Source organism: Stigmatopora nigra, chromosome 12 (assembly GCF_051989575.1).
Source record: "Stigmatopora nigra isolate UIUO_SnigA chromosome 12, RoL_Snig_1.1, whole genome shotgun sequence".
In the NCBI taxonomy this organism is placed as follows: domain Eukaryota; kingdom Metazoa; phylum Chordata; class Actinopteri; order Syngnathiformes; family Syngnathidae; genus Stigmatopora; species Stigmatopora nigra.
Window position 1 is genome coordinate 13,795,710 of NC_135519.1, and position 433,345 is coordinate 14,229,054.

At 45.5% G+C, this 433,345-nt stretch overlaps 21 protein-coding genes and 1 long non-coding RNA gene across 63 annotated transcripts; 9 read left to right on the forward strand and 13 right to left on the reverse strand.

Moving 5' to 3' along the window:
- Nucleotides 1–5,954: 5,954 nt before the first annotated feature.
- LOC144204938 (calcium-activated potassium channel subunit alpha-1a) lies at nucleotides 5,955–102,270 on the reverse strand. 21 transcript variants are annotated; one of them, XM_077728898.1, is made up of 34 exons: nucleotides 101,139–102,270; nucleotides 80,704–80,874; nucleotides 64,534–64,595; nucleotides 54,425–54,518; nucleotides 53,738–53,849; nucleotides 49,625–49,700; nucleotides 49,026–49,101; nucleotides 48,351–48,521; nucleotides 46,504–46,595; nucleotides 42,398–42,508; nucleotides 42,207–42,312; nucleotides 42,043–42,125; nucleotides 41,901–41,970; nucleotides 41,450–41,605; nucleotides 41,235–41,344; nucleotides 41,095–41,163; nucleotides 40,399–40,410; nucleotides 37,163–37,249; nucleotides 37,019–37,095; nucleotides 33,174–33,347; nucleotides 29,963–29,995; nucleotides 29,515–29,595; nucleotides 26,272–26,365; nucleotides 22,455–22,581; nucleotides 20,603–20,827; nucleotides 19,528–19,720; nucleotides 16,523–16,636; nucleotides 14,754–14,837; nucleotides 13,383–13,513; nucleotides 11,698–11,892; nucleotides 11,485–11,603; nucleotides 10,946–11,170; nucleotides 9,970–9,998; nucleotides 5,955–8,889 (listed from the first exon to the last, which is right to left on the reverse strand). In XM_077728898.1, the coding sequence occupies exons 1-34, from the start codon at nucleotides 101,451–101,453 to the stop codon at nucleotides 8,738–8,740; spliced, it is 4,026 nt and encodes a 1,341-aa protein (XP_077585024.1). In that variant the 5' UTR covers nucleotides 101,454–102,270; the 3' UTR covers nucleotides 5,955–8,737. The 21 variants fall into 21 exon arrangements, with proteins under 21 accessions (XP_077585024.1, XP_077585027.1, XP_077585025.1 ...); XM_077728901.1 differs by lacking the exons at nucleotides 29,963–29,995; nucleotides 33,174–33,347; nucleotides 46,504–46,595 and adding an exon at nucleotides 46,739–46,830 and having other exon boundaries at nucleotides 101,139–102,269; XM_077728899.1 differs by lacking the exons at nucleotides 29,515–29,595; nucleotides 29,963–29,995; nucleotides 46,504–46,595 and adding an exon at nucleotides 46,739–46,830 and having other exon boundaries at nucleotides 101,139–102,269.
- A 619-nt stretch (nucleotides 102,271–102,889) lies between these two features.
- On the reverse strand, nucleotides 102,890–122,415 carry dlg5a (discs, large homolog 5a (Drosophila)). The gene is made up of 32 exons (XM_077729684.1): nucleotides 121,557–122,415; nucleotides 117,038–117,106; nucleotides 115,996–116,173; nucleotides 115,346–115,489; nucleotides 114,615–114,798; nucleotides 113,901–114,160; nucleotides 113,235–113,547; nucleotides 112,923–113,153; nucleotides 112,416–112,600; nucleotides 112,220–112,345; nucleotides 111,692–111,824; nucleotides 111,317–111,620; nucleotides 110,991–111,094; nucleotides 110,407–110,499; nucleotides 109,360–110,334; nucleotides 109,173–109,293; nucleotides 108,960–109,104; nucleotides 108,206–108,306; nucleotides 108,036–108,125; nucleotides 107,490–107,658; nucleotides 107,240–107,402; nucleotides 107,034–107,167; nucleotides 106,777–106,941; nucleotides 106,525–106,708; nucleotides 106,176–106,324; nucleotides 105,747–105,917; nucleotides 105,474–105,664; nucleotides 105,265–105,408; nucleotides 104,946–105,073; nucleotides 104,753–104,862; nucleotides 104,502–104,611; nucleotides 102,890–104,440 (listed from the first exon to the last, which is right to left on the reverse strand). Exons 1-32 carry the CDS (start codon nucleotides 121,864–121,866, stop codon nucleotides 104,337–104,339), a joined length of 5,988 nt encoding a protein of 1,995 aa, XP_077585810.1. The 5' UTR covers nucleotides 121,867–122,415; the 3' UTR covers nucleotides 102,890–104,336.
- Nucleotides 122,416–123,480: 1,065 nt separating this feature from the next.
- LOC144205078 (annexin A4-like) lies at nucleotides 123,481–133,196 on the reverse strand. Its single transcript, XM_077729149.1, has 16 exons — nucleotides 133,062–133,196; nucleotides 128,723–128,873; nucleotides 127,140–127,460; nucleotides 126,775–126,857; nucleotides 126,247–126,426; nucleotides 126,083–126,170; nucleotides 125,781–125,875; nucleotides 125,563–125,676; nucleotides 125,370–125,460; nucleotides 125,218–125,297; nucleotides 125,098–125,154; nucleotides 124,942–125,035; nucleotides 124,779–124,874; nucleotides 124,321–124,379; nucleotides 123,947–124,069; nucleotides 123,481–123,861 (listed from the first exon to the last, which is right to left on the reverse strand). The coding sequence occupies exons 2-16, from the start codon at nucleotides 128,829–128,831 to the stop codon at nucleotides 123,802–123,804; spliced, it is 1,650 nt and encodes a 549-aa protein (XP_077585275.1). The 5' UTR covers nucleotides 128,832–128,873; nucleotides 133,062–133,196; the 3' UTR covers nucleotides 123,481–123,801.
- zcchc24 (zinc finger, CCHC domain containing 24) lies at nucleotides 129,615–151,110 on the forward strand. Its single transcript, XM_077729150.1, has 4 exons — nucleotides 129,615–130,138; nucleotides 132,427–132,627; nucleotides 146,661–146,825; nucleotides 148,393–151,110. Exons 1-4 carry the CDS (start codon nucleotides 129,857–129,859, stop codon nucleotides 148,504–148,506), a joined length of 762 nt encoding a protein of 253 aa, XP_077585276.1. The 5' UTR covers nucleotides 129,615–129,856; the 3' UTR covers nucleotides 148,507–151,110.
- Nucleotides 151,111–152,479: 1,369 nt separating this feature from the next.
- Nucleotides 152,480–154,994, reverse strand: ppifa (peptidylprolyl isomerase Fa). Its single transcript, XM_077729151.1, has 6 exons — nucleotides 154,807–154,994; nucleotides 154,700–154,730; nucleotides 154,542–154,630; nucleotides 154,360–154,456; nucleotides 153,986–154,061; nucleotides 152,480–152,627 (listed from the first exon to the last, which is right to left on the reverse strand). Exons 1-6 carry the CDS (start codon nucleotides 154,948–154,950, stop codon nucleotides 152,492–152,494), a joined length of 573 nt encoding a protein of 190 aa, XP_077585277.1. The 5' UTR covers nucleotides 154,951–154,994; the 3' UTR covers nucleotides 152,480–152,491.
- A 1,569-nt stretch (nucleotides 154,995–156,563) lies between these two features.
- On the reverse strand, nucleotides 156,564–201,164 carry zmiz1a (zinc finger, MIZ-type containing 1a). 6 transcript variants are annotated; one of them, XM_077729804.1, is made up of 24 exons: nucleotides 200,925–201,161; nucleotides 192,313–192,397; nucleotides 185,818–185,895; nucleotides 175,575–175,721; nucleotides 172,171–172,288; nucleotides 171,123–171,236; nucleotides 169,373–169,478; nucleotides 163,086–163,221; nucleotides 162,873–162,987; nucleotides 162,562–162,806; nucleotides 161,921–162,485; nucleotides 161,672–161,851; nucleotides 161,535–161,597; nucleotides 161,294–161,459; nucleotides 160,958–161,099; nucleotides 160,677–160,887; nucleotides 160,479–160,584; nucleotides 160,102–160,262; nucleotides 159,959–160,026; nucleotides 159,821–159,889; nucleotides 159,464–159,756; nucleotides 159,010–159,209; nucleotides 158,202–158,456; nucleotides 156,564–157,713 (listed from the first exon to the last, which is right to left on the reverse strand). In XM_077729804.1, exons 5-24 carry the CDS (start codon nucleotides 172,237–172,239, stop codon nucleotides 157,606–157,608), a joined length of 3,372 nt encoding a protein of 1,123 aa, XP_077585930.1. In that variant the 5' UTR covers nucleotides 172,240–172,288; nucleotides 175,575–175,721; nucleotides 185,818–185,895; nucleotides 192,313–192,397; nucleotides 200,925–201,161; the 3' UTR covers nucleotides 156,564–157,605. The 6 variants fall into 6 exon arrangements, with proteins under 6 accessions (XP_077585930.1, XP_077585927.1, XP_077585929.1 ...); XM_077729801.1 differs by lacking the exon at nucleotides 175,575–175,721; XM_077729803.1 differs by lacking the exons at nucleotides 175,575–175,721; nucleotides 200,925–201,161 and adding an exon at nucleotides 200,524–200,681.
- A 5,204-nt stretch (nucleotides 201,165–206,368) lies between these two features.
- On the reverse strand, nucleotides 206,369–208,641 carry rps24 (ribosomal protein S24). 2 transcript variants are annotated; one of them, XM_077730346.1, is made up of 6 exons: nucleotides 208,540–208,641; nucleotides 208,009–208,074; nucleotides 207,714–207,923; nucleotides 207,498–207,611; nucleotides 206,815–206,829; nucleotides 206,369–206,455 (listed from the first exon to the last, which is right to left on the reverse strand). In XM_077730346.1, exons 1-5 carry the CDS (start codon nucleotides 208,540–208,542, stop codon nucleotides 206,824–206,826), a joined length of 399 nt encoding a protein of 132 aa, XP_077586472.1. In that variant the 5' UTR covers nucleotides 208,543–208,641; the 3' UTR covers nucleotides 206,369–206,455; nucleotides 206,815–206,823. The 2 variants fall into 2 exon arrangements, with proteins under 2 accessions (XP_077586472.1, XP_077586473.1); XM_077730347.1 differs by lacking the exon at nucleotides 206,815–206,829.
- A 768-nt stretch (nucleotides 208,642–209,409) lies between these two features.
- eif4ebp2 (eukaryotic translation initiation factor 4E binding protein 2) lies at nucleotides 209,410–212,288 on the reverse strand. The gene is made up of 3 exons (XM_077729649.1): nucleotides 211,871–212,288; nucleotides 210,380–210,559; nucleotides 209,410–210,182 (listed from the first exon to the last, which is right to left on the reverse strand). Exons 1-3 carry the CDS (start codon nucleotides 212,271–212,273, stop codon nucleotides 210,151–210,153), a joined length of 615 nt encoding a protein of 204 aa, XP_077585775.1. The 5' UTR covers nucleotides 212,274–212,288; the 3' UTR covers nucleotides 209,410–210,150.
- On the forward strand, nucleotides 211,898–215,451 carry ppa1b (inorganic pyrophosphatase 1b). Its single transcript, XM_077729648.1, has 11 exons — nucleotides 211,898–212,610; nucleotides 213,166–213,230; nucleotides 213,523–213,576; nucleotides 213,668–213,787; nucleotides 213,850–213,936; nucleotides 214,012–214,138; nucleotides 214,326–214,453; nucleotides 214,590–214,675; nucleotides 214,761–214,836; nucleotides 215,038–215,077; nucleotides 215,171–215,451. The coding sequence occupies exons 1-11, from the start codon at nucleotides 212,550–212,552 to the stop codon at nucleotides 215,200–215,202; spliced, it is 876 nt and encodes a 291-aa protein (XP_077585774.1). The 5' UTR covers nucleotides 211,898–212,549; the 3' UTR covers nucleotides 215,203–215,451.
- A 1,330-nt stretch (nucleotides 215,452–216,781) lies between these two features.
- sar1ab (secretion associated, Ras related GTPase 1Ab) lies at nucleotides 216,782–219,049 on the forward strand. Its single transcript, XM_077729658.1, has 5 exons — nucleotides 216,782–217,097; nucleotides 217,345–217,464; nucleotides 217,743–217,808; nucleotides 217,897–218,000; nucleotides 218,063–219,049. Exons 1-5 carry the CDS (start codon nucleotides 217,040–217,042, stop codon nucleotides 218,204–218,206), a joined length of 492 nt encoding a protein of 163 aa, XP_077585784.1. The 5' UTR covers nucleotides 216,782–217,039; the 3' UTR covers nucleotides 218,207–219,049.
- A 245-nt stretch (nucleotides 219,050–219,294) lies between these two features.
- tysnd1 (trypsin like peroxisomal matrix peptidase 1) lies at nucleotides 219,295–222,119 on the forward strand. The gene is made up of 4 exons (XM_077729858.1): nucleotides 219,295–220,612; nucleotides 220,686–220,819; nucleotides 220,928–221,113; nucleotides 221,193–222,119. The coding sequence occupies exons 1-4, from the start codon at nucleotides 219,561–219,563 to the stop codon at nucleotides 221,396–221,398; spliced, it is 1,578 nt and encodes a 525-aa protein (XP_077585984.1). The 5' UTR covers nucleotides 219,295–219,560; the 3' UTR covers nucleotides 221,399–222,119.
- Nucleotides 222,120–222,409: 290 nt separating this feature from the next.
- spock2 (SPARC (osteonectin), cwcv and kazal like domains proteoglycan 2) lies at nucleotides 222,410–230,462 on the reverse strand. 2 transcript variants are annotated; one of them, XM_077729859.1, is made up of 11 exons: nucleotides 230,093–230,462; nucleotides 226,718–226,726; nucleotides 226,384–226,429; nucleotides 225,184–225,298; nucleotides 224,998–225,103; nucleotides 224,568–224,676; nucleotides 224,387–224,509; nucleotides 223,971–224,189; nucleotides 223,658–223,720; nucleotides 223,461–223,592; nucleotides 222,410–223,068 (listed from the first exon to the last, which is right to left on the reverse strand). In XM_077729859.1, the coding sequence occupies exons 1-11, from the start codon at nucleotides 230,273–230,275 to the stop codon at nucleotides 222,935–222,937; spliced, it is 1,239 nt and encodes a 412-aa protein (XP_077585985.1). In that variant the 5' UTR covers nucleotides 230,276–230,462; the 3' UTR covers nucleotides 222,410–222,934. The 2 variants fall into 2 exon arrangements, with proteins under 2 accessions (XP_077585985.1, XP_077585987.1); XM_077729861.1 differs by lacking the exon at nucleotides 226,718–226,726.
- Nucleotides 225,927–231,339, forward strand: LOC144205469 (uncharacterized). The gene is made up of 3 exons (XR_013328100.1): nucleotides 225,927–226,057; nucleotides 226,931–227,045; nucleotides 231,232–231,339. It is a non-coding gene; the product is annotated as an uncharacterized LOC144205469 (long non-coding RNA).
- Nucleotides 231,340–231,575: 236 nt separating this feature from the next.
- Nucleotides 231,576–234,358, reverse strand: dnajb12a (DnaJ heat shock protein family (Hsp40) member B12a). 2 transcript variants are annotated; one of them, XM_077729481.1, is made up of 9 exons: nucleotides 234,148–234,358; nucleotides 233,825–234,002; nucleotides 233,373–233,518; nucleotides 233,127–233,297; nucleotides 232,982–233,061; nucleotides 232,664–232,773; nucleotides 232,426–232,598; nucleotides 232,225–232,359; nucleotides 231,576–232,130 (listed from the first exon to the last, which is right to left on the reverse strand). In XM_077729481.1, exons 1-8 carry the CDS (start codon nucleotides 234,278–234,280, stop codon nucleotides 232,238–232,240), a joined length of 1,113 nt encoding a protein of 370 aa, XP_077585607.1. In that variant the 5' UTR covers nucleotides 234,281–234,358; the 3' UTR covers nucleotides 231,576–232,130; nucleotides 232,225–232,237. The 2 variants fall into 2 exon arrangements, with proteins under 2 accessions (XP_077585607.1, XP_077585605.1); XM_077729479.1 differs by having other exon boundaries at nucleotides 232,215–232,359.
- Nucleotides 233,824–239,108, forward strand: trmt2b (tRNA methyltransferase 2B). 3 transcript variants are annotated; one of them, XM_077729478.1, is made up of 4 exons: nucleotides 233,824–234,087; nucleotides 234,483–235,331; nucleotides 235,527–236,201; nucleotides 236,391–236,655. In XM_077729478.1, the coding sequence occupies exons 2-3, from the start codon at nucleotides 234,513–234,515 to the stop codon at nucleotides 236,133–236,135; spliced, it is 1,428 nt and encodes a 475-aa protein (XP_077585604.1). In that variant the 5' UTR covers nucleotides 233,824–234,087; nucleotides 234,483–234,512; the 3' UTR covers nucleotides 236,136–236,201; nucleotides 236,391–236,655. The 3 variants fall into 3 exon arrangements, with proteins under 3 accessions (XP_077585604.1, XP_077585603.1, XP_077585602.1); XM_077729477.1 differs by lacking the exon at nucleotides 233,824–234,087 and adding an exon at nucleotides 238,979–239,108 and having other exon boundaries at nucleotides 234,154–235,331; nucleotides 236,391–236,476; XM_077729476.1 differs by lacking the exon at nucleotides 233,824–234,087 and having other exon boundaries at nucleotides 234,154–235,331.
- On the reverse strand, nucleotides 236,223–243,235 carry LOC144205244 (inactive phospholipase D5-like). Of its 5 annotated transcripts, none has more exons than XM_077729473.1 (11): nucleotides 243,045–243,235; nucleotides 239,934–240,070; nucleotides 239,684–239,870; nucleotides 238,601–238,709; nucleotides 238,399–238,526; nucleotides 238,064–238,261; nucleotides 237,861–237,997; nucleotides 237,633–237,798; nucleotides 237,454–237,544; nucleotides 236,727–237,288; nucleotides 236,223–236,453 (listed from the first exon to the last, which is right to left on the reverse strand). In XM_077729473.1, the coding sequence occupies exons 1-10, from the start codon at nucleotides 243,180–243,182 to the stop codon at nucleotides 236,873–236,875; spliced, it is 1,707 nt and encodes a 568-aa protein (XP_077585599.1). In that variant the 5' UTR covers nucleotides 243,183–243,235; the 3' UTR covers nucleotides 236,223–236,453; nucleotides 236,727–236,872. The 5 variants fall into 5 exon arrangements, with proteins under 5 accessions (XP_077585599.1, XP_077585598.1, XP_077585597.1 ...); XM_077729472.1 differs by lacking the exon at nucleotides 243,045–243,235 and adding an exon at nucleotides 241,682–242,105 and having other exon boundaries at nucleotides 237,861–237,969; XM_077729471.1 differs by lacking the exon at nucleotides 243,045–243,235 and adding an exon at nucleotides 241,682–242,104 and having other exon boundaries at nucleotides 238,074–238,261.
- LOC144205240 (ubiquitin carboxyl-terminal hydrolase 54-like) lies at nucleotides 241,996–253,438 on the forward strand. Of its 3 annotated transcripts, XM_077729464.1 has the most exons (24): nucleotides 241,996–242,157; nucleotides 243,016–243,418; nucleotides 243,492–243,655; nucleotides 244,289–244,341; nucleotides 245,668–245,995; nucleotides 246,582–246,674; nucleotides 246,747–246,881; nucleotides 246,947–247,060; nucleotides 247,241–247,323; nucleotides 247,406–247,508; nucleotides 247,577–247,723; nucleotides 247,811–247,960; nucleotides 248,283–248,436; nucleotides 248,630–248,758; nucleotides 248,990–249,139; nucleotides 249,199–249,544; nucleotides 249,618–249,706; nucleotides 249,772–249,936; nucleotides 250,006–250,131; nucleotides 250,465–250,600; nucleotides 250,728–251,080; nucleotides 251,167–251,324; nucleotides 251,395–251,473; nucleotides 251,624–253,438. In XM_077729464.1, the coding sequence occupies exons 5-24, from the start codon at nucleotides 245,852–245,854 to the stop codon at nucleotides 251,776–251,778; spliced, it is 3,009 nt and encodes a 1,002-aa protein (XP_077585590.1). In that variant the 5' UTR covers nucleotides 241,996–242,157; nucleotides 243,016–243,418; nucleotides 243,492–243,655; nucleotides 244,289–244,341; nucleotides 245,668–245,851; the 3' UTR covers nucleotides 251,779–253,438. The 3 variants fall into 3 exon arrangements, with proteins under 3 accessions (XP_077585590.1, XP_077585589.1, XP_077585591.1); XM_077729463.1 differs by lacking the exons at nucleotides 241,996–242,157; nucleotides 243,016–243,418; nucleotides 243,492–243,655; nucleotides 244,289–244,341 and adding an exon at nucleotides 244,820–244,969; XM_077729465.1 differs by lacking the exons at nucleotides 241,996–242,157; nucleotides 243,016–243,418; nucleotides 243,492–243,655; ... (3 more) ...; nucleotides 251,395–251,473; nucleotides 251,624–253,438 and adding an exon at nucleotides 244,820–244,969 and having other exon boundaries at nucleotides 250,728–250,905.
- LOC144205242 (multimerin-2-like) lies at nucleotides 252,467–259,839 on the reverse strand. Its single transcript, XM_077729466.1, has 9 exons — nucleotides 259,640–259,839; nucleotides 257,735–257,857; nucleotides 257,569–257,675; nucleotides 257,035–257,127; nucleotides 255,109–255,983; nucleotides 254,796–255,005; nucleotides 254,110–254,556; nucleotides 253,672–254,014; nucleotides 252,467–253,593 (listed from the first exon to the last, which is right to left on the reverse strand). The coding sequence occupies exons 1-9, from the start codon at nucleotides 259,819–259,821 to the stop codon at nucleotides 253,187–253,189; spliced, it is 2,787 nt and encodes a 928-aa protein (XP_077585592.1). The 5' UTR covers nucleotides 259,822–259,839; the 3' UTR covers nucleotides 252,467–253,186.
- A 1,155-nt stretch (nucleotides 259,840–260,994) lies between these two features.
- On the forward strand, nucleotides 260,995–267,774 carry cbr1 (carbonyl reductase 1). The gene is made up of 8 exons (XM_077729482.1): nucleotides 260,995–261,013; nucleotides 261,556–261,641; nucleotides 262,610–262,724; nucleotides 262,802–262,971; nucleotides 264,638–264,745; nucleotides 264,817–265,025; nucleotides 267,453–267,506; nucleotides 267,584–267,774. Coding segments are annotated over exons 2-8 (831 nt in total). The 5' UTR covers nucleotides 260,995–261,013; nucleotides 261,556–261,640; the 3' UTR covers nucleotides 267,758–267,774.
- Nucleotides 264,120–343,893, reverse strand: LOC144205243 (pro-neuregulin-3, membrane-bound isoform-like). 4 transcript variants are annotated; one of them, XR_013328033.1, is made up of 16 exons: nucleotides 342,284–343,893; nucleotides 292,885–293,014; nucleotides 279,923–279,996; nucleotides 277,892–277,915; nucleotides 277,524–277,629; nucleotides 276,688–276,802; nucleotides 276,548–276,612; nucleotides 276,333–276,467; nucleotides 274,391–275,044; nucleotides 274,183–274,249; nucleotides 273,828–273,936; nucleotides 273,056–273,160; nucleotides 267,832–268,031; nucleotides 267,520–267,773; nucleotides 267,336–267,390; nucleotides 264,120–265,048 (listed from the first exon to the last, which is right to left on the reverse strand). XR_013328033.1 is itself a non-coding variant. In XM_077729468.1 (9 exons), exons 1-9 carry the CDS (start codon nucleotides 342,966–342,968, stop codon nucleotides 274,702–274,704), a joined length of 1,677 nt encoding a protein of 558 aa, XP_077585594.1. In that variant the 5' UTR covers nucleotides 342,969–343,893; the 3' UTR covers nucleotides 274,265–274,701. The 4 variants fall into 4 exon arrangements, 1 of the variants encoding a protein (XP_077585594.1); XR_013328032.1 differs by having other exon boundaries at nucleotides 274,176–274,249; XR_013328034.1 differs by lacking the exon at nucleotides 274,183–274,249.
- A 39,674-nt stretch (nucleotides 343,894–383,567) lies between these two features.
- On the reverse strand, nucleotides 383,568–389,926 carry LOC144205250 (coiled-coil domain-containing protein 172-like). Of its 2 annotated transcripts, none has more exons than XM_077729484.1 (9): nucleotides 389,778–389,926; nucleotides 388,731–388,832; nucleotides 388,562–388,638; nucleotides 386,973–387,089; nucleotides 386,752–386,905; nucleotides 386,578–386,679; nucleotides 386,403–386,505; nucleotides 384,154–384,241; nucleotides 383,568–384,031 (listed from the first exon to the last, which is right to left on the reverse strand). In XM_077729484.1, the coding sequence occupies exons 2-9, from the start codon at nucleotides 388,813–388,815 to the stop codon at nucleotides 383,999–384,001; spliced, it is 759 nt and encodes a 252-aa protein (XP_077585610.1). In that variant the 5' UTR covers nucleotides 388,816–388,832; nucleotides 389,778–389,926; the 3' UTR covers nucleotides 383,568–383,998. The 2 variants fall into 2 exon arrangements, with proteins under 2 accessions (XP_077585610.1, XP_077585609.1); XM_077729483.1 differs by having other exon boundaries at nucleotides 383,568–384,034; nucleotides 389,778–389,925.
- A 938-nt stretch (nucleotides 389,927–390,864) lies between these two features.
- On the forward strand, nucleotides 390,865–412,597 carry LOC144205245 (GDNF family receptor alpha-1-like). Of its 2 annotated transcripts, XM_077729474.1 has the most exons (11): nucleotides 390,865–391,178; nucleotides 392,419–392,715; nucleotides 394,394–394,474; nucleotides 399,608–399,763; nucleotides 407,289–407,467; nucleotides 407,550–407,722; nucleotides 407,810–407,919; nucleotides 409,435–409,569; nucleotides 409,682–409,857; nucleotides 410,715–410,762; nucleotides 411,179–412,597. In XM_077729474.1, exons 1-11 carry the CDS (start codon nucleotides 391,139–391,141, stop codon nucleotides 411,332–411,334), a joined length of 1,551 nt encoding a protein of 516 aa, XP_077585600.1. In that variant the 5' UTR covers nucleotides 390,865–391,138; the 3' UTR covers nucleotides 411,335–412,597. The 2 variants fall into 2 exon arrangements, with proteins under 2 accessions (XP_077585600.1, XP_077585601.1); XM_077729475.1 differs by lacking the exon at nucleotides 399,608–399,763 and having other exon boundaries at nucleotides 390,868–391,178.
- Nucleotides 412,598–433,345: the final 20,748 nt, after the last annotated feature.

Consider the following 433,345-nt stretch of genomic DNA (forward strand, 5'->3'; position numbering starts at 1 on the left):
CACATACTGTGTGCAATAAACATAAAGCCCAGTGAATAGTGATGCCCTCAACATGCATGGAAAATGTCATGCAAGACTTACATACCTGTCTTTGTCCACCTCGTGGAACAGTGTCATCAGTGACAAGGAGCTACTAACTAATAAATTTATACTTAACTTGTTGAAAATGACTCCAGGAGGAATGATGGCTCATCTGCGGCATAACATCATCATAGGGTGCCATTCCAAAGCGCCTGCTTGTTGCCATATAGCTCTCCAATACAAACCTAACATCAGTCCTTAAAATGGGAAATAAAAACATACAATATTACTGGGGTGAATTACATTTGCTACCATGCTACATACATCAAATTAACATATTTTCTTCTAAAACACAATGATGAAACATACAGATTATACACAAAACCCAGTGAAAAGTGGTGCCCTCAACATGCATAAGAGATATCATGCAAGAAATCTGACTTTTCTTTGTCCTATAGCAAAGCTCTGCAATTGTTTTACTTAACTTGTTGAAGTTGCATCTGAGAAGAATCAAACATCATCTGCACCAATCCAATCTTTCCTCAATGAAGACAGTAGAATTACACAAGTTATTTACTACATCCATTGGCTTTAAAGAAGACATTCTTTGAAAGGTGAAAACGTTTTCCACTAAACTTGTTCCTGAAGGATCCAGGTGATGTCCAGTGTCATCTGCACCAAATCAGGTCTTTTCCTTAATGAAGACAACAGAATAAGAAAAAAAATAGTTACTTACATCTATTTGCTATAAATTAACACAATTTTTGAACAGGATTTAGGTTTCTACTTAACTTGTTCAAGAAGGATCCAAGGATATGTCCTCAATGTCATCTGCACCAAAGCAGGTCATGCCAAGATCAACATAAAAATGTAGGTTGGGGTGGATGTCTTCATTTTCTGACCAAATATTATGGGAATTACATTCAACTATTATTAAGGCTACTTTCTACAATTTAGAGTCTGCCATTTTTTTCCTTGTTGCACTTTTATCTACTGAACTTGGCCTTTTGAGGGCCCACAATACGCTGATAGGTGAGGAGGTTATCCTCCCATGATAATATATATTTACCTTAATATTTTTTATACCTATTGAGGTAAGCAGGATAGGTGTTGGATTGCACCAATGTTTCCTCTATTTTTGCTTGTAGAAAAGCATGCTTTAAAACACTGAGGCCATTAAAGACTACCATAATACCAATAAAATATTTTTGAAGTTAATTTAAAATTAGCAAGTCGCTCTTTTCTATACATTAGACTTTTATCACAACTGGGACAGCCAGCTGAGACATTAATAATGATCTAGTCCCATTTTGTATAGGTGATATAGGTGTAAAGGTGATAGTTTATCTACTTATTAAAAAATAATTACATACTTCACATTACAATTTTTAAAAATGATCCGTCCAATATTTCATGACAACAACTACTGCCAAACAGTCAGCCCGAAAAATCAAAAGGTACTTATCTTGTTCAGGTTGAATCTGGGTGCAAGAAATTGGTCATCTCCAAATAACAGAGTATAGAACTGGAAAAACAAATAACAAAATATTACAATTCATTTGTTACTCATTAGAAAGAGGGGAAAATTGAGCTAATTTTAAAATACAGGTTTTATGGCTGTTTATATACATCACAATCACCTTGATTAAAATTAGCATCTAGAACACTGATCCTGAAGCAAACAAGTGAAGAAACCTAAAATTCCGACCAGTCACTTGATGATCAAAATCTATTAAATAAAAATTAAATATCAATTAACAATCACTTCCATTAGACATGTACACATTTCTTCCAATACAGTACTTAACTTGATCATTGGCATCATTCTATGTACAAGCGGCAGATCTCGCCAAGGTTGTGCAGTAATCTACACATGGGGATTAAGTAACATGATACACAAATGAGCAACATTAGCATAAATAATTATTATATTCAGAATAAATCAATGGTTTCAATGACCAGACACTTACCAACAGCTCCTTTTGAAGAACCGGATCTGTAAAGTAATAACCAGGGTTAGACATCCACATAACGTCAACCCATTTCATCAACTACTCACTATAACTTTTAAATGCACATTATACATAAAGCCCAGTGAAAAGTGTTGCCCTCAACATGCATAGGAGAGATCATGCAAGAACTCTGACTTTTCTTTGCGCTATGGCATAACTCTGATTTTTTTTTTTTACTTAACTTGTTGAAGTTGCATCTGAGAGGAATCAAACATCATCTGCACCAATCAAGTCTTTCCTTAATGAAGAAAGCAGAAATACACTAGTTATTTTCTACATCCATTGGCTTTAAGGATGACCATCTTTGAACGGTAAGACAGTATTCCACTAAACTTGTTTCAGAAGGATCCAAGGAGATGTCCACAATGTCATCTGCACCAAATCAGGTCTTTCCTTAATGAAAACAGCAGAAAATGAACAAAATAGTTAGTTACACCAATTTGCCATCATATTAACACAATATTTAAACATTATTTAGGTTTCTACTTAACTTGTTCCAGAAGGATCCAAAGAGATGTCCCCTATGTCATCTACACCAAATCAGGTCATGCCTAGATCAACATAGAAATATAGGTTAGGGTGATTCTGTTCATTTTCTGACCAAATCTTATGGGGAAAAACATCATACTATTATTATAGTTACTTTGTACATTTTAAAGTCTTCGATTTTTTTCCTTGTTGCACTTTAATCTAATAAACTAGGCCTTTTGAGGGCCCACAATACACTGACAGGTGAGGAGGTTAACCTCCCATGATAACATATATTTACCTTAACTTTTTTTTTTTTCAACCTATTGAGGTAAGAAGTATAGCTGTTGGTTTGCACCAATGTTTCCTCTAATTTTGCTTGTATAAAGGATGCTAGAAAATACTAAGCCCATTAAAGTGGACGTAGCTACTGTCGTTGGGTGCCACCTAAACAGCTCCATCATGGAGAAGGGTAAGTATCTTCCAAAAGGATTCGAGAAGAGTGAAAGTCTTCAGAGAGAATCCAAGAAGGGTAAGCATCTTCCAAGTGGATCCTAGAATGGACAGAATCTTCCGAGAGAATCCAAAAATGGACATCTTCCAAGAAGATCCAAGAAGGGTAAGAAAATGGACATCATCCGAGAGATTCCGAGAATGGAAATCTTCCAAGAGGATGTGAATGGTCTTCTTCCAATAGGATCCGAATGGTCATCTTCCAGAGAATCTGAAAATGGTTTTCTTCCTAGAGGATGTGAATGGTCATCTTCCAGAGGATCTCAGAGGACATCAACGTCGTCTGCACCAAAGAAGGCCTGCCCAGGTCAAGAAATTATTCACATTGGGGTGCTTCGCTTCCATTAGTATACAAACCACTTAACCCCAAATACTATTAAATTAACTACTATTACACTATATTGGATGTTTCTACTCATAGACTTTATAGTTCTTTTTGTATTTTTCATAAAAGACCATGGCCACAATGCACAACCACGTGAGCCTAGTAGCCCCCTACATTAAACATTTAACCTATTTAGAAAGTGATTTCTTTTGTTAGTTAACACTACTGAAAATGTAAATTTTCCCTCAAATTACATCTATAATAATGATGACCTATTTTTTGGGTTAATTTCTTTCATCTGCATTATTAAATTATTCTACTTAACTTGCTCGCCAAAAAAGGATCCCAGTAGACATCCTCGGGTCATCAGCACCAACCGGATCGTGCCTAAGTGAAAAAATTTCACATCAGGGTACTTTAGTTCCAGATTAACTTTCATAATACAAAGAAATATAATATTTTTGAAACTAATTTGGAATGATCAATTCTGTCTTTTCGATACATTAAACTTTTATCATAACTGGGACAGCCTACTTAGACATTTAGATTGATCTAGTCCCATTTTGGATAGGAGATTATGGTTTATCTATTCATTGAAGATTTTAGTCCTCCACATTAGATTTAATAAACATGATCTATCCAATATTTCATGACACCAACTACTGCCAAACGGTCAGCTAAAAAAAAAAAAATAATGTACTTATCTTGTTCAGGTTTAATCTGGTTGCAAGAAATCCATCTCCAAATAACAAAGAATAGAACTGAAAATAAAACAAAGTTGAATTAAAATCATTTGTTACTCATTAGAAATAGGGGAAAATTGGTCTTATTTAAATAATAAAGGTTTAATGGCAAATTATTTACAACACAATCACCTTCATTAAAATAAGCATCTTGAATCCTGGTCCTAAAGCAAATAAGTGAAGAAACCAAGAATCCCAATCAGTCACTTGATGATGATGATGATCAGAAGCTATTAAATAAAAATGAAATATCAATTATCAATCACTTCCATTAGACATGTACACATTTCTTCCAATTCAGTACTTAACTTGGTCATTGGCATCATTCTATGTACAGGCGGCAGATCAGGCCAAGGTTATGCAGTCATCTTCACATGGGTCCAGAGTACAGAGAAACACAAATGAGCAACATTTGCATTAATTATTAATATATTCAAAACACATCAATGGATTCAATGACCAGACACTTACCAACAGCTCCATTTGAAGAACAGGATCTGTCAAATAATATACAGGGTTAAACATCCACATAGCATAAATACATTTCTTCAAATACTCACTATAACTTTTAAATGCACATTATACATAAAGCCCAGTGAAGAGGTGCCCTCGAAATCCATAAGATATAATATCCAAGAAAATCTACCTGTCTTTGTCCACCAATTGGAACCGTGTGTCAGCTGTGACAAAAAGATTTACATAATATTATACTTACTTGTTAAAATTGAATCTGGGTGGAATTATTTGTCATCTGCAGCCAAACAGGTCATTCCTTCATTTGGGCATAAAACAAGATTGGGGTGAGTTACATTCATTTACTAACATTAATAAATTTCTGCAGCGGCATACTCAAATATTTGGCATTATAGTACACATTATACACAAAGCCCAGTGATAGAGGTGCCACCATAAGAGATCTCATGCGAGACATACTCCCTGTTTGTGTTCTGCCAAAAATAATAAGATGATGTTATACTCAACTTGTTAACGTTGAATCTGGGTGGAATAATAATAATAATCAGGAGCATCATCCACAGCAAACAGGCCTTTCCCTCATGAATAAAGCAGACATTTTTATTTAAGAGATTTTCATTCATTTATAATCAAGCAATACACACACACAAATATCACTTTGTTTTATTTATGTTTTTAAATTTTGAAATTTTTATTAAAATTTGACAGACATCTGTCAAATTGTACGGCAACGATCCATTCGATGATTCCCTCAAACTAGACATTCCTTTACTAAAAAGACGGGATTCACCTTAAAACGACCTCTATTTCAACATCTTTTTTTTTTTTATATACTTACTAAAATTCAACGATTGAATTTAACGGGGCAATATTGACAGCCGTGACGAAAAGGGAAGTGGAGTTCTGGAACGCCCACCATGCTTACCTTGGCAGTAGCTTGCTCACACGAATACAAATTCAGAAAAAAACAACGGAAACTTCTCACACACCTCAACTGGAGATCCAAAATGGTCCCATCGACGAGTGATTTGCCAAGGACAACTTGGTCCATGGAGATCGAATGTCAAGCTAGGAGAGCTCGAACTTACTTCGATAGTATTACCTGGGACGCCTAAGCCGTTAAATACTCAAATTCAAATTGCCCTCTCAATGACGTGCCCGGAACCGGGGATACGTCATTTCCGGAAAAGGGGAGACGTTACCTGCGACGCCATACGTCATCGACACGTGACACAAAACGACACTATGGCAGTGCGCGACTGTCATTAATAAATTCTACATGTCACAATGATTTTTACTCTATTTCCACTATTTCTAATTTAATTCCTTCTAACAATCATTGTTTTTTTTATATTTGAAAACAATAGCTGTCAAATAAAAACAACAAAAGACAACTCATTCTGGTTTAGAACACAAATACATCCATTTTAATTTGAGAAAAATACAAAAAGAAACCATGTACAATTTATGTACAGACATTTTGTACAAGACAGTATATTTATCAGCAGATTATATTTGACAGAGTCAGGTAGATCAACTCAGCACCATCAAAATAATCCATCGTGTCTACAAGTCATCCGAAAACAAAGCGACGACGTCTCCAAACTCCAAATTACCCCCGGATCAGCCTATGACTGATGAAAAGAACACCCCCAAAATGCCATTTTCAATGCATTGCTTAAGACTTGAGACCCACCTCCAGTCTCCGTATGATATTTTATATCAGGATACCTTGTACACGTATGTTACTCTACCCATTCCTTAACGGCAAACAGACGCACGGCTCGCGCTAGATGATTGGTTAAGCATCCTTCAGTCACCTGTACGGTTCCGCCCGATTGCCACTTGTCGCGATTCGTGGGTCTTCGCGTGGGTCCTCCTCTTGACCTCTCGAGCACCACCTGGCGTGGCGCCGACGTGGAGAAACTGACAGCTTGGATGTTCTCCACGCCGGCGCTATGACGTCACTGCCAAGAAAATTATAATCAAAATGAACCGAATAGTCAATGACTGAAGGATGCTCGACCACAACTCGTCATGGCACTTCAAAAACAGACTAAAAACGAATTTCGTCGAGGTATACGATGCAAAACGCGGACAGTAAACTCACTAAAAAGAAAGCCCGACACCCCACCGGAGAATTAAACATAATCCTAATTCCCGACACATATCGCAGTCGTCGTTGCCGTTTGGTTACAAGCGAGTCCGTCACTGCGTTTCGGGGTTCTGTAAACAAAAGAGACAGAAATATTACACATGGAATGTCAGGGTCATAAAAATGCGGGATGTTCTCTCAGTTGGTGCTACCTTCCTATCGTTATTTCCTTATTTTAGTACCCAATTTCCATTGAACGTCACTGTTGTGAATGTTTCTAGAAATACAGTAATACCTCGTTTTTGCCAGTTGTTCGGTTCCGAGACCTGCATGTAAGCACTATGTAGATTAACCGTATATTTGGACTTTTAAATACTTTTCTGGCCTAATATTTCACTCCCAAAAACTTGATAATAACCACTATGTAGATTTTTTATCTATTAACATCATCCAGCCAGCCTTTTTCATGTTTGTCTTACTGTTCCAATACCATAAACTTTGAGATTTGCCTGACGCTGAGTGACGAGGCATTGCTGTATTCATATTCACGTGTTGTCATTGTTACATTTTCTGTTTTGTTCTGGGTGAAATCTATTTGCTACGAGTGTGACGACCACGTTATCACAGTTCAAAGTTCACTTGAGGACAATGCGCATGATGAGGCTTGGCTATCATTTTCACCGCAGCCATTGATGATATGGACATTAAAGCTTTTCAAACTTCCTTTTTTTTTAGCTCTGATTTAAAAAAAACGCCTCAAAACTGGGTCAATACCTTGAAAAAAAACGGGGTTGAGTTTACACAAACACCGACAGCACGACATCATGTTCTTTTCCACAGAGGACTTCGTTTACAGCCTACGGACGAGAGACGTGGCGGCAAGAAAGCGCTTCTCTCTCGATCTCAAAACAAAACAAAGATTATTCTTTTCGTTAAAAAGAAAAAACAATAAACACCGCCTTCACGTTCCGGACCTAATTTAGGTCAAACACACAATGAGGTCATTCCGTCGGAGGAAGCCACTTTTTAAGCATCTATTATTACAACTTTGCTATGTATATATATATTATTTCTCTCTATATTAGAACTCTGAACCGTGCGTTGGTTATTTTTTCTCTTTTAAATTCAGCTAAGCTTCGGGTTCACGTGGCGGGCCAGCTGACTTAATTAAAAAAATACTATTTGATAAAGCATAGATGTAGAGGGGGAAGCCTAACTACCATGTGCTCGTCTCAGCTTCTCCTCGGGGTTCATTTTTTGCCCGGATTTCTCGACAGAGTCGGCCATTTTGGACATCCTTCCCGTTGCCGACCACGTTTGAGCTTTTCGGAGCGGCTCAACTCCTGAAATTGTCATTTTGGGGTTGTTTTTTTTCAGAATGATTGGTTTTGTTCGTGGATACCCAATGGTAGAGTAGATCCAAGCACTTTTTCTACCATTTGGGGGCCAGGTGGTCTCTTACGGTCAGAGGAGGACCCTTTTGTGCGCCCACTTTTACGCGATTTGTGGCATTTCTTCATTCCGGGTAGTCGTCCTTCTCCTAAGCTCAAACGAGGTCGAGTTCCAGGTCAGTATGCCATGACTTATTCCCCATTCGCTAGCTCTTCTAGGCTTCTCTACCCCAAACTCTCTCCTTCGAGACCCCCCCTCATTTTAGTGCAAATAGAACAGAAGTACACAAGATGGAGAACCAGGAGCCCAGCTGGCCGGAAGAGCCGAATCCGGCATTTGGGATCTTTTGCCGGTCTCGTCCTCCTGTTTAGCCGTCAGTCTTTAGTATGTTGCTTTAGTGAACTATTGCAAAAAGCATCGTAAGGAAGTACTTTGACGCCATCTTGACCATTCTTCAAATACTAACTTCCAGAAAAAGTGCTGGGGGGGCTGTACAGTGTGTCCGTTGATTGTCATATGTACATCTCTGTGGATACATCAATAAATAAAAGAATGTCCAAAGAGCATGGAAGGAACATTAAAGGTTATACACATAGCAGGTCCGCTTGGGGGGAGGTTCCCGTTCGGTCCTGGCGTCCTTTTTGGGGTGGCATAATGGTCTTGGGGGGGAGCCGGCGAGAACTGGAAAGGCGCCTCAGCATTCGTCTTCCACCTCTCGGATGGGTGGAATCAGATTACTGGTGGATTTGTACTGGTTGACTTGGTTGGCCATGTGAGTGTTCATGGGCTTGATCTGGATGTTGCGAGGGTACGCCTTGTCCGGTTCATCTGTAAACCATTTCTTTTCTGGAGATAAAGACAGAAACAAGGGAGGAATGTTGAGTTAGGAGAAATGGGCTTCAACAATGAGCTAATTTGGTATTATATCGGGAATTATAGTCTTTCTAATGCAGCGTAGGGTTTTTATCTGGCATTCTTTAACACAATGAATCATGGAGGCTTTGACACGAATGGAACAAAATGAGACAGACGTGATGAAGCTAAGTGCAATGTTGCTTTTAACAGGAATCCATTTTGCTATACAGGGCTCATTCGTTTCTGAATTGGATTTCAATAGTATTTAAAATGGACATATCGCTTACATTTGTACTCATACTAGAAACAAAAAGGCATTTTTTGAAGTGCACATTGGCAAACATGAGCTCGTAAACACTACCACTAAATTCTAATATAACATAGATCAATACACAATAATCTCATTTTATTACAGTTCCAAAATCTCGTAGCATATACGACATTGATATATTAAAAATTAGGAACGGGGGTGATCAAGTTCAAAGTATTTTTGAGGGCACTTGAGCTTTCTCCACTTTGCCCTAGGGTCAATGGAAAAATCTCATTTCAACTTTGGAGCCAAGCGACGTGCGTCGCATACGCCAAAATTTATCCGTCACTTTAAAAGTTGCCAATATTTGGTAGCTACATTTCTGAGTGGCGATGCTATGGAGCGAGACGTCTGCCAATCTCCCCTCGGAGCGCTTTACCCACGTTCCCCTCCAATTTGAACATAGCATCGGTCACGCTGGGAAAAGTAGGAGGCATGACCCGCAGACACACTTTTACCCCGCGCCCCTTTTTTACACAGAATGGACGTGACCTCCATACATGCCGGCGGAAAAAGGCCCGTAAACACATTGCAAAGCGACTCGAAATGGCGAGAAGATGCAGCAGCAAACGACAAAAAGCCATCATCGATGGGAGAGTTTAAAGAAGATAAAAACATGCAAGGGGATGAGGAGGAAGGAGTGGGAGGTTCGGCATTTGCGTAGAAGCCAAGGTCGGGAATCAGATGCCAAAATGGCCACATCGTAACGGCGTTACGATGTCATGAGTGTCCGTCTCATGCAAAATGCTTAACTTGCGTACCTGAGCTCATTTTATTCGTCCTTGTTGCGCTTCGGAAAGAGAGGTGAGTAATCTACTGTGAGTAGGTATGTTTTTTTTACAGGCTAAAGAAAGAAAATAGTGAAGTCAAGTCACATCATTGGTTCACTTTAAGGCCTTAGCATTGGCTACCATTAAAGTGCATGCTTTACTACGAATGAACCTAACAGACTGCTAGCTCGCATGCATTGAAGCAGATGCACCGTCAACAACAAAATGTCTGGCGCAGCTCGTGTGGGATGACATTTACGGCAGCACCTAAGGTATTGCACCCCCACCCCGCAAACATGAATAGACACTCCAAATCAGTATTAACTTTTTGACTGCATTATACGACCCATCCATTTTGACTGGGTGGGCTGGCCTAAAAAGTACTCAACATCATCATGTTCATTATCTGAACTACTTATCATCGCGGGGGGTGCTGGAGCCTATCCCAAATATGGGCAGGAGGACACCCAGAATTATTGGCCAACCAATCGCAGGGCACAGGTACACAAAGTACAAGCTATCATAAGTAGGGTTAGGCAGGTTTAGACAGTTTAGCCAGCTAGCTTAGCATGCATGTTTTTGGGAAATGGGAGGAAAGCAGAGTACCCAGAGAAAACCCATGCAATAACATGCAAAGGAGGAAGACCGACCAGGGATCGAACCCAGAACTGTGGGATCAACGCGCCAACCACTCACACAACTACACAAACGAATGATGTTATTGTTTGCACTTAATGAGGGAGAAAACCGTCGTCTACAGCAGTCAATGTGTAGATTTTCAATTTTTGTCTCGTTGTTTACCCTTATAATGACATTTTGGGAAAAAGTATACGCACTGAAAGTCTACACAACTACTTTGTCTACGGAATTAGGTGAAGGACAATGGTGATTACAACGAATGAGCAAGGCAGCAGCCGTGAAAACGCTTTTGGCATGCCATACAGGATTTACGTCAGGGCAGACTTACTTCTGTTTGTCTCGGGCTTCCCGCGTTTTGCTGCTGCGGTTCTGCCGGTTGGACGCCTGGACGGAGTGGACGGACGAGCTCTTCTTGCTGGAGGAATGAGAGGAGTGCGACGAGTGGGACAAGCTGGTCCGAGATTGGCCCGCGTTGTGGTCAAACTGCATCAGGCAGAAGATCAAGTCACTGGGAACCAGCTCAAACTCGTACGGAGGGTTGGTGATCACGTATCTGATAACAAGACAAAGTTAGGAAAAGTTAATCTAATGCAATGTTAGAATCTTGTCAAAGAGGATTCCAAAAATTCTATTGCAATCGTACAGTGAATTGGTTAATGTAACAGTAGACCTCTGCATAGTGGAAACTCGTGGACTACTCGAAAGTAAAAGGGGGATTGTGATTCAATAGAAAACAGTAGCAACACTGATAAACTTGGTCCAATTGCTTCTATTTTTTCCCAATCCACATGAAAAATAACTCTATTTCTGAATAAACGTTGTCAGGAAGACTGCTAAATAAACCCACTCCATAGGAATATATTTTACCGTTTTGTACACTGGCTGGGTGAGCTCAGATGAGCGTCCCTCAATCGGTAGATTCCGAAACATAGCATGTTGTACGTCTTCAACGCTTTGCAGAACAGATCCCCGTAGCAACCGCCGTCCTAGTAGCAACACGTAAACAAAAAAAGGCGGGCGTTAGAGATGACGTCACGTCTCCGACCTGAATGGAAACATTCATGGCACTATGCCACTCACCCCCAAATCGGCAAAGGGCCCGTCGTAGAGTGCCAGCTGGGCCACACGGCAGCGGTCTCTGTTGGCCAACGTCTGCGGCGTACTGTAGCCCCCCCGCAGGGCGTTTTCCTCGGCCAGGAGGGCTTCCAGCTCGGGCGTGGCACCGCCCGTCACTAACGTCCTGATCAGCGTGAGGATGTTGTCGTTGAAATACGTCTGGGGAGAGAAGATCAGTAATTAGCGTCAAACAACTACATTTAGTGTGTATAAAAGCTTTATATCTCATTCGACTTGTACAATAACAATAAAAGCCTTCAATTCCATATAATTTCTCCTCATTCTGCCCTGCTATTGGCTGTCAACCACCCCGCCTCCTAGCCACAGTTCTCTGGGATCAACTCCAGCACCCTCGTGAGCAGAAGCGGCTCAACAAATGGAAAAACAATTAATGCAAACTATAAAAAGATTATACATTTCCTGACCTAGGGATAAAATAAAGTTCTAATCTAATGACATAGTTCCAGTATAACTCCAAATTTAACAACCTGAAAAGAGATTCCGTCAAAATGTCAGCAAGACGAGTAAAAGTGGATTTCCGTTCTGATGCGCCGCACTCCTACGGCGCCCTCCATTAGCTAACGCGCGACTCCACCGCGCTCAGCGGGCGTCCACGTCTCCTGTCCGTCAAGCCGACGGCGTGCAAAGACAAGTCGGTGTCAGTCGGCGACAGTCAATCGGAGAGTGGCGGCCCCTCTCGGCGGGCCCCCGACAGGCCCGCCCGAGCCGCGTGATGGATGAGCGCTGTCCATTAGCCGCCTTCACCTCTGACCGCCGCCGCGCTACAGCTGACGTCCGGCCGACTCCCTCGCCTGAGCTAACCCTCGCCGTCCCACCCCTCGCCGCCGGAATGAAGCCATCGCGGTAAAGGTCGGAAAAAAAGACACCCTTCCCCATGAGTGGGGGGAGGAATTCAAAAAAGGAGATGTCTAAGGTTCCATCTCCTTCCCCTTACCCCATCTTTGATGCTGCGGCGGTATTGTCAAGAGATGAAAGAGCGTCGGCGAGGCCCGTTAAAAGTGGAGCTGGTGTCAGCGGCATGGCGCTAACGTTGGGCGCTTACTTCATTAAAAGACTCTAAGTTGAATTGCGCCGCCGACTTGAAGTGGGGATCCGTGCCAACGCGCCGCCTTTGATGTCAGCCAAGTTGGCAGGCACGCCAACACCGTTTCATTTTCACGTTCCCGCTTCGTGCCGAGCGCTAAAAAACAGCCGCTTCCGCCTTTCCCAACCAAAAATGGTCTCGTTCGGAGTTCCAAACAATAGCGACACCGGAACGGTCCTGTCAGTTTCTGTAAGGATTTCAGTTTCGGCTCATTAAAAAGTGAGCCCGACGTGGAAAATGTTCGATAACGGAGCTTCGAAAACACGAAAAGTAACGTCGGCCAAAGTTGTGGCGGGGGTATTGAGGTAAATATCATTTAGCTATGATTGTATTGGGCTAATTTTCAAAATAAAGGCAGACTATTGAGGATGGTGGTAGCAAAAACCAGAAAACACTAAGGTAGCAAATTCTGACAGAAAACAGAAGAATCAAAGGTAGCAAAATCTGACAAAACAGCGGATCTAGAAAAGCAAACTTCTGACTTTGGGATCGGCAGATTGTGACGTTTTGGTGAATTGAATTAAACCAAAAACGGCATACTCACGGCACTCATCAAGGAGTCCAAAACGCTGACGGCGAAGGCGGTTCCGCAGGCAAAGGGCTGCGTGAGGTACAGCTCGGTGTCGGGGTCGTCGTCGTCGTCTTGGTCCAAGAACTGAACGTTGGAGTCGTTGACTGCGAGGACGCCAAAATAACAAAGTTAGCAAAAAACACATAAAGTCGACTTATTACGTTCTATGAAAGCTTTGAGAAGATTGGCAATCACATGACCTTTCTCTCAAAGTGGAATCATGTGATATTTCTACTACCAATCATGCTCTGATCTAATTTATAAACACTTTTTCAGGTAGTTTCTACTCATTTTTTGACTATTTTGAATCTTGAACATTCGTCCTAATTATACAACTATGATGTTGTCGTCAAATGGAGAACTGAAACATTTTATTAAATCTTGTCATGCAGCATATCTACAGATATAAAAAATGAATAATAACATTAATTAACCCATGGCATAACCATTGTAGAAGTCCCCTGATAAACAATAGTTAATCAACACATGCAGTAAAACAGTAACAATTTACAGCACATTATTACTTGCTTTAAGGTAAAAAAAAACAATTATTCCAAGTCCTTAAAAATATATTTTTTCTAATAAATGAGACTTCAACAATGGGTTGCATCCACATCCAAAAATCATGCAAACTGCAAATCATGCTACTTTTGTCAAGTATACAAATGTGTTGTCCACATCATATATTTATTTACCTTAGGCCTGAAAATCAACATAATACTATCATCACACTTAAAAGACAATTTTCAAAAGGAACATCCATCAAAAATCCTCCCCAGAACAACGGGTTCGACACCTGCAGTTCATCGTAGCGAATCCAAAAACATGCGCCAGAAAATGTTTGGAGCTCCATTTTGTTTTTTTCTTTAAAAATCAGATTTTTTTGCAGGCTCTCCCCGAGTGCTGGGGATGTCAGTCAACCAGACAAGAGGGCTGATGCAAACGGGTTCGGACCAAACAAGTGATATGACGGTTGTTGTTTTTTTTTGGACGTGTGTCGTTGTGAGGGATGGGATGGGAGGTGTTGCTATGAAAACAGCCACAAGGACAGAGTGAACATGATCAAAGGTTGTAGCGATGCTCTGCAAACGCAACTGGAGGGCGTGTAAAAAAAAAAAACCAAAAAAAAGCCAAAACCCCGCCCAAAAAAATCCATTAAAAATAAAGTACGCCAAACGTGACAGTCCATTTCAACGAGAAGAAGAAGAAGAATGTGTTCAAAGTGAAAGAACAACCATGGGAGCGGCGTGGGCCTCGACTGCAGCCACACAAATCGAGACAAGCGCTGATGAGACGGCGGAGGGACGGTCGGATGGACGGAAAGACCACAAAGGCTCATCTTACCCAGCTCGGTTATCATTTGTATGTTGATCCCGCTTTTTTTTTCCTGACTGATCGAAAGCGACGGCAGCGGTTTGCCCGGCTTATCTAATGGTGGCCAAGGCATTGCAGAGAAGGGAGAGACGGCGTTGTTATTCAAGCAAATCGTCCAGCACGCTCGCTAATAGCCACCTGGCATCCAGAAATTACCTTTTAATTTCGAGTAGCACTTTAAATGAGCGCACCAGGCTCAACAACAAACTACTCTATATGTGATACATTGATCTTGGACACTTCAAATGTGTGTTCTGCAATATGCTTCAGTTTGGCGCCTCTTGGTAGTTGTAAGACAGGGGTTTTTTTTAGCACTACTTTATAGATACTCTGGTTTATAATCAGGCAAGACTGCTACTCAAAAAACACACTAATTTAAACAAAGCTACTACACTACCAATCGTGTCTGGCGACTGTTCACATCCACTTTCAGGTAGAAGAAGCTTTCCACAGTTAATGGCCGGGCCAGCTTTCCTCGAGAAGCGCTATGCTGGCTTCCGTTCCTTTCCCTTGTCGGCCTTCTCTTAGCTTGCTTCTCGTGCATGCTCCATTGCTCTCTAATTGGGTCAGGGGAGACGGAGCAAGCAGCCTTTGGTGCCTCCTCCAAAGACCCCTCGGAGATCTGAAAGTTTCATGAGTCCCCCGTACCGCCGGGAATACCGCCACTGCCATTGTTATTAATAAATGGACCCATTTTGCAAGCCAGGCAGTTTTCGCCCCCTTTACACTCCCCCAACCACTTCCTCCCCCTTGCAGTTCCTCCCGTGCATTAGTGGACAAATTGCAAAGGATGCGGTGACCCTCCTTAAAAATGTTTTGAACAAAAAACCTGTCCGAGAGTTGACCCGAACTGGTAAATAAGCACTGCAAGATTTAGCAAATGACACATTAGCGTTAAGCTAGGCAAACCGCAAGACACAAGTCAAGCAAAATTCTACTTGATCTTGACTGACTTGGAAGTTTTGGTAGCAGAATGAAATCTAAAGGCTGGAATTTCACCGCCTGCAGCCACGGCAAAATTGGACGCCTTGACTACGTCTTCGGAATACTAAGCAATCGGACAAATTTCACCGTGGCGGGTGTCATCGTAGCTTTGACATTTTTTTTGTCCGTGTCAGACCAAAAAAAATGTTCGCAGAGTTTTAGTCTTAGCACTGCAAATATGTTCACTTGCACTTTGATACTTACAGTAAAACTCCATAGATAGCTAACCACTAACTACTAGAGTCACCTTTTTTATAGCTCATATCATTGTTATTCCATATAAATATTTTTAAGACTACATATTGATGTACACACTTTAAATTATTCCAGTATAATGACAATAAAGCAACTTAATTCTATTCAAGTTTAGCACTGATACAAAATAAAACGTCAATAAACGTGGATTACATCATTTGTCTAAACTTCATTTCTAAGATAGATTTGCCGACAAAAAAGTAATGACGACAATAGAGCGGTATGGAACTTCAGGAAGCAAAAATACAAACAAAGTCTTACAAACAAACAAATTGGCTTTCAAATTTTTACGTATGTTCGCCGCCCGATGCCAAACACGTGACTCCGAACGTGGGGAGGGTGTCATTTCTATCCAAAACGCAACGTGAATATTGCCGGCCGCGTATGAGATAAAAAGAAGTAAAACTCCCCGAAATTTGGACTTGCACGGTTCGGCACGGGTGGCGACAACACGCCAATTCACGTACGGGTCGATATCGGTTTTGGTGGGTGAGCCTTACCCAATTCCGTGATGATGGGGATGTTGGAGCCGGTGGTGACGGAAGCCTGGCGCACGAAGCCATGTACTGGACTGCTGTCTGGAGATGACCTGTCCATTCCAGGAGGCGTGAAACCTGCGAGAAACAAAAAAAAAATGGTAAGTACAAAAAAAATCAAGTCAAAAACCAAGAAAATTGAGTGCCATGCTTTATTTCAAGCATCAACCTGAAACATGGCTAAATACCTTAACACAAAACTTGTCAATTATTGAAGTGTGGGTTTGAATGTATTGACTATCATTTTGTGTTACGGCGCCCAATTATTAAAACTCAATATTAGCACTTTCTGAGATGTGATGGCAAAGGTAGGCAAGTAATGTTGGGGAATGACGTTCAAATATTTTTGAAAGCATTTAAATTATTGTAATTGCTTGTGAAAAATTGTGTGGAGTGCAGTTTTACAAGGTGTCCACAAATGCAACACATAACTGGGTGGATGAACTGAGGTTTTGTTTTCGATTTTTGACATGAGCTACGGCGAATGGTAGTCGATTTTAAGCTTTTAACTGTTGCAAAAAGACTAACAAATTTTGTGTTTGGGGTTTTTTGGGGTTCATTTTTTTACTGTTCGGTCAAAAAAACAAAATTGGGGAAATCCTACGAGTTCAGAGTTGCAATTTTGTACATTTTCTACTGTTGCATGTAGGAAGAAAAACATCCCGGCATGATAAACACACTTTTGCGGTAAAAATTAATCGGCTAAACAATACAGAATTTTCAGGGTGAAACTCCTTCAAAGTTAAACCGCAACACTTTCCAAAATGGAGCTTACATTGTGTGTAAATAGCATCAAAAACAAGGTGAGCGTTGATGGAGTGGAGTGCACGTCAGCTAAAAGAGGATGGAGTGTTTTGGCTTTTCTTTAAACGGGGCCTCCGTCACGTAAAAACGGCATCAACGGCGGTGGCGCCCTCCAAAAATTGCGGCACTACGGCGCCCCAGCTTTTAGCGGTCAGCTAGGACGTATTTAGCATTCCTGTCCCTCCATCAGCGGCGGCATCAATTTTACATGTCCCTCATTTTGTAACAATAAAAGTTGGCCGAGCGGATCGCGGCAAAAACCTTTTATGGGAAATGGCACGGACGGCGAGTGACGGTGGCGCCGATGCCGCCAATTCGCTTGACGTTGCCTCAAAGTGACAAGCAAACACCTTAAATTGCTAATGCAGAATGCATAATGCATGGCCCGTGTTTTGACATCCATCATTTAGTGCTGACTACGGCCAAACGCCACCGGTCGGGAATCAAACTATACATTCGGGTCAGCGTTTTTTCACCTGGAGGACAAAAGACGACAAAAGGTCGTCGTGAGAAGGAGAAGTAGAATCAGTGGATTTAAACCTGATTCTTATTTAAGAAGACCGACCCTTCATTGGTTAGACTGTCATCACTGGATCGGTTGAAAACAAAGACCAGTACCCTTTGCGGACTCGGTTTAAGACCCCTGGTATAAATTCATAATTCTAAGTTTTATGTCCAATTTGTTAGGTAACGCCAGAATTTTTAGTTTAAAGACATTCTGGTTTTCATCTCAGAATCTGAGTTTGAAGTCTGGACTAGGATGTTATTCTCAGAATTCAGTTTTAAATGACAGAATTCTGACTTTAGTGGTTAACGCGGAAACCTTGCAGTTCTGGGGACCTGGGTTCGAATCCTTCAATGCCAGCCAATAAGTTCATACTTAAAAAGATATTTTAAAAACCCAATCTTTGTTTAATCTGGTAAAATTCACATAATGGCTCCAATTTCCAAAGGCACAATGGCAACAATTAAAATCACTATCTTAAGGGTTTTAGCCACTAATAATTTCACAGAACGCCAATTCTGTCGAGGGCCAGGCGGCAGACAAACAATACACATAGTTAAATCAGCCAAGGGACAACCCTAGGGAGCGCTATTTGCCGGAAACCACCCCCACTGGCCGATGGATGGCGCCCACTGCCGTCAATAATTGGGTCTTATATCAAACACTCATTTCAGTGAAAAATACTTCACTTTGGAGAAGACGCTCACGCACATGTCAGGAAATACACACATGGCTTGAATTGTATCATAGTAACACTTGGGGGGGGGGCGGGAGGGTCATGGGGGGGTGTTCCTTTCTCCGAGCGAGTCTGCGGAATTGGAAACAAGAAGGTGCAAATGAATAAGTAAACAAGGGCCTTCCTGGGGGAGAGATTCTGGCGGCCCACGTAGCCCGGAGCCCACCGCAGAGCATCGCCGTGCCCGGGGGCCTACAGGCGTGAAGGGGGGGGGGGGGGGTGTCGGAGCTGGGGGCGTCTACCTTTTGCCAGATCCCACTTGACTTTGGCAAGATGATGCCAAGACACTTGAAGGCAGCAAGTGCCTCCAGTTGTGTGCATTATAAAGTGTTTTGTGGGCAGCTAGGCCAAAAACTGGAGCTAGAACAGACTGCTTTATTAAGTTTTTGGGTGGTTTCTTTACGTATTCTACACTGGACCAGGACAGAGTCAGACAAGGCGACTTTGGTCGGAATTGTATGAGCTGTTGGTGAAAGAGTTAACTAGAATTTCCAGTGGTAAATATATAATAATGTATAAGTAGTAGTCCTAACATAAGACAAACAATTGGGTTTTAGATTGGGAAGGGACTGGAAAAAAATGGGAGTTGGATGTTAAAGTCTATAAAAAAACTAAGTTATGCTCAGATCTATTGCAAAATATGAGTTAATATTGTATGGACATTCTCTCATTTGTTCTGACTGAATTTTTATTTGTCTTAAATGTCCTTCGCATTGTGACAATCGATCAATTTTATCCTATATTGATATGGTCTTCCACAGAAGCCGTCATGCTAACCATTCTTGGGAAATAACATTTAGTGAAAGTATACAAGTTACTGCAAAATGCTCTCATCTGCTTTGTTGGCTTTGGCTTGTGGTGTAAAAAAAAACCTGATAAAATAGCGTTAATAACGTATGTTTTTGGTGATTTTACGCTCCTTACCTTGGGAGTTAGCCTGTAAGACTCCAATGCTGTCATCAAACTGCATAGATTTGATATTGAGCGACGCTAAGATGCATTCTTTATCTTGCAACGAGGCGTCTTCAATGTTATTTTGATTGGCTGACAGGATGACGCACATGTCGCACAGGTTGATGTTGACAGCCCTTAAATCTGCCCGGCTTAATGGCGTCCCCTTTTTTTGCGGGTGAGGCGGCAGCGCAGCGGGAAGCCCGAGAAGATAGAGAAAGAAAAACAAATTGAAGACGTTAGCACTTGCGCCAAAGCAAAACATAAAGGACTTTTTAAATTGGGTCATTTTAGCCATGCAGGACTGGATTCAAGACCGGACTAATGAACATGGGGTGTTCCAGACCAATCCACGGGACAATATCCATATATTTGGGATATTTATACTCTTGTGTCTGTTCAAAATCTGTCTGAAATGATCTTTAAACTTACGTTTTTGGTGCAAATAAGCAATACAGATAATCAAATGTATTCCTTAATCTTTTTCAATTCAGTAGGGTATTTTTTTAGCTATCTTTTGGATTGGAGACGGAACATATGCGGAATTTAGGATCTTTTGCAGGTTGTGTAGGTAAAAATAAGTATTTACATGGCTAATTCAATTAGCTTTACCGATCCCAACTCCTTGTTGAGAACCAAAAGACAATTGTTGCACTATTTAAACAAATTTCTGTTAAAAATGAGTGTTTAACAAATAAAAAATTGAGTTTACACAATTGAAGAAGGTGAAGAAATTCAATCACTCATCTATTAGGATCTGACAACCCTTTCTGTCCACCATAAAAAAATTCAAATCTCTACCTTGCACGGTTTGGACAAACGTAGCGAGAGAATCTTAACATACACACAAATCCCGCTTCATCAGGGTTAGGATTATTGATGAATGCGCTTTTCTGTCCTTTGTAATGACAAAAATGGCAACTGTTTTCTTAAAAGCATAGTTGGGATCGAATCTTGACTCGGGAATCAACTGGCCAGATGCGAAGCAACACTCAAAAACACAACACACCCCGTACAACCCGAATCCAGAAGGGCCTGGTATACTTACGGGCAGAATGGAGACCTTGGGGAAGTTGTGTAACGTCTCCCACTCTCGCCTCAAATATTCCAGCGAGCCCACAAAGACGATGGGCTTGAGTTCGTGAAAGTGGAAATTGCTAGCTCTTAAAGGCATCACCAGGTTTCGCAGCCCCACTAAAGCGGACGTGACATCCCCAAATATACAGACCACCACATGGCCGCTGAGCACGGTCATGGAGGCTTCGCTCCGGGTCTGTAAACACAAGAAGGGGGGAGGGAAAGAACAGAGGGAAATTAGTCCAGACCACCAAATCGGACCATCACGGAAGGGCTGGTTAGGTTTTCCGTAGAAATGTCAATTTCTACTGAGCAAGAGCAGCTGATTTGGAGTCAGTTGCTGATGAATGCAGTTTAGAAGACTTTAGACAAGTGGGGCAAATTTGGAAAGGATCCTCACAGAAAGAACACGGCTCCAAGTCAAACCAGCTACGAGTATAAGTCGTATTTTTGGGAAGACAGTTTTTAATTTCATGACAAATCAAGAAACAAAAAATAGGAAAATGGCTTTAAAGGCATCTGTTACCATAACAGTTTTCCAGGTAAATATAGCCTTAAGAAAAACAGCGTCACTGCTTTAATTATTTTAAATATATTAATACATTATGTTCTTATAGTTTTCGATCATTTTTGTGTAATTGCTCATATCTTTGAACACTTTGACCAATTTTAAAAGGGTTTAGTTGGTAGTTTATGAGGACTGTAGAACAAATAAGAGAATTTACATATAAAGTACACCTCTACTTACAAAAGTAGACGTACAACTCGAAAATACGCTAGGTTTGCTTAGTGTTCTTTCTTTGTTTTTCCAAATACAGTTGCAAGTCATTTTAAATATGCAATATTACAAGCTACGTCAGTTCCCTGCTTAAAAAAAACATCTATTAAACATAGGGTAGCATGTTGATATGATTTTTTCCCGATGAATGATGCGCCTAAATGCTTGCAAACTGCCCATTTGCATAAACAAGGATGGCAGCAACCGTGACTGGACACCCGCAAAAACCGTGGGTGCAGAAATTGAGAAAACAGTAAACTCACCTTGAATGGCAGAGGCAGAGAAAAAAATGTCAATACATATTAGTATGCGAACGGAACAAGTGGGAAGGGGCACTCCTCAGGATACTTACATTTAGTTCCTCTACAATTTTGGGGATAATTTTGTGGGGCTATGTTTGCTCATAATAGTAGGATTTAGTCGGGTATAGGGTACTGTGTACTTAGTAAAGTTCACGATAACGTTTGTAAATTCCTGTTAATATTTGGTCACTTCCAGATGTCTGGTCGGCTTCTGGCTAAATTCAGGTATGACAAATTCTAGTTTTTCGAAGTTTTGGGTCACTGGACAGGAAGTGACCTCAGTAATGTCCTAGCCATTCCGTTTGTTTTGTTTTTTTGTCTTTCACTGTCAGTATTTGGTCACTTTCTGATGTTGTTTGGGGCATTTTCAGGTCATCTTCTGTCTGAATTCAACTCATACCGATAATTTTCTGTTGATTTTGGGTCAGTGGGCAGGAAAGGCACCAGAAAAGCCCCTATAGGAATATGAAGTGACTCAAAATCAACACAAAATGACTTGTCCTTGCCCTGAAAAGAACAGTAGGTAACCTGTAACTTCCCCTAAGACCAGGAAGACTAGATATGAATGCTCTGGTGGCTAAACAGTCTGAGTGGACACTTTTTTAGTGGAAAATGTTGCTAGCAACCTGTTAGAACTGTTTTTATAATGTCGATTCTCGCCCAGGGCAGATCAATAAAACAAACTACGACGAAATGTCAGTACACGGTCACGTCCCTGGTCAGGAACTGAATCTTTTACTCACCAGAATGACTTTTTCGATGTCTTTTGAGGGGCACCAGTGAAACATTCCGGTGGAGTCATACCTCTTCACATTCATGTCCATATTCTCAATTTGGTCATTTCCGGGTATTAGAAGAGGGTCGTGTCTACTGCAAAACAACACACATAGATTGACATTAGCATCCGACGCTAAGATCTATTAATCATTGCTAGATTCTCCACATTCTCTGCAAGCCACATGCCTCAGTGCGATGGCAAAGAGCCGCCATTTCTGATGGAATAACATTTTCCACTCCAGTCCTTGATGTCGACTTGTCAAGAAGCGAGAGGAGCCACCGGTCTGAAGCCTTCCTGACTGACACGACGCCAATTAGCAGCTTTTAGCCTCTGTTTCCATCCCCCGACGCCACGCCGCGCAAAACCGTAAAAGGCGCCAACGGACTCTGACTTTAAATATTTCAAGCGCTTGCCCAATCACATCGCGCCTCCCCGACTGACGGCCATGAATGTTTCAACAACGTGTCGCTAGCAGGCGGGCGCTACGTTGAGTTTTATCCATTGTAACGCTGACCACGAAAGGCTTCCCGTCGCACCCGCTTTAAAGCCGCCAACATTCAGGCATTGAACCGTGCTATATTTCAACATGCGAATAAAGAATAAGGATTTCAAAATCGGGACATTCTTTCCAATCGACCTGTCGGTAAACGCGACTCGACGTTAAGGTAAAAAGATACATTTGAAGAATATTTTGACGGCGGGGAATTTGCCGTACATCGGCATCCCACTTCCCGTCGAGTACTGTCACTCATCCAGAAGTCTTTGAAGGCGTCGCTTTCTTCACTTTGCATTTAGCTTGCGGAAAAGCATGGCAAACGGCAGCCCAAAACAAGCTGTCAATTAGCCGGCGCGTCTCCGCTCAAGCGCAATCCGTTAGCGCAGGTGCTAATAACACTGACGCCATTTAGCGCTTTTACACTCAGCCCCAATCTTTCACGGGGAGTGGCGGGCTACGCCAATCAAAATCCCCCGTTACTTCAATCCGCCCGCCGCCGCCGCCGCCTCCGTCTTTCCGCTAGCGCTCGCTACTGGCGTGTCAAGACAGCTATCTTTCAGCCGGCTGTCAGCAGGCTCGCTGACTGGCAGCCTGTCAGCGACTGCTCATCTTCCCTTCCGCCCGACTTCCCGACTGGGGAAGCAACAACGCCCCGATTTCCAGGTGCCCCTGTGTGAGGCAGTTTTTGCCGTTCCGTATTTGCCAAGACGGGACTGGTGCGCCTCGTTAGCGAGTTGCATGCTGGGAAACGAACAACAGCCAGGTGAACCTAACTGCTCAGATTCAATGGATTTGAAAAGGATAGACTACCCTATCTATTTTAACAGTGTACCACTTTTGCAGTAGCAACTGGCACACCGGAAAACCATCAACCTGTAACACAAATATCACATATGTACAATGAACTTTAAATGAGAATTCGGGGTGGTGTTGACATTCCAAATCCGATCATGGCCTCCGAAAAACTGATCCGAATTAAACCTCCAAAGACCAGGACTCTGGCCAGGCATACACTCTTTGATATTTAGCCTAATTTGGGACCTGATGAGTTTAAAATGATCTTTTTAGATGATGTAGTTTCTGAGAAAAATAAGGTCCACATCATAAGTGGACGCTAGGACCTTAAAGTAAACTCAGTCTGCAGAAGGTCCTCACCTTGCAGAATTTATTTGTGTGGCTCCAGGTTGTTTACCTAGGTCTACAATGTCTTCTATGTCTGTAACCAAGGAAATGTCCACAATACGGGATGAAATTAACCTAGCCTAGTCCAAAATGTAACTTTGTAGTCTTGTGACAACCAAAAAATGTGATGTCCAGACACATGGACGCCAGGTCCTAGGAGTTTAAAATGGCCCAGCCTTACCAATCGCCCCAAAAAGTCAATCTTTTGGCAACTACTGCTTCCTACAATCCCCCCTGGCTGAACAACAGTATTTCATGAGTTTATATAGGACAAGTATTGCCTTCAAGTCAGCTTCCCTCCCTCCCACCAACCCGTTGAGTTATTCCATCGCGCAACGCTCGACAGTCACGAGTCGGGGACGGCTTCGGCACCCCCCTCCCACTCCCAAAAGCCTCCCTGGCAGCAGACTCCCAAGCTTTGAAAACGTTCCCCAATCATGCAAACTGACAAAGGCGTGCTTTTCAAAAGCCCACAGCCAATCTGTTGATCATTATTTATTTACAAAAGCCTGCGGGCGGTGAGTCCTGTAAAAAAAAAATAAAACCATACCGGTATGCTACGTACGTATGCTAGTTCTCTCTCTTTCCCCCCCCCGCATCCTGCCGCCGCTCCTCCTCCTCTCTCCTCGCTTGTAGAATAAAACATCCCTAAGGCTACCTCAAACAATCACTTTTCATTGCGCATAAAAAAACGCTTGGTGAAACGGCGCCCTTTAATATAAACGTTCTACGTTCAGGCCGCAATGGCCGATTCGAGGTTGCGGCGTGGGCTAAGACCGGGAGAATACACCTACACCCGCGGCGAGGACCCGTCAGGAATGTCATGGCGAAAGAGGGAATGGCTTAAAAGCCAAAAGAGGGATAAAGGGCTTGCCGTTTACATTTGGGAAAACTAAACACACTTTGCTGGTGAGCTGCCAAGCGGTTTCACCAAAGCACCAACGTCGGCCTAACGCTTTGAGCAAACGCGGCGGCGTAATTAGGGTTCGTTTGATGGAGAACTGAGGGGGAGGACCTCAAGTAGGCTCCTGATTATTAGGAGGATTTGTTTATTTTTTAGCAGGGAAAAAATATGGATTCCACAGTGCAGTGGGAGTGGATGGTGTTGCCGCCTCGGGGAGGAAAACCGATAAATAAGATTGTACAAAGAAAAATGGAAGGGAAATCAAGTGATGGTGAGAACTCTTGGAAAGTTCAAGTTTTTACAAAAAAGTTGGATGGCTTGAAAACCAAAGTCTGGGTTAATTTTGGATGTGTTTCATTTAAAGTCAGAAGACTAAAATCATATTCTCACTTTAAAGTATGAAGACTCATATCAAATTCTTACTTAAAAGTCTGAAGACTAAAATCTAATTTTCACTTTAAAATCCCAAAACTAAATCTAATTTTCACTTTTGAGTCCAAAGACAAAAAACTAATTAAAAGTCCAAAGACTAAAATCTAATTCTCACTATAAAGTCAATGGATGTTCTTCACCATCAATTTCAGCCAATCAGGTGGTACTTGAAAATGAATTCTACATTTTAAATACTTTTACCCCCCATTCGATACTCTAAAAACCCTGTTTCCAATGATCTGGGACATCTTTGGTCCAGGCCTACCCATCAAATCCCAAAACTTTTAGATTAAGAAATAGCCGGCGGCACATCTAAGTTCCTACCCTTTGTTATTCGCCACTTCCCCGCCTCGTACCGCCAACCCCTCCCCCCTTTTCATCTTTCAAAATCAATTAAGAGTAATTTAATATCCCGGGACAGGATAAAAGGAAGGTAATATTCCAATTCATATTTGATCGTGGCCGTACAAGTCGCATACGGCCGTTAAGTACCGCCAACGCTACTCGCCGTTAGGGGTTCCCGCCAAAGAGAGGGAGCCTCGGGGCAGAGTAACCGTGCAGGTCCTTCTGATTGGTCGCCAGTGTCATTAGCGTCAGCATTGTTTAAGGACGACACAAAGACCCGACCGGAGGAGGTGACAGCTGGGAATTTAAAGGCGCAGTACGCGTCTTTGCCAGGGAATATTATTAGCGGCTGACGGAGGAGCCTCGAGCTATCGGGTTAGCGTTAGCGCCCAGCATCTTTCCGTCAAGGCGGGCGTTTCTTACCTCATCATTTTGGGTGAGCAGTTGGGCGAGTTCCGCATCCCTCCGTTGCGCTGCTTTTTTTTGGGCGAGAGCGTGGACGGGTGTTCGTCTTCGACTGTAAAGACACGCGTACAGGGTCAGAACGGAGACGGACTGAAGGATATGAAGGGCGAACGATCTGGACCTGACATAAAAATCAACAGATAAAACATCGACACGCCATCCTAGCCAACACAAGAAAAAGAGAACGCAAACAAAAACGGGAAATTAATCACTGGAAGAAAGCAAGAGAGAAATGACCATTAGTAACGGGGCGGGGGGAGTCTTTAAGGCAGGAGAAAACCTTGGAGAAAAACCAATTGATGTGATCTGAAAGTACGTAGGGCCTTGCTTTGATCGGTCTTTCAATGGACATCTTGGCTAGTTCAGTTTTGAGATCTTTAGCAGTCTGCATCAGAGTCACCATGCCTACCTATGCCATTAATTGCCATTTGTGATGGTGGACAAAAGCGTGGACAATGAGATACAGCAAATAGTGGTGATGGAGATGGAATTTACGCTAGCTTGTTTTGGCGTAGCTCACTAAAAAAGCCTATCCGGCCCATGATTCCAGTTCTAGCGCACTAAAAAATGGCTCTTCTACTGGTCTACCTCCATGCCAAGAGAACACTTTACACAGGTTATCAAGGACAAGCCAACGAGGTAGAAATTAGTGGATGCTAGATGTCAGAAGCAGCTCGTGGGAACAAATAACACAAGGTCAGAACTAGCTTGGAAATTTTATCAATTTTGTTTGCCAGGCTGAATAGATAGGGAAACTAGTCTGATGTTCACTAGTACTGTTTTTACAAGACACCCACGTTAGTCCTTTGGGTAGAAATCAATAACGTCACACGATATTAGTTCAGACCAGAGGACACAAAGAACGCCTAGCAATCCCAAACAGACACATTTTTTAATTCCATTGGTGGAAAGATACGCTATTTTGACCTTCTTTGTGTCATCCGCCAATGCTAATCTCAACAATCGTTGCAACAAGGACTCTCGTTAGCGCTGAAGGACTACGTTAGATGGCAACCAAGCGCTAGTGCCAAGCAGGATGAAATGTTTTCAGGTTACGGTGTGCAGTCATGATGGAATCCACCAGTAGGAAGCGCCACAACTCGCTCCGAGGGTGATGTTTTCCTAGCTGGCAAAGTTAGCGTCCTTAAAGCTAGAAGACGCCACTTGCAGCTACGGTAAGATTGCGTAAGAATCAATCTAGCTCGAGACGTTTCTGTCCGAGCTGCAAGCGGCGTCCTTTCTAGCCGAGTCCCCTTGGAAACGGAGTCTACGTTTTGTCGCAAATCCGTGCAAAGGGTCGGCAGAGGCAGCCATCATGCGACAAACCACACAGGCAGGCTACCGACTGATGCGTCCCGCTCTGGGCTGCGACCTACAGCGGCTACTGTGACTGTGCAGCACGGCATTACGGGGGTGGTAGCGGTATTTCACCGGCAGACTGCGGGCCCGGTTGAGCCGGCTCTCCGCCAAGGACCGGGCGTCTTCTGGCACCGAGATACTGAGCCGCAGTTTGGAAAGGCGGGCCGACGGGGTGGGCCCCGCCGGAAGGAGGCTTCCTTTACGGTTATTAACGAGGGGGACGGCGACGGCGGCGGCGACGCCCGGCTTAACCGAGGCGTTCCGGCGGATGCTTTGCGGGGCGTTGGACGAGAAAGCGTTTGAGGCGGAGGTGGTGGTGGAGGTGGTGGTGATGGTGGAAGAGCAGCCGCTGGGTTTTACCAATCGTTTGGGAAAAGACGCTCTAAAGTCATCCGTTACTGTCAAACAATCAAGAATACAAAAGGGTGAGAAAAGCCACCGGAATTACGTTAAGGTAAGTAATTAGAAGATGAACACATTTACGTGACTTGCTAAACTGTAACCGGGTTTTTAAGCCGTTTAAATTTGTAATGAGGCTCACGCTACTAAAAAAAATGGCTTAGCTGAAGTACGAGGCATTTATTTGGGGCTAAACTGAGCGTAGAATAAAAACGCCGTCACCACGTCTTTGTCGTTTCACGTCCCTCACGGTTTTTTGTCGTCTGCCCGCGGGTGTGGACATTTGCCGTGTTTGTGACAAACATGAATTAATTACGTGGCAGGAACAAAGCAGAGGAGAAACGCCACTTGGCTTAAGACGACGGGTGAATCCCTTCAGATGTTTTGTCGTGTCAGCACAAGCAAAGTCAACTCATAATTGATGATTGTGCACACTTAAAAGCATTAAAGACGGGTAAAGGTCCACTTTGGATTAAAAGGGCGCCGCAAACCGGACGAAAATCACTAAAATACGCGCGTATAAGCACTGGTTGTTAATTGAGAAATGGCGGATTGGTTTGAAAACAAGCCAATTTGAGATTTATTTTCTTTTAATTATACTTATATCATTAGCTTTTGCTGCAAGACAAAAAAACGGTCTGTTTACGTAGTCTATCGAGATAATGGCTAGACTGTGTAGACATGGGAGACTACGTTGTGGGAAACCAAAATCAAGAAAACTCTGGTCTTGTGTTTAGTTTTTAAGCTCGGTTTAGTCCTCTCTTGTCTCATGGCCTCCCTTTTGTTAAATCAATGTAATAATTCGTCCCACCCGGCTCAGACTATGGCGTGTTCGTAAAGGATCAAGACTCTGTCCGCCAAAGCCAAGGCGGCGACACGAGTCAAATCCACGCTGGGGAAAATGGGCCTCGGGTGGGAGGGTGCTTTTTGTGTTCGGTCGGTCCTTTTGGAGGACGGAGCACGCTCGGGTGGCCCCGGGCGATAAACAGACGTTTATCCCAGCAGTCAGCTGCCTCCTCGGTTTACGGGGCGCCACCGATAGCTCCTGGATTCATCTGGCCCTTGTCAAACACGGACAACGTTAGAGCGCGCTGAGCCGCCCTGGCAGCTCCGCTGTGCTTTCTGAACAAGGCAGACGGCAACTGTCCCTTCCCCAAATGCTAATCGCGGCGTGCCCAGGGAAACCGTGCGATGGGGGGAAGGCGGGCTTTCGTCTTTACGGCGCACCAGCCAGCCATTTCTTTCGGTCCGCATTGCGTCGGGGCGACAAAATGTTAGCGTTCCTTCCCATAGGATGTCAAGGCCACTATGCTAACGGTGCGTTTCGGGGTAAACAAACACCTTAAACGGCAAAACGTCACATGAAATCAAACATAAACTTATTATATATGGCATGTGGCAACACACTATCGATGTTCTTAACCAGAAGTAACAATGATTTACCTAAACTGCAATCAGCTTTGAATCGAACGCCAGTCTCTTTTTGGTTTCCACTGTTCCCTGGTGTTGTAGCGCCATCTGCTGCTACACGCAGCACAATGCAAAAAAAAGGAAATAGTTCAAGGGACGCCAAGTGGTTATATTCAACACAAAGTTGGAAGTGGAACAAAAACACGAGGAATAACTCGTTTTATTCCCTTGGAAAAATCACAATCGAGGGTCAAAATCCACCACATTTTCAGGACGGAATTAGGCACAACAGTGTTGTCAGTTACGGTGACGGCAACACTGTTAGGAGAGACATTTAGTGTTCAAGTCACAAGACGACAAGGTTACGTGCTAAGGGGAGAGTGGACGGGAAGGAGGAAACCATGGCTACTAATCGTGTTACGTACATTAAAAGGAGGGCCGATAGATAGAGTAGAACGGGGAAGGACGGAAAAACACTTACGTGGTCTGACATATCCATTATACTTATATTTGGCTGAGGAGAATGCAAAGACAAGTGGCAGGTCACACGGGGGGAGAAAGGGTGCCGTCAAGCATACATTGGGGAAATAAGAGACATGGAGGTAAGAAGGTGGCATGGAAATGAGGTCACAAATACATTGGAGCAATGGAAGGGGGAATGGGAAATGGCAAAATGGGGTTGAACAAAGGAGGAAAATACGGCCTTTGGCGGCACACAAAAATGGGAAGGAACTGTGCTTGAAGGCAGTACATTTGCAAAGACATGTCAAAAGCTCAATGGAACATTTTTGAAATGACAGATTATGAGTGGAAATAGGATCAATGCCATGGAATCGGTTTCAAGGACACCCAAATTTGTGTTCCTACTACTTTAAAGTGACTCAATCCGATGCAGATCTTGGATTAGAATGCCTATCGCTAATTATTTTAGTGGCAGACTACTTAAACACTGCCCCCTATTGGAAGAAAAGTAAAAGACCGGCATAAACGTTGGATACAGTAACGAGTAAACGGGGTCTGGATTAATAACATCGAATTCCGGATCTGTCTCAGTTCCGTTACTCCTAGTTAGCATTCGTAATTAGCCTCCTGTCTGTCATCCAAATGCTTCATCGCAATGATTCACAAACATCGTGGGCACTTTAACTCGTCTGGACACCGCTGACACTCTGGACTCGGAGTTTCTTGCATCGCTAAAGGTCACGCCGATCGCCCAAGGCCGGCCCCCGACACGGATCCTCGTGCCGCGACCCACAACGGCCCTGGCATCTGTCTCTAGTAATTTGCCAGCGCCCCGGACGCTAGCCGACTAGCGCGGCGAGGCTGTTCGGGACCACCGGGGGCGGAGACTTGGGGGGCTGGGGGGTGTTCCGATCTGCCTGGTGGACGGGAGCTGTCAGGCTAAGTTTGGGGAGCGAGCAACAAGGCCAGGGAAATGAAAACATAATTTCGGTGTCAAGAGAGATAAAGGTCTCTGCTGGTGAGATGCGGATGTACAGGGGGAGGGAAAATGCGGGTTTGGGCGCCCCCGATGGAAGGTCGCTGAATAGCAGAAAATACTCCAACCATTTGCAACTCAATTTTTGGCAGTAAGGTCTTAAAGAGTGTAAAAAGATGGGTTTTTTTGTCCCCAATTTCCAGAGGGTACTTGGTACCTAAGGTTGCAACGTCACCTGGCTTTCGGGAATGAACCGTATTTAAGTAATTTGCACATTTATCGACAAATTAGCTTCCTGAATGCTAGCAAGGAATTCAAGTCAAGCTGCAGAAGAAGTCTCCAGGTCTAAAAAAGTCTTTCCAGGTCGTGTATAGCCAAACAGGAAAGGGTAAAGGGAAATCCAGTAATCCCAGACTTGGCTAGCACCACTTTGCTAAAACTCACTCTGTTCAGAGCGACTTGCCGTTAAGGGGGGGGGGATTGGCGGAAGGGGCGGCTTTCCTGAAATCCTACAGAGGCCTCCAGGGAGATGTGAGATCAGTAACCATGTAATGGCTAGTAATTGCTACCTAGGGATAGCAAAGCCGTGCCCAAGTACACGGGGCCAAACTAAACTCATCATGACATGTTTGACATTAATCTAGGCTGAGGCTGACTACATCGGGAGAATGCCAAGGAGGAAACCATATCTGTGCAGACTTCCAAAGCCGCCATTTCTAATTGACGGACAATTTACCACTTCCACCCGAGTCGAGAGCAACATGGATGGGTACAAGGTTGTTCTTTGTCAAGCTAAGTTGGAGTTTTCTGCCAGTGTTCTCTTTCAGACGGTCAGATTGTTAAACACGGAGATAGACAGTCAGAAGAAACAAAAGTCAACAAAAGAATGAAAGAAAGACAAAAGTAACGAAAATATAAACTGAAACGTTAACTGAACCAAATCTAACGCGTAAGAACAACATCAAGAAAACATTACATTTTCAGAGTAAACAAATCCAATTTTCATGGATAAAAACCTTACCTTGAATATTCAAAATCATCAACAACACAACAGTCAATCGCCAGTGGCGATGCTTATCAAACAACCGCGTGACGAAATGCAGCATGCTATAGCTAGCCACTTGGATTACTGTACAGTACAGCATCACCACAGCACTACGTACGTACCCACCAACACAATACACCGAGGGTCAGAAAATGATGACCAATAAATGAAGAAAACAGAAAAACACTATATATATAGACATATATATATAGACTGCTAGCTAGCAAACAACACTCAGTAAACATAAACGGCTCAGTTTCCGTACACTGCTAGTATATGTTTTTTCGTTGAAGTATAAGGCTCGACCTTTGTTTGTTTTTAATTATAATTAATGCTGAGATGGGGACTACAGACTACAGAGAATGTTATCATCTCTAAATTATCTTGGATTTAGATGTCAAGATATCATTCCAGGTGACAGTAAGTCTAATTTGAAGAATTTTCCTGAATTTACAGTGTGTGGGTATCATGGAGGCCACCAACCCTGATTTCTGAAACACGATTCTTTGTTTAAAATTTAAATGGTTCTTCCTGCATCGTGCCCAGTTTAAAGCAGATCTAGGTTTACAAATGTTCTATTTTTGAGAGTTCCGCCTGTTCGTGAGTGCTCGTTTCATTGAGAGTAATTATTACGATAGTAGTATGTGTGTGGCTCCAGTTTTTTTTTTAACTAGGTTTACATTGTCTTGTGTGTCTTGTGTCTGTCCTGTTACTGCAAACAAGAAAGTTCTTGATAACGGAATGAAGTAACGCTCTAATCTAATCATGGATAAGACTATCTGGTGAGTAGTAGAGTCGGCCATTTTGCCCATCAATCCCTTTGCAACGATAGGGTTTTTCGCAAAATGAATGAATATGGGAAAATCTCTGGTTCCGCGTCCTATCAACTCAGTGAGCGTCTAACAAATAACCAGACATTTAAAGATACAGTACTATACCAAACCAAAATCATAACGCGCAAGTGCTTGCTAGCGTATTACGCAAATAGCATAAGGACAAACAGACAGAGAGAAAGACAGCGACCGCTAGCTGGCTAGCGGTGATTGACAAAAACGAAAAACAAAAACGTGAAGGCCCAAAAAATTAAACAAATACCACAAAGTCACGAGACCACAAGACGGCTACACGAACGTTACGGTGGTGTAGCGGACGAAAGCACAGGTCACAGACAACAGGTAACAACGGCATGTGTTGGGCGGTGTCACTTACAGGCACGTAACGTGGTTGCGCAATCATGAACAGAGACAGAGGAAAGTGGGTAGGCCCTCTGAAGGGTGTCCATGTTACTATGTACACTGCCTGACATGCAAGAGCAGTCTCGCTCGGAACGGCCGCAATCAAAACAACATGCCAGTTTCATTCGCTTGTAGACGGACATCTTGGCTACAGTCACGTGTCAGGATGAGAGGAGAGGAGAAGCAGCAGGTTAATGCCAAGAGGAGAAAAATTGTCATCCAGGGAGCTCGTCGGAAGGTCGCGACATCGGAATGCGACGGGACTTGGTGCGCGCTTGAGCCTCACGGATGCCAGAAAAATACTTACGATTGGGTCACAATGTTGTTAGAAATGACATACCCGTCAACCTGAGGCAGCCAAAAGCCAATAATGTGTCATTTATAGTCCGGAATATACGTCACGTGGCTAATTAACGTATTACTTAGATACTTTACACATTTACAATTGAAGCGTTTGTATGCAGTATACATTAACATGACTTTTTTAGTCATAATTTTGTATACTAAACTCATTAATTCATTAATTTCTTGAAACAATGTTCAATTAGAGTTCAGAAATATCTATAAAGTTCAACGTTAGCTATTTACGACTAAAAAAATTAAACAAATCTTGAAACAATGTTCAATTAGAAATATCTATAAAGTTCAATTTTAGCTATGTATTGCTAAAAATCAGAAAAAAATATCATACTGTCACAACTATAAATAGAGCTTATGTGCGAAATGTTGTGTTTTACATGATGTCCTTAAACACACCACATTAGAGATACAGTTTACGAGACTGGGAAATATCTTTTTTGTTCTTTTTTTTTGTTTTTAGTTTTGTTGGCAATGATTACACATTACAATAGTCATCTTCACGTATTTATTTTACCACCATGTTACTCCATAGCCGTTAAATTCTCTTGAAATATCGTTCGCAAAATTCCAAGTTGACAGGTATGAATTGGCGACTAACCGTTATCGTGACTTTTGGCGTTTTCCCTCACAAACGTACCAATCCAGTTCTGAGGGGCTCAAGCGACACACTAAGGCCCAAACAGATCAAAAAGGCAAACCCGTACAATTTGGGGTAAGGGGGTGAGGATCAGGGATGGGGAAGCATTCGGGGGTTGGGAGGAAAGGCACGAGCAATGTCAGCAGCAAACTTATCATCCATTTTTACAGTGACATCCCGCAAAGGGGCGGGTCTCAGAAGAGCGGCGGACGTACCTGTGTCCCATCATGCAGCGGCGCTCGCTCCCAAAAAGGCATTCGCTATTCTAGAGGCCGAGCATGCGTCACTTGCGCAAAACGTACACTTTTGTTGCTTTGCGCCCAAAGGGAAGCTTCACTCTTAAGTCGTTGTCGTTTCAAACCCTTCTTAATCTGAATAAATCGGATTCGAACCTTTGTATAGTGTCATTAAATAAACGTAAACCTGTCTGAATGATGAATTACGGAAATTTTAACGATTTGAACATAACACTTTACGAAAAACTGTCTGAAATACTTAACTTTTAAGGTTTTGATCATACCACTTTACCCGTCAACATATATTCCAAAAATATAGTCCCATTTGTGATATATTCAAAATATACATTCCCGCTAGAATGTAGGGATATATTGCTAAGTTCTTCCTGATCAAAACGCCTGTCTTTATCTGGTCATTAGTTGCAGTATGTGGCCTTGATGTTTGTTTTATAGACAAACAGTTCCTGAATCTGGCAGAAGTAGGCCGTCTTTAAGAAAAAAACAGTGTCGGACCAAACGTCCGGGCGACCAAACGTCTGGGTGAACAAACGTCCAGGCGACCAAACGTCCAAGTACTGTGGTCACCAGTTTTTGTAAAACCGTGGTAGCCTAACTAGCGTTTGATGGCCTCCAAAGCCGAGGAGTGAAGTCCCCTGAGTAGCGTCTCTACTTGCTGGTCCCCGCTTGCCATTCTCTCATTGGCCCGCCTCGTCTTTGACCCGCGTCGAGCCCACGAGAGAATGGGAAAGACGGCTGAGGGGTGGTTCCGTAATCCGGGCCGTCCGTGCATGCGCCATGGCTTCCAGAACATGCAGAAACCCCACGTTGAGCGGGTGCAAACATAACTGTTCAGTCGTGAAGCAGTTGGACAGAGGAAGGGGGGGGTGGCGGACAAGAGCGGCCAGGCTCATGCTGGAACTTTGGCACTTCAGAGTTTTCACTCGGGGTGGGGTGGGGGGGGGGTGTGTGTTTAAGTCAGGATTGACTGGGACCACCGTCCACATATGTATGGTATGTTCCAATGGGAATTGACACATGGTAAGTGGCTGTGGAGCGATGGACAACACCACACAAAGACGCCGACAATGTCTTCGGACTTCTCGTAAATACGACTTGGACTTCGGCTTCGGGGATCGGAACGGAAACGCAAAGTTTTGGTTGTCGTGGGAGGGGTTTAAAGGGCTTCCGGTGATAGGATTTTTACTGTTTGGATGGCAGCAAGTAGAATTTGGGCCTAGAAATTGGGTTAGTCCTATTTTGAATGGGTTTTAAGCGAAACAGAAGCAGGTCAGCATTGAACTAGTACTGTAAAATGAATAAAATTATACCCTTCAGGAAAATACTTGGGACTTCTATGTTCAGGATGTCCTAAATTGGAATTTGACCCTCAAATCTGTCCTTATTTTAACATTATTCAAGCGTCAAGTACACTTTCAATCATTGAACTAAAAAGAAAACATAATTTTGCTTCATTCTAAGCATGCAAAAACTATCTGCATTACTCAAATATGTAAACTAAAGTGCCATCACATTTTCAAAAAACAGCTTTTTGCTTTTTGAAACTGAAATGAACCAATCTACCGAGATAAAAACAACAAAATAGTATTTAGCATTCATTTTAAAGATATCTTCATTGTGAGTGTCTATAAAGTCTAGACCCTGAATGTAAGACGACACTTTTTCAGTCTATTTTCAATGCAAAAAAACCATCGTCTTATATTCAGGGCGAATACGGTAGGTATGTTTAAAGCCTATTCAAATGGAAAAGGGATGGGAGGGCTGGTTTGCTGGCTGGAGAAGGGATGGGGAGGCTAGATGGCTAGCGGGCTAGCTTGGTTTCTGCCGGTCTGAGCACAGTGTCGAAATGAGAGGCGAGGAGTGGGATGCAGAAGCTACATCGGTACATGCAACATAGATACTACAGTGTGCTGCTATTTGCTGAGGAACAGGAGGAGGATTTCAAAAAAGACAAAAAGAAAAGACTTTGCAACCATTTGTTGTTGTTGTTGGTTTTTGGTTACTCACAATAAATCACTAGGAGCGAGTAGTTTAAATTAAGTGGCGTTTTCCAATGGCAGCAAGGGAAGGAAATACATCAGACAGAACGTGTCAAAAAGGTCAAAAAGAAACACGAGAAGGAAGAAAGGAAATTAGAACAAGAGGAAAGAAAATGGGAGCAATTTTTACAAGCGTTACGCTTTTTGGAATTATTTTGGGGAATTATTACAGACCTTTTGGAGAAATATTTCCTTGAAATGGAGGATATCATTTCCAGAAGACATCATATTATTCAGTATTGCATAAAGTGTCAATAAAGTTTTAATTTAGCGAGATAAACCTGCCAAATTCTTTCATTATTACCAAAAATATGTGAAAACCTAATAGAGGAGTGACACAATGGATAAATTAAATAAATAGCTTTAAGTTTGGGAACAATATATACAAAAATTGAAGTCATACCGGATGCCGCGCTGTCCATAATTTTCCGTTTATTTACCTTTAAATAAATTTGCCAGAGTATTGAGGGGGACGGTTAAAATGCGGGAAATGTTGTGGGAAAAATGGCTTGGAGGCCCAATTACTCACGTCGTTTGCAGCCACACTTTTTGATCCTTTTGGGGTCGGTGATGTCGTCGTGACAAGCTTTGCAGTAGAAAAAAGCTCTGGAAAACATCAAAACATGACTTTAGATAAAGTTTTTTGAAGGAAATGTGGCGTGCGGGTGTTCACCTCTTGACTTCCTTGGCGTCGCTGGCGATAAAAAATCCCAGCGTTCCTTCCTGCATCTTGACGTGGTTGCCCGGATTGATGAGGATGCTGCGGGAAAGGACACAAAAGGACACGGGACGGTTATTGAATATGGCCGCTAAACACCGACGCCACGTGCTAATCAAGAGGAATGGTACATATGAGCTTCCGTCAGATCCTCAGATTTAAACTCAATGGAGAACTGACACTTTAACTATTTACTTGTTTGCTCTCCTGGCATTGTTATGATTTTTACGTGTGTTTTATACCCCGAGATTCACATTTGGACACTATTTGATTATGAGTTAGGCCATCTGTGTTATTAAATATGGATCTTGAAGAGCTAATCATCACAACACAGTGTTAAAAAACAAAACAATCTACACAGTGCAAGAAATTTGTATCTATTAAAGATGACATAGTATAGTAAGACTGCATATACTTTTAACTCTCCATAACGTTCAATAAAAATGAAAGATGTCAAACTTGACAATCTAAGACGCGAGTTTAACTTGTGTTTAAAAGAACAAAAAAGCCCCAAAAGTGACGATTCATAGCCAGTACTACAAAAAAACTTTAAAAAGCCAGCCCTCCTGAACTATTAAAGTCGTCAGTACGGGAAGAATTGGACAACCCGGATGACAACGGAAATGCGTGTTCGTTAAACTACTGGCTAAAATTGCATAGAAAACCGTCGTCTACCGTTAATTTGGGTTATTGGCGGACGGGGAGATGCAAGGGAATGAACAGCATCGCCTTGAATGGCTTTGGGTGAACGTTTACTGAACTGCCATCAAAAATGTGAGAACCCAACACGATGTTTTGATGTCAAGTGTGCAATGTTCTTGTACTTAAAAATGGCTGTATCATTCCCCATTAATTAGACTGACGAGAATTGGAAACATCACACACACAAACACCTGATTTAAACTCACGCAAAAACACACACAGACGGGTCATTAATGGTTACCTGTGGGCAACTGGCATCAATGATGTGAGTGTGTAACCAAATAAAACCAAAAAAAACACACGGAATCCACTGACCTGAAAAGGTCACACTTCAAAACAAAACCAGCCCAGACCAAAGACCCCAACAAGTTTGGAAACATTTTCGGGCGTTAAAAATGCGTTTTGGGGTAACGGGTCTTTGATCTGGGCTCTGTCAACGGCATGGTGGGCCAAAGGACAAAAATCGAGGGAGCGATTGAATCCACGCCTCAGGAAAATTGTCCATTTGGAGTCGGAATTGGCTGAGATTGAATAGCCCCCGCGGAAAAACAAGCATGCTCATTAGTGGTAAAAAAAAAAAACTCAACAAAAATGAAAGCCATTAAGACAATTCCACATACCTTGTTGCCCCAAATTTAAGATTTTGAGCCCAGTGGACTCCCAAAACCATCAAAATTCTCCAAACCTCAAATTTGCGGGCAACAAGGCAGCCGATTTGCGTCAAGGTTTGATATTTAGGTCATGCGGGGGTACCAGACGACATTAGGGGGCGGGGTCACTGCAATACGGGTCAAGGGTGACGGCGACGTAGATGCAAGACGCTTGCAGTAACTTCTGTGCAGTTGGATTGTTTCTTAAACACCAAACTGACAGGAAGTGACCTCACTTGAGGACATCTACTCAAGAGAGACGTAAACACACACAAAAAGACACGCAGACGCACACGGCAGACGGATTGGCACGCCTCGGCCCCGCCCCCTTTTCTTCCACGGATCACATACATGCTAAAGCACGGGAAGCGTTGACAACGGGAGAAGGTGATGGGATGCAAAGGTCAAAGGCCAATGGGAAGGGAGGGAGGGCGGTCCAATTGTACACTTTGGATATGCGTCGTGATATCCAAAATGGCCATGCTTTTGTTTTTTTTTTCGGTTTTCCTTGGGTGAATGGAAACCGGTGAAGTAGGACAAGACATGCTATCGTCGTTAGCACGGTGGATATTCCGGGGTGCCGCGATGGGGAACGAGTGATTGGCGGCGTACGGGTGAAACGCCGCACTCGATCGAGTGGACTTTTGAGGTCATAGGATTGTAAAAAGTACACACCCATACCGAATTTGGCGGATTGGAAGTAGCACCTGAGTATAAGTCGCACCTGAGTATAAGTCGCACCTGAGTATAAGTCGCTTCAGCCAGAGGAAAATATGAGTGAAGTTTAAATCACTTTTTGGGAGGGCATTTTGGAATCTTATTAAGAAACATAACAAGAGTCAAATTCGATAACAACAGTCTGTTACTGTAATAAAATAACTATAGCGTAAAAGAAACCAATGTGCAGTAATACCTCGCCACTATCAAAAGTTAGATACTATAGCCTGAAATGGCCGGAAATAAACAACAAATGGCCAATGGAGATTATTTCATTGGACACTTGAGTGGCTTCTATCTTCAGTATTTAGTATACAGAGAGTTTTAAAATTCCAAATAATATCAAATACACTAAAATGTGCCTACATTGCGGTTATTGACCAATTGTGGCAGGTCCTGAAACCTGTTAACTGCGATAAAGGAGCTATTACTTTAGAATTCAATATAGTTTTAAACCAACACCATAAATACACGGTGTGTTCACCTATTGCAGGAGGTCTCGGAACCTGTTAACCACAATAGACGAGGTATTATTGTAATGAGCTGTCGTAGGCCAGAGAGACAGAAAAAGAATGTAAAAACATTTTAAAAACTTATATAACCCACATTCGAGTATTAGTTCCATAGTGACATAAAAGGTGCAACTTCTAATCCGGAAAATACGGTCATGGAATCGGAATAAAAAGAAGGAAAGTGAGAGAAATCAAGTAAGCGAAAGGGTCTGGTCATGGCCAAAAAAAACTAAATTAAAGAAGTGGTAAATATGGGAAGAAAGAGAGAGAAAGAGTGAAGGTTTGGCCTGCAATACAGCGACAACAGCAAAGACAAGAAAACAGCACTCCTACAAACAGATCCAATTCATCTCATAATAATAGTTCCTTCCTCTCTATGTCTGCCTGCAAAGAAGTTAATGCATTGTGGACAAAGGGACACCATAAAAAAAATGGCAACATAATAAAGAGAGTTAGGAGGAGAAAAAAAAGAAGGTGAGAAAGCGTTTTGGGGAGGGGGGAGTTTCCTCGGGAGGGCAAACTCCCAAAGTCACAAGCGTTAAAGTAGCGGCCGAACTTTGGAAGTAAGATAGGGGAGGAAGGAAGGAAGGAAGGAAGACAGGGGGCGTACCGCTTTCGGCTTCTGCAAACAAGAACAAAATCGCAGATCAAGAAAATCGCCTCACTTGACACGATGATACCAAGTTATTAGTGTCAGAATTTTGCGCCCCTCTAAAAAATAAATAAAACTCTTAACATTTAAGATTTATCAAATCGGGGAAAAGATAAGAAATAGAAAATGTTTGAAAGGACAAAAAAATTATCTTGATATGTCATTAGTTTCTTCCTATTGCTATTCTGATAGTGAAATTTTCTGAATACAGGATAAGTAATTTAAACTTTAAATCTGATCTAAATCTCATGAAAATCTCATCTAAATCTCATCAAATTCTTATCTAAATCTCATCTAAATCTTGTCAAAATCTCCTCTGAAACTCATCTAAATCTCATCTGAATCTCATCAAAAACTCATTTTATCTAATTGTATTTTAATCTAAACTAATCTAATTGTATTGTATTCTATTTGTCGGCCCACTACAATAAAATGGAGCAAGGAAAATTAGCAATTTAATTATTAGAACAGTCCCATCCATCTGTTGAAGAATCCCAAGATATGTAAAAGTAATATTAATACCAATTTTGGATAGCCAACAACCTAAAAAAACACAACACAACATTTTCAAGCTAAATAAATTTAGAGAGGATTTTCTCAGCTTTCCCAAGTAATTAAACAATATCAAATTTGATGGGAGGAGCATGTACGAACCTGCTTTCTCTTTGCTCCGACTTGTACTCGATGGCAATGAGCAACAGTTTCAGTTTGACGTAACACAGTCTGAAAAACAAAGACAGATATGAAACATACAGCGAAAAACGAACAACCAGAAGCCGACTTTTGCTACTTACTCGCAGATGGTGGGAAAGGAGAGGCCCACGAAGGCACTGGACAAATACTCAGTGTACATCTCATTAGCCACGCCCTCCAGATAATATTTCTGCCAAGTGTCCTCCTCAATCTGCAAGAAAACAAGAGTAAATGCCGTATTTACTCGCATATAAGCCGCCCCTCTAATTGACAATATTCACCGCCATGTTCATGGTTTAAATAGTGAGTACAATACCTCGATGAAAGACCTCATGGAGAAGAGGTTGGCCAGCATGGTGGACAGGCCTTGAGCCAGGCAGCTCTGAGCGATGAATCCCGCCTTCAGCTCGGCCAGGCAGATGGCGTCGTCGCCCTCCTTCCAGTTCCAGCTGGGGATGTTCAGCAGGTGGGCCTTCGCGCCGAGACAAACAACGGGAAGTCGTCAAAAAGTTGAACGGCGGGAAGCGGGAGAGAACATTTGAAGGTCGGACCTTTCGCTACATGTTTAAACTCACTTCTATTGCCGTAAATACTACTGAAAAGTTCGGTAATAGTTAGTTAATGGCAGTGAATCGGTTCCAAGACCTGTTGCCATGTAGGCATTATTTTTTTGCCCATTTGAGGACTACAGTTCTTGGCCCAATCTACTGAAATCAGTAAAGTACTCCGTGCGGTGATATTTGAGGCTATTTTTATGGGCGACTCACCTTATTGTGATACTGAAGCATCTGTGTTATTATTCTGATCTTGGGATGGTAGTTCTTAATGGAGATGACCCTAGGTGAGAAGAAAACATGGCCTTCAGACTCAAAACAAAGCCGAAAACAAGATGGCGTGAGTGAGCGCTACCTCATGATGTTGGAGGCATCTTCGGCATCGGGATCTGCACAGTATTTATTGGCCAAGATCAGACAGGCGTCTGCCGACTCGATCTGTGTCCAAAACATGGGAGAGTAGAAATATTACCGTAATCGTTCGACCCGTGATTTTATCGGCGATAGACGGAAATGTACCTTGACTCGCGCCAGGTCGTGCGGGTTGAGAACCGATCCCTGGTAGAACTCCACTTGTGTAAAATGGCGCTTGAACAAGGCTTCCAGCTCAAGATTAGGGGAAATACTGCCGCACACACAACGGAGACATTTGTCAGTACGTAATAGGTCGCCCCACGGTGGACGACGTCGGTAGCCACGGGAAAACTTACTTATGGAGAAAAACAATTTCTACATTGACATCATCCCTGTCCTTGTGTAGGAAGTCTTTGAGGAAGTTGGAGACACTTTCGAGAGTAATGTGACCGCACACCACAATATGCCTGAGACGAAGACGGGGGGGAAAGAGATATTTTGAGTGGGTGGCGTAAATCATTGCAGGCACTGGCATGTCTCCCAAACATCATCAGCCAAAAAAAACAACAAAAAAATGTCTTCAAAGCAAAGACGCAATTGAATTATAGCGCTTTTGCCATTAAAGGGAATATTTTCCTTCCCTTGTCATGAAAAGTAGTTGAAACGTGAACACACTTTAATGTGAGTAGACCTGCCAACCAACTACAAAATAATAATAATAATCATTATAAATAAGGGTTAATTCGTTTGTAAAGCTAACCTGATAATAGTCAGCCTTTAGTTATTTTTTATGAATTAATATGGGGCATATTTGGATGTTATTAGATTAGATTAGAACTGAATTTCATCTGGTATTAGGGAAATTTTAGACACAGAAGACATTGTAGACCTAGATAAAAAAAACTGGAGCCACACAATACTATATATAGTCAAATAAGATAATGAATCGCTACTTTTTCCAATACATTTAAATAAGTATGCATTAAAAAAGGATGATTCCTGCTTAATTTCAACTGGTTAACATGCCCAGTTATAATTTTTTTACAGCACAACATAATCCAAAAGAATTGATTTGATTGCACTTTAAATAATTAAGTGACTATAATGCCAAAAAAATACACAAAAATATGTCATTATTCAATAAAACAATCAGTTCCGAGAACAATATATAAGAAAAACAATCTATATGTACGAAGTAACTGCAACAGGAACTCGAACAATGAGGCGAACGGGATTGCCCTACTTTTGTGCTCATTGGTAAAAGTTCCTCGAAAAAATGAAACCTAGCGATATCCGTTTATTCCAAGAAATTGGACGCCATTTTCAAGTTTTGTGACAAACACGAGAGAGACAATGCGTGTCCACTTTTGTCTCAGGACTTTTGGGTTTTTCGAAACAACCAGTGATGATATTCGGGTGACCCGCAGCGGTTAGCCCGTTAGCCCGTCAGCCGGTCTCAATATAAAAGTCAAAGCAACCCCCGCGTGAGCCCAATGGATGTTGACAAAGACACGCATTTCTACACCAGAGCGCCGCTAAGGATGTTCAAAGACATTTGGGGGCCCCCTTCTTGACGTCAAGTCTAAACAAGAGTCTTTCACCAGAACTCGCCAGCGCAATCAGGGACGGGAAACTTGTTTGAGTCATATTCCGTCCTCATTGTCGTGATGGAGCGCAAATGTCGCTAGCGTCGTCAAATGAAAACAAGCCTGATGAAAAGACGCCGGTCTGCAGACGGTTCGTGTTTGGCACGACCGCTGCTTGTCATTATTGCCAGTTTGCTTACATTTGGAGTTAAAATTAAGATCGGAAGAAAGCCAATTAAGATTTAAAATGGACTCAAATATATTTCATGTTTAAAACGAGTAGAGATTCATGGCTAAGATTATTCCACTTTTAAATACAGTCGTATTTCTATTTAAAAAATGGATTGGTTCCAAGATTTTTTACGTAACTTGAAAAATTCGTAAGTAGAGGTGCACTTTATACGTAAATTGTCTAATTCGTTCCACAGTCCTCACACGACTATCAAAATAAACCCTCTAAAATTGGTCAAATTTGGCCCAATTTTGTACGAAAACCTCCCAATAAAACACAGCAGAAAATACATACACATTGAATAGAAATACGTTGGATGCAAAGTACAGAACGTGCACCCACACAACATGCAGTCAGGGAGATTTGGACAAATGAAAAGCAAGGCCAGTTCACGCTAAACCGCGCAAGCTAGCCCCAGTTTGAAAGAGCCAAATTAAAAGTTTGAATGACCGCAACTTTCCGTAAGAATTGAGAGGGCGCCGTGACCTCAACTCCATCATCAATCCAACCCTCGTAATCTCCCGATCGGGCCCAAATCCGATTTTGCGTCGACTACGCTAACGCGAAAGGCATACGTCTTTTTTTATCCGCTGCGTGCGATGGTGGCGCTCTAAGTCGATAGCATCTGATGGTTACCACATGTTCTCTGCGGAATGACAGCAAATAAAGTGTGTGGGAGAAAGTAGGGTGGCTTTTGACAAGGGCTTCTCTCAACACCCATTTGCGAGGCCAACTTTCATTTCCTGGCCAAACATAACATTTCATCAATCAGGCGCCACCAAAGGCTTTCTTCCCTTTCCCTTTTTTCTCGCTGAATTCCATCGGACGGAGAATGAAGACACAAAAATGTCTTTAACGGGAAAAAAAACACACAAACTGGCCCGATGTTGTTTAAAAATAGATATATTTCGCGATATAATGCGGGATTAAACTGCCTGATTGTCATATCGGTTCAAAATTGATCAGAATCGAACTTTACGCCATTGTTTTTGGTTGAAATAATAAATAAGCAGCTGCACTTCCACTCCAATCCACTAGTCGACAGTAGTCATTCAGTATGCCCTTACATTTAATAACTCAAATAAGTTATTTATGGCCCTGCGGTGGTTTGTGTATCTCATATGCTAATGCTAATGTTTTGACTTAATAAAACTTTTTGTTATTGTTTTCCAAACGTAAAAAGATGTTTACTTTAGTGCTAAATGAAATTTGGATTAGCTTTTTTGAATATAAAAGACGTTTTAGCCACGAGGAAAAGGAACACGAGATCGAAGAGGAGCAACGAAGACGAGGACAAACAGGAACAAGCAAGGAGAAAAGCAAACAAACAAAAAACGAATTAAAAAATAAAGCAAAAAAAGCAAGCCAAATGCATTCGAGAGCCTCCGAAAGGGAACGTGGCGAACCGGCATTCAAGGTTGCGGGAGCGGACTGAAGATCAGGGCCAGACCAGCGGCGGCATCACAACGGGAAGGCGGCTTCTACATGCCGCGTGAAGACGCCACGAAAAGCCACAAAAAGCCACGTACAAGTCATGCCAGAAATAATGCCAATCAGCGACCAATCACGTACGAAAGAGCATGCAAACAAGATGGAATGAGAAGGATCACCGATGACCGCCAAACGTTGACTGTCACCTCAACTAACAGAAGAAAGCCTTTTTCCAGACTATTTATTCCGAATTAAAGACAATTTAAGTTTTCCTGTTAGATCCGGACCAAACTTAAAAAGCTGGGGGCAACTTCTGGGCTGCTGGGAAGTCAAACCGGCAAATTTATGTATTTAATTTCTGCATATCTGTAATATTTACCGTATTTTTCAGACTATAAGTCACACTATTTCCGTTGTTTCATGGGCACGCGACTTATACTCCAGTGTAACTAATATGTGGGTTATTTTTCACTCGGACTAACTACAGTTTATGTTGTGATTTTTATACTTATAGTTATACAAAAAAAATACTACATATTTTGCATTAAAAGGTTCCTATTTTATCTGCAAAATACAGTTGTGTATGTTTTGTTTAGGTCAGGAGGGTCTGAATTCTTCTGTGAGTTAAGGTGACATAGATTATATTCCTTTTTATTCATATATTATTATTAACCTAGGGAGTACGTATCACGAATCAAAGAAAGATCTGAAATTGAAGACAGGCTAACAGACAAAGCACTTGACAAAAGAAGCCACAAGTTTTTGGAAAACTAGCGCCACGTTGCAGATTAAGAAGAAATTGGAAGGTTACACGGAAGGAAATGAACAAGAAAGAAAAGCACAGCACATCAATGATTTGAGTAGTCGAAGGGCCGCTTTTCAAATTAATGAATATAACTCATTTTTTGCAGGTTTTCTCTCTCTCTTTCTCCACCTTAATTTTCTGGAAAAACATCCCATTTTATTTGAAATTCTTTTCAGTGCAGCCCTGCGCTTTTCTCAAACTGAAAAAGCAACAAGAAAAAAAGAGTAAATGACAGTAGGCAAGAGCGTAAAGCCGTCAAGCGAGGGAGGGGCGCCGTGGCCGAGGTCTCCAGTCACGCCGTGTGACGTTTTCTAAGGGGGTACTTTAACGTTTCAAAACAAAACTGGGATGAAGGGGTTTTTTTCCCTGGGAGTCACACAAGCACACCTTGACTGCGTTCCAACTTACTTTCGGCCTCGTGTCGAGTTATAACTGCCTCCGTATTTCTTCCGATTAAGGATGAGAGCAGCAATTTCTGGCACGTAGCGAGCAAACATGGCCTACATGCATGGAACAGAAACAAAAAAAAAAATAGAACAAAAGGCATGCAGAGAAGAGGGTTCCACCGCACACAGAAGAAGAAGAAGAAGAAAAACAAAAAGACAGGAAAAAAAACAGCAACAAAACCGTCTGGAATACTTACTTTCTCCCATTAACCGCACTATAGGTACCGCCATATTTCTTGCGGTTTCCTATTAACTCTATGATTTCAGGGACGTAGCTGGCAAACATGGCCTAAGGAGAGGATAGAAGACACAAAAAGAGACTAAAAATGTGGGTGTGAACCCACCCAGAGAAATACCACTTGAGTGGAACTCCAGAAAAGCGGATTTTGGTGATTTTTTTTTGAAAGATTTTTTTTTTTTGAAATGTTCCTTAAAACCTATGTGCCATGTTTCGTCCAACAAACACAGATGAGTGGGCAGGGCGATTCCAGTAGGCCTTCCCGATGTTCCGCGGAGGCAAAACACATTGACGCTCATTTGGTGGTGTTGGGAGAATGAGCGGAATGCCTTTTGCCGGAGCTACGCTAGCTTTACGGGGGGCGTTGTGGTGGTAGATTTGAACTGTTGTTGATATCAATGATGTTTTAACAACTGGGGTATTTATTCATGTGTTTATTTCTTTATTAACTTACTTTTTACCTATTTATTTAGGTCTAAAATGTCTTTTTCTGTGTCTGTATTCTCACCCCATGCTACTGTGACAATGATATTTCCCAACTATGGGATGAATAAAGTTATTCAATCCAATATATTAATTTGTTTGGACTGAAGTTTATCATATGGCATATTTGGGGAGAAAATTTTTCTGTTTTACATGGAATAAAACAAGTTAATGTTGTTTTTGGTAGATGTATATCATTTCTACTTTCAGAATGTTCCTGTATATTTAAGTTTTTAATGTTTACAAATTATTCCTATCATTTTTATCTCCAAAATAGTGTTTTCAAGTTGTTCCAACTTGTCTAAAGATAAACGAGTCTGGACTTTGATTTTCCATCGAGTCCTAAATCGGGTCCTCGACTTCAGTTTCAACTATGCAGAGGCAGACCATTATTATTTCATTTTAATTCTTTCTTTTAAATGACTTATTTGTGTTTTCATAGGAAAACAAGCACTAATTTCATTATGTATAATGACAATAAAGGCTTTTTGACTTGATTTAGTACAATTCCAATTGTTATAAATCTTTGTTTTCTTTATTTTTCAAGACTTTTTGAAAAGGTTCTATCAATAACGAGACTTTAACTAGCATAACATAAGCAATTTGAGTCCAGAACTGGAATAAATTCCCTTCTAACGAGACCCTATGCTTTATTTACGCCTTGAAGTGTCGCCGTGGTAACAGTCAGGCTGGCCTAAAGCTCATCTCCCTTACCCCTGTGTTTGTTGGAATTATGGGAAGGGACACAAGAGGGAGGTCCTGAAAGCGCGATTGTGAATATTAGCAATATCATTAGCCAAACATCAGATACGGCCTAGGAAAGGGGGCAGGGCCAAGGGAGCACGGAGTAATCACCATACACAAGAAACAAGAGGATAAAGAAGAGGTTAGGGACAAAAAGACAAAGGTTTCCCGTTAGCCGGGTGCTATCAAATTATCGTTATCTTAGCATGGTTGTCATGGAGTAATTCTATGTAGTGGGTTTATGGGGGGGCGGGGCAGACAGGTGTCAGGTTTTTAAGGTAAGAATTTGGGGGCGGGGGTAGGATAAAAGGGGCGGGGATAAGAAAATTGAAATCCCATTTTACCAAACCGCCAAGGATGAAGAAGACCATGAAGAGGCGGCCCAAGGTGGTTTTTGCATAGACGTCCCCGTAGCCCACCGTGGACATGGTCACCATCAGTAAGTACACGCATTCCCAGTACGACAGGATCTGGGAGTTCTGGAAGTCTTCCCAAGGATCCCCTGAGTTTTCCACCTGGGAACCAAAACAATACAAGGAGAGACAGCATTGGTCGACAAATTCCTCGGTGCGGAGATTTCATCGGATATTCTGATCTTATGCTGCCATCTAGTGGATGGCGAATCATGACAAATATTGGGCAAATATAGTATTTTTTTTTGCATTCCAGTCCTCTGAATATAGCAGCCATGAAATATCATATATGACGTTAATATAGCCATTGCCGCGTATGAAATGAAGATTTAAAGCCATATTAGACCGAAATAAAAAGGGAGAGTTTGGTTTTCATCATTTCTGGGAAAATTCATGCAAATTATTCAATGAAAAACCTTCTTTTATGTCAAGTTGTCTTGTAGTCTTTAGGCAAACAAATGTAATGTGTATATTAAAGGTTGTTATGAGTTGTGTTTAAACGGATTGGATGTCTATTTTCATGAGTAGCAGTAAATACAATCAAGTGGATTTGTAATCTGTTAAAAAGAAAAGTTGATTTATTCCTGTTATGGCATTTTTTCTTACCAAATGGATGAATCCGGCAGCCGTGAGCCACGTGCTTATGAAGATGGAACACAGGTTCACCAACTTGATGGAATTGCTGAGGAGAAAACTCATTAAAACCTGAACCATCCCAAATCTACAACTAAAATTAAATCAATTTATCAATCATTTCTTCCAAAATAAAGAGTATTTCTCATTATAACAATTCTAATCCCTCAAACTTTGGCATTGACATTTAGTAAACATGAACGTTTACTAAACACTCAACACCAAACTCAAGTACAATTAACACATATATATTTCTTTAATAAACCTATCATTTTATCTAAAGTGAACTACTTTCCAAATTGATCCATTCACTTCAATCCCACTAAAAATGAACTACATTTATTTACATATTTGTGCACACCAAATGAGATTTAAGTCCTAAAAATGATTGTTATTAGGCATAATGAGAGCAAAAAAATGAATCACTATGCAAGCCTTCATCAAACACTAATAATTATCTTGTCTTTTATCGTGAGAGACGCTAAAACAACAGCGTTATGAATAATAATATTATTGAAATGACTGCGGAGAATCTGCGGTCATGTGACCTGTCTTTGATCATGCATTGTTACCTTGTTTTTAAGATATTCAAAAACTGTAAGATTTCCGAGAACTGGATCAATCTCAGCGCTCTTAGGAATCTTAAACCTGCCAAACACAAAAACAAAGGAAAAGACATGTTTAAAAAAAATGGACAGAAAAGAAGGGTCTTTTCCGATTAACAACGAACGAACGCAACAATGACTGATGACGTCATCTTAAGAGGAATTCATTTTTCTTCATCTGGAAAGCTCATGAAAGATTATGGATGACGCAACACGCATCTTCTTGCCATTTCCATAACACGAAAAGTGTGTTCAACGTTTTTTTTTGTGTGTGTGACGGAGAAAAGCATATTTTGCACCATTAATGACGAGAGGTTTATCAAGAAAACACATTTTGCACCAATACAAATTATACTGTAAGTATATACATATATAGTGTCTGAAATCTCTAGTTAAAGCATCATTTGGAGACATGACCACTGAGTGGCAGTATATTACAGGCATGAAATATGAAATATTAAAAATAAAATTCCTCTGGGGATCTTTTTCGTCATTCTACACGAAGGATTAACAACAATGTGTTGTTGCCCCACTTTCCATTCAAATACCCTTATAACATTACACAGATGGTGTTTACTATTATGGGTTACCATTTAGTAAGTGGAATAAGATCAGGTTATGTCAATATTATTCATAATTCTACAATGTGTAGCATATTGTGCGGACTATAAGTCGCACTTTTTTCGTCGTTTGGCAGTTTTTTTTTAATGTTGTATATTTTAGGTTATAGTTACCACAAAACTATAAATATGTATTATTATTTATTACCAAATGCCTATTTTGTCTGTTATTGTCTCTTTTACAATAATTTCAACATAATTTATGGCAGTTTGGTGCCACCATGAAATGAATGAACCCCCTAAGATGTATAATAAATGAACCTGCATAAAATATGAATATTTCTACGAGTATTTATGAAGAAAAAAAGGGGGCCTTCCTTCCCACGTGTTTTGCCGCGTTGGAGCGTGCAAAAATGTGGACAAAAAAATCTCAATGAACTTCCGGCGCCTGAGGAAACACGTGCAAAATCTCTTTGCAGCACAAGCCAAAGCCTTTTGTACACACGCCGTTTAAATACACACACACATACACATGTCAGATGGCCAGATGCTCATTGAAAAAAAATTAAAAATACGGGAAATAAAGGCTTTTCCGGAGGCTTTGCGACTTCTGGCACGGCCTGCTCGGTGCACCGGGGTCTTTTTTATCAATCAGCGCTCAACTCTGCTTCATCTGGGATTATACGGACCCGGCCGGCTGGGATTAGGGGATGATGTCATGCTCAAAAAACACACTCCGTGTTGTCATTCATATTGAAAGCGGGGAAGTCGCTATGGCGTAATCTCCCTGTTTTATTTATTTTTTATCATCTGTGATAGTATTTAAGGTGGCTGACGTGTGTAAATAACAATAAATAATCTTTTAAAGGAGCAAACAAAGGCACGGGGTCCACCAAATAGGACGGGATTGGAATTACGGGTGTCGGAGAAATGATGTAATGATGATTTTCAAAATAAAATGAAAAGTTAAATGAAAAAAACTATGATTTGGGGGATTTTTGTTATTTTTAGGATTATGTTCTATTCAAATGAATATACTTTATCATATATTTTTTTTAAATGTGCATTTTAGAGCATGTAACAATTGTAGGTCTTAATTATTAAGATAATTTGGTTGAAAATCGGTCATGCAAATTGAATACAAAATGGTCACTATTTTAAAAAATACAAAATACACGTGGATGCTATGATGACTACTTCAACTATTTTATAAAATATTTTTATGGTACTAGACTTAAGGTATCTAGTATCTACTAATAAAACAAGTTTCCATATAGTTTACAATGATAGAAATGCCTTTATGGCCCACACATGAAGCTTGAGTTGAACTAAATTGACACCAAATGGAGAAAGTGACGAAAATTAACCGAGGGCTCAAAACCTGACATGTTGGAAGTAATATAGAAAAATCAAGAGTAGTGTATTGATATTTTGGACTATTTTGTTTCTTAGTAACTCATTCAATTCCTTGTAATCCTATTTGGGACCACTTGGAGGCAGTAGTAAATTACTTTAGGGGAGTCCGCTTGTTCTTCCCTTTAGTGCTGTGGCCAACACACCTCCTCAATAAGAGCATTATGAATTCATGGCTTCCATTTACAGAAAGCAACATGGTGACGGAGAATTAAAAGCGCACTCGCCGTGGAGAGTTAGCCTCCGCTAATCTGGCCGCTCTCGAGGGAGCGACATCGTTTAAATCGCTTCAAGGGCATTCACGCTTCATTTTTTCTTCACCTGACCCGTACATTAGCCACGCATTTCTCCCCGACACGCCACCTTGCCGGGACGCTACGAATTAGACAACCTGGCCAAAATGTGCTAACGTTAGCATGAGCTACATTTGTCGGGGATCTATCGGAAAAATGCATAACAGTAGACCATTTTTTTTTCCTGGTAGTCATTCAATAAACAAAAGTATAAAAATTTACGATTACTATTATTATTAATGTTGATTAGGCGGAACGGTGGTTGAGTGGTTGGTATGGTCGTCTCGCAGTTTGGAGATTTAGGGTCGAATCCCTAGTGGGTTCTGGCCGGCCTGTTTGGATGTTAACATGTTGCTTACATGGGTTTTTCTCCAGGTATTCTGGTTTTGCCCACATCACCAAAACATGCATGCTAGGCTAAATGTAGGCTAATTGTATGCTAAATTGTTACGAGTGATTGGCTGTTTGTTTATTCTGTACCTGTTCTGTTACTTGGACGTACAGAATTGTACATTTAATGCCGTTAAATCATTTTAACGTGACAAGGGTGTGTTTTGGCATTGGACTTTGTAGCGAATATGATTAATGATGATTATTCAGCACGCAAATTAGGATTGTAAAAGCCACGCATTGCACAATATGACCTGTACATTATTCACGACTCCTTTCAAAGCCACCAAGGCATGAACATCAAGCGGGATTGGGGAGTCCTCATTAATATTCACAAAGCTCTTCACCCACACGCCGGCGGATATACATACCGTTAATTTCATAAAAAATACTTTGCGACGGTTTACCAATCCAAAAAAACGCGTTTGCCCGTAAACACATACTTGACTGAAGTATTTTGTTACATTCTCATTCGTTGCCACGGTCACATTAAATGTCCAACTTGACGTAAATACAAATAGTTCGCGCAGAATTCCCACACCCGAATTTTGACTCATCTTAGCGGCCATTTTGTACAACTACCGCAATGCAGTGCAGGTCCAAAAAAAGGATCTAAAGTGTCACAGGTAATTTTTAGAGGCGGCCAATGTCGGTCAGGAGTCAGAGCGGCGTTTCAACGTCTTTCATCACCTTCGTCAAGGGCCCGTTGCGGTGATTTTCTAGAGGGGCGGGGCCAGGACACCTTACATGGTGATTTACGTGACCATCTCGAATTCATGACACGACTTGAACTCCCGCTGGGATTCATTAAACCCGGCAGAGATAAAAAAATAAAAAAATAAGTAAATATGGCTCACCACCTGAGCTTGATAATTACACAGCAATTAAGGGATACGATTGGTGGACATAGGTGTGTCAAAATCGGTTGGCTTCATGTCAACAAGATGATCATGTGCTTTATATATGGAAAAAAAATTCAAATGTGTCATTCGTTGTGGGTGCTCCTTATAGTGCAGTGCGCCTTATAATGCATTGCGTCTTATAGTCGTGAAAATACAGTACTTATAAGTCATTTCCAGTCAATTTTGGGTCATTTCCTATTGATTTTGAGGGACTTTCCAAGATGCTTCTTGTTCATTTGTCAGTTTCTGCTATTTTTGGGGCATTTCCCGGTGACTACATGTTGGTTTTGGGGCATTAAAATGGTCCTTTTTAACTCATTGCCTGCTATTGAAGGCGAAAGAACCAATGGAAATGGAGCCAAGGGTATTTGATCACATGACACAAAATTTAAAAGGTCTGGATAGTTTTTGTACAAATTTGGAAGGGCCTGTACAGTTTTTCCTTCCAATTACACCCATTACTGCACACTCTAGAAACACCCAATATTTCTTGCTACTTTGTTGTGTGTGGTGACGACTCACCTAGCCAGCTCCTGTTCAAGTAGACGGAGACAAAGACAGGAGGAACAGTGAAGAAGTCCACTACGGAGTTGACCTCCAGCCAGAACCACAGCTTGTCGTTGGCCGCGATGAACTGCCAGAAGAAACCGGTTAGCCACAATGGCCAAACGTAAACACCTAGCCTCGCAAAATAGGCGGCGATTAGCAATAGGGAACATAAGAAGCCCATTGTCTTTCGTTATGGCGTTTGGTCATTGTCACCTTACAGTTTTATGCATGTCAAGTCTAATTTATGCGCATATAAGCCGTTTTTTTTACGACAAATACGGTGTATATGCGAGAAAATACTGTAAATCTTTTTAGGACTACATATTTACAAGAGTACTCTACGGTGAAGCTTTAAACGACAATAAAAGTATTCAATTCGATTCAATTGCGGGATATTTGCGGGTAACGTCCTAAGGTTGTAGCGGCGTGGGGAAAATCCCCAAAGACCCGGCGGGATCACGTCACCGGAGCCTTGAAGCGTGTATTTTTTCATGGCTCAAAGGATAAGCAAGATGCTAAATGAAGTAGCAAGCAGCTTATCGTGGAGGTATTTGATATTACAGCCGCGCCAAATGTGTTTCCACGCATTGGCGACGACGGAGGCGACGACAGCGAATGTTGAGAGCGTGACGTTGACCAAGGTGGACGGCCGAGGCTTACCCGCAGACCGAAATAAAGGAGGAAGAAGACATTGAAGGCCATGTCGATCTGTAACGTGAAGTCTTCGTAGAAGTTCTGGCAGGATTCGATCGGGCTGGAAAACAGAAAAAGGACAAAGACGTTATCTCGATGATTCAGAAAGTGACATTTTTTTCATCTCTTATAGACACCTTCACGGGTCGGGTAATATAGGGGAATAATATTTAAAAATACTTATGATATGGTTGTGTTTGTTTGCTGTTATGAAAGGAATGGAAATGTACAGTCATCCCTCTACTTACGAATGCCTCTGGGTGCAATAGTTTCAACTTACGAACATTTTTAAATGCAAATGAGTGACTCAAGATACGAAATCCTCCAAAAAATAAATGTCTTAACTTAAAGATTATTTTGTTTTTAACTCCTCCTATTACGAGATAGTAAACTACAAATACAATGTTGCACATTTTCCCACACACAAACAGGGCACACGTCAAAGTCTGAAATGTACTACAAAGTAGACGGCTTTTGGCTCTGTTAGAACGGGCTCTTGCCGCCATTGGGGGGACAAACACGGGTATTATATCTAAAACAGCTGCAGAGAGAAATATTTCATTGGTGCAGGGCGTATTTTCATATGCTTTATTAATTTTAAGACATTAATAAATCATTTCCTTATAATTTTCTCTCATTTTTGAGTGTTTCCTCACATCTTTCATGCAAAATTGGGACACTTTGACCTATTTTAAAGGGTTTAGTTGGTAGTTGAGTGAAGACCGTAAAATGAATTACAGAATTTACATATAAAGTGCACCTCTACTTACAGAATTTAAAGTGACATTACGAAAAAAGTCTTGGAACCAAAAAAAATCTGTATGTAGTGGTAAAACTACTTATAATCTGGAAAATATGCTAGTTTTGCTTCGATGTACAAGTATTTTAGTTGCCGGTTAAATTAATTCGCAGATTTGCAATATTTATTCAAGTGGGCAATGCATGGAATGATTAATTGGGGCACGCCACCAATTAGAGCAGCGGAAGAAATGCTCAATTACGTACAAGCGCCACGCGGAAAGAAGGAAACGAGCCCGTCGTAAAAAATCTTGCCAGGCATTTTTAAAAGAGGAAAAAAAATCTAAGGAGGGGATATTCCCCAATATGACAGATGTTCCACTCAGAGGAATCTCTTTCCCACGTTATGGTACTGGTCTGTCAAGAAGGACAGCTGCTAAGCGGGTTTCTCTCTGGCAAATGGCAGATGTTGATAAATAAGCGTCGGTCGGTGTGTAGGCTCCTCGTCGTAATATCCATCCTGGTGTTTTTGCCCGATGATAATTAGGCATTAGCAAGCGGGCATAAAAACAATCCTGGCCATTAACTATCCCATTCATCACTTGGATGTGCATCGGAAGTCATTGACTTCTTGTTAAGAAACACACACACACACACAGTCGCTAGATAGAACGTCAATTAGCATTAATGCTATGGGAAAAACATTATGGCATATTTCTTAATCGTATGCTGAAAATCTCTACAATTACGACTTTTTTTTTAGGTGGACTTCGATCTACTTTGATTTCATTTACGATATTTTTTTCCCGATATGATCCAATACTAATGCCAATTTGCTAAATACTTTTAGATCAGTACAACAATGTAAGCAGTAAATGACTATTCACATATTTGTATTGAAATGAATGCTTAAGAAATGCTCCATTTACAAATACTGAGTTATAAATATTAAGAACAGTAACTCTAATCTGAATAACATGTATTTTTTTTTTTGTAATGGTTTTTCTGTATATATATTGTTATATATTATTCATTATTTATGAATGTATTTATTTAATTATATATTTATTTATTACCTATTTAATTATGTCTAGAATGTCTTTTTCTGTGTCTGTATTCTCACCCTCTTGCGACAATTGTAACAATTTCCCAAATACTAAATGAATAAATGTATCTAATCTAATCTAAAAAAAATTACAGTAATACCTCATTTATTGCAGCGAATGGGAGTGTATCTAAATCGATGAAAACTCAACAATTAAGGTGGCATTGATTAACTCGTGTATAAGCCCGATTTTAAGATTGACAGTCGGACCAACGAGCTCGGCCATTTTTGTCATCCGTGAAATATGACGAAGGAGCCGAGGGGCCATCTTGCTCCGAGACCATCCGCCTTGTAATTCTCCCTGTCCCCAGGACTGTTCTGCTCTTTAAAAGATGACGTAAAAAGCCGCGCCCATGTCCAAGAAAATGACCACCACTGGCGGCTAGAATGTTAAAAATAAACACTTTGATTTGGTCATTGTGTGACACCATCAGATTTTGCGCTAGCGTCCATTTGGAAGACGTTACCATCGCTTACGTTTTCAAAGACGGGGTCTCGCCAATGCGTTTTCTGTCATTGTATAAATAGCGTACGCATACACAGATGGCGCACAATGAAGACACCATTTTGGAGTGGTCGTCTCCCGCCCGCCTGCCCGCCCGCCCTTGGGCAAGGCTCTGGCCTAATTCTGACTAAGCGCTCATCTCCAGTCATATGACCCAAAGCGTTCTCGATAACCCAAGCGAAGGCTTGACTGGTCAGTCAGCTTGACTTGACATCATAAAGGAGCGCCGCATTTTTCGATGGAAAGCTTCAATTTTGGGAATTATTCGCCGTCAGATGATATTATGGGGGGGGGCTTAACCAGGGGGAAGAAGGCATTCGCCGCACAAATGGACTGGGACGCCATCCAAGGACACTAAATGAGACATTCGTTCATTGGTTTGTTCATTTGATTGTCTTCCAATTTGCCGGTTGTCACGGTGCTCGGACGTTTGGTCGCCGGTCTTTTGGTCGCCTGTCAAATGGTGACAGAAAGTTTACTATTGAAACCAGCTCTCAAAATAATATTCATGAGAGAGAGTTTAATATCCAAGTACTGTTTGGTATCCCTCCAATTAAAAAAACATGACAGAATGATTGCATTCTTTCATTCGGCGTCAGTGTTTCCAAACAGGAAAGCGAGGTAAGACAAGACAAAATGCGGGTGTGAGTGTCACTTCACACCAGCACAATCACATGGGATTGCTGCCGGTGTCTCGCGCAAAATAGACCGAGGCCTGGCGGGGGTCTTGTTACCCCTTTTGAGCCCTGGCACCGCCTACGGGGGGGGGGGGGGGGGGGGGGGGGGAAGGGTTAACGCGTGGTGGCGATGGCAAGGAAATAGACTCGCTGAAAGAAAGGACGAAAGAAGGGACTGTAGACAAACGACACTGTATCATCTTAGGCTGGAAATAAATGGGTGTAAAGCTGGGGAAATGCAGGGGTAGTCTAGAAAAAGGTTATGTTTGTGGTTTATACACGGGTACTTATACTTGAGAAAATAGTTTGGTCCAGAAATGGTTTCGTAACTTGGATTTTGGGAAGTAGAAGCATATTTGTTTCTAGCCAATAGGAGGCCAACGAGGTTTTAGGGAGTGAGCCAATGGGAAACAAACAATGCTAAGACAAGAAAATTAAAATACCAGATTCAGAATGCGTGTATACATTCGGGTAAACGTTTGATTTCGTTCGATGTTTCATAACTTGGATTTTTGGGATGTAGAAGCGTATTTCTTTTAGCCAATAAGAGGCCACCGAAGTTTTAGTAGCCAGCCAATAGGAAACAAACAATGCTAAGACAAGAAAATTAAAATATCGGATTCAGGATGCATGAGTTGATGTTTGATTTCGTTTGTGATTCCGTAGCTTCGATTTTTGGGATATAGAAGCGTATTTATTTTAGCCAATAGGAGCCCACCGAGGTTTTAGGAGCTAGCCAATGGGAAAAAATGATGTTTGATTTCGCTTGACATTTTTTAACCTGGATTAGTTTTGTATATTGGAACAAAGATTTTCCCATCAAGGTTTTTTGTAGCATTGCATTTGCAAACGACTCAAATCCAGATATTTTGGTCCAAAACACAAACCCACTACTTTCCGACCCAACCCTCGAGGCTGTTTTAAATCCCAAGTCGACGCACAACCATTTGCATACGCTCATAACACCCAGAGGGGACGCCGTGGACCTATTTCGGAACCCAAAACGTTTCGTCACGTTAACCTCCAAAATGGAGACGTATAGAAATCCCGTTTTGAGGACGTAAGGCTTTTAAAAATAGCCCCAAAATTCCTGGGATGAGACAATAGGCCTTCCACTGCCCTCCGACGACCTTGACGAGCTGCGGAACTAACGGTCGGGGGATTTCGCCGTCTGAAAGCTCGATGCATCAGCGTTAATGAATGTTTTGATCCGTTCGCAGCGCCGCCATCGCCGCCACCCAAAATTGAAAGCCATTTGGGTGTAATCAGTAAATGTCTCCTGGAAAGAGCGCCTTCTAAGCGACTTAGCGGGGGGTGTCTGCCATGCTAGCTTGCTATTTGAATAATTCACTTAGGTCAAGGTAAAAATAGCACCTGCAAGGGCGATGGATGAGTATACAAACAACCAAGGGGAGACTATAAAAAGAACACTTTTTAAACTCCACGTACAAGACGCTTTTATTAATAGCAACACGTTGTGAGTAAAATTAAAATAGAATTCTCATTTTTTTCCATGATTTGTTTGCTCTTTCATACCTAAAAATAGATCCGCAAGGATATGTATGACATTGACAATATATTGGTTTAAATTGGCACGGTGGAAAGTGGTTCGTGTGGCGGCTCGCATTTCTAAGATCGATGGTTGAATCCCCGGTGGGTTCCTGTGTGGAGTTGATGTTCTCACTGTGCCTGGGTCTGTTTTCTCCGGGTACTACAACTCCTAAATCCTGAAAAAAAACGTAATGCTAGGCTAACTGTATGCTAAATTGTCCCTGCCCTGCGATTGGCTACCGAAAGTTGGCTGGGATCGGCTCCAGCACCCCCATAGCCTTGTGAGGTAATGCTGGAGAGAAATTAAATGGATGAATAAATTATTTGTGGTCATTAAAAATAACAAAAGACTAATATTTACATCACATGAAGATTAAAAACAGTAATTATTTATTTTTAATTATTGTTAACTAGTTTCCTGAGCTACATTTTCTCTATTTTATTCCTCGCTACTACAATTTTTCCTTTTAAAGAACAGTTGTAATTTAAAATAATGACTAGAAATCCAAATAGAAAAAAATAGTTATTAAATACATCTTGGATGATTTCATTTCTCCAAATTAATAATCACATAAAAAAGCTGAGTCGCTGTTTATCCGAGCGGGCCCCTTCTGTGTTTACCCTTTGTACTAAAAATAGCTTTTTCCTCTGCATTGTGGGATACGAAACCTCCTCCACATTGCCATGGTGACTTTGTTATTCCCTAAAAAAATAAAAAATAAAATAATATTCGGGCCACTAAGCTCGCAATTGTAGACAAACTCCACTAATTAGCCACACATAATTTTCACCAGCATTTACATTCAAATACACGAATGTTTTTGAATTATGGTTTAGTTTTCAGGCTAAGAAATGCACTGTGGTGGTTATTCTGGGTTGTCCAGCTTACTGTGGTCCCCCATTTTCCGAAAGCTGGTTTGGTGGACGGAAGGTTGTAAATCACAAGTGTGAAACTTAAGAGCGCATTTGGCCCAGCGCATAACTTGAAGTGTCCAGAAATGTAAGCGCCTCGCGCCGTGGTCACATGTCCAGCCCGTAACCCAATACGTTTGGGCTCAGCTTGTGGGTGGTGACAGGCTTTTGGCTCCATGTCAAATGTCATAATCATTTATTTTTTTTAAATGGCATCAACTAAATGTGGTCCACTACAGCTCACTTTTGATTGGCCGGCTCAAGAATCGTAAATGCACGTCTCGTGTTGAACACTAGATTGAACTTGTCGCTTAAATAGCAAATCTAAATTAGCTGAGGAGGGTCAAAACCGGGAATTATGTTGAAACTAATGTTGGAAAATGTTTTTAACAAGTGAAAATATGCATTTCAAAAATATCCCTATACTTTTGGATGATTTGCTGGCTTTTAACTCATTCCCGAATATTATTATAATTATGGAAATCCTATCCATTTCTATTTTAAACTTTAAATAAATGACGGAGACAAACGACCAATCCAATTGGACTGGAAGACTGGCAGCAATCATTTAATCATCAATTTTAGGCAATGAGTTCATACTCAAAAGATATTTTAAAACTTGAGCTCATTTTTATCTGTTTCCGATCAGTCTATTCCACAAATAATATATCATATAAGTATATATTTTAGGGGATGGTGCTATTCCGTTCTGACGTCATTGCCAAGTACAGTAGTCCCTCGATTATCACGATTAATGTAGACCAGAGATGGCCGCGAAAAAGGAAAAACAGCAAAGTAGCGTCACCTTATTAAACAATATTAATAATACAATTTTACTTCAGGGCTGAGTTCTAGTAGCAAGTGAAGGACGGGGGAGTGGCTATGCTTGCAAGTTTCAGCACGGAAATTCACATTTTTATGAACTTACAAAAAAAATGTGATAAAAAAAATCCATTCCCCCAGAAAGAAATCTATTATATAGTGAAACCGCAATATTCAAGGGATTACTGTACTGTGTAACCCCTCCAGGAGGTCCGTATTTAGTCCTGGTCTTCACCTGCCCTAATGGTGTCTTGGCCTCGCCCTGCTTCTCATCCCCATTTCTCATCTTACCCCATTAATTAGTCACGAGAATCCCTCTCCGCCTCTGCGATGACATTGGTTACGTGCTAACGATAGAGTTACAGCTGCAGGTTTACGTGGCCTCGGACCGTGTCCGGATACCTTTTCGGCGCCCCTAGCGCAACGAAAGCCGGGCGTAGAATACACAAGCGCCAGAGAGACGACGTTCCTTTAAGAGACGCCAGCGGTCACTTTGTCCTACATTTATTTTTATTCCTTTCATGGGAGCACCCGAGAGGAAAATAATGGCGAGGGGGGAATAAACAAAGGTGTCAAGACACTGACCGCGCTTGGACACAAGGTGTCCTCCCTCCCGTCGACAATTTCTTCACATAACGTGTCAGCGGCCGAATTCCAAACACAGATCGGAGGTAAACCAGTTCTCGGCCACGACAAACAGATGGACGGCCGTCCTCTCGGAGTTTTCCGAGGACGGCCGTCCATAAACAGACTTGACGACGACAGCTTGTGTGGCGAGTTAATGATGACGACGACGCAAGAGTACAACAAACAATTAAAGCCTTGGAAACAGAGACTACCTTCTATTTAAATTTGTTGTGGTGTTAGGATGCTTTTTTTTCGGTGTTGACTAAGTCATAACAGCAAAAAGGAGCAATTAGCCAAAAGGAGCAATTAGCAAAGATAGAAGCAGAAAGAAACGCCCACTAGAAGACACTCAGGAGTATAAGTTGTACTAGCCAAAGTATACACAATAAAGAAGTGGAAAATAATAATTTAACGCACTGGATTATAAGTCGCTTTTTGGAGAGGTTGATTTTTCATTTCATCAGGAATTAAGAATGAATATACGTTAAATAAACGAAAGTAAAACAGAATAATGAGTGTCTGTTAGCATAATAGGTTTTCAGATAACTATAGCTTTAAGAAAAAATTGCATATACAGTAATCCCTCGAATATTGCGGCTTCTCTACATTGCAATTTTTTTTCGGTGAATTTTTTTGCTAATTACATTTTTTCTTAAGTTCATAAAAATGTGCAAATACACGCAAATATTTGCAAGCAGAAGCCACTCCCAAATAAATAAAACCTTTTGTAAATAGGGCGACTTACTGCACGTTTTTTCGTTTATTACGGCCATGTCTGGTTTACAATAACCATAATGATCAAGGAATCACTGTATAAATCTCACTTGAGGATTGGTCACCCACCCAAACTACAAAAAACAAAAAAAGGGCGACTTATAGTCCAGAAAATACAGTCATCAAAAGCCCTGCCGACTGTCCCCTTCCTCTATAGAACAGCTTTGACTCCATACAAGCACCATAGCCACGGTTAAGATCGAAGAGCGCCCCCCAATGACCAAATCGTCAATATTTCCAAAGATAATTACAGACATTCCAAGTCTTCTTCCATCATTGATTTTTCCTCAGTTCTTATTAGCGTTGGCTTGCAACAAAGGTAAACGAGCTGCTCTATTTTTAGCCTCCACAGAATAAGAGAGACTTAATTGAATTATGCCCGGGGTGTAATGCCACTTCTTCTTCTTCTTCTTCACATATCTTCGTACACGCGATGCATCACGCCGGGAAAATGAAAAGTCAATAATTGCCTCCTGGCGGATGGCGGCGAGATTGGACACAAAAAAAAGTGGCTAAGGAAGGAGACGCGGCTGTGATAGACAGCCGGTGTGTAGGTGACAAGTCTGGGTGATATTGTACAGCCATTTGCGCTCCCCCCCTTAAGTCACTCCTTTTCCATTAGCTTGATGCTTTACGCGTGGGATTTATTTGGCTAGCTGCTACACATCAAATGAAACATCATGTACTTACGTAAAGTATTGGACAGAAAACCCAAAACCACTGTCAAATATTAAATAAAAACACAAACGGACAAAAAATACTGTTAAATATGCAGATGCCATCTTAATTTACAAAATCATCCATCACTAAGCTCCTCCTACACTGCAAGATTTTGTGCAAAAAGCTCCAACACATCAACTTTGGCTGGCTCTAGAGGTGAATGTGTAATTCCGTTCAAAAATAGTCTTAAATTAGCCAAAACACATTCTCTCTTCATACCCTGAACTCGATACCAATTAGCATACATAAACTCAAGTCTATGAACCTCTCGGCCAATCAGCTTGAAGGCTTGCTATTACACAAACAAAATTGCCATCACAACATTGTCTAAATTTGTCCTCGTTTACCTTCAAAACTGCGCAAAGGACTAAAGATAGCAATTAGCTCTCGGCTACAATCTTACATATTTACATGAAAATGCTCATTAACATGAATTTGATCATTAATGTCTGTTGTATGTTATTAAAAAAATCAAACTCGAACTAAGAGAGACCAAAATGCAGTGTAAAAGAAAAAGACATGTCCATGTTTGTAAGGCAAAACAGCCCACGGAGTTTATGGAATCTGCTTGGGGTTGATAAGAAGTCCCCCCTCCCGTGAAGAAGCCAGAATGAATCACAATGCCAAGTGTACTGCACACAGAGATTAGCCAATGGCTCCCATGCACACAGGCAATACACTCCAACACACTAGATGGACCATGTATGTACGAATGATGGAGAAAAACGACAAAAAATGCCAATAAGTGCAAGAGCGTCAACGGTCGATGCAAGTGAATTATCACTGTCAGTGGCTGCCATCAGTTAAAGGGAAAGATAGCAAAAAACTGCTTATGTAAATTCGAAAAACACTGAATTACATTTTTTTATGTGATATAGTGAAGAAAAAAACGTCTAAAAACGCATTAATTTCAGGACAGATGTAGTTAATCCAGATTATTTTACAAAATTAAATGTAAGTATCCCAGAATGCCCTTTTAATTACCGTATTTACTCACATATAAGTCGCCCCCACGTATAGCCCACAGCCTTAAAATCATTGAATTTTACAATTCCTCACGTATAACCAATTGTAAATGATATTATACGTTCACCAGCAGCTGCATTTGTGCTAAAATACACCAAAAATAACAACATTTATCAAGCTAGCTCAGTAAATTAGCATTCCGATGCTACTATTACATCGTACGATATCAAAGCAGGCTATCCTCTGCACCTCAAAGCATTTTTTTCCAAATTTATTTAAAGAAGTACTTTTGGGAGCCAATAGTACTGCAACGGTTGTCGGGGGGATGCCGGGCGGGCCCGCAATCTGACGCTGGGTGAATGCCAACCAGGGACACACACACAAACTGACACTTATTCATACATATGCACACACACAGAAACGAGGAAGCAACATCCTCCGCTCACATCGAGTATCTGCCTGAGCGTGTTGCCATGGGAACTGACGTGCCTCCCATTGACAAGACGCAGCCCTGCATCGTCCGCTAACGTGCACGTGTGAAAATGAGAGCATTTGCATTTGAGGGGCTTGGCGTACGTACGATTGGTACGATTGTATGTAGGGCGAGTCATGTTGATTACGCTTAGCGTGGCAAGGAAGATCATTGTAAATGTCTGCCAGATATTTAAAAGAGACTTACTCTGCGGAGTCGATGAAGTATATTCCGAGGGCTCCGATGCTGAGTGCAAATACTAACACCACCTGAGGAGACAGAAAGAAAAAAAAACAAGCATGTCATTAAAAATGGCCGACATGTTCAGATTGAAAATTGAAGGAAGTGTTAACTGAGAAGAAATTACAACAAGAAAACTGCCTTCTAAAAAAGATCATGTTTAACAATTATGATCAATAATTACAAACGATTAGATATTACAAGAAGGAAATATATACTAAAAACAAAGTTGTGGGTGAATAAGAAATATGCTATTATTTGTTAGAAAATAGCAGTGTCCTAAAAGTTGAATCATGCACAAAATAATTGACATAAGTTGAATAACTCACCAAAAAAAGATGACATAAATTGAATAACGCCCCCCAAAAAACTGGCATAAGTTGAATAATGCCCAAAAAACTCATAAGTTGAATAATACACAAAAAAAATGACATACTATAATGAGCAAGGTCGTGACGAAATATTGAAATGGTGATACATCGCAATATTTTGATTTGCAAAGGGTTAAGAATCAAATGTTTAAAAGAAAAGTGCATGTCAAATCATGACTGAAAAAATGGTATAGCGCCATCTACAGTACTGGAAGTCTTCCTGGTTTTGGGGGCATTCAAAATTCAATTTTAGGGCAAAGTAAGGTCATCATCTGTTCATTTTGAGTCAATTTCCCAGACATTCCTTGGTCACTTCTTGTTCAGTGACCCAGAAATGCCCCAAAATTACAGTAAAGTGACTCAAGTGGGTCTTGAAAAATCCTTTCCAAACACGAATAAGAGTCCTCATCCTCCACGCAATGTCAATTTTGTCATGTTACCAAGAATTGAAAAGGGTAACGATGCACAATAGTCTCCTATTCAGCGCCTTTGACAATAGAAAGGCAGCGTGGTGCCTGACTGCGCTGTTCATTATTGATGATGGAGCTTGATTACTTGGACCTTGTGGTCCTTGGGATTGATCTGACGTATTGTGCTACAAGTATTAAGCGCTTGCCTTGCATTTTTAATGGATTAAAACCGCTTCAATGAGACGCCGCGTCCACCCGGAGCAACGCCGTTCATATTATCGTCAGCCAGACCAGCTCAGAAACTCAAGGTGAAATAGAATAAATGACCAGAATCTTGGGAGGATAGGGTGATTAGGATGCTAGACGGATTTCGCACGGCAACAAGCTCGTAACATAACATAAAAAAATGTAAATAAACTTGGATTACAATGCAGACACTCAAAAATAAGTTAAAACTAACCATACAGTAAACTTCATTCTAATTTTGCTTTCAATTTTTATACTTTTCTTGGCTCTATTGGCCCCGCCTCCACCCTTATTGAGATGCAACCTATCGAAGGTTGTTTGCTTTTGTCTTCCCTTCAAAATATTCTGAAAATGATGCACACAAATGTCCTCACAATAGGATAACGCACCACAACTTGCCAACAAAACACTGAAATTAATGCAAGGCTCCGCCCAGTGCTCATAAAGACATTACACAAGGGAGTTTTGACCGGAAAGACATAAATATTTGCTCAAATTCCTGTCCATGTTCCATGTCAGGGACACTCGTATGTCGAGGTATTACTGTACCAGACTCTCCACATAAGATGTAATGGACAGTACCAAAACAACAAACATTTTCACCACCCGTCCATTTTTCTTTCACAATTTCCAAGGCATCAGCTCGCATCCGACATTTGCCGACATGCCCTATAAATATAAAAGGTCACGGTGCATCGACAAAATGGCCAAACCAAGGAAGCAGGAACAATGGGCGCCGGCCTTTGTGGCGCTTTTGCTAAAAAGCCGCCCGAGCCCAAGAACCGAGGAGATACGGCCACGCGTCGTCATCTCAATCTGACCTAGTTATTCAGCTGTGTAAAGCCCCACGTTCACCATCCCTTCCCCCACCCCTCGACTCTCAACCTCGTGTGCGGCGAGCATCGCTGCAAAAGGGGAAACCTATAAATGTATCTGAAGGCAGAAGGGCATCCCCAAGCAGAGTCAGAATCCCTAAAAAAATGTAAAACGACAGGCGCCGCCAACACGGCGTTTACCGTCGAGGATTCCGAGAAGATGTTAACGTTTTCTACTCAACCACGCTATATTTAAAGCGCTAAGCTAAATCGGTCAGATGTTTTTCCAACGCTCACTGGAGCGAACGACGCAACGGACGAAGAGGGGGGGCGTGTCTCGGCTCGCGTGTCTCTATGGGGTTCGTGTTCGGCCGACGCCAGTCAAAGGTTTGGAGGTGGCGGCTCTCGGATGACAAGAGCGCCATTGTAAACACATGAGGAAAGGTATTAAACACGTGTCGGGCTGTGGCTATTACTTGATTTGGCAAGGCCGGGGTCGCTCGTGGAAGTCGTTAAAAATGCCCGAGAACCGAGACGACGCGTGACAATTGAGGCTATCGCAGTGGTCGGCCTATTCCAGATATGTAGTAGAAGTAGCAGTAGCGCTAAGCTAATTACAGAAGGCAATAAAGTTCAGAGAACGGTAGCTAACGAGTGTCTCGTTACATTTGGCTGAGGTATTTTCTTCACTGATTGCTATAAAGGCGTACTTCTACTTATGAAATAAATTGGTTCCAATACTTTATCCGAAACTTGAAAAATTGGTAAGTAGAAGTGTACTTTATATGTAAATTCTCCAATTTGCCCTTACGGTCCTCACAAACTACCAACTAAGCCCTATAAAATTGGTCAGAGTGTTCCAATTGTCCATCTACTTTTAAAACTGACATGGAATGCAGGCTAAACTGAAGCTCCTCATGTGGGTCGTATTCAATATTTTTCTCCATTCCAAAAAAAAAAATCTATTTTACATGAACAGATACACAAAAAAGTATCAAAAACATGTCAGGTCAGCCTCCCAAACCACCACGAATAAAACCTTCAATGAGATATCGCAGTGTGTATCAGCACAAACATATCCACACACCCACACAAAAACACACCTCGTCTTGGGATGAGCAGAGACAAGAGGCGACGACCCGACAACATTGTTAGGAAGAACACACTTTATATTCCGGACACGTGCCGGGAATAAAGCAGCCAGCCCTTCCAACTGCCGATTGTTACGGCGCACCACACACAAAGCACCAACCAGCTCACCAATTGACAACACCGTTTCCTCTTGACCAAATGGTTCCAATAGTTCCGTCTTTTCTAAAATCGTTACTTGAGAATCAAACCACTTTAATGACAAAAAGCTTGCAGGCAATTTCCCAGCTGCACTGGCTGACTCTCGACATTGGAAAGCGCCACTTAGCATCGTGATTCACATCCAAGTCCAACATTTAAATGACGCATAACTGTCAAGCAACCAATTAGATCCCGCCTCCAACTAATGAGACAACGTGACGAAGAGGACGCCGGCAGGACGGCAACGCCAAGTCCGATATATTCTGATCGGCTAACAAACGACAAACCCTACAATCTAAAAGATTTACAGGATTTTCCATGTAGTGGCAACCCCCCAAATTAGTCACCAGGCGTGTCATAAACACCTCCTAGAAATCGACACGGTAGGTATGATATTAAGTGTAATTATGTGAGTCGAGAAACCCCGTCGGAATGTTATTGCTGACAAAAGAATGCAATCAGTCGAGTACAAATGGGAGTTTTCACCAGAGGCGGCGTGCGCTTGTGTTACAAACGACGTCCCGTTAAATTGAGTCGGCCTTTTTAACGGCGTCCCGGCGCCGCGGGATTAGGTCAATCCGCAATGAGTTTTGCCTTCACGTTCGTCTTATTTAACGATTTGTCTCCGCTGTTCTTTACAAGTCCTTTTTTTGGCAGTTACAATGTTTCCAACATGGTTTAGTTGAAGGTCAGTTCATAAGACGGTCATTATTATGGCATGAATGAACGCTTGGGACAAATGTCAATCGCTGAATGATGTTGTTTTGGAATATTGTGGCACGCCTGAGTCGCGGAAAGCATCCTATCATGATGTGTTTTGGCCAAAAACGATGACGAAAGATGGTCCTTTAGGTTCAATCTAACCTTACACTAAACTTCATTTTAATTTTGTTTTCAATTTTGGCTCTAATTGCCCCGCCTCTACCCTGACTTTCAGATGCAACCTATCAAGGGTTGTTTGCTTTTGTATTCCCTTCAAAATATTCCCAAAAAGAGGTGCAAAAAAATGTCCTCCCAATAGGAAAACGCACAATTACTTGTCAACAAAAAGTACTGTATACTCTTCTCGTATTAGCGAGCAAGCTCCGCCATTCTGCACTGACTAACGGGAAAAAATACAGAAAAAAATGCAAGGCTCCGCCCAGTGCTCGTAGAGTCATTACACAAGGGAGACACAAGACAGCGGCCATGAAGTTTTTGTTATGGGTAAAAAAAATAATAATCTAAAAAGATTGTATATAACAAAAACTTAAAATGGAGATGTACTGGTGACACATTAAAATTGACAGCAGAAGGGTGCAAAGAAGCACATGATTGCTTAGCAAGCCTTAGCAAACCGGTGACATCAATTGCAAATCACTGGACACATGATTGAATTTTATGCTACAAATAAAAGCCCACGGCTATCCATATGGCCAATGCACATTCCATACACACGACGTGGTCTTATGACAAAACAATGCAACGACCCTCTATGCCAAGGGTGTCCGACTCGGGTTGGTTGGCGGGCCGCTTTAACGTCAACTTGATTTTACATCTAATATCTACATTTTTTATTATCTAAATTGGATTAAAAGCTCTGAATATTCAGTTTTTTCATAGATCTAAAACAATGTTTATTTTAGCTTTTTTTTAAATATATTTTTAGATTTTCCAAAATGATTTTTGAACTAAAAACTGAAAAAAATGGATTAAAAAATGACAATAATTTATTTAAAAGGGGGAAAATCAGGATATTTAATATACATCTATACTCTTCATTTGAATTTAATCCTAAAACAGAAAGTCAGCACTCATGATTGACTTTCCCGGACCACACAAAATGATCCAGCGGTCCAGATTTGGCCCCCGGGCCTCCACTTTGCCACCCATGCACTAGATCTTCCTACTGTCCTCGTATGCCGCAATAATATGCGAAGCCATGGAATAAATCACAATAAATCACTCATCATCCACTTCAGATGTCAAACGGAACATTGCCATCCACGTTCACTGGCAATTCCTCGGGATAAAGCGGCCATTATTGTTAGAGCGCAGCAATTTGCTTGCTTTGACCTCGGCGACCTCGGCCGGGCGGACGGCGTCTTATTGTTGCCCCGCAAATGGGGAGCCGTGATTGATGGGCGAGATGGCAAAGCGGCCTGGCGAGGGAGGAGGCAAACCTCTCAGGTCTGACAAGATGACACTTTGGAAAATGAGCATCTGTCAGCAAGAGATGGCGGAGGCGAGCGGCGAGGGACGAGGGGGGGAGGAGCCTAACGCACAGGACAAGCTCTCCTCTAAAATTGACTCCATCAGCGGCATTTTTTCACATGCCAGATATTTTTGTGACGTACTGCACTTTTACAATCGGAGTGTTACATTTTTTCGGAGTCCCGAAGTAAGAAAAATTCTGAGGCTGACTGGCCAAGTGGATTGCAATCGGTCTCGCAGTTCTGAGGTCGAGGGTTTGATCCCAGGTGGGTCCTCACTAAGTGGAATTTGCATGTTCTCCCATGTGGGTTTTCTCTGGGTACTCCCAATTCATAAAAAACATGCTCGGCTAGCTGGCGAACAGTCTGATTGGTCGTCCTTTTGTCTCCTAGTGCCTTGCGATTGGCTGGCCTCAATTTCATGGTGTCAGACATCCAGCTAGGATTGGCTCCAGCACCCCCTGCGACCCTTGAGGATGAACAGTTGAGAAAATGAATAAACAAGACTTTATTTGATTGATTTTCACTTTTTCTGTCCTATTTTTTGGTGTCCCGTTGCTTTCATTATACTTAATAACTTCCTAAATCCATCCCACAAATCCATCACGAACAATCCACAAAACCGAGTCTTCCCTCCACAGAAAATCAACGAACCCATTTTCCATCTCGCCATGGCATAAATAAGATTTTAAAAAAGTCACGTCAAATTGAGTGTCGGCAATTTTTTTTTTTTTTTAAACTGTCCAAGCTCCAAAAAGGTTTGCTTGATTTAACGTCAGAGTAAAAGCGCAGCTTGGCATTTACATAAGAAGCAACGCCTCTCATCCCATTAGCAGTCAACCCACGCTAAGAAAAAGCCAAAGGAAGAGGAAGTTTTGGCGTCACGCTTTACCGTTTTTTTGTTTTTGTCTCCATCTGTTCTCAGATGGTCATAACGCATTCAGGTCAGGCCGCAGTTGTCCAAGTGACATTATGGCGGCGCTATCCTATTATGTGGCTTTAATCGTGCCATAAATCAGGCTGCCATCCTTAATGATGTCACATTTTTATCGCAGCGCCGCCATTTATAGTCGCACGCAATTACTTTGCAAAAATCCGCCATCGGATTAAAACGTCCTTAGCGTTTTGCCAACGTTTCGACGGAACATTTTCCCATCTCGGGGGAGGTTTGGTTTCATCTCCGAGGAGAAACGGCCGTGACACTATCGTTATCTCATTAAATGGAGGTTTCCTTTAATTTCCTCAAGGTTAATGAGAAGTTTATCATCTGCGCCCAAGCCTACTTTGGCGCCGTACTGTCACTGGCGATAAGGCAGAGCGCTACGCTATGCTAGCAGCAAGGATAAACCCGGGAAAAGGGGCGTGTTCACAGCAAAACGGGTTCTGGAATTGGGGGTCGGCCAATCACAGGGACACAATGACAACTGATGTTTAACTAGCCTAGCGTGAACAATTTTAGGAGGTCGGAAGTACCTGGAGAAAACCCACAGGGGTCCAAGAAGAATTTACAAACACCACAAAGTAACACACCGGGGATTGAGCCCTCGATCTCAGAACTGTGAAGCGGACACAATGTCTATATTCTGCCAAAATGTATACAAGTAATTATTTGAACAAAACCTGACTCCAGTTAGCTGACTGATTGGTAAGCAAACGATATTTCCCATAATATTCGTGGCTACAGATGCCTCTTAGGAGGACTTTGGCTTTGGTCCGAACACTGTACGGTCTTTTTGACCCATAAAACAAAAACACTTATGCTCGTAAGCGAACCAAGACCACCAAAAAGGACCAAATGGGGCAGGTAGGAATACAATTTAAGATCTGCAACCAAAGCCATGCCATTGGTTGACAAAAAATTCAGACTATCCTCCGCCTACTGCCAAAAACTTGACTGGGATTGGCCCAGCACTGGACCATAACAGCCAAAACAAACACCCTCTTCCCAAGAGCCGTCTGTCACCAAACCCAACTGGAGTTTTGGATCTGAGACCTTATCTAGACTCCATTAAATTCCTGTTACTGAACTCTATGTAAACTTCCATAACACTGCCAGATGCATATTAATAAGAAATGTCCTCAGACTTGTATAATGACAATAAAGATCTATGTTACATATGTTTACATATATTTCAGGTTATTTACTACCTATTTATGTCTTAAATGTATTTTTCTGTGTCTGTATTCTCACCATCTTACAACTATGACAATGAAATACGGGATAAATAAAGTGACCTCATCTAATCAAGGCATTCTATTCAACCCCTGTGAAGATGATCAGTACAGACGATGAAGAAATAACTGAAAAGACCTGCATTCAAGCGAGGCAAGGCCGGTTTAGTATTCCGCACACGCCACTCACACACTTTGGCGGCGCCGGATTCCGTTCGCCAGATCAGATTAGTAAACATGAGCGTATATGCGTACAGCTGTCAGGGCCATCGGGTCAATACGGCGGATAGATGCCTGCAACCGGGGCACCAATCAACCACCCCAACACATCACCGATACCACCGTTCGGGGGCACGGAGCACCTCGGTAACAACGAACTTCCGGCGGCTTGGTGAAATATGAAAAACAATGTCGAAATAGTCGACTGAAACTAATCCAGGGAGGTTAATTTGCTAACGGCTTGCTTTAGCCGTAGGGATATGCACTTGATTATTAATTGCGCTTTAGTATTAATAAATCCGTGGATAATTTATAGTCTTTCGGGCTGAGATCATTCGGGGCAAATTCTATTTTAAACTCACGTTTTGATAGGAGGGTCACAGTACACTGGGATGTCTTGAACTCGTTTGGTTTTGGTTTAATGAACAGAACTCGCCACAATGGATGTCCAGATAGAATAATTTGGGTAAGATCCGATAGAGATTTTTCAGAATTTATGAATATTGGGCGATGGATCTTTTCGCAAAAACATTGTTTATCGTCAATAAAGCTTCTGGTAGCATTGGTAGTGAATGAAGTCATAGTATTGTCACAGTACATTTTCAGATTTCTGTATTTTGTATGGCTGTAGAAAGAGATAATCAGCCGAATTTGAAAGATTTTGATAAGATGCGAATACGTTAAGAGGAAATCGAGCATCACTACACTTCCGTGTGATTGATTGTTGACCGACAAGAGATGGACGTTCAATATCCAGCGCGCTCTTCAGGAAAAGTTCAAGCGTCTTGCTGTCTGCGTAGCAATTACTTCCTCTGAGATGAGACCATTTTACGGCTTTAGCACCACCGAGCTAGCTAGCTAGCCTGCCGTAAACAAGGACGCCAATAGCTATAATTAGATCTGTTATACTCAGATCGGAGTTTTGCGCCGTACTATTTAGCAAGGATGTCCAAACTACGGCCTGCAAACAATTATAAAAAAATTATAGAATGTGTCAAAGTACAAAAATGTAGCATTTAAGGAATATTATATTATATATATAAAAATACTCCAATGTGATGAATGGAGCTTCATTTTTTTGGCTGTTTTGGCATCGCTGAACATTTTTATTTTTGCCAGATTATCTATAATATGTATTATTGTTTTTATATATATATATTATTGGGAATTATTGAGCTTATCTCTTTATTTATTCACTGCTTTTGACCACAATACACGTCCAATCCATTCAAAACTATCGCAGTCAGATTAAAATTCTGCTCACTTGGTACCATAGAAATTGAACTAAAACTTAAATAAAACCCTATTTTTTTAAATTGCCCATTTAAATCCATTCCGATCCTACTCCCCCCCGAGCTACACTATATTCCCCATCTAAAAATATACATATATGCATTAAAAAAAGAACTGTCTCTTCTCCCAGGGATTGACTTAATATTTTACCTTCCCCATTTATGAAATTTCCATTGAAGCCGCACGCTAATTTTAGCCGTTTAAGCTGGCGGCAATCCGTCTTGAGTGACAGGAGCATGAAAAAGGAGTCGCGGGCGCACTTAAACGGGCAACTAACGACGGGATGTAGCCGGAAAGAGAGAGAGAGAGAGAAAAAGAGAGAGAGAGAGAGAGAGAGAGAGAGAGAGAGAGAGCTTGGCGATAACACGGCGTAAACAAAGCTGGCCGTGTGCAATACTGCGGCAACATGATGGCACAGCAGGAATGTTACTCCCGAGACTCCATTTAGACGCCGTACGTACGGTCAGCGCACAACACGTGTTTGCACATAGGGGGGGGGACATAACTTTTGTTGCTGGAGTCCAGGGAAAAAAATTGAGCATGAATTGAAATCCTCACACTTTTATTTTTAGAGAAATGATCAGAATTTGGTTTAAAAGAAGGATTGGGTTTTAGAATGAGTATTTTTACGTATTGATTGATTTGTCTCCTATGGAGGACGTTGGACATCCAATCCATTTTCAGTGGGAGGAATAACGGGGGTGTTTGAAAAAAGAGAAATATTATATGGTACATTTATGCTTTTACTTTTGTACATTTTAGCGTCTATCTGAGAACATCAGCATTTACTTTTTTTAAGGGTGTCAGACTCGGGTTGGTTTGCGGGCCATTTTAGATATAATATTTAGATTTTTTTTTTCATGAATGGATTAAAAGCCCTGAATGTTCCGTTTTTTATAGATCTAAAACAATGTTTATTTTAGCTATTTTTATATATATTTTTAGATTTTATAAAATGACTTTTGAACTAAAAACACAGAAAAAATGGATTAAAAATGACTGACTTAAAAGGGGAAAATCGGGACATTTAATAAACATCTATACTCTATTTTAATTTAACCCTAAAACAGAAACTCATGATTCTTTTCCAAAGTACTAAAACCATTTGTTCAAAACAAAGACAGATCTAGAGTAGCAAAGTCCATGCTAATGCTAAAAAGTAATTCCATCACAATCCAATTTGCATTTAAAAATAGATTTTTGGAGCTGACATCGTTCGTCGCCTGGTTCACCCAATACTTGACGGACTTATAAATGGATCCATTACCGAGTCCATTACGTAGAAGTAACGTATCGGCGGCCTTGCCAACCATCCGACGGAAAGTATGAGCAGAGGGGCAGGTGGCAAAGGTGATGATTTTTGTAAGGCTATCCCATCCCGAGGAACAGCGTCCCATCGGGAGTAAACGGATGTGAAATGTGCCCAAGCAGATGGTGCCGCCAATTCTGCTGACTTCACATCACCAAGTGACGTCAACGCAAAAAAAAAAAATCAACGCCGTTGGAAATCCTTTCACATGCAAATTGGGACTCAAGCTACGATTAGCAGACATCGGTTAGCATTTTCTACATGACACAATGATCATCTTACACATGACTTACTGGCTAACAAGCCTGCAAAACAACACTAAAACCAATTGAAACCATGTCTATGAAAATATTGGACAAAAAAACGCACCACCAATGTCAGAAAATAAAAATTAAAAGACACTGGAACAATACTGTTCAATATTTGGATAGTTTAAAAAAATCTTTCAACATAAAGCTCCTCCCCCCCATTGCACGATTTTGTACCAAAAAATGCAATACATCAACTTTGGCTGGCTCTAGAGGTGACTGTGTAGTTCCCTTCAGAAAGGATGCTAAATTAGCCAAAGCATTTTCATAACTGGAACTCAATAGCAATTAGCACACATACTTACAGTCTAAGTCACAATTAGCTAAGTGGTTGCCGGGGACAACAATGCAATCGCAGACAAAACAACACTTTTTCAGTATCGCCAACTTTCGGGATCGAACCCAGAACCACCAAGTCTTACAAGTCTTCTAAAAAAAAGGTCATTAAAAAGTCCCTTTTTTTTTCTCCAACTCTTTGCGTGTTTCTTTCTTGCGACTTCCTCACGAATTCAAACGAGGCTTCCTTTTAGCCAGTCAAGCAAAAGCCTGTATTTTTGGGGCGGGTTAATATACGTATATGCAAAAAAAGCGGGCGGCGAGGGGCGACGGAGGCCGCCAGTGATGCTCATGCGTAGGGATGAAGAAAGCCTTGTCACGACGCAGGAGTCCAACGAGGCTGTTTTGACAGCTGTAGCCACGGCGAGGAGTTGGCTGACAGCAATAAATGACTTCCACACACTCCACAGGAAGGCATCATCATCATCATCAGCCAGGATAAACACACTTAAACACACGCCGTGCAAACAATCGGGCCTCTCCTCCCATCCCCATCTTTAACACGGACAGATATGCGGGAAAATGATGGGATATTTTATGCCGAGGGTGTCAGACTCGGGTTGGTTGGCGGTTTCTATTAGGATTGAATCAAAAGCTTTCATTTTTTTTCGACATGGGCGCCATGGATTTGAGATTTGGTGACCTTGCTCAATTTTCAAGGTTGGGTGTTTTGGCAGCTAAAGGGTTGACTGGGAAATAGAAAAGAAGCTAAAAACAGCATGAAGTCACCTGACAATGCCCAGAAATGGACAGAAAGCCAACAATGAAAGCCAGCAAGTTCCGCCAAAACATAATTACATTTTTATGTGACTTGCAAGTACCATAAAATGACGAGAAAGTGACACAAAATTAACAATAAATGTCCAATTGGCTTAACACGTTTTAAACCACTGTCATTTGAATACAGCCTATATTTCTTACTTGATAATTAAAGTAAATGTTTTCCTATTTTATGCAAATGTTCCAAAAACGTTACCAAAATTTAAACTGGGTTAAAATGGCTAATGTTTCAGTGCTAATTTTACAGTTTTTAAATGAAACAAACAACTGGTCTGACTGTTTTTAATCATTGTATGTCGTATACAGTAATCCCTCAATTATCGAAGTTAGTGTAGACCAGACATGGGCGTGATAAACAAAAAACTGCAAATTGCAGTTCACAAAAAACGATACAAAAAATAAAAACATAGTTCTTTATTATCTTTTATTTTTATGAACTAAAAAAAAAAATTAAAATTACAAATTTTCCCCAGAAAATAAATCCACTACGTACGTAGTGAAGCCACGATATTCGAGGGATTACTGTACTAGATACACCAAAAAATAAAATCAACAGTATAAAATGAAGGAAACAAATTCATCAGATAGAAGCTGAGACGAAAAACCCGAGTTGACTCACACGAACAAAAACGCAGGCACGTGGCAAATGAGAGGGTGAGGCGCTCTCTGGTTGACATAATGAGAAAAGGAAGACGAATAGGCAATGTTTGGGTTGACGGGAGGCTTTTCGGCAGAGAGACGGCAGAGGGACGGTAGAGGGATGACCGGAGGCTTTTGGAGCAGATGGTCCCCGGTTGCCGCCCAAGATCCCATTAAGAAAGATGACCTATTTGGGGAAAACCACCACGCCGTGAAAATCCACCGCGCAGGGAAATAGGAGGCCAATATCTACTTTGGGACCTTGTAATCCCGTTTTATTTCACATTTTCCGATGTTATGAGATTACATACATCATCCGCAAGGTATTATGGCCGCAACGAATTAGCCCAGAGCGCCCCCCAAAAGTATTTGCGGCCGTCCGACGGGACGTTTCCCGGGACGACTTGCCCTTGGGTGCCTAATGAGGTCTATCGGCAAAGCGCCATGGGGCGTGCGGGGGTGCCGTGCCTTTCAGCTACGCTAACGGGCTTTCGGCTTGGGCGCTAAATTCACGATTGTGCGGGTCACGTACGATTACTTTTATGATTCCCGAATCTGAGCCGGCTAAAAGCTCCGTTAAAGATGCTGTTAAATATTGGATGTCTTTTATTCCAAAAGGGATGATGGGATATAAAACAAAGACAGCTGTTCAAAAAAGCTAATGTTAGCATGGGTTTGTTTTTGTTACTTTTCCCCATTTAACTACAAGTCGGAAGGCGGAGCCTAGTTTAAACAGACATTAAATTAACTTCCACAGACATCAAATCTACTACTAGAATAAAAATGATACTAAATTCTTTAATTACGATAACTAGGAAGGCGATCAATTTTAAATTTAAAGTGAGAGATCCACACTGATTGGATTTTTAATGCGAACCAATGAGAAAATGTTTTGAAAAATCATTTTTGACATGATTACACTCATTCCTCAATTACTTATCGCAAATTCACTACGTCATTTTTTTACGCTATTAATTAATTATTTTTAAATGTCTTTAAGTACATAAAAATTTGAGAATCCATGCTAAAACTCAAACAGATGCAATCTAGCAAAAATAATAGTTATTATAGAGGTGAACTTACTTTGCGATTTATTTTAATTATCGCGACCATGTCTGGTCTACATTAACCGCAATATTCAAGGGATTACTGTAAATCCTTTCCAAGATTTTAGGTTTTAAGTTGGCTTTCGCTTCCTTTAATTTCTCTGGAATCGATTTTTCGGAGAAACAAGTCTACACACCCCAGCATCGAAGAATACGCGAAGATTGATTCTGTCATTTGTAACGATTTACTGCAAAGAGCATTTTTGTGCTCAAACGGAGTATTGGTGAATATACTCTGTGTAGGTAGGTGAATGAGTATCTCTCCCTGGCGTGGGTAGAAAATGTACATTTGTGTATACTGGGAATCGTTGGGGTACTACGCAATACCTGCGCGGTAGTGTGTACTTTGTGTGTATTTAGTGTGTACTTTGTGTGTGTAGGTGGTTGGTGATGTTGGTACACTTCCATTAGCGCTTTACTGCAGATCAAGTCAACGTCAAGAATCTGGCTATCGTACAGAACCTGCCTTGTTACCATAGCAACCCCTGCAGAAAGGGGCTCGGTCATCGGACATTAAGGTCACCAGACCACCCGGCTAAATTTGAGCCCTGGGCGTTAAAAGTGGTTCTGAAGTCGGCAAATTGGGAATTTTTAATGACAGTTCATTTAGATTTGCATGTTTTTTGGGTGAAACGGTTTGTTTTGGAGACAACTGACAAAATACAAATGTTAAGGACAAACTATTTAAAATGTTTCTATGGTATATATGTGTTGTGGTATTATGGTTACTTCGAAAGAATACAGAAAATACACAACTAGATAGAATCAACATTAAACGAACCATGTCCAAATGAATCTCTAATGTCAATTAATCTCTTCTTAAATCCGAGTGAGAATAAATGGAATTCAACTCCAGAGCAGACTCTCATTAGAAAAAAAAAACCTGACAGGTTTATTTAGTCTGTTCATTTGCCTGGATGAGTTTGAAAAGATCAAACACGCCGTCTGAATAAGCCACAGCGCCAAATCCAGACGTTTCGCCACCCCGGCCTCCATTTTAATCCGCCATGTTGCGGTGATAGAGTGGTCGTTAGAAGCTCTATCTGTCCAGCACGTGACTTGACTTTGTCCAACCTGCTTCACTCCGACGAGCGCAGAATTAAATAGCATCCAACGCCGTTACGATCTGACTTTCGCCGCCGCATAGGAAACGACTCATTTTGTCGGCGGAGAGAAGGATGTTGAGAGTAGAAGGAAGATGGCTGAAGATGTTGAGCCAGGAGAAGATACATGGATGAAGGAAGGGAGGGAGGACACGAGATTGGACGGTGGATGATGGAAAGGACAAAGTTGAATCAGTGTAGGATGGAAAAGGGAGTAGAATAGGTAAGGGAACTGCAGTTTTATGTATATTAGTGGCGAGCTAGAGTTGGAGATGGAGCTGGAACTGAAGCTCCAAGGCAGAGTAGCAGATGAAAGTGGGAAAGCATGGCAGTGGATGAAAGAAAGAAAGAAAGAAAGAAAGAGTCATTTTGGAAATTGACAGTTCCCCAAAGGATTCTTCCGTTTCTGCCACTGCCGCCGCCTCGACAACTGTCACATCACGGAAAACTTCATCATTCCTATTATTTCGGCTTCCCCCATTGGCTAACGCAACCCGATTTAGAGCAGGCTTTAAATGACGATACCTGGAGCTAAAATGAAAGTCAAATGTAAAGCAAGGTTTTTCTACAAAAAAGTATGCCAGGGCTTTAAGAAAAACGTAAATGGACCGTACTTTTAATAGACTATTTGGATTTTTACATTAATGAAACAAAGCCTCCAGAAAAAAGTGTAGTATAGTCGGGGTCAGGCTATCATTTGGATTAAATCCTCTTCTCAAAGAACGGGAGATCATAGGGAGGACATTATTACGGAATAAGTCTTCTCTCACAAAGGGGATCTCGCATACTTGATAGTTCATAGGTGTGAGAGCACTCTAATTACAGCCAGATATGATGATGCCGCCATTTGATTGACACCGACAAAATTGCGTTAATGAAGCACTTGAAAATGAAGACAGTGGACAAAAATGGCTTGGCCAAAATTGGATTTTTGCATAAACTCTTCCATCTATGACAGTCTTTTAATGAGAAACCACTAATATCGAAAATTACAACAACAACAACAACAACAGCAACAACAACAATAGTCAATTTCCATTGTATGGCCAATAAAAAGCAGCAGTTCAGATAGCAAAATACACCATAATTTCAACCATAATTTCTTTCTCGGGAAAGCACTTTAGGTTTTAATTTCGTACTATTTTTTGGACTGTAAATTGCTCCTGAGATAAATACGTTGAATTAATAATAAAACAAGGAAAAACGGAAAATAGGGACCTGTTAATGTAACATGAACACTTTTTAGGATAACTTTATGGCGTTTAAAACGCAAGACGCCAAACTGTTCCCAAATCTCAAATAATTGGAAACCCCTAAAGTCGCATTTTGAGGGGTTTTTTTTTGGCATTATTTCTCAGCCTAGTCTGAAACTAATTGAAATAAAGTGGTTTGGTCGCAATAATGCTCTCTTTTTAATAGTCCCAAGAACTTTGGTAAAAGAAAATGATCCCTGATCTCTACAATTTCACATCTAGTAGACCGGCAAATGTTATCTCGACATCTCTAGTATTGTTATTTACGTAAATTCAATAATAGAAAGCGACTTACCAGAACTCTGCCAGTCAGGGTCTGTGCCGAGATCATGACGCCGGCCCAGTCTTTGACCGAAGTCATCCATCCCACTTCGCTGGCCGGGACCTCCTCGGTCTTCTCATCGGGATTCTTTAGTGCCTTGTCTGATGCCTGATTGATGGCAGGGTTGTTCACTTTTTGAGCTTCCTGTAAAATACACACACACACAAAATGGAAAACCGTTACCAATGATGCAAGACAGGACAGGCTGACCAAAATCAAGAGAAAGTTCTACACTTGATGGACTTTCTGTGGTGTGGCTCCATTTTTTTTAACTAGCTCTACAATGTCTTCTGTGTCTGTGCCTGCTACTTCAACCAATGAAATTTCGCATTGGGACTGTTTTAATCCATTTTTTAAAGGTATTTTTTTACCAAAACAAAGGTTTTGGATCTTGGTGTTGGATCTCTTTGACCACAAAGACCCGAGCGAGCACGACGACTACTACTACAGACGAGCCCTTGAGGTGGCCCCCCCGCCGTCCGTCCATTCGGAGAGAATTGTCTCATCAAATTGGATTACATTTCTTAATGATAAGGCACGGCCGCAGCTGCCATTTTCCTAATTTGATTGGGAGGCGGCCAACAATGCCCGTAAAGGAGGCCTAAAACAGGCAGACTTAGTCATTAGATGATTATCCGCTCTCACCGTGGGGCCTCGCTCTTTAAAACCACACCAGATAATTTGCTTATTTATCTTTTATTTAGTTATCGGTGTCGCGGGGAGGAATCCCAGCCGTCAAGTGTCACGCGGAAGGCCAATCAAAGACGACCATTACACTAAAAAGAACAACAACCCACGGAGCCACGATTTGAGAACACAAATGAGTCCAATTCCAGTATCTTTGACTCAAAATACAAATAAATACAACAATGATAAACCTTATTTTGCATTAGAACCATCTTAAAAGTGCATTTGCTACAAGATATTTAGCGATATGACAAATAAATCTCGTCACAATCTTAGCATGATTTTTTAAAGACTTTTCTTACACTTATTTAAACATCAAAAACTAAGTTCCTCATATAACACATTTAAAATGCAAAAGCTTAAAAAAAACATGCACATTTTAAGCCCAAAACTTTTCGTATATAGTAATAAATATTCATCAAAATGTGCCTTGACCATAAATAAAAAGAACAACAATGGGACACTTGAGTAACGAATTAATGTCAACCCAGACCCCGACGCACTATTCAAAAGAGCCACATAAGGCTCGCGAGCCGCACTTATCAGACCTTCAAAGTCTAAATATTCTCGACCGTACACAAAAATGACATTTTTACCGTGTATTTCTTAAACCCGGCACAACAAATGTACATCCATTTTCTAAGCGGCAATAGCAATTCCACATAGACCAATTAAAGGAGTATTGGCGGGTCACCAATGAGCATTAAAGCCACTTATCTGTCGTTTTTACATTCCGCGACATTGGTGTCAGCGGTCACATGGTGGAAGACTCCCAAAGTCTGCGTGTGCCTGGAAATGAGTGTAAGGTTTCACTCCACTTGGCCACTAGCCTGCTACAAAGGATTTTGGACGCCTGCACTCGGCACACTCTTTCATCTCCCACTAGCCTCCATTCGGAAACTCATTTTCCCAACTGCTCACAATGATAATGGGGGTGCCGGAGCCTATCCCAGCCAGCTATGGGCAGTACTCCAGTAATCCCTCGATTATTGCTAATAATGATATATGCAAGATAGGTTTTTTTGGGGTACACCTGAACAAAAAGCCGCCAGGGTGTCGAGGGGAACATGAATCATGCATTTGATCAACAAGTCACGAATAAACACGCCAGAGAGAAGACCAAATGGTTCGGAGTTGGTTTGAGCGGCTGCAAAGAACAAGCTTCCCGTCATGGGAGAATCCATCTGTTGGCTATATATACACACATCTGTGATGTCATCAGACAGCGTGCTGGGGGTTTATGGATTGCAAACTTTTAAAAGGGGGTGGGGGATGAAATAGAATGTATACAGTTGTACCTCTACTTATGGAACTATTTGGTTCCATACCCTTTTTCGTAACTTGAAAATTTAGTAAGTAGAAGTGTACTGTGTATGTAAAATCCTGTAATTTGTTCCATGGTCTTCACTAAACCCTTTAAAATGGGTCAAGATGTCCTAATTTTGCATGAAAGATGTCAGGAAACACAACATTTGAGAGAAAATTTTAAGGAAATGATTTATTAATGTCATAAAATTAATAAAGCATATGAAAATGTACCCTGAAATAATTTCCTCTACCTAACTTGGATCTTTTTTGTAACTTGAGTCACTCATTTGCATGTACAAAAATTGTAAGTAGAGGTATGACTGTATTACTTAGTCGTAAAAATAGTCAATAGTTGTGAAGTATTGCAGAAGGAGGGAGTTAGTACTTTCCAATAACCCCAACTCGATGCCCTTCATCCGTCATGAGACTCCAGTCTCCTTTTAGACTTCCAATTTAAAAAAAAAAGTGGAGTCATTCTTCTTCCCCGCCTGGAGAGGCGTCCCCATAACAGTTAATATTAGGATTGGGCCAATTAGCAGCGTACACGGGGGACCACAAGCAATCACGGCGAGAAAGAAAAGAGACAGCGCGCAAAAAAACACCACCACCACTACCACGCTCGGCAGAGCAAATCGGAAGCGACAGCAGGAAATCTACGAGATGGGGTCGCGCCGACAAGGACGGGGGTCACGCCGTCCCGACGGAACGGACTCGACAGCGGCCCAGACGACGACCCCGAGGGGAAAAAAGCCGTCGTGGCGAGGGGGTGGGGGGAGAAAAACGTCAAAGCCGTTCGGAGAAAGAACCCGGCCGGTGGGGCTGGATAGGTAAATTTAGCCGTTGAGGGACGGACGGCCGCCCATGTGACGGGACTTGGCTTTAGCGCAGCTGTTCGGCGGGCTTTGCTCCGCATGGCTGAGGAAAAGTCTATTCCGGCGTGGGCGGCTATTTTTAGGGCGGCCCGGGGAGACGGACGGACGGAAGGACGGACGGACGGGCGGGGAAAGGAGCCAATCTCATAACACGCTCTCTTCCTTCGCCCTCTTTGCTATTTTAATAGCGGTACAGTTACCCAGTGTCCCCGGGTTAAGGCCCGACACTGGGTCACGCCGCAAAGGGATGCGGGAACGGGAAGTCCTGCGCCGCCGCCGCCGCGCTCGATCAGGTGGAAACTGACTTAGCCTTCCCTGCCTGTGGCGGCTAACCCTTAAAAAAGAAAAAAACTCACAGAGCGAAGAATAGGGGCAAAAGCGAGAAGATCCGTCTGGAGGAGATTAGCCCGGACGTTGCCATGGCGGCCGCAATTTGACCGCGAGACGGTAAACACGTCTAATGCCTCGGCGAGTCGGTTTAATAATAGTACGGTCCTCTTTCAGGAGTACTACAATCTGGTAAAAAGCACTTCCATTTTGGTCAGGGTAGTATCGTAGCAACGGTCACTGATGCTAACGCACGAGTGAGCGCCAGTAATGTCATACTTGGAAAGAAAATAGCATATTTTTTCATATATAAGGCGCACCGCATTATAAGGCGCACCCCTCAATGAAAGACACATGTTTCATCCATATATAAAGTACACTGGATTATAAGGCGCCCTGTCTATTTTGGAAAAAATAGACTAATTTCAAGATATTTATACATAAAATTGACGTTCATCAAGACCCTCTGGTTCGCCAAAAAGCCGTCAAGAAAAACCCTAAAAGATGGACAAACTACCACTTCAATGCAAACATGGCTGCCACTATTTCAATCTCAACAAAATGCACAAATCGGTTCTGGTTCCAGACTAGAGGCAAGACCCACTTTTTTGCAAAAACGGCCATCTTTCACAGTAAGGTAACAACATGAAGAACATCTGCTCTCTTGCGTCATCATTTTGGCCAAAAAACATATGATAGGTCACTCTGACCCCTACTCATATAAACATATTATCCCATCTGCGACAATATTCCACGATACCGCAAATTTTCTACTTCCATTCAGACGAAACCATGTTTAGACCCCGAATAGGTTTCTCGTCCAATCCCTTAAGTGAAAAGCAACCCAACCATAGCAAACGTGAACTTTCTCGGCGCCAATACGCCCCGAGACGCAATACATCTCCTCAATGACATCAGTCCCGCGTTAAAAGCTATTTTCCGTCCTCCGGGCCAAAGCGAAATTGGACATTTTTAGTCTACCGATGCAGCAGAAGATGTTGAAGGCAATGTTGACAATGGTCAAAGTACACTTTGAATTTTCTTCTGCCGATGGACCCGAACAATCGCGGCGTGTCGTAAATTCGAGCCGGCGGCGTGGAATGTTTAAAAGGCGCCTTCCTTTATGACTCTTTGGCTTTGACGGAAGACACTTTAGCACGCCTGAAGATAAGAGAGGGTGGAAATGTTGAATGTAGCATGAGGGGTTGAATTAGAAGACGGACGGAGCAATCCTCCCTCTCCCATTGATACAATCTTTAAAGCGCCGGTGGTTGTGAGCTAAAAATAGACACCGCTGTGAATTGTGGGGGATTAAAAAGGTCAGCGCTCATCATCCTTAACATCTTTGAATTTGATCATTTTAATGTCAGCAGAAAATAGCCCGGGAGTAGCTTAAATGCTGGAAAAGCTCAAGATGGGGCTTATGCATTAAAACAGACAAAAAAAAATGATTCATACGGAATCAAATGCTTTTATTTTATTATTTTTTTGACTGGTGTGATCCGCAGTCGCATTGATTCGTTCACGCCTTGCAGTCAAACGCCTCAGCCAATCAGTGAACAAGAATCCTTCATAAGAAGTAACCCAGAAATGCCAAAACATCAAGAAAATAAAAACGCCAAATGAACAGTTATCAGCCCGTAAATTCCTTCAAAACAATCAAAAAATGATCCAAAATGGACCTAAAAATTAGCCAAGTACTGTTTAAGTGACTAGCGCCATCTATTGCTAAAGCAAACAAGTGCAATATATAATTTAAGCTTGTTATGTGGGCCGTATTTAATAATACGTTGTTGATTTGCAAACAAAAATGAGGGTAATTTGAACATGCCAGGGTTGGATCATCATCTGTCATATTTGGATGCTTATGTGCTAGTTTTAAAGTGACGGCGCTGGCAAATACGTTTAACGCCTCCAGGCTTGACGGTTTTGCATGATTGCTTGAACACAACAGCGCTTTCATTTGCATCAAGGTCGTGCAACATTTTAGTTTAGGTGGGTGGAAAAGTACAGTATGTGTGCGTATACGCACTACTTATGATTGATTTCTATTGCGTCAATGTCAACATGGCTGAGTCAAACTATGAATCGGGGTTGTAACGGTGGGTCTCAAAAGACCCAAAAAAGTGGGACGGCTGAGTAGAGAACACCATTCCATCAATCATGTTGTCCTTCAAGCTCGCCAAGTCTGTGACAAATGTTCCCCAAAATTGTCGCAGTATAGTAATCCCTCAAATATGGCGGTTTCACTACATCGGGGAATTAAACAAAAAAAAAGAATCTAAAACTAAAGCTGAAACTCGCAAGTACAAGCCACTCCCCCTGCACTCTGCTTTCTACTAAAACTCAGCACTGAAGTAAGAAAAAAAAAATATATAAATACATATTTTTAATATATATGGATAGGGGTATGGATATGGGTATGGTTATGGGTATAGATATTTTATAAGTTCATAAAAATGTGAAAATCCATGCTGAAACTTGCAAGTAGAAGCCACTCCCCCTGTCCTCCAATTTCCATTAGAAGTATTTGTCTATTTATTTATTTTAAATAGGGGAGACCCAACTTTGCAGTTTTTCATTTATCGCGGCCATGTATTGTCTACATGAACCACGATAATCGAGGGATTACTGTATTGTTCCAGGACCCAAATAATAAAAATCAAACTGCAGAACAAGTTATTGCAAGTAAGCAACATCCGCCATCACTTTTCGATCCAAAACAAGCCAAGCGCTTCTTCAAAACGTCCGTTGTCTTCAAGCCGATAGCGAGCGAGCTAATGAGCTTCCCACCCCAACGCGGCTTTCCTCGCACTCGAGTCGACGGAGATCAAACGCGTCACCGTTGGACAGGAGGTGCTTTTGTGCGGAGAGGAAATCCGTCAAGGTTGCAGCGCTAATTTGCTCGGCGCCGTCAAACTTTGAGGTGATCAACGACAGCGTTCTACAACACAACAACATCTTTGATAGCAACGGCCTGCTGCGTTATTGCTCAAACTAACACTGCCAGCCCCACGTTCAATATTTTACTTTGTCACTGACATTTAGCAGATTTTCTGCCATATAACTCACGCAAATTGGGGGATTTCAAGAGTTTTTTGGGGAGGTTGTCAGGAGTTCCATCACTCCCTCAGATACATCCACCAAACCTTGAAGCTACATTTAATTGTGAGATACTACACGGTGGCTAGGCTGCCTTGGTGAGTTGGCAGAAGAGGGAATTGAATTCAGGTCCTCCAACGAGAGGTGGAAAACATCAAAAATTTCAAGACAATGTACATGACACGTCTCAAAATGAATACAGAGCAAAGGTTGGTGCAAACAAACTTTCTATCCTAGCCTGCCATAGCAAAACAAAATGTCTAAGTTCAAGTTTCCCCTGATCAAAAATTGCTAATTCATTTAAATAGTACACACCACCAGCCTTTCCAGTCTGAGTCAAGCTAGCCATTTCAATTCACCCAAAAACTAAGACCCAGAGCAATAACCCAAACTCCATTTTACTTGCAAATGCTAAAAAATCCAAGTCTTAATACAGTCTTCAGCCCCAAAGGGTTCAAGGGCAACTGCCCCACAACCAAATACAACAACATGAAGTTAACTAGGGTGACGCAACGACCAAAATTGCATGCAATGGGACTTCATTTGCCTTGTGGAGGAAGACCACAAGGGAGACGGACCCAGACTGGCTTCCCATGCGTACACAGATCCGGGCTATCAACTCAGTGAGTCAACATCGACACTACATCGGGCGTTTGGGGGGAAAACACGCCACGCCACAGCCAAGACTGCCAACCTTCTGGCTTCTTGCTAAGACCTAGCATCAGTAATCCACTCATCTGGACGCATTCCGTCCGTCGCCGGAAACAAACGGCAACGATGGCCAGAAAATCCACAACGCTAATCCCCGCCCGCATCAACTTAACGGCTGGCTGCCCGGAAACAAGTGTTTCCCAGCGCCGTCTGCTACGTAGTAGCCCATAGCCACCCCGATGATCGATAGCGGACTAAGTGCTTCTTAGCGCTTAGCATGGTGCTCATTTGTCAAAATAAGAGACGCCAGAGCCTGAGGGACGGATCAACAGAGGAAGTACACAGTAGTTCACTAAGAAACCTTCAAATAATAACAAAGCAAACAAAAAATAACTGGGGAATTCCCCTAAAAAACAGTAGAAAGCAAACAATGAGCAAGAACTAGCCTGGAAATTGCCCAAAAATCAATTGGTAATTTACAATAAGTGATCTACAAGTGACAAGGAAGTCATGCTAAATGTCAACAATCGACGTCCAATCACAAACTGGTCAACTGGTCATTATCCGAAACCCCCAAAATGTCATAATTTCTGAACATGACCCAAATCGAACTGAAAAAAAATCAATATTAAGCATTTCCACCTATTTCTGTTTTGAACGAGATTATTTAGGAATGAGTTTTCGATTCTCAGAAATGAAAAACAAACCCAAACGGCTTTTACATCATCAAATGGATCTTTCTGCGACCAGTCCTTGAAAATCAAAGTAAGAAATGCAGAGGTGAGTGGATGACGGACAAACGTGGTTCTCATAAGAGCAGTCCATCGCTCATTGCTTGTCGCCTAGCAACAGAGACCTGGCGGGCAGACTGTAGGTGTGTGTGAGACGGAATGTGTGTGGGAGTGTGTGTGCTTTTCTGTGTGTATTTTACGTGTGTGTGTGTGTTGAAATGGAGCAACAGGGAGGTGAGTGGTCAGTGTGTCCATACATCAATGTGCACAAACAATAGCATGTTAGGGGCAAACACAGTCTCTGTACTATTTCGAAAAAAATATTGTAGTGTTTTGAGGAGCTCCCTTTTACAGCTTACGTCCATTCTATTACAGGCTTTTACTCTGAGGTCAGAGGCAAGGTCACCACCATTTTGATGGAATTAAACTATACTATAGCTTCATGTCGACTTCCGTTAGACTTGGGAATAGTTCCTACAACTCCAGCACCCCCTGCAACCCTTGTGAGGACAAGTAATTCAAAATATGAATGAATAGTCGCTTCTCTTTAATTATTAATGTTTTCTATTCCATTTTACATCCATAAATATGATTGGTTAGCACAAATCGGACATAAATTTATGCGTGGCTTTTCTCCGGGTTCTCCTTTTTCCAGCCATTGGGTGAAGGGGCGGAGCTAAATATGTTGTTTTACTTTTTCCTGCATGTTTTTGAACCTAATTTATTTTGGAAAGAATTTACTTTATATAGGAATCGTTTACATGCTTTTTCACATAGTAAATAGAGTTTAAAAAATGTAAATAATATTTTCCTGCAATGACTAATAAGGAAAGTACTTGGACAGATTTTTTTTCCAATCAGAAATAGAAGAATAAATTCATTTTTTTATTCATTAATGAAGGTTTTCCACACGGGAAACGTCTCATTTTTGCGGTGAAGGTGCATGAAATGTCAAGGTCAAAGGATGGTAATCTTTCATTTCCATATTAAAAAGGTGGCGCGGTAGGCAGAGGAAGGGCGTTCTAATAATGCGGCTGGCAAAATACCTAAATAGTGTCACGTTATTTTTAGCCGGCGGGCGGGAGGGTGAAAAATACTCCCGAGTGCAACCTTGGTACACGATGGCTGGACCCCGCGGGCGTGGGCCGGCCGCCCGGCCGCCCGTCAGGCCGAGACGCTTTTGATTCCGCCGCAGACGCGTCTCCGACAAATGTCACCGAGCGAGACGACACTCGGCTTTTTTTAAACGGCCGGGGACGCTTTTTCCTTCGGGCAATGTGGGAGACGAGCCGGGACGCCATCTATTTGGGGCACATCAAATGTTAGGGTTTTTTTGCCAATTGAATTATCGGTTGTCTAGACTATTATCTCTCATTCCCATGGACTTTTTCTATACTGTAAAACATGTTTTAATCATTAATTAGGCATTGACAGAAAGCCAAAAAAAAATCAAGTTTTCAATTAAATTCAGTCATCCAGAATATAATTTATTTCCAAGTATATATAAAGTTGAAATGCTGTTAAAGGAAAAGCTCTGAATTCAGATTATTTTAATAATTTTCAATATTTTATTTTTTTCTGGTTCAGAATGTGTGCATTTTTTACAGCGTTATTATTTTTTGGGGCAAAATGATACTATATAAAAGAAGATATACGCTTAAATTTAAGTATGTATACAATAAACACAGCATTCATTCATTTTCAGCTCACAAGGGTTGCGGAGGGTGCCGGAGCCTATCCCAACTAACAGTCGCCACAGTCCTGGATAGGTCGTCAGCCAATCACAGGGACAAACAACCAAGTACCCGTAGAAAAGCCACACAAGTCTAGCCAACAGAAATCCAGCAATTTGTCATTCCAAAACAGCCAAAACAAACAACACTCGCTTCCGTAATAACCCAAAACAATGCACGTATCCAATCCATATTCTTACACAAGCATTAATATCAGTTTCGGAAGGTGTCAAGTTACGGCGCAGCTGCTGGACAAGAAATTTACGGGCAAAAAACAAAAATAGCTTAAGGGGAGCATAGAATGGAAAATATCCATGCCGCCGCCGCCGCCATTACAGACGCTCTAATTGGATCACGTGTGGTCGCTGGCGATGGCGAGTAAGCTTCCTGCAAATAGCGGCGTCTATTTTCAACTCTCTTCAACAATGACACACCTTGGAGGCTCGGGTAGGCCTGAAAAAACATTACGCAAAAGGAAACTAACTGTACACCCAAGCCTACATAAAGTACAACTCTGTGTGTGTATATTTGCAATCGCACACACACACACACACACACTTGGGCTGGAAGCCTCTTATGTTCATCCGACATTCAACGGCCTTGATTATTCCATTTTAGTCCGCTTTTAAATATCCTTCTTTAACGCAAACTGCGTACATTCTTATTCCGTATTTTGCAATTATTATTCTGACAGTTTTAACTACACAAGAGTAGACCAAGTTTCCGAATCCCCTAATGCAGGGTTTGTGTAACCTAATAATAATAATAATAATTATAATATAGGCCCTGTTGTCATCATCAACAACAAAAGCCTACTTGTCATCACACATCTATGGCTCGGGAGCCACAATTGGCTCTTTAAATGGATACATATTTAGCTCTTTTCGCTAACCTGTAAGCTACAAATATGAAAAGAGCCAAGTCCAACACGCACCAATGGGAGCGTCACGTTGGCACTATGTTGCCGATGCTAACGCTAGCGACGCTAATTATATTTATTTTGTAATTAGAAGCAATTAGCAACAGCATAACAAAATATTTCCGGCTTTTTATACTCTAAAAATGGTGTAATGACCAAAAAAGGCAAACATTTTTATGTACTATTTTGACTTTATGAAGGAATAGCATTTAAAAATATGACCGTTTTTCTAACAGTCTCCGTCAAAAAGGTTCCCGCCCCCTTTCCCCGAATGCAATGGCGCCACGGTAAAGCGTCCTCTTTTTTCTCCTGTGTTACAAGTTAATAAAGCCTGACATGGCTGTCATCAGGGGGGAACATCCAAATATGAATTTCTCCCCTTGCTAAATGACGCGTTGCTAAGTCTGTTAGCGCCACTCGGGACACCTGAAGAAAAAGGCCAAGAGGAAGGACGGCGCCCACCCAGTCTCAGAGGCTCTTTTGTGTGTGGGTTTGTTTTGTTGTTGTTGTTTCTTCTTCCCCTGAATACCCACGCACACCCACACCCACTCGCACAATGTTTGACTGGCTGTTCGTACACGGCGCCAAGTCATTCCCACCTGTTTGTCACTTTTATTTTTTTATATTTTTATGAAGACGTCCGCCAATAAAAATGGTCTCCATTGGAAATCTGGCCTAATTTTTAACTAGCGCTCCAAAAATAAAAGAAAATATTAGGAATTATGTTAGGAATTATTGTTTTTATGTATTTATGGAGCTGTTGGTTTGCACATTTTTGACAATGTATTAAATATGTTGTTGTTTCCAGTCAGGAAATTGGATTTGTCATGTTGAACATTACCTTTTTATTGATAAACACGATATTTAGTGGTGATAAGTTGTTGTTTTATCATTTAAATTCACAATTATTTCAGTTCAAAATGCAATTCTTAATCATTATGATGGTGCAATTCTGCATTGCATAATTCAAATACAAATACAGACATAATAGACAAAATAATCCATCGGAATACAATTATCATTGATTTGACTCTTATAAAATGCCATTTGTGGACTAAAAATCATTTATTTGACCAACTACGGCTATCCATTTAAGGCAATTGCAAATACTTTAACTACACTGCACTTTTCTATATTTTCTTTGCATTTACATGGACTAAAATTAGCCTCTTCTCATTGGCCAACATTTCATCCAATGCGTACCTTGCCAATTCAACGCCATCATTTCCATTCTGACGCACGCTCGACGGCGGCCACTTGATTAAGCACACTTGATCATCCGAGAGCTTCTGAATTGCGCCTTCCCACAGCTAATGACGATTGACGGGCCAAGCACGGGCGGGGGGGCGGGGTCCTCATAGAGGGGCCGCCAAGGATTAACGCTTAAAAGCCCCCGTCCTTCTTTACCTGCGTGTCTGTACAAACAATCAACTAAAAGGTTCAGACGGAGAGAGCAACCAACGGGATGGCGTGCCAGCGCTTTAAACGCGGCCAAAGAAGCACTCTGGTCTGCTGCTGGGCGGGCGGGTGGTGCTCTCCTTGGTGCTGAACGCCCATCGCCGCCGTTAATAAGCAGCCAGCCACTGCCAGAGCGTGCACAATCTGCCGCATTAAAAAAGCTGTAGCATTGACCTCCCCCATGGTAGCGAGACGTGATCTTGTTAAAAACTACAAAGAAAATAATACTGATGTATATTGATAAAAATAAAATACATATATCGGGTTATAATATAGATTTTTTAAGTCATAGAACAAATATTAAAGTCAAGAAAATGGCAATCAAGGAAGCTCAATTTAGCATTATTTGTTATATACATTCAAATAATCCAGAGGGATATACATATTTAAGAAAAGCATGTACAGTAGGTTTTTTACCATGTTTTTAAAGATTTAGACTACTGAAAAAAATGGCAGATTAAAGAGAGTTTTGAGCTTCAAACCGGCTCGTAATTGGCAGCGCGGCACACCGGCAAGTGTCAAACCGATGTGCAGACGGGCGACTAACTGGCGTCTGCTCGTAAAAAATGGTGGTTTGTCGTCCCCATTACACGCAAAGCCAACGGATGGAGCTCGTTTTGGCGTAAAGATCCGTTTTGAGCTAACATAAACACTTGAAAAGCACAAAAACTGCTGAAATATTCATCCATTCATTCATTTTCTGGACTACTTATCCTCACAAGGGTCGTAGGGGTGCTGGAGCCTATCCCAGCTAACTACAGGCATCTGGCGGGGGAAATAATTGGCCACCCAAGGACAAAAACAACCAATCACATGTACCTAACCCTAGCATGTTTTTTGGGACGTGGGAGCTAATTGGAGTACCCGAAGAAAGCCCAAGGGTAGATGATGCAAAGACCCGACTCGGGATCGAACCCTTGATTATAGAACAGTGAGGCCTAAATTCCAAAAATGAAATAATTGGGTCGCACACGTGTCAAGTGCTCTGATTTACAAGCTGTCCCTAAATGCGTCGTAGACGGCGACTTGCTTTTGTCGAGGTCGGCCGGCGCCGACATTAGCCGTGTTCTGTTCTATGTCAGCCATTAAAAAGCCAGAGTCTCCATCCCGCACTTTAACGACGAAATACAACGGGTCCGTGTGTATAGAATTTTTAAAAAGGGCGAGGCACACGATACTGACAGGCGGACAAAAAGAAGCCGCCGCTGCCGGCCAGCCCGGAGGACGGCAATTAGCGCCGTTAGCCCAGCGTTCGCATGGTTGCTCCCTAACCTTTTGCGTTGGGGGGTTGAAAGCACTCGCGAGCGTTGCTAAGAGAGAAGCAATGTGGAAACGCCCGCTGAGTTGTTTGAAGGTCAACGCCGCCATGTCCCCCCGCGCACAGCCAATTAGGACGCGCCACCGTGTTCGGGTTTTACCCCAATTGTAGAGACGACCGGGGTGGTCGGATGATTTCAAAAGAAACCGAAAGCAACGCTAATGTCGGGCTACTTTCTGGTCAACTTTTGGGGAGTGGACTCCGGCACCCCCGCGACCCTTGTGGGAAGAATCAGAATGTGAAATGAATGAATGAGGGAATATTTCAGAATGAGTAGTTTTGCAAATCAGTCGACGTGTGTTTCTAGAACACGTCATGTCAAATATTCAAGGAGCAAATATGAATAAATATCGTATTTTTCGGACTATAAGTCGCACCAAAAAAAAATATGTCAGTCATATTACATACAAGTAGCATTTTTTGGGAGTTTTACTTATCATAAACAAAGAACCAAAGGGAAAATGGAGAAATAAATGGACAAAAATAAGCATCTGTTAACATAAGCAATTATCAAATAATTACACCAAAACATCAGCTAAAAAAAATTGCACTAGCTAATTACATAAACACCCAAACAATGAAAAAGCTACCACTTACAGTCCACGAAATACATCAATTCAAGGACTACAAAACTAAACCCAACAAAAGAAGAGAAAATAGTGGCCATTTCTCCGTTAAAATATATTTTTTTTCACATCTAGTTTGACAAATATCAAGGACTATGGCAATTTTCCCATTTATTCTTTAACCCAGCCATACTTTCCCTTTTAATAGCGCGTGTGGTGGGTCCAAAGAAGACGTGGTGCTAGCTAGCTCCCCACCATGTATACGCACGCCTGCGTCCCCCCCGTGATATAGATAGTCCCTCCCGTTTGATATATGGCCTCTCCTTGTCTACGGATCAACATACATCAGCGCGGCGGCGCGCTCAACGTGTCCCTAGATGGCCATCAAATCAGGGCCGCCGAATTAAGGATTAGGGCCCAGAAAAGCGGCGGCGTCCAAAGGGGAACAACTCGTGACTCACACATTCCGCAAAAGGGGGAGCAAGAAAGGTGACTGGCCCACTTAGATAGACAGATTTCTTTTACTGCAATGCTGGGAAAAAAAGGGAAAATGGGTAATCTATGATTTGGTTATCGTAAATGAGTGTGTGACAACTTGGTCATGTGATTTAAAATAGTTTTAAGTTAGCAAACAAGCTGATTCGCGGGTGACGGCGGAAAATTCGGGCCATGAGGAGACAAACTAGCAAGGGATAATTTTGCCTATAATTAGCCTAGCGTGTATTCTTATTGGGAGGTGGGAGGAAAACGAAATACCCGGAGAAAAGCCACCCAGGCCCAGGGGAGAACATGCAAAATAGACAAAATACACAAAACCTCATTGGAAAAATCTAATGGAAAGATTTGATTCAAACGCATTAAAAGCGAGAAGTATTTTTCAGGTTAAGTCTCATTTTTGAGGCTCTCATTTTTTGAGGCTCTCAAAAATCGGCGCAAATCACTACAATTCCAGCATTTCATGCCATGTAAACTGGGAAGACTGGGGCCGAGTTTGGCGAGAACAACAGCTGAGGGCGAGGGGTGTGAGCTGTGCCAATCACAGCTGGTGTTTTGCCAAATGTGAAGCAACACACAAGAGTTATTAGCGTAGACACCTAGCATGCATGAGTGCTAACGCATACGGCAATGCGCTCCTCTTAATTGTGGTAGACGGCTACTGGAGAATATTTTCCAGGCTTTCAATTACGAACACTATCAAGCTTTTAGTGCAGTCAAAAATCGATAGCAACATTCACTTATGGAAATGACTTGTTGTGTTGTTAAATTCTCCCAAAGATGAATCTCACACAAGAAGGAATTTACGGCATACGGCGCCATTAAAACAACTGCCATTAAACAATTGATGAATAATTTAGTAGCTAGACGCAATGATAAACAATTCAGACTGTGGAAAGAGCACCTATAGAGCAAGAAAATATACGTATATCACCAAACTTTGTTTACCCAAAGCTTATTTGTATGCTTTTTCCAAAACACTGATGTGTCACTGTTTAAAAAAGCAACAGGTTTTTGTAGAAAAGCATCTGTTAACTCATTAACTGCCATTCACGGCGGTGGAAGTCCAATCTATGTTGACTGACAAATTGTAGGATTGAAAAAGTTCAATATTAAAGCAAAATGTCCTCCAAACAAAGCATTTTGTGGCAGAAAAAGCCGCCTGAGCGTCTCACCCAAAGAGACGAGTGGGCAAGGTTTTCAGCACATTTAAGTCGTCCGCCAGACGGGATGAATTTTTAATGTTCCCCGTAGACGCGAACTGGCGCGCCGTCAAACAAACATTTGAATACGCGCAGACGAGGGAAGATCATCTCCATGTACTTCCAGTTATTTGTGTCTAGCAGACACTTTTGATCTCTTCGCCTGGCAAAACGCTTGAAATGTAATTGCTAAATTAGCCACGACTTTCAGAATGGACGATGTGGTTAAGGTAGCGGTACGGGAGCGAGGATAACTGCTCACTGGCTTTATTGTGGAGGACTGAAAACAATTGCAAAAGTGGGGCGACGCACTTTGCGTGCCAGCAGGATTAGCCGATGAAGCTAAATGTCAGGAGATGCGGTGCGGGCGGACCGAGTGGCAGGTACACTGCCACTTTAACCTTCTCCTTGAGCTGTTTGGACAGAAGCGATTGTACATTTCTGACAGCTGTCGGCTCTGAAGTACATATTAACGCAGTCCGAGGGGAGGGGTGTTACGGGGGGCCCGAGGTCGAGGGTGCTTATTAGTACAGTAGCTGTGTCAGCTGCCGCGTGAGTAAACATTGACGTATATGTACGTACAGTACGGAGGGCGGCTAGCCCACAGGCAAGAAAGGCAGTCGTGCTGGTCTAGGGAAGGCCCCCGAGGGGAGGAGCCAAAAGATGTGGCCAAAATTAGGTGGCTCCGTCATCTGGGAGGGGCTCCTCCGCGTAATGAGGAATCAAATGAGGTGGCTCGGGCATCTGATTAGGGTGAGTCAGTCATTTGGGAGTGGGCTAGAGTAAATCAATTCCCCCTTCACATTAAAAGGAGACAAATGAGGTGGCTTGGGCATCTGATTAGGATGACTTTGTAATTTGGGAGAGGTTGGGAATAGATCAGTTGCTCTTTCACATCAACTAGAGCCAAATGAGGTGGCTCGGGCATATGATTAGGATCAGTTGGTAATCTGGGAAGAGGTCAGAGTAGACCAGTTGCTCCTCCAAATCAACTAGAGCCGAATGAGGTGGCTCGGGCATATGACTAAGAAGAGTCCCGGGACGCCTCTCCGGTCTCATCCTGCTGGGAAGAAGGCCGCGGGGGCGACTCGGGACACGCTGGGGAGACCAGAAGAACTGGATGAAGTGGCTAGGGAAAGGGAAGCATGGGCCTAATAGGAGAAAATAGGTGGACCTGACTTTGACTATTTAATACATATTGTTCAGGCAACAGGATTTGTTCCAAAATAATCATTCACTTTTGATACTTAATTTTAGAACCAAAGAAAGAATATGAGAAAATGAGATGATTTGGGGATTTTTTGGGGGAGCTTAAGATGTGTCCTTGGCTGAACCAGCAGCCAATCGCGCTGAATTGCTCAAAAATCCCTGGCGCCGGACTTTGAGGATCATTTGGAGCCAACGTCTTAAACAAATTGGATGTCAGTGAAAATGGGCCGGGGGGGGGCAATCAATACACGACGTGACCGGGGCGGAAAACTTTTAACAAAAAAGTAGAGTGTCATCATTGAAATTGGGCCTATGCGGTGCTCAGGAATTGTCCAATCCTGTTAAAATGATATTGAAAACTATCTCACAATAACGTTAGCTGAGCCGCGTGTCCAATAGCAAATAGACGTCCCACGTGCATCACGTAAGAACTTCTGGAGGTGGCATGACGCAGAAGCCATCAACCAGTGACTAGGCGCTCAAAACAAGGCACAACAACACACAAACGTCAGTTGGGGAACGGAATTAAAACTAAATCGAGAGGACAACATAGACTGGAGGACACAAGAAATACCTTCTGCTTGCTTGTGCACGATATGGAAATAGAAGAAGCCCCGTTACAATGAGACATGAGCCTTTTTAGAGTGCTGATACTAAATATGGACGACTTGGCTGAAAACCAAGACTCAGTAGACCAGGAGTGGCGAAAAAGTTAGACACAAAGAGCCAAAGTTGTCCAGCACCCGAGCAGCCAAAACAGACACAAAAACACACAATGAAAACCTTTCACAAAACAATAGTGTGTTCATTTAAAGCCTTCAACACACACAGGCAATGCAACTTAGCCAAAGCTAACACTACAAGCAAAGAGCCACAGTCTGCATAAAATATGATAATAAGCTCAAAGCCACATTCACTTTGTCCCAGAGCCGCATGTGGCTCGAGAGCACACCCAACACCAGAGCATTGAAAATGATAAAAGTAGACAGTACCTGTCAACACTTGAAAAACAGATACTAAAACATACTCAGCATACAGAACAACCAAACAATTTCATCTTTTGAACCACTATTTCATCATCTATTACATATATTTATATATAAATATGTAGTGTATACTACAAATGCGGGTGATTTTTAACCAGCCCCGGTCATATGCTAGCTTGGTGTTTTAGAGGAGGGCACTTGACATTTCCCTTGGCACGCGCACCCATCACCCTCCGCAATGATCCCCCCTTTTAAGCCCCGACAGAGCGCGGCGGCGCTTCCGAGAACGAGGACACAGCTGCGTGTTCGCCACGGCGGTGGCGGCGGCGGCGTGTTGGCTCGGCCCCTCCTCTTGTATTTTGGCCAGGCCTTCCCCCCTCCCCAACCGGAGCGAGACGCATCTCATTGTCGACGTCGGATCCCCTTTCCTCTTTCCTAATACTCCTAACGAGGCCCTTCCCCGTCAAGCCCACCAAAGTCACCCAACGGGGTGACGCCAGCCTTCCGGAATAAATAAAGTCAATTGGGACCTCTATCTTTGTCAATGGCGGCCATAGAGTTCATCTCGCCTTACTTTCTAGGCATTTTACGGCACTTACGGGTCACTTGGTGTACACTTTAGTGATTTGGGAGGAATTTACAGGTTGTTTATTGATTGGCTCCCAGGCGTTTTAACTATAGGGGGCGCTAAAATCAAATAGGACTGTGGATAAGAAAATTAGCATCATGGCTTAGTGGGGATTAATTCTATCCAAATGGGAGATGTTATTGTTTAATGTTGTCGGTTAGATGGCCCTGGCTCGTGTTTACATGTTTTTTTTTTGGGCAAAACAGATAAACTTGCAGGATTTTAAGGAGTGCGAGACGGAGAGCCGATAGCCATGTCGCGACGGGTTAATTAGCTTTCCACATCGTTTCACTATCTGTCGGCATTGCACGGGAACGGATAAACAGATTTGCGGCAAACTTGGATGCAAGGACCCATTTTCAGGGAATATGGAATTATGTAATAAATATTTGTATTCAATTTCACAAAAATACGGGACCTCTAACCTCACTTTGACCACTAAAAATTAAAATGAAACTATTTTCGGTCTGATTGAAGGACAAAAAAAGGAAAGTGAAAGTATTATTGGTCCATAATACATTATTGCCAGTATGAGTAAGTAGTCAAAAGGCTCTATAATATAAATATTTTAGAAATACGACACAACAACAACAATGTTAAGTCAAAAATGGGTGTCCATATCTATTTTTTAACCATTTCACATATTACACAAAGGCATAATAATGCATTATAAAGCAAAAATCAACATCAACAACATCAGAGCATGAATGGTCGTTCATATCTATTTGTTGTTATTTTGTTTGTATCATTTGAACCATCTGACATTCTACAAAGACAGAATAATCAATTATAAGGCATACATTCAACAGCAACAACATCAAAGTCCAAATGCTTGTTCATATCTATTTTTTTATCATTTGAACCATATCACATATTCCACAAAGACAGAATAATAAATTACAAAGCAAAATCAACATCAACAACATCAGAGCCAAAATGGTTGTTCATATCTAACTTTTTTTCATCATTTTCATCATCAAACATATTCCATAGAGACATAAAAATGAACACTAATGCAAAAAATGCATCCCAATTGGATTTAGCGAGGGGGACACGATGACTATGCGCATGCTCAGTAGCGTTTGGGAGCTTCATTTAACGATGGAACCCAACTCGGCAAAACACCTGTTTTTAGCAGCGACCAAGTGATGCATTCATGTCAAAATGGATATCAGAAATCCCAGACCACCCATCTAATCACATACCAACCAAATACTTATTCACAAACAGTACAATCAAAGATGATTATACAGTTTGGCCACGTTGATTACGCGATCTGCATCTTTGGCAACTTTTTTTTAATCCGCTCGCCCGCATCCAAACAATTCAAAACCGTTACATTTGATGGCATCTGATCTCCAAAACACAAGCCAGCTTTTTGCCCACGCGTCATTTGTCACTCGATCCAAGCAGTTTGCAGCACAATAATCGCATAAAAACAAGAGAATTGACTGGGACTTACCAGGATGCGTGCGTCTTTCTCGTGCGTTCAAGTCTTTAAGTTCATCGCTTGGTCAAACGGAAAAAATAATAAAAATAGAAATAAATCGAGGCTTATGGGATGTCTTGGAGTTGTTTCAATTTTATACGTAACGCGGATGAGCCATATTTCGATAAAAACATTGATTTTTTTTGATAATAACAAACAAACATGCCGTCCAGTCCCTGTCGTGGGGGGAAAGACCGGAAGAGGGCATGTCCCTGAACGTAACACACCTGTGGCTGATTCCCAGTAAACAAACACGTCCGCTTTGCAGCAAAAACGTCACATTGACGCAGGGCGATATGGCACAAAGTTCAGATTCCAATCTTTCAAATTGATTTTTACACTCATTTGCACTGTTATCCATCTAAAGCACGATGTGTTTTCAAGATGTATCGATGAATCGTCAATCCCAATTGAAACACTATATTTAAAGACGCAGTACATGGATGAGCTGAGCACTGTCATTATTTTAACATGGGAAAATATGATTTCAGCAAACAAACTGTCAAATTTAAACGTACAGTAAGATGTTTTCAAACTGTTTAGGTATGGGAAGAATATTAAGTGACATTTTGGGAGGTTAATGTTATTATACTCATCCATTTATGGATGAAATTGTGTATTTGGAAACACGGTTCCTGGTAAGTACCAGAAGTTAAGGACAAATAGCCTTAAGGAGACACATTTTGGAGAGCCATCGAGATTGGAACCCAGGGATTGGGCTTCCTACCTTGCTTTTGACGTTGCAGTGGCAGCACACGGTCCACAGGTACTTGAGGGTCCTCCACAGCAAGATGATGAAGAGCCCCCCAAAGAAGGTGACCATGGAGGAGGCCAAGAAGGCCCACCACATGCGCTGCCCATTGCTGTCACAGGGCACCTCGGACGAGAAGGGAATGACCACGTCTTGCATCTTGGAGATCAGGATGGACGAGTCGGCTCCGGGCGGACGAGGACCAAGAGGACCAGGAGGACCAGGAAGAGGAGGACGAGGAGGAGCACGAGGAGGAACGGGAGCCTCGCTTTCGCTTTCGCTTGTCCTCATAGAGCTTTCACGGCCATGGGGGAGCGGCGTGCCGTCCGCCTCGACACTAGCATGGGGGAGCCTCAGAGAGCCCGGCCCGGCGTCCCCGGACCCACACGCCGGCCATAACGCCCTGGGGGCGACGGGTGGGTGGATTGGGTAGGGAGAAGTGGGGGGGATCACCCACTATAAGGAAGGAGCGAGCCCCCTAAAAACAAACAAACAAACAAAAAACGCCTCCTGACTTCACTCGAGCTCCCTCACTTATTCAAGAAAGCCAAAAACAAACAAATAAACATAAAAAAAACAAGCGGAGAGAAGAAGCTGGACCGAGGCGACCTCCACATTTAACATCCAAATGGACACTTTGGAAGCAAAAGATTCGAACGCGAGTCACCGCTCGCCATGGCACACGACGACGAGGTGACGGCGTCGTCGACGGCCCCGCAGCCGCCGATGGCTGCTTTAGTCCCGGGGAGAAAGGGGTGAGGGGGGTCTTCCCGGCCGTGCACGACCGACCACTGGTTTCCAAAGGAGGAGGAAAAAAAGGAGTGAAAAGGTATCCACGGGAATCGAGCGATCGTGAAGTGGGTGGGTGGGTGGGGTGAGGGGGGATTTCGCTAGCCGTCTTCCATCCAAGCCTCTCTCTGCTCTCTCCCACCCCCCCTGGTCGGCCCCCCTCGACGTTCGGCACTTTGTGCCGGGTGAGTCTTGTGTCGGGTTCCGGTGAGCGTCACTTGGTCCTGGAAGACACCAAACCGAGGAGGAGAAGGAGGAAGAAGCTCGATGGGTGATGATGATGTGAGCTCCGACAGGAGAGGAGACAAATGGGGGGGGAGAGGAAAAAGGAGAGAGCTTGAGAGAGAGAAAGAGAGAGAGAGAGAGGGGGGGCGTTCACAGCTGAGCGCCTGTCACGACTGTTGAACGTGTCCACAGGAGGGCGCTAAAAACAACATTAAAAGTATTTGGAGAAGAAGACCAAAACATCATTTAACACATTAAAATACAGTGGAAAAGGGCTTTCACTAGTAGTTTTCAATAATTGCCAATAAAAATGGGAACATTATAGATGATAAGAACCAAAAAAAATCAGGATCATTTTTTAAAATTGGCAATTAGCTTGAAAATAGTCATTGAGTTCAAGTCACATGATAAAGTTGATTGTTTTGACTATAATTATACATTTTGTTTAATTTATAGTGTTTTTTTCCCTTGAGTATTGCTTGTCTTAATTTGTAAAATCACCTCTCTGTTCATATTTCCATCTTTCTATATTGGATTCATTTGGCAGGGAGAGCTCTCCCGGCTGGCAAGATGGGGAAACTGCAAGAAACAATACAAATATTTCTTTAAAAATTGAATAAAAATGTCACTTAGTTTTAATAAAATACTTGAAAGGCCTATGTAATATGGATTATTATAACGAAAGTTGCTTAATAAAACAGCGTCAGCCCACGTTGTGATACAGACAAAAAAAACAAACTTTTATTGTCATGTTAATTCATATCCTGACATACAAATCACGTTCTTTTCATATAAAGACACGTCCAATCTGTACCTGGCGTCTCGTGTCACCTTTCTTCCCCCGTGCTAACTACTCGGAAAAATAGTCACATGACACTTGCTTCGTTTGCGTCTTTCCGCCCTTCTTTTGAAAGGCTAAAAAGTCAAACCCAGTGGACCACGTTTCCTCGGAAAAAAACAAAACAAAGACAAACAAAGTGTGCAAGAATAGATCCCTTTTTTTTCACGTGGAAGAAGCGACGGCTTTTTTTGGAGCTCGTCGGAATACCAAATGCGAGGAACTAAAAAGTGAGACGCACCAAAAACAAACAAAACAAACGTCATTAGTTTCAGTAGAAATGAGCGTACCTAGCATCGCTAGTCTACTGAAAACCTGGCGACCGTTCACAGCTACACAAGTGCAAAACCAAGAAATGTTCGACTCAAGGGGGCGACGTCTTCTTAGCGGATTTTGGCACGGCGAAAAAATTTCGCGGGAAGGCCGTCGCTAGAAAACAAAAAAAAAAAACTCACTTGGGGGGAGGGACGACTTTGAGATATTGCCCCGCCCTCTTTTGGGGGGAAAAACGTGAATACGGGATTGACGGACGACCAAAAAAAAACAACGAAAAAAACAACAAACATGCCAACATGACTGTCAGACCTTCCTAGGTACGTCACCTAGTCAAAATACATGAATATATAGGATTCTTTTATAGATAGATTTACATATTGTAGTATATATATATATATTGATATGTTGGTGTGCGCACGAGTGTGTGTGTGTTTTCTGCATACTCTATGTTAAATACGTGTTAGAGAGAGATAGAAGGATATGATGATGACGACACAGTGGTCTGTCGGTCCGTCGAGCCCTGGAGTGCATTCTGAGGAGGGGAACCCGTTGGGCCATTTTTCAAAAAAATAAACTAAGAAAACGTACTGCCATTGTTACGAGGGCCTCTTCCGCAAGAAGGCACTTTCCCAGGCACTCCCTGTTGCTGCGTAGAGGACGCCATGCATAGAGCCAAGGTGCGTTTGCCGTGGGCGTGGCCAAGCCACGTACGTGTGTACGTAGCAACGCGCCGCCGCCTGGACTGCTACGAAAACGACGTTGGCCAGTGGTGCTTACGGAGATGCTACGGGAAGCGTTGGGACCACGGTGAAAAGTGCAAGGGAGAAAAAAAAACTAAAACAAATATTTAACACTGCTTGAAAAACTATTGATTGATTCAAAATTATGCTTTGTCATTGTGGAGAATGTAATTTTTTGTCAATACTTTGCCAGGGAGATTATTTTGGAGAAATCATGAAAAAAAATTAATCATTTACAATGTAGTGTACCTATGATTCGGGCTCTTTCGTTAAGCGGGAGGGTGACGGAGCTTGGCCGACGGTCCGCTAGGGGCAGCCCAGGGGAGTCCACAGGACTTTATTTTGTTCTTGATCCACTATTGTCACGATCTGAGTGCAAATGTAAGGGAGGGAGCCACCTTGGACGATGCCTGCGGACACAGGGGGCGCCGTTAAACGGGGGGACGGCGACGCGGAAGGCCTGCCACGTACCTGTGAAGAACTTGCTGTAGTCTTGCTCGATCTTCTGTCCGTTTTCAAACTGCTCCTTGGAATGTTTCTGAGACACTTTGTCGCGCAGGTAGATGGGATCTTTTTGCTCCCTGTGGACAAAAGTGGAAGCACAACATAATAGGATGATTAAAACCAAACGTCCGGGCGACCAAACGTCCGGGCGACCAAATGTCCGGGCGACCAAATGTCGAGTACCGGATGGAATCCAATCGAATTGTGATGCCACCTACTTGATCTGCTTGGAGTTTTTGTAGCGGACAAACACAACGATGGGATAAATGTGAACGCTGTGGAGCCTTTCGATGGCGTGCGGCGCAATGTCCAGCAAACAGTGGCAACCCTGAAATGGAAAGCAAACAAAATGGCTCAGACCCAAGAAAAAAGTAAATATAGAACCAAAAAAAAAAACAGAGTCAACCGTACCTTTTCCGTGATTTCCTTGATGGACGCAACGGTGGTGACGTCAAAATGTCCGCTGCGGCGCTTGTAGTCGATAAAGAGGCAGTCTTTGACGCCTCGTTCTATGGCTTGCTGGGATGCCTTCATCACCTCTGCAGTAATGGTCCAAAAACACATCTTAAATCAGAAACTTTTTGCAAAAATTTGTATTTTGGGGGAAATAGTTGGAACGTGGCTCTTGTTCAGCCTAAGTTATGGTCACCATATCGACAGTAAGTGTCCAAGAATGTGTTTTTTCAGCCCACTTTACAGTAATGACTTGGTTCCAGACACCGGACCTTACCCAGAATGCATCTGAAGAACTTTCCGGGGGACTCCTTGACTAGCATCTCCTTGACGGCGTCGGTCAGCGGGCCCAGGACCAGCACGGGCCTGGGGGAGGCGCATTCCACCTTCTGGACCCTCTGGTAGGCCAGGCTGATGCAGTCTGCGTACACAAAACGAGCCGGCGTGACACACTCGGAGGGGGCGGGGCTTGGCCATGGCGCTCACCTTCCAGGAAGGGTAGCGAGTCGGTGCTGATGGCGTCCAGGGCCACCGTCTCTTTGCTGTCTTTGGAGCTGCTCCGTTTGTGCTTCTGCTTCCTCCTGAAGAAGGAGCGGCGGGCGGCGGCCGACAGGGTCTTGCCGCCGTCTTCTTTGCTCTCCGTCACGCTGTGGCGGCGGTAGAACTCTTGGTCCATCCTGGAAGGTCAGTGATACATTTTTTTTTAGACTTTTTTTAGCCGGGTTGGCGTTGGATCCACGTTTAAAAGGGTTAACTGACATGTACTTGCTGGGGATCTGACCCCTCTGGATCTTCTGGGCATTCTCGTCTAGCTGCCACGCCATCCAGCTACCGAAGCTGCCCTTGGGCAAAGACTCGTCCACGTAGAGGATGTCGTCTTTCTTGAACGTCAGGTCCTCCTCGGCCTCGCCCGTACGGTCGTAAAGAGCCCTTGAATCATAAAAACAAACCAACAAAATTAGTGGCGCAAGCGAACGAGTGGTATGAACATGTGCCTCGCGGTTCTGAGATCGAGGGTTCAATCCTGGGCTTTTTGTGTGGATTTTTTCATGCTTTTCTGCGGGTATGGGTACTCTAGTTTCCCCAACATCCTAAAAATGCACATGCTAGGCTAATTGCTAACTGTAAATTGCCCCTAGCTAAGCATGTGTGCATGGATGGTCCTATGTGTAATTGCAGTGCGAGTACCTGATATAAAAACCGTCCCCCGGAACACCTTGGAGCACGTGGAAGTCGTCAGGCCGATGCTGGACCTTCAGCGTGACCGTCTCGGCCGGCTTTAGCATCTCCACGTAGACCTCCTCGGCCGTTTTGTTCTTCATATTCACAGAGTTGTACTGCGAAAAAAAAAAACAAATGGAAACGTGAAATGACATTCAAAGTTGGGCTACTACCAATGAGACACAAAGTTGTCTCACAAAGTACTGACAAATAAGCTTAAGGACAGTTTTTTCCTCCATATCCATCAGGACTCTAAACTTGCGGTATCAGGACACATTATTAAAAAATAAAGACAGAAAAAGCTGTGCCTAAATACCTCCAGAATGAGGTCGCCAGGACGAAGGCCATCGGGACCTCTGGCCGGACTGTCTTCATCCAGACTGTCGATGTAGACGCCTCGCAGGTTCCCACCAGACAAGGTGACCCCCACCTCCACCCCGGGCCGATGCACCGTCACCAGCCGCGGTTCGCCCGCCTTTTTGTTGCCGTCAGAGTGCATTCTGGGCGGTCGCGGGGGGACACCAAATCAGCCCATGTTTCTTTCTTTTGCCAGAAGGAATTTTATTACCTGACATGGTTGCGCGGGCTGGCGGTGGGCGTGGTTTGCTTGGAGGATGGCGTGAGGGTGCCCTCGTCCCTTTCGCTGAGCGTGTCGATGGCGGCGGTGTTTTCCGGCGTGGCGGCGCCGCTTCCCTGTGGCGTGGATCGAGCGCTGACCGGTTCCAGGCGGGAGCTGCCATCATTTACCACAGAAAAAAAAGCACTCTTATTGTCTTTCTAAAGTGAGCGATGCTTTAGCTCGCCGGGAGGATCAAGAAAACCCACCTGGAGCGAGAGTGGTTGCCCAGCTGGTACATGTGCGGGTTGTATTGGGCCATGAGGGTGACCGTGTCGCACTGCTGTCCCACGATGAGGCGCGCCTGCTGCTCGGTGGCGTTGCGCAAGTTGATGCCGTTGAACTGTTGGTGAAAAAAGGGGGCCGGCGTTAGGTCGCCAGTCGCTAATCCGACCGAAGCCTTCGGAACCCTCACCTCCAGGAGTTGGTCCCCATACTCTAGTCCGGCCTGGTGAGCGATGCTGCCCCCGGTGACTTTGGAGACAAAGATGCCGCCGTTCTCGCCGCTAACGATGGAGATGCCCAGAGGCTCGGCGCCTTTCTGCACCACCACGTTGCGTGGTTCTTCCAGGTATGGCCTGCGGGGGAACCAAAAACTTGACTTCCACGGCTTCATAACAAGAGTCATTTTTGCCATGGTGGTTTTTGCCCCTAGATTCTTGTACCTGTCCTTCCTGCGCTCGCCAACGGGTACCGGGCTGACGGAAATGCGGGGCAAGGTGGAGGCGGAGCCTTGCGACGGGTTGCTGACGAAGGACGACGTCTCCAGGTTGAGCGGCGACTGCGGCGGCGTGATCAGGCTGGGGCTGCTGCACTCTGAGTGCGATAGGGAGCCTGTGGAAGCAAAGGGGACATTGACCGCCCTGTACGGTGGGGTGCTGGAGCCTATCCCAGCCAACTATGGGCACACCCAGAACTGGCTGCCGGGGTGCAAAATAATAGCAGGGAATTTTTGGGTAATAAAAGTTGGACATGGTGGAGGAGTGGTTAGAACAACTGCCACACAGATCTGGGGTCGAGGGTTCGATCCCAAGTGGTACTCCTCCCACACCTCAAAAATATGAAAGCTAGGCCAACTGTATGCTAAATTGTCCCTAGCCATGAGTGCTTAATTGCTTGTCTCTTCCATCGCTGTGATTGGCTGGCCACCAATTCAGTTGGGACAGTCTCCAGCACCCCCCGCGACCCTTGTGAGTGATGGAGTGACCCACCTCTGTCCGAGCCCAGCATGGAGCGAGGATAGCGAGGAGTCGAAGGGATTTTGATCCTCTCCGCCCGGTACTGGATGTTATTTGCGGAACCTGCATCCAAAGGTCAAAAGGTCAAACTGATAAACAAGGGAAATGGCGGAAAACGGACTAGCCCGACTGCGAGCACGTACCATGTGACGCACGGGCCCCCCGTGACGACGGGGACTCGACGTATTCTCCGCCTCGCTTCTGTTGGCTGAGGTCCAGGCTCAGACGGCCCTGATGTTGCGGGCTGGACAAAAGATGGAGGGCGGGGGGACGGAAATTCAATTATGCATACCATGCGCGTGCCATAATAGGGCCACGCTAGATATTTCACAGTTCATTACGTTGACGGGTTCCACCCCGAACGCCACCGGAAAACATTCATGGCGAATAACGCTAATACAATTTAATGATATGCTTTGGGGTCTTTGGGGAGGAGACGCGTTGGAAACTAACCGTCATCCCGAGAGCCTGATTGGCTGGCTAGAAAGAGGCTCTTTATTATTTTGTGCTTTTGCTCATCAACATTTCGGTCTACAAAAAATATGGGTTCACTCAATGTACAAAATTCGATTTCAACATTATTATCATGAATAATACTGCAAAAGTAATGTCAATAATATTTTTTGAAGGATTTTTGATTTCAGTATAAGCTTGGCCTTGCTATTAAAGGACATTTTGCTAAAATGCAATGATAATGATAACTATTTCATAGGTTCAAGTCCAAAATGTTGTCATTATTGATCGATTTCTCAATTATTTTTAGACTATTTTAGTTATTGTTTATGTACACTAAGATTAATTGTGGATTTTTTTGTCGAAGGGCTGATTAATGACATTATTTACAGAATTAAAAACAACCCTTTGTGTCCCGCCCCCTTTCCAACCCCAGAAGGTCACCTGGTGGGTGCGTGCTGGTGGCAGATCTGAGAGGCAACCGACGGGCAGTTGCTGGTATGAACGCGATGGCTGCGCACCGTATACACGGGATTCCTCATCACGGCCGTCACGGCGGGACACGGAGACAGACCCCGATGGGCCGAATCTGGCGGGAAAAACCAGACGTTGGCAAAAAAAGGGAAAAGACAAGACGTCAACGTTTGAAGGACTCACTGGGAGGGAGGGTGCCGTTGTAGACGGTGGGCACAAAACCCACGCTGTGCCGATGGGAGCGGCTGGGGGAGGAGCGAAGTGCGTCCCGGGGGTCCGCCGAAGGCTCGTCGTTGGAGTAACTCTGTGACGGACGGAGAAAGTCAAATTAGGTATTCGAACGCTTTGGTTATTCCGCTTTAAAACTGACCTGGAAGGCGGGAATGGTCACGGTCTGCGGCGTCATCCGGCGGCGAAGCGCCGGGGCGGATTTGGGCCGCGGTCGTTTCACCTCCGTCTCCTCCCCCCTGGTTCGTCCGATGTCCTCGTCGCAGGATTTCCTGGAGGTCAAAACCTTGCCGTCCAGGAAGTAGTGGTTGCCGTTCCGGTCTCGCTCACGCTCGCCCTTGGCCGAGACGGCGTTGGCGGCGGCGTCGCCCATGCCGTCCGACGTCACGGTGCAGTCGGACGTGGAGCTGCTCTGGTGTTTGTGTTTAAACTTGAAAGAGTCGCTGCGGGTGGGCGGAGTCGGCGGCGTGGGGGTGGCGGTGGACGAGGAAGAGAAGGAGTCGCTTTTGGAGGTTTGGGGGGAGTGCGAGTGCGTGGGCTTCAATGATGACGGCGTCTCGGGACGTTGTTTGAAGGCGTCCGGGTCAAAAATTGACTTTCTTTGCTTGGGCGATTTGAAGATGGACAACTGCGCCGCCTGGAGTGGACCGCTTCCGTTATCCGGCGCCACCGACATGGCCCCCGCCACCATTTTGGGCCAAGTTCCGCCACTGCGCTTTCGTTCCTGAGCCGCCTCGCCCGTCAGGCAGTCGGGCGCCGAGACCGGGTCAAAAGGCAGGGACGACGGCGCCTTGGAGAAGGGGAAGCACTGCTGAAAGGCGCTAGGGCCGTAGCGCCCGGCGCCCAGGTCGCATGCCGGGCGTAGACCGGCGGCGTGGAGGGATCCCGTGGAGAAGGGTTTGCCAGCGTCCCCGTAAAGCGGGCCCGCTTCCGCCCGGTGCTTCCGGCGCTCGGCCACGTCGGGGCAGAAGATTTCCGTCTGCGTGGAGCTGTTGTGTTTGAGGTGGCGCCCGTTTCGACAGTGGAGCTCGGAGGGGTGGGCGCGCCCGTTGGATTTTTCCGATGATTCGCGGAGGCTCTCGAAGAGGTTCTGGCCGGATGTGCTGTGAGGAAAGAACTGCCGCAGAAGAGGACGGAGAAAGAAGGAACGTCAAAAATGGAGGAAGAAAGACAAGAGAAAGCCGCCCACCTTCATGAGGGAAAGACTAAGAGAATCCCTGCCATTCCTCAACAAGGCCTCGCACTCGGTCACCGACTTGTTATCCAGAGCGATGCCATTTATCTGGGGAGGGACAAGACCGCAAAAATGAGGACATCAGCAGGCTTTCTTCATCAAGATGGCAGCTGCACTTTTCGTGGTGATTTCGCCCCGAAATCTAGGCCAACGCGTGCCTATCTCGCCATTTCCATCACAATGGGAAGGACTTGAGAAGGCTGCTTGAAATAAATGTTGCCAGATAAGAAATTGCGGGGGCGGATGTCAGATTAAAATGGGTCACAACCACAAAATGAATACGTTTTTTAATCTGCCAGTGAATCGTATCTGTTGCCTGTGGCCATTCGTTTTTCAACATTCAAGTGCTTTTTCAGATCTCTGTATTCTCTCTCTCTCTTTGGACGCAAATACGATTTAATCCCGGACCAGACTATTGTAAACAATGTTAAATTGTTTACAAAGCAAAACCCGGATGAAAAAGTCAACCCGGAACCCGGGCGAGATTAGCGATACTTGCTTTTTTTTTGGCGTGCAAAATGTTAATGTGCGGGACTCACGGCGATGAGCCTGTCGCCAACGGCCAGCGTGCCCTCTTTGGCTGCCGGGCTGCCCTGGACGACCGTGGTGACAAATACGCCGTTTTCCAGACCTATCCCGCTCTCTGGAACACATCAAAAAAATGAGAGAGATCATTAAATGAACCTTGTATCCAAAAACTTTGAATTTCTGAAACAAATAATAGTTTAATAGGACTAATATAACGGAAAGCACAAACAAAAAAAGCCCTTTAAAAGCTAACAGTATCCACTGGGTGGCGCTGCTGTCAAAATAGCATGTACAGTGGCCAAAACGGAAGATGACAGTACACTCGAAGTTGGCCTACCTTTGTGGCCCATCAGATTAATGTGAACGGGCGTGAGCAGCCTCCCCCCGAGAGACTTCCTCCTCCGCACCACCATGTTGACGACCCCCCCGACGTTGAGGACGGCCTTCATGACCTGCTTGCGATCTTTGTTGGTCAGGTCGATGTCGTTGATCTTCAGCAACCAGTCGTTGACCCTCAACCTCCCGTCCGCGATGCTTCCTTTGTCCACCCGCGTCACGAATAGTCCGCAGTCGCCGGGTAAGTAAGGATCGTTGGCCCCCTCGGAGATATCGAACCCGAGGGCCTTCAAGTCCATGTCGTCCTAGAAATTGATTGACGTGGGTGAATTTATGGATTAAAAATGTAAAAAAAATGTAGCGAGCTTGCACTGACTCGATCCTTCTCAAATTCCACCACTTCGGTCTCCCACTCCAGGGAGTCAGTGTCGATGGCCGAGTCGTGCGAACTGTGGGCTACCAGCTGACAGAAGCGGGCCTCCTTCTCCAGCTGCCCTTCCATTTTCTCCCTGTACCGGCAGAAATCACAAAATAAGCACAACTTTGCGCGTAAAATGACCAAAACGGCCGCATTTGACCATTTTTCACGGTCAATTGTACCATAGCAGGTCTTGGGAACTTATTTCCTGGGTGAATATAATTTCGAGAGCTGGTTTCAACAGTAAACTCTCTGTCATGTTGTCAAACGTCCGCAGACCAAACGTCCGGGCGACCAAACGTCCGGCCGACCAAACGTCCGGGCGACCAATCATCCGGGCGACCAATCATCCGGGCGACCAAAATGTCCGGGCGACCAAAATGTCCGAGCGACCAAACGTCCGGTCGACCAAACGTCCGGGCGACCAAACGTCCGGGCGACCAAACATCCGCGCGACCAAACGTCCGAGTACCCGACAAGACTCACCTCATCTCTTTGAGCTCCCGCAGAGCGTCATTCTTCTGCTTCCTGGTGTCGTCCAGATTGCGCAGCGCGTCGGCCAGATCGCTGACGGCCCGGTCTCGCTCCCGACGTAGGTTATCGCAAAGCGTCCTGGGGAGGGGTCAGAAGGTGGTCAGAAGGGGGCTCAGCGCTGTCAGAACGTATCCGAGGCTTGACCCACCTGATGCTCTCCCTCTCGGCCACGATTTTGTCTCGCTCTTGGAAGGCCCAATCCCGTCGGCATTTGGCCACCTCGGTCTCCTGAATGGCCTCCCTGAGCTCCTGGGACATGGCCTCGTATTGTTTCCTCAACATGTCGATCTCCTTGTTGGCCCGTTCCATGTCCAGCGTGGCCGAGTCTTGTTTCTGCGGGAGGACATTTGGTGAGTAGATTTTGTTAAAATGTCTTATTCATGTATTCATTTTGCGTGTTTTATGGTTCAGTGTCTTTCTACCTGGGAGCAAGTTTGTTCCATTATTCATAAAAGCAGTTTCAGAATGCATAGTCAAAGATGCCTTTAGCTCAAATGCTAAGGCTGCTTGTCAAAAAAACTATTTTCACATGCAATTCGTTGCTGGATGAAAGGATTAAACAGAAGAGGTGTAGAAAGCCACACTACGAGTTAGCCACTACGCTAGCCACATTTGTGAGACATTCAAGATCTCAATTAGGGTTCAATTGGCTCACCTGCCGGGCCTGGTAGTACTCTCGAAGGAGCTGATCCCTCTGGATGATGGCCTCGGTCCTCTCCTTGCGAGCCACGTCTCGCTCCTCCCGGACCATCTCGATGTCCTTGCAGGCCTGGCTGAGTTCCTTCTGAGCCTCGGCTTTGTCCTTGACCTCGTGGCAGTATTTCTCCAGCAGCTCGTTCCTCTCGCAGATGGCCCTGTCGCGGTCCACCAGCGAGGAGTTCAACTCCTCCCGTGGCAGAAGAAGGACAACATTTAGTTTCTCAGTTCCGTTGAAAACCGTCGACGACGTTCTTCCACGGTTCCTCACCTGCCTGAGGGCCTCCAACTCCTCGCTGGCCACCACCCTCTCCGAGGAGGTGTTCTTGAGGCGGGCCTCGGCGGCTTCTAGCTCGGTCTGCAACTTGTCCAGCTCCTTGATGACCTGGTCTCGCTCGCTCATGATGAGACGGTATTCGTTGAAGACGGAATCGCGCTCCTCCTTGTACTTGTCGCAGTCCTTGGCCGACTTGAGCTGCAGGTTCTTATAGCGCGTCACCTCCGACTGCAGACGCTCCATTTCGCGTTGGAGCTCCTTGTTTTGAGCCGAAGACTTGTTCAGCTCCTGCTGCACCGAATCGAACCTGGGACGACGTGATTGGGCGATGAAAAGGGGGCGGACCAAAGTGGAACAAACGGGGAAACCGAACAACGTTCGTTGGGATCTACCAATGCTACTACTGGTCGATAGCCCGTTTGCTTCCTTAGCTAGGCTAACATAAATTTGGCTCTTTTTGCTTAAGGGACTCTTACTGATGGTCATGTTCGTCGACCATAGGTGGCGCTAGGTGCTTACTCCTGCCCTCCTGGGTTCATTACGGCTTCTACGCGAATAAGAATCACTTTATCCTTGGCTTATAGGCATTTGCTAATCCACTCTGAGGTAATTATGGCTGATTTCTGGCAACGGTTTCGAACGTTTGTGGCATGTTTTTACCTCCTCATGGAAGTGGAGTACTGCTGCTGATAGTGCACGGCCGAGTCTCGTTGCAAGAGCAAAGCATCCGTCTGCTTCTGCAGCCGGCGATTCTCCTCCTCGGCCTGTTCCAGGCGGCTCAGGTCCGTGTTGTGGGCCGCCACCTTGTCGCCGTAGCGCTTGCTGAGGGCGTCGTAGTCCTTCTTTACGCCCTCCAGCTTGTCCATGGCCGTGTCGTACATTTTGTTCAGGACCTCGGAGGAGCCCTTTTCCCGCATCACCTGCCGGGTGCAAAACAACGAACGTGTCAATACGTATGTATTTGTTTTCTGGGATGTTTCCAACCCTCAGGATTATTTTATACGCAGCCATTGGAAGTTGTGGATGTCAAATCCATTTGAACTGGGAAGCCTGGCATTGAATCATCATGTTACTGCACCATTTTTACGATTATTGGAAAAAAAGTGAGCTGCTCAAAGCGGCCTTAGAAGAAAAAAACGCTACATTCTCACCAAACATTTTCCAAAATACATGCCATCTACAGTCATTGCGCTATTCCTGACCATCTGGGGGCGACAAAGAGCAAACACGGCCATTTTCTAATCCAACCAGAATAAATCACGGCACCCTTGGCGGTACTCTGCATTATTTAGAGATAGGTCAACGTACTCGACGAAGGCGGCAAATGAGTGGCTATATTAACAGCCGCGTATCGTTATTACGGTAGCGGTGTACCTGCTGTTGCTGCTGGCGCAGATCGGACAGTTCCTTTTGGTCTTGTCCGTGCAGGCGGCGCAATTCCTCGCAGCTCTGTTTGAGGTGATTGTGCTCTCGGACCAGTTGAGCGTTGTCCCTCCGCAGGGTCTCCGTCTCCTCCTTCAGTTGGGTCTGTTCGCCCAGGACGCGGCTGTGCAGCATGCTGCAAACACGAAAACGAGCCTCGTTGGTGCCAAAAAGTCAGCTTTTAGCTTCTCTAGCTTTTAGTTTGTTGCCTATCTGGTTTGCTTCCATTTGGCATTTGGAAGTTAAATTGAAAACCTACTCGGAAAGGCTTAAAAAGTGGGTTGTTGTTGTTTCCTGGAGGCGTTTACATACATTTTACATGAGGAAACGTGTCTAAATAAAGACGTGTTTCACAAGATTTTTGGAGCCGAGGCTAAGCGGCTAAAAAAATATGAAACTATGTAGCGTATGTGACCAAAACAAAAGGGATTCTTATCAAAATTTTAGCAACAGGAATCCAATAAATAAAATATTTCATTTTTTATACCGACCTTGCACTGTGAATCAAGTCAAGGTACATTAAAAAATCCTGTAATAACTCAACTATTTTATTTTTTGAGCAATTTTACTTCCCATAATATTAACTCAATGTCAAAAACACAACATTTTTGAACATGGGATTATATCAGAAAATTAAAGTGTCTTCCTCAGTGTTTTAAGAGAGAAATAAAGTAGTTACTCACTGGTAGAAGTCGGCCTCTTTGACGGCCTCCTCGCACCTCTTGAGCGTTTTGGTGTGCTGGTTCTGGAGAGACTGCAGATCTGCCATGGCCTTCATACACTGGCTTTTTAAGCGCTCGTAGTCATGGCCCACTTTGGAATTTGGCCTTAAAAACGGAGGAAGGTTTCCATACTCAGAAATAGCGCAGACAAAACTCAAGAAACGCTCAGGATTCCTCTCGTCAGAGAGAAAGAATGCCCACACGCTCAAAAGACCTTCTTGAGGGAAAAAAAAACAAAAATGACGACTTTCAATCATTTTATCATCCCGTGGGCTTGTGTTTACTTTCTGAAATTCCAGGACGACATACAGTAGGAACATTTCAAATGTTAAATACAGTAATCCCTCCATTAATGTGGTTTAATGTAGACCAGAAATGGCCGCCATAAACGGAAAAACCACAAAGTAGGGTCATACCCGGTATATTAAATGATTTTTTTCTTTTTTGAGACTCCTGTTTGTGCGCCATTTAATATACCCGGGTATATTAAACAGCAAAATACGGTAGTGAAACTGCAAAAGTTGAAGTCACTAAAAGTTGCAATTGGAGTTGAAAAAGGTGGCAAGAATAAACAAAATATTCTAAATAAAGCCAGGACTAAACATAGCTACCTGCAGTCGTCAAAGGTGGTGCCGGGGGAAGCCAGCGCCAAACGCTTGCGGAGTTCGTCGCGTTCCCTGGTCACCTGGCGGAGTTGGAACAGCACCGTGTCCAAGTGGTCGCCGCCGGGCGGACGGTTGTCGTTGACGGCGGGGGGAGGGGAGGACGCCTCTCCGTTCACGGGTGAACCTGCAACAGTTAGCAAAGGTCGCTACAGTCATTCCTGGCTTACAACTTACATATGTGACAACATATGTAATAATAAATGGTGCTGACTGTGAGGCTTCAAAAAGCTAAATATAGCATTGGACACGTTTATGGAATAAAATATCAGTTTATAGATGTTTTTGGGTCAAATATCGAAGCCTTTGAGACATGCTGGTGGTAAAACTCTACCCAAATGAATGTGACTTGGCGCCAGTTTCTTGTCCGTGACCGCAACAAGAAGAGACCAGCAGAATAATTCCTACATTACGTACGTACGTAATCCTCAAGGATGGCGGCGGTGCCAGTGGGCCGCAAATCCCCCGAAAGATGTATCTCGTAATTACAAAAAGTGTCATCTGGGACTAGAGAATGTGTCATTGGAACCTACATTTTGGTGCCATCTTAAAGCGCGTTCTGCTCGGACTGAATTTCATTGTTACGGGGGGCTTGTGGGCAAGATGGACGCACTTTGGAGACTGGGCCAAAAAAGACAAGCCGGTGGGTCGGCGTCCAAAGGATAGCGAAGAGAGCGGCCGGCCGGCCGGCAGGAAATTGGAGGATTATGTTGTTCTTTGACTCCACTTTTTGGCCCTTCTTGCCGCTTTATGTAATGCAGCTGAGTCATTTGGCGCCGCGTCAAAAGGAGCCACAAGCACGCCAGCCATCTTGCAAATGCCAGATTTTCCCAAATACACCATGTCAGGAATGATATCTAATCATATACAATCAATATAGGAGTTCCATTTATGGACTTTTAGGGGAAAAGACGACTTTTGGGTTCACGTTAGCAAGAGAAAAATAATGGAGAAGCAAGGCATTGGTTAAAGGTTCGCTAAGCGTACTTACCCACGCTGCTGAGCGAGCTGCTGCTCTCCGAGTCGGACGGCATGGCGGAGAGGACGCTGTACGTGGAACCTGCCGACACAAAACCAAACAATGTCAGATGTCAATCTTCCAAGGACAAAACCAATTGAAAGCTCTGAAAATATTGGACGGAAAACCAAAACAAAAAAAATGGCTAAACTGGGACAATACTGTTAAATAAGCTGATGCTCTCTTGCCATTACAAAGCTCCTCTTGCACTGCAAAATTTGCAAAAAATAATAATAATACATTTAAAAAAAAACAAGTAGCTGGCTCTAAATGTGACTGTGTAGTTCCCTTCAGAAAGATTACATTTACCCAAAACTAAACTATTAGCCTTCATAACCCTTAATCTTACATATTGACATATATTTTCATTCAAATGAAGACCGGGGCTCGGACCAACGTCACTCCTATGCGAGCCGCCATGACGGCTGTCGACAATAAAGCACCATAAACAACCCTCACTTTACTTCATCTAGTTTACGTATATTTCAGCTAATGTCACAGTTCCAACAGGATTTTCTCTTTTTCTATGGCATATACACAACTCTCCATATTCATTTATATATTTATTTTTAGGCGCATGGACCTACAATGCAAAAAAAGAGGATATTTTTGACGCTCCAAAGGGCAACGCTTACCTTCCGGCAAAATGAGGAGTTTTTTTTTTGTCCAAAGCCGAGGTTCAGGAATAGAAAGCGTTTACGGACGAAAACACATTTTAGCTTTAATTGCACGTCAGTCCATTAAAGGTCAGCTTCGTTTGGTTTTTGGCGAATCAGACGAGGCCTTGCAAATTGAAATCATTAAATGTGTTTTTATTTTTTGGGGGGGCTATATAACCTGTTACCATCGGGTGAATAGTTTCGCAGTTTAATTTGTCCACTAAATTCTCTGCACTTGACCTCATTAAGGTCGTTGATGAGAAGGGGGAGGCGGCTTAGGGGGGGACGGGGGTGCCGTGGAATGGTTGGCAGCAATTTACAGGACAAACAGAGAAATGATCACTTGTTCATCATTTAGCATTCAATGAAGCTGTTTTTGGAACGTTCAAATAATATGACAACAGCCATTGAAAATGCCCAACAAACGTTTTGTAAAGACCATCAATTGACTGACACGTTGGTGTCAGTGGAAAGCTTAGCTTATCAAAAGTCGTTTTTTTGAAGTGGCCTATGAAGCAGATTGGACGTAAGCCAACATCATCAGCACGACATCTCCTGAAAAGTCATTTGCATGATTGCGACAGCTGACTTTTTGAACTCGCCATCCCAGCGAGCGAATGAGCGAATGAGCGGGTGTCGCCGTCAACAAAGCGGCTTTAGCCGCAGCCTCGTGCCTGTCGGCTAATTCCTTTTCAAATTCGACTGACAGGAAAAGATGGAAACGTTGGCGCTTTGAAGGAATTTGCTTGAAAATGCAGTCCACGTAACACAAATGAATCACTGGAAAAAAGCAACAATAACGAAAAATACATCGGAAACTGTAGCCAATTCAATTCAGTTGGTTCGTTTTGGGCCGCTTTCACGTCAACTGGATTTCACGGGGACCATATTTAGATATTTTTTTGTTATAAATGGATTAAAAGAACTGGATTAAAAGCCTTGAATATTCTGTTTTTTATAGATCTACAACCATGTTTATTTTAGTTTTTTTTGTATATTTTTAGATTTTACAAAATGATTTTTCAACTAAAAACATTAAAAAATGGATTAAAAATGACAATGATTGATTTAAAAGGGGGAAAATCAGAAAAATTGATATATATATATATCTATACTCTATATTTCAATTTCATCCTAAAACAGAAAGTCGGCACTCATGATTGACTTTCCCGGGCCGCACAAAATGATCCGGCGGGCCAGATTTGGCCCCCAGACCGCCACTTTGACACCTATGCGGCGTAGACCAATGTGCTCGTTTACAGCCCATGGGAAAGCAACAGTTTAAAAAAACATGCATATATATATATATGCAAATGTTTGAATTTGTTTGACATTTTGGATTTTTTTTCCCACCAAGGCTTTTTGTAAGCTGAATCCTTTGCACGTACGTAAGTATTTGTAACTAGAGGTACAAGATGCGACGGCAAACTATGAATGGTGTTGAATTGCAATTGTGACAGGACCCATTAGTTCTCATTAGATACCATGACAGTCTTGGCAAAGAAGCCCAAGGTGCGAAACGTGGCGGCGTGAGGGGACCCCGGGCGGTGTAGCTATCATCTAAATAGGTCATGGGAGGACCACCATCTACCTTGGGGGGTCTCGCCACAGCCACGTGCTCCACGGCTTGGGCTATGTGAGGCGGGCGCTCGGGCGCGTGAGGCGAGGTGACGTGGCACGTTGCCATGGTGAGGCCGGCTGGCCGGGTGAGGGGAGGGGGTGGGCTTTGGGGGGCGCGTACCATCGGGCGGGGGGGAGGCAAGAAAGGCCAACTAAAGATGCCAACGTGTACTTTTATTCATTCCACTTGTCCTCACAAGGGTAGCAGGGGGGTGCCGGAGCATATCCCAGCTGACCTTGGGCCAGATTGGGTCATGTGTCAAAGTGGCCTAGCAATTCTGGGGACTGGGGTTTGAATCCAGGTCGGTCCTCCTGACGCTAGCTATAAATGATTGGCTTTTTGTGTCATTGTGATTGGCTGGCTACCTATTCAGGACCCCTTTGAGTATAAACAGCCGGCTCAGAATTATGTTTTATTTTTTAATTTATAATTCCTTGGTTTAAATTTAAGTAGGATTTGATTGTCTATCTCCATCACTGGCTGGTAATGGGTTCAAAATAAATGAACGTATACGGAAAAAATATATTTATTTTCTGGGTTCCTTTTCACACAGTGAAGGTAGATGGGATGCGTTCCCCTTGGAAGTGGCGATACGTGTGGACGTGACTGGTGTGGCGTGACGGGTCGCACGTCTCAAAACACACACACAAATACACACACTGGGAGAAGTGAGGGCAGGTCCGGCCGGCCGCTAGCAGATATTTCCAAGTCAGCGCTCTTGACGGCAGCGTGAGGGTGATAATTCATGGCATCTTTGTCACAGCTTGATGGAGTGAGACACAAAGTGGGAGAGAACGCACACACACACACACATAGACAGAAGGCCCACAAATGTATGTGTTGGGTAGCAAAGTGCTGAGCGGGCATTTTGGCCATGCCCAACAAAAAGCCTCTTGTTCCTCTTTGTATAACCCGGCCGCCGGCCATCTCTTCTGCCGCGCGACAAACTTTTTAGCCTAACTGGTTTATTGGACGCAGGGCAAACTATAGAATTTTTTTTTTTAAGTGCGACTTATATTCCGTCAAATACGGTACGTTGTCCCCTTGTAGGACAGAAGATGCCACGCTGCCGAGACACGCCCGCGAATCAGATCGCCGGCATGGTTGGCAGCTGCGTGAAAAAAATGAACAGTATTTCAGGATCAGCGCTAATCCCCAACAGCAACAATCATTGCGAGAGATTTGGCGGCTTTTACGGCTTTTGGGGGGGGGGGGGGGGGCGTGGGGAGCGTGGAGGGGAGGGGATTTCCCATCGTGGACCTAAAACGTCGGGGACAAAGCATCCCCTGTGTCCAGAGGACGGGTCCCGCTCAGAAAAGAAGGGCGCGATATTTTGATTAACGGGCCGATTTACTACCGCGCCGACGGTAAATCTGCTCGACGTTGGCGCGCGGGCAGGTCGCCGTCGTGCGGCGGTTGCGCCCGTTGTCATGGAAACAAGTGCGCCGAGCTAATGCGCCGTGACCGCGGCACGCCACCGACGGCAAACTTGATGCTGATGTCGACGGGGAATATTCTCGTAGTGTAAGTGGATGGATGGCGGTGGTTTAGCACGCTAAACGCGAGTTTCTGCTAAAGGAGAATATATACAAGGGGGGCGGGGTTAAAAAAATGGGGGTTACAAAAAGGGCATTGATACGCCCCTGCTGAGACTATCGCGTCAGCCTCACAGTTCTTGGGTCGTGGGTTCGATCCTGTTTTCTACAGGTACACATTCCAAAAACTTGAATTCGAAGCTAACGGTAATGTAATAAATGTCCGCCCACATAAAAAGCCATGACATAATTATTATTTAAATTTACATATGGGGGTATGTTGACTAAATATTTGCAGCATTCTCAAAAGCATTTAAAGATTGAATTTTCTGTACCTTTACCTGTCCAATAAGGGTCAGTAGAGAGCAAATGTAAAAGAAGCATCTTCCAATCAGAGGCCTCTGTTTTTCTTTTTACATCTTTCAAAATCTTTGTATATTTTAATTATTTTACATCCCACCCAAATACATAAATTAAATGTACCTGATTCCAATCCTCTAAAAAAACTGCATAATGGCCACAATTCCGGGCCCATGATTCTGATATGAATACATTTTCTGACTTTACAATCATTCATTGAAAAAATGCCATCACTACTACGTAATCCGTACAATTGCTTTTCACAGAGGATAAAGAATATGTGCAAGCGACCACACATACACACGCACATTTCTTACCGGTGTTATGGTCCGCGGGGCCGCCTCCACCGTTGCTTCCGCCGAAGAGGGCGGCGTGCAGGTCCGGGTACGCCTTCTCCAGGGCCAGGCACAGGTCTCGGAAATGGTCGCTCTCCTTGTTGCTGAGCATCTTGAGCAGAAGCTCCACTTTTTCCGCGCTGGACGAGCAGTTCTGCTCCAGCTCGAAGCGGTCCAGCTGGCTGAGGGCGCCCGAGACGACGAGAGGCTCCACCAGCCGGTCGGCGTCCACCACGGACTCCACCAAGTTCTGGTGGCATCGCTCCAGTAACTCTTTGTGCTTGGCTTCCATTGCTCCGCCGCGATGGTGCTGGTGTTTGGCCGGTGGTGGTGGCCCGTATTGGCCGTTGTTTCACCCCGCCTGAGCCGCCGCCTCCTCCGCCGCCTTAGCTTCTGACAAGCTAACGCTAATACCCGTAAGCTATCCGAAGTAGCGAGCGATTAGCCAACTTACGCGAGTTCGCTTGAGCCGCCGCGGCATCGGGAGAGCACCGTTCACAGCGCCGCGGTCGTGGGAAAGGCACGCGGAACCATGTTGCTTGCCCGGGGCCGTTGAGTGCACGGGAGAGCGACACATTGTCCCATCTTACTCGCGTGTGGCCATTCGGGTCCTACTCCAGCTCCTTTCCCAGCACCGACACATTTCGATCCCCGTCTTTGCTCTTCTCGGGAAGAGTGCGAGTCGACCGCCTGGCCCAGGGAGGGAGGAAGGCAAGGTAAACAAAATCCCAAACCAAAACAAAAAGAAGTCATGCAACTCTGTCGCCGAGGCTCCGCTCCGCTGTATCCTCCGCCATGTCTGAGCGAGTCAGCAGCTGCTGCCCGCTGTCAATCAACCAGCCGCGCAATGCCCAAATTTGGTCGAGGAGGCGGGGCTTCGACCAGTCGCTCCTGCTTCTTCAATGGGCGTTGACGTGACGTCATGTAGCGTCGATGATGCTAATTGAATTGAAGATGGATTCGACTGAGTGCTAAATGTTTACCATTGATTTTAGCAAACAATCTGAAAGAGGGGTTCAAATACGTGGAAAAATGGAAAAACATTGGAATTCAAATTTAGCATTCACAGTATCTACTTGTGATAAACACAATGAAATTCAGAGCAGAATGATGAGTTTGTTTATTCTTGTTTATCATTTCCACTATAGAATGATTTCCTGACCCATGTATCGATAATTTCCGCTTGGTAATCATGGGCCTTGTATCACAAATCTTTTACTATCGCCGGTTTCCCGCCCGTTTTAAAACGTAACGTGGAGATAAAATTCCACGCTTACATAACGATGTTGCTGTAGCCATGGGCGTATGAACCGTGTACCATCTCCATTCAAGCTGCAAAGCCCCCCCCCCCCACCCAACACACACACACATGCACGACTCTTAGAGTGGTTCTTAAGAGCTAGCCGAGCACTGACAAACGATATTAGCATGGGTGAACTAAGACAAGATGATGGATGGCGTCCCTCGGTCCGTGGGCGTTTACCTCTCACAAAGCGTGCGTGCGTTGACCTTATTGGAGCGTGCGCCAGTTCTCCCGGCGACACGTCCAATTCCCATCCACTCCTCTCCGTCTGCCATGTTGGCAGGCGTCGCACCTCCCTTCAGATGAAATATTCATAAGGATTCATTCATATCAAAAGGATGCTCACACCGATTTGGCGCTCGTGTCTGGAGTCCGGAAAGTAGACCGCAGATGCCATCCCTCCCTGTCAAACTGAATTGGTCATCTGGATTCAAATTTGGCATTCGTATTTTCTTTTTTTTAACAGTTTAGTATATGAAAAGAATGACCAAAAATGTGACTACTATGTTAAGTATAATATACCAATGTGTATGTATTCTCATATATTTTATGCTGATGATCAATTCCCCCTGAAAAAATGAACATGAAATACCAAAATAAAGATGACATTGCATGGCACATGTATATTTAAATTCAGCATATTTGAAAAGCAATTCCACTTTCAGCAGATGAGCAATTCTGCTCATACAGAAATGTACATTTGAGTAGTTTTAAAAATAAGGCTTTTTTAAAAAATATGTCTATATCATGTAAAGCAACTTGCTCTGTAAAAGTAAAATGTAATATTGAGCAAGTAAAAAAATAGAAGGCTTTCGTGTGCGCTTGCAAGGCTGCAAATAGATTGGCGTGCGTGCATTTTGCGCTTTGCAAATTTAGCAATATGGCTTTGACCATAGGACGGCAAAAAAAGGGTTGCCATTGCTTTTAGTCATTGCCGCCACAGAGTTTGAGAAGGAGCTTCTTGTAGTCCCCTGATGTATCGCCCTATAAAGGGGAAAAAGAACAAAAAAATGAAGGTTTTGGCCTGCCTGCCAGACATTTTCTCCATTAGCTTGGCGAGTCTACTCACAGAGATGTCCTTGTACAGCGACTTCTTGTAGTTTTTCAAATATTCCTGGCGGATGTCCAGCATGTCCACCTCAGAACGGGACACCATGATTCGGATGAGGGTGGTGTCTTTGGTTCCCATACCCTAGAGTCGGCACCATAAAAAGGAAAAGGAGTCATCACATGACCAAAAATATATGCGTTTGAACACGGGCTAATGCTAATGATTCCGTATGCTAATGGATGAATGGCAAAATTGTCATTGATTGTGTCACATTTTCATGTATCGTCCCAATGGAGTTTATAAAGCTTCAACTTTTTCTACTTGCATAGAAATATGTAAAATGCATCGGTAAAAATGGCGCCAAGCGTGCATGAAGAACAAGTGTGACTGACCTTCATGGATTTGTAAAGCCGCTCAGCAAAGTAGGCCGGTGTATTTTTAATACACTTCACTAGAATAGAGAAAACACAGTTGTAATCTGAGCCGCTTGCTTATTGGATAGCAATAAAACAAATGATGAATACAAACACACACACAAATTCAACCTTGAAATAAATAATATGAAAATTGAGTGTCATGCAGACATGCCACCGCAGTGCACACAATGAAAGCCTATTTGTGAAAAGTGGATTGAATCATAACACAACATCCAAAACAATCATTTTAAGGAGTACCGTGGCTCTAATGGTAGCAAAAAAAAAGAAAAGATGATACAGGGCATCAATATTTTACAGTGGATTATTCCGAGTACCGCCAGAACTTCAACAAAGATTATGTACATTACAGGTCAGGTTTATTATTACTGTAGGGAGGCATTCATAGGGAAAATGCAAGCAAAAGTGTTCCTTACCCACAGCCAGCATTCCACTTTCCAAATCTCCCGACATCTCTCTGCCGATGCTCTTCTCGATATCCCTTCCAGACATCTTCTGGTACTCCATAAAAACTATGCCAGACACCAAAACACATTCATGTTTCCATCCCACTTTGATGGATTGATTTGGAGTACCTACCTGCCCTCAGGTGGTTTTTGCTCCTGGCACAAAGGATGGCATTGAACTTGGACTCGTCCGTCCCCAGTTTCATTTCCCCGGCGGCATAGAGGGCCTGGCCACGGATTTATTCGGTTATAGACTAAAAAGGGATTTTGGCTGAAAGGGTTTGCTTACCTGAGCGTCTTGCTGGACCAGCGAAAGATCCACATTGGGTCTTTCGTCACGATTGCCCTACGACGTGGACGAAATCCGATAAAAATAATGTCGGTATGGCGGCGAGTTTTAGCTTTGTACCTGCGCAAGAGAAATCAGGAGTCTGCGGAAATGTCCGGAGGTGTCGCTGCTGATGGCGTCCTCCATAGACTTCTTGAATTCTAAAATAGAAGGACTCGCGTCACCATCTTATCAAGGAACTTGAACCCGCTGGCTGGCGGCGTCTCTCTCACCCGTTTTGTAAAGGCGGGCTATCTCCTTGATTTCGCCGTTGGAACGCGATGACAGGATTTCGATGATACAGGCTTCGTCGGTTCCGGCGCCCTGCAGGGAAGAAGCGATGCGCCCAAAAATATGGCGTCAATAATCTCTAATGGAAGCCATTGGCCCGGGATTTTGTCGCCGGCGTAGTGGGCGTGGCTTTACCTTGATGGCGCTGTGGATCTCTGAGGCGTCAAACTCGGACGGGCTCTTCAACATGGCCATGACCAGCTTCTTGAAGTCGCCCGACAGTTCCGAGTTGAGGTCTTTGATCAGATCCTGGAAATGGAAACTTGGAATCAATGGCCGGATGACTTGAGCTCACCAAGTTTAGACATGGAAACGAGTATTCTGAAATGGGCCCATTTTCTTGAAACTTTTACCTTCCCATAGGAGGTTTTGTAAGAACGTAGCATAGGAACACGTTGCTTGTTTGAGCGACTCCCCAGCAAGTCAATGATGGCCTGTTCATCCGTTCCTGAAAACACACAATGTCAGTTCAGCCTTAAGTTGATTTCCATCATGAGGAAAGGGGTATAAAAAAATTAATCATACAAAAGGTAACGCTAGAGAAATCAACATTTTAGCGCAAATTCATCACCAGACGGTTTGCATCTGGCCAAACCCGATATTTGAATATGTTTACAAGCAGGTAAGAGCACCAAAGCCAGAAGATGGAACTGACCAAAGCCCTTCATGGCCTTCCTCAGGACCTCCACGTCTTTGAGGGGGTCGGCTCCGGGGAAGTCTTTGATGGTCCCTCTGAACCCTTTCTGTAAAAACACAATTACAACATCAATGATTTGTCCAAATGACAATTCCGGCATCTTCTTTTTTTTTTTTTCTTACTTTGACGGGTGGCGCCAATGGCATGGCTCCGCCTCCATAGGACGGATTCGGGTACGCCGGCATCGGTGCCGGAGCGGCCCCGAAGCCGGCGGGGTTGGGAGACGGGGCGCGGGGGTAGCCGGGAAGCGGCTGCTGGCCCGGGTAGACCATCCCTGGACCTGGGGGGGCGCTTCCTCCTGGCTGTGGGTACAGGCCATACAGCGCTTGGTTAGGGAAAGGGGCAAAGTAGCCGCCTGCTGGGTAAACGGGGGGGTACGCCGCGAGGGCGGAATGGTAGGAGTTTGGAGGAAAACACCCCACGCTTTGGCAGGTGGGTGTGGCCTGTCAATTGGAAAGATGGGCGTTCCATTATGGCGGAAAAGTTAGAACCGACTCGCCGTGCTTTAAAAAGGGCCAACCACGTTTCAAAGTAGGCTTGTCCCAATGGCACGGTTCGGAACATGGACATCACTAATCTTGCAAACAAAATATGTCCATATTGGAGTTGGTTGGATCCAATCCAGGGATTTGTTGTCATTGTTGACCTACCATGCCAGCATTGTAGCCGGGGTTGGCCATCTGGTTCATGCCAATGGCGGGATATCCACCGGTAGGCCCGCCTCCCCAGGTTCCTGCAACATGTGACAAACAAGAAGTCAGTTGACACTCGGTGCTTTCTGAAGAGTTAACCATTAAGAATTTTGGAGGGATGACTCCTCTTTTGGGGATTTTAGTCAACAAGTCGGTGAAAAAACGTTGAACTTGGAATGCAAGTAATGTGGTGCTGAAGTAGAATAAAGGACAATTGTATGGGAACAGAGGTTTGTGTGTTTTTAACAAAGGGGCGGGGCAGGACCATATATTAGAGATGGCCCAAATCTGATGGTGTGTAACATTCCCCATCCTTGACTTACCTTGCGGAGGTGCTGGTGCGTAGCCTCCAGCCTGAGGGGGGTAACCTCCGGCTTGGGGTGGGTAGCCCCCGGCCTGAGGAGGGTAACCTCCGGCTTGGGGTGGGTATCCCCCAGCCTGGGGTGCTTGAGGGGGGTAACCTCCGGCTTGGGGTGGGTATCCTCCGGCCTGGGGTGGGTAGCCTCCTGCTTGAGGTGGGTAGCCTCCCGCCTGGGGTGGGTAGCCCCCGGCCTGGGGTGGGTATCCTCCGGTCTGGGGTGGGTAGCCACCTGCTTGGGGTGGGTAGGCACCCGGTTGTTGTGGGTATCCTGGGTAGCTCATGGCTACAAAGAAAAAATAAGAAGAGCATATTTATTTTCTAATGTTATAATGCATCATTTGTGGTCTTGGCGCCAAGAGTATATAGTATTTGAATGTTCGTAATGTTTCAATGTCCTTTAACTTTGTGTCTATAAAGTCAAACTAAGTGACATCCATTTTAATCAAAGCGGTCCAGCAAGCCATGTAAGTCGAGTACATTGCTAACGCTAGTGGCTAATAATAAATGCAAGTGGTTTGCTGTGGGCTGACTGCATGGCATTCAATGTATGTACAGGCCCTCCTGGGAAAAATGCAATTTGCTAGTCTCCCCCGTGTCTGGACTCTTCTAAAGCCACCTAAGACTGACTTCTAGAAGGCTCAGGACCCTTTCGCAGTGGTTTTCAATGACATGGACTGATCGAATTTGTTTCTTTGAGGTCATTTTCAAGACACACAGCTCATTATCCTGTGGTCACTCGGAAATAAACCGGACTGGAAAACAGCTGGCAAGGTTTAAATTGAGTGGAAAAAATGTAACTTAGACTAGGGTGAACATAATATTAATATTGTATTCAATTGACGTTTCTATGTTTGTGGATGCCAAGTCTTTGGGGGCATCTATGTATTTATTTATTTAAGTATTTATTTTTTAAGATGACCAATATTAGTCACTTAAAATAGATTTTGTGTCCATTCCGTCATCGGCAGTGAATGAGTCAATGCAATCTTGTTCTGTTTCTGGTTTCACCGGATTTAACACTTTCAGGCATGTCATTGATTTATTTTAGAAAAAGTAACAAAAAACAATAATTGACAGCTGCAAAGCAACAAAAAAATCAAAATCAACGGTGCTAAAACGCCCTTAAGGAAGTACAGCATGTAACGTCTTCCTTTGCTAGCCCCATTTTTGCATACTGTATCATACTGAGTCAACAAACTGATAAAGGCTAGAGCTATTCAAAAATAAACAAGAGCTTAACTCAACGGTCTAATTGTGCCTCTGGCTAAAATAAATCTTTTCAAATGAACTCAACGACATGGCAGTAACACAATATAACCTCTTAGGTCGAACAAGCGAGGCTAGTAGTGAAAAAATGAGCCGTACAGTAAGTTAGCTAAAGATAAAACAAGGAGTGTTAAGGCTAGTGGTAACATGGGGGAGTCTTGTCATGTTATAACACAACGCTAAAAAACGACTCCTAAAATGATCGCCAAGACCCCGCAAAAGAATTATAAGTCAATATTTTGAAGGCGAAAGTGTCACTGGTGGTTTTTGGTAACTTACTTGGGTCTGTTGGAGCTCTTTTTCCTGGTAGTCGTCGAGTAACGAGGCCGTGACTGGACGACGTTTGAAGCTGGGGACCGGTGGGAGGCTCCCTCAAGGCGGATTCCATCTTGAGAAGCCCCGCCCACTTGTCGTTGACTCACAGTCGCTGCTGTCAAAACGTCAAAGAAAGCAAACAAAACGCATTTTTTCCACTGCAAAGATGCGTGGAAAATTTGACGCATTTGATTGTCAATGTTCCACGACGTGATTTGTATTGGCTAAAAACCGTCATCGACAATAACAAATATAATTAGATGTGTAAACAATACTAGTCATCATCGGGGAAACGCCCCCTCTCCAAAGAAATGCTTTACTTCTGAATAGAAACATGCGTTGTTTTATTGAAATTAAGGTTATGTTATTTTTGTATGTGTTATTTTAGTTTGAAAATGGTTGGAGTGGACTGGTGTTTTTAATAATTGCCACAAGAAGGAGCTATTTTACGCATTACCGTGTCTGGTATAATCCTGTGTGCCAACTCTATTTGTAAAATGATGTCATTTACACGTAAGAGACACCTTATTAATAATTTTTTAGTCTTCCATAAAAATATGGACCGTTTCTAAACATAAAGATAGAATAAAACAACACCCAGAGTCCCATCACTCTTTGACATGTTGAATTTAACACAGCCACATATAAGATACTTTTTAAATGAATAAGACTACAAAAAGTTGGATATTGAGATTCAAATACTAATATTAATAAGTCGAAAAGTGGTTGGCAAGTAAAGTTGGCCAAAAAAACGCCCTGGTGAATATGCATGCGCACCGAGCACTGATTGGCCAGCACCCTCGACGATTCACGCCCACCCTCATTAAATATTCAAAAGCACTCCTCTCAGCCCCGCTGCAATAAAGGCAGATAGCGGATCATGGGGAGCAGGGGGGAAACTTTTAACACCGCGTCCACCTCAGCACGATGACTTTTAAAGACTGAAGACTTTAAAAAGTGGGGCTAGGGCTCCGGTCGCGAGGGCTCCTTGAAGCTGGAGGGGGGGCGCAAGGCATCGACGAGAAAAACTGGACTTTTTCCAGTCACCGAGGAGGAGCGACTTCCATTGAAGGCTTGAAGGCGTCGAGGGGACTGAAGATGAGCTTATTGTCTGCCATCGACACGAGCGCGTCCGTGTACCAGCCTGCGCAACTCCTCAACTGGGTCTATCTGTCCTTGCAAGACCCCCACCACCACCAGACCAGCGCCTTTGACGCCTTCCGACCTGAAGGAGGCAACAACTCGTCCCAGCAGCACCAGCACCCCCAGCACCAGCACCACCCGGAGCTGAACTTCAGCAAGAGTCCCGTTTCGGCCGACGTGAGCTCTTCCCTCAACTCCAACTATCTCAACAACTTTTTCCAACTGCAACGCAATGAGGTGACGGACATTCGCGTGCGGCAATCTCGAACCCCCGCACGGACGCGTTAGTGCGCGGGGGAGGGGGGAAGGGGGGTGTTCGACTACATGCACTGCGGTGGCTTTTATATGGGCTGGGATTTGAGGCACCCTCGTGCGGGTGTTGTGGTAAAAGATTTTGCAAACATTGCCAATTAAAAGAGGAATTCTGTCATTTCGTGCAGAAAATAATCAATAGAAATGCTCTTTAACTGACTTGAGTCCATTCATAGCAACTATAGATGATGTGGGCCAGACCAGTTTACTTAAAGCCCCCCAAAAAGGAACCTCCTGGCTTCCATTGACGGCGCCAGACGTCCAATTTCTTTTGACTGGAAGGGCCAAATGAAACATGAGCCTCTTTTTTTTTACAGCCAGTTTAGGTCAATTTGACATCTATGGTTGTCAGTGGCAGTTAATCTAACATGACTTGCTTGTCATTTTTAGGTCAATTCCTGTAAATATGAAACCAATCCCAATTTGTTTAGGGGGGATTTTTGGGCTGCTTTCTGCGGATATTTGGCTATTTTCTGCTGACTTTGGGTATTGTTGCGGGTTGCACGTTTGAAACCCATTTCATTAAAACTGGAATTTTTTTTGCATACACACTATAGTTTGTGTATGGCAAGTGTCAATGAAGCTTTATGGCTTTAGACAAAAATGGGGCACCCCCACAAAAAATGACGACCATAGGGTGCAAGTGAGTTAACCATTCTTCCAATTCATAATATTTTGTTAATGGGTATGCATAATTGTGCCAATTACGGGCCATTTTGCCACCCACGTGTCCAGTTCCCCAAAGTCTGGAGTAAGTCCAAATTTCAAACAGTTAATTTCAAACCGTGCCTTGAAACATTCAACTTTAACCTTAAGCTAAATGAAGACTAGCTTTAAGGCGCGCTAACCCTTTTCCAAGCTCTTCAAATAGACTGGCCTTGTGCAAACACAAAATCAACTGCTGTTTGCATATTGTCTATTTTGGAAAGCGCCGTGTAATTTTAGGCTACAAACATGCCGGGGCGCAAACCCGATCCTACAAACGTCGCCCGCCGCCAACTCGCTCGCTCGCCGTGGGGAGACCCGAGTGGACATCTTTCCTGGTGCTAATCGCTACGTACGTCATTTAACTTGAAACATTCATCCGAAAGATGGGCGTGTGCACGATTGTGTCACACGGCGTTCGACCCGAGGGAAATTCGGGTGTTTCCCAACGTGCGAGCGCATATTACGGGCTGGAATTTCGGGGAATTTGGCTCATTTTTACCCCCAAAGCCAACGCCAAGTTAAATAAACCCGGCATGGCGATTTCACCGTGAGATGAGTCATCTTCTTGTTTTCGAGACACCCGAGTCGGGACGGCAATGGTGTCGGCGTCCGCCGACAGTCCCCAATCTAAAAGAGCGTTGGTGATTCTCACGGTCCTCTGCTGGTGTTTTTCTTTCCAGGGTTCGTTAACCCTAAGCACTGGTGGTTTCCTTCTTGACTTCCTGCAGTTTGATGCTGACTCGGGTCACCCAGCAGGCGCAACAGGTCCACTTTAAAAACAACAGAGCGCGTGCGATTGGCCAAACCCCCTCCCCACTGACGCTAAAGTGACGAAGCTGCAATTGTTCATCTGGGAAAACAAACGTTTATCCGACTTGGTGGCACAAAGACGTTCTTTGCTAGCTTTTGTCATGTCATGGTGACCACAAATTGGATGCAAACGTCTCGGTTCCTCCAAACGGAGACGTTGCGGCCGGATCGTGGGTCGTGCCCTCGACACAAACGCTTGTTTACCGCTAATCTTGCACCTGGCGACATTGCGGATGCCAGCGGAGAAACTAAAGTTGAGTTCACGGTGACTCATCCCCCCGTAAAGTCCCGTTCTTCTGCTGCGTACTTTTCCAGTTGACCAGCACAGCTGGGACTCGGGCCAGATGTTGGGAATTGGACCAGACAAAAGATCTGGGGAGGTGGGGAGGGAGGGCTATCCGTGTTTTTCATTTTTGTACTTGTCCGGCAGTAATTGCAAAGGAAATTGCTCATTAAACAAGAGAAAAATGTAGTTTTTTGTAGTACTCTAAGGCAGTATTTGAAATTAGGGTGGCATCTTCTTCATCTTCATGACTTCTTTGGATTTACACATTGGATTAATAGCCAGTTTATTTCCGGAATGGGCCGATTCCCCAAAATCAGCCAATCGGGACCACCCTAATTGAAATTAGTTGAATTTGTCACTTGGTCTGACCTCTGACCTCTCCATTTGTTGTTGTTTTTAAATGGTGCAGGCCTTAAACAACAACGTATACAAGAACGTGTCACCCTACGGCTCCCTGAACAACATCGTAGACGGACTCAACTCCCTGACGGACCACTTCTCCGACCTTTCCCTGTCGTCGGAGCCCAGAAAAGCCAACAAGAGGCCGCCGCCAAATTATTTGTGCCACCTGTGCTTCAACAAGGGTCATTACATCAAAGACTGCCCTCAGGTAAGCCCCGCCCACCACCATGACCAGTGCTACCTTCAAGTTCATTGGTTTTTGCAACGCCAAGCTTCCTCTTGCTCACTCCCTCATGCCGCCCCTCCCACTCCCTCTCTATCTCCGCTTTGACCTACTTGTAAAACAGGCTGGCCTCTGTCTTGGGAAGTCATGTGTACGACGAGTGTGTACGAGTGTGTGCGGATGTATCTTTGCGCAAACGCTAGGAATCCTCCGCCATAAGTGCCATAATGAACAAGTTGAGACTAGTTCAAGGATTGAACTGTGTATGGCAGCATTGGAATGGTCATTGAATAATGGTTCCAAATTCAAACAACTCTCTGATTTCATCAACTGTTTTTCCTCTATCTATCAAAATTAATTTTAAAAAATAGACTTATACACAGTCGGCTAATATGCGAGAAAATACGGTATGCACCTACCTCCATCTCAGGTCAGTGTTGGTTGTATGGAAGCTTCTTGTGCGGGCCTTCCATGATATTTTCCCACTTTGCCAATAAAAACTAGGCTTAGACCCATAGTTTGGACGCCAATGATGAAGTTTGCAGGTCCTGACTGGCGGGCGGGGGCCACCTGTAAAAATCGAGGCTAGTGGTTAGAAACAGAGTCTAACGACCTTCTGAAAAAGTTATTTTTTTTGTCATTATTCTTATTTCTTTCCCACCGTCAATCCGAGTGACCTGCACGGACTGGCAAATCCCAAATCTCAAATCCCGAATCCCGGCACCGCCTTTGGTTTGCGTGGAAGAGTAACGAGGAGCAGATGTGAGATTAAAATGCTTTGAGCGGCTTTATGACATACGATGGCGGGTCTCGGGGGGTCCCTAAAAAGACCTGCGCGTCCATGAAATATTTGGCGGACCCGGCCAAAGTCCAATGTGTGGGAATTAGATCATCTCGGATCTAGCGCCCCGGTGGGGAGGTGACCTCGACCGACTACGTCGTTCACTTCCATTTTCATTTGTTCTAAAACTTGTGTTTCTCCAAAACTGGTCCCCAAAAACGTTAAGCGATATACTAGATGTTATAAAATTAACCCGGATAAGGCCCGTTTTAAAGCTTCAGTTGGATGTGTACCAAAGATGTGGGCATTCCAGGGTCAAACTGGAGACTCCTACTTTTTGTTCCAGCTGTTGTTAAAACGCCAGGCGTAATTCAAAATCCCGCAAAGTTTCCAAACACCCAAACACACCTCCACACTTGATCCCATTCTTGAACGTTCCCTCCCGCGAGTCCGTGACTTCCAATGTTGCTATATCGCTTACGCCACGAACCACGGGTCAACTCGACTCGGCCAAAAATGGCCGACCGACTCGTTGTGCAATACTTGCATTTTTGATTTGACTCAATGGAATTCGGGTCAGTACGTCTCCAACTTTTTGTCCTGATCATTTAATTCATGGCAACTTTTGCGGATGATTGACGAGCATACAAAATACTTTGTTTTTCCCAATGGTACTCGCATTACAATTCATTGGCTAAAGTTATCAAAGTATTTATGCATTATTTAAAGCAGTGACCAGTTTTTACAGGCTAATTAAAAGACAGAATATTGTCCAAAAACACTCAGATGCAGATATGTAACCCATTTATCTTCTGATCATACAAAAAGCAGGATCAGCTAGCCCGCGTGCTAACCAACGTGCTATGTGTGTTCAGTCAAATCATTCAAAGCCAAATTATGAAATTCAGACAAAACTAATACAAATCCCCCCCCCCCCTGTGAGGTGATGGCAGGACATGATATTTTTTTCATCGCTTCCTTTGGTCACGGGGACTAAAGTGTTATGTAAACTGGCTTTTATTGGGAAAATGAGGTCGCTCTCCCAGTCATGAGGAGAATGAAAAACCCTCCCCTGGCCTTGGCTCACTTCCAAGATGTCTTCCACTTGCACTCATCATGTGTTCCCACTTCCAACACTCTTCCTAAGCCCGCCCCTACGTCCATTGGCCACACCCACCTTCCATACGGCTATCAAAAAAACATCACATATTTTTGCAAAATAGCGAAATAGAACGTTTTTACGTTTAATTGTTGACAACTCCACAGAAGAGCGACCATATGTGCTTTTCGCACCTTAAGTGGCAATTTTGGGGGGGCAAATGGCGGCCATTATCTGCTTAAAACGGCGTCGGCATGTTAAGCCGAGTGAGATGTTCGCACTGGAGAAAAACATCACACTTTAGTGAAGTGTTAAAGCCATCATGGCGTACCACACATTTTTATAGTGACAGAACATATTGCAGTGTTTGGATTGGATAGAGGGCCTTTTTTGATGATGAATTGATTACGTGGACAATAGCAGTCTCCATCTTCTCGATGGGCTGGCGTAATGCACATTTTTAATCAACTCCTCCCACCCGTTGAGAGGCAAATGATTGACATTCTCCACCACCAGCTGTTTTCTGTCTTTTATCCGCGCACTCCTTCGCTTGGGCGAGCAACGTCCATAAACATTCTTTCAACGACACTCTCGGGAGAATTCCTATAAGGCATTTTCCATCCAGGATTTCTTTCTCTCTCTCTCCGACACCCTCGGCGGCCAGTTTGGATCTTTTCTGGATGGGCTGCCACTAAAGGGAGGGGATAGTTTGAAGGCCTTGGACTAGTTTTGCGAGGACAGCGAAGACACTTGCCATGATAGCATATCAAAGGTCCAAGAATGATTTGGAAGAAAAGTGTGGTTTCCTGCCAGCTGCTTTGTGTTCTGTACAGAAATGCTATTCTTCCGCTGACTTTTTTTGCTGAGACAACAATTGCGCCATTTCCTGTTTTGATAACCGTGACGTCCCCTCCGCCAGGCGCCACATGGGGTCAGAGGTGCGGATAGCCACGCTCACTTTGCTAACCAGGAAGTCAAAAGGCAATATTCTATGTCCTCCATGACGGGAAACTGCCGCGGTGGATTCTAAACTGCCCGGCGACAGGTCCAGTCAATCGCTGGGCAGTCAAACCCGGTCAGCGGGGTCCTGGGCCAGACTGGGGCCGGCAGGAACCGGGTGGCCTGACGCTCGCGGGTTAGATACTCGCTACAATGTGATATCCTGCGAGGAAAGCGGCTTCAAAGACAGTTTTTTGCCATCTAAGCAAAAGAAAATACTTTAGAATTTGAGGGGCTAATGTCCAAAAAATGTTGTTTAGCACGAGGACTTGAGCTTTGGTGACACCATTTTTTTTTCTCTCTTGCAAATGGAAATCTTCTTGAAAGACGTCATCGTATTAACAGAGGACCTTCCGCCTCATTCGCTTCCATTAATCGAGAAATGAATTGTGGTTTTGGCTCAAACTGCAGAAATGGAGGCAAACATCCCATCTTCCTTGACGGACTAATCTTGTCATGCTCTTATTTAGTATCTCGTTCTGTTGTTTGATCGGTGCATTCATTTTGAAAGCCGCGTTCAATTCATCCGTCTGTTTTTTGGCCAAAACGCTAAGCTCATATTCACATTAAAAAGGGTCTGGTTAAAATAGGAAGCAACAGATGGCTCCATCACCCCTTAAGGCTCAGTTCTTACTCAATGATCTGAAAAGGTCAGATGCAAAGAAAAAAACATCCAGAGGCAAAAGTAGTCCTTAACATGTGACCGGTTTCAACGATGCAGAGGCAAACTATCCTTTTTCTGGCTCCATTTGCAATAGTTTTGGATCTTGACTATTGTGAATAGTCTATTTTTGTAAAGTTCCTTATCAGAGCAGAAGTGATGGTCATCCGATGAGCTGAATGATTCTTTCAGACGCAAAACCGCAGACATTTTTTTGCGATGAAGGGCGCACATACAGAGGCGCTGTCAAGCGGCGAGCGCTGGCACACCATTCTGGATGCGGTGTCAAGGGATCACGGAGCCACACTGCCGCCTTTGTGCCGGGCCCTGAATGGCTACCTTGGGGAGAAGCTCTCAATGGCCGCCATTGGGCCCAGACGCGCTTGCCGGGAACGGACGCCGCTAATTGAGGCGCTCATTGTGCGTCTGCGGGAGAGGTCGCCGCCACCCATTGTCGCCTCAACCGGGATCTTTTTTTCCCGCGTCAAGGCTAACATTCGTGGTGTCATTTTTAGGTCAAACTCTTCTGAGGACTGAGCTTAGTTAGCAAACAATTAGCCCAGTTAGCATACAATTAGCTTAGCATGCATGTTTTTGGAATGTGGGAGGAAACCGGAGTACCCGGCAAAAACCCACCCAGAACATGCCAACTCCACACAAAATGGACTGACCTGGATTTGAACCCAGGTCTCCCACCGTCAGGCCAAAACGCTAACCACTTATCCACCGAGCCGCCCCTTACTACATATCTGAGAAAGGAATATACACAGTAATTACAGCAACATACCACAATAGCATCCTATAGAGATTGTTTTGTTTTTATCCTTTCAGAATACCGACGTAGAAATGATAGGGAGCCCCCGTTGTGGTTTGGATCGGGTGGCTTTTTTGTTTCTCTTCGCCCTAAGTGTCTCCAAGTACTTTTCTGGCAGCCTATCTCCCAACGCCGGACTCCTCGAGGAACGGTTAACCGTAGTTTAGAAACACTTGCGGTCAGAACGAGAAGCCGCAATGGCGTCCGTGTGAAAGTGTAAGTGTGTGTATTCGAAGGTAAGCCCAAATCAGCGCCAGTGCGCCGACTGGTATTTATTTGCGTGGACTGGGTTCAAGGAGATTACAATAACAACGCCGGCAAATGTGCCGAGAGAAGGAAAAGAACATTCATCACACTCGGAGAAGACAGACTTATGTAATAAGGTGGAGACAGGTTGGAACCTTCAAATAGCAGGAGGAGGAGGAGGAAGACATCACAAGATTGGAGAGAAAAAGGAAGGAAGGACTCGGTGTTCTTTTTCAGACCTTCTCAAATGCGGGCTTTGCCTTTTTTAATGTTACATCTACAACATGTTTTTGTTTGAAGGCAGAGGGCGGTTTGAAGAATGAAGATATGACTTTTGGTACAGAGTCAATGGCGGAGTCAGGAATAGAGATACAAAAATATTGGATGGTTCCAATTGCAATAAAGACAAATACAGACAGGATTGTAGTCGTAATGCGGCCTGATTAAAGTAGCTTTGTTGCTTATTTTTAAAGACTTTTTTACTGGCTGATATTTTAGACGACCTAAGGACTGTAAAACCGCTTTTGGCCTGAAATCAAGACATTCTGAAATGTTGAGAATCCACTTGTGACTATCAGATTTATTCGAACGATTGCATTACATTTTTGGGAATGAAAGTGTCACGCTGGGAATTGAATTTGGGGAAAAAAAATCCTCTCTCCAGTCAAGTTTTCTGGCAGGGTTGAGGACTTGGGCTGGTGGGCATCGAGCCAACACGGCCATGTTTTGACAGGGCGACCCCTAAATCAGGGCAGGAATTCAACTGTTGTCCTCGCTCAGACGACTTTCCTATTTCCTATTTTCTCAATAGGAACATCTTCAAACTACCGATAAGACCGGAGGTCTTTTCGGTGAGGGAATCGTAGAGACAGCTTCTCTTAGGGCCGTTAGCCAGAGAACAAAGGCTGAAATCCCCACACCGGGTGCTCCCCCGGGGAGAGGATTCCATCACCCGTTGAAGAACATGAGATCCGTAGCCAATTAGGGAAGCCGTGTTTTGGAAATCTACCACTTGCCTGGGTATGCCAGGGGGGTTATGCCTCTGCAGCTGTCTCGGCCCCCGCCATGCCTATACGCTAACTATACTTTACATTTTCCGTTTCGCTTATCTGTGGGGGTGCCGGAGCCCACCCAACACTATTGCTGATTTTGAAAGTCCATTTTTATTTCAATTCATTTGGAACTTGCTAACTATTGTCCAGGCTAACTAAGTAGCAATTCCTCCTCCCAAGACACAAGATATTTACCTCCAACCTCTACCTTAAGTTTATCAAAACAACCACAAACCACAAGTGTAATTAATTGTCATGAACCAAGACTGAGCAAGGTTTCCACCTAAATCTAAGTCAACATGGCCGAATATTGAAACATGGTCATAACAATTGAAACGTCAGAGCTAGCAGATGCTTACCTACCTGTAGCTTGAGGATTATACAATGGAGTCGACTTTAATTATTTGTAAAAAAGCTTTTTGGGCTACAAACGGTCTCCCGTTGAGCTGCGATGACCCTGGAAATCAATAAAAGTCTGTTTTTGTTACCCCTAGCCAAGCACTCGTACGCTGTATCGACATGACAGATAGCTGTGGGATGTTTTAACTTTAGTCCAGCTGTCTTGGTTTACTCCCCCCGCCGTCTTCCCATCCCTCAGCGTGTCGGCGGACAAACCCAATGTACTCCACCACGCTACATGCCAGTACGATATGTTACGGGACTTTACAAACATTTTAGGGTAAAAAGCTTAAAAATCTAGAGGCTCATTGGATCTGGACCAAACCCAAAAACGTTGCCATTTGCCCGTAAGAGGTTATCTAGCACCCTCGCTATCTCGCTTGGCCGTGATTGGCGTCATGGGCGAGCAAGAATAAACCCGGCTAAACGCAAGCATATTTAGCCCGGGCGACAACTGGCGTGCGCTATTGTGAGCGAGCTGATTTTAACTTTGATGAAATGGCCGCATGGAGAAATAAATGCAAGATTTCCAGAATAGGAAGCGCAAAGACCGACAAGGCTGAATCAGGACTTGGTCTACGTAGAGCTTGATCACAAGACCAGACCAAAAAATAGATAGTTTTAAATCACTTGGCTAAAGCTAAACTGACATTTTACCAGAGCGTACTTTGTTTTGAAGGCCTATCGATGGATTTTACAGATCGGCTTGAAACATATGTTTTAGAAGCACACTTCTTGTAAAATAATGTTACATTTTGGTGGTTTTACCTGACAAAAAACACCAAGCAGTTGATTACGAGATGTTGACTAAAACGCTAATTACCCGAAAAGGACCGTCGGCCAATCATGGCATTGTTAAAGCCTAGTTATTTGTCGTAAGGACCGGTCCAGTTGAAAACCCGATCCAGTTTCATGCTTAGCCACCTTGGAGCAATTAGAGAGCTTATCAAAAACCGCTGAACTTTATGACCAAACAAAAGAGTCCATCACGCTTTGCAAAGTTGAACTTCATCTGCTGTAGCTATCTGAAAATCTATCTGGAACAACTCTGGCCAAAACAAATAGCGGTCAAGCGATGAAAACGCCCGGATTTAGCCAGCACACACACACAAGAGCGCACGCAAAAGCACACACATTTGCTACAACTGTCGGTTTCAGGCCTGCTTTGGTGTTCTTGTGTTGACGTCCCGGGGGGACACGGAGCGAGGCTGGCCCGAGCTCCTCCACTCCTCCTTTGTTTACACTGATGGCTTCCAGATGCTAGCGAGCTAGCTTCGGAACGCTGGGGAGAAGCCCAGGAGTGACGCCAACTAGCCAGCCAGCCAGGCCAGGATTAAAGCAGATAAAAACATTCTTGTAATAATGCGAAAATATATGGATTACAAAAAGAGGGACGCGTTGGAGGGAAGTCTTTGCGATTGCGTTTTATCAGCTTGCGCGTGGCTGTCGTAAAGATGTCATTTAACTCCTAAACCGCGTACATGTGGCTCGTTAAAAGTCAAAGTGGTTAAAATGTTGCTTTTTATTGTGGATTTCTGACCGTACACAGCAGTGGGGGCAAAATAGACATCCAGTGAATATCACCACTGTCCTATAAAAGTCATTCGAACTAAGAAGACTCAGATTGATACTGGTTACGGCACGGGTGTCAAAGTGGCGGCCCGGGGGCCAAATCTGGCCCGCCGCATAATTTTGGGCGGCCCGGGAAAGTCAATCAGAATCTGTTTTAGGATCAAATTCGAATGAAGAGTACAGATGTGTATTGTATTTCCTGATTTGCCCGCTTTTAAATCAATAATTGTCATTTTTAAAATCATTTTTTCAGTTTTTAGTTCAAAAATCATTTTGTAAAATCAAAAAATATTAAAAAAAAGCTAAAATAAACATTATTTTAGATCTGTATAAAACGGAATATTCAGGGCTTTTAATCCAGTTCTTTTAATCCATTTATAAAAATAAAAAAATTTAAATATTCTATCTAAAATGGTCCAGTCCACATGAAATCAATAAAGTGGCCCAAGAAACCAACCCGAGTTTGAGACCCCTTGCGTTACCGGTATTAAAATGAAGCACCCTAAGATTGCAAGTCGACCTGTTTTTTTTCCCCCATAAAAGCGGCTCTGACACCCCCGATTTGCGTCAACAAGGATCCATTGTGGCGCAGCGAGTGCGGATTGACGGCTTTAACGGCACACCTGTTCCTCGTGTCACTTTCCGCCCGAAAGGCTTTTCTTCGCCGGGGTCGGAAAGCGACAGCTGCAGCCGCCGCTGAAAAAGACGCCACGGGAAAAACACTGGCTGTATTTAGAGCCCGGCGTACACGGCGGGATTGATAAACAGCCTCCCATAATGCACCTTGCCGAGGGTTTTGGCCCCGGCTCACTCGGGGGATGTCAAGTCTGTCGGCGGAAGCCGCCAATTAAAAAAAGAAAAAAAAAAACTTGGTCTGTGTGCAATGAAACGCAGCTGAGGTGGTCGCCGGGTCATGACTTTTTTACTTCTTTTTTTTTAAACAGCGGCCATCTGCGAAGATTTCATTGGCCCTCGGCTTCCACCGATAGGTCGATGACCTGGAATAATACGGTTAAATATCCAGATAGCTTACAACAAGGGTGTCAGACTCGGGTTGGTTGGCGACCATTTTAGATATAATATTTAGATTTTTTTTTTTGGTTTTGATAAATGGATTAAAAGAACTGGATTAAAAGCCCTGAGTATTCAAATTTTTATAGATCTAAAACAATGTTTATTTGAGATTTTTTTATATATATATTTTTAGATTTTATAAAATTATTTTTAAGCTAAATACAGAAATGTAATGAATCATCAATTCTGGTTGTGATGTCACAACCAGAATTCCCGAAAAAAAGTGGGTTGTTCCTTGATGCAATTTTTTGGCTGGAATAATAGTCATTTTTTAAATTTGGACACCATTTACTGCCACTAAATACAGATGGATTTCCGCAAAATTGGAACCATAGAATTGTCCAAAATTTCTGGGAAAAGAAAATCAAGTGGGAAAACAGTCCTTACGGCCATGTTGATGTTATCTTGACACTATCTTAATAGATTTATGGGCACACACAAACCGTACACAGATCCACCACCAAGATTATTGCAGAAAGAAGAGCACATTGTGATGGAACCGCAGTATTGCGAGTGTGATTCCGCTTCTTGTGGACCTTAAATTAAAGTATTCCGGAGGGTTGATGCTTCCAGAGAATTTGTTCTTCTCTTCCCGGAACAGCCCGTTACGTCACACATTTCCATTTCGATCCATCATGTCCGCCGGTTAGACATTTTTACTCCTATTCTGAAGAACGTCCTAATCACATTCTCTGAGTCAACTGATTTTAAGGATCTCCTGATACCAAGGGAATGCATTTAAAGGTCCAATATCTTGTCTAAAAATGTAAACAAACTAAAAATCTAATTCATTTTCGTTAAAAAAGATGCGTTTGGGCCAGATTTCCTATCACGGACATCCCAAATAATGACTGTAGTTGCTCGAAAGTACCATGACTTCAGCACTTTTGTAGTTCTCCACCAAGATATTGAAAGGAGTGGATTACTAAAGCTACAATGAGTTGGGTAACGGGGCCAGGCTTCCTCACGTCAAACGGATTTTACGATAGCCCAAGAGCTTACTCCATGTGTTTATCGTCCGTTTGGCGGAGCGCCGCCAACACTTCCAGCCTAAAACAACCATAGGTGCCATGTCTTCTGTAATATCCAGGGGAAAGAAGACATTCCAGCCTTGAGAGTGATGATCTGGGCTGTGGGAATGTTTGCTCGGGGTTTAGACTGGGATGGATGGGGGGACGGATGGGGGGGTTTGTCTCCTGTCTCGTGTTCAACGGAGACAAAACTATGCTGCTCCTGGAGACAAAAGGATTAAGAGTTCACATTTGGAAGGTGAGGGAGGGCCGGGGAGTGGCGGCCGGCCCAGTCTGCTGTCCGTCCCGTCGCTCGTTAGTCTCGCTCTGGAATGCCAGATTACGGTTCCAAAAAATGGACGGCCTTCTTAGGTAAACACCACTGGATCCCCGGACCATGTAACTTGAAATCAATGACACGCCGTTTTAAAATGGGTGTTTTTGGTCCAGACGGGATGGTCCTAGTCGTCCCATCAAGATGCTTCAAATTCACAATTGGAATTTGTTGATTTTAAAAGAGTTGATCCATCTAACGTAGCGGTGGTGGGAGCTTGCATGGGATTTTTTGTACATGGACAACCCCCACGGAGGCCATCTGCTTCTCATTTACATTTCCTCCACGTCCATCCTTCGGTCGGCTCGGATGACCGTGGGTTGAGTTCGGGTTCGAGAGCCAAAAAAACGCTTTCTTCTCATTAGTCGACGACCCACGTCCAGTCACCTGTTTGATTTCAAGGGGAAATGTCCTTTGCCCAACTGTACGTGGGTTCACCAGTCAGATGGAATGTCTTCTAGATCTTGCTTTGATTTGTTGGCCAATCTTGGGTCACTTGCGGACTAAAGATTGCAGATGGGAAGTCAGATTGGTTCCTGATTTTAGGTCTTTGGTTTTGGGTCTTGAGCACAACACCGTTGTAAAGTACGTGGTAATTATGATAGAAAAAATTCTCCCGATGCTAATATATCGTTGAAAAATTGTGTTACGGGTCTCTTTCATAGGCCTAGCGCCATTGATTTGGTTTTGTTTCAAGCGATATTTGTTTTATTTTGTTTTCTCCTCCCTCTTTACTCTATTTATTGCGGTTATAAACTCGTCAAAGCTGCGATAAAAGCTGTGGAATAGTGTTCTTGTCGGCAGCTGAGTGGGAGGATTGCGGTCGTCTCAAGAGTGGACTCAAAAAGCTGTGGATGTGGAATTTGCCTGTGTGTGTGTTTATGTGTGTAATGTGTGTGAGATAAAGGCTAACAAGAGGCAAGAGAGAGAGAGAGAGAGAGAGACTGTGGCAATATATTTACTTACGCTTGTGTGTGGCCTTGTTTTGATTGCATCAGCGAGTGTGTGTGTGTGTGTGTGTGTGTGTGTGTGTGTGTGTGTGTGTGTGTGTGTGTGTGTGTGCGCTACACGCCTCATTTAACAGTCAACTAAACTGCTGGGGGGCGGCCCTATATTTATGGGGGGTACATACATGTATTTGCAAATAGGGGGATGTGGCTAAGTCGCAGTTATGGCAGTTTGCCCGCCCACTTTTTGGTCCTAATCGCACATACACAACGGTGACGTTGACCTTCATATGTTGGACAGAAAAACAAACATGGACGGAAATCATCTCCTCTTTCCAAAGACGCCAGAGTGACGTAACGATTTGACCCACCCAAGACCCGTTTTCCCATTTGGACACCCTAAAAAAATCTGGCCTCCAGCGCAGGCATATCTCAGCTTTTGCGCAGTTGAATGACGCAACTTCCACGCGCAAATTACGAGCATTTTGTAAACACGGCTTGAGAACCAAGGCGGCGTGCTTATTTTCCTGGAAATTCAGCTCAACTAAAACATTCTGTCACATTCGGGGGAGTTGGCGTAGTCCGCCATCGCCCCGGGCGAGTGGGAACACATTCGTCAAGCGTAAACCAATGGGTCGGTTTCTTTTTGTCGCTCTGCCAAGACACGGACGCAAGATCCCAGATGTTTTTCAGACATTGTGTTTGGGTGCTCAGTGAGACGGATAATGGCTTTTCAAAATAACGCCTTTGCCACAAGTTATGGCAAGTGTCACTGAAAAATAATACCAAAAAGACAAGAACTGCTGTGGGTCCTGGTTTTTGGTCAAATCAACAAATCCAGTGAATTTTGAGCAATCAGTTTTCTGCTAAAACAAGCCTACCCAACTGATTACACTTGTAAGAGAGCAGATTTGGTCATAAAATAATAAGTACCGTATTTTCACTAATACAAGGCGCACTGCATTATAAGGCGCATCGTCAACGAATGACACTTTAAAAAAAAAAATTCCATATATAAAGTGTACTGGATTATAAGGCACCCTGTCTATTTTGGAGGACATTTCAGACTTTTAAGTGCGCCTTATAGTCGTGAAAATACGGTCATGTGTTTTAGTAAATGAAGGGTTGCTTGAAACAAAAGGGAGTGGACTCCATTTTGACTCGGTCTCCGCTAATTTGACGCCAAAACTGATGTCACCAAGTGATTAAACTTAACTTGTTATGGTGGTGGAAACTCCTCCCACATTTGATCATTTATTTTACACTGTAAATCAGACAAATTGAGTTTGATTGCAGTGGATGCTGGACCACCTTTCAATTTACTGTGTTTTAAAACCACTAAAAGTTGGCTTTAGTTTTTGAATTTTGCAACTGGAGGCTACATTCTGCTGTAAACAATAAAACAAAAAAAACAATCTGAGCGCTTGTGGTTAAAAAAGAAAGAAATAAAACGCTCCCACATGATGAGCTCACACACAAAAGCACCATTAAATTGTGACTCAGTTTGCCGCCACCAAGTTGAAGCAACAAAAAAAAAGTAGCGACACGCCACTAAATGAAAGAAAACATCAACTTGTGACGCTTAAATGATAATGAAAAGAAAAATGCTTTTCCATTAACAATTTACGAGCTAAGCCGGGAAGTGGAGACATAAGTTCCTAGGAATAACTTTGCGAGACCTTCTTTTTTTTTACGAGACGCTGTATTTGAAAATTTACGGTCTTGTTAGCGCATGTGGCCCAAGCTATTTTACGGTTGGACTCTGCTAGAAATTTACACAACATTCATTCCAGTTGCTCGTGGGTTTTTGGAACGCAACAATGTTTATTTTAGCTTTTTTTTATAGATTTGTAGATTTTACTAAATGATTTTTGAACTAAAAACACAGAAAAAACAGATTAAAAAATTACAATAAATGATTTAAAAGGGGGAAAATCAGGAAATGTCATATACATCTATACTCTTAGTTTTAATTTGATCCTAAAACAGAAAGTCGGCACTCTGGATTGACTTTCCCGGGCCACACAAAATGATGCAGAGGGCCACATTTGGCCCCCGGGCCGTTTGGCGCAAAGTCACTAGTGGCGTCCGTCCGTGTCGACGTTTGACGTTTGGTAAGACGGCGCCAGATGCTGCTGATTACAGCTGCTGCGAAGTGGCGTGTGACGTGCGAGCCGGACGATGCGAGGAAAGCCGGGGAATGCGCCGGCACCCCCGCCTCGGTGACCCTATAGCTCCTTCCCGCTGGGGGGAAACGTGGCCCAAACGTCAAAGGCGCTAATCAAAGCAATGTGCTGTCTTGCCATAAATTGTCAAATCACCCAAAGTTACTTGTTACTTACTTGAGTATTATTTTCATACTTTTTTTGAACCGGTACTTGAGTTTTTACCAAAAATATTTTGACAAAACAGTCTAACTTGACTGACATTTTACCTGTTTTTTAAGAATCATTGTTTATTTGTCCAGATGTTGAAAACGGTACAAAAGCAAACTTTTCGGGAAACTTTAACATATTTTTCTGTGTTGAAATCTAGCTCTTATAAACAAAAGGCCTTTTTCCCCGCCTTGTTTGACTTTCAATTTTTTAACCCTTGCATCTTGTTCTGTTCAATTTCTAATCTGCTGCATAAATTCCTCCACTTGACGACATGTATTTATTTGCAAATGCCAGCGGATCGCAAAAGCCCGTCCTCGCGTCCCACCCGGCTTTAGTGGCGTTGCCAATGCGGGCTCCACCCGGCTGGCTTTCTCTGGGGCGACTGTTCTCCATCAGCGCCCTCACGAGAACGCCGGCGATGATTTCATCCCGCAGCTGCCGCCATTGCGTGCCTCATTAACGAAAAAAAAGCGTGCGGATCGGTGGAGGTCGTCATGATGACGACCGAGGGGGGACACGCCCATTTATCCCATGTTATTGTCGTGACTGGAAAGCGGGGCGGTCCAAATTCCGGGAGGCCCACAAAAGAAGTTTGAATTCAATCTACATATTAAAAGCGGATTACATTTTTGTGGCTTTTATGTGTTTGTAGGCTCGACCCAAAGGAGAAGGTTTGACGCCTTACCAGGGCAAGAAGAGATGCTTTGGCGAGTACAAGTGTCCCAAGTGTAAAAGGAAGTGGATGAGCGGAAACTCGTGGGCCAACATGGGACAAGAATGTATCAAGTGCCATATCAACGTCTACCCGCACAAGCAGGTAAAACAGAAAACATGGATGTTGGGGTATGCGTCGATGGCTTTTCAAGCAACTACGCTCTGTTACTGTGAACCATGGCCACATTTTGTAGTCCCCCGGGGAAGTCATTGGACACTAAATGTCAGCTCCATTAGTGGCGCGTTGGGATTTTAAGTTTATTCATCGGAAACTGGACTTTTTTTACTTTGAACTAGAGCTGGGCGATAAAACTATCACGATAATTATGCTGGAAATAATTTGTGTCCATGATAATATTAAAAACTGTCGATTAAAAAAATAATAATAATTTTAACTGTAATTACACCACCCAACCACCACGAAGAATGGGGGCGCTGTTGTGAGATGAACACTAATACCAGGCCGACGCACAGGAAAAGACGAGGATGACGAGGAAATGTGTTTTAACATACTAAAAGATGAATTTCTTCCTAGTGTTTTTTCTTTATTTTTTGTTCGTACTTCTGCATAGCCTTATTGAAAATGTCCTAAATCCACTGTCTTCATTTGAGGACGTTTTTTGGTCCTCTCAAAGGCATTCGTGAGCACGAAAACGAAACCAGGAGTTTGAATTTGACATCAAGCGCATAACTTTGCGGACGGCGGCAAGCGCCTCTACGTTGTAGCTAATAGTCCAGCCGCCGTCCTCTACATAAAAGCGTCTCTGCTTCACATCTTAAAAGACAGATGTCTCCTCGCAGGAACGCCGAGCAAAAAGAAGAAAAAAAAACGGAGCTTTTCTAAATGGCCGGGCTATTTGTTCAGCTAAAGCGGAGGCCAAGATAAACAAGATTTACGAAGCGCAACAATGTCTGAGACGTCATCCGAGAGGATACGAACCTTGTCAAAATCTCATAAATGGCAGCTCGTTGTTCATCCTAACGTCTTTTAGCTAAACTGGCGCTACGCTCTACACTCCAAGAACAACAACAAAAACCTCAAATAAAAACACTGGATTGCCTTTTGAATTAGTCGACTTGCTGTGGATTCTTTTCAGCGCCCCAAGCGGGGAGCTTTCATTTGGAAACACCCCCCATTTTTACAAACCTAAACCAATGACCGTATTGCCCGCACTATAAGTCGCAGGTTTTCCCATGCTTTGACTAGCCCTGCAATAAGACAAAAACTCACAATATATATGGAGTACTATATATTTTCAGCCTACTATTTTAGGTCATAGTATCTGAAAAACTTGCCTATTGAGCCCATTTTTTGCCGTATCTTTGTCCCAAAAATGGGACTTTGTCCAAAAAATACGTCAAACGATACAAATCTCGTCAAAAAATAAAGACACAAGTTTCCACAGTCATTGAAACAAATTCACTTACCTGTTAACATTGCTTATCCTCACAAGGGTCACGGTTAAGGCCCCCGAAATGTGGTAGCCAACCGGTAGCAAATTCTAAAGCACCATTTGATCATTGGATTGAATAGGATAACTTTATTCATCCCGTATTGGCGGAAATTTGGAGCCACGTTAGCCAGCGCAAGGGAATGTTAAGCTACAGTAAACCCAATACAAAATCTGTGACACGCATGACTTACTTTGACTTGTGTGTTGCGTCCTCAGCGTCCCTTGGAGAAGCCGGACGGCCTGGACGTGTCCGACCAGAGCAAAGAACACCCGCAACACCTGTGCGAAAAATGCAAAGTCCTGGGTTACTACTGTCGCCGCGTGCAATAAACATCTCCCGACGGCCATTTTCCGAATGAACTCATCGACCACAACACATGTCCAATTGCCTTCAAAAACGCATTGACGGCGCCAGATAGGAGGCGGCAAACCAACGTCCGTCTAGCGCCCGGGGTTTGACTTTGTTGGAACAAAATGGTGGCCCGTCGACCAACGCGAATTTGGAGGTGAGTGACATTGGGGAAGCGGTGGATATAAGTCCGCTAGTGTCCAATCAGCTTTGAGCCTTTTCTCAATGATGTCATAGATGACCTCACTTGGGTCTTTGTCACCTTGGTGTTTACAAAAAAAATCCGTCCTCCATTTCCCCGTCGACTGACAGCGACCGATCCCCCGTCTTGTATATATAAAAAGCATCCGCATCATGGCATTTAGGGTCAACATTAACTGTGAATGAACGGCGGGATACTGTGACAAACATCCCCAGCTTAAAGGCGACCTATTTATTTCCCAGTGTGCAATTCGACTTTGAACAAAAAAACTTTTTCTAATGTTTCTTCCGCCGCATGGTCGCTCGCCTAACTGCTTCAACGTGTCTTTCAAAAAAGTGCGGCTTCTAATGGTTACATGATGTCAGATGAACCATCCGCGACTTTAAAAACAAATATTATTTTATAAATGGGGCTTTTCATGTAGAGGCTGTATCTATATTTAAATGTATTCCAGTTTGCTGGAGGCGGTGAAACTTTTTAAATGGAAAATAATGAAAGTTATGTGCAACAGCTGAGTGCTAAGAGGGGGCGGGGCTTGGAAAGCGGCCATTTAAAAGGCGAGTACAAAAAGAGGAGGAGCAATAGACAAGTGACATCAGGTGCAATATTAGGGCCACCCTGAAATATACAAACAAGAATTAACAATATTATGTATTCATGATCTCGCAAGTAGCCATTTTTCTGACTTCAAAACAATATTTCAATATTACTACTATGACTAACAACAATTCTTATTAATAATATGATACCATATGCACCTTTGCTAATGGATTTTGTCTCATAGTTTGCATTTTTTTAATCACCTTGTCGTTTTTTAACAAATATTTTATGCGCAATTGGTCCTAAAATAAGAAATACATATATCCTAGCAAAAGTAACTTAAAATTTAAAGAAAAATACAACATTCACAATTAGACCAGATTTCTTTTTAATTATTTGCCTATTTTGTTGCAATAACCTCAAAACTAAAATGTAACTAGGGTTGGAAAGTCCTAAAATGTATTCTCGAGTTCTGTTATTAATTAATTTTGGCTTAATTTTGACTTTGCTCACAAAAAGTATTTTTTTCAGTGTGGCCTTAATACTTACAAGTATTGTGAAGATTTATGGAATGTGACAGCTGGTTTTAGGATGGTTATATTTTTTATTTTTATGAACTATTTTACATCAGTATTCGATTGGAATGAATTACAGAGGATTCAAACAATGTAGTTTTGACTGCTTTAGCATAAATGTCAGGAATTGTTTTTATAGTACACTCCGCAACACATCCCATAAAACATTACACTTTTTTTTAATCAAAATTAGCGTTCCATCTGGGCCACCATGCATAAAAACACGCTTTAAAAAACGATATATTTAACCGACAAATGCTGATTTTAGAAGACAAAAAACATTTGTTTGCTTCCTATTTTAAGTTCGTTTTCATGCAAAAAATGAAAAGTGACGCCGTAAGTAAAAAAAAAAACTTTTGAAAAGATATAGAAAACTCTTTTCTCTTTTGAAATGTATACTTGACTTTTCTATTAGCATTTCAGTATATACGTATAGCCTATTAAAAAAAGAGCGTATATACAGTCTGTGTATTTTGCAAGACGTAGAACATTTTTATAGCAATCTAACTTGAGTTATGATACATATTTTTTATGGACAAATGACTGTTTATGTATATATTGGATGGCCATCAGTGTTATGAAATATTACAGCATTTTTTGTGTGATTGTGTGAAGGGTTTTGACTGAAAAGTCATTTTTTTGGGATATTTTACAATAATCTGCAAAAGTATTTATGTTTTTTTTTTGCTATACTTTTTTTGTATGCAAAGTTACACTACGGGGAAAATATTGATGAAAGTTATTAGAAAAGAAGCTGGTACATAATTGACTCCATAATAGGTCAGTGTTTTTTTTTTTTTTGTTGTTGTTATGCTCTTCGTTTAATAACTGGCATTGTGTTACTAATGATGCGCTGATATACAAAGTGTTTGTGGAGTTATTTTCCGGAAAAAAAATGTTATCCGTGCAAAATGTCCCGATAAAAACTGTGAGAGCCAACTTGGCCGTGGCGGATGGATTATGGGATGTCAAATCTGTGTTGGCTCACCACAAAAAAGTCCTTGTTGACCGTTTGGCAGGTCTGAAACAAGTCCTTTTTATTATTTAATTTTCTTTTTAATGGCAGTATTACATTTGTACTTTTTACGGAATGTACGCGTGCGTCACCACGTTTTGGAAGAAAACTGGTTCGGGAGTTTTTTTTGGGGAGAATATGAAGGACTTTGTTGTTGTTGTTGTTGTTGTTGTTGCTTGGTGTCCATCAAATGGCATTCCAAACTGTGCCTTATTTTGTTAGCTAGACAAAAAAATAAAGTTTTAGCGCCCTAGACGTGTCTACTTTCATGAATAAAAATTGGACTCAATGTCGGTCTTCCTTTTTGGGGGCTTGTTTGGGTGGGTTTTGAAAATCAAGACAAAATTTGGCAGATACTGATTGATCAAGGTTTGCTAATGCTAAATGCTAAAATTGGAAAGAATATTTGTTTTTTGGGGCATTGGAGGTTTCAGACTAATATAAGTGTCAGTATTCACATTTCAAAACATCAATATTCCACATACAACAAATTATAATGACATTATGGGACAGATTATTGCACATTTATGAGAGAAAATAAATAACATTTACTGTACAACCGGGAGAGATAAATCTATTTGGATTGAGTGGTTTTCAGAGAAAGTAAACAATAAATTTAACTATCATTAATATGCTGAGAAAGACACGATCAAATAAAACGAAAGTATTATGTTAAGACATTGTTAGGCATTTTTGATAGAAACTAAGAATAAACATATCAAGTTAACCATTTTTTAATTATCAATTGAACGTTTTAGTAAATAATTAGCATTATTGATATCTGAAGCTTAATTGAATGCACATTTGTATTGTCATAATGAATACTAGAATAGACAATTTAATCATAACCATCATTCTATAAACTCACCTCATTCAGCAATATTAGTTTCAGTATTTGTCACTGAATCCTAAAATGCTCCTTTAAAAAAATATATCAAGCATGACAGAGGACATATGTGGGTAAGATTTTATTACATATCATATTTTACATCCCAATATAATACCAATACATCATTTTCTTTAGTTTGTCCTCATGTGGTTCACGGGGGTGCTGATGTCTACCTAAAATGACTAAGGACTCAAGCTGGTGTTTGCTAAATGGAAAAATATTCAAGAGTGACAAAAGCGGCCTTTTACACGGCCTATAAAAGTCATGATCATGACTGGAGATGTTTTGGAGTTTTCATGCATTGGAGCCATGTCAAGATCTTTGTTACAACATTTCAAGCTGGGAAAATGCGTCTCCACGGAAACGGCGTAACGTGAGAATGCAAACAAACACTGGCGGAAGGTCAGGCTACAGATGTTTCTCATTTGACCCTCTCAATGATTTGCTTTCATAAAGCCTCAGCTTCATAAGCCTGACGCATTAGCGCAAAAATGTCTTCCAGCGCCAACCATTTGGGCCCACGCTCGCCGGTCCATGTCACCTGATGTCACTTCCCGCCGGCTCCGACGGGAAGCGCTGGCGTCTAAAAAAAGACACTGGCTGTTTTTTTCAGGAAGGTTCAAGAACAGCGGGGGGTAAAAGCCAAAGATCCAATGTCCACAAAAGTACAGCAAAATCTGACTTTTTCTTGAAATTTGAACATTTGGACGTGAAAGGAACGGCAAAGTCAGCGAAAAAACGGAATTTATTGGACTTGGCCGCAATCCACCACCACAATTTTCTTGAGCACGCCACCGTCGTGTATCCCAAACGCTTCCATGGCGGTCACCACGTCCATACCCGACGTGACCTGTCCGAAGACCACGTGCTTGCCGTCCAGCCTGCCCGCAAAATACAATCATTCCATTAAAAATCTGATTCTGGTGGTCATTTTCTGAACCGGGTGTAAAAGTTGAGCTTTTTCTTATCAAGTCCAATCTGTGTTGACTGGGAGGGAAGGTCAGTGTTAGTGTAAGGAGATTTCATTCTGACATCGTCCTCATCACAAATGAAATTCTGGATCAATCATGGCATATCAGGTATTCAATAATAACTATTAAGGTCGGAACTCAAAAACTACTCCATTGGAAATTAACCACAAACAAGCCTCCATTAGGCAAAACAATTCCATAATCAAGCTAAAAAAGTGTCACGATTTACGACAATCTGCCAGTAATCACGAAGGTTGTTGGATAGCCATCACTCTGTATCAGCAATTTCTTAAGCGGCCTTCCAGGTCTGCATTTCTGGGGTAAAGGTCAGACCTATCTTCCAGTAAACAGTCCCCCGGACAAATTGAAGAAGCTCTCATCTAAAAATGATTAAATGCACACATTTCTATAAAATAGTATTACAGAATTAATCCAACAGTCAGCTTCTGGAAACGAGCCCTTTTTTTTCTTCAGCGCCGAGTAAAACTCATGCTCTCTAGGGTTTAAGTTGAATATGTTCCATTTTGTCAACTCTCTTGTTGTTTTTGGCAGCGTTTGGGTTCGATATCTTGATGCACGGCAGAGAACATTGGGCCGATTTCTTTGAAATGCACGTTTTGGTCGGCGCTCATTTAGGAGGCGGAGTCACGTGTTATCAAGCAAGATTGATGAGCGTGTCCCGAGCGTAGTCGAGCGAACCGTTTCCAACGTTGCGTTTGGCAGATCGGCTTACGCCGATGGTTTCCTTTTCTGGTCGGACCATTAAACGCTCTCAATGATGAATGATGCATGCCGCCCTCCATCCTTTTTGGCAAATTCCGGCTTGGCCTTCCTCTAATGTTAATGAATGGAATGCATCTGTACTTTGGTTTATTTCCTGAGCTTTGCTTCGACTCTCCGGTGGTTTTCTGGTTCCTGATTTCATTAACAGTTGCGTTTGGGTTTTCTGTTACACTTTTTAAAACTCCTCTTGGTTTCTTTCATCTTGGTTTATATCTTCTTCTGGGCATTTGAAGTCGCAGTGCGGATTACGAAGGTGAATATATGTGTGTGTGCGTACAAATGGGTCGGACTGATATTTGTTGGGGTTTTTTTTAAAGAAGAAAGAAGAATAAAAACTCACTTTTTTAATGTTGTTTACACTGAAAAACCACATCTGAAACTTTGCATGTTGTTTTTGAACCCAGGACTCCCACTGTAAGGCCGACGCGCTAACCACTCAATCGCCTAATTCTGTTAAAAATGTATTTAAAAAAAAAAGATCTTACCATTCAGTTTTAGTGGTGCTGATAAAGAACTGGGAACCATTGGTGTTTGGACCCGAGTTGGCCATTGACAGAGTTCCTGTATTAATTGAAAAACATAATGTTTAAAAAGATGAATTTAGTAATGGTAATAGTAATGAAAAATAGATGGTAGGTAGAGTAGAGGGAATTATACCAATACTGCCGCCTTGTGGACATCCGGATAAAAATACAGGACAACTGTATACATTGGGTTTTCTTTTTTTGTAATTACAGCTCATTAACTAAACCTACTGAACTATAGTTGTGTGAAGGTACACTAAGAAGGGTTATGAATACTATATTAACCCATGGATTTTATATAAATAAAAAATATATAGAATTAATGAGTCATTCACCTGCTCCTGTATGCGTTAACCTGAAGTTTTCATCCTTGAAGGTTTTCCCATATATCGACTTGCCTCCTGTGCCATTATGGTTAGTAAAATCTCCTCCCTGTGACAACAAAGCGTCCACAATAAACATCATTGAAACCAACTCGTAATAATGAGACTTCTTAACACCGTAATGATGTACTGACTTGACACATGAACTGCGGGATGATCCTGTGGAACACACAGCCCTTGTAGCCAAAGCCATGCTCTCCGGTACACAACGCTCGAAAGTTCTCTAAGAAATAAAAAAAAAACACTTTGAGTTGACCACACTCTAAAATAGAAATAAAAAGTAAACTATTACCTGCAGTCTTTGGCACCACGTCTGCATTGAGCTACGGGATGAAACAATAGTTTGAGCAGGTGGACGGACACCAATGGCTGAAACGCCATGCGTAGAGCGTTTATTACCTGGATAATAATTCTCCCCAGAGACTCACCGTCCGCCTCCATGTCCATAAAGACGACTGGGTTCTCGGTGGGACCGGAGGAGAACAACTTCGCCGCAGCGACGCCGAGGGAGCTGAATTTTATTCGTTTTTTCACGGTTAGCATCGCAGCTTCAAATGTTTGCCTTAGCGCATAATCACATTCGGGGGCGCATCTTTGATGACGTCACGCAGCCTGGCCAGGAATAGTATACAGATGCAGTACAACAAAAGTATTTTTCCCACGTGTAGTACAGTGTGCCCCTTCTGTATTTTCTTGCTATATCTAATATATCAAGCCATTTAGAACTTGAAATCAGGCCATATGACCAGTTTTTTTCAATATGAACTGATTGTACATGATTAAAAATTAAACTTAAATTGTACCTTTATAGAACTGGCATAAAAACTAGAAATAGGATATTTTATTCATAGTTTTTCTTTTTAATTTTTTGTATACAAACTCTAAAGCTTTTTTCCTCCAACTCTTTATGGATGTGAATCATTTTGTAGCACCTTTAAAAAGTACACAGAGAGAGAAATACACAGAATAATTACACAAAGAGGGGGAAAATGTATTTTGTGTCTGGGGTTACATAAAGTATTTTACATAAATGAACAGGCAAGTTTAGCGAGGTCTGCCATTTTTCCAATGGGGATGTCTGACAGGAGGAGGATGCAAGCTTTACAAATTCTAAATACACTATGCACACTCCGTCTGGAGAAAAAGGAATACATTTCTGTTAACGGCTCTCTATTTGTCATTTACATTATTTACACAAACACACGTGCATCCACTTCTTCCTCCTTATTTTTCTCTTTTTTTTTTTTTTGCTTTTCCAATGTTTCAACATAAATTCTCATTGGCTGAAAGTGGACCGTACATTTTTGACTCAAAATGGCAATGCGGCAGTGCATCATTTTACAATGAAAATCTTAAAAAATTAAAATATCATTTGGTTGTGCATGGAGGGGGCCACCCAAAAAAATAAAATAAACAGGAACAAAAAGTTCATCCAATTTAAGCAAAAAAATAAAATAAAATGAGCATATAAAATGTGTTGAAAAACACCAAAAACATATTTTTTGTGTTTAAAAGCGTCCACTGATGTTTTGAAGGGGAAAAATTTGGACCTCTGAGCTGCTTTTACGCTACTTTTGAGACAATACGAACGTACGACATTCAAAAACAAAATGAACAAAACATTTGGATGAGGGTTAAGGGGGCGGGGCTACATTGATACACAACATATGAGGCCAGAGTGCAAGTGGGCTTGCCTTATGTGTCAAGTGAGTGTGTAAACATGTCTTTTTGTGTCTTTTTATGTGTGTGTGTGTGTGTGGAGTGTGACACAGTAGCGTGTCTACTGGAGCGGAATAGATGGGCACAGCACTGCACAGAATTCACAAAGAAGCGTATATACAACATTTGTGCACGCACACGCAAGGACATTTTTGCTTTTGAAGAGTCAAAACAGGACAGAATTGCTTGAAAAAACAAATAAAAATGACCAAGGATTTCAAAACAACAGCAGGGGTGCTCAATATGTCAATTGTTGTTCATGTTTTTTGACAGAAAGAGCTGTAAACAATTGATGTTTTCAAAAAAGTGTGGCTTGAGTGTCATGTTTGAAATTGAAAAGTCGGCCAATCAGCTTAGATCAGTGTTAGATTGCTCTCATTGGATGATTTTAGGCCAGGTGTATTTCCGGAATTAGAAGGTTAGTTAGTTGTACTTGTGTGTGACATTATTAAGACATTATTATGTCATTTCAGATGTTATTTTCAGAGTTTTTTCACGTAGATTGTCGTTATACTATATTAAGCATACAATTCAATGATATATGTCTTTTCTGATGCATTTTTAGGGCTTCTGCGAATTATTATCCGGAAAATACTGTCGCAAAACGTGTCAAGTGGCTGAAAATATGAAATACATACATTAGTGCTGAGCTTGGTCGGTGGGCCGAGGTTGCAAAGAAGATGTTGGAGCAAAAAAGTCAGCACAACCCTGTCGTAAAGCAATAAATAGAAAGAAGAAGACAAATTAAAAGGGATGCCTTGGCACAATTTCAAAAAAAACAAACAAAACAAAAAAAAGTTTTAAGATTATAAATACAGCATCTACGGAGTGGAGGAAGAGCATTTTGGCGGACGGATGTGCAACGGACTCGTCCTTTTTTTGTCCTTTTTTTTGCCGCGAGCACTCTGGAAGGGAGCGGGGTCAAAGGTCACAGCCATGGCCGCCGTCTCGGAAGAACACGTTTGGATAACGGACAAAAACACACACACACACACGCACACACACATAAAAGACTTTGTTTTTTTTTGTTTTTCCTAAAAAAGCCAAATCATGCTTGAAAACTTAAAAAGAAAATAAAAAGAGCTTTTGATGGTTTCCTGGCTTTTGTCATTTACATGTCATGATGATGATGATGATGATAATAGCTGCACGCTTGATTATGTATCGCAGATATGCGCCATTTTGCCTTTTTGGTGGCCATGGGTGGATGCTGTTGGTGGAATCTTTACATTTTTAAAAAGGAAGTGCAGGGATGAGCGGTCTCGGCGCCCGTCCGTCCGTCTTTTTTTTCTTCGTTTTTCTTTCTTTTCTTTTCTTTTTCTTTTGTTTTTGTCCCACGCGGCACATCTCCTAGAAAGATAGTGTGCACGTGTGCGCGCGGGCGGGGCTTACAGTCTCAAGTGTCAATAGTGGGCGGCGACGTGTCTGTGGACGGGACGCTCAAACGCGTCCGTGCCCGTGGAGGTGAGTGGGAGGGGCTTAGTTGTTCTCAAATAGGGACAGGAGGTCGTCGTTGCTGTTGGCCGGCAGGTCGGGAGGATCCAGGTACGACAGGAGCTCGTCCGGATTGGCCAGCTCGGGAAGAAGCTGTGGTGGAGATGACCACGCCCACAAAAGGACAAAAAAAAAGATCAACACTCAGAGTTAGACTTGATAAAAGCAAAGACAATTCTATGTAAATTCACATAAATTCACGATGGATTCTGTACTATATGACCCTATATTATTATTTTTTTATCTGTGAAAAATTACTTTAGGATTTATGAGTAGTAAAATGAAACTCTCTTTTGTTCTTCTATTGTACATGTACGAATAACTGTATTTTCTGGACTATAAGTCGCCCTTTTGGGCGGAAGTACAACCTATGTGGGTTTTTTTTCTCTCTCTTAGGCTATAGTTATCTGAAAAAGGGTTATTATCGCCATAAAGAAGTAAAAAATGTCATCCCATACTAAAAAATCCTTAAAAGTAGGTATGTTTAGTTATAAAGGCATTGCCGTTTTACACTAACACTGACTTTGAAATAAGACTCTCTCCGGGTTTCACCGGGTAGGAAAAACGTCTGGCACACTTACATCCAACGAAGGTTCGGGCATGTCCGGGCCGTCTGACGAAGGGTTAAAGGTCAGATCGGCGTGCGGGTGTGCGTTTTGGCCTGATGGCTGTGGCGGCGGCGGCGGGCGAGAGGGCTGCGACGACGGGCCGCCGTGATGCGAGGGGGGCCCCGACGGGCCGCCGTGATGCAAAGACGGCCCCGATTGGCCGGCGGGGTGCGGAGAAGCGCGCATGCCGGGCTGCATTGCGTTATGGGACGGATCGGGGTGGGACATCTGCGGGGAGGGGGGGTGGCGGGGGGTGGGGTTCAGACGGGAAAAGTGAAATGAGTCCCGGCATGGAAAATGTCAAAATTACGAAAGAAAAAAATCTAATGCTAACGTTACTCAGAAAAGAAATGTTCTTGCTCATGGAAAAGCATATTTTGATGCAAAAAATGGCGTCAGCGTGCAAGCGCAGAACTGCAAGGTAGCCCGTTCTGATGGCTAGCAAAATATGACAGAAGACTGGCCCCGCCTTCCAGTTTCTATTGGCTCACAGCAAATGACAATATCATGGAATATGACCCGGCCCGCACAAGAAGCTTGATGTCAGCCGACATTGCAATTCCCATCTTTAACACTAGGGGCAATGGTCAGTAAAACGGAACGTAGCCTTTAGCCGAGGGGTCAAAAACTGACTCAATGATGAATTGCATGTAGAAAGCTGGGTTGAATTTGAGTATTTTGTTTAACAAAATGGATTGGACATCCTTCACCTCTATTTACCAAATTAAGAAGTTTTTGTTGGTTTGTTCGTTTTTTTTAAGTGTGATTGATGTTGACTTACAGGGTCGTTCATGCCGTGGCTGAGGGGCTTTTCCTGGGAGAGAAGACCGCTGGACCCATCGGGCGGATGCGAAAGTTGCGGACCGTGGATGAAGTCACTCATGGGAGGAACACCTCCGCCGCCTCCCCCGCCACCGCCGCCACCGCCAGACGGGTTCCCGTGTGGGAAGTCAAAGTTGCCTTGGCTGTGGTAAGGGTTGCCTTCAAGGACCCAAACAAAAAAAAGACGTTAGAAACCTCAAGACATTTCTCCAGCAGAACCATGAAAAAAAATCCCCCAAAAAGTCTATCATTTTACAGTTGTCAAAATTGCTGGGAAACAAAGAGTTGAGGGAAATTGGACCAAAATTGATATGTGGACATTCATCTTTGTTTCACTAGTCTGAACGTGGAATATAGCGCTCCCTAGTGTTCGGACTAGTGGTTTTACTCGTCCAAATGGACTTTTTCATCACCTGGGCCCGGGTAATCGGCTCCGTTCCCGCTGGGGTGATGGCCGGGATGGTGCGAGGGATAAGGACCGTGTCCTGGACCGTGTCCCGGACCGTGACCGTGGCCCGGCCCGCTTCCGGGTCCCAGCTGGGCGATCATCTCCATCACGTTGGGCATGGTCATCTGGCTGGGGCTCATGGTCTTGAAGCGCTTGGCCAAGGGTCCGTCGGGGTCTTCTTTGATATGAATTTCCGACTTTATGGCCACGGGTCGCCAACTGCACGTCGGGTCGATGGTGACTTCTTCGAACTCGGAACTGGATTAGAATTGGAATTGGTTTTAGGTCAATCTTGGTGGACTTATCCGGTGGTCAAACTTACTTTTGGATGGCGTTGAGGATCCCCCACATGTACTGATCCACTTCGAGGCCTTCTAGTAATGCCGTTTTACTGCAACACAACAAAATGTCATTTTGAAGCTCCACCAACGTTGAAAAGTCCCAAAAAACGTGGACCTACTTGCAAACAGGACATCTCCACGTGCCTCTCTCACAGTTGAGCTGCAGGTACGACTCCAGATCGAAGCACTGCCAACAAAAGACACGGCGACCGCTCGATCACGAAGGCCAACTCGGTAAAAGCGTCTTTTTACGTCCACCCACCTGCACGTGTTTACAGTCGTGTCCTCGCGCCGGCAGTTGAATGCGTCGGAAGGTGACGGGACACTTGAGGGACACTTTAATGGCCGTCTGCTCCACGCCGTCTTCGCCGTTGAGAGCGGCGCTGCTCGCCGAGGCCGCCACGCTGCTGAAGTTTCTTTTAACTAGGAAAGAAAATTCACAGCTTTTTTAAATATATTTGTTTTGTGAACGGCTTACCTTCCCTAACAGGGGTTAAGGGGGCTGCTAAAGCATATCACAGCTAACTACGCTAACAAGAACTTGTTATGATTTCCTTCTAAATTTGAATTCAAATGTCAAGGTTTGACATCTTTTTGTGAAAATGTAAGGAGCTAGCCGCTAGCTTCTTGGGATCTTACTTTTGGTAATGCAGTGTTCTGCGGGGAGGAGCCTCTTCTTGAGGAGACCCTGGAGGACGGAACGCACCGATGGTCGGTGGACCAGTTGGAGGACAAACAGATGCGACTGCAAAGACACAGGCAAAACAAAACACACAGATGTGAAAGACGTTGGGCGGCATTTAGAAGGTGTGTCAATGGCCGGCGTGTAGCACTCACGCAGCAACAGGCCGTGACGGTGATCTGGATGGTGTTCCTGCCCGGCTGGCATACGTGTTTCAGGTGCAGGGGCTTGTGGGAGGTCTTGTTGTCGCCACGTTCGATGGTGAGGGGCGTGGCGTTGACGCTGACCTGGACCGAGGCCGGCCAATTGGTGTTCATCTGCCGGTCCTCGTGGTGATAGCACTTGAACTGCAGTTCCAGGTCCGACCTGCGGAGGAAAGACGCTCTGGGATAAGTCGTGCACCACCACGGGCGAGACTCCCACCGGTGGACTTTACCTCCACATGAGGGTCTGGTGGACGGAGGGCCGTAAGTGGAAGACGTGGTTGCTGACGGCCAGGTTGTGCTCTAGGCGGAAGGGCTCCAGCACCACCCCGTCTCTCACCGGGAACGTTAGCCGTAGCTCCTCGTTGCTAACGGCTGAAAATAAAGGCGGGGGAAAATAAATCAATTCCACAATTCTACATGGCGCCATTCTTCAAAATCCATCTAAAACATTTTTTGTCTGGTGGCTGCACTTTCCCTCCCATGCACTAGTTGGCAGCGGTGGACAGCGACATGAGAATACAAACAGTAAAAGACATTTTAGACAGAAATAAATACGGTGTACTCACATGGAGGGGGTGGAAGCGCTGTCATATTTGGTTTCATGTCAGGTGGAAAAGGGGGTTTCACGTCCTGGTTCGGCGACAGGTACGGAGGGATGCTACTTCCCGGCGTCATGGGTGGCGTGGGGTTGCCGGGTACTGGCGAGTGCGGGTAATTGACAGGCCTAGGGGGCTGCCCACACAGTGAGGCCGTCAACTACTACAATCCTGTTCCCGTGACTAGAGCGCTGAACCGCTTCTAACTTACCCCATTCCCTTGGGCGTAGGAGTAGCTGGAGAAGTTAGCGCTCTGCCCGTTAAACGCTTCTTGCTGCAAAGAAATAGACACGGTTGAACGGGGAGCGCCCTCTGCTGACGGCAACCCTGGCGGGAGCGGAACCGGACCTTGTAATACTGGCCCACGGGCATTCCGGGTGGGTACTGTCCTTGCACCTGCTGCCCGGGCATCCTCTGCCCCGGGTAGTTGGGCGAGGGCAAAGGTCGGGAGGCGTTGGGGGTGGGGTGGTACTGGCCCTGCTGAGGCGGGAACTGACCGTTGGGCCCGTACTGGCCGCCGTAGCCGGTCTAAGAGGGGAGGTCCCAACAATGAGGGGACGGTGGCGTGGTGGGAAACGCAAAGGGGCGCCCACTCACCTCGCCGGGGTACGGCCGCTTCATCCCCTGCATGGGGACTCCCGGCCGAGGCCCCCCAGGGTAGCCTTGCTGGGGAAGCCTCTGGCCGTGTGCGCCGTAGGGTCCCATACCCGGCGTCCGGGACGGATTCATGCCCATGGGGGGCCCGCTCATGCCGGGGTTGTTCATCCCCGAAGCCATGGCGGCGGGATTCATCCCCCCGGGGGGTCCTCGCGAACCGGGCTGGTTGAGGAACTGACTATTGTAGGCCTGCGCGTGACCCATCTGGAAGGACGGACACATCTGGGGGCGGGGACAAAACATGGCAGTGTCACTCCCAATTGTAGCGTTCCACATGTACGGGGCCAACTGAGAAACCAGTACCTGCCCAAACTGGTTCATGTCTTTGTTCTGAGTCTCCTGGAGCGCCGCCACGGTGGCCGTTGCCGTAGCGGTCGCCGTGGCGGCGGCGGCAGCAACGGCCGCCGCGGCTGCCGCAGCCGCCGGTTGCGTGAAGTCCCCCGTCGGACGAGCGTGGGAGGACATGCCCATGCCTCCGGGAGGGGGATTGGGACCTCCAGAGTAACTGGAACACGGATTTTAGAAAAGACAGTTCATTGACTATTTACAAATACGTCTTTACCAAAGTACTGTGTGCTTACCCGCCGCCGTAGCCTCCGGGCCCCCCGGGCCCTCCGGGTCCCCCGGGGTATCCGGGCCTGCCGTACATCCCCTGTTGCATGTACTGCTGGTTGGGGCCCCCTTTGCTGGGAAACCCCTGCTGTTGCTGCTGGCCGGCGAACTGGGGAGAGTTGAGTCCTCCGGCACCGCCCGACATCCCCTGGGCCATGGGGTTGCCCCCGGGGTTCATGGGGTTATTGCTGTTGGCCATGGGGTTCCCGTGAACCTGTGCCGGAGGGTTAGGGTCAGTTGCCGTTACCTGTACCGAGGCCAGTGGAGTTGAGGGACTTACCTGGCTCTGGGAAGTATTGGTGACGCCCCACACCGTTGTAACCACGGACAAGGACCCGGGAGGCTGGTTAGTACCTTGTTGCCAGGGGACCGAGTCGTAGGGATAGGAGCCATCGCTAGAGAACACAGCACATCCACCCTAACGTTACTTACTAGCCTTTTGGATTCTCTGGTTTGCCAATAATTGCCGCATTGGACCACGGGTCCCACTGACCTGTGCGTCAGGCCGCCCTTCATGCTGTTCATGCCGGGCTGCATGGGCACTTTTCCCTGCGACTCGTTCTGCCGGTTCTTCTGGTGACGTAGCAGGAGCAGACGACCCAGCTCCTCGCACCACGACGACAGCAGAGCTGCGGAGACAACGGGGCGCCAGGTTCAAGGGACCGAACGTCAGGTACGACCCGACCCGTTCGTGCACAAACAAATGCTTTTGTTTCGGGGGATGCCACTCGGCCCGGAACCTGAAAACCTAACAGGGATTCACCCAAAAATGCCCCAAAACCAGGGGGCGGGGCGAAAGAACTCCAAGACAACCAAGAGAGAAATAGAAAGGACAAATGTGACTTGCATTTTTCTCATCCAACCGGATAGCAAACAGATTCGGGATAAACCGACGAATCCAAAAAGTGTCGAAAAGCGCAATTAGCAACGTCGAGCTAACAATTGCATCCTCTCCTCTGCAGCTCTGATTGACATCACACAGGAAATGCCTTTGCACAAACACGGCCGGAAGCATTTAGCGCTGGTTAGCCATCACTTTTTTCTCTCTGTACAGAATGTTTTCGATAAAGCGGGGTTCGCACCCGGAAACCGTTTCCAATATTTCCCACCGCGCTTTGGCATGCGGCTCTCTCGTATCGGAGCTGATAAACACAGACAAAAAAAGAAAAGGCTACATGGAAAATGTGCAGCAAACATACAACGCAGCCCAGAGAGACGATGCGTGGGATGATGAAAGGAAACATCCGTCAAAAGATTAACAGGTAAATCTACGCCGCGTGGGCCGGAAATATTATGCAAAATGGAGGGCTAATAAAATCCCGTGGACGAGGATACGTGGGGGAGTCATGCTTTTTTTTGCGATGATGAAAGCCAGTTCAGCGGCGATGGCCCCGCCCTCATCATGCCCCGCCTCCTCTCTGCTCAGCCCTCAAATGAGAGGATGGGATTGGGATCAACGCCTTTTAAAAATGGCCTTTGGTAGACAATTTGTGCCCTTTGTGACCTCTGGCAGGAGACCTGGCACAGAGGGGGGGTGAAAAGGGGGAGGATGGGTAGATGGATGAATGGGTGGAGGGTCGGTTTTGGCTTGGGGGGAGGGTTTGATGCCAGACAGAGAACAGGTGGCGAGGGAGGATCCCCTCCGGTTTATGTCACAAGGCAAGAGATGCTGCAGCCAGGAAGAGAAAGTAGCTCTACCTGAGTCAGTTTGACATCTCCTGCAGCTGCTGCTTTCTGTGGGGTTACAATTGCACATTTTTAAATGGGGCACAGGGAGGACACCACGCACACCCACACATCACATCAATTTCAAAATAAAATGGGGACCCTGCATACTAGCTACTCCACCCACTAGCACTGGTGAACTGTTTACTTCAGGAGCAGCGAACTTAGAAAGTAGATCCTGGTACACTAAGAGAAGACCAACCTAACGATACACTTTGCAGTATGGGGGTGAAGTGGAAGCCATTTGACGACCCCATTTCCCCACCACGCGGATTCGCTAAGCTCCGCTCGCTAGCTTTACCGCGTCAACAAGAATTCTGCGAGCAAAAGCCGACAACAATGGGGAGCTTCTGGATTGACTCCTTGCCAAAGGAGAAAAAATTCCGTTTTTTTCACAAAGCGACAGACTGACTGCGAAGAAAAGTGCAGAGGAAAGTATTTTTTTTTTTTTGTAGAGTTGTTTTGATGACGGAAGTTATTTCCTTAGCCTGCAGGGCAAACTCGATTTATTGACTCATGGCGTATGCTTGGTGAGTCAGGTTTGACGGAAACACCACCTTTAAGATGCTTATCTTCAAACTTTTGCAACAGCTTTTGCAACAAACGGCTCAAATCTCAAGTGTACCACTATCCAGTGACCCTATACGGGTATTGGCTTTCGGGTGGGGTGCACTTTCAACTGCTCACTGGCCAATTCAAATCCAATGTTTGGACAATTTAGATTCCTCAATCAACCTAACATGGACATTTCTGGAATATAGGAAGAAAAATGCTTGAACCAGTAGTAGTCTTTATGTCCAGCAAGTAAACACCAGCAGAGAGAAGACCAATGGCGAAGCTCTTATCAGTCCCCAACAGCCGTCACTAAATTCCCACTCCAAAGAAATATCACATGGCTAATTACTGTCTATGCAGTCATGCTACTTATCTCCGGGACCACCGCTCGCTTGTTTCTTCGAGGAAATCACAAGGGGGGGGCCGAAAAAAGTGCAAAGGCCGTGATTAACATGTGATGATGCGCAAGAGAAGGAAAAGCTGACACAGAATTGCTCCCTGGCGGTTGGCTGTCATTGGTTTGTCCTTAGGGAAATCACAGACTCACTCCAGACACATTGAGGTACCTCCTTATTAACCAAAAGTCATCACATTCAAAGCATACTCTATGGGGTTCAAGTCTAAAGAGCTAACTAGCATTTAATGCCGAAATGAGTGCTACTACAGCAAAACATTCCCCTCAAACTTGCAAATTGCTTCATATCAAACAATCTTTATATTTAAAACGAGTGAATACCTGCTCATTTCTAGTCAACAGAAGCCAAAGTCCACTCCGAAAATGACAGCAAGCCTTCCCGAACAGCACCTGGACGGAAAGTCTGACCCCGGGGCAGCATGTAGGTCAACCCGCGGTCAGCTAATCCCTTCTGATCCCGCCTTTTCGAGCCCCCGTCATAAGAGTAGCATCTCCCAGTTGCAGATTCCCTGGCAAGTGTAAACCCTTCCCTAGTGAGTCTACCAGTCCAGCCAATCGGGGAGAAACGTGTGACGGCTATGGCGGAAGCGGAATCCCTGCTATCCCCGCTATCCCCGCTATCCCGCGGAAAAGACGTCGTTGAGTGACTTACCCCGAACCCAACGGCAGCCCGGCGCATGTTATCCCCTTGAAGTCTCCAGTCCAAACTCTGGGAGCGTTGACCGCTTCCTGCGTCTTATCGCTCTCTTTTATGACTTCCTCTCCCACCCCTCCGTACTTTCTTTTCCTTTTTGCAACCCCCCCCCCCCCCCCCCCCCCCCCCCGCCTCGCCTGCTCTGTGATCCGTCTGTTTCTCTTCGTCCGGCGTCTGCATCAATTATTCAGAGGCAGTCTCCCGGTTCCTCCCGGCTTATCCAATCAGAGCCAGGGACTCTGCGCTAATGGCCTCCCGCCGTACCCTCCGCCGGCTCCGGAGACGGCCGGTGCCGGGGAGGGAGGGGCCAAAGGACGGCGGCGGAGAGACCCAGACGGTAAATGGCAGCTAATCGCTGATGGCGAGGGATAGAAATGGCGGCGTTTCTCACCTTTGGGTCTCCAAGATGTTTCTGACAAAAAAGCACCTGCGTAAATAAAGGCATCAGGCCACAACCGCAGAAGGGGGCGGAGCCGGCCCAGACGTACGGGCGTGTAAATGCCGGAGATTCCGATCTGGCTACGAAAGGCCTTCCTTCATCGCCACGCCATCTCGTGACGAATGCGACACCTCGGAGATTACAGTCAGAAAGGTCAAATGGAGGTCAGATTGGAGTTCAAATTGGAGTTCTGCCACCATTGACCCCAACTTCAACCGGATGAAGCTATGACTGGGCGCTAGGTGAATGACTGGGAGGGGTTATGATGCTTAACCTGTCGACGCTCTTACGCCGTTGTTTTTTTGCTCACCCGACAGGCGGTCCGGAATTGCGCTTTAAGAGCGTTTAGTCCGCAAACGCCACGTCGGAAGGTAGTTTGCCGTTGTTGCGGGAGGATGTCATCATCCGCGGAAAAGCTAGCGTCGGAGGAGGAGGGAGGCGGGACGCTCGGGCTGGCTAAAAATAAAGCCCTTAGCTCTTAATAATTCAGCGCGCTGCTCTTACCCTGGATAGTAATTACAAATAAAAAATAAAAGTCTTATGAAAAACAGATCGACTGGCCATGCTAAAATTGAAAAAATCATTGACTACATCCCACACAACAAGCTTAAGTTCAGCCTTCATTGCACTTCTTAGCTTCAACCCTTGGTGGAGCTCGTCACTTAAACCGAAAAATCGGACAACACGTTGAAACAAATGTGTACAAAAATGTGGGTGTTATCAGTACGTTTTGACAAAACTAGCCAAAAAAATGCAGCGTATCAGATCGGTGTTTTCTCAAAGCGCTTCTCAGTAGTCGTTGAAGGCGACTTTGAGCGCGAGACAAGCCGCAACCTGCTCCGTCCGGACTTAAATATTAAAGGTGGCTTTCATTCCGAGAACAGCTGCTGTTAATCCCAAGCGTGTCCATTCATGTCCCAAGGACAAATACATCCACAACGACTCGCCACCCCCAAATTGGAATTGTTGTCAAAAACTCAAGCTAAAGCTCATAATTTTTTTTTTTTTTTAAATGACACAAATGATTTAGAAATGTCATTCAACAGATTTCTAAGGACGGCTGTTTTATTGAGTCACTATTGGATGGACGCTAAGCGTAGTTAGCCGAGATCCGTTGCGGGAGGGGTCACCATGACCGCGGCGGTAAGACCCCTAACAGATTACAAACCCTAATCTCATTTGCTACTCCAACTTCTCAACTAAATCTGTCAGGGTCGCGGTTATTCACCCGTACGACGACAACGCAGCCACGAATCGTAACGATTCAACCGGTACGATCCGGACATTGCTAATATATCGATCATTTTTCAGAGAACAAATAACGTGGATTGGAGTGTGTCCGGAGACAAAAGGTAGAGCAGCAAGGGCGCTACGGTTAAAGATAACGATTAAAAGCGCTAATGCAATCCGACCTAGCGGCAGATAGCGAAAATCTGTTGAAGGGATTACGGCTTAGAACAATGAGCTAATCCCACAGACCACCAGACCGTCGGTGGACGGACGCCGCCGCCGCGTCTCTCTCTCTGCACTCCACTTGACGGCGGATGCGTGGGTGGATTCGGGAACCCTTTATTTTTATTCACCGGAGTGTAAACTGAGGAACAGCAGCAGTTTTTGCTTTTCAAGAATTGACGCCATTCTCTCAATACTCTTAAACCAGCCATTACTCATATTAGCATTTGCAGTAAATTTCCTCCAGACTTTGAACCTCTAACCAAAGGGAAAACCAAATACTCCACAACCTTAATTTATAAAATCTTCCAACACAAAGCTCCACTGCAAGATTTGGTAACCAAAAAAAACAAGCCATCAACTTTGGCTGGCTCTACAGGTGACTGTGTAGTTCCCTTCAAAACGAGTGCTAAATTAGCCAAAGCATTTTGATACCTGGACCTCAATAGCAATTAGCATACGTGAACTACCATCTCTGAACCTCTTGGCCAATCATCTTAAAGCCTGGCTGTTAGACCCCAAAAAATTACGAACACAACACAGTCTAAAACTGTGCTACTTGTGTTTGTGTCTAATAAGTGTCATTGTTTATCTTCAAACTACACAAAGGACTAAAGATGGAAATTAGCCATAGACTGTAATCAACAAGAATATAGATATATTCATTAATATTTACTTCAACTCAATGGGGTTATGAAGTTGCCGGGCAAAGAAGCTGAAATCCCAAGTCAAGGTAGTGCTGCACTTTGGAGTCTGGCCATTTTAATTGCGTTATCAACTTCCTGATACACGCGACAGCGCCATTGATCTGGGATGCTTTCAGTTGAGTTCACTTGGCACCAGACTACCCTCCTTCCCCCTTCCACCAGCACCTCTCGGGTGTCACACTTGCACCCCCGTGCCGCCACGTCGGCTGGCCTGCACTTTGACACGCCACTCTTTAAAAAAAATGGCCATTGGATGTCGGTTTTAGGTGGTACGAGCCCAAGGACGCTTTCAAAGGCTGGATTCTACGAGATACACAATGATGGCGACCCACCTATTTAGCCACTGTGAATCCTTCCTGAGAACATTGCGCCGTCTCAGAAGGAGAGTGCGGCGCCCCGACAGCGCGAGCCACGCCCGCACAACAATGACATTACGGCAGAGCCAGAGAAACAAGACGATCGATACGGCGCACTGACGTCTGGACGCCCACTTAAGCCGCTTTTCCGCCGCAGCCAAGAAACTATTGGCACATGAAACACAGAAGGGAGGGAGCTACTTTGTGTTAAACTTCTTCACGATAATTGAACATCAGAGATGGAAAAAAACCATAAAGGACACCACTATATCATCCGGAGCCGTTATGAAAAGAAGCAACATATACTTTAGACGTACTGTCGAATTTCACATAGATATTGTTTGCCTAACTAAAAAGGACAAATCTGACATTTGGAATCTAGCCTCCAATTTGAACCAAAACGATGTTGTGTTTCCGTTGAAAATGGCGTCTCTTACCGGCAGATTTGGGTGTGAATTTGTCCCTGTTGGCGGCACAGACGGCCAGCAAGCGGTATCCCAAGTCCAGGTCAAATCCTTGCTGGGCTGCCACGCGACTCACCACCTAGAACAGAAAGGCAATACATTCATTTTCAACCTCCATTTATGATGATTACATTTACAATTGGTGAAAATGGTCAAAGGCAGTTTCCATTTTGGATCATTTCCAAGCTAATTTGTGATCATTGCTGGTTTTCTGTTGTAGTTTTTTTGGTCCTTTGGTTTGACACCCGGTGGAAGGAAACTCATTTTTCTAGGGGAAGAACTCCGAACAAATGTTTTAGGACGTAAGACGGGTCATCCGCGGTTCGTCACCCTTTGAATCGACGAATGACGAGCTTGAACGTAGGCGCCGCCGTTGTTGAGTGAAGGTAGTCAAGAAGACTCAGGGGGTGGGGGTGGATTTTTTTTTTCAACAGGAAACGCCTTGGCTTTTATCTGACACATGACAACGTTGCTCTGTTAGCTTTTTGACCTCCAAAACACACTTTGTTTCTCACGACAAGGTCGCCCAGAGTGCCATGTTGTTCTCATGTTAGGATTAGGCGCCTCTCCGGAAATCACTTTTACAACATGTAGACTGGAATGTCACTTCAATTCTTTTAAACACGTTTGTTTTCTCACATAAATCAGAGGGTTAGAAACTAGAAAATTCAGTAGATAACACCAAAATGGCGTCTTTAAATTGGATTCAATGGATTGACAGGAGTACACGATGTGGCCATATTCATATTTCCAAAATGATGTCAAAATCATATTTTCCATCATCATTAATCACCATAAATATTCATCTAATAATACAATACCAATATACCTTTTGCCACAATGCACAGTTTGGCCATCAGATGGCATCCGACTGATGGAATTCCATCCAACCGATTAATCGGTCTCCAGATCTACTATTTTTCTACACTCAGGAGTTAGCCAAATGGCTCCCCCTGCCACCCAAACATGAGTAATGCATACAAGACAATTGGAAATAGCAACGTAAAAAATACTAGCAGAACAAAGACAATTGCCGTTACATAAAATGTCTCATAATGTCATATGTCCATATCGCACAGCACAAATCGACTGCGCTAAATTTGGAATATTTATTTGCGTTTCTATGTGTGGCTCCACTTTTTTTTACCTAGGTCTACAATGTCTTCTGTGTCTGTCTAAAGTTCTGACAAAGGCTATTGGCTATTGGATATGAATATTGGGAGCCGGGCTCGGACGGCAGGAAGCGAAGCGGTGACGCGGGCCAAAAATCCAAGGGGGCGTAATTGTCCCGATAAGGAGCGCGGTGCTCTCTCCCAGTCTAATGAAGCAATTTGTGAGCTAGACGGGCGGGGGCGCCACGCTGAGTGCTTGGCTGCATTGTGCGCCTCTTTATCACACTCCAAGAGGAGGCTTTTATTGTCATTTACACATTAATGAGCCTTTATCTGTTTGTTCACGCTAACACTTGTGATAGCCACCCTCTTTCCTCGCCCTCTTTCCTCGCCTTGCCCACCCTTTGCGTTTTCAGCCAGTGCGCCTCTTTTATCACACGGAGCTAATGACTAGCGAGTCAGGCTAGGGCACAGGTGTCAAAGTAGCGGCCCGGGGGCCAAATCTGGATATGAAAAGGTCACTTGTTGGCGCTAGGCTTCCTATCAATTTTGACTGGGAGGGGCAAATAAACAAACATAATTTTGAAGTATGACATGAAATGTTTGCTTACCGTAAGGCATCCCATCAGGCTTTGCTCGAAGGGTCGCTGGAAGGCCCGGGGATCTCCACACCAGTCCAGCAACTCCGTAGCCGCAGATTGAAAGTTGGCCGGGTTCTGTAAGTGCTGTGCAAAAAAAAAAAAACGCAGAACCGTCAAAAACAACCCCCCAAAAAACGTCTTATTTATAAAAATGCACAAAAGCATCGAGGAACAAAAGAATGTCGACGGGGTCTGGCTCGGTGTCGAGGTCTTGAGTATCTGCGTGACCCCGTGAGGACATGGACTGTGTGAAATCTCCATTGGCTCGGCGCACTACTGCATTGTGGGAAGGGGATCGCACCCTGGGCCACAAAGACGCTAGTGTTCCTCCTTAATCCAGGGTCCTGGCCCCAACCAGTACTGGCCGTCGTATGTTTTTTCTCCGAAAAAGTAACCGAGGACAGCCTCCCCATTGGCCAATTCGGAAAACAAACAAACTGGGGTCCTGGCAGTCCTTGTCTTGTTCTCCCAAGATCGAAACAGTCCAGTCTTTTATATTTCCTTGCCGTCTGTCTGAAGGCCGGGCCGGTTAGCGGGACACAATGAGAGGTTTTGACAAAAGGGGGCTCCCTTTCTTCCCGGCTCAAGAGGTTAATGGCTCAGAAAGGACACGGCGCCGCGGCCAGATCCAGCCCACTTCAAAGCCTTTATTATGCTGGTGTAGGGGGCATGCCGAGTTCCCGTGGGGAAGGTAGAAGCCTTGACCTTCCAAGGTAAAGCTTCAAGAAAGGGGGACAAAAAGACGGCACCCCCAGGGACCATCTCAACCAGCTCCAGGGGAAGTGACTCATCCTTGGAGGATTGTCGCGGATCTAGAACTGGTCTCTGGGACTCGAAGATCGATGTCTTTAAAGCCTCATTGTTTGTCTTTTAGTCTGTGATGGACTATTGATGGGTCTGGAGGGGATGTCAAGGTCTGTCGCCCTGGGTCAGGAGCGCTAGTGTCCGGTTCCAAATCACCGTGAAAAGGTGCAGAAGAGGGTAGATGCTGCAGAACTCGGGTTTTCTCAGGTCATACCTGTTTGATGCACTGCAGCCTGTCATTGGTCTGCTGGATGTGGCGGTCCATGGATGGTAGCGTGTTCATTCTGACGATTTTACCGGGACGCCATTAATATACTTGGTGCTCGGTTGATCTGCAAGACAAAAACACAATGCAGTTCTGTTAAGATCGGACTGTCAAAACACTTGCTTGGCCCAAAACAGAAACCGGCGGCTAATGCGTTGCCAGACCGATACGTTTGGAAATATAACGGAAATACGCAATCCACAGTGCGAGTCTTAAATATGATATAAATATATAAATAAGCATGGTGCTGAAATATATAAATATATAAGATGTTGACTTGAGGCATGGTAGTAAACTACACAAGGCAAACACACTGAGAAATGAAGCTGTATATTAAAGAGAGTTAGTTCCCTTAGTAACATGTCGCCGATTGGCCACATAAGAATGAGGGCCCAAAAAGAATCCCTCTCCGTCTAAAATCCTAAAAGACGACGGCATCCCTCCGGCCGCCGCTCATTGGCTCTGAGCGGCTCTGGAAAATGGGTTAAATCAGGATTAATAGTCACGGCGCCGCTTCACTGGCAAGACCTCCGTCGCCGCCGCCGCCGCCGCCGACCACTTCATCTCGGATTCCTCCACACAAAAGGTGGCGGCCACAGGTGGCGCGCGGGCAAGCGAGCGGGGCATCTGTGCCAGCGCCAACGTGTTGTAGAAAAGCTGTTGGGTGGCGATAAAGCTCCCCCGCCGTGGCTCAGCCAGCCAAATGTTCCCCATCTTGGCCAAATGTTGCAAAGGCACTTGGCTCTACGCTGTGCAAGCGTCAGACGTACTTTGATTGTGCGGAAAGGTGAGACTTCAAAAGCACTCTGGCAGAATAAGAGTGTGTTACTAATCCTGGGAGCTTAACGGCGTAGAATTACCCACACTGCATTTAGAAAGTCTTAAACATGAAGGGGAATGTCGCACGTTTCTCTTTCCCCATCAAATCACCACAGCCGCTTCATTCACCACTGGGGGGGACAAACCTCCACTCGGACTGGACTCTGACGGACGTCTGGCGGTTCCACCGACATCCAGTAGAGGTCTCTCTCCCTCTCTATCTCTCTTTTGAGTCGCTTAGGCTTCATTTACAACTCAAATTTTGGAAAGCTAGCGGTAGTCCAGGGGAGGGCCACGTTAAGCCCCAACAAGTACTACAAATCCCAGAGCTGCAAAACGGTGGTGGGTCACGCTCTACAACGGTCTAGCCGACCTCGTGGCTGTTGATTAACCCTTTCTAACGGGGGAAGACGAAAAATGAGGCGATAGGGAAAGTCAACACGCCGAAGGGGACGGTATCCAGAGTTGGATCCAGATCAAACCGCCTTGAATCACGTCATATTGGGATTGTTTCTATCGTACTCAATGTTGCTGTAGAAATGTTATTCAATGTGACCATAGCCCACAAGAGACACTGATTGACTGAATTGTGGGAAATGACCAGGCGCGGCTTTCCGACGTGCGCACAAATAATGTTCCGTCAATGCAGTCCGTCAAATGTAGAGGGCAGTGGTGAACAAGGAGGGTCGATTTAAGCAGAAGAAGAAGAAGCCTCAATGCGGCTTTGCGGCCTCGGCGGGGGATCCGGCCGGCCGTCCTTCCGCGTCCACGTCTCTTTTTTCCTCTCCCTCTCGCCTCCCGCCGCCGCTTTTGTGCTTTTTTTTCCTGTGCCATTCTGGAGCCCTCAGACATGATTAGAGGCAGCCAGCACGTTGCGCCTTCCATCATTTTCTTCCCCTTTTCAGAAAAGCCTCCCTCCTATCTCCACGCCCCCACCCAGCTTCCCAGAGGCCCCCGGTTGTTACAAGAGGTGGAATGGATTCATTTGCTCTAATGCGATCGGGGTTGCGGCGAGGCACGGCGCAACGGCGACTGACACTTTTTCCCCGGGTACGCCAAGCGGAGGCGGCGGCGGTGGCGGCTACATCGGGAGGCCCGCTACAATCTGTGTGTTTTCAAACAGGCCAATCAACACCACTCACTTGCGGGGGCCTCCTGCCCTCTGTAGCCCCCCCCCCCCACCCCCCCACCACCACCGGCACCCCCCGCACCCCATACACACACAAGCCATTATGCCGAGTAGAAAAACACACTCCCTCTCATTGGGTTTACGATGGAGCCTACGTTCCAGACTATAAGTCGCACTTTTTGGTTTCACTCTGACTACCATTGGCTTGTTACGTTGTTTTTTAGGGTATAGTTGCCCTCTATTGAGTGTCACTCTGGTTTAGTCCGCCGTGAGAGCCCTTTCTAATCCTCGCTCTCTTAGCCGAGCGGCTAGCGGTCACATGGCTCCCTCGGGCCTTGGCGCAAGCGTGTCACCGTCACCACCGCCGCCACCTCCACCGCCGGCAGCCTCCATAGAAATGTGCAATGCAGCTGTTTGTTTATCTTGCCTTTTAAAAGGGACAAGCAGCGTCGCAGCAGGCGGCCGCCCGTCAACGCTTGACACGCCAGACCCTTCTATAAATACGTGCAGCTCCGTGGGGAGCGGGACTCGGGGTGTGGGTGTCAAACTGGCGGCCCGGGGGCCAAATGTGGCCCGGGAAAGTCAATCACGAGTGCCAACTTTCTGTTTTAGGATCAAATTCAAATGATAGATATAGATATATAGTAAATTTCCTGATTTTCACCCCTTGTAAATCAATCATTGTCATTTTTTAATCCATTTTTTCTGTGTTTTTAGTTCAAAAAATATATATGATGAATTTTAGAGTGTCCATTTAGCCTAGCAAGCATGTGTCCAATCCATTCTAACTTGATAGGTTGTAGCAGAGTGAAGTTATAGACATATTTGTAAAGACAAATATCCCATTTATAATTATCAGCTGGAAAGAGAGCATTGAGCATGGTGGCCGCTACGCGTGCTTTGCCACAAGTGGCCAAATGCCGGATTGCCATTTGCTCGATATGTCAAACCAAGCGTGTGTTTGTGTGTGTTTGCATGTGGCCAGCATGCGTTGTATCTGTTATCGTCACACTGGGTCATGGCGGCGAGGAGATGATGACAAGAGAGCGTGACGGACAGCGTAGACTGCCACGCGGCTGGAAAACCAAGCGGATGGCAGCTTAGCGTACGTACGTACGCACTGCCACGTCTGCCAAACGGGGAAACCGACACATTCCGCGTCCTCGGGTTGCCGATCTAAACGCAATGAAAGGACATCCGGCGGGGGTGATTGAGCGCGACTCCGTCCGTCTCGGCGTGAAAAAGAAACACGGCGACGGGGGGGGGGGGGGGGGGGCAGCGTCCGACTTGACAAAGAGCGAGTGGGCTTCAATGTGCTCACTAAGCCATGAAATGGTATTGGTGGCGTGGCGTGGCGGGGAAAGGGGGAGGGGCAAGAATATATATATCCAGAACGTGCACTTACGGAGGTTGAAAATGAGGACGCTAACGATGTTTTGCTTTCAGACGTCACGAGAGCGAGGAGAAGGAACGGCTTGATGGATGAGCTGACGGAATGTTCAAGCCGTGGTCGGGGTGCCGGTGCCCATCTCGGTAGACTTTGGGCGACATACTTGGTAGAGACAGATAAAAACCAAGGTAAAAAGGAAGCACCCCCAAAATGTCCGTACCCAACGTATTTTGGAAAAGTGGCCGACAATGGACTATCCTTCCATGAACGTGCCTCAAATAAACCCAAACGCCATCAAAAAAACCCACCAAACTATGTCAACCCGCTAATGTCTGTGATTTCAAAGGTAGCGCCCCCCTGAGGAGGCCAAAAAAAGAGTGGTTTGCGCCCGGGGGCGGCGACTAGAAAGCTCCTAAACAAATGCTATTTTCAATCCTCTGACATGGTGAAAGTGTTTAATAAGCTTGAAGGCGGCGAGACCTTCCCGCGTGGGCGGAAAGGGGGGGTGCGCGCGGGGGGTGCCGCGACGCGCTCATTCATCTTACTGCGTGTTTGTTCAGCGCGGCGTGTCAGCACCAGGGCACGGCTAGCAAAGAACACAAAAACCATAGCTGGCTGTGAAAATGAAACCGTCTAATGGCGCGCACGCCGCGTGGCGAGGGGGGGGGGGGCTGTTTGCTTCTCATCCCGCCATTTCTTACGGAAAACATCCCCCCGGTTAGCGTGGATTCAAAGAAGAGCGCGGGACAGACGTCAACAATGACGTTTTAAATGGTTTCTATTTGTTTTTGAGCAAATATTGATCTCTAGATGCGAGAAAGCCCGTTTTTTGCAGCATCTCTTTTGTGTATAACAGATATTTACGAGCACTGGATGGAGTGTTGCATTTTTTTTCAATTTGAACTTAATTTCTTTTCAAAAATGGTTCTTCAAAAACCAAAAAAACAAATCACTGATCCACTCCCAAAGACATTTAGCATCACGAAATACCCTTAAACCATATCTGCTCCCAAATCTAGCCTTTGTCGGAGGTACCACACGTCAGAAGAGATAATAAATAGATGTCAAAAATGCACTGGCGACATATTGCGTGTGGCGCTAAGCCAGGCGGGCCAGATAGGAGGGGAAATGACTACGGAGCCAGAGGTCATCCCCGGGTCATTTCTCCTGCGCTTCTCCCACGGCAGACGCACAAGGAGCAGGTAAACCAATTACGGGCTGACATGAATCACGGCGCCGGACACAAAGGCTCGGCCACAAGACGCCGACCGTCTACTCCAAGCTCCCCGATTGGCTCCCTCTTATCGAGAGCGCCAGCATCACCTCCTCACGTGTGGCTTGACTCATCGCTAATCCAACCACCGTGACATTGAATGTTCGGGTATTAGCAAAACAAAAATGATGCGGCAATAACTATAAATACTTCAAAAGCAGAATATTTAGTTTTTTTTTAAATAAATGGATTAAAAGAACTGGATTAAAAGCCCTGTATATTCAGTTTTTTATAAATCTAAAAAAATGTTTATTTGAGGTTTTTTTTATATATTTTTTTAGATTTTACAAAATTATTTTTGAACAAATAACACAGAAAAAATGATTAAAAATGACAATTATTGATTTAAATGGGGGAAAATCAGGAAATTATTTATTTTCCCGGGCCACACAAAATGATGCGGCGGGCCACATTTGGCCCGCGGGCCGCCACTTGGACACCAGTGATTTAACGAGTTTAAACAGCTTCTGGGAGGTGGGAGGAAACCAAAGTACCTGCTAAAAAGCCACACAAGTGCGAGAAGAACATTAAAACTCACCAAAAATAAATCTCACAACCCATCGGGGATTGAACCCTCCATTTTAGAACAGCGAGGCGGACGTGCTACTCCCTCTCTAATATTCTCAGATTCAGCAATTATGAATTCAAACAAAAATCTTAATAAACACAGGTTTAACGCTGAATGTAATGATATCTAAACCAAGAAAAGAAGCACATTTGTTTGCAGTTTTTGTCAAAAAGGCAAATTAGAGCTTCAATTCCAAGGTCAAATTGACAATAAAAAAGGGAACGCAGGAACGTGGACGCCAAGACTCACGGCGCCGTGTTTACTCGGCGAATCCCTAGCAATTACTTTCATTTTCTTTAATCGCCACACGGCTGTCACTGGCAAAGTGGCGCAAACGTTGCCGCCGCCGGCGACGACGAGCGGGAAGCAACTTGTAAATAAACAATTGTCTGCGGCGCGGGTGCGGGGGACCCTAATCCTCCAGTTGACGTTAAACTGACAGGAGCTCGCCCAACATCGACGGCGGCGGCGGAGGGAGACGCTCGCTAAAGACACCGCCAATTTGACGAGAGTGGATTAGATAGATGGCGCGCGCTTGCCTCTATTTCAGGGGGCTTTAATACATCCATATTTTGGGAGGGCTAAACATTTAGCAAAGGGTGGGGTAGCCCGGGAAAGAGACCATGGTGGGCGGGGCCACGCCATTGGATGCGCCTTATGATGAAATTTGGGCATATTTTCTAATGGAATGCGGGATTTTTGGGATTTGACTTGGGGTCAAAAACCAGTCATGGGTTTCAACTATGCAGAAACAAACATTACGGAAGTACATTACAGCGTTGTACGTTATCTTAAGGAAAGCCAATGGCATTCTCGTGTCAGAAAAATGGCGAGTAAGGATCCAAATGAGGAGAGTTGGCCGTTTTGGCGGCCATTTTTGAGTCCAGGACTTCCTGGTTTTGCTCTCTATTGTCTCATCTCCACCCTCTTGATCAGGGGTCCCCTCTCTCCCCCACCCCCACCCCCCCCCCCCTTTTCCTCCTCTGTCTCCCTCCATTCCTCCGGCCCTAAAAGCAGCCCCTCGGCCGCCCGCTTGCGCTCAGATGGCTGTTACCATGACAACCCACCTTCTCTCTCTCTCTCTCTCTCTCTCTCTCTCTCTCTCTCTCTCTCTCTCTCTCTCTCTCTCTCTCTCTCTCTCTGCTCTGGTAAAAAAAAATAATGAAGACAATGTGTTTTCCATTTAGATGAGTTTTTAGGCGCGGCAGGCAGATACGGAGTGTCCATCTTGCCTCCTATTTCACTGCGGAGGAAATGTAATTAAAAAGAAAAAAAAGAAAGAAAGAGATAGCTTTCGTACTCTGTCCGTCTGACATTTGGCAACAACTCGGACAAAAACACAGCTGCTTCAAACCAAAAGTATTTTCCGTATCATAAGTCACACTTTTTTTTTGTAGTTTACTCGGGCCTGTCAAATAAATACAGTCATACCTCTACTTACAAATGCCTCTAGATACAAAATTTTTAAGTTACAAATTGTTGTTGTTTTTTCAGGTTACAAATTATATGTTTTTATTTTCAGGTTAAATTTTTTTGTATATGCAAATGAGTGAGTCTAGATACAAAAAAGATCCAAGTGACGTCATCCCCCTCCCCAAAACTGAATGAATTTCCTTCTCCGTTATTTTATTTTGAAAATGTCACGGTTACATTGATTCTCACTTACGAACACTACAACATCAAGCTACATTTACCTCAAAAAGACTCTAAAATCAAAAATACCCATTTCCACAACCCACTTTGAAAGTCCACTTGCAAAACAATTAGCCTAGCCGAACATAGCTAAGTGCTTAAGACAACAAATATGGCCAAGAGCTAACATTGACACGTCATCCTAAACTTTAGCTTTTTTTCCGCCTGGCGTACTTTGTTGCTAAATGTTCCATTGGGCGAAGAAAAACACAGGTTTCAAAAAATTAAAGTTTATAGTGGGCGGCGGGCGGGTGAGTCAATCAAGCGCAGTCATAAACGTAGGCGGAGAGACGCCTGACCGGCCATATACCAAGAGTACGTTCGTACGTACGTCTCCATGTTTACAGTGGAAATAGTGAGTCAGGGACATTTTCTTTGGCTCTCTTTTCCCGTGTTTATGGACAGCGGCGAGGAACAACACTTCCTGGGCCTCTCCCACTCTCTCCCAGTCCTCCGCAAAAAGGGAAATCTCCGTCTAGCGTTCAACTTTTCCACGCCGATACCAACGAATTCCAGGACGCGGCGTGTTTAGCCACGAGAGCGCGATTCCCCGACGGCTAACGGCGAAGGGGAGGCGGCCACGATGTGGCGGGAAGCTTTTGTTATCGTCCATCGGAATACGCTAGGTGGGATAATTGGTCTCGCTAGCCCCACGCGCAGCATGCATTTTTAATGAGGACCGCACTGTTGCTCATTTCATGTATAGATTGCAGATTAGAGACAAACGCCGCTCGTTTCTCGTGCCGGTGGGAGGGGGGAGGAGGGAGGGGGCGGGGCCGCTGCGGAACAAATAGAAACATTTAATTATTCTCCCTCCTTTAACTACTGCAGTTTAGATTATTAACGTCATAGCGAGCCGGATAATTGCGCTTTAAATATACGAGTGGGCCAAAAACCATGGCGCTGGCTCAGCGGGTGCGCTAGCTAGCGAGTGAATTTCAACCGTCTCTACAGTCGTTAGCGTCACACGGCTCGCCGGGGTGCTGGAGTCAATGGCTTGCCGGCAAATTGCAAGGCACAAAGAGACAAATTTCCTATTTGATTTTTTTCTCCGTTTTGTATATTTAGGCTATAGTAATCGAAAAAACTGTTCTATTAACAGATGCCTATTGGACTATATTTACTTTTTTTTTCTTCTTGGCATCTTGGACAGAAAAAATGGTTTTATAAAATGACAATTATTGATTTAAAAGGTGGAAAATCAGATGGGGAGGAGCCACAACGAAACGGGCTTTGTGTCCCAAAAGATACGAGAAGGGACGGCCCAGCGGCTGGATCAACACTAGTTGCTCACGTTGCGCCCGACGGCAATGAGGAGGCTTCCCCGCGCTCTCTCTCTCTCTCTGGCCATTTCCGCCAAGAATAATAAAGTTTCCAGCTGCAGAAACAAGAAGCGGACAAACCAAGCGCCATTCTTTCTCCCGACCAAACTCGTGTTTTAACCTCGTCCGACACGTCTTGGCTATTTTGCCACTTGACGGCGGCGGGCAGACTGCAAAAAAATCTCATTTTGGGTCGGACATGATCTTCTATTTGTGTGGGCGGGGCTAAGGAAACTAAGAAAGGAACACTAATTAGGATGAAATGTCATTAGTAAGCTTTTAATGTCAATTTTTAGGGGGGATGGAGTTGTGTCCAAAAATATGGCTTGCTATTCTTTTGTGATTTTTTTATTTTTTTACATTTAAAAAAACAAGTAAATAGGCGAAAAAGCACGATTGATGCGCCTTTGATCAAAGAGCGGCAGGGCCGAATCGGAGGAGCAAATCGATTATGACAAGATGCAACAAAAACAACATGGATCCCAAAATCTGACAGTGTCAAGCCTTAAAACATTGTTGTTGTTCTGCTGTCAATGATTTTTTTCCTCGTGATTGATTGGTTTGGGAAAAAGCACCAGGAATTATTGTTGTTGACGGCCGAGTGACAAAAAGGAATGTGATGCCTCCGCGAACCCCCAAAATACCAACGCAGCTGTCAAACTGGCGTCAGCGGCAAAAACTTCACGGCGGAATCTGACGCCAGATTAAGGAGCCCTTAAAATAATCCAAAGTAAAAAACGGGCCAGAGTACGAGGTGAGATGGAGGACATCTATCTCCATCAAACGTACATCGTGACTTTTTTGCCAAGAAGGCAACTAATCAGTTACGTTTTTAAAGGCGCTATGAAATACTACAAGTCAAAGCCAAGTCTACAATATCATATAAATACATAAATAATCCTATATTTAAAGAAATAAATGTCATTTGGCTTGGATCCCACCACCAAAAATCTCCAATTTTTGTTGTTGTTGTTGTTGTTTAATTTCGTCCCACTGTTTGGTGGCAAACATTGTCCATTTTTAGGCCTTTCAAGTATAAAATATGGCGGTGAGGGGAAAAGGAATTTGCCGTCTTCTTCTTCTTATCTTTGCAGCAATAAGGATAAAGTCTCCTTTAACAGGATTTGGCCCGAGCCAGTGCCTTCTAGCTGCAAGCTGATGCAGCACTGGATCATTTTTCCTCTCCAAATGTGTTTTGGCATGGTCGCCAGCGCCAGAGCGTGCGTGTCTTTCGGCGGGGACGGAGGGGGCGGGGCCAAAAGGAGGGAGGGGGGGTGGCGCCCGACCACGCGCTCCGATCCTTTGGCTTTTTGAATGGCGCGACTGTGACAACACAAGGCTGGGTCTTCCCTCGCTCGCTCGCTCGCTCGCTGCTCAGCTGAGCAATCAGGTCAGCGCGTCTTGACAGACAGTCGGCCGGCCGACCGAACGTCCGGCGCACACACATGTACGTGCGCGAGCACTGGCTCACACACGAGCAGTGTAAAGATGCAGAAATAGTAGTACACGCAGCCGCCCGCAGCTGCTGCCTGCGATGTCAGTCCCCATTTGGGAAAAATGCTCTTTTGTTTCCCGAGTGGCGACACACAACATCGCCGACTTCTAACGGGAAGACAAAGTGCCTGGCGACCAGTCCACAAATGTTTGATTCCGGACTACAAGTGGGCTTTTTTTCATGTTTTTTTTTTGTTTTTTTGTTTTTGTTCTGACCTCCAACAGTTTGTTATGTTGTGTTTTTGATCTGTTGCTAAGCGCGCTGCCCCTAATTTTTGTATTTTGTGTTACGCTAATATATTTTCTTTGTTTCAGTCATATAAATAAAAGTAGTAGATGGATTAAGCAATGTCCTTATGTAACAGAAAGATTTTGTTGTTTTGTAGCGCTTAGCTATTTCACTTCACGCATTCACTTTGGGAACTGCTGATCCTACCAATGGTTGAGGGGGGGTGCTGGAGCCTGTTCCAGGTAACTACAGACACCAGACTAAGGACAGACTGAATGAGAGTCCCATCAGGAGACAAACAACCAATCTTAGCCTACCAAGCATGACCGGAATACCCCAAAAAAAACCAACGCAATTCCAATGAGAACACCCACCTGGGATCAAACCCTCGACCCTAGGACTGCGAGGCCAATGTGCTAACCACTGACCCCACCGGCCCGCCCCATTAAAAATTATAAAAATCCATTTCACATTGGAAAGCTACCATTGAGTCATCAAGTCGAATGAGTTCATTTTAAAAACACAAACTTTTTTATATGTGTCTGACTTTCATCGCGGACGACACGAATAAAAGTGGAAGAATTTCAAATTGGGCGTTTCAGCCTTTGACTTTTCTAAAAGCACAAGTTTGGAGCAGGACGAAAGCCAATGAAGTCGGGAGGCTAAGCATTTGCGGCGCGACGTGTCAAGAGAAGCGCAATTATTTACCAGCGCCGTAACCTAACGGGTCCAGAGCGTGCCGTCTTGGCTTTGGATGGCATGCCACAGGGAGGGAGGGAGGGAGGGAGGGAGGGAGGGAGGGAGGGAGGGAGGGAGGGAGCGAAAGACAGCGCTAAAGACACACAACAACAAGAGAGGCCACACGGGAGGAAAACACACGCATAGACCACTTCCCGGGCACCGCCACGACTACTCATTTCCTCCACGCCGTTCTCTCCATCACATTACAAAAAGAAAAAGATAGAAGACTTCAAATGCTGTCCAGAACTTCCAGGTCCGAAAAGGCCAATTCATGCACCCCTCACAATCATTATTCATTCATTTTCTGAAGCATTAACCCTCACAAAGGGGCGGTCCTGGCGAACTAAGGACCTTCCATTGGACTAAAAAGTCCATTTCTACATCAACACGCCCCCTTTAATTCAATCAATTAGGTCAGCACGCGGGGTGGGGGCGTGGCCTCCCAGCGCGGGTCAGATTTGCAAAGGCCCCGCCCACCACGGCCGCCGCCACCGGGATATTTTTAAAGAGCGCCGCCGCCGCCGCCTGCTCGGAGAAGCAATTTCTGCGGGCGGAACAAAAGGCCAGAGTTCACACGGAGGAGAAAATCCGCCGTCCAAAAGCGGGCGGCGTCCCGTCAAATAGAAAATGGCGGCGGAGGGGATTTGACCCGGCGCAGATTTAATGTCCATCTGATGAGAATTAATCCTCTTAGTTGTTTGTTTGCTAATCTGATTTGCCGCGATTTTCAGACGCCCACCGCCGCTATCCCGCCGGCTTTTCCGTCACCGATGCCGCCGCCTCCCCACGCCATTCCCGCCCGCCTCCGGCACCCTTGACGGTCCACGTGTTTACGGCATGTCGTCTGATGAAACCCCCCCCTCCCAATTGAGACGTCTGCCTTGGAAAAAGATTCCCCCGCTGTGGTGGAGCGTGGCAAAATGCTCCAAATAAATGACCTACTTTGCCCCGCTTGCTAGCTAACGGCGCTCGTATCTCAAGGTAGCCGCTTATAAACACACACAAATCTGGTCACTTCTAGAAATACTATGTTTTTATTTAAATAGGGGTGACCCTACTTTGCGGTTTTTCGTTTATCACGGCCATTTCCGGTCTACATGAACCACGATCATCGAGGGATTACTGTACTATGAGTTGGTTATTTTCTGTTTTGCAGTAAGAAAATAATGAGTTATTACATTTTTTTCTGTTTTAAAATCAAATTCAAATGAATATGAGTATAGATTTTATATTTCCATATTTCCCCCTTTTAAATCAATAATTGTCATTTTTTAATCCATTTTTTCTGTGTTTTTAGTTCAAAAATGTTGTAAAATCTAAAAATATATTTAAAAAAAGCTAAAATAAACATTGTTTTACATCTATAAAAAACTGAATATTCAGGGATTTTTAATCTAGTTCTTTTAATCCATTTATAAAAAAAAAAAAAATCTAAATATTTTACCTAAAATAGTTTGAAGTTGACGTTAAAGCGGCCCGTGAACCAACCCAAGTCTGACACCCTTAATTCACAGTCATCCCTCAAATATCGCGGCTTCAACTATCGCGTCTAACATATAGATAACGGCGCCGTATGGCGGTGGCCATCTTGGCGCCATATCGTGAGAGGATGGGCAGGGCGAGGCTGGCGTGCTGGGCGTGCTAGGCGGGCGAGCACGCGATGCAACACAACAGCGCGGAAAAATGTCAACAAGACTTGGGACACACGTCATATGGACTTGAGGGAACGCTCCAGTGCGCCGCCACACGCCACCCAACGTATAAGTGCTTCCTTTTTACGTCCGTCTGACACACGCGCACGGGCGCACGCCCGGCCGGGCACACAAGATGTTAGATGGCAAATGGGTGATTGCTCAGCAAGCATGATGATAAAATGTAGTAGATGAGTCATCTGATATGCATGACTTGATGTTTCAGAGCGCCTTTCTTTTTTCCTCTTGGAAATCGCAGCTTGCATCCATAATTCACGGCGCCCTCCGTCTGTTTTTTTTTCTTCCTGACTTTTAGCAGCCACTCTGGCTTCTTTTTCCTCCACCCCCTTTTTTTTTGTGTTGCTCACCCGCATCTCACTCCTGGCAATCTGGCTTTTGCAGCTTAGCTCATTAGCATATTGCACAATGTGCAGATGCCACCAAAAAAAAAATGATTCTCCTTGCAGCATTTTTGACGCACGCCGTTGTGCACAAACACAAATGACGCCGTCGACATTTTTTTTTGTTGCACAGCTGCCCCGAACGAGCGAGCGAGACCCAAAGACACATTGAACGCAACTATTATTACTCAAATAAAGTGTATTCAAACAAAAATATGGATGGTTCATCCCAATGGCAAGCGCTAAAATAAGCGATGAAAAAGCAGGATTTAAAATCTTGATTGCGCAAAATCCATTTTTTTAATCTACAGGTCCTGCAATTATGTGATGACTATGTACTGTATGTATTTTGGGAATAAAGTTTAATCTAATCAAATCTAATCTAATATAGCTACTGTGGCATAGTAGATACAATAAAGTTATGCTAATAAAATTAGCTAATGTAACCGCAATGTGTCTTTTTTTTCAATTAATTCTAATATATGACTCAATTATTGTCTGATTTCTTCATAACAAGAACAATCTGGCAAAAAAAGCATATCACCATTTTCCAGAAATAATCAAACTATTTTTCCCACTAATTTGCACAATATTGGGCATTTTCCTCAAATAGTCCTTAAAATTACGTAAAATTCAACTCATTTTAAGCTAATCAAGCTAAAGGAACATAATTTCATCAAAACGCACCATTTTTATCAGAAAGCCAAAGAACAACAATAAGAGAACCTTTCGTCAAATATAAACAAAACAACCCAAAATGGGTTTAGCCAAGATGACCTCCTCAAAAGAGCCAAATTTGGCTCACAAGCCAAACCCAAGGAAACAAGACTTAAAGGAAGACACTTACCGATGGAGGAGGTCCTTGATGCGTCGTTTGGCGTTGACCAAATCCACGCCTTAATCCTCATCGATCCGGGGACGGCGCCTGAAACCAGACGAGAGAGGAAAGAGAGGCGCGTCAAGGCGTGTGTGTGTGTGACCAAAGACCCGACCAATAGACAAAACAGACTGGATGCTTTATGGAGATGTAATAAAGCGCCTCGTGACAGATTGGAGGTGCTTAACAAGGGCTGACAACTCGCACATCAAATCCCTGACAAATATCGCACTTAAAAACACAAACGGGACTTGATTTAAAGCCTTTTTTTTTGCTTGTTTTTCCTTCCCGGAGCCTCGACTTATAAAATGATTTCCTTCCGGGAGTGGTTTGGTCACTTTTCGTGGTAGTAGAGGCGCATTTTACATGTAAAAGTGCAACTTTGTTTTAAGCCAAAAGTGTTAACACACTGCTGGTCAGACTTATTTTGGGATGAACGGCGCCCCCTACGTGGTTATCGATCCAATGTGTGTCCGCACGGACGGCTTAAAGTGGGAATTGTTCACAGGGCGGCGTTTGCCCGGCATTTAATTTGACTTTAGCGGCTAAATAGGCCTCTGTGCTCCATTCAGCCCATCAACTCATACTTGCATCCAATTTAATTAGTCCTATGCTTTTTAATTAACTAAACCCGATCTGATACCGTCATTTCACATTCTTTTATTGCATATAGACGAGCCACTCAACGTCAGACACAGCTAAATGTTATGGCTTTTTAATCCGGCCCGCCATCCATATGTGTTACATATGTACTGTTAACGGATGCACTTTTTTAGATGTATCCTATCTTGCCAGACGCGAGTAGCCTTGATTTTTGACATAAAAACTACATTCTTTTGACATTCTGTGGCCTCGGATAGGACAGACCGATCGGCACAGGTCGGCGCCCCGGCCAGCCGTCCTCGGGGACCAACGCGACGGCGGCGGCGCAGCCACCGGGTGGGGGAAAGTCAGGGCTGGCGTGACTCAGCAAGGAGGAATGCGGCAACAGTTATGTCTTCCCCACTCGCTAACCCTCCCTCACTCCCTCCCTTCCTCCCTCCTGCAGTGGGCGGGTCTATTCGCACTCAGTAATTATCAAGGTTATTTTCTCCGGGAGGCCAAATCCCCGTTTATGGGCAGGAGCGCGTACCGCAAGGCCTTGGCAACCCCGGGCCTACACGGCCGGGGGTTGCCAAATATCACCGCCGTCTTCCCGCTTTTAAAAACATTTTCCCTTGCCTTGCTCAATGTTGTTTTTTGGACAAGAAAGATATACGAAATAAATTCACTCGTGATTAGTATTCAAACCACCTGCAATAAAACACTTCAAAACAATGAGTTGTTTTGTTTTTGGGGGGTTGAACTGTAGTAAAATATACCGGTTTGGTGTTGTTTTTAGCATGCGAGCTAGCTGACCCAGTCATTGGCATGGTAACCACAATAACAAAGTTTTGCAATAGTACAAATTCCTCCACTTGGAGGAAATGGAATGAAAAGCTGCACTGGCAGACTGGCGGACTGGTTTGGACACCCACGAAAGAAACGGACGCCATGACGGATCTCGGACCAGAGGAAAAATACTTCCACTTTTACAACTGTAGTTCAACAGCCTTGTAAAAAGATTTAATAGTCTTCTACTGTTATGGCTCGAGTGGAATCCCTTTGCCAGACTCCAGTCGCCCGGCACTCATCATTGACTTTTCTGGGCCACACAACATGATGCGGCGGGCCAGATTTGGCCCCCGGGCCGCCACTTGGACACACGTGGGCTAACGCGGCAAGGCCGGTCGGTCCTCGTGTTTCAAAGCAAACAAAAACTTGGCTTGAGCTCGAAAGTCAATTTGCATGTAAGAAACGGTTGGACGGATGCAAAAAAAAAGGGCGACTTCCCAAACAAAAGCCGCTTCCTCTACGTTTTGGCTTTGTGCGGCGGAAATGCCTCCGCAGGGAATGAAAATAGTGGCAAGTCCCGGCAGCTGCCAGATATGGCCAACACACGGCGTTCCCGGCGTGGTGGAGCGGCCGTGCGGGTGGAGCGCTCGGGTTACGCCAACAGATAACCCTGTTAACCCACGGAACATAAACACGGGTGTGCGGTTACGGGGCCGTCAGGGGAAACCGACTCTAGGCCGTCTAAAGTTGGACCGGCGTTGCCACGGTGGCCCAGAAATGACAGGCGGCGTTGCCGTGCACGCTGACGCCATTTCGGGTTTTCCGACCGACACGCCCACTTTTGACGGGAGGGGAAGTCAATTGGAATGGGAAGTGGCGGCTTTTGGACGGGTACCAGCCGCCCATTACTTGGTTTATGGCTTACATGAATGAGCTTGTTTGTTTTTTTTATTATTGTCGGCGAGGAATCCAGTTGCCAAAAACAAAACAAAAAGTGTGTGAGAGCTTGGGTCACCTGCCAAAAAGCCACCATTAAAAGCAAAGCATTTTCTTCCCTCTCACTTAAAATTTCTATTTAATAAGCCTTAACGAACGAGTGTGTTTCAAGAAAGATTCAAATTAAGATAAACGATAAACGGTGCCAAGAGCCGCAGATGTCAAAATCATTTTGGACGGGAGCCGCATGTTTGCCACCCTTGGGCTCATTTGTAAGCCTGGACAAATTGTAGGAAACTAAACTCATTCAAGAGCTAGCAAACACAGTAGCAATAAGTGCGTGTTTTGCGTTGGCTAGTTCAATGATAACCAAAAACTCGAAAACTAGAAATGGCAGATTCTTGGCTGAATATGGTCACTTTTTTGGAGAATGGCCAAGACATATCTTGAGAAAAATGAAGTCTAAAAGTCTATTTACGTCCTCAAGTGGCTCGCTTGTTCAGAACTAGCAAAAAAGACTGTCTGGAGAAGGCGGAGAAGGCGGAGAAGGCCAGCTTTCAAGCTTGTTTTGATTTTGGACGACAGACATTCCTCTCTTGAGATTCCTGGCGCACGCTCCGACATTCCGTGAGCTCACAGCGCCACCATCTCGCCGAGCCGCCGGCACGTGTTTTTCATCGGGGGGTGACGGAGCTCCACAAACAGATGACTGGAAGGAATCGAGTGGCCGGCAAAGAAAGAAAAGCCAAGAAAAGATTTCTTCAAGATTGTGTAGGCGATGAAAGAGCACGCCGTGGATTTCATCATCATCACGGTGGTGGTTGGAGACAGCTGTCGGAGTTTCCCTTTCCGTCGCCGTCACTCACGGCACGGTGGCCGGGAAAGACGAGCGGGCGCAACGTCAACGGGCGCCCGGCGATGACACCGAGGCGCGTCTCTGGCGAGCCGCACCAAACGGAAATATCTGCTCTGACAGTCGCTCGTCAACATCCCGCATTCAGCTGTCACAGAAATCTTTCCTTTGACGCACTCGCGAACATTTCATATCGCTTGCAATATTTAAAAAAGTCACGTTTGGGCCCACTTCACATTTGTTTACAGTGTAAACATATCCGAGGACCACCAAGTTTGGTTTTGAATCCTTGCGATTGGCTGGCCACCAAATCAGGGTGTTCATAATTGTTTGGGATCACCTCCAGCACCCCTGCGACCCTTGTGAGATTAACCCATATGGATAATGAATGGCTAACCTAAGCCATGGGCCAAACTAAGTGATTTATCAATATATGTAGCATTCATTTTGAGTAGTCTGAAGATATAGCGTTATTTCTCGCATATAAGCCGAATTTGTAGCTCCAAATAATGAGGCCTCCATCTCAGACCCACGTAAAAAACAAAAGGAAAACTGTTTAGGAAATCCGACCTCGGACACATTTTGCCAGCCGGGCGGATTTCGTCACTACGACAGGCGCCACGTTTCCTTTGTTTGACTTCCTGAATGGAAGGGAAAGGAAAGGAAGGGAAGGGAGCCCCCGGACGGCACGCCCCCTCCCCTCGGCAAACTCCATTAACGAGCGCGGCGCCATGCACGGCGGTGGATTGCGCCCATTCATCAGAGCCGCCTGACGCTTGACGGGCGGGCGGGCGGACGGCAAACGGGTCGTGTCATCGTATAACGCCAGTATGTCAGGCCCACCACCACCGCTAGCTAATGTTGTTTTCTCGCGCGTAATTGACGACGGCGGACCAAAACGTCGGCCGAGTGACGGATGGCGTCGGTAGGGCGACCCCGGGCGACCCTCGGCGGATTTGGGTGCATTTGCAAACAAGGTTTCCCCGAGGAAATCACAGAAGGCCAAATAAGCGGCTCAAACGGTCAACATCGGAATACGCGGATTACAAATAGGTGCTAAGACTTTAAGTCTCCAACACAAATGGCATCTTTTCACTCTTTTGGTGGTACGTATATGAATCTTGCAATATTTGAGATGGGTCCGACTCTTAAACTGGAGGAAAGAATCCAATGTCCTTCTCATCCTCCCACTCCAAACATTTTTCTACCTCAAAAGCGTCCGGCCCGTTTACGCAAAACTGCGAGACGACAATAACGGCCAGGATAAAACTCCATGTCTTCGTATCTTCGCCGCAGAACCCCGAGGCCCAGTTCCTTGAAATTCCCCCTAATTCTATCATTGATACAAAAAAACGGAGCTTAGCATCTGCTCACCTGGTGAAAAAAAAAGAAGAAAATAGAAGAAAGAAGGAGTTGATGCAAGAGGATGCAGTATGGAGGACTCTCCAAAGGCTGGAAGAAGTCTTTCTTCCATGGAAAACAAACAGTGGGAAAAGCCCAAGACGCGTAGAATGATGAAACTCCAGCTTTGTATACACGCGCTATCCCTAACAAAAATGCTTTTTAATATGGTTTTGGAGTCCCTTTTATGGGGAAAGCAAACGTCTTCAAGGTTTTGAAAGCACAAACAACCCACAAAAAAAGACATTAAGCGTATAATACGCATACTAAAATGTCCTGAAAATGTCAAAAGAAAGCTATGAATGGATGCTACATTTCATCACAGCCTTTTGCGTTTAGTGAAGCAAAAAACACCCCGACTCAAACCCTATCAAACATCTCACCGACAAGAGCTAAGAAAAAAAATATATGTATTTTTATAAACCACATTTTCACGACTATTGTTCAATTTCGACACAGAAAAATGAGGACTTTGATGGATTTGTGGCTCATGATGTCATGAGTGCATTGTAAAATGGCTAAGTAAAGCTTCTGTTGCCTTTTTAAAAACGTCTTTTTAGCGTGGGTTCGTATCTTTTATGCCTGGCTGCGCCTTTAAAAACACTGCGTCCTGTGTATGTGTCAAAAACTGAAATATCACTGGTTATTGACACTGTGCCTTTAAATGCCATGCGCCATATAGCCGTGAAAATACGCTACCTTCTCATTCAGCGGCATTTTCTCTGTTGACTGACACGCTAGGTTTACAAGTCGCATTGTGTGCACGCATGTGTGTGTGTGTGTGTGTGTTAAAGCAGTGGCTTTCTATGCTCTGACGTCCATGCGCTAATGGCTTTGGCTGATCCCCGCTAGTGTGTAGGTACGCGTGTGCATCCAGCTGTGAGAGCCAAAGCATCGTGGCCATCGTGCCAGATGCTTCTTCCCGTGTGCTAAAATGGCACACACACACATTAACACACACATTAAACACACCAATGAAGATGAAGCATCTCCTTTGCTTATTTAGTATTTGCCGTCTGAATCCCAGCTAGCCCGAGTCCTCCTCCTCCTCCGACTTAATCCCGAGGAGAGTGCAGGTGAGGCAAAAGCAATAAAGCGTGCCAAATCGGATCACTTTCAAATCTCCACGACACTTTTACGCGGACGCCGTTCTCCAAAATTCTATGGTTTGCCAGTCAGTGCGTGATATGCTGTATTTTGGCATTTTTAAATGAACTCTCAGTTTCGCAAGCGTAACGCCATCTTTAAAAATGCATTTTTAGAGACGGCCGACCCAAAAGGATCACTGTCAACTTTCCCCATCAAAATGGTTAGGACACCTGTCCTCGTCAGCGGCAGCCAATGAGCTAACAGAAGCTGAAAATGACTTCAAAAAAGTCAACAAATGCCTTATTAACGTATTTTTGGATTCCTCGTCCGAGCCGATTTAAGAATGGCAAAAGTGTGGCATTATTTTGGAGGACGAAGCATCTGTGGTGCTTTTTCTCCTTGTCCATGTGTGTTTTTGAGTGTATTTGTGTGTATTTTGTGTATACACTATGCTGACACAGGCCACTGGCTTCTCAGCGGGGTATAACTGGCTGGCTTTTTTTTTCTTCCTTTTTTTTTTTTGGCCGGGTCCAAACAGGATCCTACGCCGCTCCTCATAAACAGCAGCTGCTCGGTCGGTCCCTCCCCGGCTGGCGGCCCGGGAGGGTCCAATCAAAAGCCGCCACATTGCTCCCTCGCTTTGCCTTTGCATGCCAACTCTGCTCAAAGAGTTCCAGGGGAAGGGGGGCGGGGCCAGACGAAAAGGGGGGGCGAGAGGAGAGAAGAAGAAGCAGCCCAGACCAAAGACGGAACGAGACGGGGAGAGAGAGAGTGCGACCAATCCTGTGTAAGAAAGTGTGGTGAACTCTGACCTGCTCGGCGCTGCAGCTGCACCCTCCTCGCTCGGACCCTTCATGAATGGGCGCTCCTTCGCCGAGCCCTCCTCACGTGACGGCCCTGAGGAAGAAAAACATCACGATAAACGGATGCCACAAAAATGTCGCCAAAACAACGCCAAGCAATCTTAAAATCCAACAGGAGGAAACTTGTAAATGCCACAAAATCAACCAACTGGATGTACAGTAATCCCTCGAATATCGCGGTTTCACTACATAGCAGATTTTTATTTTTTTTAATGTTTTTGTAAGTTCTTAAAAATGAGAAAATCCACATTTGCTACTAGGACACAGCACTAAAGTAATATTTTTTTTTTTTAATTTATTGTATTTTTTGTCAAATAGGGGTGACCCTACTTCGCTACATTAACCACCATAACCGAGGGATTACTGCATCCCGGGAATTCTCCAAACCCGATAGAAAACGGATCCTAAATTTACAAGAAGTGACCCATTAGTCCCCCCAAGTGATGCAAAATAACAACAGTGACATCACTTCCATTCCCCCTAAATCGGAAAGATCACGTCTGCTGCAGCTATGATGAATGCATTCCATCACTTGATGTTTGTTCAATTTAATGCGGGGAGGGGGGGCGGGGTCTATTAGAATCCCCGCTCGGGCAAACACGTTTGAGGGCGTCCGGCGGCGCATGTTCTAAGCCAGTAATATCAAGCTAATAGGCTTATACGCCTTTGCCACTGTATGGAGGAACACACAGGCCGTAAATCACATTTGTCTGCGACACCTGCTCACCCCCCGCTAGCGTGCCGATGTCGTCCCCCTCGTCCCCCCTTCCGTCCTCTTTGGACACGCTCCAAAAAAGCCAGACTCCTCCCACTCGGTGGTCTACACAAGAAAACGTGCGGGCCCAAAATCGCCAAGTCGATTGTTTACAATTGAGCCGGAAAGTACGGAGCCGAAACTTTTGAGCTTCTTTGGCCGCCGGCCGAGTGCATCGCGGGAACCAGATCGAGGGTTCGACCCCGGGCGGCTTCTGACCTTTCCTGGAAAGAACAACAACTAATTAAAAGCAATGACAACTATCTCTGTCATCCAATCAATAGGTTGCCGAAAAGGATGGCAGAAAATATGAAGAAAAGAAATGGTGAGTGCCGTATATCCAAGGCGCCACCAAAACAGGAGAAGCCAGGGCGCCCTTAATAATGGATGGCGTCGGAGCCGGCCGGGAGAGATTTTTGAACCACTCTCCTCCCGCCTTCAATCATTAATGCGCTCTCCATCAAAACCACTTCAGACCCTCAAGTATCGCGTCTCTCTCTCTCTCTCTTCGAGGTGGAGGGTCGGCATCCCAAGACGTTAATCACCGGCATCTTTCCTCTGTTTACTTCTGGCCCGGACAGAATTGCTCAAAAGTCCCAGAGTAGCTGGCTAATTTAGCATTATTTTTGAAGGGAAGTACACAGTCACTTCTAGAGCCAGCCAAAGTGACTAAATGACTAAATGAATACAAACACTGTCCAGAGTTAACACCCATCCCAATTTGAAGGGAAAAAAGACTCATTAGCGCCCCTAGCGACTAATCACAGCAGTGCATTTATTGAGCAACAAAAAACATGACTCCTCGCGTTGGATTTTTTTGTTTCTTATTTTCCACCGTCCTGGTTATTCACATCAAAAATTTCCCCTTATGCTAAGAGTATTTTATTTTTATTTTTATTCAGCTTCTGTCATTGGACGCCACAAAACGTTGATCTGAGAAGATTCGAAATTGTGTTTGCGTGGATCATGCAAGTCTGTTTATTTTGGTGCCTCTAAAGACTAAAGTGTGTGTGTGTGTATGTGTGTGTATGTGTGTGTGTGTGTAAAATAAGCCTGGTAAGAAATGCGTCACGGGTTGAAAAGTGCAAGCGGAAACATTCGCTTTTGTTTTTGCCTTGTGACTATTATTTGGAATTGACACAGATTCCAGTTGAGTGTGTCGAAAGTGACTTGAACAGGTTTTGGGAATCCACGTCCGCCACCAAATGCCAACCCAGGCTTGTTTTTTTTTGAAAGGCGAGTTTGTCCATTTGGAAGGAGAGAGGGCGCCGTGATGGCAAGCCAAGCCACACGGCTGGCTTATCCTTCAAATAATAACGGCTGTCCGTTATCTAATCTCGGCCTGATTTTCCATTCCGGGGGATTTAAAGCTAGTGAATGAGATGCTTTTTTTTTGGCCTTCTTTTCGCCAGACGTCATGAAGGGGAATCATCGGTCGGCCACGCACGCCACGCCACGCCACGCCACGCCACGCGAGCTGGCCTTTTACTCGCCGTATAATCAAACGTAAAAAAAAAAAAATGCTAACAAGTTTTAGCTCAAAAAGTGATTCAACTTTTCTGCAAGTAGCAGTTAAGCAATTCCAATCCACAGTCACATTCGTCATTTGCCATCAGTGGCAACCCATGAGTAAGCTTAACATACTTCAAAACCAACAAGAAATAACCGAGAAACCATCACAAGCTGACCAATGAACAAGAAATTCCCCCAAAATGATCTCCAATTCCCAGGAAGTCAACTGCAATTACCCTAAAATGACCAGCAAGTGGCTGCCATTTTATTGGATCAAAAAAAAAACCATAACAATATGCAATATGTAAGATTGTGCAATATTTTAGAATTTACCTTGCCCGGACGTGACTTTTTACTATGACTTATGATTCATGTTTTTCCTGAGAAACACGCACAAACTCATCATAATGACAAGAAATACTTTGATTTGATGCCAACGCGGACCGCCAAGCCCACTTTTTTTGACCCCCCCCCTCCTGGAACGATAACGTTGATGGCGACTCGGTTGGCCAAGAGTTGCGCGACGTGTGTGACCAGCTCGACATGTTCGACTGGTCCACCACAAGGTAGCCGTGGGTTCACGTGCGCCAGTGACGCCACTCGGCCAGTCGCCGTGTGCCAATCATTTCTTCCTGTACGCAAAATCACCCCGCACACGCAAAGCGGCGCACGCAATTCCGCGCATGCACGCACGCACGGCACTCTTGGCTTTGAGAAGTGTCACGGCAAAATAGAAGAGCGGCGTGAGCCACGGAGACGGCTAATTATAGCCTTGGCAGCGGGATGGCCAGAAACAAACTTGATTATCATCCCTCCTCATCCTCATCGTCCTCATGGTGAAGAAGGCACAAAGGAAATGTGTCCCCCTTTTCCGCCGGCCGCAATCCAATAGAGAGGCTTTTAGCCTCTGTAATGATTTACAAAGTGACACGCCAAACAGATTTACTGTCACAGCCTGAAAGAGAGCAGCGGACGGCGCCATTACGGATCACGTGACCGGACCTCTCAGACCGACCGATGGACTCAAACTTGACTATGTGGACTTTGCGTCTTCTCCCCATGTCTATGTGGGTTTTCTCCGGGTATTCCAGTTTCCTCCCACATTCCAAAAACATGCATGCATCTATTCTAAGGCTTTAAAAAACAACAACAACAATACGATAACGTATAACATCATATCCAAAAAGTGCAACTGTACTCTAAAACATTAAGGTTCATCGGGGAAAAAAGTCCGAGTTCAAACCGTCCCACGCGGCAATAAAAAAGCCAGAAAAATGCGGGTAGCTAACGTCGTAGCTTGATCGATTCCCGGTGGCATTTGTGCGTGGTCACCCGATAGCCTTTCAAATCATAAAACACAAGGCAGCCTTTTGTCGATAATGTTTTGCCGGATAATTGGCCGGGCGGCACACGGACAATAATACACGTTGTTTGAGGCCCATGGCTGCCGTTCTCTCTCTCTCTCGCCAGAGCGAACGTGATTAGCCCCCTTCTCATTACGGACGTGACAAACGACGACTTCCGTCACGGCTTTGGTTCGCCACGAGGACAGTGGCGCGGACCTGGAAAAAAACATTTTAAAGATCTCTTTGGCTACCCTAAAAATCAGCCCTAACGTAGCATACCATGACTGGATATTACAAAATGCTGTCTTGACTCCGCCCACGTCAGAAAATAATCACTCAAGATATTCTTTCCAAAATATCTACCTGATTTTCTGCCCTAAAAATGTGATTTCTACTTTCTTTTCCCCCTTCTCCATGCATATTGTACTGATAATGTAACTTATAGTCCACAAAATACATGCGCGCATATGCGACTGATAGTACGCAAAATACATGTGTGCATATGCGTCTTATACTCCGCAAAATGCATGCATGCATAACAGAAATATGGCAGCAGGCTAAAAAAAATAATAATAATAAAAGAGTTGACTGTCTTCGCTATCCATTTCTGGGCAGAGTGTCTTTTTTCTGCCCGTAGTTGACAATCCGCCGCTGCCGCCGCCGCCGCCACCGCTGCCATCCTTTATCTGAGCCGCCCAGACGGCAAAATGAAAGCGCGTTGGGGAAAAGCGCTTTGGCTCCTGTGCCGGTGTCAAAACAGAGGCGAGGGCACGGAGCGGGCAAACGCAAATACACACGCGTACATTTTTCTGTCACCACTTTCACATCTCAAAGATGCGCCGAACATGGCCGCCTCACCAAAAAAAGACAGGCTCAATGACAAATAGGATTGACTTTCCCGGGCCGCACAAAATGATGCGGTGGGCCAGATTTGGACCCCAGGCCGCCTCTTTGACACAGGTGACCTAGTGCATGTGTGCCACACACCACACTTCCATTCATCAATTTTTAACAAAAAAACGGCCTGATTTTATTCCATGTCCTTTACTCAACAGCCATTTTTTGTACACTTTTGTGATCGTCATCCGAGTTCAATTATGATTTGAAAGTTCCCCACATACTGGAACTGACTCTTCTTGTTGAAGTGATTTTTTTCTTTAATGGGGGATTTCCAAATGGATGACAAACAAAATGCGCCATTCAAGTCCAGTTATTTTCAATGGCCCTTGTCGGAATTAGCGTCACACTTTGGATAATGGTAGCATGTTGACAATCCATCATTCACACTCGCATTAACTCAATTAAAGCTCTTCAGTTTAGCCAACAATTATTATATATTTTGTAATATGCTAGGAACCAAGCATACTAACAAAAAAAAACAATCAAATCTAAAAAAAAATAACATTTAAAAAAGCCAAATTTCCAAAATAATCAAACGTACGTGCGCTAAGCTACTACCCAAAAAGGACAGTCGGAATGAGTCACTGAATAAAAAATGTTCTGATAAAGCAGAGCATCATCTCTAAGCCTTCCAAAACTTCCCAAACGGACCAATTTGACATCATTCCACTTTTTAAATCGACAGAAAAGTGCCAGCTTTAGCGCTTTCTTTACAGCCTTAACACTTTGTCCCGCAATGACTTAGTCTACACTTTAAAGCAGTTTAACTCTAGACACCATGACTAGAATTACAAGCCAAAAAATGCTTGTGACAACAAAGGCGCAAACTGGACCGGCGCCAGAAAAGGTCCCATTCAACTCCGACTTGAAAAAGTTCGACGTACTTTACGACAAAAGATGCTGACGACTAAAACTGTGGCTGCCTGGCACATGAGTGGGAGGAGCTTGACAAGGCAAAAAAAAACAAAGTGACAGAAGCGTGACGCCAACCACGAAGAATCCGTGTGGAGTATTTCCCAGCAATGCTACACCAGCCACGTTGTCATGTTGTCAAAATATTGATTCGTTTTTTTTTTTTTGGTCGGGTCTTAAACAATTAAATCTGACGGACAGACACGCCGGCATGCGACGACATGCCACAATCCACGTTCTAAATTCCTGAGTAACGTCAAGCAAGTTTTTTTAACACTGCTCCTCTTCCCGAACGTAGCAAAGATGCTAACTACTTGACATAAACAAAGTGGTAACTCTACTTGCATAATTCATTGGTTTCATAACTTATGGAAGCATATTTTACATTCTATTAGCATCATCTGTACCACTATATTTAGCATTACCCACTAATACCTCTATACATTATAAAAGTATATCCATTTTGCATGAAAAATGTATGCACCTAATGAATAAAAAACAATTCCAATGACTTATTAAGCCATTAAAATGAATATGAAATGCAAAAACATTTTCCAATGGGGTAGAATTGCGAGTAGCAGCTTAGTAAACATACATAAACAAATGGAAAGATACATTCAAATGCCGTTAGGAAAACTCAGACACGTACAAACAAACAAATTAGGAACTCAACGCCGGCAGCCATGTTGATGGAAAAAAATATCAAAAACCGAAGCGAGGCCTGATGAACGTCCAGAACGGGGTTTGAACCCTCGATCCCAGAACAGTGAGGCCGACAATCTAACCACTCATCCACTGCGCCACCCAGTCACATTATTTTAAATGCATTATTTTGATTGGTCTAATAACATGAGCCTCCACAAAACACATCTGGAGAAAAATGGGCCCAAAAACCTGTATCAGGACATCCCTAGCTTGGTTTCTATTGACACCAGGCCAAAAAAATAGTACACAGCACCCCCGGTCTGGAGCTCTAGGAAGACCCCAAAACGTGATCCTCTTGCCTACTGACTGCATCAGACAGACACTCTTCACCGCCTGGCTGCTAGTGGGCTAGCTGGCTAAGAGGCTAGCTTTTGAGAGGCCCCAGGAGGGACAACAGAAGGAAAACAAGCGCACACATAAACAGCAGCACTTCCAACTTTCAAACACTTGCAAGCCTTGCAGCTGTCTTTCATTTTCTTGCCCTTTTCCCTCTGCCATTTATCAGGTAAGCCGCCCAGAGCCGTGGAGCAACGGCCTCCTCCTCCGCCTCCGCCGCCGCCACCACCCAACGCCGCTCGCCTTGTAAATTAACGGACGAAAACAAACCGACAGAAAAAGCGCCGGTTAATGCGCCGCAGCTGACAAGTGTTGCCGCTGAAATGAATTCATTACATCATCAATTACCAGCACCGGAGGGTCCGACACCCCCCGACACCCCCACCCCCTCCCCTGTTTACACTCTCTGAGACGGCGGGATTGGACGCCCGCAATCCGGCGCAAGACTAGCGCAAGCAAACCTGAAAAGATTTGCACGTGATTTGCTTGGCTTTGACACGCTGCCAGAAAAGCTACTTTGGCAGGAAGGTCGGCGCTAATCGCACGGCCAGGCCGTTTCTGACCCCGTTTGGACGTCCCGGAAAAAGAATGAATGGTCCCCGGCAGCCCGCCCTCCCCAACTCCGCTTCCCGATTGGGCTCGCGTCCAGACGGAGGAATTTCATTTGGAGGGTCCCGGCAGGGGGACTTTTGTGGCTTTTAACTGGGCTATTGGGTCTGGAAGAGTTTGGGGATGACATCTTTTGGAAAGTATTATCCTGACACTTTCATTATTTCTAAGGCTGCCAAGGGGATGACGCTTTCATCGTCCCTTGTTTTTTGAAAAACAAACAAAGTTGAGGACTTTTTATAAATGAAATCCCTCAATTTTGCAGGAAAGCCATCAAACACAAGCACAAAATTGCAATAACAAGCAGAAAAATTCACTTTTTCCACCATAAATACATTGAACGCGGAAATTTCGGGTAACTTTTGCAAGTCCGAAGACCAGGCAACCATGCAACGACCTCAAAACAAAAGCAGCAGCTTCATATTTTGAACATAAATGCATTGCAAAATGGGGTTTCTCATTTCATCTGAAGTGCACTTCTATTTTTATTGCCTTCAGGACTCAAAAAAATGTGTCAAGCGGTTCATTAGGACCAACAACAGCTTTACAGTGATTGTGTTTTGGAATAAAACAGCATGAAGTACACAAAAAAAAATTCAAGGGATGCTTTCATTCCGAGTAGGAAGTGACATAAAAACAATAAACAACAACATATCATCAAGTCCTTGCAAGTATTGTGAAAGGTGTTTAGTTTACTTTCCAAATAAACAAACCGAGAAGAGTTGCAAATCTAATGATTGGCGTTATTTGACGTGCAAAAAAATCTATTCATCGCGATGCTTGATGGGGAAGCACGAGGCATTAAAAAATGTCCAAACCGCAAATAAATAAACAACAACCCAAAGCATACTTTGTGGTTAACAGTAGTGTATCTACTCTGCTTATTAGCTGGGATGATCCAGCCTTGGCGGAGGTCCCACTCAAGGTGCAGCAAATGCCTCTCAAGGTGACTAATGACACGGAATTACATTATGATCACAACCATTATTATGTATCCTTATTGTACTTAAGCACGACCAAAAGCGCTCCTTCATAATGGCATTACAGCGGCGTGAAATATTATCACCATCGCCGTCCAATACTTACCGGTCGACGGGGGCGAGCCAAGCCGAGCTCGGAGCTCCGAGGCGCCGCAAAGTATCCGCCGAGCAGCCGGCGTCCACGCCGCACGCCAAGCGGACGTCCGTCCAACCAACGTCTGCCCGAACGTGACAGCGTGAGGAGGCGACGATCAGCCGCGCCTCCCTTCCTCCTCCTCCCCCTCGCTTGGCTTCGCTTGGCTTCTTCCCCTTCCCGAGAAGAAGAAGCCACGCCGGCGAGCGAGACACCCGCAGATCGCCCACCCCAGCCGCCCCGGTCGCCCCGGCCGACCGGCATCTGACACGGCTTCACCCGCTTAAAGGTTCCGGAGAGGTCAGCCTATTGTTAGCGGACACTATCCGCTGCAAAAGCGCGTTGCGATCGCCAGATTAAGAGGCAAAACTTACTTGCAGCAGCGAGCGAGGAGTCCTCCTCCGCGACGTTGAAATCAAAATGTCAACAAGGAGAAGGGAAAATCCGAAAAAAGCTCCGCGTGTGGCTCCTTTTTTTCCCTGGCTTTCCTCGAGCTGCTCCCAACGAGCTCGCGGGGCGACTGAGTGGCTGAATCAACTACCGTGGAGCACGGCAAGTTGAAGTGTCACATTACACGGGGTTATTCAGTTACCACCGTTGAGAAGACCGTGTTCGGCGGTGAAGAGGAAAATGTGAGCCGGATTCCCCTCTACCACGCCACCGATAGGGGGCGTCGATCTGTCCGTCTGTCTGCTATCCTTGGGAAGCAAACTTCAAATCTCATTACTTTACCTGTTTAATGACAATTAAAGCATTGAATTGAATCAATTCTATTCAACATCCAAACTCCACCCAGTGGCAAATCTGGGATCAAACCCACGACCCTAGAACTGTGAGGCCAACACACTAACCACTTAACCACCATGCCACCATGTTAACCATATAAAAAAATATGCACCAGGACTCATAATTGTCTGTCATGTCCTTACTATTCTAATTATCTATCTATTTTAATAACCCTGCAATCATGACTGGGATAGTCTCCAGCACCCTTGCCCCAAAACCAATAAAGAGTGATCAATGAACAGTAGGCAGCCAAAAAGAAACTACAAAACCAGGAGGAAATTTACAGGGAGGTACCTGAAGGTACCCTAAAATGCCAAGGAAGTGTCGGAAAATGAACTCATAGCCTGCCATTGACCTTTTGGGCCCAAAAGTCAAGTGGTGCGGCTAGTTGCAGCCCGCGAATACGATTAAGTTTGACGGCCTCACGCTAACCACTCTTCCACCGTGCCACCTCCATAAAAATGTGCATCCCGTAAGCAGAATCTGGATTTTTATTCATGAGATGGTGACAATTATATAATGGATGCATCTGTAAGGGAAAGAATGGTGTCGAAGTGTGACTGAAGAGCGATTCCAGCGTCGCTCCGTGTTTTCCGGGTGGCCGCTCTCACGGTGGAAACCTCGGAATAACAAAGACGTGTTTGAGTGCAGCGGCAGGCTGGGCCGAGCGCTGACGTCAAGGAACAATGTTCTCTCCTCGCGATGCACACGCACAGCAGCTTGTTCCCCCCTCCACTCTCTCTTCCCTCTCTTCCGCGTCTGGAAAGGCTGCAAGTGGCCAGAGGGAGGGAATGTCCCACTCTTCACGCGGAGCCTGAACACACCATTGCTTCGTAGCACTTGCCCTGCGCACTTCACGGAACACATAAAAAGGTGGGATATTACTGCAACACCTGTCAATTTGCAGGGTATTTTGTCCTGTCAAATTAAGAATTACGGGGAAACACAAGTTAACAAAACAAAAAAAACAATTACGTAGAGATTAAAAACGAGTACTTTGACAAAGAAACATTTTATGGATAAATATTTATATATACACATGCAAATAACTACTTCATTTGAACAAGAAGATACTGCTTCTCTTCCTTTTGTGTAAACATTTGTAAAAGGAGGGGGCACGGGCCATCGGGCCAATCGTAGGCTTTCGCAGGTGAATTCCTCCGCCTCCTCCCTGCGGTCACTCTGGCCTCATCAACAAATCTTGGGCTGGGATATTCCTATGTCCGAGGGGGGAGGTAAGTATAGTGGCTCCTGGTATTCCTTCCTGCCTTGAATGTGGCGTATCGCCATTAGAAGAAAAAACGACCATTTCTCAAGGACGAGCCGAGCCCTTGGAGGGGGCAGCTCTAATGGGGACCAACGCGGCCGTTGACATCACCGCCGTCCAGCAGTGAGTCATTTTTATTTGGCGGGATGGCGAGCCAGCGCTCAATGTCGCCGTGCCCCGACGGCGAACTCCCTCCCCGTCCCAACGTTATTTTTCAACCTGGGAAGGACTCGTCAAGGAGACCCGCGTCTTTGTTTTGTCGGTCTGCGAGGCCGTGCGTGCGCCACCATGAAGGCATTGGTTCATTTTCTGAACCCCTTATCCTCACAAGGGTCGCGAGAGGTGCTGGAGCCTATCCCAGCTAACTACGGTCAGCCAATCGCAAAATCCTGAGCTGTCCGTCAATGGCGTTTGTCATTTGGGTTGAATTCCGATGATTCTACTACGGCGGCAAAAATAATGCGTCCAGATGGCTGACAAGAAGACGCACGGATTAAAAGGCGGGTTGACTGACGGTTCATTTCCGGCCAGCTCTATTTCAAAGGGCACCGGGAATGAAAGACCGGGAGAACAAAGGGACTTAGTTAGCTCGACGTGTGCCACCAGGTTAATTGAAATTGCATTGTGTCGGGCGCTTGATCCAATTAGCATGTGAAAACTGCTTAAATTTGACGAGACCAGTCTAAAACCTTCAATTGCATTCTTCATCTTCTCATTAAGGGGTGCGCTTTCATCTTCTACATGTGGAAAAGACACGGGTGAGCATTTTCCAGTCCAAAAAGGAAAGGTCAAAGGTCAGCGGCACACAAATTGAGATTATATCATTGTTAATTTTGACCCGTTTTATGTCTGTAAGGTTATCTTGTAGTTATTTTTCCCGTAAAGCTTAAGTTTGTGCACCAGTACTTGACCGTGAGGTCGGCAATTGGCTTCCATCTCAAGTGGGGCGCTTCATTGGACATAAAATAAAAGGCGGACGCCGTGGGGGTGGTTGCGGCTATTTCCTGTCATCTCCCCGTTTGCTTGTTTTCCAGGGCTTTTTTTCTCCCTGCTATTGTTATGCAATCCAGCGTGCGACCTTGGGAAGAACATGCACCGGGGGGGGGCTGTAAATGTGTGACCACTCCAACCTCCGTGTCATCCTTGACTGCGCCACCGGAGAGGCGGCTTGTCACACGGCGGCTCTCGGGAGGAACGTAACCGCTGCACTTATACGGCCGCTTGCCTTGTCACCGTGGACAAATGGATGGCCGTCACGCAAAAATTAGGACCACTGGGGCCCAAAAAAGGCCGGTGAGATTCGGAAAGACACAATTCTGAGTCTAGGATCACAATTGGGACTAGTATACAACTAGATTGGATGATAGGGGCCCTCCAGGATCGGATATGGCCTCCCCCACTGTAATATATATCTATGTATAAAAATATTGGCATAAAATCTCATGAATATAATTTTGAGAGCTGATTTCAACAGTAAACTCTCTGCCATGTTGTCACAGCGACCAAACGTCCGTGTTCTAATGAGGCAGTCTCTATTGTGTGGGTTGAAATGAGCTACCGTCACCCAAATAAGTCCCGCCTTTCCCTCCCTTCCCAGGCAGACAGCGAGGGTGGTCTCCCCTGGGCGCCGCGGCGGCTAACGTTAAAAAAGATTTGCCTGCAAAGATGTGAGTCTATTAGCGCAGATAATGTCCCGCCTGACAAGCCGGGAGAGATCACACGCTCAAGTGTTTCAAATCCCCCCCCCCCCCCCCCCCCCCATGAGCGCTTGTAATCGGTGGCGTCTAAACGCTCTCAATTTGCCTCATGTCGCCATCATTTGCCATGTAGCAAAGATGCTATGATAGCGCCTGTTTGCAAAAAGAGAGAGAGAGAGCGCAAAAGCCAGGAGAGCTCCATCTGATGGATGTCGGAAGAATTTAATGTAGAGAGGAACGTTTGTGAATGAGAGTGAGTGAGGATCACAGTCTCCCCGTGGAAATCTCATTAAATGGTGCTCAGTGCAGTTCCACTTACAATTAGACTGAGTGGATGGGTTACCATGGTTACGCGTGACTTCTCCAGCCAGCCCCCACCCCACAAAAATTACAAAACCTTATGATATATGCGCCAACATACAAACATACTAAGATCCAAGTTATGAAATCCCCCCCAGTATCCCCCTGCATCCCTTATTTTATTTTGAAATTCTCCCGGTAACATCATTGGGCATTTTTCCGTACGGCACGCTGCCGACTTTCCCAGCTGTTTTGCCGCATGATGGCGGGCGACTAAGCCATGAGCTCTTCCTGGCCAATTTGCATAAATCACTGTGGCCATCTGACGGTTACTAGGCAGCCATGTCGAGAGACGCCCGCCACAAGGCCAAAAAAAAAAGAAAATAGAGAGAGAAAAAAAAGAACAAGGGAAAGTGGCACGGCAGTGTGACAAATGAGAGCGCCTCTCTAATTGGACTCCACTTCTGCTAAAATGATATGGACATTTTTTTTGACTACAAGATGTCAGCGTTCTGGGAAATTCAAGTACTAGATATTCTTTTTCAACTTGTTGTCAGTATGCTATGCTACGCTAGCGCCGTTTGGGGCACATGGGTGGAAAGCGGAGTACCCGCAGAAAAGCTACACAGGCAACTGAGCGTGGACCCAAAAAGTCTCCCATTTTTGTCAACTCAGACTATTTCCCGCAATCAGTCAAGTCATTAAAGAATTTCTTCCTGGATGGCTTTCTTTCCCGATATCCATATTTCATAAACTCTTCTCACCATTGGCGCTTTCCTCCTCTTCCTCGTCTTCCTCGTTTTTCCGTGCCAGTGCACAACGGGGAGTCGCTTATATTCTCCGCTCTTGTTAATTATTAAAGCCACCCTCACAAAACGCCGCGGCCTAACCCGGCCTCTTAATTTTCAGACGGTGATTCAAAAGAAAGACGAGTGAGAGACACGGGCGGTAGCGTTAAAAAAAAAGAGGCAAAGGGGCTCCTGGGATGAAAGGCGGCGAGCTAGAAGAGCTTCATTTTCTGCGACCATCTGTTAGCAGCTGTGTCCGCATTTTTGAAAGCTCCCACGAGTCGGCCCCAATTCCAATCAATCCACCTGCCCCTTTTCTAGGTCGCCATACATGGGGTTTGTGCAGAAATGTTCATGTCAATTGTCTTATGGTGAGCGCGTGGCTAGTATTTTTGGAGGTGATGACTTGGTGTCAAGTTTGAAACGAGGCCTGGACGGCCGGGGGAAGGGACCAAGCAAAAGAGACAAGGCAGTCCTGGAAGGCCACCGTGGAGTTGAAGCAACGGGGGTTGGGCTCAAACGAGAAGCACCTGACTGCAATCCACTGATTGCACTTGCAACATACCAAACTGGAGGAAAGGTGACTTTTTATGGGGGCACTTGTAGGTCACCAAAAAGGTCAAAAGGCAGTGGAATCATTTAACCCAGCCATGAAGTTCTACTCTTACAATTATTTGTATACAATACTTTGATTCTTCTTCTCTCACATAATCAAAAGACAAAGCAAAATTTAGGAGTTCAGTGTATGCCCAAATAAGGAATTCTTGTGACTTCACCTCAAACTCTTGGGATTTTTTTGAATGCCCATTTGAGAAAGGTGGAGCCCACCTGCGTTGATTAGGAAGAAAGCCTGCCGCTGTACGGCCAGGGGAGACGCCACGTGGCCGCTTAGGGTACTGCGTCGAGGCCCCTCCTCCATGACGCAAGTGTGTCAATGAGTCAAAGCAAAGTGAATACAAAATAAGTCACTGCAAGAACTGTTGTGGTCTTTTCTTTCAAACTTTTATTTGAGAACAATATACAAGAACATCTTGAGCACGAGGACCATCCTGGGCCGTCTGGGCTCACTAGAAGGAGAGAAGAAAAAAAAATAAGATGACCATTGCATACATTTCATTGGCTCTAAGTGTCCAACTATAAATACTACATACACACTGCAGTTTCAACGTAAAACCATTGTTACACCAGTAACAATTGTGGTTAAAAAAGTGCTCCACACTTAAAAAAAAGGTCAACTAAACACCATTGAGTGCCACCCTTCATTAACTCTCGTGTCGGGTAACCAAAGTGTCTGTTAAAAGGGAAGACGCGGTGGATCGGCGAAAAGAAAAGTCGGGAATCCAGACAAAAACACCAGGGTGAATCTAGGGGTGTTCTGGGCATGCGCGGTGGCACCGGCTCAAGTCCAGTGGCCGGCGTTTGATACCTGGACATGTCATTTCTGCGCCAGCGTTCCGTGGGAGGAGGCAAAAGACGAGAACAGAAGATGCAACAGAATCACGTTAAAACATGGTCAGGTAAGGGAGGGAGAAAAAAAGCTAAGCTAGGTGGCTCAGCTTGGGCGAGCTAAAGATGCGGTTTGGTTATTGCAAATCTGTTAGCCAACCGTGGTGCAAGAGATGCCTCTTGACTTGGGTTAGCTTTGTCCCTACACTTCAACTTAGTTTTTCCAAATTTGTAGTAGAATCCAAGATGGTGTTGAAAAGTCAGCTCCGTTAACCTGATTCGTGCGAACGAAGATGCCATCCATCCATCTAATTGTAGGTTATAAAGCTATAAGACTACAGGCACAACGAAAATGCTATTTGTAGATATTAGCTCACATAAAAAAAACCACCAGTGTCATAGTTGACCCGTGATTTTTTGTGTTGGTGTGTGTGTTGTCAGTCAGCTATTAGGAGATGTTAGCTAACATCCAACAGGGACACGTTATCCATACTCTACTGGCGTGCATTTACCTTCTATGGTTTCCGAAGACCATTTGAAAGGGTAGAAAGAATAACAATAACATGTTAACAATCTACACGCACAGATTGGGACGGACGGGGGCAGCGTCCGATCAAAAACTTTGGCCAAACTGGGGACGAGCGACGACTCCCGACAACGAACCTTTTTGCTGGCGGCGCCCACGGTGGACTTCTTGGTTCCTCGTACTTTCTTCATTCTGTTCTTGCGTTCCTTGCGCTGCTTCCTGGAGGTCTTCTTCTTCTCGTAGAGACCGTGCTGAGGAACACAAGTTGCAAGACAATTTAACGAATGAGAAAAAAAACAACAACACAGATCTTAACCCCTAGCTCCAATTCTTCCATCCCGTAATTTGCTCACCCTGGCCAGCCTGTGTTTGGGCTCGTTCTTCTTGGCGTAATCGAGGGTGTCGTAGACCATGGCGAAGCCCGTTGTCTTGCCACCGCCAAACTGAGTTCTGAAGCCAAAGACGAAGACCACGTCGGGGGTGGTTTTGTACATCTTGGCCAGCTTTTCCCGGATTTCCGTCTTGGGGACCGTGGCTTTGCCCGGGTGAAGAACGTCGACGACCTGGGAGGCGAGGACGGCCAATGAAAACACAGGAAAAGCGGGCCTACCATATTTTCTATGCAATGTGGATGGGATTCAAACTTACCATTTGCTTCCTCTGAAGCAGCCGGTTCGTCATAAACTTTCGTGTCCTGACTGTAACTGTCTCATTCTAAAAGAGAAAACAGGGTTCAATGAGTGAAATTCAATTAAACCTGCTGTCGTGACACTTGATTATATTGAAAATGGGTTTTACAATCAGGAACATGATGTTACGAAGAACCTCATTCGCGAGGACGCCACTTTTGACGTCAAAATATATTTTATCCTCATTTACGGAATGTCAGAACAACTATAACTTGGATATCGGTGCTTTCGAGAAATTTGATTCATGCGTATACAACAAAGCGACGTCAAATGCCATTTACTGTATTCCTGGCTAAGTGTTGATGACATGTAGCTTAGCATTTTGATCATGTCGCTAAAGAGTCCAAAAAAGGAAACTAAACGTCAATATTGACCGATTTTTAAAGATTGATATGGAAGACATGAGTCGGCCGTGACAAAACGGACGAGAAGGTAGCGATTGATTCGATGATGGGTGGATTTTACTTCAACTTTAGCCTGGAAGACTCACCATCTTGGCGGCGGCCTCGCTCAGGGACGTTGAAAAGGAGGAAGGACCAGCAGGCGACCGGAATGATGCCTGCACAGAAATGCCGGAGCACCCGCTGTATTCGCCTGCGAGAACTGAAATTGTCTTCTTTGGGACAAAGGTGACTGTTAGAAATTCAGTATCATTTTTAAATTTCTTAAACATTGAAACATTGATTTTCAGATAAGCAGAAGAATCTTGAGGAGATAATTAATGTATTAGGGTTATTACTTATTTTGCAATGAATGCAGTTTGGAGCTCGTCCATTAAGCGACACTAATATGTGTAGAACATTATTGTAACCTTTCTCCTCCAAGTTGGGTTATCCCACAAGCTTAATTGGGTAATTCAAATTGTGAAACTACACGCACACATATATTGTTTGTGCTTATTCCTCAGGCAATGATTTTATTTTTTGGGGGTGTACCTCCACATTTGGACCCCTTTCCCATAACATTCCCCAAAAGAAATGAAAGAGCACAACACAGTTTCCTTGTTATGGAACTTTTATTGATCTTGTTGCAAGAGTGTTTACTGGTATTTTGACTTCAATGATTAATAAAATTATCTCCAAACACAAAATGAATCCATACAGAATGAAAAAACAACCGTAGTATTGTATTTGAAACCAAAAAGAATCCGTTTTCCTCATTAATTTTCAAAACAACGTCGTGGTTTTCCAGTGAAAAAATAAACCTCTTTCTCCATTTTTGTTTGCAGTAGCATTGAAGTAAGGCGTGGTGGGCACACCATAAAAGGTCGTTACAGTATAAAGCGTTAAGGACACTGGGGAGGGACACTTTTGCAGATTATGGAATGCCACCATCAAGTTTAGACAACTTTTTTTTTTTTGCGGGGGGGGATACATGTAATGCTTTACAGTCCAATGAGATTCTTCATACAGAAAATTGTATTACAAATCAAAGAATACATTAACTGTGGATCATTTCAAGTTTTTCTAAAATTTCTTCAACACTTTACATTCCTCCTTAATTTGAAATTTAAAAACCTTCTGAACAACAGTTTCCATTTATGGAAAAACATTCAAATTGACCAAATATGGACGTCGTCAACCAAATAAAAGCACCAAATGGCACATTTCGAATCTTAACCCCCCGCCATTTTCTCTTGATATAAATGGAAATATGTGTGCTCTGTAAATGAAACCGCTGATATTCGTGCATGTGTGCGTGCGCGTATGCATTCTTTCCAAAGTGTGTTTTGTCAATGCCAGAATTGAATGTATTAAATTCTTAATAAAGGGAGCCATTGAGGTTGCACCAGGCCTCCCTTTACTAAGACTTTAAAAACAAATTTTACGCTTACCATCCTGAGTTTCTTACGAGAAATTTTCCCAGTCGGCAGACGCGATGTTTGCCTCGTTATTTGATTTAAAAAGCTTTAAAAGTGTGTGCCATCTATCCACGCTTTGCAAAACACACGCGCACGGACAACCAGTAGCGGAGAGGAGAAAAAGATGGCCGCCACGAGGGCTCAACAACACATTTGTTTCTAAAAGCCGAGCCACTGACGCGATGGGGCGCGCCAGGTCCTTTTCTTGTTTTGTTTCGGGCTCGCCGGCGCCAATTTTTGTCAGATGTCCATTTCAAACTGAGCGTCGTCACCTTAAAAGACAAACAAAGACAAAAAGTCAGGACACCGGAGACTGGAATTGTTGATAAATACAATTATAGGGAAATTATTTATTAATATCTTAAACAATAATAACAATACCCCATTTTAGCATTGCCTAAAATTTCGCACCTAGAGGCATTGGTAAGTACTGCACATTGGAAAAAGCCAAAATGAAATGAGTCCTCACCGGTCGTAGGCTTTCCGTCGTGGTTGTTGACGTGATTGTTGGCCTGGTTTTTCTGATTCTCGTCCGTTGCGTTTTGTCCCGTCACGCCAGGGATGACCGGCAGGTTAGCGGGCGGAGTCTGGGCGATGGGGGAGTTGCGCATGTCCAGCAAAAACTTGCGCTCGTAGATGATCCGTGTTCCTGCAATGGTATCCGCGGTAACAATAAAATCAAATGGACCAAAATATTGAAGAAATGGCACTTTGACCGACTCCAAACGCATTCTGTTATGGATACACCGTATGACCCAAAGCAATGACCTTAACGCCAAGGTACACCGCGTTCCATTCCGAAATCAAGTTGTTTTTGAATGCCACCCCTCCTCCCTATTTTGAGTTACGGTATTAAAAAGCGAGCTTCTTTTGAAGCACATTCCAAACTCTCCCCTTATAAGATAGGGAGTATTTAGCTCAGTGTTAGCATCAACTCAAAGATCTTGTTGTTATTGTTGTTGGAGGTTCCTTATTAGGTCTTGAAAGCACTAGAAATAAATCTGCAGCTCTTATGAACGCAATTTCATTTAATTTATGAATGCAATTTACTGACCCGGAACTATTTTATCGTCAGTGTGTTTATGACTGTGGAACCAATCACATTCCAGGATCATTTTCACAGTGGAAACTTTGACCAATAGATCATTTTATAGCTGGAATTTTTTTGAATTTACAACTAGCAAAGTCTTCCAAAAAATCATTTTTTATTGCTTTAAAAAATGACGACTGGTTTGGACTGAACAATCCTCCCGCTTTGCTCAGTCTCACCATCTAGCCTGGCTCAAGTCCAACTCCAAAAATAGACTAACATGGATATGGAAGTCACAAATACCAAACTAAGCGGTGGTCAAGTTGTGGCTTCATTTCAGACATGAACGCTTTGAGTTAGAAGCATGCCACAAGAAGGAAATCATCTCTTATCCAAGTACTGATGTCAAACAATAAAAACAACAACACAATACTACACATTATATTCAATTAATAAGATTTACAGTTCAAAAGAATTACAGTTAAGATCCTTCTCTGGCCTTAGCTTTATTAGTCATCAAAGTTAAGAACTATTTTTTTGTGTTTTTGAAAAACTTCTGTTTTGAATGACAATATGATTTTTAAAACCGAGTCTGTACAGTACAGTCGGTTATCATCATGGCGAAACCTGACTTCTGACCTCAATAGAAAACTTTTAAATGAAGCAATTCAAAGCAGAAACATGCCCCGCAGAATTATATATTACTCCGTGATAACCCATTTAAAAATGATAACGAATTTAAACGCCACACTTCCTGCGCTGTAAAGAAGCCAATCAGAGAGAAGCAATGAATCGGGAGGCGGGGCTAACATTGTTTTTGTTTTGAACGAAATGACAAGGCATCTAAAGGCCACAATGGCAAAAGCAGCGAGGATGTGAGGTTCAGCTTTAACATCAAATTTCTTGTTGGAGGGGGGGGGGGGGTGTTACCTCTGGGAGTCGTAGAGAATAAAGTGCCTCCTGGGGTGGTACAATAGTCATGAGGTAGCTGCGTTGTGTCGTTGATCAACACCGTCCTGGTCGGGATGGCCCTGCTCTCGCTAAGCTGACGACTGTTCGACATTTTCTTGGCGGCCGCTTCGGTGTCAATTTCGGACGCTACAGAACTCGGGGTGCTTGTCTCCCGACGGACGGTGTAAACCAGGGCCGTTCCCCGCTCTCTTGCGTCTTTCCAAGGGCTTTCTTGTCGCTCCTCGCGTCCTCCCAGCCGCCAGCTCCTTCCCCTCCCTTTGCAAGGCAGGAAGCGGGACGTGCGGTGGCCAGAAGTGACGTCAAAGGTGCGGCCACCAAGAGCACGGTGTTTACAAGTGGAAATATATGATAGCTTTATCATTTTTGTTTTTATACATTCTTTTAGATTATGTTACTTGGATTTGTTGCAGTTCTCATAACATATCAAATAACTGAGATTACAGTGCCAACTATTAAGAATTTAAGGATTTTTTCCTCGTTCCGTTCATCCAACACAATATTCTCCGACAGTCCATGAAGGCCCCCCTCCTTATTTTACGCATGCGCATGAAGCTTCCGCCTGCCTTACAGTCCACCGCCTCGGCTGACTCTTTCCGTCGCCATCCCTCATCCGAGTCAGACAAACCTGCCCCTAAACATGAGCTTCACCGTGGAAGAGAGGGGCGCCCCCAACAGCCTCGGTTACCGTCTATTCTTCAGTGAGTACAACGTACCTCGATTTGGTTTTGTTTCACGTGCGTACGCGTGTAGGGAGCAATGAAGGTTTACTGTTGCCTTCAAGCAACTCCGTCCATGCAAGTGGCAGACTTGCAGTAACCGCCCACGTGTCACTTATTCATTTTGAATGTCGCCCTAAGATTTCATCATCATAAGTTAAAAGTTTTTCTCTGTATGTACGCTCCGTGTTTTTCTAATGAGGTTTGGCCTATGTACATTTAACGTAATATTTTACTGGTTATCGCCATTCCAAGTGAAAGGCTTGAAAAGTAAATATTGTATTGCGATCGGAGACATAAATCTTTGTTGGGTGGTTCCACACGCTGTTAAAATATGAACAATAGTAATAGGACCACACCCTGTTTCTCAAGATTGCTTTCGGAAAGCATTCATTGACTAAGTTTCATTTTGAGTATTGCTTCTAACAGCCCATTCCTGTCATGGTGAAGATATTTTGCAGTTCTATAAACACTGACTTCTCTTGAATGACCCAACAATGTTATTAATTTGTTGTTTTTACTCTTTTTGTCTTACAGAAAATGCTGAGGGGAAGTACATATCACCATTCCATGACATACCAATGTATGCTAATGAAGGACAGGTGCAGTAATATCAATTTTCTAAGTCACATTTTAGACCTCGCTTCACTCAAGTATTTGTTTATAAACAATAAATAAATACATTTCTGTCCCATTCTAATGTCATGGAGAGTTGGCCACGCGTGGCATTAGCTAATATTTTCCAGAATGACTGAGGTCATAGTCTATTGAGCCTTGTTTTATCATCTCATCCGGCTGCAAGGCCTTGTAAAGCAGTAATACAAACATTTAAAAAAAAACAAAAAAGGATTGTAGAAAGAATCTTAATCTTTATGTTGAATTTTCATATTCCAGAACATCTTTCACATGGTGGTGGAAGTACCAAGATGGACAAATGCCAAGATGGAGGTCAGATTTTTAGCCGCATGCTCTATTGTTTCCAAGTCAGGGTTTGTCGGAGAGCAAACAGAGGGCAAAGCCGTTTGTTTTGATTTTGCAGATCGCCACAAAGGAGCTTTTGAACCCAATAAAACAGGATGTGAAGAAGGGAAAGTTGCGCTACGTGGCTAACGTTTTCCCCCATAAAGGTTACATCTGGAACTACGGAGCCATTCCTCAGGTTTGTGGCTTTTCTCCAGGGACCGAAAGGCCTGGTTCTGATCGGACTCTTGCCCGCTTTAGACGTGGGAAGATCCGGCGCACAAGGACAAAGACACGGCCTGCTGCGGGGACAACGACCCCATCGACGTCTGCGAGATCGGGTCAAAGGTACACCGGTCGGAAGGGGAAAGTCCGCGGGGGTGCCGTTGATGGTTCCAACCAGCGGGTAATCGTCTCGCTCAGGTATGTTCCCGCGGCGAGGTGATCAAAGTCAAGGTTCTGGGGATCCTGGCCATGATCGACGAGGGGGAGACGGACTGGAAAGTCATTGCCATCAATGTCGAGGACCCCGAAGCCGATCAGCTCAACGGTAAGGACGAGCCACGTGCCACATCGGAAAGCGGGCCCGGATTGTTTTTTCGTAAAGTGGTTTCAATAATAATAACTTGCAAAGTTTTGGACCAAAAAAATTAAGCAAATTCGGGTGCACGTTATACAGGAATCCCATTGAAAGACTGCCCTGTGTATATCCATGTTTTTCCCCCCCCCAATTTCAGACATCGGCGATGTGGAGAGATTGAAGCCCGGCTATCTGCGGTCCACGGTGGACTGGTTCAAGAAATACAAAGTGCCCGACGGGAAACCGGAGAACAAATTCGCCTTTGACGAGGAGTTCAAGGACAAGGTCTGCTCGTCTTTCAAAATTCCATCTTTTCATCCTTAGTGGTTCTATATTATATTCTATCTGGCCCACCAACCAACCCAAGTCTGACACCCTTGACATTTATTATAAAAAATAAATATTTTTGTTTTGTTTTCAGGAATTTGCCATTGATGTCATCAAGAGCACCAACACCTTCTGGAAAGCTCTCATTTGCCAACAGACCAATGGTGGTGAATTAAACTGGTAACTTTGTTATTATATGCAATAATATGACTTTGTTAAATGTTGTGTACAATGTCAAAAAATCTGTTTGTTTTGTTTTATATAGCAAAAACACTTGCATCTCCTCCAATGACAGTCCTTTCTGCTGCTCCGTGAACGAGGCAAAAGCAGCTGTTGGTGATGTAAGTATCATATTTGTCATTAAAATGACTGCAGTAGCTCTACTAGTGTAAAATACTACACCCATTTTGGGAGAAAAACAACGAAAGAGCAACTGTATTACGCCAATTTCAAAATAAAATAGAGTAGAGTATTTACGTTTCAGGGATATTTCATTTTTAGAGATTTAGCCATTTCATAACTTGAATTATCTTTACGATTAGGCTTGCGCTTGTGAAAAGGAGGAAGCCATCCCATCATCAGGTAATGTGGCGACAATGTTTGGGTATATTGCTTTGATTTTTTTCCTCTCTATGAGTTGTTTCAATGTTTTAATGCTGTTTCTTCTTTTGGCAGTGGACAAATGGTTTTACTTGGACAAAAAGTAATATGGAAAATGGAGCGGATGTTTGGGAAGTATCTGCAAAAGTAAAACGAGACATTCCCGCTGCTGTTAGGTGTCTCTGTCCTCCTTCGGGAAATGTCAGCTAGGGATGAGGAATCCATTTAATTTCCCTTATTTATCAAAGGCTTCCCCTTACACGTGGGAGAGGGTTCAAACTTACACGGCTTGCTAACAAGCTAGTTGCTAACACACACTGAACTGCTTGAATAAAGTACTCTAGATGAAATATCAACGAGTTTGCTTGTATTTTTTCTTACAGCCACACAAAAAATGGATGAAATGGTAGTGTTGTGATAGTGCCGCCCAGTGTTCACTATTAAAAAATAGTATTTTTGAGTAGTGTACACTGGGCTATTTTAAAATACAATTATATTTGGTTCAATTCGATAAAAATACTCAAAAACGAGAGCAATGTGATCAATCGGGCTCTCTTTATTGGGATATTCTTGAATTTTATGCCGTTTTTCAAATTATGTTTCATGTACATTATATATGTATTTTTTCTGCTAAATACTTCTATTATATATGTTAGGTGGGATAGGAACCAGTCCCACGAGACCCTTGTGAGGATAAGCGGTTCAGAAAACGAATAGATCAATGTGTCAATATATACACGTGTATTATTGTGGAAGGGTGCGGTTGTAAACAAGAAGAGCAAAGCGGCAACTAACGATGACGTACTTCCGGCGAAATGTCAAAGTTGGCTTGTGCTTTTCGGCCGACCGGACGGACGACGTGCGCTCTGATCATTAACAGGTACAAATATGGATTCATTTTTATCAGCTAGATCCTCATGCGTGTCATTTTCCGGGACCTGACTACAACTTTAGCCCATCTTTACTTGGATTTTTTTTCCCTTTTCGGTACTTTTGGGCGGCTCATTTTGGATTTGTTCTCCTGAGATGACTGTTTAAAAGCGATTGTTTTTACTCAGTCACACTAGAAAAGAGATTTTCTTGAGCTAAACGTAGTTTATTGCTCACTCTACCTATAATATTGTTTGTCTTAAAAATCCTACTTAAAAGCCTCATAAAACGCGTCAATGGGCTCGTTAATGCTAAACAAAATGCAGTTTTTGAACATTTCAAAACAAAAGTGGCTCATTTATGCCGTGCGGTACACCCAATGAGTTGCATACAGTGTGACAGCTGTGTGTGTGCAGATCAAGTATCCTTGCCACTACTTGTCATCATAAAAATAGTCCGGGGATGATCAGTGCGTGCGTGCGTGCGTGTGTGCGTGGGTGCGTGTGCGCGCGCGCGTGTCTGTGTGTCCGAAAATTCCCAAAAATAGACTAATATACCAAAGTAGCTATTGAGCTATTGTACGTTAAAGTACCCCAAAAAATTCTTACAAAAAGCTTAAGCATACCACAGAATTAATGACTCAGGCTTTAAAGAGCCTATGTCGAGATTTTGTTGTAACACAGTAAGCTGCAGTTGAGTATGCCGTATTTTCCGGACTATAAATCACATTTTTTTTCATAGTTTAGCTGAGCCTGCGGCTAATACTCAAGTAGGACTTGTTTTTTTCCCCTTCCCACCCAAAGCAAATGTTGTTTTTTTAGTTATGTGAAAAACTGTTATGCCCACTGTGCTCCATTTTAATATTGCTACATGAACATTTGGTTTGTCCTCGATTTCCGATGAAAAAAAGGGCCATCCCAAAAAAATGTGACTCATACTCCATCCAAATGCAAACTTGTATAAATTTCCTCTTCATTGCGTACTCTTTGGCTGCTGTGACTTATAGTCCGACAAATACGGTGGTTGAATCTTGTTTTGCTATTTCTTATAACTTATTATTTCCTTACAGGCAACATGTCTTTTATTTTCGACTGGATCTACCGAAGTTTCAGTGGAGTCTTACAACTTTTAGGTATTGTAAACAAACAAACGAAACAGTAGCATTCTTGCTAATTCCATTTTGTGCCATGGAAGCTCCGTTGATACTCCAACATCTCCATATTTTTTGGCCAAAAAAACTTTTTAATAACTATTGTCAAACTGCTTATGATGCTAATAATGTATTAGATTCAAATGTGTAATTCTCAGCACATTTAAAGCCATGTTATGTTTATTTACCCCTCCCATAAGCTGCTAATTCTCTATCCACGGCGTTTCAGGGTTGTACAAGAAGACTGGGAAGTTGGTGTTCCTGGGATTGGACAACGCCGGCAAAACCACGTTACTGCACATGCTCCGAGACGACAGGCTGGGCCAGCACGTACCCACTCTGCACCCAAGTAGCTATCCCCTTCTAGCTAGCTCCCATAAACATCTCAATTTCTAAGGCCAGTGGATTAGGTTATTATTTTTAAATTTAATCATGACAGTTTCCTAAATGGATTGGAAATAATGGTCAGACACTGTTCAACCTAAATCTAGTGTTAAAGCTAAGAAATGCGACAGAATGCAGGCTGGATCAAGCTTATTGTGCGAGAAATATTTTCTAAGTATATCTACTAAGTAAGCAATATCCATCCATTCATGAAACAAGCCAAGCATTGATATTTTCTCCCAGCATCCGAAGAGTTAACCATTGCCGGAATGACCTTTACCACATTTGACCTGGGCGGTCACACGCAAGGTATGATACAAAATGACAAAAATATATATATATATTTTTTAAAAGCTGCTTTTTGTTGTCATTTGACATGATTTCCAACCTAACCCAGCACGCCGCATCTGGAAAAACTACCTCCCGGCCATCAACGGTATCGTCTACATGGTGGACTGTGCCGATCGCGAGCGACTGGCCGAGGCCAAGGTGGAGCTGGACGTGAGTTGGAATCTTAGCTTTCTCACTGGCTTCTCTTCTACTTCTTCTTTTTCTTCGCTCAGGCTCTTTTGACCGACGAAACCATCGCCAACGTGCCGGTTCTCATCCTGGGGAACAAAATCGATCGGCCCGAAGCCATCAGCGAGGATGCGCTACGGGGGATGTTTGGACAGACCACCGGAAAGGTCAACGTATTTAGGTTTTGATTTCATTGGTTGAAAATGTTGGAGTCTTTTCATTGATTATAAATCATCATGTTTGTCTTTTAGGGCAAAGTGTCGCTGCACGACCTAAACTTGAGGCCCCTTGAGATTTTCATGTGCAGCGTCCTGAAAAGACAAGGTTACGGGGAAGGATTCCGCTGGCTCTCCCAATACATTGACTGATTCCTTGCCCAAAAAAAATAACCACCCACAAACACTCCATTCACCAAAGCATTTTGAGCGTGCCGACCACGAATGCATTTGACCACGAAGAAAGTCTTCCTTGACGGTAAAACAATCCTAGCGCTGGGATTTCACCTTTGGGTGCCAGAGAGAAAATTATTAACAGCCAGCCACGGCTTATTTTTAGCATTTGAAGACGGGTGTTGACTTACAGCAAAGGTCGCTTTGTTTCATGTTTTGAGGGGTCGTGTAAACATGCTGGGTTGCCATTGAAACTCATGTTCTATTCACTGACTCGTTTGACAGTTTGGATTTGGGGGGTTATTTGGAAAACAGGGTTTACCACTAATAGAAGCTCAACATGCTTTAATTGGTTACTCCCAGACAGTGTTATATAGATGGAATTATCAAGCGTGAAGGTAGCTAGCTATGTTATGTAGGAAATGATTGGAGTACTTTGTGATTAGTAGCTGCTTACTATGTGCAGTGGTATTATGAGAGTACTTCCATGGCTGATGTGTTTACAAATAATATTTGTACATAGAAAAAAAGTATTTATATATTTACATCATGGAGGCCTAAGTATCTCTGAAGCTGTTACAGAAGATGGGACAGAATGTTATTTAAGATGGGTTTGAATAAATACTTTCTACAAACGTTTCACTTTGCTTGATTGAATGATTAACTTTAACAAATATATTTATCCTATAGTGATTTTATAATGTGTGAAGCTGCTATTCATATAGTCAGAGCATTATTGTATTAGAAATATGAAAGAATACAAATTTACACATTGCGTGATTCATCTATCACTGTATATACACAGTTTATATTGATTATACTGTGTATTGAATGTCCCCGACCCAAAATGGGCGACAAACGTCAGCCCCAATCACCATTGGCTCACAGCGCACATCAGCCGAGGACGCGCGCCAAACAGTCAGGCATGCGCACAGCTCGACGTAAGAAAAGTTACTGACCGGCGGAAACACTCGCTGTTGCTTTGACGTTCTGGTTCACAGTTGTCTTGACGAGTTTGTTTGAATATTTCAGTAAGTTTTTCTTTGTCTTAGTACAGCCGTTTGCGTTTTACAACAATACATTTGAAAAAGTCTTCCAGGAGTTAAACATAGTTTAGCGTCAACATGGGCAAAGTTCGCCTGCTCGGCTAACCATGGACCTCCAGGACGTCGAGAAATGCTGCTGTGTCGTCACATTGACAGAGGATTTCTCCGCCCAGGAACTCGTAAGCTTTAGTGGAATTCTCATACACTCACGCACCGGAACGGTTATTTGCACCGGCCTGCCGTTTTTTCGCTTTATTATAGGCGATAAAACAATTAGCAACAATGCTAGCCGGCGTCGCGTACTGTTACGTCACAGTTTTAGCGCGAAATTGAAAATCGCCATCCAGTTTACTTCCCCGAGCTACGTCGAGGCTAATGGCTGCGGAGTGGATAAACGTTGCCAACTCGGCGAAAGCCACGGGAAACTGGAACACGAAGCCGAGTTGCTCATGCTGGTCAACTGTATGGAGTTCCAAAAGACTTTGCGGGCACTTTTCGGTCAGGCTGAAGGCTGGCGTTTCTATGGCGACATGGATGACGACCTGGTCCGAAACGCAGGCTACCTTAGCTGGTTTGCCGTGCTCAAGACCGGAGGGCCGCATCCCGACGTCGCTGTTTCCCGGCGTGGCAGCTTGTTTCTCCGGAAAGGCTCCCCGGTCGTCGCTTGCGGCTCGCCATTCGGCTCCCTTTGCGCGGACCTTTTTAACGGCTCGGTGAGCCGGGGAGTCATCAGCAACCTGGCGGGTGAGGACGACGCCGTCATCCTCACGGACGCCCGCTGCTTGCCGGGCACGGAGGGCGGGGGCTTGTTCGCCGCCGAGGACGAGCGCCTTCACCTGATCGGGGTGATCGTCTCGCCCTTCGGTTGGAAGGCCAACGAATGGATCGGACTCACCCTTGTCTGCTCCGTCCGCTCCATCCTCGGGGACTTGGCCCGATCCGGAGAAATCCGGGGCCCGCTCCGAGACCTCGGGCTTCGTCCCGCCGAGATCGCCGCGACCCCAAAGGCCGACACGGTTCGATACCCGATTGTGTGTCTGGTGGACAGTGGGCGGCAATGGGGCTCGGGGATTCTCGTGACCTCTGACCTGATTCTAACCTGCCGTCACGTGGTTGACGGCGAGTCAACGGTCCGCCTCAGGTTCCACCGTGCAGACAGGTGCACAATCGTAAGCAACGCCATGGTTCAGACTTGTTGTGGATATTTGACAGAATATTTTTGTGCCTTTCAGAGTCTTCGATGGTTTCGGCGACGTCCTCTTCTCCACAAAAGTGCAGTCGCCTTATGACGTCGCTGTCGTGCGGTCCAGAGAATCCATTTTGGATGGCGGCGGCTGCCCTCGAATGGCTCACGCATTCCAGATTGGTTTGTTTTTATCTACTCAATCTATGAGGTGTCCGTTGAAGCGGCCATTTTGTCAATATGCACTGTCAATTTTAAGGTCACCAACTATTTCCCCCTCTCTCCCCACAGGTGAACGCGTGTTGGTGTCGGGCTACGGTGGGCTGGGTCGACGATGCGGCCCGTCGCTGACCGGTGGTGTCCTCTCCAAAGTCGTGGCCGTCCAAGGCCGGGCCGTCATGCTCCAAACCACGTGCGCCGTTCAAGCGGGGACCAGCGGGGGTCCCGTGCTGCGAGCTTCCACGGGAGAGCTACTTGGTATTAAGCCCGCAAATACAGTAACACCTCCTTTATCGCCATGAATAGTTTCCGAGACATTGAGTGTGTTTTCCGGCAGGCATGGTGTCCAGCAACGCCAGGGACATGTCCACCGAGGCCACCTACCCTCACCTCAACTTCTGCGTGCCAATGAGTGTGCTGCGGGACCCTCTGCTCCGATTCAAGCAGTCGGGGGACGTGACGGCGGCGTTTGACGTGCTGGACGGCGTCGAGGAGAAGGTGCGAAGGGTTTGGAGGCTTCAGGATAACCAAAGCAAACTGTAGACCAAGTAGGAACGTAACCACACACACTCAAAATTAGGTTCGGGACAATATCTCTAATTGTTGGTTATAATGGGATATCTTGTACGTTGTTATACTCGATACATTGTTTCAAACAAGTCCGTTACATTCCTTTTTACTTTACTGTGCAAATAGAAAAACAAGCGGTGAAATCAGGTGAGCACTGTCTAAATCTGCCAACCACTCATCCACAGCCCATTCATAGATATTAATCATTACATTTTATTATTACTAAATCATTTATGTAGCCACAAAATCAAAAGAAAGTCAATCAGAGATGCCATAAATCAACAGAACGGGACCCAGAAATGCCACAAACTCAACATAAAGTGACCTAAAATTCACTCATTGGCTGCCATCCAGGTGAAAAGAATAGAAATCACCATGGAAACCCACCCGACAAAATTGGATCATGACAGACACTACTTGTCATCCATCTTGTGATGCAAAATAAAAGCTACTCTTGTCACATTTGCCAGTAATGATTGATCACTATTTTTTTGTAGAAATGTTAGAATTTAGATGAGGTTCCATGGAAGCTTGTTTGTGCAAACATATGCTTGCATTTTCCCCACACGTTCCTTTTCCTTCAAACCCAAAACACGTCAGCACATGAAAGCGTCTGGGTATTCGCACGCTGACAGCTTGTACCAAATGATTGGTCCCTCTGGGTAACAGACACTCCGACATCTGCTCGAGGGGAGCGTCCTCTCCCAAGCACAACTTTATTTTGAAACCCCTCAACTTTTCTCATCCAATAAGCTAATGGTGAAACTCTTTCGACTAGCGCCTACTAGTGTTAAATCGGAAAAGTGCAGCAGAATACAAACAACAACAAAAAATCAATTTTCATTCTCATAATACAATCATCACTTGTTAGCCACAAGCAAGTAGATTTTTTTTGTTGCAATCTTCATCATCGCCACGAGCAGGAGGATAAAAACCTAAATAAATATAGGCGGGACAAACAATAATTATCCAAAGACTCCAATGTACGGTGGTCAACTGAGACCACTCACGCTCACATTTATTGAATTCTTATCATTTCCTTTTTTTTTTTAATAAACACAACAACTGACCCACACAACATTACGACGTACACTTGTCGCATAAACAAAGATGGCGACCTCTCTTATCGTACAGCACGTGGCTTCATGTTATTTACAAATCCAGGCGTGGCGCCTTGACAATGGGACGGCACTACCGAAGCGCGTGAGATGAGGGTGACGTCAAAAGTCCTCCGTAGAGTTCCCGTTTAAAAAAAACAAACGTTTCTACGCCAGAGGGTCGGCCATTTTAAACTAGGCCCCTCCAAAATGACTAAAATGAAAACGTACGTACGGACGAGAAAGCGGGACGGAGATGCGCAAATCTGAGGGACAAATTGACGATGATTGCTAGTGACGTGGTCGCCGATCAAAGTCCGCCCGGGGAGTTTTTCCCCCCCGTTGTCGCCCGGGGGGTGTTTGGGAAATGGAAACGGGGTTGGGGAAAATAGAGGCTCAATTCTTTCATTCTTTACCAAATGTAGCCTTCGTCATCAGCCTCGCCCTCTTCCTCCTCGGCGGTCTCCTCGCCGCCTTTCTCGTCTTCGTCCTCGTCCTCCCAACCTACGCCGCTGCCCAAGTCGCCCGAATACGTGGATTCGTCATCTGCGCCGGAGGGACAAGTCAGCGTTAGCCATTTAACCATATTTTGGGTAGGTAAACCTTTCAAAAAAATTATAGAATGAATGAAAATGTTTATTTAATTTAAAAAAAAGCTTCAAAATAAATGTTGCTGCTTTTATGATTCGTTTAAATGCAATTGGGTTTGTAGTGGTTTAATTTTGGGAATATACACTGCCCCCTATAGGCCACTGTGAATATGACTCGGCTAACGCACTTTGCAATGCAAACGAGGGTGAACGTGCTCTCCGTTTCAAGTGGAAAGTCACTTGACATAAAAGATCCCTTGTGAAGCGCACAGCTAGAGCACTAATCCCCAAGAGACTCCCAGAGGGTTTTTACTTGGGTGTGTCAACGGATCGGAGTGAAGAACTCACCGCAATCCGGTTTCCCGCCCATCCTGGACCCGGCCACTTCGCCACCGTACTGGTCCACGCACCAGCACTCGCCCCTGTCGCACTGCAGCTTCCCGTAGAAGCCATCTTGGTCGCAGTTTGGGATGAAGCGACCTGGCGAAGACACCCAGCGGTCAACCCAAGGCCATTCCCGGGGTGGGTTTAAGATTCACACTCACCAAACTTTCTTTGACCGCCATCTAGCACCTGAATCCTCTCCAGCTCAGCCAGGCAAGGTGGTTCTGAGGGTGGAACATTTGGAACATTTTCAATCCATTTATTGTGTATTTGAACACCAAATATCACATATTTCTACACTCCAAGTAGGTCCAATCTAGTCAAGGAGTACTCCAAAAGAAAGACACATGGATTGCCAGGACTCCAATTTTCTTTTACAGTCTTTAGCCGGTGTCAATGTGAAATTGGTCTTAATTTGTGTTGGTTAGGGTGTTAAAATTCCATCCCATTGGAGCCTGAAGACGGCCAACTCACTCTCTCTCCAGAAGCAAAGGCACCACTCGGCGGCGGACACCTTGCCGTCCTTGAAGGAGTCGCAGGAGTTGAAGAAGGGACGGATGCAGATCTCGTACTTGTCCAGGTTGACGGCGGCCAGCTCCTTGGGGTCCAGGAACAGATCGCCGCTGGTGTCCAGCTTGGAGAACATCCAACCTACCGAGTCCTTGCAGCTGGCCGCCAGGCTCCTGTCCAGAACTGAACGTAAGCCAACAAACACACAGCTTGTTTTTAAAACTCATCTTTGGACACAAAAGTTTCAATTGCAATTTTTGATAGACTCGTCAACCGTAGGAAAATTCTTAAGTCCCTTTTTAACAGTCACTTAAAAAAAACACAACTTCTCTGAATCTGAACCGCCCAATAACGGCAGTAATACGAATAGCGCTTCCTACCCGAAGTGGCGCTTTTGGCCCCCGGCTTGGTGTTGTTGCTCCGCTTGGCGTTGCTCTGAAGGAGTTGGAACCAATCCCGCAGACGCTCGCCCAGGTCGGACAGATCCTGCCCCGTGCAACTCTCTGCGGGGAAAGTCCGCGTTGGGAATGGGCCACGCGCCATTGTCCACGTCGGTCTCACCGTGTCGGTTCTCTCGCTTGGCGGGGGGCGCGGTGGAACACGGGCAGAGACCCGAGCACTTGAGGCTCAGCTCCTTCCCCGTCAGACACGCTTGCTGCTCCAACTTGCACTGCCACACAACAAAATGCCTTCACACGCGCGCATTTGCGACAAGGACGCGCGGAGGTGAAGTGGAGCGACTTATTGCTGCCACGCGCATCAAATATTCATGAGCTGAGGAGCCAATGCGCTCCTCGGTTCCAGCCCGACAACTTGCCCAAGGTCGATATGGAAGAGACAAAGTATAAATGCAAAGTGGTGGCCAAATCTGGGCCGCTGCATCATTTTGTGTGGCCCGGGAAAGTCAATCACGAGTGCCTTAACCTCCTCCCAAAAAAATTCAAGGGACAACCGCCCCCCAAGCTGAAACCTCAAAGAAAGACGCGGTTACCTTGGAAGCGTAGTTGTGCCCGTCAGATCCGCACACGGGTCCGCTGGAGGAAACGGGACACGGTCGGCAGCGGCCGCCAGAGGAGCCCACGGCGGGTTGTTTCAGTCTACGGTCCGGGGAAGGAAAAAAAGCAGGTTGGTTAGCGGCAGGGCGGTTAGCACATTTGTTACCCCCCTGCGTACTCGCCTGTGCTCGAGTTTCTTGCGGTTGACACACACGGCTCTCTGGAAGCCTTGGGCCATGCACACCTTGTGCCTGCTGCACTTGACCTTTTGACACGGGTCCTTGGTGGTGTCCACGTCTAGGAAAGCACACCAAAATCACAACATCTTTTCGCATAACCAATGTTCTGACAGCTAATGCTAAAGAATTAGTTTCTTCCCCCTAAATACTTGACTTTGCCTCCAATGTGTCCTCCATCTTTGATCAATCCAAATGAGAATGTTAAATAAGAGTCATGGGCTACTTCTCTTACCGCTTGTATATTTGAAAAGATTAATAAATAAATCTATGTTTGGGTGTGTGTGTGGCTAGCACACAGACAGCATAAGCTATCTGTCGGCGCCGCATGTTAATTTAGCAGGCTTCCGCGGATTAAAGCGGTGGCGGTGATGACGTTTCCATAGCAACAGGCTTTCCAGCACTTCTGGGAATCGGTTCTGGGTCGACTACCATTTGTGCCTCTATCCGCTTTGTTGGCCAGAATTTGCAGATTCCTGCGCCGTTTGTTGTAAAATCAGGTCTAGAATTTATGGACCGTCGCCAAAAATCAAATCCAAATAAAAACTAAATGAACATTTAGACTAGAACTCTCCTTGAACGGACTGCTAGCTTGCCTCAATTAGCAGTGAACCTCTGCTGTAATATAACATTCCAGAATGCTAACTCCCACTTAGATATGCTTTAATACTTTATTATATGCTTTTATAATTTGCAGGTCTGATTGGAAGACGTGGAAGTGGAGCTAAACCCGCCCTGTTATCATCTGTAGGCGCTCCAAGATAATGGGCCCTATCGAGGATTGAAAGAAAGACGTGGAGTCTCCATCCTGGTTGCCAAGGTAACACTTCTTATACCATCTGACATTTCAAATGTCACCCTTCCCTTGCCGTTCCTCATCCGTTCATCCGTCAATCCAATAATATCCTACTAACAATGGCATTTACGCGAAAGGGAGTGTGTGTTTGGGCCACGGTAAAATTCATGATAGCGACCATTTAATTCCAATCAAAATACCTTTCAAAAGGTTTGTCTTATACAAAGGAAATTGTCCAATTCAAACATTTTAAGGGTACGGCTTATAAGCAGAGATGCGGCTAATATGTGACATTTTGTTTGCTATTTTCAACATTTCAACGTCAAATTTCAAAATAAAAGGGGACTCACCGTCACTGGAGCCTTGATTCTCATTCCAGTTGCGTACGTAATCATCCTGCGGGGATGAGAAATGGAAAAGAATGAGTGACAAAGTCAGAAGTGCCGTTAGCATGCCACGCTAATGATAATGAGCGCCTTTTAGTCGTGATGAGCACAGCCAGACGTGGACGTACAACGCTGTGATGAAATGATTCCCACTAATGTCTGGATGTTTTACCTTCACGGCAGGCATATGGCGCCCGGGACGCGGCTCCCTGTTTATTAAGTCCAATGCATGCACGGATGAAGACGTACGTACACACGTTTGACAATACGGACGGAAAAAGCAAGCACGACAACTGACCTCCACTTCCTGAACCACGAAAGCCAGGGAGAGAAGAAAGAAAAAAATGGTGGGAATTAGCGGGAACGACATCATTTAACTGTGTATGAATCTTTTTAGGACTCCGTATTGACGCTCTAAAGTCAAGCTTTTAATCTTCCTTGTATAGGCATTCCATTCAATGGAATTCAATGCCCTGAATTATTCACTAATCTCTATTTGTGCTCCCGCCAGGACCAATCAGGAAACCATACCACTGGAAATCAATGACATGGAAATCAATGACATGGAAATCAACGACGTGGAAAGTTAGCCAAATGTGCACAAAGGATGGAAAAACAAGGCCAAGGTAATGTAAGATTCAACTCCCTTCTTAAATGTTGTTGCCAAAGCATTTTGCTACTTTTCCTCGATATTCCATCCCTAAAAATGGGTCTATTTTTTTACCCCGTCCTCCAAAATATGCTATAAAAAGCACTAGACTACTCCCATAAGTTGACATATCCGGGACAGGAGCGTTCTGATGTGCCGTGAGGGCGGAAGTTGTGTCTTCGCCGTGTGATTGACAGCTCCGCGTTTCTCTTAAAAATAAGCCCGCCGTTCCCCAAGCGAGAGCTAGCACGCCAAAGTGAGAGCTTCTAATGCCTATTGGGTGGATGCTCATGAAAAAGAGGCGCTAGAGTTAGCGCCTGTCAGGTGACTGACGGGTGCTGCTCAGCTTTTCAGGGAGAAGTTTCATTTTTGCTACGTTCTCTCAATTTTAGCCGCGGAGTGCTCGCTGGTTAGCATGTCCGCTTCACATTCCCCCCCCCCCCCCCCCCCCCGTATGATTTTTCCTGTTCCACCTGGTTTTGACAGCGAGGGCCCAATGGCGGTCACCTGCGCTGCACAATCAGAATCTCTGCGCTAAACATTTCCCCCACTGCGGCACCCCCGGAGAGCTCATCAAGGATTGGCCACGTGGCCTCCACCTTCTGCTTATCATCCCCCCAAAATAGGTCCAAATCATCATTACCCCTCAAAAAACCCAACAACACAACCCCCCTTCTTTTCTACGCATTCATCTTTGGGCTATGTTTAGTTATTTATTGCATTTTTCCAATTTGCGAAAGCAAGACAAGATTTTTTTTTTTCTTTACGACAAAGCCAGATTTTCTCTCTCTTTGATCCGTTCGTTTGGAATGAAAGTAGGCCAAAAGATAACGCCGTAGGTAGGACCGCCATCAAATGTGATGAAATGCAATGAAACACGCAAAGTTGTCTTTTCTCATTCAGCCACTTCATTTATTGATTAAACACCAGTTGAAATGAAACCGCTAATTAAATTGTCGTGCCGAATGATAAAGCGCTACGACCATAGAATCACGGCTATAAAATCAGCCTGAAATGCCATACATATTATTTTAGCTCGAAAATGTTTCGTTTTTAAAAGCCTGCTGGCTTTTGTATTGATTTTGTGTGTCTTTTAGTCATACTTTGTTTCTGCAAGCGTGTATTTCATCTCAGGCGGAAAAAACTTTCAATCACGGGTTTGTTCTTATTTGAACTTGAACCAATTGATCTTTCTTGCTATTATTGTTCCCTTTAAAAGCGAACGTTTACACAGATCTGATTTTAGAGGGGAAAAAAAGACAAAACCAAAGGGGGGGGGGGATGAAAACAACGTGCTAGTTTTTTTTTGGGTCCTACTAATAATTCAAGGAATAAAAGGCCGTAGTAGCGAAGAAGCTAACGTTAGCACACAACGTTAGCAGGACCATTTCCGTTTTTGTAAGAAATCCCCAAATTTGAAATCAACGTTTCTCCAAACAAAATTTCAAAAGACGTCAATAGCGACTATGTGGCGCTCCCCTGCGTTTTTTCACCAGGTGTATTTGTCGCATTAGCGGAATGAAACGTCAAGTGCGCCTGTCAGATGAAAGGATTGAATTCCGTGCGACTGATCGACCATTCAATCTCATCTCCTCCGTTTTTTTTACACCCACAGAGATTCAATTGCATTCTTCCCGTATAAACACATTAAATATTGACACTATTCACTCTGCCGCTTGCGTAGCGTTCTGTGCGCATCTCACGGGCGGGGGTGCCGAGCTGCCGTTTCAAGTGGCCTGTTTTGATGATTGCCTTCCGATGTTGACTGAATGAATATTCAGTGGCCCTGTCTTGCTTGTCAAGCCCCATTTGGGAAATGGCAATATGGCGCCCACACCGCCGCCTGAAATTCCCAGAGCCGGACGGACACCTGCCTACTGATTGTCCGTCTTGGCTGTAGATTGTTGCCATGCGTGTGTGGCATTCTAGAAAAAGGTAGCAAATTCCCAATTGGCCTGGGAGGCGGCGGGTAGAGCGGTCGCCGACTGCCATTCGCGTTGCTACGGCAGCAATCTCTTCTGAAAGGGCGACTGGCTCCTCTGATGCTTCTCCTCCCGTCGTTCCGCAGAGATAGCAGCGCCATCGCTACTCGCTTTCAACACGCAAATGCAAATGTAGGAGCGCAGTCGGCCATTCCGTGTCTGAATTCAGCTTTCAGCATAAATTAAGAGCCAAATACCACGCGTGGCATCTTTCTTTCCCTTGGGGCGGATTTATTTATTTTGTGGCTCTACGACATAGTGAGACCAGAAATTGATTCTTTAGTTTGTTTTTTTAAGTCCTGTTTTCAGATACGGTCTGTTTTCTAGGACCAAATGCCTTTGCGCAAAAGCTAACTTGTTTTGAGCAAAATTTGACCCCCATTTTCCAGTGCTTCCATTTGCTATTCTCACAAGGGCCTCACAAGGGTGTTCTATTCAATGGCTAATTTGTTTACCAACAAGTAACCCTACCCAGAATGCTATCTTTAGAGGCGACCACCCACGTTTTTGTGCCAATAAAAAGAACGACTAAGGAAGCCCGAAACAGGAAGGCTAAAACGGCACCACCGTTTTGGCGTTTCTCTGTTTTCGCGCACGGACAAAAGTATTGCCTGGAAACCAATGGAGACCACCGCCGAGGCCTGGGACCCCGGCTCTTGGAGCCCCGTGCATGCCGAGCCAATGGCGGACCGGGTGGGAGACCCCGATGAAGCTCACTAAACAACGGACTGAAACTCGTCCCAGAACGCTAGCGCTCACGGACCACCACGACCCGCCCTGTGATCTATCAAAACCCAATTAGCCGTGTAAATGGCTCCTTTTTACATCATCAAAGCTGACGACAACGCTTGTAGGGTGCCCTGGAACTCGCGGACGAGCAGTTTGAACAGAAAACGAAATCCCCCTTTTTCTTCTTCATTTGAAATACGTGGAGTCGTGCCAAGTCGCCGTCCCCGTTCGTCAAGTGAATGGCGGACGGAGGCGCTGGCTTGCCGCATTGGCAGAAACGGAGCGCCGCACAAGCACGCACGCACGCACTTACGTCTCGGAAGCGATTCCAGTGCTTGATCTTGCGGCTGTACTGGGAAATGGTGGACAGCCACTGCTCGTCCTCCATGAAATTGCCCGCCTTTTCCGCCTCCTGGACGGCCACGCCGGCCGCCACCCGGAGGCTGGAGACCAGCAGCAAAAGCAGCGGCGACGGGATCCACGCCAGACGCCACATATCCGCCCTGTGCAGCGTGCGGTGTCGGGTCCAAGGAGAAAACGTGGGGAGGGGGAGGGACGGCGCCCTCTGGGTTCTCCTCTCCTGGTGGCGAGAGGACGGACGGACGGAGGAGGAGGAGGAGGGTGCTGAGGCTGGAAGGAGGAGGAGAAAAAAAAAGCGATGGGCTTCCAGGACGATCTTCTTCTGCGGGGAGGGGGAGGGGCGAGGAGGCGTGGCCTACATCCCAGGGAATGCGGCCAATCTGTGAGCGTTAGCGACGATGCTAATATCGGCATCGTTGGATAAATAAATTAGTAGTATTTTCAGGGCCAATGGGATTTTATTTTTTAAAGAGGTAAAAATCAGAAATACATTTATTTTCTTTTATCCTCACAAGGGTTGCAGGGGTGCTGGAGCCTTTGCCATCTGACCGCGGGCCAGAGGCGGAGTCTAAGGTTCAAGAATTTAATGTAACTGAGATGTAATATAGCTTTAAAAGACCTTTTTTTCTTGAGGTGGAGCCATTTGATACCAAAAAGGTTTTTTTTTATTGTTCTTACAGTGGTATTAGATCAGTACTCTTGAAACATCTTTAATGGGAAGGAGGAAATAGAGCGTGTCGCCCGCCATGTTTTACAATTGAAACGGGCCCCCGAGAGCTCTTAATTGACTGCCTCGGGCTAACGGCTAGCCACTTCATATATAATAAATATACAAAGGCAAATGGATGGCTGACAATGTTTTCTTCCTTTCCATTGTGCAGAGTATGATTTTTCTTTTAAAGTGAGACATTATTTATTTAGTTTCAAGGCTTAGATGTTCTTCAGTAGCTCTCAAGCAAGTCAATTGAATTAAAGGAGGGTGGGGGCTCCCTTATAATTATTAAAAATGATTCCCAAATGGAATACGACGCAGTGATATTTCATATTTAGGTTATATGGTTGTAGATTGATTTTGGTTTTTTTCCCCTGCAGGTGAAAATATAACAAAGAAGTAAAAAAAAGAAGCTTGTCGTGTCATATGAAATCAGAGAAACGACACCCTCGTGTGGAGAGTTTGATTACTACAGGAGGAAGATGACATGCATAGCATGTAAGTTGAAATCCATATTTGTTTTGCTTTCAAATGATTTCGCTCGACAATAAAACCACTCGTGACTTCTAAGTACAAGACATTGAGCTTTTAAATATCATTTTTATGAAACTTAAAAGGCCTCTTTAGCTACACATTGTTCTATAATGCCAATGATTAACTCGGTGTAGTTTGGACTGCGTTTGAGTTTTCTTTTCCCCACTTTTATAAAAGGTGAAACAAGGAGTGACGATTCCAGACAAAATTTATTGAAAGAGAAAACGGCGATACAACTTTCAGTTTGTTAATTGAATCAAGGTTGAGTTGAACCTGTGCAATCATTTCTCACTCCTCTTGATCTGGCCGACTACGAGCAGTCGCTTAACATTTTTAATAAATAATATTAACTTTGATAAATCTCACTGTTAAAAAGTCTATATTTACACTAGAAAAGCAAAAAGGGAGCCCGGGCTCAGGCAAGGCCAGGCGGGCGCAAGGAAGGAAGAAAAAAGAAGGAAGGAAGGACTCTTGACAAGAAAAATCAGGGGAGAAAAATCAAAAAATCTCAGCAGCTCGCTTCACCGATCAAAATGGAGGACCTTGCCCAAAAGCGGGGGAGACAATATTGTCAGTGGAAGTCGTCTGGGATGGCGGACAGAAGCTGCGCAATTCCTCCCGCCTGAGGTTTGCTGCCCAATGTGGGTAAGGCTTGTTTGATTCTCTCGGGTGGGTGGGCTGCTGCACAAATCACTCCAAATGGGGGGGGCGGGGGTTCCATCCCCCGGGGGGAAACCGCGAGAACCTTCAAGAGAACAAACATTGCCATTACAAATCAGAGTAGTACGCAGTAGGACTGTTAAAGAGAAATCCAGGGTGAAAGACATACTTTGACATACCCTACGATGGCTTCTAGCCGTCCAGCATGACTTGAATCTCGGACAAGCGGTTGCAGTTGGGAGTCCCCATCCTCTGCGCCCTTTGGTACGACTTGGCGTCCTCGAAATAGCGAGCGCGGTACATCAAGCCTTCCTCTGCAAGGATTTCCATTCCATGAATTGACGTTAGGCAAACAATTTAAATACAAAAATGTCACCCACTCTGTTGCTTCTCCTTCCAGCAATTGTTACGCAGGTTGGAAATGTAGTCGTCCTCCACCGTCCTCTCCACCGTCTTTAGATCGACTCCGCTAAAGTCCTCGCTAAAGCGCTCGCCCACGTAGAAGGGGACCTTCAAGTGGGACGTGTGCCTCTTGTGGACGTAGCCCGCCGACCTAACGGGAGCCAGTTGTTAGCGCGGTGGGCGGAGCCTAGGCAGGCGGACAAGCGGCTAGCTTACGGGCGGTAGCTAAGGCTGTAGGGTGGGTGCGTGACCATCAGCTGACTCAGTGCCGACACCAGAATGAGGATCAGGATGGGCATCAGCTGGACCAACAGAGCCAGACCGCCCTGCTCGCAAAAACACGTCGCTAAAAACATTAGCCTCTGACAAACAGACATTTTCACAGTCCTATTTTCAAATGTTATTCCTTGAGAGCCACACTTAAATGTCAAAATAGATGAAAATTTGCCTTTTTTGGCCATTCCGCCACTTGATTGTGTTTCTCAGATGGATTTTACAACTCAAAGGGTTAAATCAAATCAAATAAGTACGCACATCTCTCTGTTGTTCGCGCCTCTCTTGTCGGTTGTGCTGCGCAAAGTGCATTCTTCCGTTTCTGTAAACGTGGACGTTACCTAAAAAGAAGAACGTTAGCACGTTAGCATGGTAAATTTCACCCGTAATTTTTTTTTTTACTTACTCGATGGGAAGCCTCCGCCAAAGAACATGTTAAAGAGATCCTCGGGCGAAATATCGGCCTCAAAGTCGCGGTGCTGTCGTTGCCTGCCGGGCTGCGAGCGCTCCTCGCCGTACTGGTCGTACCGCCGTCGCTTCTCCACGTTGCTCAACACGGCGTACGCGTTGCCGATAGCTCAAGCGTTACGGGGAGACCAAGGTCAGCTTTTGGGTCAAAGCTTCGATCCGACCTATTGAAACGTTCGTCTACCTTTAAACGCTTCCGTGGCTCCGGGCGCGTGGTTTTTGTCGGGGTGAAACTTCAGCGCCAGTTTGCGGTAGGATTTTTTCAGATCCTCGTCCGAAGCCGTCTTCTCCACCCCGAGGATTTGGTAGTAATCTTTACAGCCTTTAATCCTGCAGGGGTGTGCAGATTTGGGGGAAAACACACTTTTTTATTAAAAAAAATGTCACTGTCAGATTGAAAAAAAATGAGTAGACAAAAGCCCGATAGTGTTTATCCAAAGTATGAATTGACATATTTAAAAAAGCTGTTCCACGATAGCACTAACAATGTAATGAAAATGGATGCTTTTAAATTCCTGTATACACTCTTATTTTGAAAAGCGAACAAATGGCACAATGTAAATCGGCTAGGCGAAAATTGCTCCTTTTGTGAGAATAAAATCCCGGTAAGGCGATGTGATAGAAGGTGATACTAACTTCCTGACCGCCTCCATCTGTTCAGCTGTGTAAGGTTTTGCCGAATCTGCGGGACGCTGCGGATTCGTCTCGCCGTCCTCTCTGTGATGACGGTGCCTCGCCGAGGGCGCATCTCCGTCCATCGGTCCGCCATTCTGCTCCGGAGGCTTCCCGTTCCGCGACAGCGAGTCCAGTAAATCTGTCCGGGGAGCAGAACGATGGGATGTCACTCGAATGCTGACTAGCCCCAACCATTATGATGCTAGCAGTTAGCAATGCAACCGGTGAGCGCCGTTCACGCCGCTGGCTCTTACAGCCCCAAAATAGCGCTTTACTCGACTTACTTTGGGCTTGATTGGTCGGAAACAAACGCTGTGCCTTCTCCAGGAACTTCTTGGCTCTGTCCGGTTGGTTGTTGCCGATGGCATTCAGTGCTATTTTGATGCAACGCTCGGCTTCGTCCTTGTTTGAATCCATTGCGACACGGCGGAAATATTTACGTACGCCAATTGTGGGCGCACGGCGATGACGTCACGGAAAAAGTCACAGCGCTGCGACCCCAAAGCGCTCTCCGCCTTTTACCATCTAAACGTTGCTGAAAAGCTCAACAAACTTGTGCTCTGCCACCTTCAGTGTTTTATTGTATTATTTTTTTAACACGCATGTTCTCGCTTTACAGGCGCTCATTTCGAGGCCGTTTTGATCTACAATGGCATTTTGTAAGTCATTCCTCATTACAAGACGGATTCCCGTGCATCCTACTTGGAGGAACTCTCTACATTTACCATCTAAAGACACTTTGGTCAGTGTTCCGGAAACCCAGAATCCACCCAAGAACAACCAGAGGAAGAGCGCCAAGAAGGTCACCTGGTCCGATGATGACCTTTCCTGGGAGGAGAGGCTGGCTTCCGTGGTCACGCCGCTGTGGAGGCTCAGTTATGAGCAGCAACTTGAAGTCAAGCAAAAGCATCAAGAGGAGATCCTGAAAGAGCTCTGCGGGGGAGCCACCATCCCTTTCCCCGTCCTGCCCATCTTGCCGTCTCCGGTCCGGGACGGTTACCGCAACAAGTCCACCTTTTCCGTCAACAGGGGGGTGGACGGGAACCCCAAGACGGTGGGCTTCTACCTGGGCCGAGGCAAGCACGGCAACCTGCTGTGCGTCACCGGAGACCACCTGCCCAACATGCCCGACAAGCACAAACAAGTGGCCAGGTGCTATCAGGAATTCATCCGCCGCTCCCCCCTGGAGCCTTGCCTGCTCTTCCACCAGGGGGGTCATTGGCGAGAGGTGACGGTGAGGACCAACGCGGCGGGCCACACCATGGCCGTGGTCCATTTCCACCCGCAGAATCTGGCCCGGCAAGAACTGGCGGCCCACAAGGCCCAGCTGACGGAGTTCTTCACCGAGGGCGCCGGTTCGGCCTGCCAGCTGCACTCGCTCTACTTCCAGGAGTGCGCCATGACTCGCTGCACGCACCAAGACTCGCCTTACCAGCTCCTGTACGGCCACGCCCACATTTACGAGCAGGTAACGACGATTTCGGAAAATGTGGGATGAACTTTTGGGTGGAATAGAAGAAAATAATCTTCATTTTGAAGATAAAAATAATGTACTATGACATATACTACATTATAGCCATTTTTATATATCTAAAACAATGTTTATTTTAGCTTTTGTAATCAAAATATGGAGATGTATAACAGTCTTGACTGTCCTTGGCAGATGCTGGGCTTCAATTTCCGAATCTCGCCCGACGCCTTCTTCCAAGTCAACCACTCGGCCGCCGAGGTCCTGTACGCCACCATCCGAGACTTGTGCGCCCCCGTTTCCGACTCGGACTCCGGCTCGGGGACCCTGCTGGACGTCTGCTGCGGCACGGGCGCCATGGGCATCACGGCGTCCGGCGGAGTGCGCCCGCTGGTGGGCGTGGAGCTGGTGGAGCAGGCGGTGGAGGACGCCAGGTACAACGCCGCCCTCAACCGATTGGACAACTGCCAGTTCGTCGCCGGGAAGGCCGAGGTCGTGCTCCCCGACCTGGTGTCGCGTTGGTCCTCCGGGGACGGGCACCCGCTCGCCCTGGTCAACCCCTCCCGGGCCGGCCTCCATCCCAGGGTGGTCCGGGCCTTGCGCAACGGGCCCGCCGTCCGCCGCTTGCTCTACGTGTCGTGCAAAGCGGACGGCGAGGCCATGAGGAACTTTCGGGAGCTTTGCTGCCCCCCCGATCCCCAGAAGAGGCTCAGCGGAGAAGCCTTTCGTCCGAGTCTGGCCGTGGCCGTGGATATGTTCCCGCATACCCGACACTGCGAACTGATCGTTGTCTTTGAGCGCTGACCAATGGCATCATTCTTACCCCGGGATCGCAAATCTGCCAGTGACCGCCGCATCTGACACGACCTTGTGAGTAACTAACATTATTAGCACTTTTGTAGATAACTTTATTCATCTTGTATTCAAGCGTAGGACAGCAAATCGGTATACGCATTCTCTTTATTACCTGTAAAAATGCAGCAGTCCTGTGATACAGTATTTATGTGTTAGCAAAGGTAGCAAAATACTAAATGGGCATTCTTCTTTTTCAATTTCAAGGTACGTACGAAGGTCTTGAAGTGAAGGCAGCGCATGCAAGCGAGCGGGCGAGCGGCGGTCATGCTGAAAAACATGAGCAATGTAAAGTAAGTTCATGTTTACAATTATGAAAACGTTTACAAACTACTAAATGGCAAACAAAAACTGTTGTTTTTTTATACGTTTTTTTTCCCATTCATTTGTTTTTCTAAACTGGAAAACAGACTCTCTGTCAGCATGTAAATATTCCAAATTAAATGTGATTATACTAGGGTGGTCTTCCAAATTGAGAAGTATGACTTTCTGCAGTTATTGTAGTAGGCACTAGATCACGCTAGATAGCTGACTGATCCTCACCTGAAAAAAATGCAAGCGTCTATCCATTTGTCCTGGTTGGGGGGGGGGGGGGGGGGGTGTCCTGGGCCAGTTGAAAAAATTCTTGAAAAATCCTGGAGAAAAGCCAGCAAGGAAGCCCTTTCTTTTCACGTCATGCGGATCCGCCTTCATAGAGGTCCGTTTAGGATCTGGATGCTCTCGGGGGACGGTCCATCGGGTTCCTTTGAGTCATTGATTTGCACCGTTGACCACCAGTCCGGATGAGTCAGATTCCGGTGGGTCTCCTGCCCATTTTCTTTGCCAGGCACTCTGTCTTCTTGACCCTTCCCGTCACCACGGTCCTTCCCATCGACTCGCCCGTCTTTGACCGGTCCCATTCGGTTCATCCGGTGCTTGCCGCAAATATAGAATTTGTCTGTCTGGGGTGAGTGAGCGTAGCTGGAGAACCAGTCCCTCTCGAAGGTGACCCGCAACTGCTCCACCAGCCTGGAGCTATTCTCCCACCGGACATCCCTTGGCTGACTGACCACCAGGCCGATACCCGCGTTGTAGGTGAATTCATTCCCCACCCAGTCCAGATTACCTGTGGAGAAGCAAACCAGGGCCAAACTGGAGGTGCCCTCACTGGAAGACATTCATTGCCAGCCCTCGTTACCTCAGCAGAGCCAGGAACATCATCAGGGACCCATACCACCTTGCTCACAATTTGTTTAGCTCTGGTTCAGCCCAAACAAGGCGAGGTACGTACCCAAATAAAGGTCTCTCTCCGTCACCACGAACTTGTTGTGGTTGACCTCTCGGAGACTTCCGTCCTTTTGCACTCTGCCCTCAAAGAATTTCTGAATGGCGGCCAAAGAGCAAAACACAGGTGAGTCTTTGACCGCTGTCCCGGCGGAAACATTTTGAGGACATTGGCGTCTTACGCACCGCTTCTAAGGAACAGTTGTTCTGCTCCAGGCACAGACTACTCAGAGACCGGACAAAGTTGAACGTCAGCGGACGAGTGTCTTCCCGACAAGCGATCAGCAGACGCACCCGCACCCCCCTCAGGATCAGGGCCTCTCGGATATAGCCGTCGATCTGGGACCAGTACCTTGCATGGGACTCATTCCATTTAGTCCACGCTAGCGACATAAGGGACGGGGCGGCACCGACCTGGTTGTGCCGGCGTCCAGCAGGGGCAAGTAGTCGGTCACAGAGATGTAGACAAAACGCCGGGCGTCCCCGATGACCCGCCCGATGGCTTCCAGGTCGCCGCTGCGGTCTTTGGGAATGAAAGCATCGGGGGAGGTCTGCGGAATGAAAACCCTAGTGGAACGCCCGTCCTCCTTCGCCCGTCTCTACCGGTCTTTACTCACGGAGACGTACGCTTGGGCCCGGGCGCCGTTCAGGGTCAGCTCCAGGGGCGAGTCTTGGTTGAAGAGGGCGAAGAGACGTTTGGACCAGAAGGAAGGGACAAAGTCCTTGTACTGGAGACCCCAGTAGACGTTGAACACCCTGTGGAGGTCCAGGGCCAGACAGCTGCAGTTGTAGACCAGCACCCCCAGCTCCTTTCTCTGGTGAGAATGCGCACAATCACACACGGGGTGCTTGAGTCGAACCAATGCTCCCATTTCAAGTCTTGCAATTTGCTCCTGAAATAATGTTTGTAGTGAAAGTGACAATATGCCAAGACAAGACATGTATTAGATACTGTGGCCAAAGATCTCCAGTCCATGGTCCCGCTGCCGATGTAAACGTGTCTCCGGTCCACCACCCAGAAAGAGGAACGTAGGTGACCTTTGGTCAGAGCCGTGGTGTTGACGTAGCGCACCTGGGCACCTGGAAACAAAGGCGGGACGTTCGAAAAGACACGGACGGACCGTCAGAGACCGGGAAGTCGGTCCAATGCCTACCGTGTCTGGCCAGCGTCTCCAGTTCCGCCGAGTCCGTCGTCTCGCTGGAGACCTTCAACTGGACTTTCCTGGACTTCAAGGCCAACAGCTTGGACAGCAGAAGTCGGCCCTGTCAGACGGATGCAAAAAAAAATGAGAAAACATCTCGTGGTAATACAAGACTGACCTGTGAGGGGCAGCATTGTGCCACAATCAAAAGGACTGATCATTTTTTTGTTCTTTCTAAGTATGCTTCTTCTTGACATTTTTTTCCATTAAAAATGACTTGGTTTTGCAAATTGCTCTGTTTTATTTTCCACTAAAGTTCCGACACAACATGACTGAATGAGGACTTGTCCCTATGTGAGCATTTTTCTCAACCTGACTTCTCCTTGGCAGGCTGGCGGGGTGCTGGAACCTATCCCAGAAGAACTGAAGGGCGAACAACACCCTCGACGGGTCGCCCGCCTGCGCCAAAGTCGGCCAAAAAAACGCCTCGTCATCGAGTTTGCCAATGGAAAAATTCAACACAGGTAACCCTGACATTTTCCCTGAAAAATATCGAATGAATGAAAGATAACACAGGCCAAAATGGGGTCTTTGCGGACGGGATGGATGGCCGGTGTTTGCACAGCTCGTTTGCTCCGTCTGCAACTTTTGTGGACTTTCCCAATCCCCAGCGCTAGTTAATGCATCTCATCCATCAGCAAAAAGTTTGCTGATCCACAGTTACGCCGCTTCCGGCTGGCCCAAAGCCCATTAGCTTCCGATCCGCCGAGGAGGAGGAGGAGAAGAAGGAGAAGGAGGAGGAGGAGCCATTAGCTCCTAATGAACAGCCGCTAGGTCTTATTAGTTCTTGGTCTTCCGCACATCCAATCCTTTCAAGCCCAGTCGATAACAGTCGGGGAGATCCCACACTCGGAGGTAGCTAACTCGTTTAATGCAGCCAAAACATAACCACAAAAACAAGCAATTTCCCCCTGTAGGCCGGAATTGGAGCAAAAATGTGCCACGGAAAACCCCACAGACCCTGACACATAAAAATAGAGAGTAATAACTTGATTATCTCAGTTAATGTAGAGCAGACGTGATAAACAAACTGACCTGTCTGGCCCCGGGCTGGAAACTGGATTCGTATTCCGAGGAGTTGAGGAGCCAGATTGGGGAAACCATCTCCACCACCCGGACGGCCCCGTCCAGGAGGGCCGAGAGCCCCTCGGCCAGCGGGAGGTGGGACGCCGAGCCGTTCCCAAACGATAGGTCGTCCGGGATGTTCTCCACCAAGACCACCCTGAGTCCAAGAAACAGAAAGTTCCAACCAGCACTTTCCTGAAAAATGCCCATTGAGGCCCACCTGCAGTCCTTGTTGCAGTTGTCCTGCGTGATGCCGTCCTCGTCCTCCCCCCAAAGGTCCACGGCCGAGAAGATGAGCGCCACCAGCACGGCGAAGCAGCACAGCAGGGCAAAAATCACGATGCACTTTTGCTGAGACTCAAATACAAAAGAAGACATTGATTTTAAATATACATATACATATGCATATATATAATATATATATTGTTCTTTTTGTGCTCGGCCTTATTTCTGATTTTCACGGCAGGCGCCACCGTTGAGGGAACTGGACGTGGACTGGCGCTGATTGAATGCGAGCCGCCAGGAATGAAGTATTGGGATTGGAAAAATGCACAATAGAAGAAATCCGTCCGGGTAAAGGTAAGCCCGAACCAGACGAACACACACAAAGCCACGGCTCATTTATACGGACACATACCGGCTCGGGACTCGAACCCGCGTCACATGGCCGCTAATATGTATTTCAAATCAAAAGATTTAATGTTCTGGGGTCGAGGGTTCGATCCCTGGTGGTTCCTCGTTGTGTGGAGTATGCATGGCTAAGCTCATTGAAGACTCCAAATTGCCCAACCCTAGCTATGATTGGTCGTCCTTCCTTTGTCTCCTCGTGCTCTGCGATTGGCTGGCCGCCAATGAAGGGTGTGGCCAAAGTCAGCGGGGATAGATTTCAGGAAAAAAAAGCTTGATGCTACCGAAAAGACGTAAGTACGTATCTATCCAATCCTGTGTGGAAATCCAATATAGAAAAAAAATCTATTTTTAGTAGCGGAACGACATGGATAATGTAATCAACACCTTTGGTGGCGCGCTGACACAAGAGGCTAAAGTTTCCCTTGCTGAAGAAAAGAAGATGATTTGGCCAAGCTTTGCATTTTTCTTGACACCCCAGCAGGTGGATCACATTGCGGCTTTGGCACACCCATCTTTAATTACCTCTACCAAGCCTCTTGACTAATTGTGTGTGTGTGTGTGTGTGTGTATCCGTGCATATATGTGTGTGTGTGTGCTGCGGCTGCATGCAAAAAATGTCAAGACAAGCAATTTTCCAAATCCATATTTTCGCCTTCATGAACCCCAATTTAAGGCCAGCCTTCCCCTAAAAGCAACTGAATCTAAATCAGATTTAAAAATGTAATTCTGACAAAGAAAAGTTGAATGCAACTCGGTTGAAATCCACGTAAGCAGGGCCGCTTTGTGCCATAAGCAATGTGGGCGACCGCCCTGGGCGCCATCTCTTAAGGGGTGCACGAGAGCCAACCCCGATGATTTGGAGTTTTTTTTTCAATTATCGCCACTATTATCCCTCGTTTCCACGTCAAGTATACTTGAATTCTTGTCTTTTTTTTCGGGCTGCTGGAGCCAGTCATGGCGTTGCCATGGAGACGCTATCAGGTGTTTCAAGCTCTCCTCGCTTGACTCTGGCAACTTCCGCCTCTGTGCGTGAGTGAGCAGAATCCCAAATGGACCCAAAGCCAATAAGGACCTAAAGTAGCGTAGGAAAGTAGTAACGAGACATACAACATTGAATTGTATTATTTTACTGGCTCAAATCTTACTGTCCTGCAATCTGTACCAATTGTACCTTATCGATCGACTAGTAGCCCGCGATTGACGTATCGAGCACCCCTAATGTAGACCATACTTTCAGTCAGTCATTTAGTAAAACAGTACTGCCCCCTAGGGGACTGGAGGCAACAGTTCCACTGCAAATAGACGGTACCATACAACATTTTTGGCTCGAGGGCTCACCTTCATGATGCATCGATTCTTGGCAACTGCTGAAAGCCAGTCTTTCTTCTGTCTGTCTGTCTGTCTGTCTTGTTTGTCTCTGTCTGTCTTGTTTGTCTATGATCTCCAGCGCCCTAATCTAGCCACTTTCTTCATGTTTTGCTCTCTCCTCACGTCTCCTCTTGTGCATCCTGGTCGTCCATCTACCTATTTCTTAATCTCCTCCTCTTCCCCATCTCACCCTCTCTCACTCTCACTCTCTCACACTCACTCTCTCTCTTGCTCTCTCTCTCTCTTTCTCTATGTAACAGAAAGCTCACATTTCTCCTGCTTCTCCCTGGCGGACACTAAAAGTGGGAGGGAAAGGGGAAAAGAAAAAAAATCGACGGTCCAGCTTTCCGCTGGTCTCGTCTCATCCCGGCTTCGCGTGTGGACGCCATGCCGACAGAGTTGCCCCGCCCTCCGATGCCAGCACGCGATCCAAATTAGTTGCACCGGTAAATATTGTTGTGCATCCACTTTTGCCCTTTTTGCTATATTTTTAGTTGATGGCACTGCGGTTCTTGTGTAGATGTCGAGTGAAATGGAAGCATTGGAGTCTTATGAAATGATCCTCCCGTGCATCTCAACCAAATTGTAAATGTTGTGATTAAACAAAACAAAAAAACAATGAAATGCAATGACATTTTGGACCAAAACGTCATGCAAAAGCCATACAATAAGCATCAAAGATGTATGTTATGCTATCATTTTTCAGTTTTTATTAGATTTTTCGGTTGAAGATGTAATCATGCTCAAAATATGCTGTAGTATAATATTGGCAGTTTAATACAACAAATATTACTGCAATGATAATGTGACTAACATTTGAAGATGGCTCCCTCTACTGGATTTGGAATCATAAATCTATTCATTTCCATGGTTTGGAGTTATTATCTTCTCCTTTAGTGGATATTGTTTAAGATAAGGTAATTTCATACTTTTAATATTGGCCAGAGACACAAACGTTTGCGGTTGAAATTGTGTCCAATACCTTTCGAATGGTTGTGGGGAACGCCGGCAGAGAAAAGCAATAAACATCCGAGTGGCGGAGAATCTATATGTTATTACCCAGGATGCACTGGGCTCCACTAAACACCCAAGAGGTCTCCTGGGAAGCAGCACCTGCAAACATCTGGGACTTTGCTTTATGGCTTTGCCTTGGCCTCCAACATTTATGTTAAGCACACTCATTTAGCAAGCATTTTCCGCATATTACGTTCAACACGCCCAGGGATTTGTTGTTGTTCATTTTGTAATATAGAAAGTAATGTTGTTGATACTGAACTGCATTATTTTTTTTCTTCTTTTTTTAGCCTGGAATGCTGTTCTCTCTCTACCTTACTTGTTCCAGTTTGTCCCTCCTGCGAAGCCACACGCCGGCCGAGTAGTCCTGCTGTTGCACCGCCGAAATGACGGCGGAGGCCGACCACTTGGAGTCCTGGCCGGGCGCCAACCCTCTGGGACCCCGCGGCGGTTCCATGTTGCGTGAAAAGTGCTCCCCCCCCCGGCGAGAATTCCACCTCTGCTAATCGGGCGGACTTTTATGTTAAACCGGCGCAACATCAGCAACCGGTTCTGAACTTCTAAGGAGATGATTCTAGTCTATTGAGGGGGTTGAGCTATTAGAGAGAGAGAGAGAGAGAGACGGGGTGGGGGCAGAAGGTTAACCACTGAAATCCATTTGTCCGTCCACAAGTTCCATCTTTCATTCATCATGTATGTTAAGCACACTCATTTCCCAATTGCATTATAAGAACATTGGACTAATGAGCTTTTTTATTGGCAGCAGCGCCGGGAATGTCCGTACCAGGCGGCCCACACCCCGGCCGCAAAAGGGTTGCCGGACCTGCGCGCCATTGGTGGAAAGTCGACGCTTGCCCCGCCCAACTCGGGCAGCACGTAGCCATCCGTGACCGGAAATTGGAAGATAAATCAAGGCAAAGAAAATGAAAGGTAAAAATAATTCAAGTGATGTCCATTTTTATGAGGGTGAGATTTTTTAATGTGTTCATTACATTTTGGACTCGTGTTATTATCATCAGTTACACGCACAATGTGTTCGTTCATTCTGACTTATTCTGCTTCCTGTTTTTTTCCCAAATTGTAACAACATCTGTACGTTGTGTATTGCATTTTCCTCTTTTGAGTGAATCCCAATCCCCCCCTTAACTCACAAACGACAGCAGAGTGGTGCAGTGAGGCTGCAGTGCCTTCTTTACCTCCACTTGGCCTCTGAAGAAAAGCACCGGAGCATAAAAAAAAGCATGTTCAATGATCATTATGTCATAGCTGTGGAAAAACAAGGCCCCCACCCTTTTAAATCACAGCCACACAATGAAGTAGAACCTGAACATACTATAAAAAAAGAAAAAGTGCCAAAGTGAGGATGTTCACATAAGGATCATGTTTTTTTTAGCTTGAAAATACAACAGCAAAGACAGCAAACTTGATATTGGACGCAACTTCATCCCAAAAAGTGACAGAAAAGCCCCAAAGACCAACTATCTTGACTGAATTCTAGTTTTAATGTTTGCCAGAATACTACAGTACTGCAGCCGAGTAATATAAGCTTCTATTGTTTTCCAGTTGACCTCAAAATGGACCTTGTAATTGGACATATAGAAGGAAAATGGCAACCGGTAAGTAGTTTCATCTAAGACTGCTTTGAACTGGTGACAAAACTGTAGTAAAATATAACAGTGTTAAATGGTTTGTTGGCCAAGTATTAATAGAGGCCCTTGCTAAATTATTATTTGGCTTGGGTTGGACCCAAAGATGCAGAACTCTGTCACAAAAGTGCTGTTCCGCAAATATTATCAATATATTTTGTATCTTTAGTGACACATTTATTTAAATAGCTTTCATTTGTTTGTTATAGGCAAATGAACAAATGTTTATTCTGGAACCGGTTAATGTCATGCAAATATCATTTGCTGTTCATCAATTCAAAGTAAAATGTAAAATGAAAAAAATACATTCACGTAAAACATCATTTAAGAACAAAAAAATATTTATTACAGTGACAGCTGAGTCGCATTTCGACCAAAACACAAAAGGTAAACATACACAGCCCCACACACAGTGACGTCATCGCCATGCGCTCGTTCGCGTGCCCGTGGTGCAGGTAGTAGCCCCGCCCCCCTTTCCTTCCGCTCCTCTCTTCCCGCACCGGGAACGTCCGGAGCCGGCGGAACCGGCAACGGCACCGGCACCGCTTTGACACACAGCCGGCTTTCCCCCTCACTCGTCCCCGGACAGCAGCCTCAGGTGAGCCGCCATACAGCTGCGACCGGGTGCCGAACCGAACCTACGCGCTTTTACCGGACTCGTTTCCCACGGACGGGGGGCTCGACCGTTACGTCTCATTCATTCAGCCACGAAAGCCGAGCTCGTAGGCCGGCCGGCCCTGTTCGAATACGGTTAGAAAGTGAACGAACGTCCGCTCTTCTCCCGATGAAGTTTGCTAGAAGTGATGTCATGGTGTTCATGTGACAAAGCGCGTCCCCGCCTCCTCTAAATCGCCCTTTTAGTCTCGTTTCCTTCACGTGGACTCGGTTTGTGGTAGAATGTGCGCGTTTTCATCGTTATTTTGGACGAGCACCAACGTCAATTCGCTCTTCCATCCTAGGTTAACCGCCCCCTACTTCTCGGATGCTTATTGTGTTGGGGGGGACATAGTGTGACGCATTTGGAATTTGGAAAAGAATCGCTGCGTAGATTGGCGAGCATCAGGGTTGCCAGATCGGAAAGACGCTTTCCAGTTTAATGACACCTTAAAAGCATGAATGCCGACTGGGTTGCCAGATCGGAAAGACGCTTTCTAGTTTAATGATGCCGTAAAACCATCCATTTTTGGGGTGCTGGAGCCCATCCCAGCTGACTTTTAGACTTATAGTCTGGAAAATGCACTATTTAGTGTTGTACAATGAAAGTGTTTTAATTGTTGTTGTAAATGTCTCCTACAGTGACCTTGATTGAAATCTGAGCCTTCTGGTCCAAAACTGGGATGGCGAGAAGTCCAGCTCTAGAGTTAAAACCAGAAAAACTCTTTGGATTCCCCGGGCGCTTCCCTCGCGCTCCGTCCTGGAAATCAACGAAATCTTATCCCGTTTTTTGGTCGCTGCAAAACCGAAAGACGTTCAATTCGTCATGTCCTGGAAGAGGAACTACTTCACGGCGGGTGGCGGTGGCGTTGGCGGCGGGGCGGCGGCCACGTGGACCTCCGTGGCACCCAGTAAAGGGCTGAGCAACGAGCCGGGACAAAACAACTGCTTCCTAAATAGCGCCCTGCAGGTACAAAATACACGTTCGATCCCGTGTCGCACCATTTTTGCTACTTTGTCAAATTTTGCTAACATTGTTTGTTTCCGTCTAATGGCGCTAACGCTAACAAGTCAATTTGAGCTATCCCCATCTTATATTTTTGAAATCCAAGTCACCTGATTTTGACCAAAACGTAAATTTTCTTCAAAAACGGCATCTAGGAGGAAAAATCCGAGAGTTAAGTCAGTCAACACCTAGCGATGACGCACAGGTGACTCATTTCAAATGTTCCACTCACCCCCGCCGCGACATGTGGTCTGAAAACGATGCTGCCATTCTATCTAACGCCCATTCGGGCTTTAGTGAATGACGGGAGGTCACGCCACATGTCCGCCGACGCGTCCGGCCGGAGCAAAGCGGCATATGGCCGGCTGTGGGAGGGAACGTGCTTTCAAACACCACTGATGTCGGGGTGCGCTTTTCTTGCCAAATTAGGTCATTCGCTGGCATTGAAGTACAAGCCACACCCCTGCCAAATTATAAAACAACTTATAGTCCGGATAATACAGGAGTGATAAAACACTATCAATGAATTTTTTTCTGTATTTGCACTCAGGTCCTTTGGCATTTGGACATTTTCCGCCGCAGTTTCCGACAGCTGACGTCCCACAAGTGCATGGAGGACTCGTGTGTCTTCTGCGCTCTCAAGGTGAAGTGTCGTCCTGATACCGGGCTTTGGCCCTGTCCCTCTTCCCTAACCCATCTGTCTTCCCGTCCCCAGGGCATCTTCGCCCAGTTCCAGCACAGCAGCGACACGGTCCTGCCCTCGGACGCGCTCCGCAGCGCCCTGGCCCAGCCCTTCCGGGACGAGCGGCGCTTCCAGCTGGGCACCATGGACGACGCCGCCGAGTGCTTTGTAAAAGGAAAAGCCGCCGCCTCTCTCCCCGTCCCGGACGGCGCCTGACGCCGCTCTCGTGACAGGAGAACATCCTGACCAGGATGCACTTCCACGTGGCCGACGAGTCCCGAGAAGACGTGTGCACGGCCGGGCGCTGCATCCCGCACCGCAAGTTCGCCATGATGCTCTTGGAACAGGTGGCCGCTTGAACCCTCATTTTCATCATTCAGCAAAAAAAAGACACGTTATTTGATGCTAATAGGTTTGCCGACTACAGTAAACCAGTTAGCATTGTTAGCATCTTTGTTGCAAATATCCGCCATGTTTTTTTTCTATTTAACAAAACAATAAAGCTCATCATGATCTTCTTCTGCCAGTGTGTGTGCAGCAGCTGCGGCGCATCTTCGGACCCGTTGCCCTTCGTCCAAATGGTCCATTACGTCTCCACCACCTCCCTGTGGTGAGTCCCAGCATGCAGTGCTTCTACTACTTCTTTTTGTTTTGAAAATGTGACCACGCCCCCCCTGCTTCCCGTTGCCCAGCAACCAGGCGGTGAAGATGCTGGAGTCCCGGCAGAACGCCACGCCGGGAATGTTCGGGGAGCTGCTCCGGAACGCCGGCATGGGCGACCTCCGCGACTGTCCCGTGAGTCCAACCCGTTTTAGACACACCCCCAACCCCCGTTTAAGCTCTCTCTCTCCCCAAACCCTCAGAGTCGCTGCGGTCATCAGCTGCGGACGACTCGCGTCCTCCTGAACAGCCCGGAGATCGTGGCCATCGGCCTGGTGTGGGACTCGGACCACTCCGACCTGGCCGAGGACGTCATCCACACCCTGGGCACGTGCCTGCGCCTCGGAGACGTGAGCGCCCCCCTCCGTCCGTCCGGGTGTGCCGTGGGAACTCTGTTCTGTCATGGGACTGAGCGGTCGCCTGCCATTCCGCTTCAGCTGTTTTACAGAGTGACAGAGGAGAAGGCTCGGAGGGCGGAGCTCTACCTGGTGGGCGTGGTCTGCTATTACGGCCGCCACTACTCCACCTTCTTTTTCCAAACCAAAATACGACGTTGGATGTACTTTGACGACGCGCACGTCAAGGAGGTTTGGCCTTTTTATTTTTTTTGATCAACTTTCATCGCATGGCTAAAAATATATATACTCTGTAAACCAATTTAAATATTTAAAATGCAAAAAAAAAGATAGATTACGGTCCATGTCTGAGCCCCGCCCCTCCATCTTGAAAACGCCCTCCCTCCCTCTTTTTCTCACGTTGCGGTCCAATGACATTCCGTGGCCAGCTGGCCGGCGAAAACACGGATTTCCCTCCATTGTTTTGGGGTCGGGGGTGTGGTCGGAATGTTTTTGCCCACGCTGCAATCTCTTTCTTTTTTAGTTTGAGCTAACGCTATCCTCGCTGTGTTAGATCGGGCCCAAGTGGAAAGACGTGGTGTGGCGCTGCATCAAGGGCCACTACCAGCCCCTCCTGCTGCTCTACGCCGACCCCCGCGGCACCCCGGTGCCAGCCCAGGACCGGGACCCTCACCCCGACCGGGCCAGCTACGACAGCGAGGACTCGGGTAACTACGACACAGCTAGGAGTGGTGGTAGTAGTAGCACGGACGCAGGAGCCCAGGTAACCAAACCGGGCGTCGTCATCGTAGTCCTAGTACTGCTAAAGTAACGTAGCCTAGCTTACCGTTGCAGATTTTGCTAGCTAGGTGATTCCTTGGCTTGATTTGACTGTCTTCACCACTTTGTCCACCTCCTCAGGTCGCGAGCCGTCCGTCTCCAGCGACGCTCGCACCGATTCGTCCACGGAGAGCGGCCCGTCCCGCCGGCCCTCTCGCCCCCCGACCACCGTCGCCGGCTCCGAACGCCTTGACGAACCGGAAGCTGTAGGTAAAGCTGGACCTTTTTTTCTATTTCTCAAAAGCTGTCACTTTCTTTGATTATTGCCTCCACTGCCATTTTAAGCATAATAGTTTAGCCTATATGCTAATCACTTGCAATGCTAGGAGTTGGCGAGCTTCATTTTTGCACTTTTCCCAACTAACGAGCATTTCATTTCATTGGGGTTGTCCTCTTTTTGGGGGGTGAAACGTATGCGCTAAAAGCGTTTTTCCCGTTCAGGGTCAGCGCCGGACGCCAAAGAGTCGCCCCAGCCTTGGAGAAAGGGAGGAGCGGTCCTCGCACCCGGGCGAGACAGGAGGCGGGGCTCCAACCGCCCCCGCCGGGCCAAAGCGGACGGCGAATCCTCCTGGGCCGGTTATCACAGCGAAGGTATGGCTTGAAAATGTGCCTATTTTTTTATCCATAATATATTCGGCCCTCCCCCCCAGGAGAGACGCTGAAGGAGCGTCAGGTTCCCCGCAAACTCTGCGACTGGAAGGAAAGCATGAGCGATATCCTCCACGGCCGAAGCCCCTCCTCGCCGGTGACGGCCGGGACGGTCCCCACGGTCTCCCGTCCCGAAGTCACCCGGGCCGGGCGCCGCCCCTCCTGGAGGCCCCGGCGCGAGGTGCTCAACATGGACGCCGTCTTGGCGCGGCGAGGCTACACCGCGCTGAGCGCCACTCCCGCCGCCGAGGCCGGGGGCGGGGCTCCCCCCTCCGGGCTCATCCAAAGAATAGAGAGCGGGTACGAGAGCAGCGAGAGGAACGGGGGCAGCCCCCTGGACCCCAAGCGGTGAGAGCCGGCTTCTCCCAGTCAGCACAAATTGGACCTCTAAACATGATCATTCCTTTGTGCGTCATTTCAGAGCGTCGGGACCGTCTTGGAGGAGCGCCAGATCCAAAAGCGGCGGCGCCGTTCCGCGGGAGGTCCTCCCGGCCGCCAGGGGGAGCCCCAGTACGACCGGGCTTCGACCGAACGCGGCCTTCTCCGACGTGAGCTCTAACGAATGCGCCCAACAGCGCCCCCCGCGGGCCCCAGCGAGCTGGACGAGCTTCAGGAGAGGGTGCTGAAGAACGCCCGCCAAGAGGAGGAGCTGCGCCGGCGGGAGAAGGACAGGGAGGCCCGCCTGGGCTTCGACCCCAGACCCGCCAAGTACTTGGACCTGGACAAGCTGCAAATCCAGGGTACGCTCAAAAGTCAAATCCGGACCGCCTCCAAAATGGCCCCGCGCCAACGTCCGCTTCCGCCCACAGGTCGGCGCGACGGTCCGGATGGGTGCCCGGAAGTGGCGGAGGCGGAGCTACTGCTGGACCAATCGGTGCGGCTGGAGCAGGCGCGCCAGGTGGCCGCCGCCCTCTCGGCGGTCAACGACGCCGTCTGTAAGCTGCTCACCTTCCTTTTCCTCCTTTTTACTCAGGCGTTGTTTTTAATCTAGCCCGCGACCCTCGTGAGGATAAAAAAAAAAAAAAAAAAAAACACCTATCGCACATTATTTTAATATTCATACCTTGTTTCATTTTTTTCTCATTTTTAGTTTTTTTTCAGTTATTGGACCGTCTTTAAACCTATTATTGGTTATCATAAGCCTGAATGTCTTCCTTTTTTGCTTTTAAAGCGTCCGTATATCTTTTCCATTTGTCTTCATTTGTGCATGACGTCACATTGTTTTCCTCCATCTTCCCTTTTTTTGTGTTTTGCGCGGTCGCGAGTAGCTAAGCTAACGTGGGCGAGCGGCGGCGGCGGTGACGGCGTCTCGGGCGCTCACAACCGACGGCAGCGGTGCCTGAGGAAAGCGCGCGGGCGGCAGCAGTACCTTTTGCTTCTGCTGCGGCAGCAACGCCATCCCAGGTACTCTGTGGGGAGATGACCTTTGGTCAAAAAGGTCAAATGTCCATTAGCGCTTAGCCACACGGGTTGAACATCACAGTTGTTATCCCTCAAAATTGACCCCCATTTGTTTTTTCTGTCTCCGCAGTGAAAAGCCTGTCCCGGACCAAATACTTTTGACAAAAACTTTTACCCCGACCCCGCCCCCTCCGGCCCCGGTCCCGTCCGAATTACCCCCGCCTACCCAGCGGAAGGAGGAGCCATTCACCCCCGCCGGGAAGTGGTCCCGCTCACCTCTCGTGGACCCGGCTCCGCCCCCCGGGACTTCATGTCCGTGGGGTGCCGGAGGCGTGCCGCCGGTGGAGCGCTGGGCGCAAAACGTCAACAGATACTACAACTCCCAGAACGCAACAGAGACGGAGCCCCCTGAGGAGGAGCTGTCAGAGCTGGACTCGCTGTACCGGGCTAGCCTGCGCTGCCGTGCTTCCAACACCAAGACAGGTGGATATTTTTCATATTCATGCTACAATTCAATGATAATAATAATAATTATAACAAAAAGCGCTGTTGCATTTTTGTGGCGGCAGAAGCGTGGAAGACGCCGTCTGCCCCGCGCCGCTCCAAAACCCCGACGGCGGAGATGGAGAGGCGCGCTGGGCGGACGCCGGGCGCCGAAGACGGCGACGATGACGAGAGCTACAGCGCGGAAAACCTTCGCCGCGTGTGGCAAAATCTCCGGCGCTCCGTAAGTCTTTTTCTATTCTCCAGATTCCGTCTTTTCCTCACTTGATCGTGGACTTTTCTGGTCGTCCCAGGCGTCCGCCGCGTCCACAGCCGCCCGTTCCTCGTCCCACCACGGCGTCCAGTGGCGTTCGGCGCCCCCACAGACCTCAGGTTCCTTTTTTTTAATTTACAATCAAGAGTTTTCTTCCTTAAAACTGACCAAAATATATATATATTTTTTCACCACGTAATATTTCACATATTCTTTCCAAAATGTTATCTATTTGTATCATGACTGGCTTATTTTTCCTCCCAACCAAGACGGGATGGCGGCCCCGCCCCTGACCTACGGGACTCTCCCCGCCGCCCTTCGCCGTGGAACTTCCTGGACACTCCCCGGGCGGCCTAGAGGGGGCGCCCCTCTCGCCCTGTATGCCTCGCCCTTCCAGCGCCGCCCACGTGAGTCCCCGTCGTGACGTTTTCCGCCCCACGCGCCTTCGTCCAAGCGGCGCTCCTCCTCTTCCTCACTGACAATGTCAAAGGACCAACGCCAGTCAAATGTCGCCATCTATTCTGTAGATTAGGCCGCCATTGACAAGCATAGACGTCCGATCTATGCCGTACCTCCCACTTCAAATAGATTGGATGTCGGCAAATGAATGCGAGAAGACATTTTATTTTAGCCGACCGTAGACGTCCAAACAATTGGTTAAAAATCACTGCCACCCTCCCACTTGAATCGGATTGGACGTCTACTAAAGATAAAGTGCCACGTGAGAGGGAACAAAAAAAATGTTATTTTTCAATTCATTGGTTGCCTTTGACACAAAAAGTGGAAAAAATGGCCTTTCGGACGATAATTGTAGTCAATGGCAATTGATAAAGTCAATCATCTTGCTATTCATTGACAGAGCTAATGGCTAGTTTTTAGTTAGCCTTTGTGTACTATATCCAAATATCAAGTAAAGGAAAGTATATTTGCAAATATATAACTGCACATTTTCATTTCTTGTTTAAATTAGATTGTTTTTTATTTTTTTTTATTAGTCAAAAAGTCTAGTTTTGAATGGACTGTCTTAGTAGTTCTATTTTTGATGCTTATTTTTGTACGATGTAGAATTCACATCATTAAAATACTTACAAGCATAAAGATATTCTATTCAGGCATTTTCAGCAACTTTATTTAAATAGGTTTTTGACAATTTATACGTACAACAATCAACAAAATATCAATATTTTGAAGAATTTGGCAGCATTTTTTAAACTTAAGCTGCTCAGCAGATGAATGCTTTATTGTGAAAGGGAAGAACATATTTTCAATAGCTTAGAAACTTAAACATATACAGTAAATATTTACAGTTGATCAATTTTTTGGGGGTGAAATAAGAACTCATTGCCTGTCTTTGACGGTACTTGACGTCCAATCAAAAATCTATCACAATTTGATCATTTGCCACAAATATTAAATGTAAAGTAGTGCTGCAACTTAAAACTGAGATGCTAATTAGCATGGCTAACAAACACTAGGTCACCGAGAGCAGCATTCATTTGAAAAAAAAAAAAATAAAGCGTACCGTTACTGGTCAGTTATTTCTTTATACATTTTCTATTAAAAAAAAAAGATAAAGTTAAAGTACCGCCCTCCAAACACAAGAAGTAACTTATACTTTGATGACATTTTGAAGTAGCTACTTTGACTTTATGAGTCTATTTTTTCCATGGCTAGTATATATATTTGAGCAAAATGTCATCTGCCTAATTGTGTTTTTTCTTGAGAATTTTTGCAGGGCAGATTCTAACAGATTGGACGTTTTGGACCGTCAAGGGCAGCCAATGACTTGAACACTTATTGCGGGATTGGCCTTTTCTTAAGGGCGTGGTCCTTTAAGCGTGGCTCCCGTGACGGCGTCCATCCGTGGCGCCCGCTCGCTTCTTCTTCTTCTTCTCTTTGCCGGCCATCATTTGGTAGAGTTTGTCCAGCTCCAAAGGGGCGTGGCTTCTCTCCAGCACGTCGGCGTTGCTGAAGACGCTCTTGAAGGTCCGCAGATGGTCCTCCAAGCCCCTCTTGAGACGCGACACCTCCGTCCGGAGCGTCTCCGCCGCCTGGTGATCGTAGCCCTCCTCCATCTCCTCTTTCTCCTCTTTCTCCTCCTCCATCTTCAACAACCTGGACCTCAGCTCCTCCACACTGGTTTCCAGTTTCCACAAGTGGCCGCCATCGTGGGAGGTTCCGCTTCCTCCCCTGCGGTTCCCCGAAGGCTCGTCCGCCGAGGGCTCCTCCTCCGCCTCGTCTGCCAGGAGAAAGAAATAACCTGTTATTTTTTGAAAGACAGGAAGCGCCACCGTGCGGATCAGAGTCCACTCCTTACCCACGGGGCCCCCTGCTGGATGGAGGCTCTCCCTGAGGCTCCTAATGTCTTCCCTGAGCGCGGGGATGGAGTGCGCCTCCTGGTCGTGGACGGGCCACTCCAGGAACTCCAGGACCTCCTCGCCCAATAGGATCTCCAGGACGTCGCTGTGGCGGATGGCGTCCTTCAGCAGCGAGTTGAAGGAGGCCGACAGACGCTTCATCTCCGAGAGCACGCCTTTGATTTGCTCCGACGGGGGCTCGCCGTCGCCGGGCCGCCGCTCCCCCACACGGACGCTCAGGAGCCGAACGGACGCCTCCAACCCGGCCGTCCTCTCTTCTTCTGACGCCGTCCGCTCCGTCAACTGCCGCCAAACGCAAAAGTCAATTGGAATAACGCTACAGAAAGAGGAAGCCATAGCAAGCCGACGCCCTAAATTCTGCCGACCGGCCGACTCACCCGCCGTAGGCCGAGGCGCACGGCCTCCAGGGACGCCTCCCGTTGGGCGGCCGCCCGCCGGGCCTCCCCCAAGAGCCGACGCTGCTCGTGAGCCAGCTCGGTGGCGTTGGCCACGCCCCTCCGCAGCCAGTCCAGCGCCTCGTCCAGGTGGCGACAGTCGCACGAAGATGGCGAGGAGGTGTTCTTGTAGAGGAGGGTGTAGAGGTCGTCCACGTCCACATCCAACACCTGAAGACGCTGACCCTGGCGGCTCAGGTTGCCCGCCAGCTGCTCCACGCGTTCCAGGACGGCCACTTTGGCCGCCTCCACCTCCAGACCCGTCTCCATGAAGCGCACCTGGCCGTCACGCGCCGTCTGCTTGAGGCGCTCGCCCAGCGCCAGGCCGGCGCGCCGCAGCTCATCCAAGCCGTCCGAGGCGGCCGCCAGATCCTCCGCCAGGACGTCCACCTGAAGCGGCGAGCCAGTTCCAAAAGGTAAAAAACACTTTCATTTCATTGTTTTTCTATATGCATTTTCCTCATGGATACTCATTGATTAGCCATTTTGTCATTTAAAAGTGACTCCAAAACTTGACATCCCCTGTATGGTTCTCAAGGAATAACATTTAAAACTAGGAATTGTTTAGGGCTCTCTCTGTCAAAAAGAATCCCCGACCCCTACCCCAAGGAGTATTTTTGCGGTTTGACCTTGACAGTGTTGTTGACCACCATGCTGTCCAGACGGTCGATGGCTTCCCACAGGGTAGCGGAAGAGGTGGAGCTCTGTGAGAGGACCAGGGGTGACTCCGCCTCCTGATCCTGGGCCTGGTCCTGGGCCTGGTCCCGGTCCTGCCCCTGCTCCGCTTCCTGGTCTAGCTTGAGCTCTGCCAGAGAAGCATTCATGGCTTGCAAGCTAGCCTGAATGCAAAGAAAAATAGAGTTCAAGTTATGCTAATGCTAACTAGGGAAGAGATTGGACATCTAGTAGTAGTTGGAGTGGAATTGAAGGACTTGATGTCACCTGCAGCATTTTGTTGTGCCGCTTGATCTTCACATCTAAATCCGTCTTGAGGCTGCTGACGTTGAAGTGCAAGGTGGCACGCAGCGAGTGCAAGCCGCTCTCCAGCTCCCTCCGCAACTCCGCCAGCAGCCGGGCGCCGCGTTCCACCTCGGCGTCCGTCCGCCTCCGCCGCTCGGCCTGCTCTTCGTCCCGCCGCCGTCGGGCGTCCTCCAGGCGGGCGGCGTCCCGGGCCAGGTCGTCCGCCCGTCGCTCCAGCCGCTCCAACGAACGGTTGATGTACTCCAGGGTGGGTCGCAGCTGTGACATCAGCAGCGACGCCACCTGTGGGAGGGGCGACGGCGCCAAATGCTCCGGATTCTGGACATGAATGGGTCTCTCATCTTGGTCCTGGATTTGGTGTGGATATTTAACGTGGTCCCGGTTCTGTACGTGCCCGGTATGCCGAGACTGGTCCCAATTTGGCACCCGGACAGCGTAGTCCACGTTGTCTCCGTTCGACTCGTGTCCGGGATGTTGAGCGTGGTCCCGATTGGCTGTGTGTACGGGATACTGAACGGGCTCCGGCCAATGTCCAGGATACTGGGCCTGGCCTCCTTGGTTGTGTACATGGAAAGGAGGCTGGAGGTGGTCTTGGCTAGGGACAAGTCCAGGATGATGAACACGCTCCCGATTTAAAACATGTTCAGAATGTTCAAGGTAGTCTTGGGTCGGGACATGTTCTGGATGCTGAACTTGATCCGGGTTTAGAACGTCTTCAGGGTGCTGAACCTGCTCCTGGTTGGATACAAGGATGGGATACGCCGTTTGACTGGCGTTGGGTGAAAAGTTGATGTCTCCGTGGTGGTCATTTTGCTCGCTGTTTGGGTTTTGGATGCCTGAAAACAGTCCAAAAGGAGATTTTGTTACAAACACAGTAGAGGAGCTCAATGTCTTGCAAGCTGGGGGACAATCTGGGAAGGAAGTTTTAAGGTTGTTATCCATGTTTTGTATCAGTGGACAGGTTTCCAGGCATTTTGAGACGAAGTTTAGCTAATGTAGGAGCCTTTTAACAGAGGTACTTAAAGCAGAGAAGCCCTCGCTGACTCATGGATTGTCATATTTTCAGTATTTGGAGTTCCTCCCATTGTGTGTCCGGCACCCCTGCGGGGCCAATGACCTCATTCGGTGGGCTTGGCAGGAAGTGCTTTGAATCAGAGGAGGGGAGCCGGCCGGCCGGACGGCCAGTTAGCCAGCCAGCCAGCCAGCGTGTTATCAGCATCCTGACTTTTCATTCTTCCTTTCCCGTGGTCACATTGGCCCAGCCCGGGTTGCAATTTTTCTATTTTGGACGCCAAAAGTCAAAGGTGCCTGTTGACGTAAGCCGCTTTGCTTCAAAAACATGTGCGCTGCTCCAATCTGCCATTTTTTTTCAGGGAAAGCCAAGGTTAAGCTTAGAGTTTTTGACCAAGTTTGACAAATCTGACACATCACCTTCCCCATGTTAAACTCTCCACAACCTTTTCTTCTTCTTTGGCCATCAGAAGGAAGAAAATATATTCAAGAAACATACACGCAACGTCGTGTCTTCAGACACCTTTGAACCTCTACATCTGGCCACGCGGATCCCCCAGACGTCGGCGGCGCCCCCAAAAGTGGATGTTTGCTTGACTTTGAAGGAAACCGTGAAAACAAAACCACGTCAGAGGCCCACACTTCCACGCCCACGTGAGCCGGATGCTCTTAAAAATAAGCCCGGCCTCTTGTCAGGTTACTACGACCTTCAACTTTTATCCCGGGGCAGGATGAGAGCCTGGCGGTGGGAAGTGCTTGACTGCAACCTTCCTCCCGCGGGGGCGTTTGGACCTTCTGGCGACCCGATGCTCACTCGATGAACCCCGGGATTCCCGCGCTTTCCCGACACTTTGGGAACGGCACGTGTTCGCTTACCAGATTGCTCTCCAGATGAACCGGGTGCGTGGACGGCGTGGAGACTCCCCACTTCCGTCTGGTTTTCGGACCTCCCGTTGGAGTCATCACCCACTGCCAAAGAAAAATGTACATTGTCGATAAACTGTAGACATTCGCCATCACCCGTTCCCGATAAAAAAGCCAACAGGAAGCGTCTTTTATTTACGTCTGTCTCCACCCTCCTCCGGACTGGGCTTAAACAAGACTCTTTCCCAGCAAACAAGTCCGGACATAGGTATTTTCAACTGTTTTTACATGTCCTGAATAGGCACCGGGAGAAGAATCTTAAAAATAGATGCCCGTGGAAACAAAAGTCTGTTTAGAGAAGACTGTTTTAGCGCAAGAATTCTTCGAATCCACTTGTTGTTGGTTCAGTTTCCTTCCCCTGACGTGTCTTCAGACTAGCTTTCACGTGTCACGGTTTCTAGACCTAAAATATGAAATGTCTTAAAGCCCCTGGACCAGAAACGGGGGCCTTTTTCATGGACAGAGTCTACGTCCGATGATTATTACCTGTGTGGTCACAGTTGTCGCCTCCGTGTCCGGGACAGCATCTCCACAACAGAGCCGTGGTCACCTTCTGCTTCAGCTTGTAGAGCGGACGGGTGGACAGCTTGTACCTGTACGGATGTGGCCCAATCACAAGTAGCACCAAGTCGCCAAGAGCGCCCTTACGTACATGACCAAATGGCAGTCCGGCGTTCCACTGGGGCAGGGACTTTGGGACTTGATGGTGTACTTCTCCGTCCCGCACGCCACCGCCACGCTCACCATCCGTTTCTGGACAAACGGGCACCAGTTCCTGCAGATGATGGAGACAAAAAAAAATAACAATCAGGGCGGCCATGCTTATCTGGGCTCGCAATCGTCAACGTGAAATGTCCCGGAGTCAACGTTCAAATGTAAACAGTGAGATTGTTTGGACAGCAATCCCCATTTTTTTCTGGTCTTCCTGCTGCTGCCTGTGGGATAAATGACCGATGGAAAAAGATGACTTCATACACCGTTTGGATTTTTATTCCTCCATTGTTCGGTCCGCTTCCCGTCGGAGGGCAACGGGGCGCCGTGGACGATCCCACGCTAGCACTGCGTGGACTTTGTGAGGGATTCACGGCCACTCCATGTCAAGAAGAAGAGTGTGAGCTTTGCGCCCGGCCAGCCCAGATCAAAGTGGCGCCTCCTGTGCGATGAAGATTGCGATTAGAAGTGGCTCCTCGTTCCGGTTGGGGCGCCCTCACGTGTCAACTGGGAGCTTCAAACGACACGTTCACGCTTGACTTGGAGGATCCAGATCAGACAAGCTTCTCAGTTCCAAGCCACGTGGATCAACGGTATGTATACATGCATAATTCACAGTAGCCAAAGTCCTTAGAACAGGATTTGACTAGTCTCCCTTTAATCCCAACCTGATTATTATTATTTAGGGTTTACAGAGTATTGTAAAGACACTAGATACTACCGCATGTACTTTGCTGTCAATGTTTTGTCAGTTTTAATCACTTTAGCCCTTTCCACAGATCAGAAACAACCTCCTATATAGTAAGACCTTATTTTAATGGGGCGAATAGATGTCCAAACCCATTTGGTCCCCGGAGGATGGGCAGGGATAACAGTTAGGCGGCGACATGTGAGTCCCACCTGGCCCGCCATTCCAGGTCAACAAGTCTCCACGGAGCATTTGACCTCTCTCCACCCCTAAAGTTGATTTACGCCAGCGCTAGCGCGCTAATAGCGGACTGTTTTGACGGGAAGCCCCCGGGGGGCCCTCGGGCTCTGTCAGCGGTCCCCGAGTAGAGCGGCGCCAAAGTGCGGCGGCCTGGATACCCAATCCTCGGACGGAGTCGAGACACATTTCAAGTCGCTCTTAAAGCCCGAGCGGGAATGTTCTTTATGGGTTGGGATCCGTCTAATTCCTGAAGCGCTTGTAAATGTTGTGCTTTGGCGGGTGGTCTGAGCGGGTAGCACACGCCGGTGGGCAAAGCGCTTTCCTGACTTCCTGCTGTCTCTCGGGGGAAGGCGCCTCATGTTTGGAGGAGACTATTCCACCAAACGCTGATATTTTTTTTTAGGAATTTCACTGTTTGGCTGTGCTGGAACCAACCCATTTGAAAGGACTCCATCGTTAGCACACTAATTGATTAGAGAAGAGGCTATTCAACTCATGCCAACATAGTTTCATGACAAAAATAACTTTTAAAAAACACATTGGAATAATACAAGATAGTGGAAAAGCACCACTTTCAGTGCCATTGAACATGATAGAAGTCTGTCTAATCATCCTTGTGCTGTGGATTGAATTGAATTGAATTGTATCCTCTAAATAATACACTTGACCTTTGAATTTGTTGGTGTCATCCATTTTCATCCTTTCCAAAGCCATTTTTCAGATTTTGAATGGAATTCTCAAGAGTCACATGATTGGTCGTCACTGCCAATGAACGAGTTAGTATGACTAAATCAAAACTTTCACGACAGCCAATCAAAATCCTGTAAATTCCCAGACCTTCACAAAGTCCATTCTTGTTGACGCTTTGGTTAAAAACCGGCAGCCATCCCTCCAAAGTCCCCAGCTCGGCAAACTCACCCACTTCGCGCCGGGTAGTTCCCCCCATCCTGTATCAGGGGGGTCTCCTCGGTGGATTCGGCGTCTCCCCAGTCTTCCATCTCCTCCTCTTCCTCCACCTCGGGGTCTCGCGCCCTGACGTCCCCACCGGCGCTGGCTGGGAAAGCCAGAAGAAGAAAAAAGAGAAAGCTGACGCTTGCCATCGTCGCTGCCGCCAAGAAACCAAATGGGGGCCCGCCAGCCCACCGCCTCTGTTTTAAAGCAGAGAGAGAGAGAGAGAGAGAGAGAGAGAGAGAGAGAGAGAGAGAGAGAGAGAGAGAGGGAAGCAACAGGAAGCTACTTCACACAAATCTTTGCACTAACAATGATGAGACATTTGGCCTCCAATTTGCACCGAAGTCATATTTAGGATCCAATATTCCTTTCTTTTTTCATCAATGTCCAATGTTTTGATATGTATTGATTGTTTATTTATAATGACTATATATTGATTATTTTTGTGTGTTTGTCTATAGATTGAGTGAGTCAACAAGTTGGCGCAGAAGCTCTCCAAAACCATGGAAGTCATCTTGGACTTCAGATGGAACAATCTTGCCCATCTCACGTATTTATTTCTTATTTTTCCATCACTTATTTGTCAGTTTGTCGAACCACTATTTAATTATTATATTTTTTCAGTGCTAAGTCTTAGTAGCAAGATTAAAAATAATAATAGCACCAAAAAAATCGTGAAGAAGTGAATTTGTGATAAGTGAAGGCCCAATAATCGAAGGAACACTGTATACTTGTATAATGACAATAAAAGCATTTAATTCATTTTAATAAAAACCCATTTTAATTCAGTGAGATTGGCACATGTTTTCCCATCCATAATGGAGCATTTTTGAGCAAAATCCAAAGATTCCTGGTTGGTGTCAGCAAGTAGCGGTTTGCTATGGTTGTGGAGGTATTTCCTCCTCCACCTCCAAGGAAGTTCACCTCCTAGTTCCTTCCTCCTCGGGCCCAGTACACAAATGGCTGCGTGTATTTTCCTCTCGTTCTGGTTCCATCTTCAGCCTCTTCCTGTGCCGCGATAAGGACGGCAGGAAAGCCACTCAGCAATTTCCTGTCACGTTCTGGATGGAGAGAAGACATTGGAAGAAAACTTCAACATCCTCTTGGCCGCAAAAGCGTCGCACCCATCTTCGATCTTATCTTTTTTTTTTCTGCTGTCGTCAACGGCCAATATTTCAACGGAGGGCGTTATCTTAACTTGTCTATGGACACAAATTCTGAAAATCTGACAAATTCCTTTCCCAGGCTGTGTTTATGTGACTTCCGAGGATTGTTGCATTCGAGGCCCCGAGGGGAGCTGAAGGGTCACGTGACTTGAAGAAAGTGAAAGCCAATTTTCAGGTGATTTTTTTTGACAATTGCATTATAACAACTACATTTTGAAAAATGTCTTTTTCAGTCCGATCCCTGTTGTCATGCAAATATGTAGACAACAACTCATTTGCTCACATCTTAGTTTTCTATTTATAAGTAAGATAACGTAATTTATTTGTAATCTTCATGGAAATCACGTTGGTTTATTTGTTTATTATAAATAAGGTACTGTTACTTTAAATTTAGTCGGTGCCATGGCTGCGTTTGCAATCTTTAAACGCTAGGGGGCAGCACGTTCCTTTACAGCCCAATATCGTCATCGCAACAGAAAAAAGTGAGGATGAAAATAATAATGTCGATGTGACATTGGCCATTAAGAGTTTAAATGCAACATGGATGTTCATAAATAACGACTAATTACGCTAAAATAAATAAATGTGAGTGGAATTTTGGAAAAAGTCCAAGTTTGCAAGACTGAAATTATAGATGTTTTTCCGGATATGTGCATTGATGTTTTTCCGGATATGTGCATTGATGTTTTTCCGGGTATGCGCATTGAATCTGCGCAGGAATACATTTGGCGAGGTCTGCTGAGCCGTGGACACATTCCAGCGTTTTCGTGTAAACTTCTCCGTCAAACGCTACAGAAATACAAGTAAGAAGCAATTTTAAATCTTGTCTATGAATGCACAAAATACCAGATGCCACAATCCCCTATTTGCATATCAAAATAAGCCGTCCAAAAAGTGACCGTTTTTGAGTCGCACCAGCCTGTAGTCATACTAGTTATATGCATTGTTAACTTGAGTTCAAACCAGGACACGTCAAATGAGTTTATTAAGTCAACATATTTATATCTAAAAAGTGCAACGGCGTTTAAAAAAAGTGAGTACTAAATACTAAAGCTAACCTCTGTCAAATTGTAGCCGTAATAGTTAACCAGTTTCAAATACTATTTTTTCTACTACGTCGTCACTTTAAAAATCTGCCAAATGTTCATAATGCCATCATGCAAATTATTGATGCATTTTTCTGGGTCACTGTTGATATGTTGATGCAACGATTTAGTGCAGTCAAATTGATCGGTAATGGGTCTTATGATTTGTCTTTTTCTGTTTATGGAAGTAGAAAAGTCACCATGATTCAGCACAATCTGGACAATCAGTTTATTGCATAATGCGACATTTTTTTTTATGCAAGCCAGCATTGTTTGCTCAACTCGATTTCAAAAATAGTTGCAAATATGATTGTTAGATATGAATCTTCTCGGATTATATTTCCAAAGACACAGTTTTGGGCAAGCGAGTAACTATTTTCTTTGGAATCAAGTTACAGACAATAGAATATACTGTAGTACAATTTTCCATTTGTTGTCTGGCTACTGTTTCAAATCACATGTTATGCCTATTTGACCGAATAATCTTTATTTCTGTACAAATGCTAATTCGCTGCCATCCCTCCCAGTTCAAATGGATTGGACATCTAGTTTTGATAAACTAAATGTTGGTGGGTGGGGGCATTTTGGCCAGAGGAAGAAGACATTTCATGCCATGATGATGATTGGATGTCTGTCTATCCGCCTCAATGAATGTGAACTAATCATCTTTTCCCTTTCCTCCTTAGTGCTGTCCAGCCGAGTCGTCGTGGTAACGGGCGGCAACAAAGGCATCGGCAAAGCCGTGGTGCAGGCGCTCTGCCGGGACTTTGGCGGCGACGTCTACCTCACGGCCAGAGACCAGTACGTCTTCTCGCTCGCCGACCCTAGCGCCCCAAAATACTCACGGCTGACTTTCTTTTCCTCCCTCCCTGACGCAGGGGGCGGGGCCAGGAGGCGGTGGCGTCCTTGAGCGCCGAAGGCTTGAAGGTCCACTTCCACCAGCTGGACATCAACGACGTGGCCAGCATCGCCACGGCGGCCGGATTCTTCAAACAAAAGTACGGCGGCGTGGACGTTCTCGTCAACAACGCTGGCATCGCTTTTAAAGGTACCCGATACGTGGCGTATTATTCTGGGTTTGAGATTTAATATAGGAAACGTTAGGCGAAGATAATAATAATCCAATATGGACCCCCCCTTTCTTGCCTCTTGAACATTAGATGCAGAAAATGTAAAATAAATATTTTTAATTCAATTGCCAAAGTATAACTTAATATATATAGGTGCTGATTTTTTAAATGTAAAAAATGTTAAATAATTTCTAAAAATTCTATTGACAAAATAGAAATTAATATATATAGATGCTCATTTTTTAAATGTAGAAAATGTTAAATAATTTTGAAAAATTCTATTGATAAAATAGAAATTAATATATCTAGGTGCTGATTTTTTAAATGTGGAAAATGTAAAATAATTTTAAAAAATTCAATTGAAAAACTAGAAATTAATATATATTGATGCTCATTTTTTAAATGTTGAAAATGTAGAATAATTTTAAAAATTCAATTGACAAAATAGAAATTAATATATTTTTGCTAATTTTCCCCTTTTTAAATAAAATAAAAACAAATTGAGGCTGTAGACCAGTGTTTCCCAACCTTTTTTTGAGTGATTGGAAAAAACAGCACTATCTGAAAATCTTTTCATTTAAAATGATGTAGTCTATATTAACAATAGTCATTTTCGTCATAACTTTATCAGCAGGAATCACGTAAACTTCCAAATTTATTCCAAAATCAAATTTTAGTGTCACCTAATGTTAGGAAAAGTTGATCTCTGCATACTTTGAATAGCAGTCGTCTTTAATCTCATCATTTTATGACTTTTCTCCAAATTTGACTTAAATCTAATGTTACGCCAAAAAAAGTATTGCTTACTTAAACTTTAGGTGACCAAAAGTTGATGCCCTAGAAAGCTAACAACTTCCAATTCATGTTCGAGAACACTTAGCACTAAAATGACTGTTCCGCAATTTAAATCTTGTCTAATAGTATCATCTATCATTTAACTTTAACCTTGTTATACTTCAATTTTAATCACATTATATTATTTCAGTTAATTTTTCTCTCCGAATATTACATTGTATGACTTCTTGCGGCACATTGGTTGGGAAAAATTGCTGTAATATATTTTTCGATAGGCTCCAAAACATATCTTCAATAATATGCGCTGTCCCTTATTAAATCAAAACTCAAATAGGTCTCAATCCGATTTATTCTAAAGGATACCAAGATACATTCCCGCTGTAAAATAACAATAAAAAACAAAGTACATATAATTATTGGCTTGAACATCAATGATTTATTCATGCATTTTTTTGTGAGGTACTTTAGAAGCATCAAAATATACTTTCCCGTAAATAGCAGCATAAACATTCACTTGCTAACTTTAGCATTTGCGCTTTAGTGCATACCTTTAACCTCAATAGATTTTTTATTGTATATAAATTGTTTTATGACTACTTATTTATTGTACACTCTACGTTGAAGCTTTAACTGTCATTATAGAAGTATCAGGAGATTTAAAGCTTTTACCACAAGTGCACAAATAGCAACAACAAACAAATAAAGAATTAAAATAATGAGTCCAACCTAAATAAGTATTAGGCAAGTGCAAACAAATGGATAAATAACTCATTTTACTTGTATGAATGTCTTTATTGTCATCAAAAAATGTGTGCTAATAAAGCTGAATTTACATCTTGTCCCGTTTAGCGGCCGACACCAGTCCCTTCAGCGTCCAGGCGGAGGTGACGCTGCGGACCAACTACTTTGCCACCCGGGATATGCTGACCCACTTCCTGCCGCTCATCAAAGCTGGAGGTGAGTCATGCCGACGTGCGCCCGTATTTCTCTGGATGCAAATTGAATAGCACGCCGTCTTTCTCCCGCAGGTCGCGTGGTCAACGTGTCGAGCTTCGTCAGCGTGCGCAGCCTCAACGCGTGCAGCCCGCGGCTGCAAGAACGCTTCCGCAGCCCGGACATCACCGAGGAGGAGCTGACGGGTCTCATGGAGGACTTTGTGGCACTGGCCAAGGAGGGCCAACACAAAGTCCAAGGCTGGCCCGACACGGCTTACGGCGTCTCCAAGATAGGCGTGACGGTAAGACATTCTCCCTTGTCATCCTAACAAAGACATTTTATTTTGTCAGCTTTCAGACATTGTGTATGCATACATACATGTATGTGTACATACATGTATGTATACACACATACATGTATGTATACACACATACATGTATGTATACACACATACATGTATGTATACACACATACATGTATGTATACACACATACATGTATGTATACACATGCATACATGTATGTATATACATGCATACATGTATGTATATACATGCATACATGTATGTATATACATGCATACATGTATGAATGTATATACATACGTACATGTATGCATGTATATACATACTATGTATATACATACACACATGTATGTATATACATACACACATGTATGTATGTATATACATACACACATGTATGTATGTATATACATACATACATGTATGTATGTATATACATACATACATGTATGTATGTATATACATACATACATGTATGTATGTATATACATACATACATGTGTGTATGTATATACATACATACATGTATGTATGTATATACATACATACATGTATGTATGTATATACATACATACATGTATGTATGTATATACATACATACATGTGTGTATGTATATACATACATACATGTGTGTATGTATATACATACATACATGTGTGTATGTATATACATACATGTGTGTATGTATATACATAGTATGTATATACATGCATACATGTACGTATGTATATACATTCATACATGTATGCATGTATATGCATTCATACATGTATGCATGTATATACATACATACATGTATGTATGTATATACATACATACATACATACATGTATGTATGTATATACATACATACATGTATGTATATACATGCATGTATGTATATACATGCATGTATGTATGTATACACATGCATACGTGTATGTATACACATGCATACGTGTATGTATACACATGCATACGTGTATGTATACACATGCATACATGTATGTATATACATACATGTATACACATGCATACATGTATGTATATACATACATGCATGTATACACATGCATACATGCATGTATATACATACATGCATGTATACACATGCATACATGCATGGATATACATGCATGTATGTATGTATATATACATGTATGTATGTATGAATGTATATACATACGTACATGTATGCATGTATATACATACTATGTATATACATACACACATGTATGTATATACATACACACATGTATGTATGTATATACATACACACATGTATGTATGTATATACATACACACATGTATGTATGTATATACATACATACATGTATGTATGTATATACATACATACATGTATGTATGTATATACATACATACATGTATGTATATACATACATACATGTATGTATGTATATACATACATACATGTATGTATATACATACATACATGTATGTATGTATATACATACATACATGTATGTATGTATATACATACATACATGTGTGTATGTATATACATACATACATGTGTGTATGTATATACATACATACATGTGTGTATGTATATACATACATGTGTGTATGTATATACATAGTATGTATATACATGCATACATGTACGTATGTATATACATTCATACATGTATGCATGTATATGCATTCATACATGTATGCATGTATATACATACATACATGTATGTATGTATATACATACATACATACATACATGTATGTATGTATATACATACATACATGTATGTATATACATGCATGTATGTATATACATGCATGTATGTATATACATGCATGTATGTATGTATACACATGCATACGTGTATGTATATACATGCATACGTCTATGTATATACATGCATACGTCTATGTATATACATGCATACGTCTATGTATATACATGCATACGTGTTTGTATACACATGCATACGTGTATGTATACACATGCATACGTGTATGTATACACATGCATACGTGTATGTATACACATGCATACGTGTATGTATACACATGCATACGTGTATGTATACACATGCATACATGTATGTATACACATGCATACATGTATGTATATACATACATGTATACACATGCATACATGTATGTATATACATACATGCATGTATACACATGCATACATGCATGGATATACATGCATGTATGTATGTATATATACATGTATGTATGTATGTACATACATACATACATGTATGCATACACACGTATGTATACATACATACATGTAGATTTTGCAAAATGTTAGACATTGTATGAACCACTTTATTTTTGGATTGATGGGAGTCACTTACCTGTAAAGTGATCCCCTCTGATAGGCGACAGATGCTTTGACTTGAAGCTGGAGCTCTGCAATTGGAAAGACAGAAGTAAGCAATGATTGACATGTGTGTGTTTGTGTTTTTACTCAGACTTTGTCCTTGATACACGCCAGGCGTCTTTCCAAAGAGAGGCCAAACGATAAGGTAAGGACCTCACCTCCCCGTATGACCTTTTGGGAGTCTCCAAGACCTTTCCGTCTCTAAATTGATTCTCTGCCCAGATCCTGGTCAACGCGTGCTGTCCAGGGTGGGTGCGCACTGACATGGCCGGCCCCAAAGCCACCAAGTCGCCCGAGGAAGGTGCCGAGACGCCGGTTTACTTGGCCCTGCTGCCCTCCGACGCGTCAGAACCACACGGCAAGTTCGTGTCGGACAAAACCGTGCAAGCCTGGTGAAGACCAACACCTCCACCTGATTCTCCTGTTGTTGAACTAAAATGAAATAAAAAGATGTGAAATGTGCTAAATACCTGCAATTGGTTGAAGTCTCTCATGTGACATTTGCTAGAAGCAAGTCCTTGACTTTTGTCATTTTCCCAGTGCACTTCTCCTTAAGTGGCTTGTATGTTTTGTCGGCCCGGCGTTGACACTCCGGAGCAACGTGTCACACGCCGTGATGAGATTTGCCTTGACATTTTCCATGTTTCTGCTCCGTGTGTTTTTCTTTAAGCTGTGGGAAAACAAAAATCTTGTGTACAACGTGTAACCATTTTGGGATAAATAAATATGAGGGCGGGAGGAGGTAAAAGCATCGTCCTCATTCAATGATGTCAAATTATGATCCCATCTGTTTTGGGGTAGTGAATTTAGAAGTTACTTGGAATAGAATGTGGAATTAACTACCTTTGTTGGAGTCAACCATTTTGTATCAATTGTTATCATACATCTCTATCGTTCTTGTTGTTGATTGGTTTGTTTTTGCAAGATAGCCTTACTATACTATGTCCTTTTTTTGAAGAAAAAGCCTTACTATACTATGTCGTTTTTTGAAGTAAAAAGCCTCACTACATATACTGTCGTTTTTTTGAAGATAAAGCCTTAATATACTATGTCGTTTTTTTGAAGGCTTTTTCTTCAAAAAAAACAACATAGTATAGTAAGGCTTTTTCTTCAAAAAAACGACATAGTATAGTAAGGCTTTTTTTAATTCAAAAAACGACATAGTATAGTAAGGCTTTTTACTTCAAAAAACGACATAGTATAGTAAGGCTTTTTTTTCAAAAAAAACGACATAGTATAGTAAGGCTTTTTCTTCAAAAAAACGACATAGTATAGTAAGGCTTTTTTATTCAAAAAACGACATAGTATAGTAAGGCTTTTTTATTCAAAAAACGACATAGTATAGTAAGGCTTTTTTGTTAAAAAAAACGACATAGTATAGTAAGGCTTTTTTATTAAAAAAAAACGACATAGTATAGTAAGGCTTTTTCTTCAAAAAAACGACATAGTATAGTAAGGCTTTTTGATTCAAAAAAAACGACATAGTATAGTAAGGCTTTTTTTGAAGAAAAAAAGCCTTACTATACTATGTCGTTTTTTTGAAGAAAAAAGCCTTACTATACTATGTCGTTTTTTGAATAAAAAAGCCTTACTATACTATGTCGTTTTTTTGAAGAAAAAGCCTTACTATACTATGTCGTTTTTTTGAAGAAAAAGCCTTACTATACTATGTCGTTTTTTGAATAAAAAAGCCTTACTATACTATGTCGTTTTTTTGAAGAAAAAGCCTTACTATACTATGTCGTTTTTTTAAGAAAAAGCCTTACTATACTATGTCGTTTTTTTTTAAGAAAAAGCCTTACTATACTATGTCGTTTTTTTGAAGAAAAAGCCTTACTATACTATGTCGTTTTTTTCAATAAAAAGCCTTACTATACTATGTCATTTTTTTCAATAAAAAGCCTTACTATACTATGTCGTTTTTTTGAACAAAAAAGCCTTACTACACTATGTCGTTTTTTGAATAAAAAAGCCTTACTATACTATGTCGTTTTTTTGAATAAAAAAGCCTTACTATACTATGTCGTTTTTTTGAATAAAAAAGCCTTACTATACTATGTCGTTTTTTTGAAGAAAAAGCCTTACTATATACTATGTCGTTTTTTTGAAGAAAAAGCCTTACTATACTATGTCGTTTTTTGAATAAAAAAGCCTTACTATACTATGTCGTTTTTTGAATAAAAAAGCCTTACTATACTATGTCGTTTTTTTGAAGAAAAAGCCTTACTATACTATGTCGTTTTTTTGAAGAAAAAGCCTTACTATACTATGTCGTTTTTTTTCAATAAAAAGCCTTACTATACTATGTCGTTTTTTTGAACAAAAAAGCCTTACTATACTATGTCGTTCTTTGAATAAAAAAGCCTTACTATACTATGTCGTTTTTTTGAATAAAAAAGCCTTACTATACTATGTCGTTTTTTTGAAGAAAAAGCCTTACTATACTATGTCGTTTTTTTGAAGAAAAAGCCTTACTATACTATGTCGTTTTTTGAATAAAAAAGCCTTACTATACTATGTCGTTTTTTTAAGAAAAAGCCTTACTATACTATGTCGTTTTTTTTGAAGAAAAAGCCTTACTATACTATGTCGTTTTTTTCAATAAAAAGCCTTACTATACTATGTCGTTTTTTTGAACAAAAAAGCCTTACTATACTATGTCGTTTTTTGAATAAAAAAGCCTTACTATACTATGTCGTTTTTTTGAATAAAAAAGCCTTACTATACTATGTCGTTTTTTTGAAGAAAAAGCCTTACTATACTATGTCGTTTTTTTGAAGAAAAAGCCTTACTATACTATGTCGTTTTTTTTTGAAGAAAAAGCCTTACTATACTATGTCGTTTTTTGAATAAAAAAGCCTTACTATACTATGTCGTTTTTTGAATAAAAAAGCCTTACTATACTATGTCGTTTTTTTGAAGAAAAAGCCTTACTATACTATGTCGTTTTTTTTGAAGAAAAAGCCTTACTATACTATGTCGTTTTTTTGAAGTAAAGGCCTTACTATACTATGTCGTTTTTTTCAATAAAAAGCCTTACTATACTATGTCGTTTTTTTGAACAAAAAAGCCTTACTATACTATGTCGTTTTTTAAATAAAAAAGCCTTACTATACTATGTCGTTTTTTTGAATAAAAAAGCCTTACTATACTATGTCGTTTTTTTGAAGAAAAAAGCCTTACTATACTATGTCGTTTTTTGAATAAAAAAGCCTTACTATACTATGTCGTTTTTTTAAGAAAAAGCCTTACTATACTATGTCGTTTTTTTGAAGAAAAAGCCTTACTATACTATGTCGTTATTTGAATAAAAAAGCCTTACTATACTATGTCGTTTTTTTCAATAAAAAGCCTTACTATACTATGTCGTTTTTTTGAACAAAAAAGCCTTACTATACTATGTCGTTTTTTTGAAGAAAAAGCCTTACTATACTATGTCGTTTTTTTGAAGAAAAAGCCTTACTATACTATGTCGTTTTTTGAATAAAAAAGCCTTACTATACTATGTCGTTTTTTTGAATAAAAAAGCCTTACTATACTATGTCGTTTTTTTGAATAAAAAAGCCTTACTATACTATGTCGTTTTTTTGAAGAAAAGGCCTTACTATACTATGTTGTTTTTTTTTGAAGAAAAAGCCTTACTATACTATGTCATTTTTTTGAAGAAAAAAGCCTTACTATACTATGTCGTTTTTTTGAAGAAAAAGCCTTACTATACTATGTCGTTTTTTTAAAGAAAAAGCCTTACTATACTATGTCGTTTTTTGAATAAAAAAGCCTCACTATACTATGTCGTTTTTTGAATAAAAAAGCCTTACTATACTATGTCGTTTTTTTGAAGAAAAAGCCTTACTATACTATGTCGTTTTTTTGAAGAAAAAGCCTTACTATACTATGTCGTTTTTTTTTAATAAAAAGCCTTACTATACTATGTCGTTTTTTTGAACAAAAAAGCCTTACTATACTATGTCGTTTTTTGAATAAAAAAGCCTTACTATACTATGTCGTTTTTTTGAATAACAAAGCCTTACTATACTATGTTGTTTTTTTGAAGAAAAAAGCCTTACTATACTATGTCGTTTTTTTTTAAGAAAAAAGCCTTACTATACTATGTCGTTTTTTTAAATAAAAAGCCTTACTATACTATGTCGTTTTTTTTAATAAAAAGCCTTACTATACTATGTCGTTTTTTTGAACAAAAAAGCCTTACTATACTATGTCGTTTTTTGAATAAAAAAGCCTTACTATACTATGTCGTTTTTTTGAATAAAAAAGCCTTACTATACTATGTCGTTTTTTTGAAGAAAAAAGCCTTACTATACTATGTCGTTTTTTTGAAGAAAAAAGCCTTACTATACTATGTCGTTTTTTTGAAGAAAAAAGCCTTACTATACTATGTCGTTTTTTTGAAGAAAAAGCCTTACTATATTATGTCGTTTTTTTGAAGAAAAAGCCTTACTATACTATGTCGTTTTTTGAATAAAAAAGCCTTACTATACTATGTCGTTTTTTGAATAAAAAAGCCTTACTATACTATGTTGTTTTTTTGAAGAAATAGCCTTACTATACTATGTCGTTTTTTGAAGAAAAAGCCTTACTATACTATGTCGTTTTTTTCAATAAAAAGCCTTACTATACTATGTCATTTTTTTGAACAAAAAAGCCTTACTATACTATGTCGTTTTTTTGAATAAAAAAGCCTTACTATACTATGTCGTTTTTTTGAAGAAAAAGCCTTACTATACTATGTCGTTTTTTTGAAGAAAAAGCCTTACTATACTATGTCGTTTTTTGAATAAAAAAGCCTTACTATACTATGTCGTTTTTTGAATAAAAAAGCCTTACTATACTATGTTGTTTCTTTGAAGAAATAGCCTTACTATACTATGTCGTTTTTTTGAAGAAAAAGCCTTACTATACTATGTCGTTTTTTTCAATAAAAAGCCTTACTATACTATGTCGTTTTTTTGAACAAAAAAGCCTTACTATACTATGTCGTTTTTTTAATAACAAAGCCTTACTATACTATGACGTTTTTTTGAAGAAAAAAGCCTTACTATACTATGTCGTTTTTTTTAAGAAAAAAGCCTTACTATACTATGTCGTTTTTTTGAATAAAAAAGCCTTACTATACTATGTCGTTTTTTTGAAGAAAAAGCCTTACTATACTATGTTGTTTTTTTTTGAAGAAAAAGCCTTACTATACTATGTCGTTTTTTGAATAAAAAAGCCTTACTATACTATGTCGTTTTTTGAATAAAAAAGCTTTACTATACTATGTCGTTTTTTTGAATAAAAAAGCCTTACTATACTATGTCGTTTTTTCGAACTAAAAAGCCTTACTATACTATGTAGTTTTTTCGAAGAAAAAAGCCTTACTATACTATGTTGTTTTTTCGAAGAAAAAAGCCTTACTATACTATGTCGTTTTTTGAATAAAAAAGCCTTACTATACTATGTCGTTTTTTGAATAAAAAAGCCTTACTATACTATGTCGTTTTTTGAATAAAAAAGCCTTACTATGTATACTGTCGTCTTTAGAAGTAAAAAGCCTTACTATACAATGTCGTTTTTGAAGCCAAAAAGCCTTACTATATTATGTCGTTTTAAGAAATAAACGCCTTACTATACACGGTCTTTGTTAAGACTAAATATTGAATATAATGTCACTTAATGGTTTAGACGTTCACTCACTTGACTTTGTTGTGGGCAGGATTGTGATGGTTGTTTGTCTCTATTTTTTTCTATAGCAGACTGGCGACCTGTCTCGAGTGTCAACTTCCTTTCGCCCAACGACACCTGAGAAAAAGAGGGACAGGAATATTGATATATAGATTGATATACATGCTCTTGATACATATTATATATATAAAGCCTTACTAAACTATGTTGTTTTTAAAGAAAATAAGTCGTACTATACATGGTCGTATCTTTTGAAAAAACTAAGCCTTACTTTACATGGTTATTTTTTCAAGAAAGAAGCCTTACTGTACATTGATTCATTTTTGACGGTCACAACCGAATAAACGTCCTTTTTACACTAAGTTATTCACTTCAAAAGTATCCATGTAAGTTGCAAAATACTGAAGTTTTAGTGTCCAAAATGAAATCTTCCAACATTTATGAACGCCATAGCATTTGTCGGAAAAGTCCAGGCGTGAGTACAAATTTGAACGTAAACATGACCTCGGGGCGGCCTAACGCAAATGTGGCGTTTTGTGGGTGACCAAGTAAACCCCTGCTCATCCTGTCATCTACGCGGCAAACTTCACACAGCTCGAAACCCGTAATTGGAGCGCGCAGCCGTTGAATGTCATTAAATGTCAGTGGCCTATAAATAGCCTTTCATTAGCCAAAGAGCGCCACGCCATCTATCCCGCAGCAAAGCAAATTTTTTGTTGGCGTGCTCGTTTTGCCGCAAAACAAAAAAGCCCTCAAGTCACGTTGGAAGCACATGAAATCTTACCTGAAAGGCAGGAAAAAACAAAACATTCTGCTCAATTCTGCTTTCATTCGTTCTCCATTCCGCTCATCATTCCATGGGTCAAGGGGGTGCTGGAGCCTATCCCAGCCAACTATGGGCCGTAGGAGAAAAAAAACAATCCGTTTGAGTAACATTTCACAACAAAAAAATTTCACTTGTTATATACACTAGAGGATAAGTGCCCTAAAACCCAAGAAAATCAGTCAAAAATAATTTTCCCGTGACATTTGATTGTCTATATTTGCTGAATGTGTTGGTTGAAACATAAAAGGCACCACCATAAACTCCTCAAACGGACAAAATGAAACAATTGTGCAATTGTGAACTCACCACGCACCAAAGGTTAATCGCTCTCGGTTCTGCAATCCAACCATCGGGTCAAAGCGGCCTTTGAAATACCAAGACTTACACGGTGAAGATACATCATAAAGACATTTATTTGTTGTTGTTTCAACACTCAAACGGCTGCCAGGGGGCGCCGCTTTTCAATCCACGTGGATGAAAAATCAAAATCAAATGAAGAACAATCGGAAAAATGTACTCACTCGTCGGCGGCGGCCATTTTTCCGGCTCCTGGTTGGCATCGTCGTACAAAACGGTGAAGAAAAACAAAAAGACGTACGTCATCCCTGTCAAAGTTCTTCCACTTGGTCACTTTTTGAATTCCATATATTTATATCCATATATCATATTTATATATATATATATTCATATATTCTTTGTACAGTGAAAACCAGCACGGGGCGACGGGCTATTTGGTATCTTTTTCGTGGTGGTGTGTCTTATCCCTCCTGCCCGGCCGGCGGCGGCCATTTTGTGCGTGTCCAGAATCCCACGGGCGCCTGTTCCTGTCCTCTCATTGGTCCGGCGCTCTTAGCAAGTGAGTGCGCGTGGCTCCGCCCACGTCCAGGTCGAGGAAGCAGACCATTTCTCGGGTCTGGGCGACGGCGTCGTCCGTCCGCCGACGCGCCCAGACCCGTACCCGCCCGCCGTCCCGTTCTCGGCATTCTTGGCCAACTGGCTTTGACGACATGGACGTGGTTTGCATACAGGAAAGTTCGTAACGGCGACGGCCGTTCGTCGGCGGGACGACGAGGACGGAGGGCGCCGCCGGGCGGCCGGACCCGCCGTCGCCTTGCATATTTTCCGGGATGCGGCGGCCGGGCTCCGTTTGGCGAGGGGCCTCGGCGCGGACGCATCTGGGTAGCAAACCATAAACACAAATAGACAAATGTTAAACCACGGGTGCCAAACTCTAGGCCCCGCCCAACCAGGGTTATATCTGGTTCACCGCCACGTTATTTTGTGCATCATTCGTGTCAAAATTGTTTCCTGCCAAAAATAATATTTTTAAAAAAAACAGATTTTTTTTTCACCATTGATTGATGAATTCAAATGGATCGGTGGATAAGTGGTTAGCGCATCGGCCTGACGGCTCTGAGAGTGGAGGTTCAATTTCTTAAATAATTTGAGTTGTTTTTACCGTGGATGACCAAAACAATTCATGTAAATTATTTAATATTAATATTTGATATCATAAGAGTTGTGTTTAGACGCAAAAGCACAGTCTAATCTAATGTAATCTAATCCAAAATTTATGAAAGTGTTTTTACGTTATACATGTCACATTTGTTCAACTATTGGACATATTTTCTAACCTAAGTGGGTATTTTTGGTCAAAAAAAGAAACAAAATAGACATAAAATTTGGGCTCAATGGTCCCCGAAGAGCAGTCGGCTGATATGTAAAGGATGTAGATAGCACATCAATACATTTTGCCATATCTCAATTATGAATCGATTGAACTTTCCGATATCTGAGAATAAAATGAAAGCCTACAAGCAGCCTGTCGACGGCAAAAAGAAAAACCGCTCCGGCTTTTCCGCTCTGGCGGCGCGCGAACGGCGAGACGCTTGGCGCGCAGATGACGCGGCCGATAAGGGCGAATGGCGCCCGCCGCCGAATGCTAATTCTCCAGATAACGCTAGCGACAAATCCCACATGATGCCATCAGATGGAAATCGCGGCGGGGTCACGCAGCGGGCCAGACGCCGTTGCCGCCGCCGACGAGAGAGGCGCTTTTATCCCCCGGGAGACTCGTTACACACGCTTGTGCAAACAATACACCAGATACACGAAAGCGCGCCAACTTAACTCGTTCGCCGCCGGCCATTTCTTTGTGTTTATTACCACTCGAAGTTAAGTCCGAGAAGCGTTTATCCGTCTTTCTTCCATTTCGGCCATTTTGACTCTGTTGGAAACTATAATTTGATATTGCGCAGTCTCGAAACACGTTTTTAGCTTTTTTTACCGGTCATTTTGCCCTGCGTTTGGCTATCCACCGATTCAGGGTGCTTGTGGTGAGCTGGGATAGGCTCCAGCACCCCCTGCGACTCTTGTGAGGATACGCAGAAAGTTTTATAGCCCTGTCGGTACCGATATTAAAGCACTAGTTGAGGGTGGGTCGAAGAGGGGCGGTGTACTCACCCGTGGGGGGTCTCCGCCCGCTTTTCAGTAAGCTCCGCCTCCCGGAGGTGTCGATAAACCGGTCCGAAAGACTTGGGGATGGGTGGGGTCTTGTGGCCGCTCGAGTGACGGGTCGCCGGACTCCTTGGCTCGGCGCTGGGTGGCAAAAAAAAAGACATTTGAGGAAAAAAAACAAAAAGATTGACGTGAAAATGTTGTGTTTTTGGTGTACACACGTGATCTTGGGACTGCTTCTGATTGGCGTGAAGCTGGGTTGGCACACACTAGGATGTTTACAATACTGTAGGGGAAAAACAATAGATGATGAGAACCTACACACACAAAAAAATATGTTTTCATAAGGAGGGAAGGCGACCTGCTGCGTCCCGACGTCGGCTTTGCACTTTCTCATCTTGCCGTCCAGGACTTCGGCGTAATTTTTGGCGCTCCGGCTTTCTTTCCAGTGAGCCTGAAGCTTCTCCCGTCGACGCCTGCAACAAATAGAGTGGAAAAAATTAAGGGTGGACAATAGAGATGGTGATGGAGTTGCTTGAAAAGTGAGCTGTTTTGATCTTGGCCTCACCATGGCTTTGCTATTCAGATGACAACAACGTTCAAAGATGAGTAAACAACACCCCACATGAGCTGCCTTGTCACCTCAAGTCATCCCATAATTGAACAATGAGTCAATGAGATCATAGTAAATCTAGTCCAGGGCTGTCAAACTAGCAAACTAGTCCTCTAAAAGCTGCAGTAGGTGCAGGATTTCATTCAAACTGAGCAACAGGTTGACTTTTGCAAGTGTAATCAGTTGATTCAAGTCAGCTGCTACTTAGAAGACATCTCATTGGTCAAACAGTGGGAACTGGATCGGTTGGAACAAAAACCAGGACCGGCTGAGTCCCTCCACGGAATCCGGATTCTAGTCTTTTTGTGAATTCAAACAAAATTGAGCATAAAAAAGGCCTTGTTCGATTTAAACTAACCTTTGACTGTTTTTGACCCTGCAAATTTCATAAATACTAAAAAATAAAGCCTTTCTTTATTCATGACTTGTCCTGAACAAACAATTTTGACTTTTGACCCCAAACTACCAGAGATCCCTACATCTCTCATCTCATTTTTTTAAATTGATATGAATGTATGTACAATGAAAACAAATCTCTCAATTCATAGGAATGAATTTGCAAGGGTAGTTGTTGAGTGACTGACTTATTTCGGCAGTAGAGGGCGACGCAGAGTGCTCCCAGGAGGCCGATTGCCATGGCGATGGACGTGATTGACAGCAGCTGCCTGTGGTACACCACCACCTTGCTCTCTGCACACAAAAAAAACATGTCACATATTAACTCCAACATAAAGACATCAAAAACTTTTCAAGACGTCCAAAAATAATAATAATAACGGACGTAAGCGAGGATTGCACACTTTCATCAAACATCTCTCTCTCTTTCTCGCTCTCTCTCGAATGGCCACCTTCTTCCTCCCCCTCCTGGCCGTCTCCATGGCGACTGCACCACATTTGCATTGGACGAGACACAGCCAACACACACACACACACAAATACAAGGCAATCTTACCCATGAACTCGATGCCCAGGTGGTCTGTGGAGAACGGTGCAAGATCAAAATGGAAAGAGAGAAAAAAAATAGGTTAGCATTAGCATGTAGCATCAGCATTACTCCATTGTTGAGCGATGGAAAAATTGATCTTGTTTTACTGTCAGTGTCAAGATTCCTGTGTTAAGAAAAAACTAAAGGAGTGATACCGAAGTATCTTATGGGAAAAAATTAACGATAAATTGTACTTGGATTTTTTTTCAGGTCTTATACATATAGTTTCGAGGGACCGTTAAAGTCTCCGAATTTCAATTTGCTGGCAATTATGTATTTCGTGGCTTGGCTTTTAAAGGGCTGGCAAAGTTGAAATGGGCTTTCTGCTGGGAAAGTTTATTTGTTTCCAATTTACATAAACATGGCGAATCAAAGCAGCGGGTTAGTCTAGCATAATCAAATAAATGACTGATTGATTTTTGCGTTATTCTGAAAGTTTGGGTTCCTTTGTTACGTGACTGAAAAAGTCAGGCGTTCCAAACAAGTTTCATTTGATAAATCTCCAGACTAAATCGTTTCTGAAAGAGCAAAACAACAAGAAATTTTTCACAGGAGGGCAGGACAAAGGGGCGACCGCCAAATGCTGCAAACAAGAAGACTGGCCGCTTTTACCGCCGTCCGAAACATTGGTTTAGCGTAGTGTAGGCGCGCGACCTTGACGAACGACCGCGTTGATCTCGGGGTTCTAAACTCAATTTCCCGAGTCAGCTTTGCGGCGAGCCGGCGGCCAATCTGACCGAGACGGACGCCCCGCCGGACGCACGTCGTCTTAAATAACAAGCAGAAGAAGAAAAATGACCCCCGGCAAGGCCAAACCCCGTTGTGATGGCGTCCTCTAAATCAGTGCTTCTCGACGCAAACAAAATGCGAACAAAAGTACTAAATTTACATCCGCATATTCCTAAAACCTCATTTAGCGCTTAAGTAAACATCTGTTTATGGACGTGGAATTCTATCACGTTCACTTTTTAGTGCAGGATTCTAAATATGAAACAAAAAAAAACATGGAATTTGAACTGGGAAATAGCGCCCCCGCGTGTCCAATAACAGTTAATACATCTGAGGGCAAAAACAACCAAAAACACAGAAGAGAAATTTTGAAATGACTACAAAAACCTGCCAATGTAATATTGTGAAGTATTTTAAGAACGAATTTCTTTGTTTTTTTTGTGTGGACCGATCAGATTAAAATTGGGTACCGCCGTTGATCCTCCGAGACACTTGTTTCATTATTCACTTATCATTAACACAATGGCTCCCAGTGACGGTGATAGACGCCTTTCTGCGGCACCTCCACGTTCTTTCCTCCCCCCTTTCTTTTCCGAGGCGTTATCGTCGGCGTCTTTCTCGCGCGAACAATGAAAAAAAGAAGTGTGCTTGACAGCTGTCGTGGCGACAATGAAGCGTTTTGAACGCCAGATGACGGCCCATGAAAAGCCCGAGATCAACCGAGAGAAAGAAATGCCGTTGAAGACTCAAATATTACAGTCGTTAGCGTCTGACGCTGAAGCCATTCTACCCTCGTTGGCCCCCAATTAGCCCCCTATCGAGCCACTTTTCTCAAACCCGATGGCGAGTCGATATGCGGGAGTCAACAATTGGGGCTAGTCACATAACTCATAATTGTGTTTAGTCATAAAATTGTAGTCGCTAATGCTACACGCTAATGGCCAAATATCCGCTCAAAGACAGATTCAAGACTACAGATCAAACATTTCGTTAAATATGACGATATTAACAAGATGTCAAATCGTGACACGATTTAACAAAAGCGTGTTGTTTTCAGTTTTTTTTCTATTTATAGTGCGTACATCGTAACAATAAACAGACGGATTTTAAACCTAAGGATGATGTTTATTATTATTATTAACAGAATGACTTTTGAGAAGACGCATAGTAACCAGAATGCTGTTAGCAAAGGATCAGAAGCCAAATTGTTTGGGAAATTGATTGACAGGTGGTTGAGTAAAATTGTTTTCAAGTGTGGTTTTGACTTACTTGGATCAGACAGCATGGAGTCCGTCTTGGGGAGGAACTGATCGCAGCGGATGCCCTGGTAGCCTTCTCGACACCTAGTGGACAACAAGAGAAGGCTTGGGGTTACACTCTGGACAAAACCACATCTCCCAGCATGCTTTGTTGTTTCCATTTTCCATTTTGGTTGCCAGACCTTCACCAAAAAACTTTTCAAGACTTACCCATGACATCTAAACTGTCAAAAAATAGCAGGTTATGCCAATTCACCAAAAAAAAAAACATTTTACAAATAAACCAGAGAGGATTAGGACTCCGGAAAAATGACTAGTGTGGCACGGATTTGGACTTTTAGAGTCAAAATTCGCAGCCAAAATCGGAAGCTTCGTGAGTCACTCTTCGGCGTTGGCGGCCATGTTTTAGTCCCAAAATCCTCAGGTTGGCGCCAATGCACGATCAGACCCAAACCAGGCTGCCAAAGCAGTTTTGAGCACGGGCAATTTTGGCAGCAACCTATGGGGTCCTTTATTAAATATTAAATACATATTTTTCAAATGATATGCTATGCAAGCCAGCCAAATGTGGCCTCCATCTAAAGAGGTAACCTCCTGGTGTCCCTTGGGACAAAAATGGACCGCCGTCCTGGGATAAACGGGATAGCATAACGCGCTTCGGTCGGGTCCACGTGTGCCGAGGTTTGAACCCGTGGACTTTGTGAATAAAACATGGCCGCCAACGCCGAGGCGGGCCTCGCAAGGCTTTCAAGGGGAGTCGGCAAAGATTTTCGTCAATTATTCACGTGCGTTCCCAAAAAAATTCCACAAAAAAAGAAGATACTTCATACTTTTAGGTCATGGACCATTTTTGATAGCCGTGAAAACTTTACCACATTATTTTTTCATGTCCTGATACAAAATAGTAGAAGAAATATCTCAAATACAACATTACAATCAATAAAGTAAATTTTCTAGGTATTGGGGAAATATTTTTTCAATAAATATGGAAATTAAAGTACCTATGTATAATTAAATCACAAAATGACAGGACTTCTGACTTTTGGTGTTTAGAAGTTTAAAAAAAAAAAAACGAATTGCCAGTGGCAACTTTTGTAAGTGGCCACAAAGATGTTTTTTTTTCTCCTTCTTTTAGTGTTTCCATCCTCGAGTGCTTGCGACATGCGAGCCAGCGTCTCAAACTCTGCATAAAAATATGCTTGCTATAAATAATGGATAATAGCACACAAGACTTTTTAGTTTGGAAAGAAGAAAAAAAATCTTTTCATCAGGTCGGCACTTCGTTTTAGGGTAATTACAGGTCATTTTCTATTGATTTTGAGTCCGTTAAAACGTTCTTTAGGGACACCCATCCCTCTATTTTAGTTCACTTAGCCCAAAATCTACAGGTAACTAACCAAACTAAAACTAAATGTACGGTGGCCATAGGTTGACTAGTGAGACAAACAATAAAATTCACAGCAGAAAGATGCAAAGGTGCTACAGAATATTGTATAACGCTTTCCTAACCCGTGTATCGAATATTTTGGTGCCACCATATCATGAGAAGATGGATTAGGCACCAAGATTTTCTACTCTGGTAACTTTAGCAAGGATTAGTGCTCATGTAGCAATCTAACGTTCTGAATTTGCTGAGCTAACCTGCTAATTGGTTGAGAATGCTAATTAGAGAATAACAGCCTCACACCAAAAGACCAAAATAGGCAACCAATGTGTGAAGACAAAGTCAAAGAAATTGTGTTGACAAGTTTCTGAAGATACTGGCTGGAGATTTCAAATAAAACCAAAATATGCTCGACTTTTTGGGCTACTTTTGAAGGAAGCAAAGCTACCAAAAAAGGCTACTTTAAGGAAAAATTAGAGAGTTTGTGTGGCTTTTTGTGTATGTCTATGTGTGTGTGTTTGTGTTTGTGAGAGGTTTTATGACATTGAAGGCGTAAACACGACAATACATCAAAAAAGCCGGTGTCAGCCAACAACGATCTGCCGGACATTTATTGAGCCGCGCTATCGACTGGACGCCATCGCGGGGGAAATCACGTACCGATGTTACATTATGTCGGAGATGTTTAAATTGGGGGGAGGAGGGGGGGATTTCTGGGGGAGGGGGCTTTTGATTTACAACAAACAAGAGACAAAAAGACCCTTTACTGCACTTTTGATCCAGAGGTGCCCTTGTTTTGCTTTTTCAATCTAAATGTTATATTGGGTAAGAGCCTGGGACATAAATCGTACTTTCTTTTAATATGCGGAGGGATTCAATAAACACGAAAACTGGCCAACAACGCTGCTTCATTTTGAAAGGAAGCCGGACTTATTTTTTAACAGGCGGTGACATTTTTGGGATAGACCCTCACGCGCGAGAATTCTGTCCAAAGGCGCGCTCCATCTTGGATTGCCAAAAAGCTTTTGCATGCCGTTTGGGCGCCTTGATTTTTCCCTGCCTTATTTCTCTTCCATCATCCTTCAAGGTCGCTTCTGATGTTCAGCGGCGGGGTTCCTTTCAAGGCGCACCCCATCTTTGACATTGAGCGAAAGACGCCAATGCTCCGTCACCCCAGCGAGCGTCTCCATTTGTTCTGCTTTGCGTGGCGGCGTTCACTCTGATGACTGTCTTCTTTTTTTTCTAATGTCACGCCGTCTTCTCTTCCATCCCAACGGAGCAATTTCAAGACGGCTGTCGCTTGCACGCCGTTTCCATGACGACCCCCCCCATCCCACTTGCCATTCATTCGGCGATGTGTGAAACCTACGAAGGGGGGTTGCCGGGTTCCGCCATACTTTGCTACTCGTCAGAAATAGCGACTTACGGCATTTGTGTCATTTCTTTTGCTCGCTAGCTGTCAAATATGAGTGACTAGATCACATGTCCAATCCAATGGACTGGAGAGGGAAGGCATGCAACCATTCAAGTGTCTGTCTATAAAATCTTGGAACCAAGAGGGCATCTGTGGAAGTGTTTCTAAAAAATGTCTTCATTTTTCTTCATTAAAATGTCATTAACGGCGAGTCGTCCAATCCATTTGAAGCAGGAGGGTTGACAGCAGCAAATTCACCGACACGCTGACACATTTTTTGACACTCGCATACTCAAACACCAAAGGCAACGAAAGTTAACACACGTGCACAATGCTACAAAAATACACAATGAGATCCACACAGCTGAAAACACTCCACGTCAAAATGGAAAAAAAAATAACAAGGCACACTTGTTGTTTTTCCTTTTTGAGCGAGTGCATGCATACGTGCCGTTCTCGTGGGATTTAAAACAACAACAACTGTTGGAGGCTTGCCGCAATGCATTGTGGGATTGCCAGCACAGAAGCTCCCAGTGAATGTAGGCGATGATGTCACGGTTGACCCCGATGGCGATAAGCCAACGCGTCACGTCATCCGCAAACGGAGAATAAGACTCGAAATAAGTCGGACGTGGTAAGACGTCCGATGCGTACGGACGTCCTCCCACGCTAAAGAGACGTCCACTAAGCACGGCCCATTGCTTTCGTAAGTGTATTTTTCCAGCGAGAACTCGTGTTTGTACGCATATGTTAAATTATGTAATCTTGCGCACAGTGCCAAGTACCCCCCACCACTACACACACAAACACATGCACACGTGCACATACACACATGTTGCTTGGCAAACACATCAGGTGAAGCTTTACATAACACATGAGAACCGGTTTGCATTTTCATTCCATTCTGTCACGATCTGCAGTTTGACACCAAGTTTTACATTCAGGCGGGTCCAAACTTTCAACGTCCAGATCAATCCATCCATTTTTATTTAATTTTCCGATCCATTTAGCCGATTGCTAGCTAACGACGGGGGCTGCGCAATGTGACAAACAAACCCATCGTTCATAGCTAGGGGCAATTTAGAGGGCTTCATTAGCCCGGCATGCACGTCTTAGGGACGACGGGAGAAAGCGGATTACCTGGAGAAAACCCACAAAAGCCATGGTCATGAAAACATGCAAACTACTCAAGGGATGAGCGACCCGGGATCGAACCCAGATATCAGAACTAGCCATTAAATTTTCCCAATCTTCTAGGGGCGCATAACAACTACCCGAAACCAATCGGGCAGCAATTGAACGCAACACGGACCCCCGCCAAGGCCAAACGCCGGAGTGGAGCCCCGCAAAATAAAAGCTTAGAGGGAGTTAGTTATTGCGCCGCACTCAAAGAAACATTTGGCCCGGCCGTCCATCTGTCTAATGCTGCTTCACATTGGCTAGCAATTGGACACTTTGGGAAGGACAACTTTTTGAGGGACAGGCGCCGCCGCCGATGACGATGGCCAAAACGCATCTGAGATAACAACTTCAAAGTAAAATGGCTGACGACTGGTCAATGGTCGTCAGCTGGTGTCGATCTATGATGGTCTCGCTGAATTAAAAGCGGAATGATATCGCTACATTTAGTCCAAAGTACAGCTTCAAACCAAAATGGCTGACATTTGTGGCAGGGTTATGCTATACTTGAGATCATGTTAGACATTATTTTTAATCAATTGGACTGGGACACTTTTGCGAGGGGTCATTTAGACAACAGAGGGTGCCAATCATTTGGGGGCGCATGAGAACTATTAGTTGAAATATATTCACTTATCATATCCCATTTTTTTTGGTTTAGGGTTTGTTCCATTTACATTACTGTTAATATCTATTTACTAAAATAATACTCGTTGAAAGAAGACTTCCGTTTGTATTTGGTAAACATACATAACCCAGGGCGCAAAGCAGCCGAGAGCGCCTCTGGCCTGGGTGTCTTAATTTAAAGATTGTCAAAAAAGCATAAGGCAGCTAGCTACAAAGCCAAATGCTGGATTTCCTGCGTCTTTTCAGGGACGCTGTCTGGAGACTTTTACGTGGGTGTGCTCGTGATTGACACCTCTACCAAATGTCGTGCTGCTAAATGAATTTGGCTTCAGGGGATGAATTGAGTCCCAAAATGCAAGAGAGAGGGAGGCTTTCAAGCAAAATGGCTGACTTCTTTTGTTTTGTCAGCGTCACACCCTTCTTATAATAGACACATCTCCCAAATTTCACCTGTCTAAGTCATCTAACTTCAGTATCTGAAAAAAAAAGATAGCCAAACATACCAATTGTGAATAATGACACAGCAGAAAACAGACTAATCTTTTTGGACAGTCAAGCTAGCTAGCTACATTTCTTCCAAACAATCCATGGCAATCCATTATCTCACAAACGTCAGCTTTTCTGAAGCAAAAAGCAAACGCAACCCCGAAATGACTTGAACTCGGCCGACAAGATCTTAATGATCTCGTTAATGGTACGCTCCGGATCAACGGCATCTGCTCTTTGCTAGCGAGCTAGCCGCCGCAGGCCACCGCGGGAGATTAGTGCGCATTGGATGTAACATTTTTTGGGGGGAAAGGAGGTCGGCGACAACGAATGTTAACACTTTAATTAAACAATGGGCTAATCTGGTTAGTCTCACTCGTCCGACGCGGGAAAACACGGACCCGGGATCGTTATCGACGCCGGTGACACGGCGGATTAAAACCAGATTATTGCGCTCCCGTGTCGGATTAGCGAGAGATGGGAATTTCCGACTTTGATGATATGAGAACCTTGGCGTCAAACGGCCGCAATGTACAAGTTAGCATGTCCCTTTCAGAGAAAAAAAAAACGTGTTACTATCCAATGCTAAAAATCACTTTTTCCAAGACATGCTAGCATAGGTTAACTTAGAAAGTGCCCCAAAAATAACATTAACTACCCTGACTATATACTATTTGTTCATTTTGATTGATTAACCTAACATTTTAGCATTTGTTAGCCTTTCTTCATATGTCTGTTAGCCAGCTAGCACACCAGGGTTCTATAACGTACCTTAAATTTGCGTTACCAATTTGACCTTTGGTCCGAGTATTGCTAACAACCATAAACAAACACAATGAATCCAGGGAGCGTCAACCCAAAGACTTGAGGAGGTAAAGTATACCATCTTCACCTGTCGTTTGCTAGCGAGAGAATTAGCCGCCTACCGATGACAAATGAGAGGATTAATTAGCAATCGCGGGCTATTAACGAGGCTGAGACGGCCAACGTCTGCGTGAAAGTGGATTAAACTCGTCTGAGGAGTCGCTAACGGCTAACGTGGAGGCTTATCTTGGACTGCCCACCTCGTTGGCTCGGCCACCCGCAGGACAAAATCGGCATCTATTTGGAGAGCCAATTAACTGCATTCTTACCCTCAAACAGTCCAAATACTTTTTTGGGGCCTAAAAAAAATCTCCTATTTTCATTTCTCCCCCAAAATATCCACTTTATATTTATTCATTTTTAAACAAGGCCGAATGTCACCCCCTGACCTCCAGTTTGAAAGTCCATAACCTATAGGAATCAAAAATACAAATTCTGAGGACTATTTTGCAGCTGTAATATAAAAAGATCATCTGTATTTAGCATTTGTATTGACTGTCTCTTGTTTTAATCTATCCACGTATTGCTACTAAATGCCAGATTTTCCATCCACTCTTTTCACAAGCACACTGGCGGCTTCCATAAATATTCATCACGCTAGGTCACTTCCTGTCCTCGGCGCCGACGGAGAAGGCGAGAGCGAGAGACCGCTCCGTGGCGGGCCCCGGGGGAACGCCACGGGGGTGACCTGGTCCGACCGGAACCTTCACCTCGTCTCCGGCGCCCAGCGCTAAATATTCCCGGGAAGCGTCCGAAGCCGAGCGGGCCAGACGACAGACGACGAATGGCGAGCCGCCCGGCATGACAATGACACCCGGACAGACGCGCTACATTTTAAAAATGCCCTTTTAAAATTTGCTTTTCTGCTACGTTGATTGTCAATTTCTTCACTTTTATGCTCTCTTTGTTCTGCCAAATTGGTTTTGGAAATATAAATATGAATACAGAGTAGACTGGACTTTAATATTGTCACTGGACGTTGATGTTGGGTACTACATTGTATGTTTAGCTCGTTTAAATTAAAAAATATATAGTAGAGTACAGGTCGGCCCAGTGGAGGAGTGGTAAGCCCCTCAAGCCTCACAGTTCTGGAGTCGTGGGTTAGAACCCAGTTTCCCCCGGGTACTCCGGAGACCTCCTACATTCCAAAGACAGGCATAGTTGGCTAACAAAACATTTGGATGGATGTCCGATCACGTTCCCGAAGTTTAAAATTAGCATTGACAAATGAGCACGATGAATTCTGCTAGCGGGAAATGGGCCGTCTTTAAACGTGGTCCGGTCACGTCTCGACTCGATTCGCTAGCCATCTCGCTGGTGTCGGGAAATAGCGCTCGGAGATGCAATCGGGCGAGTTGTCGTCAATTAGCCGCTATGAATATTCAGCGACGCTTTGCATCTATTCACACAAATCCGTCACGTGGATTTTCCTGGCGGAGCCGCCTCGCTTTTCCCCGAGCCAATTTGGAAGCGGCGGCGAGGCCAGGCCGGCGAGAGCCGCCGTCCGTGCCGTGGATAATGTCAGAAACTCGGCGAGGGGCTTCATCCGCGGAATAAAGACGATTGGTGATCGGCGCCGCGCTAAAATAACTACGCCATTGATTGGCACGTCGCCCGTTTACGAGAAACGGCGGCCGCAAATTAGGGATGAAATGCACATTGACGCTAACAGATGATTCCATTACGGGACATCGAGTTGTGAATGCCAATCAGTTTGTCGTCCAATCCATTGCTAGCGAATGAACAGATGCTCATTTGCCGTCAATCCCTCCAACTTCAAATGGATTGGATGCCTAACATCGTCAAACGTAGGCAAAGATACGGACTTTCCACACATTGTTTATTTGTGGGCCAGCCCACCCTCCTCCCCATCGGAAAAGACGCTACCCGATACCGAGCAGTGACACTCGATATTTTTTCTCTCAGGCCGTAAAAAGTTTGCTCATCATTTCCAGCTGTAAAAAGACGAGCGTGCCCGAGAGATAGTGGCTCGGAAGGAAAAAAATAGGAGAGAGTGCCGCCCGGCGCCGATATTTGCACTTTTATTTTCCGCCGGCGGACGATCCCTGCTTTCAATTCCCCGCATTAGCCGCAAATCAGATTTTTTATTTGTCGGCACCGCCGGCACGCTCTGTTGTTTAAATCGTCATGGTGGAGCCGAGCCGGCCGGCGACCGTTCCCCGCTTAACGGAGGGCCGCATGCAAATGGAAGCGCTCCAATAAAAGTACGCGCGTGTCTTTACTGTCAAAGACGTCTTTGATGGCCACCAACATTAGCAGTCCGCTTGTGGCGGCGGCCAGGAAGCCCACCGAGCCAAACTTCCGCGTCCGCAGGTGGACGACGTGGAAAGAGAGGCTGGGTTTGAATCCCAATGCTTCACTTGCCCACTTTTCAAACCCAAATGTCTAATTTGGACTTAATGGCGAAACGGATTCCGGGAGCTAAAAACACATCCTATCGAGGGAAAATAATTCAATTTTTAGCACTTCTGCAGCAGAAGCTTTCCAATCTAGAAGAAAGCAACATGGCGTTCTAGAGGAATGGGCTCCACATTACATTTCACAGACGAGCTGGGCCACACCGTCTTCCTCACTTGAGGAAAAACCGACAAACGCCCAATACCAGACTGACGTCAACGGCGCTGAAAGAAAACCAAGTGCACGCTAGGACAAAATCTAGGGAATCGGAAGAGGCGCTTGACAGGAAGAGTTAAGGGGGGCTAGAAGCAAAAAGAAAGAAAAAAAACGCAGGGTGACGAAGGGCATATTGAACGGGCCACATCGATCGCTGCACTGCAGCAGAAACGGATGCCTGGCATGGCACGCCGATTCAATTAAGGGCGGATAATCAGCCTCGGCACACGGAGACCGCCGCCGCCACCGCGCATTTGCATACAATGCAATACAATATACAATGGAGACACTTGGAATGTTAATGCGCGCTGGGGGAAAAAAATTCAACCCTGGCTTATCCACTGGCGGATCACGTGGCGGACATAGTTCTGGGGGCAAGGGTTTGATCCCAGGTGGGTCCTCACCGTGTGAAGTTTGCATGTTCTCATGCGTGGGTTTATTCCGGGTACTCCGGTTTCCTCGCACGTCTCAAAAACATGCATGCTAGGCTAATTGGATGCTAAAATGCGCTTAGCTATGAACTGCTTGCCCTGCAATGCACTGGCGGATGTGTTGAAAACAAGGCATCATTTTTTACAAGGACTGGCGTCTTTTTGCAAAAAGAAAAAAGCGAGCACCGCGTGCTAACGTGCTAGTTCCCGTGTTGGCGAGCCCTTATTTATGCCCGACGTGGTCCTGCTTGCGGTGATGAAGTGGCGCATTAGCGGGGCGCCGTCCCCAATGGCAGATTGAAGGCGCTATTGCAAAAGCTTTTATAGTCCTGTTAATCGCAGCTCAGTCCATACCACGTCCAAATGTGTAAATAGGACATTGATCTCCCTCCCTCCCTGGCTCTATGTTCCGTCTTCCCGCCTTCCTCCATCCCTCAATCCTCCTCTTCCTCCTCCTCATCCGTGCTGGCCCTTCAATAAATATGACTAATGAATTAGTGATGAGAGGAAATAGGCTTAGAGAGGCAATACTGGAAGTCAAGACAAGGAGAGCATCCCTTTCTATCTTTTCCGTTAAGATCCCTTCTTTGGCCATACATCGGGTTAGCTTATAACGCTAGGCCTGCCACCGGTCGACATTTTTTCCCCCAGCTAAATTAAAAACATAGCTATGCTAATGCTTATATGACCCAAAAGCAAATCCATTCCATTTTTTTTACTTCTTCCATCTAACCAAACAAAGCATTGTTATGTCCGATTTGATTCGTAAGTACAAAAATTAGCAATTATCATCTTAATGTGGTGCATGGAGGGGAACCAATGGAATTGTATCGCCACCTAGGAGGCAATAAACACGCCTAGTAACTGGTGTGTATCCACTTTTCATGGAAATTTTCAAAATATTTTTCTTACAAACATTGCACCCGTGGGTCCGCCCGTCTCTCAGCCAATCGTAACGAATTCCACGGCACTGTAAAAGAAAAGATCCCCTCCGTACTTGTAGCTAGCTTTCCGACTGGTTGTCGCGCTTTCATTAATTGGCGACATGACGGGAAATGAAGGCTTTTTTCTTTGATGTGAGTCCAACATATTGAATATTGAATCTTATGGCCACGCGTTTGAATAGCATTTTTTTTTCTTTCACTTTCCGCTCTCGGAGATTCAATTACCCCGGCGTAATGAGTGGTGAACCCCGAGGCTGGAAGCTCTCCTCGCTCGGACACAGCCCGGCTAATTACTCTCTGACCTTCACCGACCGGCGTTAGACTTGCTTCCTTCGCCGCACTTATAATGTAATATTCTAGACTTCTGTTGGATAAAACACCTGCCAACCTATGTTCGCAAACTCCTACCGATTTGACGCCTAGCGCCATCTACGACACAAAGCTAGTGAAGTTATGGCGTCAATTGTCCATGGCAATGTATCTTGCTAAAATCAAATAAAGATACAATTTTGGTAGTTTACAAAGAAAGCTATATTTTCATGTTTTCTATTTTGCATTAAGATAAATGAATTAGCAAAAGGGACTGTTTAGCTCTTTTTTGGGTTTAGGAAAAGAATGTTTTACAAATTACAATTGAAACTAAAGATAAACCAGATAAACAAAACATGAATGTAACCGCTTGGTATAAAATAATCATAAAGCAAATGGCAGGCATTTCAGTGTTTACGCTTTCTTTCTCTAGCCTTTAAAGTGGAGAAGAAAAATGAAATTGTTCTGTACGCCAGCACCAGAATATCATTAACACGCCGTACGCACGTGCCGTCAAATTAATGAGCTATTCTGGCTTTTAAGACCAATAAGGCTGACACGTGAATTTGCCCGCCTCGGGGCCCGTTTCTTTCCTTCCTTTTTTTTTTAGTCTTTTTTTTGCAGCCCGTCACGTGCGTAAGGGCGTGAAATTTCACAAATTTTCATGAGTTCCCGGGATGAACGTCAAATTAACAGTGCCAAATGTCAATGTTGCTTTAGCAGACAACTGGAAAAGACACCTGAGCTGGGCTATATGGCGGAAAATACAATATTAGTGGAAATATAAATACATATACACACCCTAAGCCTATAAGTACATCTTTTTGTGTGTTATATTTATGCCACGGAGACGTTAAAAGACACCAGAGTTGGGCCTTGTTTTCTGGTAGAAAAAAAACAATAACAGAGTACATATAAATAGCTAGCCACTTAGTCAAAATGGATTGGACGTATTTTGCCTTCAATGGCAGCTAACGTAATGTAAACAAAAAAATTTGAAAATGCCAATCTTGCCACCCGATTTCCAATCGGATCGTTTTTTAACGCCTTTAAAACAAAACAAACTGCGGCAAAGCGAAGCGCAAGTCCACCATAGACGTTCTGATCTGGGGTCAAATTCCAAAATAGTGTTCGAAGGAATTTGCCGGCCCAACGTTTGGCTATCGGTCCTCCCTTCATTTGCCGGCGGCGCCCCCCGGACGGAGCGTGCCTCCGCATGGCTCTCGCTCTATTACCGTCGGATATTGCCCACCCCCCCACACGCCCCCGCCTCGGGCGCAGATGGCGAGGAGGAAGACGAGGAGGGCCGCGGCGAGGAGGAAGAGGAAATGAGGAGGACGGCCGCCTGGGAAAACACGCCGGGACGACGGGCGCTTAATAACCAGCAAAACAGATTGAGAAATAGACTAGCACTGATGGAAGAGCAGAATTGAACTGTTTGCTAGTCCTCAAACGGAAACCGCCTTCACTTCAGTGGCGGAATTTGCATATTGCCTGTGTGGCTTTTCCCCAGGTACATTGCTTCTCCACACACCACCCAAAAAACCTGCATGCTAGGCTAATTAGGCGCTCCCAATTGTGCTTAGTTTTGCTCCTTTAGCCCAGCCATTGCCCGGCAACCCATTCAGGGTGTACGGGGTGCCGGAGCTTGTCACAGCTCAGGGCCCGGGTACGCCCCGAATGCACAAACCACTCTCACAGATGTCAATCCCCGGGAGGCGTCATTACGTGGGGTTCACATGGCGTGACATACGTGTGCATGTTAGGTGCAGCTTGCACACACACGAACACCACGAGTGGCTTACATAGGCAGATGTGGAAAAGGACATGCTAAATAGCAACGGATTAAATTTGTAAACAAACGCGGGCGTGTCAATTCCCGTCAAAGGTTAACGAGCGGACTCGCTCGGCTAACTGGAGCGGCTCGGTGGACGCTTCCCTGCGGCGACACGGGAAAAAACAAACGGGAAAAAAAAAACGAAACAACGAAAATGACGAAAATTAATGAGATTTATGGGGGTGAGGAGGAAAGGAGAAAAAAAACTGGAGGTCTGTTGATTCTTTGGCTCAACAGAAACAATTAGCCACGCATTGAGGAGGGAAATGAGTTCATTTGGCATAGTGCAAATGTTTAAAGGCACGTTTACAGACTGGGATCAGATAATTTAGCATTCTTGTCTTTATACCCTCTTAACTTATTTGCTAAAAGATGCATCATCCATTTCAAGTGGGAGAGTGGCAGCAAATTGTCTTGTGGAGGATAGCATAGCATACCTTTCCAGTTACGGCCCCTTTTTCGCGAAGGAGCACAATTGAATGTGACTCACGATCGCCCCCAAGGGGCTAGGAAGAAAAGCGCGGCCCGGCGTCCCGGAAACGACGGCCGAAAAGCTGATTTTCCGGCGTTGGACGGCCATGAGCGATGGCGCGTCAAATCAAGCCGGCGAGTCTATTAATCCCCATTAAAGCTTTGCATTGATCTCACGGCCCAAACCTGATTTGTCTCAATTTGTCTGCGCCATTACGTATCGATCGCTAGTGGCGTAGAGCTGGTCGGGCTCCTTTTGGCTTTTTTTTCCGTCTGTCTCTCTTCCACAATTTCAGCGTCGACCACCAAACGTGCAAATAAAAATGTGGCCTCCGACCGGGTCTGGCGAGTCCTCGTTTGCTCCCGTTTTGGGGTTGTGAGAGTGGACTTACTTGCAGTGCTTGTGGGGTCCGCTGAGGGTCTCGATGACAAAGCATTCTCCCCCGTTGAGGCAGTAGGCCAAATCCTTGTCGTGACAGGGCTTGAAATGCTCCGAGCGCAGAGGCGGCACGGTCGGAGACGCTGCAACGTAAACAAACAGACAGTAAGAAGCCATCTTCAATCACGGCAATACATCCCAATCTGACAACATTTGATTGACTTCAGCGCTCATCGGGCAAAAGTTGCCCTTTGTCGAGGTCGGGAGCAAGTTTGCTTGTCCAAATAGTACGTATGCTTACAAAAGACATTCGTTTGTTTGAGCATTTCAGGTGTCGGTGGTCATATATGAGTGAATAAGGCGGATTTTTGTAAAATAAACTGAGCACTGATTTCTCAGGAACAGAAAATGGTAGCAATCACAAATTGTATTCTATATATATTATCTTATTTTGCGGAATAAACAACTTTGATGAACTGGATACTATGTGAGAAGCACTAAAAACTGACCAACCAATTGAGATATTTCTCCAACACACTTAAGCATTTTTTCTTGCCGTCCCAATACTTTTGTCCACCCGCCCGCAAAATGGCTGCCGGAGATGTCACGTGCACTCATGTCATCTGGCAACGCTACGTCGCCTCCTTCCAAACATTTTCTAATTAGAGCATGAGACGGAAATCCCTGCAGCTACGCGGCTCAGTCTAATTCCTGGATGCTGGCCTCCGGTCCGGATCGGCCCGCCGTTCGTCACTCGGGCTTTACTCTCGCTTCGGTGTAAGCGTGAGAGGAAAGCCCGGAGGTGAGTTACGGAGGACGGCGTGTCGGGACTCCCCCAGGGTGGGACTACATTCTAGCTGGCCTGTAAGGAACTGCAGGACATGCTTCACGCTGGCCTGTATCAACGACACCTTGGACACTGCAGTGACCAGGCAGAAACATGGCTGCCTTTGTACAGCAAAATGAAGAACCCTGCAAATTCAGAATTAAGAAACCTCCCTAACAGGGACTGTCTATTGTTAGCTTGTCGTTAACCTGCAGATAGATGCGCGCTATAGTTCCATATCAACGCTACAAAAGCGCCACAATGACAAGTCGGGATCTGGAAATGTCCCTGACGGGGCCCTAAACTGACGAGCACTATCTGATTTTGAACCCAGAGAAATGAAAGACTTTGGTCCATATGAATGACGCCCCCCGTTGACACTGAAATTAAATGATGAGACCCCCCTAATGGGGACCCCCGCTGTCGCAGGTTAACAGGGAAGCCCCGAGGAATGACAGCTATTACACCAAATCAATGACACACAAGTGAAAGTCCCTTTAAAGTATTTCTGCCAACTAACGGCTGCTAGCTAGCCGCCAGAAACGGCTGCCGTTGGTCCATCGCAATGACGCAATTCTAAGCCTCACAATGTAGGGATTAGGAAAGCTCCCTGGCGGGGTGCCCTACTAAGTGTAGCTGTTTTTTAGAGAACCTCAAGAGACGGGCAGACGGCCGCCGCTGGTCCAAATCAAGGACACCATTAATAAGCACTTGTAAGGTAATTACATGTTGGGACATGGAAATCCCCCTTTAAGAGGCCGCTCTAAGGGACCACGGCTATTGGCCCAACTCCATGAAACAATTACAAACCCTGCACTGACATTAGCATTATTTACTGCGGAAGATATTCTCAAGAGACGGCTACCATTGGTCCATACAACAATGGTGGCCTGGTAGGATAGGGTTGGATTCCATTTGACGGATCAGAAATCAGCATTCATTTCATTTAAAGACATTTGTCTGTCCACCATTTTGTTTTCAGATCCTATTATTGAACGCAACGTTGCTGCTTCCGGTCTAATCCACGTTGGCCTCAAAAGGCCCGTGGGCACACGTCAATCACGGAGCAGGAAAACTGTCCAATTTACCGGGAAGACTGGCGGAGGGATCGATAAAACATCCGAGCCGGCCCGGCTTTCCCGGGGGAACGTTGAGCTCCGTCCGTCCGTATGCGCCTCGAAAATATACAGTAGAGCTTCACACTTTCTCATCTCCATTCACACATTTCCTTCCAAGCCATTTCCAGAGTCAACATCATCCATTAAAGATTAAAGGCACGCAACGCGCTACATTATCAGAGCCCACTACTCCACGCGGGCGACTGTCAATCAACTTGATGGATATGTTGCGCCCAAACTTTCTTTTCGAATGTCACCAAACTCGGAAGAAGTCAATACTTGAGTGGGAAATTTCAGCTTCTGATTGACAAAAACAACAATTAGCTCATTGGGCACGACTGACAGATAGCTATAGCGCCCTCGTTGGCGGCCTGGTCCTTCCAGTCCAATGGAACGTTAATCTACGTCAATGGAAGGCAATGATGCGAGACCGGACAAGAATAGTACATTTGTAAAGACTGCATTTTAGATTTAGCGTGAACTTTTGGACCAGCATTTTCTCTTGTACCAGTGGTATTATTTCCCATTTGGAACATTCCCTCAGCCAATGGCAAAATCCCTCTATATTCATGAACAAGCTGGCAAAAGACGCTCCTTTCCAATCGTGTCTGAAATGTGCAACGGTTGGCTGGCAAAAAAATGGCTCCTAAATAAATCCCCATCATTGGGGCGACGTGACAGACGGCTCAGAATAAACGCCACCATAAATCAAGCCATTAGGCTAGGTAAACAATCGCTAATAATACATTTATCGGCATATTTAACAACGTGGGGAGTGTTATGCGGGTGGGTGGGTGTGAGTGTGTGTGTGGTGGTCTCTATGGGGGCAGCACACTCGGATAATCCACAGCAGCCTCTGCAATGCAGATGCTCGGCAGCGACACACACACACAGATAGATAGAGATATACACACACACACACACACACACACACACAGATACGCTAGCACGCTAGGCTCATCTGGACCCATAAAGGGGCGGTGGCGGCCCTCGGGCTGCGCACAATAAACGCAGGCAAACGCAGGCAAACGCCAGCGACTGGACGGTGGCGGATGTCTCAAAAGATGATGATGTCATCTCGCTGCAGGCCTAACAAGTGGATCTTTTCAGACATGTAACACTAGCCAAAATTAAAAAGGAAATGACAGCCAATACGTTGACATAAAAGGAGAAACAAAAGAATCTCATGAACCATGTGGAAGAGGAACATAAAATTGGCAATTGTGGTTAACCTAAAAAAATATTATATATCCCTGGAATATATAGGTTATTGTAGACTAAACATGGCCGCAACAATTGAAAAATCGCATATAATAACTACATTTTTTTTCTTCAGTGCTAAGTCCTAGTAGCAAGAGTGGCTTCCGTTTATAAGTTAAAATGTGGATTTTCAGTTTTAATAATTAATAGCAGAAAAAAATCGCAAAGAAGTGAATTCGCAATAAGTGAAGACGCAAAAATCAAGGGAAGACGACACATATATTCTAATTCCATTTGTAGGGCTTGCATGGGTTTTCTCCAGGTATTGTGGTTTCCTCCCACATCCCATAAACATGGATGCTAGGCTAATTGGATGCTTACTTTGTTCCACGACTGTCTTTTGTGTCCACTTGTATGGTTTTCTTCCAATGTATGAAAATGCAATCAACCTCCCCTCGACCTTTCCAATCAGGCAATTTGCTATATTTACCGCTTCCATACGGTCTCGCTTCAATGAGCTCGCAAAACCAATCCGAGGCCACAGGACGTGCCTCAAATGGTTTGGTATTCTTTGGCAGATGAAATGGAGAAGAAGAAAAAAATGAAAAACGTAATTAGCCTTCCTTTGGACGACGTGCTAGTTCTTCTCAATGTTTTCCGTGCCAAAAGACATTTGTGGACAATTTACAAGGCCCAATCAAAGAAAATGAACTCGTTGTTTTCCTTTGACCGAACGAAACTGGCCTTTGGTACCTTAATAATTTAAGGAATACGTAAATAAACTGGACAACTATTATAACAATGACTGTGAATAAATATTCTTGAATAATTGATAGCTATAGAAAATGATTTAGGATGAATATTTGCTAAATATTTAATGCTATAGCGGAGACGCTAAGCTAGGTGCGTTGAGAGCTCTTCAAGTCGTTGACAGTGGAAAATATTCAATTAAAATCTTATCTGATCCCCCCCCCCCCTCTTTTGAGTGCGCTAATAGCTCTAAGAGACACTTATCGATAAGATCTGGCATAATGAGCAATGCCGATGCCTGCCGCATGCAAAAGTGGTTCTGCAAAGGTACACAAATTGGAAAGAAATCATTTCTATCTATACATGGTGACAAAACTTTAGCCTTAAAACGTGTTCTATCTCGCCCTCTTTGTGCTATTTGCCCCAAAATACAAAGTAACAACGTACTCTCATTTTCCATTTTTTTTCAATTCCCATTCGACACTTTCTTAATTTTTTGTAGTTGAATGGCCGAGCTGTTCGGCGGGCAAATCCCGGCTAATCCCCAAAGAAGGAAGTCATCCAAAGTGTAAAGTCGGAAGGTATCCGCCGCTTCAATTAGCTCGACGGCCGCCAAAGTAGGGCGGTCCGACTTGCAATGAAAATGGCTGGCCATGCTACACAAGCGGGTGGCCTATTTGGTCCCGTTGTTTGCGAGCGTGGGGGATTTGGGCGGCGCGTAATAGCAGCAGATTTGCCCAAGCCGCACCGCAAAAAGTCCTCCATTATTCATGGGGGTTTGTCGCGCCGCAAAGCTTCGGGATTCCGAAGGCGCCGGTCGACCGACGGTGGACAAATTAGACGGAGCGGACGACAGGGTCCGAGGAGACCCTCCAAAAAGTGTCTTTTTTTGCATGTGACCCCTTGACACGGATCAAAAGGATTGAGCGGGTGGACGGAGAATGGATGGAAAGGCCAACTACTTTTACATAAAGATGATATCCGCCTGCTAAGAACGCCATGGAAATCACAAATGTGTTTTGATATAAAGTGACGTTTCAGGTGACAGAACTTTTTCTACATGGTCCAATTATTACGATACAATTGGTTGAATGTCCTTTGATGGATTGAATAGAAAAGACGTTTAAGACAAACGTAAGTGAACAGAAAGTGATCAGTACGCCATAAGAGAAACAGTAAGAGACCCAAAAATACAGTGGCGCCTCTACTTGCAAGATGAATTGTTTTCATAAGTAGAGCAGTAGTTTATATGGAAATTCTGCAATCAGTTCTTCTCACAGGCTTTCAGAAGATGAAAATGTCATAGCAAGCACCATTCCTAAGTTGAAGACTGTACACAAGAAGATACTGAAAATGACAAACAAAATGAACACTGATGGTTGTAGGCATCCAATCAAACTGGGATCTTGTTGACATGTCATATTTTGTTGGAATAAAAAGTCCAATTTTCTATTTAGCAAGACCACGTAGGGCCTTTTAGGTCAGCCGTCAGGACACGTGAGAGGCAAACGCATTGGGATTTGGAGCCCGCCAAAAGAGCACACTTTCCCTCCCCGCAAAAGCTCCGAGCCATGCGCTTTTCTCCCCCCGATCTTCAAACACACTCCATTTTTAATAAGCTAGCCTGGCTGAACTATGACTTCATAGCATGAATCATTCAACCAAATTCAAACAATATTGAAGCCCGGAGCTCAACAAGAAGACATTTGGACACTTGTCCTCAACGCCACCACGTAAGACTCCAATTGGTGTGTTTGGGACTCGATATGCGCCTATCAAAAGAGCCGCATTTGGCTACGAGCCATAGGTTCCCTCCAATGACTGTCTATGAATCGGGTGATCAAGTGCATGGACTACTACTACAAACACCACTAGTACCACTACTACCACAACCACCAATACTACAGCTACTACTCCAAGAATATTGCTGTTCTCTTGGAGCGATTGCGGAATTTTGCGAGCGTCTGCCGTCCCTCATTTTGACAGCGGGATTAAAAGGTGATTTGTTTGCGTGGCGAAGGGCTTGCAAATGAGATGCAAATCTGCCTCTCCCCGCCTTTAATGCGTTTCCGCCATTTTAACGCCGTCTCGCTCGGCATGCCGTCAAAGTCAAAATGAGTTACAGGTGAATGTAATGGCGCTCATAACGAGGGTCCTCGCGTTATCTCTTCCATTGAGAATGCCGACGAGCGAGCGAGGCTCAGCGCACAAAGTGGCCGCCGGCTGGGCCGCTCGATGGACTTCCCCTTGGTCCGGTGAGTTCCTCACCGGGATCAAAAGGCGGGCCCGGGCCCGGGGCAAAATGGAGACCGTTGGTGGGGCGCCCCGTGTCTCGCAGCTGGACTAGATTGGTTCATTCCGCCCGGCTTATTAAAAGCCGCGGCAGCTGGCTTGGCGCTTCATTAAGGAGACCTCCGATCGAGGAACATCTGATTGGCGCTAGCGGGGAAAAAATACAGATCTAATAACATACATATTGCTTATAAAGTGTCAGACTTTGCCCGCTTTTAAAAATATAATTAAATATCACCCGCACAAATAAAGGCAGATCAACAAAACGTACGCTAACTGTGATGAATAGCCAGGAAAATGTGTAAGGGAATTTTTAGCAAGAAGCTAACGTAGCATCATCCCAGACCCAAAAAGCAGCACGAGCCAGCGCTAACTCTCTGATGTCGCGACCCCAATGTTGTTGTTTTCTTTCCGCCAGCGTCTTTTCCGTCTAATTAGGGCGCCCGCCATCCCGCCCAACGGAGGGAGGCCGCCTCCACACGTGATTACTGGCGCATAATGGATGCTACGCTAGGCGCTAAGATGGAGGCAGAGACCCCCGCCTGCTCCACTTTGTAAGCGGCCATGCATTATTGAGGGCGCGCGCAAGGACGCCGGCGACTAATCAAGCAGTCTGAAGTCAGCCGTGGCTGGCCCATTGCATTTTTCCCATATTACCGGGGCTCCGACCAATGGCTCCTCACGCGCTGTATTTCAATGAGTCTGCTGACCAATGAAAACGAACGGAGCCAGAGTGGTTGAAATGGAAAGTCAACGACCCCAAATCAAGAGAAAATGACCCAAAAGCAACGCAACGTCGGCAAAATCGCCAGGAAGTGACATGGAAAGTGCCACCCAAATGCAGTAAGCGACCCAAAAAGAACAGCTAGCTTGGCAAAGTCACCTGTGATCACTCCTAAATGAACAGGAAATGACCCAGAAAATCCCACAAATGAACTCGACGTGACCCACAAAAAAGAAGGAAAAGTTTACAGAGCAGAATAGCAAGAATTTTGGAGGCCATTTCTTCAGAGTGCAAGTTCAAAAAACAAAACTACTGTGTAAGCCTTCATAAGGCCACTCAATATAACCATTTCCATCCAGTTGGACTAGACAGTTGTTGGGATATCTATCCCCATCAAAGCCAGCCTAAAAGGTCACAAAAATGAAATAATAGCAATAGAAAATTTTAAAGAAATCCTATAGCATTCATTCTCCCATCCAAAGCAAATCGATTTGACGTGTAGCACTATTTTTGGTAGCCAATGAATTGAGAGATTACCCCGAAAGCCTTAAAAAACAAAACAAAAAAGCCCTCATTTGTGCATGAAAGGGTAAATATTGTGCTATTGTGTAATTCCAATTGGTTGGACAATAACAAACGTTAGCAAAAAAAAGTGTTTTTATCTTGAATGTTTTCCTTTGTTAGATCCTATTGACGTATTGAAACAGTGAGCCAAAAGTGAGTGTGCATATTTTTCTGCTGCAGTTGCCTCACACAAACACGAAAGCACGCACACATTTATTTTTATACTTTGTAGCGAGAAGACAGCACGAGGCAGCGGCCGCTGAAATCCCATATGGCGCCCAAGCAGGTGCTTGGCCAAACACACACCATGACTTATTTACACCATCTTTTGTCTTTGCACTCACGGAATCAAAATAGAAATAATCATTAACTAGCAAAGCCTGTCTTAAATACACCTTGTTTTCGCCCTTACCCCTCATTGGATCAAATGTCTATCTTTCTACCAATGTTATTCAAGTTGACTACTTATTTATGAGATATTTTGGAATATTTATTCATGATTTATCATGAACAATGAATTGAATTCTTTTATTGCCATTATACAAGTATGAGATTGAAAACTTCACCATGAAATGCACAAATACATAATCAATGATAATGATAATGTGTTATCATTATTATTGATTATGTATTTGGGCATTTCATGGTGAAGTTTTCAATCTCATTATACATAATGGCAATAAAAGAACTTCATTCCATTCACTGGATTTAAAATATGAAAAGAAGATGAATTGGAAGTTTAACGATGCACCACACGTGATTCATCATGCGTAATTATTGAAACGACTTGACAGCAATAAAATATAAATGTATTTGCACTAATGAAATCAACTTTGCAGACGGAACAAAGAGAGAAAAAGGTCCCCTGAGCGCCAAAAACGTCAGGCTAACCACAAAGCTTTTGTCATATTGTTTACGTACGAAAAATACACATCTTCATTCCATCAGATACATTTGCTATTTTTCAGCAACGATAAGACGAAGCAGACTGCGGAAACGCCATCACGAAGGCGCCGTGTGTGTGAGCGTGTAAATGAGTTGTAGCGCTCTGCTCATCATGGCGGATTACAGCGCGGGTGCCTGCTTGGGCTGCTTTAATTACGTCCGACGGGAACGCCAAGCCGCCAAAAAAGGGGGCCCCCCCACTAGCTCCTCCCAGGCGTCGACCTTCCTTTTCGCAAAACCACTCACCATCCATCTAATAAAGTCCAATTACAAGGTGCATGTTCTCACATAAAAATGGATTAGTGTGTCTTTGATAAGAAAAAATGGCAAAGATCTACAAATCGAAAAACGCAGACAATAGCACAAACTGGAAATAGTACACTATAATCCTCATTCTAATGTCAAAATATTTCAAATTTTAAAAAAGCTACATTTCTGGCCCAAAAATTGACGGTTGTGCCGCCAAATTTTTCCAACATTTGATCACTTGCTATCAGATTGAAAATGTATGAGTTAAAAACTTCCTCTGGCCAACATGTACCTTCCCACCAATGCATTTATCACAAATAGTCTTCCAATCCATTTGAACTGGGACAATCACCAATTAACTAAGCCTCCCACTTCGAGAAGATTGGACGCCTCGCGGCATTAATGGCAAACGATAAGTTAGCAAGGATGTTTGACCAAGCCATAGTTTTAGAGCGTGCAAAAAAACGACGGCTTCTTTCATGAGGGAATGGCTAATTTTGACAAAAGGTTGAGCATTTTCCGACCCAGAATGCACCGGGGGAGACGCAGCCGGTCAGACCAGACTTCTCCTTTGTACACCCATCATCCAAGGTGAGCTCTATTCGGCGCAAAAAGAAAAGCAGAAAAACTGAAAAGCGCGGCAAATGATTCAGCCCGTCGTCTTGTCAGCCTTCGGCGTTCTCGCCCGTTAACGAAGGCGAAGACGAGGGCGCCCGCTCTGAAAGGAGAGGTCGCGGCCAAGGAAAGCGCTCTTTAGGTGGGTGGCTGGCGACGAGCGCATGCAGAACATTCAAAAAGGAAAACAGATTTACTCAAAGAAAAGGAGAAAAAAAGCACGTTTGATCGCCTTTTTTTGAATCCATTTTTTGATGACCAAACAAGTGGAGCTTTTCAATTCAGAGTTTCGGCCCTAAGAAGGAGAAAAAATGCGGTACAGTTGGCCAGAAATATAAATAAATGTTAAAAAAAGCCAAAGCTTTACAGGCTGCAGAGACTCTCTTTTATGGTCAAACTTTTCATTTTGCCAAATAAAAAGGATCCTGTAAAAAAATAATATATCTTTTCTGCGACTCTCCGCAGGGTCAGTTTGGATCGTAAAATGTTTCCTTTGCGCAAATGCGGCACAGCCATGTTAGCTGGAACTGGACGGAAACCTTTAACGGCCATCGACGTTCCACTTGGAACTGGGAGTACTGGGAGAGAATTTAAATTTTGGACATTCTGGACCACAAATCGGAAACGGCGTCATTTTCAGAGATAGTCGTTGCAGTGAACACTCATTGGCTGCCATGGACGTCCTATCCAGTTTGACTGGGAAGGTCGCCAGTGATCAGCGTCCATTCCTCACAGGCCGTTTGGTTATTTGAAGAATAACATTTTGGGATTGGAACCGATTCCCACAATAACTTGAAACTTGCCCTGCTTTTGGCTGCCCTATAAAGTCAATCCGTCCTTCACCGTGATTGACGTGTGCGATGAGCGACGGACGAGCTAGCGCTTCACGCCACATCATTTGTATTTAATTGGCGCTCATAAAATATGCGTGGGCCATAAAAAGCACCAAGCCGAATAGTTTTGGCGGACGTGCGACAGCCGTCAGCATAAGATATTATTAGGACAGCGTAGCGGGCGTGCTAGCAGCCAGGCTAGAAATCTGTTTACATTAGTTACTAATGTTATAATTGCGGCTATGCCGAGCGCTCGGGCGGGACGCTTTTCAGGCGCTAATTGCTAACAGCTAACGACGAACACAAACATATACTATCACTTCTAAATGATCCTTCTGATTTTATGACCTTTGATTTTATGACCCTACATTTAATTCTATCATGTTCTCACTACTGCAATCTTTATCATCATTAGTTTAAAGTCGAACTGTTTCATATTATAAACATTCCCTTTTATTCGTTCTTGAGTCTACAACAACAACAAGCAAAATGGAGTTTATAGTTTGTCAAAAACCAAGGCTCAAAAGGAGCAAAAGTTTCGGTGAGATAGCAAAAGATTTTGCGGTCGGGACATCGGCCGCCATTTTGTAAAGGTTTCACGAAGAATCCGCCGATGAAATATGAAAATGCTCCGAGTGTGAAGCGGTAATGAGAAGATGAAATGACGGAAGATGAAAAACAATCGGTCACGCCCAAGCACGTTAAGAGTTTATTTATTTTTGCGGGTGCTGAGCGAGCCAAACGCAGAAGCGCCGCGATAGCGGGCGCCATTACTCAAGCCAGTCAAGCTCAATCAACGGGCCGCCTCCCCGCCACCGACGGCATATTGTTTGTTCGGCGACGCTAATCGCTGGTGAAATATGACAAAGGCTTTGGCCCACTCAAAAGCGGGAGAAGACGATTGGGCCGCTAAAGCTAATGCTAAGTGACGGCGTTTATGGGCAAGTTCCAGGAAGGTTCGTCAGGTACCCCCACCACCTCCTCCAACATCTGCCCACCTTGATGAATCCAGACCACGTGATAAAGTCCCCCCCCCCCCCCCCCCCCTCCCGAAGGTTAATCGTCAATCCGTTCTCAGTGGCGGCCTCGGCGGGGGTAAATCTGCACTTATCCGTCATCCCGCTCCCCCCGGAGGCCTCGGTCGGCATTGGCTTTTCTCTCTCTCAGGGAGAACGGATGTATTTGCGTTCATCCCCGACCGGAGTGAAATGTCACCCGTCAAAAGCCGCCGTCAGGCATCTCCACCGGCTATATTCTGCCAGCCATGTTTGTTCTACGTGTAGCGCCGGATAAATGAGTGGACGGACGGGAAGACGCATTTGTGCGAAATGGCGCCATCTGAAAAAAGAAATATATATATTTTACGGCACCTGACCAGACTTTGTGGAGCACTTGACGCTTGAGCGGTCCCAAAGACATATTTTTCCACTCTAGTTGGAGTAGCAGTCACCTGATAATCATTGTACACAATATTTTTTGTCCATTCTTTTACATGATAGATATAGCCTCCCTGAGTTTTTATTCTAAGGTCTATTTTTACAATTTTCTTTCTAGCTTTAATGCTTTAGTATAACCGCTAATTCCTGCAATAATTTTGGTGTATTCATTATTTAAATTGGTGTCTGTTTTGAACAATGGTATCTCAGGTTGGCAATAATTTGGTATTCGCGATTGGGACAGGCCTATACGTGTATTTTTTGGCGGCGTTGATATTATCGTATCTATTTGCAAGGGAATGAAAAGCGCATCTCTGAGTGGGGAGAGAGACTCGCGGCCGGCGGCCGGTGGGATAGTCACGGCCCAGAGAGTTCCAAAGTAATGGAGTCTGAGCCCAGAAGAGAAGCGCTGCCCCCTGGGCGTCAAACGGCAGAAGGTGGAAGGATGATGAAAGTGTCAAAATGGCCGCTGGGCCCCGGGGGAGCCTTCAAAAGTAGAAAATGTCCGTCTCTTTACAGACGGCGCTCTTATTACGCTAGTGCAAACACTTTTCCCTACGCGCTTTTAAGTGTCTAATCCCATTGCTCTGATGTTCGGATTGCTTACGGCCCACCGGGGACGGATTTGCATGCCTCGCCGGTCCGCACTTTTCGCCGGACGCAATTCGGGAGCCATGCCGCCGCCGCCATCTCCATTGCAGAGAGTCTTTTTATAGCGTTTGGCTCCGAGGACGACGCCGGACTGCAAACGTCCTCCAGCCCATTGGAAATCTGCATCGTTTTAAAAGGGATTGGATTTTGGGCTGTAAAATTGAAGTGATGATTTTTAAGTATTGACTCAAGTGATCTATTTTTCCCCTTTAAGGCATTTCTAAGGTATTGGTTTGGGACTGGGTATTGGCAGATGCTCGATTACTCGACTGGAGCGCAAAAATATGCCATTGGGACGTCTCCGCATTGAAATGTTTTTCTCCTAACTTTAAAAAAAGGGTGTCGAGATTAAATATAATGAGGCCAATCCCATGACTGGCAAGGTTTGGATTAAAGTTAATATTTGATTTTAAAGACAAGGTTGAATATTTAAGGTCAATGTTGGTCAATGCAACATTTGAGGCTTCTAGAGCTAGGCTAACTGGCAACAACAAAATAGCTCACCTAGAAATAGCATGCTAGTAGACGGCAACATCTGTTTGGAGATGATTTTAAGTGGGTGAGGTCAAAGCATCTGACAAAAGGAAGACGTACTAGGATGTAAACTAACCCTTTTATTAATGGTTGCGTTTCTAAAATCTGGACTTGAAAGTCACTTGCCATAGGTAGTATTTCATAGAGGACTACGTTGGGCCATGATGGAACTAATGAAAGTCTCCAGTCAAGGTAGCGCGGCGTCTTTACTCCCACGTGATTGTTTTTGAAAGTCAAGCGTGACAAATGAAGGCCAGCATCCCGCTACGATGACAAATTTCATCTCGAGTGGAGCGCAAGGCGCCCGCGGTGAGTTTCGTCCCTCCCTCCCTGCGTCCCCGCCCGGGATGGCGCCTGGCACCTTCTGCATTTGCGCTGGGCGCCCAAACGCAGCTGGCTTCGCCCGCCCGCGGCGACGCCGCTCGTCCGCCGTGGTGGCGCCACCCAATCACGCCCTTCTGCTCGCTTATTTATTCATTCAGTTTTTTTTCAATTCCCCCTCTCGATGGGACAACCCGCTCGGCAAGTGCGCCGGTGGGAGCCATATTCGTGTAACATATTCATCAGATGGCTTATGAATTGGGCTAGCAAATCATGTGATACATTCCTCTACTCTGCATGCCGCTTTAAAAAGGTGCCACTGTTTAAGTTCTTCTATCCAGTTTGAAATAGCGTGTTTTTTCTTTCTGAAAGACGGCAGGGGTGCCCGACTGCAAGTCAAGAGTGAAAAAATAACGTCATTTGTTCTCCCTCCACATGCATCATCTCCGCTACTCAAAAGTGTGAACATTTGTGAGATGCGCAGCATTTTTAAGCCGACCGCGCCTTAAAGCAAGACGTGACGGCAAGTCATTTAAGGTAAGGCCGCCGCCGCCACGTCGACTCGCCTCATCTCCACGCGTCTCGCCTCATTGCGTCGCAAAAACAACTCTCAGCCGCGCAGCTGGGCGTAAAAAAAGCTGGGAGGATAAAGGATTAGCCGCTTAGCCCCGCCCGCCCGCCACTGGAGGTGCGTGGAAAAACGCCTCGCCTGCGTCTGGAGAATTAGGTTGCCACGGTTCAGCTCGGCACCCCCGCGGCCACCTTGGCGCCGCGTCATACCAGAGTCAAATGTCAACTGCTCGGGCTAAAGCTCCTCCCTCAAGTGATCTGGCTGCCTTATTGGAATGCTTAGCAATAGCCTAAAAGACCCCTTGGAACTTTTCCACACATCAGATTGGTTTTCCACCAAGTGAAAACATCCCAGCAAAACAAAAACATCTCGGCCAAGTATTCAAAACGATTGGTTGCCATTTTGAAATCGTATTTCGTATTATTTTATGTTTATGAGCGTAGTTATCGTCCTAACCGAATGTTACTTTTCCAAGGGAGTACAAACAATCATACACAGTTTACAAAAGTAGTTTGAAAAGATGAATTGAACTCACCTATTGATCATCACGTCGTCCCATCACAATCCAGCGCAGCGCAGAAGAAGCAAAAAGAGAGAAAAGAGAGAGGAAAGGTCAGTCCAACATCTGGAAGCAAACCACTTCCCGTCGGCGCAGCGGGGCGTTAAACGGCCGGCGTGCAAAGCATTCTGGGAGGGGCGCCGGGCAAATATGACTTGGCGCTTTGCATGCAAAGTAGCGGCGTGACACGGATCCAATTGAGCTCTCCCGCCTTGATTATGCATGCGTTGCCTCCTCCTCCTCCTGGAGAGCAAGGCGCAATCACCTTTACATTCAGCGCGCACCCTCTACCCACCAACCCACCGACCAAGTGACTCCACTCTACATTTTCCCCGCCGCCGACACATCAGACAGCTCGCGCGCTCATTTCCCTAATGCCAACGTTGCATTTATATCATTTTCATTTACGATTTGCAGCTGCCAATCTACACATGGCCAGTCTGGCCAAGCCGCCGGGACGTTTCGCCGCGCGCCGTTCAAACGCCCAAACAGAAGGTTGGGGAAAATGGGTCGTCACCGGTTCAATGAGTGCAAGGTATCGCGGAAAATTTGTCAAAATCACTAGGCAATCGGTATACTTTTTTTGCATCGGTAAATATGGTGAGCACAATATAAGGGATCGCCACCATGACACTGCTACCATAAATAGTGGTTTAGAGACAGAGTTTGCTGCACAAATAACATGAGGGTAAGAATTTAAAACCCAAGAAGACAGGACATTTTGATGAATTGGCCTAAAATAAGCATTGAATGTAGCTAGATGTCAGTCAAGAGTTTTGGAAAAATCAAATTCGAACATCGACTGAAAACGGAGCTATTGATCAATATTTCAAAATACACACTCCATTCACTCGTTTGTTCCCGGAACAACCGTGACAAAAGGCCCCAGAACACATCGTATCTAAGATGACTAGTAAATGACACAGGGAGTTAATATAGCTAAAGCTAAATGGCATCAACTGTTTCAGTGCTGGCAGCTGACGAGTTGAGTCTGGGGAAATTGACTCATTTTAAAAAAAATACTCCAAAGATGACAAGATACGCAAAATGTACAACCACTGTAATCACTGTCTAGGACATTATGACAATTACTTTGTACTCGTGCAGAAGTATGCAGTTATGTGATCAGTGTCCAACAAAAATGAGCATCACTTTTGACAGTAAGAGAGTAAATCAGTCTATTCTTTCCAGTAGTGCTTAATAACACCCGTCTTTTTTTTTTTATCCCCCGGCAATTAAATCAGCATATTTTTGATTAGAGCCCATGATTTGTCCTCCTTTCTCAATTCCAACTGGTATTTCTGTCTTCTGCCTTCCACACTTTGAATTGCGCTAATTGGATTCTCACGGCATGGCGTTACCACGCACGACAATAATGTATTCCAACCACGTCAAATCCTCCCTTTTTTTTCCATCGAGTTGGAGGCGGGAGGCGCGGCGACATGTGGGAAATGTATTCCGAGGGACGGACGGACAAACGGACGTTGCCAATCTTCCCTTAATGGATGGAGAGTGCTGAAAATGAGATGCTTGGCGGTTGGTTGTTTTTCCCTTTCCTTCTTCTGGCTGCTGCAGTCCTATTATTACGGCTGATGGGCCATAAAAGTAACTTTTGTCTTTTGTGGCTCTCCGGAGCCAGCTATGTTTTGCACCACTATCAAATCAATGGGACCGCTGACCTCATTTTGGCCGGGTCAAAATCATATTGATCCGTGTTTGCCATTTGAAATGTCATACCTGGCTCATTTTTCAAGCATGCCAAATTAAATTAAAGCCACTTAAATGGCGGACGTGCTGGATGGACCGTCCGCCGAATAAACGCCAAACTGGATTGGACGTCTATCAATACTTCAAAATAAATGAAAACAGAGGTAGCTCTACTTAGGAATGCTTCCAAGTACATAATGATTCAAGGTACAAAAAGCATGGAACCTTCTTGAACAAATGATGCTATTTCAATGTCAAATCTATGCTTCTGTTAACAAAAAAAAAAAACAAGTCACTTCTGGGAATAAATCATTTTGTAAGTAGAGGTAGCCACGTCCATTTTATAGACACCATTTCCCGTGAATCGCAACCTCTCTGAGATCGAACCCGCGGCTCACTCTTGCTAGCCGCATAACGGTTAGCAAAAGCTAGCCGGTGGGTTGGATTGGTTTAAATGTCATTTCCCGGCATTGTAGCCGGCTACCCGCGGAGTCTAAACGGGCCCAGATAATTAGGCCTTACCTTCCCATACCGACTGACGGTGGCCCACGCAACGGGGGAGCGCCCAAAAATGTTTGCGCTGCAAATCCGCCACCGTTATTTAAGATGAATGAATGGGAGCGGCGCTCTGGCCAAAACACCATCACGCCACTCGGCACATTTCCTCGCGTCATTAGGGAAGGCGCAACGGCGGGAAGAAAAGGCACACCATTCGATGGACTTTGCCTTTCGTCTTTGGTGTCTTGGAGGTGCCATTGAGTTACTAATCCGCTGCTATTTTTGTTCCGCATGCACCAGGCGCCTCCTTTTTTTTCCAGAGCGGATGGAAATCGGCGGACAAATCGATAGATCTGCATGCAACTGGGGCGCACGTGTGGAGGAAACGGGGAGGACGGGAAACTCAATATTTCAGACTCCATTTTGGGCGTAGGAGGCCTGACTGGAATTTCAATCTGATTTGACAGATTTGGAATTCCATTCTGGCGTGCTGGCGCAGATGCCGCACTTAGATGTTCTTCTCGTTATCGGACGTGAAATGGAAGTTGATGCAACTTCAACATTTTGCGGAGTAAACATCTGGCAGACGGCGTTTCTTACGAATTGACGGCTTTCCGACTTCAAATTGACCCGGATTTGAACTCGTCAGTTGTTAGCGCCTCATAAATTGTTGAGGTGGGGTGGCGGTGTCCCCTCAAGCGGCCGTGATGTCATCACCAGTGGTTCTTTCAAGATCAGCCGGCGTGCTTCGGTCCTCGCTGGTGTGCGATAAAAACAAATTGGAATGTCGCCCGCTAATCTCCCTTCTGCCGGCGCTAACCCCAAAGTCGTCATCGTCTGTGGGCAAAGTGAATAGTTCTCAAAAAGCCGAGTCTCCGCAGGCGCTGCAGATTTGCGGGACAGTTGGTGGCATTTCATCCTCCTGCTTAGTGAGTCACATCCAAACAAAACATTCCACCTCCACGGGCACCTCAAAATTCTAACCATTTGTCAGATCAAAAATATGTCGTGCCATTTTCTGGGGGGGGGGGGGGGGGGGGGGGGGGGGGAGTTATAAACTCACTGGCACCACCTGGCGTGCAATCCATTGTGGTTGTTAGCAATGTAGGCAATGAGTTGATAGCGTACAGTGTACAAGTGGTTGGCAAGCCCACTGGGATCTAGGGTTCAATTTCAGGTGGATTCTGACCTCCCCGTGAAGTTTTCACATTGCCTATGTAGATTTTCTTCAGGTAAGAACATGAGCAGAATAATAGATCCGGCTGTCAGTGCTACCATATTTTAGCCCCACCCCTCCCGGAAGAGGAGGCGGGGCATTGTTCTGCCGCTGAAGGGTCAAAAGTCTGAATAAGGTGCTAAGGTTCAGTGAGAAAAGATTCATTTCTGGTCGACAAAACAGAAAATGCAGTCGGCGCACGTCAACATGGGCGAAAGGTTAATTGGCAGCCGAGGGGGCGGTCCCAGAGAGTTTCTCCCCGGCGGCCGAGGCTGGTCGCCAGTCCACTCGGAGCCCCCCCGCCGCCGAGGGTCTGTACGAGAAAAGTACATTTGAGATGGAGATGAAGAGCTCCAGACGGGAACGACGGCTGCCTCGTTAGGGAGAAAATGTGAAGGGCGGAACCGTTGCCAAGATTGATCCCCGGGCTCCCGTCGTCAATCAGTTAGCGACCTGTTTTCTAGCGCAATCTTTCTCTCCTTTGGCTGATTGTGGAATGGCTGTCTGTCAAACGTCTTTCCACCCATCCATCCATTTAATGAGGAGTTTTTTTACGGCCCGTTGATTCCCAAAAAAAATACTTTGTTTCATGAAATTAATTTCAAGGCGGCTTCACGACGGAAGACTCGGGGTCAAATCCAGGTCGGTCCACCTGTGTGGAGTTTGTGTAGCGCGCAAACGATTTGCAAGAAGAACACAATTGTTTTGGATAATATTCCGCTTATCTGGATTAAATGTTGAATAATTGCATTCAAACTGGGGGGAAAGAAAAGTCATTTGAATATACTATTTATCCATTCCGAGGTATTGAATGGAGTCGGCTCGTCTGCAAAACAATGCAATGGGGACGTCTTTACTTTAAAGTACACTTTCTTTTTTTGTAGTATTTAAACGAGTGTCTTATTAAGGGTTGATCACAAAGGGAGACGCTGGAGATGAACTAAAAAAAGAAGAAAAAAAAACAGGCCGCCATTGTCTAGCAAAGAAAACGGAGCGCTATTACGTCTTTCTACCTTTTGCCTGGCATTTACAAATCCAAGCAGATGTTTATCGGCGGCTTTGTGAGTGTCTTCTTGGCCTGGAGGGCTTTGGGAGGGTTTTTGTGAACAATCCCACAAAAACAACGAACAAGCAGCAGCTTTTTTCTTTGGTTTTGGATGATTTATTCATTTGCAAAGAGGAAACGGCTAAAAATCTCTCAAGTCAAACTTGTTCTTCATGCTCGATATTCTCAGTGCGGTGTGGAAACCCCACGGTACGTTAGGTCACTGACCCCCCTCCCCATACCATGACAACAGAGGGAAGAAAGTAATCAGCCCACTCATTACGAGGGAAGACGAAGCAGACCGAGTCGGGATTACGGCAACAAAACGCTTGACTATTGCGGTACGCAAACACAATGTTATCGAGTACTACGTTTGCAAGGCTAGCATGCTCCGGTGAGCACCAATATGGCTCCCACCCGCACAGGCGCAGGGAAGGGGATCAGCATGCGACACGTGTCCCCTGTTAACACGCCCGCCGTGTGTGTGGTTTCAATGCGGAGACGCCACACTCCATTTTTACGAGCTGTTATTTCAACGAAAACAAGCAAGTTGAGGCGAACAAAAGCCGTTCTCCGGTGCCATCGGTTTAAGAAGGTGCCATGGACGACGGTAGACGTCAGACCAAGTGGACATCCTTTTGCTACGAATGGACAAGAGTGGACGTCCAATCCATTTGAAGCGGGAGGGAGGGCCGGTACGCATTAGCGTGCTTCGATATTCATGGCTATTTCCTGGAGTCTATTAGAGGGACATGACTTATTCAGGCGGGCGTTTTGATCCGAGCTCCTTCTGTATTTCTCTCCCCGTTGCTTTTACCTCCTCGACCCCGCCGGCTCTCGGCGCTCTCCGATTGGACGTGACGGATTAGATCCAATTGGACTCGGGCGTCCACGAGACCGGGCTTCGGCGTGAACCCTTGATGAGGGTCGCGGCTTCACATCCATTATGGATTGCGGGGAAAAGGACGGACGTGGAGAGTTCTCTCGGGACGTGACTGTTCCTCTTGGGCTTTTTGGGCAATGCGGCGACCGCTCAGGGTACGATCCTGCGTCAGTCTAGTTAAACTGGACACAAAGGTGTCCATTCCTTTGACTTCCTTCTATCGCCGGCACTAATTCATCTTTTCCTGCACCATTTTTTCCTCAAGCGGCCGTTTGTGATCCGGCAAAATGATAATCTGCGATAAGGCGCAGCTTTGCATAGCGAGCGATTTCTCTCCTCGCTATTCCGCTCACGTCCACGTGGCTGTTTTACGCGTGGATGGAAGCGTTTAGAGCGGCCAAACGAGACGCTTTAAGTGCTATCGGGTCTGTGCGCTGGTATTCGCCGTCTGTGGGGGGGATGTTCCACCACTGACAAAGGAGGAGGAGGAGGAGGGCCAAGATAGGCCCAAAACAATCCACTTAACTCCTCCTCGTCATGACAAGAAATTGCGGCCTCTTGTCTGTAAGCTTCCTAGCTAAAAAAAATGGAAAAAGTAAATCCTCTCGACTAATATTTTATGGCGGAGCGGTCGCCTGCCAGCAATTAATCTATCTCATCTTAATCCCTGTGCACTCCACCTGGGAAAAGGATGAGCGAGTGTATCGTTTGAACGCAGTTCTCGTTCAACACGGCGGTCGTGCCCTTCATTTTAAAAACAATATCAGACCATCTTTTGGGGAAAAATCCAAAAAGCTCAAGACTGAAAACTAGTCCTCCACTCTCAGCTGTCCCCCAATGGCCATTCTCTAAACAGAACATTTAGAATGACTTGCAGATTGTTCCGTCTGCTAGCTAGCACGCTATCTTGTGACAGTTCAATCACGCATTGCTAGCTGGGCTGGCGAGACGCGTCGTCTCAAATGGAATGACCGGGAAATGGAACGTGAGACGCATCCCGCAGGAGACGCCAATTTTGTCTGCCGTCATGGAGTCCCCACTCCAAATGGATGGGACCTTGACGTTAAGGGAACGGACGCTTTGATGGGGCCATTGGTGGAGGGGAGGCCCATCCATTCCAAATGGAATGGGCCGTCCGTCGCCTTGACGGCAAAAGTGGCGGACAAACGGCGGCGGGTAATGCGCGGCGCCTCGGCCCAAATGAATTTGTGCTCGGGAGACGCGTTCCATTGTCGAAGCTTAAGAGAATTCCACAGTCCAGTGCTCGCCGGCTGGCCGTTTGGAATTGGATCATTAGGGCCCGGCGCTTATCTACCGGCCAAAGCTTTGGTTAGCAATAATTCGCCTGCTCTACCAATGGACTTTTGGGGGATTGACGCAAGTTTAAATACCACCTCGCTCTGTAACTTTAACTACTTTAAATCCTTTTCAGAGAATGCAATGGAGTTTTTGAGCGGTGTGGACGTTCACAACATGGCGGCGAGTTACTAGACCGTCAAACACAAACAAGAGGAAAAAGATGTATTTGAATATATTAAAAGTCTTTGGTTTGTTGCAATTTCCTAGACAACTCCAATGAACCGTTTCTGATAAAATGCTTAAATTTCTTGGGGAAAAAACAACTAAAATGCCACAGTGATGAAGCCAAGCGAGAAAAATGTTGTACCTTCATAACATGCTGGCTAACAGCAAAATGGGATTGGAACTATTGTGCCATGTGGGCCAAAGTAAATGTCCATTCTATGGAATTACTCAGCCACACACGTTCTAGGTCGGGACTTTAAGTTTTCTTTAAGATTCTCCAATGGCCGTGTAGCATTCGCTTAACGTTTGCGTGCCTTTTGTCGGTCTAAGTTGGCCAAGCCGAGGTCTGCTTTGGGCCACCAGAGAGAAGCATGCAGGTTCAGCTCAGGATAAAGTCACCATCTTTCAACGTGAATACATTTTTAAGTCGCTTTTTCTGGCGTGTCGGCCAATTTCACTCAGACGACGGCATTTCTTTACACAGCTAAAAGTAACACAGTGTTCTTTCTGTATAGCATCTGCCGAGGGGGCAACGTTAGCCTAGCATGGTCACGTTTAAGCCCCCTTAGGGAAAAGAAATAATGAGCTGACGATGACTGAGGATCAAGTGCTGGGATTTACCAAAATAAAAATAAATTGATCCCCAAACTAAACTTTTTTACTTTGCGGCCAGCAGCTTGGAGTTAATTAGATCTTTAGCATCTGCCCGTTAGCGACGGTAGCCTAGCTCCCTCACTCTCTTTGTCCCACTGGTTTATTATTATTTTAATGAATTGTGTTCAGTTCTAAATGCATTTCGAAGAAATCAATCCATCCGGCGTCCGCTTCTGTAAACATGACATTTGGGCTGCCATTTTTTATACCACTCTTGTATAGCAAATGGGAATATTTTAAACTACAAAGGTTGTCTGTCGGGTTTTTCGTTTTAATCGATATTACCAAAAATAGGTACTTAAAATAGGAAAGAAACATTTTCCCCCCGATAGAAAACCTGGACGATTCCCTCCCATTGACGCCCGATATCATCCTTTGAGATGAAATGACACCGGAGGCTCGGCGGTGGCGGCGTCGGTGTGCTATCAGATCCACTTTAGAATGACTCCTGGCGATGCGACCGTTCCTTAGCCCTCCTCGCCCCCTCCCGCCGCCAAGTTTTGAGTTTGCCAGCAGCACGCTGCGGCGGATTACTTTTCACTGCATCCTGCGCCGGGTGGTAATAATAGATGAGCGCACTCCCAGCTTTTTGTTTCCTGTGCATCGCCGGAGCCATCCATTATGCAGCCCGCCTTTTAGCGGCGCCGCGTTCTGGCCGCCCTGCCAACGCGCCCAGGAATGACGCCCAACTTTGACGGGAGAAATATAAACAGAGAGTGGGAGGCAAACAAAAGGGGCAGTGGATGGCCACATACACGGCGAAACAATTGGTATCGAGATTAACAGGTAATCCAGGCGAGACTGACTCACCGCAAGGCTACATTTAGGACAATTAATTAATATTTTGCTTTGGGAAAAACGAGATGATGGTTTGGACTATCTTCAAGTCAGAAATGTCTCCGAACGATGAATACATTTATGGTAGTAGCATCCCCGTGGTGGCCAGATCAGGTCCAATTGGACCGAATAGGTGGCCATTGGAAGAGACTAATGTTAATCTAAATTTGTGGCAAATCTCCAAGACAGACATTTTAGTTTGAAAGCAACATTGTCCAAACACCTGTCAGATGAAGGAAACATCTTCACCGACCAACGAAATCCCCTTTTGAATGACAAGCCTGTCAGTCATCATTTTGGTGGGCGCCATCATTAAAATGGAAAAGCCAAGCACATCCAGAGGCTCGAAGTTTCTCCAGGCGGAAGGACTGCGGCGCCCCGAGAGGCCCAGAAAAGACCGCCAGCTCTCCCCCGGTGGAGCGACGACAAAGACGACGAGCATGTGCTAATGTTCCTCCGGCCAGCGGCCCGTGCGACACGAATCAATTATAGATGAAGAAGGAGGAGAGGCAAAGGCTCGCTGAGGCGGATTGGCGTGTCAGAAGGCAGAAGGACATGGCCGCCCGGCGCCAGCAGATACAATAAGCTGACACGGATCACGATGACCATGATGACCGTTTTCCGGCTTGACGTCCTTTGGCAAATCAGCTAGTGACATTATAAGGGAAAAGGATAAGATCTATTGGTTTAACATTAGCAAGGGCATCTCGAAATTGGATTTTTTCTTATCCTAAAAAATTCAGGCCCTGGGGCCGGCCACTTGGGCTAAGCAGACGGAATTTGGCGGATACGGCAAACACGCCCAGATGGATTCAAAACCCAAAAGTACACGAAAACTCTCGCCTTTTTATTCAAGGAGACTATTATAGCAGATTCTCACAAAACCAACTCATTTTTGGAATGTCGTTTGATTTCCTAAAATAATGTCCCGAGAAGATGGGAACAGTAGGTCCACCATTTTAGTATTAAGTCTAATTTGTTGGCCATTTTTTGACTTTACTATATTGAGCTATAAATGCAGTAAGATTAGCACAGGCAAATGGACAAAAAATCTGCCATTTTGGATTGAGGCGGAAATTTACAAGGCTTCTGTCTGATGGTCAAAGTCCTTTTGACAATCCTTGTTACTCAAAAACCAACAACAAATAATACAGGAGAGAAAATCTGAAATTTCCTGTCTATTTTTTATGCTCATCTTACAAGGGCTATCAAACTGAATATTGACGAGTTTGCTACTAATTTGTTACCACACAAGACCGCCATATTGTGAAGGCCCCCCTTTTTTTAGCCTCTGGACTAGCGTGCCGCCTGAGCGTAAAGTTTAATGAGCTACCATAAAACACAACTAATAACTCACAAATGCTTTATAAATTCATCCCCCCCGAGCTAGTTTGACGTAGCAAAACGCCATTTTGGTGCAAGACGCCTATTGTGAGTGGAACCAAAAGACAAAGGAACTCTGCCATTTTGGCTCCACTTTTCTCCGTTTTCGGGGCTCCTAAAATACAGAAAATGCAACTCACAAAAAGCCTTTCTGATCAATAGTGTCAAACGTCCGACGGCCTGCGAGCCGCTTCCTCGGAGGGTTTCAAACACGAAGCTCTGCCGCAGGCCCTGTTAATTGTCAACTGGCCAAAATAGCGGGCGGGGTGCGGGAAATACTCCTGCAGGATGAATCCTAGCTAACCTTTGCCGCCAACGCCGCCGCGCTGACATTTTACGGGAGGCGGGACATGCGCCTCGTTGTTGTTGTTGTTTTTATGCCTCTCTGAGCACGAGCGCCTAGTAATTAATTTCTGCCGAAGAATATGGAGGCGCCATGCTCCTTCCCGTGCATCTTCTTTTCCCATCTTTCTCTCTCTCCTCCCCCTTCCTACATCTTTCCACCGCATCAACCTATTTACTGCACAAACGAGCTTTAAAAAACGGAGGAATTTCACGAAATGTATGTAAAATATGAAGGAAAAGACAAACTATTCTGCTCAGAGGTAGTCCTAATTTTGCAAACACACAGCGATAAAATATTGATAATCACCAAACAACTATGAGGTTGAATACAAATGCAGGTCTTTTGTAGAGTAGTGTGGCCAATAAAAATAAATTCTGACCAAAGAGAAGAATACAAAATGTGCAAACACCACAGAAGTATTGAATCAAACATATACTGCAAATGAACATCATCTAAAGATGGTGCATAGCAAAAATATATATATTTTTTTAATGCTATTGTACAATGGAAAAGGGCCTTGACTCAATGACAAAAATGAGCATTTGGACTGGGAGGTGGGCCAGCCTCCCACTAAAAGTGGATTTGGTGTTTAGGGTGGTCCAAGGCAGCATAAGCCAATCACTCAAAGCGAGCCAGCCTTTACGATTATAATGGATTTGGTGTCTAGGACTATGGGAAGGAACTAGTTCAAGATGGATTCAACGCTTCTGTTAAAAATAACTAACGATAAAAATGACATGTATTGAGTATATATCCTATATATTGAAGGTATAGGAGCTGGGTGGTGGTTAAAGGAACAATGGCCCCTGGCTGGCTGCCGGAGAAATCAGAGCGAACACGCTCCAGTAACGAAACCAGCCGCGCTGGGTCGTCAACGTTTTGATCACGCCGGTTGAACACGCCGCACGCTGGAGTGCGCATTAAACGCACGCTTGCATGTTTGGAATTCATTCCCCCCCCACCCCGCTTTTTTGGTACAGTATTGAAATGAATGTGTATCTTGGTAACACCATGTACTTGGGGTTATATTGTCACTTTGCATTAACCCAAATCCAAAGGCTTTGTGGGAAAAAAAAACGGTCAATGGAGCCATAAATCGTGTACTAGCCGAGCTAGCTAGTAAATGTACGCTTACATGGAAACAAGATGATAGAATAGCACGTTAGCCGAAGTTCATTTTGGTTGTGACTGGTTGGTTTAAAGTCAAATTTCCTTGTATTTTCTAGCTCGCTCTTTCAAACATTAAAAGAAACTTGGAGTGAACTCTGGGTGGCATTTTGTCATATTGCGCTCCGCATGAAAAATGCCCGTACGTATTGTGTTCTTGTGCTTTAACCTCGAAACAACTGGGCCTCCACAAACAATACAAAAAGCGCCTCGTCTACTATTCATGGAGCCGAAACGGCTGGACTCCATTAAAGAAAAAAATTCTCGGGTGACCGAGTCAATTACTGTAAAATGTGTCGCCCAGTGGGTGGCTGGAAAAAAACTAAATAAATAAATAAAATCCAAGCAACTTTCTTGACATGATCAATAAGTCAATAATTTAGGCGGTAAATGTGTTTAGTGGTAGATTTGCATGTGCCTCCCTCCCTCCTTCTGTCCCTCTGGCTGATGTTAATTATTGACTAGATGGATGTACAAAATGGATTGGGCATCTATTGCTGTCAAGGGCAGACAATTAATAGTAGATTAGCTATATATCTCATCTCATTTTCTAAAGCGCTTTATCCTCATTAAAGTGGCGGGGGGTGCTGGAGCCAATCCAATTAGCCATATTTTCCGGATTATAAAACGTTGTTTGACTGGCCATGCGACTAATACTCCAAAAACATGCAAATTACATCTATATTTTCTCTCTCACTCGTACTACCTGCAATCTGTTTTGGTGTTGCGACTTATCGTCCGAAAAACACGACCTTGACTTTTGTTGTTTGTATGTTTCTGCACAAGGAGATATATTCAGCAATGGCAACATCTAGCGCGCTGGGTGTGGACTTAACAAAAAAAAGAGCCCGTCAGGTGGATTGACTTTGGCAAAAAAAAAAAAAAGCGAGCGCAATCCACGAGTTCAAGCAGCATCTTTTAACGAGGCGAACGCCGCAGAGAATGTTTGGAAAGGAGACAGACGGGGCGAGAAACACCTCGTTACCGGCGCTCAGATATTGTGACAAAAAAAGCCAAGCAAAAAGAAGAAGAAGAGAATCAGGCAGACAGAAACTTTGCAAAGTGCATTTGCATAATCTCTTCCTTTCAAGAGAGCGCCAATAATAAGCCGCGGCGCTATCTGCCGCTAAAGCCTCGCCCGCCTTTGCTAGGCTCAGTGCGCCTAAGTTTCGTGTCCGAGCTGTTTATTTGACCAACAGATGCGGGATAAAAAAAAAAAAATCAATAATAAATAAAAAAACACACACAATGCTGTGCTAACCTCCCTTTAGCGCCTGAAAAAAAGCCACACACATGCATAAGTCTTTTTCTGATGGCTGTGAAAAAGAGGCCAGCGGTTTTGAGTGAATTGGAGACGAAAAAGCTGCAAATAAAATGATTTCCAAGCTTGTTTAAGTCCTTTGTGCCCGAATTTACGCGCAAAAATTCAAATCCATGTGAAAATAATTCCATCATGGAGCTAATGATGGTGCAAGAGACTAGTTTATCACTTCACATTTTTTTGTAGTGCACATTAAAAATAAACTACTTTTCAAAATGACCCTATCATTTTTCAAAATTCTCTTTCTATTCTTTTTTTTTTGCAATTTAAAATGCTTGTTCATTGACTATTCAAAAGATGAAGGACTCACCCTCCACTGCCTCTGGCTTCTCATTATCATCATCTGATTATGTTGGAAATAATCATCAAATGGAGAACATTAAATAGGAAAGCCATACAAACAGCCAGGTTGCAATTTCTGACAAACTACATTTCTTGCCTTGCACAGGACGCGGGGAAGGAAATACACAAACCCGCCTTTTCAGCTCTAAAAATACTTGTCCTCGTTGCCTATGACGTGGATCTGCCGAGTGCACCTATTACTATACTTGGGCTTTAGTGCGTATGTATCTGTTTGTATTTGTATACAGGAAGGAATCCCTCGATTGTCATGTCTTCACTTATATCGATTTTTTCCACTATTAATGATTAAAAACTATCTTTTGAAGTTCATAAAATAGTGAATATCCACACTGAAACCCATAAGCGGAAGCCCCTTTTGCGAATAAGACTCAGTACTGAAAAGAAAGAAAAATAGGGGTGACTGTACTTGGTGACTTTTCGATGATGCCCGGTCTACATTAACCGCGATATTTGAGGGATTACTGTATACACGTGGCAAAAACACACAAGGGTGGAAGGGTTTCCACTCCGATACCTCTGACCGTTGTTTCGCCTTAGGCAATCTGGGCAAACTGCCCTGGGCTCCATCTAATTAGGGGGAGCGCACCAGATTTGAACTCATGCAGTTATTACCAATGGCGACTGGGTGGAAGCGTGGTTAGCATAACCGCCCTTTAAAGGGGAGTGGGATAAAATAATACTATATGAAAGACCCAAGTGCGTATTTGATAAACATCAATATGAAAAATGATATCATATCTTCTGGTGTTTGCACGATGGGGATGGGTGGAGTTGTCCGCCCGGGGCGCCAAATGAGGCGGGATGGCCGGTACACAGATTGGGAGGCAAGAAAGAAGGGGGACACGGACAATCGGCGGTGGCGGCGCCTCCATTTGGCGCCGGGTCCCGGATGGTGGGAGGAGCTCTTTGATCACACATCAAACGCAGCGACAGATCGACAACGCGGGACTCGGCGTTCCGAGACCATGTGGGAGGACCCGAGACGGCGCGGCAGATGGGAGCGGAACATGACGAGTGGCAGGCGCGCAGATTGGACGCTCTTCGCTGGCGTTTCATTGTGTGGTGGGAAAAGTCCGAAATTCCCCCGCTACAGAGTGACTTTGAAGGAGGCGTGGCCTCACATTCCCCGCTAACTTGGCCGTCGGTCCATTTTGCCACACGTTAAGCCCGTGCGAGCGGTAAAGTAAAAAAAAAAAAAATGGGTTCTTCGGCATTCCCCGCTCACACAAACGCGAGATTGCCATTCTCCCATTCGTGGGGGATTTGCATAATCATCATATTTTGCCCGGGTGGGAAGGAACCGGCGCCGATTCTCCGCCATCGGTGGCGAGAAACGTTGACGCGGAGGCACCGGCGCGCAAACGCTAGCCGAAAGACGCCCCCCGCCTCCTCGTCAAAAGCGCCTTTTAATGAGCGGGATAATGTAGGCGGATGCTTTTTTTGAAACTTCATCCCTCTCCTTTCCTCTCCTTTCCTCTCTCCCTTTCAATCTAAATCCCTTTCTTGTGCCGCCTCTTCCCGCTCCTCTGGCGAGTGGCGGCGATTGGCTTTTTAATTGCTTTCTGAGTCACCTCCCGAGCCGAGCTGCACGGGAGGGCCACTAGGGGGAGGGCTGGGGAAAAAAGAGGGGGGCTACGGCACGCCCTCTTAAGACGGCAAAAGAAAAATGGCCGCCTTAGTGTTGGTCAAAGGGAGCTTAAGTCGAGCAAGGGATCATCTTATATATTATGATTATTATTTCAAAAATAGATTTGAAAAGGACAATCGAGTGGATGACGCACGCCAGCGAGGATTGAATAGCCAACGCCATCAATGGCGGTCAAAGACTGCTGTCTGAAACTAAGAATTCAATACAAATATCTCGGTAAGAAAAAAGCAAGAAATACAAGATGATATACACAGTAATCCCTAGTATATTGCAGTTATATATACACACAGATCTATTTCCATATATATGTACAGTCACCTTTGTACTGAGGCATACATGTAACCTAAAGGTCTTGGCTAGCATTTAGCGATAGCGCCGTGATACATTAGTACCTTTGGAATCGAAAATGATGGAAATAGATTTGAAAACGCAGAGAGCGGCAAAGAAATAAAAGCAGATAAAAAGAAGATGTTGACGAAGGCCAGCGGAGGCAGCGAAGAAGGCCCGCCCACTCGCTCACATTCGCGTTTCCTGAAAAAGCGGCTGGGAGGGCCGGCCTTTGAATACAATCAGACGTGTTTGAAAATACGTGGAAAGCCCGTCAATTCTCGCCGGCGTCCCGCACAAAAAAACCCCGGCTGGCTCAACTTGGAGTGCTTAGAAGACATGACAAAGAGACGCGCCTGAATAAAATTAGAAGAGCGAGAGAGAGAGAAGCTTGGGGGAACAACGGAAACACAATGCGCCTGCGTCGGCTGCCAGCCAGCTTGCTTTTCGCTCCACTAAAAAACTCTCACCGAAAGACACACAACGTGGAGCCAATTCCAAAAGAATGTGCAAGTTATGAGAACTCCAAAGGAGTTGACAGGTGCCACATTTCAATCATCAGATAGGATCCCTAATTCCCAAAGGTCGCCGGACACGGCCAGGCATCCCAAAGGATAAGCCGGCCTTCCTTCCGAATGAGTTGCATTTGGCCGAGAGAAAAAAACAACCCCACAAGCGGCTTCCGGAAGGAATGGACTTTTTGTTGTGAGCTTTTGCCGCCGGCAAATTGCTTGGACCTTATCTGGTCGCCGCCACCGCATCGGGCCTCCCCGGCTAGCGCGCCCGCAAACAAACGTCGTCCCGTTGAAAGGACACCCATTCCCACGGATCCTCCGCAATTATCGTCTATCAAACTCCGACCGGCGTTTACGGGCGCATTATTCCGCTCAGCCGCGATTTTGTTTCGCGTCTTTACAGGTGGGTAATCTGCCGGTGGGTGGGCTCCCACCGGCGCCGGGCGCCGTTACCGCCTCGGGCGCACTTTCTTCTGACGCGGCTGGCTTGTCAACTGGCGGCCAAACGGCGGCGAGAGGAACGGCAGATAAGGCCTCCGTTCGGCTGCGGAGGAAACGTTGGCCCAAATAGATGAAAAGTCAAGTTGTACTAGCCAAGAAAAGGGGGAAGGGAAAAAATATCTATACATACAAGATTGTAAGAAATAAAGTCAAATAGAAGTCGAACTACTCGGGCAAATTATTTTTTTAAAAACTGTAACTTATAGTCCGGAAATACTGTCATTCTAATTGAGATGGGAGCAAAAATGGAAACAAAAGTAACCTAACTGTCATAAGACTTTTGTATTTTCTACTTAGTCTTTTGTGTTCTGCACCAAAAATGACATTGGATAATAAAAGAATTGTAATTTGAGATCACATTGAATCAACTAAAAGTAAAACAATCCAACTTAATCCAAGGCACTTTTAACTTGAAAGTTAATTAGGGGCCATTGTCCTCAAAAGATTTGGCCAAAGAGAAATGTAATAAGCGCAGAGGCGGGGCTGATTGGGAAATGTTGTTTTTCAAGCGACGGACGACCTTGCGACGTTGATTAGTTTCCCGCCCAAAGTGACGGGCGCCTGCCTTCACCTGACAAGAAAATGTCCGCATTGGCGCATTTCACGTTAAGCAAAATATTAAGGATTCCATATCATTATATACGGGCGTCTACTAGTGAGAAACGCATTGAAATTCACAGCAAAACGAAAGGATTATTCATGTGTACTATCACATACCCACAATGTTAACAATGCTAGGAATCAGTTCAAGACAAGTATGGTCACGAGTTCGCTTATTCCGAACACAAAATGCAAATTTTCCTGATTTGAATTACAAAGTTAAGCGTATGACTTATTATATGACGTTAAAAAATGCTGACACTACGAAATCAACGTAAAGCGCCTGGACGTCCTCTCACTCGAAAAGAATGAAAAGTCTATTTTGGTGGCGAGCGTGAAGGCAGACAAAAAAAGCGTGTGCACTCAGAAAAGTGTTCCTGAAAGTCCACACGCAAGCATGTGTCTGGCGAAGAGAAACCCGACCATGTCATTTTTGTCTTTCTATGTCCTTGAAAGCAGAATCAGACCTCTAGCCGACACGCCACGGCAGGCCGGTTAAGGCAGCCGGCGGCTCCTGGGTTCCGTCACGTACGGCGGCAACGTTTAACCGTCGGAACGGCTGATTGAACGTGGCGTTGACGAGCCGCCGGAAGCGCTTGAATAAATAAACGGGCTTCTTGAAAAGCCGACGCCACGCAAACAGATAAAACGGCCGCCATTTAAACTGGGGATTTTTCAGGCCAATGGTTGGCGTGCCCACTCGTCAAAGTCGTCAGTCAATTCACCTTGGCCAGTGGTCCGACATGGCCGCTGTCCTTTCATATATATTTACTGTCAATACTCATTTATGATTCGGTGCTGTGACCATGATGATGATGATGATGATAGTACACAGAGTTGTTTGTTGACAGGCAATAAATGCCTCCAATTACCAAGTCAAATCGTTTTTTTATGGTGTGGACATATACATTCAATATATATCATTTGCTCTGCCTGGGCCTGAGTGGGTTTTCCTCGGGTACTCCGGGTTCCTCCCACATTCCCAAGACATGCCCCTAGCTACGATTGGTCGTGTGTCTCCTTGTGGCCTACGATTGGCTGGCCACCGATTCAGGCCTCTGGCTCCAAGTCAGCTGGGATAAGCTCCAGCACCCCTTTCACGACCCTAGTGAGAATAAAGCGGTTCATAAATAGGTCAGTTGTATTTGACTTGGAGTACGGGTGACATAACCATACTACAGTACCATATTCTGAAAATTAAGCTCTTTAGGTTACTGGGATTTTACTGTACTACAATGACTGACTTTAATAAAAACATCCGATTTTTGGGAACAAATAAAAGACTTTTGAATTAAAATCGAATCACGATCTTCATTTTTCTCCCCTGAAAACAAAAGGCTCATCATGACTGTCTCCAGAAGAGCCTTAATAGTATATTTTTAGGCGTTTCTGCGCAAGCATATGTGCCTCATGCTGTCACCTTGACGCAAGCAGGTGGCGTTTAGGCCACAAGACCACATGCATGGGAAATGGGGGGTGGTGGCGGTGTGGGGGTCATCCTTCGTGCCCAGGTGCCGTGTACCAACGTTGTGTGTGTGTGTGTGCGCGCTGTCTTTTGGGACCATCCGTCACCGCCAATGTGGGGGCGGGGCTTGGAAGTTGGCGCAGTTGAAGGCTGCTGCTTCTCACCTTGTCAATGCGTGCACTGACTTTCACCCCCACAAACTACAATTAAATGACTTACCACACATGCAAACTTATCAGATTTTTGCTGCAAATATTTCGCTAACCAGCTCAATTTTTTGGGGGCGAATGTTTAATTGAATTTTGTATTTATTTTTTTTGCCAAAGTCAATTCCAACCCGCCGCCGTCATTAAGATTTCATGGCCCCGCTTTGATGTTCCTCTTGTCGGCTTCACTCTTTAATACGAACGACCACTCTTATCATAAATACTTAAAGTCTGCAATTATGGGTTTTATCTGCCGTCGGTACGCCGTGATGACATCATGTGCTCGCTCGTATAACTCAATATTTGCCGGCCGCCGTTAAAAGAAAAGAAGGGAAATAACCGGAAGTAGGCGAACGCGGCTAAGAAAAAAAAAAAGCAAAGAATGAAGCCACGCTAAGCAGCTTTGAGACAAGATTGGGGGAGGGAGGGAAAAGAAAAGGGGGGGACTTAGCGGGGCCCAAATGGCTGCTAACCCATTTTTGTGGCCCACATTAACAGCAGCCGACACAGCAAAAAAGTCAAAAAATGGCGCCCAGCGCGGCTAAACGCCGTCACGCTGCTTCATTAGTGCGGCAACATCTGGACACGCCGTAATGGCTGTGAAAAGGAATCAAAGAATACAAAAAAATAGCTATTCTTGAAAGTCCTGCATTTAAAGACCCAAACAAAATACATCTCCCATGATGCCCTGCGCTTTTTCCCAGATGACTAAGGAGCGAGAAAAAAATGGGCTAGGCCCGAGACCACTTTGAAATAGCGTCAACACGCATCTCGGCTACGCTGTCACATAATTGGTCGCCGCGCGTACCGTATCCCCGCAGGGGCCGGGCGGGATGTCACAGCGCGTTTTTTCACCGGTCTCTAATTGATCGGGAACCTAGCCAACGGCCACTCGAGTTGGGGACGGCCGGTCCCGGAGAGTTCCTGCCTGGGAATGGCGTGCCAATGCAACGAGACGCTGTCAAATTCGAACATTTTTACAAAAGACGGTAAGTGGAGATAACAGAGTACATTTTTTTTACGGGAGGCTCTCACTCGTTCGGGTCAAGAGTCCGTTACGGTAACCCTTGACTGGTCGTCAAACAATGTCTGACCATGTATAGAAAAACATCCTACAGTTTATAACACCGAAAATACAAATTTCAATGTTGTTATTTTCAAGCCCTACGAATCACTTTTAGTCGAATTGCACTACGAAATATACATTTTCCCGGCTCTCGCAAAGCCTGCTGGGAAGTGTGGTGTCACTTTGCCGGCCGGCCCCTGCCTGGTTAGATGAGATTTGCTAAATGTTAGAACAAAGCAACAGTTTAGCGGGCAAGTTTTGCCCCCCTTTGACAAAGACGGATACGCGGCGTTCCGTCACTGCTGCATACGCGGCGAGTCCGGGCGACCCGTCGGCGGCGGGGAGGCGTGGGCCGCGCCCGTGATGGATGGGCTCTCGGCGCCGGGTCCGAGACAAGATGGAGTGGCACAATTAAAACGTCTCTTGATAAATGAACTGGCGCTGCGGCAAAGTGCTCACATTTGTAATAAATGCGGCTGATGAATGGTCGCCAAGGAGCATCACAAAAAGACTCACGACCGCATACGGCGACAAGTCGTTTTGGTCCAAAAGCCCAGGTATCGACCCTGCTCCGATATCTCCTAGCCAAGAGGCTAACGCTTAGCATCCAGTGTTAGATAAGAAAATTCGACGCCCAGTCAGTCCAATGGAATTGGGGAGGGGTCATTTATTAAGCCAATGGCTTAGCTAACGGCAGTCTTACAGTAAACGAGTGACTCGGAAATAGCCGAAAAGTAGTGAGCCACCAATGAAATGGATTAGACGTCCACTAGGGACAAAACTCCTTTAAATTCCCAGCAAAAGGACAGAAAGCGCCACATGATTGGATGTCACACTGAAAGAGATCAAGACAAAAGACAGGCAAGCCGCTCTGGCGTCGTGACCCATTTCTTCCGTTTGTTTGTTGTTGGCGTGTTGCTGTTTCAGCCATTTTGTTTCTCCTTCCTGATGTCAACAACTTCATCTGGTCGAGTAAACATGGCGTTTATGGACGTGCCAGTCACCCTTTCGTTTGTCCAAATGTGTCGGATCACTCAAGAGGGTGAAGCGTGATCGTTAGCTGACAAAGTAATAAAAAAAACCTGCCGCCATCTTGTGTTTCCATCTAGCCGCAGGAAGATTTCTTATCTCCGACACATCCTTCTAATTACCAGGCGCTTATCGTCGCCCGGTATCTCGTTAGCGCTAATTTGGACACGACCATTTTCTGTTTGTTTGGCAAAGTGTGTGTCAGTCGTATAAAAATCATGACTTAATAAAGTACAGCACCATGATTGTCTTGCTTGATAACTCATTGCGTTCCAATGATGGTTATAGACGCCAAATCCGCTATCCATTTTACAAAATTGGTATTGCGTCCCAAGGGATTGGACGTCTGTCGGCTTGCAACTAGATGCAAAGACTCAATCTTTTTTTTCCCCTCCACTCTTTTATCCCCTGAAAATGAGCTTATCGGGCGCGATTTCAGATCACGCGACGGCATCCGTGACATCTCCACTGCGATACTGCGACGAGTGCGACAAGTGCGCCCGGGCTCCCACTTGCCGCTCGTCCCGTTTGGACTTTGGACTGTTGAAGCAGCTGGAGGACACGCGTGGAGAGGCCCGCCACAGCACATTACACCCTACGCGCTACGCTACGCTAAGCTCTACGCGAGGAGCGCAAAAAAAAAAAAAAAAACAACAAGCACTCCAGTAGAGGAGTGCTCGTGGAGGATCCCAAAGCGTGGCGCGCCGCGGGACCGGGAACAGATGCCGAGACGCCGGGCGCTCGTTAGTAAATAAAACAGGAACGGGCGCCCCCGGCAAGCCCAAAAAAAAAAATCAATGGTGTTACGCTAAGTTTTGAGAAAAGGCTCGATAAGCAGTACGAGTATAACTACTATTCGCTAAGGCCATAGAAATCGATAGGGTCCAGTGTAATTACGGAGTGTTAGCACAATGCTAACGTGGCACTAACTTATTGCTGAAGTTAAGCCCGCCAGCCCTCTTGTGGCTTAGCATGAAGCTAAGCCACAAGAGGGCTGATTGCTATTAGGGGCGGTCGCGACCTTTGATCCCAGACTTGTGTTAAAGATCGCAGCCTAGAAATTAATTTTCTTGAAACTCTTTCGTGGACGCTGATGAGCAACTCGTTCGTTTTAGTGAATGAAAGTGCCCTGTGAATGATATTTTTGAGTACAATGATTAATACGTCTAACACCATCAATGAATGCACTACGAAGGGTTAAAGAGGGACTTTGGAACGTCTAAAAGAGGAAGCGTAGGACGAGCGGTGCCTCGCCGAGGATCCAGAGGCGGAGGAGGTGCGGAGGAAAGATGGTGATTGTTAAGTAGGTCATCTCGCCGTCCTTCCCTCTTCCTCTTCCCCGTCCATTCGTTCGTGCGTACGGCGGGCCACGCTAATGGCCGCCCATAAAACTTTAAAGCGCCTCAATAATGGAGGAACGAGTCTGCGGCGGAAAACAGAGCACGTCGGGGCTTTCAAATCGGACGTTTATGGCCGTCCAGTCCATGTGGGCGGGGCTTTCTTTTCAGTAATTAAGATAAGTCATTGTCATTTACTTTGAATGATTCTATTTGTGTCATTATTCAGCTGCAGGGCGGAGTTAGAATTAATTGTGATCGTATAATTATTTTATTAGCAAATACTCAAGATGTACTTGCTATATTTTTCAGGTCATTTCGACTTAATTACCGTAATATCTCATCGTCATTTCCATCTGCGCAGCCGTCATTTGGCTTTAATACGGCTGATATAATGTGTTGATGTAACTTTAATTTTATGAGAAGCATATATTTTGTGTTAATTCAGCGTAAAATTTGCTACAAATTTTTGAGAAGGCCAGCCACTTTAACGAGTGGCTGACGTCACGCCACTCCATTACGCAAATAAAAAACAAAGTCGTCAATCGAACGACTCGCCACATTTACTCGCGCTCTTCCGTCGTTTCAATAATTGATGGTCACGGGAGGGTGGGGGAGGGGGCGTGTCCTAAGCACGTGCAGCGTGGATTTTTAAAAAAAGGCAGCTGTTCGCAGCTCATAACGGAATTTTATGATTGGGATCATTAAGATGCTTTATCGCCCGAGTAAAGTGGGTGGAGGCGGGGCTATGTAAATGAGCTGCACCGTGAGCTCGCAAGTTGTCAACTTTGAAATTCTGGCTCAAAACAATTTGAGTTAAAATGATGTCGCTGGCGACTTTATGACAACTTTTGTCCCACTATTTATTGCTCGCAACTACAAAAGGTAAACAATACAGTAGAAAGTAACAAAGGCAATTCATTTCACAAGTAGTCGTGTCATTGACGTCCAAGCCATTAAGTCTGGGAGGTCTATTGACTGAGAGGGGCAAATGACTATGGTACCGAAAACCACCCAAAATTCAAAACACTTAGTCGTTGGACCGACGTGGGCCAAGACACGGGAAATTTGTAGGAAATATCAATTCCCAAAAATGCCTGAAAAGACAAGAGCTGGCGTCTGCCATTTTGCCTTGAAAGTGCAAAAGTAAAGTAGCAAGCCTTGCGTCAGCCGCAGCCATCTTCCTTCGCTCTGCGCCTTCATCAATACTTGAGCAGCGGGTCGGCACCCGCCATCGACCTAGCTCGCCGTTGCAGCACGCGAGTCCAACAACCCGACGCCCACCCACGCCCGCCGTGCTCACCGACACACGCCGTGTAAACAATTCCTTGTGCTTACACGCCGAGAGGCAAAAGAGCGCCGCATCCCCACATTGGGCCTGGCCAGGCTATCATAGCCCCTTTCTCCCAGGAATAGAGGATAAAAAGCCCCCGCTCGTTTTGATTGGCCGCAACTGAGATGCGGCAGTGGGAGCGGAATGGAGTGAGTGCCCGCGTACGAAACCACAGCAGGGAAAAGGCTGTCATTTTTGGACATTTGAGCTCTAACACGGCGGGAATTAGGATTGACAAGGTGGCCTATTTAACTCCAGCAAGGTGAGTGGTCACTCTAGTAGACTAGGCTATTTTCAAGGACCAATGTAGCAAAACCACATGCCGTGATATGGCGGTAAATGGAGGCCAAAAGTATTGATTGCAACAACAACAAAAACTAAAAAGTATCCTACGCCAGAACAAGGCCAAAATACTCAAAAGCATTGAAAATACGTTTTTGAATGTTGAAAATTGATGACAAAAAGACTATTTTTGACCTTGACTTTGCGCTAAATGTTTCATCTGTGATTAGTATTGCTAAAAAAACAATGAAATATTTGCATAGATATGGAACTATAACCCCAAACTAGTGCTCGATGAGTACTGCAAGAGCTGTACCGGTACTGTATTATTCGTACTCCACGGTAGCGATATAAGACGAGTGCGGTAAACGGTACCAACGGCAATACGGGTTAGCCATGCAGTGCTAAGAAAAATGTTTGACTCGAACAATCGGGCGATATTTGTACGGCCCAGTCCCGCAGATGTCCACTTGGGGGGCGTCCTCGCCCCCCCTCCCTCCCGTCTCTCCCACCTCTCCCGTCATTGGCCGACCACCACGGCGCTCTTGGCGGGAAAAAAAACAATGTTCTAATGGTCCATCTGCTTTAAGCGCCCATCATTTGTTTCCATCTGCGCACTTTGAAAAGAAATCAGCCGAGTGGTGTGGCAGTACTTGCACTAAATTCAAACAGCTTGTGTAATAACCACCCCAAATGGCTAGTGCAGTCGATACGTGTCGGCTAAATGGTAAACATGTCAAAGTGACTTTTTCAAATCTTTCGTCCATTCATTTCTGACCACACTTCAAGTGAAAAAATGCCACATTAGCCGGCAGGGACGGTCCATCTAGGGATGGTGATCACTTTTCTGTCCCCTTGAAAAAAAAGGGGCCATCTATTGCCTGCCATTCCCTTAACTACGAGTGACATCCAATTGAGTGAAACTAGAAGATCTGGCTGTAATTATGCATCTTTTGGTGCCATTGATGGCACTAGCCCTTCAATCCGTTTGGATTGGGAGGGGCAAAGTAACATGAACAAATAAATTATTTCATGGCGTGGTCAGTGACGGACAGATATCTAAGATATATAATTCATTCATTCAGTTACTGTTAGGGTGCTGGAGCCCATCGCAATCAAGTACAGGTTCAACGATGGTGATTACACCAAACGGAGACGAAAAATAAAATAACGAATATGTACAGACCATGGGGAAAATACAGCTATCAAATGTAATTCTGCGCTAATGAGTTAATCAACCACCTACCTTCCCACCTACTTTGCTCAACAACTTCACCCCCACATGATTCAGTGCATTTTACAAGCTCTCACCAACGTTAGCCTACCAACTTTTCACGTGACCACCGCAAAAACGTCAGTGCGGAGGAGTTGAGTGCACATGTGTGGCGGAGGAGGAGGAGGGCAGTGGGTGGGCGGGGGCAGGCCAGATAGGGAGGGGCGGCAGATGCGCTTCTGGCACGTTGAGCGAGAGCGGCCGGGGGGGGGGCAAGTGGCCGCGGCCGCCGCTTAAGCCTCTTACGCGCTTTTCACATGACTGCGAGCGAGGGCATATCTGCAACGCGACATGCTAAAGACGCACGCGCAGGGGAAGCCTGGGTGTTGGTGCTTAGCCAATGGGAGTGCACTCAAATCATACCCATTGCAGGGTATAGACGTTTCCTAGCTTGAATTTTGTACCTTGGAACAAAATGTTTACCCATTTTTGCAACCTGAATATTGCAAATTTAGTCGGAGGTCTAGCTGAAGTGCAAGATGCGTGCATCAATGTGTCACGATAAAGCCAACGTCAGACTTTGGTGCTTTGGCCTGGATTTCATCATGGCAGACAGAGGTGGGCGGGGGCCCCGTTTGGGGGTGGCGCTTCCGACTGAATGCATCATCCTAGCAAATAGCAAGCGGTTCCTCTCGTCGATAATTGCTCGGAAAACCGAGAACCCCCGTGAGTGCGTCTCTGGCTAGCAGATAGCCAACCGATGACTATCATTAACCCCGATGGACGTTCCCCTCGACCCTATTTCCCGGACACCAAATCCTCTAATCATCCCGGCCGGCCCTAAAGGCACCTGTTGCCGGCCGGCAGGGAGACAAAGGCGTCAGGCTAGGACTTTGCATTCACTGCGCCTCCCGGAACGCCAGGCTGGCGAGTGATGGATGGACGAGGGGACGACGGGTAAAGTGACGGATGGATGCCGGAGCTGCGCGCTCTCTCATCTTTCCGCCGGAGCTAATGGCCTGAAACCCGATACGGCGTCCGCTTTCTGTCGCGTAGGAAGAAGGAAAACGCGATGCTAGTCGGGAGATAGAGAGAGAGACGATGTTTTTTTTCTATCATCGATGTGAGATAGCAGAAAGGAAGAAAAATACAAATTTCTGGTTAAAAATACGGCAGAACCATCAAACAACTTCTCGTCAATGAACACAAATGTGGATTTTGACTGATTGAAATCTCATAACTGCAAATATTGCCGTTTTATCAACCGGGCGAACTAATAAAACTGTTGTTTGGACTTTTTCAGCCAAGAACCAAACATAATACCCCTCTCCCGAATATTGTTTGAGCCCAACAGTGAGCTACTCTGGTTTGCATTTGTTTTGCGCTTTCTCTGTCTGGCGTTGTTATTAAAAAAAGGTAGTAACCCAAGCATCCCCCTTCACTGTTGATGGCTCACCGCTGTCTATAAACATATCTGATAGCCCCTAATCCCTGGACAAACCTAAAGCTACCTCTCCCTCACCCTTAAATCCTTGGTGATGTTGGCAGGATAGAAATCTACTCTAATTTAATCTGAGCCAGGATTACAGATGAGCTCTCTGTTGTCATCGCGGCGAGGGCACGGCGCCACTCCCAGTCATTTCTACGCCGTGTCATACAAGATGGCCGCCTGTCTCCACCCTCCCATCGATCATTCACCCCACCCCTCCCCCGCTCCCTCAACGCATTAAAGTGATGCCATGAGAAATAAATATGCGCATGAAGAGTCATACAGTTGTGGATGTAGTTTGTTCATTCATGAGTCATTAGACTTTTACTGGCAAAACCACACACGAACACGTTAACAGCTTGTTTTGGAGCGTGTTACAAGCATGTTGGCCCCGGGTCACGGCACCACGAGCGGGAACACCCCGGGGCCCTCGAAGTCGTCCTAGGATGGCCGCCACTGGAGTGGAAAAGCCCTGAAAGTTCTTCCGCCGCCGGGACAAGCGTGGAAGCGTGTCCCCATGAACAATTCAACGCGTGACCTTCAAGCGCTATTAAACCGGGCTTTGGATTGTAAAAAAAAAAAAAAAGGACACGAAGTTGACGTAGCATTATGTCTCGGATAAACTCGTCGAAGTATGGCGTACATTAGAGTCCACGAGCAAGGCATTTACGGAACTATATTTTTGCACAGCACCCAAAATAGTTACTACTCCTTTAAAATGGATAATAAATATTACATGTTTTCTCCAACATTGTCCAGAAAAAAAATGATTCTCATTTCTAAGATGTTTTGATCTGGACCAAAAGCAAAAAAAAGTTTTGGGCTAGTGTATGAATTACAAAGCAGTTAAGAGATGGAGGCGCTCTGGATCGGCTTTCAAGCGCCCCGCGGTTAAGACCAAAGCTGAAATCCTATTTGCATGTAAGAGGCATCTGTAGCCACAGGCATGATGGAAAATGTCATTTGGTTAGCAGTACGTCAGCTAACACATTTGACGAAGCCTGACGAGGCGACGGAATGTCTTCTCATGAAAGGGATGTGTTACAATGTTACCACGGGCAACATTGGAAATAGGAGGATGATGATTGAAGCACATTGATAGGATTGTTGTTCAATCCTGGCCGGCCTGCAAAAATTGCAATTAGCGCAAGATAATTGCACGAAGAAAGAATAAAGTCCAGACCAAATGTAATTATGTGCGGACCAAAGAAAGCAATCTTAGCTTCCTTTTGCTAGTGTGCTAGCCGAGTCCCCACTGGCCGCTTCTTCTTCTTCTTCTGCGACATCCATCCCCTCAAGTCGGGCAAAGTCTAATGTAAATGTAAATGAAGCGAGCGGGGAAGACGTGGGGAAGGGTGGCGGTGATCGGCCGCCCGGCCTGGCTTTGCACAGATGGATGAGAGGCTGCTTTTTCCTCCATCTTGCGCCCAGTGGACAAATTTCCTCATCTGGGCTGCTCAACGTGCTTCCACTTGGCGGCGGTTGGTTCCCCCCCCTCTTCCCCGGCCCTCGGGTTCCCTTGAAGGCGAGCACGACCCCCGCATCGACCGCAGCCAATCGACGCCTAGCTTCCCATTTGGAACAGATTGAACTCATTTCAATTCACACTTGAAGGACGAGTCGGTAGCACACGATTGGATGAGTTCCTTCCCGCCTGCTCCTTTTCCATTGCGGTCAAATGTTTGGCCATCCTTCGACACCCCCCCCACCGCCAAAAAGGGGAGCTAAAAACAAAAAGGCACGTGTTTGACGGTGACTTTTCCCAGCTAGAGCGGCAAGCTCCAACGCATCTTTGTTGTAGCTTCGTCGCCGTGGCCGCCACGGGCCCAGAAAGAAAGCCGCCTCCCACCGAGAAGCTGGCAACCATATTTGAAGCTAAAAATAGCACACGGAGCAGAGCGAGAAAGCGAGAAAGAGAGAGCTGCCGCCATCACACGCCCGACAAAATCGCTCTCGTCGGGATGGGAAGGCGTTGGCGACACGACGGGAAAGGGGGTGGGGCCACAGCCGACAATTCATTAGGTTTCCTGGCCATCAATTGTTCCCTTTTTTAATGAGCTGTGAAGACTTTAGCTCAAGGCTCACATTTATTTCTCTTTTCAAGTTATGGTTAGCGTTCCTCTCCCCAATCAAATCAAGCTTATTATGCTCCAACAGGATTTTTGATGGGGAGAATCGGTTGGACCAATGGCATTCGTAAGGGAAAATTTAGACTCATTTCTTCTCATTGGGTCGGAAATTTTCAACTTCATAAAAAAAATTATCTATTCAAGACAGTAAATGTCCAGACAATAAAAAGTCAAGACAATCTAGAGAGCTTACTTCATCACACAGCATTATTTCTTACGTTATTGCAGAGTTATCTCGCAAAAGATACATAAACTACATTTGATATACTCTATATTTACACTAGTGAAACAAATGAGAGCATAAAATGATAGCAAATGCATTTTTTCCCCATTGGCCATTTTTAAGATCAAGGTATTACGAGAAGAAAATCTTTAAACGAGGAAGCCTTATTTTGCGCTGCACAACGAATTTGTCAACAAAATATTTTTTGCTAATAACCCTCTCATGTGACGTAGATTTGTGATGAAATTCCTGGAAAAAGAAAATTCCAAAGGCAACCAACGCTAACAACAACAAAAAAAACACAAGTTGTGAAGCTAAGCATCTGACAGGAATAAATTGGCATCAGATGGGAATACGGCCCGGCCCGGTCCTTCTTTCTTTTGAAGCTTGTTTGGAAATAAAGGCGGCGGCGGCGGCATCGGCAACGCGTGGCTCTCCGGGCTAATGACTTTGTTTACCGCGGCTTAACGAGCAGACAGCGAGTCGAATCCTTAACGACGAGAGCCCCGCCCGCTTCCAGGTGAAAGCGACCTTGTCTGGAGACCCCATCTGTACGCCGAGGTTAGCTTAGCCTTCTGTTCTGCTCTCCTGTTTGGATTTGACACATTCGTCGCAGTCTAACTACAATTCAAATGAGATAAATAACTGCCTCTCGTATTTAGTATCTTTAAAAAAAACACCATCAAGCCAGCTCAATGAACAAAACAATGCACCATTCTTAATATTAATGACTATAATACAGCAATATATCGCAAAACAATACCTATACAGGACTACTATTTCCATGCCCACTAGTAAAGAAAAGAGCCACTAATTTGCCCCCAAAAACGTGTTTCCAAACAGTTAGCATTTCCTCAAGTCGGCGTCCGAGTAGCGGCGGGTGAAGCCATTTGTCAACGATGACGAAAGCTCCTGGCTGCTCTCAAAGCATTCTGGGCCAATTTGTCAGAAGGCCGCCTTGAATAATTCAACTCCTTTGCTGGATATTGACTATGTTTCCTTTTCCTCTCACTTAATATTTCATTTCCCCCCCTCCGCCGCCTCCCCAGCGCCCCTTCTGGACGTTTAAGAGCCGTGAATCAAAGTGACAGACGTCATCTCGCCTATTCCCACGCGTTAGCTTTAGCCTTAGCTCCCACAATGGAGTCAACTTTTGCCGTTTTTCTTCCTTCGACAGCCGGTCGGTGGGTGCATTTGAAATGGGAGGGACGGCACGAATGTGCAAATGGATGGGAGCATCCCCGCGAGAAATGCGACAAGCAAATGGCTCAAAAGGTTTTTCTAAAAAGTAGATTGTGGTATATAACCTTGCCCGATTCTCGCATGGATTGAAAAGACGTTTTGGAGCAGAATTAAACGATACAGGCTACGCTTCCCTTGGCGTCCACTAGAAGGCAGGTGTGCAAACGTGTATAACTTTTTTTTTAATTAGTTTGTTTTTATAATTAGAATGCCACATTTAAGCAAGTTTGTACTAAAGCAAGTCTGCAATAAAACAGTGAAAATGATACAATGAAAGACTTTTTGTTACGAACTACTGAAGTATTGGAATTAAAGGGGGGATCCGCCAGATATAAGGTAATCCCCCCACCCCCTCATTCAACCTAGTCGTTTTCCTTTTACAGAAATCAAATGGAATGGGTTTTGCCAGGAAGCAGTCACGCTGCGCTACTGCGGCGACGATGCCGCGACGCTGCTAGCGAAGACGACGTGCAAAGCGAGCGTCCAAACAAAGCGGCTTCCAGCGCGACACGTGCCAAAGCATGTTTTATGGATGCGGCTTCTGAATAAATCAGCGTGACTAAAACATGCGGATATGCACTTAAAACAACAAACACTTAAACAATTTGACCCCAAACACGTGCCAGGATTTTTAAATGGCGAGCGTTTTCAAAATATTTCTATGCAAAACGAACAAATAAACATACACTAAAAGTCATCCAAATAAAGCCTTGTCATTTAGGATCATTTTATAGTTCTAAAAAGTAATGTAAAAAAAAAAAGCCTCCTCTATCTAGCCATGAAAATTCCCCGAAGCAAAACGTTGAAATCTCAGGAATAGCAAAGAAGCGCGCCAGCGCAAAACATTTGGTGGCCAACAGTGCTGATTAGCAACTGGCGTGTGGCTAAAAAAACGAATCCGACGGGCGACCCCCGTTTGCCCGCCGCTCTTAACGAAAGCGGGCGTCCGAGCCAGCGCAGCCGATGGCCAAAGCGCCGCTTACGTGGCTCTTAAATGGGCATTAATGCCACAATGATGTCTTTGGCCAACGGGAGCGGCACGCCATTACGCCATTGGCCGGCAGAAAGTAGCATGCCCGGCCGGACGTCCAAGTTTTCCGTAGGGGAGTGACATTTTCCCAAGGATAAATATCAAGCCGCCTTAATGGTTTTCCCGTAAGAGGCCCCTTTTTTTCCCCTCAGTGATTAATTAATAAGTGAAAGGATGTTGATAAATGGCTCCCATTCCTCCTGCCGCTAATAAAAATGATAGCATTTGTTCCCCACTTTCTAATTATCAGGCAGCGGGCGGAAAGCTTTGGGCGGCGGAATCCGCAGAATTTTTCATCTGCGTAAAGGCAAAGTAGCGAAATCTGGCTTCCCATTTTTAAACCGCTTTTTCCTCCAATATATTTTGGCCAAGTAGCGTCAGCTGGGCGTTGGCTAATTAATGATGACAAAAATATGTTTGCAGGCTCAAAATAAGCGTCATTTTCATGGCATCGGCAAATCATGGGATTACGATTTATTCATACATGAGTCGGTGGTGGTGTTTCAATGACAAAAATTATCTCTAGATAACATTTGGAAAAAATTGCTCATCATTCACACTATTTTTATATCATTTACGAGTAAGAAATTGGCAATATGAACACTGTGACTTCGCTAATGAACCACTAGTTTACAGTACAATGTGTGTCTTTATCTACAGTAGAAGGGTCCAAACATACCCCCAAAATTTCAACTTGACTTCCATTTGTTACATTACCGATGAATATCAAGTACAAAAATCAGGCTTTAAAAATATATCAATGGCAACGGAAACTATCCCAGTGGGCTTCAATCCCATCCGTGGCAAACAAACAGACAGACCAGCCTTCTCACTTCCAATCACACCCCCACCAAGTGGGAATCGAACCCACGTGTTTCTCCAGAGTGCCAAAGGACCCTCGCTCGTACTTAGCAGTCGAGACTTAATAATGTCCGCCGGGGGTCCCGTGAGAAAGCGTCATCGAGTTGTAACACTCCGATAAAAGGTCAGCGCGTGTGACCGGGTTATGGATTCCAGTCGTCCCCGCCCGGCACCCCCCATCACCAACGGCAACCGCTGGCCGGCGTTGCCATTCGGAACGGACGGGAGATATTTATCACGCCGGACCAATTGTTTGTGGCGTCAGCGCCCCATCGATCGCTGTAGCAGATCCCATCAATAGCGAGTGGACATAACAACATTTGAAGAGAGCAAGACACAGGAAGACCAGTCCAAAAAAAACGCCACAGTCATTAACCTACACGTGAAAAGAAACTCTTTGTGTTCAAGCTGACCAACGTTTATTTATTGGCTGTCCATCCGCTGCCAACGGATTGGACGCCTCGCAGGGTCCCATGTCTATGGCCAGTGGCGGCTAATGACTTCCTTTTGCTCATTTTCCAGGCTCTTCCTACGTTTTGATTTGAGGGTATTAATGGGTCAATTCTGGGTAACTTACTGCTGATGACGGGTCACTTACTGCTGATTTTGGGCCATTAGCGAGCGCGACACCTCCTGCAGACACACCGTCACTGTGTTTATTTTTTGGGTCAAAAATAATGAGCGCCGCCGCTTTCAGGAGAAATAATAATGGCGGAACTACCCGCAGGTTAGTAACGTTTGTGCACCGTTAAATGTTTTGATTTTGTAAAATTGAGTTTTGCCAGGGAAACGAATCCCCGTCTTTTTGCGGAAAAAAAGATGAATTTTATATAAAGCATTACAAAGGATGGGCAAAATTAATAATAATCAAAAAGATATCAATGACACCCCCCTTTTTTTTTCTCCTGTCATGACGGCTCACTATTTCATCTCCCGAAACGCCATCCTTGAATGATATCAAGGCCAGTATCCGATTAGCTGACGCGAGCCAGGGCATCTGTCTGGGCGTTTAGAGGACAAAAGGGTAACCCAATCCCTCCCAGCCGCTTCCCGTTCCCGTTGTTGCCAAAGCGACAAAGCCCACCGTCAACCCGCATTTCATGGTACGCCCCGTGGAGTTTTCGGCGCTCTCCATCATCGCCGCCCTCCACGCAATTAGCCGATAATGAGCAGAAAAGTTCATTTAGTTAAGAGGCAATCAACAACGCAACCCAGACGCCGGCGCCACCTAATTAATCCCGATCATAAAAATCCAGCGAAAAGCTTTTTTCCAAGCTGGCCGTCCCGCCCAGATCTCAGCACGGGATTTGCCAAGTGCTGACGCACGAGAGGCGCAAATGTTGATGGCGTTAGCCAGCGGTCTGCCAACTTTTACCTCCGTATGCCAAGTTCCAATACTATCACAGGACGCGAGGGCCGATTGGACTAGACCAGGGGTGGTCAAGTCCGGTCCCCGAGTCCTGGTCTGTTTTCAATATCTGCCTCCTCTTCCACACCTGAATCAAATGATCAACTCATTGGCAAGCTGTCCCTGAACATCAAATCCCTTTCAAGTGGGAAAACTGGGATTGAGCCATCCTGTTTCACTGACGGTTATCTGCGTTGAATCTTATTTGACGTGGGTCGATCGAAGGACTGCTGGATTGGATGCCAGTCGCCGCCCGTGAGATTACGCTGCCTGCGATTGTGCATCTTATCCAGTATCAAGTATCTTTGAGGGTGCTTGCTGTAAAATGTCATTTCTGGGGGAAAAAAAGGGAGTCATGCCATATCGCCTGTGCATCTAAATTTATTCCGCTCCATTATTTTTCTTTGGATCAGAGCCGTTCGACTCCCACACAAACACACACGAACGAAAGAAGACACACTCTGGGTTCCATCCGAGACGACTTTAAACGCACTATCTGGCTGGCGCAAAATTATCGGCGCGATAAACCGCACTCATGTGAAACTTGTTCCACCCTTTGACGGAGACTTTATGAAGCGTAATCATATGCGCACGCCTCCTCTGAATGGACAAGCGGCGCTTGACTCAAGAGGGGTCGTAACCCGGGTCTTCAAAAGCGCCATTGCCACACTTAAAGTACATCTTTACTCACTCCTAACACGACTCACCGGGGGAAAAAAATAAAGTAGTATTACACTTCTATTCCAACATCATTTGAATCCCGCTAACGCTCGACGACAGCTCGGCTGGTGGGACTCCCAGAGAGACGTGGTGACTCGTCCCGAAAATGCATCTTTTGTAAAGAAAGCTTTGTCGTTGGCAGTGAAGGAAGTGAAGAGGTGGGCAAAAATCGGCTTAATTTCACAGAATTTGGAAGCCTGGTTTGTAAACACGGAAGCTGGCCGAGTTGTGATCATTTTTGTCAGTACCAATGGCGGCCATATGTAAACACCCACACAGGTTTGGGAGTCTTTGCGTGGATTCGGATCTCCCGGCGGCGCCGTCGATGTCATTGATCGGACGCCGCCTCGGGGAATGTCAGCGGTGGGAAGCCAGAAAAGTCTCGTCATCGGCGAATGGAACGATCGGAGCCGGCCGGGGTTAATCCGCTATCGTCAGAAATGATGGGGGAAAGGAGTAATCCGCCGTGGTTAGAAACGGCGCGTTTTGCAATGGAGTCATCACAATTTCTATTGACTTTGGTATTAGGCCACACTTACGGCTTACTGATTGGACTGGATTGGCTGCCATGGCCAACGCTAGACGTCAAATCCATTTAGGCAAAATGACAATTGACAATTCAATCCATTTGTAGCAGGAGCGCCCAATTAACATTTATTTTGTTAAAGAGGCATTTACTGCCAATCCACCCAGGAAAAATCTATTCCATTACTGTCATTGGCAATGGCAAACAAAGAGTTAAATATGATGAGGAAAAAAACTGCATATTTAGGGCACCTGGCAGGCAAAACCGTAAATTGATAGCTATGATGTAACTAATTTGTATAAATAAACACTCAAATAAAAGAATATGTACAATATCCGTGAATAAATTCCATAACGTTTGACCATAGGTTATCAAATTTGCAGGATAGTAAAAATGCATTTAGGAAGTATGAGGTCAAAAGGTCACAAAGGCAAGAAGAATTTGTACGAAAACTGACGACGGAAGTCAAAGGTCATAGATGTGAAAGTAGGACAATGCTTGGAATTTTGCTGCTTAGGCTCAAATGCACTCTCATTATTTTGATTTTGATCATAGAAAATCAAAGCATAAAGACCAATGTAATGCCACAAAACTCTGATCATTTCCGATCCATTCACAAAGTGGACAATGCCAAAATGGCTCCCAGGAAGGTCAATTGAGAGCCTTCCAAAATAAAAGCCAAGACACACTGAGAATAAAAAACAAGTCTCAAATCCCAGAATGTCACACAACATATTCAAGCCAGCTGGAATGAATGACATAAAAGTGCATATTCATAGAGATGTTATTTTTCTGTTAAATCCCCGCCCCCACTTCCACTTCTGCAACAAGCTTGAAAATACCAAGAAAGCATCGAGTGAATTCAGGTCTGAGAGGTGCCAGACTTTCCCGGCTGGGAAGGCCCCCCCTCCCGGGCATTTTCCTCAATGTCTGTTGTGCTGGCATTTACCAATATGTTCGATATGTAAATATCCTAGTGCGAGTAACTGGAAGAAAAGCAGTGGCTCGGCACGCCCCCCGCAAGATACTACTTAGAGCCCTCCGCACGCTCGACTCCCAATCGCTTGAAGCCAAAGACCGAATGTGGGCCAGGACCAACGTATACAAGATCTTCTACCGGCCGGACTTACGTGTTTTGTGTCTTCCGTGCCTGTGCGTGGCGGCGCTATTGGTGGAGGAGGCCCCCGTGGTGGTGCGTTCCGAAGTCCACATCTGCGTGGAGTCGTTTAGCACGCTGGGATTGGACGGGGACGGACTGGACGTGGCCTCCCCTTTTCGCCGGGGCGTACGAGGCGGAGGCGTGTGACCCGCCGGGACGCGCCCGTTACGATGTCCGTGATTGCGAGGGGTCGCCGGGCTGCCCGAGGCCCCGCCCTCTCCGGGGGCGGCGCCGTCGCCGGATCGAGTCCTACCCCTCCCCACCGTCACGGTTCTGGCCGTGGGTGCGGCGGCAGTGGTTGTGGTGGTGGTGGTCTCGGGCCCTTTGGGGATCCCGCTGGGCTTGGAGAGGAAAATGGGGTCCTGTCCTATCCGGTTGGCGTCCACCAGGTCCGTGGGCACGTAATCCCGAACGGTGCCCACCACGATCCACTTGAGGAGCATCAGACTCAACCCCAGGCCCACGAAGCCGATGAGGAGCGGGACCACGCAGAGCCACGTCTGCTGGCGGGGCCACAGGGACCAGCGGGCCGGCCGTCGAGCGGTGCCCTCGCCGCCGCGGACCCCGGAGGCGCCCGGCGGCTCCGGCTCCTCCAAGATGACCGCGCCCGTCCCGGAAGCCTCGCTCATCCTTCCCGGCCCTTCTTTACGGCTCATCGGGGGTTAATCCTGCGCTCGGCATGCGTCGCAAACCCGGTGGACCGCTCCGCCGATAATCCGCGTGAGGAGAAGGGGCCGATGGGAGTGGAGCTGGAGGGGGAACGCGCGCCCAGAGTTGGCGGCGTCGGCTGGCCGGGCCTGTCCGGCCCACGTTCAACTCCGGAACCACCGGGGGAGGCGACACCGGGGCGGGAAGCTTTTGTATCCGCGCACGGGAGCGTGGCGCTGCAGCGAGGGAGAAGGAGAAAAAAAATCCAGACCCAATCCCTACTTAGCATGCACGCGGACGCCCCGCCGTGTCCCGCTTGGCCAGTGCGGGAAAATATTCGATGGGCAGAGGAGGGGCGATCCGGCCGGAGTCTCCCGCCCCGTCGGGGTCCCGGAGACGGCTTTACCCGGGGGTGGGTCCCGGGATTCTGGCTCCCGCTCGGGTTCTATCTTTTTTCCAATTGGTGGCTAGTAGATTCCTCTGCGCCTCCCGATGCAAAAAGCAACAATTCAGACCGGAGTGAAGAAGCGGCGCTGGCGGGAGAAGAGGAGGAGGAGGAGGCAGAGGAGGAGAAGAAGGGCGATGGGACGTAGGTGGAGAGGGAGGTGTTGTCACGGAGCGCTATCGCAGGGCGGCTTAATCCGCTAAAGCGACGCATGATCTGGCTTCCTTTGCGCAGCCAGCTTTGGATGGCCTTTCCCTCCCGGACGGCCGAGCGTCCGGCGGGAACATCCCGGCCAAAAAACGAGGAGGGGATATCCAAGATGCGCCGATTCCGAGAGGCGGAGAGCCTCCGTTTGCCGTCCGCCGAGATCCGGTCGGCGTCACCCGGTGAGGGCCGGCGACATCCCGAGACGGGTTTGCTGTTCGGGAGGCTGGCGGGCGGGAAGGCGGCCGATAGAGAGCGCGCGGCTTTCGCCTGGAGAGGCAGAGGGCGAGTGACGAGGGAGGAAGGGAGGGAGGGAGGATGCGGGAGCGCCAAAGAGAGATAGAGAGAAGGGGAGGAGGCTGCACCTGCTTGGAAATGTGCCCGCCTCACTCACTCAGTCAGTCAGCAGGGGAGAGCACACAACCAACAAACGCTCACCAAAATGCAACGTGGATCCAAATAATACCAAATGAATGAAGCGTGCTGACGAAGAAGAAATTGACAGCCAAAGACGACATGTCCACCCCCTTTGAATCGAGGGTCGGCAACAGAAGGAACCAAATTCATTGGCTGCCACACTCCCACCACAACGTTCCGACACACTGACAAAATGGTTCCAAATGTCCAAATTGCAAAGTACCATCTGAGATGAAATGTAACGGTTAGCAAAATGCAGCATCCCCAACTTATGACCCGATATTGTATCAATATTGAACTCAGCAGCACAAAAAGCCAAAACTTGAGAGTAGAAAGTGCCTGAGTTTGTGGCAAATCCCTTGGTTGCGTGTCAGATTTACACATACCATGTCCATCCATGTGGGCAGCCGGCAGATAAAAGCCAGCCGTTTGACTCGTGGTAACCGAGGTGCCGTAACGGAGGTGCCGTAACGGAGTTGGCGTTTGATGGAGCTTTCCTCCAGGCTGGGGATTATTTCATTTCAGCGCCTTTTATCTCCACGTGTCATCTGGGGGTTATTTTCACTACGTACGCCGCCTTATCGCTCCGTCTCGCGGAACGGGGTCGGCCGGGGTCGGGACGTCCGCCAGGCGGCGACCAATCTATTACGGCGAGCTTTGAACAAACGGCTTTTGAAGCCAGCTCAACTGCGTATTACTTTTCGGTGGAACTTGTCGCCTTCAAGTGCCGAAAAAGTTTAAAGGAGCCGTTTTTGCAGGAGACAAAAGCCACGTGCGGGGAAACAACATGACGGCTACGTGAAAGTCCCGCCCCTCTCCCCCCCCCCCCCCCCCCCCCAGACGCCATTGGTATTTTCCGCACCATTGACAACAAATTTTACATGAAGACGGATGAGGAAAATGTGGGGATGTTTGTCTCTTTTACGGCAAAGCGCCTCCTTCCATTTCCGTCTTTTCCAAAACACTTTGCAGCAAATCATCTCAAAACGCTTTCTAACGAGCAGAGGCTTTTCGCATAGCCATGTTTTTCTTTTAGATGTAAATACAATAATAGCAAAGGATTAAGCGGCCTGCGACATGCATTTCTACACGTTTTGAAGAATCTTTTCATTTGAGTGGACTTAAGAAAATGAAGGAGACACGTGAGCCGGTCCATCAAAGTCACTTCTCACTCGACGGAATAGTTGGTGGAGAAAAGCGCTTTTGTGAGAGCGTCAGTCGATGACAAGTCGCCAGATCCTTGACGGGAAATCACGGGCGCACGCCGCCGCCATACAGACACACATTTATGAAGGCTGCAGTTATTATCTTTTTCGACAAGCGCTTATTTAGAGCTGGCGCTTGAGAAAAATGGTGGTGGATGATTTAGCAAAGGTGTTTGTGTTGCTTTTTAAAGGGTATGCATTCGCTGCCATTGAGAATGGAGACCATCTGAGAATAGGAATACGTTTTTTGGCCCCTCCCAGTCAAAATCGGAACGTCCACTTGTACGGTTTAGCCTTATTTTAAGAATGTACGCTTCGAAGAATTTTGGGACCTCGAGTCACACTTTTTTCAGTTTGGTTGGGCCAGAGACTTTTACTTCTTACAGTTTTTTTTCCCCCCGAGTCCGCCAACAGACGCCGACTGTTTCCCACCTTCATTAGTAAGACGCTGACATCGCCGGTCGCCATGACGACCGGAGAAAAAGCCCTCACCGGTGGCGCAAACAAGCCGGCTTCTCGGTCACGTACGTTTAAGCGTCGGTTCGCCAACGCCGCCGCCGCCGTTTCTAGCTCGCTAATTAGTGGTGGCATTCGCGCGGGCCCGTTGATCGTCATCTCCGACGGTCGTTAGCGCCGGCTTTTAAAGCGCCGCCGCCGCCGCTCCAGAGGAACACTCGCTTGCGGATGTACAAAAAAAACTTTTTCCTTAAACTAAACTTTCATTTATTTATGTAAATATCTATCTGTATAGGTATATGCATCTGTAAATATAAATATGTATGTGTACATGTATGTGTATATGTATAGGTATTTGTATATGTATATATAGATGTGTGTATTTGTGTATGTGTATTTGTGTGTGTATATGTATGTGTACATGTTTACATATACATGTATAAAATAAATAACAGTCAGTATTTAGTCTGGGCTATTATTTCCTATTGTGGATAGATTGTTCTGGTTGGAAAGACGAGGACAATTGGAGTCCCCTTAACAAAAAAGCGGCTGTTTTGTGTTTTGAGTGAATGCTAATGCATGCTAATTGGCGCTAACAAAAGTGATTCAATTCAGCACACAACCAAATATTTTGGATGTTGTAAACACCGCGCAATAACGTTGAATAAAATGGCAAGAGAGAGTAAAATGCTGCAACAACCCGTGCAGGGCTTTTATGGTGAAAATGTCTACAATTGTTGATGATTTATTGAGAGGCTGGCGCCCCAATCTAATATCTGTCATCGCCTTTTCTACAGTGGTTTTGTAATATCTGATTTTGGCCACGCGTTTGCTGCTTTTGACGTCACGTTCGGAACTGCCAGACTTCCCTGAGAAATGGATTAGAGACACCTCCTCCTCTTCCTCACCGGGAAATAAGAGACACCTCAGTCCTACACCAACGCCGCCTTCGCGCCACGTTCCCGCCGTTCAGCCCATTGGCGGCAATTTTAGCCGCGACACCACCTACGTACGATTGATAAGTGACAATGAAGAATGATTCCACAGAGGAATTCTTCGGCGACGGTGTGAAATGCCTGGCCGGTCGGCTGGTTCGCCCGCCCCTGACGGCGTCAGCCATCCAATCCGTTTTGAGAGTGGAAGTCGACAAAGTTTCAATTTACGGGCAAATAATGCGCCCCGTGAGACGTCTTTGTTCAACATTTTGAGATTTGTGCATCTTAAACGGACAGACGGATAGATTCAAAAAGCAGACAGAGCGATAGAGAGAAAGAAAAAAACTGAAATCTGCCATTATGACAGGAAGATGGTTTTCCGGGGACTCAGCCGTGGACCTTTGACTCGCGGGTGGACATATCGCCGGGGAAGAGATTGACCCCTGAACGGACATGTCACAGAGATGAACGCCACTTTGTGCTTTCTCGGGGACATTTTTGTCATGCCGTCCGTCCGTCCCTGGACGGGGGATAAACACGTTTGTTTTTTTTTTTTAGCCGTGGTGTCAACATGTGGGTGACGACGAATGCCCTGTCCGTCAATGTCACGCCACGTTGAGACAAACAATGGAGCAGTCAACATTGAAATCTCAAAGTGCAGAAAAGCTCCAGGCCACCACTGACCCTTTTTGACCGTTTCATAAACAGGAGACGGGTTTGCCAAATATTCTTGTGATGGCTTAACACTGGCTTATTTATACACCATGTGAGATATAGTCAGTAATAATAGTATGACTGAAAAGTAGGAATAGTACAATATGTGACTGTATCATTGGTTATCGATCTCTTTATGATTCGTTGCTACAGATGATTGGATTGTCTTGTTGTGGCTTCAATGAAGGAAGCAAAATATGTATAAATATTTCTTGTTTTGCTTTGTACTGGCTCACTACTCTCTCGTTTAGGGCCATTCGCACCATCAAGTATTTGTAAAACGTGTTGATGTGCACTACGGCACGCAAGCACGGGTTGCAGTCAGTGGGCGTGAGGAGGCGCTCAAATGGAAAAGACTTCCAACGAGTCCCGCTGTTAGTCACAGACCCGGGGGTCGCGCCGGCCTGCCCGCCCGGCGGCGCCACGATTAATGTGGCCGCACATACGCGCCGACAGAAAGGCGGCCATTGTTCAGCGGGCCGGACAATTCCGCTCGGCCGGACGGTGGGAACGATCCGGCTTTAAGCGCCGCCGTTAAAGTCACACCAGAGTAAGGAGCAAAATTGGAGCTGTCTTTAGGAAATTGCCGCTCCCCAAACTGAGACTCCATCAAGTAAGCATTGAGCAAAATGAATACGCCAAATTGAAGATGTTAATTGACCCATTCCATTTGGAATGACAAACAGATCCTCTAAATTTCATAACAGTACCTTTCTTAGTTCTCGACATATTTGCAACAAAACCACCAACAGAGCCTGTGACCTCTCCCCTTTAACTTCAAGTTTGATCAATACATGTCCAGCAAATCCTATATCCGAGGTAATTGATCATAAATTACAAAACCATAGCGTCAAATATCTTTTATAATTCAGCTAGCAATTAAAATGAGTCCGACAAGGGATGAAATGTGCAATGAAGATCAGCATCAGCGGGAGTTTAAAATATGTCAAGTGAATGCTATAATTACGGAAATAATAACATTGGAAGCGCATATGTGGTGACTTTTTCAATTTATGGGTTTCATTTTGGCACTTGCCAGGGTGCCGTACACCGAGAGGAAAAGCCAAATGCTCCATTAGCGCCAGCTGACGTGCAGCAAGTATTTGGGGCCCCACGGCGGCCGTAAAGTCAACAATCCACCTGCAAACAAAGTCCCTCATTCCTTGACATTTGAGCGCAGGGAAAAGATAAGTCAATTGAAGTGGAGCCACACCCAAAGAGCGAGCGACACCCGAGCCAGTCACTGTGATCAAAAGACGCAGCAAACGATCCCGTCTCCAACACTTCAAAGCCGAGGAAGCCCGGTCGCCGCGGCAACACCGTGTTTACCGCTTTGGCGCACACGTGTGACCTCCGCCGTTCCCCCATAAGGTGAGCCGAGGACGGACCAATGGACGCCGCCGCTTTCGTTTGATTACCATTATTTATTTTTTTTCCTTCCTGACATATCAACGGCTATGAATGGCCACCTTTTAAGAAAGTTATTATGCGTTTACCCCGAGGCCAATTGGCTAAAAATCACTTGCTGTCCTTTCAGTTTTCACAAAAGTACAAAAATAGTCGTACGTGAGCACGACGCCGAAACTGGATTATCTTCACGACGACTCTTGTGAGGATGAGTGCGAGATGAATAAATGAAGCCGACGTGGCTAGAGTGCCTTTTCTTGGGCAGCATAACATACTTCATTGACTTCAACATGATGAATTATGAATGAATCATTTGCTATTAATGAATAGTAGCATTTTGAAAATGTTAACATAAATGAATAAATTAAATCCATGTGTTAATACAAAAGCAAATGAGCTAAAGACCTGCCCAAGGGTCCGTGGGTCACTTTCTTTTCATTTCGGAGCACGTACGGTACGGTTCGCTTCAATTTGATTTGGGGCCGTTGCCATGTAATATACGGTTGATTATTTGAGGTTGGGGGGGGGGGGGGGGGGTTGTCCCTACTTACAGGTGAGCCAATGAGATTAAAAAGACAGTAGGACTCAAAGATGAAACTTGATGAAGTTGGCATGGCAACGGAGCAATTATTGACGGCAGAAAGCATCTCGAAATGCTGTAATTACAGGCACGCTGACTAATAAGAGAATCCCCCGCCAGCGCAGCATTTTAGGCTCAACCCAGCAGAAGGCTCGGAGGGGGTCTTGGTAAGACTGTCGCTGCTCGGTGGGCCGCGAGAAAGGCGACGGCGGCGCGGTGGCGACGGCGGCGCGGTGGCTCCGCAGAGAAACGTGGGCGGAACAGTTCACAAATGGCCGTCATCCAACGTTGACATTTCGGCGGTATTAAGTTGCGTCGTCTAATTATGTCAAAGTGAATAATAATCATGGTGCCTTGTTTCCACGCTGGCGCTGTTCAAAAAATTGAACTTTGGACGACTGTTGTGAAAATGCCAAGCGCTCAGAGACTCACTCACTCACTCACTCACTCACTCACTCACTCACTCACTCCAGCCTTGCGGGAGAAATCAGAAAGAGAAATCATTCCACAAATACCACCACTACAATTGATAGATTAAAAAAAAGGGGTTTGCTCATACAAATACAAAACGGAGGAGCGGACGGCTGCCCTTGGGCAACAATTGCACGTTCACCTAGCACGGGATAAAAAAGAAAAAAAGCCGGGAAACCGAGCTTGGAAAGCCGACAGCAGCCCCGTGGAATCTTTCTTTGGCCCTCCCTGAGAAAATGAGATAAATTCGCATTTTTTACAAGCGGTGTCTTACTGGGAAAAAGAGGGGAAAAAAAACAAAAGACAGCATCCTTTGAGCGGCGCTGAAAAGAAGCGGCAGGCCACGTGAGAAAAATGGGGAGGATTAGCAGGAAGTTGGTCTTCCCGCGAGGACGTTCACACTTGAAAGCGGCAGGAAACAACGACAGCAAAACGAAAAGAAAGAAAAAAAAACTCTCCCTTGACGCTTTTGCAGACAAAGTCTCCGTTAGGCCTTTTCATTCATTGGCTAACAAACGCTTTGGCTTCCTTGTCTTGTTCCTCCCTTCCTAATTTGTCCTCCCGCCGACCTCCCCGTGTCAAGACAAACTCTCAAGACGTCAATCCGTAATGAACACGCCGCCAATGACAATTAACGAGTGGATGGGAATTTCATTGCAGATGAGATGGATATTATAGCCAGATCGCTGGTGCTTCAATTTGGGTTTTATTGCAGAAGTTACCGTAAATGTTTGCTCAATGGCTGCCACCCTCCCAGTTCGGACCGATTAAACGTCTCGTAGTGACAACAGGTACCTTGAAAAAAGCCACATGAGGCGATGAAAGAGTTAACGTCACAGTAGACAAAAGAAATGGACAGAGGCTCCAATCCATACGGTTGGCAGCGTAACGACATAGATTCTTCCCCTCTTTGCTATTAACTGAGATAAAGCTGTATTGATTTTTGCCACGTATCCCGCTCGCCAAACAAAAGGGGTCAAAGGTCAAAATGAGACGGGCCAATTGTGGCGTGAACATTGGCCGCCAGTCGCTGGGCTGCTTTTCTTCTCTATATTCTTGGGCTTCTTGCGTGGCGGGCTGGAGCAACAACCGTATTGATTTGGGATCAATCGTAAGCAAGACCCTGCTGGGGGGAGGAGCCAAGGTCAGAGCCAGGCGTAGGAAGGGCGCAATACTGCGGCGGGCGATCGAGAGAAAGAGAAAGAGAGAGAGAGAGAAACCTTGCACGATGGAATTTCAAATTCTAAATACCCAGAAAAGAAATAAACATGCCGACAGGCAGACTCGATTGCTTTTCCTCTTGAAGGTCTACATTGGACAAGAAACGTTAATGGACGCCAAGCTCTTGCCAGTTTAAAAGGTACTCCAATATCGACGGCTTACGACTCGTACATAGGTTTCCGACGAGTATTCACCACGGATGACTAACTCATCGCATCCTTTTGACCGATGTTGGACAATTATCGGAAATCCCAGTTCAAATGGATCCCCGTCCATAGCATTAAAACAAACGGCATCACCTGGCGCGGCCCCCTCAAAAAGAGGCCGGGCGCTCACCGTGGCAGACTGTTGCAAATTCAGTCCAATCACGGCTCTCATTGGTGCGGCAGTTCGTCAAGGTCAGATGATTCACTTGCGCACGCTGAGGCGTAACCACGGCAACGGCGGATGGTGTTCATAAAGCCGGACGGCTTTAGAAGTGTCTCCGTTCTGGGTGGAAGGAAAGTGCTTTTATTTGTGCATTAGCCGCTGCCGTTGCCGCCGCCGCCGCCGTGACATTTGCTCTGGTCTCTATTCAAAGCCCAGCGGCCAATGAATTGACACGGACGCCGTGGCCTCCGCCTTTCGCCAACGTGACTATTTAGCGTCCTTCGCTCGGTTAACCCACCCGCCTGGGGGACGAGGGGGCGTTCGACCGGCGCCCGGAACTGCCACGTTTGCCATGAAATCCCCGACAGATGGAATGGTTAAGGGTTGGAAAAGCCACTACCAAATACGGCTACAGTACGTGTGTGCATTCCGTGTGGGATGTTTGTTCCCATCCGGCGCATTGTTGTGTCCTATCATATGCGGTTTACACATTTTTGGGAGTCAGAGCAAGGTGGCTTCTATTTTTGATGTCTTCTTTCTCAAAGATTGCTCACGAGCACATGAACAAAAGTAGAATAATCGTGGTTGAAAAAGAAAAACAGGGGCGACATGTGGACGCCCTGGCAGGGGGCCGCCATCCCTCCCGTGTGACCACGATCTGCTCGCTCACGTGTGTGTTTCTTGTCAACTTTTCAACACCATAAATAATCTATTGAGGCCCGCCGACTAATTCATGCCGGCGTATCGTGATAATAAAAAACAATTCCAAAAGTCGCGCCGAATTGCCTCTCATGCAGATTAGCGTCAAGGTGTGATGGCCCACGTATGCTTGAAGAAAAGAGGATGGAAATACAGCAAAATAGGAATACAATAATCCTTGATTTTTACAACAATGTGGAAATCCTGCCAAAACAAATGAGTTGAACCTCCATTTGGACTGCCAGGGGACGAATAAAAAGCAATGGACATTTAGCACTAACAATCAAGAGTTCAATAAGTATTGAACTTCTTTGGAGATTTCCTAAAAGGGCCAAGGTTAGCGTACCCTACCCCAATTCCTCTTACTAGTCAAGCCCACGTTCCCCGCATATCATTTTGCCAGCGTGACAATCCCTCGCCTGCACAACAACAAAAACAAAACAACAACGCAGAAGAAACCGAAAAAGCTCAACTCAAACGCCTCGACTGCCGTTTTCCCTCCCGAGAACTGGGCTGTCAATCATCTTGTCAGGAGTCGATCACACGGAGCGCACGACAACTCCAACCGGGAGGCGGAAAAAACATGGGCGCAAGGATCGCAAACAACGCCACCCGTGCTTGTTGACAGAAAGGCGGGGGCGGGAAACTCCGGGTGCACGCTGGGTAAACCCCGGTGATCTCGGGTAGGGGGGCCAAAAGGGTGCGGGCGGGGAAAAAGAAACATTCCATGGAAGGTGAAAAGATCACAGAACCGTCATTGAAACGTTTGTAAAAACAGTGGGGAAGGAACAGAGCTCATTAAACGGCTCGGGATCGAACCCTAGACCCCAGAACGACCCCCAGCTGGCTAAACAACCCCGACGGCGCCGAGATACGGCCCAGTGACAATAGAGCGCGGCGGACGGCGGATAGGGAGCCATTTTAAAGACCGCGGCCGGCCCGTAATCTTCTCCGTCATCCTCGGCCGCCCCCGCTGTCGGCAAAAGAACCCGCCGTCTCCATCTCGCCACACCCGCTCTGCCTTCCCGATAACGCCGTGGCGGCGCCAAGGAAACATCCGATGATATCTGGCCAGAAAAGCGGCGCGCGGAGGAGCAGATAAAAAAATAAAAAAAATGTTAAAACAAGCGAGAGTGAGATCCGGGGCGCGCCGCCCAGGCACATTACGACGGCGGACGGCTAGCTTGCGAGGCTAATGGGGCGGGCCGGGTTTTGTCAAACCCAGCAGATGTTTGTTTCCAATGATTTGGACAGAAGTAATGGTACGAGGGCCAGAAAGCCATAAGTGAGCGGAATCCAATCCTTATGAACTGCGAGGGCTAATGTACTTTCCTTCAATTTGCTGCCTGCCGGCCCTGGCGGCTAAAAGGAACGTCCGCGGATGACGGCGGCCACCGAGTTCATTCGCTCGGAGACGGACGGACTGCAGTTTTCGCTGGCTAATTGACACGTTTGTTTCTATTCATTTGGACATAAGTCACGGTATTAACCCATCCCGGCTAACAATGGACTAAAAGCTACGTGACCACATGGGCGGCCATCTTCGATTCGGTCAAAATATCCTATTAAATACTACGATGGAAACAGGAAAAACAGCTGCATTCTCTCGCGGGCCCCCAAAAACTGTTGGGGCGCCGGCCGGCCGGCAGTGAAGTGCCGGCAGCCGTCCCCCTCTTCCCTCCCTCCCTCCCTGGAGTCGTGACAAAAGTCAAAGGAAAATAACAGCGGGCGCAAACATCCCCCCCTGCTTGTATGCTAGTTGGCCAAAACAAAACATCAATCCATATTTATCCGCACGCAGCCCGAGGAGTCCAAGGTGGAGGCGGAGAGGCGAAGAAGAGGAGGAGAGGTGGCGGCGTTACGTCACCCGCCGAGCCGTGATTCACACGCCGTCCAACTCCTTCCGGGGACGCCATTACTTATTCCTTTGGCGGATGGTAATCTACACTGGGGCTTCTTGTTTTCATTGCACACACACGTATGTGGAAGCCATGATGTATTAGCATGCTGCTTTTGTATTCCCGCTCGATGGCAACAATAAAACAAGCTTGCGTCACGGCCACACGTTTCCTATTCTTGCAAACTATTTTTACTAATGAGGGTTTGACTGAACAAAAAAATAGCAGTGGCACTGGCTCTTAAAAATGAATCTACTTGCCGAATGAATTCCAATCATTGTCATAACGTTTTTTCTTTTCCAGATTGAAAAGACCGCAGTGAAGGATGGAAAGTGATGGACGCAGATGCGAAAATCCGTAACAAATAACAAATGCCTTTGAAAAGATTTACAAATGACCCTAATTAAAGAAGAAAAAATATATCCCTCTGCGCATTTGAAATGACAATCACTGAACATAAAATGCCACATTGGACTTTTTTTTCCACTTGAGAAAAGCATTGCAATTTAGCTATTGAAAATAGCGCGCTTCATTTCATGCTAGTCGATAAGGGCGGAGCCGTAGATTGGCCCGACAGTGGCGTGGGATCGATTCCCAATGGGTGCCGTGGGGGAATGGCCACCGGTTTAGGGTGTCGCTTTTGTGGGATGACATGAATGGAGAAGGCGGAGCAAAGGAGAATAATATGGAAGAGTGGCGCCGGCGTCGTAAGGCGGCCTCTTAAAATGGCAGCCGATGGAAACGGCGAGAGCTGAAGACAAAATGTCAACGTTTTACACGCCGGACCACCAGATTTGTTCTCCCCCATAAAGCCCGTTGGCGCCTGGGATGTTTTGATGGGGGGCGAGTGTGGGCCCAATGAAGGCGACGACGGAGGGACGGAAGAATGACGCCCAGCTTCACCTTGGCGGCGCAAGACGTCACCTCGTAAATCTGGCCTCCAGTGGTCTGGGGCCAGCTTGTTTGCCTCGGAGCCGCCTTAGAAGAATAGTCTTTGCCTTTTTACGGGATAGTCATAGCTCAGATCATCAATTTTTTCAAGTACAAAATGACGCAATTCACCCCTGTAACAAAATGGCCACCGTCTACGTTTGCAATGGTACTTTCACAAAGTGCTTGAAATTTGTGTCCGTTTATTAGTTTTTAAATGTCGGTGCTGATTTTAAAGTGATGTATTTTTGCCTGATATTGCGTTATACAAATAAAATTGCTTGGCCGTCCTTCCCTGGAGTATCAATAGAAAGTCTTTTTAGATTCTTTCAGCAATCGGGGACTTGCGCTGCTTGTTTTGGACATTTTCATTTGTTGAATATTAAGAGAAAACTAAAGAAATTATTTAACACCAGGCACAAATATTTGATGGGGATGAAAACATTTGTTTCCCAAAGAAAAACAAATAACCTTGAAGGTTCGCTGGCACTTGTAGTGGTGTTGTGTTTTTTTCTAAGACGACGCTTATAAAAGGTCCTTTTTAAAAATATTTTTATAGCCACGCCCGCCCGAGACTTGATTTGCGAGAAGAGGCGAGACGACGAGAGCCCAACTTTAACGAGACAATTTGATCACAGAAACCCGGCAGAAAGTCACCATCCAGATGAGCCGTTTGGCTCGCCGCCGCCTTTTGTTACCACCGTTTCTGCCGCCACCGCCGCCGTTGGCAAACACGCAAAATGAAAGAACACTCTAACACACACTTGGAGCTCGCCGTGTGCTTAGATAAGAAACCGGGCGGGCGGGCGAGCGAGCGAGCAGGCGCTGTACAAAAGCTTCCCGTGCTTGGATAAGAACAACGATAAGGCTCCAATTGTAGGTCAAAAACGGGAGGTTTCGCGTTTCGGCGCCGCCGACCATTGGCTCGTCATCGGAGACGGCCATATTCAGGATTCTTGTTGACAACGGCGATAACGAACATATGCTTTTGTGGTCTAGTTATTTTAAAACGCTGACAAAAGGATCATAAGCTAAAGACGTAATACATCAGTGAACATTGGCCAGTTTACATTTCACGAGTTGCAAACTACGTGTTCATTTTGGAAATATAAAGGTTACTCTTATTGCTGTGTATAACAGCTACTAAAATACCTAAAAACAAACATACATTAAAGCAACTATGGTAAAATGGAGAACCATGGGCTAAAGCTTAAGGCATAAATAATATAGAAAAGTTGCACTTGGAGTCCAGAAAACATGGGGTCAAGATTTCAACTAAATTAGGACTTAGCGCATACACAGAATGCAGAATTGCACATCTTGAAAAGCTTGCCGTATCTTGATGAATGATGCCACGACCGCTATTGTCAAAAAGCACTCCACTCGAGCGCTTTGACACCATTTGGGCGGCCATTGTAAAAGATTGAAGGAGCAAAACGCCGTGACACGCCGCTCGCGTGTTTACGCCGCTGCGCCCCATGTCGTGCGCTAAGTAGTCGTTTCTCCATCTGGCAGAAGCCGGCCTGCCGGGTTGGACCGCCAAATCAGCCCCCGCCCGCCCCTTCCGCTACTTTCTTGTGTTACCTGGTTACCGAGCGGTAAGAAGTATCTCAGTCTGCTGCCGCAACGTGTTTACACACAATGGCAAGACGTTTCCACCGTGGCTGGTGCAACAAAGCCAAAAGATGGATGCGGAGGGCAATTTAGGAGACGCAAGGCAGGTTCAAATTGTGCTGCGAAATATCCTACGCCGCGTCACGCTTTGCAATATTTTTCTTTGCTTCCGAGTTGCGCAGACATTTTCAAATATGGGCAGTACACTTCAAGGAGATTTTTTTTTTTCGCTCTCCAAAAGAGCTCCCAGGTGTTTTAATAATATTTCAGTGGTTTATTTGGTCCGCACACTTCAAGGTTCAACAATCAAAGCGGGTTTTTTATCGTCTATTTTGGGCTGCCTTTCCATTATAGTTTTCAAAAAAACACAACCAATGATTGGGGGGGGGGGGGGGGTTTAAAGGCCATCTAAATAAATCTGACTTGACTTTTTAAATGAGAAATAATTACCATTGGTTTTTGAAAAAGATCACCAAGTGTGGTGAATGAACGCAAGGTTCGGGTAGCTAGCATTTTGGAGGAACTGCTTTTTTTTGTACATTTTTAAAAATCTTACCTCCTACAAATGGATTATTTTGTCTTATTTGGACAGAGGCAGCTTGATTAGAGCTCTGTTTTTAGCTGTTAATGTGCAAATTGAGTAATCCCCTTTAGATGGCCATCGTATTTTAGGTCTGAGACGGAAAATTAGACCAAGAAGCCATTCCAAATTATTGACCTTCAGATAAAGCTTTATGGTTTGGATCTGACCGTGGAGAGGGGGGAGTGGGGGGACGGGGGGCGTAGGCCTCATAAATCAAACCTTTTATCTATTTATTTAAAGGCTTGTGTTGAAGCCAGATGTAAAGATTTCAAATGTTATTCAGATTAGTGTTTGGAGCAAATAAAGGTTTCAAGTGTGATGAGTTTGAGAGTTGAAAACAAAGACACATTTTCTCCTCCTTTGCCATCGATGGCTTGGATTTGCATTGTTATCACACGTTCCACGTTGGACATTAGCGGGGCTTTGCTTTTTTCCACGTATACTGCCAAAGAGTGAGGTGATTTTCTCTTCCTTCAGCACTTTTTCTTCCCCCCCCCCCCCCCCCCCATCCCTGCTCATCCCATACGCACGAGAGAGCTGCTCTATTTTTTGCTCAGTGTGAAGCAGGCATGTTTTTTTCATATGTTATTTTTCCCGGGATGTCCGCCCCGCTCGGCGTCACCGTTTTGTGTCAGCCAGAAGTCGACGGGAGTGCCACTGAGAGCTCAGAAATACACCAACGAGCCGGATATATTTAGTTACGGGAAAGCGGAGGCGCTATCCTGGCAAGTGGGAATAGAGAAACCTTTGGTGTAGTACCGAGTTATGCCACAGCACGCCAAGCGGCACTGCAATCTAAAAACCCCACATTTTCTGGACTATAAATGACACGTACTTGATTATCTGTAAAGTACAAATAACCTTTTGGCCGTCAAAAGAAGGAGAGGAAACCAGAGCTTACGCCATCGTCCAATAATCCGCCCACACCGTCCGTCGGTGTTAGTTTCTCCTCCTTTGAGAATAATTTAAGAGCGGCGGCGGGCACAATTTCCTGCCCGCTTCAGCTTCCCCGACCTCTTTCTCCCTTCTGTACTTTGGGTAGATTCCCGACACGTGTTATTTCCACACCTGCCAGAGACTGAGCCGTTTGTCTATTGGTATGCGGCACTCGACGCACTCCCTTTTGTTTGCCCTTCATTGCGGCGACAATATTCTCAATGACAAGTGTGAAGCATCCAAAGGCTTGCCAAGCTCAGCCAAAAAAAAAAACAAATGAAATTAAAGCCCAGGCAGTCCTTGCTGGCGCCGCGCTTTCAAGGCCAATCTGGAAAATCATCTTTGACGCCCTGCTTTTGCCACATTACATTCACCCCTTGCAATCACCCCTCTCGGCTAGCGCTCGTTTATATGGCACATTTCCCCGAGTACAAGTTGACCAGGAATTCACCTAAAATGGCCGTATGGAAAAGTGGCAGCGAGGTATCGTTTCAAAAACTCGTTTGACAATTATACGCACAAAAAAAGGCTGTTGGAGTTTTTAAGCGGCGCGCCATTGGACATTTATCAGCGGCAAAGGCGCTTAGAGTTCATTTTCCCGAATGTCATGTCAGCGCAAACCCTAGAATGCGCCAAACGTCGGCGTTTACGTGTGGAAAAAAGCAAAAGCATTTTCTCGCCGTGGCGTCGCCATTGTTCACGCCTACTTATGTCACCATGGCAACGGCGCGCAAAGCCGAGTGGAATTTTTCCAGCCTGAGCCTCGACGCGCTCTCCTAAACGATTCGTCGAGGGCCAAGGACGGCGGCTGTAGGCTGGGGCGCCGTCAAAACCCGGTCCGGGACGCCTGGCCTACAAAAAAAATGGTCATTCTTCTGGACGGCCTTACTCAATGTTTCCGAAAACGGGGAAGGTTTCCCCCTGGCGGAGGGCCTACTATTTGCGGGGGTTCTTTTGGACTGGAACTCCGCAGCTGGAGAAATCAAAGCATCAGCTAAAAAACTGGAAGGCCGCCTGGAATCAGCGGGGGAAGAAAAGCGCTCACTGGCAGTGAGGGAAATCATAGCGAACATGTCACCGACAACCAAGCGTTACACTTGTCGTCTGTTCTTCAAAATCAAACCCACAATTTTACACTGAAAAGCCACATTTGATTCGCTTTCTATAAGCTTTGACTTCTCTGCCAAAATGGAAATTAACAGTGAATTAAATGTCTACGCTGCAGTGACGAAAAAAAAATACATTTTAAAAAATTGGAGCCATTCGGAAAGTGGAACGGCAGGTGAAAACAGCAGCCTTCAAACCACCTACCGACAAAGAACTACAGACACCCGGCTGAGACCAGTCCGAGATACAGCCGAGACCATGAAACTCACAACATCGATATCTTGGCGTCGTCGCCATCTAGCTGTTTGGAGTAAAATTTCTACCAATAGACGAGGTTCGGAGACAAACCGTTTCAAATGTTTTTTCCAGGAATGAGCAAAACGTGCTTCCCTTTTGCGTTGGTTTTACAAGCCACGAACCCAGGCAGAGAATAACAATGATTTGAAATAATCATTTAAAAAAACAAACACACATTTGGCTTCCAATTTGCACGGCTTCATTTTATGCTAATGGAGCGTCGGGTGTCAAGCGCGGCAAGAGTGCGGGTCACATTGGAGCGACCTCCACGCATTTTCCCGCCCGGGAGAGCAAACACGTCTCGGGCTACTTGGGCATTTGACGGCCGAGCGCCGAAGATGATGATGATTTGAGAAGAAAAAGGCAGCTTTACACTCCATTAGCGCGCCACCGGGCCAACGTACGCCCGCTATTTGTCTCCAAGTCATTTAAGAGAGAAAAAAAACAAGCACGGCGCTCGCCGGCCTAGGGGATGTAAAAAGACTGACGGACAAATGTGAAAAGTGACATGCACACACATAATCAGCCAAAATCAGCCAAAAGACAGCCATCGGTTGTGGAACATAGCTACAATTTTCTTCACTGTCAAATAACCAAAAACAAACGTCCTTGGGAAAGGCAACAAAGCGAACCTTTTTTACGACGTGCGTATCTGGCCGCCATTTTACGTCAGGTAAACACGCATTTGTAAAGTAGCAAATAAAAAGTAAAGCTGAAGAGCAAGATGTTACTTACGCCAGTCTTGGCGCTCCATCATCATTTGCAGAATAGAAGGCCCATAAAACGTCTAGCGTTCAAACCAAGTGTGCCTCTGGAGCCCCCTCGAAATGAACTTCTTGCAATCTTAAGAAGGTGAAAAACGGCCATCGCTAAACTTCAACGACTCTCTCCTGTCTTTGTACTTTTTGCCTGCATTTTTTCTGTAAAAAGGCCTCGGAGGGATCTTTTTTTTTTAGTGTGGAACATATGGAGAAGCCATCATTATGAATGATAATTTAATGATGGGCATTTCCACTGAAAGCCGGCTTCCCACCGGTGGCCATTTGGGCTCTCCGTTTGATATTGGCCGGCGCTGCGGAAGGTCCCTTAACGACCGTCCCATTGTCCGTCCGTCCTTCCGTCTTTGCGCGTCTTGGCCATTAGCGCAAAAATCAGCGGCGTGTCGTAAAAGCTTCGACGACTCGCTGGAAGACGTTAAGATCTGCAAAATTGGACACGGAGCTTTATTGACTGTCCAAATCCAGCGCCATTCATTGGCCCGCCGCTGCATCCATTACCCACGGCGGCGGACCTTGTTTACATTGCTCGCCCGAGATAGCCCACGGCTTTTGTCAATCGCCGGCTTTGTCGGGGTTACGATGGCTCGAGACGGAGCTACGCTTCCAGGGGGATTGGACATCTAGGTCAAGGCGTGTCATAACTGGCCCGACTTTGACTTTGGAGTGAATGATGGCTAGATCTGGACGGTTTTAGTATCGGAAAACAAACTCTGGACTTGGCATACGTGTTTTTAGTAGGTCGTCAGGTACGTCTTGGCGGGGGGAGGGTAAAGACGAGGGAAGTGAGCGATAATGCACTCGCCTCCGCTGACCTTTGCGCAAGGTATTCCGTCAGCGGCGTCCATTTGGGTCGGCGCAGACGGCCCAAAAAATTGCCGCTCCGCCACTTTGCCGGCGTCTTTTTCCCGACGTTATCGGGCGGCTGCAGAGCGGGCACGCCTTCCTCCCGGTCTTCCTCCGGCGGGGCGTCGCCATCCGTCAGGCAAAGCAGCTGTCTGCCCTTTCCGATGACACCCGCCATCCATCACGTCTTGTATCTGGGACGCGAGAGCTCGCGGGAAGTTGATAGTGTCGCAGCGCCGCTGTCGGTCGGCAGTTACGGGATAGTTTGGGGCGGGGAGGGGGGGGGGGGCATACAGTCCTTTTCGCTAGCATGCTATAGGGTGCGGCAATCTGTCGAAGATGCCGCCTCCCCTTCGGGAAACGAGGCCCTGGAATTGGTTGAAACAGGCAGGTGACTTTAAGAGGGAAAACATTTTTGGAGTTCAGACCACAATTCAAAACCTAAATAATCCATGATTCTAATCATCGTCATCATCGAGTCTTTTTTCCACCGAGTGGCCAGTGAAGGCTGTTTGTATTGCTTCTCCTTCCTATTTTATTGTTATGGGGGAGCCACCGGATCAATAGTGTTTAGGAGCCCATTGAAAGAAAGACGTGACTCATGCGAGGAAATGAGCCGCCGCAATTATTTACCCTAATGATCACTTCCAAATTCACAAACCATCTCCCAAGATGAAGAAGTAGGCGCCCTCACGAGCCAAACAAAGTTCCTCCAAAGTAGGTGAAAGCTTTCACTATAATCACGGCATCCATTCTACGTTTTACTGTAATCGTATTCATATCACCAAAAACAAATAAATGGAAAATACACTTTTCAGAGAGAAAAAACCCCTAAACTGCAAGATAGACAAATTACTTTTGAGTCTTAATTGAGAGGTTAGAAGGTCATTTAACGTTTCAGTGCTGGACGTGCAAACTATTTTGCCTGGGAAGGTTGGCAGCGTTGAATTATTTTTCCTCGCAATGGTCAACTCACGTACACGTAAATTAGTATCACAGTAAAACAGATGAGCGCGTGCAGCTGTTGCATTAATAATAATAATAATAATAAAAAATCCAGTTCCACTAAATGTGAACGGCTCCCCTCTGAGGCCCGCTGGACTTTTTAACATTCAACCAATCATATTTCCACAAGCAAATTTATATATGCAATCTGTTGTCGGCCGTCGGAGGTTCCGGTTAGTAAATATTTATAATCAATTGATTAAAGGCGGCGGCGCAAATGTTTTCATTTGATTTTTTATAGCGCTGGTCTGGCTGGCTGGATGCTGGCGGCTTGTTTTTCCCAGAAAATCAATCACCTGTAAATATGACTGTCATATTTAAGCCCGCCATGCTTGTAAAAACGTCAGGCCCACATCTAGGCGCGTCTGGCCCTTTAAGAGCCGACTCTACCGGAGACAAGCAAGCCATTGACACATTCAGAAATAGATCTACTTTGACTAGACTTGCCACAAATTGAATGCTTTTTTAGAGAGTGGAACATGAAGTATTTGTTATTCTGAGCTGGTTTTTGCTCCATCACCCCCACGTTCAAAACCTTCCCAAATTCAATGATTGGCAGGGGATCTCAAGGACTCCTACTCTTTCAGGTAGCATTTTTTTTTCTAGATTTGAAAGTGATCTTTTCCTTGCTCCCGTTTTGAAAACATCTCGTTTCCATCCCCATGCACGGACCGCTGGCTTTTTCGCGAGTCTACTTGGTAGCAAAGAGTAGAAGCGTAGATAAAAAAAGGAAGTCCCGAAGCGTCCGTCGTTGATCCGTCAAAGTGCCGCGGCGAGAGGCAAAAATACCACGCCGTGCCGGCAGCCTTTTCTTGGGCGCGTGGGGGGATTAAGTTTGTCACCATCAAATAGTTTGGATGCGACTTAAGGCAAAAGAGAGAGAAATCTCACCACGTGCTTGTGTTACTTTTCTTTTCTTTGACTTGTCACTTTCCTCTCACCTCGTGGTTACCTTTCCCTTTTCCCTCCCCCCCCCCCCGACGGAAATAGCACAAACTGACACGCATTCAAAGGTAAACGGAATATTTCTTTTTTTCTTAACCTTAAACCTTATTGAATAAGCCCCCATCAAACACAAGTAAACCTTTTCCACGGATCACTTGCACCCAAAAACGTGTTGCCATGGAATGACTCAATGAAATTCACAACGCGAACCCTGACCCAAAAACCAATGAGCATGAACTCCATCTTAAGCTTGAACAACAGAAAAGGGCCAAAGATTCTCATTTGCCAGCTGGTTAACGAAGCCAAATCAAGGCAAATGTAAACAGGCAGACTGCAAAGTGATATCATTAGCAAAAACTACACATACTTTATCAAACAAAAGTTATCTTGTGTCCTTTGGACCGACTGGCGAGCGCACCTGCGTGTCGTCTCGCTATCGCCCAGAGACAGCCGGTTCCGGCACCCCGCCACACCGACGAGGATAAGCCGTGTTGAAAATGAAGGAGTGCATAAAGAGTACTAATTAAAAAAAAAAGATTTCACGGGCATGTTTGTGTCTCTGCCAATAGGGTAGGCTTGTTTTTGGATCAAAGTCAACGGAAAAATTAAAAATCTAGAGATGCAAATTGACAATCACGCAAAAATGATGGTGACCTGACCAAGATACGTGATACTCCATCCACGCAGCCTACATGCTACAAAATACGTGAGCACCAGTCGGACTGGAGTCAATAAAGCCATCCCGCCCGCAGTTGACGTCTCCATTTACTGCTGCGAAAGACGCCGCCGCCGACGCCGCCGCTACCGTCGCCGCCACCCTCCCCGCGGTGCCACGCGCACGCGCAGCGGCGCTGGGTTATCGCATTTGTGCAGAAATGACAGGCGCCCCGTGGCTTGGCTTCTGATTTACGAGATTGACACAAGCGCCGTCTGGTCGCGCTGCCGACTCTCTGATAGGCGCGCCGTGGCGTGCGTGCGTAACCACGCTCCAGAAGAGACTGAGGCTGTCGGGATTGAGGGGGGGGGGGGGGGGGGGGGATATGAAGTGTCGCGGGGAGAGAAGGAGCTCGCCGCCGGATGAGCTCCAATACACAAACAAGCCACAAAAGAAGAAGGCGACGCCATGGGTAGCAAAAATGGAGCCAGGAAATCCAGGAAAATCCTGCTCATAATACAACTTTGCTAGCTAGCGGTTTGATGGGATCGTTGCAATGTTTCATCTTCCCACCCAGTCGAAATGGAATGGACGTCTAGCGTAGTCAATGGCGCTGAAAGACGGGTTTAAACTACTTTTGGGTCATTTTATCTGTAATTTCCTGTTCATTTGGGGGCATTTCCGTCATGATGGCGGATTCATTTTGAGTCACTCACTTCCTATTGACTTTGGGGCCTTCTGGGCCACTTCCATTGATCGCTCACTTCATGTTCATTTTCAGTCCCTTTCTGTTGAGTTTTGGCCTTTCATTGCTCAACGTCTCTTTCATTTTGTGGATAGCTTCCTATCGGGAAACACGGTCGCCCTAACCTAGCGCGCGTCACATCTTTGTGGATTTAAAAATGCACCAAAATGCACCAAAATGGTGTCCGCGCACTAGGGAGAGTCGGGAGATGCGACGGGCTGACAGGGCGGCGTACGCGGCCACCAAACGAGGGTCATTAACGCGCGGGTTGTCACACAGAGTGATGGATGTTAGCATTAGCGCCTAATCAGCGACGGCCCTTGAAAGCAAGATGGCTGCCGACGGCGTCCGGTGGCGTGTTTGCGTTTGACATTATGCAAAGGAGGCGGGCGACACCTCGTTAGCGTTGCCTTTTAAGGCTTGGCTCCACCTACAAAGGCAGACACACACACTTTCACTGTGCTTCTTGATTGATTGTCCCCATTTCACCTTTTCTTTTCTTCACCGTGTATTATTTGGCCTGCATTTAGTTTTGTACTGCATGGCCTCCCTAAAAAAGTGACTTATATTTTTGTGGATTTGTTGCCACCGCGCGTAAAATTGGGTGATATTTATTTGATGAGGCCGAGCTCTTGAAGAAAAGAGAAAGCACTCGTAGATGTCAACCATTTGAGTCATTACACGCGCGACATTTAGATTTCTTTCTGTTGACGTTGACAGGTACTTATTGAGCGCGTATTGTTTGCCGTCCATACGGGAATCTCCCTCCCGCCGGAATGAATTGTTTTGTGGTGTGGGGATTTACACAAACACGAACGGACGAAGTAAGCCACCAGAGAATGTTTCTTTACTAAGCGAACGGCGGAAAGCGTGCGCGTCTGACGGGCAGGTCAAAGCTGAATAATTAACGTGCACACAGCTGGGGAGCTTTTGTGTTGCTGTTGTTCTTGTTGTTTTTTTTTAACCCATTTACATGAAAACAAATCAAGTGCAGGCGCCGGACAGGAAAAAAAATGTCACCTTTTCTTTTCATGTTATATTATAAAGTTGCACGTGGGCAGGGCGGCCACGCTAATGGAACTAATGGAGCCCGGCGCCAAATTACAATGAACGCGGCCCAGTTTTCCCAGCGCAATAAAAGGAGAGTTAGGCCGGGATCATAGTGGCATTTTACTCAGGATATTTTCACACGGAGAGCGACACGCCGCAGAAATTCAACGCCTGAGCTAACGTGCTAAAGAATGACATTGGACGGAAACGTGTTGAATGGCCTGAAAAGTTGGGACTAAACAGAGAAGAGTAACATCAACGTCGGGCTATTTCAGTGAGAGTTTTGTCATGAAAAAAATACTCATTTTGTTATTTGAAACCAACCAGAACGGACATTAATGTACTTTAAATTCACCAGTGCAGTCCACTTCTATTCTCCTCCACAATTGACAATCTTGATAAAATGATTGTCCGTATAACGATAGATACTTTTGTGGCAATGCTAAAACCAATCCATTCACTGCAACTGGTGGTGGTCGCAAATCAACCTCTCTTTTAACTAAAAGCACATTCCTAAATGTAAAAGAAGAAAGCTATTTTCAAGACGACAAGAGCGGAAGAATGTAGTTGCTAATGACACTTGCGACAATGCAAAGGCTGGATCCAAAGTATCTTGGCGCATGTGTCAGCTTTCTGGTGGCGTGCTTTCATCAGCGCAGCCACACGTGAACACGCCAATGAATAATGAGATGCTCTCGCACGCCATCATGAATATGGAAAGGCGTCACATTTAATCTCGCCGCCGCAGAGCCGCGCCAACGCAGGAAAGCAAAAGCACAATGCGCATCATTTCACGTGATACCAACAGAAAAGAAACACAGGCCGTTTATTAACCAAGAGGATTTCCCGACCAGACGCCTGCTGACCTTCCGTCACGTGATACAATTTTGTCTTGACTTCTCCATTTCGTGTTAAGTGAGCAATGCCGGGCCAAAGTTAAAGGGTCAAAGGTCGAAAATGGATGGATTCCGGGACATTTTCCGGGTTGAAAAAAGCGGAAACTTGTTCAAATTGTCCATTTTTGTCAAAATGTGTCAACGATGTGAAAAGCCAAACGTGAACCTTGTGAAATACGGGAGTGTATAAATGTATTATTATATTGCATAAATAAGACAATTAAACATAAATCAACACATTTTTAGCTAAAGTGTGAATTTGTGAGTCTGTGAGCCCCAAACGCGCTAAAGTGGAAAGTGTGTTAACAAGTGAAAGAACAACAATGACAGAAACAAATGAAGGAATGACACGTATCGCATTACTGACTAAAACAAATGTCCATTTTGACCGTTTTGAGCGTTTCTTTGGATCGGACAGCCGACGACTTGACGTTGGGGAATTGACATTTTGCCTGAGATTTGGGAGACGGACAGAGGACGGTCGCCCGGGCGGTGCAGATGGCCATCGGCTGACTCGATTGTGCCTCGCCGGTGACGGCGGGGGTTGCCATGGCGACGGCGGACAGAGCGCAGCGGGGAGGCCAGACCGCCTCCCTCCCGACACTCGCCGCAACTCGATAATTGTCACGTTAGCGCCGGCCGCCACTTTCGGGAACAAAGTGGAGATTTAACATGTGGCGTGTTAATCCATGGCGGGCGGGATCGGCGACACGTGGGCGCCGCGGCTACAACGGCATCGCCGGCGGGACCTTCCTCGTCTTAAAGCTCGTTAAATAAACGCCAAGGCTGAAGATTTACGTGGGCAGATGAGAACGGGATGCTAGCTTTACGTGCTATTGACGGACGCTGACGGATGTCCAATTGTCAATGGAGTCTTTTTCAACCTCCGCGCTGTGATTTGACATTTGTTTGCTACGTCTAATCCATTTGAACCGGAACGCTTCTAATGAATAGCCAGCGGCACATAATAATGGCATCATGAGGAAGGGCGGGACAACAGAAAGGCAGCCAGCGGCACATAATAATGGCATCATGAGGAAGGGCGGGACAACAGAAAGGCAGCCATTTCATTGGCCAAGATAGTAGCAGCATTCCCACTGTGCTTTTTGTATTACGGAAAATGACAATCCCTGTATGTTCAAATATTTTAAAGAAGTTGGACGAACATGTCAATTCTCGCCGTGAACCAAGAATGAGGAAGAAGAATGGTGGTAGACAACGTGTTAAACGGCACTACCCTCGGACGCCAATCAATCCAGAAGAGAGACATTTTGGGGGATCGTCTACAAAGTTCAAGCGGCTTCAAAGTTTCAATTGTCAAATGGACTGAAAATGTCAGAATTTTGTGGCTTCTCGTGACGGACGACTCGAGCAAATGTCATGGCGCTAAAACAAAAAGTGCTTTCGGGGGGCAGAATTTGGAAAACATTCACGAGCCCACTTGATGAGCTTCACCAGTTTCACTCTTGTTTTTCCAGAATAAAGTCAGCGTATATCACAGTCCAAGAGATAAAAGAAAAATGCGACATCTTGTCCACTTCCCGGCCGGCGGCGGCGGGAGAGCACTTAAGAAGACTAGTTTTGCCGCCGTGGCACCTGGCAGCCGCCAAGCGCTAAGCGCCAGCCACGGACGCTTAATTGCCAGACTTTTGGGAGAGCTCCTTTAGACGCCGACGCGGCCCCCGCGGAAATGTCGCCGCGTCCGGCCGATCGCGCCGACATTAATTAGTCGTGAAAGGCAAACTCATCGGTGTAATTAGCGCGCAATTAATGACGGCGCCCCCCCCCCTCCACCAAACGAGCTAGTTTGTCAAAAGGCAGGTGTCAGAGAGAAGGTAAATTCGATAAACACGGCAAAGTGACATTTGGAAATTTACAACAAATGATGACATGCGCTCGGGTAATCCAACACCCGTCGGGTAATCTGTCCTTTATTTATCTCATCTGGAGGTAAACGTATCGCCGAGTCAATTCTGATGAAAAAAAGCAGGCGCATGACAAGAAATACTATTATTTTAAGACGATAAATAAATAATTTGCCATTGCCGTCCTCGCTTTCTGGACAAGTTACAAAAAAAGTCAGAAGAAAAGCTGCATTCAGTGCCTTTTCCCGTTGGTGGCGCTGCAGCAAAGGCTAATCTAATCAGAAAGAGCGACGGTGGCGCGATATGCAAATGAGGCCAAGGCGGGGAAACATCAAAAGCCCAGAGATAGCTAAGGCTCTAGCCAAACTTTCAAAAAAAATGTAATGGATTGATCCCAGATAAGAGTTGCGCCCGCCCGGATAAGACCCGGCCGGCTCCACTAAATCCTTGAAATGAGTTTGGATCTGGGAACTTCCGTTTAGTCTCCGCTTAAAGAAGCCTACGTGAAAATGATAATCGGCACCATAATGACCGGAATGAAGAGTGGCCAGCTTCGTTTGCTTGGCGGGCCCAACGCATTGCCACCAACCACCAGTTTACAAATTCAGACTATGAGTTGATGATGCACAGTATTAATGTGGTAAAAAAGCAGATATTTGCAGTGAGACTGGAGCCAACGCCACACAGCCAGCATGAAATGACCCGCTGACATTTGTCCAGATGAAATCGATAGGGAAGAGCGATACCCGCGTATCCAAAATGCAGCGCGTTAGCCCCCCCCCCCCTGACTTTTTGCTTTTTCCCCCAACTAGCGCCGTCTATCATTCACGGCGGAGCGCTCGGCGCTAAAGCGCTTAGCCATCCATTGCCGTTAGCGCCAGTCATTAATTGATTTGTGTCATTAAGCACAGAGACGAGCGGCGCATTAGCCACGGGGGCGCCAAAATGACAGACAAACACATTAGAAAAGAATGGCCTAAGCTCTTTTAGCCCACTGCCAAACCATAGACAAGGATAGGCATTGCTTTGGCAGGCGTCCATTCTCAACACAAATCTAGGTTTTGACTATACAATAAATCAAGAGTTTAACACGGAATTAAAGGTCGACTCGGTTCGAACCGGGTTTCCTCGGCTGCCGACCCTCCCTTCGAATGGATGGGACGATGAAAGGTGTGTGGTTGACACGGGGCACACAAAAGCTTGACTTATTTGACGGCACGGCGTTCCAAGGTTGTCTTTTCACGGCGCCCCATCAATTAGCTCCCCAGGAGCGGCGGGCGACCTCGCCGAGGTCCGGCCGGCCATCAGCCGTGGCCCTCGGCGCTCCGATAAAGCCGAGCGCTACCGGTGTTTATACGTCTGGCTGTGACTGAGGGACGGCCGACAAGTGCACAAAAATCTATTTGCAGTGATCCCCCGTTTACGGATCACGCACTAACCTGAACTGACGCATTACAACTCACAACACTCAAACAAAGCAAACAGGTAAAAGATTAACAATGTATACTGTATGACCTGAATGGCTTATTGAAAACAACAAAAACCAGAAGCAAAAAGATGTGCAATGAGATAGTGACAACTAAAATGGGGGCAATGACAACCTTTGACAAAAATGAATACTATGGGTAAGAGCTTGGCTAGCAAAATCTGACAGAACGGCGGCAAAGGCAAGCAATGAATTATTAGTTGAAAATGGTGACAAACGTTTGCTTTCACGCATTACACGTTATAGCGTCACAAAGCGAGGTACTTGTACACTAGAAAGTGGCGTGTCGAGAACAAGCTTTTGCTTTGACACGCGCGTACGCACAATTCCTAATTAAAGAGCTCGGGATTACAATAACAAAGCGGTCCGGGGATTAGCCGGCGCGCTCGTCGCGGGCCCTTCAAATGCGCTTTGTTGTTGCCTTGCTCTTTTAATTCAATTACAAGAGCGGCCTCTCCTCCATTTTTTGGGCGCCACCCCTCCTGACCCACGTGCTACGGCTTGTCTGATTGACGTGGCGTAACCGAGCCAGAGAGCCGCTAAACAAAACAAGTATGCGCGCTATTGAAGCGGCGCTATCTAAGCGGCGCTATCAAAGCGGCCTTTTAGCGAGAAGCTCCGATAACGGGCGGCCGAGAAGAATGCCGGAGAAGGAGCGCTACGTTGGCGGGCGCCTCTCTTTTGTCACGTTGGCGCCAGCGTAGCCTGAAGGCCAGCCAGCGCGCTTCGTACTTTTTCCCGGACTACTGGAAAGCCGACGTACCCGAGGCATTTTATGCTGCTCTCCTTCAGTATAGATTGTCGACACAAGCTTCATTTGTCCACACGTCACATCGTCTAAAGTCATCTTTCTTGCGGGCTACATTATAGTGGCCGTACAATAATTAGGATTACGAACAAACCGTATTTGACAGACTGTGAAAGTTAGCTAGAATATACGGTATTTGTCAGAGTACAAACTGCAACCTGGAACGAGTCCGGAAAGAGTTTTGGGCGCCGGCAGAAAGGTTTGTAAGAGGGCCGGGTTGTATTTTGGAGTTGTTTTAAGCTGCGGTGGGTCGCGCCACCGCTAATCAAGTGCGCAGGCCGGCCGGCTCCACCGCAGCAGTTAGAAGAATGGAAGCTCATTCATTATTGACGTCCTCTGCATTAGGAGGACCACCAGGAGCAACCGTGGCGGGCCGGGACCGCGCAATTGGACAAAATCGTGCCTTTTCCCATTTGATACGACGGCTACACACAGCAAACCTGGAAAAGACTTTTTGTGCGTGGGAGACAAAAAGAACAATTCTAACTCGGGCGCGTAAATATTGGAGCGGGACGTCTATTGCCTTCAACGGCAATTCAATGAATGTCAGAGAAAGCTTTTTGGGTTCCGGCTATGGGAAACAAAAGGCGGAAACGCAAAGGCAGCCGTTAAAATGAATGTTTGCTCAATCCCAAATGGCAAGAAGTCACATGACAACATTGTTATTCCCCTATGGCACCGTTTGCGTTCCTGATGACGACACAATTGTGCCTTCTCCCGATTATACATACGCTTGCATCATCTTTTCTTCCTCTTATTCGTAAACACAAAAGGGGCTTCTTTAATCCCGGGTTTATAAAAGTTCACTCCTTCCTTAGCCACGCAAGTTGTTTGACTAGGAGTTAGCTGAATGCTATTTTGTGTTGACATGGACCTCAAGTTGAACTCTGTCCCCACCATGACCCTTTATTTTACAACTGTGTACAGAACGGAAGGGAACACGGCATAATATGAAGGTCTAGCGGCAGCCAATGAGTGGCTCAGGAAGCGTTAAGGACACCAGCGGTCTGGCCTGTAATCGGACGCAAAATCATTTGTAATTGCTTCAAGAGTGGCGAGCACTCTCTTACGCCTGCAAATGGACGCAAACGCAGGCGAGGGACGCCGGGGCCATTGTGTCCTGATTGCAGAAGGAAAGACTCCGTCCCCGTAAGCGTGAACACAGACGGGAACTGATTTGAATGTAAATTGGGAATCATTTGCAGGCAGTTTCAGGCCCAAAGTGATCCATTATGTGGCTGATTGATCGAGTCGGAGAGAAGCCCACCCGTCAAGGAGGTTTTTTTTTTTTTTTGTTCCGGGACCGCTAATGATGTTGTCTCCCATCTTGCCGTGTCTATTTATGTGCATTATGCGCAGCGTAGGGTTTGGGTGGGGGGGGGGGGGGGGGGGGGTTATGCTTGTTTATAGTCATTTACCTGCCACGCTAGCATCTAGCCGGACGTTTCCTGGCGGGGATCGATAGCCACGTGGCTAAATTTCGATTCCGCGCCAGTCCCGGAAAAACATTGGGCTCGTCGACATGACGGATGTCCAAATTTGTCTGGGCTTTGATTTTTTTCCCGCAAAGCCGCTCATTTTGCCGACACAACCCGGGAAGTCAATTTAGCCAGGTGGAAAGAACACGCAAAGGGAGGATTGGACCCTCCATCTGGAACGGTGAGGCACGTGTGTAGCGTTCCCAATTTGCCCGAGTGGCACACTTTGAGAAGCACTGGTGAAAGGATGCTCAACAATCATCTGGACGGACCATGATCGAATGCAAATGGCCGAAGACGGAAATGAGCACGCCGTCCGTGTGCCCGTGGCAGCTCGCCTTGATTCAAGTGTCTGGGGAAAGGCGCAAAAAGGCAATAGCCAACACAAATCACTTGCTAGCGGATGTAAAGAGGGGGATTATGGGATGCGGACGCTGCCGGGCAACACTTGAAATGATCCAGACCTTTCAGAGGGAACGTGGTGGGAGCGAGCGGCTGTCGAGCGGGATTCCGTCCTTCTCAATCGGCTTCTGACGGACCGCCGTTCGAGGCGGCGAGCCAAGACAGCAGGGACCAGAAATAAGAGCTAAATATCACAACGCCGGCGCAGAATGCGACACGCCAACGTGAATGTCATGGTTCTCCCACCGTCCGGGGGGAAAATAAACAACCCGGGCGGGGGGGCCGGCGATCGATGGTTGCCACGGCGACGCCGCTACAGCACCCGGGGCGCCGACACCTGCCGTCCGACGGGAGTCGAAATCGATACCGGTGGCGCGCGGGAAAAACACGCGCGAGTTTGCGGATGCTCACCTTTCGGCGGCGTGGACGGACGGCGCTACGCGGCCAATCGGCTCGGACTACAATTTGGCCAGGTTGTTAATGTGCTCTTATGATATCACGTTCAATCAGAACGGTTTTTAGTTCTTCCAATCTCAGTTATGTTTTTTATTTTAATGCTGGAAAGAAGTATATTGATGTGTAGTATGAATATAACCATGGCCTCACGGGGAGTTGCATTACTTAGTGTATAGTGTGTTAACAAAAATATATACATATATTACATTAGAGTTTGAATTTTCATTCGTTTTCAATTTTTTTAGACTAAAGGGAAGGCAATGAGTTGTTTGATAAGATAACATTACAAAATGGTTTTGGACATTACGACGCGGTCGTTTTCCAAAAGGGTTTATTTTGAGAGCTTATCGGCAGGCGAGGAATTGAATTCCCCCAAAAACTTCCCTTTTCCTTCAAACCTGGACAAGTGGCACAGAGCGGCCGATAATCCCGTTAGCCGGCTAATCGGCGTCCGAGCGCGGTCGGATGGGGCGAGAGGCCGACGGGACGCGGCCGAGAGGCGTGGGCCCGCCGGGGAGGGGTCGGCGGATCCATTAGCCATTATCATGTGGGGGCTCTCCGGGATTAGCGCGGATCAAGCCGGGGAGCGGTGCGGAAAGGGAAAAGAATAACGACTTAGCCTGATATCCCGTTGGCTTTGCGCCAGAGCGTCCCGCTCGCCGTGCGGTTATTAGGCCGGCGGAAAAAGACGTCCTCCCCGCGCTCTCCTCCGTGACGGTAATTGAAAAGCAGATGAAGTCGCTTAATGCATTTGCTGTCGGGGAAAAAGACTTTGCCGGACGGCCAGAGCTCCCAAACCCCCCCCCCTACAGATCTTTGGAGCGCGAATGGGATTTCCCAGAAGAAGCCGCGGTCGGAAGTAGCCATCGATCGGCCGATGGATCAATTAGAGCTCCCGCCGTTAGTCCATTCCCAGGCCCGATGACGACGGCCCGTGCCTTGGTCCGATGGAGCCAAACAAGCCACAACGTGGTCGAGAAGTATCCAAAGCAAAGTCTCAACGTTTTGCTAAAAACAATAAGGATGAATGCAAAAGACAAAAGGACGAATGGAAAGGAGACTAAAGGTCCCGCCCTGTTGCCACCACACCACGCTATACAGTATCCCGTTGTGTCAATTTGCAAGCAAATCTCTGTCATTAACTTGCGTACTAAATTGGATGGAAATTCACCTTTTAAAATGGCCGACAAGAGTTGTATCAATATTCATTATTGTGGAGTACAACACAAATTGAAATAAATGACGTTTAAATTCACGATGTTGTCCGATAATTTTGTGTATGGTTTAACAAGAGCGCTATGCTATAATAGACTAATGCGTATTGATACTTCTGAAAGGATCAAATAGCAATTATTTTGCTGCAGAGAAAAAAAAGGACATTGATCTGTATAATAAGGAAATGTATTCCTGCTCATACGTGCACAGGGATGAGACGGGCTAATTGAATTAGCATCCACACTAGGATGACTGACAGTCGGCACAGAGCGCCTTCACGGTCAAAGCGCTAACAGTCCAAGCTACAAATTGTTCCAATTCGTGGAAATTTGTCTCAACAACCGTCTTTACTTTGGCCCAAACGGACAATTTAGCCATTTGGCAAAAGGGCGCACAAGAACAGACACCGACCGTGGCGTCAGATGCCCGCAAAGAATTTCCACCAAGACGGCGGCGGGCGGGCGTGCGGGCAGCGCGGCTTCACGGGGAAGCGGCCACATCTGTGCTCGGCGTGCTAATGTAGCCGCGCGCCAGAAAATGGCGAGGGCGGCAAAGTAGGAAGAGGGAGTCGAAGGCGCGCCGTGTCACTTATTAAAGATGATTATGTTACATGTGACGCAGTCTCAGATTTATCATTTGGATATTGCTGTGCGTTTCTTGGACGTGCTCCTTTTTTCTACAAGGCCGTCATCATTCTCAAAGGCCAGTGACGCAACAGTGCCATCTATGGGGGGGAACTCTCAAGCCGTCAGGCGGCGGCGACGGCAACGGCCATTGCTTCAAGCGCTTCCATTTTACGAGCGGAATTAAACGGGCACGTCTCCCAAAAGAATATTTTGCCTCCATGAGGAAGGCAACGGTCCATTGAGCCACAAAGATGGAAACCATTTCTTGTTTGTTGGTTTGAGCAATAACATTTGCTCCCCAAAATGTCCCAGTGGGTGTGGACATGTGCCATTTCAACATCCTAATAGGCTGCCGCAGGATATGTAACTCCTAGCTATTACCTTTTTACGACTCAAAAACAGGATAGTTGGACATTATTGTTATTAAAATGAGAAAATTAGCCCTAAAAGGAAGAGTAGGAATGCAGGTTTAATATTTGACCAGTAAAAAGGTGTGTAAAAATGCTTGATTGCAACGTGAATGCTGGATATTTTGCTGTTGAAAAAGCACTTAAAGGCAGAAGCCACCACTATTTTTCCTTCCCTTGGGAGCAATTGGCCACGCTGGGAGGAAATATTTTGGCACAATAGCGCAACAATTTGTCCGAGCAAAATCGTCGGCTTGCCGGGAAACTTTTAGCTTTCTGGCAAAAAATACAAAATGGTGCCAAAGGGTGTCATTAAGTCTGGAAAATGTTATGTTTGTCCAAAGAAAGAGCTCAAGCAGTTACCGTCCGTCGAAGGCTGAGGCGCCACCGTATTTAGCCGACGGCAATTGGGTGACGCCCCTCCGTTTCAGTTGGCACCCGCTCGATGTGACTTAATGGACGGCGTCTTTACGAAGGCGTGGGTTGCTTTTGCTCGGCCAAGCGCTCTAATTGCCAGCAAGGCTTATTGGTCACGCCGCCGATTTATCGAGCCGCAGATGACTGCTGCGTATCGGCAGACGCGGGAGAGGGGAGACGGGGCTTGGGCTTCCCGGCGGGTGGGCGTCAGAACAAAATGGCGCAAGACGGGCGTACAGGTGTGCTTGGAGTAGGAGGAAAAAGAGCCTATGAGACGAGAGAGAGAGAGATGTGGACCCCCCGCGGGCTTTCGCCTTTGAGTTTTTTCTTTCCTCGGCTGGCAACGTGACAAACACAATGCGCATTGGCCGGCCCGAAGAAGCTGTTTAACAATAAGTGCTCGGGGCTTGAAGGCTTGCAAAGAACGATACAGAATGAGGGGACGTAGTCTTCCCGGTCGGTGCCTATCGATTCAAAACGTCAGAGAAATCAAAAAGTACTGCCTTGAAAGTAGTACTCTGTCACGCATTTGTTCTCGTCTTTTGTGCAGGATGACTAATATGAGGAGTTGTTGCAATATGCCATTATTTGAAAGAGCAGGTATTGAGTTAGCGATTTGCACATAAAAGCACAGAAAATGTTAAAAATATAGACAAAGTGACCCAACAGAAAGCGAAAGCCTTACTACCCTAAGCCCAGAGTCCCCCAAATGCAAGAATGGTGGCGCCGTCACAAGATGGACAAGGACGGTCTTTGAACAAACTTTTATCGGGGATCTAATGAACGACGACACCTCCTCTTCTCCGTTCAAACGGATCGGACATGTATCGCGGACCTGGTTCCTATCGGTAAGGCGAGCACCCCCCGCCCGGTCTATTTAGCGTTCGGACGGCATTAATATTCATTCCAAGTGCCCGCTTTTCCCACCCGCGCCGAGCCCGTTTGGAATTTGATTCCACACACGCTGCCAAGTCACGTTGTCGGAACGACATAAAAATGAAAGGCTAGAGGGCGGCGGCGGCGGTAATTGTGTTGATCAGCGGGAAAGTGTGGCGGCACATGGCGGTTGTTAGTCGGGGACGGACACACAGACACACCAGCAGATGGCCAAACAAACATTGGGCGGCCGCGGGGCCCGTTCACACCCAGATGACGACAACTGGAGCGTTTCCACGCCGATAAATAAACGCCGTGTGCTCCTGAAACACACACACACACACACACACCAATGTGGACACGCCAACAACAAAAAAATGCCAGACAAACAAAACAAACTGTGGCTACTTCATGAACAGACTGTCATGTCTACTTTGGAATGACATGGATTGCCTGTGACACTTTTCATCGATAACAATTTGCCAAAAGTTGCCGTCCACTATGATTTGTTGTTCAGAGTTTTGACTCTCACGAGAACTGAAATAGAAAATGACGTGTATACTTTTATCCTCAAAAGTAGAAGAAAAACGCAATGTCATTCCAATGCCACTTGATTCATTTTTACTTTGTGATCTGTTTACAATGTTTTGACCATTCTGGGCTTACACAAGGGCTTCAAATATTTTCAAAGTATCAGCTCCTTTCGAAATATTTTCTCGTACAAAACCCGAGCGGCTCAACTTCAAATATATTTCCTTTAAAAAAAAACAATGGCAGGCAAAGAGTGACCCTTAAATTTTGGTCCGGCAAAATGACATAAGGAACACTTACGCTATTTCTTACATTTGGTCCAAGAGGTACGTATCAGAAAAAGTGTTCATCAATACAAATTATGGGTGTTGAAAAATGAGGGCCAAGGTGAAATCATCTGGCCCGGGTCGCCATTTTGTGGCGCGTATAACACGTGTTCTTTATAGCTCTCTCTCTAATAATACTTCCCTTTACAAGCTTATCGTAAGCAGAGCGCTTCTTTCATCATAAACAATCAATTCCGGCAGTTATTTTCAAGTCAACGTCCTGATTCGATTGGCAAAGCGAGGACGCGAGCGCGTAGTCGCCGGAGGCTGTGCGAGCTAGCCAGCCAGCCAGCAGACGCGCGTCGGCCAGCTACAAACAATATTTATTAATTGCCTCGTCGTCAAGCGCCAGCCGTCCGGAACGCCATGGCTTATCGCAAAAGAAGTCACAAACGGGCGACTTTGAAAGCCAGTCTTTGAAATGTGATGTACTGATAGAACAATTACAGAAAAAAGGCTGAGCTCCGTTTTTATGCGGATTACATCTTCAAGTTTTTCCTTTTTCTCCCAAAAAAATAGGGATCGGTTTTGAATTTAACACTAAAAAGTTGTTACGATCACGTCATGAGCTACGACTAGGAATTAGTTTCCATCCTCACGCTGATAATAATTCAACGTAGATGTTTTTGTGAGGCCCACATATTTTTTACCATTCAGCGCAGTGGCAATTTGAAACAATGTCCTATTCAGAATAGATTGATCAGAAAAAAATTACACATCACAACAACCAGCAAGTATTAACATTTTGCAGACTTTGGGCCATTCTATTTTGCTACACTCTCTCCCCTGGCTCCTCCCGGTCAAACCGAATAGGCCGGCCATTGGCGCCCGAGCGAGAGCTTTTATCCCTAGCCGGCCGGCACCAGTAGGCTGAATAGCGCCGTGGTCCGTTTCCACACGGCGGGCAATCCATCAGCCACGTTTGCGCGCACCATCCATAATGACGTCAAGTGGAGGTGCCCGGCCGGGGAGATCCGCCGGGGCCAGGCGAGAGAGAGACGGGGGCAATGCGGCTTTCGCTGCAAATTTGTCCACTGATAAAGCGGACGATTTTTCTTCCATTTGCCCAAGGAGTAGCTACCAAAAAAATAAGCATTTTGCATGGCGGGGGCGGCGTGAATGAATTGGAAAAAAAAAAGAAAAAGAAAGCATAAAAAGACAAGTGGCGACCCGTTGTCTGTTGCGGAGCAGATTGATGCGGCTAATGCGCGCTAAAAGCTTTCCGCCGCACTCCTCTCCGTGAAACATTTGCCTGCCCGGCCGGCCGGCCGGCCGGCCTGCCGGCTCCCGCATCCTAAATGATGCGGCCCGCCCGCCTGTGCGCTGGTGGAATACTTGTGGCGCTTCTCCTTCTTCCCCCTCATTTCCACCCCAAGTGAAATACGGCTTTAATTTGCTCCTTTTATTCCGGCCTAAATGAATGCGACTTGAAGAAAGCCATCTAAGCTCGTAAACTTGACAGAGTAGCCTGGCTTTCCGGCTCAAATCATCTGCTTGTGGGTATTTTTTTTCTTTGGTTTGTTTTACTCCACCTTTGTTCGCCGTTTAACAATTATTTTTACGTTTTGAGCTTTCGCGGTCTAATGTATGATCCGTCTAATTACAAATATTTGAAATAATTGGGAATTACATTTTGGCAAACAAATAACATTTTATTTATAGGCTATACTGGCCAATAAAAGTTTCCAGCGAGAGCAATCGTGCTGGAATATGTAACAGATCACATCAAATACGAAATATCATCAAACCTGCACCATGTATGATGAGAAATGACTGACTTGAAGTGAATCATGACCGAAAATGTTAAAATGTCAAAGGCATACTGTTCAAACGCAGGTATCTCCCCCTTGATGACAAATTTATCACAATAAAATGTCAAATTCATTCCGGTAAAATGGGACGTTCCTTACAGAATTTTTCAGTCCTTTACAAATAAGTTCATTTCTTTCCCGTACTGCTTATCCTCACCAAGGGGGCCGGGGTGCTGGAGCTTATCCCGACAAGACATTATGCTGCGAACCGGCTTTGGCATCTGACAGTGAGAGAACAAAGGGGCCACTTTGTTTTCCTCCGTCGATCCCGAATGTGCCGGGTTTAAAAAATGATTGAGGGCTGCAAAGAAGTCAATTTACACTCTGATCTCCTTCAGCTCGGAAGTGAAAAATAAATAAAAAAAGAGTTTGAGTAGTTGGGAGTATAGGTGGTAAACAAAGAGCAGAAAAAAGCTATTTGCATCTTGTAAATATTTGATCCATTAATAGCTTGCGCCATCTGCCGCAAACTGGGAGTGCCGCTGCGCACGCTTGTAATTCGCCGCAGGCTCGTCTGGATTATCTACTCACGGCCATCAACCACTTAATCACGCCGCTCACGTTCTATGCAATTCATGACAGAAAGAAAAGGGAAATAAGTCTTCCGCGTCTAAATGGATCGGACTTCTCGCTCCAAGAATTAATACAGTCTGAGTTCTACAAGAAACACGGGGTTTATATTGAAACTGCAAAGGATCTTACTTGATATCATCTTTAGTGACCCTGACATGCTGCAATAAGTACAAGAATTGACCCCGAAATGGCAAAAGCAAGAGCAGGTGACCCAGAATTGCCGGCAGATGAATCGCCCGGTCCCTCCGCGCAGAATAGTTATTTAGAATAAGTCACGGATGATATTAGAAATGAAAGCGTGAATTTCCTAAAAATAAATAACAGATGACTTTCTAATGTAGGGCTGCAAAATTAGCCCAGACTGAGTTACGGCACTACAAGAAAAGAGCGCCGAGGGCATCTGTCACCTCGCTTGGCTCCGACTTGACGGGATAAAAGTGGCAGGGAAACAAACACGGCGGCGGCACAAAAGCAAAAGGCAAAAAGTTCAACGGGGACGCTGGGAAAAGCACCACGAGTCTCCGGGGCGTTCGGATTCAAAAGGCAAAGAGACAATCGCGCCAGCGTTAACCAGCACTTTCTGTTGAAAGGCTCAATTATTGATGCGGCCGCTGATTGTCACGCATCCATAATGGATGGCACGGGTGGCCTTCTATAATTCAGACGGACTGCACCAGGGAGCCGACTGACGTTTGGACGCCTTGAGTTTACAGTGCGGGTCGACAGCACCACCATCAGGACGTCTTGTTGGCCGTGGTTCAAAGGCATCCAAAGAACGTCAAGGTCCTGATTTTCATTGACTTGCACCGAATAACCATAGTTTGATGATCATTCAGAATGGAGTCAATCAAATGGGTGGATTTACCAAATGTTCCAAAATGTCTATGCCTGTCCTAACACCTAGGTTCTGTCACCTTCCATTTTTCACGAATAAAACTTGGTTAAGTTGACTAAATAAAGATTTTACAATATAGTAGGCGTGGTGAAATCGCGGCTCTTTGCTTCTCATCATATTATCTATGTACTGTGGATGTTTGCCCCGTGGTTGATGTATTAATTCTGGCTGCTTTTAGTTGGGGGGGTTTAGTGTATGTTAAGGGTGAGCACTTACCTTGAAATGAACACATCAGTGTTTTGTGAGGGGAACAGTGTTGTGGTGAATATGGTTTTAGTTGGGGCGGGGGGGTGTGGGTGAACTTACCTTGAAATGAACACATCAGTGTTTTGTGAGGGGGATTAAGTGTGATATCGACTAAAATGGTTTTAATTGTGGGGGTTTGTCAGTCTGTTTAGGGGGGAGCACTTACTTTGAATTTAACACACTGTTGTTTTGTGAGGGGAACAAAGTTTTGTGGTGAATAATAGGGTTTTAATTGGGGGCTTTTGTTTGTTTATTAACTTGAAATGAACACATTATTGTTTGGGGAGGGGGAATAAAGTGTTGTGGTGAATAAGATGGCTTTAAATGTGGGGTTTTATGTGGGTCTGATTTGGCAGGGCACAAAGTGGTGTGGCTCTTAAGCTGGTAATTACATTTTGGGCAAAATACAATCAAGACAACCCTAACTCCCTGCATTTTAAGAATCGTGTTAAGTTTTCGGGAAGCAATTGCTGTATAATTATTGTAATTTGTAAATATTCCCCCGTGTTTCCGCAAATGCATCCTAGCAAATCTTAGAATCTTGGAAGAAAATGGGACTTACTCAGACTTCTGTCCTCTGCAAGTGTTCCCGAAGACCTTTTTCCTTATTTGCACCTCCATAATAAATCTTTGCCAACAAGATGTTTTCCTGGTGCATTGGCAAGGCATTATAGCCTTTTGTCATGTTTAGCGACCCCTGTAATATTACATTCAAACAGTTAGAAATTGAATTGAATTCAATAATAATAATAATAATAATCAGACATAGGCTTTGTCATCATCATTGACTCATCAAAAGCCTAAGCTGTGTATGACAGAATTGTCATGTAAATCAACATATATATAAGTAAATTTGTAAGATTGATAAGATATGTCGTATACATTGTACAATGAGATGCATTCCAGGTAAAGCCTGTGCGGGCAATTATGACATATGTTTACAAAACAGACAGGCTACCTTTCAATTCGCCACTGATGGCGCTCCGGAATCGAAGTAAAACAATAGGTTAGGAAGGGTGGGGGGAAAAATCCCAACAGAATGTTTGCAATATTGTAGTAGAATTTTTTGGGAGAAAATATAAATCATACATTTCACTTTACCTTGATGGATATTGTCTTGCTGGTGTATTGGCGTGGCATTGTATCTTTTTACAATCTTGAAGAACACCTGTAAAACTACTACATCAAAACACGGTTAGAAATACATCAAAGTAATAAATACAATACTCTATGTTGTAAACAAAATATACGGACCGTTTAATAGCAACACAGGCTAATCTTCGACTCGCTTCGTGACATGCTTTTAAATGTTGAGCTTCAACAGCATGTGTCAAAAGTTTTTCCAGCTATATTGGATATATCTACACATTAGCTGGTTCGGTTGACGGCATGAAAATGTACTTTTCCATGCAAAAAATAAATTTATAGCAAAAGAAACGTTTACCGCCGTATGAAGAAATGTAAATAATGTACTCACAGGGAAAATAGTTCCTCTCTGCTCGATATGAAGCCAAAACCAGTTAAATGGGAGTTTCATTCCAAGCCCTTAGGCACGGTCCAAGACCTTGAAGGGCATTGAAGGGCAGCCCTCATTGACTTAGCTTGAAATGAACACTATTTTTTTGTGAGGGGGACTGAGTGTGATATCGACTAAAATGGTTTTAATTGTGGGGGTTTGTGTGTGTCTGTTGAGAGTGAACACTTAGCTTGAAATGAACACATTATTGTTTTGTGAGGGAAAGAAAGTGTGAGTGACTAAAATGATTTTAATTGTGGGGATTTGTGTGTCTGTTAAGGGTGAACACTTAGCTTGAAATGAACACTATATATTTGTGAGGGGAAGAAAGTTTGATAGTGAATAAAATGGTTTTAATTGTGGGATTTTATGTCTGTTGAGGGGAAACTCTTAGCTCGAAATGAACACTATTTTTTTATGAGAGGGATTAAGTGTGATCTTGACTAAAATGGTTTTAATTGAGGGGGTTTGTGTGTGTCTGTTGAGGGTGAACACTTAGCTTGAAATGAACACATTGTTTTGTGAGGGGAACGTGTTGTGGTGAAGAATACTGTTTTCATTGGGGGGTTTTGTGGGTCTGTTGCGGGTGAACACTTATCTTGAAATTAACACTTACCTTGAAATGAACACTTACCTTGAAATGAACACTGTTGTTTTGTAAGGGGAACTTATGGTGAATTATGTGGTTCCAATTGTGGGGTCACTGCAGGGTGTGGCTCTTTGTCTCCCAGTTTGATTTTGTTTTGCACCTTGAGACTAACTTTTCGCCACTTCTGGTCTAAAGCAAGTTTCTGAATGTGCTCCGGCTATGAAACAGCAGGTGGCAGTGCAGTGCAGCATAAACCCTGAGAAGGAGGACGGTTTGTTATTCCACATAAGGAATCTGACCCAAATGTTGCACAGGAGCCAGCTGCAAGGTCCAAACTACTCTTGGATAAGAAAACTACTCATCAGAACATTTTGGACATTGTCCGATGTTTTCGCTGGGGTCAATGACGGTTGACTGTCGTTTCCAATGCAAAGGAGCCGAGCCAGGGGATTGCTCTCAACCTCAAGTTCCCCAGAACGGAGGTCTGGCGTGTGCCGCGGTGGCCCAAAGGCGCTTCTGCAAACCACTGTGCAACCATGTAAGTGCCACAGGTAGGTGAGAAGAAATAAAAGAAAGTTGGGGCAATATTTCTGGCCTCCCCAAGGGTTACGACTTTGCCTTTGTGAGAAGAAGCAGAGTGTTTGAAGAGTGCAGTCCGGCGACGGGATTCAGGTTAGATTGGAGGTCCATCGATGATTTAATTGTAGCAGACGACCTGAGCTTCTTTACATTCATATTAAGCTTCTTTTTGAATTTTCTCACACAGAGACAGTGATATGGACTTTGTTAGCGATGTTTTTGAAGGTGAATTTAAAGACTATGTGTAATTTTGTGTGCAAAAATTAGACTTAGCTCATCATTTTGGACGATGTGTAAAGGCAATCAGGCTTTTCATGAATCTACTCAAAAATGGTGGCTCAAAATCTCTTGCCTATAACAAGGGCCACCATTAACAGTTTAAGTAAACTAGTTTGTCCATTTATGAAGAGTCCATTTAGTTCATCCCACCCATGAATGTAGGATTAAACTGATCCAGGGTTGGAGTTTGTGCATTCTTGCATGAGTATGTCACTTGCCTCTTAATCCTCAGAAACAAGGCGCCAATGGCCCTAATGCTGCTCTCCACCCTCGCGCCCGTCTATCTTCTTACGGCAAACACATGCAAAAGACAACGTGACTACTTAGTCTAAAAATAAGCACGAATGAGATTTGCGGAAGCCGGATCCCGGCTAATATAACAGCGATGACGAGACGGACTGCTTACATCTTGGAGGTGTTGTACTTCCATCTTGAGGGTCTCCAATAGAAGCTCCAGGTCTCCTTCTTCGTGCTTCTCCAGCTCCTTCCTAAGCCTGGATGAACATAAAGGGCACTTTAACTCTGGCTGCCGCGGACAAGCAAAAGACTGAAAGATTTGCTTCTGGTAAATCACCGTATAACAATATGGTTTCTGTACATTTGAGGTCAACCCCATGTTTCCTCATGCATAAGTAAATGGCTGCCATTGACGTACAATCCAAGTGCAACAAACTATGTTAACTCGCTGCCAACCCTGAGGACGTCTATCACCGTCAAAGGCACTAAATGAGTGTAAAAAGGTAAACAATTCTCAAAACGTACGATTGTGTTCTATTTGGCCGACGTAATTTCGCGCTCCAGCAAATGTTGGAAGGTTATATGGCACATTACACACCTCCATCTCTTCAATTGAAAAGACACAAAACACTTGGAGAAAGGGAGACACAATGGCATTTTTGCAAAGGGCAGCCCTCGCGTTTGTTTTCCGGGGCCATAAAATAACAGGCTTGTGGTCGGCGGAATAAGAATGATACGCTCCAGATTGCCATTTGCCATTGGTTATCTAACATTGGTTCACATTAGTCGTGTCCGGCGTAGCCCTTTAATCCCCCCCCTGTATGCCTTGGCGAGGGGAAAACAAAGTGCGGGCTGAACACATTTTTTCAAATGACTCCTGCACTCATTCATATTGACACGCATTCAATTTCCACCAGTCGATACGCGGGGGGGTAAAATACGGCTCTTAAAGAGGATTGATGGCCGGTGATCATAAGAACGAGGCCGGGCACATCCTCAGTACTTCCTGGGGGCCCATAAGGCCGGGGTGGGGGGGCAATGAAGCGGCCGTATTTAATGAGGCTGATGGATGAATGGGGCCACGGCGAGCACGCGGGTGATTTAGGTTCGGCTCGGGGGCGGCCGGCTCAACCAAAAGACGGCGCCCCGACAAAGACACGATTGGTCTTTGGCACGGCGTCCGGCGAAGACACTTTGATGGGATTATCGATAAAAGAGCATTTCTTTAGATTACAGATACAGTAGATTTGCGAGCGGCACAGGATACCATAAACTTGATAATTAGACTTGGGGAAGATTGGTTACAATGTGAAATTTACGTTAGATAAATCAAGGCAGATGCAAAAAATGCACTGCTACACACTAGGTCTAATTGAGAAAAAATGAAAGATACAAGAGAGTTGTGGTAAAAAATGATCCAGTTGAGATGATACATACCTTGCATAGGACAAAAGATACTTTGGTACAATAGATACGTTACATTCAGTGCAATAATTAGTCGCGGTCGATGTTATCTTAGCTAACCTTGTAGGTACAATAGATATGTTACTTTAGGTGCAATATACATTAAATATGATACCCAAAGTATGCAGATATGATACAGTAATTGCCCTCGGGCAAGGATCGGCTTTAGCAATATTAGCGAGGCTTCCTTTGTTCCCGGAAGTTTATTGATTTTCTGTCCTTATCGGAAAAAGGTGCATCAAGGCAACGTTGCAATGCATTTGTTCATCTATTAACATTATTGTTTTACTTTTTGTTTGTTAACCTTAAAAAATAAACATTTTTATTTTTACTCCTACTATTACCCTATAAACTTACCAAAGGCTATTTGGAGAGGGCTGTCTTTTGAAATACGCCATCTGGCGGGCCAAGACAGGTTTTATCTCTCCCATTATCCATAACGGATTCGGAGGGGACTTTTTCCCCGGCAGATCGCAGTGTTTTGCCGGGATTCGTGTATAACTTTGATTGTTTTTTTTGTTACAAAATTTTGCGAGTTACAATCAAATACGCTAGTTGAAACTGAACTACTAATTACAACAGTCGTCTCTCTCGGCTCCCTAAAAAACGGCAGCAGCCTTTGTCATTCTACCGACGTGAAATACACTTGAAAATCGAGGCAGCGAATCCGTGTTGGAGAGACAAGCCCAGGTAAGCCGGGCCACCGCCGGCGTCCCGCTGGCCCCATTTCCTTCGGAGCTGTGTTTAAAAGCCCATTTGGCGTAATTAACTTGTCGGAACACCGAGGCCCACCGTTGAGGTTGTTGGCTTTTTGACAACTGAATAAGGAGGCGTTCAGACTGAAGCTTTTAACGAGAATGCCACACAATGTGAGAGCTTTTCAATTATAAACCTTAGCAGAACCTTAACCCCATTTGGCATGGTTATTTTTTAACCCTCTTGGGCCAATCTCACGTGATCAAGGAGGCATCGGTGAAAGGCATTTGATGGGCCGCGTGGCTTTCGGCCCGCAACGCCACGGTTGTTTCCTTGGCTTGCTTCAGCTGGAGCAGAACATCTAAATAAAACAAAGGTTTGGAATTCCACCTTTTGGGATGACGCGCGAGTCGTGTCGGTGTCGGTAGCTCACCTGCGTGGATGCCTTTGAGGGCCTGCAATTCAAGATGGAGACTCCTCTTCTGTGTCAGCAAATCACTCATGTACCGGTTGCTTTGGATCATTTCCTCCATTTCTGGGTTTAAAAGGGGGAAGGTCACGGAACGCCCGGAACCCGCGGGTACATTGGACACGTTAGAGAGCTGACCTTTGTGTAGTGAGTCCACCTCCGCGCTCAAGTTGAGGACCTCCGTGTTCGTTTGACTGTCCGTCCCGGCGCAGAGACTGAATTCGGCGTTGAAGCTGGAGATCTCCCGCAGGAACTCTCGCTCCTCATATTTCAATGCGCTTTTCTTCTCGGCCTGTCGTGCGAGGTCAGCACACCGTGAGCTACCCACGTTTCCAACCTATCGGGCGGTAGGAACTCACCAGCCGCCGTTGGAGGTCAGCCTCGTCGGCGAGGAGCTTTTGGGTTCTCTCGGTTATTTGCTCGGCGCATTTTTTCATCAAGTTCAGCTGAAGTTTTACCAGGGACAATCGCTGGTCCTTGAAGACCAAGAAACACAAAATGCAAGACATTTTTTCCAACTCTGTCTGCCAATGAAAATAAAATATGTCCATTTCATGAAAACTGGGAGGACTGGCTGTGAACGTTCATGTTTCAGAGCCAGTGGGTTAAAAGTGCAGCAATTACCCGTCAACAACACGATGATGGATTGATAGTGGCAACTTTACTTTCCAGAGGAACTTCATTAAACTTGTCTGCCCTGACATTTGCCACTTCTATTACTATTAGTATGAAATAAAAAAATGAATCAATTTTGAATCTTGCCGTTTGTCATCTTTCATGAAGCAAACGCTACCAGACCATGTACACATTTCATTATTGACCTGCGGCATCTTGTTTGATTCAAAAATCAATAAAGCTCTCTACTTGATGAAATCATCTGTGAAAATGCGTTGAGTAGCGGAGAAGGGGATGGCCGTTAACTTTAGCGCACGGAAAGGGGCGACGGAATGCCCGTGTCTGGTCGTAACTCAAGGCCGGGGTGTTTATTCTCTGGTGTGCTGTGATTACACTGCCCGCCACACAAGCAATTGAAAAGAACAAGTCTTGTTTTCTTTAAGGGGCTCTTCAAAGTTTTCTCAGGTCAACCTTCCTCCATCATCACAGGAGAAAGCTAGTTTATCTTCTTATATGGTCAGTGCGGGGGGGGGGGGGGGGGGGGGCAAATACCTTTTCCCACTGTGATTGGAAGACGCCTGGGGGTCCAGAAAATGAGCAAGCATGAGTGGGGAACTACAATCCCTAATTTGTTATGTCTTATTTTTATTGCACAGCACAACAACAAAAATACTTTTTAAATCATATTTTATTTTTTCTTTTCTTATCAAGTAAGGGTTTGTGTGTCATTGCGACTAAAGATGGAATTTAAAAAAAGATATAATTATTGGTAGACTGATAATTTTTTAATATTTTTTTTGTCATATCGCACAGGTTCATCAGTGAACATTGAAGTTATGTATTTTTAAACATTTCAGTTGGATGGACATTTGACTCATTGACTACCATACAAAGCTAATCCTCTTAAATTGATGAAGTGTTACTTTGTCGTTTTATTCCCTATCTTTTTAAAGCTGTGTCAACATTGTTGGACAGACAGACACGGCATCTCGCACCCGCACTTAGGGTCGTCGGCTAAAGTTATCCGGTGGAAATTAGCCATTGATTGGACGGCGCCGCTCGCCATCGATCCGCCGCCGCCGCCCTTATCTAAATAACCAGAGAGATTAAACGTTTTGGATCATAAAGCGGATCAGATGGTCAATATGCCATTGCGCTCGACTTGTGTAGATGCGTCACTCGACAGTCACACTTGATGACTCTTCATTGAGTAATACGTAAGTGGCGACCATTAGCACGTTTAGTTGATCCCGTTTGGGAACGAGTAAAGAGGAAAGCAGCGGGAAAATGGAGGATGAATCATTCCACAATCGTTTGATAAATATCCGTTTACCTTCAATTCAAGTTCTTCCGTGGTCTTCCGGTAGTTTTCCCTTGCAATGCTCAACTGTGACTCACATTCGGTTATGGCTACGCACATCAGAAAAATGTCATGGTAGATATGGGAGAAGACTAAATATGTCCTATGACTGGAACCACAAAGAGCAAAAAATATGACTCACCATCTTTTGAGTTTTGATACTGCTCATTCAAATGTTGTTGTTCTTCTCCAGGGAGGTTTTGGTGAAAAACTTTGTCCAAGCTCATGGTGGATGTGAGGAGTACTAAAGAATTTAAAAATAATAATAAGTCATACTCAGGGTGACAGGTTAACTGTAGGGCACAGAGTGAAATGTACGCTTTTCAGTGAAAACAATGTTGACATTTTGGAAGCACCAAGAAAACTAAAAAAAAAAAATTATTTGCTTGTGTGGTTCACTACAGATGCAAAACGCTAGCTCTGACTTTTACTTTCTCACTATCCAATCGTAGGGTAGTTGCTGAGGTTTCCGTACGACCGCTGGAAGGCCAAACAATTTAAAAAGTAATCATGAACTTAATATCATTAACATTCAGATACTGTTTCGGACAGAAAATAGAGGCCCCGTAATCTCGCTATTTAAATAAGAGTGTATAGAGAGTGAATAACTAAGTGATGGTCACTACACACAACGTAGCTATTATGCCACAACTAATGTTAATAAGCCAAAAAGCGAGCAGTCTTGCGCTAGATCGCCAATATTGCCTAAATATGACTTTAATGTTCTTTATATGAAAAACAATTCATTTGTGTCCATTTTTTGGACAAGCCGGGTTCCCGTCCAACCACGTTTTAACATGCTAGCTTAACGGAGCCCCAGGAAGGAGAAAAACCCCGAGTTCCCGTCCAACCACGTTTTAACATGCTAGCTTAACGGAGCCCCAGGAAGAAGAAAAAACCCGCATTGATAACAACTAAACAAAGAAAAACGGCCGTGACTAAAACTTGGGCACTTTTAGCCGATAAAGTCGTAACAAATAAAAGTCATATAGTAAAGTTGCAACACACGTTAGCATAAACAGTCCTTCGATTTTTGAACTTGCTAGCACGGGAAATACGTAATTTATTGATGCATTTTCAACCAGCGACGACCTTCAAAATAGCACAATTCTCCCTAAAACGCGAAGTATGTTGTTTTTCTGCCTCATTTTAAGTGTTAAGTGCAGACTTGGTAATAAACGTAACTCACCGGCGCCAGGTCGAACTTGCCAATTAGTGCCCCAGACACACAATGTCGTCACAGTTTTGCCAAGCCCACACGTCGTAATCAAATGTAAACTGTTGATGTTATCGTTTGAATGTAACCAATTGGATTGGTCGTCTGTTGTCGTCAAGGGCAATGAAACCTGATCACCCTAAAAGCCAGCCAACCCCTTCCAAGTGGGATTGATGACTCGTTGTGATTGGCACAGAATTTTGATTTTTTTTGTTGTTGTTGCTTTTGTTAACCCCTTGATGCCTGGATTTACATCTACGCAGTACACAAGGCAATGAAGGAATATGTAGGTACATCAAAAATGCTATATTTCCCAATTATATTGAACATAAATAGATGAAAATGGGCGAATATAAAACAGTAAATAAAGAATATAACCTAGGGTGGCTTAAAATATCAAATGAAATAAATAATTGAATAACTAGGACAAAACTAACTTAAAACTGCCTTTTCCAGAGTAAAATACATTAAAACTAACACACTGGAATCACCAACAGGTGGCGCAAGCGTCCCCTACGTTTCACATTGTTTTGGTCGCGTGTAATTTGCACTCTTTATGCTCTCTATATATACATATTGACCTGGTTATGATTACTGCACGCGAAATATATCAGGTGAACTATATGACATACATTTTAATGATTTATAATCCGATATCTTAAAGCTGTCCACTTACAGGCCAAAATAACAACCCAACATCAAAACCTTGTTATAAAAACAACTCTACTGTGTGTTTAGTTTTAATAGGTTTGCAAATGAGGTCGGTGCTTGCGAGGGAACTTAATGAAACACTTCATAAATGCTTCGAATGATGCTTTCGAGAGCACAGCATAAAGAAAAAAAAGAAAAGGGCAGGGAAAAAAACAAACAAACAAACAAAAAACCTTCGCCGTCAGGTTATTTCCATTACGCGTACTTTGGGACCACGGCGCTCATTAAAGATAAATATGTATTTGCGCTCGTTATACGGCCACTGCGTGCGAGCTGTTTGTTGATCTCATTTGGCGTCTTCTTCTTTCTCTTCTTCGTTGTCTTTTTTTTTGTGTGTGTGTGTGCAAGCAAGCAAGCAAGCATTGGCGGTGGCGCACTTGAGAGGCGCGCGCTCGCTGCTCAATGCGCCACTTGGTCAGACGCGAGCATCCCGTCGGACGAGCATCAGCCAGCTTCTCCATCCAGCTTCTCCAGTGGTCCAAGTCCACCACAGGATTTCTATTCTTCTCTTCTTTTTTTTTTTGAATGTGTCGCAATGGAATTTCTTCCCGTGGATTTAAAGTGAATGCAACTTTGCGCATTTCCTTCCAACGAAGCTTTTGTGCTTGGTGCGTGAGGAGAGAATGATGCTCGCTGGACTCTGGCTTCTTCTGCCGCTTTTAGGTACCGGTACATCTTTAGTTTTTTGGGGGGTGTGGGGGAAAATTTCCCCGTTTCGGGGCCCAAAGTCGGACGTCTCGAGCAGAAAGTGCATCAGGAGCTGTAAATAATCAACTTTTTGCCGTACAAGTTTGAATATATGCTAGTGGGGGGAAATTTGCGTCTTGAGAGTAAATGAAGCTAGACATCCAGATTTCCTTCCAATCGCAGTATACATTGCTTGTGTTTCTAATGTTTTGACCTTTTGACGCAGCGACAAAAGCTCTCCAAAGTGACAAATCAAACACCATCAAAATTGTGGATTGGAGAAAGCAGAACATAAAGATACCGATAAATCAAAATGAGCTAAGCCCGTTCCTAATATAGTGAGCCTTTTAGTGAAGATAACCAAAATAGCTAAATCAGTACAATTGTGATTCATATCTTCCAACTATAGGCAAAAAATCATCGGAACTCTTGTATAGCAAACAGTAGAAAAACAGAAAAAAAATCTCTCATCCAAGATCAGAAGAATTAAATGAAGATATATTTTACCTACAGCTAGCCCACATCTGTAAGACATTTTACCCCAAAATTGACCTATAAACGACGCTTTATTTTTTCTCGGACAAAATATTGACGCAGGGCTGCCTCGTACTGACAAATGGTTTTAATTAGAATTTTCTTTTTGTATCAATAAAGTGCCATATTGGTGCCGGTTTCATATTTTTTAGAGCAGAAAAAAAGTCGAACCAATTTGTGATATACGGAGTAAATATGTTTTTATATGTCAAATGTAATGAGCTTTCTTAAAACCTTATCAAGGGAGTACAAATATTTGGAACGTTTATTAAATCATGTATCGCAATTGTGATAACACAAAACAATAAATCGCGATATTGAAAAATATAAGCAATTTGGTACTAATTCAAAATGCTTTACATCGTGGTAATAGTGGGATATCGATCGCGTTCCGGGTTACGTCAACGAGAAAATTATTTCATTTGTTTTGATTAAAGAAAAAAAAGAGAATTGTTGCAAGGACAAAAACAATGAGAGCTATTTCTAATATTTCAAACTCCTACTGACGCTAAATAAAAGAAGCAAAATATTTACGAATGTTTTTTTCCGTAGTTTGTTTTGGCACCACCTGGTGGCCACCTTGAGGCCATTCCGAAACTTGGCCAAAAGTCGAAATTTCGAAAGGCTCTGCCGTAAGTTTGCGAGAGGCCCGTCAAAATAAGCCGGCCCTTGACCTTTCCAGATGCGCTGCACGGGGCCGAAGAGGGCGGGCGGGCGTCGCGCGTGGACTGCGTGCGGGCCAGCGAGCAGTGCCTGAAGGAGACGGCCTGCAGCAGCAAGTACCGGACCTCGCGCCAGTGCGTCGCCGGCAAGGAGGGCAACTTCAGCGCCGCGGCCCGCCACCAGGCGCAGAGGGAGTGCCGCGGGGCCGTGGAGGCGCTCAAGCAGAGCCCCCTCTACAACTGCCGCTGCAAGAGGGGCATGAAGAAGGAGAAGAACTGCCTGCGCATCTACTGGGGCATCTACCAGACCCTGCAAGGTAATCACCCTATGCCCTCTTTCTATCTTTGGGCTTTTGCAGACAAGTTTTTGAGCAAACCACCCGAACGTTCGCAAAACTCCAAATTCACAGACAAGCTGGGCCAGACTCTCGAGTCGGTCGAGGAACGGAAACGTCCCCAGAACGGGCTTTAGCTCTAATGACGTGAATTCTACGTTAGCGTTTCCATAATGAACCCGCTGGGGAAATGCCCGGTCTTGCGTGTCCCTTAGAATTGGCGTTGGAGTTGCGGTCTACGATTAGCCGGGCGACGTGACACATTGTTAGCCACTGGAGTCTTGCGAGCGTGTCAATATGACACGCGTTACTCATGCGGCTGACTCACGGCGGCTTTTTAGACGGCAAACGTCAGCCCCGGTTTTCCTTGAGGGACCGACGTGGTCTCTCTTCTGGCGGGCTACATGAGACAGAATGTCAGACTGCATGTGTCATCATTGGAGACACATCATTGGACTCACTGGGGTGAGATGTACAACTTGAAATTTTCTTGCCTATCCCGGCTGACATTCGCTTCGTTTCTCCTCGAGACAAACATTTATTTTCTGCTGCTCCTCCCAGTCAAAATCAATTGGGCTTTCACTCAGTGTTATTCAAGACCAGTATTTGTAGTATAAGTGTCATGCGGAATAGCACACTGGGAGTCAACACAATATTTTGAAAATAATATGAGCTTAAAATGTTTGAGTTTTTCCTCTCAACTTGTGACTGTTAAAAGAGCCTCCAGAAAAATCAATTTCACATTTTCGCTGGCAATGTTCTTTGGGTTTTCATGATGGAAAAAAATGGTCCCTGGTGTCCAAAAATGTTGAAAAGCACCGAGCCAGTCTGAGCAAACCAGGGAGGGGGCAGGGCGCCAAAGGGGGGGTCACGGTGGCCAGCCAGGCCACATCCACTGGCTGACCAAGCTGCCTAATCAAGCGCGAGGCCGCGGGGCTATCGACCGACCCACATAGCCGCGTGGCTAGCCTACAAAAAAATTATAAACAAGAGAACGACGTGGCAATGTGCCAACAAGACACATTTACGAGGGTCGCAATTCACGTGTTCTTCGTTGCCAACATACGCTACGTGTGCCGTTTGGTGGCCAGCGAGCAAAGGCCTGCGTGCGGTTATGCCGATGTTCGACGTGACGCACGGGAGCTCCGGGTTTGATTCTATGCCAAAGCCGGCTGAGAACTGGCACGGATACATGACTTTTTTTTCAACGCCTCAGCTTAGGTTCAAAGCTAGGTTATTATATAGCTCACTAGAAGATGCACAAATAGTCAGGGGGTGCTTTACTCTCTCCCACGAGATTTTCGTTGACCAAAAACAATTCATAGGCTGCTATCCATGCTGGAATGTTCATCTCGTGCCAACCTCCCACTTTGAAGAAATGGGTCTTCATTGATGGGAGGATGCATTACGGCCATAGGAAGAACAAATGAGATTTGTTCATTCATTAGCTGCCAATGCTAACACTAGAAAGATCAGCCTCAACCAATTTGTGGTGCTGGAGTCGATTTGGACGATTTACTTTAGCCGCCCCAGTCCAAAGAGATGAGACGTGCATACTAGCCGCATTTAATGCATTTAAATGTCAATAAAAATGGTCAATGTCAGAATGTTTTTCCCGTCTCCACTTTGCTCTCCGTCTCATTGGTTGTTATCTGGCCAGGTAACGACTTTTTGGAGGATTCCCCCTACGAGCCGCTCAACAGCCGCTTGTCGGACATTTTCCGCCTGGCCCCCATCATCGGTAAGTGGCTTTTGTTTATCCCTTCTCTTTGGCCGGCCGGTCTGAGAGCCTCCTGTAGTTTCTCCAACCGTTCTCCGTATATTCCTTGCCCCCGCCCCCCCTCCCCGTTTGTTCTTCCTACTTTTTTTTTCACCGCTTTCCCAAAGCTAAGCCTGCACGTTGCGACGTGAGTTCGCTCGTCGACAAAGTACAAAGTTTGCACGCCATCGCAAACAGCCGGATGATGTAAAGTGCTAGTGGTAATTAGCTTGGCACCATTTGGAGCGGTGACGTTCATTTTAGTTGTCGTTTGCGAGTATACATAAGGCCCCCTGAGAACTAGGAACATTCATATGATATACTTTACCGCGTATCAAAGATGAAAAAAAAATATGACTTGTGTGGTGTAACGGTGCACTGATCTCAATGGGATTTGGGTTAGTTAAGGGTTGCTTGAGTCACAATCTGATCTGAACAAATGAGATAAAAATAGCAAATACTTCATAATTAAGAGAGACTGAAAAAACAAGAATTTGTCAACCGTGTCAGTTTATGGAGCAGCGAACTCGGCCATCGACGATTTGTCGATTGCACCCATTTAGCGGTAGCATCTAGCCTGGCCACCCCCAGAGAGTGATCTTCTGACATCCTTCCCTGGCTTTACGGCATCTCGGTCGCCAAGGCGGTGTCGCCGCCGGCTGAGATCAACATACTCTCTCTCAGAGAGAGGCACGCTAAGCCTCCTCGCCGTCGCCCTCGCCCTCCAAGACTTCCTCTTCGCCTGGCTGGCCTAAAAACAAGAAGAATGTTTCTCCTCCGCGCTGCGCTGACATCATTTCGTGGGTGGCGAGAAAGAGGATGAAAATACGGCAAGAAACGCGCCGACAAGCTCGGGAAGCGTCATAGGACGGCTTGACTTCAAGGCAGTGCATAGCATTTTTAAAGCAAAACCTCCGCCCACCAGACAGAAAGAGTGAAAACGTCAGACCGTTGAACGTCGCCCATCGCTAATTGCATTGACATTTTAAAATAAAATGCACTTGATTACTTTGGGGTTGTTGTAAAAACAAATCACTGTTTTTGAAGGGAAAATCAAGCACATCGAAAATCTTCGTATTTTCGTCTGCGACCTGACGCAACGGAATGTCTCGGCCTATAAAGTGCGTTTCTCCGTCTTAAGGGTTGTCTGGCCAATATGTATTGTCCCGTTTATGAAATGAATCAAAGTCCAACCGGCTTAAAGGAAGCATTTAAAAAAGGGGCGATATTGGCAAAGTTGGTCCATTTGCCAGCGGCGGACACCCCCAATAAATCCAGCCTAATCAGCCAATCAGTTTAAAGAAGGCGCGTAGCCCCCGCGGCCCCGCCGACGTGCTCGGGATTAGCTCCGTCGCCGCCCGTGCCGGGGAGCAATTTGTTTTTTGGAGCCGCGTGTTTGACAAGCATCGCCTGTGTAATTACAAAGCCTGGCCTTCCGTGGCTTGTTAGCCAAAGGCGCGTCGAGCACCGTCAAGCCCCTCCTCCCTCCCCCGCATTGGTCTCGCCCCCTCGCCCGCACTTGAAACGCTCGCCGTCTTCGCGGAAACATCTGCCGCCGCCGGCGGACAAAGCGCCGCTCCGAAAGCGGAAAATACGATGGACAGAGTCCTAGACGGAGCGCTGGCGTGCGATTGCGCGGCGGAACCCGCTCACGTCAACTCTTCCCAATCGGGTCCAACTCCCGCTGTAAATTGAAATGATCGATCGTCTGCTTGGTTTCCAGCGTCTATCGATGGTGGAGATTAGCTCCATTAAATTGGCCTCTCCACAATCGGCGCTGAAAGACGAAAATGTCATGCCGTGGACTCGGAACGGACGGCGCGGAAAGCCTTCCCACCGGGCGATTTCGAGCTCATCGCCGACTATTGGCGGTGGGCAGGACAGACAAGGGTACGACGGGGCGGATTCAATGTCACGTACTCCCGTTGATAGAAATGCCCGGAAGAATTGAAATTCCAATAACACCATTGATGTCTAAACGTGAGTACGTCACGAGTAGATGTCCACTCTCTTTAAACTGGGAAACCGAATTAGCACTAACGGAGACCAGATACTTTGTTTGTTTCCGAGTGGCAAAACGATACGTGCCTGCCGTCATCTGACGACGAGCGTGTGTAATACTATTTGAAAGGTTAACCAAATGAGTCAAGTCGACGGCGTGCGGTGGGCTGCGTGTGATGTCGGGATGTCGGAGGTGGGGGTGTCTGCCCTCCGGGTCTTTGACGTTTGCGTATTATGGCCTGCCAACGTGTGGAGATAAGAGCGCACGTGTGTGCCCTGGTGGCAGATAAAGTCAAGAAGGGAATGCGGAGGAGGGGGACGAGGAGGAGGAGGAGGAGGAGGAGGCCTTCCACGGCTGCAAACAGGATTTATGTTGCCGTGAAGGAGCATCTCGGCTGCTCATCTCACAATTTTTTTACCTTTTTTTTTCTTCCCAAAATCGCACTTGGCTGACAACACGGCCTGCCTCCGATACGCAGGCTCACCTCGCCAACTTTCTCCTACTGAAGTTTTACCGTTTCTGTCCAACTCTATGTCTCTGGATCCATCGCAAGAATGAGAAGTACCACCAATTTCCGGTGTCCTCCTAACCCACGACCGACGTTCCGTTTCCATGTTTTTTGTTGTTGCGTTATTCGCGGCAACGCGACGTAAATATGTCGAGCCGGTGTCGCGGGCGCGCAAAGCGATTTCTTTCATTCCCTGGGCGTCCCGATCGATGGCGCGCCGTGTTATATTGGAAACCGGAGGAGTCGTCTACACGAATCTATTGATTTCTCGCTCTTTTTCTTCCTTTGGCCGCGCTGGCGGGAGCTCCTAAAGCGATAACGTTGGGCCCGCCGCGAACGACCACGGACTCTTTTCTCTCTTTCCGGAGGGTTTCATTGGCGCTTGCGAACCGGCGGGGTTTGTTGAACCGCTAAATGTTTTTGGCCGCATCGTCGGAGGCACCAGACGGTCCGTCTCGGTGTTCGTGAGCGAGTGTATTCGGGGTTAGCCGACGGTTCTCACCGAGCCAAAGGGCGTCTGGGTCCCGACCTCCGACCCCCGGCCTCCGCGTTGGCCGCCGATCCTCCCGCAAAGTCTTCCGTCATCGATCGGTGGGGCTCAGTTTCCATGGAGATGTTGACCGGCGCCGCAGTCTGGAAAGGGAAGCAATGCGCCATGTCGGCGGCAAATTATTAGCAGCAGGTATTAAAAGCGTTATTATCCACTTGAAATGCTTTAGCCCATCAGGCTCTAATTTAAGGAAAAGCTCGTGAAAATGTCCAGCCATGGAATTACTTTGGAAATGACTTCTTTTACTCTTCGTAAGTTAGCTATTATTCCATCTGGGGAGATTTACAGTCCCCCCGAAATTGCTTTGTTTCTCTGTTGTTATGACTCCCCGGCCAAATCAATCTCTCCCATAAGCAAGAAAAAAAAATGCGGCATCTTCCGGCGTCGATGGAGCGCCGATGCTTTGATCCGTCCGGGCCTTTTGGACCAAATCATTTGAAATCATCTTTCGTCGCCGTCCCTCCGATTGGACGTCACCCCCTCGGCCCCTTTCAATCCAGCGGCATTAGTGCTCCATTGGCTTTTTTAATTCCTCGTCAAGGTCAAACCCGTGGCTAGTTTTTTTAAATTTTTTGTTAACCTCCCAACGGCACCACCTGTCAACCAAGCCCGTAATTCATCATCTTTCCGCCTGACGGGGGCGACGCCCAGCTGCGCGGTCGGGTCGCCCGTCGGACCGCCGGCCAAGAAAATCATTTAGCCCCTCCGAGAGACCTTTGATTGGGCGCCGGGCGCCGGGGCCATTTGTCATCATTAATAAACGCCGCTGACAGCTCCGATCGGCGGGAGGTGGCGGTGGCCCGCCGCCGCCACCTCCCGCCAGCGCCGATAGGTCGGCCGTGGTGGCTTTGCCGTGCATGCAAATAACTTTCTCGGCGGCGTGCTGGTAATTCCGCCGGCGCTAGCGTTTGTGCGCGGCATTTGTGGTCAATCTTGAAATTGGTACAAATGGAGAGTTGGAGGGTTTTTGGGAAAACATAGAGATCCTTTAAAAAAGAGGAAGTGGTTTCCGAGTACTTACGATTGACTTTAAAGTAGCGTTACATCCCCATAAAATCCAATGTCCAAAATGTTTTTCATGAAACGCGCTTATCATGTTAAAACACCATTTATTTAACCCTATTGAAACAAATATAAAAGAAAACCTGTCAAACATAAATACGAATAAGAACCCAATGGATGGGATGCCTATGGTAGTTTATGGTGCCGAAACACGGGATTCTCATTTGTTTTTTCATGAAAAAAAGAGCTGTTTTTGAGGGTTGCAAGCTGGCTCAGCCACAATTTTGCTAACTGGCCCGCCAAATGAGGCCATTGATACTCACATTTGCATTTCTTTCATCTCAAGTCAAAAATCCATAGCCCCCAATTTGGGGGAAGCTTCTATTCCGAGGCGTCCGTTTGGTCGGAGCGCCCCATCGATCGGCAACAATTGCCGTCTTTTCAAGCGGTAATGGAGGAAAAGCGGCCTCCCGCCTCCCTCCCGCGCCGCCCTTTTGTGCTCCCATTTTGGCGGAAAATGCGCATCTCGCAACAGATCCTTTCGATTGTTTGCCAAGATCAAAGACAGGTATAGAAAGACGCTGTTTGGGGGCTCCCAAAAGTCAACCTGCTCCGAACCGCTACGCTTTTTCATCTTTATTAATGTTAATGATTCCAAGCAAATACGCTTGGTAAAAATAAGATTCCAGTTTATGTTCCTACATTCCACTTTCTTTCTTTCTCGGCCACCTTTCAAATCAAAGAACAGAGTGGCTTCTTTGATAGCGTTGCTTGTCCAGGGTGGCCATCTTGCTAAGGGCCACCGGCGCTTGGGAGTCCATCATTTGCTTTCTTCCGATTCAACACGAGTTATTTTTGACGGGACCGTTGTTGTGTTTGCGAAAGGCTCGCAAAAGCCAAATCAACAACCACTAAACCGGCTACCCGGTTGTTGCTCGACCCCCCCAACCCACACACCCCGCCCCGCCCGCCTTCCCCGAACCCCCTCGGCCTCCCCTCGACCCTGGACTTGTCAGCCGAGGCGTCCTGAACCGAGCGCCGCATTTCTTGCAGAGGGGGACCCGCCGCGGAGCAGCTCAGCCACGTTGTCGCCGACCAGGGGGGGCGCCCCGGCCGGAGGGCCCGAGCGGGGCCGAGGGGGGGCCTTCTCCAAAGACCTGCGGGACCCCGCTAGAAACAGGAGGGGCCACCCCAACTGGGCCATATTGGGTAACTGTGTGTTTTTGTGTGTGTGGGTGTGTGTGCATGCATGTCTGTGCAACTCAAGTGAATGAATTGTTTGTCCCCAAGACTGGCATCTTCTGTAGCTTCTTCTATTTCTTGGGGTGCAAAATCATTGGCCTTCCGCTCGGAGTGGCTATCTAGCCATCCTTTTTGAGAGTTAAACTTGCCAGGGGGTTACAGTGGTTAATGGGTTAGGATTGCGTTCTGACAGTTCCCAGATGGAGGGCTCAATCCCGTTTTGCGTGTTCTCCCAACTCTGTTTTCCCTCCACCTGCCCCAAGACGTACGCTAGGAATTTAGTCGGCTAGAAATTGAGTAGGCTAAAGTGTTTTGAGTCACGTCAGGGTTAGGGTTGGCCTAAGCCGTTCACTCAGGATGGATAAGCAAGATGAAATGAAGGAGATTTTTCATCTTGAGAAGGAAAAAAGGAGCATTTGAATGCCAGGCCTCGGTGCACTCCAACTTTTAATCACTTTTACTGTACGGAGCGTGATTGACGCGATAAGTGCCTCTCGCCGACCGCCTCTTGGCAGCGCCGACGTCCCCTCCAGGACGCCGCCATCCAGATTAATTAAAAAGGGATCCCCGTGTTCTCCGACAGGAATGGCCGGGCGGCCCGCGGCTTAGCGCTAAACGCCACCTCTTCCCCCAAAATGGCGGGGGAAAAGCCATCCCGGCAGCGGTGGAGCGTTCCGCCGTGACCCGACCGGGATTTGCATGAAATGAAATGGATTGGAAGCTTTTGCTTTCCGCGCCGTGCGCCGTGATTGTGGCTTTTGGCCGGCTTTTGGCTGGCTTTGCGCCCTCCCCAAGCGTCCCATGTTTAATATCGTACATTTATTGGGATTTGATGGCCTTTTGTGTGCCGGCGGAAGCGGGTTAGCGTGCGGGAAGCGAAAAAAATGGATTCCCGAAAGCATACGTTGTCATTTGATGCTTCTTAATGCATTGATTCCGAGACCGAGTCACTTTTCAATGAGTTGGGTGGGAAAACGCTTGTTGTTTTTAGTTATCACGCTAGCGGCTATTTCATGGGTCAGGCTAATTGTACTTTGTATTGAGCGTTCAGTCTGACATTGAAAAGTGCACAATGGGGTCAACGGGCGCAAAGAATGAATGTCCCCGCCCCCGACCATTCCATTTGGTCAATAACCGTTTCAGCCATGTCATTTTCATGCAAACTTTTGATCTTTTCGGTGTCAAATGCCAATCTTCTCATATTCGGTTTTCAGGCCTTGCCAATTTTTGGTTCCTATGAATGACAGTTTTGGAGCACAGCATCTTTTTAATGTATTCCATGTTAGTTAGTCGTGGGTTGGAGACGTTTGCGCAATGGATTTAGGCTGTTAAGCTAAAAAAGATGGAGCCAGGACACTTTTGGGACATGGTGAGCATCACATTAGCTCGGGAGGCTCAGAATCCAAGGGTAACGACCCTCCCGAGACCGGCGAGATGGTTTTCCGATCCGAGCCTTAAGCGGCCACGGGCCGGCGTTCCTCGCCGCGCTCCGTCGCTCGGCTGGACGGCGTCCAGACGTGTCAGCGTTTATCAAAGGCGGAGGTAGACGGAGCGTGGCGCGCTCTTGACAAATTTCCAGAAAGATGTCAGACAGATGGCGAAGATGTCCCTGGAAAGCCGAACCGCCAAATCTAAAAGACCGGACCCGCGTGTGATTTACGCTTTGCTCTTTTCTCCTGCCTTTGTTTGCTTTCCAAAGCTCAATACGCTTCCTTTAAGCCCAGGGGTGGGATTCATTTTGACTCGAGGCCACGGGGGTCACGTGGGTCACCCTGGAACCCTGGCTTTCCTGCCCGCTTGTTTTATTTTTAGCCTTCCTCTTTGTATTCATGAGTTTCTCAAATGCATTGCCAACATAATGCTAACAACAAAAGGCCAACAGGTGCGTATTCTCATTAGTGCTGGAGTGTAAAAGGAAAAGCTTTTGCTAACCCATTGGCGGCTAAACTAGGCCCGCCGCCGTCCACTAATGGATGGCCAAATAAATCGGCATAAACTTTTTCTGGTTTTGGTCAGCGGCGACCGCTCGATCCTCCGACCGAGTGGTCTCCGTCATCTCGGCCAGCTGCCAAAAACGTCGCTCCGCTGCTGGAGTGCAATTAGTCGCTGCTTTTCATTACATTGAAGTGGCTTGTTTAGGCCAAGAACAAAAAAAACTAAAGAAAAAAAACACTCGTGGGAAGTGTTTTCTTGTAAAAAAGTTGGGATGCTGGCCTTTGTCTTTCCTTTTAAAACAGGGAAAAGCGCAGCCATACTTTCGCCCCAAAATGCTTATTCGCCGTTGTTTTTGTAAAGAAATAAGCACCGTGAAAAGACAAAGCTAGAAAAAGCTTATCGTTGTTAACAAAATAAATGAAGTGGAACAGAAAAGTTGGATGAAAAACAAAATCAAGTGAAACTATTGTGTGAAAAATTCAAGTCATCCCATTCTGATACTATTTCATGGCCAGAAGCAGTATTTAGAGCATCAAAATGGCAAATAGTAGCACTCCTGAATCATTTACATTACATGATTTCTTCGGCAGGAAAAAAGAACTTTTCACATTCCATTTTCCCACAAGGCGGGATAGAAAAAAAAAAAAAACCTCCTTATCTTCATGTTCTACAACGCGCAACGGACAACCGGGGACGGCGGCGCACGTCTTAGTCAAAGGGTGCCGGAATCACGGCCCCACGCTAATCCCCAATAAAAGGCAGAGGAGGCGGGAAAAAAAGGCCTACGCAATTTGGCCGCAAAGCCAAAAGTGACACCCGACCGGAGCGGAGGTCGAATCCTATTTGCATTTTCAGCTCAAAAGCCAACGGCGGCTTTAACATGGCCGTGCGGGTGGGGCCTGTCGCACTGCTTCAAAAAAAACAACGATCTAGCGTCATTACTTCCCGTTAACGTCATGACGGTAGCGTATCTAAACTCGATGATCCTTACTTTCACCTGAAGTAGGTGGCCTTACAGCGTGTACTTGTTGTGGAGTATTGCAAGCGTACACCGTGTTCACTTGAGTGTATTTGGTATCGTATTCGTATATGTATTGTATTCGGCCAATGTTTGGTCACGACTCCTTTGACTTTGCGCTACGGAAGAAAATGACTTTTCTTCTTCTTCCTCCTCCTCTACCTCCCTTTCCTCGCTCGCTCTTTAAAGCGGCGAGTACATTTCAACCTTCACTTACTTCCTCCCCGAGTTAAGACGCCCGGCATGCAAATGTCCCCAGCGGAAGCAACGGCGGCCACCCCCCGGCTCGCCGTCGACCTTTCCCCTCCCGGCCGTCGGACAACCTCCGACGGCTTCGGGCCTCACCTCCGTTACGTTCGTTTAACGAGGTGCCGGAAAAGACAATCTAGTTAATCGCCGGTACTCGGGGTCAAGTAGAAAACAGAAAGACAGCAAAGACACGAAAGCCCCGGCGGGACATCTGGAGCGCGTCTGGGGGACAGAAGCGGCGTCGGCCCGCGGGATCGGCCCGGCTTCTAATGGGCCCGCCCCAGTGGTGAAATGGGGCAATTAGATTAGGGCGCGCATCTGTCGTGGCTCCGGAAGAAAGGGGGGCGTGGCCGGGGGGATTTGCGGCCGAATGCCAGCCCCGGCCGGGGGTCCCGCTTGTTTACACCAGCGGTCGCCTCTTTGTTTAAGTCGCTGTCCACAGCCGCGTGCTTGACCAAATCCAGATGAGCTGTCTTTGACGCTAGCAAGAGACAAATGTTTACGTTGCTTGATGGAAAATGTGGCGGTTGGCACGTCCACCCGAGAAGGAGGGTTCAATCCCCAGTGGGTTCAGACCTCCCTGTTTCTCAGGGTTTGTGACCAATGGTGATCTTAAGATGGTAGATTGAGCAGCAAATAGAAGCCGCGCCTTGAACTCCAACACCAACGTTAGGAATTCCAATTGCGGGCTCTTTCCTTTCTTCTCCGGAGTCAAGCCAAACGGACCTCTTTTGCGCATTGGTTAAGCGAAACACCCCGGCGTCCCGCGTATCGTCGGCTAAAACGCTTTTGTAATGAATATGCAGAAAGCGCCAGCCAACGGGCAGGCAGGAAGGAAGGCAGGCAGGCAGGCAGGCACCTGCACCGTGCGCAATTACTGGCACAAATCTGTCGGCGTCAGGCACGTACAACACGCACGCATATTAACGGCAAGCTCGTTGAAAGCAATCAAGGCGGCCTCGCGCGCAACACATCCGGCGGGTCAAGTGGTGGTTAGGGGTTGCTATGGCAACCGCGGGGAAGAAAGCCTCTTTGCGCGTGACTCGGCCAGGTTAGCACTTTAGCTTAGCCTTCTAAAAATCCACGCCGACTCAAACGCCGGCTCGCCACTTCAAATGAATTGCCAGGCGCACAGTTAACAAAAATTATAGCAATAACAGGGAAAGGAATATTAGAAAGTACACCCTATATTAGTTAGATTTGAAAACATAGGAAATTTGTTTTGCCAATATTGTATTTTAATTGACGTACAATGGAGTTGAATGGAATGCCTTTACTGTCAGTAGACAAGGAAAATGATATTTAACAAAGATTCCACTTTTCACATTGACTTATTGTTCTGCCATTCCGTTTGTCCTCAAAAAGATTTCAAGAGCAATTTGCTAAAAGGTTTGCCGTAGCATTTGGCGGCGTAGCTTAGCGCTAAAACCTGTTCCCAGCCAGCAATTAGCGCTCAAGATGGCGTGAATGAAGACAAAGTGCTGCCGGCGGCGGGCCAATCGCGGCAACTTCGTTAAGCGCCGTTTGCGTTTGCGGCCGCAAAGTAAAAGCCTGCCGGCGCCCATCCGACGCTTCGCCTTGCGGGCGGACGGACGGACGGAGGGAGGCCGCCGTTGTTTGCTTGAGTGCTTTCTATTTGGCTTTGATGGACGGGCAAGGTCGGAGGCGCTGTCGGAGCCGCCGTCGGAAGCGCCATCCCCGCAAAAACTGACCACTGAACGTTCCATCGGACCAACCAGACGGACGGGATCGGAAAAGTCTAGCTGGTTAAAGACAGCTCTTTCGGATTTCGTTTTCGTCGATCAGATTAATTCGGAATAAGTTGTCGTCAGTCCCATTTTCCAGTTGGACATTTTTTCTCTTTTTGGGGTCGTGTTTGTTAGGTCGAATAGTCCAGCCGCAAAAGAAAATAATAATTGTCCTCCATGTGATTTTGTCTTTTATTGCGGCGAGGCAGAAAAGTCAATAAAGTGCAAAGAGGAGAAAAGGTTGCGGCCCGTCAACACTGCGGGGATCAATTACCGCAAATGGGACTCCTGCTCTTCGTGGCAAAGTTCTTCTGGGACGCTCCTGATGGACTACGCGCAAAGACTCTCTTTTTTTTGTTGTGGGGGAGGGGAGGTGGCAAGGGCCTGGGGAGGGGGGGGGTCGCAGATGAGCAGACGTTCGGCTTCCAATGGATGCCGATAAACTAGCCGTGGCGCTTTGACACCACTAGACGACGTTGGCGCTGGAAACAAGAGACGCGCTAATCAATTTGCGTCTGCATGAGAAACGCGAGCTGCCCGTGGGGGGGCCGGCTCCCCCGACCAGGCGTCCAGATGACGCCCCCGCCCCCTTCGCCATCTGCCCGCGCTCCTCCGTAGGATTAGACGGCCGCAGGGGGCGCTGTCGATGCCCGGGTTAACAAATGAACGATTATTCGTCGGTTTAGGTGCGTCAGTGCCTGACTATAAATGTCCTTTGTCTTCTGGCGCCCTGCGATTGTCTGGCTACCCATTAGGGGTGTCTTGTGAGCCTTGTGAGGATAAGCGCTTCAGAACATAAATGTAAGGCCAGGCCGGTTAACTCCCGTATTAACACTGTTGATTATTTTGCTTCTCGTTGACTCTCTGTCTCCTCGTGGGACTTGGATGAATATTTCAGTATGTATTTATATAAATATGTCATATTTCAAAAGTGCGCTGAATACTGCATTGGAATTTGGAGTATACTGCTGAATAGCAGCCATGGTTAAGATAAGTGTGTGTGTGTGTGACTTTTTTCAAGTGCTGATCTACTTACATAGTGGTGGCGAGAATCCCCAGCCGTGGATGCTCAAGTCTTGACTGATGATTGATTATCTTCCGTCCGTTCACCCGAAAAAAAAAACGTGAGAAATGAGCCGCACCTGCTTCTTCCATCTGCCCACCTTTGGATGGAAAAACAAACGTCAGTGAGTTGCCAGCAAGTGCGGAGGCCCACGCACGCACACGGTGACATTAAAGACAGACTGACTTGCAAACAAAATGGATGACATTAAAGGACCGCTGATAAATACAAGAGGACAGATGCTTGCTAAATGAAGAATTTGAAACTGAGACAAGAATTAAAGGAAACCAGATGAAAACCATCAGTCAAGACTTGACCGTCTTTCGGTGGGGATGCTACCGTACGGAATATTATACCATATTTTGTCATTCAAAATAGAAACTTTGCCCACTTCTGATTTGTTTTTTTTAGCTTAGCACGTCTGCTATGGGATGCCGTGATGCCAACCCCAATTTTGTCCCATTTTGTAACTGGCCCAGAGTGGCGTATCAACTTTGTTTGCATCAGACAAAGTCTTTGTTTGACACTTTGCCTCCTCCACGGGGGGTCCCCGTCCCACGCCGTCCCGTCCCGCTTCGGCGCAGATTGACTATCGATCGTCTGTGGCCCAGCCATCCGCGCTCTCCTCCTGGCCGCTCGCAAAGAGCCAGCTCCTCTACCGGGAGCCGCCGCGGGACCAATCGATGCCGGATGGCGGCTCGACACGTCCCGGGCGGCCGGCCACATGAGGGCGAGTCGGCGGGGGGGCCGGCGGGAAGCCGAAGGGGAGCCGACGGACCTTCTTCTCCTCGTTAAATTTGGGGGTACTTGGACGTGAAGAGCTCCTCGGGAGAGTTTCTTTTCCGCTCACTAAAGCCCTGGTCTTTGTGGTTAAGAAAGAAAAACATCCCGCTCTGGGCCATCAATGAGAAATGCGGGCAATTGTCGTCACGGCTGGGAGACCACTCCGGATTTAGTTTGGAGGGCCCCGCAAATGGCCCGCCTTCCGTTTGATGGGGCAAACATTTGAATCCAGTCTAATTGCACTTGACTTCAAGCATTCATCAAGTAAATTGGAGGTCTCTCTCGTCGTCAATGGCCGTGAAATACAAAAACCAAGCGGCCCAAAGGAAAGGTCAGGGGTGAATTTTTGTTTTCATTCAAATTGGGGCCCGGGTAAGCCACGGATAGCACGCGGCGCCCAAGCTCAATCCCTTCCCCCCCTTTGCAGTTGAACTGGTTCGGAGCTCCAGAGTAGCCTCCGTTCCGCCTGCCCTCCCTTCCCCTCCCTTCCCCTCCCCCCCGCCTGGACCCCTTTCAAGCGCGGCGTCTCATTAGCACACTTTTGAATCGAGTTCACGGCCCGCCTAGCTCCCAGATGTCGGTCACGCCGCCCCCCATCGCCCGATTACAGCGGAAAGACTCCCTTTGCCGCCATTGGCAAAAAGGGAAAAGGAGCGTTTGCTCAGGTCGGCCGGCGTTGACGGCTACTTTGCGCAGGCGAACCGGCGGTGGCCCGGGAGAACAACTGCCTGAACGCGGCCAAGGCCTGCAACCTCAACGACACCTGCAAGAAGTACCGCTCGGCCTACATCAGCCCGTGCACCAGCCGCGTCTCCACCGCCGAAGTCTGCAACAAGAGGAAGTGCCACAAGGCCCTGCGGCAGTTTTTCGACAAGGTAACCGTGGTCCCGGCCCCGGTCCCGGTCCCGGCCCCGGTCCCGGCTCGCCCCTTCTCAAACGGTCGATTGTGGGCGTCAGGTCCCCCCAAAGCACAGCTACGGAATGCTGTTCTGCTCGTGCCCGCCCAGCGACCAGACGGCGTGCTCGGAACGGCGGCGGCAGACCATCGTGCCCGTCTGTTCCTACGAGGAGAAACAAAAGCCCAATTGTCTGGAGCTGCAGGCCTCCTGCAAGACCAACTACATCTGCAGGTCAGTCCGGCCAATGGGAAAACTCCCCCCCCCCCCCCAAAAAGAAAAATGGCAGTCATAGTCCCAACGTGAAATCTTTTGTTTCAGATCCCGCCTGGCCGACTTTTTCGCCAACTGCCAATCGGAAGCGCGCTCGCCGTCGGGCTGCCTGAAGGAAAACTACGCCGACTGCCTGCTGGCCTACTCGGGCCTCATCGGTAAGAGTGCGCTTTACATTCAAATCCTCGTGAAAATTGTTCATCCCATAGTGCAACAAGTGATTGCGGGATACTGTTTTTGCATTTGAAGATTGTCCCGCTCCTGATGCAGTACACAATCGAGCCCTGCGGGGGCAGCGTCGAGTCTTTCCGATAAAAACCCCCATTCAAACGTGTGCTGACTTTGCGTCAATGGCACGGTTTCCCATTTATGCCTCCCGGCCAAACAAAATGACTGGCACGGGAAGAAAAGCACTCCCCAAATGTCCCACTTGGGCTTCTAGCTTTTCTCTCAAGTCTCTTTTGCTGAGTCGGGGAAACCCCGACCGGTTGTGAAGCCAGATTTTGTCCTCACGGCGACCTTTGACTCGCCCCTCTTTTTCTAAACAAGTGCGCACTCTTTCATTGTGCCCCCACCCCAACCACAAAGCCCCCCCCCCACACACACACACACAGACAGTTTCCAAAACAAAAGACTATAGGTTGCTGGAGCTAAGCCAGGCCAGAAGCCTGGTGGGGGAGAGAAGAATGAGTGAATGAAGCAATTTACTTGCCGAGGCTTCTTAGCCCCCCTCCCTCCCCCCGACACTCCACTTCCTGCATGCTGACAATATCAATGTTCTAACACTGCTGTTATTCATCACCAAAAGAGCAGAATTGTCTGGACAGAGAGAGAGAGAGAAAGAGAGAGAAAGAAAGAAAGAGAGCAAGAATGATAGAGACGTTGCGTTCAGGCGCTGCAAAAAGTCTTCAATCTCAAGTTTGAAAAGAGTTTCTTATCATCATTCTTGGCGTTCCACGTTGCTCTTCTCCAGACACGGTGGACAATTTTCTGCTATTACTTTCCTTTCTCTCTCACCAAAAGATGCACTTATGGCTGTAAATCCGTCATATTGTTACAACAAGAAAAACCAAGAAAACAGTGGCTTTACCAAGAAAACACAATTTTCTCACAAAAAAAAGCCAGCGTGTCCAAAATAAATCAAAGATGCGGAGAAAAAAGGCAAGACTCGAACCCTAAAATGCTAGATTTACCCGCAAAAAAAAAAATAAACGCAAACATGCAGCTGTTGAAAAGTTGTGTTTTTGGATTGTTAAATGGCGCACGAGTCAATTTAACAATGACATTTGCAGCCAAAATGGCTTCATTACGTCTCTTAAACGGAATATTTTCTGACAAAGCGGCTCCGGCTTGTCTATTAAAATCCCATCTCGCTGGGAAAAAAAAAAGCTGCAATGTATTTGCTGACAAATAACAAGATGGAGCCATGAAACAACTCCAGTGGCGTTCAAAAAGGTCACATGGCGCCACCAAAACACTCCGTGGGCACACAAAGAGAAAGCCAAGTACGGCAAAGGTTTTGCTTTTCTCTCCACAGATTCCCTTTTGACATCAACACTCTTTTTGCGGTATTAGCCTGGCCAAATATTCCGCCAAATATTCCTCAAAAAAGGCCATTCTTTGTGAATACTCCCATGTTATATGAGCTAACATGGCTTTTTGTTTTTTTTTAGGCACGGTGATGACCCCCAACTACCTCCGCTCGCCCAAGATCAGCGTGTCGCCGTACTGCGACTGCGGAAATAGCGGCAACGACAAAGAGCAGTGCGAAAAGTTGCTGGCTTTCTTCACGGAAAACACCTGCCTACGTGAGTTCCCCTCTGCCCAACCTTCTTTCCATCTCGTTGGAGACCGTGACAAAGATGGAGAAACGAACCAGTTGAGGCAAAACATCCCTTTTTTGTCTGTTTTTCGGGACAGGCCACGCCGTGCAGGCCTTCGGGAACGGCACGGACACGGACGTGGCCCCCCGGCGGCCCCCGTCTCCCGGCCAGACCTCCACCGCCGTCACGCCGCCGCGGCAACGGCACCCCGACGACAACCGGGTGGACAACCACATCGACACGGGGATTTACCACTTTTGCGCCAGTCTGCAGGTTCGTCGGCTGGCCCAAATGACGTATTTTGTGGGAGGAAAAAGCCGCAGTGTAATTGAAGCCCGCCACAAAAGTGGGCAAAGAGTCCAGATGAAGCCCGTCGCGGGAATCGAGCCGGCTGACGAAACCCAGTCGCGCTCGGCGGCAATCGTGCCTCGGGGCACAAAGTCCGTCGGCCCGCCGCCACAAAACAAAACATAGGATCTTAAATCTCGTCTTCATTTTCTTCCCGTTCGTCATCGTCGACGTGCTAAAGCCTTCTTTCATTTCCGTCCGGTGAAGCAAAGTTGCAAAGTGATTACAGTAGTTTGCAAAGAAAGATTCCCAGGGCAAATGATTGGCAAATGCTATTGATTGCAAACTTGTTTTCCCCAGTAATCAACGGGGCTTGTTTTTGATTTGCCGGCACCGCGGGCCGCTCTCGTTAGGACACCATTGTCATAACCAGACAAAATGACTCGTGGGCCTTCCGGCGTATTGCTTTCCGAAGCCGGCTTTCGGGTAAAAACCGTGGCGCGTGACCCTTTGCGTCGAATAGAAAGATGAAATGATGAAAATGGAAATCACGAGGAAAGAAAAAAAAACATTTCGCTGGGCTTATTTGCAATTCAAAGAGGCGCAAAAAAGAGCTAGAGCGGGAAAGGTCTTTGCCCGGCTCCGTCTAATACCTGGATGAAGACAAAAGTCACATTAGCATGAGTCGCATTTCCATTTGCCCGAATAAAAACGCCCCGAGCTACAGCCGCTTGTTTTCCGTTGACTAAAAATGCTCTTGAAAGAAGTCAGAATGTGCAAATAACAAAAACAAACAAACTAACGGGAAAATGTTCTTTAACTATGCGCCTATTTTTTGACAGGCTCAGAAGTTGAAGTCCAACTCCAGCGTTGACAGCATCTTCTGCGTGGTGAGTTCTTGGCCCCCATTGGCCGCCATTGGCCGGCCCCGTTTCCGTGGCCACGTGCCAGGTGGCCGGGTGGCGGGTCAAAGTCCCGCCATCCGGTCCACGCGCAAAGTTCAGGGCAAATGTCAGGTGGTACGATGGGTGACATTTGCAGCCGCCCGTTAGCTGGCGGCTTCATTAGCCCACGCTAAAGCGTGCCGCTACCACGCGCTGGCATTTGACGCAAATAAAAACAACCTTTGGGTGCGGCGCCGTGGCAAATTTCGCACGGGAGTCGTTTGGTCAACACAAAAAAAACCCTGTTAACGTCCAATCACGCAAATTAAAATGAGTTACTGTTCTGCCTAAAAATCAAAGTTAGGATGAGAAATAAGCTACATTTCATGCTGAAAACTTGACGACGTTGCGTTTCCCCTCAGGACCCGCAGATGGACGGTCCGAGCACATCCAACGCCATCGTGAGGAACTCGTCTGGCGAACGGCGACCCCCTGGCCCTGCCTCTCTGCTACCCCTGCTGCTGTTCTTGTGGTACTGCAGTCACCGTTTGGCATCCACGCCGGCAGATGTCTTGTGAGAATGGCAGACTGAGAACACTTTATAAAAAAAATATATATACATGAAAAAAAAAAACGAAATAATGTGAACTTGTTTCCTTCCTTCTGGGTATTTCCTGACTGTAAGATTTTTCTCCGGATCATTCTTTTCCTTTTTGTTTTTTTCAGCTGTGATGGACTTTTTGATGTACTTTACGTTCTCCGCGTTGACAAAGAAAAAATTCCCATTAGCGTGTCCCCGATACGTGAGAAATATTGTACCGACACTGGCTGCGCTTTTTCCACATCTAGTTTTCAACTACCGGTTGCCCTACCCAAGATGGCTGCCAGCGATATATTATAAAAAAGTGACTTGATCACTCGTGGACGTTAAGCAAAGTCGGAATAATCGTAGCAACGACTTAACATTCAAGCACTTATTTAGTCTTAATGGGAACATGGCAGAAAGCACACGATTCGTCAATTATCAGTCACGCTTTGTCTCACGGGAGGGGGTGCCGGAGCCGAGTTATTTCCCACCACAATATAAACCTGAATGTTTTTGCTCGTTTAGCCAATCCGCTCTAGCATTTCCCACAAAAATAAGCTAAGTCGTGCCGATAGCAAGGAGTTGCATGTTGGCGGAAAAATGGTTAACCAAGCTATCGTTAGCGATCGGCCATCATCTAATTATGACTTTGTACGCACAATTTAGTGGGAAATCCAAAGTGTTTGACTCACAAGACGGACTAGGAAGGCCACACGTTGGCTAATGCTAAGGCACATTGTGTTTTTCAAAGGGATATTTTTCCTCAATTGTTTTGACTTACTCGTTTATGGACGTCTACGTCATGGATATTTGTTCTCTGTACCTGATATAAACAATATAAGATTTGCATATGTTAACACAAGGAGAGGACATCCACTTGTTGTGCGTCAATCTACGCCAATTTGTTTACAACGTTGCCTGTAGCTCGTATATGTTATGTTTTGTTTCGTTTTTTGGGAGACAAAAAAAATATGGGACTTATTTTTCTACATTTTCTTCATTTTTCTCTTTTTTGATGCGCTGACATAAATGAAGATGCTTGTTTTTAAGAAAAAGTCAGGTTATTATGTAGAACATGGATCAGATGAAAAAGATTTGGATTTCAAGATGGCCTCAAGGTGTTTTTTTTTTTTTTTCGACGGAAAAGCGCTTGTTGTCGTTCCTGGGCTCGATTCCCGCCATCGTCTTGGCTCGTGAAAAATGTCAAATCTGTTGTACAAACCAATCAAATGCAAATAAACACTCCAAATGGTCAGACTGACTTACGTATGTTTTTGACAACAAAATGGACGCAACCGAGCTACCGGCCAGGAGATATTTTAAAGGAATAAGAAACAAAGCTCTCATTTTCTTTTAGGAGAATATGATCTCTTTCCGTGCCAACTGCGACAAAACCATCCGCCATCTTTTCCAGCTCGTTAGCGGCGCGTTCCGAGAGAACGCCGTAAAACATCCAGCGTAAACTCCACGACGGCGGCGGCGCACTTTCCCCCCGCGTGCGCTCAAGCGCCCCTCCGGACTTATCGGCGTCCGGGTGACGAATGGATGGCGAATACCGAGACGATGTTATCGGGACGAGACGACGTGCCGCTGAGCCGTTGGGAAACATTTTACGGCCGTAAAAGGGAATATGCAATGAGTTGCGCCGATTTTGCAAACACGGCAACTTTTCAAGCACAATGCAACAGGATGGGAGGAGAAAGTGAGCAAAATTCAAAAGGGAAGGCCATCAAATTTACCACAAAGTGAACCCAAATTAGCCTGCCATTGACACGAGATAACCCATAGATATTAACAGATTGACGTCTGTTAGCGTCACTGGGACTTAAAGAGTTTACAGTGAGTGGAAGGAAAAGGCTTACTAGGAGTGTCCAATGAACAGGAAGTGACCTCAAATGGAATTTGATTGAAATAGATAGAAAGTGAGCACAGTCCAGGAAATCAACAAGAAGTGAAACCATTGACAAAATCGATTTTTATCTCCGAAAAAAGGTCCGTTTTTTTTGGTTTCAGGTAAATTTGTATCGACTCCACATTAAAGGCAGCATTAAGGCGTGCTCGGGGGAGGCGGGAGTCGAACGCCGTTGTTTTTCTTGCTGACGCGGCGTGGCTGCCAGGCGTCCACTTAGGGCTAAAAACGCTGCTCTTTCACGGACACAAAAGAAGCACTCGCTGACTAATGGCCGCCTTTTAAAAGATCTTCAACAAAAAAAAGGGCCCATCAACTTTGTCAGCCCTTTTCTCAGCCATAAAAATCCAGCTCCGTCAACAGCCAGGCCCCCCGCGACTCCGCGCTTTATTCTTTCCGGCCCCAATTAAAATTTCATTTCAAGGCTAAGAGATCAAAATTGGTTCCAGCGGAAAATAGCGGCTGGACGGCCGTGGACGCCGCGTGCCCCTTACGCTCCTCCGGATCGGACGTCCGGGGTGGTCGACGGCACTGAAATATGAGCCCATGGCATCATCGACGTCTACCTTAAGACTTGTGAGATCAGGAATCAGCCGTACATTTTGTAGTACATAAAATCAGGCAATTTCACAATTGTCACATTATGAGTACTATCCTAGGCCATTTTTTATAGTGTAGCATGAACTGTACTGTATGTATACACATCCCAAGTACGCGCTAGCTCAACAGCTAGCTTCTCCAAAGCCAACGATTTTACAGATTGGTAAGCCAGTGACAAACATTTTTTCCAAGAATGTAGCAGTCCCGATGTGGTCCAAATGTACATTTTGAAAAGGGCCTGAGGACTAAAGCGTCTGTTTTCATTTTACGTAGCATTTTTTTTCTTCCAAGTGTGCTGATTTTCTTGCCGTTTTCCTGGAGGGAGGGAGGGAGGGAGGGAGGGAGGGAGGGAGGACGCCACGTAAATAAAAGTCGATCTAAAAGTGGAACGTCCTGGTGGACTATTCCTCTCCAAGCCCACATCAATGGAGGACGGCGGCGGCGGCAGCGGCGGCCTGACCCTCCTCTGAGAGTCTCCCCGGGGGAGGTAATGGGGGGGGGGGGGGCGCGGGTGGGGGAGCCTCCTCTTTTATCTTCTACTTTCCCCGGTGGCTTCACACCGTTTTTTGGACTCAAAGCGGGAGGGCCGGTCTTCCTCGCCGTCTGCCGCATCGCTAACGAGAGACAACGGGCTCCGGAGGCGCCGGGATTTATCCGAGCCGACGGCGCGGAACCGTGACGAGATTCCACCCGGGCTCGGGCAAAAGTCCAAAAAGAGAGCTCCGGCCTTGAGGTTTCCAGGTCAAAAGGAGCTTCTTGGGGTCCCCCATTTTCCTAAAGCAAAGTCTTGAGCAGAACAATAGCGCCGTTAAACTTCCCCCATCCGAATGCTATTAAAAAAACGGCGTGTAAACAAAGCTCGGCACATTCCATCAATATTTGACAATGAAATTGAACCTGCATAGCAGATTGTCCCAGCTCAAGGGCCATGGCCTTAGGCACCGCCTCCAAATGCACGCCCACGCGGGAGAATATTAACCACAGGCATTAATAAGGCAGGATTTACGAGCTTCTGACGGGCTGCCTCCACCGCGCCGGCCGATCGAGTTTCCTCAGCTTTTGTTTCCCGGCCATCGATCGGGTCGGACATTGGCGTACGGCTGAGCCGCAAAGGTCGTACACCCGGATAGACCCGATCATTAACCACAAAAACATCCCACGAGCGGAGACGACATATCGTACGTGCAAGAATGAAGAAGAACTGAGAGTGCATTATACTTTTTGCTCTGACAGAGTCAGTTGAATTCCTCCTTCTTTGATAGGAGGACGATTTTTTTTTGGGGGGGGGGTCTACACGGACTAGGGGATTTTTTTTTAAAAAGCTCTATCTAATTACATTTTGCAGAGGTATGAATGTTGCCTAGCGGATGCGGTTTTGGTGCGGAACCTGGAAAAATCGTTGCCTGCGGGGGTCCTTTATTAATAAAGGATGTTGATTTTTCTCTGCGCAGGCTTTTGGGAAAGACTTGATCTTGGACGATTGCAAAAACAGAGCCAGTCAGCCACTTGCGGTCGGAAGTTCGAATCCAAGGTTGACTTTGGCTTTGGTCAACTCGGGATGTCGTCATCGCCCATCAAAACTTTTCATAATGTCAAAAAGGTCTGTTTAAGAAAGCTGCTACTTAGCGCTCTCACGGCACTGACAGGTTTTTTTCATCACCAAAGTCAAATTTTGCAAAAACAATTGTATGCCCCCCCCCCCCCCCCCCCAACCATCAGTCCAAAGTCTGACATCCGGCTCCCCCCTCCAGCGTCACCCCCTACTTCACCTCATCAGGGCTTCCATCCGTGTCGACCCCCGCCGAGCACAAAAATGGTTGTGTCCAATCTTCTCAACATTCTCCAAAATGGGACGGAATTGTGGAGCTCCTCCACGGGGAGTCGCCCGGGTTCGTGTGTCACTCCGGTGACAGACGGAGAAGACGGAAAAGACGGAAAAGACATTTGTGCGAGTTCCGGCTGCCATTTCCACAGCTTTCTATCTAAAGGGAAGCACTTGACAAAGAGTCTGTGTCACTTACCCACTTGAATCCTCCCCAAAAAAAGCCTTGAGAAGCAAAGACACCAAAGTCTGACGGTGTTGCGTTTACGGGCTTTTGTAGCCCAACTGAAAATGTCCTAGGACATTTTGGAGTAAATTCAAACCCAGAAGCTAGTTGAAGCTAGCAACTCGAAGCCTGGCCGGCCTGTCAATCACGAGCAGACCCACAAAACAAGTCTGGAGAAGCTACGCCTCAAAAGATAGCCGAGTCTGACACTTTTCTGTTTTTGGTCCAGTCTACCCAAACTGAAGGGCCTTTTTGACAATTTCTGAAGCCACTTGAACTTGAAGCCTAGACGGTAAAAGTGGCCATTTCGGGTCAAAGTGGCCATTCCCTTGACATAGCAGTCATTTTTTAGCCAAGACAAATATTTGCGGCCACATTTGAGCGGACGTCTGGACTTTATTGTCCGCCACCGACGATCAACTATGGCGTCCTTTTTATTTCGGTGATTTTCCGTCATGGGCGCGAGCCAGACCAATGTGTTTACCTGCCGGCGTAAACACACTCTCGTATCGCCACGGCGACGGCGGCGGAAAAGACTTCTTTTTTTTCCCCCGGCCCGGATTCAATATTGACGGATGAGGACCGGGATGATTTTCATCGATCCGCTCGCAAGCGGCCGGGAAAAAGTCCAGCCCATCTTCTAATGAGCACAAAATGGCACCCTAAAAAATAAAAACACGTTGGAAAGCCTTCGACTCGGTGACGAATTGTCATCGTCAACGTTGAGAATGTCAGCGGCGCAAAGATTGAGCAGTGCGCTTCCTCTTTTGAGTCACCTGCGCCCAGAATGGAAATTTCAAAAGGTCTTTGGAAAGCAAATGGCGTTGATTGCTAGCAGAGACGCACGCCGGACACAGTTTGCACAGCTGACAATAGAAAGACAGCTTAACGGATTGCACTTTTGACCAACAAAACAAACAAGACCAAAAACAAAACTTGAACTCTTCGTAACCCAGAGAAACAACATTACTTCAAGTTTAAAATAAAATGGACAGTAATCCCTCGATGATCGCATGGCAAATTGGGATTTTTGCGGATGGAACGGCCAGGCAGACGTGCCAAACACTAAACACTAAACTGCTGCCCTTTCTTTTTCTTCCCGGTGACATTTCAAAAAAATAAAATCCAATTAATGGAATCATTTCTACGATGAAAAAAAAGCCAGAGTGGTTATTGTAAAGTACTGCGAAGAGCAACACGGAGGTGTTTTGATGCTTTTTTTACGGCACAAGTGATTCAGGGCTCACTTGCCACATGTTGTTGTGTAGCTCCAGGCCCATACAAGACCACCCCACCCAAACCCCCCACGCGTCGTAAACATTCTTAATCGCCGTCTCCTTGCTCATCTACATTAAACCCCCGCATCGGCAGTGTAAATACGCCACATTAAAAGCGGCAAAGTGGCATTATGAAAACGGCGCCGTTTATCGCCAGCAAAGCTACCAACGGCGGTCCCATGGATGTCCGGCTTTTAAGATGGGATTGGGACCCAGAGAGCATCGTACAACAATCCTACGTAAGATCAATGACTAGAATGATAAACTGGGAAAGGAACGCAAGTGAAGATCAAGATGGATGAAATAGTGGAAGAAGATCTGTTTGGAGTCTGGATTTGAAAAGTGGGGAAGAAGGCAAAGGTCAGGGAGAGTTCTCCGGACGCCAAAGTCCCCAAAAAAAGGCTCTGGAAGCATTTTGACCAAACATCTCATTCGTACACCAAAATGGCTTTCAAAGGTTAGCAGAAAAACTGCAGCAATTGAAAAACATCTGCAAACAACTCAACTCAAACTCTTCCAATATACGTTATATTTTCTTCCTTTTGAATGGTCATTGATCCACAGTCGCCATCGAGTCCGCGACCGATCACCGTTAGGCCGCAGATGGGAATTATAACTGATGACTGGCGCTTTTTTCAGCAGCCGACATAAAAAGGACCGTGTGCTTTGCGCAAACGGGCCGTTAACGCGACAACAGGTGTGGCCTCCGCCCACGCGCCACGATGAGCGCCGCCAAATAAAAAAGAGGGAGCGTGATGACGGCGCCCCGGCGGAGCAGATGTCGCCTCGTTAAACATCCCGGCAAGATGGACGCTCACCTTCAAAAGTCAAAGTCACAAGTCAACACGGCCCATCCGACCTGCTATCGTCGCCGTGTCCAAAATGAAAAGCCCGCCACGGCAACATTGTCATCGTACGCCTCCGACAACGCGGCGTTGGCATTTTTACGTGTGATTTACGTCCCCGCCGCCTCATCAAGGACGCAAAAGTCCTCGCGGGAGGACATCTCAAAGCGCTGAGCCGTCAATACGGACGACGTCGATCCCTCCCTATTCCGACAAAACATGCATGCTAGGCTAGCTCTAAATGAGCTAATCCTAGCGATGATGGGTTGTCCTATGGTCTACCTGTGCCCTGCTATCGGCTAGCCGCCGATTCAGGGCGTCCCCAAAGTCGGTTGGGATAGGCTCCGTGACCCTCGTGAGGATAAGCGGTTCGGAAAACGAATGTATTGATAGTGCTTTTGTGTACGTGGCTATTGGAGCAAAACACGAGTGTTTTTGTTTCTATGGCATTTTTGTAAGCTTGTCCTCGTTTGACCCTCAAGCAAAGTGTCCCAGCCCGCCGCCACTTGAGGGCCGTCTAAAGAGCGTCGTGGTCCCCTTATCGTCCGGACAAATTTTTTTCTGTGTTTACGCCGACAAGCGGCCGGCGGGCCGACAAACATGGCGGAAATGAGATTTGTTATCGCCGCCTCGGTCCACAGACGGTAATTGCGTGCCATGTTCCTGCCGCTTTTGTCATGGAAATGCGAAAGCGTGCGTGCTGAACGGCGTCCTTTTGTGGACCGCTCGCTTTCAAGCTCATCACGGAAGAGAGAGAGCAAGAATAAAGAGAGAGAGAGAGAGACGCCATGATTATTCATGCCGACGTGCTTCAAAAGTCACCAAATGGGCAAAGAATTGATATTTTGATTACCCCCGGACGTTTGTTTTCATGGATTTACCACTGGATATTTCATAGGTCCGTCCCTGTGTTATCTTTTGTGTGTCAGTGTCTCGGGACACCGCTGTCTTTCCTCCTCTGTCCCTCATCCACACTTTTGGCTCCAACTTCTTCAGGGATATAATCAAGTAGAATCGGACCGGGCCGAAACTCCCAGGTGGCACATTCAAGTTGCTGTCCTCGGCCAATTGTCAGTTGACCCAAAGAGTTCTTCATTCATTTTCATCAGCGGGGTGCTAGAGCCTACACCCTCGACTGGTCGCCAGGCAGGACCCATCCCTGTTCTAGTGAAGGAGTTCCATAAAAACAGAAAGTGGATCTAAACATTTGCCACGTGACTTGCATCTGGGTTGGATTTCCGCCTTTGCATCATGGAGCCTTTAAAACGGCGTTGCTCGGCTCGTGACGGGAGCCAAACCCCCCGCCGGTTGGCGTGGAGGAGGACTCATTAGGCAGAGCTGCCGGGCAAAAGAGACAGAATTTGTTGGACTGGACACGTCGGCCGCCGCCGTGGTGTTGAGAGCTCTTCACCAAGTGGACGGCAATTACTGCGACTGCAAAACTTCTGACAGAACCAACAAGCAAGGCGCCGCACTTCCACTCTGACAGCAAAAAAAAATGCTGCATCAACGCTGCATTTTGCTCCCACTTACTATGGCAAAAAAAAGAAATGGGCTGGCTTACACGTTGAACCCAATGTGCGCTTTCCGTCATTTTCGGGGTTTCTCCGGATGTTTGGACTATATATCACTAGCGATATCCCAAACAGATGAAAAGACGACGGGCGGAGAAAACGGGGATTGCAACAGGCCAAATCCAAGAAAATGAAGCAAAGCCTAATAAAGTGCGGCTATAATCCCAATGTAAATGTTTTGACGCAAGTTGCGTACGTATTGGTGATGAAGTGGAGCTGCATTTGAAAGTGACTTGATCTTTGATGCGCCCTCTTTCAATGGATGCAAAAGAGACCATTCATATTCCACGAAAGCCTTTCGACCTCATTTAGCAGAGGCCCGCTCTCACGGCAAAAGAGAAGAAGAAGAAACTTGGAGAATTCACCCCAGCGTTAAATGGCACCCCCTTTCAAGTGTGACCGGGCGTCTCTGGTGGGGGCCGTCGGGGTCCACCGGCCCGGCTTAGGAACGGCGGCCGACGGAAGCCGTTACGTCACCCAGATCAGAAGCCGGCGAAAATCGAAATCGTTTGCTTTGTTTTTTTTTTTGACCAAAACAATCGACATCTGGAGTTCACCTGCCGTCTTCAAGTGGAAAGATGGCAAAGAATCAAAACACCCCTTCATTCTTGGAAAACTATCTCCATCAATCCTGGCGTCAGGGTCGGTCGGTGGGGGTGCCGAAGCCCATTCCAGCCGACTTGGAGTAAAAGGCAGAAGCCAAATGACGTTGAAAAATCTTCCGTTTCATTTGTTTTTGACGAGAACGTTGGCCAAGAACGCACGCCACGGTCCGCCTTTGCCGTCCGAATCCCTTTGAAGAGGGAGATCGGAGGTGGGCCGCCGATAAAGGCGGAAAACAAGCGTGACGTCGTGTCCAAAAAAACTGGAAAAACTTTGATGGAGTCTCTTTGGTACTTTTGCCCGAGATGATATCAGCGCACATCTGGCGTCCCGCTTTAATCTCTTAATGGTCAAAGTGGGATTGAAGCAAGCGGCTTATCGTTATCGGAGCCCATCTCCGTCTCGTGTCCCGGGGGTCCGTTCCCATCTCGCCGTCATCCATTGGCCGTGGAAATCAACGCCCGGCGCCGCCGTGAAACGCCAGAGCGTGAAGAGCGTTTTTCTCTTTAAATGGAACCACGACGTGACCAAAACAGGGGAGGGAGGATGGTGAAAAAAAATATGGACTGCTAGTTTTGGGGAGGGCCAATTTGTCAAAAACCAAGAGAAGAATAGGATGAATAGGAAAATAGCGGGCTAAAGAGGCTAAAAAACGGATACCGAAGACAAAAGCCAATAGCAAGCGTGTGGAGGGGAATTCAAATGCACTGCGTTGCGGACACAAGGGATAAAAAGCTCACCGGGAAAACACAAGTGCCTTCTCCTGATATCAAAAGGAAGTGGAGGACGGGCAAAAACAAGCGTGAGCGCTCCTCTGGTGGTTAAGGAGCTTTTGTCCTTGCGCGCCACTGGACGTGGCCACCCGCGCCATTGGCGGAGAGTCGCCACGGGGACGGCGGAGAGCCGCAATCACCTTCAATTGCACACTTCAAGTCACGCCACCTCGGCCACGCGCTAAAGTCACTTACAGCATGGCTACCATGTGAGCCCGGGAGATAAGCGCCGTTCGGCCTGGCCGGGAGGGGGCGGGACAAAGCGCATCTCACGTTCAAAATCATTTCCTACAACCATTCCTCTTACGTTCGGAGAGTTCCGAGGGGGAGGACGGGAAAAGACCGGGGAACGTCGGGGCAGGGTTGAAACGTGAGTGCAAAACCGTTGTAGGGCAGGACATCACCCGAGGACCTCAATGTGGTTTTTGAGGGATAATACAAGACTTTTTGCCTGTTTTTAGTCACCAACTTCATTCGCCGTGACAGACATCCCCAAAAAATGTGCTTTGCAAAGAGGATGGAAGCCCGGTGTTGAGGAGGAAGGAGAAGAAGAAAAGCCTCTTAGAGGAGCCAGGATTAGCGTGATCATTGTCCACCAGCTTACAGCAGGACCAGCGTTTGTTTGCCGCAGTGATATGTTTAGCAGGAAATTTCCCACAATTCCCCTGCCCACAATGGCCCGGCAGGAGATGAAGCTTAAGGAGAATTTCCTACCGCCGTTTGGATCTTGGGCATCTTCTAACCCAAATACGTCCTTTGTGACAATCCACGGGAGAATCGAACGGGACTTTATCGGGTGACGCTGCACCGACAAACTCATTTCTTGTCTGGACTCTGATACGTAGACGTCCAATTGGAAAAGTCCCAAAATCTTATTTCAATAGGTTGAAATCTAAGGTCAGTTCTGGGAACCGGCCAAACTGGTTGTTGTTTTCCGTCGTGGATGCCAGTGGGTTGGAAGGGTTGGAAGGGTGGGCCCGTCGCCCATCGCGAGCGTCTCTGTCGTTTGCTTTGCTCACTCCGCCGACTCGCTAATTAGAATTGGGAGACGGCGTGATTAGCCCCGGCAAAACAAAGCGGCGGCGAGGCCCCCGCGGCGAGCCGCTCTAGCGTGACGGGCCAAAACACTTCCGCGCCTTTATTAGCTGCCTCATTAGCATGGCGCGCTCGCACAATGAAGAAATTTAATATCCAAAAGAGGAGCGGAAAGAACTCGGACGTGCTTCTTATTCGCAAAAGGACACATCCGTCTCTCAAAACTTTCACGCCGCCCAAAGTGCTGGCCAATATTGCAACAAATGACCCTCGTATTCGTTTTGGCACAATCTTTTTAAAAAATCTGCTCTTGTGTAAAAAGGGAACATTTCCCGTTTTTAAAAAAGTATGCTCGTTGGCGGAAGAACCCCGCCCACCCCCTCGTCAATAGCGACCAAAGAGTTAATAAGCCTTTCGGATGGAGATATTAACATCCTGGCAAAACAAACCCCACGCCCAATGAAAAATGATATTCATCCAAAAGACAACAACAGTCCTGGCGGGTGATGAATGGCCACATTTAATTGGGCTGAGGTATTATTAAAGGCGGCTCGTACGCCGGTGCGCGTTCGCCGCCTTTTGTCCCCCATGATGGATGACGTGATTGTGTTTCCGCAAAAACAAACATGGCCTCCGGAGGAGGTTTTTTCTTATCAATATTAAAAGTCACACGGTAGCGCGGCAGTGTTTAGAAACGGGGTCTTTTGGGGGTCGGCACGGAAGGATGGGAAATTTGGGAAAAGTAGCACTCAAATGCTTTGCCAAAACCAAGGCACGGGAAAACAAACGCGGGTAAAAGGATGACGGCGAGTCGGCGGGGAGGTCGGAAAGTCGCCCCAATCAAGCAAAGCGAAAGCCACGTTAACCCCCCGCCGCGTTGATGGAGTCATCTTGGCGCCGCATCTAGTCGCGGGTAATCAAAGACTCTTTGTAATTACGTGCAACTTAACGATGCGTTTGCCGACTTCTTTGGGCGGATTCAATTGGTGGAGAACGTTCGCTATTATTTGCTGGCAAGAGTTTGGAAAATCGAGACCCTCGACATGCGCCAAAAGATACGGTTCCAACCCAAAAGCGCTAACTATTTCATGAGGTAACAAGAGTTACTTTCTGGAGTTTTGGGCCCCCATTTTATCACCTGCATTGCACCTCCCGGCCACCTGGGGGCGATACAAAGGCCGGATCAGCATTTTTTTTCATCCCCCCCCACCCGCAGCCCATAAAGTTTTTACACGGAACGGCGTCTTCCATCAATAAAGGCGCGATCCCAGGCGACGTTGACCCGCTCCGACTCGGCTAGTTTGGCTACGTCGGCCCCCCGAGCGGCGTGTTGTTGCCGCCGTGTGTACTTAAGGCTGGCGCGCGCCGGGCTCCATTATTGATGAGCAGCATATCACAGCGGCATGCAGCATTAATGCGCCCTTTATGGGGCCGTGTTTCTTTGCCTTTTCCTCGCCAGGGGGTGTTTTCTGCTTTTCTTCTTTTTATTTCCAGCCGCCAAATGATGGACGAGACGGAGAACTCCGTGGGCCCCCGCAGGGACCAACCGACCTGCCGGCCGGCCGCCGGCCGGCCGCCGGCCAACCGCCAACCATCCGACCATCCGGCCCCGCCGTTCCATAAATTTAGCCCCGGCTCCGGAGACGCTGGCGTGGCGAGCCATCGGGACCTTCTTTGTCGGATTTTAAGCGCGGCGATCAATTTGCTATGAAAAAGTCAGGCAAGGTCTGTCGAAGCGAGTCGCCTTTCATTTTTTAGCGTGGAAGGCATTAAAAGTTAACGTGGTTAGCGGCCTTGTCAGGCGACACGCGCGTAAATATGGCCGGCGTAAAGGGATTGGCGCCGTAGTGGAAGATGACTTGGCAGATATGCCGCAATGCCGTTTCTGGGATGCCTCTCTCGTAGGTTACTTGCTTTTTAACTCGTTGGTCACAATTTCTCTAGAAATGGCGTCTTTGAGTCTTGGAAATCTTTTTAACACAGTGATTAACAATTCCTATTTTCAAATTGGCTTCCTTGAGAGCCATACTCACAATTTAAGAGTCATTTTTGGGGGATGTCATTTGAGCACTTTTAAAGTAGTACATTTTGACAACACACGGCAGGTGATTCTTCATTCTCGGACGAGTATCGCCACCGATATCGGCCGTATCGACGTGGTGGAATTGTTCTATGACAAGACGGACATAGCCATTGTGGGCTGTGAGCTGCTGTTTCTGCGGGGCGACTTTGCAAAAGGTGGCGACACGCTAAGGTTAATTCAGCTTGGGCCGGCAGGTGAGCGCCGGCCGACCGGCCGTCGCGGCGCGAGCCTCGCATTAGCTTGACGCGGCCCGGCGCCACCGGCCGACTTTAAACAAGGCGGGCAGGAGGCGGCAAAGTAATAGGCAAGGACATCTCCCCGGAGACACCCGCCGCCACGACCCCCCGTGCCGGGGAACGGGTGGCCTCGGGCGCCCCCGTCTGCGCTAATATATCTGCCGCTTCCTCATCTTCCTCTTCCTCCCCTCGCTCGCTCGCTCGCCGTCCTCCGTTCAAGGTTGTCAATTTGACAGACGGGGCCAGCGTATTACTTGATTAATACGCCGACGCGGCGGGAACTTCAGCGAGTCAAAGTGAAGTCAACGGAAGACTGGGAGGGGCCTATTTGGGCCAGCCAACCATCGGAAAGCCGTCGTTCTTGCAATCAACAGCATTGTCATACCAACAAAATGATAACAAATTCAAAAGTGGATATATTAGTAAATACGATTCGACTTCTTCCGTAATAAACGGAGGCAAAACGCGCTAAAAATCGCCAAGATAAAAAAAAAAAACAAGTCAATTCCAGGTCATTCTTCAAAAGAAAATATGAGCGACAAAATTGACGGGCAAACAAATGATTCCTAAAGGAGGCCCCATAAAGCTAAGCGCCCTCGTAGGTCACGTGACTAAATATATATATATACGTAGTAAATGTCCACTGGCTATTTGGCTTGCGGCGCTCCAATTAGGAGGATTTGTTGACTTTGCCACTTGCTTTCTTCTTTTGTTTTTCTTTTTATGAGCCATGCGACGCGCCAACGGTTAGCAAAGGGTGACGGAAAAAAAAAAAAAAAGAAGCCGGGCTAATGACGTTCCTTCGTCGGCCTCCTCTGGCTCGTTTGATATTCGCTGGCGTATTTTTTTAACCTTTCAAGTCCAAACGAAAACGGCCCGCCGTCAAATCTGGCCATTATCGCATTCATTTCAAATGGATGGGACATTTACATACCGGCGACAAGCTCATTTCCATTCCAAGGCATCGTCGCTGTGGACCTGGACCAAAGCGAGTGGGAAATTGTCCAATCAAGTGTGCGCGTGTGCGTGCTGGCATGTGCGTGGGAGTCCCTCCATTTCCCTCCATTCCACTCCATTTAGCATCACTTGATGGAGCCTAATTGGTTCATGAGGAGCGCTAATTAAGGGGAACGGCCTTGTTTACCGTCTCCGTGATGCTCCTTCATTTTTTCTTCTTCTTTTCCTGAAGGAGGAGGAGGAGGAGGAGGAGTGGACACCCACCAAGGCATCGTCCCCCACCTTAAAGATCCACATTAGCAGCAATGACGTCTTTTGTCCCGGCTTGAATCGGCCAGAAGAATTTGCTCACGTATCCGGCGTTTTCTCTCATCGCATTTTTACCTCACTTTGTTTTTATGGTGTATAAAGCTTTTTAGGACTACTTATTGATGTGCGCACTTTATGGGGAAGGGCCGTGTCTCACTGTCCTCGTATAATGACAATAAAGGCATTGCATTCAATTTGGAGCCAATTTGGCGGCATTTTCATTGGAGCCTAAAATTAGCCTTGCGCAATCTCCAAATGACTACTTACTTTACTGTCGTTTGAATTTTCTTTACGTTTTTCTCGTGTGACCTCACGTGAGCTGTGACCCCTCCCACTTGAAACGGTTCCGCCTTTCCTTCTTTTGGCTAATGAGCCCGCCGCCGGTCTGCCCACGCCCACTTTTGACGAGAGGTCCCCGTCTCAAGTTCGACCTGCGGCCGACTATCTTTGTGGGGAAGCGGCGAGTGCCGACGGAGGAGAAAAATAATCCCATATTGGTCTTTAATGAAACCGCGCGCGTTTCTATTTTTTCTTCCCTGACGACCGACGCGGCCGGCAAATGTCACGCTCATTACGCCACTTGTGGAGCTTCTCAAGCGAGGCGTACGCAGGGAGCAAAAGAGGCGGATTGTGGCAGATTGTGGCGGATTGTGGCGGATTGTGGCGGATTGTGGCGGCGCTTTCTGGCGTCATTTTCCCATCGCTGAGCTCGGGTGCCTCCGACCTTCCGTCTGAGAGGCCGCCTTTGTTTGCATACGCAATAGCGCTCTTATTAAACTCCCTCATTTTCCTTTCCTGCCTTCCCCAAGTCAACACTACTACTACTGCTACTACTACCACCACTATTACCAATATCATTACTACTACTACTCGTACTACTCCTATACCTACTACCACGGCTACTATTACACCCTATAAAAGACTATAAAAGCCCAAACACATCTAGTATGGAGTTTTGCTAGGTTGCACGCCACATTGTCTACTAGCACCGCAGCAAATGAAGGTTTATTCATTGGCCATTTGTCTTCCTCTATTTGTGTCTGCGCGACGGCGGCGGCGGCGGCAGCCTGATTAAAAGTCATCTCCGACCGGCCCCCGATTGAAGACTTGATTTGCCGGCCGCCCGTCGGCTCATTTATCCTCTCCGTCCTTTGATGGCGAGCCCGGGCTAATCAGATGTGGCGCCTTTTAGGTGAACCAAGTGTCCTTGATTGGATTACGAGGGGTCAGGGTCCATCACCCTCCACGGCGCCGACAACCGGCCCAAACGTTACCGGCTAAACGAGGTGTTAGCGGCCCGGCCGGCCGTCGGTATCGAGCGGAAAAGAAATCAGGGTCGGCGCCCTAACGTTCCCCGACACGACACCGCCGGCCGTTTGCGCTCGCGTCACGCCGCGGTGAAGTCGTGCGAGCGCCAAAGACGCCGAGAGGAAGCGGCGGTGGGTGGCGACCACGGCGTTCGTCAGCAGATCCCTGGGGGGCCCGGCGCACGTCCACACCTAGCGGGAACCCCGGGCGGGCCGCCGTGACGTCACGGGGCCGGCGGGGAAAAGACTGGCGGCTGCTGTTAGCGCCGCTGCTCCTTTACACCTCAGCAACTTTGAAAAGTTAGGCAAATGTGCAAATGAGCAACACATCCTCGTGGCGTTTTGGAGCCCAAACCGCCCAAAATAGCTCAAAATGGAGGCTAAACGCGAGAATGTTTTCCCAAAAGTCCACCGTCAGTTAGGTGGCGTCTATCAGCGAGCGCAAAGCCATTTTATGACATGAAAATTAAAAGGCATGTCAAATGGAAGAAGACTATGAAGATCATAACCTTCACGGTTTTCCAAAAAACAACAAGAAAAAATTGTCAAAAACAGAGCATAGGAGCACAGGTGATCATCATCCTCATCATCATCACGTCTAGACCAATGCGATAGCCAATTTGTCACGGGCCGAAGGTCAGCGCACCCCAGCCACATTTCCAAGCGCTTCTCGTGTTTCCCCAGATCGTCCGATGACACCGATTTGCGGCTGGTCTATATGGCGGCCACGCCGCGCCATTAACGGGAAAGGCGTAAAATGAGCCCCGACGAGGTTCTCGGATTCTCCGCGGGCCAACCGGACCAGTCCTGGACGGACGGCATTTCCTTCACCGTCCCAAAACTTTTGTCCGGACTGTGTTGGCGTGCGCCGCCTCCCACGGCGGTCTTAAAATAAGTTTTTGCCGCAATGTTGCCGTTGCAGACGGGGGCGTCAGACGGTCACACGTCTCCAAAACCGTGGAGACGTGTAATTAACGAGGTTGCACTTCTCCGTCTCGCTTGATGAATGTCTCGCCGCTGCTGAAAGCCAGGGACGTGGAAAACTGCAACCAATGAGGGCGAGGGCCGATCAACAACAACAATAACAAAAACAACAACAACAACAACAACAATTTCAACTTGTCCAAGTTCCCCAAAACAAACACGCCAGATCCAGCAAAATCCAAAATAAACAAATTGGACACTGAAGAAAGAATACAAGAACCCTGTTTTCTTTTTGGCCAATTCACAACTACAAAGACAGGTCGGATTCTCGCCCAGCCGGCCTATCTTTTTCTCCATCTTTCCGCAAACACGAGCATTTCCACGGAAGGCGTACGCTTTGGGCTTCATCCCTCGTCAAACCAGATAATGTATCATTAATGGACGGCAGGCACGAGTGGCCGGCCGGCCGGCCGGCCGGCGCTGGCGTTGGTTGCCGGGCGGCAAAGGTGGCCATCTGTCTGTCCTCTTTGTTTGCCCCGGCAACGCCCAACACAACCAATGCCTTCGTTAAAACAAAAGGGGGAGGAGTCGGCGGGCGGCGCAGCGGTGGGAAGGCATACGTCTCTCATTTGCAAAGAGCCATTAAGAAATATGATTTGGAATAATAGTAACCATGTTTTGCTCAAAGGAAAATAAAGAGTATTTGGAATTACTGTGAAGTACAATACAAGGCAGTTATAGTCAGCAATAGGTACCGTTTTACATTCATTTTTCATCTTTTTACTACTACTAGTAGTCCATAAAAGCCGAATGACATGACAAATATTGCACCAATCCCATACAATACAATAAAAAAGGCGTTATGTATTGGAAATAGCACAACTCACCTGCCTCTATATTTTTGATAGAATTAATAAGAGCTGTTCATATTTATGGTCTATTTTAGTCGTAAGCGCTTGGTTCCTAACGATAGCGCGATTGAATGATTTGTCAATAACATTGGGCTGGAAGAAGTTGAAATGAAATTCTTTTCTCTCCTACTCTTTTGATTTAACAACTTAAAGTATCATATGACATTCCACTTGGAACAAGATTGGAGGTGGGCGGAGCCAAAGATTTGAACGCATGCCTTACTTCCACGTGTCGGCCCGGCGCCTTCCCCGGAGAAGCGTTTCCAAGGTAACGCCTGGCTGGCACACTCCAATCTGGAATGACACGGCAGAGCAAAAGTTGATTAGTATTCCACTTATGCCAAGATGGCCTCGGGTAGCACATTTCCTGGCCGCTAAAAATGACAAGCACCAAAACAACCTCAATCTATTCTGATGGAGGATTCAAAATAGGGCAAAAATAGGCAAGTTCATAAAATATAGTTGGGCTGGACCAATGAAATCATCTTCAAATGATCCTTTCCAAACTTTTTTTGGGGAAAAAAACTGAAATACGCCTTGGCAAAACTTGGAAATGAAGCGGTGATGTTTTCCCCGAAAGAGGAATGACCTGCCCTTGGGCACAACATTTTCCACAGTCCTATTTGGACTTCTTCTTTGGTGGCGCAACACTTGGGGGTGAAAAAGAAAAAAAGAAAAAAGGAACTTAATGAAAAGAAGAGAGGACGCAGAGGACATTCGCTCCGAGGACGGCGTTCCTCTCCAGATAAAAAATAAAATAAAGAGGTTAGCAATCACAGTTGGCCCAATTTGTCCCGGCCACTGATTGTGATGAACGAGCGTCCGCCTCCTTCATTTGACTCCCGGCGTATGAAGAAAAAAAAAATACAAATTTTAAAAATGACTTCCTCTTCAAGCCTGGAGGAGATGGAAAGCACCTTGACTCCCTCCAACATGGCCATCTGGAAAACATTCCCAGGGCTCCATTTTCCCCAGGCAGGCCCACCGTCAGTCAGACCTTCTTTATCCTCTGCCAAAACCCGGCCTCCGTGCGAGTATTATACTACCCCCGGGTGGCCAAGGCGAAAACACTACATCAAAACATGTGGGGGGGGGGGGGGGCATCCTGCTACTCTGGATATTCTACCTGTAGTTTTGTCCAGGTACTCCGCTTTCCTCCAAAAACATGCTAGGCTAGCCAGTGGACCACTCTAAATTGGCTAACCTTAGCTATGCTCGGTTGTCCTTTGTCTTGAGAGGCATAAAGCTAGATTAGAGGAGGACGCAAACGGCGCTCCCTCTCCGGAGGGACGCTCACCGGCCGGGCGGGGGCCACGGCGGTAAGCGGCTTACGGCGCCCTAACGCGGGGAAGATAATGGCCGTGGGAGACCAGGCGGCGGGGTCGGGGTTCGCCGTGCCGGGAGTCCCGCTAGCGGAGATAATCGGCCCTCGGAGAAAGGCCACCGGGGAGGACAAAAAAGAAAAAGCACCTTGGGAAAGTGGCGGCCTTTACTCGGGAAACCCACTTTGGAAAGGCGCACCTGCGCTCACGTCAAGACATCAATGACGTCATCTTGACCCAATGGATGGTGGAGATCAACAAAAGGGAGGCAAAGCGCCAGCACAACAAAGCAAAAAAAAAAAAGACAACTGTCAACAAAACAAAAGCATTTGAATTCCATTGAATTTCTCCTATTTTGGATCCCCGATTTTAAATTTAACCCTTTTTTGGGGGCAACCCACGTCCATGAATGTATCGGACGTACGGCGGCGAGACGTCTGATGTCAAGACAGCAACGCGCACGCCTGGTGCTGCGTCATGACATTTTTATGTTCTATCGGCTCGACGCGCGCGCTCACGCACACACTGGGGTGAACTGTTGGCCTCAGCCGTTGAATTTATAGATGCAGCAGTTTGGCGCTCGCTCACACACACATTGCAGAGGCCTGCCAAGGCAAGCCATTTAGAATATTATAGCGCTGCGGCGCTCCAAAGTGGCCCAGTCAGGAAAAAGGCTGGCACTCTATGACACAAGATCCCGGCTGAGCCTAACGCCGCACTTTCTCCAAATGTTGACTTTGGAGGGCTGGCAGCGGCCACTTCCTCCGCCGCTAAGACCACCTCCAGTGGGACACTCGGACTGACCCTTCCCGTCTCTCGGGGGGGTTCCTTGGCGCACCCACGCCAATGTATTCAACTCACTGCACCGTTCCATTTTCAACTGGGAACATCCATCGCCCCACCCATTCAAGGTGGACCCGACTGGGAATTTAAGAAAGGACGGCTCGTCCATCCATCCTCCCTTTTGTTGTACCCATTTAAGAAAGGACGGTCCATCCATCCATCCTCCCCTTTGTTGTGGACAAAACCCAGAAAAGAACATCTTGTCTTGGAAGGCGCAGACTTTTGTTTGGATCCGTGTCCAATGGGTATAATCGCCCGGCTCCAAAGGAGCGCGGCGGGGAGCCGGAGGGAAGCCGGGGGGGATGATTTCCAGCCTCTTGTCGAGACACATAATCGATGGAGGTCCGGCGGCCGCTCCGCTTTCAAAGAGCGGAACGTGCCGCGCCTCCTTCCGTTTGGTGTCAGAAGACGGAAATAATACGGGAGTGATCTGAAAAAAGCCCAATCCCGACAATTCCTCCCCTGGAACGCCGGCGTCCAAATCGCTTTGCGTTCCGCCACAATCTGCCGTCTTCATCTTCAAGGCATCCCGTGACTTTCCGCGCCAAGCGGATTGGACATGTGCTTGTACTGTAGGCCGGTGGATATATACTATTGTTTCCCAGTAAGTTATCCGGATGATTTTGTCCACAATGTGACTGATTGTGGTTAAGGCCCGTTTGATTCTTTACAAATGTTTGATTGTTTTTGCGCCCATTGGGACTTTTCGTGGCAGCTTTGAAGACATTTTGAAAAGACGTGAATGGCTCCAGAAATGCCGCCACGCTTTGATTTCATCAAAGGATCGGCACCACTAAACTTCTGTCGAGCCGAATCGGATCCGGCAAGAAGATCAACGCCACACATCAACGCCCAACACGGCAAATGCCACAACTCCGGCAGACCCCATAGTCGGTATTCTGTTGGCGTCTGTTTGCTGGTTATTTGGGGCTCCCGCTTCCGAGGCGGAGGCTAATAAAAGTCGACCTCGCCGGGGTCGAGGCCAAGCGGGAAATGAGAAACAAACAAGAAAACAAAAGACAAGAAAAAGGAATTTGTCTCTCTTCTTCTGCCCGGGAGGTCCCGCTTAAAAAGACTTGCTTTTTGCCAGCCCAGCGTGACGCACGGCGGGTGGGCAGATAGCCCGCTTTCAAATGTCCACAGCGCCACCGTTGGCGGAAAAGGGGGAACGGGGAAAAGACCCCATTTTGCTTCCTGCTTGAAACCAGTCAACCAAAAAAAAAAAAAATCAAAAAGAAGTCACCCATGGGAGAGTGACCCAAATGGGAACAAATGGAACAAGGCCCACACAAGAAGCCTGAGTTCAACCTACATTCTGCCGCCATTTTGAGAGGAAAATCTTACAAAACAAAGTGAGTTTGTGGCATAAAAGAAGCAAACTAAGAGCAATTTTAGTATGCTGTATGTCAATGTATAAATGTGTGTACGTCTATATTTTTGTTGTGTGTCCTCGGCAGCAGAAGGTGGAATGGGATGTAAGCAAAGTTCCAAAGAAGCGAGGTGATAGGCAGGCCCAGCCAGCTGTCCCTTTAATGATGCCAATAAAGGCCCAACCAGAGCTCTTCATCACGGCCCTAAACGAGATCGTAAACTTTTAACGTCCCAAACAACACACATTATTTTCCAGACGCATTAGACAAACAAACACTTTGTCAATCAAATGGAGCCCGCCTCGTCCATGGCGCGGAACCACGCCAAACACGGGAACGCCGCACGCCACCTACCAGAGACGCCGTTTGCCGTCGGAAACATTTTGACTTTCAAAATAAAAGCCACAGCTTTTGATGATCGCTCATGGTTAAATTCTCTTTTGGATATACGACATGTTAGAGAGTCCCAAGAAAGAAAGACTGACCGTAAAGAAACGGGGAAAAACGTCCAGATGGGAGGGTGATGAGGAGGAGGAAAAAAAAAGAAGGAAAGGAGGAAGGAGGCGGGGTGGCCAAGGAGGAAAAAAGTGGAAAGGAGGCGACCATTGGCTGACATCCATCAAGGCCGGCCGGCACGGGGAAAATAACAAAATGGAGGAAGAGTGATGTCACGTCGGCGCTCATTTGTCAGCCCCTCCAAAAGAGACAATCCCAATCTGATTTATGCCTCGCCTGGCCAAAAAATGAGCCGCACTGCAAATTGAAACTTGTAAAATCCCCCTCAACTAGGCCTCTCATATTCATCCATTGCTTTTCCCTAGCACTCGCTGCCCGGGTACCCAAATACTTGTTTGAGTCCAGCAAATCCAAAGCCACCATTTTCTGACTGGGCTAAGTGTCATTTTTAATTGAAGGGGATTTGGATTTGGGATGTTGCCAGTCCCCCCTTGGCTTTTTTTTTTGATGCCACCTCCCGTTTGTGAATATCAATGCATTTGTCTGCAGAGGAAGGAAAAGTCCATTTGTTTGTCAACGGCGAGGGTCGTTCCCAAGGTGAGAACGCGGGAGTGCGAGTAT

Coding starts and splice junctions, on each gene's coding strand:
- LOC144204938 (XM_077728898.1), bottom strand. CDS start 101,453: ATGAGGACAAGCGAAAGCGAAAGCGAGGCTCCCGTTCCTCCTCGTGCT. Junction 80,875..101,138: donor ACTGCAACGTCAAAAGCAAG/GTAGGAAGCCCA, acceptor TGTATTTTACAG/GAAGCTCAAAAAGTGAACAA. Junction 20,828..22,454: donor ACATCGAAAAAGTCATTCTG/GTGAGTAAAAGA, acceptor TTGTGTTTACAG/ACCCGGAGCGAAGCCTCCAT.
- dlg5a (XM_077729684.1), bottom strand. CDS start 121,866: ATGGAAGCCAAGCACAAAGAGTTACTGGAGCGATGCCACCAGAACTTG. Junction 113,548..113,900: donor TACTCCACTTCCATGAGGAG/GTAAAAACATGC, acceptor ACGTCGTCCCAG/GTTCGATTCGGTGCAGCAGG. Junction 109,105..109,172: donor CAACGGCACCCTCCCTCCCA/GTGAGTCCTTCA, acceptor TTTTCCCGCCAG/ATTCGGCCCATCGGGGTCTG.
- LOC144205078 (XM_077729149.1), bottom strand. CDS start 128,831: ATGGAATCCGCCTTGAGGGAGCCTCCCACCGGTCCCCAGCTTCAAACG. Junction 125,876..126,082: donor GAAGGCCATGAAGGGCTTTG/GTCAGTTCCATC, acceptor GTGTGTTTTCAG/GAACGGATGAACAGGCCATC. Junction 124,875..124,941: donor CAAAAACCACCTGAGGGCAG/GTAGGTACTCCA, acceptor TGTCTGGCATAG/TTTTTATGGAGTACCAGAAG.
- zcchc24 (XM_077729150.1), top strand. CDS start 129,857: ATGAGCTTATTGTCTGCCATCGACACGAGCGCGTCCGTGTACCAGCCT. Junction 130,139..132,426: donor TCCAACTGCAACGCAATGAG/GTGACGGACATT, acceptor TAAATGGTGCAG/GCCTTAAACAACAACGTATA. Junction 132,628..146,660: donor ACATCAAAGACTGCCCTCAG/GTAAGCCCCGCC, acceptor ATGTGTTTGTAG/GCTCGACCCAAAGGAGAAGG.
- ppifa (XM_077729151.1), bottom strand. CDS start 154,950: ATGCTAACCGTGAAAAAACGAATAAAATTCAGCTCCCTCGGCGTCGCT. Junction 154,731..154,806: donor TGGGGAGAATTATTATCCAG/GTAATAAACGCT, acceptor TTCATCCCGTAG/CTCAATGCAGACGTGGTGCC. Junction 154,631..154,699: donor CGTGGTGCCAAAGACTGCAG/GTAATAGTTTAC, acceptor TTTATTTCTTAG/AGAACTTTCGAGCGTTGTGT.
- zmiz1a (XM_077729801.1), bottom strand. CDS start 172,239: ATGAACACGCTACCATCCATGGACCGCCACATCCAGCAGACCAATGAC. Junction 169,479..171,122: donor GCCTGATGGGATGCCTTACG/GTAAGCAAACAT, acceptor TTTCTGTTCTAG/GTGGTGAGTCGCGTGGCAGC. Junction 161,100..161,293: donor AGCGCTTCCACCCCCTCCAT/GTGAGTACACCG, acceptor CTTTATTTTCAG/CCGTTAGCAACGAGGAGCTA.
- rps24 (XM_077730346.1), bottom strand. Junction 207,924..208,008: donor TGCTTCAGAGGAAGCAAATG/GTAAGTTTGAAT, acceptor CTCGCCTCCCAG/GTCGTCGACGTTCTTCACCC. Junction 207,612..207,713: donor CCAAACACAGGCTGGCCAGG/GTGAGCAAATTA, acceptor TGTGTTCCTCAG/CACGGTCTCTACGAGAAGAA.
- eif4ebp2 (XM_077729649.1), bottom strand. CDS start 212,273: ATGATAAAGCTATCATATATTTCCACTTGTAAACACCGTGCTCTTGGT. Junction 210,560..211,870: donor ATTCTCTACGACTCCCAGAG/GTAACACCCCCC, acceptor ATACCATTGCAG/GAACACGGATCATCTACGAG. Junction 210,183..210,379: donor CGACGGAAAGCCTACGACCG/GTGAGGACTCAT, acceptor TTGTCTTTTAAG/GTGACGACGCTCAGTTTGAA.
- ppa1b (XM_077729648.1), top strand. CDS start 212,550: ATGAGCTTCACCGTGGAAGAGAGGGGCGCCCCCAACAGCCTCGGTTAC. Junction 212,611..213,165: donor CGGTTACCGTCTATTCTTCA/GTGAGTACAACG, acceptor TTTGTCTTACAG/AAAATGCTGAGGGGAAGTAC. Junction 213,231..213,522: donor TGTATGCTAATGAAGGACAG/GTGCAGTAATAT, acceptor TTCATATTCCAG/AACATCTTTCACATGGTGGT.
- sar1ab (XM_077729658.1), top strand. CDS start 217,040: ATGTCTTTTATTTTCGACTGGATCTACCGAAGTTTCAGTGGAGTCTTA. Junction 217,098..217,344: donor TGGAGTCTTACAACTTTTAG/GTATTGTAAACA, acceptor ACGGCGTTTCAG/GGTTGTACAAGAAGACTGGG. Junction 218,001..218,062: donor AGGCCAAGGTGGAGCTGGAC/GTGAGTTGGAAT, acceptor TTCTTCGCTCAG/GCTCTTTTGACCGACGAAAC.
- tysnd1 (XM_077729858.1), top strand. CDS start 219,561: ATGGACCTCCAGGACGTCGAGAAATGCTGCTGTGTCGTCACATTGACA. Junction 220,613..220,685: donor AGGTTCCACCGTGCAGACAG/GTGCACAATCGT, acceptor TGTGCCTTTCAG/AGTCTTCGATGGTTTCGGCG. Junction 221,114..221,192: donor TTCCACGGGAGAGCTACTTG/GTATTAAGCCCG, acceptor GTTTTCCGGCAG/GCATGGTGTCCAGCAACGCC.
- spock2 (XM_077729859.1), bottom strand. CDS start 230,275: ATGTGGCGTCTGGCGTGGATCCCGTCGCCGCTGCTTTTGCTGCTGGTC. Junction 225,299..226,383: donor GAATCAAGGCTCCAGTGACG/GTGAGTCCCCTT, acceptor GTGCTTTCCTAG/ACGTGGACACCACCAAGGAC. Junction 225,104..225,183: donor CGCAAGAAACTCGAGCACAG/GCGAGTACGCAG, acceptor CCCGGACCGTAG/ACTGAAACAACCCGCCGTGG.
- dnajb12a (XM_077729481.1), bottom strand. CDS start 234,280: ATGGATTCAAACAAGGACGAAGCCGAGCGTTGCATCAAAATAGCACTG. Junction 233,298..233,372: donor AGCCACGGAAGCGTTTAAAG/GTAGACGAACGT, acceptor GTAACGCTTGAG/CTATCGGCAACGCGTACGCC. Junction 232,774..232,981: donor GGCGCGAACAACAGAGAGAT/GTGCGTACTTAT, acceptor TTTTGCGAGCAG/GGCGGTCTGGCTCTGTTGGT.
- trmt2b (XM_077729478.1), top strand. CDS start 234,513: ATGGCATTTTGTAAGTCATTCCTCATTACAAGACGGATTCCCGTGCAT. Junction 235,332..235,526: donor ACGCCCACATTTACGAGCAG/GTAACGACGATT, acceptor TGTCCTTGGCAG/ATGCTGGGCTTCAATTTCCG.
- LOC144205244 (XM_077729473.1), bottom strand. CDS start 243,182: ATGGAACCGCCGCGGGGTCCCAGAGGGTTGGCGCCCGGCCAGGACTCC. Junction 238,527..238,600: donor GGAGACGCTGGCCAGACACG/GTAGGCATTGGA, acceptor CTTTGTTTCCAG/GTGCCCAGGTGCGCTACGTC. Junction 237,545..237,632: donor ACAACTGTTCCTTAGAAGCG/GTGCGTAAGACG, acceptor GCCGCCATTCAG/AAATTCTTTGAGGGCAGAGT.
- LOC144205240 (XM_077729464.1), top strand. CDS start 245,852: ATGTCCTGGAAGAGGAACTACTTCACGGCGGGTGGCGGTGGCGTTGGC. Junction 247,724..247,810: donor CGTGCCTGCGCCTCGGAGAC/GTGAGCGCCCCC, acceptor ATTCCGCTTCAG/CTGTTTTACAGAGTGACAGA. Junction 249,937..250,005: donor GGACAAGCTGCAAATCCAGG/GTACGCTCAAAA, acceptor TTCCGCCCACAG/GTCGGCGCGACGGTCCGGAT.
- LOC144205242 (XM_077729466.1), bottom strand. CDS start 259,821: ATGGCAAGCGTCAGCTTTCTCTTTTTTCTTCTTCTGGCTTTCCCAGCC. Junction 255,984..257,034: donor TTCATCTGGAGAGCAATCTG/GTAAGCGAACAC, acceptor GACTGTTTTCAG/GCATCCAAAACCCAAACAGC. Junction 254,015..254,109: donor TGCGCCTCGGCCTACGGCGG/GTGAGTCGGCCG, acceptor GTTTGGCGGCAG/TTGACGGAGCGGACGGCGTC.
- cbr1 (XM_077729482.1), top strand. Junction 262,972..264,637: donor CGCTGGCATCGCTTTTAAAG/GTACCCGATACG, acceptor TGTCCCGTTTAG/CGGCCGACACCAGTCCCTTC. Junction 267,507..267,583: donor AAGAGAGGCCAAACGATAAG/GTAAGGACCTCA, acceptor TTCTCTGCCCAG/ATCCTGGTCAACGCGTGCTG.
- LOC144205243 (XM_077729468.1), bottom strand. CDS start 342,968: ATGAGCCGTAAAGAAGGGCCGGGAAGGATGAGCGAGGCTTCCGGGACG. Junction 279,997..292,884: donor GGACCCCACAAGCACTGCAA/GTAAGTCCACTC, acceptor GTTGTCCACTAG/GTGTCGAGAAGGCTACCAGG. Junction 276,613..276,687: donor CCGACGTCGGGACGCAGCAG/GTCGCCTTCCCT, acceptor TTTCCCCTACAG/TATTGTAAACATCCTAGTGT.
- LOC144205250 (XM_077729483.1), bottom strand. CDS start 388,815: ATGAGCTTGGACAAAGTTTTTCACCAAAACCTCCCTGGAGAAGAACAA. Junction 388,639..388,730: donor GTATCAAAACTCAAAAGATG/GTGAGTCATATT, acceptor TGATGTGCGTAG/CCATAACCGAATGTGAGTCA. Junction 384,035..384,153: donor AAGTACAACACCTCCAAGAT/GTAAGCAGTCCG, acceptor GTTTGCCGTAAG/AAGATAGACGGGCGCGAGGG.
- LOC144205245 (XM_077729474.1), top strand. CDS start 391,139: ATGATGCTCGCTGGACTCTGGCTTCTTCTGCCGCTTTTAG. Junction 392,716..394,393: donor CATCTACCAGACCCTGCAAG/GTAATCACCCTA, acceptor TTATCTGGCCAG/GTAACGACTTTTTGGAGGAT. Junction 409,570..409,681: donor CACGGAAAACACCTGCCTAC/GTGAGTTCCCCT, acceptor TTTTCGGGACAG/GCCACGCCGTGCAGGCCTTC.